The sequence below is a fragment of the Salvelinus alpinus genome, chromosome 9 (assembly GCF_045679555.1).
Source record: "Salvelinus alpinus chromosome 9, SLU_Salpinus.1, whole genome shotgun sequence".
Taxonomy (NCBI): domain Eukaryota; kingdom Metazoa; phylum Chordata; class Actinopteri; order Salmoniformes; family Salmonidae; genus Salvelinus; species Salvelinus alpinus.
In genome coordinates, this window is record NC_092094.1 from 78,116,456 (window position 1) to 78,577,971 (window position 461,516).

At 43.2% G+C, this 461,516-nt stretch overlaps 8 protein-coding genes and 1 long non-coding RNA gene across 21 annotated transcripts; 5 read left to right on the forward strand and 4 right to left on the reverse strand.

Annotated features, from left to right (window-relative positions):
• Nucleotides 1-52,326: 52,326 nt before the first annotated feature.
• Nucleotides 52,327-250,568, forward strand: LOC139530676 (disks large-associated protein 2-like). 3 transcript variants are annotated; one of them, XM_071327285.1, is made up of 14 exons: nucleotides 52,327-52,919; nucleotides 144,946-144,978; nucleotides 201,671-202,815; nucleotides 214,213-214,424; nucleotides 224,132-224,200; nucleotides 225,480-225,669; nucleotides 226,779-226,998; nucleotides 235,037-235,096; nucleotides 236,355-236,740; nucleotides 240,315-240,400; nucleotides 240,571-241,013; nucleotides 241,123-241,214; nucleotides 243,628-243,798; nucleotides 244,187-250,568. In XM_071327285.1, exons 3-14 carry the CDS (start codon nucleotides 201,742-201,744, stop codon nucleotides 244,391-244,393), a joined length of 3,210 nt encoding a protein of 1,069 aa, XP_071183386.1. In that variant the 5' UTR covers nucleotides 52,327-52,919; nucleotides 144,946-144,978; nucleotides 201,671-201,741; the 3' UTR covers nucleotides 244,394-250,568. The 3 variants fall into 3 exon arrangements, with proteins under 3 accessions (XP_071183386.1, XP_071183387.1, XP_071183388.1); XM_071327287.1 differs by having other exon boundaries at nucleotides 52,331-52,919; nucleotides 243,628-243,783; XM_071327286.1 differs by lacking the exon at nucleotides 144,946-144,978.
• Nucleotides 162,971-166,721, reverse strand: LOC139530674 (putative nuclease HARBI1). 4 transcript variants are annotated; one of them, XM_071327281.1, is made up of 11 exons: nucleotides 166,337-166,721; nucleotides 165,957-166,027; nucleotides 165,693-165,869; nucleotides 165,541-165,602; nucleotides 165,372-165,458; nucleotides 165,243-165,284; nucleotides 165,001-165,174; nucleotides 164,886-164,921; nucleotides 164,233-164,787; nucleotides 163,840-163,951; nucleotides 162,971-163,745 (listed from the first exon to the last, which is right to left on the reverse strand). In XM_071327281.1, the coding sequence occupies exons 1-8, from the start codon at nucleotides 166,492-166,494 to the stop codon at nucleotides 164,886-164,888; spliced, it is 807 nt and encodes a 268-aa protein (XP_071183382.1). In that variant the 5' UTR covers nucleotides 166,495-166,721; the 3' UTR covers nucleotides 162,971-163,745; nucleotides 163,840-163,951; nucleotides 164,233-164,787. The 4 variants fall into 4 exon arrangements, with proteins under 4 accessions (XP_071183382.1, XP_071183381.1, XP_071183380.1 ...); XM_071327280.1 differs by adding an exon at nucleotides 164,048-164,163 and having other exon boundaries at nucleotides 165,957-166,721; XM_071327279.1 differs by adding an exon at nucleotides 164,048-164,163 and having other exon boundaries at nucleotides 164,886-165,284; nucleotides 165,957-166,721.
• A 231-nt stretch (nucleotides 250,569-250,799) lies between the features above and the next one.
• Nucleotides 250,800-256,012, forward strand: LOC139530677 (protein CLN8-like). Of its 2 annotated transcripts, none has more exons than XM_071327288.1 (3): nucleotides 250,800-250,941; nucleotides 251,701-252,374; nucleotides 252,789-256,012. In XM_071327288.1, the coding sequence occupies exons 2-3, from the start codon at nucleotides 251,820-251,822 to the stop codon at nucleotides 253,101-253,103; spliced, it is 870 nt and encodes a 289-aa protein (XP_071183389.1). In that variant the 5' UTR covers nucleotides 250,800-250,941; nucleotides 251,701-251,819; the 3' UTR covers nucleotides 253,104-256,012. The 2 variants fall into 2 exon arrangements, with proteins under 2 accessions (XP_071183389.1, XP_071183390.1); XM_071327289.1 differs by lacking the exon at nucleotides 250,800-250,941 and adding an exon at nucleotides 251,160-251,257.
• A 799-nt stretch (nucleotides 256,013-256,811) lies between these two features.
• On the forward strand, nucleotides 256,812-342,888 carry LOC139530675 (rho guanine nucleotide exchange factor 10-like). 2 transcript variants are annotated; one of them, XM_071327282.1, is made up of 29 exons: nucleotides 256,812-256,955; nucleotides 275,503-275,615; nucleotides 282,310-282,729; nucleotides 284,197-284,529; nucleotides 285,384-285,420; nucleotides 285,556-285,644; nucleotides 286,071-286,127; nucleotides 286,501-286,682; nucleotides 287,448-287,564; nucleotides 288,340-288,451; nucleotides 288,652-288,842; nucleotides 288,951-289,130; nucleotides 289,600-289,716; nucleotides 289,925-290,017; nucleotides 290,372-290,542; nucleotides 292,563-292,708; nucleotides 293,171-293,355; nucleotides 301,549-301,664; nucleotides 302,214-302,341; nucleotides 308,030-308,130; nucleotides 308,602-308,723; nucleotides 308,907-308,993; nucleotides 311,868-312,097; nucleotides 312,243-312,400; nucleotides 325,033-325,175; nucleotides 327,432-327,606; nucleotides 338,016-338,138; nucleotides 338,564-339,118; nucleotides 339,253-342,888. In XM_071327282.1, the coding sequence occupies exons 2-28, from the start codon at nucleotides 275,576-275,578 to the stop codon at nucleotides 339,076-339,078; spliced, it is 4,368 nt and encodes a 1,455-aa protein (XP_071183383.1). In that variant the 5' UTR covers nucleotides 256,812-256,955; nucleotides 275,503-275,575; the 3' UTR covers nucleotides 339,079-339,118; nucleotides 339,253-342,888. The 2 variants fall into 2 exon arrangements, with proteins under 2 accessions (XP_071183383.1, XP_071183385.1); XM_071327284.1 differs by lacking the exon at nucleotides 287,448-287,564.
• LOC139584076 (uncharacterized) lies at nucleotides 265,259-268,207 on the reverse strand. Its single transcript, XR_011676691.1, has 5 exons — nucleotides 268,039-268,207; nucleotides 267,454-267,504; nucleotides 266,327-266,425; nucleotides 266,026-266,081; nucleotides 265,259-265,832 (listed from the first exon to the last, which is right to left on the reverse strand). It is a non-coding gene; the product is annotated as an uncharacterized lncRNA (long non-coding RNA).
• Nucleotides 342,889-344,834: 1,946 nt separating the features above from the next.
• On the forward strand, nucleotides 344,835-351,690 carry LOC139530678 (kelch repeat and BTB domain-containing protein 11-like). The gene is made up of 2 exons (XM_071327290.1): nucleotides 344,835-345,651; nucleotides 346,449-351,690. The coding sequence occupies exon 2, from the start codon at nucleotides 346,563-346,565 to the stop codon at nucleotides 348,720-348,722; it is 2,160 nt and encodes a 719-aa protein (XP_071183391.1). The 5' UTR covers nucleotides 344,835-345,651; nucleotides 346,449-346,562; the 3' UTR covers nucleotides 348,723-351,690.
• Nucleotides 351,691-351,768: 78 nt separating this feature from the next.
• On the reverse strand, nucleotides 351,769-356,992 carry LOC139530993 (monocarboxylate transporter 10-like). Its single transcript, XM_071327782.1, has 8 exons — nucleotides 356,755-356,992; nucleotides 356,154-356,369; nucleotides 355,311-355,523; nucleotides 354,949-355,100; nucleotides 353,188-353,350; nucleotides 352,803-353,006; nucleotides 352,365-352,570; nucleotides 351,769-352,134 (listed from the first exon to the last, which is right to left on the reverse strand). The coding sequence occupies exons 1-8, from the start codon at nucleotides 356,990-356,992 to the stop codon at nucleotides 351,994-351,996; spliced, it is 1,533 nt and encodes a 510-aa protein (XP_071183883.1). The 3' UTR covers nucleotides 351,769-351,993.
• Nucleotides 356,993-357,665: 673 nt separating this feature from the next.
• On the forward strand, nucleotides 357,666-361,876 carry LOC139530680 (galectin-8-like). Of its 2 annotated transcripts, none has more exons than XM_071327297.1 (8): nucleotides 357,666-357,919; nucleotides 358,296-358,384; nucleotides 359,037-359,247; nucleotides 359,507-359,626; nucleotides 359,725-359,760; nucleotides 359,880-359,968; nucleotides 360,133-360,298; nucleotides 360,461-361,876. In XM_071327297.1, exons 1-8 carry the CDS (start codon nucleotides 357,881-357,883, stop codon nucleotides 360,608-360,610), a joined length of 900 nt encoding a protein of 299 aa, XP_071183398.1. In that variant the 5' UTR covers nucleotides 357,666-357,880; the 3' UTR covers nucleotides 360,611-361,876. The 2 variants fall into 2 exon arrangements, with proteins under 2 accessions (XP_071183398.1, XP_071183399.1); XM_071327298.1 differs by lacking the exon at nucleotides 357,666-357,919 and adding an exon at nucleotides 357,931-358,041.
• A 555-nt stretch (nucleotides 361,877-362,431) lies between these two features.
• On the reverse strand, nucleotides 362,432-456,512 carry LOC139530679 (palmitoyltransferase ZDHHC14-like). Of its 5 annotated transcripts, none has more exons than XM_071327294.1 (10): nucleotides 456,043-456,511; nucleotides 451,917-452,226; nucleotides 412,613-412,773; nucleotides 389,948-390,103; nucleotides 382,427-382,564; nucleotides 381,206-381,254; nucleotides 379,724-379,826; nucleotides 377,431-377,540; nucleotides 373,171-373,273; nucleotides 362,432-363,733 (listed from the first exon to the last, which is right to left on the reverse strand). In XM_071327294.1, the coding sequence occupies exons 2-10, from the start codon at nucleotides 452,159-452,161 to the stop codon at nucleotides 363,344-363,346; spliced, it is 1,455 nt and encodes a 484-aa protein (XP_071183395.1). In that variant the 5' UTR covers nucleotides 452,162-452,226; nucleotides 456,043-456,511; the 3' UTR covers nucleotides 362,432-363,343. The 5 variants fall into 5 exon arrangements, with proteins under 5 accessions (XP_071183395.1, XP_071183392.1, XP_071183394.1 ...); XM_071327291.1 differs by having other exon boundaries at nucleotides 362,432-363,778; XM_071327293.1 differs by lacking the exon at nucleotides 456,043-456,511 and adding an exon at nucleotides 454,326-454,456 and having other exon boundaries at nucleotides 362,432-363,778.
• Nucleotides 456,513-461,516: the final 5,004 nt, after the last annotated feature.

Sequence of the window (461,516 nt, forward strand, 5' to 3'; positions counted from 1 at the left end):
TTGGGTATCTATACTTTACTATGTATATTTTTGACAACTTTTAATTTTACTCCACTACATTCCTAAAGACAATAATGTATTATAGTAGTTACATTTTGAATGCTTAGCAGGACAGGAACATTGTCTAATTCACACACTTATCAAAAGAACATCCCTGGTCATCCCTACTGCCTCTGATCTGGCACTCACTAAAAACAAATGCTTTGTTTGTAAATTATGTCTGAGTTGAAGTGTGCCCCTGGCTATGCATAAATTTAAAAAACAAGAAAATCGTGCTGTCTGGTTTGCTTAATATAAGGAATTTTAAATGATTTATACTTTTACTTTTGATACTTAAGTATATTTTAACAATTACATTTACTTGTAATACTTAAATACATTAAAAACCAAATACTTTTAGACTTTTACTCAAGTACTATTTTACTGGGTGACTTTCACTTTTACTTGAGTCGTTTTCTTTTAAGGTATCTTTACTTTTACTCAAGTATGACAATTGGGTACTTTTTCCACCACTGCTATTTATTAAATTGGTTTGCTAGCTCCAGGTAGGCTACCAGTACACAACTGGCACACATTGATTTGCAATGACTCCAGTGATATCGTCATTTCAACATATGTATTGTATCAAATGGTAGCCTACAATGGGATGAAAATTAATAGGCTAATCGATGGCCAAGAGAGGCAAATGTATCATTCTCCACATGTAATGTCAGTTTCATTGAGGACTTTTCCACATAAAAAGAAGCATGCGAGGGAGTTCCATAACTTCCATTTCAAATGTCCACTCGGCAGCCCCAGAGACACAGGAACTGAAAATGCATATAACACTTTGCTTAATACCATTTTCTTTAAGCAAAGTCAACATTAGAATGCAGTTTAAACCACCTCTGTGCGAATGTGCTCTAGTGCACGTTTTCCAGTCTTTGTCTCCGTTATTACTTAATGTGCATCAGTTCTAGCGTATTAATATGTTTTATGGAAAAAGTGTTGTAAATAGGGGTCTCCATAATGACAATCTAAATAGCCTACCTGCAACTAGTAAAAGTCGCCATGACGTGCGCGCTTGCTGCTCTCTCGCTCACGTGCCTCAACCAATAGCTGTTGTGCTCTCTCAACACACATCTCCTAGCCAAGTAATAAAATGCAATCATAATTGACTGTTGCCGCATATAAAGCACACACAACAGCTACCGGTGGTTCCATGATGACTGAAAACTCAACACAAGGATGGCTCATTTAAACTCATTCATTCCTCACACGCCCAGCAAGCTTCAACTCGTCATATGTCATGAAACATCATCAGAAGTGTCCTCTTAATTTGAGGGCTGAGGGGAGATGGTGTTTCTTTATGTGTTTGAAATGCAGCTAGTGAATTATATATATTTTTCAGAGAAATGCCATGGCGGCCGTAACTCGCGACCAATACATTTTCACCCGCCACATCGTTTTCAAAATAACCCAATTTGCGCGAAAACCGCGAACATGGCAACACTGGGTGGGGAGTCGAGTCCAAAATAATCGATTAATCGGCTCATTGTCTATCGATTCCTATGGTTAAGTATTTTTGCAACGGAGGATGCTATTTTCGCTAGCCTACAGTACTTCGAGAAAATCCTCGCATTTTTCACAGAAAAGAAAGAACGAGCTATCGAGGGAGATAGAGATGGGAAGGGCACAGCCAGGCATAGGTAGGCATGTCAGCCATCAGGCAGACAGTCGGAACTGTGCATCGGTAATCAGAAGATGTAGGCTATAGGCTGTCGCATTGTCTCACGCAACTTCACTAAAGTAGGGGCTGTCAATGAGAAGGCTGAGCTTTTCAACACGCAAAAGACCGAAGACCAAACACACACTAGCGTTTTTCATAGCAAAGAGAAAAATGAGCAAACGAGGGAGAGAGAGGATCCGGGCAGGCAGAGAGAGTCAAAACCGTGCTCATATGCTGTATCTTGGCCATCTGTATCTAGCAATGCCTCTTAAATTCACCAAAGGGATTGTAATGAAACAGCAGGGAGGAGGTCTCGAATCCTCGACCTTCTAGCCCGAGGTCCGGCGCGCTATCGACTGTGCAGCAAAAGCATGCTTGATCGGCAGAGGCGATATCCGCGCTTATAAACCCAGGGTCGTTACAGTATATTCAATAATATATTAGGCTATCAATGCGTATGGTTTAGCTATTATTCATAGTGCCAGTGAATTGAAGTTGAACATCGCGAAATGCATCAGTTTAATTAGGCCAAAATGTGCAATAAAAAGTATTGCCTATAGTTTATTTAACGAAACACTGGCTGGCTGTTGATGTCCTAGGTCACGGCTCTCCAACCCTGTTCATGGAGAGGTACCAACCTTCCTGTAGGTTTCTGCTCCAACCCTAGTTGTAACTAACCTGATTCAGATTATCAACCAGCTAATTATTGAATCAGATGCGCTAGATTAGGGTTGAAGTGAAAACCTACAGGATGGCTCACCACGAACAGGATTGGAGAGCCCTGTCCTAGGCAATAGATAGCAAAGCAGCATCCCCGCTAAGATTTTACGAAATGGCAAGTTCACTTTCTCATGCATGAACACAGTCAAGTGTAAAAAACGGTTCAGCTCAAATCAGCAGAATGTCTGGCATTTTTATTAGGAAGGATGTCTACCATGGATGGATCTAAAAAATAATGATTATGATCACACTTCATCAATTTAAACAGTATGGGGAGACCTATACATTTGGCGGCCAAGCACGAGTTATCAGTGTAGCCTAATATCGTCTAGATATAAGTTGAAATATCTTCAAGCCTTCAATAAAAACCTTCAGGTTTCCGTCATAAAATTACATTTAATAAAATTATTACAGGGGGCAGTTTGGAAAAACGAGTCATATGTGAGTTGAAATCTGGAATAACGCACATGCTTGGATAATAATTACAAAACCAACATCTCTAGTAAATCCCGTCTGAATAGGGCTATAACATGGTAAATAATAGGTTTATCAGTGTAGAGTGTGCCTCATCATCCAATGGGATCTGTCAAGGCTGCACACAGCAGAAATATCACAAAAATATTCTAGTTCCTACACAGCACCTTCTATATCCTAACAAAATAGGCATTTTATAGGCAAATGGCAGCATCATTCTCATGTCAGTCCTCTAGAACGCAAATGTAGTCTTTCTAGTAGGACTGCAATAATGGGATGGTGTGTATGTGTTTGCGCATCTGTTTCAGCGTGTTTTGGGAGTCGAGCAAGAGTCTACTCCTTTCAACACCAATCACAGGAGTCAGAGTCGACTCCAAAAACCTTGGAGTCGTGCACAAGAGTGAATTTACGAACGCACCCCGTGTATGGCTGTGGATTGACAGCATTGTTTGAATGGAATGTTGGCATATTGGCAGTTAATTTAAAAAAATTATGGAATCATCCCTGAAATACTGTCTGGCTAGCTACAGTACATTAGCACACATACAATGCAGATGCATTCTTCACATTCATTGTTTTACACAAGATCTTAACACAGCACTGTCAAACCATGGTTGACCAACTCACTGACCAACATGGCTGACCTTTGGACCATCATAAGAAGGTTCATGTCCATTCTAGTATTCTAATTCCCAATTCTATGCTCTCAAGGCTCTCTTTGAATAGGATAAACCTAATTAAATATAAGTTGAATGTAGTGTATTCACTCTCACTCTTACATTCACTCTCACTCACAGAGATAGGGGTTGTGATACCCACAGTACTGACCAAATAACTCATTCCTAACATCCACCATCAGACACTGGCGTACGTGAGCTGCCGCCAGAGCCAGAGATCAAGAGCTGTCTCTCTCTGGGTGCCAGTACCAGTCTTTATAGTGCACCAGACAGAGCTAGCATGGCAACATGTCTATTTGCTTGGCCAGTGTTATTGTAGAGGGAAGTGCTAATCAGAGTAGCTAAGACTACACTCTCACAAATCCTGGGCAAACATAACAGAAGGATATGCTACACAGTTTGTTGAATTTAATAGCTGCTGTTTGTGCTAGCACTGTAGTTAACTCGCCAAAAACAAGCTCTGTCCCAATTAGGTATTGTTATCCGCAACCTTGTCACTTGTGGGTGACAGAGGCTGTTGTTAACTCAGGGATTACTTACTGTGATGTCAAACTCATGTTATAATGACATGTCACACTCTCAAAAATGATTTGTATTCGAATGGCCTTGGAGAGAGAGATCTATACGTATGTGACTGTGTTCTGTCTCACTTGACTATTTAAAGAAGAGTTGAATGTCACCAACACCTCTTGTGAATATTCCATAGGTCATAGATCCCAACTCAACCATGTCGTTATTTCTCCAAATAAAATCTGTGACAGTCCTTTTGTTTCTTACTTCAGTGAAGTAGGTACTGGAGTTGTTATTTCAGCTGAACAAACTCGAATAACCTCAACAGTTTGAAAAGATAATGACTATGGTTGCATTCTGTTTCTATGGCGACAGAGCCATGGATGTCTTTGGAGGTTATAAAATATGGTATTGTGCGTGCTGTCAATTACATTCACTTGTCCACTGATTCAATGATATAACCATGGTGAATGGTTCTCCTAAGTTAACATATGCACATTTTGGAAAGGGACATACAGGGTTGGTGAGTAATTTATTACATCTAATCAGTTACATGTAATCTGATTAAAACAAAACTGTAACTGTAATCAGTAATGTTACCAGCAAAAATATTGTAATCAGAATACAGATACTTTTGAAAACTAGGTGATTACTTCAAGAATTACTTTTAAATTCAGAAAGGATGTTTTGTGGGAAAAAAAATACATTATGATATTGTTCTGTTTCCTCAATGACATTCATTTCAGCACTGCAAGTTTAAGACCACAAGTCAGAGACCATTATGATGACACTCTTCTAACGCCTCTTAAGGGGAAAGTAATCCGATTACGTTGGGTAATCCAAAAGTTAAGTTACTGATTACAGTTTTGTACAGGTAACTTGTAACTGTAACAGATTACATTCAGAAAGTAACCTACCCAACCCTGCCCCGGACATACAGTATATGGTAGCGTTTATAATGTTACCGCATCAGCATAGCAGTTATTTATAGGGTAGTGTCACAATGTTACCTCATCAGCTTAGTGTCATGTCTCTCCTCCTCCTTTACTATAAGCAAGCATGCGGAATGTCACTCACCTATTAACTTCAGCCAATGAGCATGGCACACTTCCACCACGGTTGCTGATTAACCTATGGGCTCACTGGTGCAACAATCACATTCCTTTCTTTCAACAAATGGGCATGAATCTAGGGGAGCATTTATATGTCAACTCAAACTTTGTTTCCCACTTGGTGTTTTGCACCATCAGCCCAGCATAGGGCAATCTGTCATCAGCATCTGACTCTGAGGAGCATTCCTTGGAGACGAGGCCTACCCCAAACTATTCAATACAATTTCATATTGTATTCTGTCTCTGTTGTCATTCAGTAGTAAATAAACCCATGGAAAACTGTGGTACCCTTCATACCGTGACAAACCATTTTTTTTTATCTCGCAAATCTCAGTTTTGGACCAGACTGACTTTATGACCAAAATTATATTTACACTTTGTAGTACATTTTGACAGTAGAATAAATGTTTCTGGCTCATATCGATGCCACATAGGCCGTTTTCAAGACAAGTAGTTGCTTTTTAGGGACATTCTTTAAGGAGGTCCACAGCTTGGGCGGCCTCCTGTCCTTTCATTGGGTTAGTGGTGCCCTCTGCTGGCACTATGCCCTAGGTGTGTAGGTCTCTGTACAATGCAATTACACACACATGAATTCTCTCTCCCTCTGCCTCACCCACTCTCTCACCCTCCCTCTTTCTTTCTCTTTCAACCTATCTCACACCCCTTTACTGCCAATGTACCCCCATCCCCCCACACTCGCACATTTCCCGTGGTACTGTATCTCAGAGATTATAGTAGTACTGTATATTCATGGGATCTAAACTCAGCAAAAAAATAAACGTCCCTTTTTCAGGACCATGTCTTTCAAAGATAATTCGTAAAAATCCTCAAAACTTCACAAATCTTCATTGTAAGTGGTTTATACACTATATATTTCCCATGCTTGTTCAATGAACCATAAACAATTAATGAACATGCACCTGTGGAACGGTCGTTAAGACACTAACAGTTTACAGACGGTAGACAATGAAGGTCACAGTTATGAAAACTTAGGACACTAAAGAGGCCTTTCTACTGACTCTGAAAAATACCAAAAGAAAGATGCCCAGGGTCCCTTAGGCATGCCGCAAGGAGGCATGAGGACTGCAGATGTGGCCAGGGCAATAAATTGCAATGTCCATACTGTGAGACGCCTAAGACAGGGAGACAGGACGGACAGCTTATCGTCCTCGCAGTGGCAGACCACGTGTAAAAACACCTGCACAGGATCGGTACATCCGAACATCAAACCTGCGGGACAGGTACAGGATAGCAACAACAACTGCCCGAGTTACACCAGGAACGCACAATCCCTGCATCAGTGTTCAGACTGTCCGCAATAGGCTGAGAGAGGCTGGACTGAGGCCTGTAGGCCTGTTGTAAGGCAGGTCTTCACCAGACATCACTGGCAACAACGTCGCCTATGGGCACAAACCCACCGTCGCTGGACCAGACAGGACTGGCAAAAAGTGCTCTTCATTGACGAGTCGTGGTTTTGTCTCACCAGGGGTGATGGTCGGATTTGCATTTATCGACGAAGGAAAGAACGTTACACCGAGGCCTGTACTCTGGAGCGGGATCGATTTGGAGGTGGAGGGTCCGTCATGGTCTGGGACGGTGTGTCACAGCATCATCGGACTGTGCTTGTTGTCATTGCAGGCAATCTCAACGCTATGCGTTACAGGGAAGACATCCTCCTCCCTCATGTGGTACCCTTCCTGCAGGCTCATCCTGACATGACAATGCCACCAGCCATACTGCTCGTTCTGTGCATGATTTCCTGCAAGACAGGAATGTCAGTGTTCTGCCATGGCCAGCGAAGAACCCGGATCTCAATCCCATTGAGCACGTCTGGGACCTGTTGGATTGGAGGGTGAGGGCTAGGGCCATTCCCCCCAGAAATGTCCGGGAATGTGCAGGTGCCTTGGTGGAAGAGTGGGGTAACATCTCACAGCAAGAACTGGAAAATCTGGTGCAGTCCATGAGGAGGAGATGCACTGCAGTACTTAATGCAGCTGGTGGCCACACCAGATACTGACTGTTACTTTGATTTTGATCCCCCCCTTTGTTCAGGGACACATTATTCCATTTCTGTTAGTCACATGTCTGTGGAACTTGTTCAGTTTATGTCTCAGTTGTTGAATCTTGTTATGTTCATACAAATATTTACACATATTTGTATGAAAATAAACGCAGTTAACAGAGGTGAGAGGACGTTTCTTTTTTTGCTGAGTATATATTAGCCAAGGAGATGAGTTTTCCTTTTCTTACTGTGTGACTGCTATGTGTTATCAGTGTGTCCCTCCTCTCCCTCCGTACTCAGAGAGAGACCTGGGGAACCAGCCGGTGTATGGCATGGACTCAAAGCTTCTGCTGCCTATTTTTAGCCATTAATTAGAGTGTTAATATTTCACCATTGTGTTGCCATTTTTCACTTCCATACCAAATTTATGGTGCCCCGTTATCACCTCCTATCCCAGCTCCTCTTCTGGTTTGGAATAAAAAGGAGGCCAGCATTCAGAAGTGCCTTATATAATGTACTGCAGACTGTGTTTGCTCTTTGTTAAGTCATGAAGATTTTGGTATCCTGAAACAACTCAGTAGCTTAGCTCTAGCTTTAGCCAACTCCTCTGGCATGACAGTGATTGTCAGGTGACTTGGCTATAGCAAATACAGATCCAGAGACCCCGGCTCACAACTCAGCATTGTAACGAGGGAATGAGCGAACACATGTCAGTGACACAGTTAATGTACACATTAGTTAATGGCAGAGTCTGCCTGTGTGTACTGTATGCCACTGTTTGCCACAGTTGCAGCAGTCACAAAGGCACCAGAAAGACACTGGCATTCTCATTCCAGTAAAGTTGCTGATCCCTCTTTGCTGTACTTGTTGGTTGCCTCTACTTTACATTCTGGGTCTGTGGTCCTTATTGATTTTGGTTCGCCCTCCCTGGTCTCCCCTGAGCCCTACCTGCCCCCCAATCTCCCTCTACACCTGTGTCCCATTTCTCTAGGCTTGTTACCTGGCTGTCAGCTCCACTTTCAGCCCCCTCACTACACCAGCCCCTCTGAATAGTAACAACAGCGGGAGGGAGGGAGGGAGGGAGGGAGGGAGGGAGGGAGGAAAAGGAGAGCGAGATGGGGAGATGGTGAAATGGGCTGGGAGCGAGAGAGAGCTTTTGGGAGAGGGAGTGGACGAGGGAAGAATAGATAGATTCTTTGCAGGGTAATGCTTAAATGCTCTGCAGCAGTATCTTTGCTAGGTGCATCTATGTCTACTGAAGCTTCAAAGTGCTTCTTCACAGTGAGTAGTTAGCTCTCTCTACTACACACAATGTTAAAATACCCGCAACGTTTTCTCATTACAAACTTCTGAGCCATAGACGAATGCTCGATTGTCCGGTGGAAAATGAAAATCTAGACACATCTGCTGTATGAAGCTGCAGATGTTTTGTGCTTAGAGCACTTCTAGTGCAATACTTTGACAGGAGTATCAAGTCTATGAAAGCAATAGGCTATTGAAAATTAAATATATAACTCCTCTCATCCTCTTGAATGTGGAGGTAAGCACTCTTGAAACCAACTTAAATTGGTGGTGATTTTCTTTTACAGGGAGTGGTTCCACTGACAGCGAGCTTTAAAGAGATAGAACCCTGTCTAGTCTCATGGTTCTGTCCTTACCTCACCTCATAATAACTGTATTCTGTATTGGAGCATGTGTGGGGGGAGTGTCTATACGTGTCCATGTGGGTCCATTCTTTGGAAGACCTCTCAGAGCTCTGAGGTCTCATTGTACTGCTACCTTGCTCCGTTATCCCCCATACCCCCCTCTCCCTCCTCGCACCCCCACCTCGTCCTCCTAGGCCCTCGATGGCAATCTGCAGCAAAGCGAGACTGCCTGAGTGTGCCTGTCTGCCGCTGATACCCTCTGAGGCCTGATGCCAACTCTGCATGCTCATCCTGCTGTTTCAGAGCGAAAGAGAAATAAAAAGTTAGACAGAGAGAGCACGAGAGAGAGAGAGAGAGACCACGAGAGAGAGGGGGAGGGCCGGGGGGTGAGACAGGGATGCAGCTTGAGCCCCACCCTCTTCAACATTTATATAAACGAATTGGCGAGGGCTCTCGAACAGTCTGAAGCACCCGGCCTCACCCTACTAGACTCTGAAGTCGAATGTTTACTGTTTGCAGATTACCTAGTGCTTCTGTCCCCAACCAAGGAGGGCCTACAAAAGCAGCTAGATTTTCTGCACGGATTCTATCAGACTTGGGCCCTGACAAAATAATGGTCTTCCAAAAAAGGTCCAGTTGCCAGGAGCACAAATACAAATTCCACCTAAACACTGTTGCCCTAGAGCAAAGCAAAAGCTATACCTACCTCGACCTAAACATCAGCACCACAGGGAACTTCCATAAAGCTGTGAACGATCTCTTTTGATGGCCTTCTACGCCATCAAAAGGAACATAACATTTGACATACCAATTAGGATCTAGCTAAAAATACTTCAATCGGTTATAGAAGCCATTGCCCACCAAATTGAGACTGCATACAGAATTCTGTAAAAACATCCTCTGTGTACATCGTAAAACACCTAATAATGCATGCAGAGCAGAATTAGGACGATTCCCACTAATGATAAAAATCCAGAAAATATCAATTGAATTCTACAACCACCTTAAAGAAAGCAATTCCCAAACCTTCCATAAAAAAAGCCCTCACCTACAGATGAACCTAGAGAATAGTCCCCTCAGCCAGCTGGTACTGGGACTGTTCACAAAATTCAAACAGACCCTACAGACCCCACATATATTTTAAGTGAAGTACCACAGTGTGCCACCACAGCAAGATTTGTGACCTGTTGCCACAAGGACAACCAGCGGAGCACAAACAAAATTGTACGTAAATACAACCTAGTTTTATCTATTTGCTTATTGTTACAACACTGTACATTGCCAATCATATAACATTTGATTTGTCTATATTCTTTAAAAACTTTTGTGAGTAATATTTACTGTTAATTTCTGATTGTTTATTTCCCTTGTTTGTTTCCTTTTTGTTTACTGTCTATTTCACTTGCTTTGGCAATGTAAACATACACCACATGACCAAAAGTATGTGGACACCTGCTTGTCGATCATCTTAATATGGAGTTGGTCCCCCCTTTGCTGCTATAACAGCCTCCACTCTTCTGGGAAGGCTTTCCACTAGATGTTGGAATATTGCTGCAGGGACTTGCATCCATTCACCCACAAGAGCATTAGTGAGGTCGGGCACTGATGTTGGGCGATTAGGCCTGGCTCACAGTCTGCATTCCAATTCATCCCAAAGGTGTTCAATGGGTTTGAGGTCAAGGCTCTGTGCAGGCCGGTCAAGATCTTCCACACCGACCTCGACAAACCATTTCTGTATGGACCTCGCTTTGTGCATGGGGGCATTGTCATGCTGAAACAGGAAAGGGCTTTCCCCAAACAGTTGCCACAAAGTTGGAAGCACAGAATCGCCTAGAATGCCGTTGTATGTTGTAGCGTTAAGATTTCCCTTCACTGGAACTAAGGGGCCTAACCCAAACCATGAAAAACAGACCCTAACCCTTATTCCTCCTCCACCAAACTTTACAGTTGGCACTATGCATTTGGGCAGGTAGCATTCTCCTGGCATCCGCCAAATTAATCCGTCTCTCAGATTCGTCTGTCAGACTGCCAGATGGTGAAGCGTGATTCATCACTTTAGAGAACACGTTTCCACTGCTCTAGAGTCCATTGTGCTTCAGTACTCGGCAGTCCTGTTCAGAGAGATTGTGTGGCCTACCACTTTGCGGCTGATCCGTTGTTGCTCCGAGACGTTTCCACTTCACAATAACAACACTTACAGTTGACCGGGGCAGCCCTAGCAGGGCAGAAATTTGACGAACTGACTTGTTGGAAAGGTGGCATCCTTTGAGGGTGCCACGTTGAAAGTCACTGAGCTCTTCAGTAAGGCCATTCTAATGCCAATGTGTATCTATGGAGATTGCATGGCTGTGTGCTCTATGTGTGCTCAATTTCATACACTTCTCAGCAACGGATTTGGCTGAAATTTGAAGGGGTGTCCACATACTTTTGATATATAGTTTATATTTCCCATGCCAATAAAGCCGAGAGAGAGAGAGAAAATAACAGGCGCCCTTTGCTCTCTCTCACTCTGCTAAACTTTGTCTACTGGTTCATAATGAGAGCTCCAGTATCTCTCTGCCTCAGCTTTTAGGTCTAGTTAGAATTCCACTGAGCATGTGTCTCGCTCCTTCCTCCCGCTCCGCCCGCTCAGGGGTGCAGCCGAGATGTGGCCACTGAACTGTACACCAGAAGTGAGTATTGAACACCCTCTATCTCTTTACGCCGTTGGGATGCTAAATTGATTGTAAACAAATAAGACGGACACACATTTAGGGAATACAGATATCCGCAGGACTTGGGATGGGGAGCAGCATGGGTTTAGGAAATCGATCCGTTTTTCCCCTTCTGCCGATTTACGCTCATTATTATGTGTATCATGATGACCATGGGCACCCAGAGATGCCCAAACAGCATCAGTGTTTGGCGGCTATGCTGATGCGTAGGGAAAGCTTCTCTGTTGGGATTTGATCACCTCATTGATCCACACTTGGGCTGGCCAGAGGGTGTTAAAAATCATACAATGATGGTTTGGGAACTCACAAACAGACATCGACAAAGACTGAAATAATCTTCCAGTCATAATTTTGTAGGACTGTAATCTTAATAGACTACAAGCTAATGATCTCTTTAATGTGACAGTCTTCACTGGGGTCCTCACTCCGCCACTGCTCTCAGGCTAAAGAGCTAAGGACTGCTCCGACCAGACCAGGGCTATCTGCAATCTCTCATTATAACACATCACTTAGGAGAGGAGGGAGGAGATGAAGTCCCTCAACACTTCTGAAATAAGGCAGAGTCCACTGTTTATCTAGAGAGAGAGAGGAGGATAGATAGAGGAGGAGGGAGGGAGGGAGAGAGAGAATAGCCTAGAAGACAGTGGGAAAGTGAGAGGATAGCCACAGCAGAAGTAGTGCCATATTAAAACTGTCAGGCTCAGTGTTATTGTCAGGCAAAATTGGGGTTAGAAGGTGAGAAAGGGGGTTTGCCTGAAGTCCATTGATAGGTATTCTGAGCTGGCCATACTTGCGTGTTTAGACAGTTTAACAGAGGCAAAGAAAGTGTGAGAGAGTGGTGTATGTAATCTCTCGTGGACTGAAAGTTATGGGCTAACTGAGATTAGGTGAATGTGTCCACTACACACAGTGGCGTTTTTATCATGTAAATCTTGGTGGGGAAAAAATACATGGTGGTATAATGCCAAGAGTGTGCAAAGCTGTCATCAAGGCAAAGGGTGGCTACTTTGAAGAATCTCAAATATAACAGATATTTGGATTTGTTTGACACTTCTTTGATTACTACATGATTCCATATGTGTTATTTCATAGTTTTGATGTCTTCAATATTATTTTACAATGTAGAAAATAGTAAAAATAAAAAAACAGAATGAGAATGAGCAGGTGTGTCCAAACATTTGACTGGTACTGTATTAACAGTAAAACACTGAAATATCACATTTACATAAGTATTCTGACCCTTTACTCAGTATTTTGTGGCAGCACCTTTGGCAGCGATTACAGCCTTGAGTCTTCTTGCGTGTGACGCTACAAGCTTGGCACACCTGTACTTGGGGAGTTTCTCCCATTCTTCTCTGCAGATCCTCTTAAGTTCTGTCAGGTTGGATGGGGATCATTGCTGCACAGCTATCTTCAGGTCTCTCCAGAGATGTTCGATCGGATTCAAGTCCGGGCTCTGGCTGGGCCACTCAAGGACATTCAGAGACTAGTCCCGAAGCCACTCCTGTGTTGCCTTGCCTGTGTGCTTAGGGTCGTTGTCCTGTTGGAAGGTGAACCTTCACCCCAGTCTAAGGTCCTGAGCATTCTGGAGCAGGTTTTCATCAAGCATCTTTCTGTACTTTACTCTGTTCATCTTTCCCTCGATCCTGACTTGTCTCCCAGGGTCTACCGCTAAAAACATCCCCACAGCATGATGCTTTCACCACAATGCTTCATCATAGGGATAGTGCCAGGTTTCCTCCAGACGTGATGCTTGGCATTCAGGCCAAAGAGTTCAATCTTGGTTTCATCAGACCAGAGAATCTTGTTTCTCATGGTATGAGAGTCTTTAGTTGCCTTTTGGGAAACTCCAAGTGGGCTGTCATGTGACTTTTACTAAGGAGTGGCTTCCGTCTGGCCACTCTACTGTAAAGGCCTCATTTGGTGGAGTGCCACAGAGATGGTTATCCTTCTGGAATGTTCTCCCATTTCCACAGAGGAATTCCAGAGCTCTGTCAGAGTGACCATCGGGTTCTTGGTCACCTCCCTGACCAAGGCCCTTTTCCCCCAATTGCTCAGTTTATCCGGGCGGCCAGCTCTAGGAAGAGTCTTGGTGGTTCTAAACTTTTTCCATTTAAGAATGATGGAGGCCACTGTGTTCTTGGGGACCTTCAATGCTGCAAAAAGGTTTTGGTACCCTTCCCCAGATCTGTGCCTCGACACAATCCTGTCTCGAAGCGCTACGGACAATTCCTTCGACCTCATGGCTTGGTTTTTGCTCATATATCCAATCAATTGATTTTACCACAAGTGGACTCAAATCAAGTTGTAGAAACATCTCAAGGATGATCAATGGAAACGAGATGCACCTGACCTCATTTTCGAGTCTCATAGCAAAGCAAAGGGTCTGAATACTTATGTAAATACGTTTTTTTTACATTTGCAAAAATGTTTAAAAAAAAACTGTTTTCACTTTGTCATTATGTGGTATTGTGTGTAATCCAGAAGGCTGTAACATAACACAATGTGTAATAAGTCAAGGGGTCTGAGTACTTTCTGAAGACACTGTAGGTATAGAATCATTCGTTTGACTCAACTGAGTCCGGCAGCAGAGTAGCTCTGTGTGGTGGCAGGCAGCCCAGCTCATTACTTCGACCTGGCTGTGCTGTGCCACAAGGCCTGGGGGCAGAATGGAGCCCTCTCCACCTGTCCATCTTTCCCTCCCTCAATCATTCCATACCTCCAGGTAATATCTGTGCCACTCAAACCACTCCATGGACTGCCACATCCAAAGATCTGTTAGTAGTCAAGTGTTTTCCATTGCTCTCTCCGTCACTCCATGCTATTTCAGCCTTTTCCATTTGAAATGTACTCTCTTGGGATTGTTTTTCCATTGCTATTGTGTTCTCCTTCTTTACTTGTTGTTGAACTCAGCCATGCATATTGATTTACCTGATGTGGGCATCTTTGCATAACCTGGAGTGGTACAGAGGTTCCTGCCAGCTCTGGGCACTCTGACTCTTTAATCACAGCTGTTTGAGAAGAAAAGGAATGACTGTACTTTGTTTTTCAAAGAGCACCACTTTCTTTTACTTTGAAATATCTCTGCGATTAGAGGAACATTAGATGTGCCCTCCACATCTCTTTTTATTTCCCCTCTCCAGTTCTCTCTCTCTCTTTCTTTCTGTTCCAGCTCCCCTATAGCCAGTCCATTTGTTTGTGTAAAGTGTGAGGAGTGTTGCGTACGCTTTCTGCCAACGCAGCAGTTATTGTAAAGTGGCATTATTAATTTTACCCCTCATTATCAGTATGGCTGCCATGTTGAATAGATGGCACTCATTTGGCAGCTTCTCTTCCTGCAGACACCCTGCCGTCTGCTCTAATTGATCTCCACCTTTCTAGCCAGCGGCCATGTCTCTCTCTACTCTCGCCGTCTGTCTTACTCCTTCTCTCTCGCGCTCTCTCCTCCCACTGTCCTCTCTCTCTCTTCTCATTCCTTCTCTCCCTCAATCTCTCTCTGTCACACACACACACAGCACATGTATTTCCATCTGAACACGTTCATGTTATCTACTGAATCTATCACTTTGATTGATCACATAGAGCATGTCTTGTAAGAAAATGCCATCTTTATTTTCCCCTTTGGGAAAGTGACATTATCACCGTGTGTAGATGGGCTGTAGCCTGAGGCTGGAGACTGTCTGGGGATGAAGCTCCACCAGATAAGATTAGAGGAGATCATAACCACAATAAAATAAAATACCATTACTGAACTGTTTCTGGTTCCTCATCAGTTGGAAAAACATTCAAGCTATTAGAGACGTTGAATGGTTAGGCTTTGATTGCTCAATACATTTCAGTCTCCTTTGAATGAGAAAACCCATTCTGCAGATGTCGTCTAACTTTGATTCCTTTCAATAAAACTACTCAAAGCAAATCACGAACTTGATGAATGTCATGTCACGGCCGTCGTCTAGGTGGAAATGACCAGACCAAGGTGCAGCGTCGTGAGCGTACATTTTATTTTATTTAGAATGCCGCCAACAAAACAAGAAACAAAGAAACGACCGTGAAGCTTACTAGGGCTATAGTGCCACTAACAAAGTCAACTACCCACAAACACCAAAGGAAAAAAGGCTGCCAAAGTATGATTCCAAATCAGAGACAACGATAGACAGCTGTCCCTGATTGAGCACCATACCCGGCCAAAACATAGAAATACAAAACTAGAATGCCCACCCTAGTCACACCCTGGCCTAACCCAAATAGAGAATGAAAGCCTCTCTATGGCCAGGGCGTGACATGTCAAACTTCAGACTAGGTGTGAATGTCGCAACAGAAAGGCAATCATCAAGATTATACGTTTTTAAAAAGACAGGACATTCGAATTCTCACCCCCCCTTTCAGAAAATCCATCACTCATCCTTGCTTCCCTTCTCATGCCTCCCCCTCTCTCCTCTCTTCCTTCTCTCCCATTTCTCCTCTCCCGTCCTCTCCCATGCCTTCGCCTGCCCTCAGTGAGTATCACTGTCAGATCAGAGGGATTAATTGCAGACTGTAGTGTAAATAAGACAGGGTTGTGTGACTCGCCAGTGTCACTTCACATGTTACAGTACCCCAGTGAGGTGCTTGACACAGACTAGAGAGGGCCACCATGTTCCTCACTCACTACCACAGCTCTACCACAGATAGAAACATGAGCCAGATGTTTCACCGGATGTTTAAATCTGAAGCATCCGGTTGTCATTTCCACTCACCACCAAATATGGTGATGAGAGGAAGCCCAGTGGCCGGCAGTGGGAGAAGATGGATTTTGGCCGGCATTCTGCACATTTTCTCATCGATACAACATTTGATGTCAATACACTTTTCTGTTCCCAAAACTATACTCTGTTTTGTAGATGTGACCCTTTGCCAACGTTTCAATTGTTTTGGTTGTTTAGAAGCAGTGCAATTGAGTTATTGCACACCCGCACTTCACAGAGTAGGTTTTTCTAATGGAAATATACAAATACATGCTAGAACACACCGATAGGATCTCGCTAGCGCGTGCTTGGCTCTGCCCGCTTCCTTGCTTCTTCTACACACTAGGATTAATTTGCTCCCATTGGAAACAACAGGCTGTGGTCTATCTTGGGTTAGTTCTAAAAGTCTTTGGCTTTACCGTTGCTTCTCCTCAGCTAGTCTGACTACAGGGTCTTACAGAGAGAAAGTGAGCACTACTGTCTTACTGCTATGTCAGTACCAACAAAAGTATGACTCAAATCCTGCTTTTGCAGCCCTGAAAACATTAGTTTGGCCATACAGAATGACAGAGAGGTGCTCCTTGTAGCTGTATGTATTGAATAGTCACAAGCACAGCTTAAAAGGCCAGCCTATGCCATTAAGTCAGAGTCAGAGTGCTCATTTCAGACATGCAGTATCTAAATCTACACAAACCGAACATGTCTCTTGCTGCTCAATTTTGAGGACATTCCTTTGCAGTGTGACAATGAGGTCATCCCATGCAGCTGTATAGGCAGGTGGAGTAGACTTACTGAGAGAGGCTGTTATTCAGCTGTTTGTCCTGCTACAGTACTAGTTGGCTTGGCCTGTATTTGATAGCTCCCTATCGCCTCCACAAATAATGCACTTAATTGTTTAGGGAAGCGTCAATTGTCCATGGGGATTTTGTAATTTGGTGACAATTAGGTATTGTTATCTGACTCCCTCTGCGAAAAAGAGAGTTATTTTGGGATGGAGAATAGATTGACTGCAGTGTAGTATTTATAGGCTGATTGCAAAGGGCTTCTGTGTGTTTGCAGATGCATCTTTCAGCAGGTAGCTTAATTGAAATAGAAATGTTGTTTTCTACATATCCAATAGCATCCCCAGGGGCTGTACTCCCTGGGACATTTCAGTCTGTAACAACTGTAGCTCACTAAAGTTGTAATCAGGTTGTAACAAACCCATTTAGTTTGATGTCTTAGTCCTATGGATAGGCCAATCCCAATGCAAAGACAACATACCGTGTCATGATTTACCGCCTATGTGCTATGCTTTATTCCCTATAGATGGTGCTCTCTGAGGACCAATTCTCTCTCTAAACTTTCTCTTTCTCTCTCTCTGGTTTCCCCCTGGTGTGAGTCAGTGCATGCATCCCAACGGGCTGCCAAATCTGCGGGTTATTATAAAGCTAACCGCCAGCGTTTGTTTAAGATAAAACGACCATCTCACAAACCACTTGGAAATCTTCCTTATTCTTTTTATTGAAATGCCCGTGGCTGATAGCAGGGTGATTTCAGCAACTGGGATGTAAGGAGAATGAATAAACAAACTCAATGCAGTTTTCTCCTCTCTCTTCTTTCTGTGTTGGGTAGGAGAGTGAGGTGGTTGGTTACTCTCGGTGCTGTGCCGGAGGTTAGCTGATTTATTACAGTGTCTGTGTTTTAGAGATATCTCTGGTTACCTCATCAGTTAGATCTCTTTGTCTGGGAGAATTACGATTCTTTCAGTGACCTCGCTTCCCGTTCACAAACATTTATGGAGCTACACTCGTCACATTTTCAGATCATTTTCTCCCTCAAATCCGCCTTAAATACGTTTATCAATGTCGCGGTTCAAGTTGCATGGCAATTATTCTGTGTTTATTTCCGGAGATGAGAAACAGATTGCTAGTCAGGAATCCTGAGGCATGCTGAGAACAGACTACCAATGACTCTAAGGAGGAGAGGAAGAGACGAGCATACAATATGGCGTGTGTGAGGAGAGATGATCTGACATTTATTGTACTTTATGTACTATACATTATTCAGACCTGAATGTACAATTATACCATTATCTAAGAATGTTGTATCCCAGCTCAAAACTGTGTGTGTGTGTTGCATTTTTGTTTTTGAAGAAGCTGATGAATAAATGATGTTTCATTGGCGAGAAGACGTTCACAGAGTGGAACACACACACACACACACACACACACAGAAAAACAGGAATGTTATCAGTGAGATTGCTAATAGCAGGGGAAATGTAGAGTGGCTGCTGGTGTTGGTGTCAGTGACCTGCTGAGTAATCTCCCTCACAAAGTCTGACCCCTGACCTCTGTCAGCAACGGCAGAGGATGAAATGACCTCATGAGAGGGGCAACATGACCTCATCTGAGAACTCATCAGCATGACTCTGTGTGTGGCGGGGTGTCCCGGGTAGACTGTGTGTGTGCGTGTGTGTGTGCGTGTGTGTGTGCGAGGCTGCATTTATTCCTAATTATAAAGACCAATAATATGTATTAACCCTAGATGACAGACAGGGGCTGCTGTTTTGAAGCCACCATGCAGCCATCTTGGTACTCCTATATTGTATTGTTTTCTGGAAGCAATAGAAATGCATGTATTAATGTCTACATTCACTGTTGGCAAGTATATTATATTAGACACCTTAATGCATACTTATATTTAGGGAACTGAACATGAAAATGTAAAATAAAAATATAGCGTATAGAGTACTAATGTTACTGTCCCCACTACAACAAAGAAATATTTCAAACGTCATTTTGTCCTTGAAACATTTTATTTAAATACTGTAGAATTCGATTAATTCCTATGGCGGACTGCTCCTTTTAGGGAGTGCCAAAATGGTGGGCGGTGGCTTCAAAGCCTCTTATTGGCCATTAAATAGCATCAGCAATCCAGGGTTCATACACATCATTGGTAAAGACGGGGTCAGATATTGTAGGACAAACTGGGACGGGGGCTCAGAGGGGTGAGTGTTAAGAGTTAATTCTGTGTCAAGACTGATGAGTCACAGCAACATCAAAATGCACAACCATGGTATGGGCTGTTTCAGAGTGATCCCCACACTGTGACCTGTAGGAACTCTCTTATTTGCTGTCTTTTCAAGCCTATAGTGAATAACGTATTCTATAGCATTCTGATGGACAGATTTGCTTATTTGTCTGTCAGGAGTTACAGTATAGATTTGGACATAAATTGATACTTGTTTGGCCATTTCATATGGAAATGTAGCGCTGTCTGAGAAAATCCTGAAGAGATTGTTTAGGTAAATATTATTATTGTTTTTCTGTGCAACTCCCATTTTTGAGAATCCTGTGTTTACCTACCTGTCCCAGGAAAAGCCACCTACAGCCACTGTGTAACAATCTATCAATCGCCCTTTGCAATGACTATAGCAAATATTGTCTTTCTCTGCTGAGGAGGGCTGTGGTCCTGCACTCTGCTAAGGCAATAAAGCAGACAGTCATGAAGATGGATGGAGGTTATCTCCCTGGTCTGTCCGATGCAGGGCCCGATAAGACTGGGGACACCAGGGGGATTCACTGGGCCTCTCATTAGGCGGTATAATGGTGTTTCTGAAAGTACACCTGCCTCAGCATGCTATTATCTCCACAAGGAAGGAAGGAAGGAAGGAAGGAAGGAAGGAAGGAAGGAAGGAAGGAAGGAAGGAAGGAAGGAAGGAAGGAAGGAAAGAAAGAAGAAAGGAAGGAGAATGAAAGACATACCACAGGATTCCATTGTGTTTGTTTACATCTACTGTCATGTATTGCTGAATTATTGAACATAACTTTGTTTTCTGTCTGTTGTTGTTACCCGTAACATGGACTATGTGCTAAAAGGTTTCAGTTCATGAATAGGGCAAGGAGTTTTCCCCGACCACATGCCCTGGTGGTCCAGATGAATTATTTTCTCATTCCTGACTGGAGTTGTGCATCTGTATTCAGTGTCGTGGTGGACTGACATTTTGAGAAACCTGCTGTTTAAAGGCTGGTAATAATCATGTCCTGTTAGCGGTGGCCGCTAAATGGCTCATGCATCACACAGTGTCCTGTGCTGGGATTCTGCAACTGGGATTGATATTAGCGCTCATCTCTGTTTGGGCCGTGGAGGCTGCAGTGCCTGACATATGGCCCTTATCACAATCAATGAATACTGCAGAGATGTTTCAACTTATGTGCATACAAATACACCCTCCACCACACAAATACACCAACATATAGGTATTCAGTAGCCAAAGATGTAGCCTACTTTGTGCCCAATCTATGGGTTCAGTTTTACTTTAAACCTAGACATTCTGTACATCAGATATATTTTCTGTATCCCATACGTCAGTCTGATGCTATCATCAAGGCAAAAGGTGGCCTATATATTCTTTCACTTTGCTACTCATGTATAATTCCAGTCGCTGCCATATTCTCATCTTTAAAAAGGTTTGAACTGGCAAGCGTGAATTCAGCTTTGCACGAGAGACAGGACATAGAATAATTCATGTTGTTTTACACTTTGTATATTTCTGGATCGGTAGCTGAGGAGCTGTGGCTCATGCAAATATGCATCAGGCCTGATGAGACTAGCTGGCACAGTGACTTATCAGGCTTTACCACTTTGTAGAGGGGGAACATTCAGATGTGATAGTCAAGTAGTTTCATCAGTTCTGCTCACTTGTGTTTGTATTCGATTGCCTATCATGTTACTGTAAACAGAATAGACTGAGTGGTTGTACTGGTATTCTAGCACTTGGTTACAAGCAAGCTCAGTACTCTAGAACCAAAGCCCAAGACCAATGGTCACTGTAACATGATGAGTATTGGCCCAATGCTTTTAACTGCTAGGCTACCATCAGTGGGATTTGTATAGGCGAGGTACAGTACCTGTTCGTATAGGTGAGGTCGTACAGTTGCAAATAGACAACATCTCATTCAATTTGGAATGCAGTATAAACGTCTTTCTGTCTGATTAGAAGTTGAATTTCAGAGTAAGACCATGAGATGGTGCTATGTGCCTAAATTAGGAGTAGTGGCATTAAAAGATAGGTAGGATTGCATCACAGCGTAGCACAGGAGTCAGGCCCCACTTTTGTCTTTGTAGATGTCATTGATCATGTTCAGGGATCGGGGACCTGTACATGCCAACCAGTGCACATGTTAACAGCAGTATTCACACTCCCAGCCTGCTATTTGGAGAGGTTAGTGTCCTGCCTGGAAACTAAAGGTCAATGAAGGACAGGGCTGTTGAGTTTGACCAGCCTGGTAGTCACTGTGATGTTTCTGAGGAATATGAGGCCCCCATGGGCCTGCAGAGATGCAAGATCGGCCCACGTCCTAAACATCTGTAGCTCACCTAGCCATGTTGTGGATGAGTTGATTGTGAAGTGTTGAATGAAGTATTCTAGTATTGGACTTCTTCATTACAAAATAACATGAGTTTTAGGGAAAGAAAGCAGACACGGATTTAAACATTAATTTGCATTGGAAAAATACATGCAGCTACATTGGACTTCTATATAAGGGTTCCACAGTCTTGTCCTCTTTAATATTCATAGTGTTGTGGACCATATTTACATTTTCAATACCTGGACGGCTCCGAAGATTGCAGCAATTCATCAAGTGAAGGACACCCTTTATTACTGTGTTGTGACGGTGGGGGTGACCTGAGTGAGTGTACCACTGAGAACTCACTTTGAATATCTGAATTATTAACAAGGGTTTTACCCATAGCCCCACAGGCCTGGGAAGTGCCTGGTTCCTCAAATAGAACAGACAACCTGTTATGATATCACAGGCTACCTGAGGTAACGTGAGAGATCTTGTATCCTTTTGCTTGGGTGACAGGGTTGTACCTGAGACAAAATGCCCCTTTGTTTCTTCTGTGTTAAAGCAAACGTTCAGACCGCAGGCTTATCTCAGTTCCAATCGCAGACTGAATTTGGCCAATGTTGCCTATGAGGGAAGCTGCTGAGGTAAAGAGGGAGTTGATTTTGGGGAAGCCGTTGCTCCTCTACACACAGGAGCGTACACACAGACACACACACAAACACACATATCACACACACACCCCGTCTCCCCCTGACAGTCTCTGTAATGGAACAATTCCCCTTACAGCAGAACATGAGGTTGTTAGTGTCTGCCTGCCACATGTCACTTATCCTTCCTACCCAGCGGCTGAGAGGAAGAGAGAAGACAGGGATGAAAAGCGCTGGCAGCGTGTGTTTTGGAGAAAAGTGGTCAGTTCCTGTACATCCTTTTCGATTGGAGCAATGACTAAAGAAACTCTGTTCTCCTTGTGATACACATCAGTAATGTGTTGAGAGGGAAAACCATGCATATGTTTTTGTACCGCTTCCACTCTACATCATGATGACCTATCCTTATTTTCACTCTACCCGTTCCTCTCTCCTCCTCTCCCGGGTTTTACACATTCACCTCGTACCCTGCTGCAATTTCTCTGTAGTTTGGAATACATCATAATAAAGTAATGTGGCCTGTTGTGTTTTGATATAGGGACAAACTCATTTGATATGAATCCAGGATTTCTTAAGTAGAGCTGAAAGTGGTGACAAAATGCATCTATATTTCATGCAGAATTTTACAACACAGTGCCAAATGCAGTGTCATTTGACTGAAAGTCAAATCATTGGAGAGGGATTTCGTGGTAATGTCAGGTTTCACCTCTAGGGAGAGCTGTGATGTACCACTAACTGAAGGCTCTGAGATGGTTGCTTACATTTCACATGGCTGTCATTTATCTTATACACTCCCATTAAATTTGACCTCAGAGGTAACACGCTTAATTGCAGGTGGACAATCTCTTGAATGGCTGTCTTTATTTGAATAATTATACTCTGATAGAGGCTGACAGATTGACTGCTGTTCCTAACAAACGGGGTTTAGAAATGAACTTACAATAAGTCTAGCAGAATGGAGGTCTTGACACCTGCTATTTTATGAATTTCACCTCACTAGAAACGTTTGATATAGTCATGGAATTCTTTCTCCTCCCAGGGAAGGAATTACTTTTAAGGCACCATTTGCCAGGAGGCAATTGGCTGCTGGGACTTCACCTGCCATCACAAGCTGGTCAAAGGAAGAGGCTGGTTAGACTGTCACATTATTGTTGACAGACTTGCTCATATGTATGACTGTTGAAACGAGCTAAGTAGAAGAGACGATTAAAGAGTAGTTGATGTTAATTTATGTGCCTAAGAGCAGTCGTGTGTGCATGTGAGTGTGTGTGTGCGTGTGCGTGTGCGTGTGTGTGCGAATGTACTGTGCATGTGCGAATGTACTGTGCATTCGGTAAGTATTCAGACCCTTTGACTTTTTCCACATTTCGTTACGTTACAGCCTTATTCTAAAATGGTTAAATGTTGTTGTTCTTTCTCATCAATCTACACACAATACCCCATAATGACGAAGCAAAAACAGGTTTTTAGAAATGTGTATATATATAAAAAAAAATGATATATCACATTTACATAAGTATTCAGACCCTTTACTCAGTACCTTGTGGCAGCACCTTTGGCAGAGATTACAAACTCAAGTATTCTTGGGTATGACGCTACAAGCTTGACACACCTGTATTTGGGGAGTTTTTCCCATTCTTCTCTGCAGATCCTTTCAACCTCTGTCAGGTTGGATGGGAAGCGTTGCTGCACAGCTATTTTCAGGTTTCTCCAGAGATGTTCGATGGGGTTCAAGTCCGGGCTCTGGCTGGGCCATTCAAGGACATTCAGAAACTTGTCCCGAAGCCACTCCTGCGTTGTCTTGGCTGTGTGCTTAGGGTCGTTGTCCTGAGCGCCCCAGTCTGAGGTCCTGAGCGCTCTGGAGCAGGTTTTCATCAAGGATCTTTCTGTACTTCGCTCCTTTCATTTTTCCCTCGATCCTGACTAGTCTCCCAGTCCCTGCCTCTGAAAAACATCCCCACAGCATGATGCTGCCACCACCATACTTCACCGTAGGGATGGTATTGGCCAGGTGATGAGTGGTGCCTGGTTGCCGGCAGACGTGACGCTTGGCATTGAGGCCAAAGAGTTCAATCTTGGTTTCATCAGACCAGAGAATCTTGTTTCTCATGGTCTGAGTGTCCTTTAGGTGCCTTTTGGGAAACTCCAAGTGGGCTGTCATGTGCCTTTTACTGAGGAGTGGCTTCCGTCTGGCCACCATAAAGGCCTGATTGGTGGAGTGCTGCAGAGATGGTTGTCCTTCTGGAAGGCTCTCCCATCTCCACTCAGGAACTTTGGAGCTCTGTCAGAGGGATTCTTGGTCACCTACCTGACCAAGGCCCTTCTCCCGATTGCTCAGTTTGGCCAGGCGGCCAGCTCTAGGAAGAGTCTTGTTGGTTCCAAACTTCTGCAATTTAAGAATGATGGAGGCCACTGTGTTCTTGGGGACCTTCAATGCTACATAATTTTTTGGTACTCTTCCCCAGATCTGAGCCTCGACACAATCCAGTCTCGGCTCTACAGGCTCTAAAGACAATTCCTTTGACCTCATGGCTTGGATTTTGCTCTGACATGCACTGTCAACTGTGGAACCTTATATAGACAGGTGTGTGCCTTTCCAAATCATGTCCAATCAATTGAATTTACCACCGGTGGACATCTCAAGGATGGTCAATGGAAACAGGATGCACCTGAGCTCAATTTTGAGTCTCATAGCAAAGTGTCTGAATACTTGCGTAAATATGGTATTGATATTTTTTTTATGCATTTGCAAAAATGTAAAAACTTTTTTTTTCGCTTTGTCATTATTGGGTATTGTGTGTAGATTGATGTGTGTAAAAAAAATATTGAATAGATTTTAGATTAAGGCTGTAACGTAACAAAATGTGAAAAAAGGAAGGGGTCTGAAGACTTTCCGAATGCACTGTGCGTGCTTGTGTGTCCCAAGTTCTCGGCAATACATACCTTAACTTTCTCCATTGTTGATGTAACCCTAAATAAAACCATCTGAGGCCAAACTCTATGCTTTGTGATTGTGTAATGTTGCTGCTGGCGTCCCGGGACGGATGGCTTGCGCACAGTGTTGCTGCGTTTAGGTGTGAGATGAGCAGTGGGCTCAGTGTGACAGCAGAGCCATCACAGAGAAGAGAGGAAGGAGACACTCAGAGGAACACAAACAGGATCATGTTGAAGGGTGTAAAACCCTCGGGCCTGTTCTTTCTCTGCATAATAATAACAGTTGAGGAATGATGCAATCATAGGCAGCTCAGGACCTGCGTGATGTTTTATGTGTATGATACTCTCTGGGCCCTAATTGGGATAGATACAAATAAAACGTTGACACGATGAGTCCACAACAGTCAGCAGTGGCAGTGCTGTATAAAAGTGATACAAGATTAAAAGATTCCACATCAAATTTCAAATGCTGGCCTCCCGAGTGGCGCAGTGGTCTAAGGCACTACATCGCAGTTCTAGAGGCATCACTACAGATCTGGGTTCGAGACCAGGCTGTGTCCCAGCGTCGTCCGGGTTAGGGGAGGGTTTGGCCGGCCGGAATTTCCTTGTCCCATCGTGCTCTAGCGACTCCTGTGGCGGGCCGGGCACATGCACGCTGACATGATCGGCAGTTGGACAGTGTTTCCACTGACACATTGGTGCTTCCGGGTTAAGCGAGCAGTGTGTCAAGAAGCAGCGGCTTGGCAGGGTCGTGTTTCAGAGGACGCATGGCGCTTGACCTTCAACTCTCCCGGGGCCGTACGGGAGTTGCAGCGATGGGAGAAGACTTTAACTACCAATTGGATATCACAAAAAAGGGGTAAAATTATAATAATTAAAACCAATATTTCAGATGTTGGCTGAGGAAGTTGCAACTAGTTACCAGTACACCAACTTTGAGTCCAGTCTCTTCCCTCCTCCTTCACTATGTGATGTGGGCCCTGTCTCTCTTGGTATCAGAGCTGTGTTAATCAGTTGGCTCGCTCAAAGCAGATGGATGACTTAGAAAATAAGAAAAAAATTGAAATTATTTATGTTTCCCAGCTGAGTATCTGGAGAGACTCGAGTCTAATTTTCCTTCTACCACTTTCGGTTACTTTCTCTCAATCTAAGTAGCTGCAGGACCTCAAATCTATATTTTTTTCTACCAATTCACCTATTTCTCTCTCTCACTCTCTCTCTCTCTCCTGACATAACGCCTCACTTTCTTTCAGCTTCTCTTTTCATTGATGAATCCACCATCCGCCCATAGTGTGGAGTGACAGTTAGATCGAATGAAGGAGCAGTCAAATCTGGGTCTATGAATATTTGATCAGCAGTGGAAGTGATATTGTTCATCCATTTTACCCGGAGCAGTTCTATAGAAAAGTTATTTAGGTTCTGCATTCGTATTCATAACCACACACAGTATCCTGCGAATATGATTACATACTTGAATGAGGAAAGTGTTCAGTCCTATACACCTAGCCCGCTGGGCACAAACTGGTTGAATCAACGTTGTTTCAACGTAATTGGTCAACGTATTGTGACGTGGACTCTACTGTATGTGGAAAACACATCGGATTTGTTAAAAGTCATCACTGTTGAGGGTGAAATTTCAACTATAGAATTATGTTATCGTGGTAACCAATTTTGTACCTATGAAACAACGTCAGATCTTCAACAGTATATCCACTTGGGGCGGCAGGTAGTCTAGTGGTTAGAGCGTTGGGCCGGTAACCGAAAGGTTGCTGGTTTGAATCCCGAGCTGACATGGTAAAAATATGTTGTTCTGCCCCTGAACTGTTCCTAGGCCGTCATTGTAAATAAGAATATATTTTTAACTTACTTGCCTCGTTAAATAAAATAACAATAAAAAGAAAAAAACCAGGCTGGGCAGCATCTCCTATTTGAGAGTTTATGCATCTACAGCTATCCATTTGCTCTCCCATCCAGGTTTTTGATATGTGTCACTGATTACTACAAATGTGGTATTGTGAGAATGATTATTGAGAGATCTCTTAATATCTAAAAACATTCACTGTTGCTATCGAAGTCATTTCAAAGTGTAGGTTTAACAGAGCAAATGAAATGTAACCATACTCTCTATAAGTCCAATATCGTCAACGGTACTATTTAGGCCTATATAGCATTTGCAAAGTCATCAACCGCTATTGTTTCAATTCAGCCTAGTGTTCTACAAGAAAATGGACAATACTAAAGGCCTAGGGTTGCAAGCTTTGTTTAATGTCAAATTTTATGTTCAAGTTATGTTGAACTTAGTCTGACTTTAATTCCAGTTTGTCTACAAATTAAGAATTGGAATATGTTGGATTCACGTCTCCATTTCAACCAAAAATCGAAGTTAAAGAATAGCACTAAATCAAATCAAACTTTAGTTGAAGTGCATTTAAAGTTTTATTTAATTTTGTCCTATTCTTTAACTTTGATTTTAGGTTGAAATGGAGAGTGGTTGTGGAGGCCATGTCATCTGATGCAGCACTCCATCAATCTCCTTCCTGGTCAAATAGCCCTTACACAGCCTGGAGGTGTGTTGGGTCATTGTCCATTTGAAAAACAAATGATAGTCCTGCGAAGCGCAAACCAGATGGGATGGCGTATCACTGCAGAATGCATTAGTAGCCATGCTGGTTGAGTGTGCCTTGAATTGTAAATAAATCACTGACAGTGTCACCAGCAAAGCACCCCCACACCATCACACCCCCTCCTGCATGCTTCACGGTGGAAACCACACATGCGGAGATCATCCGTTCACCTACTCTGCGTCTCACAAAGACACGGCGGTTGGAACCAAAAATCTCAAATTTGACTCATCAGACCAATGGACAGATTTCCACCGGTCCAATGTCCATTGCTCGTGTTTCTTGGCCCAAGCAAGTCTCTTCTTCTTATTGATGTCCTTTAGTAGTAGTTTCTTTGCAGCAACTTGACCATGAAGGCCTGATTCACACAGTCTCCTCTGAACAGTTGATTTTGAAATGTGTCTGTTACTTGCACTCTGTGAAGCATTTATTTGGGCTGCAATCGGAGGTGCAGTTAACTGTTCTTACCATAACATAACTTGGTTTTTTTTACCAAATAGGGCTATCTTCTGTATACCACCCCTACCTTTTCACAACACAACTGATGGGCTTAAACGCATTAATAAGTAAATCAATTCCACAAATTAACTTTTAACAAGGCACACCTGTTAATTGAAATGTATTCCAGGTGACTACTCCATGAAGCTGGTTGGGAGAATGCCAAGAGTGTGCAAAGCTGTCATCAAGGGAAAGGGTGGCTACTTTGAAGAATACAAAATATATTTAGATTTGTTTAACACTTTTTTGGTTACTACATGATTCCATATGTGTTATTTCATAGTTTTGATGTCTTCACTATTATTCTACATTGTATAAAATAGTAAAAATAAAGAAAATCCCTTGAATGAGTAGGTGTCCAAACTTTTGACTGGCACTGTACATCTCCTTCAAATGTTGATATTTGGTCCAATATCACTTTTGCAATACAGTCAATTTCCTATTAACTTGTCGACAAGTTAACAAATTATATGATTGATTCGCGTCTCCAACTAAACCAAAAATGTAAGTTATAAAAGTTATTAAGCCAGTGGCTCGGATGAAACTATCCAACCATTAGCTACATCTCCTTTAACTGTTGATATTTGGTTGCACTGTCAACATAACACAATTTGATATGACTTTTGCAATACACTAAATAGCCTAAAGTTATGGCTATCTTACAAACTAATGTATCAGTTTCTATTCAACCTTAAAATTAGTAACTCATCCATGGCCACATTTTGAGGTCACTGTAACTAGTAAAGTATTTTTATATAGTCATAGAAGGCGTGCATGTTCAAGATAGCATGCAGTTACAGTTACAGGTCTTTGGAAATCTTAACAATATAAATATCTGTGCAGAATCTCGAACAACATTGATCACTTGCTCTATGTACTTTTAATGTAATCTCAACTATACTGAACAAAAATATAAACGCAACAATTTAAAAGATTTTACAGAGTTATGGTTCATATAAGGAAATCAGTCAATTAAAATAAATTTGTTAGGCCCAAATCTATGGATTTCACATGACTGGGAATACAGATATGCATCTTGGTGACATATACCTTTAAAAAATACAGTGTGCGAAGTTTCTGGATATTGGCGGGAACTGGAACTCGCTGTCGTACTCGTCGATCCAGAGCATCCTCGATCCAGAGCATCCCAAACATGCTCAATGGGTGACATGTCTGGTGAGTATGCAGGCCATGGAAGAATTGGGACATTTTCAGCTTCCAGGAATTGTGTACAGATCCTCGCGACATTGGGCCGTGCATTATCATGCGGAAATATGAGGTGATGGCGGCGGATTAATTGCATGACAATGGGCCTGAGGATCTTGTCACGGTATCGCTGTGCATTCAAATTCAATAAAATGTAATTGTGTTTGTTGTCCGTAGCTTATGCTGGCCCATACCAAAACCCCACTGCCACCATGGGGCACAACGTTGACATCAGCAAACCACTCGCCCACACAACGCCATACATGCTGTCTGCCAACTGCCCGGTACAGTTGAAACCGGGATTTATTCATGAAGAGCACACTTCTCGAGCATGCCAGTGACCATCGAGGGTGAGAATTAGCCCACTGAAGTCGGTTACGACACCAAACTGCAGTCGGGTTAAGACCCTGGTGAGGATGACGAGCACGCAGAATAAACCATCTCAGGGAAGTTCAGACAGCTTGTGCAGAAATTCTTTGGTTGTGCAAACCCATAGTTTCATCAGCTGTCTGGGTGACTGGTCTCAGACGATACCACAGGGGAAGATGACGGATATGGAGGTCCTGCGCTGGCGTGGTTACACGTGGACTGCGGTTGTGAGGCCAGTTGGACGTACTGCCAAATTCTCCAAAACAACGTTGGAGGTGGCTTATGGTAGAGAAATGAACATTAAATTATCTTGCAACAGCAATGGTGGACATTCCTGAAGTCAGCATGCCAATGCCAAATTCTCTCAAACAACGTTGGAGGTGGCCTATGGTAGAGAAATTGACATTAAATTATCTTGCAACAGCAATGGTGGACATTCCTGTAGTTAGCATGCCAATTGCACGCTCCTGTGGCATTGTGTTGTGTTACAAAACTGCACATTTTAGAGTAGCCTTTTTTTGTCCCCAGCACAATGTGCACCTGTGTAATGATCAGGCTGTTTAATCAGCTTCTTGATATGCCACACCTGTCAGGTGGATGAATTATCTTGACAAAGAAGAAATGCTCACTAACAGGGATGTAATCAAATTTGTGCACTTTTTGTGCATATGGAACATTTCTGGGATATTTTATTTCAGCTCATGAAACATGGCACCAACATTTTACATGTTGCGTTTATACAGTGCATTCAGAAAGTATTCAGACCCCTTAACATTTTCCACATTTTGTTAAGTTACAGCCTTATTCTAAAATGGATTAAATAAAAAAATGTCCTCATCAATCTAAGCACAATATCCCATAATGACAACACAAAAACAGCTGTTTTTTTTATCTTTGGAAATGCATTAAAAATAAAAAACATAAACACCTTATTTACGTAAGTATTCAGGCCCTTTGCTATGAGACTTGAAATTGAGCTCAGGTGTATCCTGTTTCCAGTGATCATCCTTGAGATGTTTCTACAACTTGATTGGAGTCCACCTGTGGTAAATTCAATTCATTGGACATGATTTAGAAAGGCACACGCCTATCTATATAAGGTCCCACAGGTGACAGTGCATGTCAGAGCAAAATCCAAGTCATGAGGTCAAAGGAATTGTCAGTAGAGCTCTGAGACAGAATTGTGTTGAGGCACAGATCTGGGGAAGTGTACCAAAAAATGGTTGCAGCATTGAAGGTCCCCAAGTACACAGTGGCCCCCATCATTCTTAAATGGAAGAAGTTTGGAACCACCAAGACTCTTCCTAGAGCTGGCCACCCGGCCAAACTGAGCAATCGGGGGAGAAGGGCCTTGGTCAGGGAGGTGACAAAGAACCCGATGGTCACTCTGACAGAGCTCTATAGTTCCTCTGTGGAGATGGGAGAACCTCCAGAAGAACAACCATCTCTGCAGCATTCCACCAATCAGGCCTTTATGGCCAGATGGAAGCCACTCCTCAGTAAAAGGCACATGTCAGCCTGCTTGGATTTTTGCCAAAAGGCGCCTAAAGACTCTCAGACAGTGAGAAACAAGATTCTCTGGTCTGATAAAACCAAGATTGAACTCTTTGGCATGAATGCCAAGCGTCACATCTGGATGAAATCTGGCATCTTCCCTACGCTGAAGCATGGTGGTGGCAGCATCATGCTGTGGGGATGTTTTTCAGCAGCAGGGACTGGGAAACTAGTCAGGATTGAGGGAAAGATGAACGGAGCAAAGTACAGAGACATCCTTGATGAAAACATGCTCCAGAGTGCTCAGGACCTCAGACTGGGGCGAAGTTTCACCTTCCAACAGGACAAAGACCCTAAGCACACAGCCAAGACAATGCAGGAGTGGCTTTGGGACAAGTCTCTGAATGTTTTTGAGTGGCCCAACCAGAGCCCGGACTTGAACCCGATCTAACATCTCTGGAGAGACCTGAAAATAGCTGTGCAGCGACGCTCCCCATCCAACCTGACAGAGTTTGAGAGGATCTGCAGAGAAGAATGGGAGAAACTCCCCAAGTACAGGTGTTCCAAGCTTGTAGCATCATACAGAAGAAGTCTCAAGGCTGTAGTCGCTGCCAAGGTGCTTCAACAAAGTACTGAGTGAAGGGTTTGAATACTTATGTAAATCTGATAGGTCAGTTGTTGTTTTTTTACAAAGTTGCAAAAATTTCAAAATAAGTATTGTTCCTTTGTCATTATGGAGTAAGTGTGTAGATTGATGAAAAAAACAATTTAATCCATTTTAGAATACGGATGTAACGTAACAAAATGTGGAAAAAGTCACGGGGTCTGAATACTTTCCGAATGCACTGTATTTTTGTTCAGTATACAATCCAGGTAATTTAGTTGTGCTATTAGATAAAGTACAGTGATAACACATTAAGTTCTTGTATAAATCCTAAATATCTGACATTGTATTCCCATTTGAACTTTCTTTTCTTTTTAAATGGTTGAATGTGCAGTGATAACACGTTTCGATGACAACTAAACCAAACATCAGACAATGTTTGGTTGGTTGACATTTTGGTTGTGCTTTTAGATTGTTGAAAGCATAGTGAAAACACATTGGGAATTCAACAACCTTCTGGCTGTCTTTTTGAGTGGGTGATTAAATGTTGAAATCTCATTGATCAACTTCTCAACCACATTTCCACGCTGAAATGACGTGTTGTGCCCAGTGGGAGCTCTCTTCCAGACGAAAATCGATAACACTACCTTGAACCTTTAGTCAGTTAAGTGCCTTTCCCATTTCTGATTCATCACAAAAACACTATACACTTAGAAAAAAGTTAGGGGTCTTCAGATAGAGTCACAGAATGACCTTGAACCACTTGAGTCACTTCACAATTGAGATGGATCCCCTCACATACAGGGCTTTTTCTATATCCATTCTTCCTACTGTACATTGAAATGTCTGATTGTGGTTGTCAGGAGCATTGACTTGATACTTACTGTATGTTTATACAGAGTTTATTCATTCACTTATTCATGACTTCAGTTCAGTAATTCATGTCTTCATCCCTTCATTTGATCCTTCATTGTAAGATCACTCTGATATTTGCTCTTAACTTGTTATCATGTTTTTTTGCCGGTCTGATTACACACGACAGCAAACATGTTTGTTTGTGTGCTTATGTATTTCCTGATGCTGAAGGGAGGCGGTGAGTAAATGTTTGAAAGCCTTATCAACCTGTATTTGTACAGCCTTGGCTACAGACGTTTGAAATACAGTTATTTACTAGCCACTGATCTCTGTGTCAGTATGCGCCACACTCATGGTGCTATGAAATAAATAGTCTAATGTACACAAGGTTTAACGTTGGAGAGGGCAACCTCTGTGTTGTGAATCATCATTCCACATTGCTTCTTTATTGAGCCTTATGGAGCCTGGTGTAGTTTGCTGTCAGCACTATTTTTGATGTTAGGTTATGTATTAAATTGTTTTCCAGCATGGTAGATACGAGTAACCCCAGCTAACAACAAACAACAAATGTTCTCAAAGTATTAGCAAACAATCCCTTAAGAGTCTCATTACCTAACGTTTTCATTGGAATGTTCCAGTGACGTGCAAGGACTGTTTCCAAGAGACCATTCCCTTCATGTCAAACAGAATTTTTACCATGTTCTCTGAACATAAGATATTCATTTTCTAGACATGTTTCATGGGAATGTTGCAAGAACATTCATGTGTCCAGTTTTCTGAGGGTTAGGAGAATATTCCATCAATGTCCAACCAAACATACACAGAACATTGTTGCAATGTTCTCAGAATATAAGATATGGTCCCAGAAACGTTCTCCCCAAAAACATCTATTGTTTCATCATTACGCATCAGCCTTTGTTAGTGTGGCCGAGCCCATTAGGAGAGACAAAGCTAGAAGATTAAGGAAATGTTCTCCTAACTTTAACACCAAAACATGCTAAAAAGGTTCTCAGAAGGTTTTTGCTAACATGTATAAAATGTTCCGCTAACTGACGGAAAACTAAAACACCCAAACATTAGGTGAACATTACGGGTTACATTACAAAGATGTTCTCTCTCTCTAGAATTGTTAACTGGGACACCACATTATGTGGCAAGTGCTTCCTTGATATTGAGCCATTCATAAAATGGACACAGTAGAGAATGACAAAAACAGCACGTGGGAAAACACTTTTCTGTTGCCATAGAACCAGCTGGTGTTTTTTATCTTGTAATCTGCATACGAGAATCAGACCATGAACAATGCACATTTTAACACACAGCTTTATTTTTGACTTATGCTTGACCAAGCATCAACAGATGACCCTTAATCGATCTTGTTGTCATGGCGCCAGATGTTGGAACAGCACAGAGTAGTTTTTCTGCAAGAGAGCCCGTGAAATGGAACAAAGTTGTAGAAAGAGCTGAGCACAAGTTAATCACTACCATCTGCAGCGCTTGACTTGGGCAGGAGCTCACCGGAGCCGAGTACCGGCACCTCAAATGTTCTACTGCTTGAGCTCCTGTTCCTTTTATAGGATATTAGCTCAAAAGTATTGTGGAGCTCCTGCATCTAAATGTAAACAGTACCGGCACCTATTTCAGTCCAAGTCAAGCATTGACCATCTGTATAAATGAATATCTCAGATGCTTCATATCTCTTGGAGATTTACTTGAAGACTTAAACAAAAAAATATATACAGTATATATATATACAGTATGTATTCTTTTACTTTTACCCCTTTTTTCTCCCCAATTGGTAGTTAAAGTCTTGTTTCATCGCTGCAACTCCCCTACGGACTCAGGAGAGGCGAAGTTCGAGAGCCATGCTTCCTCTGAAACACAACAATGTCAAGCCGCACTGCTTCTTGACACACTGCTTGCTTAACCCGGAAGCCAGCCGCAACAATGTGTCAGAGGAAACACCGTCCAACTGACAACCATTTCAGCTTGCAGGCGCCCGGCCCGCCACAAGGAGTCACTAGAGCACAATGAGACAAGGAAATCCCGGCTGGCCAAACCCTCCCCTAACCCGGATGATGCTGGGCCAATATGACCGCTGCGCCACTCGGGAGGCCCTTACTTGAAGACTTGGATAGTTAATTCACTACTTTGATATATAATGTTCTGCCTTGAACAAATAAACCCTGTCCGAACCAGAAATGCCCATAAAGCTCTGGTGGACGGCTTTATTTTTTATTAATTTATTTAACCTTTATTTAACCAGGTAGGCCAGTTGAGAACAAGTTCTCATTTACAACTGCGACCTGGCCAAGATAAAGCATAGCAGTGCGACAAAAACAACAACACAGAGTTACACATAAACAAACGTACAGTCAATAACACAAAAGAAAAGAAAAATAGAAAGATCTATATACAGTGTGTGCAAATGTAGAAGAGTAGGGAGGTAGGCAATAAATAGGCATAGAGGTGAAAATAATTACAATTTAGCATTAATACTGGAGTGATATACAGTATGTGCAGATGATGATGTGCAAGTAGAGAAACTGGGGTGCAAAAGAGGGTAAGTAATAATATGTGGATGAGGTAGTCCGGTGTGCTGTTTACAGATTGGCTGTGTACAGGTACAGTGAACGGTAAGCTGCTCTGACAGCTGATACTTAAAGTTAGAGAGGGAGATATAAGACTCCAGCTTCAGAGATTTTTGCAATTCGTTCCAGTCATTGGCAGCAGAGAACTGGAAGGAAAGGCGGCCAAAGGAAGTGTTGGCTTTTGGGGATGACCAGTGCAATATACCTGCTGGAGCGCGTGCTACGGGTGGGTGTTGCTATGGTGACCAGTGAGCTGAGATAAGGAGGGGCTTTACTTAGCAAAGACTTATAGATGACCTGGAGCCAGTGGGTTTGGCGACAGATATGTAGTGAGGGCCAGCCAACGAGAGCATAGTGGTCGCAGTATATCTCTCTAAGAAGTATAACATTATTATGCATTTTTGTAATTCTCTGTCATCACTTTCCACTATGCAGTGCTATACAGAAGAACATCATATGAATGTGAAAATAGTGAATAGCTGAAGTGCAGTTTTAAAAATCTATCCCCTCAACAGCCACAAGCATTTATTCAAGAATGTTGTCCATTTTACAGACATTCCCAGCTAACAATAATTTTTGTAATGTTATCTGTAATGTTCCCCTGATGTTAGAGTATCCACTTTTCTGTTATTCCTGGGAATATTATATGTATGTTAGCAAAAACCTCCCATGTTTGGGTGTTAAAGTTAGGAGAACATTCCCTTCCCTGAATGTCAAACACAACTTACCCACATTGTTACCATGGTCTCAGAATATGCCATATTGGCATCCCGAGTGGCGCAGTGGTCTAAGGCACTGCATCACAGTGCTAGCTGTGCCACTAGAGATTCTGGGTTCAAGTCCAGGCGCAGCCGGCTGCGACCAGCTTGACTTTCGCCTCTCCCGAGTCCGTATGTGAGTTGCAGCGATGAGACAAGACTGTGGCTACCATGAAAAAGGGGTAAAAAAAAGGAATATTAAATGTTCTCGACAAGTTTTATTGAAACGTTGCAAGAATATTCCAGTGTCCAGTTTTCTGAGGTTTAGGAGAATTTTCAATCAACGTCAAAACATAAATAAAACACAATTTCTTCTCCATAACTCTAGTCTATATTAACATAGGCCACAGTATCTGTAGGCCAGCATGGTAGCACAAGGCCACATTGGTGGCTCTATGGCAAACATGTAATAGACATAACACTTCACCAATTGACATAGAATGATGTAACTTAGACCACTGCGCCACTCGGGAGGCCCTAAGGCACTACATCGCAGTTGCTAGCTGTGCCATTAGAGATCCTGGTTCGAGTCCAGGCTCTGTCGCAGCCGGCCGCGACTGGGTAAAAAAGTACAACAAATATTTTTTTTAAGAATGATGTAACTTAGATAGCATGCTCAAAGCTGTGGCTTTTGCTCTTTTCATTCCCACGGCTGTTTCTATTGCTACGACCCCGTATTGCTGCTTGCAGCTTTCCTATGTCAGTAAATTATTATCATTCATTTTGATATGGAGAAAGAAACACACATTAACAAAATTATATTGTTATTCCATTTCATAAATGCTTGATATATATAAATATCGCAGGAGGTTGGTGGCGCCTTAATTGCGGACGGGTTCATGGTAATGGCTGGTGCGGAATCGGTGGAATGGTATCAAATACGTCAATGACATGGTTTCTATATGTTTGATGCCATTCCCTTCACTCCGTTCCAGACATTATTATGAGCCGTCCTCCACTGATATACAGTACCAGTCAAAAGTTTGGACACACCTACTCATTCCATGGTTTTTCTTTATTTTTACATTGTAGAATAGTGAAGACATCAAAACGATGAAATTACATGAATCATGTAGTAACTAAAAAAGTGTTAAACAAATCAAAATATATTTTATATTTTGTATTCTTCAAAGTAGCCACCCTTTGCCTTGATGACAGCTTTACACACTCTTGGCATTCTCTCAACCAGCTTCATCTCAACATAGTATGAAATACACCTACAAACAATAGCTTAAATGTACCTGGGGGGCAATGAGAAGATTTTGATCTTTGCCCCACGGCCTTTTTCCCTAAGCGTTTCCATGGCAATCCATAGTTTTGGTCGAGGTCGATTGCCCTCTGTACCGCACCTATTGCAAACCACAGTGGTAGATTATGGTCCATGGTAACTATGACAACTGCCACTGTGATGCCATGGCCAAGTCAGGATCATAGATTAGAATCATTCTAATTCTATGGTCTGGACACACTGTGACCCTTGTTACCATGGCAACATTGTCAATAAAATGCATTACGTCTGTCAATGTGGAGGAACATAGTGGAGTGGGTAGCGTAGAGTTCCTATTAAATTACTAATTCTATGGTTGGTAGCCTCTAACCCACTTCACTATCAATTCATGATACAGTTCACAGAGTTAGTGACAAACATTTCAGATTTTCTAGTATTGCTTTCACTTCCAACTCAATTTGAGAGGATACCACTGCAGTGTTATTTTTTATACTTAAACTAAAGGCCCAGTGCAGTCAAAATTCTGTTTTTTTTCTGTGTTTTATATAATGTTGTACAACAGCTGATGAAACTAACAGTAAAAGTGTAAAAACATTTGATCAGTGTTATTTCCTGGTAGTTGCTGGTTGAAAATATAATCTACACAGGACCTTCTAATCAGCAGGTTTTCCTGGGAGGGAGTTTCATCTTTCCATGGTGATATCACCATGCGGTAAATTGCTTAATAGACCATAACAAAGAGAGTTCCAAACCTCTCTGCCAATAACAGCTAGTTTTTAGTTTCCCCCTCCCACTCAGACCACCCCAGACAGTCCTAGCAAAAGTCATGCTTGAGAAATAATTTTGATAAAAAGCTATTTTTAACCATTCTAATGGAAATATATTACAGCAAGGTACTTACTTGGTACCCAGAAATTATTTGATTTTGATATTAAAACGGCTGCTTTGGGCCTTTAACTTAATTCTTTCTTCTTCATACTAATTTCCTATCAGCCTGTGATAACTCTCTGAGTTAGGCTGGTCCATGGTCATTTCCCCACTCTAGAGTGTCTCTATCAGTGTAAAACCTCAAACCTCATCCCAGCCCAGATGATGAAATATTCTCCTTACCTTCATAAAACTGGACACAGTAATATTCTTGCAACGTTCCAATGAAACGTGTCAAGACTCTCTAGAACATGAATAGGTCTTTCTATAGTCTAGGGTACCAGTGAGGATTTCGTATGCTGGACAATGTGTTACAGCTCTTGATAAATCATTGATAATAATCTGCCAAATGTTTTCATGTCATTACATTAAGATATTAGAGGGGAGCAAAGCCCATATTCAATCAAATTCACGAGTTAACTATTTCTCATGGTTGGTGTCTTGACTGATTTGTCCAAAATCGTGTGACATAAAACATTACTTTTCTGTCCTTGCATTTAGTGGCGCAGCAGTCTAAGGCACTGCATCTCAGTGCAAGAGGCATCACTGCAGTCCCTGGTTCAAATCCAGGCTGCATCACATCCGGCCGTGATTAGGAGTCCCATACGGCGGCGCACAATTGGCTCAGCGTCGTCTGGGTTTGGCCGGGGTAGGCTGCCATTGTAAATAAGAATTTGTTCTTAACTGACTTGGCTAGTTAAATAAAGGTAAAAAAAAATAATAATAATGGCAGTGTAAATAGTCATTATATCATATCTTAGCTGTCAGATAGTTTTTTGTATAGAGATCTCAGAAATACAGTGTAACTATGTAAAATGTTGTTGGGCCAGTAACCGAAAGGTTGCTGGATCGAATCCCTGAGCTGACAAGGTAAAAAATCTGTTGTTCTGCCACTGAGCAAGGCAGTTAACCCACTGTTCCCTGGGCGCTAAAGATGTGGATGTCGATTATGGCAACCCCCGCACCTCTCTGATTCAGAAGGGTTGGGTTAAATGCGGAAGACACATTTCAGTTGAATGCTTTCAGTTGTACAACAGACTAGGTATTCCCTTTTCTCTTTATGTTACGGACTGAAAACAGTTTTGGGCGCACAAAAGTTATTGCAAAATTGAATGCTTTTAATTGAAAGAGTCAACCTTACCTTGATACTTAAAACCTAAATCAATAATGTCATTAACGTGGCTCTTCAATAATTATGCATAATTCTTGTTGGATGCACATTTGGTGTCAAGCTGTTTAATTACGCTGTGATATTTTCACACATCATCATCTGATCCAGGAAGGGATTTTATGAATGACAGTCAAGTGAAGAAGAGCTGTTGTGATACCGCATGTGATGCAACTACAGCCCAAGTGTTAAAAAAGGTGTTCGCGAGGAATATCCAGACTATTTTGGTGTCTCATTTGTTATGCCAGTGAAGACTGTTATGCCTGGATCCACATTGGATATAATATCCCTAGCGAATTAATGTTTTTATTTATTTATTTAACCCTTATTTTACCAGGTAAGTTGACTGAGAACACATTCTCATTTACAGCAACGACCTGGGGGAATAGTTACAGGGGAGAGGAGGGGGGATGAATGAGCCAATTTTAAGATGTTGATCATCTGTTGTTGTCTGCTTGATTTACTGTATGTCCTTGTTACATTTAACAGAGAGGTTTTTGTGCCTCGGATCGGACGCCGAGACTGAGCAATTGTGTAGGATAGACTTGATTGCGCAACACCAAACACTCTTCCTATACATTTTTCTGTATATAATGACAACAAATTACATAGCCTAGTGGGCTTCCACCCGGCCTGCCAGAATAACAACCTATCCCTCAACGTAACCAAGACTAAGGAGATGATTGTGGACTACAGGAAAAGGAGGACCGAGCACGCCCCATTCTCATCGACGGGGTTGTAGTGGAGCACGTTGAGAGCTTCAAGTTCCTTGGTGTCCACATCACCAACAAACTAGAATAGTCCAAACACACCAAGACAGCCGTGAAGAGGGCACGACAAAGCCTATTCCCCCTCAGGAAACTAAAAAGATTTGGCATTGGTCCTGAGATCCTCAAAAGGTTCTACTCTCTGTTTATCATATATGCATAGTCACTTTAACTATACATTCATGTACATACTACCTCAATTGGCCCGACCAACCAGTGCTCCCGCACATTGGCTAACCGGGCTATCTGCATTATGTCCCGCCACCCACCAACCCCTCTTTTACGCTGCTGCTACTCCCTGTTCATCATATATGCATAGTCATGTTAACCATATCTACATGTCCTTACTACCTCAATCAGCCCGACTAACTCACGTTACACCGCGTGAGTTTACAGTACACAAACAAGAGTTTGCAATATAGAAGGTTAGTCAGTGTACATTCTGCACCTTGTTTGAAGTCAGTAGGTTACATGACCAAGGAGCTATTGAAATGTTACATTTTGAAAAATGAATGTAAAATCTTGTGAGATGAACATGGACAAACTAAAGGGTGAGCACTGTGTAGCCCCACTGAGTGGACATTCTGAACCTTGTTTGAAGTCAGTAGGTCACATGACCAAGGAGCTATTGAAATTTTAAATTTGAAAAGAATTCATGTAAAATCATGTGAGATAAAAATGGACAAACTAAAGTGTGTGCAATATAGAAGGGTGTTCAGTGGACATTCTGAACCTTGTTTGAAGTCAGTAGGTCATGTGACCAATGAGCTATTGAAATTCAAATATTCAAATAAATAATTTCAAATAGTGTGAGAGGAGTAATGGTTAAAGAGCTATTGAAATTTGACTAATTTGATTTGCCACTATGTTGACGGTCCCTAACTGCTGTTGGTGGACATAAGAAAACTACAGGCGAATATCCGTGGAATATCCAACCTGAAACTGTCTTTACCTCGGTGTGTGGTTTTTATGAAGACAACATCTAATGCTGGCTTTAACTTGGTTTTCCATGCAAGTCCTTCCATTACAAAAGGAACAGCGATGGTGAGCTTCTAATGGTTAGATTAATATTACCGCTATTCATGACTTTATTATGTCGGCCATATATGCTACAGAAAAATCGGCATGCATGCATCCAATTTATTTAGTCAGGCATTTCCAACATTATTTTCACATATTTTAAAACAGGAATGGACAACTGGTGGCCAACGGGCCAAACGCCATCGGATACATTTCCACAAAAACATTTATAAAACATTTTGGGGGAAGGAAACTCAGTCTGGGTCTCAATTTACTGTTGCGAGGTAGAATAGTAGTTTGGTTGTGCATCAACAGTTTTCTTATGATGAGATCTTATGTTGCCCCCACCCCTATTAAAGTTGCCCATCCCTGTTTGGAATGTAATAATAATTTGAAAATCAATGCATTGGCAAGGCCCATTTTTTAAAATATATTCTTAAATTGGTAATGGCATATTTTTTTGTTTTATCTTTTTTGTACACTTTTTGGATGCTTGAGGTCAATTGAACCGTGTTTAAAGGATGTATAGTCCTAGACTTATGTTGTTGTATAGGTGGAGTTATGGGTAAATTTGCATCTATTCCTCTAAGTACACATGTGGACTGCATAAAAAAAGAAAGATTTTTGTTTCAAACCATTTAGAAATGTTGATCCCAAAGTCACACATTGACCACGTTATTTATGGAAAGACCCTAATATAGAATATTATGACGAACATGGTAACCACGTTCTGGGAAATTTCTATTTGACATCAAGGGAATGGTCTCTTGGAAACAGCCCTTGCACATCACTGGAACCTTCCTATGAAAATGTTAGGAAATGACTTAATGAGAAGCTTAACACTAGAAAACCTGGCCTAGATGGACCCCTTTGAGCCAATGAGCAGTCATTTTGCCTTAAACATTCTAACAGTCTAATAAATACATTTCACTTATGCTATTGGCAAAATAATCCTTTGATTGTGTTTAAAAAGGTCAGAATACGGAAAAAGTATTATTTCACAATAGTTCAATAATTGCCATTGAGTAAATATGTGCATGTGACCAATAACATTTTATTTAATTTTGATTTGATTGCTCACTATCTAATTTCTCTCATCCTCCTTCCACCCTCCACTTTGTATGCTCTGAAATGTGTCAAGTCGTTCATAAAAAGCCTTCTGGCTGAAACTTTTGTCTTTTCCCAAGGGTTGTATCTGAATACCAAGGAAGAGTTGGCTCTGTAAAATCTTTGAGAATGCAGCACGCTCTAGGTGTGGCTGATCTGCTGATGGCAAAGTGATCCCCGAACTTTGAAGGTGTGGTGAAGGTGGTTTTGGCAATGAGCATCAGTGGCTGAAAGGCTTGTCGTGTCACTCACTTGTAGAGGTGTGTATGCCAATAACAATCATCTCCACATACTGCAGCCGATGTTGAAATAGACTAGAGTTATCATGTCCTTTAGGCCTATTGTTTATACAAATCTCTGCCGTCAGTAAGTCAATGTTAGCTATCTCTCTGCAGACGGTTGACTGCTGAATGATGACTGTATTTCTGGAGATAAAACTGTGTTTTATTAATAGCAAAATATGCACCTTGTAGATAAGGTAGTATTTCAGGCAGGAATTGCACTGCCTCTTGGGTAATGGGATTGTGCAAGATATGCTGAACAATATATACAGTGCCTTCAAAAAGTATTCACACCCCTTGACTTTTACCACATTTTGTTGTATTACAAAGTATGATTAAAATGTATTTAATTGTAATTTCTTATCAACAATATACACAAAATAGCCTACTCTTATAATGAAAAGCTGAAATGTCTTGATTAGATAAGCATACAACCCCCTTAGTCAATAGATGTTAGAATCACCTTTGGCAGCGATTACAGCTATCTCTTTCTGGGTAAGTCTCTAAGAGCTTTCCACACCTGGATTATGCAACATTTGCCCATTATTCTTTTCAAAATTCTTCTAGCTCTGTCAAATTGGTTGTTGATAATTGCTAGACAACCATTTTCAGGTCTTGCCATATATTTCCAAGCAGATTTAAGTCAAAACTGTAACTCAGCCACTTAGGAACATTCAATGTCGCCTTGGTAAGTAACTCCAGTGTAGATTTTGCCTTGTGTTTTAGGTTATTGTCCTGCTGAAAGGTGAATTCATCTTCCAATATCTGGTAGAAAGCAGACTGAACCAGGTTTTTGTCTTTGATTTTGCCTGTGCTTAGCTCCATTCCGTTTATTTTCATCCTGAAAAACTCCCCAGTCCTTAATGAATACAAGCATACCCATAATATGATGCAGCCACCACTATGCTTGAAAATATGGAGAGGGGTACTCAGTAATGGGTTGTATTGGATTTGTATAACACTTTGTATTCAGGACAAAAAGGGAATGCTTTCCCACATTTTTTGCAATATTACTTAGTGCCTTGTTTTGGAATATTTTTTATTCTGTACAGGCTGTATTCTTTTCACTCTGTAAATTAGGTTAGTATTGTGGAGTAACTAGAATGTTGTTAAATCCACCCTCAATTTTCTCCTATCACAGCCATTAAACTCTGTAACTGTTTTAAAGTCAACATTGGCCTCATGGTGAAATCCCTGAGCAGTTTCCTTCCTTTCCGGCAACTGAGTTAGGAAGGACACCTTTATCTTCGTAGTGACTGGGTGTATTGATACACCATCCAAAGTGTAATTAATATATTCATGCTGAAAAAGATATTCAGTGTCTGTTTTTATTTTTACCCATCTACCAATAGGTGCCCTTCTTTGCGAGGCATTGGAAAACCTCCCCGGTCTTTGTGGTTGAATCTGTGGTTGAAATTCTCTGTTAAAGATGAGGTAGTCATTCAAAAATGTTAAATACTATTATTGCACACCAGTGGAGGCTGATGAGGGGAGGACGGCTTGTAATAATGGCTGGAATGGAGTCAATGGAATGGGATCAAACACATGGAAACACATTTGATACCATTCCACTATTCTGCTCCAGCCATTACCACAAGCCTGTTCTCCCCCATTAAGCTGCCACCGACCAGCCCATGCAACTTTTTATGTGACTTGTTAAGCAAATGTTTACTCCTGAACTTATTTAGACTTGCCATAACAAAGGGGTTGAATACTTATTGACATTTCAGCTTTCATTTTTAATTAATTTCTAAAACTTTCTAAAAACATAATTCCACTTTGACATTATGGGGTATTGTGTGTGTAGACCAGTTTTCAATTCAGGCTGTAACACAACAAAATGTGGAAGAAGTCAAGGGTGTGAATACTTTTTGAAGGCACTGTATGTATGCCTGACACAAGTCCGGCACTGTTTCACCAGCAATACGTAGGTCACCACGTCGCTGTGTGTCTGTAGTTCCAGCTAATTTTCTACTAAGAATAAAGCCATTTTTGCATCGTATAAACTTAAGCTAGGGGTTAAAGATAGTATGCATTTCAAATAAAGTGTATGTGAGGACAACCATCGGAACAACCCTTCGAAAATTATTCAGACCTCTTGGCTTTTTCCAACATTTTGTTACATTACAGCCTTGATTTTTTAAAGATTTAAAAAAAATCATCAATCTACACACAATACCCCATAATGACAAAGCAAAAACAGGTTTTCACAAATGTTTATTTATTTAAAAAATGTAAAACTGAAATATCACATTTACATAAGTATTCAGACCCTGTACTTGTTGAAGAACCTTTGGCAGTGATTACAGCCTCGAGTCTTCTTGGATATGACGCTACAAGCTTGACACACCTCTATTTGGGGAGTTTCTCCCATTCTTCTCTGCAGATCCTCTCAAGCTCTGTCAGGTTGGATGGGGAGCATTGCTGCACAGCTATTTTCATGTCTCTCCAGAGATGTTAGATCGGGTTCAAGTCCGGGCTCTAGCTGGGCCACTCAAGGACATTCAGTGACTTGTTCTGAAGCAACTCCTGCGTTGTCTTGGCTGTGTGCTTAGGGTCGTTGTCCTGTTGGAAGCTGAACCTTCGCCCCAGTCCGAGGTCCTGAGCAGGTTTTCATCAAGGATCTCTCAGTACTTTGCTCCATTCATCTTTCCCTCGAGCCAGACTAGTCTCCTAGTCCCTGCCTCTGAAAAACATCCCCACAGCATGATGCTGCCATCACCATGCTTCACCGTAAGGATGATGCCAGGTTTCCTCCAGAGAATCTTGTTTTTCATGGTCTGAGAGTCTTTAGGTGCCTTTTGGCAAACTCCAAGTGGACTGTCATGTGCCTTTTACTGAGGAGTGGCTTCCGTCTGGCCACTCTACCATAAAGGCCTGATTGGTGGAGTGCTGCAGAGATGGTTGTCCTTCTGGAAGGTTCTCCCATCTCCACAGAGGAACTCTAGAGCTCTGTGACATTCGGGTTCCTGGTCATCTCCCTGACTAAGGCCCTTCTCCCCCGATTACTCAGTTAGGCCGAGTGGCCAGCTCTAGGAAGAGTCTTGGTGGTTCCAAACTTATTCCATTTAAGAATGATGGAGACCAATGTGTTCTTGGGGACCTTCAATGCTGCAACCATTTTTTGGTACACCTCCCCAGATCTGTGCCTCAACACAATCCTGTCTCAAAGCTCTACGGACAATTCCTTTGATCTCATGACTTGGTTTTTGCTCTGACATGCACTGTCAACTGTGGGACCTTTTATATAGACAGGTGTGTGCCTTTCCAAAACATGTCCAATCAATTGAATGTACCACAGGTGGACTCCAGTCAAGTTGTAGAAACATCTCAAGGATGATCAATGGAAACAGGATGCACCTGAGCTCAATTTTCGAGTCTCATAGCAAAGGGTCTGAATACCTATGTAAATAAGGTATTTAAAATAAATAAAAATTATACATTTGCAAAAATGTCTACAAACCTGTTTTTGCTAAGGATAAAAAATCAAAAACATTTTAGAATAAGGCAACAAATTGTAACAAATTGTGGGAAAAAATCAAGGGGTCTGAATACTTTCTGAAGGCACTGTAATTGTTGATTATCACATAACCACACTAAGATGAATTGAGGGGCTATTCAAATGGCATTTTTGTTCTTTTGGAGAACACTGCCTAAATCTAGCTGAATATGCTATGATTTGTCAAATAAGTGCATTCAAAAATGAAGGGCGCTTGATCAATTGCATTTCAATTTATGTGTAATTAGGTGAGGAAAGTTGGAGGTTGGCCTATTTTTTACGTGTTTTAATGAAAATATTGAAATCTGTTTTTCTTTTTATTTAGAATTAACTTTCAATAACAAATCCATGCTGTATCAGACAATAGCAATTTCCTTTTGGGCAGTATGTTCTTTTCATGATAATTGCTCCCCATTCTCAATGGATGCCATTTGGCTAATGCAAATGCCATTGAGCAGAAGGGATGGCCTTCTGTTTTCAGCCCAGAAACTGAAACAGGGCCTACTACTGTTCTTCTATGTTCCTCCATATTTCCCCAGTAGTGACCCATAGGGCTGCAAGGTTTTCAAACATGCCCACTTCCATCTGTGGATCAGCAATGATAAGCGCTGAGCGTTTCCTGCTCAACCACAGAGTTGAAAGGAGGAGGATCAGATGGACAAAGCAGTGACCCTCTGTCTGTTCAGTGTCAGTTCCCTCAACAACACTGTTGAGTTTCCTGTGACAATTACAGTAATTCATTGAGGTGAACTTGGCCATACAAGTTTTGTTTGCCAGATCAGAACTTTTTTGGAGTGCGCTGACGTCATTTGTTTGATGACGCCACATCAAGGGATTGGCATATCCTCACATCCTCTCTTTTACACCTTTAATGTCACACATCCATAAAGGTTCACCTTCCACTGTTGTTTAGAGGCTGGGTAATGATTTAGGGAAATCAGAGGCAAACTGCTGAAGGTCTCTTTTATTTTGGGTGTGTGCCACTGCAGAGCATGCCGAGTCAGGCCTTTTCCTGTTCAAACACTCATTTAGGGCCTTCATCAAAACAGTTTCTGGGGATGCAGCTAGAGAGCTGGAGATGGACATTGAGCCTCTATCAAATGGTCAAGTATGCTGCTGGCCCTAATTGCTGTAGTCTCTCCCTCAGATGTACTCAGGTGGGAGACAGAGGGGCCCAAATCAAAATCAATGGCTGCATGTGCCAACACCAGCATTTTCTACACAACCTACAGAAGCTAATGAAACTGAGGCAGGGGACAACATGGCTTATCATTCAACATAGCTTATCATTCCCTTCCTATGTAATTGGCTTGGAGGAAAAGAAAGGGAGAGAGGAAGAAAGATGGAGAGTGTCAGGAGGGGTTAAATGTAATTGCAAATGTCTTTCAAGTACACTGTTCTCCACAGACACAGGAGCTAATACTACAATCACTGTCAACTGTCAGTTGTGAAAGGAGAGAGCGGCGTCAACAATTTTGCGACAAAAGAATCCAGACCTTACTGGTTGTAGCAATCAGATTCAGTAAGCCGCTGTGGAGGAGATGTCAGGTTGAAATGCAGCACTACAAATAAATATGAAACCGCTTCTATTGAATTGCTCAACCATTTAGGGCCCGCACTCTGATTTCCCCGGTATGGGTTGGGTATCATTACGCTGTAGCTGTTGAAGGCTTTTTACTTTCACGTCATAGGCAGATGCGTTATTACCTTAGGGAGAATCCATCATGGCGGTTAAATCGGTCGTGTAATCACCGGCTTTGACTCACTTCTTATGTTGTGAAACCCCAAACAGAATGGCTCAGCATATTCAGCACGCTGTTGCCTTCTGCTTGAAGCAAATCTGACTCCATCCATCTCCCCTGTGTTGATCCAGTCAGGAAGAAGGCTTGAGGGAACAGAGATGACAGGAGGAGAAATGGGAAATAACATAGAAACTTGATGTACAGGACAGGACAGTACCTGGCCCACAGTTTTCATAGCCTGAGGGTGTGTTGAATATGACACCACACAGCTACCCTCAACTCCAAGCAGCCCATGGCTCTTTGAAGCCGTCTGTAAATTATTCAAAACACAGCTCCCCACTCCTGGTGTTAGCTAGTGTGGAAAGGGAATGAGATTCTAGATTGATGCAGCAGCATACTGTAAACTACATACAGTAAACTCATACTTGGTAATGTGGTATATTTTCCTTGTAACTGCGGTATTTACCCTGTAACAACAACATGCTTTATCACTACAGTGGACCATAGCCCCTCTACCCCAAAACCAGGGCACTCCAGGCAACCAGAACACATGTGAGTCTCAGTCTGCGTCTCAGCAGTAAATAAGATAAGAGGGGGATGATAAACTCAGACAGCCATTAGCCCGGAAGGAAACAGATATCAAATGAGAGTCTGTGTTGTGTATTTGATGGACTCAGACATTGTCTCTCAGACTTCCTCTGCTATAGCAGCTTGCAGGACAGTGTGGATGGATTTAATGTAGAAGTGGGCTGAATCCTGCACATCCTTACTATCAGAGTTGGGGTCCTGCTTCCAATTCCTTTCAGTTGGATTGGACATGGATTTCCTCCCAAAGAGTTCGATGAAAATCACTTAATTGGCTGGAATTTAGCTTTACCATTCCGCTTTCAAGAAACTGCTGTGCCTGGCACACAACTTTGGTAGGCACAACAAACCACTAGTAGGCTTGAACAAACAAGACGAACTGGCACAAACAGACAGAAAACACAGGTATAAATACGCAGGGGGTAATGGGGAAGATGGGCAACACCTGGAGGGGGGTGGAGACAATCACAAAGACAGGTGAAACAGATTAGGGTATGACCATGTTGAATATATCAGCAACAACTCAATAGGACAGGTGAGTGTCTCTCCACAAGTTATTTAGTCAAAGTCATTTGACAGTCATGATAAGGAGGAAGGGAGATATAATTATAGCAATTAATAGTTACTGCTGCTGCAATCTCATTACAAGGACAAACTATACAGGAGCCTGATATCTCTGTTGGGTTCCTTTGCCTCTGTTTGCAATTTGAATAGAAGGGCGGTAATGTCTAATGACTTCGTCTCTTGGGACACAGATTGCCTCGCATTGGAGTGTGACCCATGAAATGAATATTTGTGCGAGACTAGATTTGTTATGTACAGGACTGGGGCCACCATTCTTCCTGACTTCGAGACATCCCAGCACAGCAACCAGCAGAGGAGCAATTGAACAGTGGGGTGCTGAATACTGAGGGGGAGGAGAGTTGGTTGAGAATAATATGGTGGTTGTTAAGGAGTAGGAGGAGTTGGGGAGAGAGAGGGTGGAGGAGGAGAACATGGTAAAGAAGGAGAGCGTGATTGTGGATGAGGAGGAGAGTAGAGGAGAGGAGGAGAGGGATACCCAGGATTACACAAGGTTTTTAACATTTTTAGCAAAGCCCATTTGTTCTGGGTGAATGAGCTTTCCCTGCTTGAGTAAAATAGCTACATGCGGCGAAAGGTTTCACTAGTTCCCTATTGACTTAGGCTATCCCTGTAGCAATGGGGAGCTACTGTGCATAGGAATGCCCTGCCTAAGACTTCATTGATACTGCTGTTTGCATTCCAAAATGAAGGAGCGAGTGTGTCTGATATTTTGCAGTATAACAGTATTGCTAAAGTGGTATCTTATTATATGCTCAATTAGTGGATCGTGTTAGTTGTATTTAAAGGGGCAGCGCAGTCAAATATATGATTTCCTGTTTAAAAAAAAAAGATATTTCCACAATATGAGGTTGAAATAACACTCTGAAACACTCACTTTTAGTGTAAGATCTTTTTGAAGAAGAAAAAACACCTGGAATTTCAGCCAGTTCAGGTGGGATGGAGGTTTTGGCAAACAGCATGACATTGGCATGACCAATGACCAGTCATCTTTTATTTACATATGTATCCTCCTACTATGAATGGGTAAGCAGGGTAGGCTCTAGAGTGTAGACGATCCTATCTGCCAATCAGGACTTTGTATGTAAATATATTTAAATTCGTATCAACACGTTCCGACTGAGCATTTCAATGGCAAAGGGAGGCTCATGGAAATTATGAACAATTTATTAGGAGTTCTTTTCATGAAATAAACATACACAGTGATTTATTAGACACACAGGGATGATTTAAAAATAAAAATGAAAAAGACTGCATGGGGGCTTTAAGCTGTCAGCTACATAAGGAATTCAAGTCATGACACCCATATAGCCAGACATCCCATCCTCATCCCTTTATCATTTATCTATACATGACAAGCTGATGGATATCAATATTCTCTGTGTTCCCACTGACCCACCCTGTGTATGAAAGCAGTATGAATATTTCCGATAGGGACATAAATCCTGTCTCAGCAGGTCATTAGAATGCACTGGGGCTGGCTGTCTCAGCAGGTCATTAGAATGCACTGGGGCTGGCTGTCTCAGCAGGTCATTAGAATGCACTGGGGCTGGCTGTCTCAGCAGGTCATTAGAATGCACTGGGGCTGGCTGTATCAGCAGGTCATTAGAATGCACTGGGGCTGGCTGTCTCAGCAGGTCATTAGAATGCACTGGGGCTGGCTGTCTCAGCAGGTCATTAGAATGCACTGGGGCTGGCTGTCTCAGCAGGTCATTAGAATGCACTGGGGCTGGCTGTCTCCTGGCCCGGCCATAGATCTGGATTGACATGTCGGCCGACCTTGAGTCACCATGGCAGGACACCCCTAAACCCTGGTCCGATAACAGCTAGTCCTCTGCTCCTGCTGCTCACTCCAGACACACACTACTCTAGAAGAGGAAAGTGCTAACTCTGATGAGCGGATGTGTTTCATCAATAAAGACAGCAACGACCACACAGCATCACCATCAGTGTGTACTAATCATTGAGTGAGGCCAATCTACATGTGCATTATACACGCATACTGTACACTAGCTGGGCTTGTTTTGTACACTGCTCAAAAAAATAAAGGGAACACTTAAACAACACAATGTAACTCCAAGTCAATCACACTTCTGTGAAATCAAACTGTCCACTTAGGAAGCAACACTGATTGACAATAAATTTCACACTCTGTTGTGCAAATGGAATAGACAAAAGGTGGAAATTATAGGCAATTAGTAAGACACCCCCAATAAAGGAGTGCCAATCTTGGTGTTCTCTGGCAAATGCCAAACGTCCTGCACGGTGTTGGGCTGTAAGCACAACCCCCACCTGTGGACGTCGGGCCCTCATACCACCCTCATGGAGTCTGTTTCTGACCATTTGAGCAGACACATGCACATTTGTGGCCTGCTGGAGGTCATTTTGCAGGGCTCTGGCAGTGCTCCTCCTGCTCCTCCTTGCACAAAGGCGGAGGTAGCGGTCCTGCTGCTGGGTTGTTGCCCTCCTACGGCCTCCTCCACGTCTCCTGATGTACTGGCCTGTCTCCTGGTAGCGCCTCCATGCTCTGGACACTACGCTGACAGACACAGCAAACCTTCTTGCCACAGCTCGCATTGATGTGCCATCCTGGATGAGCTGCACTACCTGAGCCACTTGTGTGGGTTGTAGACTCCGTCTCATGCTACCACTAGAGTGAAAGCATCGCCAGCATTCAAAAGTGACCAAAACATCAGCCAGGAAGCATAGGAACTGAGAAGTGGTCTGTGGTCACCACCTGCAGAACCACTCCTTTATTGGGGGTGTCTTGCTAATTGCCTATAATTTCCACCTTTTGTCTATTCCATTTGCACAACAGCATGTGAAATTTATTGTCAATCAGTGTTGCTTCCTAAGTGGACAGTTTGATTTCACAGAAGTGTGATTGACTTGGAGTTACATTGTGTTGTTTAAGTGTTCCCTTTATTTTTTTGAGCAGTGTATTTAGTAGTTAACCTATTTAGTTTGAGTGTGAGAGAGTGAATAACAGTGCTTGTTGCTATTTTTATGCTGCCGTCTGCCCAGCCCTTATGAGTAACTTGGATGTGTTAATAGTTCATGTTGATGCACAGAGGGAGCGAGAGTGGAGAGAGAGAGAAAGCAGCCAGTTTATCAGTCTCACTGCCCGCGTGGCACTCCGCACCAGAAAGACGTCTGTTGTCAATGGCGATGACGGTGATAACAGCAGTGAAGCGGTCCATGTTTGGACAAAGTGGATGATGCGATGTCATCCTAACAGTGTTTCAAGGAGGACCATTCTCCACTGTAGGTACACATTAAATGAGAGGATGAGAGAGAGAGACAGAAAGAGTGAGAGGGAGAGAAAGAGAAAGAGAGATTGAGATAAGGAGCCCTCTCAATGCTCTACCAGCCAATAGCACATCTCTCAGTGAGGTACTGTTGTTCACGTAGACTCCAGTCAAGTATCCATGTCGCATTCAGGCTCCAGTTCCGGGTTTTGTGCGTCACCGGGCTGTGTGAACAGGCAGTGAGAGTGCCTGCCGTGTTGTACTGTGCTGCAGTAGAGGATTGTGTCGAGATTAGAAGTAGTCTCACTGGAGAGCAGAGCATCTTGCTGTCCGTTTCCCCTTTTTTTGCCATCCTCTTCAGAGGGTTCGGATAAAAGAAAAAGAAAAGAAGAGAAAAAAGGAAGAGGAGGAAGGAAATAGAAAAGAGAGAGCTGACATCAGTGAGACTGGTTCAGAGTGAGAGTGAGGCATCTCTCACACACATGACTGTGTGATCCTCTGCTGTCATCGTGTGAAAGACAAGCCCATGCTCTCTGATGTCTCCTGCCTCTGGACACCTTGCCAGGTAAGTTCTCTCTCTTCTCTTCTCCTTTCTCCTCTGATAAAACGGATAGAAGAGTGGAGTTTAGGTCTTTTTCCTGATGAGGTCGAAAAATACATCTCGTCTGTGATGTTCTGGTGGTATTGTTGTGATGTTGGCGTTGTGTTAATGCAAAGGTGGCGTGATGATTAAACAGGTTCATGTTGGAAGTAGCAGCCGCTTGCTTCAGCTTTTGGCAGAAGACGAGGCAGGCGTGATCATTTCGAGAGATGGCTAAGCCATATGTAGCCTACAGTTCTATGTACAGTTAGCAATACAGTTAGCTTAACCACGGGGCTCCCTTCAACAGACCAGTAATCCTACCAAAGATCTCTGCAATATCTCATATCTGTGTGTAGCACATTTTAGTTGTTGTCCTTGAGCACACTCAGAATGAGTTGGATTGTATTTGCTTCCGTTTTTTTATCCTCATATCATACCCACCACATCCTCATGCAGTATTTTGGCAGTGGTTGAGACAGGAATGATAAAATGCAGTGACAAGAGAACAGGATTTGCCTGATAACGAACTGATTCTGGGGTGCAGTCAATTAAAATAGCTAAATAGTATTTTTCTGTGGGGGAAACCCAAGTATTCTCAGTAGACTAATGCTCAGACGCTGATGACGAAGAGACTCTGTGACAGTGCTGGTTAGGGGGCATTTTAATTCACAAAGTAGGCAATATCTCTCACTGATTTCTATGTGTGTGGGCGGATGTTGCCTGTGTGTGTTTCAGTAAAGTGCGGGTGGGTGGTTTGAGGTTGCGTAAGTGGATTTCTCTATGATTGTGTGTGTGCCTGCGTGTGTGTGTTAACAGTAACAGTATACTGCCACTCCATCATGTGTGGGGAGATGTGCTCTTTCTGGGTCCTGCTGGCATTCTGAGGATTTATAAGGTCCGGCTCACAGTAAATTACACCTCTCGAGCACTGAGCCATTGCAGCTGGGTACCATACAATTCATACAGTACATGGAGCCTACAGAACACTGCTGCAGTGCAGAGCCTCTCACCCTGGTCAGGGCTCCTGTGCACGTGCTTTTAAAACATCGGTATGCTTGGAGCTCTAAAGTCAAACGCATGAGAGTTTTCCCTTGAACACTGGCCTAAGGTCAGTGTCACATTTTTCCTACCTGATGGTTAAGGTTAAGATTTAGTGCAGTAGGGAGATCCTAGATCTGTGCCTGGACCAGTGGTCCTCTCCCTGGAGTAGAGTTGCGAAATTCCGGAAACTTTCAACGCAATTTACAGGTTTTCCAGAAAACCTGGATGGAGGATTACGGATTTCCTGTTTATTCCATGCTGATTCAGGTAATCCTCCAACTGGGATTTTCGGGAAAACGAAGGAATTTATTGAACATTTCCGGATGTTTTCAAACCCTACCCCAGGGAGAGGACCACCTCTCCAGGCACAGATCTAGGATCTCCCTACTGCACTAAATTCTACTGAATAGCTGCCACATTCCCTCGAGGCTAGGGGCCTCCACTTGTTGTGGGCTAAAGCTGTGTGTGCGTGTGTGTTTTACAAGGATAGTAAAACAACAACATTCGGAAAAGTGGGGACATTTAGCCGGTCCCCACATGGAAAAGGCTATTTTAGGCTTAGGGGTTAGGTCTCCTCCCTCCTTAATCCTCCACCCCCTTCCCCTCCCTCCTCCCTCTCTGCGGACAACTTTGTTAACCACTTTGAAAAGAAGGTTGACGACATCTGCTACTCATTCACTCAGCTTATTGAGACCACTGGTCTCACTCACACAAAACTACCCTACGCCTTGACCTCTTTCTCCCCTCTCTCTCCAGATGAAATCCTGTGACTGGCTGCCTGACAGGTCTGGCTGCCTGACAACCTGCCCGCTCGACCCCATCTCCTCCTCCCTTCTCCAGACCATCTCTGGAGACCTTTTCCCATTCCTCAGTTCCCTCCTCAATTCATCCCTGACCACTGGCTGCGTCCCCTCTGACTTCAAATTGGCCCGAGTCGCTTCTCTCCTGAAGAAACCAACACTCGACTAATCTGATGTCAAAAACTATAGACCTGTATCCCTTCTTTCTTTTCTTTCCAAAACACTTTGGAAAGATAAGATAACTCTCTCGTTATCTCTCTCAGAACAATCTTCTTGACCCTAACCAGTCAGGCTTCAAGACGGGTCAATCAACTGAGAATGCTCTTCTTTCTGTTACGGAGGCTCTTCGCACAGCCAAAGAAGAGAATGCTCTTCTTTCTGTTACGGAGGCTCTTCGCACGGCCAAAGCTGACTCTCTCTCCTCTGTTCTCCTAGATCTATCCGCTGCCTCTGACACGTGAACCATCAGATTCTCCTCTCCACCCTCTCAGGGCTGGACGTCTCAGGCTCTGCACACTCTTGGATTGCATCCTATCTGGCAGGCCACTCCTACCAGGTGACATGGGGAGGATCTGTGTCTGCACCACGTCCTCTCACTTCTGGTGTTCTTCAGAGCTCGGTTCTAGGCCCTCTCAATACATCAAGTCACTCGGCTCCATCCTATCCTCACATAGTCTCTCCTACCATTGCTATGGGGATGACACTCAACTACTTTTCTCCTCCCCCCCCTTCTGACAATCAGGTGGCGACACACACCTCTGGGTGTCTGGCAGATATCTCAACTTGGATGTCGGCCCACTACCTCAAGCTCAAGTTTGACAAAACAGAGCTGCTCTTCCTCCCGGGGAAGGCCTGTTCGCTCAAAGACCTCTCCATCACGGTTGACTCCTAAGTGTTTCCCTCCCAGAGTGCAAAGAACCTTGTCGTGACCCTGGACAAATCAAATCAAATGTTATTTGTCACATGCGCCGAATACAACAGGTTTAGACCTGACAGTAAAATGCTTACTTACAAGCCCTTCACCAACAATGCACATGTAAGAAAATACCTACAAAAAAACAGTATGAGATAAGAAAAATAGTCTGGGTAGCCATTTGATTAGCTGTTCAGGACAACACCCTGTCGTTCTCTGCAAACATCAGAGCAATAACCCCCCCCCCCCCCCCCCCGTCTAGCTCTGATTCTACTGACACCTACATTATTGAGGAAGAATGTACTTTCTATGCCTGTGATATGTAGTTGTCCCACTTAGCTATCTTAAGATAGGGGTTTGGGATTAGGGTTAGGTTTAAGGTTGGGTTAGGTTAAGGGTTAGGATTAGGTTTAGGGTTAGGGAAAATAGGATTTTGAATGGGAATCAATCGTGTGTGTGTGTGTGTGTTGTGCATGCCATGCGCATGACACTAGACTAGACTTTAGGTACTAGCTAACTCATAAACAAGTGACATATGGCCATCGTGCTGCATGCCAAGGCTGTTTCTCCGGTCTGAATTTCCATCCTTGTTAGTTTCCCTAATGCACTGCAGTCCCTGATGGATTTAGATGCAGGCAGTTGGCCGAGAGGATGGAGCTCAGTCAGTCCACAGGCGGATCAATCATTTTTAACCGGAATCTTGGGGGCTGTATGTGAGCGTGTGTGTGTGTGTGTGTGTGTGTGTGTGTGCGCTGTCACCTGGCTATTCGTCCTCTCTACCTGAGCTGGAGGCTGCACATATGAATATTAATCAGGTTCACTATATCACCTTATGGATTGTCTGTCAGAAAATCTCTATTGAAGTTGTCCCTTTCAATGGCCTGTCAGGATAAACCTGAGCATTTTAGGGTGACACATACGCCTGTTGAAATAGAAAATGATTCTGTCACTTTAATTTTTAGAGAAGACAGACGACTTGAGTGCCGTTTGTGGATTTGAATCTGTAAACAGCGTGTTTCCATATTGCGTTACTTGGAATTGATTGATGTGGTTGAGAGGGATCATTTATTTGAGCCCTCGGCTACGAGAAATGTGTGTGTTGAACCACACATGACCATGAACGTGTGTGCTGTTCCTTATTTCTCATGCGGCATCGTGAATGCCTTCCAGACATAAACTACTGTACTAGGCTATGGCACTGTGAACATTGAGAAATGCCCCCGTTCCCTTATATAGTACTCCCACTACATTACATGGACATGTACTGTACGCTTGTGCACACACACTTACACATCAATACGCACAAACAAATATACACTACCGTTCAAAAGTTTGGGGTCACTTAGAAATGTCCTTGTTTTTGAAAGAAAAACAGCGAGAAATTGCCAAGAAACTGAAGATCTCGTACAACGCTGTGTACTACTCCCTTCACAGAACAACGCAAACTGGCTCTAACCAATTTCTCGCATGGAATAGCCTTCATTTTTCAGAACAAGAATAGACTGACGAGTTTCAGGGCATTTTGAGCCTGTAATCAAACCCACAAAGGCTGATGCTCCAGATACTCAACTAGTCTAAAGAAGACCAGTTTTGTTGCTTCTTTAATCGGAACAACAGTTTTCAGCTGTGCTGACATAATTGCAAAAGGGTTTTCTAATGATCAATTAGCCTTTTAAAATGATGAACTTGGATTAGCTAACACAACGTGCCATTGGAACACAGGAGTGATGGCTGCTGATAATGTGCCTCTGTATGCCTATGTAGATATTCCATAAAAAAATTGGGCATTTACAGCTACAATAGTCAGTTACAACATTAACAATGTCTAGACTGTATTTCTGATCAATTTGGTGTTATTTTAATGGACAAAAAAATTGCTTTTCTTTCAAAAACAAGGGCATTTCTAAGTGACCCCAAACTTTTGAACTGTAGTGCATATTTTTAGTGTTTTGTTCACTGACTTCAGATATTATTGATGCTGAGCTACAATTGTGGTTGACAGTTCTGGGGAAGTAATGTAAGCAGCCGACTGAAAATAGTACATAAGCAAAGAAAATACCTAAAATAAAAATGCTGAGATCACACTGACAACAATTCATTGACTATATGTATATATTATCACCATTATTGACACTGTTTAGGGTAATTCATATGTATCCCATACCATAACATAATTGCTCATTGAATTGGTCCATTTCAGTGGAGGGGCCATTAGACATTTGATCATTGTTAGGATCAAAGAATGAAGCTTCATCGGTGACGTGACTAAAAAGTCCCCACTCGCATAATTTCACACTTGGTTTGGCAGGTGCCTGGATTACAGATGGTTCAGTAGTTATTAAATGTATTGAATTATCTCTGTTTGCATTGCTTCCCTCATTCAGTCATGCTGCTGTCTGTGCTGTGGGATGGGAGAGGAGAAGGATGACCGTGTTTGCTGAGTCGACCTGAAGGTTCTCGTGTTGATTTGCACAGTTTAATGAGCCAGATTGTCACAGTTCAACTGGCCTCATCCATTGGACTGATGAGACACACAAACACACGCATGCATGCGTGCACACACACACTGGACTCATCCAGTTGACTACTCAACAAGCTGCAAATACCCTAGGGGACGTAAAGTCATAATTTATGGACAATATGCCTGATTAGCATAAGCATTACTGTAAACTGTACTATTTATATGTACATACTGCACACCAACACTCAGGAAAACATGTTGGCCAAGGCTTTGAATAACATTACAATCAACGGGGCGTGTGAATGGTTAGATATGAATTACTAGCAATGTGAGCTGTTATTATTTGGATGCTGATGGCTGTCAGATTATGGGTAGTCTTCTGGGATAATGGTTTTGACTCCAATCAGTGTCCAGTTGACTCCATCTGTGACGAACACACAAAGGCACACATGCGCTGCCAGACAGCATCGATGAGGTTCTGAATACACTCCTTCTTTAGTGCAGCACTCGTTCCTGATGGGGATGGCAAACCTCAATTCAGCCCAAAAGGAAAAGAGGGAAAGAAAACCCTATCTTGTCTTGCCTTAACATCTCTGTACTGCAACCTGTGACCATGCCAGACCTCATCTCCATCCACAACAGTGGCGGTCAGTGCCGTTTAAGATGAGGGAGGACCATTTTATTTTAATGAGCATGGCCTTATTTCTATTACAGCATATTGGATGACTTTCATTCATATTCCATTCACCCAGTGAATTGAATATGCGATAGGTTCAGGCTACTACATGATACTCTAATTTTCCCTATACCCATCATGAGGTTGCTACAACCTTGGCTATGAATAAAAGTTTACAATGTAGGTGCACACAGGTCAAGAGACAAATTTGAGGTGACAGACAGTGACACATGGATAGACAGTGACATTCAATACCGCCTTGCACATTCTTGCCTGCATCTTGCTGATATAGGGTGTAATCATTAGTCCAACAGTTGCAAATTAGAGTTTCTATTGGCAAAAAATCAGGTATGTTTATCCTTGTTTTGTTCCGTTTGCTTCCATTTAAGAAACGTTTTTTAACAGAATCGGCGGAATGAATACATCCCTGATCGCGTAAATACAGTTCACTTTCATAGCAGCCACGTTGTATTCCTTCGATTGTGGACTTCAAGCACAACACATCAGCTGTATGTGACCAGGCAAAAAACCTTTCCATACCAAACCGCTACACACAGCCTACATCGTTGTCACCATATTAGCTCAAGTAACGTCATAGTCAACATAGCTAATAGAACTAGCGCGTTAGTAAACCCTCTACAATCATGCAGTAACATTACAGTGTACAGTCAGTAAGCAGGTACATCGGTGGCTCCGGGTGGCAAAAAAATTATAAAACCAAAAGCTTACCTTGACATGGAAGAATTCCAGTGTTGTGTTGGAAAGTCATAGCCAGCTAATTAACATATCATCCCTCTGTTTGAGCACGGTGTTTCAGTAGGGTAAACTAGCTAGCTGCATTTGCTAGCTAAGTAAATGAAAGGGAAAGTGACATTTTTTTTCAATCTCTCTATTTCTCTCTTGCTTCTCCTGAATTTTGGGAGAAAATTATTTCTTAAACTGTTCAACTTTTGTCTTTCTCTCTCTTTGAGTCAACTACTTACAACATTTTATACACTGCAGTGCTAGCTAGCTGTAGTTTATGCTTTCAGTACAAGATTAATTCTCTGATCCTTTGATTAGGTGGACAAAATGTCAGTTACTGCTGCAAGAGCTCTGATAGGTTGGAGGACGTCTTCCGGAAGTTGTCACAATTACTGTGTAAGTCTATAGAAGGGAGTGAAAACCATGAACCTCCTAGGTTTTGTTATTGAAGTCAATGTACCCAGAGAAGGACGGAAGCTAGCTGTCATCCGGCTACACCATGGTGCTACCCTACATAGTGCTGTTGAGGCTACTGTAGACCTTCTTTGCCAAATAGTGTTTTAGTCAAATATTTGGTGACGTGATTATATTTAGTATAATTTTATCTAAAAAGGATAACTTGTTAAATGTTTTAAACATTTTATTTTTATGAAATTAACTGAGGAGGATGGTCCTCCCCTTCCTCCTCTGATAAGCCTCCATTGATCCACAAGTAGCTTAGTACTCCAAGGGCCACCTACCAAAGTGACCCAAAAAACGGAACTACATTTCAGCAACACTATGTAGATGTTAAGAACATGAATAAGACATGTGACTTATGACACAATTCAGCTACATTGACCACTTTCCCAAGAAGTTACATAAAAACTTAGAGGGGATGAAATCTTAGTCTACTTCTCTGCTATGTAAATTTGAAATCAGAACATAAATAACTTCTACCAATCAAGAGGTACAGCTGTTTTCGTAACCGCATCAACTACACTTTCTGAGCATGTTGACTGACATGTTGACCACTTTCCCAACAGCTTGGACAAAAAAACGTACTGTTTGAAATCTTGGTCTACTTTTGTTTTTCAAATCTAAACTCAGAACATAAATATCTTCTACCAAAAAAATCTAGTACTCGAGAAGCACTTACGATTATGCCACACAGCTCACCCCAACCCACTAAACTAACCCACGCATTAACCCAACTACAATGGTGACCCCACTTACTATAGCTAACCCATGGCCTACCTATCTAAAACATTCACTATTACTACTACAATGTACTGCTACTAGAACTTCTGGTCTATCAACAATTGATAAAACATTCAATTCATTTACTACACAAGCCTCAATTTTTCAACAATAACACATTTCGAAACTTCCACTAGAGGCGCCATCATATTTCTCTCCCCAAATAATAGACTAAAATGCCTTCCACTAACATAAACATTAAGGATGTAACAATTCACTGATACACATGTGTCCTCTACTTCAGTGTCAAACTGCATGTAACTGTGTTGACCGTCATTAATCTACAAGTCATTTTGCATTCCATTGCCGAACAACCCCCAGGCAATATCAGTAGCATAGTCCACCCACCTGCGGCCTGTTCCTGATATGCACATCTGCGCAGCACCTTCAGCATTAAATGCTAAAATGACTTGAGTGATATTAGGCTTTATTGGTTGAGTGACAACCTAAGTAATTTGCTAGGTTTTTGTTATCTATGCGCTGTTGAAAATTGTTTTACCAGAATAAAAGTAAGCTACCGGAGACACACCGCTCATCTGGCTATACCCACGGAAGGGGGCTTACAATAGATGTGATTGAGTTCAGGATGACCGGCAGCAATAGTTTTGGTCGTTTTGCTTCAAACAATCAGTTTAAAGCAAAAGTGTACAACACTTTATGAACACCTGCTCTTTCCATGCCAGAGACCGACCAGGTGATTCCAGATGAACACTATGATCCCTTATTGATGTCACCTATTACATTCACTTAAATCCGTGTAGATGAAGGGGAGGAGACAGGTTAGAGAATGATTTTAAGCCTTGAGACACGGATTGTGTGTGTGTGCCATTCAGAGGGTGAATGGGCAAGACAAAATATTTAAGTGCCTTTGAACGGGGTATGGTAGTAGATGTCAGGCCACCGTTTTGAGTGTGTCAAGAATTGCTGTTGGGTTTTTCACTCTCAACAGTTTCCCGTGTGTATCAAGAATAGTGCACCACCCAAAGGACATCCAGCCAACCTGGCATAACTGTGGGAAGCATTGGAGTCAACATGGGCCAACATTCCTGTGGAACGTGTTGGTCAATTTCAGATGATCATTTCTATATAATTATCAAACTTATACATTGGTAGTAGAAGGGAAACACAAACTCTTTGTTTAAGTATTAAAATTCTCCTTTAGTAATGCAATTCTAGACAGAAGTTGGTACAGAGTACAGTATATGATAGCTCTCCCCAGGTTCTGCGAGGTGTCTAAGACATCCTGCAGCTTATATAGGTTCATAACATTTCACAATAGATAAGTCTAAGCATCTTCTGCCAGGTGGCGGTTTCCATCAGTCCTGCGGTGGCCTTGTGTTCTCATAAAACCAGTCATATTCTCAGAACCTCAGACAGTCACAGTGGGACCCAGACAGGAGGAATATGAGCGTAGGCGATTTCCACCTTCTGATAGTGTCTGCAGGGCATATCACTCAAAACAGATGTTAACACACACACAGATGTCTCCTGAGAGGAGACCTTACAGTTTATCATAACACAATTTATTAACCCTTTAAAATGGTATGAGGCCTTGGTTTAACCCCTTCATTCCCCCCTTTGAGGGTACAAGGGCCTCAACAAAAGCGACTCAAGCATAATGGTTATAAGAATTCATCCATAAAAGGTGCATTAGGCTGCAAGTAATCCTCAGGAGATTGAGGATAGATATAAGGGTCTGGGTGATGGTTGGGACGTCTTCTGGCAGTGTGATAGGTGGTGCCACCCCTGATGCTCCTGGACCTTCACCGCTGTAGGTGTTGCTGCGATGACCTGGTATGGGCCCATCCTTCTGGGGTGGTTCCATGTTCTCTTGTGGACCTTCAGCTTGATCCATTCTCCAACGTCAACAGGTAGGCTGTCTGGGACATCCTGCTCTGGAACTTCCTGGGCTTTCCTGTATTGGGAATACAAAGACATAACAGCATGGTTTAGTTCCTTCATATATTTGCTCAAATCATCATCCAGTGCAGTCAGGTCAGCCAGTTTTGGAGCCATTGGTCTGTGTAAAGGAACATTCATTGGACGGCCAGTTAAGAGCTCATGTGGGCTAAGCCCTGTTCCATGGTTTATACTATTGCACATTTTCATCAGGACTAAGGGAAGACACTCTACCCATGACTTCCCTGTGGAGTGGCATGCTTTTGCAAGCTCCACTTTTATGGTTTGATTAGCCCTCTCAGTAATCCCATTACTTTGTGGGTGGTAGATACAGACTTATGATCTATCCCCAATTCGGCAGCCACCTGTGCAACCACATCTCCTGTCAAATGGGTGCCATTGTCTGTGGAGAGAACTTCCAGTATACCAAATCTAGGGATGATTTTCCTTACTAGAAGTTTTGCTACCGTTTTGGCATCACAGTGCACGGTTGGAAATGCTTCGACCCACCTGGTAAAACGGTCAATTATTACCAGGCAGTACCTCTTTCTTTCCTTTCATTCAGCCATGTCTATGAAATCCATAGCTGAATGGGCCGGCCCATAGCTGAATGGGCCGGCCAGGTGGTACCCTTACCAATGTTGTATTGCATGCATGTAGTACATTTATACACATGTGTTTTGCAAATTTCAATCAGATTTGGACAAAACCTGGTGTCAGATATTAGTCTAACCATCTCCCCCCTTGGTGCTTTGCCCACTCTGTGGGCCAGGCGACACACAGAGGAGACGAGAGGTAAGGGCATAGCAGGTTTGCCAGAGAGGGACTGCCTCCACAGGCCATCAGGGACCCTAGAGCAACTTCTAGACTCCCACAAAGGGTGATTAAGTGCATCCGCAGCCTGGTGTTGGTCAAGATCAGTGATTTCAGACATACACAGGGTAGTAAGCATAACGGCATGAGTATGGCAGCGAGAAGCAGCATTCTTAGCAGCAGCATCAGCAGCAGCATTACCGAAACGAATGCTATCAGTGTTGCCTGTGTGGGCACGGACCTTGAGAATAGCCAACTCAGCCGGAAGCAACATGGCCTCCAGCAGGACTTCAATCTGTAAGAGGTTTTTAATTGGAGTACCGGATGCGTTAACAAAATCCCTGCCTTTCCAAACCCATACCCAAGATAGGCAAACACCATTGGCGTATGCAGAGTCAGAATAAATGTTAACCTTCAAACCTCTACCTAATATACAGTACATGCTTCAAGGGCCAGGAGCTCAGCTTGTTGTGCTGAGCAATGTTCAGGCAAGGGCTGTTCAATCAACAATGACCTATCCAGTGAGACTATACCAAACCCTGCATGTTTCCTACCAGTCTCCCTATCAATAAAAGCAGAGCCGTCAACAAGAGTGTAACATCAGGGAGTACGAGCGGTTCATCATAGAGGTCAGGCCTGGCTTTAGAATCACGTTGGACTTGATCAGAACAGTGGTGAGGTTCTCCATCTACCAGAGACACGTGCAGTTATGCTGGGTTAACAACACAGCATCGTTGAATCGTAAGGTGAGGCTGTGTCAGAAGGCATTCATACCCAGCAAGCCCTGCAGCCGTTGATGAGGGCATATGTTTCTCATATGGCCTGCCACACCGCAGTACCAGCACACCAGCGGTTGTCTCTGTATGGGTAGGTATGGTTGTGGGTTCCCATATGGTTGAGGAGGGAACTGAATAGCAGGTGCTTGGGTAAACTGTGGAGCAGGTGGTATAGGAGGCTGCTGCTGCAGGGCAGCTGGGGTTACAGCCACATTTAGATTGTTGGTTTTTCCTTTGTCCAGTTGGGCTAGTCGGGCTTTCTTGAGTTGTGTGTCAAGGCCAGTCTTCCTTGCTTTTTCTTCAGTCTTCATTTTTTTTCCAGGCTCTGCAGTAATGCGGGGCAATTGTTTCGCTGCTGTGTCCAAGACCCCAAAACTCCATGGTTTGTAATCATAGTACGGTTGTCCCATACCTGAGGTCTTTATCACCGGAGGGTAAGTTCCCACGGGACGGTCATCTTCACCTGGCTGTGTCTAAATCCATTCAGTCCGTTTCATCGCCAGTCTCTGTGATGTTGGGGGCTGTATGTTTTTAAATTCACCCTGTAATAGTGCTACCTCACTTTGCACCATGTTTGATAAGCGCCTTAGTTCTGCCCTCGAGCGATCCAGCTGTGGCTGCATAATCTGTGAACCGGCAGCACGTGCATGAGAGTCCTTCAGACTATCGGGAAACTCGCCTTCTTCTTCACTTTCAGCTCCACTTTCGTCTTATCTCCTCTTCTCTTCTCTTCCTTTGTTTCCACTTATCCTTTTGTCTCTGTCTTCATCATCGCAATGTCGTCTGATTTTGTCAACAGCTTCATCCATTTCTCTCTGCACCTTCTTTTCTTGAGCTGCCATGAGGTCCTTTGCCATGGTAACTCTAGGGTGGAGAGGTGTTGATTGTGTCCTGGCATCATTTCATATATATCCTAGTTCTTGATACATCTTACCCAGTGGTGGGGACGAGACCAAGCACCTGGAGCTACTAGTTTGTTTGGGAGTAGTGGATAAATTCCTTTAAACATATCTCCGCAGTAGGGAGGGGGTGGTGAAGCATATTGTGGAGCGCTGAATTCTAGAGGGAACTTCTCAGCCTTGAGAGAGCCAGGGTCTTTAATCTTTGTCAATTCCTTTTTCAAACAGGTAGCTTTCTGTTGAGTCCAGAACAGGTTACACTCAGTTTTTAACATCGACAAAGCAGTCACAGAAAACAGGGTGGATTTTTTATTTTCCTTGGTCTTATTTTCCTGTCTTCTTTTCACGATATTCTGTACATGTTGATACTTGGTTTTATTAAACGACCCGTACTTAGGTGTCCTTAGTCTAATCATGCATTTCTTGAAAACCCAGGTTAAGTATTTTCCCATAGTGGGGTATTTTCCTACGAAGAACTGTAGAGGGGTGGCGGGTTTCAAAGCGACTGGTCCCTCAGGTAACTCTGAGCTCCCGTCTGCCATATCTCAAAATGTTTTATTTTTAATTAGGCTCTGTGTAATGTGAATACAGATAAATGAATGCAGAATAACCCTATATGTGTATAGTCTATCCCTTAACTCACATATGTTTATTTAAAGCAGGGTGATAAGTAAATGATAACTGAATACCATGTAATGTATGGGTGGCGTAAAATAATTGTCCTCTATGGAGCAACCACGTAACAGTAAAGGACTCAAGATGATTTATAAATGGTAGAAACTTTGGTGTAACCTCCACAACAACCCTGGTATCTCTGTGATAATCTTCTCCTTCCAAGGGAGAAACTATTACTTTATTTTTAAAATGTCGTGGGTCAGTAACACACGGGGAGGTGTATTCCCTAATACAGCAATGGTGTATGCTTTAAGGTTTATCCCCCCACAGGCAAAACTTCGAACGTCTGATCCAAAAGTCCACTCCGCTAATTCAAATACACAGGCTTTATATTGTCCATAACTAACTCCTGATTTAACATCCCACCACCCAGTCATACCACACAGAAGACATGATACATAGAACAATTACAGAATAGCTTATCAGAAAAATATTCACAACAATCAGCGTTTTATACTTGGAATTAATACCTAAGTCCTATCACCAAGTCTCATCAAACACAAACAATTATCGTCAGTTTATACTTTGAATTTATGCCCTAAGTCCTATCACCAAGTCTGATCAAACACAAAAAAATGATCAGCAGTTTATACTTGGAATTTATGCCCTAAGTCCTATCACCAAGTCTCATAATCATAAACATTTAACCCAGGAATTTGTAACCTATTTCCACCTAGGTGGTCTGTGCTTCCACCCATGGTACCCACGGTAATTATTCCACAATTACAGAGAAATTTAGGTGTGTATAAATTTAACAGTGAGGCGCCACTTACTTGCCAGAATGAGTCATTAACCACAACGTGCTATAGCAAATTATAGCTATAGCGTCTGCTTACCTTATAATTTTGTAGCTCTTGCACGTGGATCAATGGTCAGTCCAGCGAAGTGGTCACTCGCTCCTGGCAAGCTCGCCAAAGTGTTGGTCAATTTCTTCAACAGATGATCAGTTCTATATAATTATCAAACGTATATATTGGTAGTACAAAGGAAACAGACTCTTTGTTTAAGTATTAAAATGATCATTTAGTAATACAATTGTAGGCAGAAGTTGGTACAGAGTATAGTATATGATAGCTCTCCCCAGGTTCTGCGAGGTGTCTAAGACATCCTGCAGCTTATATAGGTATTGTCACGATCTATCACAAGGATGACGCTGGAGAGACGAAGCAGGTACGGGGAGTAACATTTAATAAATAACGGACATGGAACGAGACATAAACAGCTTAGCAAACAGAAAAACAATCAATGCAGAAGCAGGGAACAGAGCTGGGGAACTGACACATATAGGGGAGGAAATGAACAGGTGATAAGAGAGTCCAGGTGAGTCCAATAACGCTGATGCGCGTGACAAGGAAAGGCAGGTGTACGTGATGGATGGCAGGAGTGAGTGATGCAAGGCATTCTGGCGCCCTCAAGCGCCAGGGGGAGGGGAAGAGCGGGAGCAGACGTGACAGTACCCCCCCACTAGGGGCGCCACCCGGCGTCCCACCTGGGCAAACCGGCCGAGACATGGGCGCTGGGCAAGCCGGTTGAGGCGTGGAAGCCCGACGAACCGGCTGGAGCGTGAGAGCCTGGCGAGCCGGCTGAGGCATGGGAGCCTGACGATCCGGCTGCGTCCAGACGCCTGTCGATCCCGCTAAGGAAACCCGATGATCCGGTGGATTGTGACGTGGGATGGGAAGCCACCGAGCCAACCGAGGCAATGAAACCTCTCAAGCCAGCCAGGGCATGAAAGCTCGACGTGCTGGCTTAGGCACCCCCGGTTCCATCGGCGGCAGAATCCACCCCCGACGTCACCGACAAAACAAACAACAAACAAACAAAAAACTCCTGGACAGGCTGGGCAGACAAGAACTGACGATCCAGCTGAGGCCCGACGTGGGATGGGCGCCATCCGAGCCAACCGGGGCAAGGAAACCTCTCGAGCCTGCTAGGGCGTGGAAGCCCGACGAGCAGGCTAGGCACCCCCGGTTCCATCGGTGGTGACCCAGAGCCGATGCCACTATACCAACCAGAACGCCAGTACTCCCCGATGCTTCGTGTGATGGCTTCTGCATTCTGTCACGATCTATCACAAGGATGACGCTGGAGAGACGAAGCAGGTACGGGGAGTAACATTTAATAAATAACGGACATGGAACGAGACATAAACAGCTTAGCAAACAGAAAAACAATCAATGCAGAAGCAGGGAACAGAGCTGGGGAACTGACACATATAGGGGAGGAAATGAACAGGTGATAAGAGAGTCCAGGTGAGTCCAATAACGCTGATGCGCGTGACAAGGAAAGGCAGGTGTACGTGATGGATGGCAGGAGTGAGTGATGCAAGGCATTCTGGCGCCCCCAAGCGCCAGGGGGAGGGGAAGAGCGGGAGCAGACGTGACAGGTATAGGTTCATAACAAGGTGACATTTCACAATAGATAAGTCTAACCATCTTCTGCCAGGTGGCGGTTTCCACCTGCGGTGGCCTTGTGTTCTCAGAAAACCAGTCATATTCTCAGAACCTCAGACAGTCACAGTGGGACCCAGACAGGAGGAATATGAGCTTAGGCGGTTTCCGCCTTCTGATAGTGTCTGCAGGGCATATCACTCAAAACAGGTGTTAAAACTTCTTATGGCTGCAAGCCCGGTGTCGGTACACATATGACAACAGCCAGTCCAAGTGCAGGGCGCCAAATTCAAAAGTGACCAAAACATCAGCCAGGAAGCATAGGAACTGAGAAGTTGTCTGTGGTCACCACCTGCAGAATCACTCCTTTTTTGGGGGTGTCTTGCTAATTGCCTATAATTTCCACCTTTTGTCTATTCCATTTGCACAACAGCTGGGTTGTTGCCCTCCTACGGCCTCCTCCACGTCTCCTGATGTACTGGCCTGTCTCCTGGTAGCGCCTCCATGCTCTGGACACTACGCTGACAGACACAGCAAACCTTCTTGCCACAGCTCGCATTGATGTGCCATCCTGGATGAGCTGCACTACCTGAGCCACTTGTGTGGGTTGTAGACTCCGTCTCATGCTACCACTAGAGTGAAAGCATCGCCAGCATTCAAAAGTGACCAAAACATCAGCCAGGAAGCATAGGAACTGAGAAGTGGTCTGTGGTCACCACCTGCAGAACCACTCCTTTATTGGGGGTGTCTTGCTAATTGCCTATAATTTCCACCTTTTGTCTATTCCATTTGCACAACAGCATGTGAAATTTATTGTCAATCAGTGTTGCTTCCTAAGTGGACAGTTTGATTTCACAGAAGTGTGATTGACTTGGAGTTACATTGTGTTGTTTAAGTGTTCCCTTTATTTTTTTGAGCAGTGTATATTTTTGAAATATTTAACTTTCACACATTAACAAGTCCAATACAGCAAATGAAAGATAAAGATCTTGTGAATCCAGCCAACATGTCCGATTTTTTAAATGTTTTACTGCGAAAACACCACGTATATTTATGTTAGCTCACCACCAAATACAAAAAAGCACAGACATTTCTTTCACAGCACAGGTAGCTTGCACAAAACCGACCAAATAGAGATAGAATTAGTCACTAACCAAGAAACAACTTAATCAGATGACAGTCTTATAACATGTTATACAATAAATCTATGTTTTGTTCGAAAAATGTGCATATTTCAGGTATAAATCATAGTTTTACATTGCAGCTGCAATCACAAATATCACCGAAGCAGCTAGAACAATTACAGAGACCAAATTTAAATACCTAAATACTCATCATAAAACATTTATGAAAAATACATGGTGTACAGCAAATGAAAGACAAACATCTTGTGAATCCAGCCAATATTTCCGATTCTTTAAGTGTTTTACAGCGAAAACACAATATAGCATTATATTAGCTTACTACAATAGCCAACCACACAACAGCATTGATTCAAGGCAACAGTAGCGATAGCGACAAAACCAGCAAAAGATATTAATTATTTCACTAACCTTCATAAACTTCATCAGATGACAGTCCTATAACATCATATTACACAATACATATATGGTTTGTTCGAAAATGTGCATATTTAGAGCTGAAATCCGTGGTTATACATTGTAAAAACGTAGCAAATATTTTCCAGAATCTCCGGATATATTTCTGACACTCACCTATTCTGACCAAATAACTAATCATAAACGTTACTAAAAAATACTTGTTGTACAGCAAATGATAGATACACTAGTTCTGCAATCGCCGTGTTAGAATTCTAAAAATAACTTTAGTATGACATGCAGCTTACGTTATAGGGAGAGAGCGCCCAAAATCTGGGCGGAAACTAATAGTAAACATTTTCGACAGAAATATGAAATAACATCATAAATGGGTCCTACTTTTGTTGAGCTTCCATCAGAATCTTGCACAAGGGGTCCTTTGTCCAGAACAATCGTTGTTTGGTTTTAGAATGTCCTTTTTCCCTCTCGAATTAGCAAGCAAAACTTGCCAAGTGGCGCGAAGCTGTCCATCGTGAACAAACGCAGAGAACGGAACACGCCAAAACTCCCCAAAAAATGTCAATAATCTGATTAAACTATATTGAAAAAACATACTTTACGATGATATTGTCACATTTATCAAATAAAATCAAAGCCGGAGATATTAGCCGTCTATAACAAAAGCTTTTCAGAAGCCAATGCTGATGTACTTCCTGAACAAAGGAAATTGGGGTCCTGTCATTCCAAGACCTCTCTTTTGACCATAGAAATAGCTATACACTCCATTTCACCTCTCACAGCCTATTGACAAGTGATTTTGCATAGCCACATCGTTTCAACAGAAATACTCATCATAAATGTAGATGATAATACAAGTTATACACATGGAATTATAGATATACCTCTCCTTAATACAACCGCTGTGTCAGATTTAAAAAAAACTTTACGGAAAAATAAACCATGCAATAATCTGAGACGGAGCTCAGAACAATAGCCAAATTAGCCGCCATGTTGGACTCCAGAAACCAGAAAATACATGATAAATGTTTCCTTACCTTTGATGAATTCATCAGAATGCAGTCCTAGGAATCCCAGGTCCACAATAAATGCTTGATTTGTTCAATAATGTCCGTTATTTATGTCAAATTAGCTACTTTGGACATGTTTACCAAACACCCCACCCAAAGCGCGTCCACTACCGTCCACTATAACTTGACGAAATGTCCAAAAGTTCCGTTACAGTCAGTAGAAACATGTCAAACGATGTACTGAATCAATCTTTAGAATGTTGTTAACATACATCTTGAATAACATTCCAACCAGAGAATTTCATCGACTTCAGTTGACCGAAGGAACGGAGCTGCCTATCACTTGAACGCGCGTGTTCAATGCGTGAACACCTCCTGCCAGTGGTCACTAATTCCTGTCTCCTTCGGCCCCCCTTCACATTAGAGTCATCAGACAAAGTTCCATTGATTGTTGACATCTAGTGGAAGCCGTAGGAGGTGAAAACTCATCAATGTCTCGCTGTGATTTCAATGGGACCTTGGTTGAAAATTTGGCACCCCCAGAAAAAATATAAACAGGAAGTGGAACTTCTCAAGTTTTTGCCTGCCATGTGAGTTCTGTTATACTCACAGACATAATTCAAACAGTTTTAGAAACTTCAGATTGTTTTCAATCCAATACTACTAATAATATGCATATATTAGCAACTGGGACTGAGGAGCAGGCCGTTTAAAATGGGCACCTCTGTGCACCTTTCATTCAAGCTTCTCAATACTGCCCCTTCAGCCATAAGAAGTTTTCACACACACACAGATGTCTCCTAAGAGGAGACCTTACAGTTTATCATAACACAATTTATTAACCCTTTAAAATGGTATGAGGCCTTGGTTTAACCCCTTCAAACGCTTTTCACGCCTTGTAGAGTCCATTACCCGACAAATTGAGGCTGTTCTGAGGGCAAAAGGGTTCTGAGGGCAAAAGGGGGTGCAACTCAATATTAGAAAGGTGTTCTCAGTGTATATGGTAATTTTCAGATATACAGTATAGGGTACAGTTGATCATTTCATAACGAGGACAGCAATCAATTTTTCGAGGCGCACTGCATGGCCAAAGCGAGCAGAGAAGAGAAGACCACTTCGTAAAAACTTCCAACCGGTCCAAAGCATTACATTTTGAGATGGGCTGAAATCCAAAGTTGTGCTACATATGTCATAGCTAATTTGTAAACAAACAAATATTGATACATTAATAGCTCAAACACTTAATCTACAAAAATTACAAGTTAATTAGTTGGTGATGGTAATTTTTTTACCAAAGTGGGTGGACAAAAAACTAATATTATCATGGTAATGGTAAATGCCTAGCCTCCCTTATGGCTCAGCTCAGGTGTAACCGAAAACTGAAACGAAAACGAAAATAAATAATGAAAAAAATATTTTGTAAACTGAAATGAAATAATTGACAAACCCGCCATTTGAAAAACTACAACTATGCTGAAACTATTATCTTTGACTCCAAAATAAAATAAAAACCATGTTCATTTATATGTATTTGTTTTTACTTCTGGCAAAAATCAAATGGGGTTTTTAATAGGGTTTTAAAGCCCTTGGTGTCACGCCCTGACCATAGATTGCTTTGTATGTTTCTATTTTTTGTTTGGTCAGGGTGTGATGGGGGTCGGCATTCTATGTTTGTATGTCTATGTTTTCTATTTCTATTGTGTTTGGCCTGGTATGGTTCCCAATCAGAGCCAGCTGTCAATCGTTGTCTCTGATTGAGAACCATACTTAGGTAGCCTGTTTTCCCACTTTGAGTTGTGGGTGATTATTTTCTGTTTAGTGGTTTAGTGGCTTTCAGAACTGTTCGTTGGTCATTTTGTTGTTTTTGTTCGCGTGTTCATTCTTTATTAAAAGTATTATGGATACGTACCATGCTGCACTTTGGTCCTCCTCTCCCTCTCCCGACGACATTCGTTACACTTGGGGGGGTTTCAAGCTATTGAATCTGCCGAGTAAATGCGGCCAGGAGATGGCAATGTTTCAAATTGGCCTAGCTTGTGCATCACTAACACCAGCTATCACTAGCTAACAGGGGAAAAATCAACTAGGTAGCTAACTTGATTCTTCTCACATGTACTACTAAAGTTAAAAAGCATTGGATTGATGTAAACATGGGTGAGAGAGAGTTTCCTTCCACCATATTTTTTTCACTAGTCTCTGCGCTATTCCTTTTAAATCCAAGTCACATTGAGATTAAACCTAACCTGAAGTATGACCTGACGCATCACCTTATGTATTACTGCCCCCAAGTTGAAAGAAGTGACATGCCAAAAAGCACACAAAAACTATACAACACAAATGGCTTCTAGCCTCCCACGCATGCTTTCTGTCCCTAACCAGACTTTCATCCTAACATTTCATGTGGATGAATTACCTGACGCATAAAAAAACAGGCCTGATGGAAACATTTGTCTGTAAAATGTCCCAATGTCGACAAAATACAATATGCTAGACAATGGTGCATCATTTCTTGGTCGGTGAAAAAGATTATGCAATAATTGCGGTGGAAACATATTTATGCGCAAATATTTATATAATAACCATCATGTCAAAGTAAACAGTATGATATAGTATGATACACTATGATATGTTATGTTGCACCACAAGGTCATGGAAAGGCATGAAGAGTTAATAGGCAGATTATATAAGTTATGATGAACTTCACAACGTATATGGGGGTTAAGTGCACGGTGATGAGCTGCATGCAAATGTACAATAAATATCGAGGGTATTATTTAAATGCTGGTGACATGATGATCGGTGCTTGGCTGCCAATTATCAAATAAAAAAGATCTCGCTCTTATCCATATCTCGTCATTTAACCTATCCTGTCCACTTCATCAGCGGACTGTTGTCTAGAGAGCATGCTCCAAAACCAGATTGGGCAAGTTTGTTATTTATCGCAGCAGTTTTTGTGACAAAACCATTGGTAGAGTTGAAAATGTGATGGAAACACATTTCATAAAATGTTTTATTTGGTATATGGAAACTAAAGTGCAAAAGTGATTTTTATGTGCACTACGTCATCACGCACAGCTTTTTATCCGCGACAAGTCTGTTTCATGGAAACACACCTCTGGTTGGAAAATACGATTTAAAAATATATATATACAGTGGACGAGAAAAAGTATTGGATACACTGCCGATTTTGCAGGTTTTCCTACTGACAAAGCATGTAGAGGTCTGTAATTTTTATCATAGGTACACTTCAACTGTGAGAGACGGAATCTCTCATTGTATGATTTTTAAGTAATTAATTTGCATTTCAGCAGAACAATAACCTAAAACACAATCCAAATATACACTGGAGTTACTTACCAAGACAACATTGAATGTTCCTGAGTGGCCTAGTTACACTTTTGACTTAAATCAGCTTGAAAATCTTGAAAATGGCTGTCTAGCAATGATCTACAACCAAATTGACAGAGCTTGAAGAATTTTACAAATAATAATGTTCAAATGTTGCACAATCTAGGTGTGCAACGCTCTTAGATACTCACCCAGAAAGATTCACAGCTGTAATCACTACCAAAGCTATTTAAAACATGTATTGATTCAGGGGTGTGAATAGTTTTGTAAATTAGATATTTCTGTATGAATGAATGAATGACATTTTATTTTCGTGTCAAATTGCCAGTTGGTAACCCATCCCTTATGGAATGAATTGACATATCAACAAACATTACAATAATTCACTGTGATAATTCAGTGATAATTCTTCTTCTTCCGGTGCATTTCATGAAGAGTGAAAAAATGTAAGATAAAAATCAATACATAATTGTAAGTTATCCAAACAATGATTATATCCCTCGAGCAGTAAAAAATATACATACATACATACATACATACATACATACATACATACATACATACATACATACATACATACAGTGGGGAGAACAAGTATTTGACACACTGCCGATTTTGCAGGTTTTCCTACTTACAAAGCATGTAGAGGTCTGCAATATTTATCATAGGTACACTTCAACTGTGAGAGACGGAATCTAAAACAAAAATCCAGAAAATCACATTGTATGATTTTTAAGTAATTAATTTGCATTTTATTGCATGACATAAGTATTTGATCACCTACCAACCAGTAAGAATTCCGGCTCTCACAGACCTGTTAGTTTTTCTTTAAGAAGCCCTCCTGTTCTCCACTCATTACCTGTATTAACTGCACCAATTTGAACTCGTTACCTGTAGAAAAGACACCTGTCCACACACTCAATCAAACAGACTCCAACCTCTCCACAATGGCCAAGACCAGAGAGCTGTGTAAGGACATCAGGGATAAAATTGTAGACCTGCACAAGGCTGGGATGGGCTACAGGACAATAGGCAAGCAGCTTGGTGAGAAGGCAACAACTGTTGGCGCAATTATTAGAAAATGGAAGAAGTTCAAGATGACGGTCAATCACCCTCGGTCTGGGGCTCCATGCAAGATCTCACCTCGTGGGGCATCAATGATCATGAGGAAGGTGAGGGATCAGCCCAGAACTACACGGCAGGACCTGGTCAATGACCTGAAGAGAGCTGGGACCACAGTCTCAAAGAAAACCATTAGTAACACACTACGCTGTCATGGATTAAAATCCTGCAGCGCACGCAATGTCCCCCTGCTCAAGCCAGCGCATGTCCAGGCCCGTCTGAAGTTTGCCAATGACCATCTGGATGATCCAGAGGAGGAATGGGAGAAGGTCATGTGGTCTGATGAGACAAAAATAGAGCTTTTTGGTCTAAACTCCACTCGCCGTGTTTGGAGGAAGAAGAAGGATGAGTACAACCCCAAGAACACCATCCCAACCGTGAAGCATGGAGGAGGAAACATCATTCTTTGGGGATGCTTTTCTGCAAAGGGGACAGGACGACTGCACCGTATTGAGGGGAGGATGGATGGGGCCATGTATCGCGAGATCTTGGCCAATTACCTCCTTCCCTCAGTAAGCGCATTGAAGATGGGTCGTGGCTGGGTCTTCCAGTATGACAACGACCCGAAACACACAGCCAGGGCAACTAAGGTGTTTCTCCGTAAGAAGCATCTCAAGGTCCTGGAGTGGCCTAGCCAGTCTCCAGACCTGAACCCAATAGAAAATCTTTGGAGGGAGCTGAAAGTCCGTATTGCCCAGCGACAGCCCCGAAACCTGAAGGATCTGGAGAAGGTCTGTATGGAGGAGTGGGCCAAAATCCCTGCTGCAGTGTGTGCAAACCTGGTCAAGAACTACAGGAAACGTATGATCTCTGTAATTGCAAACAAAGGTTTCTGTACCAAATATTAAGTTCTGCTTTTCTGATGTATCAAATACTTATGTCATGCAATAAAATGCAAAGGAATTGCTTAAAAATCATACAATGTGATTTTCTGGATTTTTGTTTTAGATTCCGTCTCTCACAGTTGAAGTGTACCAATGATAAAAATTACAGACCTCTACATGCTTTGTAAGTAGGAAAACCTGCAAAATCGTCAGTGTATCAAATACTTGTTCTCCCCACTGTACATACATACAAAGCGGGGAAGGTGTTTACAATAGCTTGTTTGGAAGCAAGACGTCGGTGGCTAGTTTTCCCTTTGTAATCCGTGATTGTGTGGCAAGGTCTAAAGACAGTTCTCAGACATACATTGGAATAGAAATGGTCAAGATGAGAGGAAACTTATTTAAAGGGAATCTTTCCGGATCCACAAGCTCAACACACTGTCTCCTCTTGGCCTTAACGAGGAGTTTGACTTGAAACCGTTTTCATCAGTTTCAATTTGTCCAAATTGTGTATTTTTAATCCTAATTGAATATTGTATGTATATTACTTTAAATATTGATCACATTCCTTGTGTATGATCATATATTTTGATACATTGAGTGTTAATATTGTGAAAATATGTTTTACATTTTTTACCTCCTGTTTCAGGAAGTGATGTCACTGAGTACCATCTGTAGGACTTTCCACCCCCACCTGGGATATGGATGCCTGATGAAGACCTAATGGTGGAAATAGTGTTATAAATAAATATCACCTGGGAGCATGAGAAGGAGTGTGTAGCATTTTCCATGAGTTTGCCTACAACTCCAGCACCTGTGGAAAGTTCTTCAGCTTTTGTACAGGGTCTACACACAATCACGGACTACAGAGGGAAAACCAGCCACGTCACAGACACCGACGTCTTCCTTCCGGACAAGCTAAACACCTTCTTCGCCTGCTTTGAGGATAACACAGTGCCACCGACACGGCCCCCTACCAAGGACTGTGGGCTCTCCTGAGTAAGACATTTAAGCGTGTTAACCCTCGCAAGGCTGCCCGCCCAGACGGCATCCCTAGCCGCGTCCCCAGAGCATGCGCAGACCAGCTGGCTGGAGTGTTTATGGACATATTCAATCTCTCCATATCCCAGTCTGCTGTCCCCACTTGCTTCAAGATGTCCACTATTGTTCCTGTACCCAGAAGGCAAAGGTAACTGAACTAAATGACTATCACCCTGTAGCACTCACTTCTGTCATCATGAAGTGCTTTGAAAGGCTAGTCAAGTATCATATCACCTCTCCCATCTCTACAGAGGAACTCTGGAGCTCTGTCAGAGTGACCATCGGGTTCTTGGTCACCTCCCTGACCAACACCCTTCTACCCCGATTCCTCAGTTTGGCCGGGCAGCCAGCTATACAGTAGGAAGAGTATTGGTGGTTCCAAACTTCTTACATTTAAGAATGATGGAGGCCACTGTGTTCAAGGGGAACGTCAATGCTGCAGAAATGTTTTGGTACCCTTCCCCAGATGTGCCTCAACACAATCCTGTATCAGAACTCGATGGACAATTCCTTCCACCTCATGGCTTGGTTTTTGCTCGATTACTTTCCAAATGCACTGTATATACACTGGCAGGTAAATGATTCAAGTAGGATATATGGAGACAAAGCCTCCTCGCTGCATTGATAATAAAATGTCTAATTTACGGCTTACTTAGTTGGGGCGGCAGGCTGGCCTGGTGGTTAGAGTGTTGGACTAGTAACTGAAAGTTTGCAAGATTGAATCCCTGAGCTGACAAGGTAAAAATCTGTCATTCTGCCCCTGAACAAGGCAGTTAACCCGCTGTTCCTAGGCCATCATTGTAAATAACAATTTGTTTTTAATTGACATGCCTAGTTAAATAAAGGTAAAATAAAATTTTAAAAACCTTGAGTGCCTTTGTTTTAGTGAATCATTCAATTGAGATCCCCCTCTCTGCATCTGAAGTGTAGAGCAGAAAAGCAGGTGTGTTTCAGAGAGATGTATGAATTAATAAGTAGAGAAGTAGAGAGCCTTTCCTTTAGTACCAACTTTGGGTGAAATTAACCAGTAATATATTACATTTTTCTTATACTGTATGTAAGACAAAAACCTCTGTCTCTGAAATTCCTCGGTCGTTTGACACTGCGTCCCGGGGTTTGCTCCCCCTGTTGCCATGGAGACGTCGTCAGGCAGTGTCAGCGATGGCGATTCTTGCATTTCTATGCAAACAGTACCACGTCAAGCCATGGCACTTCTTTGGACTCACCAGGTCCAACTGGCTGTGCCTGGGTGGTGGGCGGGTGCGTTTGTGTGTGTGTGTTAGTTTGTGTGTGTGAAAGAGAGAAGGAGAGGGAGAGAGATAGGAAAAAGAGAGAGAGCGTGTGCTAGAGAGAGAGAGTGTATGTTTGTGCGTGTATGTGTGTGTGTGAGAGGGAGAGAGAGAGATTCACACACACCTACCTACTAGGAGGAAGGTGTGTCAGGGGAGAGGTGTATGTGTGTCTGTCTGTGTGGGGGGAATCATACTGCAATGGTGCAGTTTATTTCCCTCAAGTTTGGTCTTTGCCCACCTCAAGGGCATTTCAATAAACCTATATTACCTCAAATGGAGCCCATTCATGTATTTTCCTTTCAAATCCAGATACACACATGACATCATGACATACCTTTGTATAGCTTATGGGTAATAGAGTAAAGTATTTTTATTGACTCACACATGACATGTAGGAAGGGAAATCCTTCCTAGCTTATTGAGTGCCTTGGGGCTATACTGTAAGGAGAATATACAGCACATGTACAGTACACGTTAGTGTGGACATAACCTGTAAATAATAAGCTCATGACTAATGCTGTGCTCAAGCTTAGTGAAAAGATGTTCTTGGTTTGCATAGCACTGCCACTACCATGTGTCAGTACTGTGGACTAGTCTTCACGGTTTCAACAGATCCCAAATGGGGTCCTAAATTCGGACTTTTCAATTTTGTGCTCCATATTTAGTTTATTAAGGTTAAAAGTAGGCCTGTTGTAAAAGATATAGCATTAGCCTATTGCTGTCATTTGTTGGGTAGGCCTACAGTATGCAATCACCTTTGTTGGTAATAGCTGCAATATAGGCGTAGTCTGAATTCTGTTGAGCCATTTTCATTGGCCAAATGAAGTTCCAGCTGTAATGTTGTGTTTGCGGCAATATAATACAATTACCGGTAGGCCTACTATGCTACTCGCACTCAAACCATGAAAAGGAAAAACCAAAGAAGGCAAGATGCAAAACTTTATTTAATGTTGCTATATAATAACCTGTTTATATTTTCCCTAAAAACAATGACTTGACTTAACTTCATTAGGGAAATATAAAAAGTAAGCAACTTTTTTGAGGGTCTGGTGTGTTATGGCTATTATTAGGCTTAGCTACTGCACACCTATGAAGGCTGTGCTCCCCGGCACTCCAACTGACTTCTTTCGGATGTGAACTGGTCTCTCGGATCCGAACCAGCACGGGTCTGTTTGGGTCTGTATTTCACGGTCCTTTTCGGAACAGGTCTGACTGTCCTCGGGTCCATTTGCAACGGGTCTCTGTTTTTGAAAATGTATTTATGCAATATCAGGTCGGGTGGGAAGTCACTTATCTATTTAGGAACGGGTCCAACATTTTGGGCTAGTGAAGACCTCCACTGTGCACTGCAGTATAATCCAGAGTGAAAACACAGTGTCCACAAACATCAGTTCCCCTTACCCTCGTCTTATGATTCAACTCAGTCTCCAACTGCGCTCACTTTCTTTCTCTAGTTTAGTGTTTAAGAGCTATGACATGATGCAGTGTTTTTTCCATCAGTGAGTCAATTTGTAATGCAGCAGTGCTAAGCGAGCATCTTCAGATGCCCCAGACTGCAGTTATTTTATCTGTTGGCTGTATCTACAGCACTGTCAGGCTGCAGGACTCGGTGCTTGCTCAACAACTCATGACGACGAGGTCACGAAGACCAATTTGAGCCGAACAGGGTGATAGAGATATACCTCTGTGTCTCAAATAGTAGTACCCTAAAGTAGTGCACTGTATAGGGAATAAGGTGTCATTTGACGTTCGCCCAAACACTTCAACCAGCTTTAAAACTAGTTTGGATAGAGAGGAGGTCTCTGGATATAACATCTGCCAAAGATCAGCTGTGTTTCACAGGGAATTCTCTCCATAAGATAGCACAGTACCCAATAAGAGTATCTGCCAGTGAGATGAGTGAAGGCAGGATTTCTGTTTTCCCATTATAGTCTAGCTAACCTTAGCAGCAACCATTCCCCTCACATGCCCTCTGCTCTGTACAGGAAGGAACCCTGACCCTGTTCTCCTCCATGCTCTGGTCGTTTCACTGTTTTCTTCAGAGACTGCTGTTCTGTTTGTGCTCTTTGGTGGCAGAGATAGATACAGTAGAGCGGGAGAGACAGAGAGGTGATTTTGTAGAGCACCTGTGACAGATGGCTCTGACCTCAGCTATATTCTACACAGCTCCCGTGTGGCTCAGTTGGTAGTGCATCGCACTTGAAATACCAGGGTTGAGGGTTTGAGTCCCACGAGGAACCAGTGCGAAAAGTAAAATATGAAAATGTATGCACTCACTACTGTACGTTGATCTGTATAAGAGTGTCTGCTAAAATGTTTTATACAAACACTCTGGGGTGGGCTGGAGAGGTCAGAGGGAAACCTACAGGCTTAGTGTGTAGATGTACTTATTAGCCCAGGTTGTAGGGTATGGTGTGTGTGTGGCTTCAGGACTGTGCTTATGTCATAGCCCAATGGGGAGGATGACATTGAGCTGAGAGCAGCAAGGGGTGGCTGGAGGTAGGAGACAAGAGGGAGGTGGTGACAGAGGAAGACAGGAGGTATATGGTTGGATGGGTGAGAAGCTGAGAGTTTAACAGGACCAGTGGGGTTTTACTGCAGAGATGTGCTCTGTGTGGAGATGACTGTTCTCTCTGTCTCATTGAGTTAATTTCTGTGTTGGGACTTGACTTGGTTGTTTACTGTAGCCTACAGTATGGCTCTCTCTGCTATATAAACATAGCTCAGTATTGTTGTGAACATTTTCAGGGAATTTACTGCAATTTGAATTTAGGCCAACTTCTATAAAGTGCTGTTCACAGAGATGACATCAGACAAACAGAATCACACAAACAACCGTCCAGATCCCTGCAATGTTTAATGTATTCTCTCTGATGTTTCTGCCTTGTGTTTCTCCCTTGCCCGCACAGCTCCACACTAAAAAATACATGCAGGATATATGAGGTAGCTAGTCTCATTCAGAAGGCCTTTATGCGAGACCATTTCAGACCAGTTCTCAGTAGTTAAATGAGGTAGCTAGTCTCATTCAGAAGGCCTTTATGCGAGACCATTTCAGACCAGTTCTCAGTAGTTAAATGAGGTAGCTAGTCTCATTCAGAAGGCCTTTATGCTAGACCAGTTCTCAGTAGTTAAATGAGGTAGCTAGTCTCATTCAGAAGGCCTTTATGCTAGACCATTTCAGACCAGTTCTCAGTAGTTAAATGAGGTAGCCAGTCTCATTCAGAAGGCCTTTATGCTAGACCATTTCAGACCAGCTCTCAGTAGTTAAATGAGGTAGCTAGTCTCATTCAGAAGGCCTTTATGCTAGACCAGTTCTCAGTAGTTAAATGAGGTAGCTAGTCTCATTCAGAAGGCCTTTATGCTAGACCATTTCAGACCAGTTCTCAGTAGTTAAATGAGGTAGCCAGTCTCATTCAGAAGGCCTTTATGCTAGACCATTTCAGACCAGTTCTCAGTAGTTAAATGAGGTAGCTAGTCTCATTCAGAAGGCCTTTATGCTAGACCATTTCAGACCAGCTCTCAGTAGTTAAATGAGGTAGCTAGTCTCATTCAGAAGGCCTTTATGCTAGACCATTTCAGACCAGTTCTCAGTAGTTAAATGAGGTAGCCAGTCTCATTCAGAAGGCCTTTATGCTAGACCATTTCAGACCAGTTCTCAGTAGTTAAATGAGGTAGCTAGTCTCATTCAGAAGGCCTTTATGCTAGACCATTTCAGACCAGCTCTCAGTAGTTAAATGAGGTAGCTAGTCTCATTCAGAAGGCCTTTATGCGAGACCATTTCAGACCAGTTCTCAGTAGTTAAATGAGGTAGCTAGTCTCATTCAGAAGGCCTTTATGCTAGACCATTTCAGACCAGTTCTCAGTAGTTAAATGAGGTAGCTAGTCTCATTCAGAAGGCCTTTATGCTAGACCATTTCAGACCAGTTCTCAGTAGTTAAATGAGGTAGCCAGTCTCATTCAGAAGGCCTTTATGCTAGACCATTTCAGACCAGTTCTCAGTAGTTAAATGAGGTAGCTAGTCTCATTCAGAAGGCCTTTATGCTAGACCATTTCAGACCAGCTCTCAGTAGTTAAATGAGGTAGCTAGTCTCATTCAGAATGCCTTTATGCTAGACCATTTCAGACCAGTTCTCAGTAGTTAAATGAGGTAGCCAGTCTCATTCAGAAGGCCTTTATGCTAGACCATTTCAGACCAGTTCTCAGTAGTTAAATGAGGTAGCTAGTCTCATTCAGAAGGCCTTTATGCTAGACCATTTCAGACCAGCTCTCAGTAGTTAAATGAGGTAGCTAGTCTCATTCAGAAGGCCTTTATGCGAGACCATTTCAGACCAGTTCTCAGTAGTTAAATGAGGTAGCTAGTCTCATTCAGAAGGCCTTTATGCTAGACCATTTCAGACCAGTTCTCAGTAGTTAAATGAGGTAGCTAGTCTCATTCAGAAGGCCTTTATGCTAGACCATTTCAGACCAGTTCTCAGTAGTTAAATGAGGTAGCCAGTCTCATTCAGAAGGCCTTTATGCTAGACCATTTCAGACCAGTTCTCAGTAGTTAAATGAGGTAGCTAGTCTCATTCAGAAGGCCTTTATGCTAGACCATTTCAGACCAGCTCTCAGTAGTTAAATGAGGTAGCTAGTCTCATTCAGAAGGCCTTTATGCTAGACCATTTCAGACCAGTTCTCAGTAGTTAAATGAGGTAGCTAGTCTCATTCAGAAGGCCTTTATGCTAGACCATTTCAGACCAGCTCTCAGTAGTTAAATGAGGTAGCTAGTCTCATTCAGAAGGCCTTTATGCTAGACCATTTCAGACCAGCTCTCAGTAGTTAAATGAGGTAGCTAGTCTCATTCAGAAGGCCTTTATGCTAGACCATTTCAGACCAGTTCTCAGTAGTTAAATGAGGTAGCTAGTCTCATTCAGAAGGCCTTTATGCTAGACCATTTCAGACCAGTTCTCAGTAGTTAAATGAGGTAGCTAGTCTCATTCAGAAGGCCTTTATGCTAGACCATTTCAGACCAGCTCTCAGTAGTTAAATGAGGTAGCTAGTCTCATTCAGAAGGCCTTTATGCTAGACCATTTCAGACCAGTTCTCAGTAGTTAAATGAGGTAGCTAGTCTCATTCAGAAGGCCTTTATGCTAGACCATTTGAGACCAGTTCTCAGTAGTTAAATGAGGTAGCCAGTCTCATTCAGAAGGCCTTTATGCTAGACCATTTCAGACCAGTTCTCAGTAGTTAAATGAGGTAGCTAGTCTCATTCAGAAGGCCTTTATGCTAGACCATTTCAGACCAGCTCTCAGTAGTTAAATGAGGTAGCTAGTCTCATTCAGAAGGCCTTTATGCGAGACCATTTCAGACCAGTTCTCAGTAGTTAAATGAGGTAGCTAGTCTCATTCAGAAGGCCTTTATGCTAGACCATTTCAGACCAGTTCTCAGTAGTTAAATGAGGTAGCTAGTCTCATTCAGAAGGCCTTTATGCTAGACCATTTCAGACCAGCTCTCAGTAGTTAAATGAGGTAGCTAGTCTCATTCAGAAGGCCTTCATGCTAGACCATTTCAGACCAGCTCTCAGTAGTTAAATGAGGTAGCTAGTCTCATTCAGAAGGCCTTTATGCTAGACCATTTCAGACCAGTTCTCAGTAGTTAAGGCTTTTAAATCTCCACCTGACCTGACTATACAACTAGGGCCCAGAGGTTTTCCTGTGGTCAGTTGACATGGTCAGGGAAAACTGTGGGTCCTATTAATGGTACATGACAAGAGCATCTTCAGAGGGCTGCAAATGGAGTTACCAAATGGAGGATTAGTTTACAGTAGATGGATCACTGTCCTCCTATCTATCTACATTTCTTACCACATTCTGTGGTAATGGAAACATTTAAAATCATTATATGGAATTGCAAACTTGTTAGAACACAAATGCCATTGTCTTATTGTAAGGGTTAGGATTGGTTAGGATCATTGCCTCTTCGCTGACCCAGTCAATCAGTAAACAGAACCAAGACATTCTAAGGAAGGTCCAATGAGCCTCAGTGTTATTCAGAAGAGGCGGGACTAACAATCACGTCAGGAGACATGAGAGTGAGACAGAGATGAGCAGATGAGTTCACGCATTGTTCAGCATGTTTTTACAAAAATATAGATTTAGAGTTAGATAAACTTGTATTTTTCGGCAAGGACATATACAGGATACTACCCTCCACAACACGCCCTTCACTCTAAATCAAAACTCCAAACCTACAACCTGATTTTGGACAAAATTACCTGGAAGGATTCCTACTACCGAAAATTCTTATTTCCAAGCTATACAGCAAATGCTCTGGCAAACAAACAACAGAAACCTGAAAACACCATCCAACCTGGAACTGAGTGAGTAATGTTTAGTCTAGAGCTACTTTTAAAGCCAATAATAGAAATACATTACAATGATATACTTTATTTTATAAGGTTTGAAGTTATGGCTACCAAGCTTGCTAGGACCGAACATATCTAACTGCAACTTCAATTAGCACTGAGGTGTGAAGTGAGAGGTGTCAAAGCCCTTGAGCCCAACAATGGCAGGAGAGTTTCGCACCCTATCCCACCCAAATGCAGAGGCCTCCCGCTGTTCAGAGGTCATTACAATACAGTAACCTCTGGATGCAAAAAAATGATAAGGCACGAAAAGAGTACAAAAATAAGCTGCTTATGGAAAATCAATAGACACTTTTTGCTGACTATTATAAAAATGGGAACATAAGCAACTTAATCTTCCACACAGACCATCCCCTGGCATGGCACAGTGCTATATTAACACACTACCCCTCTGGGGGAGGGTGTTAGATATGGGTGGAAACTCAGAATATTAGACAACGAGGACTCTGAGTTAGCCAATGTCAACCTGTACAAGTCTGAAACAGTAATGGTACAGGACAACCCCAAACAGTTTCAGCTGGACTTTCACATAATCAAAGAAATAGAGCTTATCCTGCTGAGCTCTCTTGAGAAAGATACCCCCACCCCGAGCGTGTCAGACCAGACCTCTTCATTATACAACCCTACAGACAAGCAACCCCAAGCGGAAAGTCAACCTCCCAGCACAGGGTACTACTCCCTCATTGAAATGAAGGTTCAATTCACCCAGCTGGAGGTAAGGCAGGTGGAGCTGGAACAGTAGGTGAACACACTCCAGTCAGCACAAAAAATTGTCCCGCTCAACAACACCCCCTCAACCAGACCCAGAGAGTTGGAGGTGAAGAGAGACATATCTGCACTCAGGAACGGGGTTGAGACAACATCAACAGGAGAAAGAGCAGGAGAAGAACAGAGCACTAGAGGAGAAGGTGAAAGTGCTTGAGGAGAAAGTGAGAACGATGACGTGTGACAGAGAACAACCCATTAGAGAGCTGGCCACCCCCATAGAGAAGCCAGCAGAACAGCCCACCTCAGACCCAGACCATAATCTCGACATCACAGCAGGATAGACAAATGAAGAACCCCAAGCCCAGGGGATCCCACCCCCTCTGAGCATCCCCCATGTTAGCCACCCTGATAGCCCTCCTGACAACCCCCGCACACCCACTGAGAACATACACAAGCCACAGATTGTACTCCTTATGGACTCAAATGGGATATATATTCAAGAAAATAAACTCTTTCCCAAACACACAGTGTCTGAACTCTGATTTCCAAACACCCAGCGCTCCAGGACCAACTAGGATCACCCAGCCACATAATAATACACACAGGCACAAACGACCTGAGAACACCGCAGGAAAGGGTGGCCACAGCACGTAAGGGAGGTATTGAAAAAGCTTATTCTACTTTCCCCAACGCACAAGTGGTTATCTCCACCCTGCTACCACAAAAAGACTTCCACCCTGCTACCATACAGAGGGTCAACGCAAGTATTTCCTGTGACTGTGTCTCAAAACCAAATGTCTATACCTGGCCCACCACTCCACCCTGGACTTGAACAGCCTTTACGACCAGGTCCACCTATACAAGTTATCAGTGCCCACCTTCGCCCGAACCCTAAAGGACATAGCCATCAACCACAGTCCCAAAACTTCACACAGGTGCATCAGATCAACAGACACCCCACCCAGACCAGCAAGAAACTCTCCCAGACACCCCCCCCCCCCCCCGGACCTACAGATAGAGGACCCACGCCGAGAGGACCTACATCCAGACAACAGCGCCACATCCAGACAAGAGCACCACCCCAACCAATCAACACCCCCCCAAGTCAACCATGCCAACACCCCATTTAGGCCCCCTCAGATCAGACTTATGCCCCTTCTGCCCACCCCATGCCCCCCACTCCAGCAAAGAGGGCCTCAACATGAAGGTCACACATACGCCCTGGGCCGGGGGCAAACAAACAGGCCCAACCCCCTCTCTTACACTAGCCCAAGCCAATGGCATGTACCAGATGCTCAGCAGGCTCTGCTCACCCTTACTGGTCTGAGGGCAAACCACACGACTAACAACATTGGACACTTTATGGAACACAAAGCCTTCACTATTTCATCCTTGAATATCCAAGGCCTGAGGTCATTTGCCTTTGGCCTAAAGAGCAGGAACCTGGACTTCAGTAAAGAAATCAGAAATACAGACATTGTCATCCTACAAGAAACATGGTATAGAGGAGATGGACCCACTGGTTGCCCTCTAGGTTACAGAGAGCTGGTAGTCCCGTCCACCAAACTACCAGGTGTGAAACAGGGAAGGGGCTCAGGGGGTATGCTAATTTGGTATAGAGCAGACCTAACTCACTCTATTAAATTAATCAAAACATGAACATTTTACATTTGGCTAGAAATTCAAAAGGAAATTATCTCGACAGAGACAAATGTCCTGCTGTGTGCTACCTATATCACCCCCACTAGAATCCCCATACTTTAATGAAGACAGCTTCTCCATCCTGGAGGGGGGAATCAATAATTTCATGTACTAGTCTGTGACAAGCTAAATGCCAGAACTGGACAAGAACCTGACACCCTCAGCACACAGGGGGACAAACACCTACCTGGAAGTGACAGCATTCCCTCCCCAATATGCCCCCCTAGGCACAACTATGATAACATAACCAACAAAAACGGGTCACAACTCCTGCAGCTCTGTCGCACGCTGGGTATGTACATAGTCAATGGTAGGCTTCGAGGGGACTCCTACGGTAGGTACACTTATAGCTCATCTCTTGGCAGTAGTACTGTAGACTACTTTATCACTGACCTCAACACAGAGTTCTCAGAGTGTTTACAGTCAGCCCACTGACACCCTTATCAGATCACAGCAAAATGACAGTCTACTTGAACAGAGCAATACTCAATCATGAGGCACCAAAGCCAAAGGAACTGAATAATATTAAGAAATGCTATAGACGGAAGGAAAGTAGTGTGGAAACCTAGCAAAAAACACCTAGGCAACAACAAATTCAATCCCTTTTAAACAACTTCCTGGGCAAAACGTTTCACTGTAATAATGAAGGTGTAAAGTTGGCAGTAGAAAACCTAAACATTTTATTTGACCTCTCAGCTTCCCTATCAAATCTAAAAATGTCAAACAGAAAACCGAGGAAAATTAACAACAATGACGGATGGTTTGATGAGGAATGCAAAAGCCCCAAAAATAATTTGTGAAACCTATCCAACCAAAAATATAGAGACCCAGAAAACCTGAGCCTACGCCTTCACTGTGGTGAATCACTAAAACAATACAGAAATACACTACGGAAAAAGAAGGAACAGCACATCAGAAATCAGCTCAATGTAATTGAAGAATCCATAGACTCTAATCACTTCTGGGAAAATTGAAAAACACTAAACAAACAACAACACGAAGAGTTATCTAGTGGGTAAACCACTTCTCCAATCTTTGGCACTATAACAAAGAACAAACAGCAAAAACATATATAGCTCTGGAAAAAATTGAGAGACCACTGCAAAATTATCAGTTCATCTGTTTTTACTGTTTATAGGTATGTGTTGGGGTAAAATTAACATTTTTGTATTTTATTCTATAAACTACTGACAACATTTCTCCCAAATTCCCCCCCAAATATTGTCATTTAGAGCATTTACAGTGGGGAGAACAAGTATTTGATACACTGCCGATTTTGCAGGTTTTCCTACTTACAAAGCATGTAGAGGTCTGTAATTTTTATCATAGGTACACTTCAACTGTGAGAGACGGAATCTCAAACAAAAATCCAGAAAATCACATTGTATGATTTTTAAGTAATTAATTTGCATTTTATTGCATGACATAAGTATTTGATCACCTACCAACCAGTAAGAATTCCGGCTCTCACAGACCTGTTAGTTTTTCTTTAAGAAGCCCTCCTGTTCTCCACTCATTACCTGTATTAACTGCACCTGTTTGAACTCGTTACCTGTATAAAAGACACCTGTCCACACACTCAATCAAACAGACTCCAACCTCTCCACAATGGCCAAGACCAGAGAGCTGTGTAAGGACATCAGGGATAAAATTGTAGACCTGCACAAGGCTGGGATGGGCTACAGGACAATAGGCAAGCAGCTTGTTGAGAAGGCAACAACTGTTGGCGCAATTATTAGAAAATGGAAGAAGTTCAAGATGACGGTCAATCACCCTCGGTCTGGGGCTCCATGCAAGATCTCACCTCGTGGGGCATCAATGATCATGAGGAAGGTGAGGGATTAGCCCAGAACTACACGGCAGGACCTGGTCAATGACCTGAAGAGAGCTGGGACCACAGTCTCAAAGTAAACCATTAGTAACACACTACGCCGTCATAGATTAAAATCCTGCAGTGCACGCAAGGTCCCCCTGCTCAAGCCAGCGCATGTCCTGGCCCGTCTGAAAATTGCCAATGACCATCTGGATGATCCAGAGGAGGAATGGGAGAAGGTCATGTGGTCTGATGAGACAAAAATAGAGCTTTTTGGTCTAAACTCCACTCGCTGTGTTTGGAGGAAGAAGAAGGATGAGTACAACCCCAAGAACACCATCCCAACCGTGAAGCCTGGACGTGGAAACATCATTCTTTGGGGATGCTTTTCTGCAAAGGGGACAGGACGACTGCACCGTATTGAGGGGAGGATGGATGGGGCCATGTATCGCGAGATCTTGGCCAACAACCTCCTTCCCTCAGTAAAAGCATTGAAGATGGGTCGTGGCTGGGTCTTCCAGCATGACAACAACCTGAAACACACAGCCAGGGCAACTAAGGAGTGGCTCCGTAAGAAGCATCTCAAGGTCCTGGAGTGGCCTAGCCAGTCTCCAGACCTGAACCCAATAGAAAATCTTTGGAGGGAGCTGAAAGTCCGTATTGCCCAGCGACAGCCCCGAAACCTGAAGGATCTGGAGAAGATCTGTATGGAGGAGTGGGCCAAAATCCCTGCTGCAGTGTGTGCAAACCTGGTCAAGAACTACAGGAAACGTATGATCTCTGTAATTGCAAACAAAGGCTTCTGTACCAAATATTAAGTTCTGCTTTTCGGATGTATCAAATACTTATGTCATGCAATAAAATGCAAATTAATTACTTAAAAATCATACAATGTGATTTTCTGGATTTTTGTTTAAGATTCCGCCTCTCACAGTTGAAGTGTACCTATGATAAAAAATTACAGACCTCTACATGCTTTGTAAGTAGGAAAACCTGCAAAATCGGCAGTGTATCAAATACTTATTCTCCCCACTGTATTTGCAGAAAATGACAACTGGTCAAAATAACAAAAAATATGTGGTGTTGTCAGACCTCGAATAATGCAATAACAAATTCCATCTAGACAGCGTTGCCCTAGAGCACATAAAAAACTATACATACCTCTGCCTAAACATCAGCACCACAGGTAACTTCCACAAAGCTGTGAATGATCTGAGAGACAAGGCAAGAAGGGCCTTTTATGCCATCAAAAGGAACATAAATTTGACATATCAATTAGGATCTGGCAAAACATACTTGAATCAGTTATAGAACCCATTGCCCTTTATGGTTGTGAGGTCTTGGGTCCGCTCACCACCCAAGAATTCTCAAAATGGGATAAACACCAAATTGAGAGACTGCATGCAGAATTCTGCAAAAATATATTTTATGTACAACGTAAAACACCAAATAATGCATGCAGAGCAGAATTAGGCTGATACCCGCTAATTATCAAAATCCAAAAAAGAGCCGTTAAATTCTAGGGGATTCCCAAACCTTCTATAACAAAGCCATCACCTACAGAGAGATGAACCTGGAGAAGAGTCCCCTAAGCAAGCTGGTCCTGGGCTCTGTTCACAAACCCAAACAGACCCCACAGAGCCCCAGGACAGCAACACAATTAGACCCAACCAAATCATGAGAAAACAAAAAGATAATTACTTCACACATTGGAAAGAATTAACAAAAAAACAGAGCACACTAGAATGCTATTTGGCCCTAAACAGAGAGTAAACAGTGGCAGAATACCTGACCACTGTGACTGACCCAAACTTAAGGAAAGCTTTGACTATGTACAGACTCATAGCCTTGCTATTGAGAAAGGCTGCCATAGGCAGATCTGGCTCTCAAGAGAAGACAGGCTATGTGCACACTGCCCACAAAATGAGGTGGAAACTGAGCTGCACTTCCTCACCTGCCAAATGTACGACCATATTAGAGACACATATTTCCCTCAGATTATACAGATCCACAAATAATTCAAAATGTTGATAAACTCCCATATCTACTGGGTGAAATACCACAGTGTGCCATCACAGCAGCAAGATTTGTGACCTGTTGCCACAAGAAAAGGGCAACCAGTGAAGAACAAACACCATTGTAAATACAACCCATATTTATGTCTATTTATTTTCCCTTTTGTACTTTAGCTATTTGCACATAATATGACATTTGAAATGTCTTTATTATTTTGGAACTTTTGTAAGTGTAATGTTTACTGTTTATTCTTGTTGTTCATTTCACTTTGTTTATTATCTACTTCACTTGCTTTGGCAATGTTAACACATGTTTCTCATGCCAATAAAGCCCTTACATTGAATTGAATTGAATTGATGCTGAATAGAGTAACACGATAAAAAGCCTACAGAACAAAGATACAGCAAACCTAACTTTAAATAAACAGTTTGAAATAATGTGACTCACCTGAAATCGGTGAAGTCTACTGGAGAACGGAACAGATACTTTATGTGTACTACAATTGACATTCTTCAGTGCTACAAGTAGAGCGAGAGAACGTTTTGCTGGGGCACAGAAGATTGGCTAGCTTGCTCTGCTCCTAGTGGATGAACATTGTTTATGTGAAACATTCTATAATTCTAAAGGAAGAATAGAAGAGACATACACTTCATGTGAATGGGTGGAATTAAACCAACAAATTTGAAACATTCATCTGGACTCACCGTGTGGATTGATTAACAGAGACCATACTATTTCACTCTTCCATTAGTCATGTGTCCTACAGCACCAAACTTTTGGTTTTAACAGCTGACTAACACCTCCAGGCCCAGGTCTCCTCAGCCTCTCCACGGGTCCCTCCTCTCAGAGCTCATCTGTGACGGCCGTGCCAAAGGCATGCTGGGAAATAAGAGGCAGAATCATTAAGGCTGTGTGGAGCAGCAGTAGCACACTGTGTAGCATATGTCTGCATTACTACCTACAGGTAGTACATTGCTGATAGACAGGTTGATACATGCTGATACCTATCAAACAAAAACATGCAGGCACATGTGGCGCTCACGCATCATTACTAGAACGGCAGCGTATTTAACATTCTCATAAACATTAAAGACCTTTTAAAGAGATCTCCCTGGACTTCTGGGCCTCCTATTCATAAGAGCAAGTTAGGCTGCAGTATGACACCAGCGGGCTGCAGTGTGGGTGAGGTCTCTCCAGAGAGCTGCTGTGGCTGTAGCTGGTACAGCAATGCTGGCTGACAATGATAGGACTGGACACTGAGGTAATGTGACGGCCGTGGTGCCTGTTTCCACTCCCATCAAGGACTTTGTTTTCATTGGACAGCTTTTTGGACTCAAGTCTGGGTATGCATCCAGTGTGTCTAGTAGGGCTTTTGAACTAGTTTAAAATAGCCTCTTAGGACACACGGAAACAGATGTGCCACAGTTCAGATAGACAGGTACTGTACCCGAGAGGCTCGACAACATGCCGTCAGCTAACATGGACACTACAGGCCCTATACAGGCAGTAGGCTACATGTACAGTACTTTACAGAAGAAGTACTTTACTAAGGTGCCTGCTTCTTATTGTAAGTTGTGCAGGGAAAGGTCATTTGATTTCATTGTGGTCCACCTGTTGGATGGATTCCTCTCTGTGCAGTCTATCGGTCTGTCTGTCTGGTCTGTCTGTCTGTCTGGTCTGTCTGGTCTATCGGTCTGTCTGTCTGTCTGGTCTGGTCTGGTCTGGTCTGGTCTGTGGAGATGTAACTTTATCATCAGGGTGTTGTGTCAGTCCTGTGCACGGTGATTGGTTCCCAGTCCCTAATGTAATACTAAGTGTTTGTTGGAACAAGCTGTTCTTAGTGCTCTAATTGTGGAGCACTCAAGCAGCTGGTAGGATACAGATGATGAATGGTATTTTATACACTAACTGGTACCTGTGGCTCACTAATGGACGCCTTTCTTCTCTTCAATGCTTTTCTACCTTGTGTTGTTGATCACATAACACGTGGTCCTGTACAAATTTGGTCCAATCAAGTTCTGCATTCCTAACAATCAGAAAGGTATTCGAACTGAAAGCGCTGCCAAATAATACATTTCATTATGTGAGTATTTAACTGGATGAGCCTGTATAAAATGTAATGACTATGTTAAGCTAATGGACACATATTGGATGGGTCTGACTAGACATATACAGATTATTCTCCTTACCACACACACACACACACACACACACACACACACACACACACACACACACACACACACACACACACACACACACACACACACACACACACACACACACACACACACACACACACACACACACACACACACACACACACACACACACACACACACACACACCTTCATCAATCACGCAGCTTCCCCTTCTCTGTGCCAAACAGAATGGGTTTCGTGCCTTCAATCCATTAAATCATTGATTGGTATGATATTAAGTAGCAGGGCGGCATGTTCCACGTATCGTAGTGGAGGGTAGTATGTGATAGTAGACTAGTGGCCTGAGGGAACACACTTAACGTGTTGTGAAAAGTGTTCTGAAATGTAATATTTAAAATTGTATAGAACTGCCTTAATGTTGCTGGTCCCCAGGAAGAGTAGTTGCTGCCTTGGCTGCCTTGGCAGCAGCTAATGGGGATCCTTAATATATACAAATCCTTAATATATACAAATACAAAACTACTTATGGGACTTGTTTTTATGAAATCACACCATGCCACAGAGCCAGAGGGTGAGACCTTTTATTTGGGGAATGTAAATCAGGCTGTGTGGGGAAATGCAGATGACTTATAGAGAGAGATGCTGGGCTGCTGTACGGCTCTTTTGACTACTGGGTGATTTTGATACATCTGTGTACTGCGGCGGAGTAATACTGTACCTCCTCTTTCTAGACGTAGTGACTTGAGTATCTTAGGTCTTCGGTCATTAAAAGTCAGCCTATTCTTTCAAGAGATTACTCACGCTCGTCTGGTTCCAGAAAGACTCTGGACCCTAGATCTAGGCTTTAGGCATCAGACACCAACATCTCCCTCACTGGCTACAGTAGTGTAGTGACTTATCTTTGTCCCAAAAGAAAACGCTTGGGATTCATTGTACCTTTTTGAGCTAACCACTTTTGCTTGTGGTAACGTATCAAGGTATGGTTGACACAGACAGATGGCTCCCATGAGTTCCAGCTGTTTATCCCAGCCAGCCCATCAGTCTCACCCTACAACTCTCCACCATCTCCCCTCTGTCTCCTCACAACGAATGGATGCGCTGTTCCGAATTTCTATCTTTTCACTGAGAAATGAATGTTAGAGCTACTAAACCTGAACCACACCAAACCATCTGTGAGACGCTGTCGCAAAGCCATTTCTTACTCCATTCACTTTCCTCTTAAGAGCTCCTAAATCAACTTATCATGAAGCTCCAAGAGTCTAAGTACACACAAGACACAACTGGCTAACTCTGGTCTGTATCCAGCTTACCAAATAATGGTTTGAAGAGGTCCTTGCATGCCAGTCTCTTCCACTCCCTCCTTACTCTTTTGCTCCTTGCTTTACTCTCTGCAGCACTCTTTCCTCCTGCACTGGAACACACACCCCCACCTCCAGCTGCAGTTGCAGCCGTGTGTACTGCACAGATGCCTCAGCCCTCTTATCTGGCACATGGCTTTGGTTAACTTTAATCATCAGAGACTGCACTAGTGGATCTCTCCAGGGGGGTTGTGGCGGGGTGAGGCAGGAACAGCTGCTAGCCCCTCCAGTCATTATTACTAACAATCAGACAAGGCTAATGTGGAGGGCAACTCTGAGGAGACTGAGGAGAATTCTGAGGAGAAATTCAGAAGAGGCCTAGAGGAATTCAGGTGCTGATGCAAGTGTTGGCAGTAGGAGACTTGTCCTGGTATGGGGGTTCTGTGCAAGTATAAGCACTTTAACTGTAATATCTGAAAAGTGCTTTAAAGCGTAAATAAAGTTGTTATTATTACAGTATCATTATTATTATGGCCTCTCGTAGGCTACAGTTTAGAAAGTAGAAGCCTAATGGATGCACATTTTCTAAATGTATTTACAGTAGTTACAGTGCCTTCAGAAAGAATTCATACTCGTTGACTTAATCCACATTTTGTTGTGGTACAGCCTGAATTCTTCCTCACCCATCTACACACAATGACCACATAATGACAACATGAAAACGTTTTTTTAGACATTTTTGCAAATTTTGTGAAAATGAAATACAGAAATATATATTTTACATAAGTATTCACACCCCTGAGTCAATACTTTGTAGAAGCACCTTTGGCAGCGATTACAGCTGTGAGTCTTTCTGGGTAAATCTGTAAGAGCTTTCCACACCTGGATTGTGCAACATTTGCCCATTATTCTTTTCAAAATTTTTCACGCTCCGTCAAGTTGGTTGTTGATCATTGCTAGACAACCATTTTAAGTCAAAACTGTAACTCGGCCACTCAGGAAAATTTACTGTCTTCTTGGTAATCAACCCCAGTGTAGATTTGGCCTTGTGTTTTAGGTTAATGTCCTGCTGAAAGGTGAATTAATCTCTCAGTGTCACGACTTCCACCGAAGTCGGCTCCTCTCCTTGTTCGGGCGGCGTTCGGCGATCGACGTCACCGGCTTTCTAGCCATCGCCGCTCCATTTCTCATTTATCCATTTGTTTTGTCTTGTTCCATTACACACCTAGTTTTCATTCCATAATTACAGCATGTATTTAGTCCTCTGTTCCCCTCCATGTCTTTGTGTGTAATGGTTTATTGTTATGTGGATTTTGTCAGGCGCAATACTTTTGGCATGTTACGTGTTTTTGGCACATTATTGTTCTTATGCGCTGTCATTTTTGGACCGGAATTAAAGTACACCTGTTTATTACACTCTGCTCTCCTGCACCTGACTTCGCCTCTCGTACACACCCCTAACGCCCAGTGTCTGGTGGAAAGCAGATTGAACCAGGGTTTCCTCTAGGATTTTGCCTGTGCTTAGCTCCATTCTGTTTATTTTGTATCCTAAAATCTCCCCAGTCCTTAATGATTACAAGCATACCCATAACATGATGCAGACCCCACTATGCTTGAAAATATGGAGAGGAGACTCAGTAATGTATTGGATTTGCCACAAAGATAACACTGTATTCAGGGCAAAAAGTGAATGGCTTTGCCAAATTTTTTGCACTATTACTTAAGTGCCTTGTAGAAAACAGGATGCATGTTTTGGAATATTTTTATTCTGTACAGCCTTCCTTCTTTTCACTCTCTGTCATTTAGGTTAGTATTGTGGAGTAACTATAATGTTGTTGATCCATCCTCAGTTTTCTCCTATCACAGCCATTAAACTCTGTAACTGCTTTAAAAGTCACCATCGGCCTCATGCTGAAATCCCTGAGCGGTTCCCTTCCTCACCAGCAACTGAGTTAGGAAGGACGCCTGTATTTTTGTAGTGACTGGGTGTATTGATACACCATCCAAAGTGTAATTAATAACTTCACCATGTTAAAAGGGATATATTTTATTTTTACCCATCTACCATTAGGTGCCCTTCTTTGCAAGGCATTCCTTCTCGTTGTGGTATAATCTGTACTTCAAATGCACTGCTTGTCACGATCGTTGGAATGAATGGACCAAGGTGCAGCGTGCGTAGAGTTCCACATTATATTTAATAGTGAAACTTACAACCAAAACAACAAAGAATATAACAAACGTGCAGTATTGCAGTGCTCAAGGCAACTATACAAAAACAAGTTCCCACAAACAACAGGTTGGCTGCCTAAATATGATCCCCAATCAGAGACAACGATAGACAGCTGCCTCTGCCTCTGAACCATACCAGGCCAACATAGAAATGCAAAAACTAGAGTACCCAACCTAGTCACACCCTGACCTAACCAAAATAGAGAATAAAAAGGATCTCTAAGGTCAGGGCGTGACACTGCTTGACTGTGGGAATTTACAGAAAATTGTATTTGTGGGGTACAGAGATGAGGTAGTCATTCAAAAATTTAATTGAGTGAGTCCATGCGACTTATTATGTGACTTGTTAAGCAAATATTTACTCCTAAAATGATTTAGGCTTGACAAAAAAAAGGTTGAATACTTATTGACCCAAGACACTTCAGCTTTTCATTTTTTATACATTTTAATATTTCAAAAAATATAATTCCACTTTGACATGATTGGGTATTGTGTGTAGGCCAGTGACCAAAACATCGGAATTTTATACATTTTCAATTCAGGCTGTAACACAACAAAATGTGGAAAAAGTAAAGGGGTCTGAATACTTTCTGAAGGCACTGTATGTTCATCATAGCACATTTCTGATGTAACACCATTACCACTTGTTCGCCATATTCAACTGCTTACCATGGGACTGCCTTTGTAAGGGTTGCTAGGTGTAGGTTATAACAAAGGCTCAGTAGAGAAACATGCATTCATTCATCTTGCCATGGAGACTTACCACTCAGCCATGTCTATTCAAGACCGTTTTGATTGAGTCTCACTGTTAATAAAAGCATGTTAGTGAAAGCGCTTTAAAATCAGCTCTACAGAACAGTCTTTAGCCATATTCCGTGGGGGATTTCTGTGCATCATGGAGTGGTTTAGAAATGTGTGTAGAACACTCAGTAACAGACCACCATACTAAATAGCCTTGGTTAGAAGAGAAAGGCGACATGCTCAATGTGACAGATATTACAGATTGTGTGTGTGAGAGAGAGCTTTTGTCTGTGCATGGTGTTGCATGTGTGGGTGGGTATGTAGGGGTCATCTGGGGAATCCATGGCTCATTGCACATGACTAGCTCTCTGTCCACGGGGCCTACTGATCTCAGCCTGTAGAACATCTATACAAGCAGTGGGACTTCAGACTACATGGGCTTGGGGACAACATGTTGGTGCAACACTTATCCAGCATTTGAAAATGTTGCCTTCCTGTGTAAATGTTGCTCTCAGTGCCATGAAATCATGCTGTGATTGAACCACACCACCACTATAGCATTCTATACCATATTGCATGACTGGTTCTGTTGTGATATTTTGTGTGTTAGAAGATACTTCCATATTGGAGCCTTTGTCTTTGGCTCTTTCATAGGTCCGTCCCCATACGCTAGCCTAAACCTTGGCTTAGGCAGCAGATCCTAGGCATGAGCAACAGAGCCTAGACAACACCTCAGGTCTATCATCTTCCCTCCGTTATGATGAGCCAATCTAGAATGGAACTGGGCCATATTAAATCAAGTGTGGAGGAAACTCGACTTGTGTTAGTGGATTACCATTATGCATATGCATACAGCACTCGCATAGGTAGCAGAGCACCGTGCTGAACTGAAACCAGACTACTGCTCAGAACGACTCTCTGGTCCCGCGGGTCGTCATGGCAACGGCATATCTTCAAACGAAGATGAGCTGTGTGTGAGTAATGTGTGAATGTGCAGATTCTGTTTGTGCCCATCTCGCTGTACATGAGTGATGAGTTTTGGGCATGTCGGCTGTTTTTATCAGCCATGTCCCCCATCTCTCTCTCTCTTTCTCTCTCTCTCTCTCCGTTAGTGAAGCTTTTTTCTCTTCACATCACAACTTGTGCTCACAAAGTGCTCCCGTAATCTGCACACAGCAGCGTAGAATGAGCTCTATATGAGCTGATGGTTGCTATGCTACCAGAGTACAGAGACAGTGTCTCTAAAGATTCCCTGGTCTGTGCTTAACGTAGTCTGTTATAAACTGTCAATCTACCGCAGAATTATTTTCTGTCACAACACCGCTAATAGAACTATAAACAAGGACTTTTTCCCACTTAGCCAACTGGGAAGCAGGCATTAAGTTGCAGTTGACGTATGCTAATATCGAGGTAACCTTGTTCACTGTAGAAGCAGTGTTTTTAGAGAAAATGGAGTAAAACCCTGTCAGCTTTCTCCAAGTATGGCTCCTGCCTGGTAAGCACATTATGAGAACTGTTTCTAACCCTGCGTCTCATGCAGAGAGTCTATGAAAACTAGTAGTGAGGTTTTATTATCAGCTAATGCCCTGCATGACATGGAGTTGGCTTCCATAGCAGAAACACAACAGTTATCAGCAGTATGTCTCTTCTGTTACAATCACACAGCAATTTGTTTTTGTATGGATAATAACAAAATCAATCCACAAACAAAACTATACCAATGTAGGAACATTGGCCTCCCCGATAGAGCAGAACAACGAACAAACAAACAAGCTGCCCAATTCAAAATGGACGCCAAGGGAAGTTGAGACCTGTTAGATGGGGGTGTACATCTCTCCTTCACACTGCTTGTCGGTTGGGCCATTATGGAACATTAACCACTTTCTAGGTAGTTGTGTTGATATGAAATAACGCAATATCGGTGGGCAACACTGACACTGCTACATCTGCTGCCTCCTCTCCCCACGGTCCTTTCCTCAGCCAAAAGCAGCAGGTGTGACTGTGGGATAGCCACCACCAATTATTCTTCAGACATGACTGATCACATGAAACAATGCTAAGCTAAATGCCAACGGGGAGGAAGATTGGGTTATCCACGCCAAAATGTGTTAGCTCACCCACAGTGTTAATACTGTGCTGCTGAAGCATGTTTTTCACTTGTTTGAACAGATGACTTTTGTTGAGGTTGGAGCAGCACGTTGTCTGTGGGCGTTGGTGGATTGTGTGTGTGATTTTGGTTTAGCACCAATTTTAGTGAGACTGCAATAGCGTATGGCATAAATGTCAGTGCGAATGATGAATATTCTCAGCAGCTATTTTTGCTAATGAACTGTGTGTCTGTGCATAATAACAGAATGTGTGGAGATGAGAGGTTGGTAGACGGCCACAAACTGGCACACACACACACACACACACACACACACACACACACACACACACACACACACACACACACACACACACACACACACACACACACACACACACACACACACACACACACACACACACACACACACACACACACACACACACACACACACTCCCGCCCACACACAAGCTCACACACACTCCTGTGAGTGTGCTGATTGCCAGAGGTGTTTTCTTTAAAAGTGCATAGTCAGGCCAGGTGATTTATGGGTAGGGGCTCTCTCTGCTGGTGTGAAATATGAGCGTTGAGCTTCTATAAATCTCTATGGGAGATAATGAGACCAGCGCCAGGGCCAGTGACATCATCAGCATTGGGAGGAAAGTGCTAGCTAGATAAGTGACCTGTGTGAAATGATGCTTCTGAATCAGATGTTCCTGCCCCTGTAGCCAGGTGGTGAGTTGGCTAAGAGCAGAAGGCTTATGTGGACTAATAAAGTCAGAAGTAGCCAAGAGATCCAGCCAGCTCATACCTGAGGGGGTGAGTGAGGTGTCTGTCAATCACACATACTGTCTTTTGGCTCCCACTCTTTCTCTATTTTGCCAGCTGTAATTGTTCGGAACTATTAGCACAGTACTGCATATCACGTTTTAAAATTGAGAAAGAGGGAGGCTTTCTAAGTGAACTTGTCTGTTTCTCTCAGTCCTAGAGGGATCTACTTTCTGTTTCTGTCACAAAGTAACGCGTTAAGAATACTCAGATTAAATGTTTGTGGTAACGAGTAACCTAACACGTTAGTTTTTGAATTTAAGTAATCAGTTACTTATTTAGATTTTCAAATAAGTATTACAATATTATTTCCCTTTTTCTTTGTTGGCGCAAATAAAAAATGAAAATCCCTCCCCCTAGGCTACATTCGTCACGCTCTTCCTCTTTCTGCACAAACGTTGTGCCGGGTATCTGGCATGGTAGCTAGATAGCTAGCGAGATGGCAGAGACAATAGCCTTTATCGTGGAAGTATAAACATTACTTTGAATTGGTAGAAAAAAAGGACATATATTACCCCTTGAATCTTGACTGACGCTACTTGCAGGATTCACACATAAACACAGGATCATTGAGTTCAGGCAAGTGCCCCATTTATTGTCTGGTGATAAAGTAAACATTGTACCTAGGTGATCAAGTTAGGCTCAGTTGATAAAATATATATTTCAGGGTTCTCCCCAGGATTTTTAACAAGGTGGGGCTTCTGTGTAGGGTGGGGGGGGGGGAGTCCCGGAGGGACCTGTAACTGCCATTTCATGCAGTAGAGCAAAACATTGCCTTATATGATAACAAATAAAGTGTATACCGTATACACTATAGCGCCTCTCATTCTTTGGGGAGAACCCTGCATTTCTCCAGCTCCGTCTTCACAATAAACATAAAGGAAATGGCACTACAATTACACAATATGATCATATAGTTTTAAATAGAATCTCTCTGCCAAGTTCATATCTGTGTGTAAAACAGATTGCTAACCAGTTGTCCTTATATTTGTGCTCTCCTTTTACTGTGCCCAGTTGGTTTTCTATATGTATTACTTATGTGTAAATAATTCAACAAAATCATTTATTTTAAGGCCAGACACCACGCCCTCATAAGTCCCCCCCTCCCCTTAATCATATCACAATCAACTGTTACCAGTTTAATGTGGACACACATATACAGTTGAAGTCAGAAGTTTACATACACTTTAGCCAAATACATTTAAACTCAGTTTTTCACAATTATTGACATTTAATCCCAGTAAAAATTCCCTGTTTTAGGTCAGTTAGGATCACCACTTTATTTTAAGAATGTGAAATGTCAGAATAATAGTAGAGAATGATTTATTTCAGCTTTTGTTTCTTTCATCACATTCCCAGTGGGTCAGAAGTTTACATACACTCAATTAGTATTTGGTAGCATTGCCTCTCAATGGTTTAACTTGGGTCAAACATTTTGCGTAGCCTTCCACAAGCTTCCCACAATAAGTTGAGTGAATTTTGTCCCATTCATCCTGACAGAGCTGGTGTAACTCAGTCAGGTTTGTAGGCCTCCTTGCTCGCACACGCTTTTTCAGTTCTGGCCACAAATTTTCTATAGGATTGAGGTCAGGACTTTGTGATGGCCACGCCAATACCATTACTTTGTTGTCCTTAGGCCATTTTGCCACAACTTTGGAAGTATGCTGGGGTCATTGTCCATTTGGAAGACCCATTTGCGACCAAGCTTTCACTTCCTGACTGATGTCTTGAGATGTTGCTTTTCCTCCCTCATGAAGCCATCTATTTTGTGAAGTGAACCAGTCCCTCCTGCAGCAAAGCACCTCCACAACATGATGCTGTCACCCCCATGCTTCACGGTTGGGATGGTGTTCTTCAGCTTGCAAGTCTCCCCCTTTTTCCTCCAAACATAACGATGGTCATTATGGCCAAACATTTCTATTTTTGTTTCATCAGACCAGAGGACATTTCTCCAAACAGTATGATCTTTGTCCCCATGTGCAGTTGCAAACCGTAGTCTGGCTTTAATATGGCGGTTTTGGAGCAGTGGCTTCTTCCTTGCTGAGCGGCCTTTCAGGTTGTGTTGATATAGGACTCGTTTTACTGAGGATATAGATACTTTCGTACCTGATTCCTCCAGCATCTTCACAAGGTCCTTTGCTGTTGTTCTGGGATTGATTTGCACTTGTCGCACCAAAGTACGTTAATCTCTAGGAGACAGAACGCATCTCCTTCCTGAGCGGTATGACGGCTGCGTGGTCCCATGGTGTTTATACTCGCATACTATTATTTGTACAGATGAACGTGAAAATTTCTCCCAAGGATGAACCAGACTTGTGGAAGTCTACCATTTTTTTTCTGAGGTCTTGGCTGATTTCTTTTGATTTTCCCATGATGTCAAGCAAAGAGGCACTGAGTTTGAAGGTAGGCCTTGAAATACTGTACATCCACAGGTACACCTCCAATTGACTCAAATGATGTCAATTAGCCTATCAGAAGCTTCTAAATCCATGACATCATTTTCTGTTTAAAGACATAGTCAACTTAGTGTATGTAAACTTCTGACCCACTGGAATTGTGATACAGTGAATTATAAGTGAAATAATCCGTCTGTAAACAATTGTTGGAAAAATGACTTGTGTCATGCACAATGTAGATGTCCTAACCAACTTGCCAAAACTATAGTTTGTTAACAAGACATTTGTGGAGTGGTTGAAAAACGAGTTTTAATGACTCCAACCTAAGTGTATATAAACTTCCGACTTCAGCTGTAATACTTTTTTATATATTATTTTGTTGTTGAAATATTGTATTACAATTAGGCGACCTCATTAAATATGCACATATTTGCATATCACACAAATCTTTTTTTTCTGGACACTGGATGAAGCCAGCGTAAATATTTTGTGTCGGCGTGTGAAAAGAGTCTGACTTTCGGGTAATGGCAGTTAAAGACAAGGACGCTGAATTTAGACTACCAAATGCCAAACCTCTATTTTGACCCAATCACCATCACTTCAAGTAAGTTACTACATATAGTCCACAGTTTGAGAAATTCTCTATGAAATGGGCTTTTAAATTGTGTGTTTCAGTGTAGTGAGCTTTGAAATGATGGACATCTGTCCAGTTATAAGTGGTTACAATGAATTACATTTTGATGACGGTAGTATGATTAATAACTAATGAAAATATACATTTTCATCAACTTTTTGACATTTTTGAAAATAATATTATTAATAGACCAAAATACCAAACAATCTCAGAATTAATAAGTACATGTAAAAATTAGATTTTAGACTGTGATGCCTGGCCTTAATAATTAAATTTATTGATTAATAATCATAACAGATATGAGTTATCAACCCTCTAATTTGACTGTCTTAAAGCATACATTACACATTGGCCTACATGGTACATCTCAACAATACAGCACACTGTTTGAGCTCCCATACATTACCTTTAACTGCAGTTTGACTTTGAACCAGCGACACCCCGACCAACATACCAAAATGTGGGATCTGCCCTACTTATAACTGGGTAGTCTTTGTGGAGGTATTACTAATGCCTGTTTTTCCTGGTCACGATGTTTGGCCAGGAACAACTCAATGGCCTAAATGATGCCTGCTAACCCGTGGCTTGTAGAGGCATCAGGAGTCTGGAGTCTAGCTCTCCTCTCAGTGAAGCTTTCACAGTCCCGCTGGCTCTCAGAACTCAGAGCCCATTGCCCAATCTTAGCTTACTGTTCCTCCAAGTCCATTCCTCATTTGTCCATGGTTTCCTTTAAGGCTGGAATTCAGGGGTCAACCTGCCGACAGCGCCGCAGGAGTCGCCGGTCTGATGGTGCTCCACGCCGTGCTAGCCATGCTCCAAACAACCTATTCGTTAGAAAGAGAGAGAGAGATAAGGAAGGAGGGAGGTAGAATCTGCTCAATCAGTCTGGAGAGAGAGAATGAGTAGGGGTGGGAGAGAAAAGGAGAGGGGGAGGGGTAGAGTGTCCTCAGTCAGAGGCGTCAGTGGCCGTCGATACGACCATCCACAGGGCAAACGCTCCTGACAGATGTTCCAATAACACATAACGGTGTTGGAGCATGAAGGAGGCCATCAATAACATAGCCCTGTCTCCCACTCCCACTCTCTCTCTTTCTCTCTCTCTCTCTCTCTCTCTCTCTCTCTCTCTCTCTCTCTCTCTCTCTCTCTCTCTCTCTCTCTCTGCAGTTTGCACCCTGCAGGACCAGCCAAAAGGGCAAATATCAAACCCCACCATCCCTCCTTCCTCCACTGTCCCCTCCCTGGCCTACTCTCCTCTGGCTCACTCTGCTACCCATGAGGGGATAGACGCCACACACAAATCTGTGCAGGGGCCCTGGAGGTTGATGGAAAAAATATGTGATATTTTATGAGTACCCACCCCATTCCTCTGCATAGTCCTCCTCCTCCTGTCCCCTCTCTCTCCACCCTCCTCTATCCAGTGGGACTAGTGTGCAGTAGGTGAGGCTCAGGGATGGATATGATGAACAAACAACTCACTGCAGGGGTGGGTGGAGAGGTGGAGATGGAAGCTGTTCTCTCACAGACACACTCTGTACAGACCGTCTGAGGTAGAGGACAGGGGATCCCTGGAGATGGCGCCGATAGAGATGGCAGGTTCACTTCATGTCCTTAGGAAACTGTGCAGTATTTTGTTTTTTTAATGTATTATTTCTTACATTTTTAGCCCAGAAAACCTTAAGTGTTATTACATACAGTCGGGAAGAACTATTGGATATCAGAGAGACGTCAACTTACCAGCACAACCAGCACTACAACCAGGAATACGACTTTCCCAAAGCAGTTCCTTTGTCTGCACCTCTCAGTATCCGGAATCAAGGTAAGACCCAGATGCAGACATGTCGAATTAACAATGGTTTAATATTCCAGGCAATAAACAGGTCAAGGCAGGCAGGGGTCAGTAAACCAGAGGTAGGGCAAAGATACCGGACGGCAGGCAGGCTCAGGGTCAGGGTAGGCAGAGGTCAACAATCCAGAGGTGGGGCAACAGTACAGGACGGCAGGCAGGCTAACGGTCTGGGGTAGGCAGAGTGGTCAGGCAGGCGGGCTCAGAGTCAGGACAGGCAAGGGTCAAACCAGGAGACAAAGGGCTGTGAGACATAGGTTTGACTCTGGACACATGAAAGGTGGTATATGAAGGGTACGGGGCAACAGAAGACGAACAGCAGAGGGGCTAATAATCTTGGAGATAGGAAATGGGCCGATAAACCGGGGGGAGAGTTTGCGGGATTCCACCCGGAGGGGCAGATCCCGGGTGGATAGCCATACCTTCTGCCCGAGACGATACCGGGGAGCCGGGGTCCGATGGCGATCTGCTTGTTGTCGATACTTGAAGGTGTTCTTGAGGAGGGCCGACCGGGCTCTCCTCCAGGTACGACGACAGCGGCAAACAAACATCTGGGCAGTAGCTATGCCGACCTCTTCCTCCTGCTCGGGGAAGAGCGGGGGCTGGTACCCCAGGGAACACTCAAACGGAGATAGGCCCCTGGCAGAGCAGGGAAGGGTGTTGCGAGCGTACTCGACCCACACCAGTTGCTGGCTCCAGGAGGTGGGGTTGGCGGCGACCAGGCTGCGCAGAGTAGTCTCAAGATCCTGATTGCCTCGCTCCAAATGGCCATTGGACTGGGGTTGGAACCCAGAGGACAGGCTGGCCGACAACCCAATGAGGGAGCAGAACGCCTTCCAGAACCGGGACGAGAACTGAGGCCCCCAGTCGGAGACCATGGGCCGTCTCCTTGGCCGAGGGTCGTTTGGGGAGAGGAATGAAGTGAGCAGTCTTGGAAAACCGGTCAACCACAGTCAGAATGGCAGTGTTGCCCTCAGACGAGGGAGACCCATGACAAAATCCAGGGATATGTGGGACCAGGGACGGTAAGGGACAGGCAGTGGTTGCAGAAGACCAGCCGGAGCTTGCCGAGGAGTCTTATTCTGAGCACAGACCGTGCAGGCGGAGACAAACGCGGCGACATCCGGAACCATCGTATGCCACCAAAAGCATTGTCGCACAAAGGCCAGGGTCCGACGGGAGCCCGGGTGGCAGGCAAGCCTGGAGGAATGGGCCCACTTTCGGACCGCAGAGCGGACAGCTTTAGGCACAAACAGCCGATTATCAGGGCCCCCACACAGGGTTCGGGCTGGGACCGCTGCACCTCCCGGACCTGTTTCCCTATACCCCAGTTGAGTGCCGTCACCAGTCACGAGGTGGGAAGGACGATCTCGGGCTCTGGGTCTCTGCTTTTACAAACAGCTGGTTCTCCAGGAGGCGTTGGAGAACCTGTCGGATGTGGAGCACATGTTATTGGGTGGAACGGGAGAAGATGAGGATGTCAGTCATACAAGCAACTCATTCACATACAAGCAATTCAATGGCTCAAACACGAGATGTATGTGGCAGGGTCTACAGACAATCACGGATTACAAAAAGAAAACCAGCCCCGTCGCGGACATCAACGTCTTGCTCCCAGACATATTAAAACAGCTTCTTTGCGCGCTTTGAGGACAATACAGTGCCCCTGACACGGCCCGCTACCAAAGACTGTGGGCTCTCCTTCTCCGTGGCCGACGTGAGAATAAACATTTAAACTTGTTAACCCTCGCAGGGCTGCCGGCCCTAGCCGCGTCCTCAGAGCAAGCGCAGACCAGCTGGCTGGTGTGTTTACGGACATATTCAATCAATCCCTATCTCAGTCTGCTGTCCCCACATGCTTCAAGATGGCCACCATTGTTCCTGTTCCCAAGAAAGCTAAGGTAACTGAACTAAATTAATATTGCCCCGTAGCACTCACTTCTGTCATCATGAAGTGCTTTGAGAGACTAGTCATATCACCTTCACCCTACCTGTCAACCTAGACCCACTTCAATTGCCCTCCTGCCCCAATAGGTACTCAGACGATGCAATCGCCATCGCACTGCACACTGCCCTATCCCATCTGGACAAGAGGAATACCTACAGTATGTAAGAATGCTGTTCATTGACTATAGCTCAGCATTCATAGTACCCTCCAAACTCATCATTAACTCATCATCATTAACTCATCATTAAGCTTGAGACCCATCCTGTGCAACTGGGTCCTGGACTTCCTGACGGGCCGACCCCCCACTCCGCTGATCCTTAACACTGGGGCCCCACAACGGTGTGTTCTCAGCCCTCTCCTGTACTCCCTGTTCACCCACGAATGCGTGGCCATGCATGCCTCCAACTCATCATCAAGTTTGTTGGTTATTACTGCATTGTCGGAACTAGAAGCACAAGCATTTCGCTACACTCGCATTAACATCTGCTAACCATGTGTATGTGACTAATAAAATTTGATTTGATTTGATTTGATTTGAAGTTTGCAGACGACACTACAGTGGTAGGCTTGATTACCAACAATGACGAGACAGCCTACAGAGAGGAGGTGAGGGCCCTTGGAGTTTGGTGTCAGGAAAATAACCTCTCACTCAATGTCAGCAAAACAAAAGAGATGATTGTGGACTTCAGGAAACAGCAAAGGGAGCACCCCCCTATCCACATCGACGGGACAGCAGTGGAGAAGGTGGAACGTTTTAAGTTCCTCTGTGTACATATCACCGTCAAACTGAAATGGTCCACTCACACAGGCAGTGTGGTGAAGAAGGCGCAACAGCGCCTCTTCTACCTCAGGAGGCTGAAAAATGTGTCTTGTCACCGAAAACCCTCATTAACTTTTACAGGTGCACAATTGAGAGCATCCTGTCAGGCTTTATCGCCGCCTGGTACGGCAACTGCACCGCCCACAACTGCATGGCTCTCCAGAGGGTGTTGCAGTCTGCACAACGCATCACCGGGGGCAAACTACCTGCCCTCCAGGACACCTACAGCACCCGATGTCACAGGAAGGAAAAAAAGATAATCAAGGTCAATAACCACCCGAGCCACTGCCTGTTCACAACACTTCCATCCAGAAGGCGTGGTCAGTACAGGTGCATCAATGCTCGGACAGAGAGATTCTATCTCAAGGCCATCAAATTGTTAAACAGCCACCACTAGCACAGAGAGGCGGCTGCCTACCTATGGACCTGATATCATTGGCAACTTTAATAAATGAAACACTAGTCCCTTTAATAATGCCACTTTAAGAATGTTTACATATCTCACATTACTCATCTCATAGGTATATACTGTATACTGTATCCTTCATTATCTATTCTTTACTATCTATTGCATCTTAGCCGTCTCTGTCACTGCTAATCCATATACAGTATTTAATACTTATATATTCTTATATATATATTCTTTACTAGATTGTGTGTATTAGGTTTTGTTGTGGAATTTGTTAGATATTACCTGTTAAATACTGCTGCTCTGTCGGATCTAGAAGCATAAACATTTTGCTACACTCGCAATGACATCTGCTAACCATGTGTATGTGACCAATAAAATTTTATTTGATGGATTTGATCCAGGTTTTAGAGTCCCCGTAGAGTTGTGGTTTAGTTCCTGATGTGGACTGAACCCCCAAAGCAATCTGGAGCCTGGGTGACTCATGTGTCTCATGTGTTTCACAGATCTAACACCATATAACACACACACACACATGCACAAATCCTTGCATTTTTGAGTATCTGTTAAGCTGATGAGTTCTGTACAGCTGTAGTGTGGAGTTCAAAAAGTTACTGAACGACTGATCTCTGTAATAGAAATTCAGAAAAAAAATAATAATCAGGACCCTGTCTTTCAAAGATAATTCGTAAAAATCCAAATAACTTCACAGATCTTCATTGTAGTGTCTGTACTGTGAGACGCCTACGACAGCACTACAGGGACACAGGACGGACAGCTGATCGTCCTCGCAGTGATGGACCACGTGTAACAACACCTGCACAGTATCGGTACATCTGAACATCACACCTGCGGGACAGGTACAGGATGGCAACAACAACGTCCCGAGTTACACCAGGAACGCACAATCCCTCCATCAGTGCTCAGACTGTCCGCAATAGGCTGAGAGAGGCTGGACTGAGGGCTTGTAGGCCTGTTGTAAGGCAGGTCCTCGCCAGACATCACTGGCAACAACGTCGCCTATGGGCACAAACCCACCGTCGCTGGACCAGACAGGACTGGCAAAAAGTGCTCTTCACTGACGAGTTGCGGTTTTGTCTCACCCTGGGTGATGGTCGGATTCATGTTTATCGTCGAAGGAATGAGCGTTACACTGAGGCCTGTACTCTGGAGCGGGATTGATTTGGAGATGGAGGGTCCGTCATGGTCTGGGGCGGTGTGTCACAGCATCATCGGACTGAGCTTGTTGTCATTGCAGGCAATCTGAACGCTGTGCGTTACAGGGAAGACATCCTCCTCCCTCATGTGGTGCCCTTCCTGCAGGCTCATCCTGACATGACCCTCCAGCATGACAATGCCACCAGCCATACTACCCGTTCTGTGTGTGATTTCCTGCAAGACAGGAATGTCAGTGTTCTGCCATGCCCAGAAATGTCCGGGAACCTGCAGGTGCCTTGGTGGAAGAGTGGGGTAACATCTCCCAGCAAGAACTGGCATATCTGGTGCAGTCCCTGAGGAGGAGATGCACTGCAGTACTTAATGCAGCTGGAGGCCACACCAGATACTGGCTGTTACTTTTGATTTTGACCCTCCCTTTGATCAGGGACACATTATTCAATTTCTGTTAGTCACATGTCTGTGGAACTTGTTCAGTTTACGTCTCAGTTGTTGAATCATGTTATGTTCATAAAAATATTTACACATATTAAGTTTGCTGAAAATAAACGCAGTTGACAATGAGAGGACGTTTGTTTTTTTGCTGAGTTTATAAACAACTTTTGTAAAGCTCATGTTCTGAGCTAGCCATTAAAAAGTATAGTCTACAGATCTAATTGAATCTGAACAACCTTTTAATTAGAACAGAATATATAAAAATATTACATTGGCATCCCATCATCTGAAACCATCAATTTATACATGTTAAGGTTGTTCACAGACTGCATTTAACACTAAGGAAACATTTTATGATGAAATTGTCCCCAACTCCCAACTGTTCACTGTGTCCCCTAAATCAGGTAGCCACATTCTTTCATATGATGTGGTAGTGCCATAAAGTTCAATGCTTCTGGAGCAAAGTTATACCGTTTATTTAGAAGTGCATGAATGTAAATATGCAATGCCTTGCATCTAATATGTTACTTAAAGATGATATCTCCTTGAATCTCTCAATCAATCAGAGAATATTAAAAATGATGTTGGCGCTTAGATGGCAATCACCTCGCTCTCTCCCAATTCACCAGTGGATACAGTTACTATAAGAAGTTATAACATTATAATTATCAACAGAGAGAATGAACGGTGCTATTCAAGGAACAATTACAGCCTGGACAAATATACGTGACTTTGTAAAGAATCATCTCAGCTAAAGCCCAACACATACAAATAAATATTCCATAAAGCCTAACACATACATTCATTAAGTATTCCATGCCCCTTGACTTTTTCCACATTTTGTTACATTACAGCCTTATTCTAAAATTGATTAAATAGTTTTTTTCCTTTCATCAATCTACACACAATACCCCATAATGACGAAGCAAAATAATATCACATTTACATAAGTATTCAGACCCTTTACTCAGTACTTTTTGAAGCACCTTTGGCAGCGATTACAGCCTTGAGTCTTCTTGGATATGATGATACAAGCTTGGCAGAACCGGTATTTTGGGAGTTTCCCCCATTCTTCTCTGCAGATCCTCTCAAGCTCTGTCAGGTTGGATGGGGAGCATCACTGCGCACCTTTTTTCAGGTCTCTCCAGAGATGTTCCATCAGGTTCAAGTCCGGGCTCTGGCTGGACCCCTCAAGGACATTCAGAGACTTGTCCTGAAGCCATACCTGTGTTGTCTTGGCTAAGGGTCGTTGCCCTGTTGTAAAGTGAACCTTCGCCCCAGTCTGAGGTCCAGAGCACTATGGAGCAGGTTTTCATCTCTCTGTAATTTGCTCCGTTCATCATTCCCTCAATCCTGACTAGTTGCCCAGTCCCTGCAGATGAAAAACATCCCCACAGCATGATGGTGCCACCAACATGCTTCACCGTAGGGATCGTGCCAGGTTTCCTCCAGATGGGACACTTGGCATTCATGCCAAAGAGTTCAATCTTGGTTTCATCAGACCAGAGAATCTTGTTTGTCACTGTCTGAGAGTCCTTTAGGTGTTTTTTTAGCAAACTCCAGGCGGGCTGTCATGTGCCTTTTACTGAGGAGTGGCTTCCATCTGGCTACTCTACCATAATGGACAGATTGTTTTAGATGGTTGTCCGTCTGGAAGATTCTCCCATCTCCACAGAGGAACTCTGGAGCTCTTTCAGAGTGACCATCGGGTTCTTGGTCACCACCCTGACCAAGGCCCTTCTTCCCCAATTGCTAAGATTTGCCGGGCGGCCAACTCTTGGAAGTGTCTTAGTGGTTCCAAACTTCTTCCATTTAAGAATGATGGAGGCCACTGTGTTCTTGGGGACCTTCAATGCTGCAGAAATGTTTTGGTACCCTTCCCAAGATCTGTGCCTCGACACAATACTGTCGAGTTCTACGGTCGATTCCTTCGACCTCATGGCTTGGTTTTTGCTCTGGCATGCACTGTCAACTGTGGGACCTTATTTTGAAAGGTGTGTGCCTTTCAAATCATGTCCAATCAATTAAATTTACCACAGGTGGACTCGAATCAAGTTGTAGTAACAGCTCAATGATGATCAATGGAAACAGGATGCACCTGAGCTCAAATCCGAGTCTCATAGCGAAGGGTCTGAATACTTATGTAAAGAATGTATTTCTGTTTTTAATTTTTTATCAATTGCTATGTAACTATGGGTTATTGTTTGTAGATTGATGAGAAAAAATGTTTTAATCAGTTTTAGAATAATGCTGTAAAGTAACAAAATGTAGAAAAAGCCTTAGGTGCCTTCAGAAAGTATTCACACCCCTTCACTTATTCCATAAAAAAATTGTGGCACAGTCTGAATTCAAAAATTGATCAAATATTTTTTTCTCACACCCATCTACACGCAATACCCAATAGTGACAAAGTGAAAACAAAAAAAACTAAAATATCGAACTTTGTAGAATCACATTTGGCTTTCTGTGTAAGTCTCTAAGAGCTTTGCACACCCGGATTGTGCAACATTTGCCCATTATTCTTAAAACATTTCTTAAATCTCTGTCAAATTGGTTGTTGATCATTGCTAGACAACCATCTTCAGGTCTTGCCATAGATTTTCAAGTAGATTAAGTCAAAACTGTAATTCTGCCAATCAGGAACATTCACTGTCTTCTTGGTAATCAACTCCAGTGTATATTTGGCCCTTGTGTTTTCGGTTATTGTTCTGCTGCAAGGTGAATTAATCTCCCAGTGTCCGGTGAAAAGAATAATAAACCAGGTTTTCCTCTAGGATTTTGCCTGTGCTTAGCTCTATTCCGTTTATTTTTTATACTGAAATACTCCCCAGTCTTTAATGATTACCAGCATACCCATAACATTGCTTTGCCACATGTTTGCAGTATTATTTTAGTGCCTTGTTGCAAACAGGATGCATGTTTTGGAATATTTTTTGTATATTCTGTACAATCCTCCTTCTTTTCACTCTTTCAGTTAGGTTAGCATTGTGGAGTAACTACAATGTTGTTGATCCATCCTCAGTTCTCCTATCACAGCCATTAAACCCTTCAACTGTTTTAAAATCACCATTGGCATCATGGTGAAATCCCTGAGCGGTTTCCTTTCTCTCCGGCTACTGAGTTACATGCTGACCACACCGCTCGCGTCGTGTGCTCGCGTCATGTTATTCAATTATTGAACCTACAATGCTTGCGTGCGCCAACGAGCGTCTGCGTTGCCTACCGCTAAAATAGAAGTCAGTTATATTTGTGATGCTGCCTCTCCCATATACTCTTTGGTTTAAAGAAGCAGATACCCACGTGCCATCTCCTCATTGGTTACACCCACGTGGGTGATTGAAAGATGAACTGAGTTTGGTCGGTCGTCATGTCAACTATGAAAGTTAGATGCCAATCGCCATATAAAGCCCAAAGAAGAAAAAGCCTGGATGGAGGAGAAATTATTATAAACGATTCGGTTGACCGTTTTATGTGTGGATTCATTATCAGAGTAGAGGACCTTGTGCATTTCAGGTAAAATAACAACTCAACGTTTATATCCCAGGACAAATTAGCTAGCAACAGCAAGCTAGCTAAATAGCACAAATTAGCTAGCAACCGCAAGATAGCTTGCTAAATTGCCTTAAATGTTTATTGCTTTTCGACCTGTCACCAAATTAATATACCGCAATTTCCGGACTATAAGCCGCTACTTTTTTCCCACGCTATGAACCTCGCGGTTTATACAATGACGCGGCTAATTTATGATTTTTTATTTTTTTTCCACAAGATTCACGCCGCCAAAAAACTGAGCACCTTTAAATCGAGCGCGCTCAAACTTCCCATCATTCTGATTACGGTAGTCATTTTGTCACCCTCATCATGGCAAAGACACGGAGAAATGCATATGATGCAGCTTCCAAGTTGAAGGCGATCGATCTGGCTGTTGGAAAAGGAAATAGAGCTGCTGCACGGGAGCTTGGCCTTAATGAGTCGATGATAAGACGTTGGAAACAGCAGCGTGAGGAACTGACTCAGTGCAAAAAGACAACAAAAGCTTTCAGAGAAGAAAAGCAGATGGCCCGAACTAGAAAATGAGCTTGAAGACTGGGTCAACACACAGAGAGCAGACGGCCGAGGTGTTTCAACTGTGCAGATCCGACTGAAAGCCAAAACAATCGCCACCGCAATGAAGTTTGACTTTCTTGGTAGGCTACTGTTTACTGCTATTTATTTTTTATTTTTGTTACAAGCCGTGTTTCGTTAAAGCCTATTTATTTTTGTTACAAGCCGTGTTTCGTTTAAAAGCCTATTTATTTTTGTTACAAGCCGTGTTTCGTTTAAAGGCTGTGTAAAGTTCATTTGTTTCAATGTACCGGTAGGCACTTGCGGCTTATAGACATGTGCGGTTTATTTATGTACAAAATACATATTTGTAAAAAATTCAGTGGGTACGGCTTATATTCAGGTGCGCTTAATAGTCCAGCAATTACGGTAATTGGTTTAGAGTTTGTTTTGATATTTCAACCTGCGTCTCGTGATCGTGTTTGGTGTGGGGGGACAAAATCAATTTGCGCACAATGACGCACGATGGTGCACGCGTGTGGCCTGTTTGGGTACGGTGTTAGGAAGGACGTGTGTATCTTTGTAGTGACTGGGTTTATTGATACACCATCCAAAGTGTAATTAATAACTTCATCATGTTCAAAGGGATATAAGATGGCGCCGACAGGCATGGCAGCTTTGCTTCTAGCTCCTAAGCAACTTTGCAGTATTTAGTTTTTTGTGTGTTATTTCTTACATTATTAGCCAATAATTTTTGGGGGTGTTATTACATACAGCCAGAAATAACTTTTGGATATCAGAGTGGCGATAACTCACCAGCATTAAGACTTGAAATACATCTTTCCCGAATTGGATCCTTTGTTCATACCCCCCCAGGGCAATTTAACTTATCACAGAGGCTGCTCCAAGACGCCACCGGTGGAGAAGAGGTATTCGGAGTGGACTTCTAGTCCCACTCAGGAGTCGTGCACACCATCCACCGCTTCCGAGTATATAACTCGCTAATATTCAGTCTCTGGACAATAAAGTAGACAAGCTCGGGGCGAGGATCTCCTTCCAGAGAGACATCAGGGACTGTAACATACTCTGTTTCACAGAATCATGGCTCTCTCCAGATATACTGTCCCCATCCATACATCCAGCTGGGTTCTCAGTACATCTTACAGACAGGAATAAAGAACTCTCTGGTAAGAAGAAAAGTGGTGGTGTACAGTACGTTACATGATTAACTGCTCATGGTGTGATTGTTATAACGTACAGGAACTCAAGTCCTTTTGTTCACACGACCTAGAATACCTCACAATCAAATGCAGACTGTATTACCTCCCAAGAGAATTCTCTTCGGTTATAGTCACAGTATATAGCCGTGTATATTCCCCCTCAACCCGATATCACGACGGCCCTCAATAAACTACACTTTACTTTTATTGTAGCTGGGGAGTTTAACAAAGCAAATTTTGGGAAAACGCTACCAAAGTTCTTTCAACAAATTGCCTGTAGTAACCGCCATCAAAAACTCTCAACCATTGTTACTCCCACTTCCGGGATGGCTACAAGGCCCTCCCCCGCCCTTCCTTCGGCAAATCAGATCATGACTCTATCCTGCTTCTCCCTTCCTATAGGCCGAAACTCAAACAGGAAGTACCCGTGCTAAGGTCTATTCAACGCTGGGCTGACCAATCGGAATCCATGCTTCAAAGTTGTTTTGATCACGCGGACTGGGATATGTTCCGGGTTGCCTCTGAGAATAACATTGACATATACATGGACACGGTGACAGAGTTCATCAGGAAGTTTATAAGGGATGTTGTTCCCACGGTGACTATTAAAACCTACTCAAACCAGAAACCCTGGATAGATGGCTACATTTGTGCAAAACTAAAAGCGCGAACCACCGCATTTAACCATGACAAGGTGACTGGGAATATGGTTGAATACAAACAGTGTAGTTATTCCCTCCGTAAGTCAATCAAACAGGCAAAATGTCAGTAGAGAGACAAAGTGGAGTCACAATTCAACGGCTCAGCATGAGATGTATGTGGCAGGGTCTACATATAATCACGGATTGCAAAGGGAAAACCAGCCACATCGCGGACACTGACGTCTTTCTCCCGGATAATCTTCTTCCGCTTTGAGGATAACACAGTGTCACCGACGCGGCCCGCTTCCAAGGACTGTGGGCTCTCCTTCTCCGTGGCCTACGTGAGTAAGACATTTAAGCGTGTTGTCCCATGCAAGGCTGCCGGCCCAGACGTAATCCCTAGCCGTGTCCTCAGAACATGTGCAGACCAGCTGGCTGGAGTGTTTACAGACGTATTCAATCTCTCCCTATCCCAGTCTGCTGTCCCCACTTGCTTCAAGATGTCCACCATTGTTCCTGAACCCTGCCCTGTGCAACTGGGTCCTAGACTTCTTGACGGGTCACCCCCAGGTGGTGAAGGTAAGAAACAACACCTCAACTACGCTAATCTTCAACACAGGGGCCCCACCTGTGTGCGTGCTCAGCCCCCTCCTGTACTCCCTGTTCACCCATGACTGCATGGCCACACACACCTCCAACTCAGTCATCAAGTTTGCAGACGACACAACAGTAGTAGGCCAATGACAAGACAGCCTACAGGGAGGAGGTGAGGGCAATGGCAGAGTGGTGCCAGGAAAATAACCTCTCCCTCAACGTCAAAAAAACAAAGGAGCTGATCGTGGACTTCAAGGGACAGCAGAGGGAGCACGCCCCTATCCACATCGACGGGACCGCAGTGGAGAAGGTGAAAAGCTTCAAGTTCCTCGGAGTACACATCACTGACAATCTGAAATCAAATCAAATTTCAAATCAAATGTATTTATATAGCCCTTCTTACATCAGCTGATATATCAAAGTGCTGTACAGAAACCCAGCCTAAAACCCCAAACAGCAAGCAGTGCAAGAGTAGAAGCACGGTGGCTAGGAAAAACTCCCTAGAAAGGCCAAAACCTAGGAAGAAACCTAGAGAGGAACCTGGCTATGGGGGGTGGCCAGTCCTCTTCTGGCTGTGCCGGGTGGAGATTATAACAGAACATGACCAAGATGTTCAAGTGTTCATAAATGACCAGCATGGTCAAATAATAGTAATCACAGTGAACAGGTCAGGGTTCCATAGCCGCAGGCAGAACAGTTGAAACTGGAGCAGCAGCACGGCCAGGTGGACTGGGGACAAGGAGTCATCATGCCAGGTAGTCCTGAGGCATGGTCCTAGGGCTCAGGTCCTCCGAGAGAGAGAGAAAGAAAGAAAGAAAGAAAGAAAGAAAGAAAGAAAGAAAGAAAGAAAGAAAGAAAGAAAGAAAGAAAGAAAGAAAGAAAGAGAGAATTAGAGAGAGCATACTTAAATTCACACAGAACACCGAATAAGACAGGAGAAATACTCCAGAAATAACAGACTGACCCTAGCCCCCCGACACATAAACGACTGCAGCATAAATACTGGAGGCTGAGACAGGAGGGGTCAGGAGACACTGTGGCAGGATATAACCCCACCCACTTTGCCAAAGCACAGCCCCCACACCACTAGAGGGATATATCTTCAACCACCAACTTACCATCCTGAGACAAGGCCGAGTATAGCCCACAAAGATCTCCGCCACGGGACAACCCAAGGGGGGCGCCCTCCCAGACAGGAAGACCACGTCAGTGACTCAACCTACTCAAGTGACGCACCCCTCCTAGGGACGGCATAGAAGAGCACCAGTAAGCCAGTGACTCAGCCCCTGTAATAGGGTTAGAGGCAGAGAATCCCAGTGGAGAGAGGGGAACCGGCCAGGGAGAGACAGTAAGGGTGGTTCGTTGCTCCAGTGCCTTTCCGTTCACCTTCACACTCTTGGGCCAGACTACACTCAATCATAGGACCTACTGAAGTCTTCAAAAAAGACTTAAAGGTTGAGACCGAGTCTGCGTCTCTCACATGGGTAGGCAGACCATTCCATAAAAATGGAGCTCTATGGGAGAAAGCCCTGCCTCCAGCTGTTTGCTTAGAAATTCTAGGGACAATTAGCAGGCCTGCGTATTGTGACCGTAGCATACGTGTAGGTATGTACGGCAGGACCAAATCGGAAAGATAGGTAGGAACAAGCCCATGTAATGCTTTGTAGGTTAGCAGTTAAACCTTGAAATCAGCCATTGCCTTAACAGGAAGCCAGTGTAGGGAGGCTAGCACTGGAGTAATATGATCAAATTTTGGGGTTCTAGTCAGGATTCTAGCAGCCGTATTTAGCACTATCTGAAGTTTATTTATTGCTTTATCCGGGTAGCCGGAAAGTAGAGCATTGCAGTAGTCTAACCTAGAAGTGACAAAAGCATGGATTCATTTTTCTGCATCATTTTTGGACAGAAAGTTTCAGATTTTTGCAATGTTACGTAGATGGAAAAAAGCTGTCCTTGAAACAGTCTTGATATATTCGTCAAAAGAGAGATCAGGGTCCAGAGTAAAGCCGAGGTCCTTCACAGTTTTATTTGAGACGACTGTACAACCATCAAGATTAATTGTCAGATTCAACAGAAGATCTCTTTGTTTCTTGGGACCTAGAATAAGCATCTCTGTTTTGTCCGAGTTTAAAAGTAGAAAGTTTGCAGCCATCCACTTCCTTATGTCTGAAACACAGGCTTCCAGCGAGGGCAATTTTGGGGCTTCACCATGTTTCATTGAAATGTACAGCTGTGTGTCATCCGCATAGCAGTGAAAGTTAACATTATATTTTCGAATGACATCCTCCAGAGGTAAAATATATAATGAAAACAATAGTGGTCCTAAAACAGAACCTTGATGAACACCGAAATTTACAGTTGATTTGTCAGAGGACAAACCATTCACAGAGACAAACTGATATCTTTCCGACAGATAAGATCTAAACCAGGCCAGAACTTGTCCTTGTAGACCAATTTGGGTTTCCAATCTCTCCAAAAGAATGTGGTGATCGATGGTATCAAAAGCAGCACTAAGGTCTAGGAGCACGAGGACAGGTGCAGAGCCTCGGTCTGACGCCATTAAGAGGTAATTTACCACCTTCACAAGTGCAGTCTCAGTGGTATGAAATGGTCCACCCACACAGACAGTGTGGTGAAGAAGGCCTCATCAACCTCAGGAGGCTGAAGAAATTTGGCTTGGCCCTTAAGACCCTCACTAACTTTTACAGATGCACAATTTAAAGCATCCTGTCGGCTGTATCGCCGCCTGGTACGGCAACTGCACCGCCAGCAATCACAGGGCTCTCAAGAGGATGCCCAAAGCATCACCGGGGGCACACTACCTGCCCTCTAGGACACCTGCAGCACCCGATGTCACAGGAAGGCCAAAAAGATCATCAAGGTCATCAACCACGCGAGCCACTGCCTGTTCACCACACTATCATCCAGAAGGCGAGGTCAGTACAGGTGCATCAAAGCTGGGACCAAGAGACTGAAAAACAGCTTCTATCTCAAGGCCATCAGACTGTTAAATAGCCATCACTACCCGGCTACCACCCGGTTACTCAACCCTGCATCATAGAGGCTGCTGCTCTATGTACATAGACATGGAATCACTGGTCACTTTAATAATGTAACACTAGTTTAATAATGTTTACATACTGTTTAACTCACTTCATAGATATATATTGTATTCTACTGTATTTAAGTCAATGCCATTATGACTTTGCTCATCCTAATATTCATATATTTCTTAATTCCATTATTTTACTCATAGATGTGTGTATTGTTGGGAATTGTTAGATACTACTGCACTGTTGGCGCTAAGAACACAAGCATTTCACTACACTCGTAATAACATCTGTTAAATATGTGTATGTGACCAATCAAATTAGATTTAATTTGATATTCAATATCTGCTTTTTTTAACAATAGGTGCCCTTCTCTGCGAGGAATTGGAACACCTCCCTGGTCTTTGTGGTAAATCTGTGTTTGAAATGCACTGCTCAACTGAAGGACCTTACAGATAATTGTATGTGTGGGGTACTGAGATGAGGTAGTTATTGAAAAACCATGTTAAACAGCTACATGTTTTAGAAACTTAAAAATGTGACTGGATAATGTACCTGTAACACCCCCCCCAAAAAAATAATTACAAAACAAAATAAGTGCTACTGGTTTGTGGCTAGCCCATTGATTTCTAGTGTTACCTTCACACTGACTACCATTCATCCTTGAAAGCCAACAGGCCTTGTTGACGCCATCCCTGCATCGGAGCTGACCGCTGGCGATGTCTTCTGAAGTAGCAGGGTGAGGAATCATCACCTTCAATAAGGCCTAGCTGTTCTTAGGCTAATTGCACTGCACTACAGAAACATCCCCCTGAACTGCTCGCCGACATGTGACGACTTGGATAACCCACACAGTGCTCAGGCACTCTGAATCAACAGGCAGTGATACTGAATACTAATACTGATGTCGAGCTCGGATTGATACAATCATATTAGACATGTTGAGGTACAGTACACCATCAGATTGGGTTGATGGCAGCTAAGACGGCTGTTAGTGACTAGATACTAGATCGTTAGCTTATTTGTTTAACAGCCTGTAATTGGCTCTATAGATATGTAATGGTGCATGTAGTTGTGTGTGTTTACACTCTGGGTGCTAAGTGTTAGGCCTACAGGTCAATTCAGCCAATTCAGTCTGCAGTCGATGAATTGTACTTTCACAGATGAAAGTCCTTCACCTCTACTGCATTTGTACTGGCTGAATTAACCTCTGGTCTAAGTTAGACGGAAAATTAAATACAAATAACTACATATATTTTTTTATATCTGTAGAGCCAAGTACAGGTGTTAAACAAATAACTAACGATTTGATTTGGTTGCACAGCTGTCTTTAGAGGACATCAGCCAGCCAATGGTTTTGTGTGACAGTCTGAGGTGTTGCTCAGTCCGAGCTCGACAAAGTATCCTATTCAGAATGAATGTCTGTTGTCATCTTGCTTTAGCCTTGTGGGTTATAAAAGCCGTCACACGTCAGCAAGCAATTCACAGCGTGTTGGCTCATTCACGCTACACACGAAAACACATTCCACAGGAATACAGTTGGCAGAACGCATCATCACACAAAGGTAGAGGACATCGAGGGTGGTAAGCCTGATGCAGAATGACATAACAACGCCTGTTGGCTTTCAATGAGAATGATGTCAGTGTGATCTGACACAAGGAGTGAGTGGGCTTTTAAACCAAGGAACACTGGCATTCCTCTAGCTGTCAGTGTGTGAAGTGTGAGGGTGTGTCAGTGATGTCTGTCTGTGTGGGTGGTTATGGGTTGTGTGTGTTTGTGTGTGTGTGTGTGTGTGTGTACTCTGCTTTGTTGACTGCCTACCATTTACACAATCCCAAACAGCCTAGATGTTTCAGGGCTCTACCTTTCAGCACTGTCCAAACAGAGCTCATAGAGCGTATCTGCGAAGTGGAGGAAAACAGTATCACTGACAGACTCTCAAAACACAGAGAAAAGTTTACATTCCCCAAACATCACTTCTGTCGTCACCCCATACACTTTCTTCATAAACTATCTAATTTCACTCACAGAGCTGTATGTTGTCACAGGTGCCGAAGATTCCCGTGAAAAGACAAGCGTAGAAAGCTAATTAGCACCTGAACCTCGACATCTCACTCCGTACATTTCTGGAGGTGGAGATTAGATGCCTCAGCTGACATGGGAGGTGTGAGCGGTGCTGCTGATATGCAAATGAGGCAGTTAATTACGGTGGAATAATATTATTAGATCTACCAGGACTGTTTGCTTCCTTGTATGGAGATGGATGGAAATGATGTATTATTAATAGGGATGTCAAAGGTCAGTCTTGTATTGTTTTTCTTTAGATATGCTCCAAGTCTTTTGATGTCGTTGAAGTGAGTGCACTCACTGCAGTGTGGCTGTTTGTGTTTTATGAGCAATAATGATGGCTGTATCCTGCCAATTTACATTGAATGACCACACATAGCGAGAGAGATTGTCTTATTGCAAATGGCAACAACTCTTGACTATAAAAGAGATTTCATACATAATAATGTGCTTTCTGTGTACCCATTACAGCATATTCCATAGCAGTGTTCTGTATCCATAAATGTAACTCTTGTAAATTATAGATTTGATTTGATTTTAATCCACATTTCACATAGCCTTGGGTGTTCCAGTACTGTGCATCCAGGAAAACATTCATGCTCAAAGCCCTGTAGCTAAATCTCAAATTACTGTCAACTTTATGGTGAATGCAGAGATACTCTGTGCTTTGTCCTCATCAGCACTCGTCTCTCTCTCTCTCTCTCTCTCTCTCTCTCTCATGCCCTCTCTGCCGATATGAGTTGATTGTGAATCCCATTGGTAGCTTAGCAACCGCTTGCAGCACCCTTGAAACTTCCATTTGGGCTCTGTGTTCTCATATCATAATGGAAATAAATCATAGCTTTTGTTTTCCTTACTTCTAAGTAGATCTGGATTATTACAGAATATTGATGCCTGTGTTATAACACTACCCGTAATCCCTATATGAATGTACAGCTAAAGGCCAAAATAAAGTAAACACCAACATAGTGTCTTAGTAGGGCGTTGGGGCCACCACGAGCCAGAACAACTTCAATGCACCTTGGCATAGATTCTACAAGTGTCTGGAACTCTATTGGAAGGATGTGACACCAATCTTCCATGGGAAATTCCGCAATTTGGTGGAAATCGCTGTCTCTGAAAACATTTCACTATCTCCAATAAGTGTGACATTAGGTTGAAATCTGGTGACTGAGATGGCCATGGCATATGGTTTACATTGTTTTCATGCTCATCAAAACATTCAGTGATCACTCTTGTCAGGTGGATGGTTACATTGTCATCCTATGGGGGAATAGCCATGGTATGTACTAGAGGTCGACCGATTAATCGGAATGGCCGATTAATTAGGGCCGATTTCAAGTTTTCATAACAATCAGAAATCGTTTTTTTGTGGGCGCCGTTAAAAAAAAAAAATTACACCTTTATTTAATCTTTATTTAACTAGGCAAGTCCGTTAAGAACACATTCTTATTTTCAATGATGGCCTAGGAACGTTCTGCCTCGTTCAGGGGCTGCACGACAGATTTTTAACCTTGTCAGCTCGGGGGATCCAATCTTGCAACCTTACAGTTAACTAGTCCAATGCTCTAACACCTGATTACATTGCACTCTACGAGTAGTCTGCCTGTTACGCGAATGCAGTAAGCTAAGGTAAGTTGCTAGCTAGCATTAAACTTATCTTATAAAAAACAATCAATCAATGACTGTCATTGCTCCAATGTGTACTTAACCATAAACATCAATGCCTTTCTTAAAATCAATACACAAGTATATATTTTTAAACCTGCATATTTAGCTAAAAGAAATCCAGGTTAGCAGGCAATATTAACCAGGTGAAATTGTGTCATTTCTCTTGCGTTCATTGCACGCAGAGTCAGGGTATATGCAACAGTTTGGGCCACCTGGCTCTTTTATGAACTAATTTGCCAGAATTTTACGTAATTATGACATAACATTGAAGGTTGTGCAATGTAACAGGAATATTTAGACTCATGGATGCCACCCGTTAAGATAAAATACAGAACGGAATAAACTTTTTGTTTTCGAGGTGATAGTTTCCGGATTAGTCAAAGGTATATGGTTTAGAGAGAAATAGTCGACGCGTTATAATTCCTGTAATACCTTGCGGCTGAACTTGAAAGGGGTTCCTTCGTTATTTTACCGTTCATGTCTTCCATAGAGAATGTCTTGATCTACTTCAAATAAGGTCTGTGTTTCGCGGAGGAGCAGACTGACAGGGGACCATGCAGACAAGCTCTGCTCTGCATTACAACCTAAAACTTCTTAACTGGGAATATTGAAGACTCATGAAAGCTGGTGGTTCGTTTTAACATATGTTCTCATGTTATTTGAGACTAAATTGATTTTATTTATGTATTATATTAAGTTAAAATAAAAGTGTTCATTGTTCATTCAGTATTGTTGAAATTGTCATTATTACAAAAATGTGTGTGTGTGTATGATATATATACACTGCTCAAAAAATAAAGGGAACACTAAAATAACACATCCTAGATCTGAATGAATTAACTATTCTTATTGAATACTTTTTTCTTTACATAGTTGAATGTGCTGACAACAAAATGACACAAAAATGATCAATGGAAATCAAATTTATCAACCCATGGAGGTCTGGATTTGGAGTCACACTCAAAATTAAAGTGGAAAACCACACTACAGGCTGATCCAACTTTGATGTAATGTCCTTAAAACAAGTCAAAATCAGGCACAGTAGTGTGTGTGGCCTCCACGTGCCTGTATGACCTCCCTACAACGCCTGGGCATGCTCCTGATGAGGTGGCGGATGGTCTCCTGAGGGATCTACTCCCAGACCTGGACTAAAGCATCCGCCAACTCCTGGACAGTCTGTGGTGCAACGTGGCGTTGGTGGATGGAGCGAGACATGATGTCCTAGATGTGCTCAATTGGATTCAGGTCTGGGGAACGGACGGGCCAGTCCATAGCATCAATGCCTTCCTCTTGCAGGAACTGCTGACACACTCCAGCCACATGAGGTCTAGCATTGTCTTGCATTAGGAGGAACCCAGGGCCAACCGCACCAGCATATGGTCTCACAAGGGGTCTGAGGATCTCATCTCGGTACCTAATGGCAGTCAGGCTACCTCTGGCGAGCCCATGGAGGGCTGTGCGGCCCCCCAAAGAAATGCCACCCCCCACCATGACTGACCCACCGCCAAACCGGTCATGCTGGAGGATGTTGCAGGCAGCAGAACGTTCTCCACGGCGTCTCCAGACTGTCACGTCTGTCACATGTGCTCAGTGTGAACCTGCTTTCATCTGTGAAGAGCACAGGGCGCCAGTGGCGAATTTGCCAATCTTGGTGTTCTCTGGCAAATGCCAAACGTCCTGCACGGTGTTGGGCTGTAAGCACAACCCCCACATGTGGACGTCGGGCCCTCATACCACCCTCATGGAGTCTGTTTCTGACCGTTTGAGCAGACACATGCACATTTGTGGCCTGCTGGAGGTCATTTTGCAGGGCTCTGGCAGTGCTCCTCCTGCTCCTCCTTGCACAAAGGCGGAGGTAGCGGTCCTGCTGCTGGGTTGTTGCCCTCCTACGGCCTCCTCCACGTCTCCTGATGTACTGGCCTGTCTCTCTGGACACTACGCTGACAGACACAGCAAACCTTCTTGCCACAGCTCGCATTGATGTGCCATCCTGGATGAGCTGCACTACCTGAGCCACTTGTGTGGGTTGTAGACTCCGTCTCATGCTACCACTAGAGTGAAAGCATCGCCAGCATTCAAAAGTGACCAAAACATCAGCCAGGAAGCATAGGAACTGAGAAGTGGTCTGTGGTCACCACCTGCAGAACCACTCCTTTATTGGGGGTGTCTTGCTAATTGCCTATAATTTCCACCTTTTGTCTATTCCATTTGCACAACAGCATGTGAAATTTATTGTCAATCAGTGTTGCTTCCTAAGTGGACAGTTTGATTTCACAGAAGTGTGATTGACTTGGAGTTACATTGTGTTGTTTAAGTGTTCCCTTTATTTTTTTGAGCAGTGTATATACTGTATACAGTAATCCCTCGTTTATCGCGGGGGTTACGTTCCGAAAATGACCCGCGATAAGTGAAATCCGCGAAATAGAAAACTTTTTTTTTTTTTACAATTAGCAACTATTACATGTATACAAATACAGTGACTCACGTGTAGGCCGTTTCGTCGACATTATGGGTTTAGGAGATGTTCGAAATTACAAGATAATTTGGCCAACTTAATGTAAATTTGCCAAGCTGTTTTATGTACGTACACATAACTGCACGAGACGACAAAATGATAGCACAATTCGTAGCATGTTTTGATACAAGAAGCGGGAGTGAGTTTTTAGCGAATCAGAATGCAGAGCACAATGCACCAAAAAAAAAAAAAAAATGCATTATGAAAATCCGCGAAATAGCGAATCCGCGATAAGTGAACCGCGAAGTGGCGAGGGATCACTGTATATATATATATATAAATACTTTTTTTTTTTTTTAATCGTCCGATTAATCGGTATCGGCTTTTTTTTGTCCTCCAATAATCGGTATCGGTGTTGAAAAATCATAATCGGTCGACCTCTAGTATGTACAGTACCAGTCAAAAGTTTGGACACACCTACTCATTCCAGGGTTTTTCTTTATTTTTACTATTTTCTACATTGTGGAATAATTATGTGCTTTCTGGTAATACATAACGATGAAACAACATTATTGAATCATGTAGTAACCAAAAAAGTGGTCAAAATATATTTTATACTTGAGATTCTTCAACGTTGCCACCCGTTGCCTTGATGACATCTTTGCACACGCTTGGCATTCTCTCAACCAGCTTCATGAGCTACTCACTTTCAATTAACAGGTGTGCCTTGTTAAAAGTTAATTTGTGGAACTTCTTCAAGTACAGTCGCAAAAACCATCAAGCGCTATGATGAAACTGTCTCTCATGAGGACCGCCACAGGAAAGGAAGACCCAGAATTACCTCTGCTGCAGAGGATAAGTTCATTAGAGTTACCAGCCTCAGAAATTGCAGCCCAAATAAATGCTTCACAGAGTTCAAGTAACAGACACATCTCATCATCAACTGTTCAGGGGGAGACTGTGTGAATCAGACCTTCATGGTCGAATTTCTGCAAAAAAAAACACTACTAAAGGACACCAATTGTGAGGACAGACGCTTGAGACGAGAAGCAGGTACAGGAAGGGAACATTTAATAACCAACGGACAGGAACAGAATACGGACAGCGTCTGGACAGGGGAAACGTAAACAACAATAATGATGACACGGGGAACCAATAGAGGAGCAGACAGATGTAGATGGGGCAATCAACAATGTGAAGGATTCCAATGAGCGCTGATGTGCGTAATAATGGTGACTGGTGTGTGTAATGAAGGGCAGCCTGGTGCACTCGAGTGTCAGAGAGGGAGAGCGGGAGCAGGCGTTATAGTACCCCCCCCCCCAGGGGCACCACCCGGCATCCCACCTGGGTGAGCCTAACGAGCCGGCCGAGGCATGGGCGCTGGACAAGCCGGCTGAGGCGTAGAAGCCAGCTGAGGTGTGGGAACCCAATGAGCCGGCTGAGGCATGACGTGGGATGGGCACCTGCCGAGCCAACCGAGGCAAGATACCCTCTCGAGCCAGCTAAGGCGTGGAAGCCCGACGAGCCAGCTGAGAAACCCCCAGTTCCATCGGCGTGGGAGAGCGGGAGCAGGCGTGACACCAATAAGAAGAGACTTGCTTGGGCAAAGAACCACGAGCAATGGACATTAGACCAGTGGAAATCTGTCCTTTGGTCTGATGACTCCAAAATTGAGATTTTTGGTTCCAACCTCCGTGTTTTTAGAGTAGGTGAACGGATGATCTCTGCATGTGTAGTTCCCACTGTGAAGCATGAAGGAGGAGGTGTGATGGTGTGGGGGGGCTTTGCTGGTGACACTGTCAGTGATTTATTTAGAATTCAAGGCATACTTAATCAACATGGCTAGCACAACATTTTGCAGCGATATGCCATCCCATCTGGTTTGCGCTTTATTGGGCTATCATTTGTTTTTCAATAGGACAATGACCCAACACACCTCCAGGCTGTGTAAGGGCTATTTGACCAAGAAGGCGAGTGATGGAGTGCTGCATCAGATGACCCGGCATCCACAATCACCCCACCTCAATCCAATTGAGATGGTTTGGGATGAGTTGGACCACAGAGTGAAGGAAAAGCAGCCAATAAGTGCTCAGCATATGTGCAAATTCCTTCAAAACTGTTGTAAAAGCATTCCAGGTGAAGCTGGTTGAGAGAATGCCAAGAGTATGCAAAGCTGTCATCAAGGCAAAGGGTGGCTACTTTGAAGAATCTCAAATATAAAATATATTTTGATTTGTTTGACACTTTTTTTTGTTACTACATGATTCCATATGTGTTATTTCATAGTTTTGATGTCTTCACTACTATTCTACAATGTAGAAAATAGAAAAAATAAAGAAAAACCCTTGAATGTTTAGATGTATAATACGCTATACATCAGGGATCATCAACTAGATTCAGCCGCAATCCATTTTTTTTCTTGAGCGGGTGGTCAGTGGGCCGGAACATATTTACAAATAATTTGTAGACTGCAAATTGACCATAAGAAGCCCAAACAGACATAATATTTGACTAAAGCATAATAATTTCAAACCTTGCTTACATTTGTATACGAGCACATTGTCGTGACGTTGTATTAGTTAATGTGACGACTGCTGCTCATCGAATGATTAACGGTTTATAATTGCGTGATTAAATTAATCAGGCAATTATTAACTCATTAACCTGGGGCACCATGGGAAAATTAGTTATATTGATTTTCCATTTCCCAAATTAACTCAAAGAATATCAGAATATCGATTTTACAACAGTCGCTAATTAATCAATTTCCTCTACAGTCTCATTCTGAACGTCGCATAATCCGTGAATCTGCACAAACCCGAGTCCCACCAATGAGTTCGTACCACACCAATTTTAGTTGATTATTTATTTACTAGAAAGCTAAAATGATAATAAAAGATACACATACACAAAAACACAGTCTAGGCTATTGATTAGAACTTAGTACAACGGGCCAACACAATTTGCAGTCTACAAATTATTTGTAAATATGTTCCGGCCCACTGACCACCCGCTCCCCAAAATGGGGATTTAAAAGAGAGAGAAAAAGAGAAAGTACACGAGAGAAATATACATTTGGGTGCATTTGTCAGCTATGCTTATTTTAACCCTAACCTTGCCCCGAACTGCCACTCTTATGGGTCAGAATATAATGATGTAATTACGTGTTGAAGGTCTCAGTGTAGTCTCCGCGTGGACCGTTTAGGCTTCTCAATGACGCACTTCTCTGGTGCAACTCTCTGGTTGTCCTCATGATGTCAGTGTCCTTTTTGGCTTAGTGGTCTGATTCCTCGCCCTTGTTCTGAAAGGGGTCTTCTGAAGACAGCCAGCTCTGTAGCTCAGAGCTCATAGCGTAGGAATGAAACAGTGTAGATATGATTCGATGGGGAGTGGAGGCCGGGTGGTCTGGCTTGAATTCACCCGCTTAGACGCAGCTACTCCTCCGTAGCATAGATAGAATAAGGTTCCTTTGTCTTCAATCTCATGTTGCGTTTTGGGTTCGTTGACTACTCAGACCTTGGCTACAGTTCGGGTCACTTAGTCTGATATGTTAATTCTTAACTGACATGTCTTATACCCTCGGGTCAGAAGTGGGCTAACCACGTTTAGGGCAATTCTCTGGACGTACCAAGTTATGAGGCAAGGTCTAGATTTTACTCAGATCCAATTTAGACAACTAACTTCACATTTCATCTTTACAAAAACATTCTCTTTGATTTGGACATTTTCCACCCAACGTACAATGTATAAACATCAAGCATATACTAGGAAAACTCTTAAAGTTACAATGTTTTACAAAATAAAAATGACATTAATTTTCATATTCCATCTATCGTCATTACCACCATTGTGGCTGACGGAAACCATTGTTCCAAAGTCCATTTGTTGCATGTTTAATGTTCTGAGGCCGGTTCTCCATAGTGAGAGGACAAAGGAATTGTGTCTGTTGCCTAAGATTTACAATGGACGTGAGGGGTCATAAAAACCCCACATCTTCATACCCCTAGATCTCTCCTCCTCTGTTGGGGGTGAGAGATAATCTGTAGGGTTGTGGTCTCCTGTAACCTGACCTGATCAGGACAGTCATGACAACATATATCTCTCTATAATGCCTGTGTAAGGACCGACGATGGAGATGAGAAGCAGGTACGGGGAGTCAACATTTATTCAGGACAGACAGGTAACAAAACAGAAACATCGTCAGCGCACGGGTAAACAATGACAAACGACAATTAATGCTGAAGCAGGGAACAGAGCGGGGAGCCAGACAGATATAGGTGAGGTAATGACAGAAGTGATTGAGTCCAGGTGAGTCCAATGATCGCTGATGTGCATGACGGGGGGAAGGCAGGTGTGCGTAATGTTGGTGGCAGGAGTGCGTAATGCTGGGGAGCCTGGCGCCTTCGTGCGCCAGGGAGGGGGAGCGGGAGCAAGCATTTACCTTTATTTAACTAAGACAGTTAAGAACAAATTCTTATTTTCAATGACGGCCTAGGAACAGTGGGTTAACTGCCTTGTTCAGGGGCAGAACAACAGATTTTTACCTTGTTGGCTCAGGGATTCAATATTGCAGCCTTTGCTCTAAACACTAGGCTACCTGCCGCCTCTAGGGGCGCTGCCCTTCGTCCCACCTGGGCGAGCCTGACGGGCCGGCCGAGGCATGGGAGCCTGGCGAGCTGGCTGAGGCATAGGAGCCCGACGATCCAGCTGGGGCGTGAAAGCCTGTTGATCCCGCTGAGGCGTGCGAGCCCGATGGTCCGGCGGACGCATAGCAGTAGCAGCCTTAAGAGCCAGCTGGGCGTAAAAACCTGACGATCCGGCTGAGGCCCAACGTGGGATGGGCGCCTTCCGAGCCACGCGGGGCAAGAACCTCACGAGCCAGCTAGGGCGTGACAGCCCGACGAGCTGGCTTAGGCACCCCCGGTTCCATTGGTGGCGGCCCCCAGACCCGACGTCACCACCAACCGGAACGCAGGCACTCCCTGATGCTTCGTATGATGGCTTCAGCATTCTGTAAGGACCGACGCTGGAGATAAGAAGCAGGTACAGGGAGTCAACATTTATTCAGGAACAGACTGGGAACAAAACAGGAACAGCGTCAGCACACGGGTAAACAACAACAAACAACAATTAATGCTGAAGCAGGAGAACCAGACAGATATAGGGGAGGGATTGACAGAGGTGATAGAGTCCAGGAGAGCCCAGTGATCGCTGATGCGCGTAACGGTGGAAGGCAGGTGTGCGTAATGATGTGGCAGGAGTACGTAATGTTGGGGAGTATGGAAGGCCAAGAGTTTCAAATCGTCTTACCCAGAACACTTAATTATAATTTTTCTCTCGCTTTTTTCAATTGTCAAATGTAATTTTTTGTACACGCGATTTGAACATTTATGGTCATATTTACAAGAGTATTTTGTATTTGGTGTTCATTGCACCTGTTCAGTGTGCATTTACAGGTCATGTGTGTTTACAGGTGATTAGAACGCTTGTTATGGTCATATTTACAAGCGTATTTTGTATTTGGTAGCTAACGTCACATTGTGATTTTTTAAAGTATTTATGTATTGAAAAAAAGCACATAAAGGCTTCATAATTCAGAAAGGTATTTTTTCATTTTAATTAGCAATCCATAATTTTTCCTTGTCTGAAGTATCAAGCTAAGTATCAAGTGATATATATATATATATATATATACAGTGGGGAGAACAAGTATTTGATACACTGCCGATTTTGCAGGTTTTCCTACTTACAAAGCATGTAGAGGTCTGTAATTTTTATCATAGGTACACTTCAACTATGAGAGAAGGAATCTAAAACAAAAATCCAGAAAATCACATTGTATGATTTTTAAGTAATTAATTTGCATTTTATTGCATGACATAAGTATTTGATACATCAGAAAAGCAGAACTTAATATTTGGTACAGAAACCTTTGTTTGCAATTACAGAGATCATACGTTTCCTGTAGTTCTTGACTAGGTTTGCACACACTGCAGCAGGGATTTTGGCCCACTCCTCCCTACAGATCTTCTCCAGATCCTTCAGGTTTCGGGGCTGTCGCTGGGCAATACGGACTTTCAGCTCCCTCCAAAGATTTTCTATTGGGTTCAGGTCTGGAGACTGGCTAGGCCACTCCAGGACCTTGAGATGCTTCTTACGGAGCCACTCCTTAGTTGCCATGGCTGTGTGCTTCGTGTCGTTGTCATGCTGGAAGACCCAGCCACGACCCATCTTCAATGCTCTTACTGAGGGAAGGAGGTTGTTGGCCAAGATCTCGCGATACATGGCCCCATCCATCCTCCCCTCAATACGGTGCAGTCGTCCTGTCCCCTTTGCAGAAAAGCATCCCCAAAGAATGATGTTTCCACCTCCATGCTTCACGGTTGGGATGGTATTCTTGGGGTTGTACTCATCCTTCTTCTTCCTCCAAACACGGCGAGTGGAGTTAGACCAAAAAGCTCTATTTTTGTCTCATCAGACCACATGACCTTCTCCCATTCCTCCTCTGGATCATCCAGATGGTCATTGGCAAACTTCAGACGGGCCTGGACATGCACTGGCTTAAGCAGGGGGACCTTGCGTGCGCTGCAGGATTTTAATCCATGACGGCGTAGTGTGTTACTAATGGTTTTCTTTGAGACTGTGGTCCCAGCTCTCTTCAGGTCATTGACCAGGTCCTGCCGTGTAGTTCTGGGCTGATCCCTCACCTTCCTCATGATCATTGATGCCCCACGAGGTGAAATCTTGCATGGAGCCCCAGACCGAGGGTGATTGACCGTCATCTTGAACTTCTTCCATTTTCTAATAATTGCGCCAACAGTTGTTTCCTTCTCACCAAGCTGCTTGCCTATTGTCCTGTAGCCCATCCCAGCCTTGTGCAGGTCTACAATTTTATCCCTGATGTCCTTACACAGCTCTCTGGTCTTGGCCATTGTGGAGAGGTTGGAATCTGTTTGATTGAGTGTGTGGACAGGTGTCTTTTATACAGGTAACGAGTTCAAACAGGTGCAGTTAATACAGGTAATGAGTGGAGAACAGGAGGGCTTCTTAAAGAAAAACTAACAGGTCTGTGAGAGCCGGAATTCTTACTGGTTGGTAGGTGATCAAATACTTATGTCATGCAATAAAATGCAAATTAATTATTTAAAAATCATACAATGTGATTTTCTGGATTTTTGTTTTAGATTCCGTCTCTCACAGTTGAAGTGTACCTATGATAAAAATGACAGACCTCTACATGCTTTGTAAGTAGGAAAACCTGCAAAATCGGCAGTGTATCAAATACTTGTTCTCCCCACTGTATATATATACAGTGGGGAGAACAAGTATTTGATACACTGCCGATTTTGCAGGTTTTCCTACTTACAAAGCATGTAGAGGTCTGTAATTTTTATCATAGGTACACTTCAACTATGAGAGACGGAATCTAAAAAAAAAAATCCAGAAAATCACATTGTATGATTTTTAAGTAATTAATTTGCATTTTATTGCATGACATAAGTATTTGATACATCAGAAAAGCAGAACTTAATATTTGGTACAGAAACCTTTGTTTGCAATTACAGAGATCATACGTTTCCTGTAGTTCTTGACTAGGTTTGCACACACTGCAGCAGGGATTTTGGCCCACTCCTCCCTACAGATCTTCTCCAGATCCTTCAGGTTTCGGGGCTGTCGCTGGGCAATACGGACGTTCAGCTCCCTCCAAAGATTTTCTATTGGGTTCAGGTCTGGAGACTGGCTAGGCCACTCCAGGACCTTGAGATGCTTCTTACGGAGCCACTCCTTGGTTGCCCTGGCTGTGTGTTTCGGGTCGTTGTCATGCTGGAAGACCCAGCCACGACCCATCTTCAATGCTCTTACTGAGGGAAGGAGGTTGTTGGCCAAGATCTCGCGATACATGGCCCCATCCATCCTCCCCTCAATACGGTGCAGTCGTCCTGTCCCCTTTGCAGAAAAGCATCCCCAAAGAATGATGTTTCCACCTCCATGCTTCACGGTTGGGATGGTGTTCTTGGGGTTGTACTCATACTTCTTCTTCCTCCAAACACGGTGAGTGGAGTTAGACCAAAAAGCTCTATTTTTGTCTCATCAGACCACATGATCTTCTCCCATTCCTCCTCTGGATCATCCAGATGGTCATTGGCAAACTTCAGACAGGCCTGGACATGCACTGGCTTAAGCAGGGGGACCTTGCGTGCGCTGCAGGATTTTAATCCATGACGGCGTAGTGTGTTACTAATGGTTTTCTTTGAGACTGTGGTCCCAGCTCTCTTCATGTCATTGACCAGGTCCTGCCGTGTAGTTCTGGGCTGATCCCTCACCTTCCTCATGATCATTGATGCCCCACGAGGTGAAATCTTGCATGGAGCCCCAGACCGAGGGTGATTGACCGTCATCTTGAACTTCTTCCATTTTCTAATAATTGTGCCAACAGTTGTTTCCTTCTCACCAAGCTGCTTGCCTATTGTCCTGTAGCCCATCCCAGCCTTGTGCAGGTCTACAATTTTATCCCTGATGTCCTTACACAGCTCTCTGGTCTTGGCCATTGTGGAGAGGTTGGAATCTGTTTGATTGAGTGTGTGGACAGGTGTCTTTTATACAGGTAACGAGTTCAAACAGGTGCAGTTAATACAGGTAATGAGTGGAGAACAGGAGGGCTTCTTAAAGAAAAACTAACAGGTCTGTGAGAGCCGGAATTCTTACTGGTTGGTAGGTGATCAAATACTTATGTCATGCAATAAAATGCAAATTAATTATTTAAAAATCATACAATGTGATTTTCTGGATTTTTGTTTTAGATTCCGTCTCTCACAGTTGAAGTGTACCTATGATAAAAATTACAGACCTCTACATGCTTTGTAAGTAGGAAAACCTGCAAAATCGGCAGTGTATCAAATACTTGTTCTCCCCACTGTATATAGATAAAACAATCCCACCAGATGGGATTGTTTTGTGAAAAGTACCTACTTTTCCAAAACCCCATTTGTTTGATGAATAAATTAAAGCAATAATAGTCACTATACTTTCCTAACCACAAAGACTGAATTCAAATGTTTTCTAAAAAGGAATTTAAAACTGTTACGGAGGCAGTGGAGGAAGGACCAGGGTGCACAACTAGATAAATAAGCTTCTTGTGCGTATGGAGAATGTCTGGGATCTTTTATTTCAGCTCATGAAACATGAGACCAACACTTTACATGTTGTGTTTATATTTTTGTTCAGTATATGTATATATGGATTCAAATAATAATGTTACTACTAGCTTGCTCTCTCCCTGCTTGTCATTGCTCATTGTTCTTCCTTGCTCATCTAAAGCAGGCTTTTCTCCTCCTCGCTAGTCTTCAGATGCTTGACTACATGGTCATCATGTTGTGGCTGTAACATGGACATTGCATTAGAACAACAACTAGATACACTCTTAGATAAAAGGGTTCCAAACGGGTTCTTCAGCTGTCCCCATAGTAGAACCCTTTTTGGTTCCAGGTAGAACCCTTTTGGGTTCCATGTAGAAACCTCTGTGGAAAGGGTTCTACATGGAACCCAAAATGGTTCTACTTGGAACCATTTTCTTCAAAATTCTTCAAAATGTTATCCTATGGGGACAGCTGAATAACTTTTTAAGTTCTAAGAGTGTAGCTCAGGAGTTCTTAAACGTTTTCAGAATGGGACCCAAATTAGAAATTCTGTGTTTCCTGGGACCAAAGCTTAGGAAAATATGCTATAACTATACATAAATATTGGTACATTTCATTGCCCTTATGCCTAAAACAAATGCAATATAGACAAAAACAAATAACAATGAAATATCCATATAAAAATATATTAATGTTTATTTTCCCACATTAAAAACACTTACAAATCTGTCTAGGTTGGAACTGTTGCTGTTAAAATACAATAATTCATTTTCATTCTGAACTGGAATAAACTGATTTATCACATCACACAGATGTATAACAGAACACACACAGGCTTTTTGATAGTGCAACCCTAAGTATCAGTACAGATGAAAAATGATCAGTCCTACTGTACATCTTACTGTAGAAATTATTGTTGAAAGAAAGTCGAGGTTGGAACTGTTGCTGTTTAAGTACAATACATATTTTTTATTCTGAACTGGAATAAACTGATTGATCACATCACACAGATGTAGACCAGAAAACCTACACACATACAAACAGTCCTAATGAGAGGTGTGTGGCTGGTTGAAGTTTTCAACATGTCTATTCTGGGATCAGTTTCTGACAGCGCAACACTGCGGTCATGCTCAGCATTCAGTCTGTTTCTGTACTTGTTTTTTAAGAATGTCAGTGTTGAGAACCCTGACTCGCATAGGTATGTGGTGCCAAACTGGACCAGAACATCTACTGCTATTGTCTAGATTCTGCAGGGAGCTAGCCTGTTCTCCTAAAACATTAGCTCAGTTAGCCAACATGAGCAAATAAATCTCAGCTTGCTAACTAGAAAAGCCAACCAATTACACAACAAATATACACAAAGTAAACAATTATTTTCTAAACTAATGTTAGTCTCAACCAAATGATACAAATAAAGTACAAATAACTACTGCTCTGTTCCACAATGTAACAACCATTAGTTACAGGCTAGACAGAAGACTATTGCTAGCCATGCTATTTCAATGAAAATAAGCTAGTTAGCCAACGTCAGCTTTGTAGTTGTAATACTATGTGGGAAAATTGTTTTAATTTCTTTCCCCATTTTTCTCACCAACGCCTTGCTGTAGCGTTTACATTCTGTAAATGTAATTGACTAATTGTAACAATTTGATCCATATTTAGAAATATCTCCCTCCCTCAGTAAGCGATTCCTAGTAACAGGCCAGAAGTCAGTCACGGAAATTAAGGTGGGAGGGGCTATAATGTGGTACTTTCAGACGCATGAAATGTACCCGTTGCTAGTGATGGGCATTCCGGCTCTTTTCAGTGAGCTGGCTTGTTCGGCTCAGCTCACCAAAAAGAGCCGGCTCTTTTGGCTCCCAAACGGCTCTTTAAAAAAAACATGTTTTGTATTTTTTCAAGTCAAACAGTTTACGATAGTTTGACTATGATTGGTGTTAAAACAATTCTAATTTAATTATTAAATGAAATCATACTTTACCTTAACAACAATGTATTTAAAAATGCATTGGTTTGTTATGAAAAAGAATGCTATTAAACAATTGCATTTAAAGTGTAATTTTTTAATGTATATAAAACAAAATGCATATACATCTAACCATTCAAAATGTCTGGAAATCTGTGGTAATCATTTTAGCCAATGCAATATCAATTTGGCCTTGTTTTGCTACAGACATAGATTTGGGCATAAACTGGTCCATAGAAGACTGCGTTGCTGTGAGTCGCGGAGTAGGCCTACTTGACTGAGTGGATACTGGCTCCACCACTATCACTAACAGGCCCGCTAGTTTCTCGAAGCTCCGCTACAGCTAGCTTCACAGTTGGGTGCACAGTTCGCATATGCCGGTTTAGGTTGTGCGTAGAACCGGCTTTATATGAGATTTTGTTTTGGCAAATTCTACACTGTGCTGTAACATTGTCTACATTATTAAAATGCATCCAAATGCTGCTGTGCTTCCAAGTCATTTTCCAGCTGTTGTTTTCACAGCTGTCCTTCCTCTCTCCTCGGCTGCTAAGTGTGTGACTGTGAGTGACTTGGCTCGGCCCTCCCTCACGCATCTTTGGTTCATTGGTTGACACTGCGTGTCTGATTGACAGGAACAACAGGTGAGGCTGTTAGTCTGAGCAGACAGTCAGAACGAATGTGTGTATGCTTGAGCATTTAGGCCTATATTATTTTATATATTTTTCGTTCTTTGAATTAGTTAATTCTATTAATTGAAATCTTTTGATTATTTATATCTTAATTTTAAAAAAAATTATAAATACATTCGGCTATTCTGATATGTGAGCCGGCTCCCAACGTTCACCTACAAGAGCCGGCTCTTAGAGCCGACTGGTTCGCGAACAACCCATCACTACCCATTACTACACAGGCGTTCAGAACGTGTGTAGTGGCACAATTTCATGCGTCTGAAAGTACAATATTCAAACGTTCTAATCACCTGTAAATGCACACTGAATAGGTGTAATGAATGCGTGTAAAAATGCCCATAACAAGCATTCAAATCAGGATGATTTGAAACTCTTGGCCTTCCATAGTGGAGCCTGGTGCCATCGAGTGCCAGGGAGGGGGAGCGGGGCAGGCGTGACAGCCTGGAAATACTTTGGAAGAGATTTCCAAAATTAAAATCACTTGGAACTGATTTGCTGGTGTTTTTATAGTATTTTATGTCCAACAATATATATATATATATATATATAATTTATATATACTTTTTTTTAAAGTCATATAATTGAGCACCTCACGCTAATTGCAAATGTTTTGTTGTCTGATTGAGGGAAATACTGTAAGATAAGAGGACTGTCACGTTCTGACCTTAGTTCCTTTGTTTTGTCTTTTGTTTTAGTGTGGTCAGGGCGTGAGTTGGGTGGGTAATCTATGTTTTCTATTTCTGTGTTGGTTTTCTGTGTTTGGCCTGATATGGTTCTCAATCAGAGGCAGCTGTCAATCGTTGTCCCTGATTGGGAACCATATTTAGGTAGCCTGTTTTCTGTTGGGTTTTGTGGGTGGTTGTCTTCAGTCTTTGTGTGTCTGCACCAGAACTGTTTCGGTTTTCACTTTGTTGTTTTTGTATTTTGAGTTGTTCACTTCATTAAATAAGATGAACAATTACCACGCTGCGCATTGGTCCTCTGATCCTTCAAACTTCTCCTCCTCAGACGAGGAGGAAGACGACAGCCTTTAACAAGGACTCTATGTATTTTGAAAAATGTGTCGTTGAGGATTATAATAAATACCACTTTGATGTCATACAAGCAAGCCAAACACCCGCGAGTCCAAATGTGCACTTCATATTTCCATAGCACAAAACTTGTGTCATATACAGTGTCAGCGTTTATGACCACCATGTTTGATGTACAGTTAGTAGATGACATGGCATCATACGCTGGGTTGTTTTGAACAGAATGAGCCTGTTTGTCTATTGTGAAGAAAGTTCACGGTGGCACACGCACCTGAATGCACTCATGACTCCTTTCTCTGCGCACCAAAATGATGGTCTGTTTCTCCGAATTGCCTTGTGAAAGCCTAAGACTGTAATTTCGTATTTTATAACTTAGCTAGTCATGTTGGCAATAGAACAGGCTTTCAAATGATGCCCACCTGACCCAGATTGCAGTTTATAATGGACCGTTTTGGATTGCGTAAACAACAACCGTAATTGTGTGATGACAGGGATGCAGGGTCGTGTTCCAAACAGAACAACTACAAGTGTACTTGCTCTAGTTCCTCAACCGCACAGCTAGGAGAGCTCAAAAAAGCACCTTATAGTTGAAGACTCTTCTTTGAGTCATAAAAGTGCACTGAAATGACTTAGGAACTGTGCACACTTTGGAGAGGTGTGTGGCCACTTGGAGACACCAGTTAGTCCTCTCACGCCAGCCCTTTTTGTCTTATGTTGCACCTACCCCACATTTTCCAGGAATATTCTCATCATGTTCCTGAATGTATCCAGAGTATTTTCAGATTTTGTTATCAACAAATGCGGCGAAAAGTACAGTAAATGTAAAATGCACATAACATCAACAGTGCAACGTTTGGATTCAGTATTGTGTCAGGTGAACTGTTGTGAACTCATCTTTGGTCTAATAATGTTCCCATGATCTCCAAACTGTTCCCTTTCAACTGCTACCATGGTTATGCATATGCATTTCATATGTGTTCTGCAAAAAACATTTCAATTTAGCCCCCAACCATATAACCCAATTCCCACGAGTGTAAAGGGTTCATTCCTTAATTAACTCAGGAACCACCCCTGTGTGGAAGCACCTGCTTTCAATATACTTTGTATCCCTCATTTACTTAAGTGTTTCCATTATTTTGGCAGTTGCTGTAAGTGCTGGCAGCGATTCAGAAATATGATCATGAGGTTGAGTATTCATTTGAATTTCAACTTTCTCAATGGAGGAATCACGTCGTTGTGTCACCACTGTATCAGCTGTGAAAAGCTTGAATTATAAGTCATGTAGAGAGGAAGCACACTGGGCGTGTCATGTTTTAAACAGGTCTTTCCGGTCAGGCAGTGACACGGAAAACAGTGCCACAGGGGATTGTCTACTCCCTAGAATGAGATAAAGATTATGGCAGTTTCTTCTTGTGAAGAGAGTGATTGGTGTACAGAAACATTGCTCCTGTCCTGAGACCGTGGGACTAGGGGGGTGACTCCAACATCCATATAGAGCTTAGTAAGGTCCACAAAAGGAAATGTAGGGGCTGCTGTCCTGCTTTAAATACAAGTAGACAGGAAGACCTAATGAAACCAATTTCCTTGAGTCTTTGCATAGGAAATGTCTATAGGGAATGAGTCAGTGCATACAGTATATAGGCATGACACTGAAGTCCTGCTATTGTTCAAGGAATTACCACTTAACCAGGGAGCAAAAGTCACAAATAACAGTACAGTGCAGTTCTCACATTGTCTATAGCGTTCCCACCTAATCAATAACAGCCATTACTCTGGTGCTGTGTCCAACTGGACAGCAGGCACTACATAGAAGAGGCTCTTGTCTGTGGGCCATGTGATGAGAGTATAGCAGAGCAGTGACACATTGCCTTGAACCTTAAAAAGTGCTCCTTCACTCCAGTGCTGTGCTCCTGCCAAACACTGTAAACTACCATTACCCCAGGCAGAGCAAGGTCAGCAGAGGATAGACGGAGAGTGGGAGGAGTGCAGTTCAGGTTGCTGGTGAAGTGTGTGTGTGTGCGTGCGTGTATACCTTCCCAGCTGTTGCAGGGACAAGCTGTAGTAATGCTGCTGGTTTGTAGCTACATCTCTCATGTTCAGCCTGGGGGGGACAAGGTTGTTGTTTATCTAATCTAGCAGCTAATTGATCCGATTAGAGGAAGGAGGCCCTTGGTGTAGCGACAGAGAGGCTCCTCTGGCCCCTTCAGTAAACTGGTGAAGGAGAGCCGCTTTAAGGGCACGACATGCACAGCTGGTGTATAGGCCTCAGAGAAAGCATGGAGTAGAACAAGTCTAGCAGACGTATTAGTCTGGGGGGAAATCATTCCCATCATCATCAATTCTGCCTGAGTTCATTATGGGAGTGTGTGTCTGACTCCAGGAACAAATATCTTGTTAATCTTGTTTTTGAAAGCATATTGGAAACGCGCAGACATACAGACAGACATAGAGTATATTGAACGCATACACATGCACACACATTTCCTTTCCTTCCCTGCCTAAGCAAGTTTTTGTCAGACTCTGGCATCATTACGGAGAAACATTTGAGAAGTGATGCTTTTAGTATTTTATCTCGGCAGGCTTTTTATTTCAAATAAATGGTGGTTTAATTGACCCTGGTCAGTCAGTCGACTGCTCCACCCTCCCCCAGCCTCCAGTTGGCTCGATGGAAGATCAGTCACCTTCTAGCGCATCTTGGTTTTCATTTCAACAACTCTCTGCTTGTGATGTGCTAGATGCCTCGCTTTTAAAAATCCACTGGGGCTGATTTCCTTGATCTTATCTTGCTGCTGCTTTCTGCTCCCCTGATTGTGGGGTCATTGACACATATTTTGAATCTGACTATTATCTTGGGTGCTATCCCCAGGGTTTGGAAGGCGGCCCGTGTGCTCTCTCTCCACAAAAGTGGGGACCCCTCTGACCGAAATAATTATCATCCCAATGTTGAAATTGTCTTGCCTAGCAATTAAAAAAAAAATCCTTAATCAACTGTCAGCTTAAATCCATCCTAGCTACGAGATATATTCGAAGTGTTCACAAGTCTGGTTTCTGGCCGAGTCATAGCACCACCTCTGCTGTAACCTTGGTTTTAAATTATGCGGTTAAGGGTCTGGACAGGAGGAAGCACTGTGCTGCCCTCTTTATTGACTTATCCAAGGCTTTCAATATTGTTGATCACTCTTTATTGATTAAAAGATTCTCTGCAATCGGTATCGAACAGGCGTCATGTAATTGGTTAGAAAATTACTCGACCGACAAGACCCAATGTGTTTTTTCTGATGGTGTTAAGTCAGGTTTCCTTAATATTACAAAAGCTGTCCCACAGGGATACGTTTTAGGTCCTGTACTTTTTACTGTCTATAAAAACAATGTTGGTTGCGTGCACCTGTATGCAGATGAGACTGTTGTGTATGCTATTGCCCCCAAGGTTGACCAGGCTCTTTCGGAGGTTCAATCTGCCTTCATTACTTTGCAGAAAGCCTTTATTGAATTGAAAATGGTACTTAATACAGGTCAAACCAAGTATATGTTATTCTCCAAATCACATACAAATGTATCTGATGATTTATGCATACAGTGCATTCGAAAGTATTCAGACCCCTTTTACTTGTTCCACATTTTGTTACATTACAGCCTTATTCTAAAATGGATTAAATAACTTGTTTCCCTCCTCAATCTACACACAATACCCCATAATGACAAAGCGAAACCAGGTTTTAAAATTATTGAAAAGAAATACAGAAGTATTCAGACCCTTTGATATTAGACTCTAAATTGAGCTCAGGTACATCCTGTTTCCATTGATCATTCTTGAGGTGTTTCTATAACTTGATTGGAGTCCACCTGTGGTAAATTCAATTGATTTGACATTATTTGGAAAGGCACACACCTGTCCATATAAGTTGACAGTGTATGTTGGAGAAAAAACCAAGCCATGAGGGCGAAGTAATTGTCCGTAGAACTCCAAGACAGGATTGTGTCGAGACACAGATCTGGGGAAGAACACCAAAACAAATTCTGTTGCATTGAAGGTCCCCAAAACACAGTGGCCTCCATCATTCTTCAATTGAAGAAGTTTGGAACCACCAAGACTCTTCCTAGAGCTGGCTGCCAGGCCAAACTGAGCAATCGGAGGGAAGGGCCTTGGTCAGGGAGGTGATCAAGAACCTGATGGTCACTCTGAAGGAGCTCCAGAGTTCCTCTGTGGAGATGGGAAAATCTTCCAGAAGGACAACCATCTCTGCAGCACTCCACCGATCAGTCTTTTCAGGAAGAGTGGCCAGACAGAAATCACTCCTCAGTAAAAGGCACATGACAGCCCGCTTGGAGTTTGCCAAATGCACCTAAATACTCTCAGACCATGAGAAACAATATTCTCTGGTCTGATGAAACCAAGATTTAACTCTTTGGCCTGAATGCCAAGCGTCCCGTCTGGGACGGCTGTAATGTAGCAAAATGTGGAAAAAGTCAAGGGGTCTGAATACTTTCTGAATGCACTGTATGCACATTGGTTGGTGCGCTCATCAATCGTGTCTCCACTTCTAAGAATCTGTATTGACAAAAAGCTATCTTTCAAAAAGCATGTTGATGAGTTAGGTAAGACATTTGAAATTAAAATGGCCTTCTTTTATAGGAGTAGTTCATGCCTTTCATTTAATAGCAGAAAACACATAATTCAGTCAACATTCATACCGGTTATAGACTATGGCGATATTGTCTATATGAAGGCAGCTGTCACTCTATTGAAGCCTTTGGACACAGTTTATCATAGCGAACTATGCTTTATTACGGGTGATAGGTTCAGTACACATCACTGCATTCTGTATCAGAAAGTAGCCCGGCCCTCTTTAAAGTCTGTAGATCAATGCATTACACTCTTTTTCTATATAAAGCCCACCTGCATAAACCTCCGCCGTACCTTACTTCTTTGTTAACTTACAGACGTACGAAATACACGACCCAGTCTCAGGGCTGACTAACTCTGGAGATCCCTTTGATCTCTACTAAGTTAGGTAAATTTGCTTTTAGTTTTTTTGCACCTTACTTGTAGAATAATCAGCAAAGCTCTCAAAAATGTTATGAATTGGTGCCTCTAGGGCAATTCAAAAGGCTGATTAAACTAAAGAATGTGTATTTTCTATGAATGTGTTTTGGTTTTCATTTTTTGTGTTATTTTTATTTAACTTTTATTAGGAAAGTCAGTTAAGAACAAATTCTTATTTTACAATGACGGCCCATCCCGGTCAAACCATCACCTGACCCGGACGACGCTGGGCCAATTGTGCGCCGCCCTATGGGACTCCTGATCACGGCCGGTTGTGATACAGCCCGGGATCAAACCAGGTTCTGTAGTGACGCCTCTAGCACTGAGATGCAGCGCCTTAGACCGCTGCGCCACTCAGGAGACCAAAACACACGTTCATGCATTGATGTGTGTAATGTACACAGTATTGATGTGTATTGATGTAAATACAGGGCTCATCTGTCAAAGACACCTTGGTCTTAGCATGACTCCCTGTCAAAATAAAACACACACACACACACACACACACACACACACACACACACACACACACACACACACACACACACACACACACACACACAGCCACCGTAGGGTACTTATCCACTGTATGCTTTAGGAGGAGAAAGATAAACAATTGTAATTACAAATACTGCCCTATCAAACTAATTTACATGCTTTTGTAAAGCTATAAACACACTAAAACTAATGCTTGTGTTTGCATGGTAATCATACTGTGGCATAATGGAAGGTGGCATTTTGACACTCCTCAAGAGGGGGCCTAATACAAAGGGTATAAATGATTGATAGCACGTGGATGTAAATCAATATTCATTATTATGTTTCTATTTTGAGATGAGCGTTGGGTTGCCTGTCTGTTGTTTTGCCATTGTATTCAATGGTAGTGGCAGTGATAAATCTATATTGTGCTTTTTACTTTGATTGCTGTCTCTACAATGCTACCATCATATCATCTATGTGGGTACTCACATCTCTCCTTATCTCTCTCCTTATATATTATGCATGGTTGCTGAGTTTCTATGGTAACAAAACTGGTTAAAAAAAAAACACTTGAAAATGCTGTCCTTGTATGTTGTGCTCTTGTTGTAACGCTGTTTGATCAATGAGTTATGAATTGACCAGCCACTCAAATCAATGCCATCGCACTGTTCTATCTCATCTTGACCACATGCACAGTATCTGATGGTAACAATGTGCTCTTGTCTCTCTTGGTTCTCTCTTGGTCTGTAGAATCACAGTGCACACTGTGTGGTGAGCCAGAAGGTGAGTGTGCCTCGCCGTTCAAAGCTTCTGTCATAATGCAGGTTTATGCAGTGTTAGAAGGGAGGGAACAGGGAATCATGGTCTGGAGCAGTTGTAGCCCAGCACTAATACACTTGATTCAGCTACAGGTTCAGACTAATAACTGTGATTAGTTGATTACAGTATTTGAAACAGATGTGTTAGTGCTGGGCTGGAACAAATGCCGCACACCCAGTAGGATAGATGAACCATTCTGTCAGAACTGCTTTTCATCACTAACTAATCATTGGGGAGATATGTGCTGGGGGGCTGATCTAATGTCTTGTTAACAGACATATTAGATGTTACTGGATGTTTAAAAGCTTCTCAGTCGTTGAGCCTCTTCTTCTTATATACCGGTACCCCTTTCATTGGCTGACATTTAGAAATCCTCATTCTTGAAGTGGAAGCCATCTTAAAGTAACTGCCCTGTGGAAATCTCACTTTAAAAGTTCATATTCTGTTAACTCATATTCAAATAATGCTGTTGACTCGTCCTATACTCGTATTTGTGGTCAAATCATAAATTGGAGAAAAAATACTTTAAAAAACAAACATTTCAAACAGGCCATTTCAAAAATGCTTACTATCTCCTCATAGAACATGATGTCACCTCCCTGAGCAGGATGAGCTGGTTAATAAGTGGTCTAGAGGAGGATGAGGTGGCCAATCAGCAATCTACTTGCGTTAATATTTTTAATTACCAGTATAAGGCCACACCATTTTGTTGTTGGGGTACACCCACACCATTCCAACACAGAAAAGCGGCCTTTTAACATACTTAATTTAGATATTTTGGAAGGAAAACTCTTTCACTCATATTGTAAGCAATTACAGGTCATTTTTCCTAGAAATCTGGAAACACTGGGCAGTTACTTTACCAAGGCACAGCTGATGTCATCCCTCATCTTAAAGGGGAAATCTGCGTCTGCTACGTCAATTTGTTTTTATTTAGAAATAGTGTTAATTAGTCTTTAATAATAAAATTACTTATAAATGCCTCATGATCTTAGTTCAACTGTCATATTCCATCACACTCCAAATGAGTTTGTAAACAATGTAATTGTTTTGCCTCAAAACATGGTTTAGGTTTAAACTTTAATTTTAATCTAATGGATGGTCAGTTCTTGCATCTATAGCTCTGTCTATGAGAGTGGTTACATTTCTCCAGCCCTATCCCTCAGCTGCTTACCAAATCAGTGGCGGGGTGTAGCTTTGTTGTTGTTTAAACTGCAGATTTCCCCTTTAATGGTCTTTATGAAAGGTCTGCATGCATTAGGCTTTGATTTTTGGAGTGCTTTTGTGTCATTATTCCCATCACTGTATGTGAAAGTTTGTGCTATTCATTATCCTGTCATTGCTTCATCCAACCAGCTCACTGAAAATGTATGTTGCTGTATCACATTTTGTCTACCTGTCTGTCTGTTTTCCTACTTGTACAACTGCACACCATGTAGGCATACAAAGATATGTCGAAAGCAAAAACATCCAAATAGTAGATCTGACAAGGCATAAGAGCTTTTACCTCTTTTGCTCCGGTGGAATTGAGAAGTATGAAATCAAGAAATGGCAGAAACATTTTAATGTGCAGTGCCTTCAGAAAGTATTCATACCCCTTGAATTTTTCCACAATTTGTTGTGTTACAGCCTGAATTTTAAATGGATTCAATTGAGATTTTGTGTCACTGGCCTACACCCATAATGTCAAAGTGGAATGATGTTTTAATTTTTTTTAGGAGTAAACATTTGCTTAACAAGTCACATAAGTTGCATGGACTCTGTCTGTGTGCAATAATAGTGTTTAACATCATTTTCTAATGACTACCTCATCTCTGTACCCCACCCATACAATTATCTGTAAGGTCCCTCAATCGAGCAGGGAATTTCAAACACAGATTTACCACAAAGACCAGGGAGGTGTTCCAAATCCTCGCAAAGAAGACCACCTAATGGTAGATGAGTAAAAAAAACAAAAAAGCAGACATTGAATTTCCCTTTTAGCATAGTGAAGTTATTAATTACACTTTGCATGGTGTATCAATACACCCAGTCACTACCAAAATACAGGCGTCCTTCCTAACTGCCGGAGAGGAAGGAAACCGCTCAGGGATTTCACCAAGAGGCCAACAGTTACAGAGTTTCATGGCTGTGATAGGAGAAAACTGAGGATGGATCAACAACATTGTAGTTACTACACAATACTAATCTAAATGACAGAAAAGAAATCCAAAACATGCATCCTGTTTGTAATAAGGAACTAAAGTAAAACTGCAAAAAATGGCAAAGAAATTAACTTTATGACCTGAATACAAAGAGGTATGTTTGGGGCAAATCCAACACAACACATCACTGAGTACCACTAACTGAGAATCATTCATATTTTCAAGCATAGTGGTGGCTGCATCATGTTATGGGTATGCTTGTCATCAGCAAGGACTAGGTCATTTTTGGGGGGGGATAAAAAGACACGGAATGGAGCTAAGCATAAGCAAAAACCTGCTTCAATCTGCTTTCCAACAGACACTGGGAGACAAATTCACTTTTCAGCAGTAACAAAAAACACAAGGCCAAAGATACACTGGAGTTGCTTACCAAGATGACATTGAATGTTCCTTAGTGGCCTAGTTACAGGCCTTTGTTGATTAATACAATCTCCACTGGGTATCCATCAATCAGAGTCTGTATTGGTGGCAGGGAGCTCATCCGGAAATCAATAGCCATATCCTTGGTTTTCTTGACATTAAGTAATACGTTCTAAATAGGAGTGGTCACACCATCCAACAAACTCCTCCACCACTGGGCCACCAGCCACCAAACTCCTCCACCACTGGGCCACCAGCCAACAAACTCCTCCACCACTGGGCCACCAGCCACCAAACTCCTCCACCACTGGGCCACCAGCCACCAAACTCCTCCACCACTGGGCCACCAGCCACCAAACTCCTCCACCACTGGGCCACCAGCCAACAAACTCCTCAACCTCTTCATCCTGTGATAGACTCACGATAACCGAGTTATCTGCAAACTAAATGATATGCCTAGAGTCGTGATTACTCTGACAACCATTGCTATACAGTACAAACAACAGAGGAGAAAGGACGCACCCTCGTGGTGAGCCAGTGGAGGAGGATAGTGTGACCTTCCTTCAGTGTCAGGGGAGAGAGCGTCCAGAAGGGACAGTTGGGGGCCGGACCGGGCAGAAGGGAACAGATCATCCGGGCCTTTATTTTGAGCTCCAAGCAGGCTTGATGCTCCAGAGTCAGGCTGCTCATGTCACTGCTCATTGCCTCTGAGGGCCACTGGGCCACAAGGCCACAAAGAGACGGATGTCCCCCTAGACCCCCACAGCCTGGAGGACGTGTTAGTCAGAGTGAGAGGGAGAGAGTAAGCGTGAGAGAGAAAGGGTGAGCGAGAAAGAGTGAGAGCGAGTGGAAGCGTTAGAGGATGTGCGAGGGAGCTTGATGCCCTCCAGGTAATCTGACAACATGCACATATTATCTCCATGCTTATGCACCGAGTGCTGAGCCATGAGCAACAGCCCTAACACACACACACAATAAACAGTGACATCATCCAAAAACGCCATCGGAGAAAGCCAAAGCCCCTGGACAGGAAGGGAATGCTGGCAGGCTTTATCTTGTTGAGATAAATCAACATGCTATAGTTCACACCATAGAGCAAGCAGAGAGGCGCCATATCTTCTGTCATGTGTCCCCTTGATCCAGAGGGATTGTGGGCTTTTCATCGTCCATCTCCTATCATACCCGGTGTTGATCAGATGGATTTACAGCTAAGATTGTGTCCCTCGGGAGCTCATCATCACTCTATGTTACTCTGTTACTCACAGGGTAATACCAGGGATTGACACAAGGGCCCCAGGTTGGGATCCAAAACTCTTTCAAGGTCCACAGGGAACTGTGCAGTTTAGAAGTGTTTATGCTTCAAAAAAAAGTGGCGATAAAGAGATGCAAATTTGAATAAAATGTTGTTGTTTTCATACTCAGCCGTTTCCGTTGGGGATATCTCAAGGTGCAGGAAAGCCACTGTTAACTAGGGTTTTCCATCCACAAAAACTCAAATGACATCTTCTGTGGGGTAGTTAGTCTGGTGAAATGTGCCGGGACCTGAATTTATATTCAAATAAGCTATGAGATGACCTAAACAAGATGGACCATTTCAATAATACTGCACACTCATGTAGGTCGATGAATAAATGGAAATACATTACTGGCCCAGCTGTCTGAAAATGATTTGTTTTGTGGAGGGGGAAAAAGAAAACATGAGCTTCAAATTGGTCTTTTTAAGACCTAGAGACCATAATGAGTTAGCAAACATGCTTTCATTCATACAAAGGAAAGGGTCATTTTCATTTCAGACCACATTGTTTTCCTGCTGTCAACAACAGGAATGTAGGGCAAGTGAGTAATTGAATTTGCTTTTAATCGGATACCTAGGAGTATTAAAAGAAAAGGCCTCCAGAACTAAGGGATAATATGAAATACTAGAGCACTATGGGTATAGGCTGTGTAGAGTGTAGCCTATGCTACAGCTCTGGAGGTGAGTCAGTATTCAACATGCTCTTTTTATAATAATAGGATAGTGCACTTAGAAATAAAATATGGCATTTACTTAGGACCTTCTGAGGCTATTGACTGACTGAGTGGAGGTGTGGGTGGGTACGTGGTTTGGTATGCTGTGGGCATCACAGGGAGGCAGGAAGACAACTGGGGTTGTTAAGGCAGGCAGGTCACTGATGAGAGAGAAGGGGGGTTAGACAGAGAGAAAACGAGGGATAGTGAGAAAGAGAGACAATGAGGAGAATAAAAGGGAGAGAGAAACAGAGAAACAAATAGAAACAGATAGAGAGAACCCCGAGAGAGAGAGACAGTGAGAGAGAGAGAGAAACAGAGAGAGAGAAACATAGAGAGAAACAGAGAGCGAGAGGGGGAGCCTCATGTCGAGACCCAAATGAGCATGTCACTGTGTGTAAATGGCAGGAGGGATAAGAGCAGAGTCTGGAGTCTTTGAAGCGTCATGACCTGGCCTCAGAGCAACACTCATCAGCCCACACAGTCAATGATGCACAAATCCCTCATATTGAAGAGATCATCGCTGTTAGTAGATCTCCACATATAGCATCATATTTACTATTTACATATTTACAATATTGGGTGAAACAACATCCACAGTAGGCTTGTGTGTACTTTAAAAAAACATGTATTAACCAATGAACCAAAGAAATTGGCATAAGGGGAGTACATTTTTTGGAAGCTGTTGTTCTTAGGGGCTTGAGTTGTGCATTACCTATAGGTGACTTCTCGAGGTCTCTGCTGGATTAATCATATGGTGCATATATTTTTTTATTGTTCCAAAAATCAATGTAAGGGTAATTGCAGCGGATGTGAAATATATGGTGTAATAATAAGGTAGCAGGATGTTCATAACGTCCATGCTCCCAAGGGGTGGGGGACTGTCACGCCCTGACCATAGAGAGCCTTTTTATTCTCTATTTTGGTTAGGTCGGGGTGTGACTAGGGTGGGTAATCTAGGTTGTTTTATTTCTATGTTGGCCTGGTATGGTTCCCAATCAGAGGAAGCTGTTTAGCGTTGTCTCTGATTGGGGATCATATTTAGGCAGCCATTTCCCCACAGTTTTTTTGTGGAATCTTGTTAATGTGTAGTTGCCTGTGAGCACTCCATAGCTTCACGTGTCGTTTGCTCTTTATTGTTTTTTTGTGCGGTTCACTTCTAATAAAATGTCGAACCGATTTCACGCTGCGCTTTGGTCTGAATGTTAATAAGACAATCGTGAAAAAAGATCCCACCACACCATGACCAAGCAGCGTGCCCAGGAGGAGAAGGTATCCTGGGGTTGGGAGGAGATCAAGGAGGAGAAGATATCCTGGACTTGGGAGGAAATAATGGGAGGACACGAAAGCCTTCCTTGGAAGCAGACGCAAGGAAAGAAGGGAAAACAGCGACGACGCCGGGTTCGCGGCCACAACGAAAGTCCAAAGAGCCGAGGAGTGAACCAGAGCCAATCTGGGAGAAGATGGAGAAATTGGAGGAGAGTGAACGGAGAGAGTCAGAGACCGTCAGTGAGTTGATGGAGAAATTGGAGGAGAGAGAAATGAGAGAGTAGTTATGTTGGTGTATGATGCACGACATTCGCCCTAAGGAGTGTGTTATTAGTTTGATGCCACCTGAGTCAGCTCTCCGTACTCGTCCTGAGGAGCGTGCTAGCAGTCTGGTAAAAACTGTGCCGGCTCCACGCACCAGGTCTCCAGTACGCCTCCACAGCCCAGTACGTCCTGCGCCAGCTCTCCGCACTCGCCTTGAGGAGCGTGTCATCTGTCCAGTACCATGTGTGCCGGCTCTACACCTTCACAGCCCAGTACGTCCTGTGTCTCCTCCTCGCACTTGCCCTGACGTGTGTGTCACCAGTCCGGTACCACCTGTGCCGGCTCCACGCACCAGGCCTCCAGTGCGCTTTCCCAGTCCGGTACGATCTGTGCCCGCTCCTCGCACTTGCCCTGAAGTGCGTGTCACCAGTCCGGTGCCACCTGTGCCTGCTCCACGCACTAGACCTCCAGTGCGTCTCCCCAAGCCGGTACGTCCGGTGCATGCTCCTCGCACTTGCCCTGAAGTGCGTGTCACCAGTCCGGTGCCACCTGTGCCGGCTCCATGCACCAGGCCTCCAGTGCGCCTCCCCAGTCCGGTGCGTCCTGTGCCTGCTCCTTGCACTCGCCCTGAAGTGCGTGTCACCAGTCAGGTGCCACCTGTGCCAGCTCCACGCACCAGGCTTCTGGCGACGGTCCCCAGTCCAGAGCTTCCGGCGACGGTCCAAAGTCCAGAGCTTCCGGCAACGGTTCCCAGTCCAGAGCTTCCGGCGATGGTTCACAGTCCAGAGCTTCCGGCGACGGTTCACAGTCCAGATCTTCCGGCGACGGTTCACAGTCCAGATCTTCCGGCGACGGTTCACAGTCCAGAGCTTCCGGCGACGGTTCACAGTCCGGAACCTCCTGCGACGGTCCACAATCCGGAACCTCCTACGACGGTCCACAGTCCGGAACCTCCTACGACGGTCCACAGTCCGGGACCTCCTACGACGGTCCACAGTCCGGGACCTCCTACGGCGGTCCACAGTCCGGGTCCTCCTACGACGGTCCACAGTCCGGGACCTCCTACGACGGTCCACAGTCCGGAACCTCCTGCGAAGGTCCACAGTCCGGAACCTCCTACGACGGTCCACGGTCCGGAACCTCCTGCGACGGTCCACGGTCCGGATCCACCAGCGACGGTCCACGGTCCGGAACCACCAGCGAGGGTCAACGGTCCGGAGCTTCCATGCAAGGCGTCCAGTCCAGCTCCAAGGCCGGAGCCTTTCTCTGCGTCGGGGCCAAGTTCGGGCATGGCGTCCAATCTAGCTCCGGGGCAGGAGCCTCCCTCTGTGCCGGTGCCCAGTCCAGGCACGGCGTCCAGTCCCACTCCATGGCAGGAGCCTTCCTCTGCGCCAGTGCCCAGTCCAGGCACGGCGTCCAGTCCCGCTCCAAGGCCGGAGCCTTCCTCTGCGCCAGTGCCAAGTCCAGGCACGGCGTCCAGTCCCGCTCCAAGGCCGGAGCCTACTTCGGCGCCGACGTCCAGTCCAGGTATTTCGTTCAGTCGCGCTCCAAGGCCGGAGCCTTCCTCTGCGCCGGTGCCCAGTCCAGGCACGGCGTCCAGTCCCGCTCCATGGCAGGAGCCTTCCTCTGCGCCGGTGCCCAGTCCAGGCACGGCGTCCAGTCCCGCTCCAAGGCCGGAGCCTTCCTCTGCGCCGATGTCCAGTCCAGGCAAGGCGTCCAGTCCCGCTCCAAGGCCGGAGCCTTCCTCTGCGCCGGTGCCCAGTCCAGGTATTTCGTTCAGTCCCGCTCCATGGCAGGAGCCTTCCTCTGCGCCGGTGCCCAGTCCAGGCACGGCGTCCAGTCCCGTTCCATGGCAGGAGCCTTCCTCTGCGCCGATGTCCAGTCCAGGCAAGGCGTCCAGTCCCGCTCCAAGGCCGGAGCCTTCCTCTGCGCCGGGGTGCCAAGTCCAGGCATGGCATCCAGTCCCGCTCCAAGGCCGGAGCCTTCTTCGGCGCTGACGTCCAGTCCAGGCACAGCGTCCAGTCCTGCTCCAAGGCCGGAGCCTTTCTCTGCGCCGGTGCCCAGTCCAGGCACGGCGTCCAGTACCGCTCCATGGCAGGAGCCTTCCTCTGCACAGATGTCCAGTCCAGGCACGGCGTCCAGTCCCGTCGAACCGATTTCACGCTGCGCTTTGGTCTGAATATTATTACGACGATCGTGACAGGGACATGATAGCCTGCTGTGGGCTCTTCAGTTTCTCATATGGCGATGCAATATACTGCAATTCAGTATCCCATATCAGAAAGTAAATTCATATTGTTGGAACATTTTCCATCCCAGAACAACAAAATATAACTCATATTTATATGCTCTATGGGTCTACCTACCAAATTAATTGGTATTCAAAGTCTGGTTTGCGAGGGAACTGTAGTGGGGTTGCGAAAATGATAGTTATAATGTATTTTTGGGGAACAAGAAATTAATAGTCCAGATTATTATATGGGACAATATTCAAACTTTTTTGAGAAAAAGAATTTGAAGAATTAATTTAATTGAGTAAATATATTTATTGGTTTCTTTTTATTTTGATAACAGATGAAAATGTAATGAAAGGTTATTTGTTGATGTAAAAATCAAAATTTAATGACTATGGTTGTGTCATTATATTTGGGTTGAGGTGGTGTCGCAAGAAATTATTGCTGAAAAAATGGGGTCCCCAGATATGATTGCGGAAAAAATTCGGACCCACCTGAAAAGCTTGAATACCACCAGTCTAATTTCATTCTGGGAGACCATTTTACTGTATGCTCTTGCCCCACGAGGCATTACGGGGGTGCTGGAGCTCCTGGTAATAGAATTAAGCCCTAATGCATGTTCCCCCTGAGCCCAGAAAACATTGTTCCATATTGAATTGGGCAGCATGGATTTTTTTTATCTCAAAAAAACATTTAAATTGTTTAGAGACTAGACGGGCATGACGTGTGCCAGGCTGCAGCCGAAGGTCAATGCCCATTATAGACCAGGATAAAATGGGATGGGACTGTAGATAGCAACAACAGCATAGCCAATACAACAATACTGTACACATGCCCTGTTTCAGTAGGCCCTGTGAAGGCTAGGTCTGAGCCGTAGTAATTAAACAGGTCCAGTGGATAGAGTACCAGTGGATTTCTGTGAATTTCACAGCTCTGAGCAGAACACAACATTGCCAGGGCTTAGCATCTCTGAGTATGGCAATGCAGGGGCTTTGTGTCACCAACAGCCATCTTAGAAAAAAAGTAACGTCTAAAGATTGCCTCCAGCAGCCCAGTGAAGTGGATTAAGCAAACATGCCATTAAAACTGCAAGCAGTTTTTACCAGGCGCAGGAAGGCAGACCCACTCTCCAGCCTTATCGTCAACTAAGCAACGTCTCTCTCTTTCTCTGCTCTCAGCCCAGTTTGCTCCCAACACAACAATTTCTGCAGCACTTTTCCCCTCATTTCTGAGTTATTTCTTGTACAATTTGTACTGAGGTCAGTTATGAAGCAAAATTGATGGTGTCTGAGCAAATACTTGTAAAACAAACCTCTAGACCACCCAGGGAAGACTAGCCACTTGCTACATATCATTCCTTCCCATTTCTGCTCCAAAGTAACCACGGTAAGAAGAGAGTTCACAGGCAGCAAGTCATTGCTGTGGCTCGATAGCCGACATTGCCTAAAATATCATGTCATGAAATCCAAGCTCAATGTGAGCGCAGCATGACGAATGTGTGAGGATAAATCCGTCTCATGGAAGAATTGCACGTTCAAATCAAATCAAATCAAATTGTATTTGTCACATACACATGGTTAGCAGATGTTAATGTGAGTGTAGCGAAATGCTTGTGCTTCTAGTTCCGACAATTCAGTAATAACCAACGAGTAATCTAACCTATCAATTTCACAACAACTACCTTATACACACAAGTGTAAAGGAATGAAGAATATGTACATAAACATATATGAATGAGTGATGGGAACGGCATAGGCAAGATGCAGTAGATGGTATTGAGTACAGTATATACATATGAGATGAGTAATGTAGGGTATGTAAACATATAAAAGTGCCATTGTTTAAAGTGACTAGTGATACATGTATTACCTCAAGATGGCAAGATGCAGTAGATGGTATAGAGTACAGTATATACATATGAGATGAGTAATGTAGGGTATGTAAACATATAAAAGTGGCATTGTTTAAAGTGGCTAGTGATACATTTTTCCATAAAATGTGACTTTGTTAAAGTGGCTGGAGTTGAGTCAGTATGTTGGCAGCAGCCACTCAATGTTAGTGGTGGCTGTTTAATAACAGTCTGATGGCCTTGAGATAGAAGCTGTTTTTCAGTCTCTCGGTCCCTGCTTTGATGCACCTGTACTGACCTCGCCTTCTGGATGATAGCGGGGTGAACAGGCAGTGGCTCGGGTGGTTGTTGTCCTTGATGATCTTTATGGCCTTCCTGTGACATCGGGTGGTGTAGGTGTCCTGGAGGGCAGGTAGTTTGCCCCCGGTGATGCGTATTGCAGACCTCACTACCCTCTGGAGAGCCTTACGGCTGTGGGCGGAGCAGTTGCCGTACCAGGCGGTGATACAGCCCGACAGGATGCTCTCGATTGTGCATCTGTAAAAGTTTGTGAGTGCTTTTGGTGACAAGCTGAATTTCTGCTGCGCCTTCTTCACCACGCTGTCTGTGTGGGTGGACCATTTCAGTTTGTCCGTGATGTGTACGCCGAGGAACTTAAAACTTACTACCCTCTCCACTACTGTCCCGTCGATGTGGATAGGGGGGTGCTCCCTCTGCTGTTTCCTGAAGTCCACGATCATCTCCTTTGTTTTGTTGACGTTGTGTGAGGTTATTTTCCTGACACCACACTCCGAGGGCCCTCACCTCCTCCCTGTAGGCCGTCTCGTCGTTGTTGGTAATCAAGCCTACCACTGTAGGGTCGTCTGCAAACTTGATGATTGAGTTGGAGGCGTGCATGGCCACGCAGTCGTGGGTGAACAGGGAGTACAGGAGAGGAATCAGAACGCACCCTTGTGGGGCCCCAGTGTTGAGGATCAGCGGAGTGGAGATGTTGTTACCTACCCTCACCACCTGGGGGCGGCCCATCAGGAAGTCCAGTACCCAGTTGCACAGGGGGGGTCGAGACCCAGGGCCTCGAGCTTGATGATGAGTTTGGAGGGTACTATGGTGTTAAATGCTGAGCTGTAGTCGATGAACAGCATTCTTACATAGGTATTCCTCTTGTCCAGATGGACGCACTGCAGTGTGCAGTGTGGTTGCGATTGCGTCGTCTGTGGACCTATTGGAGCGGTAAGCAAATTGGAGTGGGTCTAGGTTGTCAGGTAGGGTGGAGGTGATATGGTCCTTGACTAGTCTCTCAAAGCACTTCATGATGACGGAAGTGAGTGCTACGGGGCGGTAGTCGTTTAGCTCAGTTACCTTAGCTTTCTTGAGAACAGTAACAATGGTGGCCCTCTTGAAGCATGTGGGAACAGCAGACTGGGATAAGGATTGATTGAATATGTCCGTAAACACATCAGCCAGCTGGTCTGCGCATGCTCTGAGGACGCGGCTGGGATGCCGTCTGGGCCTGCAGCCTTGCGAGGGTTAACACGTTTAAATGTTTTACTCACGTTGGCTGCAGTGAAGGAGAGTCCGCAGGTTTTGTTAGCGGGCCGTGTCAGTGGCACTGTATTGTCCTCAAAGCGGGCAAAGAAGTTGTTTAGTCTGTCTGGGAGCAAGACATCCTGGTCCGTTACGGGGCTGGTTTTCTTTTTGTAATCCGTGATTGACTGTAGACCCTGCCACATACCTCTTGTGTCTGAGCCGTTGAATTGCGACTCTACTTTGTCTCTATACTGATGCTTAGCTTGTTTGATTGCCTTGCGGAGGGAATAGCTACACTGTTTGTATTCGGTCATGTTTCCGGTCACCTTGCCCTGATTAAAAGCAGTGGTTCGCGCTTTCAGGTTCGCGCGAATGCTGCCATCAAACCACGGTTTCTGGTTTGGGAATGTTTTAATAGTTGCTGTAGGTACGACATCGCCGATGCACTTGCTAATAAACTCGCTCACCGAATCAGCGTATTCGTCAATGTTATCCCAGTCCACGTGATCGAAGCAATCTTGAAGCGTGGAATCAGATTGGTCGGACCAGCGTTGAACAGACCTGAGCGCGGGAGCTTCCTGTTTTAGTTTCTGTCTATAGGCTGGAAGCAACAAAATGGAGTCGTGGTCAGCTTTTCTGAAGGGAGGGCGGGGGAGGGCCTTATATGCGTCGCGGAAGTTAGAATAACAATGATCCAGGGTTTTACCAACCCTGGTTGCACAATCGATATCCGGATAGAATTTAGGGAGTCTTGTTTTCAGATTGGCCTTGTTAAAATCCCCAGCTACAATGAATGCAGCCTCAGGATATGTGGTTTCCAGTTTACATAGAGTCAAATGAAGTTTGTTCAGGGCCATCGATGTGTCTGCTTGGGGGGGAATATATGCGGCTGTGATTATAATCGAAGAGAATTCTCTTGGATACACAGAGGATACACAGAGAATCCCTCCTCTCAGTTCAATTCAAAGGGATGTATTGACATGGGAAACATATGTTTACATTGCCAAAGTAAATGAAAGACAATCAACTTAAGTGAGAAAAAAAACTATCAAATATTAATAGTAAACGTGACAAGAGAAAATAAACAGATAAATATTGGTTGTATTTACAATGGTGTTTGTGCTCTGCTGGTTGCCCTTTTCTTATGGCAACAAGTCACAAATCTTGCTTCTGTGATCACACACTGTTGTATTTCTCCTAACAATTTTTTTTTTTCCAAATTCTTCATGGGTCTGTGTGATCTGTGGGAAGTACAGTATGTGTCTCAAAGATGGTGCAAATGACACGAGGTTAGGAAGTGCAGCTCAGTTTCCACCTCATTTTGTGAGAAGTGGGCACATAACCTGTCTTCTCTCGAGAGCCAGGTCTGCCTATGATGGCCACTCTCGATAGCAAGTCTGTACATAGTCAAAGCTTTTCTTAATTTTAGGTCAGTCAGGTTTAGAGCCAGATATCATTACAGTTTGCTCTGTTTTTTGGTTGATTCTATCGAATATGCCAAATAATTTTATTTTAGATTTATGTTGGGTCTAATAGTGTTGCTGTCCTGGGGCTCTGTGGGGTTTGTTTTTGTTTGTGAACAGAGCTCCAGAACCAACTGGCTGAGGGGCCTCTTCTCCAGGTTCATCTCTCTGTAGGTGAGGGCTTTGTAAGGGAACGTTTGAGAATTGCTTCCTTTAGGTGGTTGTAGAATTGAATTGCTCTTTTTTGGATTTGGATTTTTAGCGGGTATCGTCCTAATTCTGCTCTGCACGCATTATTTTGAGTTTTACGTTGTACACTGAGGGTGTTTTTGCAGAATTCTGCATGCAGAGTCTCAATCTGATGTTTCTCCCATTTTGTGAATTCTTGGTTGGCGAGTGGAGCACAGATCTCATAACCATCGGCAATGGGTTCTATTCAAGTGTTTTTTGCCAAATTCTAATTGGGATGTCGAACTTTATGTTCCTTTTGATGGCGTAGAAGGCCCTTCTTGCCTTGTCTCTCAGATTGTTCACAGCCTTGTGGAAGGTACCTGTGGTGCTGATATTAAGGCAAAGGTAGGAATAGTTCTTTGTGTGCTCTAAGGAAATGATGTGTAGATGGAATTTGTATTTGGCAACTAGACCTTTTTTGGGCCCAGGTCTGAAAGAATAAGTGCCCTCGCCAATTCATTGATATGCAGTGCCTTGGAAAAGTATTCAGACCAATAGGGTTTCTTAACATTTGATTGTGTTACTAAGTGGGATTAACATTTATTTAATTGTAATTTTTTGTCAACTATCTAAACAAAATACTCTAATGTCAAAGTGAAAGAATTAAGGGAAAAAAAGTATAGTCGTTGCATAAGTATTCAGTTCCCTGAGTCAATACATGTTAGAAACACATTTGCCATAGATTTTCAAGCAGATTTAAGTCGAAACTGTACCTTGGCCACTCAGATACATTCAGTGTCTTCTTGGTATGCAACTCCAGTGTAGATTTGGCCTTATGTTGTAGGTTATTTCCCTGCTGAAAGGTGAATTTCTCTCCCAGTCTCTGGTGTGAAGCACACTGAAGCAGGTTTTCCTCTAGGATTTTACCTTTGCTTAGCTCCATCCCATTCCTTTTTATCCTGAAAAACTCCCCAGTATTTTCCAATGTCAAGCATACCCATACCATGATGCAGCCACCTCCATGCCTTAATTTAAGGAGACAGTTATACTCAGTGATGTGTTGTGATGGATTTGCCCCAAACATACAGTGCATTCGGAAAGTTTTCAGACCCCTTGACTTTTTCCACATTTTGTTACGTTACAGCCTTACTCTAAAATGGATTTAAAAAATAATAATAATCCTCCTCAATCTGCATACAATACCCCATAATGGCAAAGTAAAAAGAGGTTTTTAGAAATGTTTGCAAATGTATATATATAAAAAAGGAAATATCACATTTACATAAGTATTCAGACCCTTTACTCAGTACTTTGTTGAAGCCCCTTTGGCAGCGATTACAGCCTCGAGTCTTCTTGTGTATGACGCTACAAGCTTGGCACACCTGTTTTTGGGCAGTTTCTCCCATTCTTCTCTGCAGATCCTCTCAAGCTCTGTCAGGTTGGATGGGGAGCGTCGCTGCACAGCTATTTTCAGGTCTCTCCAGAGATGTTAGATCGGTTTCATGCCCGGGCTCTGGCTGGGCCACTCAAGGACATTCAGAGACTTGTCCCGAAGCCACTCCTGCGTTTTCTTGGCTGTTTGCTTTGGGTCATTGTCCTGTTGGAAGGTGAACCTTCAGCCCAGTCTGAGGCCCTGAGCACTTTGGAGCAGGTTTTCATCAACGATCTCTATGTACTTTGCTCCATTCATTTTTCCCTCGATCCTGACTAGTCTCCCAGTCCCTGCCACATCCCCACAGCATGATTCTGCCACCTCCATGCTTCACTGTAGGGATGGTGCCACGTTTTCTCCAGACGTGACGCTTGGCATTCAGGCCAAGAGTTCCATCTTGGTTTTATCAGACCAGAGAATCTTGTTTCTCATGGTCTGGGTGTCCTTTAGCTGCCTTTTGGCAAACTCCAAGCGGGCTGCCATGTGCCTTTTACTGAGGAGTGGCTTCCGTCTGCCCACTCTTCCATAACGGCCTGATTGGTGGAGTGCTGCAGAGATGGTTGTCCTTCTGGAAGTTTCTCCCATCTCCACAGAGGAACTCTGGAGCTCTGTCAGAGTGACCATCGAGTTCTTGATCACCTCCATGACCAAGGTCCTTCTCTCCGATTGCTCAGTTTGGCCGGGCGACCAGCTCTAGCAAGAGTCTTGGTGGTTCCAAACTTCTTCCGTTTATGGATAATGGAGGCCACTGTGTCCTTGGTCCTCAAGGATCCTTCAATGCTGCAGACATTTTTTGGTACCCTTCCCCAGATCTGTGCCTCGACGCAATCCTGTCTTGGAGCTTTCCTTTGACCTCACAGCTTAGTTTTTGCTGTGACATGCACTGTCAACTGTGGGACCTTATATAGACAGGTGTGTGCCTTTCCAAATCATGTCCAATCAATTGAATTTACCACAGGTCGACTCCAATCAAGTTGTTGAAACATCTCAAGGATGGTCAATGGAAACAGGATGCACCTGAGCTCAATTTCGAGTGTCATAGCAAAGGGTCTGAATACCTATGTAATAATATATTTCTGTTTTTGCTTTGTCATTATGGGGTATTGTGTGTAGATTGATGAGGGACATTTTTTTTAAATACATTTTAGAATAAGGCTGTAATGTAACAAAATGTAGAAAAAGTCAAGGGGTCTGAATACTTTCCGAATGCACTGTAAGGCTTTGCGTTTAGGCCAAAAAGTGTATTCCTTTGCTGTTCGTTTTTTTGCACTATTACTTTTGTGTCTTTTGCATATAAGATGCATGTTTTGGAATATTTTTATTCTGTATATTTGTATTCCTTTTTTCACTTTGTCATTTAGGTCATTTTTGTGGAGTCACTATAATGTTGTTGATCCATCTTCTTTTTTCTACCATCACAGACATTGAACTCTGTAGCTGTTTTCAAATCACCGATGTCCTCATGATAACCTCCGTGAGAAGTTTAATTCCTGTCCTGCAGCTCCGTTTAGAAGGATGACTGTATCTTTGATGTGTCTGGATGGTTTAATATATAATCCACAGCATAATTATTAACTTTTCCATTCTTAAAGATATACTGTATTCAATGTCTGATTTATTGTTACCCATCTACCAATCACTGCCCTTCTTTATGAGGCTTTCGAAAAGCTCCATGGTCTTTGTAGTTGAATATGTGCAGGAATTTCAATACTTGACTGAGGGACCTTACACATGTTCTATGTATGGGGTACATAGGAAGGTTTAGTCGTTCAAAAATCATGTCAACCCCTATTATTCAAATTGGTTGGGTTAAATGGGGAAGTGAAACTGACTAGGTATCCCCCTTTCCCTATTATTTCACACAGAGTGAGTCCATGTAACTTATTATGTGATTTGTAAGCCAAATTTTACCCCAGAACTAATTTAGGCTTGCCTAAACAAAGGGCCTGACTATATGCAATGATCATATTTTAGTCATACATTTTTATTTATTCCCCAAAATTAAAAAAAAAAATTCTTCCACTTTTTTGTAGATTGTTGACAATCCATTTGAATCCCGCTTTGTAACACAATCAATTCTAGGTCCTGAATGTAACGGTCTTCTTCATCTTCCTCCTCCTCAGACGAGGAGGAGCATGGATTGAACCAAAATGCAGCGTTGTAGTTCGACATATTATTTATTTACAACAAACAGACGAAGACGAAAAACTCTTGAATAAAATACAAAACAACAAACGAAGTAGACAGACCTGGACTACGAACTTACATGTAACGAAGAACAAACGAACGAACAAGTACTGACTACAAACAAACGATACAGTCCCGTATGGTGCAACAAACACAGACACAGGAAACAACCACCCACGACAACCAATGTGAAACCACCTACCTTAATATGGTTCTCAATCAGAGGAGATGAAAACCACCTGCCTCTAATTGAGAACCATATCAGGGGCCTGTTGCACAAAACTAGGATAAGGGATTAAGCCAGGATATCTTGGTGATCCTGGCTCAATTGATCCGTAATCCGGTTGCACTAAAGATGGATAGGGGGCAGGAGGATATGTTATGGTATAAATTACCATGGAGATTTATTCTGTGGAGCTAGCCTGCTCCAGACCAGGCTAAATTCCAGGATCTATTTAATCTCATCCCTAATGTCAGTCAGCAGTCACCACAAATGGAAACCAATAGTTATTTCACTGCTCACTATACATTGTTATCACATATAACTAGACCCACTGTTATTATTTAAACGTTTGTGATCATTAATTTCAATGATTTTGGATAAAAAATGATTTTTAGATGATGTTGCTATCATTAGATAATTTACAGTTTCCCATAGACTATAAGGCTATATATAAAATGATAGAATATTAGGGCCACAGAGGGGAAAAAAACACAAGTCATAATATTGTAACCAGTTGTTTTAAAGGAGGACAGTTGTTAAAATGACAGATGTGGGGCATTTCGTGAAATTGTATTTCAGTATGGTTTCATAAACAAAGACATGCTGATGTGCCAGAATATTAAGTATCACATTGTCATAAGTATCAAAACTGTAAAAACAATATGTAGCTTTTCTGCAGAAAGAACCAGCCTCATAAATTTATGACTTTATCCTTTTTCTTCAGTGTGGCCCTAGTACTCTGTCATATAAACAAATACACATTCCATATGAATATAAAAACACAATGTGTAACATTATGTTCCTTTATTGAATAAGGACAAAACAAAGCAGGTAAACCATCAGCTCCTTTCGAAACTGAAGTCACAGTGACTCTACAAGATGGAAAGCACAGAATCCAAGCATATTATACAAAATGATACATACACATTCAAAGGTCTGTATATAACACACCCTGCATGTCTGCACACTAAAATAAATGCAGGACAAATCCATACACATCAACTGAACAGACAAATGAATGGATGCAGTAGCCTCCCTGCAGCCTTGTATTACACACAGTATACCGCACAAACATCATAAGAGGCCAAATTCGTCAAAAAACGAACCCAAAAAAACCCAAATTCCTCTGCCACCGCAGGACATATTTAACCAAAATTGAAAGCACACATACTAACTAAAATAATTCAACACATATTGGTCCCTCAGCAGCCGACCACTGTCGTCATCAGGGAAGATTGCCGGATTGTCCCAGTCCATGGCTGGTGGCACTCTGGGGGCCCTCTCCTTCCTCAGGCAGGCCACATTGTGGAGGACAGCACAAGCCACAGTAATATCACATGCCCTAACAGGGCTGACCCTTAATTTGTGAAGGCAGTGAAAGCGTGCCTTCAGGAGGCCAAAGGTCATTTCAACTCTGGCCCTGGTCCTGGCATGGGCATGGTTGTAGGCCTGCTGTGCTTCCTGGGGGTCTGTGAAAGGTGTCAGGAGAAAAGGCTGGCAGCCATACCCCCTGTCTCCCAGCAACACACCAGAGAATTCACCTGTCAACACAAAATCTCATCATTACTACCTCATAAACACAGTGATATTCTTGACACAGCCATGATGGTTATAAATAGGGGTTGTGTGGCTTACCTTGTGATAGGCACTGATAGATTTCAGAGGCCCGAAAGATTCTGGAGTCATGGACTGAGCCAGGCCATTTTGCCACAACATTGCTGATCACACAGTCAGCATTGCAGACCATCTGAAATCATAAGATGAGGAATATTACACCAATCAATGCACATCACTGGCAATGCAGAGTGTTCGTCAATGGACAATATCAAAAAGTTATGTTCACCTGAACATTAATGCTGTGAAAGGATTTCCTATTCACAAAATCGGCCTCATGGGCACCTGAGGGGGCTTTTATCCTTATGTGTGTGCAGTCCACTGCACCAATGACATTGGGGAAACCTGTCACACAAAGTAATGAGTATCCTACTATGTGTTAACAGTTGTCCTGTAATTTGTAGATCCTCTTACCTGCAATCCTATAGAACTCCTCTTTGATGTCACAGAGTCTTCTGTGGCCAGGGAAGGAGATGAAGACATCTGCTAATGCTTTGATAGCCAGACACACACTCCTTATTGTGCGGCAAATTGTGGCCTTGTTCAGCTGTTCTGCATCCCCCACTGAGTACAGGAAGGCTCCACTAGCAAAAAAGCGCAAGGCCACACAAACCATTTGCTCCACACTCAGTGCATGGCTCCGTGCAGTGCGGTGCTTAATCCTGGGACCCAGTAGTCTGCATAGATACCTGATGCCATCTGCAGAAAACCTGTATCTTTCATATAGATGGTCATCAGGGAAGGCCAGTGGGTCCAACCGGTCCCTGAAGACCCTTTCTCGCCTGAAGGCTCTCCTCAGCACAAGTGCTTCTTCATCCACCACATCTCGCACGAATGGGCATGCCATTGTCAGAGCAGAAAGGAACACACAATTTTGGGCCTTCATATAGGCTAGTGGCCACACCTGGTGCTGGGGGGGTGGGCAAAAGAGGGCGATGCCTTATAACGATGACTTGGTTGTACTGATTGCTGGGAAAATAAAAAAAAACTTAGAAAGATGCCACCGTCCTGTGTGCTCACAATAAGAGCTCATATGTCATGGCTCACTTGACTTTACGAGAATATACCTAATTTTTATTTTGAGCTGTGTCATCTTCTTGGAGCTGGGGGAGGAAAGAAAAATAATGATTAATACATTTGTGTTACAGTTAGCATACAGTGTACATTGAAGGCATATCTCACCTCCCTCTCAAGTTTTTTTATTTCAAGGTCCAGTTTCCTAATTGTCCTCTTTTTTATTTCGGACTCCAGTGCAAGATTTTCCATCTTTTTCTTCTTGTACTGAATGTCTATGTCTGCCAGTTCTATTTGGCGCCGGAGGTGGTTGCCATACAACTTTCTGATAGCTTGTGAGCTCTGTGAACACAATACAATTAGCGCAGCTGGAATTTGGCAGGATGTGGTGTCCTTTTATTAATACGCACTATGTTGCCAGGCTGGTTTTCCCACTGTATAGCATCTGGGTCCTGTAAAAGAAATTAGATTTTTTGATTTTGATGAGGACTCCTCACCATTGTAGAGTAAATAGTACTTTCACAGTCTTAACATGATACCTCATGCCTTCTGGAATCCAGAGAGATGGTCTCCTCCTCATCATCGTCTCCATCATGTGCTGTTGCTGCTGCACTGGGGCCTTCACCCTATCACATTTAATCGGATTCATATTGAAGCTAGTAGACAAGACATGCCAGGCCTACAGTATGCCTTTGATGGAGTACTCACTGGATCAGCATCGTCTGGTGCTTGTGCTGGTGGCTCTAACAGGAACACAGTGCTGCCAGACACTGCAAGGCAATAGGTAAACCAAAGTCAGACAGTCCAAATTGATTCAATATGAATGTGGTTGTATCCCATGTAGAGATGGAAGGACATACCTTGAATGAAGCGGGTGGCATCTTGGGAGGAGCCTATGCTCGTCTCTTTCCCCCCAGGGATCCCCTCTAAGACGGGCCTGCCTTTATTTAGCTCCAAGGCCATGTCCTCTGCTGGGGTAAGGTCAGCCTTTGGTGACCCACCACCCGTGCCTTGTCTGTGGGTATTCTTTTTCACTGCTAAAACAGTACAGACAATGTGTGAGCAGGCACCTTCTGGGTACAATATATGCTTGTGCTTTGTTAAATATTAGTCAGGGACCATACCATTCTGCAGAATGTTCTTGTATTTGATTTTGACCTGCTGCCATGTCCGTTTTGGCCCGTTCATGTTTAATCTACACACACACACACACACACACACACACACACACACACACACACATTTAATGGAGTCACACTGCAAAAAATTACTTGGTATTTTTGTCTTGTTTTCAGTAAAAATATCAAAAAATGTATCATAGCTTTATACAGTGTGATGGAGTTACTTTACACAATTTCACTCATATCTGCAGTGCATTTCAATTAAAAATTTAACCGTTTCATAATTACAGTACAACTGCATTTTTGGAGATGTGAATTAAATATTTGAATTGTAATTGTGATGTTTCAGCGGAGCGGTGAGTGTGTAATTGTGCACTACTTACGCATTCAGGCGGTCTGCAATACTTTGCCACGCTTTTTCTCTTTGCTTTATCACTGTGGCGGTGTTGCCTTTCTTCTTAATTATATCTTTTACCTCCTCGTATGCCTCCATGAGGATTTGTGCTTCCGACGGGGAAAAGTACGCGGCTCTAGTTGCCATGGTAAATCAGTTAATCTGTGATCAATGGCGGGGTCTATTTGAGTGAGCCGTGAGCGCGCACCTATCCAGGATTGGTTTCACCTGGCTTAATGAATCCGTGTCTGCTCATCCTGGCTTGGTCTTTGTGCAACCAATTAAGCCTGGACGCACATGTTTTGGCTTCATTGAGCTCAGCTGAGTCATTTATCCCGGATGTCTTAATTCTACTTTTGTGCAACAGGCCCCAGGTCACCCATTTACCAACATAGAAACACATAACATAGAAATGCCCACCCACACTCACGCCCTGACCGACTTAACACATACAAAAACAACAGAAAACAGGTCAGGAACGTGACACTGAATACTTTTGCAAGGCACTATGTTGAAGACGCAGGGGCTCAACCAGCATCCCTGTCTTAACTCACAACCCTGAGGAAAGAAATCTGTGTTTTTTGCCAATCTTAATCACACACTTGTTGTTTGGCCCTCATGCCAAATTGAGTCAAAAGCTTTTTTGGAAAGCAGCTAAGCATGAGAAGACTTTGCTTTTGTTTAGTTTGTTTGTCAATGAAGATCTAAAGGGTGCAGTGTTTGTTACTCAAAAAAAGTAATATATTACATATTACTTGTTACTTCTTTCAACAATAACGAATTACTTGCACTTATTACTCCATGGGAAAAGTAATTAGTTATACTACTCGTTATATATATTTGCCGTTATACCCCAAAATGCACTCAATGTAAACAATCTCAAAGTTACATTATATAGGCCTATATACCAACACAAGTAGCCTAATAATGACAGATTCTACTATGGATACATACCAGCACATACCCAGCTACAAGCTTGTTCAGATCTCCCTGGGTTACAGTCTGTCCTCCTGAACGATTAAAATCAAGCCTTCGTTGTTTGGATGAGGAAGGCCTAGAGTCATCTTCAGTAGCAATGGTCAGCTCTCATGGGTCTTTTGCTAAGAGTTTTGTGTTGGCCTGTTGCAGGTGCTTTAGGAGATTGGATATTGTGTTTCTAGCAGTGGAGGGATTTTTTTCACCTGGGCATAGTTTACATTTTACAGTTATACTCTTGTCATTTTGTGCTACCAAGTCAAAGTAATGGGAGTATTTAGACGGTGAGAAAGTCAATGTTTTAGACGCTTCTGTCATTTTTCCTCTCCCTCACTAAAGTAGGTTGTAGTAGTGTGTGTGTGTGCGTGAAAAGGAACTTGGTGAGAGGACAAAAACAATTAGAATCTTACTGCGCCAACAGATAGGAAATAATAATCACAAATATTTATTTAGATCAATAACTGTAATAGGAAGGGAATGATGACAAAAGTAACAACCTATTTCTTTGATCAGTAACTGTAATGTGATTACTCAAATTGGAACACAACTCTAATAAGTAATATTATTACTGTAACACATTCCTAACCCCAACACTGGCAGGATGTATACATGGTCTGTTGTACAGTAATTTGGTTTAAAGCCAATTTAACTTGACGCATTTCCCATGGTAGTTATTGGGGTCGAATTTGTCTCCACTTTTGTGGATTGAGGGATCAGGCCTTGGGTCCAAATATTGTGGAAGATGCCAGATCTGAGGATAATTTTAAAGAGTTTAAAGGGAAATCTCTACATTTTTCAACTTCATATTCATCATCTCCAGCACCACCCAAATACCAACATACACTACATGACCAAAAAATCATGGCCAGTAATATGGAGTTGGTCCCCCCTTTGCTGCTACAACAGTGCCACTCTTCTGGGATGACTTTCCACTAGATGTTGGAACATTGCTGTGGGGACTTGCTTCCATTCAGCCACAAGAGCATTAGTGAGGTCGGGCACTGATGTTGGGTGATTTAGCCTGGCTCGCAGTCGCCGTTCCAATTCATCCCAAAGGTGTTCGATGGGGTTGAGGTCAGGGCTCTGTGCAGGCCAGCCAAGTTCCTTCACACCAATCTCGACAAACCATTTCTGTATGGACCTCTCTTTGTGCACGGGGGCATTGTCATGCTGAAACAGGAAAGGGCCTTCCCTAAACTTGCCACAAAGTTGGAAGCACAGAATTGTCTAGAATGTCATTGTATGCTGTAGTGTTAAGATTTCCCTTCACTGTAACTAAAGTGCCTGGCTCGAACCATGAAAAACAGCCCCAGACCATTATTCCTCATCCACCAAACTTTACAGTTGGCACTAGAATTGTCTAGAATGTCATTGTATGCTGTAGTGTTAAGATTTCCCTTCACTGTAACTAAAGTGCCTGGCTCGAACCATGAAAAACAGCCCCAGACCATTATTCCTCATCCACCAAACTTTACAGTTGGCACTACGCATGGGGGCACTTATCATTCTCCTGGCATCCGCCAAACCCAGATTCGTCTGTCGGGCAGTTTGAAACTCGGTAGTGAGTGTTGCATTTTCACATGCTACGCTCTTCAGAACTTGGCGGTCCCATTCTGTGAGCTTGTGTGGCCTTCCATCCTATGGCGGTGCCACATTGAAAGTCATGGAGCTCTTCTGTAGGGCCATTCTACTGCCATTGTTTGTCTTTGGAGATTGCATGGCTGTGTGCTCGACTTTATACACTTGTCAGCAATGAGTGTGGCTGAAATAGCCAAATCCACTAATTTGAAGTGTTGTCCACATACTTTTGTAAATATTGGCATGTTTCTATCTTTTTTACTACAAAACATAGAAACGCACCATGATGTTGGGGTGGTGCTGGAGATGATGAATATGAAGTAGAAGTTTCCCTTTAAGTATAGCCAGTTTGAATTTGTGGTATGTACAGTACATATTATAATTTTGTTTAGGATACCATCAGCATCACAGGCCTTTCATTCATTATAAATGGAGAATCCAATGAGTTGTGATAGTCTATAATAGCTTATTCTAAGATTGGTAATTGATCATCTACAGTATATGTTTTTGCTGGTTGTTCTTTGTTATAGGGCCAAAAAGATTGGAGAAGTGGTTTACCCATAGGTCTCCATTTTGGATAGGTAGCTCTTCATGTTGTTGTTTGTTTAGTGTGTTCCAATTTCCCCAGAAGTGGTTCGATTCTATGGATTCTTCAATAACCTTGAACTGATTTCTGAAATGCTGTTCCTTTTTTCTCTCTCTCTCTCTCTCTTTCTCTCTTTCTTTTCTCTCTCTCCCTCTGTCCCTCTCTCTCTCTCTAACTCCCTCTGCTGTGATCGATCAGTCTTACTCTAACATGAAAGGTTCACATTGTAAAAAAGCCAACTTAACCAATTGCTTAATCACCTTTATTCTAAGTTAAGTGGACTTCAAAAAGACAAGAATTGTATCTAATGTGTTACCGTTTGTTTACTCAACAGTAAACTTACTGAGCTGTTTACTTACTGAACTGAATTTGAACAAGCTTGTTGAGTAAAATCACAAATTAATATTTGCTCAAAATCACACCCATAATTTGTACATTTTAGCAGATGCTCTTATCCAGAGCGACTTACAGGACCAATTAGGGTTTTGTTTCTTGCTCAAGGGCAGATCGGCAGATTTTTCACGTAGTCGCATCAGGGATTTGAATCGGCGACCTTTCGATTACTGGTCCAACACACATAACCGCTAGGCTACCTGCAACCCTATAATTATCATATTTCCCAGAATGCTCTATTGCAGGTTGATTTTAGTAATTGTTTGTTTCAATACCTGTGTTTTTGCATGTGCATTAATTGGTTGAATAATCTTATGCTACACAAACATAAATAACATAATTGTTCTAAACTAATTCAATCTGTTAGTAGTTGACTTATTGCACCCGTTACTGAGATGGCTATTCCAGTTGATATGATTTAGGTAGTGTCAATAATCAATCTTCCCTACTCCATCAGTCATTCTCAATTCAGGTTGTGGGTGATTAAAAGTTCCTATTGACCCTTTGCTAAGCCCCTTGGTTACTGTGGCAATGTCGGACAACATTTTCCCGAGAAGCCCAATTCTCCATTCTAACCACTGGAAAAATCCCCTCACAATGATCTCAAACTTTTTAATGCACAATGAAATGTAACACATACTCCTCCTTGCTAATCAGGAAACTCTTGGGTATGTTGTGGTGGACTGTCATTACAATTACTTAATGGGAACCTGGTAAAATGATGTTTGTAGTGTGGCAAGGCTCTGAATTCACTGCCAGCATGCAGTCAATGCTACGAACCACTTTTGGAGTTAACTAGTGCTCTCAAATCATATCCTGATGTCGACAGAAGATGGGAGTTGTTTTAATTACATGGCTAACTTAGCTAGCTAACATACATTTCAAGAAAACAAGTTATATTAAGTGACTAGCTAGCTAGCATTAGCAACGTTTCGTGCCCAATGAAACTGAGAGCTAGCTAACCAGCTGAGCTAGAAAACAGTGTCACAAAAAGCATAATTTTGGATTCTAAACATACTCCATCAATAGGCTCTGCATTTCAGGAATCACAGTAGCAAGTATCCCTGGTGCAAAGTTAAATTATTTCGCAATTTAAGCAATACATTTTTTGAAGACATTTTCTTGTTTTATTCCCACTGCCCTCACTGGCTTTCATGTGAGCTTGTCCGAAGTGTCGGACTCATTAGAGCACTACGATTGGTTGCCCAAAATTCTGGGGTGGGGCTTAGCGAAGGGTCAATTGTTGGATATCCTCACTCTGACTAGATTTCAATAAGAAATTCAGATCACTTTGCAAGCCAGCATAATGTCACTTGCAGGCTTGATGTGGCCTGTAAAACAGGAGTTTCAGATCACTGTGTTAGGCTCTCATAGAAAGGCCTTATGATATATGTAATGTATTGTCATAAAAAGTTTAATTTGATAGATAAACACTGGAAAATATGCAAATAAGGAAGAATACATTTTCACACACACACACACACACACACACACACACACACACACACACACACACACACACACACACACACACACACACACACACACACACACACACACACACACACACACACACACACACACACACACACACACACACACACACACACACACACAGATTCCCTTCCCAATCATGATGCAGGTAGAGCAGAGGAGATTAGCCTGTGTGTGTGTGTGTGTGTGTGTGTGTGTGTGTGTGTGTGTGTGTGTGTGTGTGTGTGTGTGTGTGTGCGTGCGTGCGTGCGTGCGTGCGTGCGTGCGTGCATGCGTGCGTGCGTGCGTGCGTGCGTTCTTGTGTGTGTGTGTCTGTCTGTCTGTGTGGACTTGCTCACGTGTGTGTCCCATATGAGCAGCTGTCTAGGCTCGTGCTCTACTGGGTAATCGCTGTAGGGACTGTTGCACATGCTGCTCTGCCCACACACATTAAAGAGGAAAGCCCAGCAGGGCTGTGTAGACAGAAATGGGTAAGAATACCAAGTGAATAAAGTAGGAGTGCACATGGGATTTGACTTGAATGTTCTTAACTTTGCTTATCTGACTCTTGATACCAAGCTGGTCAAGGTCTTAAAGCACAAATACCAACAAGTGTTTTGGGATGACCTGATTCACTGATGAAAAAGTTAGAGACTACAGTATTAGCATCATTTGTTTATTTTACACATTTGGAACCAAAATGAAATGTTAACCTGTAAAGGAATGAGATTGAACTCTGATTGTGCCACTGGCTGTCAGAGCTCTGGAGGCCATGCATTTGTATGGCCACCTAAAGGGGCTTTAAACATGAGCAAATAGTACCATTACAATGACTGGAAGACTCCTGTCCCAGTCCTTAGGGACAATGCAGTGTAAATAGGCCCAGGGACGTGTCATGGTAAGCCATGGCATCACTCACCTGTCTACTGCCACAGGCTGAGAGGGGTTAAACGATGCCATTCCGCCTGCCATTGTCATTTACATTCTAAACCACGGCTGGATAGATAGACGACTGAGAAAAATGGACTACAAATGGCAAAATGCACTTGTGCTGATTTGTAAGCCAGGTACATTAATGTGTAATTTTTCCATGTTGAATAAAACATTTTCTCACAGTGGTCTGGTTGATCCTGAAGCATGAAGTGGCCTCACTAATTGGTAATTAAAATGTAGTTATAGGTAAAAAGACTATCACTAATGACTAGTCATTAATCCACTCTATCCAGTCCTCCCTCCCTCACTCTCGCTCACTCTCCCTCTCTCTCTCTCCGCTTGCTTTCTGCTTTGTTTCATCACCAGGCGTGAACTCTTTAGATATTCAGATTGAGGCTTCTCTCCACTGGACCCACAGTGCTATCATCTCTAGTCATTCCTGCCCTACCATCCTATACTGAGCCACTTTATGATCAATGACTCACGTGTGCCGAGTCTCCACACATACATTAATCACAGCGGTCTGTAGGAATACACCCTTAGATCATGGTGAGCACACCGTTCTGCAGACCTCTCATCATCTGTGTGCTGTGCATGGGGAACATTTTTGACAATACATTTTTGACAATAACCACAGTTTATGTATGCAGTTTTATTCATGAGCGCTCTATATGTTTGAACTACTTGGCTGGCCAAGCATCAGACAGGTCTGACTAGGAGATATGGGATGAGTTCACTTCCTATGCATCATGCCCTGTTGTGCTGCTAGACCCTCATTGGAAACTGTGTGATAGCGATTACAGCCTTGAGTCTTCTTGGGTATGACGCTACAAGTTTGGCACACCTGTATTTGGGAAGTTTCCCCCGTTCTTCTCTGCAGATCCTCTAAAGCTCTGTCAGGTTGGATGGGGAGTATCGCTGCACGGCTATTTTCAGGTCTTTCCAGAGATGTTGGATCGGGTTCAAGTCTGGGCTCTGCCTGGGCCACTCAAGTACATTCAGAGACTTGTCTCGAAGCCGTTCCTGTGTTGTCTTGGCTGTGTGCTTAGGGTCGTTGTCCTGTTGGCAGATGAACCTTCGCCCCAGTCTGAGGTTCTGAGCGCTCTGGAGCAGATTTTCATCAAGGATCTCTCTGTACTTTGCGCCATTCAACTTTCCCGCTGAAAAACATCAACAAAGCACGATGCTGCCACCACCATGCTTCACCGTAGCCATAAAGGCCTCCATAAAGGCCTGATTGGTGGAGTGCTGCAGAGATGGTTGTCCTTCTGGAATGTTCTCCCATTTCCACAGTGGAACTCTGGAGCCCTGTCAGTGACCCTCGGGTTCTTGGTCACCTCCCTGGCCAAGGCCCTTCTCCACCGATTACTCAGTTTGGCCGGGCGACCAGCTCTAGGAAGAGTCTTGGTGGTTTCAAACTTCTTCCATTTAAGAATGATGGAGGCCACTGTGTTCCTAGGGACCTTCAATGCTGCAGACATGTTTTGGTACACTTCCCCAAATCTGTGCCTTGACACAATCCTGTCTCGGAGCGCTACAGACAATTCCTTCGACCTCATGGCTTGGTTTTTTCTCTGACATGCACTGTCAACTGTAACCTTATATAGACAAGTGTGTTCCTTTCCAAATCATGTCCAATCAATTGAATTTACCACAGGTGGACTCCAATCAAATTGTAGAAGGATGATCAATGGAAACAGGATGCACCTGAGCTCAATTCCGAGTCTCATATCAAAGGGTCTGAATACTTATGTAAGTAAGGTATTTCATTTGTTTTATTTTTTTATACATTTGCAAACATTTCTTAAAACCTGTTTTCCCTTTGCTATTATGAGGTAATGTATTTAGACGAATGATAATGTTTTATTTTTAATCATTTTTAGAATAAGGCTGTAACGTAACAACATGTAGAAAAGGTCAAGGTGTTTGAATACTTTCTGAATGCATTGTAAGTACACAAGTATGTAGACACCCCTTCAAATAAGTGGATTCGTCTATTTCAGACACACCCGTAGCTGACAGGTGTATAAAATCGAGCAGACAGCCATACAATCTCCATAGACAAACATTGGCAGTAGAATGGCTTTAGTGACTTTCAAAGGGCTCAGTGACTTTCAATGTGGCACCGTCATAGGATGCCACTTTTCCAACAAGTTAGTTTATCAAATGTATGCCCTGCTAGAGCTGTCAACTGTAAGTGCTGTTATTCTCTGCAGTGATGAATCACGTTTCCTGATCTGGCAGCCCGACAGAGGAATCTGGGTTTGGCGGATGCCAGGAGTACGCTAACTGCCCCAATGAATAGTGCCAACTGTAAAGTTTGGTGGAGGAGGAATAATGGTCTGTGGCTGTTTTTCATAGTTCGGGCCAGGCCCCTTAGTTCCATTGAAGGAACATCTTAACTCTACAGCATACAATGACATTCTAGACTGTTCTGTGCTTCCATCTTTGTGGCAACAGTTTGGGGAAGGCCCTTTCCTGTTTCAGCATGACAATGCCCCTGTGCACAAAGCAAGGTCTATACAGAAATGGTTTGTCAAAATCAGTGTGGAATACCTTGACTGGCCTGCACAGAGCCCTGACCTCAACCCCATTGGGAGGAATTGGAACACTGACTGCAAGCCAGGCCTAATCATCCAACATCACTAATGCTCTTGTGGCTGAATGGAAGAACATTTAGAGAATGTGGAACAGTATTTAATCATACAAACACAACAATTTTTTTACACTTTATATGTCAACAATCTGCATGTTCGGCGATATCATTTACAAAATAGCCTCCAACACCCTACTCAATAAATTGGATGCAGTCTATCACAGTGCCATCTGTTTTGTCACCAAAGCCCCATATACTACCCACCACTGCGACCTGTACGCTCTCGTTGGCTGGCCCTCGCATCATACTCGTCGCCAAACCCACTGGCTCCAGGTCATCTACAAGCCTCTGCTAGGTAAAGTCCCCCCTTATCTCAGCTCGCTGGTCACCATAGCAGCACCCACCTGTAGCACGCGCTCCAGCAGGAATATCTCTCTGGTCACCCCCAAAACCAATTCTTCCATTGGCTGCCTCTCCTTCCAGTTCTCTGCTGCCAATGACTGGAATGAACTACAAAAATCTCTGAAACTGGAAACACTTATCTCCCTCACCAGCTTTAAGCACCAGCTGTCAGAGCAGGTCACAGATTACTGCACCTGTACATAGCCCATCTATAATTTAGCCCAAACAACTACCTCTCCCCCTACTGTATTTATTTATTTATTTATTTTGCTCCTTTGCACCCCATTATTTCTATCTCTACTTTGCACATTCTTCCACTGCAAATCTACAATTCCAGTGTTTTACTTGCTGTATTGTATTTACTACATGGCCTTTTTTTTGCCTTTACCTCCCTTATCTCACCTCATTTGCTCACATTGTATATACTTATTTTTCTACTGTATTATTGACTGTATGTTTGTTTTACTCCATGTGTAACTCTGTGTTGTTGTATGTGTCGAACTGCTTTGCTTTATCTTGGCCAGGTCGCAATTGTAAATGAGAACTTGTTCTCAACTTGCCTACCTGGTTAAATAAAGGTGAAATAAAATTAAAATAAATAAAAAATGTAGTGTTTGAACTGGCGGTATTTGGCTCTCAAGCCAAGTCTTTTAGCCTCTTCACCACCAGGGAAGCTCTCTTACATATTTTTACAGTATATAGCCGTGGCAGTATGGTCAATTAGGAATTCCATACTTCCTTTTTTCTTTTAGGCATAACAAAGCCAGGGATATACTAGTAACTAGGTTATTCACCATAACTTCACCCATCCTCTTTATATGCTGCGGACTTCTGGGCCCATATTTACAAGCTACCCAAGGTTATGAGTGCTGATCTAGGATTATTTTTGCTTTTCAGATCATGAAAAATAAAACATTTGGGACCATATCAAGTGTCTCAAAGTAGGAATTACATCGGTTGCGTTTTTAAAGAGTTGAACAGTCAATTTCTTTAGTTAGTTGACTGGATTTATACATCTGGATGAAGTAAAGACACCCTCTCTTTTAGTAGAGTATATCTGAGCTTCAGCTTCAGTTTTTTTCCTCAAAAGAAACATGGTTAGAGAGTATGTGTCACGGTCGTCTTGAGGTGAATGAATGGACCAAGGCGCAGCGTGATATGAATACATCTTCTTTTATTTTACGACGAAGATGAACACGAAACGAAACACTTATACAAACTATACAAAACAACAAACAACCGTGAAGCTACAAACGAAAGTGCACACACAAGCTACTTACGTTCAACATAGACAATCTCCCACAATCACCTAAAGCCTATGGCTGCCTTAAATATGGCTCCCAATCAGAGACAATTAATGACATCTGTCTCTGATTGAGAACCAAACCAGGCAACCATAGACTTTCCTAGAACTCTCTCCTGAACACAACCCCATACACTATACAACACCCCCTAAACAATACACACACCCTAAACTAGACAAAACACACAAACTTCCCATGTCACACCCTGACCTAACTAAAATAATAAAGAAAACAAAGAATACTAAGGCCAGGGCGTGACAGTATGTGGGATTGAACTTGCAACCTTCAGCCAGATCATTAATCCTCTGCACCACCAGGGGATATCTGTGGCTTTGTGGGGGTTTTTCAGTCTAATATGGCCAATCAGAACACAGAACAAAATCTCAGTTATTCAAATGTTCCCATCCTTTTCATACGCTGTGTACTTGTAACACTGTATTTTATGATTTTTCTCTTTGCTATTGCACTTTTTCTGTTGACCATTTTACTTAATTGTTGTCCAGAAATTATTTGATATTGAGATAAAAACAGCTGCATTGGACCTTTAATTAAAGATTATTGCATTGAACCAGATTTTTTTTATGTATATTTATTATGTATCATCATTTTTCAGAATGGGTATTGCATACATTTGTACATTGAGTATATAAAGCATTAAAAACACTTTCTCTTTCCATGACATAGACTGAAGAGGTGAAAGCTATGATCCCTTGTTGATCACTTGTCACTTGTTAAATCCACTTCAATCAGTGTAGATGAAGGGGAGGAGACAGGTTAAATACGTTTTTTAAGCCTTGAGACAATTAAGACATGGATTGTATTTGTGTGCAATTCAGAGGGTGAACGGGCAAGACAAAATATTGAAGTGCCTTTAAACGGGGTCTGGTAGTACTGTAGTACTGCCGGCGCACCGGTTTGTGCCAAGAACTGCACCGCTGCTGGGTTTTTCATGGTCAACAGTTTCCCGTGTGAATCAAGAATGGTCCACCACCTAAAGGACACCCAGTCAACTTGACACAACTGTGGAAATGATTGGAGTCAACATGGGCCAGCATCCCTGTAGAATGCTTCCGACACCTTGTAGAGGTTTGTATTTAAGAAGCATATGAATAGACAAGAATACAAGTTATTTAAAGGAAGCTCTAACCAACTAAAATCTAATTTCATAAGACTTTCAACACGTGATGAAGAAACAGAATCATAATAGTGCACAGCATATGAAGAGGATGGGAACATTTGAATGTATTCTGTGTCCTGATTGACCTTATTAGACTGAAAAAAGCATTACCACAGCTACTGTATCCACTGGTGGCACAGCGGGTTCAGTATCTGATTGCAGAGCTGAAGATTGCAGGTTCAATCCAACATAGTCTTTAAAAAACAGTGAAATTAAGGTTCAGATATAATCTACTAAAAGAGGGCATGTTTTTATTTCGTCCTGATGTATAAATCCAGTCAGAGATTCAGAATTTAGACTAACTGTAAAAAATTTAACATTGTGTAAAAACTGACTGTTCAACTTTTAAAAACGCACACCAAATTGAATTCCTACTTTGAGACGTTTGATATGGTCCCCCCCTGTCTTATTTTTCATGCTCTGAAAAACGCACAACTGTTTTTGGGAATGTATCTTTTGTGATGTCACCCAATGTATCTTTTGTGATGTTCTCAACAGACTGTTCCCACAACCTAATGAAACATTCTGGGAACCTTTAAAAGAACAGATTTAATGTGTTCTAGGAGCGTTCTTGCAACATCAGGCGTATGTTTTATACAAACATTCTATGATCATCAGCCGTGGACCGTTTTTGTGTTATGAGAACATTTGCTGTGACCTAACGAATGTTCTGGGAACTTTCACAGAACCAGTTTTGATTTGTTGGGTTTACTCTGGCACCAGAAGGCAATTAATATGCACTGCAAACCCATCATTTAGCCAGAGCCTCAACTCAATAGCAGGAGGAAAAATAGTAGGCCGTCATTGTAAATAACAATTTCTTCTTTAACTGACTTGCCTAGTTAAATAAAGGTTAAATAAATAAAAAGGAGAAAGTCTTTGGATTGAAATAATGCAGAGTTCCTGGAAGCACGTCAGTCCATAAAAAAGAAGGGTCTTTTTCTCATCTGTTTTCTTTCCCTTTTTTCTGCCACCCCTACCAACTGTGAGCAGTCCTCCCCGCTGATTTGAAAACCCATTAAAACTTAAATATTGGTTTTCATTTTAGGCAATGGGCTATGTCACACATGGTTAATGCTGAACTGTGTCAGTTTGCACGTGTGTGTTACGTGTGTGTTACGTGTGTGTGCGTATACCTGCAGCTTCACTGACTATTAACCCAGGTCTAACTCAGGTAAATATACATTTAGTTGAGTGAGACAGAGATTTCCCATAGGCTTCTGATTCTTTGCCTCTGGTCCGTAAAAGAGTTGACATAAACGTAATATATTACAAAGACCAAATATTTAACATGGAAAATATAGCCTACTGATAAGAAAAACATTGCGCTATCGCTTTGGGCAAGTTGAAACCAGCTGCATATTACCTTGAATGACCTTACATAACATTATATGTTTCATACATCACTTTTTTTAATCTGGTATTCTATGAATTATTCCCACGTATCCACCCATGCAGTGGGTTATGTGCTATGTTATGCTAGTTACTACGCAACAATGCTGCGTTAATTCACTTTCCATTCCCATTGTTAAATATTAGATGTTATAAATTCCACATTGTACTCCAAACCAAAGCCTTTAATGTTCCAACTCATTCTTATTCATGAGGACAGGCTGGGAAGTGAGTATGCCTCTAAGGTAAAGACCAAAGAACCGGAGACAGGGTTCTCATAGCTAAAAATAGTATCCAACTCACACACAGCCATACAACATTTTCAGGAGGGAGACACTGGCTTGCTTCTGATGTAAAATGCATACATTTAACAAGGAAGGGATGAGGTTGCTCACAGGAAGCCCTTCGGGGTATCCCCGTTATCCGGAATATGCACAATTACTTGTTTGAGTCACCCAGTCACTCCTGAATCATGGGTGAAGTGGCTTCCAATTGTATGTGTGCAGAATGTGATAATTTCCTCACCCACACAAGCTATGGCAGAAGTATACCTGCCCACACATTGCACTTTCCTACTCTAGGTCTTTTCTACGTGTTTTATGTAAAGAATGATCTCCTCTCCCTACTGTTTGTATTACCATCTTAGTCCCTCCAAACACATTGTTATTTTCTCAGCACAGAGAGAGTGTGTGACTGTGTAGGCCTACTTATTTTTTCTGTAAGTGTGTTTTTGCCCACAAACTACTTTATGTCCTTTGGCATTGACCTTTAGATATGACAGCCATCACATTGTAACCAGACAGGTATAACCAGGATAAGCAAAGCTCCCAGCAGTGTAGACATGGCAGTAATCCCATCCTAGACCTGAGGGGTTAATAGCATGCATTCGGCCTCGGTCTGAGGGCCACACTCCCCACAGGGGCCTCATCACCCACTGACCCCCAGGTTCCTCCACCTTCCTCCACAGTCCTCCTTGGGGCCCCAGACATGCTGATTCCAGGTCTGCTCACGGTGGAGGTCACGCTGGGTTCAGTGGTGTGCCAGTAGACTGGGGCACCAGGGCTCTCTGTATGATGGATGTATGGTTCCTTCCCCCCGCCTGGCCTGTTCTAATGTAATATGCACATTACCTGTGAATAGAGATCTTATTTATGGCTGTACAGTCACAATAAACCAAAAGCCTGGGGTATAGCAGCTCCATGTGGGTTAACAGAGTGGTTTGTTTTTCCAACAGGGATAATTTCAGTGTAGTGTTTTGTTATGGGTAATGCAATGCCACTTATAATCTAGAGGTATTGTTAGAATACAGTCCCACGTGTCGTGCTGGAGACAGTAGGTTTGCTATGGTTCTCCGTAAGAGAGGTAGTCTTAAATTGGTTTCATTGAATGCATAAAATGTTGAGGATCAACCTCATTTAGTTCTACTCTACAGCACCCACTCACTCAATTTACAGTTGATTCACGGAAACAAACAATCCATCACTGTCTTTTGAAATGGCACTTTCACACAGGTAATTCCACCTATTTCCCAAGATAGTTGGCCCACCTGCACTGCTAAAAATACCCCAGGTTGAAACTTAGCTGCCATTCGTTTTGACAGGTTTCAAAACCCCTTTCTGCTGAACTGAACTCGAGGCACACGTGCAAATGAATGAGCCTGTGGGTGCACTTTGTTTCTGTTTCTGAGAGAGGGTTGTAGTTATCCAAAAAAGACAACGGCTGTATGTCAATTTACTACATACAGGTACTTTCACATTTCCAAATAGAAACGCAGATCAATGAATGGCTGCAGTTAAACAGTGAATGCAGGGCGGAACATATTTCTACCAAACCTGCTCTTACTCAGACAGTGTGTTTGCGTTGAGACTCCTGCCTCTGTCTAGCCCAGCAAGCGCAGCCGTGGGAAGGAGTGGGAGGGCGAATCAAAAGGCAGCTCAGACCGAGTCTCTGCTGCTCTGCTAGAAAAGTTAGCTTGTATTTTGATCAATGCACCACAGGAATTAATAAAGGAAGGAAAATGTACCTCCTACACCCTATGTTTCTGTCTCATATTGTGGGATTGCGTTTTCGTCATTCAGTTCCTTCATTGGTTTTAACAATGCCTTGTATGAATTCACTAGGGATTCCACCTCCATATTGCTATGGCACTGCACTCTATGAGGAACACTGGGGGACTGGATGTTTCCCATATCAGTGTTGCAGTGCTCAGATCGACTAACAATAGAGGCGGTAGGAGTTGTCCCTCCCTTTCGCTCTCCCTCTTCTCCTCCCCTCCCCTCAGACACAGCACTGCGATCGATTCGAGCGTTCTCTCTATTTCTCCCGAGGACTGGGGAGGTAAGGTTCGAGCTGCTGCTCCTACAGAGTGTGTATGCACTGTACAGTGTTAAATGGCCCCCTGTGGAATGGGGATAGGTTTAGGTCGGGTTATGTAACTTATGTGAATTGGGGAGTCAGGAGAATAAATGAGTGAAGTGCTGGAGGAGGTCAAGTCCTTTATGACCTTTGGGATTGACCTTAGCTCCGAGGGCCACTAGTCAGGTGACTTCAGATAACATGTCATCAATATCAGGGGATTGAGAGGCAATAAATACTTTAATTTATGTGTTTTATATTCTCACATATCCTCAGGTCTGTTCAACACCTGTAAATGTAATCGAGGTATAGTCAATGAGTGATCAATGAGTGGTTTGCCGTTAAGCTGCTGATGTTATTCTGTGACACTACTGTTGGTGGGTGGAAGAGGGGAACGTTAATGAGTTATTATCTAGCAGCTATCTAATACATCAAACACAGGCATTAACATTCTAAGCACTAAGCAAGAGGCCAGAATCAATTAAATCCCCACCTCACATTGTTCAAATCTAAGCAGCATAAACTATGACAAGTGAAACATAATTAGGTATTCAATTGTATTAAATTGACCAGCGAGTTAAACAGATTCTCAGCGTGTTTCATATATTCCCTGTTAATTCAAGCAAAATAACATTTAATCCATCATAATCATGCCTCGCCTCGCTTCTCATCCTGAGCTAATTCTGCTGCGCTAATTCATCTACCTCTCCTCTGAAATGATGATGATGACGATATGTGATGGTGTACCCGTGGGTTTTCAATCAGAACACACGCACACACCAACACACACACTTCACAACGACTTTCTGCATACTCATGCAGATTTAAATTGAGATTTTTTCGATACACACATTCTGAATTCTCTATGGGATTTACAGATGCACACCTGCAAATTATGAATACTATATTTTCTTGTGTTTTCGTATTATGTAATCTTCATAAGGAATATGGGGAATACATGAATAAGCTCCACTCTGCATTATATAAACAGTTGTGTTTTTAATGAGGATGTGGTGAATTAAGGAATAAAGTTGGAAGCCTAATTTATTTGCAGTGTGTACACATGAAAGTGGCGTTTCAAAGGTTTCGTCTGAAGGACGCCCATTAGAAAGCAATAACAAGGCTGTGTGATTCAGTGTGATGTGACGAGGCAGCTGCTACCCTGGGGACCTATACTGGTGGATATGCTAATTATGCTGCCAGTGATATCACAAAGACTTTAATTGACTCCAATAGAAGACCAGCAGATGTCACACTATTAGAACCATGAACTCTAATGCTGATGCTGCTCCCATATAGACAACAGAAGCATGATAGTGCACCGTCACTGTCAGTACAGACGAGTAGCGTGTCAGTTTGAGGCAGTGTTATCCACAGCGGCGGATCATGGCTCTGTGACTGTGTGGGCCTTGGACAGATACATTATGTGGTAATGTCTGGGACGTCGTCAAAGTGTTGTTGGGCGAGTGAGATGACACGATGCTATGCTATCCTTTGAAGCCAAATTAGGATGACTGTGTATTTAAAAAGGGGCCACTGCTTTTGTATGAGTCCTTGAGTGTTGTTGTAACTCTTTGACTTTGTTGATATGAGGTTGTTAGACAGTTTGTTTCTCTCGTAATATACGAGAATATCTAATACCCACCGCCCAATTTACGATGAAAGGTTTTCTCGGAACATTGTAAAAGTCCTAATGCAGATGAGTAGTTTATCGGTAGGCTGAGTCAGTCCTAGTAAATTATCATGATACTCTGAGAGATGCAAAATGTTGTTGGCAGGTATCTTTGCAGAATACAGTCTGCTGCCTTATGGTTGATATAGCTTGTTCATTCAGATTATTATGGCAAGCTTGCAATAAACACAATACTCAAAACCCTACCCAGAAAGTGGTCCGTTGTTATGTAGCCAACTCCATTGCAGAGCCATAATGTGAAGGCAACACCAACATTGACAAATGCAATTGAGACACCTCACACTCAGTCCTTATGTCTCACCTCACCTGGCCACACTGGGATTGTGACATTTCCCTACGCTGTGGCCTCAGACACTGACTAACACTGAGATCTATGTTGTGCTTAACCTTATGTTCCTAAGAAACCCCTAACTCAGGGCTGTGAGGAGTGACATGACAGTGTGTGTGTGAGTCATGGCTGATGGGCGGCCTCGGTGGGACGGATGACGGCTGGATGATGGCAGCTCCTCCATTAGGTGTTATGGCAGCACAATCACTTTCTCTGAGGGGCTCAGTTAGTGTTGTGGATGTAGTTAGCTGTTGTGGCAGGGGCTCAGACTGTCTTTATTGCTTTCCTCATGTCTCTCCCTCTCATTCACTATCCCTCTCTCGTTAGTCTCACTCTCACCCACCTACGCTCTCTCTGTCAATCGCTTTCTCTCTCTCCTCTCACAAACATACACACACACACACACACACACATACACACACACAAAGTGGTCTAACATGGAGTAGTATTTGTGTTCGCCTCACCAGGGTTCAAGCTGAGCCTGTTGAGACTACCCCTGTAAAACGCTTCCTGCGGAGAGAGTGAGTAGAGGGGAGTGGATATGGACAGAAGATAAATCAATGATAGATCTGGGGAGAGAGGAAGGACAGTAAAAATGATAAAGGCTGAAGAGTTTTTTCCCATAGTGTTGCTGATAACAGTAGTAGAAATGCAGCACCAGACTCGGGTTGAATAGCGGGAACCAGGTTACCGAGATTTAATGAGATTTCCCACCCAAACCCACTCCCTTTTCCCAGGATAAATAACTGTGAGAAACCGGTAAATTATAATAAATTATTTATATGAACAGCATGACGTTAAATGAAATGTTACACTATATGCAATGTCTAAATCTGGCTTCTCTACTGGCTACAGCATAGTCTGCTATCTGCATGATCAATCATCAATACTCAGGGCGCATCTCAGTACGGAGCACAGTTCATAATGCATGCATCATCTCATCATGGTCACTTTTTTTCTTGTGAAAGGTAGGACTACATTTGCTGCAGCATAGCGCATTAATGTAAGGACTGGATCCACGTCTAATTTACACATCTCCATCTGGCTTTCGGGGGTCACCATATTTTTTCATTGTAAAATTAATTATCGCACCTGCAACGTTTTAAAACAGCCTATCACTGGAAAATGGTTGCTTTAAATCAGTGCTCACGCGAGCACTCTCTCATTGTTTTTCTCTCCCTCAGTCAATTCCATTCAAATTGCCTTCAAAATAGATCCTGTTCAAGATTGATATACACTGAGTATACCAAACATTAGGAACACCTTAACATTGAGATTTTTTGGGCCCCCTGAACAGCCTCATTTTGTCGGGGCATGGACTCTAAATCAAATACATTTTATTTGCCACATACACATGGTTAGCAGATGTTAATGCGAGTGTAGCGAAATGCTTGTGCTTCTAGTTCCGACAATGCAGTAATAACCAACGAGTAATCTAACCTAACAATTTCACAACAGCTACCTTATACACACAAGTGTAACGGGATGAAGAATATGTACATAAAGATATATGAATGAGTGATGGTACAGAACGGCATGGCAAGATGCAGTAGATGGTATCGAGTACAGTATATACATATGAGATGAGTAATGTAGGGTATGTAAACATTATATTAAGTGGCATTGTTTAAAGTGGCTAGTGATACATGTATTACATAAAGATGGCAAGATGCAGTAGATGGTATAGAGTACAGTATATACATATGAGATGAGTAATGTTGTAAGGGCTGTCTCTCTCCTCATCCTCGGACGAGGAGAGGAGAGAAGGATCATCAGACCAAAATGCAGCATTCGGGAAGTAAGCCATCTTTTTATTATTAACGACGATGGCAACACGAAACAAAACACTTTCAAATATACAAAACAAGAAAACGACGTTGACGAAACCTGAACATAAACTTACATAACTAAACGTAAACTCACGGACAGGAAACAGACGACATCAAAATAAACGAACAGCCAAACAGTCCCGTATGGTACATACATTCAACGACACAGGAGACAATCACCCACAAACAAACAGTGAGAACACCCTACCTAAATATGACTCTTAATTAGAGGAAAACGCAAAACACCTGCCTCTAATTAAGAGCCATACCAGGCAACCAAAACCAACATAGAAACAGAAAACATAGACTGCCCACCCAAAACTCACGCCCTGACCATATACACATACAAAAACAACATAAAACAGGTCAGGAACGTTACAAATGTAGGGTATGTAAACATTATATTAAGTGGCATTTTTTAAAGTGGCTAGTGATACATGTATTACATAAAGATGGCAAGATGCAGTAGATGGTATAGAGTACAGTATATACATATGAGATGAGTAATGTAGGGTATGTAAACATTATATTAAGTGGCATTTTTTAAAGTGGCTAGTGATACATGTATTACATAAAGATGGCAAGATGCAGTAGGTGGTATAGAGTACAGTATATACATATGAGATGCGTAATGTAGGGTATGTAAACATTATATTAAGTGTCATTGTTTAAAGTGGCTAGTGATACATTTTTTACATGTATGGCAGCAGCCACTCAATGTTAGTGGTGGCTGTTTAACAGTCTGATGGCCTTGAGATAGAAGCTGTTTTTCAGTCTCTCGGCCCCTGCTTTGATGCACCTGTACTGACCTCGCCTTCTGGATGATAGAGGGGTGAACAGGCAGTGGCTCGGGTGGTTGTTGTCCTTGATGATCTTTATGGCCTTCCTGTGACATCGGGCGGTGTAGGTGTCCTGGAGGGCAGGTAGTTTGCCCCCGGTGATGCGTTGTGCAGACCTCACTACCCTCTGGAGAGCCTTACGGTTGTGGGCGGAGCAGTTGTCGTACCAGGCGGTGATACAGCCCGACAGGATGCTCTCGATTGTGCATCTGTAAAGTTTGTGAGTGCTTTTGGTGACAAGCCGAATTTCTTCAGCCTCCTGAGGTTGAAGAGGCGCTGCTGCGCCTTCTTCACCACGCTGTCTGTGTGGGTGGACCATTTCAGTTTGTCCGTGATGTGTACGCCGAGGAACTTAAAAGTTTCTACCCTCTCCACTACTATCCCGTCTATGTGGATAGGGGTGTGCTCCCTCTGCTGTTTCCTGAAGTCCAAGATCATCTCCTTTGTTTTGTTGACGTTGAGTGTGAGGTTATTTTCCTGACACCACACTCCGAGGGCCCTCACCTCCTCCCTGTAGGCCGTCTCGTCGTTGTTGGTAATCAAGCCAACCACTGTAGTCTCGTCTGCAAACTTGATGATTGAGTTGGAGGCGTGCATGGCCACGCAGTCGTGGGTGAACAGGGAGTACAGGAGAGGGCTCAGAACGCACCCTTGTGGGGCCCCAGTGTTGAGGATCAGCGGGGTGGAGATGTTGTTACCTACCCTCACCACCTGGGGGCAGGTCAGGAAGTCCAGTACCCAGTTGCACAGGGCGGGGTCGAGACCCAGGGTCCCATTCCTCTTGTCCAGATGGGTTAGGGCAGTGTGCAGTGTGGTTGCGATTGCGTCGTCTGTGGACCTATTGGAGCGGTAAGCAAATTGGAGTGGGTCTAGGATGTCAGGTAGGGTGGAGGTGATATGGTCCTTGACTAGTCTCTCAAAGCACTTCATGATGACGGAAGTGAGTGCTACATGGCGGTAGTCGTTTAGCTCAGTTGACTTAGCTTTCTTGGGAACAGGAACAATGGTGGCCCTCTTGAAGCATGTGGGAACAGCAGACTGGGATAAGGATTGATTGAATTTGTCTGTAAACACACCAGCCAGCTGGTCTGCGCATGCTCTGAGGACGCGGCTGGAGATGCCGTCTGGGCCTGCAGCCTTGCGAGGGTTAACACGTTTAAATGTTTTACTCACGTCGGCTGCAGTGAAGGAGAGTCCGCAGGTTTTGGTAGCGGGGCGTGTCAGTGGCACTGTATTGTCTTCAAAGCGAGCAAAGAAGTTGTTTAGTCTGTCTGGGAGCAAGACAGCCTGGTCTGTGACGGGGCTGGTTTTCTTTTTGTAATCCGTGATTGACTGTAGACCCTGTCACATACCTCTTGTGTCTGAGCTGTTGAATTGCGACAACTAAACGTGCACGGGGGGCAGGACCGACTTTGCACATTTTTACCTTGGGGATTCGATCCAGAAACCTTTCGGTTACTGGCCCATTGCTCTAACCACTAGGCTACCTGCCGCCCCGTCAAAGATACCTTAAAAAAGTAGGGCCGTGGATCAGAAAAGCACCTACAAGGTGTCGAAAGCGCTCCACATGGATGCTGGCCCATGTTGACAACCAATGCTTCACACAGTTGTGTCAAGTTGGCTGGATGTCCTTTGGGTGGTGGACCATTCTTGATACACACAGGAAACTGTTGAGCATGGAAAAACCCAGCAGCGTTGCAGTTCTTGACACAAACCCTAATACCGCAGGGCTCCCCAAAGTCGGTCCTGCCCCCCGTGTACGTTTAGTTTTTTTGCGCTAGCATTACACAGCTGATTCAAATAATGAAAGATTGATGATGAGTTGGTTATTTGAATCAAAGGCACGCCAATCTTTTGTCTTGCCCATTCACCCCCTGAATATCCAATATCAATGTCTCAATTGTCTCAAGGTTTAAAAATCCTTCTTTAACCGGTCTCCTCTCTTTCATCTAGACTGCTTGAAGTGGATTTAACAATTGACATCAATAATGGTTCATAGCTTCCACCTGGATTCACCTGGCCAGTCTATGTCATGGAAAGGTGTCCTTAATGTTTTTGTATACTCAGTGTATATATACACTGAACAAAAATATAAACGCAACATGCAACAATTTAAAAGATTTTACTGAGTTAGAGTTCATTTAAGAAAATCAGTTCATTGAAATAAATCCATTAGGCCCTAATGGGAATACAGATATGCATCTGTTGGTCTTTTTTTATTTTATTAACTAGGCAAGTCAGTTAAGAACAAATTCTTATTTACAATGACAGCCTACCGGGGAACAGTGGGTTAACTGCCTTGTTCAGGGGCAGAGCGACAGATTTTTACCTTGGGGATTTGATCCAGAAACCTTTCGGTTACTGGCCCAACGCTCTAACCACTAGGCTACCTGCCGCCACGTCAAAGATACCTTAAAAAAAGTAGGGCCGTGGATCAGAAAAGCAGTCAGTAGCTAGTGTGACCACCATTTGCCTCATGGAGCGCAAACATATCTCCTTCGCATATAGTTGATCAGGCTGTTGATTGTGGCTTGTGGAATATTGTCCCACTCTTGTGTTAAGTTGCTGGATATTAGCGAGAACTGGAACACGCTGTCGTATACGTCGATCCATAACATACCAAACATGCTCAATGGGTGACATGTCTGGTGCACATGTCTGAGTATGCAGGCCATGGAACAGGGACATTTTCAACTTCCAGGAATTGTGTACAGATCCTTGTGACATGGGGCCGTGCATTATCATGCTGAACCATGAGGTGATGGTGGCGGATGAAAAACACAACAATGGGCCTCTGGATCTCATTGCGGTATCTCTGTGCATTCAAATTGCCATCGATAAAATGCAATTGTGTTCATTGTCTGTAGCTTATGCCTGCCCATACCGTAACCCTACCGCCACCATGGGGCACTCTGTGCACGACGTTGACACCAGCAAACCGCTCACCATTTTAGTGTCCCCAGCACAAGGTGCACCTGTGTAATGATCATGCTGTTTAATCAGCTTGTTGATATGCCACACCTGTCAGGTGGATGGATTATCTTGGCAAAGAAATGCTCACTGACAGGGATGTAAACAAATGTTCACAAAAGTTGTGAGAAAAGCTTAATGTGCATATGGAACATTTATTCAGTGTAAATGTCCTACCCTACCTCTTTCAGGTAATAAATGCAATGCGGTATTAGCCTTATATTTAGCTAATGAAAGATGGGTTATGAATAAGAATCTAAGTTATAGCCTCTCTCTTGCACAATATGCACCTGCGCTCCGCTGGCCTCTCCTTAAAAAAAAAGGTTTCATAGCTGTTGCTGTCCCAGGAAAAGCTAGACTAGAATAGCTTGCTGGACAATTTTTTTAATTAGCATTTATTTTACTAATAGACTATTCAAAGAGGAATGCAAGCTTTTGTTTGCTGAATGTTAAACACAGCAGCCAATAGAACTCCCAGGGAGATTGAAAGAAGAGAGAATGCATGATGTCGGTTGGCTATAGCAGTTCATTATTCAGTCACTGTGAAGTGATAGCCATCTGCATCTCATCTAGTCCTATATTATTCAAGCATGTCATTACAATTATGAAAATGAGGACAAGGGAACTTCATTTAACTGTTGAAAGCGAGATAAGGAATAAAGCAACTATCATGACACAAGGCAAGACCCAGATGCAGACACAGGGGGAAGATGGTTGGAGTCTTACAGTATTTATTAATCCAATAGGGTAAGGCAAAAGAATGGTCGTGGACAGGCAAAAAGTGTCAAAACCAGTTCAGAGTCCAAAAGGTACCGAAGTGCAGGCAGAATCAAGGTCAGGGCAGGCAGGATGATCAGGCAGGTGGGAAAGCAGTCCAGAGTCAGGCTGGGAAGACTGGCAAAAGAGAATAGAAAAGGAGTTTGGGGAAAAACACACTGGTTGACTTGACTAACATACAAGACAAACTGGCACAGAGAGACAGGAAACACAGGGATAAATACACTGGGGAAAATAAGCGAATAAGGCTAATACGGTGTGCTAAGATGCACGTCGTACAACATTAGTGGAAATATTTCAAAAGGTAGTCTATATAGTCTATATGTATATGTATCATCCTACTAATTATAAAATGCTAAATAGAAATCAAATTAAAATCAAATACGCTATAATTGTAGGCCGCATGTTCTGCACCAGCATTACATGTTCTCTCCCAGCTTCATGGTTTTGAACGAGGTCCGTAATTCCAGTCCATATAATACAGCAGAATACAATGCAGTACAGTAATACAGTCCACACTCAAAAAGATTAGGCTACTGGAGCTAGTTTAATTTATTTACTCAAGAGAGCATAGCTACATCTATGGGCTTTTATGTTTTTCTGTTGTGCGTAATGTGCGGTAGCTTATATATATATCATAGGCTATGTAATGGATAATGGTACAATCATTTGGGATTTTTTGGGCTTGTGACCATAAAATATCTTTAACGTAGGTCTTTAATGTATGTCTCATCCGGATCAGGTAGCATAAGGCTTGAATCTTCTTGCCGATCAAAGCTCTAATCCAGACATGTACTTTAAATGCTTTAGAATGACACTTCCGGTTTTGGCGGGAAATACCGGGTTACCTGGGAGAAAAATGACTTATTCTCGTGATGAAACGTGTTGCTTTCACCTCTGCCTATGTGACAGGAACATTGCAGCTGGCCGTCTGTGTTCATTTTAATGGTCTCTTGTGGGAAAGGACAGAATTCTGACTCAACTGACCCGTCTTATACTGATTTACTCCATGAAGAACATAGATCAAACACAAATGAAAAACCTGTCAGGAAAACCTCCTGGCACCAAAGCAGACTTTTGTCAGATCCAGTCCGGTCCTCCAGGCGACAGAGTGATGCCAGGTTTCCCAGCTCTCCTCTCATCCTATTACCACTGCATGTCCTGGGGAGGGAAACTAAATCAGCTGAATGATTAGTTGAATCATGTGGCTTGAGTGAGTGACTAGAGATGGAGCCTAGAGGCCTACAGGCTGTGTGTGTGGTTCTATTGAAAGGGCCCTAATCAGATGCTGACTGCCTGAGTACCTATCTGATACACTACCTCTAGAAGCGCCCAACAAACAACTATTTTTCTCAGTAATATACGATATTTCAGGTGTTATTGAACATTGATAAATATGTTTTGTACGTGATAAAGACATGTAACATCCTTGTAGTCAGTAGATCCTTGTAACTCCATAAAGCTTATTAAAGTTACCAATACACTCTCATCAAGTCCCATTTTTGGTTCTGAGAGTTTTGGTCGTCCAGTGATGGTGAATAGTCCCTTGTGTGCTGCGTTGTGAGTTTTCCTAGGGCCAGGGTCAATAGCAGTCCTTTCATTTCACTGCCTCTAAAACAGCCAGTAAAACACTGGGCCACCCACTTAAACTAATTACATTTTACTGTCAGATGTGCTTGTGTCCATCTCCCCCTGGAGCCAACAGCAACCTTTTCAATCTGTATGTGTGCGTGCCTGTAGGGTTGGGAGTAACTGATTACATGTAATAAGTTACATGTAATCTGCTAAACAAATAACTGTAACCAATTACGTTACTAGCAAACATATTGTAATCGAGATTACAGATACTTTTGAAAAACTTGATTACTTCTTGTAATGTATGTGAAGAAATACATTGTAGCACCTTTTTGTTTTCTCTATGACATTCAATTCAGCGTTGATAAAAGGTGCAACACGGGGGCCCCTCAAGTGTACGTGCTTAGTCCCCTCCTGTACTCCCTGTTCACTCACCACTGCGTGGCCGTGCACAACTCCAACACCATCATTAAGTTTGCTGACGACACAACGGTGGTAGGCCTGATCACAGACGACGATGAGACAGCCTATAAGGAGGAGGTCAAAGACCTGGCAGTGTGGTGCCAGGACAACAACCGCTCCCTCGACGTCAGCAAGACAAAGGAGCTGATTGTGGACTACAGGAAATGAAAAGCCGAGCACACCCCCATTAACATCGACGGGGCTGTTGTGGAGCGGGTCGAGAGCTTCAAGTTCCTCGGTGTCCACATCACTAAGGATCTATCATGGTTCAAAAACACCAACACAGTCATGAAGAAGTCACGACTACGCCTCTTCCACCTCAGGAGGCTAAAAAGATTTGGGCCTTCAGATCCTCAAAAAGATATACAGCTGCAACATTGAAAGCATCTTGACTGGCTGCGTCACCACTTGGTATGGCAACTGCTTGGCATCTGACCGCAAGGCGCTACAGAGGGTAGTGCGTAGGGCCCAGTACATCATTGGGGTCGAGTTCCCTGCCATCCAGGTCCACTATACCAGGCGGTATCACAGCAAGGCCCTAAAAATTGTCAAAGACTCCAGCCACCCAAGTCATAGACTGTTTTCTCTGCTACCGCACGGAAAGCGATACCGATCCAGCAAGTCTGGAACCAACAGGACCCTGAACAGCTTCAACCTCCAATCCATAAAACTGCTAAATAGTTATCTAAATACTCTTTGCATGGACCCTTTTTGTGCTAACTTTTTTTGACTCATCACATACGCTGCTACTACTATTTACTATCTGTCACTTTATTCCTAGTTATATGTAAGGGAAAGGGGATACTTAGCCAGTGGCACAACTGAATTCATTCAACATTTAACTCAACCCCTCTGAATCAGAGAGCTGCAGGGGGATGCCGGATGCCTTAATCGACGTCCACTCCGATTAAGAGGAGGTTAACTGCCTTGCTCATGGGCAGAACGGCAAATTTTGGGGGGATTCGAACCAGCGATCTTTCGGTTACTGGCCCAACGCTCTTAACCGCTAGTACATATCTACCTATCTATCTATGTACATATATATCTATGTGCATATCTACCTCAATGACCTTGTACTCCTGCACATGGACTTGGTACTGGTACCTAATGTACTCATTGTGTATCTATTACTACAACTATTATTACGTGTTTTACTTTTCTATTATTTCTCTATTTTCTTTCTCTCTGCATAGTTTGGAAGGGCCCGTAAGTAAGCATTTCACTGTTAGTCTACATCTGTTTGGTTACGAAGCATGTGATGAATAAAATGTGATTAAGGGGAAAGTAATCCAGTAACTGAAAGTAATCAGATTACGTTACTGAGTTTGGGTAATCCAAAAGTTATGAACCTGATAACATTTTAGACAGGTAACTAGTAACTGTAACATATTGCATTTAGAAAGTAACCTACCCAACCCTGTGTGTGTGTGCGCAAACATGAATTCAATTGAATTTCAAAGGGAGAAAAGAGCTTTCTTTATCATCTTATGCCTTAGATACAGAACATAATTGTATGAGATATCTGGCAATTGCCTCTATTCTACCAGCTTTAATAAGCACAAGAGCTGATGCAGCTCAGATTAACATCACAACAAATAATTTAACACACTGATTGACTTTGTGCCTCTAATGTTTTGGTTCACATTGAAAAGGAGACAAGGATCTGAACCTGACTGCCTGTATCACCTCAGTCTTTCACGTCAATACCGTTACACCCACCCCCTCTGTGTTCTGGGCTGGAGCCCAGAGAGAGAGACAGAAAGCGAGAGAGAAAGAGAAAGAGAAAGAGAGAGAGAGAGAGAGAGAGAGAGAGAGAGAGAGAGAGAGAGAGAGAGAGAGAGAGAGAGAGAATCACAGAGCTGGATTTTCAATTTGGTGTGTGTGAGAGGTGTGGAGGATCAGGTGAACAGGGGTGTTGCTGTGATGGAATTGTCTGTCACATCTTGGAGTGTTCAGTTGGACCTCCTGATCCTGAAGTGGGTTCTCAGAGACAGAAACTTGCCTCATGTTATCCTATGTTTTGCTACATTAAAATATACCAGTTTCTATGGCGTTAGTCATAATATCAAAATGGAGACACTATTCTCTATTCTGTACCAGGAGCAGTTGAAGAGGACGCTGATTCTGTCACTTCAGAGGTTTTGTTCCCCTCCATTCTGTTCCCAGGTTTGACTGACAGACAGAGGGACAGTTCCATACCGCAGAGCGCTGAGCACAGCACAGATAAGACACTGTCTCCAATCATTACGCTGCTAATTCACTGAGCCACCGATAAGTATTAAAGCATTGTGCTGCCCTGCTTATCTGGCTAACTTAATCTTATAGGAAAGTAAGGTAAGAGTGCCCTTGGCTCCTGACTGTGGAGTTCTACTGGATTATGGGCCACATTGGCTATACAAAGGTTATCTTCTTTTGTCTTTGGTTACAGTTGGGTTCTATAATCATTGCTCTTGCCTCTCAGTCTCTCATTCATTTTGATCTTCTCCTTCTCCCTCCTCTCTCTCTCCGCCGCTCTCTCTCCCTACCTCTCTCTGTCACTCTCTTTCTCTCATAAACCCTCTCTCTCTCTCTCTGTCACTCTCTTTCTCTCATAAACCCTCTCTCTCTCTCTCTGTCACTCTCTTTCTCTCATAAACCCTCTCTCTCTCTCTGTCACTCTCTTTCTCTCATAAACCCTCTCTCTCTCTCTCTCTGTCACTCTCTTTCTCTCATAAACCCTCTCTCTCTCTCTCTCTGTCACTCTCTTTCTCTCATAAACCCTCTCTCTCTCTCTCTCTCTCTCTCTCTCTCTCTTTCTCTCATAAACCCTCTCTCTCTCTCTCTCTCTCTCATAAACCCTCTCTCTCTCTCTCTCTCTCTCTCTCTCTCTCTCTTTCTCTCATAAACCCTCTCTCTCTCTCTCTCTCTCTCTCTCTCTCTCTCTCTTTCTCTCATAAACCCTCTCTCTCTCTCTCTCTCTCTCTCTCTCTTCTCTCATAAACCCTCTCTCTCTCTCTTTCTCTTTCTCTCATAAACCCTCTCTCTTTCTCTCATAAACCCTCTCTCTCTCTCTCATAAACCCTCTCTCTCTCTCTCATAAACCCTCTCTCTCTCTCTCTCTACTCATTGATGTTCTGTTATGCAGCTCCTCTCTTCCCACTAGACAAACCCACTGCAGCTGTGTACATCTGGTCTAAACTAGATCGAGCCCCAGTGCTGCTAACCCTCATGCAGAGCAAGAGATGGTGGGGTGCTGCTCTGATTGCTCCATCTCACACTGTTCAGGCCCAGCAGGCAGGTGGTTGGCTATCTGTCTTCACTCACATCCTCACGGAGTTGCCAGCTCTGTGGCCAACACACCACAATGAGACAAGCAACAGGATGCGCCTCAGGCTCCGTCACATCCAGCCAACACAATGCAACACCCACCCAGCAAAGCTATAGTCTCTCTCTCTCTCCTCTCCCCATGACTCAGCACCACCGACACTCTTGCACAATGCAGGAGGGGAGAGCTGTCTGAATTTGGAACACTTGACTTGTAGGACCTCTTTGGATTCCTCAATGAGCATTGACTCAGTGTGCAGAAATAGCCTGACTAAAGTATGAATCACGGCATGACGTGGAAACAACGTTGATTCAACCAGTGTGTGCCGGTGGGAAATGACTGAATTTGTCATGCATAGTTGCTATGTTTTAATATTCAGCACTCTATTGGGTTATCTTAAATCAGAGCAGTAAATGATAACTTAATTAAATAGCAGAACCTCAGTAAGGGTTTCTTTTTGAAAAGCACAGTTATGTCTGCAGCAGTGGTCCATGTGACAGTGGCCCTATATTATCCCAGTGATCAGCGTGAGAACCATTTTGATATATACCCCCTGGCTTTACTGCATTCAGAGAGTAGACATAGTGTCCGTATGATCTGTGACGCGCTGACTCAGCACGTTAAGTGAAACCCCCACATATTCTCCCAAAGCCTTTAGCTCTCTCCTCTCTCTCCTCTTGATACTTTCCAGACCTCTCTCTCTTTGCGCCTGTGAAAATTCCCATAATGTTTGCTGATATGGGGCGTTGGGATGGGCTGGAGAGGGTAGTCGAGCCGTGTCAGTGACAGAGATGGTCTGTCGGATCCTGGCTGTCTGAGAGAGTGGGACCTGAGCATCTGAGAGGGGAGGGGAGAGTGTAGAGAATCAGGCTCTGGCCACCACTGCTCTTCTGCCCTGGCCCGGCAGCTTTCCATTGGTTCACACTACAATCTAATAGCCTGGACCATCGCTTACCCCCTGGGGGTTAAGGACACAATTTCCCGCCTTTGATTTTGTGAGGAAAGGCCAGCATTCTGGGGAGAGGGCGTTTAACCTTTGGGAGATGGATAATCAAGCTGCTCTATCGATTTGCTTTGCTTAGAAATGGTGCTTCTTTTCTTCGATTAGATGGGAGAGCACGGAGGATTCTCTTTTCTCAGCTAGCGGTTGCTCCTGTTATTGTCAATTGCTCTCAACCTGAAACCTCTTTTGTAAGCCAATGTTTATTGTATTTATTGGTGATGATATACTACTCTGATGCTTAGCTCCCCCTGTATGGCCTTATTTGCTCCATTCTTACGTAACATTGAGGTAAATTGATACTGCCAATTCTGAAGGTCGTGGGCCTTTTGCTCTGTAGTCTTCTCCTTGCTTTATTATTCTCTTTTTAACTTCAAGTCCTGCTCCAGGCTAAACGAGCGGAGGTGTGTGCCTGTCAGAGTTACTCTGAGCAGATATAATGCTATTTAAATGCTAATGTGATAAGAGGAGCAAAACTGCCTTTATTCATACTCTCTGCGCAGCGCCGGCTACGTACTGGGCAGGAGCCCTTAATATATGACTGACACACTCTCTCTCTAGCCTCCTGCATGTCAGAGTTCCAGCACTTGGGGGGTGGGGGTTCTTGGAGTGTTGAAAATATTGGACTGATGGCTCTGTGCCAAGTGTTGAGCTAGACATGATCAGTAGATTTTTTTCAGTTTTATTTATATTTTATTTAACCAGGTGAGTTGACTGAGAATACATTCTCATTTACAGCAACGACCTGGGGAGGTTACAAAACATAGGCCTAGTTACCTTAAAATAAAAAGTAGGGGCGTGGATCAGAAAACCAGTCAGTATCTAGTGTGACCACCATTTGCCTCATGCAGCGCGACAGATCTTATTCGCATAGAGTTGATCAGGATGTTGATTGTGGTCTGTGGAATGTTGTCCCACTCCTCTTCATTGGCTGTGCGAAGTTGCTGGATGTTGGCAGGAACTGTGGCATGCTGTCGTACTCGTCAATCCAGAGCATCCCAAACATGCTCAATGGGTGACATGTCTGGTGAGTATGCAAGCCATGGAAGAACAGGGACATTTTCAGCTTCCAGGAATTGTGTACAGATCCTTGTGACATGGGACAGTGCATTATCATGCTGAACCATGAGGCGATGGTGGCGGATGAATGGCACGACAATGGGCCTCAGGATCTCGTAATGGTACGTCTTTGCATTCAATTTGCCATTGATAAAATGCAATTGTGTTCGTTGTCCGTAGCTTATGCCTGCCCGTACCATAACCCCACCATCACCATGGGGCACTCTGTTCACAACGTTGACATCAGCAAACTACTCGCCCACACGATGCCATACACGTGGTCTGCGGTTGTGAGATGTAAAATGACGTTGGAGGCAGCTTATGGTAGTGAAATTAACATTAAATTATCTGGCAACAGCTCTGGTGGACATTCCTGCAGTCAGCATGCCAAATACACGCTCTCTCAAAACTTGAGAGATCTGTGGCATTATGTTGTGTGACAAAAATGCACATTTTAGAGTGCCTTTTATTGTCCCCAGCACAAGGTGCACCTGTGTAATGATCATGCTGTTTAATCAGCTTCTTGATATGCCATACCTGTCAGGTGGATGGATTATCTTGGCAAAGGAGAAATCCCAATAACAGGGATGTAAACTAGTTTGTGCACAGCAATTGCATATGAACAATTTCTGAGATATTTTATTTCAGCTCATGAAACATGGGACCAACACTTGCATGTTGCAATTCATATTTTTTGTTCATTTTCGACCAAGTTCAATACATTTAGTAGAAAATCAACTAAATGTATTGAACTTGGTCGAAAATGCATTCATTTGCCCAATACTATCATAAGACATTAACAAAATGCATCAGTGATTCGTATTTTCCATCAACTTTCTGAAGAGGCAATGGAACAGGAATGACCTATGTCTGTGTGCGCGTTTGGCTACCACTTTGTGTAGCCATTAGCGATGATGCTAATGTAATGACAACTGTCTTCTGGTAGATGGAAAAGTTCCCAAAAACCTTCTCAATGAAATGTTAACTACAAAGTAGCCTATGTCTACCTGACATAATGATATCATGATTATTTGCATCAATCTAGTGGCCATTTGTTTTGCAAAGTCTGCAATCACATAAGCGCTACAGAAACATTGCTAACCGAACAACAGTCTATGGCTGGTGGCAGTTGAGTTAAAGGGTAACTACACCCAAAAATCTGAGCATCATTTTTCCCATACCTCAAAAGTGGTCTCCTGATGTAGTTTAAGCTTATTGTGGACTTAGCACACCCAATTTAGTTGTTAAAACCGTTAAGATTCTATAGGCCATTTTAATGCATACCATTCTAGCTTCTCTAAATCATCAATCTTTGCTGCAGTATTCATCATTCAGCCTCTGAGACCGAGGCAGAAGCAGATGTCATAGATACTCGCCTATTTGGAGAGCACTTGCTGGAAGGATGCTTGCTCATAGAGAGATGTCGTAGGAGTTGCTTTCAAAATCCTCTTCCTTTTCTTTCCCATTATGTGAAACAGGAAATATCTATACAGAGAGAGAGAGAGAGAGAGAGAGAGAGAGAGAGAGAGAGAGAGAGAGAGAGAGAGAGAGAGAGAGAGAGAGAGAGAGAGAGAGAGAGAGAGAGAGAGAGAGAGAGAGAGAGAGAGAGAGAGAGAGAGAGAGAGAGAGAGAGAGAGAGAGAGAGAGAGAGAGAGAGAGAGAGAGAGTGTCACAGTATGGAGTATTATCCTGGGGAATGCCAAAACTCTGCCGGCGGATCATTTATTCAACTCGTCTCTCAGAGATTCTTTGTGGAAGAGTCAACTTCAGACATCACTGCATCATTTCACACAGCAGTAGCCGTGTTGTCATCCTCTGGATGGCAGGTAGCCTAGCGGTTAAGAACACTGAGCCAGTAAACACAAGTTTGCTAGTTTGAATCCCTGGGCTGGCAAGGAGGATTCTTCTTTATTCTGCTCTTGAGCAAGGCAGCACCAACAACTGCTCTCTCTGATTCAGAGGCGTTGGGTTAAATGCTGCGGAAGACACATTTCGGTTGAATGCATTCAGTTCTGCAACTGACTAGGTATACCCTTTCCCTTCTGTCTGTAGAAGGAAACACACAGTTGAACCAAACTGCCATAACCCAGAGAGAAGGTTAGACCTGAGTTGAACCAAACTGCCATAACCCAGAGAGAAGGTTAGACCTGAGTTGAACCAAACTGCCATAACCCAGAGAGAAGGTTAGACCTGAGTTGAACCAAACTGCCATAACCCAGAGAGAAGGTTAGACCTGAGTTGAACCAAACTGCCATAACCCAGAGAGAAGGTTAGACCTGAGTTGAACCAAACTGCCATAACCCAGAGAGAAGGTTAGACCTGAGTTGAACCAAACTGCCATAACCCAGAGAGAAGGTTAGACCTGAGTTGAACCAAACTGCCATAACCCAGAGAGAAGGTTAGACCTGAGTTGCCATTGCTGTAGCAGTACGTTGTTTTTCTTTTTGACGGCATTCAACATTTTCCTCTCAGTTTTGTTTGGCGGCGTGATTCTGAAATACACAACTACGGAGTTTCACTTATCCACTTTCTGTTTCCCTTTAGCGCTCCTTATACTAGATAGATTTAGCATGGTTCTGTTAAGTAGTCAAGGCTCACCTAGTGGAACATGTCCCACATAAGGAATGCATTACATTCATACTGATGGATATTTACAGCAGCACGGCTGCTGGTCTCACAGCTCCTTGTCTTGCTCCAGGCGCCAATAGCAGAGACTAAGAATAAAGACCGTAAATTCCTGTTAAAGTATGATAGAATGATATAATAGAAATGACAGAGTATGGACTACACTCTTAGGAAAAAAAGGTTCCATCTAGAACCTAAAACGGTTATTCGGCTTTCCCCATAGGGAACCCTTTACCTTTAAAGAACCCTTTTTGGTTCCAGGTAGAACCTTTTTTGGTTCCATGTAGTACCCTTTCCACAGAGGGTTCTACATGGAACCCAAAAGGGATCTACTTGGAACCAAAAAGGGTTCTACCTGGAACCAAAAAGGGTTCTCCTATGGGGACAGCCAAAGAACCCTTTTTGAACCCTTTTTTCTAAGAGTGTACTGTATTGGTTAACTCTGGCCCTTGTTGGCCATAGATCACCCTATGCTTTCCGCTTGGTCCCTTCTCTCATATAATCTTCCATACGTGTCCCTTCCAATACAAAAATCAGCATCCAGCATCCGCCTCTGATTTTTGTTTGTTTGACTTTCAATTTCTATGGTTTCTCGTGAAATATAGTCTCTCCTTTACTTTATGGGGTTACAGTTTGAGTGGAAGTGCAGGAGTTTATGGGCTGTGTAGTTGACTGGAGGATTGCTGTCTGGAAGAGGCTTACTTTTGTTCTTAATATATTTACAGGTGTTTACTGTCAAATAAATTAAATATGGCCGGTCTAACTCTTTATGACCAAACACACAATACTTTATGGCTAGGAACCCTTTGTTCCATTGTTATATTTGGCCTGATTGTCATTTCTGTGTGTGATGAGTTTAGGAAAGTATTGTTAATTTCTAATAACACTCAGTCAGGGTTTGTAACATTTCATTGTTGTTGATTCAATGCACTGAACTTGCGTTCTTGGACAGAAATTCAATAAACAGTTCATCTGAAGAGTCCTTTTTACAGAAAGATGAAAATAAGACTTTGTGTCAATCTGCGTCAGCTGATGCTATTCCATTAGTATTCTACGGTCTTTGTCTTGTGACCCTTTTGTCTGTTTTATTCAAGTGGAGGGCATGTGCAATTAGAGTGAAATAATGGTGGTGGGTTGTCTAAATAGAGAAAAGCTTTCCTCTGATTAAGTTAAATGCGGTAGCGAGGTGGGCTGGGATGTCCGCCTTTGGTGACAGATCAAAGAGAATGTGGTTTTAATCTAGTGATGCGGCCGCGGTAGGGGCCAAACACTGCCCGTCCACTGATGCACCTCAAAGCGCTCTCATCAGGGCTTTGACGGATGACATCGCCGCTTCAGAATGATAGGCTATTATTTCACTTTGCATTGGATAAATGGCAATGCTAGCTGCTACCTGTCCCCCTCACCTTCCCTCGCCTCGCAGCCTGGTACCAACAGACAGACAGGGGAGGGAGGGAGTTGGGAATAAGAGGCCTGAGCTCTGTGGGACTGTGCCATTTTGTGATCATACTTTCTCTTTTTCCACCTTGTTGTTCTGGGTGACTGAGGACAATGTGCTGCTGTAGTGACAATGACATTTGATAAGCGGCTTATTTGATAATGTGTCTTTCTCTCTCTCTCTCTCGCTCTCTCTCTCTCTCTCTCTCTCACACAAACACACACACACACACAAACACACACACACACACACAAACACAGACCAGCAATATTCATGGTCTCCCTCTCAGCACTTCGATGAAGAAAGCAACTCCCCTCCTCCACCCAGGAACATGAAGGCTCTATCGGGCGGGCGGCCCAGCCAGCTCCAGATCACCTCGGCTCACACCTGCGGCCTGGCCGACTGCGAACACTCCCTGGACCACCATGACTCCCGCACCCCCTCTTACCTCCTCAGCCCCACAGAGAGCTGTCCCATGGAGCACCGCCGCTGCTCCCCCCATAGCTCCATCCACTCTGAGTGCATGGCGATGCCCGTCTCCGTCTCCATGGCCAACACAGACCACTCCATCTCCAGCAGCACCTTTCCCAGGATGCATTACAGTTCCCACCACGACGGTAGCGGGTCACGGGACAGTGGTGGTGGTGGTGGTGGTGGATCACGGGATCGAGACGAGTGTGGCTCGTCGCACGGCGGCAGCGGTAAAATGAACAGAATCCCGGCCAACCTGCTGGACCAGTTTGAGAAGCAACTTCCGTTACATCGCGACGGCTTCCACACACTGCAGTACCAAAAGACACACACCACCACCACGGAGCAGCGCAACGAGAGCCCTGGGAGGATCCGACACCTGGTCCACTCTGTCCAGAAGCTCTTCACCAAGTCCCACTCCCTGGAGGGCTCGTCCAAGATGAACGGCACCAAGGGGGACTCGCACCGGGAAGGCTCCCACCACCACCATCCCAACCACCATGGGCACCACAAACACAGCAAGCGCAGTAAGAGCAAAGAGCGTAAGTCATCAGACAGCAGCGGGAAGCAGCGCTCCGGGGTGGCGGGCTGGTGGAGCTCGGACGATAACCTGGACAGTGACAGTACGTACCGGACGCCCAGCGTTATGTCCCGCCAACAGGTGGACCACATCAGCCACTGCTACCCCGACTCTGTCCACAGCCACTACGGGAACCTGTCGCTCAAGACCTCCAAGAGCAACAACGATGTGAAGTGTTCCGCGTGTGAGAGCGTGGCCATGGCTCCTGAAGGGAAGTTCATGAAGAGGAGCTCCTGGTCAACGCTGACTGTCAGCCAGGCCAAGGAGGCCTACAGGAAGTCGTCCCTCAACCTGGAGAAACCCATGACGCCCACAGACCTCAAGCCCAACCTCAGGCCCTGCCACTATCTACAGGTGAGTCACTCGTATAATCCTAATATGTCCGTTACTGGAGCCATGTTGCTGGAACCACAGTAATGTTATAGATAGGCCGAGAGATGGATGGGATTGGCAGAGAAGCAGACAGATATGTACAGTACGGATAGACATAGGTCCGCTGGTAGGCTGATTTAGTGAAGCTATTGAAGAGAGGATTTATTGTCATTAGCAGTCAGTGTAGAACCAAAGACCAACTAGGCTACATGCTAACACTCAGAAACACTGCAAATAATGAGGCTCGTTGATTAGCACTCATCTCAGTAAGCCTGCCGTTAACATGGCATTCCATTCTATCAGAGGCTTATATTCAAAAGACAGTGAGTCCAGAGAGTTACTATGATGTTGTTTGTCTCAGCTGGACTTCTGATAGTTCTGAGATATAATCACTTGTATTTCCCTGTCCAGGATATGAATCACCTGTCAGGGGATCAGCAGGGTAGTAGCAGTGAAAGGGACGGCACAGTGGGAGCAAATCAATTACTGTATCAATGAATGACACCAGTGACAAGTCGGGAGTGCAAAGAAAAGACTCAGGATCAATGCCGATTTGAGCTTGTTGTCGTGCTGTTTCTCCAAGCTATCAGTTGGTCTGTATCGGTGTGTGAGAGCACTTAGTTCATGACCTGGATCCGCTTTGTGGGAAATCCCGGTGGATTGTGGGGAACGGCATTAAGATCAATTCAAAGGGAATCAGCATGTTTGTAGTTGATGGTCCAGAGGTTTTATGTTGGGGTTGTTATAGTAAAGCGTAGGCCATTTGCTTGGGAATGGCAAGTCCCTTACCAACTGCACTCTGAAATAACTATGTATATCAAACAATGGTATTTGTGTATGATGAATCAATATCAAAGCTCTTAAGACAATGAAAGGTACATGTTTTACAGTAAACATGCAACCCATGAGGTATGATCTGCTGACAATCTCAGGGAACATTGAGTGGGCTACTGCCTGGAGCTAAAACCATGTGAACTCCTCAACACTCAGAGAAACACTCCTCTGGGACTCTCCATGAAGTGGAATGTGGTGTAACTGTGAGATGCTGTCTTAATAAATGGACAAGAGGTACATTACTCAACCCACCCACCATTCTAATGAGGAGTCCGGCATTGTATCTGACTATTAGCTGACGTAAACAAGGAAAACAGCAGCATGAGGTCTGTGACTAATTCCAAGCAACTGTATATAAAGCACTTTTAAAGGTGATGAACTCCAAACAACGTTGGGGCTTTAGAACCTCTACTCTCTTATCTCTCTAAGTGTACTAAGCTCTCTCTGAGACAATGATGATAGGAGACGGTAATGTATTCTTCATCTGTTCATTAAATGGGGTGTCTGAACGTCCATAAACACGTTGGTTGTTCTATAAATAGCCCGGCCCATTCTATTGGTTCTCTGCCGCAGGGCTATTTTGAGTCTCGGTTGTCAATCGGCCACGGGTGACGCATTTCCCTTGGGGGATTGGTGCCCTCTCTCAGAGGTGAGCTAGCTACCAGGGAGACAGGGGGAAATTAACAAACTATGCTGGTCTCTGGCTGGCTGACTGGCTGTCTGACTGTCTGTCTGTCTCACTGTCTGTCTCTATCTCTCTTCCTTTCCTTATCAACAGGAGCAGTGAGTCAGGCAGATTGAGTTGTTAGACAAGAACATTACTCTAACTTTAGGCAACATCCTGTTGCTAAGATAGTTGTTGTTGTTTGCTGTTGTGGGAGGCGGGGTGTTTGTGGCACTCCTTATGGTTTGATGTGCCAGCAAGGGTATTATAGTTTTGTGTTTTTCAATATTTTTATTTTATTTTTTATTTTTTTAAACTTTTGTTAAAAATTCGGTTTAGTTTCAGGTAGTTTGCAGACTTGATTTACTAGTTTTTATTCCGTTTTAGTTTGATAATAACATTTATATTTTGTTTTTATTTAATTTAATTTCAGTGTTAGGAACAGAATGTGGCCTATGCGTGGGAGGCTAGTCTTGCGGACTTGCCAGACTCAATGAATAACTGAACCAAAGCTTTGTCTCTTCTTTAATACTCATTGGAATGAGGCAGGCTTCTGCTCATTTAAAGCCAGGGGGGAAGTAAGCCGGTCCGGTACGGTGTAGGCCTACTGGCAAAAGTACGTTGTACCGGTAAAACATGAGCCTATCTCTATAATTAAAACAAATATGGAAAGAAAACTGCTATTATACCGCCTGGCAGCCACTTGAGAAATGAGCGAATGGACTTTATGCGGTGTATACCAAAATGCGGTGTGGTTCGAGGGGAACACAAACATTTTGAGAAAGTAGAGATCACTAGTCGGGACCGAGACATGCGCGGACACCAGTGGATACAACAATCAATTCAGGCTACAAGTTTGCCTAATGACAATCAACGAATGTCATTACACTTTTTGGTGTTTTAATAGATGCCCCTTTTCATTCATCAAATGACCAGTGCAAAGTGCACTGTTTTAGATGCTGGAATTATTTTAGAGTGGATGAACGTGCGCAGGTAGCCTGCTTTTTGATCAACGAATGATGATCAATGAAAACATCATGCCTGGTTGTGTTCATGCCACATTAAAAAGTAATACATTTTTACAGTTAAATGACATGGCTTTACTATTAGGCCCATACATTTTTACAGTTAAATGACATGGCTTTACTATTAGGCCCATACATTTTTACAGTTAAATAACATGGCTTTACTGTTAGGCCCATACATTTTTTTCACACATTTTCACATATCGGAATATCAGCTCAACTGTTATTTGTCACATGCAGCGAATACAACAGGTGTAGACTTTACTGTGAAATGCTTACTTACGAACCATTTCCCAACAATGCAGAGTTATAAAGTAAGAAAGGAAATTTAAAAAAGGAAATATTAACACACTAAAATACCATACCGGGGGGAAAAAATGGTATCTACTTTCACCCAGGTCTAAAGCACACTGCTAAAGTCTGTTGTCCTCGGGAAGAGGATGCCGTTTGCATTGTCGACGTGCAGTCTCACTTTGTCTTTTTCCTTTAATTGTTTGAATGCTTCTTTGTGGTGTTCAGGTGAACTTTCAAGTTGGTAGGGGTTTTCCCTTTGATCTCCATACCACACCTGTATCATCTTCTAACACAACAATACATTTACTTTTGTCTGTCACAGCAATGTCATCAAAATAATAATAAGGCGGCCAAAGGAAGTGTTGGCTTTGGGGATGACCAGTGAAATATACCTGCTGGAGCGCGTGCTACGGGTGGGTGTTGCTATGGTGACCCGTGAGCTGAGATAAGGCGGGGCTTTACCTAGCAAAGACTTATAGATGACCTGGAGCCAGTGGGTTTGGCGACGAATATGTAGTGAAGGCCAGCCAACAACAGGTCGCAGTGGTGGGTAGTACAGTATATGGACAAAACGATGGCACTGTGATAGACTACATCCAGTTTGCTGAGTAGAGTGTTGGAGGCTATTTTGTAAATGACATCGCCGAAGTCAAGGATCGGTAGGATAGTCAGTTTTACGAGGATATGTTTGGCAGCATGAGTGAAGGAGGCTTTGTTGCCAAATAGGAAGCCAATTCTAGATTTAATTTTTGATTGGAGATGCTTAATGTGAGTCTGGAAGGAGAGTTTACAGTCTAACCAGACACCTAGGTATTTGTAGTTGTCCACATATTCTAAGTCAGAACCGTCCAGAGTAGTGATGCTGGACGGGCGGACAGGTGCAGGCAGCAATCGGTTGAAGAGCATGCATTTAGTTTTACTAGCATTTAAAAGCAGTTGGAGGCTACAGAAGGAGAGTTGTATGGCATTGATGCTCATTTGGAGGTTTGTTAACACAGTGTCCAAAGAAGGGCCAGATGTATGCAGAATGGTGTCGTCTGTGTAGAGGTGGATCAAAGAATCACCAACAGCAAAAGCGACATCATTGACATACACAGAGAAAAGAGTCGGCCTGAGAATTGAACTCTGTGGCACACCCATAGAGACTGCCAGAGGTCCGGACAACAGGCCCTCCGATTTGACACACTGAACTCTATCTGAGAAGTAGCTGGTGAACCAGGCGAGGCAGTCATTAGAGAAACCAAGGCTATTGAGTCTGCCGATAAGAATGCGGTGATTGACAGAGTCTAAAGCCTTGGCCAGGTCGATGAAGACAGCTGCACAGTACTGTCTTTAACCGATGGCGGTTATGATATCATTTAGGACCTTGAGCGTGGCCAAGGTGCACCCATGACCAGCTCGGAAACCAGATTGCATAGTGGAGAAGGTACGGTGGGATTAGAAATGGTCGATGATCTGTTTATTAACTTGGCTTTCGAAGATTTTAGAAAGGTAGGGTAGGATGGATATACGTTTATAACAGTTTGGGTCTAGAGTGTCTCCCCCTTTGAAGAGGGGGATGACCGCGGCAGCTTTCCAATCTTTGCAGATTTCAGACGATACGAAAGAGAGGTTGAACAGGCTAGTAATAGGGGTTGCAACAATTTCGGCAGATCATTTTAGAAAGAGAGGGTCCAGATTGTCTAGCCCAGCTGATTTGTAGGGATCCAGATTTTGCAGCTCGTTGGTGAGCATAGGACAGGACAGAGATAGAGTACAGTTGTCTTCTTCCTGAAATTACAAATGTTGGGAATCATATGTGGCATCAACCATCGCTCTCTCTCTGGCAGACTGATAACACAAATTAGTCCCAATTACCCTGCCATGAAAACACACACACACACACACACACACACACACACACACACACACACACACACACACACACACACACACACACACACACACACACACACACACACACACACACACACACACACACACACACACACAGGCCCTCGTTAGTACCTGTTGGGGAGGAACAGCAGGTTTGATTTAGATGCAGTGAGGTGACAGTGACAATGCAATTAAGCCCTGGACGTGACCAGCTCACCTGACCAAGATACAGATTCACTACCGACTGCTGCTCTTGGCACACTGCTCGGCCAAAATGCCACAACACAATATCTTTGTTTACGGTTTGTCTTAGCCTTGATTAATTCACTTTCAACATTTAACACAACTCTCTTTTCCTTCCAGAAGAGTACAAAGCAAGGATTAGGCTTTGATAGTTTTGCTGATAAGGCAATGCGGCAGGATTTAATAAACCAATGAACTGCCATGTTGACTTGCCAAAGGTGGATGGTTCAGAGTGAGAAAGCCTGTGATTAAAGGCAGAGTGAAGTTGCAGCGCTGCAGAAACCACAGAGTCTCTCTCTGTGAGGGTGAACCAGACAGACACAATAAACCCACATCATCAGAGATGGGCTATAGCCTCGCTCAAAAGCCTTACTCTCAAAGGAGGGCATAGGTAAAAAAAAACGAAATTAAATAAAAACATTTATAGCTAAAGTGCATTCAGAAAGTATTCAGACCCCTTCCCCTTTTCCACATTTTGTTATGTTACAATCTTGTTCTAAAATTGATAAAATAAAATAAATTCTCATCAATCTACACACATTAATGACAAAGCGAAAACAGTTTTTTAGAATTTTTTGCAAAATTATTAAAAATACAAAATCTGAAATACCTTATTTACATAAGTATTCAGACCCTTTGCTATGAGATTCTAAATTGAGCTCAGGTGCATCCTGTTTCTATTTCTATAGTTCATCCTTGTGATGCTTCTACAACTTGATGGTTTGGAAAGGCACACACCTGTCTATATAAAGTCCCACAGTTCACAGTGCATCTCAGAGCAAAAACCAAGACAGGTCGAAGGAATTGTTGGTAGAGCTCCGAGACAGGATTGTGTCGAGGCACAGATCTCAGGAAGGGTACCAAAAATATTCGGCAGCATTGAAGGTCCCCAAGAGCACAATGGCCTCTATCATTCTTAAATGGAAGAAGTTTGGAACCACCCAGACTCTTCTTAGAGCTGGCCACCCAGCCAAACTGAGCAATCGGTGGAGAAGGGCCTTGGTCAGGGAGGTGACCAAGAACCTGATGGTCACTCTGACAGAGAACCAGAGTCCCTCTGTGGAGATGAGAGAACCTTCCATAAGGACAACCATCTCTGCAGCACTCTACCAATCAGGCCAATATGGTATAGTTGCCAGATGGCCACTCCTCAGTAAAAGGAACATGACAGCCCACTTGGAGTTTGCCAAAAGGCACGTAAAGGACTCTCAGACCATGAGGAACAAGATTCTCTGGTCTGATGAAAATAATGCCAAGCGTTACATCTGGAGGAAACCTGGCACCATCCCTACAGTGACGCATGTTGGTGGCAGCATCATTCTGTGGGGATGTTTTTCAGCGACAGGGACTGGGAGACTAGTCAGGATCAAGGGAAAGATGAACGGATTAAAGTACAGAGAGATCCTTAATGAAAACCTGCTCCAGAGCGCTCAGGACCTCAGACTGGGGCGAAGGTTCACCTTCCAACGGGACAACGACCCTAAGCACACAGCCAAGACAGTGGCTTTGGGTGGCCCAGCCAGAGCCTAGACTATAACCCGACAGAAATCTCTGGAGAGACCTGAAAATAGCTGTGCAGCGACACTCCCCATCCAACCTGACAGAGCTTGAGAGGATCTGCAGAGAAGAATGGGAGAAACTCCCCAAATACAGGTGTGCCAAGCTTGTAGCGTCATACCCAAGAAGACTCAAGGCTGTAATCGCTGCCAAAGTTGCTTCAACAAAGTACTGAGTGAAGGGTCTGAATACTTGTGTAAATGTGATATTTACGTTTTTTCTGAGGTAGTGAGGTATAGAAAGTCCCCAGCCTTCATTGCCCTGACAACGGAGTCCAACAACCTTATGATGGGAGAGAAGACCAGTAGCTGCTGCCTACCAGGTCTAGGCAGTGAGACCTAGACCCAGGACCATCCAATACATAACCCAGACCAAGAAACACAGAAAGAGAGAGGTAGAGTGAGGTAGTCTGAGAGAGAGAGCCAGAACGGGGGGGCGGAGATAAAGAAAAAACAGCCCTCGCTAAAACACACTGAATCATTCTCTTCCCACAGTCCTCTCTGAAGAAATGATGGAGTGGGGAGGGATTATCACTGATTGAGTTGTTTAGCGACGTCGTGCCAGGGAAGCCAGGTCTATCCCCCTTTCTACTCTGGCTGGGTCCTGTGTTTTAATGGCGCTGACTTATGTTCCTCGCGGGAGATGACCTGAGTGGAACGGAGCTGCAGAGTTAATCAATGAAATGCACTGCAGGAGCAGCAGCAGGGCCTACAGCCTACAGCCCATCCCCCTGGGGAGGCCTATGGGGCAGGAGCAAGGCTGAGAGCGCAGGGCTGGAAATGCACATACAGTACAGGTCATTCACACATTATCTGGAGAACTGGACTAGAATCTAGAATGTATAGTCTATCCTATTAGGATAGGATCAGGGCTGAGGCCTGAGGCCATATACAGGTGAACACCCAAACATAGTCTGGGAGAGGAGATGGACTGTAGCTACTGTATATCTCAGAATTTGTCCTTTTTCTGCCTCTCGTGTTTTGCCGTCATGTATAGTTTGTAGTGGCTCTCCTCACTTGAGTAAATTCATTACATTCTGCCCATAGATAACTAAGTACACGTTCTAGTATATTCTACCATGTTGCAAGCAGCATGAACCATTTGGACCATGACTGTGTAGATTTGCATGTTCTCTTCCTCCATGCAAACAGCCCTGTGCTGTGTGTGTATTCATTAGGATGGGAGACACAGAGATGTCTGGTTCGTTGTCTCTACACAGGGGGGATCCACCCGTCTATCTAGTTTATTAGCAAATCCCAAATTAAACAAATCTCACCACAGTGTGTGGCTGTCCTCTGGCGCTCCTTCCTTAATTAGACGTCTAAAAATATCAAACTCCTTGAAGACTTAATTAACCCATCGACTCTGGTGAGCGTGCAATGTTTGTATGTGTGTGTGAGTGTGTGTGTGTTTTGGACCAGACGTCCTCACAAGCGTAGTAAAACAAGAACAATTTAGACAAGTGGGGACATTTTGCCGGTTCCCACAAGGAAAAAGGCTATTTTAGGTTTAGGGTTAGAATTAGGGATAGGAGTTAGGGTTAGGGGTTAAGGTTAGAGTTAGGTTAAGGGGAATAAATTGTTGGACCACACAAGGATAGTACAACAAACGTGTGTGTGTGTGTGTGTGTGTGTGTGTGTGTGTGTGTGTGTGTGTGTGTGTGTGTGTGTGTGTGTGTGTGTGTGTGTGTGTGTGTGTGTGTGTGTGTGTGTGTGTGTGTGTGTGTGTGTGTGTGTGTGTGTGTGTGTGTGTGTGTGTGTGCAAGCGTGCGTGTCGTTTGAAGGGTATAAAGTGATAGCTCCCTTGGTATGTGTGTGTGGCCCAGTTTTGCTTATTTGTGTGGCATCATCATGGCACATTTTGCAAGCCCCTTACTCTGGAATCATAATATTATGAATTTCTGCCATACAGCGCTGTGGACCCACGGGCCTTATGACTTTCAACACACAAGCCCTATTGACTACAGCCAGCTCTCTACTGTCAGATCTTTGGTAAGCCAAGCTCATCACCAAGCTAGGGACCCTGGGACTGAACCCCTCCCTCTGCAACTGAATCATGGACTTCGTGAGCCGGCCCCGGGTGGTGAGGGTAGGCAACAACACCTCCGTCACGCTGACCTTCAACATTGGAACTCCTCAGGGGTGTGTGCTTAGTCCCGTCCTGTACTCCCTGTTCACCCACGACTGCGTGACCACGCATGACTCCAACACCATCATCAAGTTTGCTGATGACACAACGGTGGTAGGCCTGATCACAGACAACAATGAGTCAGTCTAGAGGGCTCCCGAGTGACGCAGCGGTCTAAGGCACTGCATCTCAGTACTAGAGGTGTCACTACAGATCCTGGTTCGATTACAAGCTGTATCACAACCGGCCATGATTGGGAGTCCCATAGGGCGGCGCACAATTGGCCCAGCGTCATCCGGGTTAGGGTTTGGCCGGGGTAGGCCGTCATTGTAAAATAAGAATTTGTTCTGAACCTACTTTCCAAGTTAAATAAAGGTTAATTTTGAGACTTAGCAGTGTGGTGTCAGGACTACAGCCTCTCCATCAACATCAGTAAGACCAAAGAGCTGCTCGTGGACTGTAGGAGAAAGAGGGAAGAGCACACCCCCATCCACATCGACGGGACTGTTGTGGAGTCGTTCGAGAGCTTCAAGTAACTTGGCGTCCACATCGCTAAGAACTTAACATGGTCCACACACAGTCGTGAAGAGGGCACGGCAGTGCCTCTTCCCCCTGAGGAGGCTGAAAAGATTTGGTATGGGCCCTCGGATCCTCAAAAAGTTCTACAGCTGCACCATCGAGAGCATCTTGACTGGCTGCATCAATGCTTGGTATGGCAAATACATCGCAAAGCCTTACAGAGGGTTGTTCGGACAGCCCAGTACATCACTGTGGCCAAGCTCCCTGCCATCCAGGACCTCTACATCAGGCCGTGTCAGAGGAAGGCCCGAAAAATTGCCAAACACTCCAGCCACCCAGGCCTTAGACTGTTCACTCTGCTACCGTCCGGCAAATGGTACTGGAGCATCGGCTGTTGTAGTTGCGGTAATTGAACTCTGCTGTACTTTTGAAGTAAAGCAAAACTGTGACAGAGAGGGTTGTATTGTAACAAACCTAACGCAATACCAAAAATATAAAGAGAAAGAGGGAATGTCCACTCACCGTTACACTGCTCACAAATGTAATGTTTTATAAACATCATGGAACCATCTTACAGATCATATTTGCACTTCTCCAGAAATAGCAGACGAATTTACCAATGGACGGTGTATCTTTCTAATAAGTTAAATGAAATGGGGGAAACCAATCATATATTTTTTTCTAAATACGAGATTCACCGGCACAAAAGGAATATCTCTCCTTCCATGGGCACTGTGCTTCATGGCTGGATAGGCTGCACTTCCGCTCTCTAAATCCATGCCTTTATCAACTGCATTACCGTTAAGACCTGCTTTTTGTGGGTCTTAAAATGGCCCATTAGTGCTGTAAAATGGCCCATTAGCGCTGTAAAATGGCCCATTAGCGCTGCATGAAATAGTCACTTTTGCACTTGTTTTTAAGGACAAACCTCAAATATTGCCACCCCTCCCCCTCAGTGCAAGCGAGCTGATGTTAGACAGGTAAATTACCGAACCTGGTGTTAGGGCTGGAAAATGTCAGTGCCAGACGAAATTGCTAACTAACGTGCGTATGACACTTGCACCTCCTTTGTGCCAGACGAAAATAGAGCCCAGAGAGAGGAAGAGAGAGAGACTTTAGTGGTAACTTCTTTATTTAACGCGCCTGTGATATTTAAATGAGTTTGTAAACAGCATGATGTCATCAGTTCGATTAAATTAACCCCTAGCCGTTTGTCCAGCAGCTTCAAATGGTTTCCACAACCTTTCAACAAATGCCATTATACAAACAGAAGACCAGAATATGGTACTTTTGTGTTAGGCTCAGGATTTTAGTTTGATCTTTTGAATTTCAGAAAGGATTTTCGTAACAAATAGACCCTCAATTACTCTGTATATTTTTTAAGTAATTATATTGAATTAAACTGAACTAGAACAGTTCTCTTGCATGGTTTATTTACTGCTCATAGGCGTCAGTAAGTAAACCATCCGACAGGAATGTCAAACAGTGTTACCGCTGCTCTGCTGTGGTTTATCATGCAACATGTAACACATCTCTGATGCTGGTCTCACATTCAATATTGAAGAGCCTTATGATGTGTAATGCAATCTTGGGTAAACACAGCACGATCACACTGCACGTACCTCGCTTTGAGTCTCAATCTGGGAACAGATTGCAGTCAAGGGAACAAGTCTGAGTCAGAAAACATCTTGCCAATGGGGATGATGCCATGCAAGCGCCTTGTCTCAGTTGCAAATGTCTTACTAGCTATAGAGAGAGAATGATAACAGAATATTACAAGTGATGTACTGTACCTATCTTTGCCTGAGCTGTGGTTAAATGTGACTGTGGATGAATCTCCTATTCAGTTTGATCCTCTATGATCCCACTCTCACTACCTTCATTTTACCAATAAACATGATCGAGGACAGTCTGCTTTACACTACGGCTGAGCCAATAGCCACATTGAGAAAACAACAACTCTCCTGACATACCAAAACCAAACAGCTAATGGCTACCTGTTTTCAGGTCTATGTAACAATATCCACAGTTTAAAGATAAACTGTACCTACCTACAGTAATTACTGTACCATGTAGGTAAGTACATGTTACGGCAAGTGGGAGCGAAGAAACTTTGAGGTAAACCTGTGTATCTGTAGTACTCATACTATAATTACATTACAGTATCTTCTACAATTTTACTACTTCTGTTACAGGGTACCCAACCCTTCTCTCTAACCCTCTCTCTACCCCCTCCCCCAGGTACCTCAGGATGAGTGGAGTGGTTACCCAGGGGGAGGTAAGGACGATGAGATCCCCTGCCGGAGGATGAGGAGCAGCAGTTACGTCAAAGCCATGGGTGATGAGGAGAGTGGAGAGTCTGACTCCAGCCCCAAGACGTCCCCCGTGAAGGCGGTCCGGCCAGACGCCCTGGTCAAGTCTGTCATGCAGAGACCACTCCTAGACTCCCAGAGGTAGGCCATGTAAAGTATCCTAGCATGTGTAACTGAGTTAAGAACGTGCCGTAAGCTCACTCCACAGCTAGCTTGAAATGTCACGGATGGAGCCATCCAAATCGGTACCTTTTGGGTGCCTCAACCTGTTGGAACGTTGTCAAGGAGGGCGGTCACATATGTTGCGAAGCAGAAGATCACTGGTTTGAGCCCAGTATGGGGCAGTCAGACATTGGAGGAAGCTAAGCTGTTAGCAGCACACTGACCCCCATTACACAGGTAATGCCAAATATTTGATCCTAGATCTGTGGTTAATAAGGGCATGTTCTAGAACTTGTAGAAATACCAAATGAATTCATAAATGAATCAGATTTGATTTCTATAGCAAAAAGTTTTTAGTGTCATTGTTTGTAAAGCTTTGTTAAGTGTGTGCCCTGGGGGTATAAAATGAATGAGTGCTGGAGAGGATTAGATAGGCCATGATGCAGACACAATTACAGAAACGAGGTTAGGATGGTAATGGAATGACGTTAGAACAAATGCAGCAGATTAACATGAAATTAGATTGCAATACTTGTCGATTGGATGAGACGAGCAAAATTCTAACACACTAACAATGGCACAAGCAAAAACATATCCAAGATAGATGATTCAATAAGAGGGCCAGGAATGCTGTTGTTTGCCTTTTTACATACTCTGTTGGAAGGCAATGTTGTTATTGGATTAGAAAACTGCCTCTTCTAGTTCTCTTTTTCTTTACATTAAAATCAGTGAGGAAAAGTAAAACCAAAATGATCCAATGTTGTTATTTCCATAGAAATGTCTCCCCATTACAAATCTGGTTTCAGAATACAGGTTATTTCCTCTGTGTCTACTTCTACATGAAAAAAATACTATAGTATACTATGGTATAATACTATAGTATTCACTGAAATGTTTTTGCGGACTTTACAGTACTCTTTACTGTAGTATTTACTGTTAACTATAGTATAAATACTGTAGTAAAATAAAACTATAGTATTTTCTATGGTAATTAATATAGTGCAGAATGTATACTGTAGTATTTACTGTAGTGTTTTTGCAGACTGTACTATACTGTCGTATTTATTGCAGTGTTTTTTCAGATTGTAGTATACTGTAGTGTTTATTATAGTGTTTTTGCAGACATTACTGTAGTATTTACTATAGTGTTTATGTTTTATTATCTTTGACATAGAAGTGGTGGCTTTCTCCTTCAGGAAACCTACTGGAGAAATACTAAACGAGCACATTTTCCATAACCTGTTGGTAGGACTGGGGTCTGAACCGGTAATAATATATTCTACAACCTGCATAGAACACAATATGGTATATACTTGGCATGTAGGTTTCTCACGTATGGGTGGCACAAATTGGTATATGGGGGAGGGGAATGGACAGGGTATATGGAAATAAAATACTGTATAATTTACTATAGTTAAAAATGTAGTGTTTTCGCAGACTGTAGTGTGACATTTGATTTTAGCCCCCCTTTTCGTGAGATCCAATTACAATCTTGTCTCATCGTTGCAACTCCCCAACGGGCTTGGGAGAGGCGAAGGTCGCGCTGCTTCTTAACACCTGCTCGCTTAACCCCGGAAGCCAGCTGCACCAATGTGTCGGATGAAACACCGCTCAACTGACGACTGAAGTCAGCTTGCAGGCATACGGCCCGCCACAAGGAGTCGCTAGAGTGCGATGAGCCAATTAAAGCCCACCCGGCCACACCCTCCCCTAACCCGGACAACGCTGCGCCAATTGTGCGCCGCCCTATAGGATTCCCAGGCACGGCCAGTTGTGACACAGCCTGGGATCAAACCCAAGGCTGTAGTGATGCTGCAACACTGTGATGCAGTGCCTTAGACAGCTGCACCACTTGGGAGGCCCCGGACTGTAGTGTTTTAGCGGACATTACTGTAATATTTTTTTGTAGATAATACTTCAGTATTTACTTTAATATTCTACAGTATACTACAAAATTCTATAGTAAGTACTACAGTATGTAGTAGAATAATCTACAGTATACTACAATTTACTATCGAATTCTATAGTAAGTACTGTAGTGTTCCTATTGTAAACTGTAATATTTGTTCATATGGGCTGTTTCTTGTCCGTTGTATGGTTTGTTAATTGTCCTTGTCAATGGCTGCTGTGTTTGCCCAGTGTTTCTCCCATTTCCTTGTTACCGCACTTCCTCACCTTCACCCCTGGGGCACTCTCATATATCATTCATATCCTTGTCAATTTAGGTCGCAGAGCAGTGGCAGAGTTATATTGCAATAAAAACGTAGTCATTTTGAGATCCTGTGGTAGTTCAAAGGTGGATCTCAGTGTAAAATCCATCTCCCATAGACTTTCAGTCTAAATGGTTTTAGAGTTTTGTCTTGAATAAAAGGTGTTCTTCATTGTGTCAGTGCAGGTATGAGAAAGTCACTATTCTCTGAGCCACAGCTATAGTTTATTCTTTATTGCGTTTTTAATTTTAGCATTATATCAGACATAAATACATGAAATTGTACTTGGCGGTCCATCTTTCCCTGATGTAATTGTTAATGTAGCGCCACTGTCTGCCAGTGCAAGCACACTTTCATTCTTCCTCAAAGGCCACTCTTCTCTCTTTGTTCATGGTTGAATATGGAAACAGTAATAACAGGAGAGTTCAGGAGTCCATTTTATTAATGTTCCATTGTAAAACCCTCCTCCCAGACCAGCACTTTCAGAACCTCATATTTCTGTCTGCCTATTCTATTCTGCTGTGTCAGTCAGTACAACACCGTGACTGACATGTGCTGGACTATCAATGTACAGGTCTCTATTAGATGAATTATTTTCTTGGCACTCGCATAACAGGCTGCTTTGTGCTAGCACAGTCTTCATTTTGGAAAGGGGGAATGTTTTGTCGGTAATATTTTGGCATACCAAAAATTCTATATTTCTTCTTGGTCATTTGATTGACACCCTTAAATTTAACAGCAAAAGTGCCAGTATAGAGATTGATGTAACATGTCAAAGTTGTGTTGTTAACACAGTGTGAAACCTATTGCCATAGGTAAATGCAAACGTGCCTGTTGAAATTCTTGTCATGGAGATTTTATGTATCTCTATCCATTTCTATGGTGCTCGTGGTATCCCTGCTGCACTGTCGCATCAGCGCTATGTTGGTCTTGATCCAGTTATGAGTCATGATAGTAGCCTACCTCGCTCTGTATGACTGTGGTGTGTTTCTCTCCTCCCCAACCCCTGCATGCTGCAGCAGCTCTACTCATTACCATTCAACACAGGTTGCTAAATTACCATTAGGGTACAGCAAGGCTTTTTCCTGGAAAATACTGACATCACAGCAAAGTGGAGCGAACACTATCCCTTAATACTCTCACCACTGTCCGCTTGACACAATTAAAATGAGTTACCCAAGATTCTGGGGTGTTAATTACATTTCATTTCCACTGCTTTTCCCCCCTTTTTTTTTGTTGCAAAGGATTATTATTATTTTGTCTGATAAGTTTAAATTAATTTTGAACGGTTTAAAAGTCCTCTGCGGGTGTATATGTCTTTGACGTGTGAAAGCACGTCAGTGCGATTGGACACGCACTCACGCAGTACTACACAATGCAGCAGTTTATTATATTATGTGATGATAGTGGCTTTGCTAATACCCTTCATCAGCCTATGATCCAAAACCAGTAGCTATGAAAACAACACGGTTTTGGGATTTGGGTACTAACAATTAAACTCCATTAAGAATGCCACTAAAAAGGGAGTGATTTGGAGGATGGAGCAGCAGATATCCATTACACGTATTATGCTTGGAAGGTCTCTAGATAATGCCTCTCTCAGCAGTTAGTCCAGGAGCCTGCTGCTCTTAGTGAAAGAGGAATATATATATATGGATAATTTTATGTTGGCCTGCCTCAGAGTCCATTGACAACACAAGTATGGAGACAGTTGATGAAGTTCCTCCTGTATTCACTGTAGACAGTGTTGGGCTACCTCAGCATGTTAGTGTTGCAGTGTTGGGCTACCTGGTTCAGGCCAGGCTGAAGAATGCCTGCTGGGGAGGCCTTTCATTCATGACTGTATAGTATTCTCTTTGTCTTACCATTTGTCTTCCTGTGACACGTCAGGACTGCCCCGGTATTGCCTGTCTGTGGCTCCTATTGCAGCTATTGAAGTTTGAGCCTCACCTCTAGGCCCAGTAGTTTTGGCTGTAAAAGGGCACAAGGAGAGACCCAGATGCAGACACAGGAAGCAGATGGTTAGAGTCCAAGATGTTTATTAACAATCCAAAATTGTTAGGCAAGAGAATAGTCGTGGACAGGCGAAAGGTCAAAACCAGTTCAGCGATCCAGAGGTACAGAATGGCAGGCAAGCTCGAGGTCAGGGCAGGCAGAATGGTCAGGCAGGCGGGAATGGAGTCCAGAAAACGGCAAAGGTCAAAACTGGGAGGACTAGTAGAAGCGCATAGACAAGCAGGCGCACGGGAAAACCACACTGGTTGACTTGAACATACAAGACAAACTGGCACAGAGAGACAGGAAACACAGGGATAAATACACCAGAGAAAATAAGCAACACCTGGAGGGGGTGGAGGTAATCACAAGGACAGGTGAAACAGATCAGGGTGGGTGTGACAGGCTGACCCTGAGGCCCAGAGTTTTGCCTGGTAAGGTCACATGGTCAGGCAAACTCCTGGCCCTACTAATTTCCCTTTGAATTGTACATGTTAATTTTGACTAATGAGGAACTCAAAAGAGACTTTATATCTTAGTTGTTTTAGACCCTGGCTTGTGCCATACTTTTGCTCTCTGCCATTGCTCAAAAAATGGTCCAGATTTGGCTGTAGTATGGGGCTCCATGCTTGAGTGGTACTGCTGATCTGAGTGGTACTGCTGATCTGAGTGGTAATGCTGATCTGAGTGGTACTGCTGATCTGAGTGGTAATGCTGATCTGAGTGGTACTGCTGATCTGAGTGGTACTGCTGATCTGAGTAGTAATGCTGATCTGAGTGGTACTGCTGATCTGAGTGGTAATGCTGATCTGAGTAGTAATGCTGATCTGAGTGGTAATGCTGATCTGAGTGGTAATGCTGATCTGAGTAGTAATGCTGATCTGAGTGGTAATGCTGATCTGAGTGGTAATGCTGATCTGAGTGGTACTGCTGATCTGAGTGGTAATGCTGATCTGAGTGGTACTGCTGATATGAGTGGTACTGCTGATCTGAGTGGTACTGCTGATCTGAGTGGTAATGCTGATCTGAGTGGTACTGCTGATCTGAGTGGTACTGCTGATCTGAGTGGTACTGCTGATCTGAGTGGTACTGCTGATCTGAATGGCACTGCTGATCTGAGTGGCACTGCTTACCTGAGTGGCACTGCTGTTCTGAGTGGTAATGCTGTTCTGAGTGGTAATGCTGTTCTGAATGGCAATGCTGATCTGAGTGGCACTGCTTACCTGAGTGGCACTGCTGTTCTGAGTGGTAATGCTGTTCTGAGTGGTAATGCTGTTCTGAATGGTACTGCTGATCTGAGTGGCACTGCTGATCTGAGTGGTAATGCTGATCTGAGTGGTAATGCTGATCTGAGTGGTAATGCTGATCTGAGTGGTACTGCTGATCTGAGTAGTAATGCTGATCTGAGTGGTACTGCTGATCTGAGTAGTAATGCTGATCTGAGTGGCACTGCTGATCTGAGTGGCACTGCTGATCTGAGTGGTACTGCTGATCTGAGTGGCACTGCTGATCTGAGTGGTAATGCTGATCTGAGTGGTACTGCTGATCTGAGTAGTAATGCTGATCTGAGAAGTACTGCTTATCTGTAAGGTACTGCTGATCTGATTGGTAATGCTGATCTGAGTGGTAACGCTGATCTGAATGGCAATGCTGATCTGAGTGGTACTGCTGATCTGAGTAGTAATGCTGATCTGAGAAGTACTGCTTATCTGAGAGGTACTGCTGATCTGATTGGTAATGCTGATCTGAGTGGTAACGCTGATCTGAGTGGTAATGCTGATCTGAGTGGTAATGCTGTTCTGAATGGTACTGCTGATCTGAGTGGTATTGCTTTTCTGAGTGGCACTGCTGATCTGAGTGGCACCTGACATGAAAGCTCTCATAATATCATGGCTCACTGCTTGTTTGGACTGAATTGGATTGGATTTGAAGCACGTGTGTGAGCAAGGTTTTATTTCTGTTCCCACTTGAAGCAATTTCCTCTCCCTCGGGGTCACGGTGGGTGTAAATTTGACGGCAGAGGTTCCTGTAGCTAATTGAGTTAAAGTGAGAACAGCCTTTGGTTTGTGTCACGTCCCTCTCATAGCTGACAGGGTGTCTCTTTATCCACTTTCTCACCAATAAAGAATCCATCACCATCAACAAGCCTGTCTCTAGGCCATTCAGCTGAAACGCCCCACCACAAGAGGGGACTGAAGTTGATGGTCATTTTAATTAATAATAATCCCCCACAAAGGTGCCTTGGGGTCCCAAGCTGTAGGTTGTAGACTAAGATAAATGTATGTAATTTGTATCGGATTTCACGAGAAACAAGGGACTAGCCAAACTCATTTAAGGGATGTATTATTGGTGATGATATAGGACTGGAAAGGCATTAACATAAAGCATCACTGCATAGCAGGATAAGTTAATGAGTCAATCAGGCATGGTACACATAGCGTTTGATAGAGGAGCAGAGAAGCACTCCCCACTCATTGGAGAGAGGCACACATTCTCTAATGGCTGCCTTCTCATTGGGAATGGGGGGGGGGGGACAAGATCTACGCCAAGCGAAATCAATCCCAGCTATTTGAGGCAGGTTTTAAAATAACTCTCTCTTTTTGTTCTCCAAATTATGATTAGCCTGTTGAGTAGCATTCGTAATGAATTAAAATGAACATGCGTGAAGCATTCGTTAGTTACTGATGTGACATAAGGCAAATAGTAATTCGGATTGTGTATCATATGAACGCTTGTTTCTCACATCTCATTGTCGGAGAGAAATCCCATTCCATTGATTAGTTGCTGTTTGAGACACTGATTCGTTGTTTGTTGAGCTGTTCCAATAAGACTTCTACTATATACAGTAGATATGTGTGGTACTTTCCCTCATAGTTAAAGTAATTGTTGCCTTTAAGGGCACAGTCATTATGGACTATAATATCCCTTTCATACATTTTAGTCACTTACAGGAGAAATTAGGGTTAACTGCCTTGCTCAAAGGCACATTAACACATTTTTCACCTAGTCTGGTCAGGGATTCGAACCAGCGACCTTTCGGTTACTGGCCCAACGCTTTTTTACCAAGCTACGGCCTCTACAGGCAGAATTATTCAGCCTGGCTTGAACCAGGTAGCCCAACACTAACATACGGGTAGTCTACAGTGAATACACAGACCAAAATCCCACTATTTAACCATGGCTGCTTTTTTATACCAGCTTTCTGGAATATCTGAAAGGGATAGGGGTAAAATAAACATAGTCAATTAAAACCCACCTAAAGACCTAGTCATGATTCCTGCATTTTCCCAGACCCTGTAACCAAAATACAGGTTTCCTGTCACGATCGTCGTAATGAGCAGACCAAGGCGCAGCGTGATTGATGTTCCACATCTTTATTACAGTGAAACTTTAAACAATAAACCAGTAACGAAACATGAAAGTAGTGGTGCACAAACACAAAACAATATCCCACAAACACAGGTGGGAAAAATGGCTACCTAAATATGATCCCCAATTAGAGGCAACGATTACCAGCTGCCTCTAATTGGGAACCATACAAAACACCAACATAGAAATATTGAGCTAGAACACCCCCTAGTCACGCCCTGACCTACTACACCATAGAGAACCAAGGGCTCTCTATGGTCAGGGCGTGACATTTCCGGTCTGTGTGAATGGTTCTTAAAAACAGTGGTAAATAAGGGGCTGTTTGAAAAGGGGTCATGTAAACATTGCCTTATAGTTTTTTGCCATGCACCTGCTATTTATTTCTATCTCCTACTGTATGTTCATGATGGGGATGATGATGATAATGGCTTATCATAATTAGACGCTGATGATTATAATGGATTTATAATGTGGCTTAAACCCATTTGTAAGTCCCTCTGACTTCCTTACTGTCTCCTGACCCCTTGTCTTCCGGGATGAGGCTAAACTTCACTACTCATTATCTTCAGTCCCACTAACAGTAAACAGTCAGACAATGGTTATTTTCTATTGGGCTTTGCTGTTAGTTCTGGTTGTCTGGGATGCTGTCCTTCCTGTTATAGAGCAGACACATTTCCCAGAAGTTATAATGCCTAGTGTGTGCCTATTGCCCTCATCTGTTCACCCTCAAGGTTTAATGCACTCTCTTTCTCTCCCCCCTCTCTCCCTTTTACTCTCTCTCCCTCTCTCTCTGGAGTTCATTCTCCAGCTTTATAACACACTATCTTTCTCCTAGCTGCAGTATTCCCCCTCTCCTTTGCACTCTTACATATGACTTTTCCCTCTCTCTCGCTCTCTCCGCTTTGGTAGAACTCAGCACAATGACTTTGTCTCGGCAAAGCGTCTTTGTTTAACCACTGAAAGAATACATAAGGTCCCAGTCACAGCCAGCATGAAAGGCAGGCAGAGAAAGTGAGAAGGGAGGTAGAGATTCACATCGTATCGTAGTTTCATAGTTGCCACCAATGGGAAGTGCATTAGCAACAGTTAGAGACATTAAAGGCAAATGTGCAGGGGTAAAAAAATGATAAAGGGTCGCCTTTTTGTGAAGCAGATTGTCTAAGCTCTGTCGACTATACTAGTCATTTTTACGCCGTAGCTGTGGGGATGGGTGAAGTAATGCACATGATCTCCGTCAGTCAATGTGCTGCGCTTTCATCTGATGTTGTCAGCCAAAAGCTGGAGCTGCTTTCATTGTTCATGGATGGAACTTTAAGTTGTATTTTACTCCTCAGTTACGCCCAATTAATCTGCCGTAGGAAAATTACTTTTTTATTCAAGACGGGATCCTCTGTATTTTAATTGAGTGCGTTTTACACTTCATGGGTAAATGAGCCATGGCCTACTTATCATTGCTGATGATCTTCTTAAGACAAATTTTGTTTTTGAATTGTACAACTGTGTGCGTGCACCTTACGTTCAAGCTAAAAGTCATCATAATTGGATAATACCCCCATGATGTCCAGTGTGTCTGTCTGTGTGTTATACAGACAGACACCGGGCAATAGTTCGGCCCCTGAGCAAGGCAGTTAACCCACTGTTCCCCGGACGCCAAAGACGTGGATGTCGATTAAGGCAGCCCCCCCCCTCCCGCACCTCTCTGATTCAGAGGGGTTGGGTTAAATGCGGAAGACAAATTTCAGTTGAATGCATTCAGTTTGTGCAACTGACTAGGTATCCCCCTTTCACTTTCCCAATAACATGAGATACTGTCTGCCATGAAGCACCATTTACTGACACCACTCTGTCAGTCTACACCTTTTACCATCTTCCACATGACCATTAATACCATTAGTTGCAGTTACGGTGGTCAGTTTGTCCATTAACATGTTTTTGTATCATCCTAATGTTTGCTGTACTTTGGTGAACATCACAGGGAAACATTTGATGTCTCCACAAACATACAAATTCAATCAGAATTCATTGACGTTGCACCGTGATCTCAGTCCCACCCGCATCCATTGACTCCCCCCAGCAGTGGACTTGGTAACATTGCTTCTTCTCTGCCCACAGCTCTTACCGGGTGGATAAAATGAACAGTGACGTGCGGAACTACATCACCAATTTTGCTGCAGACTTAAGGTGAGTACAAGCACAGTGTTCTCCCTCTCTTTCTCCTACCCCCCCTCGCTCTCACTCTCTGGTGCTGCCATGTTGCGGTGGTCAGGCTGAAAAGCCAGCTGGCACTGAGCCCCGCTGACAAACTCAATACGGACACCTAGTACAGCAAACACTCACTCCTAGTCAATGGCAAGTCAGCCAGGCCAATCTCCTATTTCTCTTGCCATGCCGCCAAGCCATACAGCATCGTAGAACACAACAAAGTCTCTGTCTAACCTACATGGGCTCTTAGCTATATTGACAGCACGGATTTGGTTCTGTCTTTAACTGCCATTGAATGTATCAATGGTAGCTGGTCTTGACCGGTGACTAATCTCTGTTTTTAATAGTATTTTAGTTAGTTTAACTGAGCCTCTGCACCTGAATCCGCTTGTTTCCTAGGCTCATCTCTGGATGTCGTCTCACTCAGGGATAACCTGCCATACAGTGTGTGAATAATTGATATAGTCTATGAACGCTGTATACATGTAAAAGGTCCATCTCTGACAGTTCTTGAGGGAGTGGCAGGATTTTGATCACACTGGCATTAGTCACACTAAAAAATACACCTTTTTGTTCCTACACAAAGTCTAGAAAACTGCTTACTCGTCCCTATCTGACATTAGGAGTACTTATTTTGTATTCCTATGCTTTCTCCACCTACCTGCTCTCTTTCCATCTCTTCCTCCATCTGTCTCTTTGCACTTGACATGTCATTTCTGGTTGAAAATTCTAGCAGTTCTAGTCCAACTTCTCTGTGACTCCGTGAGTAAAGGCTATGTTGCCCTTCTGGGGAAGCACATTTAATTGACCTGGCTGACTCTCCTGCTCTCTCAGAAATTCTTGCTCTGCTTGCTAACTAGCTCCTAATTAGCATTTACCTAATCTTCAAGCATTGATTGAATGTTTCAGCACAATAGCAAATCGAATTACCATTTCGAGGACACTGTTGAGCACAGCAATGGTTTAGTGGGGTGAGGAAGATCCACCTCTCCTGTGGAATGCAATGTCATAATCAGTCTCAGTCTGAAGTTCAGTTCGCCCAGAGGATGTCTGCCATGAAGTTAATAACACTTCACAGTTTTTTCCTCCTTTGTAACAACTGTGTCAAATTACTTGTTTATTAGTCAAACTATTAAGCTCATTTCTACGGCACCTTGATGACAATTGTCTTTATTTCTCTCTGTGTGTGTCTCTGTCGCTCTCTCTCTGTTGTTTCTCTCTCTCTGTCGTATCTCTCTCGCTCTCTCTCTCCATTCAGTCATAACTACCACTTGCAGGCCTCAAGAGACATGCACCCCCACCACCCCAGCATGGCCCTGGAGCCCTCCACCAACTACAACTCCCAGCAGCCACCTCTCCCAGCAGCCCAGTTCCGCTCCAGGAACCAGAGCTACATGCGGGCGGTCAGCACTCTCAGCCAGGCCAGCTGTGTTAGCCAGGTCAGCCAGGTGAGTCTCTGGCCTATAACAATGATATGTCCAGGATATTGTCATTGTCTTATGTCAGATATCGCGGCGGCCGTCTGCCCTGACTCTGGCTCCTGTCAATGGATTTTGCCTTCTTTCTCTCTTCCTTTATTCAATGCGGTCTTTAACCTCCCTTAGATTCAGGTACTTTGATCTTATACCATGGCATTGTTGAATACTCGTTTCTGATTGGCTAGAAGGGCATTTTAGAATGGACATTAAATCCATTTTAAAGTGTACAAGCCAAATGGAGTATGTTATGTCTCTGGTTTATATTCATTTAAGATCTAAATCTCTCTCTTAATGTCGGGGTGTATTGATTTGTCCCAAGTCTTAAAAGCTCAACCTCTCTCCCCCTAATTCCCTGGGTCTATCTCTGCCTCCACGGCACCTTGCTGAGGTTATTACAAGATAATACATCTTTCAATAGAACAGGATCCTTATCTCTGATTTCAAAGATTGCCAAATAGCAATGGCGAGATAGAATCGGACCATTTCATTTTCCCTAAATTGATATCTTTAAATCGCAAGATGCATATCTGTCTGAGTATAATAAGATTGCCAAATAATGGTTCTGTTGAGGTCAGGACTCACATTCTCTCAGGGGATCCAGAGGGAACTAACACTCATACAGTATGCTATGCCACTACAGAATATGACCTTGAATTCCTCCAATCCTTTAAAAATGTCATCATAGATCTAGCTTACAGAATGCATAATGTGAGCTACTGCGGCAAACTGAAGAAACTGAGAAAAACAACAACAAGCAAGGAACATTGTCCTGCTGAGCAACTCATAGGCTTGACATTTCACAAAGTAATTACGTATCAAGAAAATGCTCAAATTAAACCCGAATTTGAACAATACAATTTTGTTTACCTCTCTGCAGACGCTATCCTTTTCAAACATTTGCTCTCCTGGCAATTAGCTGGCACCCATTTCAAGCAAACACTTTTCTATTAAGTGGAAGAAAAGAGCATAACTCCAAACTTTGTAAACAACCAATTCAGTTTTTCCCACGATGGCAAAAACTTAAAGAAAAGTGAAAAATGTGAATTGAACCTTTCTCTCCCTGTTGTTCTCTCCTGCAGGTGAGCGAGACAGATATAAACGGTCAGTTTGAGTCAGTATGTGAGTCGGTGTTCAGTGAGGTGGAATCCCAGGCTGTGGAGGCTCTGGACCTGCCCGGCTGTTTCCGGACAAGGAGCCATAGCTACCTGAGGGCCATCCAGGCTGGCTACTCCCAGGATGATGACTGCATCCCCACCATGACCTCCTCCACTGTCACCTCCTCCATCAGGTCCACCACAGGTAAGAGCAACAGGGAAGGAGGGGACTGCAGCACATAGACAGACACCACACATAAAGTATACAGTAGTGTATGTACAATTGATTAAGATGGCAGATCGTATCCAAAGTGGATGATATGTTTAAATAGCCATGCAAAGTAATCCTTATACATACATTTAGACAGTTACCATTTGTAAATATCAAAATGTTGTATCAAGTGAGATTGATGAAGTTAAGAGCATGCACATGAGGTTTCTTGTGATGCTCTGCCCTTGAAATGCTTTATGAAATGGCTTCATACGTTTGCATGAATCACTTTTACATATTTCCTGATTGTTGATATAAAAATTGTATTCAAGTACAGTTTATGAGTTGCTTTGAGCCAATCCATCATATTGCTTTTTCAATACAGTAATTCATATCTTCATTCATCATTCATATCAGAGAGTAAAGTTATGAACCCTATTGAAATCATTCTGCAGTTACATGAAGTGAACGTTATATCATGAGACCTTTTCAGATTAAGGCAATTATGGATTTTATTCTCCCTTAGGTTTTTCTTTTACTAGATGGATTTGTTCGCCTTGAGCACAATCTGACTCTAAACCTCATTTCATGATAAGCCACAGGTGCTTTGGGTGTGTCCTCAGCTTGACTGACACTCTGGGCAGGGGAAAAAGGGCTGAGATGAACAGTCCTTCAACTCCACAGTCTTCATGACTGAATGGGTTTACCACAGCTTTATCTACCTGTACTTACAAACCACAAAGTGATGGACACACCTTGTGCTTTGAGTTTTCTCTCCCACAGATTCTACAGTTCAGTTCCTACAGATGTGGTGGGTAATAACTGCGCTGGTCAACAAAATTGAGGTCACAAATTATTATTATTTTTTTAGTGTGAAATAAAATATACTGTGAGTGTGACACTGAGTGACTAAAAAGCACTTCAGCAAACGGTTCCCTAAGGTCACCTGCTTCGCCAGAGGAGGAATAGTAGGCATGCTGTTGTTTTCCATTCCTGGATCTGCACAAACACAACAAGAAGATCAACGGTTTTTCAGTTGTACCCATTCTTTCTGCTGTGTAGTTCTACCAATGAAATATGGGAAGGGTCAGAGAAGGTGTGGCCATCTGGAGAATTGTGCTTTTGATAGACTTTTTCCAGGTTATTTACACTGCTTTCTCAACAAACTAAAACAGCATCTTAAAATGTGTAATTGCAATTTCATGTAATCTATGGTGTGGGGTGTGTCTGATGTCAGGAGTCTTTGGGCGATTGGTTCTCCCATCTGACTTCAAGTAGATAGGTTATACTGGACGTCATGAAATTCAATAGGGTTCATACTATACTTCCTGATAGAGGCGGGGATGTTCATCTTTGCTTCTTTCCAGTGCACAAAGTTACACCTGTGTCATATGTGGTCAATCTTCCAGAGGTTTTGAATACCATGCATACAGTAGGTTTTAACAGTGTCTTATTCTTTGTCATGTGTTTTTGGGGCTGTCTCTGTGCAGTGAAAAGATGAGAAGCATGCATGATACAGGTTCATTTCAGATTGGGAAGGCAGTGTAAACCATAATCAGAAATATGAGTCAAAATGGGACTATGAACATTTAGTTCATGTTCCTGAAGGTTTCCTTCTGTAGCATTGTAGATTCAAGCACATACTGTAATAATGATTTTTAGACACTAAAGATATAGGCCAATTTCAAGTCTTATTTTGACTCATACATTTCTTAACCTAAAAACTGCATGACTTGATTTCTGTGCTTTGTGGCTCTGATAGCACATTTTCTCCAGCTGCTCACACCTGTGGCCTGATGACATACTACACATATTTACGTTTGTCTTCCAGAGGGAAAATATACACAGGAAGCCACTAGCTTACCTGAGTACCAGGCCAGTGTACATCAAGACGTGGCAGGCACAGGCCCATTGGCCCATGACGATCTAGGCTGCCCTATCAGAAGAGACAGACTGTACCGCCAAGAGAGTATCGGTGCTACAGCCAAACCCCAGTCTGGGCCCCCTGTTTCACCCAGACTGTTCAGGCCCCCTAAAGCTAGCGTTCAGGCCCCAGAGAGGCCCTCACCCAAAGCAATCCAGGCCAGTATCAAGGAGTCGGCCCAATTGGCTGCAACCATCAGCATGCAGTGGAAGGAGGAAGTGTCGGCCATGCGTCGTGAGCTGTCTGATCTCAGGAGGGACCTGTGCACTGAGCTCAGGGCCTTCAATAGTAACTTCAACAGCTTCACGCAGCACTACAACACGTGGTCTCCACAGCCGGGGGCGTCTGGGGGAACAGGGGCGGCTGGGAAACAGACTAAAGTGGCTCAATTGTCAGTAGGGACGCAGGCCAGGAGCAAGGTGCTGGTGAGACAGAGCACGGCGGACGCAGCCGTCAACTGTCCTGAGGAGGGAGAGATGCAGGAGAAGCAGGCCATCGTGAGGCGCCGTCTTCCTAAACAGATCTCAATGGACCCAGCCATTCTAAGGCGTCCGGCATCGCTGTTTGTGGAGGGTTCTATCCCGATCACTCTAGATCCATTACTTGTGGATCCAGTCACCATGATCCAACCAGAATCAGTGCCAGTAAACTCATCAAACACTGTGGTTTGCCCAGAACCCCTAGACCAGAACCCGAAGAGGCTATCAAAACTGATATCTCCTGACGGAGTCAGCATGAGCTCCTCAGAAGCACAGTCAGTGGATCCAGCCATTGAGGACCCCCTAGATTCAGAGCAGCTGTACCCAAAGGCATTGTGCTCTCCAGATCCAGTGCCCACAGACGTAGCTAATGTGTACCTTGAAGAAACAGACAAGCTGGACCCAGTTAATCTGAACCCCTCAGATACAGAATCAATTGACTCAGTTAATGTGAAACCCCTAGTCCCAGAACCAAGAATTATGCACCTACCATATCCAGTACCTGTGGTTACTGTGTCCCCACCACAAGAGTCAGACTCTGATTCAGAATCTGTAGAAGACGATACTGTGCGCAAGCAAGACCCAGTTCCTGTGTATCTGCCAGACCCTAAACCATTAGGCCCAGGCCCTATAGTCTCAACAGAGCCAGAGATAAAACCACTGTCCCCTACTAATGTGTACTCATCAGAGAAACTTGATCAATACTCAGTTACCATTTGCCCAACTGTCATAGTTACTCCAGAGAGCCCATCTGATTTAGAACCCCTGGATGTGTGTCTGATCCCACCTGATTCAGAATCACAAGACCTAGCCACTGTCTGCTTTCCAGACCTCCCAGATCCAATCCCCTTAGATTTAGACATATTCTCATCGGAAATAGTAGTGCATGCATATCCAGTCACCATCGACTCGTTTGATGAGTTTGATGACTCTCTGGAGCCAGAATGGCCACCTTGTCCAGAATCAGAGGACCAGGCCACTGATTGCCCATCTGGTCCATTTATGGTCCATTTGGACTTAACCACCTTCAATTCCTCAGATGAATCTGATCTGGACTCAGTCTTCTTGGATCCGCCAGAACCTCTGGAGACCGTTAGTGTGAGTTCATCAGATCTCAGCCCAATCGCCATGTACACACCACCAGACCCAGTTTCTCTGAGCCCCCCCAGTCTGGACCAAACCTCTATATACCAATTGGAATCAGTGTCTGTGGACCCAGCTATGGAGTACCGATTAGATCAAATGCATGAATACCTACCTACTGAGTTCCCTGAAGATCCAGAACCACAGGACCAAGTTACAGTACATTCACCTGGTCTGGTCTCCTTCGGACTGGACAGTCCATTCACCCCAGACTCAGTAGACCTGTACTCAGCCACTATGTGCCACCCAGAGCCAGTCATCCTAGGCCTAGATCCACTACTATTATCACAAGACCCAGCTAGCATTAGCTTGTCCCCATTTGAGATGGCACCCATGGAGCCAGAGGATGCCACAGGGGAAGCCACAGATACCTCTGGCATGGATGTCTTTGAGGACCCTGGAGATCCAGAGGGGGAGACAGCTCCTGACAACCCAGGGAAGTCTCACTGTGACCAGGCCTTTCTGTGGGACAGGTGGCAGCAGAAGGCTCCCCAGTGGGAACCACGGTCCATGAAGAGGAGTTCTAGTGTAGAGCTATGGAGTGGGAGATATGAGTACAACAGTGCGGAGATAACATACATGTCTCTGACACTCTGAACAGTAAGAAGAATGTAGCGATGAATGTATCGGTAGCAGATTACAGCATGGGAACATTTCGTATTGATGTCCAAAGGCGGTGTATTTTCTGGGTATCGTGGCCACGTAAAGCTCTGTATGAATGTTTCCTATTGCATAGGATAACCCCCTGCCCATTAACGTGGTTTGACATTAAATGACTACATTAGTGGCAGCAACCACATAGTTGAATGGAATGTACCATAAGAATGTGATGAACAATCAAAGAAGTTGAATGTACATCAGACTTCGATTGCACTTGGCTTGAACTGATGGACCTAAGGATTAGTGAACATTGACATGAACTGTTCTTACGGTTCTTTAAGAGGACTAGTAATGAATGTATACTTCTTAATCGATGAGTCTGTCGTCTCTCACAAATGGCATTTACCACATGTTTTACCAAAGACTCTGTGAAGCTCTGTGGTAGACTAAATAGACTGCCCTTTGCTTATGGTTCTTGACAATCTTTGCTCTGACTGTGGATACATTGTTTTTCTGTGGATATATTGTTTTTCTGTGGATATATTGTTTTCCATGACATATCTTGAGTGTTCTGTTCAATGTCACTCCGGAATGGAGCAAAGTAAATCTAGGCAGTTATCATATAACCATAAATCCCAAAGACTGGCTGTTGAATCATATGAGCGATTGGATTTACTCTATAGGAACAAACGGGAACCTCGGGAATTGACATTGTTCGTAAAATCTGATTATGGAAGAGAAGTACTCAGTAGCTGTTTGGACTGTTGGGAATACTTTCACTATATGTTTTGTACACATGCAGAAACACACCACAAATACATATGCACACACACTTTAAAGACAATTTGAATCCACAAATCACATTACATTCAAGAAGGATTCAAACATTTCAACGTTTTTTTGTATGCATGGACACTTAAAGATACAGAAAGCACCTTGTTCTCCAACAGCTGAAACAGAGCAGTACCAAGCCAATTGCTTTTCTTTAGTCTTTGGCAGGCCTGCAATCTGGAGGCCACAAACTGTAAGCCTATGTACATGGCCAAGACGGCCAACTATCAGTGCTACTAGCTTGCACCTATATCTAAGGCTGTCCAAGCTTGATACGAGGGGCTGGTATTTAAGAAGCGTGTCACCAAAGGCCTGCTCCATGTGAGCACCTCCATCTGGCCTCCCGTACAACAACAATATCTGTGGTATTTGGTACACAGGAAAATGCATTATCATCAACATCAAACTAACTTACACAATAATGTTTAAGGATGTGTGCCGTTGGGGAGACTACCGGTCTCACCTCACTGGCTGTCAGGTCGACAAGTCGGTCATGTCTAGCAATGTACATGTCCTTGTATGAACAGCAACTATTCACAACATGGGTAACAGACTCCCTTACATTTGACTAGAATACAAAAAAGAGGTCATGGTTTACAGGGTACCAGAGTGCTAGCACACACACACCGTTACTATGCCTATCCCTTGCTTTTGTCAGTCTTGTCCAACACCTAAACTGTATACATCAACAGATACTTGACAGAAGCTTCAAAGACATATGTTGGGATGTTTCCCTTTCAATGTCAACTCCATCCATCCCCAGGTAGCAAATGGCATGGAGGTCCTGTCTGTCTGCCACAGGGGAGTGATGTTGCTGTGTCTCTACTGTCACTGATCATCCTCATGCTCAGGAACCAAAGACTGAGAATGTCATTCTAACAGCTGCTACTCAAGTGTATGCAAATGTTAATGTTCATCCTTTTGTATACAACAAAATATGTAAATCACCAGATTATTTCTAAGAATTACTGGTGACATTATTGACCCGGAGACCCGAGATAGTGATGATGTTAAACTGCATGGTTATGATTCTGAAGACGTATTATTTGGACACCTACTGTACTGCGTTTGGTGCTGGGTCGTATATTTTTGTGCCCAGTGTTGGGAACAGATCCCAGAGACTATTGAAAACACAGAATGACAGCTCTGCTACCAGCAAGGCACCAGCCAGATGAAACACGAGACTTCTGTGCTATCCTTATTAAGGAGCTGTGTATGAAATAGCCCATTAAATCATGGGCCCTAATAAAGTACACTGGGAGAAAAAGAGATTAGATTAGAAATGTATTTTATTAGAAATGTATTTGATTAGAAATGTATTTGAGTCTAAGAAGTGATACTCTGTCCTATTGTTTTGAGCAGAAACTGTGCTTAATTCCTTATTTTCATGTGCTGCCGTTTAGAAAAGTTAGATCAATTGGCTGAATCTGACAAGGTTTTCACAGGAGAGAAGTTAATTAGGTTGTATTGTCACATTCATTTACTTCCTTTCCACTGCATAATACACCAGACTTCCTCTCGCTGTTGCTGCGTTGTTGGATGTTTCATTAGATACAGTGTCATCTAGAAGCAGGCCAAGATGTTATGACATCATATTGTTCATATTAGGACAGCAACATTTGATGCAACATGAACACACCTCTGACGCATATGATTTAATGAGAGTGTCGGTGTAGAGAACTTCACCTCACAGCGAGTTACCAGCCTAGAATGTTCTTAGTTGTTTTGGATGGGCTATTTTACCCAACATTGATAACTGGGAGTTAGAATGCTCTCCTTTAGTAGTTATTTTTATTACTATCACCTACTGCTTACTGTCAAGTTAGGAACGTGGAGAGATTCTTCTTCTTCCTCCCTCATTGCCTACTATGGCGTTCCATTCGTTGCTTAGCAATCCCCAAAGTGCTCATCAACATGGCAGTGCATGAAGTTATTTTTCTCAGCCCACCCAGGAAGGTGAGCCATGCTTGCCAATGCCCATACCTTTAACTGCCCATCCATCATTCATTCTTTTCTGTTTAGCCATGCTAAACGCACAGTTTTCTTACAAGGATGCTAATGCCGTCTACCAGCCGGCCAATGATCTCAGCTGCTTTAGCTTGAGAGTGATGCGTAAATGTCTCACCGTGATTGCCGGGATTTGCTTCCTCTTTGTACGTCTTCTCATAGCCTCTTACTGATCCTATTACAGTTTCCAGGGTCAACTAGGGTCATATCTTGTATAAGAACATATCTTTCATTTCACATTTAAATCATTTGAAATGTAGCAGTGTACTGTACATCTGATTGCTAGTTAAAAACTAAATTAATCTATGTCATCATCAAGGAACCAAAACTTTAAATCAGCTAATTATTAGCCAAAAGCCTTATATTCTGAGTGCATATTTCTATGGATAGATGGCCACAAATGTCACCATTCTTTTTACTGTGTGAATATACAGTTAACTGCCAAAATAATGGAAACACTTGAGTAAATGAGGGATACAAAGGGGTATTGAAAGCAGGTGCTTCCACACAGGTGTGGTTCCTAAATGAATTAAGCAATTAACATCCCATCATGCTTATGGCGTGTGTGTCTCAGATCTCAACCCAATTGAACACTTATGAGAGATTCTGGAACGGCACCTGAGACAGCGTTTTCCACCACCATCAACAAAACACCAAATGATGTAATTTCTGTGGAAGAATGGTGTTGCATCCCTCCAATAGAGTTCCAGACACTTGTAGAATCTATGCCAAGGTGCATTGAAGCTGTTCTGGCAGCTTGTGGTGGCCCAACACCCTATTAAGACACTTTGTGTTGGTGTTTCCTTTATTTTGTCAGTTACCTGTATTTTACTGTTGAAGGAACAAGTATTCTGCTGCTTCCTCACAATCCAAGCATGGTGTTTGAATTGATACATTATCCTTGATTTATCTGCCATTGTCATCCTGTCTCTGTGGACACTTACAGTATATAGCTGTTTTTCTGTATAGTGTACTGTGATTGGTGGATGTTCTGGGCACTAGGCAGATGTGACCAGGATGTTGAATGTGATTGGCTGGCTTGTTTCAGGGATCCAGTTCCGCCTTCCTTCTACCTGCACCATTGACCGGACGACCCACGAAACCCCAGGTAAACCTCCTGTCCGAGCCAATAGGTGGTGATGAATAATATGTTTTGAACCAGCGTCATTATCATTTATTGATGAAATACAGTTCAAATGCTGTGAAAGAGCAGTCCCACCCTCACACAGGCTTATCAATTTCATCAAGACAAAACACAGCAACACCACCACATTGTTTTACTGCTAAGACCCAGCGACTATCTCTATCTCTGTGTTCCTGTTCGGTCACTCCTGGCTGTTTTCTCCTTGAGCATCTCTCTACCTTATTGATTCATCAGGCACAAGCCTTTATCTCAAAGGTAGATTGAAAAACGACAGTGGAATGTAAAATGGTCCCGCACCCACTCCTCTTCTACGCCGTTATCCTCTCCCCCTCCTGAAATGGGCTGAGGGAGTGAGAGAAGTCGTGAGTGCTCTATCGATGACGCTATCGATGACGCTATCGATGACGAACGCTTTCCGGACATTGGCCCACATAACTGATGGTCTGTCAGTTATGTCAGCCTTTCAGGTTATGTTGATATAGGACTCGTTTGACTGTGGATGTAGATACTTTTGTACCTGTTTCCTCCAGCATCTTCACAAGGTCTTTTGCTGTTGTTCTGGGGTTGACTTGCACTTTTCACACCAAAGTACGTCAACCTCTAGGAGACAGAACACGTCTCCTTCCTGAGCGGTATGACGGCTGCGTGGTCCCATGGTGTTTATACTTGCGTACTATTGTTTGTACAGATGAACGTGGTACCTTCAGGCATTTGGAAATTGCTCCTAAGGATGAACCAGACTTGTGGAGGTCTACGTTTTTTTTCTGAGGTCTTGGCTGATTTCTTTTGATTTTCCCATGATTTCAAGCAAAGAGGCACTGAGTTTGAAGGTTGGCCTTGAAATACATCCACAGGTACACCTCCAATTGACTCAAATTATGTCAATTAGCCTATCAGAAGCCGCTAAAGCCATGACATTATTTTCTGGAATTGTCCAAGCTGTTTAAAGGCACAGTCAACTTAGTGTATGTAAACTTCTGACCCACTGGTATTGTGATACAGTGAATTATAAGAGAAATAATCTGTCTGTGAACAATTGTTGGAAAAGTGACTTGTGTCATGCACAAAGTAGATGTCCTAACCGACTTGCCAAACCTATAGTTTGTTAACAAGAAATTTGTGGAGTGGTTGAAAAACAAGTTTTAATGACTCCAACCTAAGTGTATGTAAACTTCTGACTTCAACTGTGCATTCCTTTTAACTTTGACCTCTTATCTTTCAGCGGTCACGTACACGAACAACTACAAGAAGACGACCCCGCCGCCGGTCCCACCCCGCTCCACCTCAGGCTCCAAGCCCCTCATCTCCGTCACTGCCCAGAGCAGTACAGAGTCCACCCAGGACACGTACCATGAGGGCAGGCACCCTCGAGGGTGGGGCGACGGGCTGGGCCTGAGCCTGGGCAGGGCCCTGTATAACTCCACAGACAGCCTGGACAGTGCCAAGGCCGTGACTATAGCCATGGAGGCAGCTGGGCTGAGGTCTGGGAAGAGGCACCCGTCCACAGACCGTCACAGTCACAGCTCAGTGGTGACCTGTGATAAAGCCATCCTGGTGTCCAAGGCTGAGGAGTACCTCAAAACACCACGCTCCTCCATAGGGATACAGGTGAGCGGCACACACACACACACACACACACACACACACACACACACACACACACACACACACACACACACACACACACACACACACACACACACACACACACACACACACACACACACACACACACACACACACACACACACACACACAGGTCTACACATTGTGCAAACACACACCCACACATTCATAAAGTCACACACTCACGCATCCCATTCTCCTCTAGGTCTAAAAATGGCACCAATGAGTCATCTTACTGCAATCCATTCATTTGTTTTCAACTCATGAATGAGGCTTTACTGAATGAGTCTCTCTTGCACTCTCTCACTCTATTTTCGCTCTCTCTTCTCACGCTCTCTCTTGCCTCTGTGACCCTGAGAATAATGGGCTTGATCACACACGCAGTCTGCAGACGTCAGATGTGTCCATGCCCCTGAATAAAACAGACAGACCGGTAGACAGACATCCCTTCAGACTGCATACAGCCTTTCATCAATAGAGAATATTAGAGTTGTTCTGCTTGTTTGTGGAGACAGGTGAGTCTCAGTCACCCAGAGATGATCAGGCAGCCTATCCTAGGGGATGAATGATGATGATTTTAAGTGGCTGAGCTGAACGTCGTTACGCTTATCGTGGTGGGCCTGAATTATATTGGTTTTCAAATTGGCTCCAGTGATGTTTGTAAAATACAGAAGCATTTTGATTAGAGATGGCCGGCAGTGTGAAGGTCCACGGTTATTGAAACAACCAGAAGGGCTGCATGCAACGCAAAAAATGCATCAAAACCTCCTACAAAGTTTATCTTTAAACTGTGCCACTAGTATTTGGCCAGTGTAGTAAGATCAATCTAAATTCAACTGCATCATATCAGACCTCCTGGGGATATACAGCACAGTATAATTAACCTCTGGAAGTGTAGCCTATAGCCTATAATTTGACCTTTCACCCCTTACTTCCGGCAGGACCCCAATCTTAATCCTTAGCCTTTGACCCTTTCTGCACTTTGAGTTTTGACCCCGCTGTGTTTGAGTTTTGACCCCTCATCTTCTGGGGGCCATTAAAGTGTACGGTGTCCGTATTAGGACAGTGTAAGAATGGATCCTGTAGCAGGACCTTACTCTCACTACCAACCTACCTTCATCTCAGGGAGACTAAGCCATGTCTGAGTAAAATGCTGATGCCTACAGTTTCCAAAGTTTTCACACCTGTGCTGTGTGTGTAGTATATGTGTGTGTAGCGTAGTGTGTGTGTATGCAGCATGGTGTGTGTGTGTTCGCCAAACCAGTTTTTTTTCTTCTGTCTCTGCCAGCACACTTTGAACATTGCCCAGGCTCTCCAAAATATCTCCTCTCCTCATCCATCATAGAGCAGCAGTCTCTCTGAAATGGACTTTGCTTTGTGCCAGAAAGTAACGGAGGTCACCTCAACCAGCAGCAACTCACCGCTGACTGTCACCTGTTGTGCTGTTTGTACCAGGCTACTCTGCAGTGTAACATACTTTAAATTTTACCTCAGATGAAAGGGAGCTAGAAGAATAACTACTTCTTTGCTCAAACCACTAGAGGGTGGGCTGTATCAGCTGATCATCGCTAGTGTAGGCTAGATGAATGAGCTCGTTAAAGAGGCTATGCTGTCACAACAAACTAACCAGTATTTACTTGATTTGAATTTGTTCTGCTATTGACAGATGCAAACTGCTGTTGCTTTCTTCCCTGTCCCTGTCCGTGAGACGACACATGATAGCAATTGCAAAGCACACCTTCTCGCAGTATTCATTTCAAACTCACTGCCCGGCGGATGTGCATGTGACGAGGAAGAGTGAAGCAATGCACTGCCACGCTCGTGGTGGCAGAAGGGCGGTGGAGGGGACATTTTGTCAAGATAAATGACTTCATGAGAAATGATGTAGTTTGATAGGCAATTTGTTGCATTTATAGTTGCAAGAAAGAAAATAGACCAAACATTTAATAAAAAGTTTTTAGTAAAAGAAAACTTTTTTCATATGGGGGGCAAAAGGGCTCTATCTATGCACGTGGCTGCTAGACATGAACACACACTCCTCCATTCGTTTCAAACCACTTAAAGCTAAAGAGTTATTAATGTGAGTTTGAAGCTTTTAAGGCTTAAGGCTCTCAGACAGACAGCCGTTCCAAGCTGGCCCTAGTCAGGATTCTGCCTGCGTCGGCTGGAACACTCTGTCAGGGTCAGGCCATTAACTCAGAACTGGGGGAAGGTGTGATCTCTCAGAGGGAAGGAGGATTAAAATGTGGACGAATTGATTTTCAAATTACCCTGCTAATCATATAGTAAATTGTAAAATTAGAAGTCTGCTGTTCTCACACTTGTGTTACTCATCAGAGAGACAGCCTGGGAGTGGGCTTCTCAAGGACTAATTCTAGCTACCACACACACCTGCCTCCCAAATATTACTTGTCCATGCAGACTGTAGGTTATATGTAACTTCAGGATAAAACCTTTATTGACAATACTTCTAATAAAGGGCCAGCCATACAGGATGCATGGTTTTTGTTTGAAATACAGTCAGGTCCATAATTATTGGCAGCTTTGATCAAATTATTTTAAAAAGACTATAAAATGAATAATACAAACACTGAGCTATATTTCATGCTCCAAAAAATTGGGAAATTATATTATTTTATACTAATGCAATTGCTCAATTGGGGTTATTGTCTTGCTGGAAGATCCACTTGCGGCCAAGTGCCAGCCTCCTGGCTAGGGCAACCAGGTTTTTGGCTAAAATGTCACGGTACTTGGTAAAGTTCATGATGCCGTTGACCTTAACAAGGGCCCCAGGACCAGTGGAAGCAAAATAGTCCCATACAGTGGGGAGAAGAAGTATTTGATACACTGCCGATTTTGCAGGTTTTCCTACTTACAAAGCATGTAGAGGTCTGTAATTTTTATCATAGGTACACTTCAACTGTGAGAGACGGAATCTAAAACAAAAATCCAGAAAATCACATTGTATGATTTTTAAGTAATGAATTTTCATTTTATTGCATGTATCATCAGTGTATCACTGTATCATCAGAGATGCCCCACCATATTTTTGTAATGCAGTTTTTTTTTTTTGCTCATCTTTATTAAGGGTGCCAATCATATGGAGAGAGTCAGTCCAGTGAGGGTGGGGCTCAGTAATAGGATCCGTGCACCCTCAGGACAAACAGGGATCAGTCTCTATCATCCCTGGCCAGCACCATGCACCATGCACCATTGAACACTAACCAAAATCTGTGTGTCTGTGTCACACACCAAACCCCTGGTGATCACAACTCGCAAACTCCCTAATCAGGTTTTGTAATAGGTTTCTTTTTTTTTTAAACTACCACCACTGTATCTCCACCACGGCAGCTTGTTGTTGGTATAAATCACTGTGCTGAGGGTGTAGACAAACTGGTTGTGTTCGGTTGGGCCTCCATAAATCACACTGCAGTTATGTTCTGACAGGCCGCTTAGAGTTGAGGAGGTGCAGCACCGGCCCCAAACCAATAACCCCACGGACATCTGGGAGCGGTAATAATGAGAATACTGTTGCTATGTTATTATGCTGCATTAGGTGGAAGCAGCCACCGACTCGGAGTCAGAAAGTAAAGGGTCGAAGGAATACCATTCTGTGGGGATCCAGGTGGAAGCTGACAGACGGTAAAATTACTTTTTTAATAGGTTCCTTTTCCCATTTCTGGATTTGTGCTAATCTTTAACAATGTGTTGTTATTAAAGTCACCAGCCTGTCCTCTTTCTCTACCTGGGTGTGTTTGTTTACAATATCCCTTGATGGCCTAAAAATTTGCTTCCCCTAATCTGTGTCTCAGAGTGCAGGGCAGGTTGAAGCGCTCCAATAGTGTAACAGCCTCTGTGCAGGCTGACATGGAGATGGAGGGGTTTCCCACCATGGAGGACAAGGGCCTACAATTTGGAGGGGGCTTCCTAGGGGGGCACTCTGAGCCCAGCACGCCCACCCAGTATGGGGTGCGCACCGTCCGCACCCAGGGCCTCTTCAGCTACCGGGAGGACTACCGGACCCCTACGGAGCCCCCTTGCCCCCAGCAGACCTCCAACGAGACCACCTGGCAGCTAGAGCCCCCCTCCCCCAGGGAGCCAGCAGAGTTGTCGGGCGAGTCGTGCCGGACGTCCCCCGCCTTGCGGAGGGATGGAAGCTGGTTCATGCAGCTGCTCCACGCAGAGACCAAGAGGATGGAGGGATGCTGTAAAGAAATGGAGGCAGAGGCGGAGGAGAACGACCTCTCTGAGGACAGTGAGTGGGATAGGAGTCATAATGTACAGTCAATTAGCAGACATTTTCTCTCATAGAGACTCGCAAGACTTTCATATAACAGATTATCAGTTGAGTGTCTGTCTTTCAGTCCTAGGTAAAATCAGGAGTGCGGTGGGCAGTGCTCAGCTCCTCATGTCTCAGAAATTCCAGCAGTTTTACTGGTTGTGTCAGCAGAACCTGGTGAGTAACAAGTCACTGAAACAATGACCCTGTGTGTGTCTGTGTACATACGGTATGTGAGCGTGTTTGTGAGTGTGTGTTTTTTTTTAAACGATTGCGCTACTCTGTGAAAGGAAAGGACACAGTTATATCGGCTGCATTCCTGTATCCACCGGCACTGTTCTCCTGTCTCTTACATAGAATGGCTTAGGCCAACAGGTCAGAAGCTTTTAAATGCACCATTGAGTGTGAAAAAAAATAATTATTGAGTGTTTCTATCTGAGATGAGAACGTCTTGAGGAGAACAATGAGATACTGTGAATGTCCGCGTTCCCAATGATGCACTCACAGCTCTGACTAGCATACTGAGACGCCTGCCTTTTACATTAAGAACTATTGCCGCAGTCCACTCTCTTCATCCTATCAAAAAACACTCGGAAGGGCTGGAATATCTGGCTGATACTTTCCTTGCCTCTAATCTTACCCCTCTTTATTGATATCAGCCAAATATCCAATATTTGAGATTAAGCCTGTCTTTGCTTATGAAAAAATGTGTTGCTATTTTTTGCCATATACAGCAGAAATTGCTGCATTCAGGAAAGGCTGAAAAGTGCACAGAGATTATTTAGTTTGAACTAGTCTTTTATATAGAGTTTCCTGCTTCTATTTCCCTCACTGTAGGGGAGAGGAGAGCAGTTATTAAAGCTTACCCAAGCTGCTGCATCTCTCCATATGACAAAGACAGTTTACAAATAATACTGCATACACTTTCAGAACATGGATTTGAGTCCGTTTGAAGAAGTGGCGTCCGCAAATAAGAAGCTTAAGGAGATGTCTAATTGCGCTTTATCGAGCCGTCTTCCCCCCCTTTTTTTTCTCCTGGATAACATAAGCTGGAGTTGAACAAGCTTTCAAAGACAGACGCAGAGCATAGCAGCAAGTTTTATTGTGGGAGGAGCTACAGGATTAAGTCATACTGACACAGGCAAGGCTTATATTTCCCAGAATCCTTTAATGTGTCAGCCTCATTCACTCCCCCAGTATAAGTTTATGCTTTTGTATTTGTTTGCTTATGCTGGATTGTGTGCAGCCTTCTTTTTGAACCCCCAGCAATATTGATGAGATGAGCCCAGCGCTGTCTTCCGCTACTTCTCCTTTGGGTCTCTGTGTAGCTCCCCTGTGAAGTTTCAGACCGAGACGATGAATGAGGTAGATCAGTGATGGGGTGAGATCTCAGCCTGTCACAGCCTCTCCACACTGCTATGAGTCACCCATCAGGACTGATCTGGTGCTGTGCATTCAGAATAGTGCCTCAGTGCCTCTACACCCCCCCCCCCCCCCCCCACACCTAGTCTACCTCTACTCCCAGGCCCCACCACGCCCCACCACTATACTATATTGTGGAAAACTGGCTAAACTTACCCCGGGCTAACTGTAGTCTAATTATAGTCTCACAACTTATTGAATTACCCTTTAGCAGGTACTTACCGTATGTACTGTAGTATAGGGTATACTATATAATAATTACCAAAGATATAACTGGTATGTATGTACTTATACTGTAGGTCTTAGCATCACTTTCTAGTGGCAGTGACCTAAACTATTGCGTTTATAACTTGTGCAATTACCTTTTACCAATGTACAGCAACTGTATTTCTTAACACTGAGTAAGTACTGCTTACCATTTTTCCTTTCTGAGACCTTCCACTATTCATTGTAATTCAGAGTGAACCTGGCCTTTACTTCAGAGCCTATATATTCAGATCTACATCCAGAATGCAGCAGTCTGAAATGCCACCAGACAGTCGGCTGGGATATTGTTGTGCCCTCCAGCTATCCAATATATGAAGCACATAAAGTCACTGAATTAATGGGGGGAGATGGTGACCCGCGACCAATGGGATGCTATGGATCTTATTTCTCAACTCTTAACTTCATAACAGAGTTGGAGGTATTGGTTTAGGCTATAGTCTCGCTAGTATTGTCTGTGGGGTCAATAGTGTGACTGATTGTGACTCTAGCCGATGTGATGTGATGAATAAGACTTACTGGCAGTGAATGAAATGTGAGCCCTCTTCATTTTTTCCCATCCTCAGGGGGATTAGGAGGGATTGCTACTTACTGATCACATTTTGTTATGGCTCATTTCAATGGATTGTCCTCCAAGTCCTATAGTCTAACCATGAGATGACGATGGGAATAAGATGCTTGTCTTTTCTGAACTTTGACCTTCTTGCTCCCATGACTTTGCTGGAAACATTTGTTTTATTATTAGAAAAATATACCATAAATAATTGAGGTTTTCCTCTGTTTGAGGTCTGATAAGGACATCTAGTGGGCTTTAGTAGAAGTGCAACAAATAACTCCTGACGCACACTGGGATTTGAGTATCTGTAATTCAGGCACTGATGTGGTCCTTTATAACCCCTTGCAGGACCCCAGTGCCATGCCCCGCCCCACCTCTCAGGACCTGGCTGGATTCTGGGACCTCCTGCAGCTGTCCATTGATGACGTCACCACCAAGTTTGACGAGCTGCAGCAGATAAAGAACAACGACTGGAGGCCCGTGGAGAAGAGCCCAGAGAAAAGGGTGGGTAGCGCTCAGGTATACAGAATACAATGTATTATTTTTCTGTTGTCTATGGTGGGTAGTCTCAGTCACAGGTGAGACAGGCATAGAAATAGGACCCTTATATTTCTATGGTCACAGATTCAGCTACATAGAGCACAGTCAGAGCCTTATTAAACAGAGATGTGAGATTACTCAGAGCCACGTAGTAGTGGTGTAGAGTGGAGCTGTTCTGTACGCGAGGTCAAATGCTTAGTGAAGCATCACTGGATGTCATTGACATTGTGTTTAACTATGCCGATGTATTTCCAACCACTCAAATAGATGATATGTCAACTACTGCCTATACAAGTTGAATTCTAGAATAGATTTCGATACGGACAGGATTTTGGTCGAGTTCGTCTCTCTTTCTTCCTGTGTCCAGTTACCACCTGTCGCACCAAAGAAGTCCATGATCGGGAAGAGAGGCGTGACACGGGAGAAGTCTCTTGACCTTCCAGACCGCCACCGCCTGGAAGCACGCAGGAGGCTGATGCAGGCCAAGCGGGCGGCTTCCTTCCGTCAGAACTCGGTGTCAGAGAGAGCAGACAGCATCGAGATCTACATCCCTGAGGCCCAGACTCGCCTTTGAGAGGACTGGGACAGGGGTCAGGGGTGAGGGGCGTCTCCCCCCTCAGACTACCCCTCAACTAGACTCTCCTTTAACTAGCCTTTTTCTAGACTATCTACTGTACACTTCCCTCCTTTATCTGTCTCCTCATGACTTCACTATCATCATCTTCTGAGTTCATCTCCACTCCAGCCCTTATTGAGTAGGATATCACAAAACTACAGATATGTATTAGTGGATATACACTGAGTATATCAAACATCAGGAACACCCCCCCCCCGCTTTTGCCCTCAGAACAGTCTCAATTCGTTGGGGCATGGACTCTACAAGGTGTCGAAGTGTTCCACAGGGATGCTGGCCCATGTTGACTCCAATGCTTCTCACAGTTGGCTGGATGCCCTTTGGGTGGTGGATCATTCTTGATACACACAGGAAGCTGTTGAGCGTGAAAAACCCAGCAGCGTTGCAGTTGTTGACATAAACCGGTGTGCCTGGCACTTACTACCATACTCCGTAAGGCACTCAAAGGCACTTAAATGTTTTGTCTTGCCCACTCACCCTCTGAATGGCACACATACACAATCATCTCTCAAAAGCTTAAAAATCCTTCTTTAACCTGTCTCCTCCCCTTCATCTAAATTGATTTGAAGTAGATTTAACAAGTGACATCAAGTAGGGCTCATCGCTTTCACCTGGACTCACCTGGTCAGTCTATGTCATGGAAAGGGCATGTTTTGTATACTCAGTGTATATCTAAGAATTGGTTCATCATTGGTTCATCTTCTCCTTGGTTTTCCCATGAAAAAGGTTTTTGTTAGTGGAATAGTGTTACATGATAGAATAGCCAACCCCCAAAACGCTCATAAAATTATTCTGGAAGGATGTGTATGTCTTTTTCAACATTTGCAAAGTGCAATTAAAAAGTGTAGCTTTGAAACCTACCAGCAACCAGAGAGAATACAAACCCAGTGACGAATTGACCCCATGATGAGTCCAACTGGAAACCCCTACAATTATCCTACTGTTGTTTCCAATTGTGTTCACAAGATAACAATCACAAAATGATTAAAGTGAACCTATTTGAAAGTGCCAATGCTTGAAATACCTCAACTGTACATGCCGCACTGTAGCTTCTGACCAAGAGGCAGGTGGGTCATCCCTTCTGAAATTTATGTTTTATGCACTCACAGTAAGCTCTGGTTATGTTAAAGTTGTCAGAGTTGGAAAATTCAGCTTTCTACACAGTCAGGTAAAGGTCAAGGGTCATGGTAAAAAATGTGATTTAAAAATGTTAAAATCATTCTCATTAGCTTTCTCCATTCCACACTATACTCTACATTTTCCTATACTATTGACATTTCACATGACATTTACTTAAAGCAGACAAGTAATACTTTTTTTCCAGAAAAATATTTTACGTCATTTCATTGCAGTGGAAAAAATGCTATGGAAGGTTTGCGTAGCTCTTTAAATCAAATACGGAAAATAACGCACTTTTGCACTTATCATTCTCTGTATTTCCAAGGGAAATAAACAAACAAAGTTCACAACAGTATTGTTGTATTTGAATTGTAAGAGAGGAAATTAATATTCTTAATCACATGGTTGATTTTTCACCTCATCTCTCCATGCCTTCCTACATATCGTGTTGCATCAAAGTAGTGCTGTCATTTCTTCAAACATCTAGCCCTTCTCCTACCCTTGCTGCCAACCCAGGAATAACAGTGTCTGTTCAAACAACACATAAGTTACATTGTTTCATTGATTAGAACACAGCTTGCACAATCTTGGAGAATGTTTCTATTGTTGATTACCTACCAGACAAGTGCAGTGTGTGAAAAGTATTTTTACCTTTTCTAGGAACTGCTACAAGGTAATAATGTGAAACAGTCCCAGAGGTAAGAGATATGAAGGAAGAAACCTCTCCAGAATTTGATTTAGTGACTAATGCTTTTTGATACCGGCTGATAACAAAGACATGAAAAATGTGACGTTGTAGAGATTGACTTGTTCTCTTGTGTGTGGATGGTATTGCAGGGAATATGAGTCATTGGAACACTGGGGTTATTTTCCCCTCACACAGCTCAGACATGCACTCCAGAGGCCTACTGTGATGTAGAAGTGGAGGGGACTGTATAGTGCCTGGGTCACAGTAACACAGTGAATGGTAGTGACCAGGGTTTGGATCAGTTCCCGTAAGAGGCTAGAGGAGGCCTGTAAAGGCCTGGGACTAGAGTTGTCGGGGTGAGGGATGAGGTGTGTTGATTTGAGGGGCACTTCTCTTCTCGGCTGAATCGGACTAATACTGTGCACTGTAGTGGAGTATAAACTCCATTACTCCTCGTGATGACAGGCTATCACATACTTGACAAACCTTGAAAATCCCTCTGCTGCTGTAGGATATGTTAAAAGGTCATATTACACTGATAGCCACGAGGCTAGTCGGCGTCAGCATTGCCAATCCTATTGTCGCTGAGTTATCTAATGTTATCTAAGACTGCAGACATCAGGACAGGCTGATTCTGCTGCAGACTGGTGTCTATTTTTACTAATAGACTGGAATGGATTTTATAGGTTATATTTTGGGGCAATGAGCCAAGTCACTGGTGCTACTTTTTGCTCAATCGATCCAGTACTGGGTAAACAATCAATGCAACACTTACAGTAGCACTCTCATCTAATTGATACTGCTCTAAACAATCTATTTTTGGGACTGAGAAAATGATGATTGTTTATTTTTGCTAGTAGGCTGCTTACGCCTGGCTTCTATTGTAACTGGTGCAGAGAGAAAGAGACTTGTCTTGCTGCAGTCAGAGCACTGTACCTTTCAGCGGTCTGGAGTCACTTTGTGTCCTGTTTGTGTTGGAGGAACAGTCTTGTTGTGGCACTTTGTTGACAGCTTCAGGAACAGGGTGACTGGAAGGTCACCGTGCCTCCGAGTCCACTCGCCTATTGCGCCGCAGAGACATGACCCCACCGTCACCTTCTCAGTGGCCCAACAGTCACTATGTGTCATCTGTATGTCATCCTTACATTGCTAGAAGATACTGTTTTGATAGCCTTGTCCTGGGGGTCAGTTCAATTATAGATGTTTGGAAACGACATAAACAAGGCACATTTTAGAGGACATTTTGAAATGTTTTGCAGCATATTACAGTTGCTTGCAGGATACAGAAAATAGTTGCATTTTCTTTTGATCATTTTATCTTTACCTCATATTTTATTAAATGATTTATGTCTTCCATGGCTTCATTTTGTATCATGACTAGTTAGTGTGGATGAAACGAGTGTGAGTGTAGAAACATTCCCTTCCCCGGGGAGTGAAGCTCTGGCTGCTGTCTGCATACATCTATCTCAGTGATGTCATTTCGTTGGAGGGAAGGAACCAACCTAGCCAAAAGGACAGGGTATAGTAGCTGTAGTGCACCGTTATCTGTCGTGCAGGAAGCCAGGATCTGTGTTGGCAGGTTCCCCTGCTGTTCCTACTTCCTACAGTTTTACACAGACAGACGTGCAGCAGTGGCAGAGAAAGACTCACACTGACACATGCTGACTTAGGGGAGGCTGGGATCTCTGCTTTGAGGTGTAGCTGGTGTTGTTCGATGCTGCGGTAGTTCTGTAGGTGGATGGAGATGGTAGTTGTGATGGAGGTTGTGATGGGGTTTTCTCATATACCCCAGTGTGCTGGTTACAGATAGGGGGCTTACTTAAGTGTCATCCCTTTAAGGTCCTTGGAAAGATCTACCAGACTGCCTCAAAGGCCCTTGAAAGCAGAAGTTCTAGTGGTTGTACTGTACTGCCTCCACTGTTGAGGATAACATGGTAAAGTACATGGTGATCACAGCAGTATGTGGGTTACATAGATCTGGTTTGTCTCTATCAGCCCGGGCATCCCTGGAGGATACACTCTGACATCCTCGTTGCTTCTTTTACTGTGTGTCATTGAAATGACAGAGGTGTGTGTGTGTGTGTGTGTGTGTGTGTGTGTGTGTGTGTGTGTGTGTGTGTGTGTGTGTGTGTGTGTGTGTGTGTGTGTGTGTGTGTGTGTGTGTGTGTGTGTGTGTGTGTGTGTGTGTGTGTGTATATTTATATGCAAATTTGTCGTGGTTGGTGTGCTTGCGTGTGTGCAAGCAAGCAAGCATGTGAGTTTGCTTCTATGAGTGTGTGCCAAATATTTTAAATTCCCTTCTCTTCCTCTCTTGTTTGCCTTAGTGAGACAGCTGTCCACTACTTTGGCTCATCTTTCAGACGTATTTTCTCCTCTACAGTACCATTTCCAATTGGATTCCATCCAGATAACCCTCAATGCTCATAGCAGCATTATGAATGGTGACATGATGGCCTAAGGAATGGCAAGTAGCCCAGGTAGAGAGCCAGCAACTCTGATTGAAAGCTCAGATTCAATCTATACACCATGGCTTTAGCAGCATATTCATGCATAGCTTAGCTTCTTTTTTTCAATGCTTTTATGTCTGTGTGATGAATATTTGAAAGGTCGAGGGGAAATTAAAAAGTGTAATACACCATTTTACATGGAGGATCAGAGGAGTTTATATTGATGGATGTTCAGTATTGAAAAGCAGGCTGCTTTTTTTTACTACCCTTCCATTTATGAGAGTAATTCTGTACTCTGCATTTGAATTGCTAACTATAATGTTCCATTTTATACATACCAGTGCCATTTATAGAATAACAAATTGTGCCATAAAAAAGTATCTATCCTGCCACAGACAACCATCAGTTCTCCACTGTTGGTAAAACGAGTTACTTTCAGGATACTCTGCCCTTTCTGAGCCCACCATTACATAACTGTCATCGAAGGGTTGTATTGCTGTTTATCTGCCTGCTTTTGCTGTTCTTCGCTTGTAAGTACAACTCACAGTGCCATTTGAGTCCTTTAGATGGCGCTCAACTTATTTTTTATGTGTAAAGAAATGATGACATGGCGATTTCTAATATTGTTTCCACTTGATTTGTTACCCATGGTCTTTTCCATGCCCACATATTGTTTCTGTATGTCCTAATGTGTCATGACAGTAACTCTTGCAGAATACACACGGACACCAGAGGGTGTTTGTGTGTCATTTAAAACCAGGCAGTTAAAACCAGGCTATAATGTCTATGGGATATTGTGTCAGCTTTTGTGGTTATAGTGGTTTTGTGCTGGGTGTAAAAGGCCAACTAATTGGGCATGAATTGTCTGGAAAACAAAGTCACTGGTAGATGTAGTTTGTTTTACTTTTTATTTTGTTTTATCGTCTTCACATAAAGCCGACTGAAACTGGTACCACAGATAAACATAGTATTTAGCAGAAAAAGATTGCCATATTCTTTGATTAGGCAAATGTAGAACTCCCAACTTCTGTAGTTCACCACTCTTCTATCACACGCTGTGATGTTTATTGTTCATTCGCAACAATCACATGTCGCTGTTTCTCCCAAAAATGATGGATTGGGGTCTAGGACAGTTCCTCTTCATCGATGGCCACACTACATGTTTGTTTGTCTATCTGCTTTTAGTATTTATGAAATCTTTTGATGGGACTTTTTCTTGAATATATTGACATTGTAGAGAACCATCAAGATAGACTTTTACACCACTTCCTTGGTCTCGGAATGTGAAATGACTCAAATTACTCGACAAATTAAAAAGGTAGTTGTTTAGCTAAAACTATTTTCATCTCTTGTATATCATATCTATAGTGAGGATGAATATAATGCCAAATATTCATTATTTGTAAATAAATATATATAAATATATTAATATATAATATATGCCTCATTGAAACTGCTTTTATTAATTTTCTGCTTTTATTAATGTTTTGTTATCAATTTGTTCCTTTGTTCTGGTTATTTTTGATAAGCTGGTATGATGGCATGCAAAATACTGATACGGAATGTATAATTTGTTTATTCATTGTCTTTTAGTTAACATTTACATTTATAAATTAATTATTCACCTGTTTATCAAAGATGCATTTATATATGTTTTATATATTATAGTGTTTACTGATTTTCTCACTGTATTTTTTCCTGTTATTTTAAACACATCACCACTGTATTTCTCTATTTTACACATTTTTCAGAATTAACTCTTTGAAGATTTTGCCTCTTAAAAGTAGTTTAATCATTGCTGATATCATCTGATGTAAATACTTCTGCAATTAAATTTTTTGATGAAAAACATTTAAAAGTTTGAGGGACTGGGTAGTGTCTCGTTATTTTCTTTTCCTCCCTCCATTTAAACAAGTTGGTACTGCATGCAATGTAATGAACTAATTACTGAACTATATGAAATGATCCTGCCGCCTATCATACTGCATATAGAGAGGGCAATACCTAATTAATCATTAAAAAGAGCCTCAAGAAATACAGATGAGATGCCGCCATGTACATTTGGGCCAATAGAAACACGGTAAAATGCTTGCCTGGGTAGGATTGGCCAATAGGAGAGCAGGGAAAATATCACAGGGCGGGATTTCCTCTTCCTTGTCAAATTAAATTCATATGGTAACTAACCCGCTGCTAAATTCACAGACAGCTCTGTTTGCCAATAATGGAAGAATAAGGTAAGTTATTTTTAAGATTTTTAAGCCCAAAAAATACGTTTTGCTACAATGGCAATGACTCGGCATATACTGTTGGCTTGTTAGCCAAAGCATTTAGTTTTAGTAACGTTACATTATGTTCGGTTACATTTGAGAATATAACATGCAACAATGTTGCAACAGAGGTATTGTAAAAACGTGGTCTCAGAGTATTTCGTATGATTCTGTACGTAAATGCGAGAGATATTTAGTATGATATGTTACAGATTCCAATTTGTTTGTGGCTAACTTTAGCTAACTCTAGGGGTTTCCTACAGCTGAAGGACAAACCGCTTGAGTAAGTTTAAATGTAATTTTATTAAACATTCTGGCTTGTAAGGAACATTTACACAATTTTGCAGGCATTAGTTTCAGGCTGTATATACCAATTAATTGTGTATTACAGGCTGATTAATCAGACTACGTTGTTGGAAATTCAATTGACACATGGGCAGACGAATTGCCTCAGATAAACAGGCGCCTGATATCTTATGTTATCGTCCGTCAAACGAAAGATGTGAAATCACTCACTTCTCCATGCGTGTGCCTCTGTGTCATTTCAAGCATAGCCAGAAGTTAACATACCAAAATCACCTTATCTTGGGTCAATAACTGATCATGTTTTTGGTTAGGTATAGAAAGTACTGTTCAACGGTCTATGGGTCATCTAGCACATTTTGACATATCATAACTATTTTATGAACATTGACCATTGTGTGTTGGCTTTAATTTATTTTGCAGGGTGGTTTATAACTAACCCATGGGACACTTCAGTGATGACTGGTTACTCAACTCTGTGAGAATTCCGGCGGATGTAAGAGCAACAGACATCATCCATCATCCCACCCACACAAATCAACATGACCTCCCAGCAGGCCAACCCTTTGACGACATTCAAGAGCCCCGCTGACCTCAGTCTGGACTACTTCTCCTGGGTCCTTCGCCTCCAGATCATCAGCCTGGGCTTTGCCTTCTACACTGCCATTTTCCTCCTCTCCCACCTGGTGTCCACAGCCCTCTCCCAGACCTACCACTCTCTGCTGGCCAAGGAGAAGGTGTTCTGGAACCTGGCGGTCACACGGGCTGTATTCGGCCTCCAGAGCACGGTGGCAGGCTTACGAGCGCTAACCGAAGACTCGGCCTTGTCAAGGGACAGGATAAGAGGTCAGGAGGACTGGTCGTGGTTCACCGTGCTCACCGCCACGGGCTTCTTCCTGTTTGAGAATGTGGCGCTGCATCTCTCCAGTGTGGTGTTCAGGTCCTTCGACCTCGCTCTGGCTACCCACCATTTCTTTGCCCTGTCGGGGTTCACTGGGGCCGTGGTCTGGGACTCACAAGGGCATTACCTGCCCATGGTCACCCTGCTGCTGGAGATGAGCACGCCTTTCACCTGCATCTCTTGGATGTTACTAAAGGTAGTGTTTGTCTGTCTGGTGCCTTTCATCATATACAGCAGAATGTTGTTGTTTGACTCCATTTGTGAAGCTGTACTGTAAGCTTATTTTTTTATAGTTCAGTTGTTTTGCTGGTGGGCTAGACATAGAACGCACAGAGATTTCAATTCCCCTTTTCTGTTTACGTACTCAACACTGAGACCTTGTCATGATATGCAGCAGTGATAAATGAAGGTGACCATTCTGAGAAAGGGGAACTTCTAGGCAGAAATGGACCCAAATCACATGAGAATTCACATGCCACTTTTGTTTTATTGTCCAAGATGTTATATGCAATCCATACATTGTTATATATATCCCCAAACACTGTGGCAGTCTATCCCCTACCCAATCAGTAAATTTCCTTCTCTAAGTATCCATCTTTTCTCTCCCTAGGCGGGCTGGGCGAGGACCCTCTTCTGGAAGGCCAACCAATGGGTGATGGTCCACATGTTCCACTGCCGTATGGTGCTTACCTACTACATGTGGTGGGTGAGCTGTAGCCACTGGGGGGAGATGAACATGTACGTGGCTCTGCCCCAGCGAGTCCTCTTCTACACTGGCCTGGCCCTGCTCACAGTGCTCATCAACCCCATCTGGACACACAAGAAGACCATGCAGCTCCTCAACCCTGTCGACTGGAACTTCAGCAACAAGCCATTGCCCAACGGCCCCAGTGGGGAACGGGAAGAGAAACCTCATGAGAGCTAAACGGAACCAAGCACTGTGAACCTGTTTTGTACAGTTATGTTTCTTTTACTATGTTTGTAAAGGAGAGGAAGTGTGATTCAAAGTGAAAAATAGTCTAACTCTGGCTTTTAAGTTTGTAACGGAAAGGAAAGGCCATTTTAAATACTATTTTCTTACTGACTCAGGCTTTTAGTGTTTGAAGTATTTTGAGGATTTCAAGTTTATCTGAACTACTGTGTTTTTAAGGTTCTCAGTATAGGTCTGTTGTCTCTACAAGACGTGGGTGAAAGGGCCTTTGACGACAAGAAATGTCATAGGGGAACTTAATTTTATAGTAGAAAAGTGTTGGCCTGACCCGTATGCCGTTGGTTATTCGCAGTTTTTGATAGTGTTGCTTTATTGAGTGGGAGTGCAGATGAACAGAGAGAAAGGCATATTATTGTTCTGTCTACTCAGTTCAGCTTCCAGCAGAAAGCTGTGAATGTGCTAGTTAACCTCTCTGGAATGGGGTGTTGGCTTGTTTGAAGTGCACTTACGGGTAAAGTGTGTGGTCACTCAAACACTATGTGCTGAGCACAGACCAGTCCATGAGGCAGCAGATTTACTCGCTGAGAACAAACTCAGTGACAGACTGAGATTGGAGACGGTCACGATTTGGCAGATGAGGAAAGTCTTACAGCTTTCGAACGTCATTGGAAGGCAAGCAACTTCTTTCTGTATCGTAAAAAAGTATTTCTGATTTGCTTCAGAGTAGACTGTAATGTGTGCTGGTAGTGTTGTGTGCTCTAGTTTAATCTTTATCAATTAATTTAATCTTGAGAAAATGGTTCCTGTATTCTGTGGATGTCTGAGTCGTATCTTTGATAGTGGGGTTGACTTAATAGTATAGACTCCGTGTAGACTCTCTAAACGTGTGACAGTGGATGCTAAGAGAGCTGTGAGAAGCAGTGCTGTTTTCAGGGGGGGTCACCAAAGGGAGTGGATAGACTAATAACAAGCACCACGGTGCAGGCCAAATGGATGGTGATGTCTTCCTTTTGTTACTTATCAACTCTCTCTACCGCTGATCTGTGGGAAAATTAAGTTGGGGGTTAATTATTTGAGTAATCTCTCCTTTGTTTGCTATCTCCTAGACCTTCTATAAACCTGCAAATTAGTCTTAAGTTGACAATTTAAATCCAGTTCATTCAAGATTCACGTGAGATGGAGTGTGTGAGTTTGAACCCTTAACTTGGTTGTTTGTGGACAGATGCATTTCAGTCCTGTAGTCTAGCATGGAGCTTTTGGAAACTACTCACCCACATTGAACTACATCCAGACTGCCATACTGTACTTCATAAATCCTCTCTTGACTTGAGAGGTGTGGAAAATAGAATAAGAATATATCAACGGTACAAACAACTTATGACACCAAGGCATTACACCGGTGCGCATCACGGTGATGTCATTATAAATATCGAATAGCTCCCCATGTGTTTATGCTAGACTTACCATTTCTTGTAGTGGCTGCAGCTCAATCCCCTCTTTCTTCCTATTTATAAAGCTTGCACCTATTCCATAATATGGGGTTTGTGAAAGTGCTATATTTCTACACAGGATCCAGACAAGAAAATAATCACGAAATCATCTGTTAAAAACCAAACTGTTTGAGCTACAAACTAAATGGAAAGATGAGACTTTCATGAACACGACGGTGTCCAATGTTTTGCTCTTTGACACACACGCTTCAGGAGAGTCGTCTGAAGGTAACCCTGGACCGGCCTGTAAAAATGGCCCAACGTGCTTTGGGTTCAAATTTTCACTAATAAAGTGAACAAACATGGGTCAAATTTATGTCTCTCAGATATAGGAAAAATACCTAAAAACCTTAGTCCTTTTGACTGTGTTTTGCAATGTACAAATCTGTTATTCAATGTGTTTTTTATGGGCTATAGCAGTGAAGGCCAAATTCAATGTTTTAATTAAATAATTTATATATACAGTGTTTATACCTACAGGGTCCTAAAATTCAAAATCAAATGGTTAAATTATACATTTTATGGTCATCTTTTAAAACAATTTCATATGTTAGCTTAGTAGATATTGCGATCTAAGGGCTCAGACCCACACTGGTTAAACACGCATTCATTCTCATCTAGATGCTCTTCAGGAAATGGTTAGGTTCAATCTGCTTTGCATCATAGTTTCATGTTATGTCTAATTCTGTTCAAATGGATTTCATTAGACATATATCCTAGAACTCTGCTGGTGTTGGTTAGAAAGGATAGGGTATTACAAGTAATTCACATGGGAAAACCTCAACATTCATTACAGTATTTTCATAGTCTTAGGTAATGAGTTTGTAGTTGATTTTTTGGGGTTAAGAGTGGTTAGAGATGAAAAGGGGGAACAGGCATCATCTCTTGTTTAGCTTGCTTTTATTTTTTTATTACAATAGATTATTGAATTCAAATAGATGCACGACTGAAGGCCTTCATAGCCATAATTAACCTAAACTTTACTATATTTTTTAAATATTTTTTTTAATTCAGGTTTTATTATTAAGCTTATGAAGTAAGTCTTGTTGTTTGGTCGACATGTTTGCCTGGCATTCAGAATATAGCAATACAACAAAGAAAATGTACACAGTAGCTTTATGTTAATTGGTTGATGCCAGCTTTAACCAAATACAATGGAGTTATTTCTGGGTTCTCTACTTGATTATTTGTATTTCCAGTGGGATTTTTGTCATTCTTTAAGCGTTTTCTACTACGATACAGTCTAATTAGTTCTGAGCTTGTATATTAACAGTGTTTGATTTGCCATTAATTTCTACTATTGTCTGTCAGTATGAAGTTGTGTGATGGATGCTCACACATTGACAGTCATTTTCTGACTACCACTCAAATCTGTTCACTTTAACATGAGCTGTCAATAAAACCTTCAACATATTCTTTGTATTGTCTAGTCTATATTTTGGGGGAAATGCATGTTTGTTCTTTATTAGAAACATTTTTATGAGGAAGGAGTTACTGCTGTGTGCTCAATAAATTCAAAGCAATATATTATTTATCCACTAGATGGCATGATAGGATTGGATGAAATACCTGTCTGGACGCACAATTATCTCAATGCTGGATGGACAATGGAAACTGCCGCACTTACTGTCTGGTGCTTTTCAGATGTGTGGGGAAACTTTGAGTCTATGAACTTATATATTACAGATTTGGAAAGATACTGTGGGACATCACATTTTTGTCTAGAATAGATGGACATCTGCCTGGAGTTAGTAACGTTTTGGGAATTGTTTACTGTTGATTTATTTACAGCCAGAATAAATGCTTTTCACTTCAACGCAATATTGACCCAACTCACCACAGACCTATGGAACTCACTCATATGTGCCGAAATTAACAAACGAGTGTGTAGTAGGCTAGTTACTTCAACTTCAAATTTGACGTGGCAAAGTCAGATTATGATGAGTTTATAAAGTGGGAACATAGAGCAATTATATAGAAACATCAAATAGCTCACATATGGTAATGCGTTCACTGTTGACTGACTAATGCAAGCACAGCTGTTCCAAGGGAGCCACCTCACTGATCACGTGGTACACATTGTCACACACGTACTTCATCCTAGGCGGGACCTCAGGAATGTGATTGAGTGCCCCTTCGGCCAATTAAGGCTTCTTCCCTCGAAGTCTCCACCAATGACTGAGGAGGAGGCAGTCTCTTGGATTGAGTCTAATTGCATTTGCAAAAGCTTAGGAAAATGGAAAAACAGAAAATTCACTTGGTCGAGCAGAAGTTTATACTCAGTGTTTTGACAGAGATTGTTTACACATCTCTACTGTGGATCTAGAAGGACGTTATTCATCAGGAGTTTAATATGGTGAGTTTTATGTTATGGGACTTCAAGAGTGTTTGAAAGTAGTTTATATGTAATTTTGAGACTTTTCAATACAGTAGTAACCACATGTTTAGCTGTATTTGGACGTGGAAGGTATCAGCGAATAGACCAGATCCTACTTTCATTATCCAATTAGTTTTTTCTCTGCAAACAAAAGTGAGCGGTCGATCCCTGCTGCGCTGTTATAACGTGGCGAGTTGTCTTGGCTAACATGTGAGGTATTGTCAGACGAGATGCAGTGTATTGACTTACAATATATCGTCCTGGTTGGTTCTTTTTAGTTCGGCTGCTGTAAACTGTTTGTAAACCTCTGTACCTTCATCTTTCCAAGCAAGGCAAAGAGTACATTTCCTAATATGTATTATGCACAGCCTTTCATCACTGATTTTTAGTGTCAGAAGTTGGCAGGGCCAGGGAGGGGACATGGCTGTCATGCAAATGACAATCTTGTGATGAATTGCTACATGTTCTCTACAAACTCAACGGCTGAAATTTGTGGTGCCCATGTTCTTTTTCAAGGGTGCAGGTGCATGATATCAAGATGTCCTTAAAGTCATAACATGGATTGCATACCAACAAGTGCAACCTGAATTGTATTATTTTTGTCCACTCCAGACCAAGACATGTACATATATCTCTCTCTCCAAACTTTGTACAGTGTATCAGCGTTTGATTCAAACAGTGAGTCCTTAGAAAGTGTTCCAGAGCACTCATCCCTAACTCCACTCTAACAAATTAACTTAGTCATGCCATGCATAGCATTCCTCAATAAAGCAAGTGCATGACTCTAATGATCTGAAACTTTCTTTGGTAACACTTGTATTAATCAGAAAAGTCCAATTTAATCAAACTGTTGGTCCAAGTTGTTAGAGTAGCCTGCAACCCCATCCGATCAAAAAGTATTTCAGGAATCTTATGTGCTTCGGGCCAGGCTGCTAAAAGAAGCTTTTGATACGGTGAGCGCTTTGATCTTCTCTTGTATTGTCTGGCTCCATGCTTGTCCAGTTCAATTTTCATCAGAGAGTTGGGAGCCTGTGAGATTTGCACACACTACATGGTCGTTTTCTTAGCAAATAGCCACATCACTTGGCTGCTGTGAGTACAGATGCCTCCACCCCCGATAATGACTCCTAAAAAAAGAGTCTCTGGTATTTAGGACCAAATCCAGGTGATGGGTCACATGAAGCAAAATTGTGTTTTTACATTGGCTAAAAGTAGAGACTCCGAGCTAGAAAATGTTATATTATACAATGCAGTTGAATAACAATGAAAGTAATTCTGCTTTGAAAGTTGATAAACTTGTAACCCCACTTTTGAGAGAATGGCCGTGAAAGTTTTGGTATTCCTACTGGAGAGCTCTGTCTACCCCCATTCAGCATCGTTCACACCCTTTTAAGCCTTGGCCCCATCCATCTCTTTAAAGATTCACAGTGTAGTAAACAACCTAAGATTTCAAGACTAAAAGTGGTGTAAGTAAAAGCAAAACGTAGTAGTATAGATTTACTTTATCTAGTCCTTGGCCCATATCCTAATCTGACTTTGGTGCAGGCCAAGTTGTTCTTCACCTTAACGTCTCTGGTAAACACGCACTTTATAAAATAAAGTCGAAGTTTATCACATGCACAGGATACAGAAGGTGTAAACGGGTCAGTGAAAGGGTAACTTGCATAGTGGAGTCTTGTTTAGACATGTAGCTAGCTAGTTAAACAATTAACCATAATTCCAACTCTAATGCTGCGTTCAAAACAACTGGGAACACTGGTGAAAGATATAAACTCAGACTGGGAAAAATTGATTTGAACGGTCATCCAACTCGGAATTCCAACTCGGGCCTCTTTCTAGAGCGTCTACGCAGATCATACACGTAACGTTAGCTAGCGAGCCAGCCAGCAAATGTTAGCTAGCTAGCTAACAGTACGCTTTAACTTGCAATGAAAATTACTTAATGACAAAATTAGAAACGGATAATATCTGAAATTGTCGCTAGACTCTTACCCGTATACATGGATGAACGCTTCTCCCTCTGTCATGGTTGCACTAAGTTTGAAGATGTAATCAGTAGACCGGTGTTTTATACAACAGCCCTCTTTTTGGACTCTCTGCATCTGGCAATCATCTCTCTGCTTCCACTGGGCATTCCACTGATTTCAAAACTCAGTCAACTTCTTCCGTGACAAGGACACCGTTTCTTCCCCACCACCTCCAGAAAGTAGTCCATCACAACGTTTTCCCACTGAGCTTTGTCGATTAGTGCTATTAACTTCAAGGCAACAATGTTGAGAGCAGTAGCAAAACTTTTTCAGTTATTCTTGATATCTGATATCTTGTCTACCGTGATATCTTTGATATCTTGTCTACCATGATACCACGGTAGACAGGATTAGCCACACATACTTAGCAGCTTATGTTATAGACAGAAGCAGGCTACATGGCAGACCAATCTGAATTCATCTCTCGGCATGTCCAGCCCGTCCATTATCTCAGCCAATCATGGCTAGTGGGAAGGTTCCTGTATTTTCCGTGGCTAAACCAACTAGGCTCGTTATTTAACAATTGTATTCATATTTACAGATGGCAAACAAGTTTGTTATTAAGGCACATGAAAGTTCACATTCCAGAAGGTATTTCTGTCAAAAAACGTATTTTGAAAAAAAAAAGACTCTCCTGGAAGTAGTGACGTGCGTCATACGCCTAGTTTCTTGAAACGGGTAACATTTAGGGACTGTGGAGGACTCTTGGCTGTGACCCGGTCTACTGCAGACAGAGGTTCTATTGCTGAGCAGTCAGGTAAGCCCTGGGCCTGTAGATGGCATGCTCCGCCATGCGTGACACGTCCTCCTGCAGAGCAAACATCACACGTACATCTCCATCTCACCATGACATAATCTTTGACTTGGCTCATGAAGCTCTGGCTCCTGGTTTAGGCTTACATGCTGAGGATAATGCTATTACTTTCCTTCAGCATTCTGCCTAGTTTTTTCGTCGGCTTCATAACAGAGGGTTACTTTCAGATTGGAGGGTCTGTTGCTGTTTTTTTTTTCTTGGTTGTTATTGTCTCTCTCAGATGCAGCTGGATAGAATCGCTAATTTCCCAAAGTGTGTGTGTCGGCTCTGTAAGTCCATCCAGTGGGTAGAGGCTTATGGGAAAGTTTCCGAGTGTCTGGCAGAGGGTGAGAGCCAGGCCAGAGTACATAGCAGTCCGCAGAGAGGAGCATACTTCCCATTTTTCAGAGGACTGATCGATCATGCACTTTAAATCCTCCCGTCCACCACTGAGGAGTCACTGATATGTAATGTGGAACGGATCAGCATATAGCACAGCTGTGAAACTGACTGACTGGGCCGTCCTTCCTTCTGCAGGTGGACATGGAAAATTTGGCATGTACCAAAGTAAGTGTTTACCAGCTGTGAACATCTATGTTCAGAATTGGATATGACTCGAGCTGTATAGCTTCTAGTTCTGCTGTTTTCAATATTTTTGGACACTTTTCCCTTTTCCATATGAAGGCTCTGTGACCTCCTATGTCTTTTTTAATTACACTATTTGGGTGACCTAACAAAAGTCCTAAACACATTATCTCCAGTACCCACTTTGAAGTCTGCATAATGCATATTATTGTAACAATTGGAAGCGTTTAACTGGCCTATTGTCATTTGTCGTAGTCTGAGGTTGTGAGGCAATTTTGTGCTGTTCTATTGATATTGAAATGCCTCCAGAGCTATAAGTTGGGCAACTAACAAAGAAAGACCTATTTGTGCTCTCTCTCCCATTGCCTCACACACTGACATAGTGTTCTGTTTTTCTGACGACGTGCTGGACTCTCAAGGCCCCAGTCTGCACTGGATGGGTGTGGACCCTCTTTCGGAGTGACTGTGACTATGGTGGTGGCCTCCATCTTTGATGGGACGTTACATAGCAACTCAAGTGCTACACCAAAGATAGACCACAGCCTGTCGTTTCCAATGGGAACAAATGAGTCATAGTGGGCAGAACAAGCAAGGAGTGGGGCAGAGCCAAGCACAAGTTAGTAACATCCTATTGGTGCGTTCTTGCATGTATTTGCATATTTCTGCTAGGGAACGCCTACTCTGAAGTGCGCGTGTGCATTAACTCAATTTTCCCTTGCATTCCTTTTAAACAATGCAATTTGTAAAAACTTTGACGAAGGCTAACTTAGTCCACTCTGTTCATAACAGATTTTAGTTTTGGGAACAGAACTGTATTGCTCAAATGTTAGCATAATGTCGTCCAAAATCCAATTGGCTCCATCTTCTCGGCTCCATCTTCTCCCACTGCCGGCCACTGGACTTCCTCTCATCACCATATTTGGTAGTCAGTGGAAACGCCAACGGATGCTTCACACTTATACATCCTGTGAAATATCTGTGGCTACACTCTCATTTTTCCCAGCAACTTCTGTGTTCAAAGGCCTGGACTGAGATGGTTAGAAGGGAAGTTAAGCTAGTTAAAAGGGAATTATTTCATTCACCCCTTCTGTGACAATTGGTCAAATTTACTCGATTCAAACCAGGGACTGTAGTGATGCCTCTTGCACTGAGATGCAGTGCCTTAGACCGCTGCGCCACCCGGCAGCCCATATACACTACCGGTCAAAGGTTTCAGAACACCTACTCATTCAAGGGATTTTCTTTATTTTTAGTATTTTCTACATTGTAGAGTAATAGTGATGACATCAACTATGAAATAACACATGGAATCATGTAGTAACCAAAACAGTGTTAAACAAATCAAAATATATTAGAGATACTTCAAATTGCCTTGATGACAGCTTTGCACACTCTTGGCATTCTCTCAACCAGCTTCACCTGGAATGGTTTTCCAACAGTTTGAAGGAGTTCCCACACATGCTGAGTACTTGTTGGCTGCTTTTCCTTCACTCTGTGGTCCGACTCATCCCAAACTATCTCAATTTAGTTGAAGTCGGGGGATGGAGGCCAGGTCATCTGATGCAGCACTCTCCTTCTTGGTAAAATAGCTCTTACACAGCCTGGATGTGTGTTGTCATTGTCCTGTTGAAAAACATGACAGTCCCACTAAGCCCAAACCAGATGGGATGGCATATCGCTGCAGAATGCTGTGGTAGCCATGCTGGTTAAGTGTGCCTTGAATTCTAAATAAATCACGGACAGTGTCACAAGCAAAGCACACCATAACACCTCCTCCTCCATGCTTTACAGTGGGAAATATACATGACATGCAGAGATCATCTGTTCACCCACACCGTGTCTCACAAAGACACTGCTGTTGGAACCAAAAATCTCAAATTTGGACAAATTTCCACCGGTCTAATGTCCATTGCTCGTGTTTCTTGGCCCAAGCAAATCTCTTCTTCTTATTGGTGTCCTTAGTAATGGTTTCTTTGCAGAAATTCGACCATGAAGGCCTGATTCACGCAGTCTCCTCTGAACAGTTGATGTTGAGATGTCTGTTACTTGAACTCTGTAAAGCTTTTATTTGAGCTGCAATTTCTGAGGCTAGTAACTCTAATGAAATTATCCTCTGCTGCAGAGGTAACTCTGGGTCTTCCTTTTAGGGCTGGGCGGTATACCGTATTTTAATATATATCGGTATTTATGCATGGACGGTTTGGGTTTTTACTTTACCTTCTATAATGATATTGAATGTTTGGTTTGTTAAATGTGATATGCTGTGTGTAATGTCCATTTTTATAGTTCACTCCGCTACTTGAGTCATCCCTTTCTGCTCTCTCTATGCCGCTTTCCACACAGACCTAGTCCCACCTCCTGTCACTCAAGGAGCGCTCCTTGTTGTTGCTTGACCACGAGACATTTTCGTTCAGTCTGCATGGTCAATGTTGACGACAACGATGTCGTTTCCACTTTGATCTTAATATAAATCCACGAGCGTTCTATAATTACAATATTAGTTTGTGTTTCTTACATCTGCAAATAGCTAGTTTGTATTTTCTTAAGTTAAGCTAAATCGTGTTCACCACTAATGCTAATAAAAGTACTGAGTCAGAGCAAACATAGCTAGTTAATACAGCCTGATACCAGTACTGGTGGAAGCTTAAATCAGCATGTTTGTGCAACAGTATCTTCTAAATCAAAGAGGAATAGGTGAAGCATGAATATGTTGGCTATATGAATAAAGATTTAATGTAGCCAAAGATTATAGGGTCCCCTAGGAAACACTGAACATCACTTTGGTTCCTACCCTGTCACAATAACTCGTCCATGGCATTTTCATTCGTTGTCATGTCAAACACTGTATTCAAAGTGCCCACTATTATTTATGTTCTAAACTATAGAATGTTTATTATAATTCTATTCCCATGATTCCAAAAGTTCATCCAAGTGTTTTGATCTAAATCGCAATTGCAACATTTGGTTAAAAATAAGGTGTAGTATTTTTGCCCATATAGTGGCAGTGTGGAAATTATCTAATTTGAGTGCAGGAAATGCAGAAATTTATGAAAATGCTGGAAATTATTTTAGGTTGAATTGAACGGTATAAACCAATCAGAATGGAGATAGACCCATTGAAATAATTTAGAGTGTGTGTTGCCACCCTAGGGTCTTGCACTACTGAAAGCAAATTTTGAACTTTTATTAATCATAAACATAAAATACCGTCAAATTTTTAAAATACCATGATATTATATTTTGGCCATATCGCCCAGCCCTACTTCCTTTGGCGATTCTCATGAGAGCCAGTTTCATCATAGCACTTGATGATTTTTGCGACTGCACATGAAGAAATGTTCAAAGTTCTTAAAATGTTTCGTATTGACTGACCTTCATGTCTTAAAGTAATGATGGACTGTCGTTTCTCTTTGCTTATTTGAGCTCTTTTTGCCATAATATGGACTTGGTCTTTTACCAAATAGGAATATCTTCTGTATACCCCACTGACCTTGTGACAACACAACTGATTGGCTCAAACGCATTAAGAAGGAAATAAATTGCACAAATTAACTTTTAACAAGGCACACCTGTTTAATTAGGGATGCACCGATATTACATTTTTCGCCGACACCGATATCCAATATTTTCCTTGCCCCCAAAAAACCTGATACTGATATAAAAAACTTTCAAGTTTTAACCCCACGGTCTGTCGGCAGTTTTTTTGAGCAGGCGTTTCAATGCCATGACAGAGGGTATCACGTATGCTGCAAACGCAGTTGATGAGCTTATTTCTCGAGTCAGTTGTTCGAATGGCGCTAGGAGTGTGTTCATGTTTCAAACATGTTCTCAAATAGCAGCAGAGGTATGAGAACCAGCCCCTTGAGCATGCAATACGGCTTTCCTCAGTATGAAATCCTTGTCGACCCACTATGCTGTCAGACTCAGCATGCTCATGGGGCTGACATCGCTGGTCCAAATGTCAGTTGTGACGCTAATAGCAGTGACGCAAGTAGCTCATAGATGTGCGTTTCAGCAATACTGTATAACTCCGGTAGTGCAACATCTGAAACATAGTGCCTACTTGGTAATGTGTGCTGGGGCTCGAGGTGTCGGCGAAAGCCAACATCATCCACAACAGAGAACGGTTGATTGTTAAGGGAAATGAATTCCTTTATCTTGGTGTTAATGGATTTTGCCTTTCAGTTGTCTCGCTGAAATGTTCTTACTCTTTCAAAGGACTGCTCGACTTGAACTTGTTTAGTTGTTGGAAGTGTGAGCTTAGTATTTTTCTGCTTTGTTCTGTGTAGCGCTGTATTTTTTTGTGGCATCATTACGTTAGATAGGTATGCACATCAGCGTTAAACTAGACATTGGGCCGATGTTGGCATTTTTAGGTAATATCGTCCGATTCCGACATGCTTACCGATTTTTATTTTTTTTAAATTTAATATTATTTTTTTTATATAGTGCATCCATACTGTTAATTGAAATGCATTCCAGGTGACTACCTCATGAAGCTGGTTGAGAGAATGCCAAAAGTGTGCAAAGCTGTCAAAGGCAAAGGGTGGCTATTTGAAGAATCTCAAATAAAATATATTTTGATTTGTTTAACCCTTTTTTTTTTCTTTTTCTTTTTTCTGACTACATTATTCCATATATGTTATTTCAGAGTTTTGATGTCTTCACTATTATTCTACAATGTAGACAATAGTAAAAAATTAAAGGAAAACCCTTGAATGAGTAGGTGTTGTAAAACTTTTGACTGGTAGTGTGTATATATGGACATATTATAAAATTGTCTGTATTCATATATGTCTACATATATATTTAAATATGTGGTGTGGAAAAACATTTTGACAGCATGCTATGGTAGCTAGTAAAATATATTTCATAAAGATGTTGCCATGTATTTTAATGAATTTGGCTTTTTACCTTATATGTATAAAACTACAAAGTTCAGCACTAAATCACAGTAGCATGCATGCTGTGGTATACTTTTGAAAAGTTTGAATGACTCATGACTGACAACTCAGTGCTTTCAATAATCTTAATTTTTTTTGCTCAAATAACTCATTGAATTGTAGCATGGGAGTCACTTGAAGGTCGCATCTGAAACATGTTGAATGTGGCGTGGGAGTCACTTGAAGGTCGCATCTGAAACATGTTGAATGTGGCATGGGAGTCACTTGAAGGTCGCGTCTGAAACATGTTGATTGTGGCATGGGAGTCACTTGAAGGTCGCGTCTGAAACATGTTGAATGTGGCATGGGAGTCACTTGAAGGTCGCATCTGAAACATGTTGAATGTGGCATGGGAGTCACTTGAAGGTCGCATCTGAAACATGTTGAATGTGGCATGGGAGTCACTTGAAGGTCGCGTCTGAAACATGTTGATTGTGGCATGGGAGTCACTTGAAGGTCGCATCTGAAACATGTTGATTGTGGCATGGGAGTCACTTGAAGGTCGCATCTGAAACATGTTGATTGTGGCATGGGAGTCACTTAGATAAAATTGTGTTTGTCACATGCTTTGTAAACAGTGTAGACTAACAGTGAAATACTTACTAGAAGGTAGCATCTGAAACACAAAATGTACAAATTACCTCTGTGCACTTAACATGTCTTTTTTAAATAATGTTTTTGAATATGAAATTGATACTTACAATGCAAATTCCTTCACCTCCAGTGTCTATTGCAGACTCACAAGTTGCCAGTTACCCTGTGGATAATGCAGTGACGGAGAGTCAGTGAAATAATTCCACTCAAGAATAAATAAGGGGCTAGCCAGTTCTATCAAAGACAGGCAACCGTCACTAAATCTAGCTAAGGTAGCTAGCTAGCAAGCAACACATTGGTTGGTTAGCCAAGAGCATTTAACAATGGCTTTGGTAATTACATTATATCTAATACATACATGACATTAACTCTACTGGACTCAACTTTAATTTTCAAAATAATTCTTACCATGGTCAGTCGTTGCACGTTGGTGTCAAGCTAGGTAGCTAGCTGTGTTAGCAAGCTCGATGAAAAATGTATTGAACTGCAAGCAAGATTTTTCTTCCTCTGTCACCCACCAGGTAAAAAAAAAAAAAATTATGTTATGAATGTAAAATAAAATGCCATTATCCACAAGAGCTTTTTTTTAGTGGTGCTCTTCACCTTCTGAAGAAGAATTGTCAGTTGCAAGCGGGGCTTGGGGCAGGCATTTCAAATTGTGATTGACAGCTCAGGAAAAATATATTTACAGATATCTTTTAAAAATAAACACTTCATGTATTTTTTTATGTATCATACTAAGTGGTACCTCCAATAGCTGCAGAATTTGTTTTCAACTACAACTCAATGATCCAACTTTTGCATGCAAAATGCCACTCTGGGAACCTAATGCTAACGTACCAGAAGCCAATAGAGACTCAACATTATCATTAGGGTAGAGAAGGTTGTGAGGTGTGTTTGTGTTTTTAAACATATTTGAGAAATACATTTTCCCCAATATATTTTATTGAAATATATTCTAATCTATAATTTCTGTATGGGTGACCTACCCTAGGCCATGCTATTGAAGTGTATTTCCCACACCCGACACCTGTGTAATTACAGCTGCTGATGTGAAATGCCATGCTGCTCCTCTGGCTATATTGATCCCTGTGTCTAGGTCAGATAACATTTCAGGTCTGTCGGAGGCTTTAGAAAGCAGCTATGAACATAATACTCAGCTATGCAATGGTATACATTGAGTTACTGCATGTTAACACGCTCTGTAGATCTGTTTGTTCTCTTCATGGGCTCTTATAGCCGAGCAGTTTGCATACACAAGGATATATCATTAGTTATTGCTGACATGAACATTCCGAAAGTGTGTTAGATTTCTAATGAGAGAAATATCCAATATACTTTTAAGCTCCACTCCTTGGAGGCTGACTGACTACATTCTTCTCTCTCACTGTGGTTTTCAGGGATCCTCCTCTACATGTCATAAAACTGGTTCTGCCTGGCCCCCTGTCAACACACACACACACACACACACACACACAGAGAAATAATTCCTTGTAGACACCGTTGCCCTAGAGCAATCAAAAAAAGATGCATACCTTGGAATAAACATCAGCGCCACAGGTAACTTCCACAAAGCTGTGAACGATCTGAGAGAAGGCAGAAGGAACATAATATTTGACATGCCAATTAAGCTCTGGCAAAAAATACTTGAATCAGTTATAGAACCCATTGCCCTTTATGGTTGTGCGGTCTGGGGTCTGCTCACCAACCAAGAATTCACAAAATGGGACAAACACCAAATTGAGACCTGCATGCAAAAATATCCTCTGTGTACAAGATAAAACACCAAAATAATGCATGCAGAGCAGAATTAGGACGATACCCGCTAATTATCAAAATCCAGAAAATATTTGTTAAATTCTACAACCACCTAAAATGAAGCAATTCCCAAACCTTCCATAATAAAGCCATCAAATACAGGAGATGAACCTGGAGAAGAGTCCCCTAAGCAAGCTGGTCCTGGGGCTCTGTTCACAAACGGAGCCCCAGGACAGCAACACAATTATATCCAACCAAATACAGAGAAAACAAAAAGATAATTACTTGACACATTGGAAAGAATTAACAAAAAAAACAGAGCAAACTAGAATGCTATTTGGCCCAAAACAGAGAGTACCGACCCAAACTTAAGGAAAGCTTTGACTATGTACAGACTCCGTGAGCATAGCCTTGCTATTGAGAGAGGCCGCCGTAGGCAACCCTGGCTCTAGAGAAGACCGGCTATGTGCACACTGCCCACAAAAGGAGGTGGAAACTGAGCTGCACTTCCTAACCTCCTGCCAAATGTATGACCATATTAGAGACACACATTTCCCTTAGATTACACAGACCCACAAAGAATTTGAAAACAAATCCAATTTTGATAAACTCCCATATCTATTGGGTTAGCAATCACAGCAGCAAGATATGTGACCTGTTGCCACAAGAAAAGGGCAACCAGTGAAGAACAAACACCATTGCAAATACAATCTATATGTATGTTTATATATTTTCCCCTTTTGTACTTTAACTATTTGCACATCATTACAACACATAATATGACATTTGAAATGTCTTTATTCTTTTGGATCTTTTGTGAGTGTAATGTTTACTGTTTCATTTTGTATTGTTATCTATTTCACTTGCTTTGGCAATGTAAACATATGTTTCCCATGCCAATAAAGCCCCTTCAATTGAAATTGAATTGAAATACAGAGAGGGGAGAGGGACAGAGAGTGCCTGGCCATTTTAGTAGGCTACAGGACACTGTCCTCCCCAGCGCAAGTATCTTTGTCATCCCTGTCCATCTATTCACAGAGAGGACTGTTTGTGTGTGTGTATAATGGACCACTGATTACAGTAATGCTGGTGATGGGAGACAATGACACACTGCCAATAACACAGCCATGCAGAGAGACACAGCTCCAGCCCGAGAAGCAGAAGGAGTGTGTGTGCATGTATGTAGAGAGAGGATTCTCTGCTCTCTACTGATGCGGCTGTGAGTTCCATGGCTGGCTCTGGGTTTTGTTTGTGACTCTGTCAAACCATTTGTGGAATGCCACTTGTCATTAAAAATGCTTGAGCTGTTTTTGGCTTCATAGAGGCGTCAAACTCTTCAAACAGCAAGAAGCTGTTAGTGACACGCACACAATTTGGTCGCCTGGCTGCAGTCTTGGTTTGAAGTAATTACTGAGTAGATTGTGATTTTCATTATGCAGCAGTCAATGTATGTGATAACTCCTCACCCTTTGTGAACATGTTTATTATTACTGTTGTGACTAGGGCTGTGGCGGTTTCGTCAGCCGGTGATTGTCAACCAAATAACTGTCGGTCTCACAGTGATTGACCGTTAATTAACATAAACACATTTAGCATCTCCTGGCTTCCACACATGGCCTACAAGACATTTTAAAAAGTCTAATAAATCCATGTAATGTAATATAGCCTACACCTTCACAATAAATCCATAATTTTATTTTAGACAGATCTAAAGAAGCATGATATGAAGAAAATATAGTCTTTCAGAAAAGAATAGCATACTCTGAGTTGTCCTGATGTGGCTATGGCTGTGGGCTACACTAGTTTATTTAGCAGACGAGATTTGCTTATAATTCCACGGCATTATTTTATAGTATGAGAACCCAATTGAACAAAGCTGAATAAAATATAAATATTTTATCCAAATGATTTGAGGGAGTGCGCACATGCGGCTATTCTGTGTTGAGCGGTTAACAAAGAAACAGCTACTCCTATATGCTTAATTTAGAGTTATTAATGTAACTTCAGTTGTTCTACAAACGTTGGGCTACATGTTTAGATTTTTTTATACATTTTAAGGCTGCATGATGAGACTAATGATTTAGAAAAAAGGCACTTGAAAGGCATGAGCTCTGCTTTGGTTTTTTTGCGCAGGCTGTACACACTACATCAGTCTCTCATTCACAATTTGACAAGCACTTGATAATGCCTCGAATTTCACGCATCCCCTTTGTGTCCGTAATGCACCCTAAAAAAATCCATGCCTTTTGTGGCCCGGAGTACTGCGTGGCGCTCTGTCACGTGATCTGGTCTTTCTCACAGGTTACAAGTTAAGACGGACACATCGGGAACGCACGCAACTGTGCGCGTCCTTATCCAATGCCGAGGTGCATATAAAAGATATTGGACGACCTGTCCACATTTACTTTGTCAGCCTACAAGATGAGTAGGCCTAACGAACAGCAAAAGCACTAGCCTATGTCAATCTACTATCCCCCATAGTACAAAAGTCGACCTATTCTGTGTGAGAAATAAATATTCCTAACAGTCTGGGACAGTTGTGTGATTTGATGGATCCCAAATTAATACAACCAGCATGCATTTCTTTTTAATGCTATGTGGCTGACGCAACATATCAGAACTTTTAGCTTAAAAGTTTGATAAACTATTAGGCTATTTCTTCACATAATAAGCGCAGCAATGAGCACATGGTAGTAGGCTATAAGCGTGAATGTTCCATTTGCTGAAAACACCATTATCAGAAGTGACCGCAAATGCAATTATGCATGTAATGCTTTTATTATAAATGTGCATTTTTATGGTGAATATGATCTTCCCCACAAACTGTCGCGCTCCTTATGTATGGCAGTTAGGCTCTACACCCCTTGTAAAGCAGATTAATGTACTTCATTTTAAGAAGTAATTTGGCCACTTTTAGTTGTGATAACAAAACTTATGTAGCCTAGCCCATAGGGCTATATGTTTTGATGAGGTGTGCGGCTATGATTCGAACAAGTAGCCAAAAAAAGGCATCGTTTCTTATGATGGGCATCCATTCACAAGTGATAATATATAATTTACAAGTGATAGGCTAATATTGTCACCCATCAGAATAAATTATATATGTGATTTGTTATGAATTAAAATGGACCATTATCATGCACCTGTATCGGGACAGGGGACAAATACATGTCATCTATGCACTTAAATAGCGAATGGAGGACGCTTTTCCCCGTGGTTTATTTTCATGCCTGCCAGGTAGGCTATACTCCTGTTGTAAATCTAAGGAATGTGCTTAATATTAGGCAAGTTGATCAATAAATATAGGAGGCCTAGCCTATAGAAAGCTGATGGAATCCTCTTTTTATTAGAGGCCATCACTCTGTTTTCTCACAATTGCATAGCCTATAGAAATGTTGCACAACATGAGGTCATGGGCTCTCATGAAGTGTTTGTTTACAATATTTGTTTGTTTACGAATACTTGCATTGATGTCAGAGTGATTAGAGGGACAATAGAGTGCTGAGTACCAGGGAGTTAGCAAGTTTGGTAATGACCAGCAGCAGCATCAGAGCTTGCAGAAGCCTAATTACCGTGACTAAACGGTCATGTGGAATTTGACTGCCTTCATGACTCGTGAGCGCCGGTGTGGCGGTAATACGGTCACCGCAACAGCCCTAGTTGTGACTCGTTTTAGTGACGTTTGTTGTGAACAAACTGGAAACAAATCAGCAGCATTAACTACAGGCCCTAGATTACTATTTTCCTGTCTGTGCATGGCTAACCACAGAGGTTTACTTGTGTGTTGTTGACTTGTAATGATATGCTTGGTCAAGTCTGTCATCAGACTGTTCTCCCCCCCCCCCCCCACTGTTGGCTCAGCTGCCTGCCCACCACCCTGCACGCCACCCTGCCTGCCACCTAGACCTACTTTAAAGGAATGTTTGGAAGCCTCCAATAGGCATGGTGTAGTAAGTATAGGGTGCTGACATGAAAGTCACTGTTGGTCTATGTACAGTACCAGTCAAAAGTTTGGACACCTACTCATTCAAGTATCAACTATATATATATAGTGAAGACATCAACTATGAAATAACACATATGTAATAACCCCCAAAAATGTTAAACTAATCAAAATATATTTGAGCCACCCTTTGCCTTGATGATAGCTTTGCACACTCTTGGCATTCTCTCAACCAGCTTAATGAGGAATGCTTTTTCAACGGTCTTGAAGGAGTTCCCACATATGTTGGCTGCTTTTCCTTCACTATGCTGTCCGACCCATCTCAATTGGGTTGAGGTCGGGTGATTGTGGAGGCCAGGTCATCTGATATAGCACTCATCACTCTCCTTCTTGGTCAAATAGCCCTTACACTGCCTGGAGGTGTGTTTTGGGTCATTGTCCTGTTGAAAAACAAATGATAGTCCCACTAAGTGCAACCAGATTGGATGGCGTATGGCTGCAGAATGCTGCGGTAGCCAAGCTGGTTAAGTGTGCCTTTAATTCTAAATAAATCACAGACATTATCACCAGCAAAGCACCCCCGCACCATCACACCACCTCCTCCATGCTTCACAGTGGGAACCACACATGCGGAGATCATCCGTTCACCTACTCAGCATCTCACTCTGCATCTCAAGACACGGCGGTTGGAACCAAAAATCTCCAATTTGGACAGACCAAAGAACAGATTTCCACCAGTCTAATGTCCATTGCGCATGTTTCTTGGCCCAAGCAAGTCTCTTTTTTTTTATTGGTGTCCTTTTGTAGTGGCTTCATTGCCGCAACCATGAAGGCCTGATTTTGCGCAGTCTCCTCTGAACTGTTGATGTGTCTGTTACTTGAACTCTGAAGCATTTATTTGGGCTGCAATTTCTGAGGCTGGTAACTCTAATGAATGTATCTTCTGCAGCAGAGGTAACTCTGGGTCTTCCTTTCCTGTGGCGGACCTCATGAGAGCCAGTTTCATCGTAGCGCTTGATGGTTTTTGTGACTGCACTTGAAGAAACGTTCAAAGTTCTTGACATTTTCCGGATTGACTGACCTTCATGTCTTAAAGTAATGACAGATTGTTGTTTCTCTTTGCTTATTTGAGCTGTTCTTGCCATTGGCTTAAACGAAGGAAATAAATTACACAAATTAACTTTTAACAAGGCACACCTTTTAATTGAAATGCATTCCAGGTGACTACCTCATGCAACTGGTTGAGAGAATGCCAAGAAAGCTGTCATCAAGGCAAATGGTGGCTACTTTAAAGAATCTAAAATATATATTTTTAAAATAGATTTTAACACTTTCTTTTTTGGTTACTACATGATTACATATGTGTTTTTTCATAGTTTGAGGTCTTCACTATTATTCTACAATGTAGAAAATAGTAAAAATAAAGACCCTCGAATGAGTAGGTGTGTCAACTTTTGACTGGTACTGTATGTGAGAGGACCCCCCCCCCCCAATCTATGGTGGGCCAAGTGGTCCCAGGGATTACGGCCTAGATGCCACAGGCCACACAGGATGTAATTTAGCCGAGGTGCGTCTTGTTTCCCCACCGAGCAAGTAAAAGTGCTGGTTAGGAAATGTAGGAGTCAACAGAAGGTAAATGGAGGAATCTCCGGAAAGGTCGTCTGTCTGGACTCAAGACTGTTGTTTACAGTAACCTGAGTTTAAGGTCTTCTGTAAAAGTGAGACAATAGGTTACATTTAAATGTCACATTTATCAAATATAAGACATGGCCCATGATAATAACCATATTAAAGGTATTTAATTGAGGAAATATCTGTCAGAAAGGGATGTGTCTCTTTCCTCTTTAGGAAGCCCAGAGGATGAACACACCTGTTTGCTGTATTTCCTCTTCACCCCCTCTAGCTCTCCCTCCCTCCTTCCAACTCCCTCCCTTCCCTTGTCACAATCCCAACTCATACAGTAGTCCTGAGGATAGCGATGATGAATCATTTTATCAGTCATGTTAAGGGTGTATCCCATCCTTTTAGGACTTTTTATCCTTGTCTAAATCTGTCCGGTTAGTCACATGTCTAGCTATAACTTTGAGCAGTTATAAAGTATTTTGTTTCCAGGACAAACATTTTCTACCCAACTGTCTCTTAGACATACAATACAGAAGAAAACACTGGTCCTGTGTGCTTTGTTCACACCCTCTGCTGTCTGGGTGGGGACAAAGACGCAGGGGAGCTAGACAAAACAAGCTTTGAGTCTCTAAGTGGTATATATTTTGGCTCTTGTTGGCAGCATTGGAATAGAGCAGTCTTATTCACAGATGCTTGTACTGTATTGTAAGCTTGTCGTATTATGGTGTGAATTTAATTAGAGAGCAGAATCTCTGAATAGTATGGAACACACTAGAACTCTGCAAGGGTCCTCTTATTCTATGGAATGACATCATTGCTATATCATCCACCCTTGAGGATAGTTTGACATTTTAGTCTCTTTTGAAGGAAGTAGGCAATTACAGAAAGACGTGACCTACTTTCCAACCTAAACTTGAAGCTTATTTTGTTGGAGTCATCCATGTGTCCAATCATCTATTTAACAAAATGTTAGGCAGTGGAAGAATGCGCTCTCTCTCTCTCTGGTCTCATGTCTGTGCAGGTCTGTGTGTTTCCTGTTTTAGCATGCATTGTCATCCACCCCCCCCCCACCCCCCCCAACGAAAAGTGAGCCCTCGGTTAACCCCACCCTCACCTTGACCTCTGACTTGCATACCTGTCACTACCCTGTGCCCCTCCGTGTTAGACCTTTTACAGGTTATAAGGTATTGAGATAAGAAATGCTGTAATGTGTAAAAGTGATAGGCTTATAGTACTGTACATGCAAAAGTTTATTAGGAAATCATTTTGAGCTAGAATTAGTGAACTATATTGAATTAAATTCTACTGAACGTCTTGATTTGATAACATAACTTATTTTTAGACTAAATTAGCCTAGTTTTTCTTGGTGAAATCTGGCTTTCAAACAATGAAAACAACTGCTAAATTTAGACATCCCAATTTGGACAGCTGTTATCAGATGTTCAGTAGAGTTGAACCTCGTAGCTGTTAACCTCTTCTTCCTGGTTATTTGGAAAATAAGGACATGCGTGATCAGAGGGAGGTAAAGCTACAGTAGGAGATTACTGACTCACTCTAAATCAATCAACAGGTTACAAAGTGCTTGAGCAGCGTTGACGCCTGACTGACGCGATATTGAACACACACATGCGCGCACACTGGTAATGATTAACTCCCAGGGTTTTCCTTCTCCATTCCCATGGTGTGAAGCTTCCAGCTCCACCATGTTTACTTACACAGTCACTGACCGTAATGGTGTCAGCGGATACAATAACCCTGCTCTGACACACACACACACACATCATATTAACTGTTTGTTTACACATTAACACGTGGGGCGAGAGGACGTTTTGTATCTTGATGTTGTTTTTAATTTTGTCTGCATTAGATGCTCAGACAAAAGAGCCAAGACCACAATGCTCCCCTACCCTTGGTGTGACTAACATGGAATTAACAGAGTGTGGTTGGTTGGTTTACCATCGGCTGTGGGTAATGCAGTGCCAAATGCCACAGTAATGATGTATCAGTGCTAAGCTACTTTCATAAGTGTATATCATATTACATGCCATCTTTTGACTTTTTTCCATGTATTAATACTCATGTTCATGTATACCATGTGACCTTACCAGGCAAAAGTCTAGTTAGGCTGTAACTTGGCCATATAGCTCGGGGAAACTGCTGCAGATGATGCATGGGAACAGTCGTCTATGCTTAGCTAATTGAATAAGTGGACAGTATCATAGCACGCTATTTTAACATTCCATATGTCTGTTTCCTCCAGGGGAATGTGTGGGTGTAGAGGACTACCACCAGGCTGCTGAGTGAACCTGTATGCCCAGAAAACAGCACCCAGTATGGACATTGTGGAAGACTTCCCTCCCCCACCTCCTGAAAGTAAGTAATGCCAACATCCTCCTCCTCTCTTCCCCTCTCTCTCTGACTCAATCTCTCCCAGCACATCTAAGAACACATGCTGCTACCCAGACCTGTCGACAGCTACTATATATATATATATATATATATATATATAATATATATATATATACACTTTTGTGTGTGGACACTCCTTCAAATTAGTGGATTCAGCTATTTCAGCAACACCCATTGCTGACAGGTGTATAAAATCTTGCACACAGCCATGCAATCTCCATAAACAAACATTGGCAGTAGAATGGCCTTACTGATGAGCTCTGACTTCATGGGATGCCACCTTTCCAACTAGTCAGTTCGTCAAATGTCGGCCCTGCTACAGCTGCCCTGATCAACTGTAAGTGCTGTTATTGTGAAGTGGAAACACCTAGGAGCAACAAAGGCTCAGCTGTGAAGTGGTAGGCCACACAAGCTCACAGAATGGGACTGCCGATTGCCGAAAAATCGCCTGTCCTCGGTTGCAACACTCACTGCCCCTGGAAGCAACTTCAGCACAATAACTGTTCGTTGGGAGCTTCAGGAAATGGGTTTCCATGGCCGAGTAGCTGCACACTAGTCTAAGATCACCATGCGCAATACCAAGCGCAGGTAGGAGTGGTGTAAAGCTTGCCGCCGTTGGACTCTGGAGCAGTGGAAACGCTTTCTCTGGAGTGATGATTCACGCTTCACCATCATGCACCATCTGGCAGTCCGATAGACGAATCTGGGTTTGGTAGTGCCCCAATGCGTAGTGCCAACTGTATATTTTGGTGGAGGAGGAATAATGGTCTTGAGCTGTTTTTCACGTTCTGCATGGGCCCCTGAGTTCCAGTGAAGGGAAATCTTAACACTACTGCAGACAATGACATTCCAAATGATTCTGTACATCCAACTTTGTGGCAACAGTTTGGGGAAGGCCCTTTCCTGTTTCAGCATGACAATGCCCCCTTGCACAAAGCGAGATTCATACAGAAATGGTTTGTCGAGATTGGTATGGAAGAACTTGACTGGCCTGCACAGCCCTGACCTCAACCACGTCGAACACCTTCCGATGAATATTGAACGCCGACTGCGAGCCAGGCCTAATCACCCAACATCAGTGCCCAACACCTGAATGCTCTTGTGGCTGTATGCTGCGGGGACTTGCTTCCAATGTCCCAACATCTAGTGGAAAGCCTATAGCAGCAAAGGGGGACCAACTCCATATTCATTTTGGGGTGAGATGTTCGACGAGCAGGTGTCCACACAGATTTTCTTTTTGTAACAGCAAGTGCAGTCTGTATTGTAATGTTTTAGCAACATTAACTAACAGGTCTCCAAAGGGCTCATGGTGTCGGCCATCTAGGTATTCTATGGATTTATTCTGGTCGTGTTGATGAAGTAATAGGTTTGAAACGTCTGTTTTGGTGGACACACTGATGGTCAGCTCAGCTCCCAGAGGGCCTTTCAGGATGGACAGAGTGTGAGCAGAGTGTGCAAACAACACATTCCTCTCCTCCTCCGCTGCTCTGTTGCTCGTGGGCCACGGAACGAAGGAGTGAGGAGGAGGAGAAATGTGCCACGACTGCGAAGAGCAGACAATGTGCGTCAGTATCCGAGCTCGGGCTGAATACTGCAGCATCAGACACACACACACACACACACACACACACACACACACACACACACACACACACACACACACACACACACACAGACACACACACCCCTCGGAAAGGAACAGGCCAGATAAATCCCTCTGGGCAGCCAGTTGCATTGTTGCCGTGGCGATGCTGGAGCACATCGTAAGCCAATGACTCATTGAGCAGAGCATTGTGGCAGACGGGAGAGGAGGGGAGGCACAGGAACAGAATCCATATTGTGGTTATGAATTAACAATGGGTGCTGGGGACAGGCCTAGTGTGTGTGCTGACTAGAGCCCATTGAGAAGACTGAAGGCACGCACATTCTCACAGAGCCAACTATCTATAGCTTCATCATCCACACTCGATTGCGACCAAATTATTGAATGGGCAATTGATGTGAATCATCTGTTCAAGTTTTAATACAATCCCTCTTACATCACATCCAGCTCTGCTTTACTTGGCCCTGCCTATGCTTCAGAGAGTAGACATGAAGAATGTTAGAATGAATATTCATCCCATGGCTCAGCAGTGATACAGACCTCTTAAGCAGCGGCTAGCTTTTCCTTATCTGTCTAACTGGTCCAACACAGCTGTTCATTACCACGGATGGAAACGGCTGATTTACTTCTCTTTCCAGCTTTTCTCTCCTAATGTTCTGCTCTAACGCTTTCACTGAAGTTTAGTTTCGGGGTGTGCATAAAGGTCAGGGGTCACAGAGCCCATAGTGTTAGTCATGGGCCATTGTCATAACACCAAACTGAGGTCTTTGACACTATCTGTCAATCATAATGGTGATTTAGACTAGAGTGGTCATCGTGCTGTGGAACTTCAAAGCTTTTGTGTCTCTGAGACATTGGTCTGTGTAGTATGTATCAGAACCACTTTGGGGAAGGACTTATTAAACAGGTAGTTTAGTCCTGCGGGGTTAGTAACTAACCTTTTTGGCGCAGGCGTGCCGCTAGCGACCCACCTCAAGAACATCCGGTGAAATTGCAGAGCGGCAAATTCAAAATACAGATATAATCATATTAAACATTCATAAAAATACAAGTGTTATACATCGGCTTAAAGATTAACTTCTTGTTAATCCAGCCGCTTTGTCAGATTTCAAAAAGGCTTTACGACAAAAGCATACCATGCAATTATCTGAGGACAGCGCCCCGCTTACAAAAGCATACAAACATTTTCCAACCAAGTAGAGGAGTCATGAAAGTCAGAAATGGCAATAAAATTAATGACTTACCTTTAAAGATCTTCATCTGGTTTTCAGTCACAAGAGTCCCAGCTACACAATAAATGTTTGTTTTGTTCGATAAAGTCCCTCTTTATATCCCAAGATCTCCATTTGTTCAGTAATCCACTGGCTCAAAGGTGGTCAAAACATGCAGACGAATACATCCTAATAGTACCGGTAATGTTCGTTGAAACATGTCAAACGATGTTTATAATTAATCCTCAGGTTGTCAATTGTCTAAATAATCGATATTTCAACCGGACAATAGCGTATTCAATAGAAAGGAAAAACAACGAAGGGCGCGCACATGGTCATGCACGCAAACCAGTACTGCATGCTTACTCAGTCCACTGACAGAAAGGTCTCATTCTTCTTCATTTTTCAGAAAACAAGCCTGAAACAATGTCTAAAGACTGACATCTTGTGGAAGCCATAGGAACTGCAATCTGGGTCCTAACACATTAGATACTCAATAGGCATTCAATTGAAAACCACCCACATCAAAAAAAATCCCGCTTCCTGGATGGATTTTCCCCAGGTTTTCGCCTGCCATATCAGTTCTGTTATACACAGACATTATTTTAACAGTTTTGGAAACTTTTGTGTTTTCTATCCAAATCTACCAATTATATGCATATCCTAGCTTCTGGGCCTGAGTAACAGGCAGTTTACTTTGGGCACGCTTGTCATCCAGATGTTAAAATACTGCCCCCAAGCCCAAAGAAGCTAACGAGTTGTGTAAGTGATGCGGTTGATGGTTAGTGGGCCTAACCTCAAACCTTACTTACTCCGCCTCAGGCTAAGTTTATGTTAACCAGTGTTTGTTGTAACGGCTGTATAAACGTCAGCTCAGAGTCAGACAGGAAGTACTTAGCCAGGACAGGAAACATAACTGATATAAATGAGGGTCAAGAAGAAAAGGTTATAGGCCTATACTGAGAAAGCTGAGTAGAAAATCTTCTCATATAAAAAATGCAAAGCGGGAAATTAAGAGTTGTAACCGCTGATTTGGTCATTCAGGAAATTGGGCCAGACATTTTTCACACTTTAAGTAGGAACAGTCAGGATATGAGAGTTCACCTTGTAGGTTAACCTAGTCATGGGGAAGCCTGAATCCTGATAGGACAGTAGTGTTTGTACTGGGACTGAGTCACATGAGGAATCTGTGGTATGTTTAAGAGCAGAGGCGTGACAGTTTCTGTTAGAAACTCAGCCCGGACCAGGGAGGTGAAGTAGCAGTTTCAGATGGGGTTGTGACCTCCTAAACTGGAGCTACCGCCTCCCATAGCGGAACTGTGGTATAGGACTCTGGATCCAATAGGAAGTCCATGGACTTAGAGGGAAAGGGAAGTTTGAATGGGCTGAATACAGAGCATTCCTTTCCTCTATTCCACCAGATGAGTTATGTCACCTTCTGTGAATCCGTTGCCAGCATTCCGGGCAGGCATTTTGATGTTATGTCTTTTTCTCGTCACACCTTACCACCTTTTCATCAACCCTTTACACCCCTTCCTTACACCCCTTCCTCTTTATCTGTCCTACTTCACCTCCTTTGTTCAGTATGGCAGGTCCTCTCCTGTCCGCTGTCAGAAAGTACCAGAGATGTGCTCTCAATGCCTGTCGAGATTTCATTTGAGCATTTTCTTTCTTTCTTCTTCTACGCCTTACAATGGTGTCAGTCAGTGTCCTCAATCTGTCACATGTTCAGTTGAACAAACCTCCTGTGACTAACCCAACACACAACCCTCCCAATGGAACCTCCTATACCTTAGCAGTGAAAAGAACAATAAACTGTATAGAGAGAGCAGGTTGCCCCTAACCCGAAACACCATGTCACTTTAAGAGTAGTCCTCTGAATGAGGTCTACAATGACATTAACATTCCATATAGTTTAGGTTAGAGAGAGAAATCCACCTCTCCATAGTGTTTTTTAGACTGCATTCCTTTAGTTTTATTTAACTGGGCAAGTCGGTTAAGAACACATTTTTATTTACAATGACGGCCTACAGTACACCCTCATACTATTGTAGCTGAGTCAGGCCCTATTCATACAGGGATGCCTAGGCCTGTTCTGGAACACAAGTGCTACATCTCAATAGTATAAAGTGACTTCCGTTCCTCATTTCCATTTCTTCATCCACACTGATCTGAAAGGAGAGGAAGCCATTTTGGACTGTTGAGATGGGAAAGACGGTGGTTTTCCTGGTCACTGGGGGTGTGACAACTCTGTTTCCTGTTTGCCTAATTGCATTGTGGGAAGACAATTTGACTCCTGTGTGTCAGTTAGTCATTGGTTTCTTTGAACAGAAAGTAGCAGGTACATTTTTTTACTCTGTCATTAGTTTGTTTTAGCAAGACCTTTTTAAATATTGTGCACAACCTCTAATGTTCCCATAACATCCCCATAACGTTCCCATAATGTTCCATGTTCAACTTTAACTTGCAGGGCTTGTTTTAGGCTGATATCTGATGTTCTCTTGGATCAATACCCAAACGTTAGTTCATTAAATAAATTAATAATTTGCTGTCAACATTGTAATGCAAGTACTAGTAGTTGTCTTACATTACATTTTGATTGAATTGGAGCGATTTATATTAAACTTCCTGTTTTTTTTTTTTTTTATTGAATGAGTTTGATTTTTTTTTTGTATATAATTTAGCCAGAGTTATATTGAAAACATAGACCCACCCTTTTGCTAATTACAAACCTGCATTTGGTGGAGTGATTTATATTTAACTTGGTACTTTGTTTTGAGCTTGTGATGCTCTTTGAGCGTAATTATTAAACTTAAATTGTTCTACTTCCATGTGTCTCATGTTCTCTCACTCTTTTTCCACATTTTGTTGTTATAGCCTGAAATTTTCAAAATGCTTTCAAATTAATTAAAAATAAATCTAAAATGTCTTCAGTCATTAAGCACTAAACCCCTCTTTAATGGCAAGCCTTAACAAGTCAAGGAGTAAAGATGTGCTTAACAGGTCACCATAAAAATTGCGTATACTCACTCTGTGAAATAATCATTTTAACATGACTTTTGAATGACTACCTCGTCTCTGTACCCCACACACACAAAAATTCCAAAACATGCATTCTGTTTTCAACAAGGTGCTAAAGTAATACCCCAAAATATGTTTTGCTAAAGTAACTCTCCAAATTTTCAAGCGAAGTGGTGGCTGCATCATGTTATGGGTATGCTTGTAATCGGACTGGACAGTTTTTCAGGATACAAAAGAAACGGAATGGAACCAACCACAGGCAAAATCCTAGAGGAAAACCTGGGAGATTTTAATTCACCTTTCACCAGGACAATAACATAAAACACAAGGCTAAATCTAAATAGGAGTTGCTTACCAAGAAGACAGTGAATGCTCTTGAGTGGGCGAGTTAGATTTTCAAGCAGATTTAAGTAAAAACTATGGCAAGGCCTGAAAAATGGTTGTCTAGCAATGATCAACAGCCAATTTGACAGAGCGTGAAAAATGTTTAAAATAATAAATGAGCAAATGTTGCACAATCCTGGTGTGCAAAGCTCTTAGACTTACGCAGAAAGACTCACAGCTGTAATTGCTGCCGAAGGTGATTCTAACATGTATTGACTCAAGGGGTTGAAAATGTATCTAATCAAGATTCTATTAGTGTTTTAATTTTGTATTAATAGTACAGAGTATTTTGTGGAGATCGTAAATGTTTATTTTGTCCATTTTAATCCCACTTTAACAACAAAATGTGGAAAAAGTCCAGGGGTATCAATACTTTCTGAAGGCACTGTATACGTTAGCTGTGTTAATCTGACTCTCCCTCTCTCCTCTCTGTGCTTAGTGTTGGCGGACGATGTGCCTTATGCGGATGAAGAAGAGGGGGAGCAGTTTGAATTTGACGACAGTGGGGATGAGGTCCCTGAGGCAGACCGGCCGCCCCCTGCCCCTCTGGCCCCTGACTACGGGGCCCAGGCCAATGGTGTGGCCCCCCACCCAGAGCCAGAAGGAGCAGACTCCGAAACCCACCTAGAGGGGCAGCCCTCAAACCCAGACCCCCCAGCAGCGACAGCGACTGTGGACACAACTACTGCTACAGTTGCCGCATCACTTCCAGCTACCATGGCCACAACAGACACAGCAGTTGTGGCTGCAGCAGAAGGGGAAGAGGCTTCAGCAGTCCTAGTCCCAGCTGACACAGACAGTGACCTACCCCCTCCTCCACCTTCAGAGGACTCCTCTCCTGTAGGAACAGACTCTGTTGGTCAGTGGAAACAACCGTTCAGTGTTTCTCTTTAGCACCTGGAGATCTGAAGATGGGCTCTCTTTTTTTTGTCTCACCGTAGTCCAAATATACACAAATAATGTACCTCCAGAAGCATATCATCGCTCCACACTCAGTGGGTGCTGTACAGTAGAGCGTGTCATGCAATCCATCAGCGCATGTTGTGACTATTGCCTCCACATGTTATATAACCTCATTCTGGCACATGCTCCATGTCAGGCAGGGATAGACAATAGCACCGCCCGTCTCTCCTGACGCCTGGTGTCGCTGGCTGCATGGTGCAGGGTGACTCCTGGAATTCATTAAAAGAATATATGCCATTTAGAAGACTCTTTATCTAAAGCGACTTAGTCATGCGCGGATTCATTTTTACGTATGGGTGGTCCCGGGAATCGAACACACTACGCTGGCGTTACAAGCACTATGCTCTCTCTACCAACTGAGTTACAAAGGACCCACACACAGTTTGACACCAGCGGGATACTACTGCTCTCTAGCTCATCCTCTTGCTAACACATACATTCCATGCTCTTGTCCCTCTCTAGCAGTCATAGCCCAAGTTCCTATGTCTCTCCCCCTCTGACACTTACAGCCCAGTCCAATTGATAGTCCAGGCCCCTCTCCATTGGCTGTTCAGTAGTGTTTGCCCTTCAGCATATCTATATGTACACTCTTAGGACAAAAGGGTTCCAAAAAGGTTTTTCGGCTGTCCCGATTGGTCAACCTGTTTGGGTTCCAGGTAGAACCCGTTTGGGTTCCATGTAGAAGCTTCTGGGGAAAAAGTTCTACATGTAACCCAATAGGGTTATGCCTGGAATCAAAGAGGGGAAACCTAGTCAGTTGCACAACTGAAATGTGTCTTCTGCATTTAAGTTAACCCCTCTGAATCAGAGAGGCGCGGGGGGATGCCTTAATCAACATCATCGGCACCCAGGGAGCAGTTGTTGGGGGTTAACTACCTTGCTCAAGGGCAGAGCAGCATATTTCGCCACCTTGCCGGCTCGGGGATTCAAACCAGTAACATCTTGGTTACTGGCCCAACACTCTTAACCACTAGACTATCTACCTGTAGTGTGTTCTAGTGGGTTATTTATCTCTTCTGACTCCAGGGCCTGAGATGAGGCCTCTCTCTCTCGGCTGTGGGACCGTAAACAGACAGCTGTCTCTCTGTCTGAGCCAAGCAGATTGGAGTATTAAGAAAATTTGCTGTAAATCAGTCAGTATTCTTCTTCAGTATTGTTCTTCAGTGTTCTCCAATGATCTTATTCACTTAACCAAATTGCTCTTATGAAATGTTATGGCACTACCTTTTTAAGTATTTCGGCACTGCAAAGTAATCCAGTACCAAACTAGTTCCAGCACATTCAGAGCATCCTGCAACTGTAGCTGTGTTGTATTGATGGGGCTCATTTGGGGCTAACAGACTGTATTACATTTCCATTGTAGATAAGGAAGTGTCCAGCGACGACCCTCCCCCAGCCAACCCCAGGACCACCTCCCAGAAGAAAGTCAACCCCTACTCTGTGATTGACATCACCCCCGTCCAACTACAGCAGCTGGAGCAGCAGCATGGGCTTGCCCCTTCCTCACCGGTTGAGAGGGTGGGAGGAGAGGAGGAGGCGGAGGGACAGGATGTTTCCCCCACCAGTCCCCCCTGTGTCCCCCCGGGTTACTCTGTGCCTGTGCCCTGTGGATACGCCACCCCCTCTGGCGTGCCCCTCATCACGCCAGCCTACACCACGCCCATCATCATCCGACACTTCTCTGTGGACGAGGACGGTAAAGGAAGAACCCACCCAGAGTGGAAACCTGTAGAAGGATTTGAACAGACGTTCCTCTTCTATTCTTTCTACTCTGTTCTGCATTCATGCCGCGAACCTCAGAATATCATGATGTAATGTATTTTATACTGTAGATTGTTTCTACAATGAACCGAGCACTGAATAATGTGGTGGGCATGACTGTTCAAACTTTGACTTCCTTTTCCTATGGAGGAATTCCCTCGTCCTCTCCCCTACTGACTTTGAGATGAGAGTCTATGGCACCTGCATGCTCTGTACTCCCAACTCATTTTTCCGCTGCTTTCTCCGTCACATTCCTTTTTTTCTAAAGCCTTGCCACAAGGAAGTGGGGGCTAAATTTAGCCGGCCACTTGAGGATTTTCCTGTTTTCTCTCAATGTCACAGTAGCACTTTTCAAATTCGTGGCTTGGCCAGTCTGGGGGCAAATTGCAGTGTAATTTAAGCTAGCCGACATATCACAGTCACTCCTGTGAAAAATGCGAAGACATTTGGAGTGTTTTATAAAAGTATTTTAAAGAAAATATTCTGGAGTTAAAATGCCAATACATTGATTGATTGTTCCAATATAATGTAAGGTTGTTCTGTAGGAAATATTCTGAAACGTAGGCCTATCGTTAATATAATATAGCAGTTCATCATTGCAGTTTTTAGAATGAGCAATGCATTCTGAAGTATCTGTATAGCTCTTTAATACAAGTTTAGTTTCAGTGGTGGCTGCCCCCTGGTGGTACATAAGGTTTATTGCAAACTGCACATTTTAGGTCATGTTTTTATTTATTGAAGGAGTAGTCCAAGTTCATTACTGTTGTCTCTCTCGCTCTCTCCCTTCAGTTACTGTGGTGGGGACATGCAACACTTCTGTAGACAGGTGAGTGACTCTCCTGTCAGGCTCTTCACTGATCTGCTTCATGTCATCTAGTTGATCTGCTAGAATTTGTGATTGTGGCATCTTGGTTATTTGCATTGGAATAGCAGATGGTTATAATTTCTCTTTTCATTCAAGTATCTTCAGTGAAGAGTATCCTGCCATCAGGGAGGAGGATGCTTTGTCCAAATGGGTGTCGGACCCTGCAAACACAGCCTGGATGGATAGTGAGCACTCATTCTCTTCTCATTTAGCTACCAATGAGAAATATGTCATTTCCTGCCATTTTCTGTCCTGTTTGTGTTTACCTAGTATTTACTACAGAATTGTGGTAACAATGATGCATACTTTTTGGCCTGCTTAGAACACCACAGGACGGGCATTAAGGTTTTCAGAGCATTCTGTGAGGATGTGAGTCCACCACAAAGTCCCATGCACAATGCATGATTATGCAGTTTTCAGGATTCTGTCTTTTTTCTTCTCCTCAAATGAAACGCCAGACACTTCCTTCCTCTAGCTCCTTTTGAGGAACCCGGCCCTTGTGTGGTCTTGCCTCTCCTCAGTTCCCTGAAACTGTATTTTGTTCATTGTGGGAAGATTTGTTGCACGTTGAGACCTTTAATTCATTCGAACATGGTTGCTTTGTCATTTAGATCCAGATGAAGTAATTTATGATGACGTGCCCAGAGAGAACTCTGATTCAACTACAGGTTAGAGCAGCATTCTTTGTGCTCCTTTTATCCTTCTTTCATTGTACTGTCATTGCCCTTTTGCCACAGTGTCTGAGTACCTCTGCATAGTCTTTAACTCTTTTGCATTTCTAAAACATAATGTGCTGGAATTATTCATCAGATTAATGTCATGTGCCCCTAATCAAACTGTGTTAGGCTATGTTCAGTTGATGCCCTAGAACTGCCATATAGAATTTGTTATTCGTGCCAAGGACTCTTGATCTGATTTATGATCATGCTAACTTACTGTACAGGAACACAAAGTGAAACATGGCAGTTTAATATATTTCACCCTGATTTTTATGCTATTCCCCTTGGTTTTAACCCCTTGCGCCCCCCCCCCCCCCCCCAGATGAGATGACCTATGACGATGTGGAGTTTGGGGAGGAGGGCTGTGGCAGCTCCCTAGACAACGGTTGGAGCTCCAGCGAGTTTGAGAGCTACGACGAGCAGAGTGACGGAGAGGGCCACGGGGAGAACGGCCTGCCTGATGCCTTCATGAGAGGGAAGCCACCGCAGAGCAAGACCACCCATGTATGTAAACTAAGCACCTTACCCTCCCGCTGTCTGCAGACCTGTCTGTCTGTGGAGGGAGAAGGGTGGAGAGGGGGGGAGAAGAGTTGGAATTTGGGTACAAGAAATTGAGGACAGTAGGGGGAATATACAGTAATATACTAAAGAAAGGGCCATATTCTATAGGGAGTAGAAGATTGAGAGAGAATAGGAAGGTTCTGTGTATTATCTTCATTCACCAGGAGATGTACAAGGTGCAGATGGACACCACAAAGAGAGAAGCTAAAGAAGGGTCGTTTTATATCTGCATCTTGAACAGATGAGGAAGTAGAATCAGTGGGACACAATGAATATCTAAAAGATCATATCCAGTTAAACAGGAGAGTCAAGCATATTTCAAATGATTACTACTTGAGCTAATGTAAATACACCATAGGCTTATTCTTGCCTTCTGGCTGCACATGTTATTGTTCCTGATAATATACAGTTCATTTGTGTATTTGGTTTGAAGGGAATGGCCCGCTTGTTTTTTCAGCCCAGAGGTCTTGCCAGGGAAACCCCACGGTTATTACTCAGCTGGCTGCACAAAGTGACTGCTTGGCTTCTTTAGGAGAAATAGGCCCTGTTAAGATGAGTATCCGGGATGGTAGACAAAATAGGAGTAAGGAGGCAAGGCCTTAGTTGAGGTGAGAGTGGGTGGGTTGGTGTGAGGGCATGATCTGCTCTGGCTGAGCACCTTCAAAGGAATGGTCTGGTAACGCTTCAAATTGCTCTGCTTTCGTTTAGCTTTCTCAAGATCTGACACGCTTGAAAGAACACTATGAGAAAAAGATGAAAGATCTCATGGCAAATACAGTGGGAACGGTAGAGCTGCAGCAGATTAAACAGAAACACGAGCAGAAGGTAAATGCCATCGTACTGGTCGGTGTGTGTCGTCACCCTGCGCTCCGCTAGACAAGGGTTAGGGTTCAAGCCTCCTCGGCATCCTTAACCCCCGACCTCCCTCACTGTGTCTCTCACTGACTGACTCCGAACTGGTTTCTCTTCATCCTGCTCTTATGTCTGGTGGTGGGTTTGTCTACATCACCCTGTGCATCTGCATGGGTTTGTCTGCATCGCCCTGTGCCACCAACTGTGTGGATGTTGTGGCAACTATCCATCCCCTTTAGTGACATGCCTTAAGTTCTACAGCAGACTGAGACACCAGTGCAGCTGAGTTGTGTGTAGGCCTAGACAGGAGGTGCGTACTTGGTCATCTCTGTCCACTCATTGGATAATGATAATACCGAACACTTTCAAACAAATCTATGAAAAAAGATGGTTCTACTCCAAATGTATACTTTTCAGCAGACAGTAGCAGTCCAGGTAGATCTTCTTTGACCCTACCCTAGCTAATCAAAGTGCCTCTAAACTACTCACATTCCCTATTTGGAGTCAAGTACTTGTCTCTTCATGCCCTTATGCATTTGTGAGAATCCTTTAGTTCAGATTGACTCAGTTCAGCTGTTGTCACAGTTGCTGTCTTGCTCTGGTCCACCCAGTTACCCAAAATATCCTGTTCCTGTATTTACATGATCTGCCATCTTCCCTTTTTCTCCTAACACGGCTCCTCCCTTAAAGCTTCAGTATCATGTTGACTGTGATGGTGGGCTATTTACTGTTGTTGATGTACCTGAAGATGCAAAAGCTGGTGAAGGCAGCGAAAGACGGGACCAAAGACGGCCTGGAGAAGACCAAAGCAGCGGTAAAAAGGGGACGGTCGTTCATCAAGACCAAAACCCACTGTCATGGTAAGAGTAAGAGCAGAACATGGACTTCGGTCCTTTTTGTGCACATTAGTCAGTTAATTACACTAGTGTATCTGGGATCTGTGATGAATTGCAAGCACTTAACATTGTAAAGGGGAATTCATCCACTAACAATGTGTAGTAACCTCCTGGGTGACGCTGATCTGATTTTGAGTTGACCACGTCTCTCCTGTGTGTCTCAGAGAGGAAGTCGACCTGTTTTGAGGATGAGGAGTCAGAGCTCTTCATCGAGGTGGAATGCTTCAACATGGAGCCAGTGCTCAGTCCCGTCCCTGAGGGGCTCTCACAACAACAGGTGGTGAGGAGGTGTATACTGGGCTCCATATTAGAGAGTGAGAAGACCTATCTGGATGCACTGAAGCGGATTTTAGAGGCAAGTTAATTTCACTTGATACATTTCATATAACTTTATAGTGATTTCTTCAAGGAAAAGAGTTCCCACCATCCACATCCTCATCGTCCTTATTCTCTCTCTTATTAGCAATATGAAAAGCCACTTTCAGAGATTGAGCCCAGGTTGCTAAGCGACAGGAAGCTCAAGATGACGTTCTATCGTATTCGGGAGATTCTCCAGTGCCACGCCCTGTTCCAGATCGCCCTGGCATGCCGCGTGGCCGAGTGGGACAGTCTGGAAATGATTGGGGACGTCTTTGTTGCCTCGGTGGGTTGGTGGGCAAGTGAATCCTGTGCTGCGGGACATAGGAAGGATTCCATTCCTAATATTCTACTTTTAAGATTAAAGGCTGGAAGAGTATTTAACAGTGGTCAATTGGTCAAAACTAGCGGGACTGAAAATATTGTATGTCCTGCACTGGGCTTCACCATTTAGCATAACACTGACTGAAGCTATAATGCAAGTTTCCCATGACTCAGTGTTTTTACAAATTGCCTCATTGTAAAGGAATTAGTCCCATGCCTACACACACAGACACACACAGACGCTGCACATACACACAGCTGCGCTGGGTTCTTGGAGGAAGTGCTCCACCCTGATGTTTCTAGCTAACAGTTTATTTTGAGCCCAGGATCCAGGATGATTCCATTCCTGACTATGATTATGTTGGACTATGAGGTGTTGATGGCTTGCTCTCTCTCCCCCCTCTGTCTCTCTTTACATATCTGGTTCCCAGTTCTCCAAGTCCATGGTGCTGGACGCCTACTGTGAGTTTGTGAACAACTTCAGCACGGCCATGGCGGTGGTCAGGAAGACGTGTGCCTCCAAACCCAGCTTCCTGGACTTCCTCAAGGTCAGTCAGAGAGCACTGTTGTTCAAATAAATAAAAAGTATGCTCCTGTGAAAATACAGCTGTGCAGAATATGCATCTCTGGCTCTACCCTTAACATAGGACCGGGGGTCGATTTCAGACTGAACTAAAATAGTTTGTGGTTGTGTATTGGATTGTCCTGCAGTGCATCAATCAGTAATCATTGATTGTCCTACTTTTGTCTCCACAGCATCGTCAGGATACCAGCAGTGACCGGGTCACTCTCTACGGACTCATGATGAAGCCCATCCAGAGATTCCCTCAGTTCATTCTGCTGCTGCAGGTATCGATTTCATTCTAGGGTCCACACTGCCCTCAGAAAAAAATATTGCATAGATTCACCAGCAGAGGGAGCCACATACTCACTAAACAAAGAGCTGTGTTAAAAATGCACTACACTGTGTGGTGTGCGTACTCTTGGGAAAGTATTTCTGCTTCTGGTCTCCGGGCACTTCACATTTTTATCCTCACTTATAATTGTTATGACTGAGGATAACCTTTTTTTAAGACAGCCCAATGGTTGTCTGAAGGAATCTGAATAGTTTTCAACCGATGCTATGCCACTGTAGAGAAGCTCTGGGTGTGATCTGTGCTATGTAATGCTCTGAATGTGTCATCTCTCCACGCTTTATGGCAGGACATGTTGAAAAACACCCCAGTAGGCCACAGTGACAGGCTACACCTACAGATGGCCCTGACAGAGCTGGAAACCCTGGCTGAGAAGCTCAACGAGAAGAAGCGGGACGCTGACCAGCGCTGCGAGATCAGACACATAGCCAAGGCCATGAACGAACGCTACCTCAACAAGGTAAACACACACACCATTGATCTTGTTCAGACCATAGAGTCTCAGTGTATGTCCTCGATAGCTTGATGATTTGTGTTTTAAACAGATTTTGTTTATTACAATGTGTGGGGTGTTCGTAAAGTCAAGGCCTCGATCCAAGAATCCATCTATCCACAAATCTGATATACAGTTGAAGTCGGAAGTTTACATACACGTCAAAAGTTTACATACACTCAACTTGTATTTTGTAGCATTGCCTTTAAATTGTTTAACAAACGTTTCAGGTAGCCTTCCACAAGCTTCCCACAATAAGTTGGGTGAATTTCGGCCCATTCCTTCTGACAGGGCTGATGTAACTGAGTCAGGTTTGTAGGCCTCCTTGCTCGCGCACACTTTTTCAGTTCTGCCACACATTTTCTATAGGATTGAGGTCAGGGCCACTCCAATACCTTGACTTTGTTGTCCTTAAGCCATTTTACCACAACTTTGAAAGTATGCTTGGGGTCATTGTCCATTTGGAAGACCCATTTGCGACCAAGCTTTAACTTCCTGACTGATGTCTTTATGTTGCTTCAATATATCCACATATTTTTCCTGCCTCATGATGCCATCTATTTTGTGAAGTGCACCAGTCCCTCCTGCAGCAAAGCAACCCCACAACATGATGCTGCCACCCCCATGCTATACGGTTGGGATGGTGTTCTTCGGCTCCCCGTTTTCTTCCAAACACAACGGCGGTCATTACGGCCAAACAGTTCTATTTTTGTTTCGTCAGACCAGAGGACATTTCTCCAAAAAGTATGATCTTTGTCCCTGTGTGCAGTTGCAAACCGTAGTCTGGCTTTTTTATGGCGGTTTTGGAGCAGTGGCTTCTTCCTTGCTGAGCGGCCTTTCAGGTTATTTCGATATAGGACTCATTTTACTGTGGATATAAATACTTTTGTACCTGTTTCCTCCAGCATCTTCACAAGGTCCTTTGCTGTTGTTCTGGGATGGATTTGTACTTTTCGCACCACAGTACATTCATCTCTAGGAGACAGAACGTGTCTCCTTCCTGAGCGGTATGACGGATGCGTGGTCCCATGGTGTTTATACTTGCGTACTATTGTTTGTAGAGATGAAGGTGGTACCTTCAGGTGTTTGGAAATTGCTCCCAAGGATGAACCAGACTCGTGGAGGTCTACATTTGTTTTTTCTGAGCTCTTGGCTGATTTCTTTAGATTTTCCAATGATAGGCACTGAGTTTGAAGCTAGGCCTTCAAATACATCCACAGATACACCTCCAATTGTCTCAAATTATGTCAATTAGTCTATCAGAAGCTTCTAAAGCCATGACATCATTTTCTGGAATTTTCCAAGCTGTTTAAGGCACGGTCAATTTAGTGTATGCAAACTTCTGAACCACTGGAATTGTGATACAGTGAATTATAAGTGAAATAATCTCTCTGTAAACAATTGTTGGAAAAATTACTTGTGTCATGCACAAAGTAGATGTCCTAACCGACTTGCCAAAACTATAGTTTGTTAACAATACATTTGTGGAGTGGTTGAAAAACGAGTTTTAAAGACTCCAACCTAAGTATGTAAACTTCCGACTTCAACTGGATATATATATATATAATGAGATAGCTCAGTGCCTGAAACAGAGGAAGGTATAAAATCAGTATTCCCTACTGTCTAATTATTTGTCTGCCCACAAGAGCTAACAGCCACCGCATGGCATCTATATTTATGGAGCTGTGTATGCTGCAAAGTGCATTTACTATGTCTAAATGCACACTTGTCTATAAACTGGATGTGCTTAAAATAGTATGTGTATATTCTACTTTAACTAAATATACATGTCACCCTTGACAAGGACCACACTTAAAAGTTCTACTGAGATCTAAAAAATATCTTCCCTGCAATATCTAGAGAATGTATTTATAAATCATGGGGATTACCATGCATTTACAATAAATCCTAAATTCACCTTGGGGAATATTGTCAAATCAATTGTAGCTGACCTCTGACCGCTGCGTCTCCCTTCGTTACCCACCAGCTCCTGAACAACGACAGCCGTTACCTGATTCGCTCAGACGACATGGTGGAGACAGTCTACAACGACCGCGGTGAGGTCATCAAGACCAAGGAGCGACGCCTTTTTCTTCTCAACGACGTGCTCATGTGTGCCACGCCCAACGTCCGGTAAGACCCAACGCACCACCTTGGCCAGGATTTATATCCACAGACAGAGCACCCTTTCTGGGTATGATTCTGATCAGCTCCCTATGTTTGAGTGAGTGCCCTGTAATTACACTAGTGACTACTGTATGTCAATAGAACACTTCACCACACTGGCCACTGGCTCTGGCAGGAAGATATTTGAGCTATAAGAAATACAGTCATAGCTTTAATACAGCATACCATATGCCTGGCAATGTTAAATAATTTAGCCTACCTTTTGATTGAATTGTCTCTTATTTATTTATTCTAAACTTTAGTTTACCCTGATTGTGTTTACACCAACTCATACAGGAGTGATGAAGACACTCTTGATCAAGTTGAATCTTGATTGAGGAAAATTGTATTGATCACTGTGAAGAAAAGCAGTAATCCTCAGCCTATTGAATGTCAGCCTACTTCACCGTTTCCTCTTCCTCTATCCAGGTGCAGTGTGGATGGCAGTGGTAGTGGCAACGTCCCCCCGGGCCAGAAGTTCCTGCTGAAGTGGAGTGTCCCGGTGAGCTTTGTGGACGTGGTAGAGTTTGGTTCCAGTGAGGACCTGGGCGACAACAGCCGCTTCACCCCCCAACCCCACTCTGGAGAGAAGGTGGTCGTCAACGCCAAGCCAAGTACGTCCCACTCAGTCACAGGGGTCTTTCTGGGTCCTGATTTCTATCGTAACGGGTGAAATTAAATGAGATCTGATGTGTGGTTTGGGGGTGTACAGAGTGGCCCAAAGGCCCGGAACCCTGATATTTGATTAGATATTAACTTGGCGGTCTGGACTGGAGGTCTGAAACTCTGGCTTTTCCATTCCATGATGCAATCATTCCTTTTTGACCCCATAACTAATCATAAAGAGGGGAATATGAGGTCTTGTATTGAAATACCATGCCATTACTGTGCACAGTTGGCTGTACATTGCATATACAGTACAGGGAGCAATAACTTGTTTTCTGTTGTGTGTAAAATCAATACCATTTCCTCTAGAGGTCGACCGATTTATGATTTTTCAACGGCGATACCGATTATTGGAGGACCCAAAAAAGCCGATACCGATTAATCGGACAATTTTGTAGAAACTTTTTTTTTATCTTTTTATTTTTTATAATGACAATTACAACAATACTGAATGAACACTTATTTTAACTTAATATAATACATCAATAAAATCAATTTAGCCTCAAATAAATAATGAAACATGTTCAATTTGGTTTAAATAATGCAAAAACAAAGTGTTGGAGAAGAAAGTAAAAGTGCAATATGTGCCATGCAAAAAAGCTAACGTTTAAGTTCCTTGCTCAGAACATATGAAAGCTGGTGGTTCCTTTTAACATGAGTCTTCAATATTCCCAGGTAAGAAGTTTTAGGTTGTGGCCTCCCGGGTGGCGCAGTGGTCTAGAGCACTGCATCGCAGTGCTATGCTGCGCCACCAGAGTCTGGGTTCGCGCCCAGGCTCTGTCGCAGCCGGCCGCGACCGGGAGGTCCGTGGGGCGACGCACAATTGGCTTAGCGTCGTCCGGGTTAGGGAGGGTTTGGCCGGTAGGGATATCCTTGTCTCATCGCGCTCCAGCGACTCCTGTGGCGGGCCGGGCGCAGTGCGCGCTAACCGAGGGGGCGGGTGCACGGTGTTTCCTCCGACACATTGGTGCGGCTGGCTTCCGGGTTGGAGGCGCGCTGTGTTAAGAAGCAGTGCGGCTAGGTTGGGTTGTGCTTCGGAGGACGCATGACTTTCGACCTTCGTCTCTCCCGAGCCCGTACGGGAGTTGTAGCGATGAGACAAGATAGTAATTACTAGCGATTGGATACCACGAAAAATTGGGGAGAAAAGGGGATAAAATTAAAAAAAAAAAAAAAAAAAGAAGTTTTAGGTTGTAGTTATTATAGGACTATTTCTCTCTATACCATTTTGTATTTGATATACCTTTGACTATTGGATGTTCTTATAGGCACTTTAGTATTGCCAGTGTAACAGTATAGCTTCCGTCCCTCTCCTCGCCCCTACCTGGGCTCGAACCAGGAACACATCGACAACAGCCACCCTCGAAGCATCGTTACATTTGAAACGCTATTAGCGCGCACCCCGCTAACTAGCTAGCCATTTCACATCGGTTACACCAGCCTAATCTCGGGATTTGATGGGCTTGAAGTCATAAACAGCTCAATTCTTGAAGCATTGCGAAGAGCAAAACGCAGGAAAGTGCTGTTTGAATGAATGCGTACGAGCCTGCTGCTGCCTACCATCGCCCAGTCAGACTGTTCTATCAAATCATAGACTTAGTTATAACATAATAACACACAGAAATACTAGCCTTTGGTCATTAATATGGTCGAATCCGGAAACTATCATTTCGAAAACAAAACGTTTATTCTTTCAGTGAAATACGGAACAGTTCCGTATTTTATCTAACGGGTGGCATCCATAAGTCTCAATATTCCTGTTACATTGCACAACCTTCAATGTTATGTCATAATTACGTAAAATTCTGGCAAATTAGTTCTCAACGACCGAGGCGGCCCAAACTGTTGCATATACCCTGACTCTGCGTGCAATGAACGCAAGAGAAGTGACACAATTTCACCTGGTTAATATTGCCTGCTAACCTGGATTTCTTTTAGCTAAATATGCAGGTTTAAAAATATATACTTCTGTGTATTGATTTTAAGAAAGGCATTGATGTTTATGGTTAGGTACAGTCGTGCAACGATTGTGCTTTTTTCGCAAATGCGCTTTTGTTAAATCATCCCCCGTTTGGCAAAGTTGGCTGTCTTTGTTAGGAAGAAATAGTCTTCACACAGTTCGCAACGAGCCAGGCGGCCCAAACTGCTGCACATACCCTGACTCTGTTGCAAGAGAAGTGACACAATTTCCCTAGTTAAAAGAAATTCATGTTAGCAGGCAATATTAACTAAATATGCAGGTTTAAAAATATATACTTGTGTATTGATTTTAAGAAAGGCATTGATGTTTATGGTTAAGTACATGTTGGAGCAACGACAGTCCTTTTTCGCGAATGCGCACCGCATTGATTATATGCAACGCAGGACACGCTAGATAAACTAGTAATATCATCAACCATGTGTAGTTAACTAGTGATTATGATTGATTGTTTTTTATAAGATAAGTTTAATGCTAGCTTGCAACTTACCTTGGCCTCTTACTGCATTCGCGTAACAGGCAGGCTCCTCGTGGAGTGCAATGTAAGGCAGGTGGTTAGTGTTGGACTAGTTAACCGTAAGGTTGCAAGATTGAATCCCTGAGCTGACAAGGTAAAAACCTGTCGTTCTGCCCCTGAACAAGGCAGTTAACCCACCGTTCGTTCCTAGGCCGTCATTGAAAATAAGAATGTGTTCTTAACTGACTTGCCTAGTTAAATAAAGGTGTAAATATATATATATATTTTTTTTATCGGCCAAATCGGTGTCCAAAAATACCGATTTCCGATTGTTATGAAAACTTGAAATCGGCCATAATTAATCGGCCATTCCGATTAATCGATCAACCTCTAATTTCCTCTTACTGCTAATGATACTTCAACACCCCCTTTGAAATATTGATGCGTTCTAGATGATTACTGTAATTATCTAGCAGCCTGCTTGGCCAGCTCTCAGTGGGCTCAGATCAACACTACAGGCACTACATGACCCACTTATGTTACTAACCAATCATGGGGGGGGCTTTCTATCTCGGATTACAGCGTTGCAGCAACCTACTCAATAACACAGAGCCAAGTTGCTTATAATAATAGATTCAGTTCAGACATCATCGACAAAGCCATCTTCTGTGTGCCAGGCTTTCCCTCTGGAACCAATGAGCAACGTTTTAAAATGGCGCGCGTCCTTTGAGAGACTGCATGGAGGCTATAAGAAGCCAACTCCACTCTGCAGGGTCAGTGACTTCACTCTTTCCACTGGGTTTCCCCCTGGTCTGCTCTGGCAGCTGCCCGGCCGTTTCTTTAAACTCCTTATTGGAAACCATGCAACCATCATCACCAGACTGTATGATTTGTGGTCATAGCCATGCTGTTGCTGTTTTTAGTCCAGAACATTCACCCTGACTCCTGACTACCAACCAGGTATGGCTAATGTGCAATGTAATGGTACGTTGGTGTGCTTTTCATTTAGCTAGTGTTGTGTTCAGGTGGTGACAGCCGTTACACCCACTGGGGAAGGCAGGGAGGATGTTATGTAGAGGAGGTTGGTTGCACCTTAATTGGGGAGGACGAGCTTGTGGTAATGGTTGTACCGGAATAGGTGGCATGGTATCAAATATATCAAAACCAAGGTTTCCATTCCATATACGCCGTTCCAGCCATTATGATGAGCCGTCCTCCCCTCATTAGCCTCCACTGATGCTGTGGAGTAACTGCTTTATCGTATGCTAGTCATAGGTGTGGTTTTCTGTGCATGGCAGGATGTGGCTGAGCAGACATTACCGCGGTCTTATTCCACCTAGCTCTCCGATGCCTGCTGCTCTCTGTCCGTCCCATCTGGTGCTAGTATGATCTACTCCACTACATGTGTATAAAGCCGTTGAAACTCATTCGCATCCCCTGCCACATCCCTTTGATATATTGACTCTTAGTTGTATTACCAGGGGTATGTTCTACTGTACAATGACGTTTAGCCACTGTGATGTTAGATGACTCTATAGTTAGTTAGTAGCCATGCACTTTTGAATCGCATGCCTGGAGGAGGATGACCGTCTACATCAAATCACATTCTATTGGTCACATACCCATGGTTAGCAGATGTTAATGCGAGTGTAGCGAAATGCTTGTGCTTCTAGTTCTGACAGTGCAGGAATATCTAACAAGTAATACACACATCTAAAGGGATGGAATAAGAATATGTACATATTAATATATGGTTGTGCGATGGCCGAGCGGCATAGGCAAGATGCAATAGATGGTACAAGGTGCAGTATATACATATGAGATGAGTAATGTAAGATATGTTAACATTAGTAAAGTGGCATTATTTAGAGTGCATTGATAAAGTGACGAGTGATCCATTTATTAAAGTGGCTAGTGATATGAGTCTATGTAGGCAGCAGCCTCTCTGAGTTAGTGATTGCTGTTTAGCAGTCTGATGACCTTGAGATAGAAGCTGTTTCTCTGTCCCAGCTTTGATGCACCTGTACTGACCTCGCCTTCTGGATGATAGCGGGGTGAACAGGCAGTGGCTCTGGTGGTTGTTGTCCTTGATGATCTTTTTGGCCTTGCTGTGACATCGGGGGCTGTAGGTGTCTTGGAGGGCAGGTAATTTGCCCACGATGATACGTTGTGCAGACCACACCACCATCTAGAGAGCCTTGCGGTTGAGGACGGTGCAGTTCCCGTACCAGGCGGTGATACAGCCCGAAAGGATGCTCTCGATTGTGTATCTATAAAAGTTTGTCAGGGTTTTAGGTGATAAGACAAATTTCTTCAGCCTCCTGAGGTTGAAGAGGCGTTGTTGTGCCTTTACCACACTGTCTGTGTGGGTGGACCATTTCCGTTTGTCTGTGATGTGTATGCCGAGGAACTTAAAACGTTCCACCTTCTCCACTACTGTCCCTTCAATGTGGATAGGGGGGTGCTCCATCTGCTCTTTCCTGAAGTCCACGATCATCTCCTTTTGTTTTGTTGACTTTGAGTGAGAGGTTGTAAATGGATGTAATTGTGCATAAGCGTGTGTTATTTAAGAGTCCATTAGTTATCTACTGTTCTGCTCTCCATCAATTTTCTTAAAGCACAGGACCCCAGGTGAAGTTGACCATATGGGCCATTCCTTTTTTTCACTCATCCTCCTACTCACTGAAATGCCAGGGGAGCAAGCTTTCCTCTCGTTGACTGCCCAACTGCCACCCCGTCTCCCCTCTCGCAAGCCTCTTAAGGCGTGGGCATATTTCCTATCCAAAATAGTTTGGAACAGTTTGTGCATATATAATGATGTAATTTTGTGTTTTTTTTTTGTTTGTTGTTCGTATTAGTCTTTGGCAAGGTTTTTTTGGGGCTGTTCATCCACACATTTTTTTCTCTAAGCGCAAGTCGGTAGCCGAAGTCTACACCCCTTTGTTGATGATTGGTCAACAGTAGGGATTCTTCAATTTAGTTTGTCATTCAACCAAACATCTTAGTTAGACTGCGTGACTAAGATGTCACTATTAATGACAACTCAAAAATCGATCTTAGATTATGGTTGACTATTTTGAAAAAGGTGTATACTGGCTACGGCATCTCAAGATGGACAAACAATACTATTGCTGCTTTTTCTCAGTTTTCAAGCGAAGGTCTTTTTAAGGCAGTACGCGAGCACTGCCAGCTGAACCGAAGCAAGCGGAAGGCTTTACCCACTCACCCACCCGTTATCCCTCCATCTGCCCTCTAGTCTGCCACAGACGGCCTGACGGGGGCTGAAAACTGCACGGTCAACAGCAGCATCTGGACCGACAGACCGACAGGCAGGCATGTTCCTAGCCAGCTGTCTAGTCCTGACCTAGGTTAGACCCCCAGTAACCAATTGCCCTGAGATGATCCATATGTACTGAATAGCAGTCTGGTTCACCTCAGTAATGTTAGCTAATTGAATTTAACATGGAACTAGAATTGAAGAGTATGAGTAATGTTAAGTATAATTATTATGTTAGTATGTTAATTTTCACCTGACAGAAATGGATCAGACCATGTCACCCCCCCCCCCCTGATTTCTTCAATACTGATTAGATTTTCCCTAATCAGTCCTCTGTCTCTCTGAACTGGCTAAGTGGAAAAACCTTTACTCAGCCTCTTTCTCTCTGTCTCTCTCTCTCTCCCTCTGTCTCTCCCCATATTCCAATATGTTCTGCCAAAGCCACTGGTGACCTGCCTACTAAAGAGGCAATGAAAACACTGTCCAGTATATGATGTCACAGTTCCCTGTGCTCTGGATGTCTGTGTGCCTACCTCACGTCTGTTGTGCTCCACGTAGCTAATTGGGACCACCAAAAGAGATGGGTCAGTTAAATTGACAAAGACTTTCAAACAATAAACCATGGCCCTTTGTTCCTCTGGCTGAGCCTGTCATAGTTCCACATTGTAAGATGCTGAGAGTCTTGAGGAATATGCGAAATAGCAGGTCGAGGGATCATCCTAAGACCCCGGTTACTTGAAGATGTCACAGGCTCTTCCAAGCTTTGTGAGTGTGCCAGGACCTTCACACAAAGGCCTAATTGGGGAGTTTGGGCCCTCGCTGTAATCGCTTAGCCAGTCTCTTCTGCATTTCACTCCTAGCATAATCCATTACTTTATGACCAGCCATGATGCTGTGTAGGTCCATGTACCTAGCACAGTAATGGTTGAGGTGGGTGGGCTGCACCAGTTCAGGGTACTTGTCCATTGCACTCACTCTCATTAGAGTGAGAGAGCAGAAATGCCATCACATTTTTACATGCTTCAGAATCGACGATTTAAAAAAATTATAATAATCATATACTTGTCTATGCTTTCAACCAAACAAAATATTGTCAGAAAAATTGACATATTGTATCAGTAAAACATTTAAGTGATAGTCACCTGAATATATTCATATGTGGAATGATGTTTTGGTACATGATGAAGAGCGAGTCCCTGAATTAGCTTCCTGTATGTACATTTTAGCGAAGTGCAAATATGGTGGAAGTTTCTCTGAGGGTCCTCTCTGGGCCAGCCCTGGGGAAGACTGGAGCAGTTACCATGGAGCTGGAACACTAGGGCAGTGTGAAGGGCCATATAGAGCCCACAGAAAGTAGACTGTCAAAACCAGAGGGAACTCCAGGAATCCTGGCGCCAGAGATTCCCATTCACATGAACACTTCCCCTCCAAGTTCCAATCTGCTGCCTTATGAGAGTGACAAAATAGAAGTTGAAAAGTCATATGGTGAAATTGTCTTTAAGAGCTTCCCTGCTTACTTGTTAGCTCATAGTCCCATATGCTGCAGTGTAAATTGTATCGTATGATGACTTGGTGGCAGGCTTGTCTGAAAGACGAGGAGGGTCATCCTCTCTATGCTGGAGGTTTTAATGTGAGCTACAGCCTAGAGAGAAGGCTATGTGCTGGCAGAGCCTACAAGAGGCCCCTCGCTCTCTTTCTCTCTCTGATGAGTCAGACTCTCTGTCTGTGTCTCTGTCATTTACAGGCTGAGCGCTGACAAACAAAGCAGTCCGTTGTCCTGAGCTGGACCCACAGAAACACAGTAATCACTCACTTCACTTCACTGGCTTGTTGGTTAGGCAAGGCACATCTACAAAGACATGCACACACACACACACGTTTATATACACATACATACATACACACACACACACACACACACACACACACACACACACACACACACACACACACACACACACACACACACACACACACGTGCGCGGAACAGCAGTGAATAGCTTGGCCCCAGGAAACTGCTGTTAGGTAACGGTACTCAAGTGAAAACATTCACACACACACTCCGTCACTGTGGTTCTGTGGTTCAGCGCCATTCCAAGTGAGTTTGCTCACATGTCGCAGATCTCTGTGGGAAACCGATCTGACTGTTATTGATCTTTGTCTGGCAGTAGGTCTTATTTGACCTCCTGCTTTCAATGCCCAGGAAATTCTTTTGAGATATTTATGGCTCATATTCTTGGGTAAATGGTTGCAGATGGGCTATGGGCTATGGGTTCAGATTTGTGAATCACAACTTACTTCAATTACCAACTTCACTTGGTAATAACATTTTGTTCTGTTGACAGGGATAGTCCTAGTCTAGATAAGGCGTACATGGGCCCAGGGCAGCTGATAGTTTTTATTCAACGTCTCATTGTCTCTTTTTCCAGATAAGCTGTACATGGGTCCTGGCCAGCTGTACCAGGACCTGCAGAACCTCATCCACGACCTCAGCCTGGTCAACCAGATCTCCAGCATGATCGGTAGCCTCAAGGGAAACTACCAGGTGAGCAGCATTTATCGCTGCATTCATTTTAAGGCTTGTTTTCTGTGAGTGAAAATACAAGTATATTATTTGCCTGTGAGTAAATATGTCCCTGAGGTTTTGATGTGTCATGTCGAACTGTGGCCCCAGGAGAGAGAGAGAGAGAGAGAGAGGGCCCTGACAAACACTGTAGTCTGGTGTACAGTAATTTGCCCAGACAGCGCTGTGTGGTGCTGGACTGTGAGACTCAACTAGCCAGTGTTTGTCTATGTGTGAGTCCTGTCAGAGACAGAGGGCATAGTGGTGGGGGAGCAGAGAACAGGCCAGAGGCACACAGAGAGACATGTGTTTCACACACACAACACAGGGGGGGGGGGGGGGGGGGCTTTGTGGTCAATTTGTAAGAGCTGGTGTGTGGAGTCAATCTCTGCTTGCCCAATGGCATGATTTGAAAACTAGATCTATTACGGTTTTCATCCGACATTATGGACGACGTTATAAGCAGTGTCTTGTGTTAATACTTTGACACTCTCTCTCTCTTTTCTCTCCCTCCATCCCTCTCTCTTGTAGAACGTTAACCCTACGGTGGCCCATGACTGGGTGTCGGGTCTGCAGCGTCTCATTCTGAAGAAGGAGGACGAGATCCGGGCTGCAGATCGCTGTAGGATCCAGCTGCAGCTGCCTGGCAAACAGGACAAGTCAGTGTCTCACCCACATCACTGTCTCTCTTATAGACCTCTCACCCACATCACTGTCTCTCTCTCTTATAGACCTCTCACCCACATCACTGTCTCTCTCTCTTATAGACCTCTCACCCACATCACTGTCTCTCTTATAGACCTCTCACCCACATCACTGTCTCTCTCTTATAGACCTCTCACCCACATCACTGTCTCTCTCTTATAGACCTCTCACCCACATCACTGTCTCTCTCTTATAGACCTCTCACCCACATCACTGTCTCTCTCTTATAGACCTCTCACCCACATCACTGTCTCTCTCTTATAGACCTCTCACCCACATCACTGTCTCTCTCTTATAGACCTCTCACCCACATCACTGTCTCTCTCTCTTATAGACCTCTCACCCACATCACTGTCTCTCTCTCTTATAGACCTCTCACCCACATCACTGTCTCTCTCTCTTATAGACCTCTCACCCACATCACTGTCTCTCTCTCTTATAGACCTCTCACCCACATCACTGTCTCTCTCTCTTATAGACCTCTCACCCACATCACTGTCTCTCACACTCTCTCTCACACACTAGGTCAGGCCCCTATGTCCTCACTCCCTCACTGTCCTCTCTAACCATCCAGGAATGGGCACAGACTTACTGTCACGGTGGATAAACAACTTGAGCTTTGTTCTAATCTGATCTCAGGGGTATGATTTGAGTCTGTTAGAGCTCTATGCTCTCTGCTGTGGATCAGTGTGTCTCTCACCTCAGAGAAGACAGTGCAGCTGTTTCATCCACTCATTACTATAGGAGAGTACTCCCTCGACATGGTCCTTCCATGGCCCACTGGCACCTTGAACTTGTTGACTCTCACTCTGCCTGCTGTTTTTAACTGGTCAAATTACCTCTTACTCCTGGGCATCGCGTTTTGAGACGCAGCTGTGCTGCTGTCATTCCTCTCTGATCCCTCCATCTAAAAACACCACATTCCAGAGAGAGAGAGAGATGGAGTGAGAGAGTGTAAGGCAAGATGCATGCCAGAGATCCTCCCCGGTGATTTGTTATTTACGTTAGCTGTTATAAACACCGTTGGCTTCCATTACCTTCACAGCCCTGTCTGTCTGCTGTCTCTAAGACCCTTTTCACACTACGACAGACTCTCTAGAGGTTTTGAGAGAATACCCTCTCGACTATACCTTTTTTAATAATGTGGACTTGCGAACTTGCTATGTCTCTAGCGCTGTCTCCGGAGGTAGCGCACGACGCTCACCCGACAATTGCCCCCCTCCGAGCAGGGCAGTGTGAACAGAATTGTCTCATCCAGGCCAACACTCCTGCAATATATAAATTGTAATGGCGGAGTAATGATTTTGAAACAACTGAAATGTAGATATTTTCCTAATATATATAACAGAACTGTTATTTTAACCGCTTAAAAATGTTCTTTTACATTCTGGGCATTTATTTTTTCCAGTCCCACAATAAATGCAACAAAGTGCTTATGCAAAACTTTCACAAACTTATTCGTGTCAGCCTGCCAGCTGAAAATCTTTGTGTGTGTGTAGAAATACCTGCCCCTCTCTCCGAAGCATGCATAGTCTACTGTAGCTACTGACGTTTCAGGCGTGATTCAGAAATTAGGGAAAGAAATGTTTAATTAGAGAACAATGTATTAACTTTTTCAACTATAGTGTCCTTAACTAGCCTTATCGGGTTTCACATTGGATTTATTAACTACGAAAAGTAAGACTTGTTTTTATTTTAATTCTGGTGCCGCTCTGCACACACAATCTTGTTAGCAAGCTCGCTAGCTCTGGTCTGGCTCTCAAACTGAAATGGACCTGAGAGTCATGATCAAGGGCTAGCTCTGGTCCAACGTTAGTCAAGCCAACTCTTTGAAGTACAAAAACATTCAAAGTTCCTTCATAGAAGCAGCTCCTCTGTAGGTATAATTCTGTGGGCCTAATTCAGATAATGTATGTCATAACAACAAGATGCCCAGTGCTTCATGCCCAGCTCTTTCCTCACCCGCAATATTTCAGTCGCACCCAACACTGCACTATAGGGGCGGCAGGTAGCCTAGCGGTTAGGAGCGTTGGGCCAGTAGCCGGTTGAATGGGTTCAGTTGTGCAGCTGACTAGGTATCCCCTTAGCCTTGTCTGTCCAATGCATGTACATAGCTTGCCCATTCCGTAGCATGCTGCTCTATCCATTGGTCAAGTAATTTAATGTCAAGCTAAATGTACCAAAAAATGTATTTCAGAAGTTTAAAAAGGAACGATCTAAACCGTTACTTTTTTGGGGTTCGAACCGGCTCAGAATTTTTGTTTGCTGGTCAGAACAGTGGAACAGGGGGAGGGTCCTTTACACAGAAAAAGAGACAGCAACTACGATTGGACAATATAACTAATAACAGGGCTGAGCTTGCTTTATGCAGAGTTGTATCATGTTGGCCTTTGCATTTGTAATTAAAAAGTTATTCACACAGTATGTCATCACTTGTGTTGATTGATTAATTCCAGTCAATAATTTTGGATTAAATAGGCCTAGGTAGCAACCCCCAAAATTGAATATAAACCAAATTTGATCACATTCATATTTTCTCAGAACACCAATAAAGGGGCCTATATTAGGCTATAAATACATATCTTAGGCTATAAATACATGACGTTACCGCTTCATTTCCCCTGACCAGGCCCAGATGGGGTCAGAAAGGATCTAAGCTACCTGCAGCTGTGGTTGCTAATGCCTGCAGTTAATCAGACTGAAGCACAAATTCATTGTGCACGAGTTGACAAATCACGAGGCAATTCAATGTATACATTTTTTGGGGTGGCGTGTATGGGCTTCCATATAAAACAGCTCGTCGCTTGTCGCAACTCCCCATACAGTTGAAGTCGGAAGTTTACTTAGGTTGGAGTCATTAATACTTGTTTTTCAACCACTCCACAGATTTCTTGTTAACAAACTATAGTTTTGGCAAGTCGGTTAGGACATCTACTTTGTGCATGACATGAGTAATTTTTCCAACAATTGTTTACAGACAGATTATTTCACTTATTCACTTTATCATAATTCCAGTGGGTCAGACGTTTACATACACTAAGTTGACTGTGCCTTTAAACAGCTTGGAAAATTCCAGAAAATTATGTCATGGCTTTAGAAGCTTCTGATAGGCTAATTGACATAATTTGAGTCAATTGAAGGTGTATCTGTGGGTGTATTTCAAGGTCTACCTTCAAACTCAGTGCCTCTTTGCTTGACATCATGGGAAAATCTAAAGAAATCAGCCAAGACCTCAGGAAAAAGAATTGTAAACCTCCACAAGTCTGGTTCATCCTTGGGAGCAATTTCCAAATGCCTGAAGGTACCACGTTCATCTGTACAAACAATAGTACGCAAGTATAAACCCCATGGGACCACGCAGCCGTCATACCGCTCAGGAAGGTGACGCGTTCTGTCTCCTAGAGATGAATGTGCGAAAAGTGCAAATCAATCCCAGAACAACAGCAAAGGACCGTGTGAAGATTCTGGAGGAAACCGGTACAAAAGTATCTATATCCACAGTAAAACGAGTCCTATATCGACATAACCTGAAATGCCAAAACTGCCATTTAAAAAAAAGCCAGACTACGATTTGCAACTGCACATTGGGACAAAGATCATACTTTTTGGAGAAATGTCCTCTGGTCTGATGAAACAAAAATAGAACTGTTTGGCCATAATGACCATCGTTATGTTTGGAGGAAAAAGGGGGAAGCTTGCAAGCTGAAGAACACCATCCCAACCGTGAAGCACGGGGGTGGCAGCATCATGTTGTGGGAGGTGCTTTGCTGCAGGAGGGACAGATGCACTTCACAAAATAGATGGCATCATGAGGATGGAAAATTATGTGGATATATTGAAGCAACATCAAGACATCAGTCAGGAAGGGTAAAGCTTGGTCGCAAATGGGTCTTCCAAATGGACAATTACCCCAAGCATACTTCCAAAGTTGTGGCAAAAATGGCTTAAGGACCTCAGTCAAGGTATTGGAGTGGCCATCACAAAGCCCTGACCTCAATCCTATAGAAAATTTGTGGGCAGATCTGCAAAAGCGTGTGTGAGCAAGGAGGCCTGTAAACCTGACTCTGTTATTACACCAGCTCTGTCAGGAGGAATCGGCCAAAATTCACCCAACTTATTGTGGGAAGGCTACCCAAAACGTTTGACCCAAGTTAAACAATTTAAAGGCAATGCTTCCAAATACTCATTGAGTATATGTAGACTTCTGACCCACTGGGAATGTGATGAAAGTAATAAAAGCTTAAATAAATCATTCTCTCTCCTATTATTCTGACATTTCACATTCTTAAAATAAAGTGGTGATCCTAAGACAGGGAATTTTTACTAGGAGTAAATGTCAGGAATTGTGAAACTGAGTTTAAATGTATTTGGGTAAGGTGTATGTAAACTTCCGACTTCAACTGTATATTATACCCACATTTTCAGACGCAATTAGCTTTGACCACATGTAGGACAAATTATTTGATATTTATATATAAAAATGAAGCCTGATGAAGTAATGTTTTAAGTCAGCTAGCCCTACTGTACTTTTATATTTGTATGAGAGGGCTAGTAGGCCTAATTTATCATTTTTATAGGCTAACGTTACTTGATGAAGACAGGCTGTTAGCAACTCTGCTTTTGTCTTGAATCTAAAATGTAATGAGTATAGCCTTCAGACGAGAAAATAAACCCTTTATTTTCTGCACGTCCTTGTGTATTGTTGTGATGTGTGATGTGGTTTGGTTCCATTTTTCAATCGTGCAATATGGTTAAGATGAAAAGTCGCGTGCATAGTTGAGGCATGCTGGCTAGTGCCTTAATGGCATATTTTATAGGGATAGTTAAGGTAAATGTCCGTTGCCTAGCGCCAAACCCACATGACGTTTCTTTGTGGATGTGAATTGAAAAGTTAATGTACATATTATGTCAATTGAAATGTCAGTGCGCTGCCTCTCCAACTTTTGTCAATGAGAAAAGCCCCGAATGAGAGCAGGATCACATGTCCTTTCAGCTGTTAGGGTCACACAGATTCCCCTCCCCTGACAGCAAGCCATGACACCCACCAGCTCTGATTTTGTTCTGTAGTTAGAAACGGATAAGATAAGCATTCTGGGAAAATTATTTTGTTGAAATATATAATTTGATCTCTGAGAAATTAAGCAAATTGATTGCGCCCTGATAGGACATTTTAATTTATATAATATTCTATAATTATAGTACCTAAAATCCGATTTGGACCAAACTTTTTTCTAACAATAAGTAAGACATGAGGAATCCAAAGAAGTGCTCAAAAGCGATCCACGGACACCCCACGCCAGCCCCCCCCCCAACAACGAGTATATAGTAACAGTTCTCTATATTTGTCAAGTAATATGGCGCTGCGGCTTAGTGTATTGTATCTTCATCCTATGTAATGTATTAGTCATTAAAGTCATTCAAGTTATGTCCCATCTTACATCCTGATATTACGAGGTTCTGACCACTAGATTGTGCTCTTCCTGCTATTAGGTGATTCTTTTAAAAAAATGAAGTGAATGTCGTGATGCAGAACCGTTAATACACTCCAGGATTCATTCTCTATGCAACAGACTCTATGTAGTGGATACTGTCACTGTCTCAACACTGCTGTCTGTCATTTATCTCCCCCTCCCTCTTGGCAGGTCTGGCAGGCCCACATACTTTTCTGCTGTGTTCAATACCTTCTCTCCAGCCATCAAACAGTCCTGGATCTGTAACCTGCAGATGGCCAAGCTGGCTCTGGGTATGTCTTAGTCTGGCCTCAGTCACAATCACAGACCCAATGCTCTGTCTGTTTGTGTTGGATATTTTGTGTTCCCTATTGCTTCTCCCCACTGCCTCTTGTCACTTTGTAGTTACATAGAGGACTGTAGTGAGTGTATGCAGCGGGACAGCCTCTTTCTGCCTCACTGCCCTTTTCCACTTGTGATTATTTCCAAACCCAAGGTTTAGTTGCATAGCAATGGGTATTTAAAAATCTGTGTTTACCAAGCAAATATCATAAGTTGAAATTCACCTTTATCCAGCCCTGGCTCATTGGACTGTAAAATGGATTGTAAAGTTATAACGTCTGAATCTGGTGTTCAGATTATGGAATTAGGTGTTGTGTAACATATTTGGAAATGTAATATTTCACGGTTTGAATTTAGGATCACTGCTCGACACTGGAGATAGTGTTCCTCTTAGAAATGAAATGACGTGTGTGTGTTAACAGAGGAGGACAATCTGCAGGGCTGGTTCTTTGCGGAGGATGATGGTAACCAAATCAAGAAGCAGAAACATCCTCTCCTGCTCAGGCAGATGCCTGTGGTCATGTCCAAACTACAGGAGTTCAAGGTGGGCATCACCTCCCCCATACCACCACCTCTGTCAGCCATGGGCAGGGTCAATGGCTCCATCTAAAGACGACCTATCCCTTGACCGCGTCAATCATTTGTTACAATGCCATGTAGGAAACTAGTACAATCTACATAGACATGTGAAGAGTGGTGTAAGTCTGTTTCTCTTTATGTCTGTCAGGTGGAGTGTGCGGTCCATAACCCCGAGCCCCACATCAACATAGGGAGCACAGCAGACACACCTGCACTCGGACACGGCTGTGTGTGGGTGAGTAGGACACCTGGCTTTTTATCATTTGATGGCACTTTACTTGAACCCAATAAGGTCTAAACAACAATTGAAGTCATAGATGTTATAAAAGAGATTGTCAATGGACAGCATGGACATCCATGTATGTACATCATTGCATTACAAATGATGACAACTTGGGTCTGTTGTGCTTTTTTGACTAAAATGGCGCAGGAAGAAATGGCAGCAGTTTTACGGGTGCCCAACCAATTGTGCTATTATGTGGGGGTTTTTCGCGTTATTTGTAACTTATTTTGTACATGTTTCTGCAACCGTAAACTATTCGACTACAAAGGGAAGCACAGCCAGCCGTGAGCTTCCCAGTGACACAAGTCTACCAGACGAGCTAAATCACTTCTATGTTCGCTTCGAGGCAAGCAACACTGAGGCATGCATGAGAGCATTAGCTCTCCATAGCCAACGTGAGTAAGACCTTTAAACAGGTCAACATTCACAAGCCTGCGGGGCCAGACGGATTACCAGGACGTGTGCTCCGGACATGTGCTGACCAACTGGCAGGAGTCTTCACTGACATTTTCAACATGTCCCTGATTGGGTATTACAGACTAACATGTTTCAAGCAGACCACCATAGTCCCTGTGCCCAAGAACACGAAGGCAACCTGCCTAAATGACTACAGACCCGTAGTACTCACGTCCGTAGCCATGAAGTGCTTTGAAAGGCTAGTAATGGCTCACATCATTATCCCAGAAACCCTAGACCCACTCCAATTTGCATACCACCCAAACAGATCCACAGATGATGCAATCTCTATTGCACTCCACACTGCCCTTTCCCACCTGGACAAAAGGAACACCTATGTGAGAATGCTATTCATTGACTACAGCTCAGTGTTCAACACCATAGTGCCCTCAAAGCTTATCACTAAGCTAAGGACCGTGGGAATAAACACCTCCCTCAGCAACTGGATCCTGGACGTCCTGATGGGCCGCCCCCAGGTGGTGAGGGTAGGTAGCAACACATCTGCCATTCTGATCCTCAACACTGGAGCCCCCCAGGGGTGCGTGCTCAGTCCACTCCTGTACTCCCTGTTCACCCACGACTGCATGGCCAGGCATGAATCCAACACCATCATTAAGTTTGCTGACGACACAACAGTGGTAGGTCTGATCACCGACATCGACGAGACCGCCTATAGGGAGGAGGTCAGAGACTTGGCCGGGTGGTGCCAGAATAACAACTGCTCCCTCACCGTACCCAAAACCAAGGAGATAATTGTGGACTACAGGAAAAGGAGGACAAAGCTCGCCCCATTCTCATCGACGGGGCTGTAGTGGAGCAGGTTGAGAGCTTCAAGTTCCTTGGTGTCCACATCAAACTAGAATGGTCCAAACACACCAAGACAGTCGTGAAGAGGGCATGACAAAGCCTATTCCCCCTCAGGAAACTAAAAAGATTTGGCATGGGTCTTCAGATCCTCAAAAGGTTCTACAGCTGCAACATCGAGAGCATCCTGACTGGTTGCATCACTGCCTTTTACGGCAATTGCTCGGCCTCTGACCGCAAGGCACTACAGAGGGTAGTGCGTACGGCCCAGTACATCACTGGGGCAAAGCTGCCTGCCATCCAGGACCTCTACACCAGGCAGTGTAGGAGGAAGGCCCTGAAAATTGTCAAAGACCCCAGCCACCCCAGTCATAGACTGTTCTCTCTACTACCGCATGGCAAGCGGTACCGGAGTGCCAAGTCTATGACAAAAAGGCTTCTCAACAGTTTTTACCCCCAAGCGATAAGACTCCTGAACAAGTAATCAAATGGCTACCTGGACTATTTGCTTTGTGTGCCCCCCCCCAACCCCTCTTTTATGCTGCTGCTACTCTCTGTTCATCATATATGCATATTCACTTTATCTGTACATTCATGTACATACTACCTCAATTGGCCCGACCAACCATTGCCCCCGCACATTGGCTAACCAGGCCATCTGCATTGTGTCCCGCCACCCACCACCCCCCAACCCCTCTTTTACGCTACTGCTACTCTCTGTTCATCATATATGCATAGTCACTTGAACCATATCTACATGTACATACTACTTCAATCAGCCCAACTAACCGGTGTCTGTATGTAGCCTCACTACTTTTATAGCCTCGCTACTGTTTTTCACTGTCTTTTTACTGTTTTTATTTCTTTACTTACCTATTGTTCACCTAATACCTTTTTTGCACTGTAAGTAAGCATTTCACTGTACCTGTTGTATTCGGCGCACGTGACAAACTTTGATTTGATTTGTAACCAGTGGCAATTATTGCGAGTAGCCATTTTACTCATCAGCTTTTAATCCCTATAAAAAATAAGCTTTCTTCCACTCCCAGTGAGATCGGAATTAAATATTGAACAGAGGCCCTTTCATTCATGAGCTATAACTCTGAACCAGTGGCATATTTAATGTATGTATCAGTTTGAGAGCCTCTTAGCTGTGTGTATTTACTTCAGCGGCAGGGATAACACATCCACAGTTCTGTGACTCCAAATGTACTCCAGTGATGGACTGTTCTCATTACAATGACGGCTCCCACTTTTCCATTGTAAATGACTCACTGTTGGCCTGGATTTGAGAGGGCTGTTCTCTCCCACTCTACGCTCCTATTGGTCAGTCTGCTGTACAGCTTTCTGCTGGAGTGGTTTAAAGCATTGTCAATGTTTGTTGTCGTGGTTGTTGTTTTCCCACTATCTATTTTATCACAACACCTGATGAGGTCAGAATTAGAAAGCTCTATAGAAAGGATTGTGTTTTCTAGCTGGGGCATGGAGTCTTTCCTGGTCAGGTCATGTGGTCATGAAAAACTTGTTTTCCTACTCCTAACTGTTACTACTCCTACCCCTGTTCAGGTGGCGAGCTGCACCAACCAGATGGGTCAGATAGCCATCGTGGCCATGCAGAACTCCAGCCCCAAGGTGACCGAGTGTTTCAATGTGGAGTCTCGGATCCTGTGCATGGCCTATGTACCCATGGAGCAGAGTACCCAGGAGAATAGGATGGGGAACCCCGAAAATAACCTCTCCTTAGTGGGGAAGGCCAGTGACAACCCTACTGTCTGCCTGGGCATGGAGGAGGGCAGGTATGTGATGTCAACAGATTATGTAGTCATAGCCTACTCTGGGTTCTGCTGTCAGCTAGATACATCTACTCATTGAATTGATTGTATTTGATTTAGAAACACAGCTCATGACATCACTTCACAACCTTTCTCTGCCTCTCTGCAGTATCATAGTCTATAAGAGCAGCCAGCAGTCCAAGAAGGTGCGTCTCCAACACTTCTTCATCCTAGACAAGTCCACCGTGACCAGCCTGGTGCACAAGAAGCAGTGTTTATACGCTGGCCTAGTGAGTGGCTCAGTTGCCATCTACTCCAGAGCACAAGGTGAGGCTTGTTCTGAAGGCTGTCTGTCTCTTAACACTAGAACTGCCTTTCAGCCTATAAACACCCGCTAGAGAACGTTGCTGGGTTGCTACCTTTAGCATATGCATCAGATGCATATCAACCCGCAAGGTGCAGCAAACATGAGCACCGATGCTTGATAAATAGTGCATAAACTACACTATACAGTGCCTTTGGAAAGTATTCAGACCCCTTGACGTTTTTCACATTGTATTGTTACGCTACAGCCTTATTCTAAAATGGATTACATTTACATAAAAATCCTCAGCAGTTTACACACAATACCCCATAATGGCAAAGCGAAAACAGGTATTTAGATATATATATCAGAATGGCCTTGCTCAGGGAGGTGACCAAGAACCCAATGGTCACTCTGACAGAGCTCTGGAGTTCCTCTGTGGAGATGGGAGAATCTTCCAGAAGGACAACCATCTCTGCAGCACTCCACTAATCAGGCCTTTTATGGTAGTGTCCAGACAGAAGTCAGTAAAAGGCACATGACAGCACGCTTGGAGTTTGGAAAAAGGCACCTAAAGACACTCAGACCATGAGAAACAAGATTCTCTGGTCTGATGAAACCAAGATTGAACTCTTGGTGGTGGTGGCAGCATCATGTTGTGGGGATGTTTTTCAGAGGCAGGGACTGGGAGACTAGTCAGGATCGAGGGAAAGATGAACGGAGCACAATACAAAGAGACCCTTGATGAAAACCTGCTCCAGAGTGCTCAGGACCTCAGACTGGGGCAAAGGTTCACTTTCCAACAGGACAATGACCCATACAGCCAAGACAACGCAGGAGTGGCTTTGGGACAAGTCTCTGAATGTACTTTAGTGGCCCAGCCAGAGCCCGGACTTGAACCTGATCGAACATCTCTGGAGAGACCTGAAAATAGCTGTGCCGCAACGCTCCCCATCCAACCTGATGGAGCTTGAGAGGATCTGCAGAGAAGAATAGGAGAAACTCCCCAAATACAGGTGTGCCAAGTTTGCAGCGTCATACCCAAGAAGGCTTGATGCTGTAATCACTGCCAAAGGTGCTTCAACAAAGTACTGAGTAAAGGGTCTGAATACTTATGTAAATGTGATATAAAATTTGTTTAAAAATTCAGGCAATACACAAACCCGTTGCTGACAGGTGTATACAAATGTGCACACAGCCATACAATCTCCATACACAAACATTGGGAGTAGAATGGCCTTACTGAAGAGCTCAGTGACTTTCAACGTGGCACTGTCATAGGACGCCACCTTTACAAGTCAGTTCCATCAAATTTCTGCCCTGCTAGACCTGCCCTGGTCAACTGTAAGTGCTGTTATTGTGAAGTGGAAACATCTAGGAGGAACAACAGCTCAGCCACAAAGTGGTAAGCCACACAAGCTCACTGAACGGGACAGCCAAGTGCTGAAGCGCGTAGCGCATACAAAATTGTCTGTCCTCGGTTGGAACACTCACTACCGAGTTGCAAACTGCCTCTAGAAGCAACGTCAGCATTGTTCGTCGGGAGCTTCATGAAATGGGTTTCCATGACCGAGCAGTCGCACACAAGCCTAAGATCACCATGCCCAATGCCAAGCGTCGGCTGAAGTGGTGTAAAGCTCACTGCCATTGGACTCTGGAGCAGTGAAAACACGTTCTCTGGAGTGATGAATCACACTTCACTATCTGGTAGTCCGACGGACAAATCTGGGTTGGCGGATGCCAGGAGAACGCTAACTGCCCCAATGCATAGGGGCCAACTGTGAAGTTTGGTGGAGGAGGAATAATGATCTGGGGCTGTTTTTCATGGTTCGGGCTAGGCCACTTAGTTCCAGTGAAGGGAAATCTTAACCCTACAGCATACGTTGATGTTCTAGACTATTCTGTGCTTCCAACTTTGTGGCAACAGTTTGGGGAAGGCCCTTTCCTGTTAGTTTCCCTTACAATAAATTGGATTAGTAATAGTTATAATAAGCAGTCCTGTAACAGCTTATTTTTATAAAGTAAAATGTAAAAGAGAAATGCTATCAACACCCAAGGCACATGGTCAAATTATTTGCTGCTGATAAATAGGCAATACACAAACTCCTTACACTATTGTCTTTATAAATTAAATCAACCTCTTTACCCTCTATCATTCAGTTCAGCCTAATTGAAATTCAATTGTTAAGTAAGGTGCACAAATATCACCCATTCATCCATTTGTCATTCATTCAGTGAGGAGAGACAGACTCATTAGCACCTGGCTGGGTACCAACATCCTACAGCACATTTGACTTGGTGGGTTAAGTTGGGACTAGGTGTGAAAGAAACTGGTAAAAAGGCTTTAAATACTTTTCTCTTTGTGATAATTTTACAAATTTGACACATGAGCAGTGTAAAATACAAACAATTAGGAGAAGTCAGGGAAGGAGCAGGACATATCTTTTTTTGGATGCTGCTTTTATTTATTTATTTACAAAATCAAACGTCAGTGGCCGTTGGTGTATGCTGTTTTTTTTATTTAACCTCTATTTAACTAGGCAAGTCAGTTAAGAACAAATTCTTATTTACAATGACGGCCTACCACAAGGCCTCTTGCGGGGACGGGGGCCTGGGATTAAAATCAATAAATATAATACAATATAAATATAGGACAAAACACACATCACAACGAGAGAGACAACACAACAGTACATAAAGAGAGACCTAAGACAACAACATAGCATGGTAGCAACACAACATAACAATAACATGGTAGCAACACAACATGGTAGCAGCACAAAACATGGTACAAACATTATTGGGCACAGACAACAGCACAAAGGGCAAGAAGGTAGAGACAACAATACATCACACAAAGCAGCCACAACTGTCAGTAAGATTGCCCATGATTGAGTCTTTGAATGAAGTTTGGCCTAATTTGAAGTAACTTGCACAATTCTATCCATTTGTCATTCATTCAGTGGGTTGGCATCGTTTGCTTGGCTTGATAGAGTCAAGGATATGTGTTGCATTATTCTTAATACCTACTACCACATGTAACATCTTTTAGTTTCCCTTTACATTCGGTTAGTAATGCAGTAGATGGGGATGGGCGGTCATGACATTTTGCCAGCCGGTGATTGTAAAGCAAATAACTGCCGGTTTCACGGTAATTGACCGTTAATTAACATAAATACATTTAGCATCTCCTGGCTTCCACGCATAGCCTACAAGCCACTGATGCAGACCTTTGGAACATCTACATTTTAAAGTCTAAATCCATGTAATATAGCCAACACCAGGTATTCCCTAAAAAGTCCAATGGGGCTATACATTTGGGTGAGTTTTTTTCTCTCGTCTGAGTAGCCTCATTTCACTGCCAAAAATAAAATTCAACCATCTAGTGTTCAGCGAAATATGTCGAATACAGGTAGCCTAGTCAAATAGTTAACATCCAATCACATTAACCGTTACTCTCTTGCGGGAATTCCACTATGTGTAGCCAAACGTATGTAGCCAAACGTAGCTGCTGCTCATTCCGTTTGCTGGGAAATTGTTGAATGTTTTTAAAAAAGGCCCGCATCCATAGAGACACATACCAGCTCTACTGGTAGTACTGCTACTACCAGCAGTACTGCACCTGTTGACAAAACAAGTTCTGCTTCCACGAGCACATCCAATGCTAGCATCAGTAATTCTACATTTGTTGTTAGCCCAGCTAGCATGGACACTGACAGTTGTGAATCTGACAGTTGTGAATCTGCCCCCTTACCTGGGAAAGCACCGAACAACAGACAGGGACGTTGGACCATCGAAGGCGCAAATATGATGATAACTACATTGAGTTGGGGTTCACTTATATTGGGACTAGTGCCTTTCATCAGCCAGTGTGTTATATGTGCAAAAGTACTATCTCACAACTCGATGAAACCTTCACTTTTGCGCAGACATTTAGAAACAAAACATGCCAATTTGAAAAATAAGCCACAGGAGTTTGAGTGAGAATTAAGGCGACTTTCGAGTAGTAAGACATGTAAAAAAGCAACAGATACCATTAATAACAAGGGGCTAGAAGTGTCTTATATAGTGAGCTACCGAGTGGCTAGAACAGGGAAGCCCCATACTATTGTGGAGGACTTCATTCTTCCTTCTGCAGCGGATATGGCTGGGACAATGCTGGGGGAAAAGGCCCCAAAAAACTATACAGACAATGCATTCATCAAACAACACTGTTTCACAACGCATCAGTGACATGGCAGGAGGTGTTTTGAAACAATTACTGCTTCGCTGACAAGCCAGTGAATTATATGCGTTACAGCTGGATGAGTCAACAGACGTGGTGGGCCTGGCACAGCTCCTGGTATATGTCCGTTATGTTTATGGGGGGTCAATTAAGGGAGGCATACTCTTCTGCAAAACAGGACAACAGGAGAGAATATTTGTTAAGTACTGGACAGCTTTGTGACATCAAATGGACTTTGGTCAAGATGTGTTGGTATCTGTACAGATGGCGCAAAAGCCATGACAGGGAGACATAGTGGAGTGGTAATGCGCGTGCAAGCAGTTGCTCCCGATGCCACTTGGGGACACTGCAGCATCCACCGAGAGGCTCTTGCTGCCAAGGGAGTGCCTGACAGCTTGAAAGATGTTTTGGACACTACAATGAAAATGGTATTAATGTTAACTTCTTATGGCTGCAATCCCGTTAACAGGATCGATATGACAACAGCCAGTGAAAGTACAGGGCGCCAAATTCAAACAGCAATCTCATAATTAAAATTCCTCAAACATACATGTATCTTATACCATTTTAAAGGTAATCTTGTTATTAATCCCACAAGTGTCTGATTTTAAATAGGCTTTACAGCGAAAGCACCACAAACAATTGTTAGGTCACCGCAAAATCACAGAAAAACACAGCCAATTTTCCAGCCAAAGACAGTAGTCACAAAATGCAGAAATGGAGATAAAATTAATCACTAACCTTTGATGATCTTCATCAGATGACACTCATAAGACTTCATGTTACACAATAAATATATGTTTTGTTCGATAAAGTTCATATTTCTATCCAAAAACCTCAGTTTACATTGGCGCCATGTTCAGAAATGCCTCCAAAATATCCGGAGAGAGAGCCACGTCAAATAACATAAATACTCATCATAAACTTTGATGAAAGATACATGTTTTACATAGAATTATAGATACACTTGTTCTTAATGCAACCACTGTCAGATTTCAAAAGCTTTACGGCAAAAGCACAATATTCAATAATCTGAGAACAGCGTTCAGCCACAAAAGGAAGCCATACAGTTACCCGCCAAATTGTGCAGTCAACAAAACTCATAAAAAGCATTATAAATCTTCACTTACCTTTGCTGATCTTCGTCGGAATGCACTCCCAGGACTCCCACTTCCACAAGAAATGTTTGTTTTGTTCGGTAATGTCCATAATTTATGTCCAAATAGCTATTTTTGTTAGCGTGTTTGGTAAACAAATCCAAAGTCAGGAAGCGCGTTCACTAAAAGCTGACGAAATGTCAAAAAGTTCCGTCACAGTCAGTAGAAACATGTCAAACGATGTATTGAATCAATCTTTAGAATGTTTTTAACAAATCTTCAGTAACGTTCCAACCGGAGAATTACATTGACTTCAGATGTGCGATGGAACAGAGCTCCCTCTCTCATGTGAACTCTCATGTGAACGCGCATGCTCAGAGCATGGTCCGGTCATGATAGACCTGACTAATTCCTGTCTCCTTCGGCCCCACTTCACAGTAGAGGCATCAGACAAGGTTCTACAGACTGTTGACATCTAGTGGAAGCCGTAGGAAGTGCAAACTCATCCATATCCCACTGTGTATTCAATAGGGGCTGTGTTGAAAATCTACCAACCTCAGAATTCCCACTTCCTGTTTGGATTTTTTTCTCAGGTTTTTGCCTGCCATATGAGTTCTGTTATACTCAGACATCATTCAAACAGTTTTAGAAACTTCAGAGTTCTATCCAATACTACTAATAATATGCATATATTAGCAACTGGGACTGAGGAGCAGGCAGTTTATTATGGGCACCTCTGGGCACCTTTCATCCAAGCTACTCAATACTGCCCCTGCAGTCATAAGAAGTTAAAGCAAGGCCCCTGAACTCTAGTGTATTTTCTGCACTTTGCAATGATATGGGCAGTGACCATGTAACGCTTTTACAACTTCAAAGGGCAAAGTATTGACACATTTGTAAAAAAAAAATTTAAACAATTAATTGAGAGACGAGCTTAAAGTTTTCTTTACTGACCATAATTTTCACTTGTCTGACCGCTTGCATGATGACGAGTTTCTCACACGACTGGTCTGAGTGATGTTTTTTCTCGCCTGAATGATCTGAATCGAGGATTACAGGGACTCCGCAACTATATTCAATGTGCGGGACAAAATTGAGGCTGTGATTTAAGAAGTTGGAGCTCTTCTGTCTGCATTAACAAGGACAACACGCAGGTCTTCCCATCATTGTATGATTTTTTTTGAGTGCAAATGAACTCAACTTACAAACAATGTAAAATGTGATATAGTGAAGCACCTGAGTGAGTTGGGTGTGCAATTATGCAGGTACTTTCCCGAAACGGATGACACAAACAACTTGATTCGTTATCCCTTTTTTCAATGTGCGGGACAAAATTGAGGCTATGATTTAAGAAGTTGGCGCTCTTCTGTCTGCATTAACAAGGACAACACGCACCCAATACAACCCAACATTGCAGAGTTATGTGCATTCTTTCAAGCAGACCCTTCTCATTAACCTGTGGTGAGTTATTCACAATGTTTGATGAACAAATAAAGTTTTATATGTAAGATGAGCAAAATAAAGTGCTAAATTATTGAGTATTATTTGTGCCCTGCTCCTGTGAGAGCTATTTGTCACAACCCGTCAAGTGGGAAGTGACAAACTCACACTCTTATGTTTAAGAAATGTATGTGTGTGTGTGGCAGGCATAGGCATAACACAAACTCATCATTACACTTGTCTTTCTAAATAAAATCAACCTCTTCACCCTTCTTATCATTCAGTTAGGCCTAATTCAATTGTGAAGTAAGGTGCAAATTATCCATTTGTCATTCAGTGAGGAGAGAGAGATGCATTAGCAGCTGGCTGGGTACCAACGTCCTACAAGTAAAAAGGCTAATCACTTTTAATCATTTCTGTTTGTAATTTCAAAATTCAGAAAAATTAGCAGTGTAAAATACAAACATTTAGGTAAAGTCTTTGAAGGAGCAGAACAGCTTATCTTTTGGGCAGATTTTTTTTATTTACAAAATCAAACGTCAGTGGCCGTTGGCCTATGGCGGTTCTAGTGGTAACGGTTTGTTTTTAAGTTTAATTGAAATAGGTATACTTACAGCCATGGTACTAGCTACATTTAGCTTAACCAAACCTAAAATACAAATTTATTTAAATGAAAAAGTTTTTGTTTTGTTTTAAATCCAGGTAGGTGTTCTGTGTTTATGTAGCTCTGTTGGTAGAGCATGGTGCTGCGCCAGAATAGTGGCTTTGACTCCTTGGACCACCCATACTTAATGTATTTACGCATGACTGCATATTTATATTTCAAATTATGTGCTAGGTCAGATCTGGCCAAGGAGAAAGGTAAGCTGTTGTTGCTACTGTGCATTCAGTCCAACCAAGAAACATGAATAGAGGAACAGATTCAGCCTCTCTTGGAGGAAGACCTGACCTTTTCCCAACTAGACAGTTGAGAGGAAATTGGGTGATGCTGGGTTGCAGACTCATAGAGAAGTTGTTAGGTGTGTGTGTTGACCCAGTCCCTGTGGCATACAGGGTGAATCACCAGTATGAATTAACTCTGCTCCAGGGACCAAGACCTCCCTCTCTCTCTGTGGCTGGCTGGCTGTACTAGGTCTCACAGCGTTCTGTCTCCATGGAGCCTGGCCTGGTTGCCTGGGAGAAGTCGCTAATCTGCTAGCTAGCGCTGACCCCTTTAATATCCTGCAGCGCTAGCACACTGTCAGAGACAAAGTGCTCGCTCTCTCCTCTGCGCTGTCTGTCTCTCTATCTCCCTGTACTTGTGTCTTTGTCTGAATGTATTTTTCTCTCTCATAGTATGAAAACACTTTGCTTGTTGTTGTTGAATGAGTTTAGTGACAGCAACATGAGCACATTAAGACAGGGTGGTGAGACACTACCATTGTCAAGGGCTTGCTATGTTGTTTATCTCAGCCAGACATTAATTACACCATCTGCATCGGCATGACATGCAGCTCGCTGAGTCTTATGACTCAGAACTGTAGTTTAGGGTCTTTTTCCATGACTGAAATGTCTATGTGCCTTGCAGATCTGTCTGTTGGTGTTGGTGCCCACTCTGCATGACACTCGTTCTCTGTGGCCCTGGTTGGCCCCTGACTAGCTGACTAAACTAAAATCCGCTGTATATACACTACTGTTCAAAAGTTTGGGCTCACTTAGAAATGTCCTTGTTTTTGAAAGAAAAGCTCTTTATTTATTTTTTTTCATTTTTAAAATAACATCAAATTGATCAGAAATACAATGTAGACCTTGTTAATGTTGTAAATGACTATTGTAGTTGGAAACTGTATTTTAATTTTTTTTAAATGTAATATCTACATAGGCATACAGAGATCCATTATCAGCAACCGTCAGTCCTGTGTTCCAATGGCACGTTCTATTAGCTAATCCAAGTTTATTGATCATTAGAAAACCCTTTTGCAATTATGTTAGCACAGCTGAAAACTGTTGTTCTGATTAAAGAAGCAACAAAACTGCTCTTTAGACTAGTTGAGTATCTGGAGCATCAGCATTTGTGGGTTCGATTACAGGCTCAAAAAGACTTTCTGAAACTCGTCAGTCTATTCTTGTTCTGAGAAATTAAGGCTATTCCATGCGAGAAATTGCCAAGAAACTGAAGTTCTCGTACAATACTGTGTACTACTCCCTTCACAGAACAGAGCAAACTGTCTCTAACCAGAATAGAAAGAGTGGGAGGCCCCAGTGCACAACTGAGCAAGAGGACAAGTACATTAGTGTCTAGTTTGAGAAACAGACGCCTCACAAGTCCTCAACTGGCAGCTTCATTAAATAGTACCCGCAGAACACCAGTCTCAACGGTGAAGAGGCGACCTCGGGAGGCTGTCCTTCTAGGCAGAGTTCCTCTGTCAAGTGTCTGTGTTTTGCCCATCTTAATCTTTTATTTTTATTGGCCAGTCTGAGATATGGCTTTCTCTTTGCAACTCTGCACAGATCTGGGGAAGGGTACCAAAACCAAAAGTTTAGTCCACTAGCCTCTGACTTAACCTTTATCTAATTTCCAGCTTTGAGGTTCAGGGATGCTTCAGTCAGCTACTTATTTTGCTCGGTGAACCAAGGTGAAAAGACTACCCTGCCAATCAATAGAAACACTAAATCCAGTCAGCAACTGGGGTTCAGTTGTTCCAGCTGCATTCCCAGATAATATTGTGTTACATATCCAGAGATGGTGAGAAGGAAATGTGGTCAATCCCTGATTCCTATCCAGGTTGAGTAAAGCTGCCTTCCCTCCAACAGGGCACTTTGTGTTGTGTGAGAGGGGGATAGAGGATATACTGGTATCTGCTGGAGTGAAAGTAAGAAGCGAAAGTATTCTCTTGAGCCTCAACCAGCTCAGTAAAGCCTGGAAGGGAATGTTGCAACGCTGAAAGAATGCCCACTTTTGTTCCATCTCTGTTGAACAGAATGTCACTGTTTCCATTTATATTTCTTTCCTATAAACATCAGATGATGGTTCCTTTGTTCTCCATGCAGCAGATGATTGTTCAATTCAATGGACTTGTCAGGGTACTTCGTGAATGTTCCCTTTGCTTTGACTGAATGGAAAAGCTGAGTTGTTGACAGCCCTGTCAAATGTCAGGTGTTCTCCACTGTCCTTTGGCTCCCTCAATGTTTTCACTGAGAGAAGAGATGGAGATACACGGTAGTTATGAATGACAATTTAAAGTGGTTTCCTTTAATTTGCGTACTTGTTTTTCTACATGAGTGACAGTGTCAGCTCAAGCTTGAACTTCAAATGATGAGTCATCCTAGCTTCAGTGGTGAAACTTGTGCATCCGCGTCCTAGCTAAAGCTCTTCCAGTGCTTTGTCACATTGCGTGGGCTCAGACGCTATTAGCATTTATATTAGAGTTCCATTTACATTTTAAAAGGAACTATGGTAGAGAAGGAACCATAAGAAATAAACGCCACCATATAAGTCTAAATATAAAACTCATTTCAGTTATGAAACGAAATCCATTCACACGCATTAAATAACGCTATATGATTAGGTAACAAATACTAATACAGCATATGGCACTGCATTCTAGAGTTGCAATGCTGCAGACTTTTATATATACACTACTGTTCAAAAGTTTGCTGTCACTTACAAATGCCCTTGTTTTTGGCCTTCTAGGCAGAGTTCCTCTGTCCAGTGTCTGTGTTCTTTTGGCCATCTTAATCTTTTATTTTTATTGGAAAGTTTGCAACTCTGTCTAGAAGGCCAGCATCCCGGAGTCGCCTCTTCACTGTTGACGTTGAGACTGGAGTTTTGCGGGTACTATTTAATGAAGCTGCCAGTTGAGGACTTGTGAGGCGTCTGTTTCTCAAACTAGACACTAATGTACTTGTCCTCTTGCTCAGTTGTGCACCAGGGCCTCCCACTTCTCTTTCTATTCTGGTCTAACTGGTTATTCCAGTTTGCGTTGTTCTGTGAAGGGAGTAGTACGTAACGTTGCACGAGATCTTCAGTTTCTTGGCAATTTCTCGCATGGAATAGCCTTCATTTCTCAGAACAATAGACTGACGAGTTTCAGAAGAAAGGTCTTTGTTTCTGGCCATTTTGAGCCTGTAATCGAACCCACAAATGCTGATGCTCCAGATACTCAACTAGTCTAAAGGGCAGTTTTATTGCTTCTTTAATCAGGACAACAGTTTTAAGCTGTGGTAACACAATTGCAGAAGGGTTTTCTAATGATCAATTAGCCTTTTAAAATTATAAACTTGGATTAGCTAACACAACGTGCCATTGGAACACAGGAGTGATGGTTGCTGATAATGGGCCTCTGTATGCCTATGTAGATCTTCCCTAAAATCTTCCGTTTCCAGCTACAATAGTCATTTACAACATTAACAATGTCTACGCTGTATTTCTGATCAATTTGATGTTATTTTAATGGACAAAAAAAATATCTTTCAAAAACAAGGACATTTCTAAGTGACCCCAAACTTGTGTGTGTCACTATCTGTATCGCCAGAGCACCACAGTTTGAATTCCATGTGTTTAGCTGTGCTGTGGCTATGCCCTGCCTGCCTGTGGCTGAGTGATTGTGCGTGATCATGTCACAATGCCGTAGGCACGGCCCTGTCTGAACCCCCAGCCAGCCCCATTCTGCCACTCTAGTTCTTCTTTGGTTATGTGTGTGTGAATGGCTCAGCAGAGACCGCATGCCATTGCCAGCCAGTCAGGGAATAAGGACATGGAATGAAACATCTCAAGCTATATTATGTAATGTGTTGAAGTAGCCTGATATTTCCTTGTACAATTCCTGAATGGGAGTGTCCTCATCAGTGCCAGGTTTTATGTCTTGATCTCTTTGTCCTTTTTATCTTTCAGTATGAGATTTATATCTACTATTGTAACATCACACTCTCTGCGGTCTGATTGGCTGTTCCTAAGAAGGAACATTGACATGATCGAATGTTAGTGTGTAGAAGGGAAAGAACTGGGTCTGTAGACACGCTGTAACAGAGAGGCAGGTTACATAAGACTGGCTGGGATGGAGAATGATGTTTAAACACATGCACAGTTTTAGTCCTGCACACTTCAGCTTGTTGAAATTTCACTCTCAATCCCTCTGTCCTTTATCACACACACACACACACACACACACACACACACACACACACACACACACCCTGTGGTTATTATAACAATAAACACAAAGCAGTGTTTTTAATCCACCCGAGCCCCTTACTTCCTTAGTAATTACTATACCTCAGTCCCCCCATTCCTCCCTGTATGGCACCTTTCAATAGCTGACTGTGAGTTCCCTTTAAACAAACACAATTGGTAAGGCCTCTGATATTTCCTTTAGTTAGGTGTCTGGAGGAATTTAACTTCTTATTTTACACTACTTTGAAGCTTCTTGAATTTTCTTAAGGATGTAATCCTACAACTCCTGCCTACACTATGTGTTCTCGAGCCGTTGCAGTTGGGTTATAAACTGAGGGAGAAAGATGAATCCTGCAGAGAAATGTTAGCTATATTTGTAATGTAACCAGTGTTGGGTGTTCACAGTGGAGTCCTTGGCTCTGTATAGCAGTAGGCAGACAGCAGTATGTAGGAAGTGTGTGGGTTGGCTCTACAAATGACTAATGCCTCTCGGTACATCTATATTCATTGTGAATCCTGTGAAACCATCAATGGCCTCTCCAGTGTTATTATGCAGATCATAAATGCAGATGACATTAAGTGGGGTTCTCTGTCACTAATGTATGCATAATCTGATTAACCATATCTAACAAATTCATTAATATTCTTGCTTAGTGATATTTGCTCCACTAGTTGTTGGTTCTTCCAGATTTGTAGTGATTTGCCACTGTATTGTAAGTGATGTGTATGCTTGTGTTTCAGATGGCTTGTGGAATCCAGACTCTCCTAAGGTGCTGAAGCTTGGGGTTCTGCCAGTGAAGGCCATGCTAGCTGTGGAGGGCCACGTATGGGCTTCCTCTGGAGGACAAGTCTTCATCATTAGCACTACCACGCACACTGTGGAGGTAACTACACCATCTCTATCTCACTTCCTGTCCCTGCCTCTCTCTCTGTCTCATAACCTTATGTCAGGTACTTGTCTTTCCTATCTCGAATATCTCCTAATCTCACCCTTTCCTTTCTCATAACTCTCATCTGTACCTGACCAAGTCTCCCGTGTCTCTGTGTAGTTCAGGATACTGAGGCTCATGTGTGAGAGAGAGAGAGAGCACAAATTCAATATCCTAGCTGCTTCCCAGGTTAATGAAAAAGGAATGTAGGACACGCTCGTGGTGGTGTAGAGGACACCTTTTATTACAGTTCAACTGCTACAAAGTGGGGTGGTCCAACTTGCAGCTCCAATCTACTATTCAAATATTATATTCCAGGGCCTCAATAAAAAATATATTAAGAGGTCTAATGGCGTTGTACAAATATGAAGGATTTGAAGATGAAAATTGTGATAAACTCTGATTGACCTCTTGATCAGTTCGTTTAACTGAAATGGAAATTATTTTGTCCACAGCTCATTGGAGTTTCCTGCTGCGGTTGCATAGATGTGGGTGTTGGTGCATTCATCACATTTTCTGGGCATGCTTCACATTTCTGTTCTGATATTCTACCATCCCACACCATGCATCTGCTCTGCTCGGTCTCTCTAGGGCATCGCTGGTTCTGGTAGCTTTACTCTTAAAGATACAGTGCTATCTACTGTTGATGTGGATATGTTGCTCTCTGCTATTAACTGTGAAACCACCAAATGAGGTGTGGTTGGATTAGAGCCTTAGACATTAGAATATAGAACGTGGCCGGAGGGCATGTCACGTCTAGTTATGTATTTCTAGGTTACTAATTCTGTCCCAATCTCTGTCATATCACCTGCGCTTGGCTCTGGCTTAATTGCGTTAGAGAGGTATAGAGGAACCTGGGAGGGGTCTCTCGCTCCCTCTCTCCAGGCCCGGAGCGTTTGTTGTTCTCTGTCCGTCCTGGAGTCGCAGTCCGGGTCACAAGCACCTGCTGTCCGTCCTGGAATAACATCCCTCCTCCCCTCTGATACACAGTGACTCATAATCCAGTTAGTGTAATTCGGTTCATTACAGGACCACCTGCCTTTCTCCCCGAAGGCTTACACCCTGGCACCTACATGGGGAGAAATGGAGAGAAATGGGGAGAAAGAGCGGCAGGCAAAAAGGAACGAGTGGGAGAGACTGAGGTGAAGAGGAAGGAGAGAGACTGGTAGAGAAATGTGGACGGAGAGACAAAAGGAGGGGGAAAGGGAGAGGAGGATAGAGGGGTCATCTGGGAGGTTCAAATGTATGTAGGTTCAGTGACACAATACCTGATCTCGTTGTTAATACTGGAACCCTGCTGTGAGGCCTGTGAGACTGTCCTTGGCCAAGTAGAGTTTCCCTTCGTTAACAGGGATGAGGGAGATTCCATGCCACTCAGCTGATGGCTGTACAGTAGTTCCTCCCAGGTACTAGGCTGAGAAAATTGCAGGGAAATTACTTAAAAACAACTAAATCCACAATTGATATTCTTTCTGACTGATAGCAGTAGAACTGAGGCACAGAGTAGTCCATATTGGGTAAGCTGAAATGCCCTCAGTCATATTTGGCTTTGTAATTAGAGAAATAAAATCAAGGCAAGTTTATATCAAATTGTGGATCTATGAGAAGCAGACAGGACTTTCCTCATAGCTCATATTTTGAGTAAAGCTGATGTTGCTATTGTGCTCAGCACTACCTACAACAGTCGTGCAAGTCAAAACACAACTACCACCTCTCTAATGTTTACTATTATGTCAGCTGGAGTAACGTAGTCCATCTTGTTTGGTTTCTCAAAATAATCCCTAGCCGTAACAGTAATATTATCTCCACTGTGTAAACTCTACCATTACTAGGATGTGGACAAGGCTCAGCCTCTTAGCAGGCTTACTGTCAGTGTGTCGGTGTGTTGTCACAGCTTAGACAGTACAGTGCAGATGATCTGTCTGTCTCCACCCTCTGAAATCACTTGGACAGCTGTATTGTACCATAAGACTACTCCTCAGTGACTCAGTGATGTGTAAATATACTGGCATGCTAAATACAACCATGTAAAAGGCATTTCCTGTGTGAGATTGTTGAAGAGACATGATTCTTCCTGATTGGTGGCTAAGTTAGTAGGGTTTTCTCCCACTACTCTGAAAACAGACAACGTAATTGAAGAACTGAGCAATGAGTCATTGGGCTGTGCAGTATAACATCCTTTCTTCCCGTCTTCCTCTCTCCCCCTGTCAGAGGCAGTTGGAGGCCCACCAGGAGGAAGGCATGGTTGTATCCCACATGGTGGTGGCTGGAGTGGGTATCTGGTTAGCCTTCAGCTCTGGGTCCACCCTCAGACTGTTCCACACGGAGACCCTGGAGCCTCTACAGGACATCAACGTCGCTACGCCTGTACACAACATACTGGCTGGTAACGATATCGTTGTCACAATTGTCACTTGTATGCAACAACAGCACTTTCTGGCATGGTATTCAACACATGGTATGAACATCTTTGCTGCTGATACAAGACACTCTAGTATAGTATAGGTCCTGCAAACTCATTTTTCTCTAATACAGTAGAACACAGGAGGCTGCTGAGTGGAGGACGGCTTATAATAATCGCTGGAATGGAGTGAATGGAATGGTATCAAACACATAGAAACCATGTGTTTGAGTTAAATTCCATTGCGTTCCAGCCATTACCATGAGCCTGTCCTCCCCAATTTAAGGTGCCACCAACCTCCTGTGCAATAGAACACAATTTCCACATAGCAAAGCCACTCTCCACAGCTTAACCACACACTCAAAGGTGAACCTTACCTTTAGGATGTCAGTATACAGTTACATTGCTGTGCCAACCCTCAGCCTGCAGTACTGTGATTTATGGGTAATGTTGTGGTCTTATCAACTATGATTGCACAAACCACCAACACCCATGTCTTTGTTCTCTCTGTGTGTCCTGTAAGCCAAGTCACTCAATGACTGGATCCTGGGAATTAACCGTTTATTTCTCAGCGAGAGCAGAGTAGTCGTCTCAAAGTAGAAGTGGATCGCTTTTGACAGTCAGTCGTCAGGTAGTCGTGTACTTGGTGGGTTTTCCCCCAAATATACCCTCCGCTTTTATCCGATGGTGCGGGTCTTTGTCATGATAAACGCAGTTTCAAAGGGCTGCCTCACACAGTGCCTGTCTGTAATTAGATGACATCACAGTCAGGTGTGTCCTCTGTGGTTGTGTTGTGACAGGTTGGTTGTTTCGGTCCTCTTCAAAGAGTCCCGGGGTAGAGAGAAACCTGAGAACCTCTCATTCTGGTCCTTTATTGAACCACCAAACATTTACCATTCATCCTTAACCCAACATCATCCCATTCTCTACTAGGTTTTGTTTGGGGTGTGGGTGAGGGTAGCATACAAGTTTCAAGCCCCAATCTTGCAAAAATCTTGCTTGAGAAGAGGACTGTCTGGGAGTGGGTGGGGAGGGGAAAATTGAAAAATAGCTGTTATTGGCAGAGTGTTTTGGAACTCTCTTAGTTATTGGTCTATTAACCAATTTACTGCATGGTGATGTCACCATGGAAAGCCAAAACTCCAAACCTGCTCATTAGAAGGGTCCTGTGTAGATTGTATTTTCAACCAGCAACTACCAGGAAATAACACTTTTACAATGTTAGTTTCATCAACTGTTGTACAATATGATATAAAACACTGGAAAACATAATTTTGACTGCAGTGGGCCTTTAAACTTTGAAGTTTACAACTAATTTAAAGCTGTTACAGATGTAGGCCAGACTATATGCTTATCAGTAGGTAGAGATGTCTTCGTATCCGGTCACACAGAGAGGAGTAGGATAGTCATAGATCAAGTTAGCTCAGTTCGTGGAACATTTTGCAAGACTGTTTAGTCATGAATGGCGAGTACAGATCAGTCAGACTGTGTAAAGCTCCTTTGGGTTGTATAAAGGTTCCCAGTACACAGTAATCTGTGTTATTTCCCCAGCGCTGGGTCTGAGTTTGGTTAATACCCTTTGGATCCAGAATCGGATTTAGCTCAAGCTTCCTCGATTTGCACCTCGATTTACATTGGTTCCGCACCCTCTTCTTTCAATAATAACTGTAGAAAATAAGACATTTCAAATACAAGCTAGATTTTATGCTAGATTCTGGGGTGTAAATTGTATGTTTTATACTAATACAATATTGCTCAGAGAAAGAGGTTTTGTTTAACAAGTAATAGTCTTTTTCTCAAAGGTCAGGGTCAAATGATATGATCTTTGTTTGACCCTCTGCGACTTTTCTCACTCATCATTATTCATGATTTATTCAGGATTATCCTTAATCATGGTAGCATCCACATGCATGTAGATGTGTTTAGGAACATATTATATTCTTATTTACAATAAAAGTGACTCCAAAATGACACAATACATTATTTACCATTTATTTCTTTAGGGCACAAAATAATCTGAAACGCAACCAAAATTAATTGCAAATGCATCCAACAAGTTTGTACAGTCATAAGCTTGATGTAGTCCTTGTGTGCTAGGAATATGGGAACAAATACTAAACTTTTTACTATTTTATTAGAATCTTTAGGGGTGTCAATCATTTTGACCCCTACCTTTGACCCCAAAAAATAGTATTACTTTTAAACAAAATCTCTCTCTCTCTCCTGATCAATTGTATTATTATAAAATAATATAATTTACAATTTTTTGGGAGCATTAATATAGCTCAGTATTTTAATTATTTATTTTATACAGTCATTATTGCTCATGTTTATCAGGGGTGTCAATAATTTCAACCTCCACTGAATATATAGTGTATTTAGTTACCTTCTCTGTTGCTACATCAATTGCTGTTACCATAGTAACAAACTGATTGCTACAGAGTCCTGTAACTTGGCGAAATCATACGTTGTTTGTTGTTTCAGTATGACAAGTTTGATTTGTCCTTTTATAGTAGTGAAGCTCGCCTCAAACAGCTTAGCGACGGCCAGATGGCAGTCAGAAAGACGAGCAGCAGACCAGAGAGGATCTCCATCAAAGCCAGCTGTGTTGTGAATAGTAATCTGTTGTCAGAGCTCTGTGTCCTACATCAGTCTAGAGGACTAGTCATAATCTTTCTCTCCTATATGTGGCTGCTCTTTAATATTGCTACAACAGCTCGGCTGGTTTGATCTGAGTTTTTGGGGCTTGATCCTGTATATTGTCAGTTTCAGCTGCTAGTCCTCTGTCATCAGCTGTACTGTAGGAACGTCAGCCGTACTATAAGGGTTGCTCTGCGTTTTGAGAGGTTCCTTTTGTGATGTTGTCATGAAGTGTTTATTGTCCACAGTTCCTCACCTCTGAAGTTGTAAAGTATTTTGAAGATGCCGTCCAGTCGACTGTTTTTGAGCTCAAGTTTGAATTCATTATTTTAAACTTGACACTGCTGTGGAGTGTTTTATATAGTGACAGCTGCTGTGGCTCTGGATCAGTCGGTTTGTGTGTGTGTGTGTGTGTCACCAGTAATGACTAACCTAGAGTAACATATTGGTCTTCTTTTAAAAGCATAATAAACTGAGTTCTGCCCATTGTTTATAAGCCCTAGACTGTGTGTACATAGTTGAGTATTTTACTGGCCTCATCCATTATTACCATAAGGTTTTGTGTACCCTATAAAATATTTACTTTCAAAGAGAGATTAGACACAAAGAAGTACACCATATGGGAGTTAGATAATATTTGATAACCAATTCAAGCAGTTTCATGTAATATATTGCATTAGAGTAAGGGACAATATCATGGCTTCAAGTTGCACAGCAAACCTTGTGTTAAATCTTGGCATATGTCCCATCGTGCATGGTTTACTTGCATATAGTGCTCCAGTATTTGATTATGCAATCGAATCAAGGCTTGCATAAACCTAAGGGTCTCTTAGGGATCACTTTGTGGTGGTTTGTGGGAAAGCAAGAGAACACTTTCATTCAGTACAGCATGCTTTCAATATCCAGTCAGTAACTAACCCTACCCTACACCTACCCTTCTGGGAAACTCAGCCCAACACCAATCTTGAGGTTGAGCAAGGGTTTTCAACACAGATGTGAATGATAAAGCCAGTCTGGAATAATTTAAGACTCCTTGGTACCATTAACTAATAAGAGACATCAACCACAGAGTCTCTCCGAAGGACCTCAGACCTCAGACCAGCGACTTGAAAGACTTCTTCCTCTAGGCCAAGCAGGGTCTCTTACGGTCTGTGTGTATCACCAAAGAGCTGACTTCCTCCGATAACAGCACTGTGTTAATGCCCTATCTACAGTATCTCTCTGTCATGGGACTCTGTTTTCCACCCTTAAAGTGGAACAGCCAACTGAACCAACCCCCACTGTACCGCTTTGCCAGTTCTCTTCAACCATGGTTTGAACTGGTGGCCTGCACTGGCTAAACATCTGAATGTGATTTGTCAGGGCAAGTTCAGATTTCTCTCCGTGGAGGGAGTTGTATTGTATGCCCCTACAAGCCTGGATTTGGCTCCTGGTCCGGGCTTTTCCACAATCTTCCACCCAGGTACTTATTCTTCAGTTGTTGGCAGCTGCTCCTAGATTGATTGACTAGGCTTGAGAACGTATTGGATCTGCAGAGCCTGCTAACTCGAACCGTAGTGTCATTCAAGCCTTTTGGAACTTCACTGGGCCATGGTGGGCGTGGTAGGGGCCCGAACGATCAATACCTGTTGAGAGTGAAGGGTGATGGATGCTTGTTGATGTAGAACTGGAGGGTTTTATTTCAGACTAAAGATGGAACTCCGGATGCACCCGTACACACTGTGTGAACAAACAACAGGAACCAAGACAGACTAACTACACACTATTTGTGTATTTACAGGGTTTCAGAAGTCTAGCAGAGAGCGGTAAGACGATGTGTGTTATGTGAACTAGTTTCCTCAGCAGTTTAGAGAAGTTGCAGACCTCCTTTAGTTTGGCTTGTTTTAGGAAACACAGGTTCAGACAGGGGTTTTTAGTTGGGAGGGTGACGTCACCAAATATCTGGAGGGATTTCACGGTTGCTGGCATAGAATGGAGTGTTAAATGTCCTCCGTGCTCCAGGTGAGGTTGTCCTTCTCATGCTCGTTCATGTTGGAACGATCCCTCGTAAATCCTTTGATTGCACTGAGGAATTCCACAGAACCGGTATTTCAGAGAACTGTGGTCTCTGAGTGTAATTAGGTTATAGCTGTTTTCATTTGAATTTCACAATGATTGCTCAAATGCCCATGCTTTGGTGATTCTTTTACAATACCTCCTCTGCCCTTCCTTAACCCTTTACAGTGTTTGGTTTGGTCAATTTCGATTTGGGAAAATCTCCCAGAAACCACGCTCGATATATGGTTTGTTTCTTCATTGTGTATTTGTTACCCTAGAAGACAAGTCTGTCGTGAGTGCAGGAGAGGAGGTTCTGTATCACTGGCTTTGTTCGGCCTGACCTAAATACACAGCCATGCGGACACTAATGGGGACAAACATGTGGAGGACAGGAAACAACACCTCCAGACCCTTCATTACCGCACTAGCTCTGGGACGGTCTTTCACCTCTCAGCATGGTCACCCAGCGGCCTGGACACAGGAAGAGATTGTAGGGTTGTAGCCTCTGTCTCTGGTCCCAGATTTTGGCCTGATATGAACCATCTCTCTAATGAGATGGGATCAGTGTTTAAAATCTAACCCACCCCCTACTAGGGCTGTTATGGTGACCATATTACGCCACACCGGAAGTCACAAGTAATTAGGCTTTTCCAAGCTCTGATGCTGATGGTCATCAGTAGCCTACCGAACTTGCTAACTGCCTCAGCACTCTTGTTGTCTCTCTAATCACTTTGCCATCAATGCAAATGTACTCCAATCAAATCCAACACGTCATGAGAGCCCATGAGCTCATGTTGCTCAACATTTCTACTGGCTATGTAATTGCGTGAGAAACTAGAGTTTTGATTGCCTTTTAAAAATAGGAGGATCCCGTCAGCTTTCTATAGACTAGGTCTACTATATTTATTCATCAACTTTCTTAATATTATGCACATTGCTTTGCTTTACAACAGCCTACCTGGCTGGCATGAAAATAAACCACGGGGAAAAGTGTCCTCCACTCGCTATTTAAGTGCATTAAATGACATGTATTTTTCCCCTGCCCCTGTTCCGAGATAACGGTAAATTCTAAATCAAAACTAATTTCCCACATATTATTTAGTATATGTAAAGACAATATTAGTTGCGTTCCCCATAGGCCTATATGTTTTGATGAGGTTTGTATCACAACTAAAGTGGCCAAATAACCTCTCAAAATTAAGCACATTAATACGCTTTACAACTAATGTAGAGCCTAACTGGCATACAAGGCGGCGCATGAGTTTCAAGTTTGGGGAAGATAATTTTCACCATTTAAAAAATGCACCTTTTATAATAAAGCATTAAATGCATAATAGCATTTGTGGTAACTTTTGAGGTGTTTTCCCGCTAATTGATTGTATTTTGGAACTTACTGCCATGTGCGCATTACTGTGTTTATAATGTGAAGAAATAGCCTATTCATTTATCAACGTTTTAAGCTAAAAGTTCTGATCTGCTGCATCAGCCTCATTACTTTTAAATGGTTCTTTGATGCGAGTGGTCCAGTTCATTTGAGATCTATCGCATCCCACAATTGTCCCAGACTATGTTTGGAATAATTATTTATCGCACAGGACAAGTTAACCAATAGAATAGGTCAACTTATGTACTATGGGGTATAGTAGATTGACATAATTATAAAGCTAGTGCTTTTACTGTTCGTTAGGCCTACTCATCTTGTTGGCTGACGAAAAGTAAATGTGGACAGTTATAATATGAAGGATGCGCACAGTTGCGTCCCTGATGTCTGTCTTCATTTGTAGCCTACTTCTTAGCTGAGATGGATGCCTGTGAGAAGAACCCGATCACATGACGGGCATTGGCTAATAAGAATTGAGATATCTTGAGAGAGCCATGTGAGTTAGAGGCGCTTCGGAACACGCAGCGGGGAGAAGGGAATTATAACGAATATACTCAGCCCAGGTACACAATGGCCACTGGCCGCCAAAGGCATGGATGTTTTTATGGGGCATTACAGCCACACTAGGGGGATGCTGCCGGGAAATTCAAGGCATTATCAAGTGCTTGTCCAATTCTGAATGAGAGACTGATGAAGTGTGTACAGCCTGCGCAAGGAACAAAGCAGAGCTCATGCCTTTCATGCAACTTTTTTCAAATCATCATTAGTTGCATCATTTAGCCTCAGTGTGTATTAAAACTCAAACATATAGCCCAGCGTTTTGTAGAACAACTAAAGTTGTATAAATAACTCTAAATGAAGCATATAGGAGTGCCTGTTTCCTGGTTAACCGCTCAACACAGAAAAGCTGCATGTGCTCACTCCCTCCAGAAATCGTTTGTAGAAAACATCCTTTCTATTTTATTCAGCTATGTTCAATTGTATTCTTCATACTATAAAATAATATACAATAATGCAAATCTTGTCTGCTAAATGAACTAGTGTAGCCCACATGGCATTGCCAGATCAAGGCCTAACATAAGGACAACTCAGAGTATGCTATTCTGTTCTTCTGAAATAGACAACATTTTCTTCATATCATGTTTCTTTAGACCGGTCTAAAATATATAATGGATTTATTGTGATGGTGTAGGCCACAGGTGTCAAACTCATTCCACGGGGGGCCGAGTGTCTGCGGGTTTTCGCTCCTCCCTTGTACTTGATTGATGAATTAACATCACTAATTAGTTAGGAACTCCCCACACCTGGTTGTCTAGGGCTTTATTGAAAGGAAAAACCAAAAACCTGCAGACACTAGGCCCTCCGTGGAATGAGTTTGACACCCCTGGTGTAGGCTATATTACATGGATTTATTTGACTTTTTAAAAGATGTTCCAAAGGTCAACATCAGTGGCTTGGGGGCTATGTGTGGAAGCCAGGAGATGCAAATGTGTTTATGTAAAATAACGGTCAATTACCAGGAGGCTGACAGTTATTTGCTTGACAATCACCGGCTGACAAAATGTCATGACCGCCACAGCCTTACCCCCTATCCCCCTGCTAGTATAGTGTACCGTCGTGGCCAAAAGTTTTGAGAATGACACAAATATACATTTTCTCAGTCTGCTGCCTCAGTTTGTATGATGGCAATTTGCATATACTCCAGAATGTTATGAAGAGTGATCAGATGAATTGCAATTAATTGCAAAGTCCCTCTTTGCCATGCAAATGAACTGAATCCCCCAAAAACATTTCCACTGCATTTCAGCCCTGCCACAAAAGGACCAGCTGACATCGTGTCAGTGATTCTCTCGTTAACCTCTCTAGGGTACGTGAGACAGTAGCGTCCCACCTCTTCAACAGCCAGTGGAACTGCAGGGCGCCAAATTCAAAACAACAGAAATCCCATAATTAAAATTCCTCAAACATACATGTATTTTACACCATTTTAAAGATACACTTGTTGTAAATCCAGCCAGTGTCCGATTTCAAAAAAAAAAAAAATTAATCACTAACCTTTGATGATCTTCATCAGATGACACTCATAGGACTTCATGTTACACAATACATGTATGTTTTGTTTGGTAAAGTTCATATTTATATCCAAAAATCTGAGTTTACATTGGCGCCTTACGTTCAGAAGTTCCAAAACATCCTTTGATTTTGCAGAGAGCCACATCAATTTACAGGAATACTCATAATAAACATTGCTAAAAGATACAACTGTTATGCATTTGCCTTCAGAAGTGCGATGGAACAGACCTCGCTCTCACGTGAACACGCATGGTCAGGGCATGTTCAGGTCATGATAGACCTTACTCATTCCTCTCTCCTTCGGCCCCACATCACAGTAGAGGCATCAGACAAGGTTCTAACGGCTGTTGACATCTAGTGGAAGCCTTAGGAAGTGCAACATTACCAATATCCCACTGTATCTTCAATTGGAGCTGAGTTGAAAATCGACCAACCTCAGATTTCCCACTTCCTGGTTGGACATTTTTCTCCCCAGACCTTAATCCCATTGAGAACTTGTGGTCAATCCTCAAGAGGCGGGTGGACAAACAAATTCTGACAAACTCCAAGCATTGATTATGCAAGAATGTGCTGCCATCAGTCAGGATGTGGCCCAGAAGTTAATTGACAGCATGCCAGGGCGGATTGCAGAGGTCTTGAAAAAGAAGGGTCAACACTGCAAATATTGACTCTTTGCATCAACTTAATGTCAATAAAATGTCAATAAAAGCCTTTGACACTTATGAAATGCTTGTAATTATACTTCAGTATTCCATAGTAACTTCTGACCAAAATATCTGAAGACACTGAAGCAGCAAACTTTGTGGAAATTAATATTTGTGTCATTCTCAAAACTTTTGGCCACGACTGTACTATAGGCCTAATGTTTTCTATCTGCACCCCCTGCCTTGCTAGTGGAATATCAGGGTGGACTGTAGGCCTAATGTTTTCTATCTGCACCCCCTACTGTAATCCAGCGTGCTAGTTGTGGGGGATAAGTGCAGATCAAAGTAGACGTCTGGTGTGGGATCAGGAACAGGCCTGGGCTGTGTTGATGCTGGTCCCGGTTTATTTTGGTTTGGGCTATGGGTGGGGAACTTCAAATATTATGAAAGGAGGAAGTCAAGAAATGCACCCCTGTGTGTGTGTGTGTGTTTCTGGTAACCGTGGACCCTCATTGTAAGCACATGTGCAGCGATGGGTTTTGCTGCTCTGTTCTGCGCTGGGTGGGTAGTTTAGTGACTGACAGGCTGGTACTGTAGACTCAGGACTGATGTTCTTCAGAGGGGTGAACTCTGGGGGTCGGGCAGATGGATCAGCGGATGATTTGGCCAAGTCCCTGGGGGGGGTTGTTATGGGAGGGAGGTGACTCGAGCTGCAATGTATAATGGGTAGTGCCACTCACAACTGGAGCCTTAACAGGCTCTCTCAGAGTCATACCTGTCTGTATTGATTGTTTTGTCGAAATGCATTTGCACATTTGTCTGTTCACTCTTTGTATTGCTGCTTGTTCCCATGGTAAAGTTAATATGTAAATGAGTGCCAAGTTCCACATAATAAGTCACTAAACATTGTTCGTCAGAAGACACAATTTATCACCGTCCTCTGAAAGGTGCATTTAGCTTAACAATTACTGTGTTTACAGTACAAAGTGACATTTCATACTGAATTGATTTGTGACTGAGGGGGGAGGACAGGACACACGTAGTCCTTTCTGTCCCAGCATGCTCTAGGCTTTCTGAATAGAACCACAGTTGCTTGTTTAATTACCACATTACGGTTCACTCATTCTCTTATACTTTTTTGTTTTGTTTGTGTGACTCAAAGCGGACTATAATCGAATAGTGAAAAGTTTTTCATTTTTTATTCCTGCTTCTCTTTCGGTTGCCCGGGAGACCATTGGCTGTTAAGCGTTATTGCCCTAGTAACCTCCCCACACACTAAGCAGAAATACCTCCCTCCTTTCAACTGTACTCTACCTCAGCTCACTGGAAGTGGCCAATAGAGTTCTTTTTCATTTCTATGAGACATGATTCTACTTCTGAATCTCCTACTGTGTTATGGTGTGAGGTCAAACTGCTTGACTCCAGAAATCGTTCTTGAAGGTCAACTATTACCTATTTAAATATCAACTTTTTTTTCTCATAATTTGACAAAACAATATGGTCAGAACATGTTGTGCAATACTACAGCCCACTGGATTACTGCTTTCTACAACTTCTTCCAGAATGTAATTAATATTCTGCAGATTCAGGTTATGAAGATGTGTATTTTCTGGCCATAGGAAACCAGAGGGTCTCTGTGAGCAGTCTGCTGGTATGTCATGGTCTGCTGCTGGTGGGGACCAACCTGGGGGTGACAGTGGCCCTCTCTGTCCCTAGACTACAGGGCATCCCCAAGGTCACAGGTGGGTGCATCTTCATCTGAAGATTATTCCAGATGATCAAAACATCCCAATGAGGATTTCTATGGCAATCCATCCATTTGGTGTCATAGTTTCGGGGTTAAAGAGGGGATTTGGGAAGGGGTGCTTTAAGGTCTTTGATAGCCAGTAGTATGTCATTGTAAATGGAGCAAAACATGGGTTAATGGGCCTTAGTCATTATCCTTCAGGACCCAGCCCTGCCTGGTTAGTTTAGTGTAGCCTTTCTCACAATGATACTGTCTCTTAATTGATATAATGACTCAAAGCCAATTTCCGTGTGCCTCCGGTCTACAGAATTCTTAATCTCTGGAGGCTTCTGCCAAAAGCAGGCAATTTCAAACATATGTAGTTATTACTATTAGTGATTAGTGCATTTGTATGTGTGTCTGGATATTTGGATGTTGTAGGACGGGGCATGGTATCTTTCCATGCCCACCACGGCCCAGTGAAGTTCCTCACCATGGCAGCCGCCGTGTGCAACCGAACCTCAGGCAACTCAGACAGCCCAGGCAGCAGCCCACCCAGCCAGCCAGGGGACACCCAGGACGGGGAGGCTTCCCCACCTCCACCCCCAGGCTCCACACCCAGTCCTGCTGCTACTCAGGGCCGGGGAGTGTGGCTGGGGGAGGCAGGCTGCACCTCCATGGCCCTCCAGGACTCCCTGTCGTCCTCCTGTGGCTCCCTGGCTCTGTCCCAGGGCTCTCTGGAGCATGGGCCTGAGGACGGGGCCATCTATGACCTGGTCAATGACCCAGCCAATCACCAGAGGGGCAGGAGGGTCAAGAAGGTGGACGTCGGCTCTCTGCTTGTGGTGTCGGGGGGGCTGGGTCACCGCAGGGTCAACAGGAAGAGCAAACAGTCCCGCCAGGAGGAGACGGTGTCCACCATTATGGTGTGGCAGATCCCTCTTCTCAACATGTAAGAGACCAGAGACTAAAGACTAACTACCACAGTGCAGCAAGGTGAGTGGGACCATAGTCACTGCAGTAGTCACTAGTGTTAATGGTTTAATAATCACTCATAAGACAATAGTAATAATCCTTTCAAGTCTCCCCATACTCCTCCTCATGCTCTTATTGTCTCTCTTTCTCGTCAGGGTGAAGACTGAGGGTGCTGCAGTTCCTATTGGAAGTCAGTGACACAACTCCAAAGGATGTCCATTGCCATAGTTGTCTGGACTTTGGACTCAGTCAACTCAACCATGTGTCTTAGAATGAAAAATACTTCAGAGGGCATTCCATAAACAGTTTGAAGAGTTTCTTATGGTATCTCCCACCCAAAAACCTATAGCCTTATGTACATGTGAGGCATTCCCATTGGGTCAATGCCAAGGGATCAATACACTATAACCACTTTTTCATGGCACCTGACTTTGCTTACAGCATTCAATACCTGAACCGTTAACACCACGGTGGAAGATGAATCCAGGGAAGAGAACATGAATATGTAGAAAAACCACTGAAATGGCCTTAATGTCATTTTCATAGAGGACCGATGAAATGTTACTTGTCTCAGTTGTTATAACATGGCTAATATATTCTGTTACTTAGACGTTGGGCCAGATCATCAGTGTCGATGGCACAATAATTATATCGGGGCAGATGCAGGTGCAGTATGAAGATGGACACGTCAGAAATTCCCATTTTCCTATGTGGACTGGAAGTTGAGAGAGAAGTTGACTTCATCTCTGTGGCTTTGAACAATGTCTAGTCTGACACTTCCACTGTTAGGTAAAGGCATATTCTTTGGGGCCAAGGCCCTGATATCATGATCATCTCATTGCGCCAGTCTATGTTCTATGAATTGGGTCTGTTTCTAGATATGCTTGTTTGTTATTGGGTCAGGGAGAGGTCCTTTGCAATGGTGTCCTTATTTCACTGGAACACTAAAGCTGAAAGTTTCCTTATAGTTGCCATCAGGGGGCTATGGAGGGTGAGTGTTTCTGAAAGGTATGATGGGACTTCCTGGCTGGCCAGGTTTCCTGTAGATCCTAAATGGAGGGAGAGTCGCTAACTGTTACCAGATGAAAAGAAGTAGGGGTTGTTACTTGCCCAAATAAACGTTGTCACTAAAGGGTATTTCAAAAAGAAAAAAATTATAAAAAGCTTTATACTTTTGTCACATTTTGTATGTACTTCTGTTGCGTATATTAACAAATCTATAAACAATGTTTTATTCAACAGTTTTATGGATCTTTTCTTTACATACTGTGTCTAGGTTTGTTTTAATCTAGTTTTAATGTATGCACGCTCAGTTTGCTCACCTTATATCAACAGAAAGGAAATACTGGAGGTGCACTAGTTCACATATGCTGCCAGTATGTATAGCCTTGGGTGTTTGGTTCAATGCCAATCTCTAAATTCACCTCTCCACACTGAACATCAAGGGTCTTTCTGTATTGTTTGCATAACTACATGTTGCGAATGCACTAGTTTAGACCTTCAGATGAACACAGGTACTAACTATACCATACAATCAAAGCAACACCAAACAAAAAAAACTGTATGGTTTGTATTTTGAGAAATGACGGAGAAAGACTGCAAGGAAATGGTATACAAGGTTGGGGAGTAACTGATAACTTGTAATCAGTTACATGTAATCTGATGACAAAAAAAAACCCTCATCAGATTACATCTTCTTTTGAAAAAGTAGATTACTTCTTGATTACTTTTAAATTAAAAAAGGACATTTGTGGAAAAACACATTGACACCTTTCTGTTTTCTCAATGACATGCAATTCGGCATTGAAAAAAGGCGCATGTTTTAAGTTTGTTCCACCTGAGCGAGTCTGACAACTATGATGACACACCAAATGTGTTTGATGAATCTTTTTGTCTTCTTATAATGCCTCTTAAAGGAAAATTCCACCCAAAAGCAATCTATTATTTGTTTCATAATTCCATTGTTGACATAATCCCAAAATGTTTTGCTTGTCAGCAATCAAGTTTTCAAAATGTGTAACTTTCAAAATACAGAAATCATCCCCATATGATGCAGTTTTTGGGTGGCGTTTTCCCGTAAGGGGAAAGTAATCTAAAAGCAACAAAGTAATCAGGGTATGTTACTGAGTTTGGCTAATCCTAATGTTACAGATTGCAGTTTTGAACAGGTAACTAGGAACTGTAATGGATTACATTTAGAAATTAACCTATCCAACCCTGAAATATGTGCCTCAGCAAAAGCTTTGTTAACCTAATCTTCTGGATAATGTGATGCTATCAATTCATGTAAGGACAATCTTTTGCCCGGAGGGTAGTAAGAACTGAGGGTGACGCATTTCCTGAAGATTTCAACATGTACTCTTTCTCTCAGCTGGTCAGGCTCTAATTTGTTTCATGCCGCCCACATAGTGTTACACAATCATGTTGAAATGTATTACTGTATTATCTGTGTTAACGCAAATATATTCTAGAACTTGAAGTTTAGTGTCCCTGCCTTTATCCAAATGATTACCCTTATGCCATATTATTCCAGTAATAGCTTGCTGTAATCTAATGTGCTGTATCATGAACCCAAACATTTCCCACAGGATGTCTCATTTAGCTAATGTGCTGATGACTATTCTGTCTTGAGGGTAAAGACAGTATTTATTAACCAGTGAAGGTATACAGACCAGCAGCACCTCAATAACAAATACTGTATCTAGAGCCCTGCTTTTGGACAATTGTGGCGTGCCTGGATTTGAACCTTTTATTTGAAGTCTTTTCATCAAACTGTCCCCTTTTTTCTTTTTATGTCAGATGGTCCAGGACCATCCTCAGAGCATTGCTTTAATTTTTGGTGGAATTCTCATTTCTTGATATAATACAGGATAAAACCTTGCTATGTCACGTAATTGCGCAAAAAACAGGGCCCCATCACCACAGAGCAATCCCAGGCTCGTGCCCTGTATGACTGTTGTCATTCATCACACTGGGAGATGGCCTTGACTCACAAACACACTGTTTGTTTTCTCGGATTCTGCATGGTTTCCATGGAGAACTGTCAATGGTCTGTGACAGCATGGCTGTGTGTGTGTGTGATTTCTCTCTTCACAGCGTGTGGATGTGTTGTGTGTGGCATGTCTGCTCCTCAAGATAATACTGCGGGACAATCATGCATTATATTTTGAACGTGGAAGATTTGTTGTGGCTATGGCTTGCTTTTTCTCTGTGTTCATCTGTCCCAGGCAGGAATGCTGCAGTGTAATCCATGGTGCTGATTGTACTCTGGTGCCCTTGTGTTGGCCCAGAGTGGCTCAGCTATTTTTATATCTAAAAGGCCAGTGGTTACGCCATGCAACCTCCAGAGAATGGGAAGATAAGGGTGCTGGATAAAACTGTCTCCGTCTATAACTGGGATACTGATATGAGACACACTGACATGTTATGCTATTTTAACTCCGTGAAGGTAGTGGTTGTTTTGCTGGTTCTTAACTTTTTTTAAAAATTCTCACAAATGTAAGGGAAGCACTCGTTTGCGAGTATTTTTTTTGCTTTTCCATTTGGGTTGTATTTAGTATGTATGTTTTTTTTTTTTTTGTAATCATTTGAGAGACTGGACTGAAGGAGAGGGCGGCTTATTTACAGTGCCATCAAAGTATTCACACCCCTTTTTCCACATTTCGTTGTGTTACAGCCTGAATTTCTAGGTTAAATTGAGATGTGTCACTGGCCCACACACAATACCCCACAATGTCAAAGAGGAATTATGTTTTTAGAAATCTTTACAACTTAATAAAAAATTTAAAGTGGCAATGTCTTGAGTCAATAAGTATTCAACCCCTGTTCTGGCAAGCCTAAATACAGTTGAAGTTTACTTACACTTAGGTTGGAGTCATTAAAACTCGTTTTTCAACCAGTCCACAAATTTCTTGTTAACAAACTATAGTTTTGGCAAGTCGGTTAGGACATCTACTTTGTGCATGACACAAGTAATTTTTCCAACAATTGTTTACAGAGAGATTATTAAACTTATAATTCACTGTATCACAATTCCAGTGGGTCAGAAGTTTACATACACTATGTTGACTGTGCCTTTTAAACAGCTTGGGAAATTCCAGAAAATGATGTCATGGCTTTATAATCTTCTGATAGGCTAATTGACATAATTTGAGTCCATTGGAGGTGTACATGTGGATGTATTTCAAGGCCTACCTTCAAACTCAGTGCCTCTTTGCTTGACATCATGGGAGAATCAAAAGAAATCAGCCAAGACCTCAGAAAAAAAATTGTTGACCTCCACAAGTCTGGTTCATCCTTGGGAGCAATTTCCAAACGCCTGAAGGTACCACGTTCATCTGTACAAACAATAGTATGCAAGTGTAAACACCATGGGACCACACAGCCATCATACCGTTTCTCCCATTATTCTCTGCAGATCCTCTCAAGCTTTGTCAGGTTGGATGGGGAGCATTGCTGCACAGCTATTTTCAGGTCTCTCTGAGATGTTCGATCGGGTTCAAGTCCGGTCTCTGGCTGGGCCACTCAAGATCATTCAGAGACTTGTCCCGAAGCCACTCCTGCGTTGTCTTGGCTGTGTGCTTAGGGTCATTGTCTTGTTGGAAAGTGAACCTTCGCCCCAGTCTGAGGTCCTGAGTGCTCTGGAGCAGGTTTTCATGAAGGATCTCTCTGTACTTTTCTCCATTCATCTTTGCCTCAATCCTGACTAGTCTCCCAGTCCCTGCCGCTGAAAAACATCCCCACAGCATGATGCTGCCACCACCATGCTTCACAGTAGGGATGGTGCCAGGTTTCCTCCAGATGTGACACTTGGCATTCAGGCCAAATAGTTCAATCTTGGTTTCATCAGACCAGAGAATCTTGTTTCTCATGGTGTGAGAGTCTTTAGGTGCCTTTTGGCAAACTCCAAGCGGGCTGTCATGCCTTTTACGGAGTGGCTTCTGTCTGGCCACTCTACCATAAAGGCCTGATTTTAGTGGAGTGCTGCAGAGATAGTTGTCCTTCTGGCACTTTCTCCCATCTCCACAGATGGAGCTCTGTCAGAGTTATCATCGGGTTCTTGGTTACGAACTTCTTCCATTTAAGAATGATGGAGGCCACTGTGTTCTTGGGGACCTTCAGTGCTGCAGAAATGTTTTGGTGCCCTTCCCCAGATCTATGCCTGACACAATCCTGTCTCGGAGCTCGATGGACAATTCCACCGACCTCACGACTTGGTTTTTGCTCTGACATGCACTGTCAATTGTGGGACCTTATATAGATGTGTGTGTGTACGTGTGTACCTTTCCAAATAATTTCCAATAAATATAATTTACCTCAGGTGGACTCCAAGTTGTACAGACATCTCAAGGATGATCAACGGAAACAGGATGCACACGAGCTCAATTTTGAGTTTCATAGCAAAGGTTCTGAATACTTATGTAAATAAGGTCTTTTTTTATCTTTTTTTATGCATTTGCAAATATTTCTAAAAACCTGTTTTCGCTTTGTCATGAGGTAGTGTGTGTAGATTGATGAAAAACAAAGATGTAATCAATTTTAGAATAAGTCTAACGTAACAAAATGGGGGGGAAGTCAATGTGTCTGAATACTTTCCAAATGCACTGTAACCCATGGTTTAAAGGGTAGGTTGAAGCAATGTTCTTCCTGTCAAAATATGATCGGATGAAGCGTACCAAGCAGAAGGCGGTAGACGTAGTACATTTTAATGTGGAGACAAGTCTTTATAATTACAATATCCCAATAGGGAAACACAAATGTGTATGTTGTCTAGTGAACAACATATTTGTTATTTGGCTTTGCTTTTGAAGTAGGGCCTTTCCTATAAGAGGCTGTAGTAGGGTCTTACAATGACAGGGTCTTATAATGCACGCAAGGGCGCAGATCGCTGAGCTTCCCCCATGACATCTCGGACACAAAAGCGTGTGAAGGAATGTCGCATTTTCCCGGTGGTTTGCCTCCAGCGCGTGGGTGGTGCATGCGCTGAGGGAATATCCGTGTAGAGGGTGTGTGGTCTAGATCAATAACTGTCGGACTGTAGCCAACTGTAAAAAATCTAAACACATTCGGGGCAGCGGAGGGAGAACACTGATCTATGCTGGACTGATTTTAAACTGTGGAGGTGAAATACGACATTTGATGCTCACCGCTCAGCTCGGACGCACTGGAGAGCTGCAGGAGGAATTTACTTGGCAACATATTGGTCGTGGATAGATCATCTGAAAGACTGAGTCCTGGAATGACTGTCTGTATTTTGTTTTAGCCAAGACATCGATGTAGTTACAGTGGACTTTCTCTTATGATTTTTTAAGGAATAACAAAGATCCATTTACTCGGAGATTATTTGTCCAAGTGATAGCCTATATAGCTAAAGGACGTGTAATGAAGGACTTCTTCACATTTACGAAATTATCTCTATGAGGGAAAAGAGGTGTCTTGCATTTTTGAGGTTCTCCAATTTTCAGTATTGGGGCTACCTTACATAACTGGGCTTTGTGTGTGTGTGAGACTGATGAAAACGGTCTATTGAACTGCGCTGCTACTTCACCAAATACGTAAGTAGTAGGCTATACTATAATAAATCATCATCATGCTATTTAGGATAAAAGTTTGTATGAGTCGAGATGCATTTCCATCTTTGATGATACCTTAATAGTAAATTTAGCCTTGAATAATTGCTTGCCTTAATTATATTGCGCGCAAATGTGCCAATTTATATTTCTTCACGTTATGATGAATGAATATATATGAATCAATTTCTATAAATTATTGTACTAGTATTTGGTTTCTATTACACAATTTGACAGCGAAATGTGCGCGTGAACGGCTTCCTCTCCTATCATATTCAGGATTTAGCAGTCAACAGTGGCCACTGAGCATGCGCCCTATGTGTCCGTCTCCCACGGGGGCGCGATTAACACAGATTAGAATGATCATCCAATAGGTAGGTCATGTGTGTTAGCAGCGTATAGCAACAATAATTTACTTGTTATTCCATTCACTATGTCTAATATCTTAATAATAGCACTTGAATTCATCTTTTTCTGCACACGTGCCAAATGTGCAATTAGACCCGTATAATAATATCTGTAGAATTTAATAATGTTATGTTTTTCAATAGGGTTTAGTCAATTTTGAGAAAACATCAAAGGTACTCTATAAAGCTCTGATGATATGCCGAAGATATGCCAAAATTGGCTCCATGTGTTGCTTGTGGAGTAAGGGCGCCCCTCAGAGTTTAAGTAGCACTGGCAACAATTTAGGTTTTAGTTATTTGAAACATGCCATAGAAGCAGGATGGATTTTCAATGATTTTTGATATATTTCTCTTCTCCCCTAACGTGTCAAAAAGGTTCAAGGGACGAGACCAGCCCAGATCTGGAGGAGTGATTCTAGAAGATTCTGTTGGATTCTCCTCGCTATGATCACTGAGGATCTGGACTACCACTAGCTCTGATCAGACAGGATGAATGACAGACGGAGACCGGGAGGAGGAGTGCACACAGTGGAGGCAGACGTAATCTTCCACCATGCCGTCTGCTCGGACCTCCTCTCCTCCCCCTCGGATGAGGATGGGGGTGTCTGTCCCCTCCCACGGAAGCAGGAGGGGAACACCAATGCTCCAGACCTGGGATTCATACTGGACGACCAGGGATTCTGTCGACAGAGCACACCAGTTACAAAGGAGTACTTGTTGGATGGTGGTACGGTGATTGGGCATCATCACTTTGACCGTCCACAGGGTGATGGATCACACATCTCAAAAACAGATCAGCTTCACATTACTGATCCTTCTCATCAAGCACATACATCTCACATACCCAAGCTTGATGCTGGTAGAGACCAGAACTGTACTCATGGCAGAAACGGTATCAGTGAGGATATGAATGGGGCGAGGGCCAAAGTGCCCTGCAGTGTGGGTCCCTCTCTGTACTTCAAGGGAGAGGCCAGAGAGGAAGCGGAAGGGTCTCTGTTCCTCTACAGAGAGAGCATAGTGGGGAGTCAGTGTCACATCACAAACGTCACCGCCTCCCCGGAGCAGGGGACCTCCGCGCCTGACACTCATTGTATCACCGCGGACAACCAGCCAACCATACAAGAGCTGGAGCGCTTGTTTAGCCACAGCTCTGGCACAGAATATGACACATTGTATGGACAGTCAGGGCTTGAGTCGAACCAAGGACACAGGGGCAGTAGTGGCCATGGTGGCGTCAGTAACACAACGCCTAAAGAGGAGCCGGATTTAGTGATTGAAGTCGGTGGCCAGAAAATCAGTGTTCACAAGTCTGTTCTGGCAGAGAAGAGTGACTATTTCAAGGCTCGTCAGTCGAGAGACATCCTGAAAGTGAAAGGGCTGAAGTACAAGACCCTGACCATCCTGATAGACTATATCTACACCTCTCAGATGAATGTGCACAAGGACAATGTGGTAGAGGTGATCACAGGAGCTAAGATCTTACAGATCCCATGTGCCCTCCAGGCTGCTATGGATACCATCTCAGAGCAGGTCACAGCAGAGAACTGCTACGAGATTCTAACTATCGCCAAGAAGCAACGACTCAACGAACTGAAGGAGACGGCCTATCGCTTCATGAGTGACAATTTCCTCCAGATCCTGCGGGACCAAACGGTGTATGGACATCTGACTGGGTCGGAGAGGGATCTGGTCCTGAAGAAGAGAATGGAGGGAAAGAGGTCCCTGATGGTCGCTGAGATCAACGATGTGTTCGACCGCGTCGGGAGCCGACCTCAGAGTCGGTGTAACAGTCGACCGCAGAGCCCTCTGTCCGTGGCATCCTTCGAGGAGAACCACATGATTTACTACTTCAACGAGGCAGCCAATGACTGGAGACCTCTGACTCTGATGCCGGAGGACATTAACACTAAGGGCTGTGGGATCTGCACCTTGTACAACTACCTGTTTGTGGCCGGTGGGATAAAGGGATATGGGGATAAGGGCAAGGTCTCAGACAAGGTGTTCTGTTACAACCCCATCACTAACCGCTGGAGCGAGGTTCGGCCGCTCAACCAGGCTCGGTCGCAGCTCAAGCTAGTGTCTATGGAGGGTAACTTGTACGCCATAGGAGGGGAGTGTTTGTTCACAGTGGAAAAGTATGATCCTCGGACTGACAGATGGACCACAGTGGCTCCCTTACCCAAAGGGGCGTTTGCAGTGGCCCATGAAGCTACCACATGTAACGGAGAGCTCTATGTTTCTGGAGGGTCTCTGTTCTACCGTCTCCTAAAATACGACCCCAAGAGGGATGAGTGGCAGGAGTGCCCCTACAACAACAGCAGGAAGAAGTCAACCGACATGGTGGCTCTGAAAAGCTTCATCTACAGGTTTGACGTGAACCGCGACCAGGGGGTCAATGTGTTCAGGTATAACACTATAGTGAAAATGTGGCACGACTGTGTGTCACAGCGACAGGGCAGCCCTTTGCCGTTCCGGTGTGCCGTCATCGGAAATTGCATCTATTGTGTGAACAAGACTCAGATTCTGCAGTTTGTAGTGGAGGAGGACGGCTCTTACTTTGTAGAGGAACCTCTGAGGCCACCACTGGAAGCTAAGGGCATACTGTTCCCTTTCATCCTCAGTCTGCCTGACAAGACTCATGTGATATGACCGTGTACCAATGACGCTACATTACAGAAGCCCGTCAATAGAATATAGTGGACCTTTAAAATATAGTGAAAATGTTTCAATGTCAGCTTTACTTCCCCCCCCTGTCCACCCTGTCCAGTTTACCTGCTCGTAATGGAATGTGTTGTCTTTGCATGGTCAGTGACAGTATCTACAGGACAAGCCTTAACAAGGATGACTTTAACGTGGTGAATGAGTGCAACCAGAAATGCATCTGACTGTAAATAATGAGATAATGACAGGTGCAGCTGTTTTTTTGTGTATTCTCCTGTGTTCAGTTTGTGTTGTGCATTTTTGTTTTAGCAGATAGTTAGAATAGATATTGTTTTTAATTCTGTTGGCTGGCTGGTCGCTTTTAGACAAAAATCTCACATCAGAGGTGGAATTGTCTGAGTGCAGGGGCAGTTAAAGTATGTTCTGACAGAACTTGCCAGCTATGTCAATCTAAATGAAACAAGCAAACACATAAGCAGCTTCATCTGGTACAGTACAAGGCCTGCTACTGTGGTGATGTATGCTCTGTAACATGGCTCTATGAAGAAACGGCGGGGAGGGGAAATAACATTCACACAGCACCAAGGCCCGATATCAGAACTGCCTTTAACATTACTTCACAAGGCCATTGAACAGAAGGAGGAAATTAGCCACATACTGTATATATTCTACAATAATGCTATTCTACCATTATAGATTATCAAGGGATAATGTTGAAGAGCACAATGCACTTATTAGTGAATTAGGTTCAAAACCAGTACCCACCTGTTCATTCAGAACCAGTACCCACCTATTCATTCAGAACCAGTACCCACCTATTCATTCAGAACCAGTACCCACCTGTTCATTCAGAACCAGTACCCACCTGTTCATTCAGAACCAGTACCCACCTGTTCATTCAGAACCAGTACCCACCTATTCATTCAGAACCAGTACCCACCTATTCATTCAGAACCAGTACCCACCTGTTCATTCAGAACCAGTACCCACCTGTTCATTCAGAACCAGTACCCACCTGTTCATTCAGAACCAGTACCCACCTGTTCATTCAGAACCAGTACCCACCTGTTCATTCAGAACCAATACCCACCTGTTCATTCAGAACCAGTACCCACCTGTTCATTCAGAACCAGTACCCACCTGTTCATTCAGAACCAATACCCACCTGTTCATTCAGAACCAGTACCCACCTGTTCATTCAGAACCAGTACCCACTTGTTCATTCAGAACCAGTACCCACCTGTTCATTCAGAACCAGTACCCACCTGTTCATTCAGAACCAATACCCACCTATTCATTCAGAACCAGTACCCACCTATTCATTCAGAACCAGTACCCACCTGTTCATTCAGAACCAGTACCCACCTGTTCATTCAGAACCAGTACCCACCTGTTCATTCAGAACCAGTACCCACCTGTTCATTCAGAACCAGTACCCACCTGTTCATTCAGAACCAGTACCCACCTGTTCATTCAGAACCAGTACCCACCTGTTCATTCAGAACCAGTACCCACCTGTTCATTCAGAACCAATACCCACCTATTCATTCAGAACCAGTACCCACCTGTTCATTCAGAACCAGTACCCACCTGTTCATTCAGAACCAGTACCCACCTATTCATTCAGAACCAATAACCAGCCTTGCAAGTTTCGTCAAAGACAACACTCTACATACAGTTGAGTTTCAATACACTACAAACATTGTTTTGTGGTGGACATGAATCCGAAGGTGAATTCTTGCAGCACAAGAAGAGGTGTTTTTGACCGATCTTTGGGATCGTGTTAGGTTACTAGGTTTGTTTGAAATGGGTCTTAGGTGTGCAAAGATGTTTACAGAATACAGGATTGAGTCCATATAGATATGAGGGACAATTCTTACTGCACACTGTTCACTCTTAGGGGCCTGGTCCTTGACTATCACATTTGCCAAAGACAAAATAGTCTGGTATTGTCTCATATAGTCTGATAATAACACAGCAAACCCTTTCAGACGTTTCAGTAAATAAATCTATAGTAAATATATTTGGGTGATTAATATCCTAAATCCCCAAAATGTATGTGACCTCTACAACACTAAGCAATAGTATTAACAGCAATGTATCAATGTTGCCGTGATACAAGGGCACCACACTTGCTGCTAAAATATTCTTTAACGTTCTTCAGAGAAGTGAGGAGTCATTTCTCCTATGCAGGACAGGAGAATTTGTCCTTGTCCTACCGATAATGAAAACGCTATTATGTTGTCATCTCCCACAAGTATTTGATGAGCCAGCCAGAAAGACTGTGACTAGCATACATAGTATGCATTTTCAGATACTGTTGAACTGCCTCACAAGTACTTGACTATTTCAGTATAATTTATGCTAGCCATGGCCTGTCAGTTTTATTCCATCCATTTATAATGCATAATCATCTCACCCACACAGTGTTTAGTAGGAAGCACACTTTTCATCAACTTTAGCTCAATGTTCATCTGTTCTGCTAAGGTATGCCAAATCCTTATTGCACTTTAATACAATATTGGAGCTGGTCAAATAGCACTCCATCTCATTACTCTTTCTTAGAAATTAGACCTATTTGTTTAGTTTTTGCAATAATACATCAATGGGAGTTTTATTAATCTGTGGGATTTTATTCAGTGAGCAAAATGCAACTATCACATTTTAACAGTATCTCCGAGAGGCAGTTGTAACTGTTGTGACAGAGTGGATGTGGTTGGATTTATTAGTTTGGTATTTTACTGGCTGGTGTCAGTGTGTAGTGAAGCTCTTATGGCCTGTTGGCTTTGGACATAATATTGCAATGATGAATGGCTTAAAGTACAGTGTTGGTTGAAGGCTTTCTTGCTGTTAATGGCATATAATAAGTAACAGCTAAAAAACTAACTGTTTTAATGATGTATTTCAGTCGAAACTAAGTGCTGCAAATAAAATAAAAATTGTCTGAGAAAAGTGACACTGTCATTTTCTATAGAATGTGTCTTGCAGTATGGAGGGAGAGGTCCTTAATTATCATTGCTGACGAGCAGTGCTCTGACAGACTTTTATTTTCACTTGGTACAGAAGCGCCACCTACTGGACAATGACTAACAAGTCATGCGCTTGTCATTTCTCTCTTAAATGAAAACAGATTAATTCACTATAAGAATACCAGCCAACACTGTATTGATACATTATTGTATTTGCTCCCCTAAGTGAAAAGATACAACATTTATCTCTCCTGATGAGGCAGAAGGGGTGGTGATGCTTGGTGTTGTTGCTATAGCCGGGTGACTTCAGCAGGTCCTGCGGTTTCGGCATCATCTCCTCTGTACACCTCAGGTCTACTCTCGGTAATCTCTGGACTACGGAACGTAGTTGTAGAGAAGTAGTTCACATATTTGGACACTGGTGGCTCCTCCTATTCGACAATTGAAATGTAAGTATTTTGAGTAAACATACATTATATAATTAGGGCTAGTAGTTTTTCCTGACCATAACTTTTTTCCTGGTCAAGCCACGTGGTCAGGAAAAACTTGCACCATCAATTATAATTGACAATGAAACAAAATATTTTGTTAGAGTGACACCCCTTATAGAAAAGAAGAACAGTGTCATCTTCTGGTGAGTAGAGAGGTACCGGTGTATTACCTCAGCGATAGGAGGCAGGTTGTCGGCCCACTGCGTGATTTCCTGTGTGGAGCGGTCGATGGTGACGTTCATGATGCTCTTGCATGTCTGTCTGGTTGACCTCTTGGCCAGGGGGATCAAGGCCAAGACAAAACAGGCTGTCACGTTCAACGCCCCGGCAACCACAAAGCCCAGGTTGTAGCTTCCTGTCATGTCATTCACCCAACCTGACCGGGACAACAACTCATGTATGACTGAGACAACAAAGTTATGATGACTATGCCTTTTATCATCATACTACTTGTATGATGTTCCTTCATGCAAAGACAGTGATGCAACCTCTGCACCCCAAAAAATTTGAGCCGATTGTCATTGTTTGGCTGTACTGACATGGCTTACACTCCTCCAACTTAAGAATAAGTACTGTTACAACAATAACGTCAGCTGCGGTGAACCCACCAGCAAAGGGCGGCCCCAAGCAGCTGACCGCGTTGACCGTGAGCATGAACCCCCAGGCCACGGGCATCTTCTCGGCCCCCATCAGGTCAAAGGTCAGGACAGGGAGCAGGATGTAGTTGCCAGCATCAGCGATCCCCAGGAAAAGGCCGAAGGCCACCAGAGAGCCGTAGGAATGGAGCAGTGGGATCAACATGTACAGCAGACCTGGCAACACGGGAGGAAAGACAGTAGGGGACAGGTGTTAGGTTGTGTACGGTCTTCAGAATTCACCTTGACTGCAGAACAGCCGTGATAATAATCGCCATAACATACCCTCTCTCGTGTTGTATTGCTTTACTAACGGTCACAATGACCGTGAGGAAGTATAGGCATAAGGCCAACCCACCCACACCGAAGACAGAGGCCTGGTTGATGTAGAGCCTGTTGATTCTCTCTGAATCACAGATCCTGCCGAAGATGATCCGGCTGACCATGCTAGTCAAGCCTAGGAACAGCATGATGTTAGTGGCACTGTGGACGGGGATGCCCAGCTGAACCGCATGCTTCACCTAGAGCAGGACACACACACACACACATTTTGTACCTGAACTACATTCACTCATCTTTGAGATACAGTGCATTCGGGAAGTATTCAGACCCCTTGACTTTTTTCACATTTTGTAATGTTACAGCCTTATTCTTAAATTGATGAAATAGTTCCCCCCCCTAATCAATCTGCACACAATACCCCATAATGACAGCAAAAACTGGTTTTTAGAAATATTAGTAAATGTATATTAAAATAAAACGGAAGTATCACATTTACCTAAGTATTTAGACCCTTTACTCAGTACTATGTTGACGCATGGAAGCGTTGCTGCAAAGCTATTTTCAGGTCTCTCCAGAGATGTTCGATTGGGTTCAAGTCCGGGCTCTGCCTGGGCCACTCAATGACATTCAGAGACTTGTCCCGATGCCACTACTGCATTGTCTTGGCTGTGTGCTTAGGGTCGTTGTCCTGTTGGAAGGTGAACCTTCACCCCAGTCTGAGTTCCTGAGCAGGTTTCATCAAGGGTCTCTGTACTTTTCTCCGTTCATCTGTGCCTCGATCCTGACTAGTCTCCCAGTCCCTGCCATTGAAAAACATGCCCACAGCATGATTCTGCAACCCCCATGCTTCACCGTAGGGATGTTGCCCTGGTTTCCTCCAGACGTGACGCTTGGCATTCAGTCCAAAGAGTTCAATCTTGGTTTCATCAGACCAGAGAATCTTGTTTCTCATGGTTTGAGAGTATTTAGGTGCCTTTTGGCAATCTCCAAGCAGGCGGTCATGTGCCTTTTACTGAGGAGTGCTTCTGTCTGGCCACTCTACCATAAAGGCCTGATTGGTGGAGTGCTGCAGAGATGGTTGTCCCATCTCTACAGAGGAATTCTGGAGCTCTGTCAGAGTGACCATTGGGTTCTTGGTCACCTCCCTGACCAAGCCCCTTCTCCCTGATTGCTCAGTTTGGCCGGGAAGCCAGCTCTAGAAAGATTCTTGGTGGTTACAAACTTTTTCCATTTAAGAATGATGGGGGCCACTGTGTTCTTGGGGACCTTCAATGCTACAGACATGTTTTGGTTCACTTCCCCAGATCTGTGTCTCGACACATTCCTGTCTTGGAGCTCTACGGATAATTCCTTCAACCTCATTGCTTGGTTTTTGCTCTGACATCCACTGTCAACTGTGGGACCTTATATAGACAGGTGTGCCTTTCCAAATCATGTCCAATCAATTGAATTTACCACAGGTGGACTCCAATCAAGTTGTAGAAACATCTCAAGGATGATCAATGGAAACAGGATGCACAAGAGCTCAATTTCGAGTCTCATAGCAAAGGGTCTGAATAGTTATGTAAATAAGGTATTTCTGTTTGTTTTTTTATAAATTAGCAAAATTTCTAAAAACCAGTTTTTCCATTTTTTTTAAAAACTTTTCAGCCTTATTCTAAAATTGCTGAATTTATTTAATTTAATCAATCTACACACAATGACCAAGCGAATAGTCAAGGGGTCTGAGTACTTTCCGAATGTACTGTATATGAGTAAAATTACAGAATGGTTCCAAACTATAATGTCGTACCATTTCAACTGAGCCTTCAGTTGTTTACACCAAAATGTAACTTACCAAGTGGACATATGGAATGAAGAATCCAAATTTACACAGTCCATTGGCTGCAACCCATATGAGAAATATTTTGTCTTTCCACAGGCCAAGGTCCACAACAAACTTCTTCAAGGGAGAGTTCTTCAAATTATCCACCACACTTCTGTTGTAACCTTTCAAATACATATAAATCACTCAAACCTCATCAGTAACACATCGTTTTGGATTAATATTACATTTCCGTTTGATAGTGTAATAAATTGTGCACTCAGTCATGATGATGTGATAGAAGGTCCCATCTCTGTATGTTCATCATTTAACATGGTAACCTGCAATGTACTAAAGAAATAAAAACCATTGTGGGTCTGAACGTTCTGCAGTACCTTTGGGGTTGAGTGGCAGGTAGGTGAAGCCGGTGATGACACAAATAATCATGAGACCTGAGAACACTCGGAGACTCTGCCTCCAACCCAGGACGTCTATGAGGAACAGATGGAGCCGAGTCTGGACCAGGGCCCCTGCTGCTCCCCCTGACATCACTATCCCCGTGGCCAGGGAACGCTTGGTGGTGAAGTACTGGCTAACCATGATCATACCTGCCCCACGGGAGGAAGAGGAGGGAGATTGGAGATGGAGGTGAGATAATGTGTTAGCTGTGCTGGTCTTGATAACACAATATGAACTAGAAAAGCTGTGGATGGATTGGTAGTTTTAGTGAATTCATAGTGCAGGGGTAGGCAACTAGATTCAGCTGTGGAACGATTTTGGTCACCGCAAATTGACCACAACTAAGCCCAAAAAGAGACTGTATTTTATTTTTTATTTTTATTTTTTATAATTTCATACATTGAGACATGATCACATCTATCTTTTTTTGTTTGTGGGAATACTTGGGAACAGATTTCCTAAATTATACTCATGTTTTGCTGAATTCCTGAGAGGTTTTACTTAAATAAAAATGTAGAACTTGCAGGTCGCCTGTTGCCGACCCCTGCAGTAGTGTAGCTAACCATTAGCTAATTCCATCCCTCCCTTTTTATTTAACCTTTTTTTTAACTAGGCAGGTCAGTTAAGAACAAATTCTTACTTACAACGACGGCCTAGGAACTGTGGGTTGTTCAGGGGCAGAACATATTTTTACCTTGACAGCTCAGGGATTCAAACTAGCAACCATTCGGTTACTGGCCCAACGCTCTAACCACTAGGCTACCTGGCCTTGTACCAACCTGGGGTGAAGGCAAAGCTGGAGCCCACTCCAGTGAGGAAGCCGTGTGTGAAGAACAGTGTTCCTAGATTGGGTGCGTAGGACGAGCACACTGTGGAGATCATGATGATGAGGGATCCTAGGATGGATATCTCTCTGGCTCCGTACCTGACTGTCAGCTTCCCAGACAGGGGCCCACAGACCATGATGAAGCCATAGCTGATGGAGCCAACCCATGCTATAGGACAGCAGAAAGTAGGTCATAGGTTAGGTAGCTAGCAGATTTCAGTGTATCTATTCTATAGCATCTGTAAGCAATCTTCTGATTGGTGTGATACAGTAGGTACAACAGCAGGTCATTCATGCAGTTGAAGGTAACTACTTGTTTAACATGTTTATTACAGGTTTATTAACGTTTAGACATCTCATTTCATGATCACAAAATCACTTTGCAGCTAATACAAAATAGTTGTTGAAATGTCTAGTTACAACAGTAGAGTTTACAGTGTGTAGCCTAATACTACATTTCACTATGATGTTGGGTTGAATACGAAATGCTCTGAGACCAGGTTGGATAAACGGGCCTAACGCTATGTGATTATGTGAAGTTTAGGGTAACTTGCCTGTTTTAGAACTTGTCTCCCCAAACTCTTTGAGGAGACTGATGAGGTACACTCCGAAGGAGTTGTGGTATCCCAGTACCAGGACATTATAGAGGAACGATGAAAAGACAATCACCCATCCCCATCCTCCGTCCGGGGGAGGCTTGATAGGTGGGGGTCTGCGAAGCTCCCGAGGAATAAGCTCGGGTTCCTCGGAGTAAAACCTCCTGAAGGGAATGGCAGTCCAGAAGATGTGCATCTTGTTGCACAAAAACACGAACCTTGGGTGCTATCCACCTAGACCGGTTAGAGACTTCTGGTGCGCAAAATAAAGGTGGATAGAATCAAAGAGGAATGTTGCCATAGCGCCGACCATGATTAACCCAGATCTGTCTGACATCATAATTGCCATAAAGCTATCTCCCACGAAACTGGCGAGCTTTGGCCACCTTCAGTAGGCCTATTCTAGACTGGGTACCAGTCTATTAACATTCACTTCTTTTAGGCTACTTCGCGTCATATGCCCAAGGTTTAGCATGACAGGATAGGCAAGTAGTGGAATGATAGCTACATAACCTACATTTTGATCGTAATACAAATTAATTATTTAATAATTTGTCAATATTTGCAACGAAATTGAGCCAACTCAAATGTGTGTGTGCGCGCGCAACGTTACGCGCTTTGGAATTATTCCAAAGATTTTGAGCTATTTTTCGAGCTATTCTTTAGGCATTAGGGGCCCATTTGCTTTATTGGTTTACTAGCCTATACTTTAGAGAAAGCTTTTAAGATTGTATTTTATTCTATGGCCTTATTTTTGAGAACTGTATTTTATTGTAGGCTACCTTTCTATACGTCTATTGCTATATATGCTACAGATGTGTGTTTTTCAATTTATTTGGTCTCCAGTCTCCAGCTTTTTTGGATACAGTGGCAGCAGCCTGTCACAGCACATAGCCTGGATCACATGGTTGCGCATAGTGCGTGTGTGACGTAGTAGGACATTGAATAGAAGATGGAGAGAAAATGCCTACTGCCTTCTGAATATAGCAGAAAATAAAAACATCGACCCAATTCGTTCTACATTCTTTGCAATCATTTAGCGGTATAGGTAACTGCTGTATGGTAGTGTTGCATAACGGGCCCAATGGCTGTGGCAAACGCGAAACAAACTGTCCTGAATCCGGTAAGAGGCTTGTTCACTAGCCTACCTCTACTACTCATAGCGAGACTCTCCCTTTCTCAACAATGAGAATAAAATAATTCTGACACATTGAATAGCCTACCCTGGATATTAGGCTACCGCAGGTATTTTTCTGTTATCAATAGGTAGCTTATATGTGCAGCTATATCGTCCATCGTTTTGCAGTCATTTCATTGTAGCTTATTATTGTCGGGCCGAAATCCTGTTATGTTTAACGATTTTATACGATATTGTGTATCAGCAATGGGATAGAGGTTATTGAATGTATTGCTACATTAATGCCGTAGGACACACACACACACTAAATATGATTTGATGATGTTTGCCTTTATTAAGCCTCTCTTACCTCTCCATTCAGGTGATTCCGTTCACTGGGGCCATACCTGGGGGCCTACACCCTGGCGAGATAGTCATTATCCAGGGCACTGTTCACAATGATGCTGACAGGTATGTGATGTTGTTTTCCCTAGCCCTAATTTCATGTTCACATCCCGGTTCAACCTAACACAAATTTTGGTTACCCAGAAGTAAAATTCCAGCCACCCAAATCAGACTGTTCTCTCTGCTACTGCATGGCAAGTGGTACCAATGCACCAAGTCTGGAACCAGCAGGACTCTGAACATCTTGGGGGTCCTTTGTCATAAGACTACTAAATACTTAAGTAAATAGCTACCCGATCTAACTGCAAAAAGTTGTAATGCAATCTTTTGACTCATCACATATGCTGCTGCTGTTTATTATCTATCCTTTTCTCTAAACATACATATGTACATACTGTATATACTTACCTCGTAAACCTGCACAGACTCGGTATTGGTACCCCGTGTATATAGCCAAATTATCGTTACTCATTGTGTATTTATTCCTTGTGCTATTCTTCTCTCTGCATTGTTGGGAAGGGCCGTCAGTAAGCATTTTTTCAGGCTCAACTGAAAAATAATATGCTTACCCAACTCTAAAAAATGTTAAGCTTGCAAAGAAATATGTTTACCCAACTCCGTTCACCCAAAATAATGATACATTTAGTGTGACTCGAGTCCCCACCTTTGCTTTTAGAAATGTTGAAACTCTTAATACACACCAATGTGATAACTGCAGGTTCCAGATGGACCTGTCCTGTGGCAGCAGTACTAAACCTCGTGCGGACATCGCCTTCCACTTCAACCCCCGTTTTAAGGGTTCCCCGTGCGTGGTGTGTAACTCCCTGGTGCAGGAGAGTTGGGGCAGGGAGGAGACCCTTCAGCAGCTGCCCTACAGACAGGGAGCAGCCTTCGAGACGATCATCCTGGTCCATGATGACGTCTTTAAGGCAAGTGGACCAATGTCTGAGAGTTAACTGATTTACCATACATAGACAGTTTTTGCAGCTTAAGTCACCTTAAACATGAGAGCAAAGTCTTCTTCAATTAGGCCACGTATAAGAAAAACTCCCTATCCTATATTTGCTTGCACATTCACTTCTGTTGAGTCACAAGAAGCTAGTAGTATCATGCAAAAGTCAAGCAAATACAGTATAATGGATTTAGTATATGATGTCGTGTGAATGCTGTTTTCCTTTGTACCTGCAGGTGGCAGTAAATGGTTCTCATTTGTTAGAATACAAGCACAGAATCCCACTGGACAGGATTGACACACTTTCTATATGTGGGAAAGTTAAGGTGCACGCCCTTGGCTTTATACCAAACTCAGTAAGTACCCCTCCCCATTACTATATGTCCATACTAGAATAATAAAACATTTTCCAGCTCACTCTAATGACTGTCTTTATTATTATTTTCTCCTATAGGCAATATATTCAATATCAGGCGAATCAGGTGACCTGGTGAGTTATATTATTTATAGTTTATGGAAAATATAAAACATCTATGTAAGGCAACATGACCAATTGCATCAATATGTTGCACAGTTTACAGACATGGCCTAAATCTTATGTATTTCCAGAGTCTCCCTTACAAAGGCAGTCTACTGAAAGGGGTGAGTCCAGGACAGCACATCACAATCAAGGGACAGGTCAGCATGTACCCACACAGGTAAGCAATGGGACACAACTCAGTATTTAAACCATGTTTCAAGAAAATGGACCGTGTACCTTTTGAGGTGGTGTGTAAGGTCAGGACTGCCCAGTGCCCACTATCCGTAACACACTGTAGAATAACCTGCATCGTTGTTGTCTGATGAACCTCCTGTCTGGCAGCTTCACTGTGAACCTCCGCAACAGCAGCAGTGAGAACATCGCTCTGCACCTGAACCCCCGGATGAAGTCGGCCATGGTCATCAGGAACTCCTACCTGAGTGAGTCCTGGGGACCAGAGGAGAGGGAGCTTCCCCTCTTCCCATTCTCACCTGGGGAGTACTTTGAGGTATGCTGCCTCTTAATATTACAGTAGAATATTTTTTGTATTCATTTTTCTTACTTAAAAAAAAAATAAGCCCAGTCATCAGTTCTCACATCACCTGCACGTTACTTGTATTATTGGAACTCTCGCTTGTCTTTTTCACTACAAGTACTCTCTCTGCCCCAGATGCTTATCCTCTGCCAGCCCCACCAGTTCAAGCTGGCGGTGAACGGCTCTCACCTGCTGGACTACAGGCATCGGGTGCAGGACCTGAGCACCATCAACCAGCTGGAGATCATGGGAGACCTGGAGCTGATGGATGTCAAGCTGTGGTGACCGAGGACATAGACGCTAAGCCCCATTCAGGCCAGGTTACATCCCCCACCACCAATGAATATTAATGTATTTATTTTAGACACATTGATGCCGTAAATCAATGATGCTACCTATCAATGATTTAGAGGCTGGTATAATGATTTAAAATTGTTTGACCATCCAGATCTGTTTACACTTGATTGATTTTCCAGATACAAAGGGTGTCTGACTACCTCCGGAGGTGGTCAGGAAGATCGGATCACAATGCGTCTTTTAATTGGCTACACCTGTCAAAAAATGTGGACAAAGTACACGTTAGCACTAGGTATTAAGAGGGCTATAAATTAACTTATTGGTGGAAGGCCTCTAAATATCAATTTACATCTACAGGGACCGTGATTCTTGGAGCTGAAATACTAAAATATTCCATAAACATTCCCAGTCATCCATCTCAGGTGTTGAAACAAATTATAGGATGGTTGCAGGTGATGCTTAGCAAGCCTCAGAATATATTTATCAGGAATATGAAAACCCTGACCATATTTAACGTTCCTGCACCTGAGGGAACATGTGTGGCTATTTATGACCCATAGGCTTCGTTTAGAAAGGCAGCCCAATTCTGACCTTTTTCCATGAATTGGTCTTTTGAACAATCACATCAGATTGGTCAAAAGACCAATTAGTGAAACAAAGATCACAAATTGGGCTGCCTGTCAAAACATAGCCTCGAGTAATGTGCTTCAATATTCATCCAATAGATACCTTAGAAAGGCAATGTGGCCTAAAAGGCTGCATTACAAGGTCAAATACTCTATCTGTATGTGCAATCACAGAAATGCCAAATCTGTCTAGCTCACCCACCATATGATCTAGTCTAGTGTACTTCAGTCAAAGCACACTACAGGGTCAAACCAAATACACTGGTTGATGATTCCAATGAAAATAATGTGTGTTAATCAATTCGTGTTATGGCCATTTCCTTTCTTGCTTGTCCAGTCACTCAACTAACCATTTGAGCTGGCCACCTCGATGTAAATTATTTTTCAGTCATGCATTTCACCCATTTTGTTTTTAACAGTAATTTCTTACTGTTACACTGCTGAGATGTCATCTTCCAGCAGTGGTCCTTACTCCAGTGGTGGACCAAGTGTGACTGGGTATATTTGCAATGCAAGAGACCGCGCCTGCTGTCTGTTTCCTCCTGATGTACATAATATAAAGAATCTACTGTATGTAATGTATTATAAATAGTTCAAGTGCTTTTAAATAAATGTATGATGATTGGAATATTCCTCTGGGGTCTTTTGTCCACCAGATCCTCAATCACCTGTGATATCTACATGCACATTTATCACCGCTCCAACATAGGTACATTTATCCTCTTCAACCACCAGATGTCGCTACAAGTTAAAAGGTGCAGTCGACTGGCCAATTTTTCACACTCAAACCATGCAGAGGCAAAGGCTCTTCTATAAGGTGATGTTTGCTTCGTCACATTAAAAATAGCAAATCCACGTGGTTTAGGGAAATGCAGTTCCTTCTGAAGTAAAGCCTATAGTCACTTTCGTTTGACTTTGGTGAGTATGTCTGGTGACAGAGAGCCCTTGTTTTCCCCGGTCTCTATGATCCAGAGGCATCCGACCACAGATTAATGGACCATTACATGAGACCAGCCTACAGCAGGACTCGCCCTCAACACAGCATGTACAATGATTTTATACTGTTGAATCGTCACAAGACTACCTTTTTTAAGACCTACCAAAGGATGTGTGACGTCAGAGATGATAACACATGACTTTCAACTGGTCACCTTGGGGCTTGGCTTCAACAGAGAGAATCTAGTACCTTAAAAATGTGATTTTATTAATATATCCACAGGAAGTATAATGTGAGAAAAAGAATAACCTTAGTATGGCACAACACAATACCAAATCTTTTTAACATGTCATTTAAAAATAAGAAATGAATTGCATGATATGCAACATGATAACCTAACGCAGCAGGCATAAAAGAAAATGCCTGAGTGGAGTTTCCACATCCGGTTTTCAGCGGAACAGGAAGCTAGGGTGAATTAGCTGTATCCCTGAAAACCGGATACATCCGGTCGTTGGCAACTTCACTAAGGCTAGCAACATGATGACACTAATTCTTGTTTACTGATTGCACTGTCGACTATCAACCGGAATCTCCTCAGAAAGGCTGACACTGTCCATTAGTGATCAAGTAGGCCACAGTCCGTTGTACAAAAAAAGAAAAATGCCAGAATCGTGATTCATGACAGAAATAAAGCAGCTTTTCTTTAACATATTTAGGAACAGCTGTCACAACACTTTTTTAAACTTTAAAATAGCTGACAGACAGCCATACACCTACCACTTCTGTTTTTCCTCCTCAAATCCTGTCCTTTGTCTGTCCCCCTCCCAGGAGAGTGGACTATGCTTCAGTAGAAAACAGTACGTTTGTGACTGTTTATAATATGGCAAAGTCCCCTGGGCCCTTCACCAGCAACAACCCCCCATTATGATGCAGAGGTTTGGCAAGTTGTTGGCTTGAGGAGCGAAGGTCCCAGTTCAGGTCAGTTCTGCTCCCAAATAGTACCACAGTCTTTAAGAGGCTCAAGTCCTGTGATTTTAGTGGACGGAGAGGATATTGGTTACAGGCATTCAGGATTGGGGCGACCCACTGTTTGGCACGGGTGTGGATGGAAGGGAGGAGCGTTTTAGGGGACGGAGGGATGTTTGAGTGAACCCCCTGTCAGACAGAGCTGAGTTTGACCAGGCCTCTGACAGAGTCCTCGTGTAGAGAGTCCTGGCTGGCTGGATTGTAGAAGCCCTGTATGGTGTGGCTGTGTCCCAGGGGACTGACGCAGGGGAGCATGCCCGGTGGCGAGGGAGCTTCCTCGGGCGTGAGGAAGTGGTGGTGGCACCCGTCCGTGTGGTGGTGTCGTAGCCCGTCGCTTTGCTCGTTCCGTAGAGGCAGCATGTCGTTGTCACAGCTGAGGTTGGGGGTGGAGGTAGGGGGTGTCGGATGACCCCCCAGCGGCAGGGCTCCAGAGCAGGAACCCCCTAATGATGTTCTGCCCGGTAGAAACGCCTCGTCTGTGAGGATGACTGGCTCACTCTGCAGCAGGGGTGTGGCAGCAGCCTGCAAAACGAATTTGGTGCTCTGAATGCACTGGGCTTGATCACACTGAGATGGAGAGTGGGAGTAAAGGAATGAGTGTAGGGAGAGTAATGAGACATGTTTTGGGGGAGGGATTGGAGGGGAATGTGAGGGTGACAGAAGAGGAAGGTAAACGGATGACAGAGAAAGGAGGAGCAAGAGGTTAACATGACGAGTGTAGTGAATGAATTAAGAGAAAATGTGGTGTTAGTAACTTTGTTAGAGTAAACCAACACCAGAGAGAAAAAAACAGTATTCAAAGTGACCCAAATGCATAGTGAATTCAATACATGAAGTTGAGACAGCGGGCCATTAAGTCAGCTATTGATTTATCTCTGTGTCTCTGGAACCTAAATAGTTGAAATGTAAATCAAACATCTACATGGAATGAGCCATCAGTGCACTGTTTGAGCCATTGAACTAGATGAGCACTTCTATAGCCTATCTAATAATTATCAGATGTAGTGGCAAAGTGCAAAACTGAAGGCAGGCAGAGTGCACTTTCTCTCACACACACACACACAGAGAGAGAGAGAGAGAGCACATGAATCAATGGGAAACCTTTTGATGATCCACTATGACAAAACTGGCATTAGTGCTTTGAAAGGTCTTCTTAGATTTCACGTTCACAGGAGACTAAAATAATAGAAGATAATCTGGTCCTCACATCTCAAATCACCTGTCTGGCCAAGCATAACCACACCAGGTTCAGAGTGTTAGTTTATAGGACTACTTAAGTTTCTCTTATCAGTTGATGTCCTTTTATGAGCTTGGCTTATTTTATAGTCACTCAGAGACAAACTCAACCCCTGGACTCAAACTTAGCTGCTAGTTGTCTGACATTAGTCTCAAATTGTATTGTCCAGTGCGTTCATCACCTAGATGCCTGACATGAGAGGCTATTCTCACATCGCAGGCTCCTAGTCTCTCCTTTGAGACACCGCTACTGAAGGAGCCTGCTCCAGCCAGTAGGCGTCATCTCTACAGGAAGCAGAGATCTGAGAGCTCACTGACAGAGAACCCCGGGCTACTGTCTCCAATACAGTCTGTCTGCTGGCACCAGCCAGGCCTGGAGACAAATACGCTTTTCAGAGAGCGTTATACACAGGGATCAGAACAGTCACAGTACAGGGCGCCGGCCAGAAATACACTCCAGCCTGAGAGGGTTGGTTCATCAGAGTCAGACCTAGGGTTGCAATGGGTCGGAAACTTTTCGGTACATTTCCGGAATATTTCTGGAAATTTTCCATGGGATGTTAAGCCCGGGAATTTTGCTTAAATTCATCAAAAAAGTAAACTTATAACAGTGAACCTTTTTTGTGGGATACACAAGGCAATTCTAGGTCTTGTGGCATATTTTGGTTAAACTATCCCCAATTCAATGGAATTGCAACCCTCTGCATGCACAGTGCATTCTTCCATCACATGTGCAGTGCACTCTTCCATCACATGTACAGCTGATTCTCAAGATTTTGCACACTAATGAGATGCTATTGAGCCCGCACTACTACACTGTCTGAGCCAAGGACTACATGCTATCTGGTTTTGATTACAATACTGGGTGGGGTGAATATATTTTATATGACATACATGATTTTTTGTTAACTAGTAAATAGTAGCCTACAGCAAAGTGTGTTTAAATAATTTATAACTTGTTAACAATTTCTGCTAATGCATTTTTTGCTGCCATGTGGGTTTTAGCATGCTTGAGCCTACTAACTGAGACATGTTAATATATTCCATATATGTTTCATTTAAAAACATTTATCTTACAAAATGAGTTGTTTAATCTAACTGTTTAACTATTTATCTGTAGATGGAATTGTATTTTTATTTTATTTTTAACAATTTTTTTCCCTAATCTTTACAGGAAAATGCCACGGACACTATCTGATGTGTGGAGACATTTCACTGCAGCTAATGTAGAAGAAAAAGCTGTGTACATTTGCAAATACTGTGCCAAATCATATGTGAAGAATGCAACAAAGATGCAGAAACATCTGGCCAAGTGCATAAAGTTCCCTCAGCGCTCACAACAAGCAACCTCTGATAAAAGTCCCTCTACTTATAGAAAATGATGAACCAGACACCTTATCGATAGCAACAGCTCATGGTCCTCCTGGAATCAGAAGTTTTTTTTGACTCAATGGAGGAACGTAGCCAGAGAAATGCTGATGAATGTCTTACTCGAGCTGTGTATGCAACTGGTTCACCTCTGATGCTCACAGGCAATATGTATTGGAAGAGATTTCTGAATGTTCTTTGCCCAGCATACACCCCTCCAACCAGACATGCTGTATCTACTCATTTGCTGGATGCAGAGTTCAACAGAGTTCAAGTGAAGGTCAAGCAAATCATAGAGAAAGCAGACTGTATTGCAATCATCTCTGATGGGTGGTCGAATGTTGTGGGCAAGGAATAATTAACTACATCCTCTCCACCCCTCAACCAGTATTCTACAAGAGCACAGACAAGGGACAACAGACACACCGGTCTCTACATTGCAGATGAGCTGAAGGCAGTCGTCAATGATCTTGGACCACAGAAGGTATTTGCACTGGTGACAGACAATGCTGCGAACATGAAGGCTGCTTGGTCTAAAGTGGAGGAGTCCTACCCTCACATCACACCCATTGGCTATGCTGCTCATGCATTGAATCTGCTCCTCAAGGACATCATGGCACTGAAACCAATGGATACACTCTAAAAACGAACCAAGGAAATGGTTAGGTATGTGAATGATCATCAAGTTATAGCAGCATATCTACCTCACCAAGCAAAGTGAGAAGAATAAGAGCACCACATTGAAGCTGCCCAGCAACACCTGTTGGGGTGGTGTTGTCATCCTGTTTGACAGTCTCCTGGCGGGGAAGGAGTCTCTCCAAGAAATGGCCATATCACAGTCTGCCGATATGGACAGCCCCATCAAGAGGATCCTCCTGGATGATGTATTTTGGGAGAGAGTGGTAAGCAGCCTGAAACCTATAGCAGTAGCCATTGTACAGATTGAGGGAGACAATGCCATCCTGTCTGATGTTCAGACTCTGCTTGCAGATGTAAGAGAAGAAATCCGTACTGCCCTGCCCACTTCACTGTTGCTCCAAGCAGAGGAAACTGCAGTTCTGAAACGCATCAAAAAGCGTGAAGACTTCTGCCTGAAGCCCATACACGCCGCAGCGTACATGTTGGACCCCAAGTATGCATCCTGTCTGGTGCAGAGCTCAACAAGGCCTATGGTGTCATCACTACCGTGTCTCGCCACCTTGGCCTGGATGAGGGCAAGGTTCTTGGCAGTCTGGCGAAGTACACTTCCAAGCAAGGGCTTTGGGATGGAGATGCAATATGGCAGTTGTGCCAACATATCTGATCAGCCACCTGGTGGAAGGGACTTTGTGGATCTGAGGCTCTTTCCCCTGTTGCCTCCATCATCCTCCAAATCCCACCAACATCAGCCGCCTCAAAATGCAACTGGTCCTTGTTTGGGAACACACACACACCAAAGCACACAACAGGCTGACCAATACAAGGGTTGAAAAATTGGTGGCCACCCGGGCAAATTTTAGTCTTTTTGAGACTGACAACGAGCCATCCTCAACAAGGTTGGAAAGTGACAGTGAAGATGAGGCCTCAGAATCTGATGTTCAAGAGGTGGACATTGAGGAGGTCCAGGGAGAAGACATGGAAGGCTGAGAGGAAGACAACCAAAGCTTTAGTTTCAAGACTATCATTTTACAGATGTATTTTGAAAACGTTTTTAGGAGATGCGATGGATCATTGGGGATCATTCAATATTCCCTTTTTGTTGTTCAGTGAAATCATCCCATGTGAAGAGTCAACTCATTTAATTAAAGTTCAATTCGTAACTAAATAGCTTTTGTTTTTTTCTATTGGAAGGATTTAATCATTTGCAATTATGTCTACTTATGATAAGGTAAATGTCCATATGATATGGTAAATATATCCAATGCAAAAAACATCTATGGTATTAATATTAATTTGCATATATTCCCATTAATTCCCACGTTAAGTTTCCACCTCTGAATATTCTCCAAAATGTGCAACCCTAGTCAGACCCTACCAGAACATACAGAAAGACATTGGGAGAGAAATGCTGGTATCTACAGAACATGGACCTATTAAGAAAGCAACACACTGTATTTACATCAACCTATAGTAATGAAACAACTGGAGCAAAGTCAATCTGGAGAGATCCTCTAACACGGGCAAACCTGCATCGTGGTTAGTTTAGCTTTAGCCTGATCCCAGTGTCAGTGAGTTGAAAGCTTCTCTTTGACAAATGCACATTCAAAAGCCCCACAATCCGATCACCGCTCCTAATCTAATCATTTTTACATTTACATTTTAGTCATTTAGCAGACGCAAGGGCACAGACATATTTTTCACCTAGTCAGCTCGGGGATTCAAACTAGCAACCTTTCGGTTTGTGGCCCAACACTCCTCCCCGCTAGGCTTCCTGCCGCCCCGGGGCCTGCTTTGGCAAAGCTGCACTCCAAAAGTGACTTTCTAAAAGCATTTCATGTGTCAGCTCCATACTGCCCTTTGGAAGAAAAAGCATGGTATTATTTACTAATGAGCTTGGACTATCTCCTTGGCTGAAATTACTTTAGAGGTTGAGTTGCTGGACAAGGTTGGGTCTGGGACTGCTGCCCACTGTTCTGCCCAGGCGTGGGTGAAGGAACAGGGGGCAGATGAGCCGGCTGTCATTACCCATATTGGCATGCTTCACTGTGCTATCAGCCTGTGAGGTAGTGAAGTTCAGCTCTGATAAGTTTAGCCCTGGTCGTAAACCTTTCATCAGCTCAGCAGGCTACAGGAAGAGCAGCTCTCACCTTGCCAGGGAGAGAGGAAACCAACCAACCCTGACCTAGCCTGAACGAAACCCTGCACGTCTAATCTGTATCTTCATCACGGCTGAGTTAGGCACGTGCTGATTGAATTTTCAGCGTTTATCTGAAGTGATTCAGGCAATAAAATGATAACGGCTGTGTAAACATTGATTCATTTTAGGGCTGTTCAAGCTAGATGAGATTGACACATAGGTGAGCAGTATTGGCCATCCGTCTAATGAATTAGCAATCACCCGTCAAGTAGACACCGCTGAGATACTCAAGAGAAAGGGAGAGTCTAAAATGAGTCCTGTGTGTCGTCATCCATTACTCAAGAAGAAGCTAGCAAGTTGAAACAGTCCAAAGTCAGAATCTATATCTGTAAACCCTCTGCTGTGTAAAAATAGCTGCCAGCTACCACAGAAAAGGCGGGGGAAAAATGAGATAAAGATGTGCTGGTAATTATTACGGAGAACATGGACAGAGCCAGAGGAAGAACAAAGCGGATGGTATTTTAACTAGAGGTCATGGCCACTTCTAGATGTCACCTCGCTCGCACATACTGTTCTCTCTGTCACTTCCTGACTGGGGCCTGTGACGGATGGTGTGATATGGCATGATGTCACCGTTGCCATGGTGTCGAGGCTTCTGTTGTTCAGCCGACCATGTCTTTAGAGAATATACATACAAATGTACGTAAATGGACTGGATTCTCTGCACTTGAATATTATTCCCCAATTTGCCTACATATATTGACGGACTGCCTTTCACTATTTACATGGCGACCAGGTATGAGTCAACGGCGCTATTAGCAATGTCAATTCTCTCTCTTGTCTTGTCAAATGCACACACCGCATTCTCTAAGTTGGTGACTAAAAATAGATGATGTTAGTGGCGACACATCAATGGTTCCCCCGTGGGAAGTCATTACTGCAGTATATTACAAATAATAACTGTTTAACAGATGGGCTCTATTTCTACACGTGATAAAGTTATGGAATGTCAAACCCAGCCAGAACAACCAGCTCAAGCATTCCAGATGGCCATGACACATCTTTAGAACAATTCAATAAGACCAGAGTTAGCGGGACAGGAACACAGCTAACAAGGACTTATTTTAAGTGGTCTGTATTATTCTAAGAGCCCATTGGATTCAAGTTCAGAGGACTGTAGCGAGTAGTGACTGTTCATTAGAATATATGAGGAAGGAAACGATGGCTTGTTCACTAAGGGGCCACCAGACTCCCAGACAGACTCTTTCTTCCATTCTCTGCCAGATTATGGAATGCGGTCAATAATGTATATAAAACCCTGGATTGCTGTTGCTATGTATTGGCCAATGAGAGGCTTTGAAGCCACTGGTCGGCCATATTGGCACTCCCCAAAAGAAGCAGTCTTCTATAGGAATGAATGGAATTCTACAAGTATTCCAATTCAAATGTTTCAAGAACAAAATAACATGTGTTGTAGTGTGGACAGAACGTTCAAAAAATTATACTTTAAGGATTTTTAAACATGTTTAAATAACTGCATGCATTAAGGTGTCTGTAATAGAATAAATGTAGCAAAAACAAATGCCGACATTAATAAATGCATATCTATAGTTTCCAGAACATTTCTTACATTAGTGGGGGACTGCCAAGATGGAGGCGCGGTGGCTTCAAAACAGTGCTCCCTGTCAGTCATCTAGTGACATTTGTAGATTCACTCCCTTTGATCTGATACTCCGACACCAATTACACTGTCAGCTGACAGGGCCTTGTTTAAGTCAGACTCTCTCCATGATTTTACTGTGGGAGCCTTCTCTCTAAAAGAGCATGTATTCTCCTTCCCTCTCCCTATCTCTGTCTCTCTCCCCTATCATCCATTTCTTGCTTTCTATCCATCAGTCTCTTTCTGCCATGCCAAAGCCTCCGAGAACATGAGTTAGATTGTCCAGTCAGTCTGACTGATAGCCTGTAGGAATCAGAGGGGGAAAGAGAGTGCACTACACACAAGCACAACATGCACACACACAGAAATCGCTCCCTGGGGTTCCCAAATCGCCGACATGTCGTTTTATTTGCGAGAGGGGGACAGGGACTGGGACAGTGGGGAAAGCCAAGGAGTCAAACACACCACAGTCCACAATGACATTGCTTGTCACAGTGCACACACAATCCCCTCCTCCCCCTGCTGACCTATTTCCCAGCCATAATGCTAGATCACAGAGCATCATGGGTAAAAGCTGTGAGTATAATAACATAAACAACCCCCTACTTGGAATCCCAACAGTTGATTTGCTCCAATCTGTGGACCAGAGACGGAAATGAGATTGGCTAAATAGATTTGGATTGAGCGGGATAAAGATGAGAGATAAACAGCCTTGTTTGTGGGCTTTCTAGCGTGGGATGATGAGGGGAGGAACAATGTTTCCTAACTGAGATCTTGCACAGCTTCTTCTCCGGAACACCTCTGGAGAGAGAAAGAGAGAATTGGTATACTGAGGGAGGGAGAAAGAGAAAAGAGAGAGACGCTCTGACCCTACCCTGCCCTTGCCTAAACCAAGTACCAATGTTGATGATTGCAAAAAAAAACCATGATGCCGCTGGTCATCATAATTCCCCAGAGATTGATTGGGATAGGCTGACAGTTGAGCCGTTGTTTACAGATGAAATAAGTTGCAGGATATAAGACAACAGCTGAAACACCAGGCTACTATGAGTGGAGAGCTGGAGAGGCTGGCACTGCCACGCACAGCAGCAGCTGCAATACCGTGTCCTGGGTTTCCCAGGGTGAGTCAGCCAAAGATGGGTCACTGTTCGGCCATCCTCTGCGGGGATGGGAGAACCTTCAAGAAGGACAACCATCTCTGCAGTACTTCACCAATCAGGCCTTTATGGTAGAGTGGCCAGACGGAAGCCACTCCTCAGTAAAAGGCACATGACAGCCCGCCTGGAGTTTGCCAAAAGACAACTAAAGGACTCTCAGACCATGAGAAACAAGATTCTCTGATCTGATGAAAAGATTTAACTCTTTGGCCCGAATGCCAAGCGTTACATCTGGAGGAAACCTGGCACCATCCCTACGGTGAAGTATGGTGGTGGCAGCATCATTCTGTGGGGATGTTATTCAGCGGCAGGGACTGGGAGACTAGTCAGGATCGAGAGAAAGATGAACGGAGCAAAGTACAAAGAGATCCTTGATGAAAACCTGCTCCAGAGCACTAAGGACCTCAGACTGAACTGGAAGGTTCACCTTCCAACAGGACAATGACCCTAAGCACACAGCCAAGACAACGCAGGAGTGGCTTCGGGACAAGTCTCTCTGAATGTCCTTGAGTGGCCCAGTCAGAGGGCCACTCCAACCTGACAGAGCTTGAGAGGATCTGCAGAGAAGATTGGGAGAAACTCCCCAAATACAGGTGTGCCAAGCTTGTAGCGTCACACCCAAGAAGACTCGAGGCTGTAATCGCTGCCAAAGGTGCTTCAACAAAGTACTGAGTAAAGAGTCTGAATACTTATGTAAATGTGATATTTCTAAAAAACTGTTTTTGCTTAGTCATCATGATGTATTGTGTGTAGGTTGAATGAGGAAAAAAACAATTTAATACATTTTAGAATAACGCTGTAACGTAACAAAATGTGGAACAAGTCAAGTGTCTGAATACTTTCCGAATGCACTATATACTCAGAACAAAAATATAAATGCAACAATTTCAATGATTTTACTGAGTTACAGTTCATGTAAGGAAATCAGACAACTGAAATAAATGAATTAGGCCCTGATCTATGGATTTCACATGACTGGGAAGGGGCGCAGCCATTGGTGGGTCTGGGAGGGCATTGGCCCACCCACTTGGGAGCCAAGCTCAGCCAATCAGAATGGGTTTTCCCCACAAAAGGGCTTTATTACAGACAGAAACACTGCTCAGTTTCATCAGCTGTCTGGGTGGCTGGTCTCAGACAATCCCCGCAGGTGAAGAAGCCGGATGTGGAGGTCCTGGGCTGGCATGGTTACACGTGGTCTGCGGTTGTGAGGCCGGTTGGACGTACTGCCAAATTCTCCAAAAATACATTGGAGGTGGCTTATGGTAGAGAAATTAACATTCAGTTCTCTGGCAACAGCTCTGGTGGACATTCTTGCATTCAGCATGCCAATTGCACGCTCCCTCAAAACTTGAGACATCTGTGGCATTGTGTTGTGGGACAAAACTGCACATTTTAGAGTGGCCTTTTATTGTCCCCAGCACAAGGTGCACCTGTGTAATGATCATCCTGTTTAATCAGCTTCTGTCAGGCGGATGGATTATCTTGGCAAAGGAGAAATGCTCACTAAAGGGATGTACACAAATTTGTACACAAACTTTGAGAGAAATAATATTTTCTTGCATCTGGAAAATGTCTGGGATCTTTTATTTCAGCTCATGAAACCAACATTTTACATGTTGCATTTTATATTTCTGTTCAGTATATGTGGTAATGAAGGCAATACATAAGCCATATTAAGATGACCAGGGTCTGAGTTTGAGGGTTTGCAATGACATGATGGCCATGAGTAAGTTTGGAAATGATTGAGTGGAGAATGGCTTACCATGTGGCTCTGTGATTGGGTGGATCCGTACATGGTGGTGCCATTGGTTGGCGGGATGGGGTGTGGCGTGTCTGATTGGACAAAGCCTCTTCTGTCGATGAGACTGAAAAGAGAGAGAAATATCTGAGGAAACCATTCAATGATATTAATAATATTGTAGATCCCTTCCTTAACGCCTTATATAATATCGCTGTTTCGGGGAACGCGGATGCAATCAAGGAATCCAGACATTAAAACAGGATATTAAAATGTTTTATTGAACTTAGTAGGATATCAACTAAATGTATTGAACTTATTAGAAAATGTATTCATTTGCCGAAGTTAAAATCAGAAGACATGAACAAAATGCATCAGTGAATTGTATTTTCCTGCAACTATTTTGGAAACGGCACAGGAATGCCTGTCTTATCTCTGTGTGTGGTGTGTGTGTGTGTGCGTGCGCAGTGCGTGCATATGTCTACACTTTGTGTAGCCGTTAGCGATGACGCTAATACCTTCTTCTGGTAGAGATGGAAAGGTTTTCCCAAAAACCTTCTCAATGAAATGTTAACTACAAAGTAGCCTATGCCTACCTGGCAGAATGATTTCATGATTATTTGCATCAATCCAGTGGCCATTTGTTTTAAAAGGGTAACTACACGCAAAAATCTAAATTTCTTCAATTTTTCCCAGACCTCAAAGTGGTATCGTGATTTGGTTTAAGCATTGTTGTGGACTTAGAATTTAGATGTTTTCCTATTTAAAAAGTGTGATTTTGAGAGTGAAAACGTGAAAAGGCTAGGGTAAACAGGAACCTGGATCAACTGAACGGAGAAACCAGAATTTGGGAAAAAACTAAACGGAATCAGGCAAAAACATTCTAACTGATTTTACAGGGTCCTACCTCCTCGACAAATGAATCAGGCTTAGGTCCAAGTGTATTTCAATACTGTACTTTGAAGCCAGGCTGAAACTGTATATTTATTTTGCAGTGATCCTGCCGAAACTACATTTATTTGTATTTTATTTAACTAGGCAAGTCAGTTAAGAACAGATTCTTATTTACAATGACGGCCTACCAAAAGGCAAAAAGCCTCCTGCGGGGATGGGGGCTGGGATTAAAAATATAAAGGAATTAAATAAAAATATAGGACAAAACAACACAAAGAGAGACCTAAGATAACAACATAGCATGGCAGCAACACATGACAACACTGCATGGTAGCAACACAACATGACAACAACATGGTAGCAACACGGCAGCAGAACAAAACAGGGTAAAAACATTATTGGGCACAGACAACAGCACAAAGGGCAAGAAGGTAGAAACAACAGTACATCACGCAAAGCAGCCACAACTGTCAGTAAGAGTGTCCATGATTCTTATACACACAGATTTTGTGAATGAAATGCTTTGATTTCTTTGAATAGTCTCATTTCAAATCCTTGGCAGATATCCTTACACAATGTAACTTGACGTTAAGAGGATGCAGAATACACATGAAATACTTTCGGAGAGTCAAATATTGTGAAAGAATAGGAGGGCCTAATCTACACAGCTGCCACAGACAGACACCAGAGAACCCCAGAAGGGGAGAGTTGTCCTCTGCCTAATGTTTCACTCTGTATGCAGGCGCTCCTCTTGGTAGTCAATCATTGAGGTCATGCAAAGATCAGTGGAGTGAATCATTATTTCTGTTCGATCACTACCGTTGCTGGGCTGAGACATGGCTGGTTAGGCAGGAACCTGCTGAGGTTAAGCAACAGGATTGTCTTGTAGTGTGTGTGTGCCTGAGCGCGTGTGTGTGTTTATGTGTAAGCACATAGAGAGAGAAGTCGTGAGCTAACCGTGTGTGATGACATCCATTCATCACCATGGAGGGGCCGTGTGATGATATGAAACAGTGACACAGATCAGCTCTAACGGAATACAAACAACTCTTCCAGTGGAAACACAGCTCTGAGGGAGGCCTGTGTGTGTGTGTGTGTGTGTGTGTGTGTGTGTGTGTGTGTGTGTGTGTGTGTAGGGTAAATCAGTAACAGAGAGCCTGTTGACTCTGAGAAATCCAGTCTCTTACAGGAATTCAATGGTGGTGAACTGAAGAAGAGAAACAGACACACACACACTCCACCCCCCTTGCCCACCACCTGCCCATAGAGGATCTCCCCCTGCCAACCAGTAGAGTCATTACCAGCGAGTAATGCTGTGGGCAGTGGAGGCTGGGTTGGGACTCTCACACAGAGTGCAGTAAAACACACCGACAACCCCTGGGCTAAAAGCCTCCTTAACCACTCTGGCCTGTTAATTCCGTTTCTCCCTTGTCTGTACATGTGTTTTACCAAGGAGAGACTTTCTCGTCTCACTGTTAATGACCTGCTACTGACGCACTGTACCATGCCTTTATGCGTGTCCAAAATGGCACCCTAATTCCCTATATAGGGCCATACGTTTGACCGGAACCCTATGCCTAAGCCCTGGTCAAAGTAGCGCACTACATAGGAAATAGGGTGCCTTTTGAAATGGAGCCTTAGAGTTAACCACACAGTCAAGCCACAGAGGAGCTGCTGCGTGTTGTGTTGTCTCATCAGAGAGGGGAAAACTGGACTGTAGAGAGTGTAGAACCAGAGCCTCCACCACAGAGAGAGTGTGTAGAACCAAAGCCTTCACCACAGAGAGAGTGTGTAGAACCAGAGCCTCCACCACAGAGAGAGTGTGTAGAACCAGAGCCTTCACCACAGAGAGAGTGTGTAGAACCAGAGCCTCCACCACAGAGAGAGTGTGTAGAACCAGAGCCTTCACCACAGAGAGAGAGTGTAGAACCAGAGCCTTCACCACAGAGAGAGAGTGTAGAACCAGAGCCTCCACCACAGAGAGAGAGAGTGTAGAACCAGAGCCTCCACCACAGAGAGAGAGAGTGTAGAACCAGAGCCTCCACCACAGAGAGAGTGTAGAACCAGAGCCTCCACCACAGAGAGAGTGTAGAACCAGAGCCTCCACCACAGAGAGAGTGTAGAACCAGAGCCTCCACCACAGAGAGAGAGTGTAGAACCAGAGCCTTCACCACAGAGAGAGAGTGTAGAACCAGAGACTCCACCACAGAGAGAGAGAGTGTAGAACCAGAGCCTCCACCACAGAGAGAGTGTAGAACCAGAGCCTCCACCAGAGAGAGTGTGTAGAACCATAGCCTCCACTACAGAGAGAGTGTGTAGAACGTGAGGGGAGGCACGTAGGGTGTTGGGAGTGGGAAGCAGACCACAGGTCTGAACAGTCATGGAATGGGGTTCCAGCTATGAAGTGTTGCATGAGGCCAGTTAATAAGCAATCAATCCATGATTGGCAAAGATTCTATAGATACAATGATTACTACATCTGTTATCCATCTGCATAGTTTGATGTCACTGGGAGGTGCTGAAATCCTCGGTACTGTCAGAGGTCTGAATGAGAGACGCTGGAGGCTAGATGATTTCACAGCAGGCTCTCTAGTCCTGCGTGACGGGCCTATTTTAGCTTTCTGACAATGCAGGAAATTACTTTCTTTTTTTTCTCCACCTGAGTGAGTCTGACCACAAGACAGAGACCACTATGACACACCACATGAGTTTGATGGATCCTTTTCTTCTAATGCCTCTTCAAGGGGCGGTGCAGTTAAAAACATTACATTTCAACACCATGAGGTTCAAATAACACTCAAATTGTGAAAATTATGACAGTGCCTTTTGTGTAAGAGCTGTTTGGAAAACAAAATGCCTGGAATCTCAGCCTGCCCAGGATGGAACTTTTGGCCCCCATCATGACATCACAATGATCCGAGCATAATAGACCATTGACTGTTCATCTGGGTAAGGGGGTGGGCTCTAGACCATCCTACAAGCCAATCAGGGCTGTGAATGTAAACATCTTCAGATTTGTTTCCTAACGCCCACACGATCAGACAGGTTAAAGGCTCAGGGAAATAAATTATAAAAAAATATATATTTAAGCTATTTTCATAAAATAAACACAGTGATTTATTAGACATACAGTGATGTAAAAATACAATTAAAAAGACTGCATAGGGGCTTTAATAGGAAAGTAATCAAAAGTAATCAGATTACATTACCAAGTTTGTGAAATCCAAAAGGTTACATTACTGATTACAATTTTGGACCTGTACATAGTAACTAACTGATTACATTTTGAAAGTAACCTACCAAACCCTGGCCATATGTTACATTTTTAGTAAGTAAAAAAAGAATGCCAGAGTACCATAGGCAAGCACACACACACAGACCCGTCCTTACCTGGGTGGTAGGGGTCCACACAGCGCTGCACAGCAGTTGGTGAATATGTTTCCGTAGCTGTAAGGGTTATAATTGCCTTTCCCTCTTTTAGATGACCACGACCCTTTGATCTGAAACAGAAACACAACTGTCACAGAGAGCAGTGACAGAGCGCTTAAAACTTTAAAAAAGGGGTGAGTGATGAGGCAAACGGCTTTGAAATAAATGAAGTCAAAGCTAAGAGATCTGTCTGTCTTCCCCGCAACCATCTATCCTCTAGAGAAAAACTCAACTTGCTGCCTGAGTCTAGTAGTGTCTATGTGTAATCTGGTAGCAGAAGGCTGGGGTCTAGTAGTGTCTATGTGTAATCTGGTAGCAGAAGGCTGGGGGTCTAGTAGTGTCTATGTGTAATCTGGTAGCAGACAGGAGACGGATGGGGGTCTAGTAGTGTCTATGTGTAATCTGGTAGCAGACAGGAGAAGGCTGGGGGTCTAGTAGTGTCTATGTGTAATCTGGTAGCAGACAGGAGACGGATGGGGGTCTAGTAGTGTCTATGTGTAATCTGGTAGCAGAAGGCTGGGGGTCTAGTAGTGTCTATGTGTAATCTGGTAGCAGACAGGAGACGGATGGGGGTCTAGTAGTGTCTGTGTAATCTGGTAGGAGACAGGAGAAGGCTGGGGGTCTAGTAGTGTCTATGTGTAATCTGGTAGGAGACAGGAGACGGATGGGGGTCTAGTAGTGTCTATGTGTAATCTGGTAGGAGACAGGAGAAGGATGGGGGTCTAGTAGTGTCTATGTGTAATCTGGTAGGAGACAGGAGAAGGATGGGGGTATTTGTGTAATCTGGTAGGAGACAGGAGAAGGATGGGGGTATTTGTGTAATCTGGTAGGAGACAAGAGAAGGATGGGGGTATTTGTGTAATCTGGTAGGAGACAGGAGAAGGATGAGGGTATATGTGTAATCTGGTAGGAGACAGGAGAAGGATGGGGGTATTTGTGTAATCTGGTAGGAGACAGGAGAAGGATGGGGGTATATGTGTAATCTGGTAGGAGACAGGAGAAGGATGGGGGTCTAGTAGTGTCTATGTGTAATCTGGTAGGAGACAGGAGAAGGCTGGGGGTCTAGTAGTGTCTATGTGTAATCTGGTAGGAGACAGGAGAAGGATGGGGGTATTTGTGTAATCTGGTAGGAGACAGGAGAAGGATGGGGGTATTTGTGTAATCTGGTAGGAGACAGGAGAAGGATGGGGGTATTTGTGTAATCTGGTAGGAGACAGGAGAAGGATGGGGGTATATGTGTAATCTGGTAGGAGACAGGAGAAGGATGGGGGTATTTGTGTAATCTGGTAGGAGACAGGAGAAGGATGGGGGTATTTGTGTCATCTGGTAGGAGACAGGAGAAGGATGGGGGTATTTGTGTCATCTGGTAGGAGACAGGAGAAGGATGGGGGTATATGTGTAATCTGGTAGGAGACAGGAGAAGGATGGGGGTATTTGTGTAATCTGGTAGGAGACAGGAGAAGGATGGGGGTATATGTGTAATCTGGTAGGAGACAGGAGAAGGATGGGGGTATATGTGTAATCTGGTAGGAGACAGGAGAAGGATGGGGGTATATGTGTAATCTGGTAGGAGACAGGAGAAGGATGGGGGTATATGTGTAATCTGGTAGGAGACAGGAGAAGGATGGGGGTATATGTGTAATCTGGTAGGAGACAGGAGAAGGATGGGGGTATATGTGTAATCTGGTAGGAGACAGGAGAAGGATGGGGGTCTAGTAGTGTCTATGTGTAATCTGGTAGGAGACAGGAGAAGGATGGGGGTATATGTGTAATCTGGTAGGAGACAGGAGAAGGATGGGGGTATATGTGTAATCTGGTAGGAGACAGGAGAAGGATGGGGGTATATGTGTAATCTGGTAGGAGACAGGAGAAGGATGGGGGTATATGTGTAATCTGGTAGGAGACAGGAGAAGGATGGGGGTATATGTGTAATCTGGTAGGAGACAGGAGAAGGATGGGGGTATATGTGTAATCTGGTAGGAGACAGGAGAAGGATGGGGGTATATGTGTAATCTGGTAGGAGACAGGAGAAGGATGGGGGTATATGTGTAATCTGGTAGGAGACAGGAGAAGGATGGGGGTATATGTGTAATCTGGTAGGAGACAGGAGAAGGATGGGGGAATGGAGGAACCTTGTAGGTACTGGATGTTTTACAGAAAAGAACTTCAGCAAATCTAAGAGAAATCCACTTAAACACCTGCTTAATGTGTGGCGTAGCCCGATGTGTGTGTGTGTGTGTGTACATGTACTCACATCTTCGTTTGTGGTCTGGTTGGAACTGATCAGGTACGTGTGGAATCCAGAGAGGCCCACTATGGACCAGACAGAGAAGAAACACACCACCACCTCCAGCACAGTGACCAAAGGGTTAAGGAACGAACACACACACACACTCAGTCAATATGCTACAGCTGAGAGTCAAAAACACATCCGCTCTCTCTCCCTCACAGACATACGTCAAATAAACGCAGAGTAGAAGGACACAAGCCTACACATAGTACCAACAGCTATGGATAGACCTGCTGCCAACGCCTGTCCTGGCCCTATGTCCATTTGACTGGAAACAGCAGTGGTAGCATAGCGAAACAGTAGCATCAAATAGCATGATCAGAATAAGGAGCGGTGGTAGATCAGGACGAGAGGAGTTATGTAACGATGCTTCCCCTGGGCTGCCGATGTCATTCTGCATGCACATACAGCCAAGCCAGAGGCTTACTGACATCGGGCAAGACAGAGTTAATCAAATGACTGTCTACTCCAGGATTACTTTCTCATGCCACCTCCTCTCTCTCTCTGTCTCTCTCTCAAGGACAAGCAGAGAGGTCACCATTCACATACGGGAGATTGGTGAGATGTTATCAGGCCTCATCTTGAAAGCTCTGTGCTGCCGTAGGAGACGAGGCTGCCGTGTTATCAGCTGAGCCCGCCACGCGGTTCCTCTCCAGCAGGCACGGCGTGCTCCGTATCTCGCTGAGAGAGAGTAGCAGCACGCCCGCACAGACAAATGACGCCCTGCAGACAGAGGGACAGACACTCGCAAATCAAGCAGCCTGGTCGGCAGCTTATTGGCGACACTGGAATGGAGAATACAGTCTACAAGCGTCTGATAGATAAGCGGCATGGAGGGGTGACTATGACCTTGCGTTAATAGCGGTTACAGAAGAGTCGTAAGAACAGCTCAATAGCGAGGCTTTCCATAAGACGATTTGTAACTAAAAAACATTCTAAAAATACATCTATGTGACGTGACCAAATTGGTCCCAGTACTGTTGTGCAGAGACTACGGGTTAGTTAGCTTCTGCAGCCTTTCGGACAGTAATGACAACAGGGTCAACCACAGGGTCAGCTAGAGTCACCCTCCTCGTCCTCTCCACCCTAGGCAGCTGTCAACCTCTGGGGAGGACACGACAAATCTGGCTGTTTGGAACGCTGAGGGAGGATGGAGGGAGACAAATACTGTACAGAGAGATATACTGTAGATGAAGAGGGAGGGAGGGAGAGAGAGAGAAAGCGGCTATGTAAGCCTATCAGAGTAGGAGTCATCGGGGACAACTGTCATGCACAGCAGAGCTGAGGAACAGAACAGGTCACAGCATGGCAGAGACTGGGAGTGGAAGTTGGCACTTAGCAACTGTAAAACGCAATTGCCAGGGAATGGCACAGGCCTGAGATCAAGGGTAACATGATACACACACACACAATTTGCATATAGATCACTATTGCAAGAAAGGATATCTGGCAGGACTGTCTTTGAGTGTGTTGAGGAACCCATATCGATGGGATCCTGCAGAGAGAGACAAGAGGAGACAGTTTAATGACAGTTTATCTTTCTTAAAAATAAAAAAAAAACTCAAAGAAACTTTAAAATCGTCTTTAATCCGATTCCTCGCATTCAAATCACTGGCAAATTAGCTGGTGAATCATGGCTGGCAATTAGGTCACCCACAGAGCTCGGCTTTGAACGGAGCGAATCAGATGTAGGGGATAGAGCCTAATACCCTCAAAGCTGACTACATACAACATACCAGTATGAAGGTCAAACCACTAAACACCTACACTATCTGAATCTCGCACAATGCTAGGGACGACACCGTTAGTCTACAGTGAAACGCTTTGACAGATAGGGTAGGTCTATGAATGTGCGGAGAGGAGGGCACCTGCCTGTATTGGCACCTAACAGAGTGATAAACTTTCAGTGTGTGCTGTGTCTAGGTTTCCGTCGAATAGTGCAGGGTGGATTGGATATTATACGCCCTAAACACTCTGTAGCTTTTCTCTTCAAACCAAATGGGCGACGTCAGCAAGTATGACGAGGCTGAGCAAGACAGATCACACCCACTTTAATTGCCATTACATTTTAACTGCCATCTGGGGAAAGGGAGGCTAGAGAGGGGAGGAGAGGGAGCACAATCCAATATGGCCGTCTAGCCCAATTCAGTCACCAGAGACATATTGATCCCCGTGTTTCTCATCTCATCCATAACAGTGACAGGTGTTTCTAGCTAGGTACCCTCCACAGTTCCTCTGAGAAGACGACGGTAAGTATTTGGGCTGTACAGGAGAGAGGCTTGTTAACCTGGTTGTCGAGATGAGGGCTGACAATCTAACAGAGCAGACGTCTCTGAAAGAAGGAGTCTTATTTCTATTTCACCCATGCCCACAAAGTCAATATTTCACAATCTGGAGAAGGATACAAAAGAGACATGAAGTGCAGAGAATATTCTCTGTTGATTAACGGTGTCTGTCTTTTCTTCTGTTCGTTTTCACCAGCCCAGCACACATCCACTCTCCCACTCTCCCACCCACACATCATCTCACACTTGGGGGAGATGGTAAGGAGCCAGAATACTGCTGGGCTTCACAACGCCCACTTACAGCCTGCTGGTTGGCTGCTCCAACACAACCAGGACCGGATGAAGAGGAAGAGGTGTGTGCTCTTCATTGGTCACTACTTACGCAGGATGACGTGTGTGATGACAAAGGCGAAGATAAAGATTGTGAGGCAGGAGAGGGAGAGGATGAACATGTAGAAGAAGCGGTAGTTCCTCTTCCCAACACAGTTCCCCACCCAGGGACAGTGGTGGTCGAAACGCTCTGCGGGGAGAGAAAGAAAGACTTTTTTTAAAGACGCATTAAGCAAGTGCAACAACAATTGGGAAAGAAACACACAGTGGGGAAAGTGCACACACACACACAGAGTTTACTAGAGCTTTGAGTCACTGCCAACCTGCCATTGAGAAGAAGCTGGCTGCAGGTACAAAGGCAGGTAAAGGCATGCCTCTGAAAACAGCAGTCCATTTCAAAGCACCACAGGCACACAGTATGTCAAGTTTAAACCATGCCCACACACAGTTTACTGTTGCCACCTTGATACCAAATTAAAAGGTTGTTATTTTGAGTTACAAGTGCCTGTCACACACAGACAGCACCGTGCCTTCCTGACTCAACCAAACTCCTACCTAAACCTCCCAGGCAGAATGTGAACTGTGATTATAATGGAAGTGATCCACATTACATGTACATTTCAGGAAGTAAGCATTCCCTTTGAGCCCTGGCATGATTAGCTACTCTTTCAGACTGCTCCTGCTGCCTATTCAAACACGACCTATTACACAGAGGAGAGGGAGGGAGGCTGCTCATATCCAAACTCTGCTGCTGAGTTGAGTTGGTCTGTGAATGAGTGATTCTGTGGGCACATGGATAATAGCATCCTATGAGACCTCCATTAGGGACTTGGAGCTGACAAGATGGAGAGGACCATTATAATGGAGTCCAATGTGTCAGAGCTGTTACCAGGCTGACTGCTTCAGACACCACACTTCACTGTTACCAGGCTGACTGCTTCAGACACCACTCTTCACTGTTACCAGGCTGACTGCTTCAGACACCACTCTTCACTGTTACCAGGCTGACTGCTTCAGACACCACTCTTCACTGTTACCAGGCTGACTGCTTCAGACACCACTCTTCACTGTTACCAGGCTGACTGCTTCAGACACCACTCTTCACTGTTACCAGGCTGACTGCTTCAGACACCACTCTTCACTGTTACTAGGCTGACTGCTTCAGACACCACTCTTCACTGTTACCAGGCTGACTGCTTCAGACACCACTCTTCACTGTTACCAGGCTGACTGCTTCAGACACCACCCTTCACTGTTACCAGGCTGACTGCTTCAGACACCACTCTTCACTGTTACCAGGCTGACTGCTTCATACACCACTCTTCACTGTTACCAGGCTGACTGCTTCAGACACCACTCTTCACTGTTACCAGGCTGACTGCTTCAGACACCACTCTTCACTGTTACCAGGCTGACTGCTTCAGACACCACTCTTCACTGTTACCAGGCTGACTGCTTCAGACACCACACTTCACTGTTACCAGGCTGACTGCTTCAGACACCACTCTTCACTGTTACCAGGCTGACTGCTTCATACACCACTCTTCACTGTTACCAGGCTGACTGCTTCAGACACCACTCTTCACTGTTACCAGGCTGACTGCTTCAGACACCACTCTTCACTGTTACCAGGCTGACTGCTTCAGACACCACTCTTCACTGTTACCAGGCTGACTGCTTCAGACACCACTCTTCACTGTTACCAGGCTGACTGCTTCAGACACCACTCTTCACTGTTACCAGGCTGACTGCTTCAGACACCACTCTTCACTGTTACCAGGCTGACTGCTTCATACACCACTCTTCACTGTTACCAGGCTGACTGCTTCAGACACCACTCTTCACTGTTACCAGGCTGACTGCTTCAGACACCACTCTTCACTGTTACCAGGCTGACTGCTTCATACACCACTCTTCACTGTTACCAGGCTGACTGCTTCATACACCACTCTTCACTGTTACCAGGCTGACTGCTTCAGACACCACTCTTCACTGTTACCAGGCTGACTGCTTCAGACACCACTCTTCACTGTTACCAGGCTGACTGCTTCAGACACCACTCAGTACTGTTACCAGGCTGACTGCTTCAGACACCACTCAGTACTGTTACCAGGCTGACTGCTTCAGACACCACTCAGTACTGTTACCAGGCTGACTGCTTCAGACACCACTCAGTACTGTTACCAGGCTGACTGCTTCAGACACCAGGCTGACTGCTTCAGAGCTTTAAACTGTTGTGTAAATACTCTATATTTGGAACTCGAATCAAATACACATCTCTGCGATACCTGCCGTTTAAATCTCCATGCTTCAAGCTATGTCAAGATGATCAAGAATTTGCATGCTGTATCAAGGAACTGGGAGAGAAACTTATGGAAGAGAGAAAAACAGAGAATGTTATGAGGAGGTATTAGTGGAGGAAGGGAGCTGGGTAGAGTAGGAGAGGGAGACAGGAGTTGGCAGGGCCTCTCCTCACAGCCATGTGTTCTGTGTCGAGGAGGTTGAGAAGACCCCTAGGCAAGTCACGGAATCTCAGGCAGGCCAGACAGAAAGAGAAGAAGCCTAGAGAGCAGGCTCACTGCTCGCGTGGAAGAGAGACGCAAATCCTCCTGCTTCTTCCTCCACTGCCTCGGAGAGTGGCCTGTTTTTTCTGCCACAGTCAGAATGACAGACAGAGGGGACAGGAGAGACAGACTGCACTGCAGGTGGGTGGAGAAGGATAGATAGAGGGAGCTAGAGAAGGAAGCCGAGAAAGTTGTTGTTCAGTGGGTACATGCAGCTCCAACCTCCCCACAACAGAACACACCACGCTGGGTGATTCATGTGGGGGGGGGGGGGGGTCATTCTGATCTCATGTTCTATCATCCATCTTCCTCGGCTCTGCTAGGTGTTAATGAGCCCATAAATCCCTGGCCATATGGGAACCGTCTCTGGGTGCAGGACAGGAGAACACAACAGGAGGGAGGCATTGGCTCTGTGGAGGCTGAGCAGTGATTACGGAGTCTCAGGCGGGCCTGGAGGGGAGGCCCATGGTTGATCGGTGGAACACCCTAGCAGTAGATAGCTCTATTAAACATTCCTATGGAGGGATGTCCCTGTGACATGACACAGCTTTTAGCTATGTGTATATGCAGAGCACACAAACACAAAGGGGCATAGAAATATATGTCCAATATGTATCCAAGATGGCATAGCAGTGGGATGTCTGTTTTGATTGTCTTGTCCCGTCCCATGTATATACAGTATATCATTTTTCTTCGTATATATTTCGTATATTTTTTTTATCTCAATTTCCATCTACGGACTGAACATACTCTCCTGTAACCCGCCACAACCAATGTGGTATGGATCTGCTATTTTTATATTTTAAAACCGGAACCCCCTTCAGAAGCTAGCCAGCTAACTTGCTAGTAGTCAGTTAGCCACTGCTAGCGGTCATTACCATTAACTCGGACATCTGCCAGCCTCAGCCCGGTCAATTCCTGCCAGTCTGCACAGCGCGATATCAACACAGAGCATATCGGACTGCTTTTTCCATACCACATGGATTTCTACCGCAAGCTCTATACCTTTACACCGGATCATAGCAGCTAGCTAGCTGCTATCCGAGTGGCTACTCCTGGCTAACGTCTCTGTCACGAAGCATGCACCAGTTAGCCTGGAGCTAGCCTCGAGCTAGGCCCATCTCCCTGCTAGCCGAAGAGATCCATCAGAAAATTCCTGGACTTCAATTACCTCTTTTGCCAATTGGCCTGGACCCTTTGTTGCCGACACAGAGCCGTCTGCTAGCAGTCTGAATCGCCGTGCCTCCAGCTCGCCTAGCTACTCACTGGACCCTATGATCACTCGGCTACACATGCCTCTCCCTAATGTCAATATGCCTTGTCTATCGCTGTTTTGGTTTGTGATTTTTGTCTTATTTCACTGTAGAGCCTCCAGCCCTGCTCAATATGCCTTAGCTAGCCCTTTTGTTCCACTCCCCACACATGCGGTGACCTCACCTGGCTTAAATGGTGCCTCCAGAGACAAAACCTCTCATCGTCACTCAATGCCTAGGCTTACCTCCACTGTACTCAGATCCTACCATACCCTTGTCTGTACATTATGCCTTGAACCTGTTCTTTCGCGCCCAGAAATCTGCTCCTTTTACCAGTTCTTTTAGCCTTTAGCTATACTCTTATCAAATCAAATTTATTTATATAGCCCTTCGTACATCAGCTGATATCTCAAAGTGCTGTACAGAAACACAGCCTAAAACCCCAAACAGCAAGCAATGCAGGTGTAGAAGCACGGTTGCTAGGAAAAACTCCCTAGAAAGGCCGAAACCTAGGAAGAAACCTAGAGAGGAACCAGGCTATGAGGGGTGGCCAGTCCTCTTCTGGCTGTGCCGGGTGGAGATTATAACAGAACATGGCCAAGATGTTCAAATGTTCATAAATGACCAGCATGGTCAAATAATAATAATCACAGTAGTTGTCAAGGGTGCAGCAAGTCAGCACCTCAGTAGTAAATGTCAGTTGGCTTTTCATAGCCGATCATTAAGAGTATCTCTACCGCTCCTGCGGTCTCTAGAGAGTTGAAAACAGCAGGTCTGGGACAGGTAGCACGTCCGGTGAACAGGTCAGGGTTCCATAGCCGCAGGCAGAACAGTTGAAACTGGAGCAGCAACACGGCCAGGTGGACTGGGGACAGCACTCCTCCTCCTCCGTTCCTCTGGTGATGTAGAGGTTAACCCAGGCCCTGCAGCCCCAAGCATCACTCCTATTCCCCAGGCGCTCTCATTTATTCTGTAACCGTAAAAGCATTGGTTTCATGCATGTTAACATTAGAAGCCTCCTCCCTAAGTTTGTTTTATTCACACTCCGCCAACCCTGATGTCCTAGCCGTGTCTGAATCCTGGCTAAGGCCACCAAAAATCCAGAAATTTCCACCCCTAACTATAACATTTTCCGACAAGATAGAACTGCCAAAGGGGGCGGAGTTGCAATCTACTGCAGAGATAGCCTGTAGAGTTCTGTCATACTATCCAGGTCTGTGCCCAAACTCGAGATTCTACTTTTAAAAATCCACCTTTCCAGAAACAAGTCTTTCACCATTGCTGCTTGTTATATACCGCCTTCAACACCCAGCTGTGCCCTAGACACCTTATGTGAATTGATCGCCCCCCATCTATCTTCAGAGTTCGTACTGTTAGGTGACCTAAATTGGGACATGCTTAACACCCCGTCCGTCCTACAATCTAAGCTAGATGCCCTCAATCTCCCCAAAATTATCAAGGAACCTACCAGGTACAACCCTAAATCCGTAACCATGGGCAACCTCTAAGATATCATCCTGACAAACTTGCCCTCTAAATACACCTCTGCTGTCTTCAACCAGGATCTCAGCGATCACTGCCTGCATACGCTATGGGTCCGCGGTCAAACGACCACCCCTCATCACTGTCAAATGCTCCCTAAAACACTTCAGCGAGCAGGCCTTTCTAATCGACCTGGCCCGGGAATCCTGGAAGGATATTGACCTCATCCCGTCAGTAGAGGATGCCTGGTTGCTCTTAAACAGTGCTTTCCTCTCCATCTTAAATAAGCATGCACCATTCATAAAATGTAGAACTAAGAACAGATATAGCTAAGTAGAACTAAGAACAGATATAGCTAAGCTAAGGCTAGCTTTTTCAAACAGAAATTTGGTTCCTGTAGCACAAATTCCAAAAAGTTTTGGGACACTGTAAAGTCCATGGAGAATAAAAGCACCTCCTCCCAGCTGCCCACTGCACTGAGGATAGGAAACACTGTCACCACCGATAAATCTACGATAATCAATCATTTCAATAAGACTTTTTCTACGGCTGGCCACGCTTTCCACCTGGCTACCCCTACCCCGGCCAACATCTGTTATAGACCTATATCCATCCTGCCATGCCTTTCTAAAATCTTTGAAAGCCAAGTTAATAAATAGATCACCGACCATTTTGAAACCCACTGTACCTTCTCCACTATGCAATCTGGTTTCCAAGCTGGTCATGGGTGCACTAAACGATATCATAACCATCAATGATAAGACAGTACTGTGCAGCCGTCTTCATCGACCTGGCCAAGGATTTCGACTGTCAATCACCGCATTCTTAAAATCGGAAAACTAAATAGCCTTGGCTTCTCAAATGACTGCATCGCCTGGTTCACCTACTTCTCAGATATAGTTCAGTGTGTCAAATCGGAGGGCCTGTTGTCCGGACCTCTGGCAGTCTCTATGGGGGTGCCACAGGGTTCAATTCTCGGGCCGACTTCTTTTCTCTGTATATATCAATGATGTCGCTCTTGCTCCTGGTGATTCTCTGATCCACCTCTACGCAGACGACACCATTCTGCATACATCTGGCCCTTCTTCAAGTGCTAGTTTTACTAGGTGCATGCTCTTCAACCGATTGCTGCCCGCACCCTCCCACCGGACCAGCATCACATCTCTGGACGGTTCTGACTTAGAATATGTGGACAACTACAAATACCTAGGTGTCTGGCTAGACTGTAAACTCTCCTTCCAGACTCACATTAAGCATCTCCAATCCAAAATTATATCTAGAACCGGCTTCCTATTTCGCAAAACAAAGCCTCCTTCACTCATGCTGCCAAACATACCCTCGTAAAACTGACTATTCTACCGATCATTGACTTCGGCGATGTCATTTACAAAATAGCCTCCAACACTCTACTCAGCAAATTGGATGTAGTCTATCACAGTGCCATCCGTTTTGTCACCAAAGCCCCATATACTACCCACCACTGCGACCTGTATGCTCTCGTTGGCTGGCCCTCACTACATATCAGTCGCCAAACCCCCTGGCTCCAGGTCCGCTGTAAAGCCCCGCCTTATCTCAGCTCACTGGTCACCATAGCAACACCCACCCATAGCACGCGCTCCAGCAGGTATATTGCACTGGTCATCCCTAAAACCAACACCTCCTTTGACCGCCTTTCCTTCCAGTTCTCTGCTGCCAATGACTGGAACGAACTGCAAAAATCACTGAAGCTGGAGTCTTATATCTCCCTCTCTAACTTTAAGCATCAGCTGTCAGAGCAGCTTACCGATCACTGTACACGTACACAGCCAATCTGTAAATAGCACACCCAACTACCTCATCCCCATATTATTACTTACCCTCATGCTCTTTTGCACCCCAGTATCTCTGCTTGCACATCATCATCTGCACATCTATCACTCCAGTATTAATGCTAAATTGTAATTATTTCGCCTCTATGACCCATTTATTGCCTACCTCCCTCTACTCTTTTACATTTGCACACACTGTACATTGATTTTTCAATTTTTATTTTCTATTGTGTTATTGACTGTACGTTTGTTTATGTGTAACTCTGTGTTGTTGTTGTTTTGTCGTTGCTTTATCTTGGCCAGGTCGCAGTTGTAAATGAGAACTTGATCTCAACTGGCCTACCTGGTTAAATAAAAGGTGAAATAAAAAATAAATATATGCACACATAAGCAAACACACACACCCACTTCTCCTTCATTCCGCACACCGTCCCAGCATGTGTGCGGTCCTAACAAGATGACTTACCGACACAGTTGTCACAAAGGCTGCAGTGAGAGGCACGCGGTGGTCTGAAGATCTTACAGGTGAAGCAGTACTTGAGCTTGACCGTCTGCCCATTGATGACCACCTCTCTCGTCCTGGGGGGCGGCCGGTAACCCGAACTTGAACCGTTGGCTACGTCTGTCAGGGAGAAGAAGTGGGTATCATTAGCCTCAAATCGCATGGATATTAAATTTGGCAAACAATACGCTGCAATCCTAGCCTCATTCATTGTCATGCCAAATGATGCTATTGAAGAGTTGGCTAGTTACACAGTATGGGAGGAGGGCAGTACTATCCAGCACAGAGCTGGCACTGTAGAGCGGTACAGGAAGTTAAGTCAAAATGGAACTGTGACTGTCAAGTAGACCTATTGGTTCGTATAGTACTGGTCATGATAAAAGCAGAAGTGAAAAGCCTTTTAAAATATGTTGGTTCATTCATGCTTGGCTCTGAAAGCAGAAAGAGCCAGAGAAGTCTCACTGCTTAGCACCTTCTCTCATGACGTCACACTGTGACTGTCCTAACCTGCTCAGAGCAACATGCCCTTCTCTCTGGTCGCAATGAATGTCTCAGCTGGAGAAAACCCAATTTGGCAAGCAAACTGGTTGTTTTCGCCACAGAGATGCATGCTTTTCTCCTCAGAGTGGTGTCAAACAGCTTTCTAACAGAGAGGATGATTGACATGAGCGGAGATGTTGTTGGGCGGATGATTATGGTAATTTGAAAAGCACAAAAGGTATAACCATTACTGCCATGCTCGTTTCTGTAGCTCTCTTTTGTGTGTGTGTGTGTGTGTGTGCAGATCATGGTGTGCCTCTGAGCCCAGTGGCAGAGCTGGAGTGGTGTGTATGTGTGTGTGTACGCAACTCAAAAGCACATGGGTCTCTTTTCAGCCCATGTTCAGTGCGATCAACGCAGCCTCATCATCCTCTCCTCCTCTGTACAGAAGAGGGATAGAGTCAAACACAGAGAGAGTGAATGAGCAGGAGGAGAATTAGTATCTCAACATCCATCAAAGAACGCTTCCAACAGCGAGAGTAGAAAGCCCAGAAGAAGTTGCTGAGCTGAACTGCATACCATTCATACTCCGTGTGGTACAATCACACACGCTGTAATGTATTGAGCTCAATAAAGAGAGCCCGCTCATCATTATTCTATTGATACACGGGTTGATAATATTCTAAAGAACTCCTGTCATTCTTCACTAGGGTTATTGTGTTGACGTCTATAGATGGGATGGCTGACAACGTCACGAATATTTTAAATGATGCGCACGCATCGGTGGCCAGAAGGCGTGCTTTATTAGGATTCTGAACGGTCAGATAGCTAGCAACAATGACAAGCTGCCATGTGGGGAATCATAGGTGGCTCGTTTCAGTTTGTATTTTATTATTGATACCATGTCTTTGTGTCATGTCTATGCTAATATGGCAAAAAATAACTAGCTAGCTAACCAAATCAAATGTTATTTGTCACATGCCAGGTTTATACAACCTTGCAGTGAAATGCTTACTTACAAGCCCTTAACCAACAATGCAGTTAAGAAAAAATACTGTAAAAAAAATAATAATAACAATAGCGAGGCTATATACAGGGGGTACCGGTACAGAGTCAATGTGCGGGGTACCGGTTAGTCGAGGTAATTGAGGTAATATGTACATGTAGGTAGAGTTATTAAAGTGACTATGCATAGATAATAAATGGAGAGTAGCAGTGGAGTAAAAGAGGGGGCGATGCGTTGAGAGGGAGGTTGTTGTCCTGGCACCAAACGGCCAGGTCTCTGACCTTCCTATAGGCTAGGCTGTCTTGTCGTTGTCAGTGATCAGGCCACTGTTGTGTCATTGGCAAACTTAATGATGGTCTTGGGAGTCGTGCCTGGCTGTGCAGTCATAAGTGAACCGGGAGTACAGGAAGGGACTGAGCACGCACCCCTGAGTGCCCCCCGTGTTGAGGATCAACGTGGTGTATGTGTTGTTACCTCCCCTTACCACCTGGGGGCAGCCCATCAGGAAGTCCAGGATCCAGTTGCTGAGGGAGGTGTTTAGTCCCAGGGTCCTTAGCTTAGTGATGAGCTTTGAGGGCACTATGGTGTTGAACGCTGAGCTGTAGTCAATGAATAGCATTCTCACATAGGTGTTCCTTTTGTCCAGGTGTGAAAGGGCAGTGTGGAGTGCAATAGAGACTGCATCATCTATGGATCTGTTGGGGTGGTATGCAAATTGGAGTGGGTCTAGGGTTTCTGAGATAATGGTGTTGATGTGAGCCATGACCAGCCTTTCAAAGCACTTCATGGCTACAGACGTGAGTGCTTTGGGTCGGTAGTCATTTAGGCAGGTTACCTTAGTAACTATGGTGGTCTGCTTGAAACATGTTGGTATTACACTCAGACAGGGAGAGGTTGAAAATGTCAGTGACGACACTTGCCAGTTGGTCACAGCAATCTCGGAGTACACGTCCTGGTAATCTGTCTGGCCCTGCGGCCTTGTGAATATTGACCTGTTTAAAGATACATCGGCTACGGAGAGCGTGATCGCAGTCGTCCGGAACAGCCGAAGCCCTCATGCATGTTTCAGCGTTACTTGCCTCAAAGCGAGCATAGAAGTAATTTAGCTCGTCTGGTAGGCTTGTATCACTGGGCAGCTCGCAACTGTGCTTCCCTTTGTAGTCTGTAATAATTTGCAAGCCCTGCCTCATCCGACGAGCGTTGGAGCCGGTGTTGTACGATTCAATCTTAGTCCTGTATTGACACTTTTCCTGTGTGATGGTTCGTCGGACGGCATAGCGGGATTTCTTTTAAGCTTCCGGGTTAGAGTCCCGCTCCTTGAAAGTGGCAGATCTACCCTTTAGCTCAGTGCGGATGTTTCCTGTAATTCATGGCTTCTGGTATGTACGTACGGTCACTGTGGGGACAACGTCATCGATGCCCTTATTGATGAAGCCAGTGACTGATGTGGTGTACTCCTCAATGCCATGGGAAGAATCACGGAACATATTCCAGTATGTGCTAGCTAAACAGTCCTGTAGCTTAGCATCTGCTTCATCTGACCGAGTCACTGGTGCTTCCTCTAGTTTTTGCTTGTAAGCAGGAATCACAACGATAGAATTATGATCAGATTTGCCAAATGGAGGGCGAGCTTTGTACGCGTCTCTGTGTGTGGAGTAAAGGTGGTCTAGAGTTTTTTCCACTCTGTTTGAACATTGAACATGCTGATAGAAATTAGGTAAAACGGATGAGTTTTCCTGCATTAAAATCCCCGGCCACTAGGAGCACCGCCTCTGGGTGAGAGTTTTCCTGTTTACTTATGGCCGTATACAGCTCATTGAGTGTGGTCTTTGTGCCAGCATCGGTTTGTAGTGGTATGTAGACAGCTATGAAAAATACAGATAAAAACTCTTAGTAAATAGTGTGGTCTACAGCTTAACATGAGATACTCTACCTCAGGCGAGCAAAACCGCGAGACTTCCTTAGATTTCGTGCACCAGTTGTTTACAAATATACATAGACCGACACCCCTTCTCTTACCAGAGGCCGCTATTCTATCCTGCCGAAAAAGCTTAAAACCCATCAGCTGTATGTTATTCATGTCGTCGTTCAGCCACGACTCGGTGAAGCATAAGATATTACAGTTTTTAATGTCCCGTCGGTAGGATATACGTGATCGTATAACCAACAACTGTAATGATGTATTTGAGAGACAAGTGCTTACTGTGCAAATGTATTTATGTTTTAAATAAAGATTGAGACAAAAATATACACGGAGTGTACAACACATTAAGAACACCTGCTCTTTCCATGACAGACTGCCCATGTCGATCCAGGTGAAAGATATGATCACTTATTGATCCACTTCAATCAATGTAAATAAAGGGGAGGAGACAGGTTCAAAAATGATTTTTAAGCCTTGAGACATGGATAGTGTGTGTGCCATTCAGAGGATGAATGGGCAAGACAAAATATTTAAGTGCCTTTGAACGGGGTATGGTAGTAGGTGCCAGGCGCAACGATTTGTGTCAAGAACTGCAACGCTGCTGGGTTTTTCATTATCAACAGTTTCCTGTGTGTATCAAGAACAATCCACCACCCAAAGAACATCTAGCCAACTTGACACAACTGTGGGAAGAATGCTGGAATGCTTTTGACACCTTGTAGAGGCCATGTCCCGAGGAATTGAAGCTGATCTGAGGGCAAAAGATGGGGGGGTGCAACTCAATATTAGGAAAGTGTTCTTAATATTTGGTGTACTCAGTGTAGTTTACATGTTTTCAACATTCTAAGCCAACTGCGTCCGTTTGAGGCAATCAAGTCGCCACTAAAATGAGAAAAGCATTGCAGCATAATGATTATGAAAATCACATCTAGCCTTACAAACATTAAAATCTCCCTAGTTCTCTGTGAGCACAACACCATCGTCTGTGAAGAACAACTAATGAAATGTTAATGGAAAGACTGGGCATGGAGCCCAGACTACTGCTACCGCTTCTCACATTCATTACGCTTTCCTTTCAGTCACCTAGACCACCAGCATCAACTGGAAAACCACTGGCCAGCTACCACTGTATCAACATGTAGTGTAAGATGAAAGATTAACCTACAAACAAGGACAGCTAACAGTAAGTATAGCTGTGAGGTTGACCATGCGGTAGGATTTTAACAGTGAGGAGGCATACAAGGAAGATGTGATTTATCTTGCCCATAGTGAGGCTTTTATTAACAAACATGAAGATACTAAGCCGGCGACTGTACAAGTATTTACAAAAACAAATAAAACAGGACGATGAACAAAAAGTAGGTCTAATCAACTCATAAGAACCCAGGCTAAATAATTGCCTGTTAACCCGTTACCCGTCTGAGGTGCTCACTTCCGCTCCGCTCTGACACAACTTCTAGTTAACTGTATGTTCACACTTCAAACTAGAGGTCGACCGATTATGATTTTTCAACGCCGATACCGATTAATGGAGGATCAAAAAAAATCAGATACCGATTAAAATCGGCCTATATATATATATATATATATATATATATATATATATATATATATATATTTTTTTTTATACAGTGGGGAGAACAAGTATTTGATAACCTGCAAAATCGGCAGTGTTTCCTACTTACAAAGCATGTAGAGGTCTGTAATTTTTATCATAGGTACACTTCAACTGTGAGAGACGGAATCTAAAACAAAAATCCAGAAAATCACATTGTATAATTTTTAAGTAATTAATTTGCATTTTATTGCATGACATAAGTATTTGATCACCTACCAACCAGTAAGAATTCCGGCTCTCACAGACCTGTTCGTTTTTTTTTAAGAAGCCCTCCTGTTCTCCACTCATTACCTGTATTAACTGTACCTGTTTGAACTCGTTACCTGTATAAAAGATACCTGTCCACACACTCAATCAAACAGACTCCAACCTTTCCACAATGGCCAAGACCAGAGAGCTGTGTAAGGACATCAGGGATAAATTGTAGACCTGCACAAGACTGGGATGGGCTACAGGACAATAGGCAAGCAGCTTGGTGAAAAGGCAACAACTGTTGGCGCAATTATTAGAAAATGGAAGAAGTTCAAGATGACGGTCAATCACCCTCGGTCTGGGGCTCCATGCAAGATCTCACCTCGTGTGGCATCAATGATCATGAGGAAGGTGAGGGATCAGACCAGAACTACACGGCAGGACCTGGTCAATGACCTGACCTGAGAGCTGGGACCACAGTCTCAAAGAAAACCATTAGTAACACACTACGCCGTCATGGATTAAAATCCTGCAGCGCACGCAAGGTACCCATGCTCAAGCCAGCGCATGTCCAGGCCCGTCTGAAGTTTGCCAATGACCATCTGGATGATCCAGAGGAGGAATTGGAGAATGTCATGTGGTCTGATGAGACAAAAATAGAGCTTTTTGGTCTGAACTCCACTCGCCGTGTTTGGAGGAAGAAGAAGGATGAGTACAACCCCAAGAACACCATCCCAACCGTGAAGCATGGAGGTGGAAACATCATTCTTTGGGGATGCTTTTCTGCAAAGGGGACAGGACGATTGCATCGTATTGAGGGGAGGATGGATGGGGCCATGTATCGCGAGATCTTGGCCAACAACCTCCTTCCCTCAGTAAGAGCATTGAAGATGGGTCGTGGCTGGGTCTTCCAGCATGACAACGACCCGAAACACACAGCCAGGGCAACTAAGGAGTGGCTCCGTAAGAAGCATCTCAAGGTCCTGGAGTGGCCTAGCCAGTCTACAGACCTGAACCCAATAGAAACTCTTTGGAGGTAGCTGAAAGTCCGTATTGCCCAGCGACAGCCCCGAAACCTGAAGGATCTGGAGAAGGTCTGTATGGAGGAGTGGGCCAAAATCCCTGCTGCAGTGTGTGCAAACCTGGTCAAGAACTACAGGAAACGTATGATCTCTGTAATTGCAAACAAAGGTTTCTGTACCAAATATTAACTTCTGCTTTTCTGATGTATCAAATACTTATGTCATGCAATAAAATGCAAATGAATTACTTAAAAATCATACAATGTGATTTTCTGGATTTTTGTTTTAGATTCCGTCTCTCACAGTTGAAGTGTACCTATGATAAAAATTACAGACCTCTACATGCTTTGTAAGTAGGGAAAAAAATGCAAAATCGGTAGTGTATCCAATACTTATTCCCCCCACTGTATATATAAATAATATATATATAAATAATATATATATATAAATAGGCTTTTTTATCTGCTTATATATATATATATATATATTTGTAACAATGACAATTACAACAATACTGAATGAACAATGAACACTTTTATTTTAACTTAATATAATACATAAAATCTATTTAGTCTCAAATAAATAATGAAACATGTTCAATTTGGTTTAAATAATGCAAAAACACAGTGTTGGAGAAGAAAGTAAAAGTGCAATATGTGCCATGTAAAAAATAAGTTTAAAGTTGTAGTTATTATAGGAATGATGACGCGTTGACTATTTCTCTCTATACCATTTGTATTTCATATACCTTTGACTATTGGATGTTCTTATAGGCACTTTAGTATTGCCAGCCTAATCTCGGGAGTTGATAGGCTTTAAGTCATAAACTGAGCTGTGCTTCAAGCATTGCTAAGAGCTGCTGGCAAAACACAGTAAAGTGCTGTTTGAATGAATGCTTATGAACCTGCTGCTGCCTACCACCGCTCAGTCAGACTGCTCTATCAAATATCAAATCATGGACTTAATTCTAATAAAATAAACACAGAAATACGAGCCTTTGGTCATTAATATAGTCAAATTCGGAAACTATCATTTCGAAAACAAAAGTTATTATTTCAGTGAAATACGGAACTGTTCCGTATTTTATCGAACGGGTGGCAACCCTAAGTCTAAATATTGCTGTTACATTGCACAACCTTCAATGTTACGTCCTAATTATGTAAAATTCTGGCAGTTCGCACCGAGCCAGGTGGCCCAAACTGCTGCATATACCCTGACTCTGCTTGCACTGAATGCAAGAGAAGTGACACAATTTCCCTTGTTAATATTGCCTGCTAACATTAATTTCTTTTAACTAAATATGCAGATTTAAAAAATATATACTTCTGTGTATTGATTTTAAGAAAGGCATTGATGTTTAAGTTAGGTACATTTTTCGAGAATGCGCTTTTGTTAAATCATCACCCGTTCGGCAAAGTTGAAGTAGGCTGTGATTCGATGATAAATTATCAGGCAACGCATTGATTATATGCAACGCAGGATTATATGCAACCTCCCCCAGAAAACTAGCAGAAAATACCAGATTTCACAGTTTTGATCTAGGCCAGTTTGGATCTAGGATGGAGCTGGAAGGAGGACGGTAGTGATAAGAGGGGTTGATGAGGGCAGTGGTACAGCTAACCAGCACACAGAGAGGCATACAGTAGGAGAGACTAAAGGAGGATTCAATGTCGGCCAAAGCGTCTGCCCGGCACAGGCCCATCTCGACGGGGTATAAAGAGAACGTAATTGCTATCCTGCAGGGATAGGGAGGTGATAGGTAGAGGATGAGAACAGGGCATGAGCAGACGGACCTTCACTCACTAACAACACAACAGAACACGTACCTCCGGCTTAATAAGACCATGACCTGAGACACCGGACTTAAGATTCTGGACTTTAAACGACACAAAGAGAAGGGTAGCCTTCATACAAGTGCTTACTTCTGTACGTCAAGTCAACATAACAATAGGCTATTATTAGGTCCATTATTTTCACACCCCTGGGGAGCAAGCCAAACACTCCAGACCCCATCTCATCTTGACAGGCCATCCCTCCATATTTCAGACTGTGTGTGTGTGTCGGCCACACTCAGGTCAGACTGTTCTCTCTTCAGGGGACTCCAGGGCTTGGCACCACTCAGGCAAGGGTCCCAACGAGCCCCCGTAAGACTGTCAATCTGGATAAGTTTGTCAGTCTGTGTGCCCTAGGCAGTTGGTGTCAACTTAAATCCTCAGGAAGACTGCTTTAAAAAGCAGACTATCTATATGGTGGATGCCTTCTGTGACTGTGCCTTTCACATCAGTGCAGATGAGGGACAAGGAGAAGACACCCTGCTATTTGTGACTATGTATGAGCATTCTCTGTACAGGACAGGATGTCCCAGCAGCTGCTGTTGGTTCCTGTACGTCTGTCTGCATGATGAGAGGTAATGAGGCCGATGGGCCCCACAGGGAGACCAGGACAACACAGACAGACACTTTCCCTGAGTTAGCACAAGCTCTGCCTCTCAGACACATGCAGAGGCGTACTGTACAGTGATCCGTGTGTGTGTGTGCCCAGTATGCAGAGGCATACAGAAGGCAGGTGGCCATCAGTAACAGCAGAGGCCAACCCAGCCCACTAATTGCTCGACAAGTTATGCTTTTCTTTCTCTCTTTGTCTGGACCCATTTGGTAAATTCAACTGGCTGCAATTACTGTCCCAGCAGCAGCAGCTCTATTCATGTGCCATGCGGCTCCATCTACAAGTCCTCATCACACAGCCTTTTATCTCCCCGTCAGGGGGACCAGTCATAATCCTCAAGACAAGCCAACAAAAGACCTGAGAGACCGGAAACCATCTCCCAGAGGAAACCAACGCTGGCTGGACAAAAAGGGATTGAAATTCATGGAGAAACATCAGGTAGGGTAGGTTTTAATAAAATGTTGTTTGAGTGTGTGTGTGTGTGTGTGTGTGTGTGTTGGGGGGGTACTGTCTGAGTATGGGTGTGCGTGCGTGCGTGAATGCTGATTACATAACTCCTGTCCTGGATGTCGAGTCTTCCGCAGACAGATAAACTGTTAGTTGTGGGGCACTTTCTCTTCAGTGGGTAACAAAAGTGGGTTTCCAAATGGTGATAACACTGAGCATCTACTATGACACACACATATACTTCCTATTGCCCCAGGCTGCAGGCACCAAATGTTGCAATTGCGATTAGACTTGCGATTTAGAGCAACACCTGAGTGAGCTGTTGGAATCATGGAAATATAATTATTATTCTAATTCTATAGTTAGAATATAGTTATTGTGACAGGGTAGGTACCAAAGTGTTGATAAGTGTTTCCTAGGGGACCCTATAATGTTCTCTTAGCTACTTCATGCAGGTAAAATATTCTTGCTTTGCATATTCCTCTTTGATATAGAAGATACTGTTGCACAAACATACCATCACTTGTATTATCAGGATGCATAGCTAGTTACGTTTGTTCTGACTCAGTACATTTATTTGCTAGCTAACTAGCGAGTAGTATTAGCGGCTAACACAATTTCGGCCCAACTTGCTAACAAAAAGACAAACTAGCCATTTGCAGATGTGAAACACAAACTAATATTGTAATTATAGAACGCTAGTGGAAGCAAAGTGAAAACTCCCCGAGTACGCATCTCTCTCTCCCTCTCTCTTCCTCAGAGTGCCGTAGAGGGAGGGAGAGAGGAGCTACAATGGATTGATCGAGCGCGGGTGTAAAGAGCTCCACAAACTCACTTGCACTAACAGATCAGGGCCCGATTTCACGAAAGCATCTTAAGACTAATTTCATCATTAGAACCTTCGTAGGAGCATAGTTTAATTCTCTGAACCGTTTCCCAAAACCATCTAAAGTTGCACTTGAAAATGCTCGTTATTTACCAACTGCCTCAGACCACTCGTAGAACAGCTAAGTTCGTCGTTAGATGCTTTCCCCCCCCCCTTCAATGTCACTTAACACACAGAAGATCTCAGCTAAACATTGAATCAATATGTTTATCTGTCTCTCTGTGACAGCCGATATCTTTAGAAAGAAATTCACTAAATACAATTTTTCAATGTCTTTGCAACTGTAATAAACAAGCAAAGTTTTTTAAAAAGTATTCAAATGAGAACCGAGTTAAATACAGTATAGGCTACATTTAAGAAATAAGGCATGAGGAGGTGTGGTATATGGCCAATATAATGCCTGGATACAGCCCGTAGCCGTGGTATATTTGCCATATACCACAAACCCCAGAGGTGCTGTATTGCTATTATAAACTGGCTACCAATGTAATTAGAGCAGTAAAAATAAATATTTTGTCATACCCGCGGTATACGGTCTGATATACCACGGCTGTCAGCCAATCAGCATTAGAAAGGTGTTCCTAATGTTTCGTATACTCAGTGTACAGGTAACTGCCAAAATAAAGGAAACGCCAACACAAAGTGTCTTAAACCTTTTCTCAATAGGGGGGCGCTATTTTCACTTTGTAAAAAATCGTTCCCAAATTAAACTGCCTCGTACTCAATTCTTGCTCGTACAATATGCATATTATTATTACTATTGGATAGAAAACACTCTCTAGTTTCTAAAACCGTTTGAATTATATCTGTGAGTAAAACAGAACTCATTTTGCAGCAAACTTCCGGTCAGGAAGTGAAAAATCTGAAATCGAGGCTCTGTTCCAGGGCCATCCTATTAATTTGCCTGAAATCTATGGATCTACATGCACTGCATACGCCTTCCACTAGATGTCACGAGGCAGTGAGAGGTGGAATGGGGTGTCTAGCTTGATCTGAGGCCGAACAAGAGCTTTTGGAATGACGTGACCAGATTTTTCATTGTCTTGGAAGGCGCGAGAAGGGACCCCCAGATTGCGTTCTGAAAAGCTTTCGGTATAGACGATAGATATCTCCGGCTCGGATTTTATTTGATATATGTGTTAAAAACATCATAAAGTAGTTATTTTAAACCGAGTTATATCAGTTTATTGCGATTTTCGGCATTTTCTTTTCTTTGCGTTATGTGGTGTTGGGCACATTTGCGCCACATGGCTAGCTTTGGTTGCTAATTCGACAGGCGAAGAGGACATTCTACAACCAAACAACGATTATTCTGGACAAAGGACAACATTCTGATGGAAGCTCATCAAAAGTAGGAACCATTTATGATGTTATTTCGTATTTCTGTCGAAAATGTGTAGTCATATTTTCCGCCCTGATTTTGGGCGCTGTCTCGCTATAACGTAAGCTGTATGTCGTACTAAAGTTATTTAAAAAAATCTAACACAGCGGTTGCATTAAGAACTAGTGTATCTTTCATTTGCTGTCCAACATGTATTTTTTAGTAAAGTTTATGATGAGGTATTTGATTAGATTAGGTGACTCTCCAAGATTTCTCCTGACATTTTTTGTCCATTTTGACTACGTATTCACATTGTAAAACCACGAATTGTACCGCTAAATATGCACATTTTCGAACAAACCATATATGTATTGTGTAATATGATGTTATAGGACTGTCATCTGAAAAAGTTTGTGAAGGTTAGTGAATAAATGTATATCTTTTGCTGGTTTTTTCGCTATCGCTACCTTTGCGGTGAATGAATGCGGTTGTGTGGTTGGCTATTGTAGTAAGCTAATATAATGCTATATTGTGTTTTCGCTGTAAAACACTTAAAAAATCTGAAATATTGTCTGGATTCACAAGATGTTTGTCTTTCATTTGCTGTACACCATGTATTTTTCATAAATGTTTTATGATGAGTATTTAGGTAATTCACGTTTCTCTCTGTAGTTATTCTAGCTGCTTTGGTGATATTTGTGATGGTGGCTGCAATGTAAAACTATGATTTATACCTGAAATATGCAAATTTTTCGAACAAAACATATGCTATACAATAAATCTGTTATAAGACTGTCATCTGATGAAGTTGTTTCTTGGTTAGTGACTAATTATATCTTTATTTGGTCGAATTTGTGATAGCTACCTATGCGGTAAAAAAAATTGTTAAAATATGCGGTTGAGTCTTTTGCTATCGTGGTTAGCTAATAGAAATAGATAGTGTTTTCGCTGTAAAACATTTTAAAAATCGGAAATGATGGCTGGATTCACAAGATGTGTATCTTTCATTTGGTGTCTTGGACTTGTGATTTCATGATATTTATATGCTAGTATTTACTTGTGGCGCTATGCTAGGCTATGCTAGTCAGCTTTTTTACTGATGAGGATGCTCCCGGATCCGGGATTGTGACCAAGCAGAAGTTAATAGGGCGTTGGGCCACCACAAGCTGCCAGAACAGCTTCAATGCACCTTGGCATAGATTCTACAAGTGTCTGGAACTCTATTGGAGAGATGCAACACCATTTTCCCACAGAAATTACATCATTTTGGGTTTTGTTGATGGTGGTGGAAAATGCCATCTCAGGCCCCACTCAGATAATAATGGAACGTTTTTGGATTGTGTAAACAACCGTAATTGGGTCATTTTTCACAATTTCCTCTTGGATCACTGAGATTAGGATCTGTACTCATCGATTTCATAATTATTATTATGATTTTTATCAGATATTATGCATTTGACCACAATTTCCACCAAATTCTCATTAATGCAACACTTTTCAAAGTAAGAAAATGTAATAAACAAATCAATTTCAATTCATTTAAAAAAAAAATACTTGGCTCCCCTAACGAAAACAAACATAACACTGAAAATAAAACTTTCAAATTGAATTATAACGGCAGAAGCTTCTGAAGATACAGTTTACCGTTTGAGCGTGGTCACCGAACCACCTGTTACACTTCACCCCCCTTTGAAGAGACCCATTCAAGTCACCGGACCAATGCCTAGGCTTTACAGGCTAACAGTCTTAACTCAGTCAGTCACGTTACCCTTATGACGACTTGAAACTACCACAAACATGTCAAACTAACACATCTTCAGGTTGCTCATCACATAAGCATGGATCACTAAACCACGCACCAATTGGTAGTTACAGTCTTGTCTTATCGCTGCAACTCCCGTACGGACTCGGGAGAGGCGAAGGTCGAGAGCCGTGCGTCCTCCCAAACACAACCCAACCAAGCCACACTGCTTCTTGACACAATGCCCGCTTAACCCGGAAGGCAGCCGCACCAGTGTGTCGGAGGAAACACCGTACACCAGGTGACCCGGCCCACCACAGATGTCGCTAGTGCGCGATGGGACAAGGACATCCCTGCCGGCCAAACCCTCCCCTAACCCAAACAGCGCTGGGCCAATTGTGCGCCGCCCCATGGGTCTTCCGGTTGCGGCCGGTTGCAACAGAGCCTAGAATCGAACCCAGAATTTCTAGTGGCACAGCTAGCACTGTGATGCAGTGCCTTAGACCCCTGCACCACTCGGGAGGCCTCAAACCACACTCTTTTAATGAGTAACCTTGCTGGATCTTGAAGACTTTTATTTGTGTAGCAGATAGGGATCTGTGAAACTCGATCCTCAGCCTGAAGTGGCGCTCCTTGCGTATTTGAAGGCAGCCTTTTTTTAATAGCACGATGGGCTGGAATGCCTCAGGAGGGAGGTCACGTGTGTTTGAGGCAGAAGTCTTGAGTCGAGTCTCCGTATGAGCTGAATCAGGGGGGAGTGGTACTCGCTAAGCAGGCAACATGAAGTCATTTACAATAGTGCCACTGGTACTTTTGTGCCAGATTTACAGTTGCGCTCAGCTTAACCACTGGGGTCGCTGTGGAGTGAGATTGTGGGGTGAATGTAGCAGATGGGGATCTGTGACACTCACTCATTAGCCTGAAGGGTCGCCTCTTGCGCAGTTGAAGGCCTTTTTTTACAGCGCGTTGGGTTGGAACGCTTCAGGAGGGCAGTCACATGTGACGGCAAGGAAGAGGTCCTGAGTTGAGTCTCGTATGAGCCGAATCAGAGCGAAGCGGTACTCATTAAGCAAGCAGTGCGTCATCCTTTACATGAATTTCCTAAACTCATCCCTATAGGCTTCAGCTATAGGCTTCAGGTTGTGTTTGGGAGGACGCACAGCTTTCAACCTTCGCCTCTCCCGAGTCCGTACGGGAGTTGCAGCGATGAGACAAGACTGCAATTAGGGCCGATTTCAAGTTTTCATAACAATCGGTAATCTGCCTTTTTGGACGCCGATTATGGACGATTACATTGCAATCCACGAGGAGACTGCGTGGCATGCTGACCACCAGTTACACAAGTGCAGCATCAAAAGGACCATGTGGCTGCAAGGAAATAAGGTAAGGTGCTAGCTAGCATTAAACTTATCTTATAAAAAAACAAATCAACATTCACATAATCACTAGTTAACTACACATGGTTGATGATATTACTAGGTCAACTAGCTTGTTTCGCGTTGCATATAATCAATGCGGTGCCTGTTAATATCATCAAATCACAGCTTACTTCAACAAAAGAGCATTCGCGAAAAAAGCACAATCGTTGCAATAATGTACCTAACCATAAACATCAATGCCTTTCTTAAAATCAATACACAAGTATATTTTTTTAAACCTGCATATGTAGTTAAAAGAAGGATTCATGTTAGCAGGCAATATTAACTAGGGAAATTGTGTCACTTCTCTTGCTTTCAGTGTCAGCTGAGTCAGGGTATATGCAGCAGTTTAGGCCGCCTGGCTCGTTGCGAACTGTTGACAGGCCATTTATTCCTAACAAAGAACGTAATTAATTTGCCAGAATTTTACATAATTATGACATAACATTGAAGGTTGGTACAATGTAACAGTAATATTTAGACTTAGGGTTGCCACCCGTTCGATAAAATACGGAACTGTTCCGTATTTCACTGAAAGAATATATTTTTTGTTTTCGATATGATAGTTTCCGGGTTTGACCATATTAATGAGGTTGTACTTATTATAGGACTATTTCTCTCTATACCATTTGTATTTCATATACCTTTGACTATTGGATGTTCTAATAGGTACTTTAGTATTGCCAGCCTAATCTCGGGAGTTGATAGTCTTGAAGTCATAAACAGCGCAATGATTGAAGCATTGTGAAGAGCTGCTGGCAAACGCAGCAAAGTGCTGTTTGAATGAATGCTTACGAGCCTGCTGCTGCCTACCACTGCTCAGTCAGACTGCTCTATCAAATCGTAGACTTAATTATAATATAATAACACACAGAAATACGAGACTTAGGTCATTAATATGGTCAAATCCGGAAACTATCATTTCGAAAACAAAACAATTATTCTTTCAGTGAAATACGGAACCGTTCCGTATTTTTCTAACGGGTGGCATCCATAAGTCTAAATATTGCTGTTACATTGCACAACCTTCAATGTCATAATTATGTAAAATTCTGGCAAATTAGTTTGCAACGAGCCAGGCGGCCCAAACTGTTGCATATACCCTGACTCTGCGTGCACTCATTGCGCACTAGCGACTTCTGTGTCGGGCCAGGTGCACGCTGACCAGGTCGCCAGGTGTACGTACGGTGTTTCCTCCGACACATTGGTGCGGCTGGCTTCCGGGTTGGATGTGCGTTGTGTCAAGAAGCAGTGCGGCTAGGTTGTGTTGTGTTTCGGAGGACGAATGGCTCTCGACCTTTGCCTCTCCCGAGTCCGTACGGGAGTTGCAGGGATGAGACAAGACTGTAACTACTACCAATTGGATACCACGAAATTGTGGAGAATTATTTTTAAAAACATGAATTTAAACTAACATGAATCGGCCATTCCGATTAATCGGTCGAACTCCAGTTCAAAGGCACTTAAACCTTCTGTCTTGCCAATTCACCCTCTAAACGGCACACACGTAATCCATTTCACAATTGTCTCAAGGCTTAAAAATCATTATTTAACCTGTCATCTCCCCTTTATCTACACTCATTTAACAAGTGACATCAATAAGGGATCAAAGCTTTCAACTGGATTCATGTTTTGTACACTCAGTGTACATTCTCACTCTGTTACTGAGGCAGTGTTGGCATTTTCTAAACTCCCTCTCTGTGGTACTACTACCAGAGCAGCCATCAGTCAGTCAGGCCCAGGTCTGATGTTGGGTGGCACGCTGCTCAGACTCATCAGTGCTTGATGTATTCTCTCCCTGTCCTGGCATCTCGGGGGAATAACATTTCATACTTCTTACAGTGAGTGGGCAGATAATATGTATGCCAGGGTACTGGCTCTTCCATGGCTTGTTCTATAAACCCAGAGAAGACATCAAACACAGAAATACTCAACTCAAAATGTTGCCAATAATATGCAGGAGTAAGAGGTTCATCATCCAGGGTGTTCTATTGGGTTGCCGCCACCTTCTCTATTCCATATTCTAGTAGATTGGGTATCTTGATAGAGACTGGGTGGCGGTCAAACACAAAGAGCACTGTAGAAATCAATCTATTTTGGGATGTTCTTTAAGACAGTCATGCATACCCAGCCAGTCACACTGTGTGACTCTGAGGAAAGGAAACTGTTTGGAGCACATCCTCTGAGGGTTAAAGACATGCATGACAGGGAGACAGAGCTATAACCCTGGTTCCACTGCTCTGCCTCTCTTCTCCTCTCCCTGTAACAAGACTGTCTGTCTGGCAGCATGGGCAGCGGGAGAAGAGGGATAGAGGAAGGAGAAGAAAGGGAGGATAGAAGGGTGGGAGGATAGAAGATGGATGAAAGAGCTGTGAAATATAAGGAGGGCCCTGCTGCTGATGCATTTCTCGACCACACACAGTATGCACTCACACAAACACTTGAATTGTTCAAAACTTCTCAGGAGCCTTGTGGGAAACCTTAATAATCATATAGGGCCTGGCTGCGACCAACAAACCCTAAATGTCAGTGCATCCTCCTCAGCCGATCACCATCACACACACCACCTATTTCCTCTGCAGGGAGAGGAGCAGGAGTTTAGCATGGCCACAGGCTTTAGAAACATCCCCTGACATTTACTGGCTCGTCTACACTCGGTCTCTGGCACGCACAGCAGAAGAGACCAGAAGGGAAGAGAGATCTCCACCGTCGTTCTGGTAATGTCTTTCTGAGAGCTTTTGGAGTTGGCATGCACCCACCTGAAGGATGCCAGATTCTCAGTCTCTGCAGTGATGCCACTTCTGCCCAGGGCCTGTATTGTTAAACATGGCAGACAGGCAGACAGGCAGACAAACAGGTTGCCTGGAAAGAGGAGCTGCACTAACAACAGTGGAGATTGATCTACTAGGCTGACTGTGCTGGAGAGTTCCCCTACTATCATATCCAGTACACACATACACTATATATGCAAAAGTATATGGACACCCATTCAAATTAGTGGATTCGGCTATTTCAGCCACAACCGTAGCTGACAGGAGTATAAAAATCGAGCACACAGCCATGCAATCTCCATAGACAAACATTGTCAGTAGAATGGCCTTACTGAAGAGCTCAGTGACTTTCAACGTGGCACTATCATAGGATGCAAGTAATTTGGTTAAATGTCTGCCCTGCTAGAGCTGCCCCGTTCAACTGTAAGTGCTGTTATTGTGAAGTGGAAACGTCTAGGAGCAACAAGGGCTCAGCCGCGAAGTGGTAGGCCACACAAGCTCACAGAACGGGACTGCTGAGTGCTGAAGCGCGTAAAAAATAATAAAATAAAAAAACGCCAGCCCTCAGTTGTAACACTCACTACCGAGTTCCAAACTGCCTCTGGAAGCAACGTCAGCACAAGAACTGTTCGTCGGGAGCTTCATGAAATGGGTTTTCATAGCCGAGTAGCTACACACAAGCCTAAGATCAACATGCGCAATGCTAAGCATCGGCTGGAGTGGTGCAAAGCTCGCTGCCATTGAACTCTGGAGCAGTGGAAACGCGTTCTCTGGAGTGATGAATCACACTTCACCATCTGGCAGTCTGATGGACACATCTGTGTTTAGCGGTTGCCAGGGGAATGCTACCTTCCCGAATGCATAGTGCCAACTGTAAAGTTTGGTGGAGGAGGAATAATGGTCTGAGGCTATTTTTCATGGTTACGGTTAGAACCCTTAGTTCCAGTGAAGGGAAATCTTAACGCTACAGCATACGATGACATTCTAGACGATTCTGTGCTTCCAACTTTGTGGCAACAGTTTGGGGAAGGCCCTTTCCTGTTTCAGCATGACAATGCCCAAGTTCACAAAGCGAGGTCCATACAGAAATGGTTTGTCGAGATCGATGTGGAAGAACATGACTGGCCTGCACAGAGCCCTGACCTCAACCCCATCGAACACCTTTGGGATGAATTGTAACACCGACAGCGAGCCAGGCCTAATCGCCCAACATCAGTGCCCGACCTCATTAATGCTCTCGTGGCTGAATGGAAGCAAGTCCCAGCAGCAATGTTCCAACATCTAGTGGAAAGCCTTCCCAGAAGAGTGGAGGCTGTTATAGCAGCAAAGGGGGGACCAACTCCATATTAATGCCCATGATTTTGGAATGAGATGTTCGACTAGCAGGTGTTTACATAGCTTTGGTATTGTAGTGTAGCAGGGACAGGACAGGAGTCAGGACAGGGGCCCATTGATTTACACAGCAGGCTTTAGCCACTGAGCCCAGCGGAGATGGGAGTGAGATGGAGAGTGGGTGAGGTGGAGAGTTATTGAGGGAGAGAAAGAGTGAGTGAAAGTGGGAGTGAGAAAGTTGCTGCTCTCAGCAAACCACAGTTCCCCTCTGTGGTTCCCCTAACGATAGACAGATGTGTCCATCCAGCAAACATCTACAACAACACAGGACACAACACTGCACTTCCTGTTATAGGACACACATTGCATCCCAGACATAGGGCACCGATGAATAGGCACCGTGTTCCGTCTCATTCCGTCTATAGTTTCACAACAGATCAATACCAGAGGTGAACTGAGGCCCTTTACCACTTTGAATGGAAGACAAGAGCATGAATTATTCAGAAGGCTGCTGGGAATTAAGGAAGAACCAGTTCAACATTACTTCACTATGTGATCTATTCTAATTTAGCCTGACTGACTGACTGTCATCTTTCCAAGGAGTCAGGGAGAGCTTACACCACGCTGTCATAACACTATAAGCTAGGCAACGTAACAAGCACTTAGGCCATAGACAAATTGGACAGTGTGCACGTCATGTCACGCCAAGCATCAGTAGGTATCATTTTAAGGACCACTAATACACTCGGACAGTGTTTCTTTCTGCAAAATGCGACTGACCACAGCAGGCAGAAACTATCTCATTTCCTTCCCTCACACTGTGGAGGCCGCTGAAGCAGGGAGATTCTCTCTCTGCCTCGTTCTCTCTCTGCCTCGCTCTCTCTCTCCAGGAACCAGTCCCATGAGTTAATATGCCTATATTTAGTCATTCTCTCACAGCAACACCAGCTCTGGTCCTTGGAACCCACTGCTCGTTACCTTCAACAACACTACCAGGAACATGGATTCAAACTGACAAATAAACAATGACTTTTATTGTATTTTATTGTCACATACACCAGATAGGTGAGATACTGTGTTTTATCGTTGTCCATCATAGGCCAGGTAGTATATTTCAAAAATCAACACTGCTAGGCTGGTAAAAATAAAAACACACATAAATCTGAGTTGTCTGTATCAGCCTTTTTACAGACTGACTGCCAGACTTTGGTATTTTCCCACAATATCAACCCAGGCAGGGAGGGAGTTGATGACATGAGCCGAGTTGCCAGAGAGTCTCTAGTCTGTCTGCACAGTTACAACCCTGTAAACACTGACAGTAAAAAAGGCTTTGTAATAACAGCATGCGTCGTAAAGGAAGCACCTCTAACACCAGTAGCAGAGCGGGCTGTAGAATGCTCATTCATCCAGTGAAACAGAGAATACATAACATACCATGCTATGACAACACCGCACACTCACGTCTCGCTGTGAAGCACAGCGAGAGGGAGAGCTTCAGCTCCACTAATGAGAGCCCCCTCTGAAGACGAGGCTCGTCTTCTCAGAGACGTGCAGTCAGTGTGTGTGCGTGTGTGTGTGTTCGTGCGCTTGGGTGTGTCAAGTCATATAAGGTTGCGCTGCTGGAAAAGAGCATGGCTGTCTAGGCTGAGGACGGATGGGAGCAGCCAGCCACTTACACACAAAGCCTAAGAAATACAGCCTGTAAACGTGAGGAATGAGCCCTGACGTGGGTGTGCGAGTGTGTGTGTGTGCGTGTGACAGAGAAAGATGGAAAGGGAGATGGTAGAGATGGTGAAAGAGGCCAGAAAGATTCATGTGAGATAGGCCAAGTCACAGAGAGAAAGATGGGGGGGGGGGGGGGGGGTCAAGGAATATAAAGGTGAAGACAGAGATAAAACACAAAGAGTGAGAGTCTGAAGCAGAGTAAGATGTCTACTCATTGTGAGAGCTGGATCAGGATAAGAGCTATCAGATGTGCTTTAATGTGTCTGCATGTCATCCAGCCAGGGCATGACTGGAGTATTGGGCAACAGTGGGAACCAGAGAGAGAGCGAGAATGAGGGAGAGGTGGAAGGAGTGGAGGGAATAAGGGAGTGAGAGAGAGAAAGAACCTGACAGTCAGAGTATGTAATCCACATTACATTTAAGGGCTTTTTCCTCTCTCTCCTCACTATGGGAAAAGCCAGTGACCTTTCTCTCAGTGGGTTAAATCTGGCATTTCTGACAAAGGACCTCTAGCCAGTATTCTAGCCAGGTTAATGTATGGGCAGCATTAATCCGGACTGGAGATTTCATAAACTGGAGGGGTGCTCAGTCTGTGCTTGGGGGTGGATGGGTAGTGAGCCCTAACATGGTCCTAAAATCACCATTGTGGGATAGATAGCTGGATTCAGAGGTTTATATTAAGAACAGATAAATAGAAAGATCTGTCCATGTAGACAGCAGCTAGTCACTGCTTGGCACACCACTACAGATACACCCTTGGATCTGGGCAAGAGGCAGTTTGTTTGGATGCTGCCAATGACAGACATGGGCATGGTAGGTGATCCTGGGATGAACTACAGAGCTGATAGAGGGACTGTGATGTGGGATCATGGGAGATGTAGTTTTGAAGACGTGATGGGCACACAAGTTCCCACAGCCTTCAGTGCTCCAGTACAGTACAGTGCCACCCCTGTGTACTTAGGGTCGTTGTCCTGTTGGAAGGTGAACCTTCGCCCCGTCTGAGGTCCTGAGCGCTCTGGAGCAGGTTTTCATCAAGGATCTCGCTGTACTTTGCTCCGTTAATCTTTCCCTCGATCCTGAATAGTCTCCCAGTCCCTGCCGCTGAAAAACATCCCCACAGTACGATGCTGCCACCACCATGCTTCACCGTAGGGATGGTGCAAGGTTGCTATCAGACGTGACGCTTGGCATTCAGGCCAAAGCGTTCAATCTTGGTTTCAGACCAGAGAATCTAGTTTTTCATGGTCAGAGTTTCTAGGTGCCTTTTGGCAAACTCCAAGCGGGTTATCATGTGCCTTTTACTGAGGAGTGGCTTCTGGCCTGCACAGAGCCCTAACCTCAACCCTCTACCATAAAGGCCTGATTGGAGGAGTGCTGCAGAGATGGTTGTCCTTCTGGAAGGTTCTCCCAACTCCAGAGGAAACGCTGGAGCTCTGTCAGAGTGACCTTCAGGTTCTTGGTCACCTCCCTGACCAAGGACCTTCTCCCCCGATTGCTCAGTTTGGCCGTCTTGGTGGTTCCAAACTTCTTCCATTTAAGAATGATGGAGGCCACTGTGTTCTTGGGGACCTTCAATGCTGCAGACATTTTTTGGTACATTTCCCCAGACCTGTGCCTCGACACAATCCTGTCTCGGAGCTCTACGGATAATTCCTTCAACCTCATGGCTGGGTTGTTGCTCTGACATGCACTGTCAACTGTGGGACCTTATAGACAGGTGTGTGCCTTTCCAAATCATGTCCAATCAATTGAATTTGACAGCTAATCAAGCTGTAAAAACATCAAGGGTGATCAATGGAAACAGGATGCACCTGAGCTCAATTTCAAGTCTCACAGCAAAGAGTCTGAACATTATGTAAATAAGGTATTAGTTTTTTTATTTGTAATACATTTGCAAAAAAAAAAATGTAAACCTGTTTTCGCATTTTCATTATGGGGTACTGTTTGTAGATTGATGAGGAAAAACATGTATTTAATCGATTTTAGAATAAGGCTGTAACGTAACAAAATGTGGAAAAAGTCAAAGGGTCTAAATAGTTTCCAAATGCACTGTATGTGACCTGCCAGGGGCTAAATGGAACACAGCCGCCCCTGAGGGAGAGGCATCAGTCAGACAACAAGACCACTGGCCTTGGCCTAGCAGGTGGAGGTCAAGGTGAGAGGGAGCGGTGGCTGTACAGAGGAGGGAACATGAAAGAAGGAGGGAGGGAGGAAAAGGAGGAGGGCGTGTGAGAGGGAGGATTAAGAAGAAGGGAGAAAGAGGAAATGTGACAAAGAGCGAATAGAGAGAGGTCTTCTTACCGATCTGTCTCTCCAGGTCAGCAGCTTCATCGGGCGTTGCTCGGGGCAGGACCCCTGGGTCACTGAAGCTGGTCCTGAAGAGAGTCCCCAGCACAAAGACAAACAGCACCCCCCCAATCACTGGGATGGCTGGGGTGAGCTGCAGCGACAGGAACGGACAGCTAGGGTAGAACACGAGAGAGAAAGGGCCAGAGTCAGACTCATACAGATCTTCATGAAACTGTAGTATTCAGAGCAGGCTGCACCAAGCCAAACACATGACCATCACTAGAAACAGCGGCGTATGTTGGCAGGACAGGAAAAAGTGTTGGGTCGGAAGTGGGTAGAATTATCCTCCACACCAAGCTCAATTTCAAAGCAGAGCGTAGATATTAGATACGGAGACTCATCACCTCTTATCTAAAAACGTTATTTTTAATCTTATAGCCTAACTAGACGATTGGCTATAAAAGGCCTGGGGAAAGTTGTGTAATTTAAATAAAATCAGAGAGGAAGAGGTAAACTTTAGGCTACTCTGGAGAATTTGCATGCAAGACAGCATAACAAGACATATGCGCACCACAGTTTTTTTTTAAGCCTGACACCTCTCTCCCCCTAGTGCTGGCTCGCCTCAGGCGTATTCATTACTCCGATTACGTTGCAAAACATTTCTTAAAAACGGAAGCAAACGGAACGAAGCATCTGAATTTGTCCAATAGCTTTACTTGACTCATCGCGCTCTAGCCAGTCCTTGAGCGGGCCAGTCACCAGTTGAACGTGTTTCCTCCTACAACATTGGTGCGGCTTGCTTCTGGGTTAAGCTGGCTGGTGTTAAGGAGCGTGGTTAGGCGTGTCATGTTTCGGAGAACGCATGACTCCACCTTCGCTTCGCCCGAGCCCGTTGGGGAGGTGCAGCAATGAGACAAGATCGAAATTGGGGAGACAAATGGGGGTAAAATACAAAAAGAAAATAATGAAAGGCAAAGGAGAGCAAGTCTTATATGACAATACTTTGAGAAGTACATTTTTTGTATTATTTTGAATCAGGGAGTCCTACTGAGACCAAGGTCTCTTTTACAGATGAGCCCTGAATTACAGAAATCACAGACATCAAAATATAAATACAAAATGCAACCAGAAAGGAAAACACTGTCATAAAAAACAAAGACATTCATCAGTAATAAGGTCCGCAATCAGTTTTCTGAATTGCCATAGAGGCAATGTTTGGGATGAGTTGGACCGTAGAGTGAAGGACAAACAAGCTAACAAGTGCTCAGTATATGTGGGATCTCCTTCAAGACTGTTGGAAAAGTATTCCAGGTGAAACTTGAGAGAAATGCCAAGAGTGTGCAAAGCTGTCAAAGGCAAAGTGTGGCTACTTTGAAGAATCTCAAATATAAAAATATTTTGATTTGTTTAACACTTTTTTGGTTACTACATGTTTCCATACGTGTTATTTCATGGTGTGGATGTCTGCACTATTATTCTACAATGTAGAAAATAGTTTTAAAAAATAAAGAAAAACCCTTGAATGAGTAGGTGTCCAAACTTTTGACTGGTACTGTATATACAGTGCATTCAGAAAGTATTCAGACCCCTTGACTTTTTCCACATTTTGTTACGTTACAGCCTTAGTCTAAAATTGATTAAATAATTTTTTCCCCCTTATAAATCTCCATACAATACCCCATAATGACAAGGCAAAACAGGTTTTTACAAATGTTTACAACAAAAAAAAAGCTGAAATAATCACTATTACATAAGTACTCAGTACTTTGTTGAAGGACCTTTGGCAGCGATTACAGCCTCAAGTCTTCTTTAGGTATGACGCTCCAAAAACTTGGCACAGCTTTTTTGGGGAGTGTCTCCCATTCTTCTCTGCAGAAACTATCAAGCTCTGTCAGGTTGAATGGGGAGCATCGCTGCACAGCTATTTTGAAGTCTCTCCAGAGATGTTCGATCGGGTTCAAGTCCGGGCTCTGGCTGGGCCACTCAAGGACATTCAGAGACTTGTCCCGAAGCCACTGCGTTGTCTTGGCTGTGTGCTTAGGGTCACTGTCCTTTTGGAAGGTGAACCTTCGCCCCAGTCTGAGGTCCTGAGTGCTCTGGAGCAGGTTTTCATCAAGGATCCTGCTGTACTTTGATCCATTCAGCTTTGCATCGATCCTGACTAGTCTCTCCCAGTCTCTGCCACTGACAAACATCCCCACAGCGTGATGCTGCCACCACCATGCCTCACCGTAGGGATGGTGCCAGGTTTCCTCCAGACATGACGCTTGGCATTCAGGCCAAAAAGTAAAATCTTGGTTTCATCAGACCAGAGAATCTTGTTTCTCATGTTCTGAGTTCTTTAGGTGCCTTTTGGCAAACTCCAAGCTGTCTGTCATGTGCCTTTTACTGGGGAGTGGTTTCCATAAAAGCCTGATTGGTGGAGTGCTGCAGAGAATGTTGTCCTTCTGGAAGGTTCTTCCATCTCCACAGCGGAACTCTGGAGCTCTGTCAGAGTGACCATCGGGTTCTTGGTCACCTCCCTGACCAAGGCCCATCTCCTGATTGCTCAGTTTGGCTAGGCGGCCAGCTCTAGGAAGATTCTTGGTGGTTACAAACTAACAAATTAACAAATTAATGCTGCAGAAATTGTTTGGTACCATTCCACAGATCTGTGCCTTGACACAATCCTGTCTCGGAGCACTACAAACAATTCCTTCAACCTCATTGTGTGTCAGAGCAAAAACCAAGCCATGTCAACTGTTGGACCTTATATAGACAGGTATTTGCCTTTCCAAGTCATGTCCAATCAATTTAATTTACCACAGGTCGACTCCAATCAAGTTGTAGAAACATCTTAAGTATGATCAATGGAAACAGGATGCAGCTGAGCTCAATTTGGAGGCTCAGAGCAAAGGGTCTGAATACTTACGTAAATTCGGTTTATTAGGTTTTATTTTTATATATTTGCAAAATAAAAAAATTAAAACTGTTTTTGCTTTGTCATTATGAGGTAGTGTGTGTAGACTGATGAAGAAAAACTGTAACGTAACAAAATGTGGAAAAGTCAAGTGGTCTGAGTACTTCCCGAATGCACTGTATATACAGTATCAAACACGAGGTGAGCCATTCTTACTAATCTGCTAGAGAATCAGTTCGGATTTAAGTCTAGTTTTTGTATGAATAAAGCCTTTAGTGAGAGGTCCAATGCTTTAATATTTAATCATTTCTGCCCTCAGAATTCATATTGATTATATAAATAGGCCCATTTCATTTTGTCTGGCTTGCCGTTCCAAATAAATAATATTTGCTCATAATAATTTTAAAAAGTCATTTTTTTAAAAGTCATAAGTGAATAGGGATGAGACAATAATTAAATCAGGGGGATTTTTCCACAAATAGACAATTGCAGGACACTTTTTATTATGTCCAGAAACCCTGATTTAACACCATCAATATAAAAAACATCTGAATTAGCAGTGAGTGATCAACAGTATTGAAGGCCTTTGACAGATCAATGAAGCGGGCAGCACAATGTTACCTTTAATCCATAAAGTTAACCACATCATTTATAACCAGGGATGTAGCAGAGATATTGCTATGATCACTGAAGGATATAAGGAGGTCGGACTTCACCTGATCAGACTTTAACGGTTAATAAGTCAAACACACACACGTCAACAAATGTCATTCACAAATAACAAATCACTTAACATTGAACTGTGCCCAAATTGTTCCATTCACAACACAGAAGGAGAAGTGATCCTAAACATGCATTACTGTCTCTCAGGAGGAATTGTTGTGAGGAGGCTAGATGACATGCGATAGGGTCCAGCGAGGCGAGAGGGCTCGATTATTCCATTAGTATGATATTCAACAGCAGGAGGGGAAAATGCCTGCGACAAGAGGACAAGCATTACTGCCATTCAGAGCACTTAAGCTACTCTCATTCATTGATTGTTGTGTGAAAATCAATTCCAAGCAAAAACACACTTGATCATAAAGACCTGGCTGGGGCCTCGAAAAGGCAGTGATAGGTTGATGAGAGTGACATACATCCTTTCGCGTATGTGGATTAAGAGATGTGATAAGAGAGGTGAGAGCAGGCTATCTTTAGTCATGTTTGCCATCTGTTAGTTACGGCACTATGTGAGAACCAGGAAACATAGCATACTAGGCAAAGATACTGTGAAGCAGGGAGCTGTGGTGGTTGACTATCCAGCAGAGTTATGGCAGAGGACTGTTACTTCCAAGCGGATATAAGTCATCCTGAATGTATCACCATCACCTCCCTCCAGATGGCAACACCTTGGAAGCCTGGCCATACCCGCTGTGCAGAGCCAGAGCTGGAGCTGGAGCCAGCACTCCCACCAACCTGGCCACACTATTAATAAGTATGTCATTCTGGGCTTTGGTGCTTAAGTGGAGGATGGGAGTCCAAAGCTGAAGCTCAGTTGAGCTAAGGATCCATCACTGTTCTAAAGCTGGCTGGTAAAAATGTAACCATCTCAGGTTTGAGATTATGTTTCGTCGACTAGCCAAAATGAATGCAGCCAAAACTAAAGGAACCTTGGCCAGGAGGTGAGAGGAGTGTGTTGATGGCCAGATTGCGGGTGTGACAGTCTTCCGATCCACTGTTTTTTCCGGTTCTGTGTATCAGGTGTCTGGGTGCCTGGACTGCTGGTCTGTCCCTAGGGTACACCCTGGTCCTTGCCAATCCCATTCCAACGCTCCCATCCCTCAGTGGGGCTGCTACCAGGGTCCAGGGGACACTACATCATGAAGGCTGTACTACTACCACAACTGGGCAGCAGTTGCTGCCTGCAGCTGGCTAACATGCCAAACCTGTACCTACTATAGAAAGTGAGAATAGAGACAAGGTGAGAGTAGCTCCCGTTTCACTAAGTTCCCAGAGCTGTAGAGAAAAATGAGCTCCCACAGAAAGTGAAGGTAAAAGTAGAGGTGTGTGGATGAAACAGTTGATGACTTGAAACTCAACTGATAGAAAATAAAATAACTAAGACTTGACTGATGACTTGAAATGATCTGACCAGGTTTTGTAATGTTTTGTCACTCATGTTGTGGCACAGAGTCTCTGTGGACTACTCTCCACGCAGCCAGAGACAGTATCGCACTTGCAAAAATAAAACAGATTGGCTAGTGAAATGCACACTCAACCCTCTGACTGGACTAGCAAACTATCAATCAACACAGGTCGGGTAAGCTAGAGCAGTAAGATGGTTCTGGGAGGTTGCAAGTGTGAAACTGAAATCAAGAAAATATATTATTTGCATACATATTTACAACCATTTGTATTTTATATTTCTACCTGTGTTCTTCGATCTGGTCACTAACATAGGCCTAGGCATAGCACCAAATTCTTGTTTAAAAAACATCTAATCTGTGCTTCAGAAGCAAAAAGTTGCTCGTCTTGACTGTTGATCATCAGCATTGGTGCGCAAAGGAAACGAACACTCAGATTAGGGACCAGAAAGCGCTTGTTAAAAAAAACAACTAATTAAAACAGAATAGCCTTTACCTACCTACTGTAAATTAACATTATCCATATAAAGTACCATTTAGCTACAGACGCATCTTTGCAACAACAATAGTCTGGCTACCTGATGACTTCATTGATCATTTTCCATATTTCCGATAGGCCTTGTTTGGCTGGGTTATAATTATATTCCTCAGTGGTGGTATTGGCTATATGTCTAAAGATAGCTGTATCATCGCACTACCTTCAATACTTATGGGATGAAGATGTAATTTATTTGCCAGAATATGTTACAATATTTCTGAGGAAAAAGTCCACAGACAGATCATGCTTTCCATCCGATCCTGCAGCCACCGCTGCATACAGGATAGCCGTTTGATCCTGCTTGGTCTGGACTCCAGAGAAGTGACAATGTGACATGATATCCCTAGTTTATATTAACTACTAACATGAACGACTTTCAGCTCAAAATGCACGTTTATTTCTGGATCTTGCATCTTGTGCACGTGAGTTCATCCTGTACGCGTGTGCATGTGCCGGGGTCGCATGCTTTGAACCACTCCTTTTTGGGGGTCACAGGTCAAAAAGTTTGAAAACCACCGAGCTAGCGAACAGATTGGTGATTTGTTGCACAGCTATAGGATCGGGTGCAGGTCAATCGTCAAATTGTAAGGAGAGAGGATTGCCATAAATGAACATGCACCAAAAATAATTTGTGATCAAGAATATGAACAGTTTACCTTGCAAGCTCACCAGAGAAGCATCAAGCAACAATTACTAGCATAGGCCTACTGGTCTTTTGGTATGTCAACATTGCTTGAAATCTATAATTGACTTATGAAGCTTGCATTTGGAATTTGTTGTAGACAAAATAATGAAAAGAGCTGTCTGGTAGCCTCAATAAATATACAAAATGTGTAGCTGAACAAGTCATTGCCTGTATAGATTTTTATTTTCCTTTACTTCAGACTTAACTTGAATTTTTTGGGACTTTCTCTTAGACTTTGACTTTGGACTTGACTCGAGTCTCGACCCATTCTACTGGGGACTTGACTTGAGACCTGGACCTTGTGAGTTGAGACTAAGGCTGTTAGTGACCGTATTACTGCCATGCTGGCGGTCACGAGTCATGACGGCAGTCAAATTCCACGTGACCGTTTAGTAACGGTAACTAGGCTTCTCCAAGCTCTGATGCTGCTGATGGTAATTAGTAGCCTACCACACTTGCTAACTGCCTGGTACTCAGTACTCAATTGTCCCTCTAAATCACTGACAACGCAAATGTAATCAAAAATCTAATCAAACACTTAATGAGTGCCCATGAGTTGCGCAACATTTCTATAGGCTATGCAATTGCGTGAGAAATCACAGTTTTGATGGCTATATTAAAAATAGGAAGATCCCATCAGCTTTCTGAAGGATAGGCCTACTATATTTATCTATCAACTTTCCTAATATTAAGCACATTCCTTAGATTTACAACAGGAGTATAGCCTACCTGGCTTGCATGAAAATAAACCACGGGGAAAAGAGTCATCCATTTGCTATTTAAGTGCATAGATTACATGTATTTTCCCTCTGCCCCTGTTCCGAGATAACGGTCAATTCTAAATCAAAACTAATTTCACACGTATTATTTAGTATATCTAAAGACAACATTAAATTAAGAATAGTCTGATGGGTGACAATATTAGCCTATCACTTGTGAATGATGTATTATCACTTGTGAATGATGCCCAGCTTGTGCATTAAGGCAAGAAACAGCACTTTTTCAAAGTCACACACCTCATGAATCCTAGCCCATAGGCCTATATGTTATGATAAGGTTTGTATCACAACTAAAGTGGCCAAATAACTTCTTAAAATTAAGCAAATTAATCTGCTTTATAACCGCTGTAGAGCCTAACTGGCATACATAGGCTGCGCTTATAATGTGAAAAAAAAAAGACCCAAATAGTTTATCAACATTTTAAGCTAAACGATCAGCCTCATTGTTTCAATTTTTTTTGTTAATGCAAGTGGTTGTATTAATTTGGGATCTATCACATCCCACAACTTTCCCAGAGTATTTTTGGAATATTTATTTCTCGAATAGGTCAACTTTTGTACTATGGGGGACAGTATATTGACATAGGCCTACTCATCTTATTGGCTGAAGAAAAGTAAATGAGGACAGTTCTAACTAGAGGTCGACCGATTAATCGGAATGGCCGATTAATTAGGGCCGATTAAAAAAAATATAAAATGTTGCACCTTTATTTAACTAGGCAAGTCAGTAAAGAACACATTCTTATTTTCAATGACGGCCTAGGAACGAACGGTGGGTTAACTGCCTTGTTCAGGGGCAGAACAACAGATTTTTTACCATGTCAGCTCGGGGATTCAATCTTGCAACCTTACGGTTAATTAGTCCAACGCTCTAACCACCTGCCTCTGCTGTTGAAGACTTCAAGCCTATCAACTCCCGAGATTAGGCTGGTGTAACCGATGTGAAATGGCTAGCTAGTTAGCTTGGTGCGCGCTAATAGCGTTTCAAACGTCACTCGCTCTGAGACTTGGAGTAGTTGTTCCCCTTGCTCTGCATGGGTAACGCTGATTCGAGGGTGGCTGTTGTCGATGTGTTCCTGGTTTGAGCCCAGGTAGGAGCGAGGAGAGTGACGGAAGCTATACTGTTACACTGGCAATACTAAAGTGCCTATTAGAACATCCAATAGTTAAAGGTATATGAAATACAAATCGTATAGAGAGAAATAGTCCTATAATTCCTATAATAACTACATCCTAAAACTTCTTACCTGGGAATATTGAAGACTAATGTTAAAAGGAACCACCAGCTTTCATATGTTCTCATGTTCTGAGCAAGGAACTTAAACGTTAGCTTTCTTACATGGCACGTTTACTTTCTTCTCCAACACTTTGTTTTTGCATTATTTAAACCAAATTAAACATGTTTCATTATTTATTTGAGGCTAAATTGATTTTATTGATGTATTATATTAAGTTAAAATAAGTGTTCATTCAGTATTGTTGTAATTGTCATTATTACAAATAAAAGAAAATCATTTTTTAAATATATTTATTTAAAATCGTCATCGGCTTTTTTTGGTCCTCCAATAAATCGGTATCGGCGTTGAAAAATCATAATCGGTCGACCTCTAGTTCTAACGTCTTCAATATGCACCTCGGAATTTGATAAGAGGAATGCGCGTCCCCGATGTGTCTGTCTTCATTCACTTGTAGCCTACTTCTTAGCGTAAATGCATGGGAGAAGGACCCGATCACGTGACGGGCATATCCGAGAGAGCCATGTGAATGTGAAGTGCTTTGGAGCACAGCAGCCGGGAGAAAGGAATTATAATTAGCATATTATATTCAGCCCAAGGGCACAATGGCAACTTTGGCCGCAAAAGGCATGGATTCTTTAGGGGGCATTACGGCCACACAAGGGGGAAGCCGCCGGGAAATTCGAGGCCTGATGAGAATATTATCAAGTGCTTGTCAAATTGTGAATGATGAAGTGTGTGCAGCTTGCAACTTTTTTCAGATCATCATTAGTCCCATCATGCAGCCTTAGAATGTATTAAAAATCTAAACATATGGCCCAACGTTTGTATCACAACTCAAGTTGCATAAGTAACTCTAAATGAAGCATAGAGGATCAGTTACTTTGTTAACCGCTCAACACAGAATAGCCGCATGTGAGCACTTCCTTTGAAATCTTTGAGAAAATATCCTTTCTATTTTATTAAGCTATGTTCAATTGTATTCTTTATACTATATCATAATAAAAAATAATGCCACAGAATTCTAAGCAAATCTTGTCTGCTAAATAAACTAGTGTAGCCCACAGCCATATGGCATAGCACAGGGCCTAACATAAGGAAAACGCAGAGTATGCTATTCTGTTCTTCTGAAATAGAGATTTTCTTTATATCATGTTTCTTTAGACCTGTCTAAAATAAATAATGGATTTCTTTTTTAAATGTAGATGTTCCAAAGGTCAGCATCAGTAGCTTGTAGGCCATGTGTGGAAGCCAGGAGATGCTAAACATGTTTATGCTAATTGCCGGCAGTAATTTGGTTGACAATCACCGGCTAACAAAATTTCATGACCGCCACAGCCCTACTTGAGACTTGCTTCTGACTCAAATAATAGTGACTTGGTCCGACCTCTGTCAGCAGGGGTCTACTCTAGACACATACTGATGGGATAATAGCAGGGCTGGCTGGTCTAATATCCTGCAGTTCATGGTCTACCAGAGATGGACTAAATTGAACGTGCTCTGTGTGCCTGGAAAACCTCTGTGTGTCTGAGCACTCTCTCTTCCTCAGCCATGTGTTGGAAGAGCAGGGTAGATCAGAAGGTAGAGCAGGGTAGATCAGAAGGTAGAGCAGGGTAGATCAGAAGGAAGAGCAAGGTTACAGACCAGTATCAGGTCATAGTCTGACCCTTCCAACCAAGGGTGAGCATACCAACTCACTCACATCACTATCTCTGACACAACCAGGGTCTCTCTCTCACACACACGATTAAGTGCACTAGAGACGGCGCAGCAATGGAGTAAGAGAGACAATGGGAGAATCTCAATTGCATACACCTCGCGACCTCTCTCTTCGCGTCCTTCTCAAAACCCTCCCCTCTGACCTTCTCCTCTAATGGGTTTTGAGGAGGCGAGGAGAGAGGGCTTGAGGAGTATGCAATTGAGATTCTCCCACTGACTATGAATGCCACCCTCAGCGGTTCGGCATCAACCAGATGCATCTGGTTTTCAGGGGAAATGGACAGAGCCTGTGATGAGACTTCCGCTTTTGGACGTTAACAAGGAGACACTCCATCTTAACTCCTCCTCCACATTTACAGGATTGGTTGAAGAGTGCAGAAGAGATCCTCCACCGACAGTAGTTTGTTTCTCGACATGACCAGAAGAAACGCCACTAAAGGTGTTTATTTTACGCCTGCTACGTTAGGTTAACGAACGCAGACAAACCCATTACATAATGAATCTCTCGTCCCAATGAATGAATACAGACCCAGTGGATCCCGCTCCGCCACGGTGTGTCTGAAGAGAGATCATGTCGTTTTGAACACGGCTGTCCCTGTGGGGAGAGATTACAGGAAAGGAGATGTATTCCAGAGGCTTTCTCCTGACTGACGGTCTCATCCATTACCAGGCCAAATCCCCCCCGAGTCATGCTGGGACTTTACATCTATAGCCCATCACCACCATGATCCTGACCCTGCAGAATAGCAGGCCAGAGTGGAACTAAGGGTCATTCACTCTGACCATAGTAGTCCATCAATATTGTTTCCATCAATCCAGTGTCGCCTGCTTTTAATGATGCAAACCACTAAGCAAGTTGGAATGAAAGTACAGTTTGAATGTCTCTCTGCTGTTATCATATGGACGGTACAGTACCTGTGCTCCCTCTGTGGGAGGGTTAACCCAGGCTAGGATGAGCAGAGTGATTGTTCCTTTCTGCTCTGGATGCATCCAGGGCTTGTTAAACAGTATAGATCTCTGCACTATCAGAGAGCTAAGGTCCACAGCCCAAATTATCCACCCTGCGAGGCTCTGGGAGAGAAACACAAAGGGCAAGTTGCTGTTGTTTTGTCATGGTGGGGCTCCAAAAAAGAAAAATAATGTATTGTTTATAAGGGGCTTGTTTGGCTTTATTGCCAGAGGGCAAGCAACAAGAGACCAAACAGATTCAGTGGCAAACAGACAGCCCATACAAAACACTGAAAGACTCCAATCATTTCGACAACTATCGCAAGGCACTCCGCTTTTCACATAGCTGAACAGATAAGTGCATCAAACAAACTAAGTCGATAAAAACTAACTCAGAGCATAAAGACAAAAACTGAACAGAAAACCAGAGGCTGCTAAGCTTATGGTGTTATTGTTTGGGATAGGCTACCATCACCAGTAGTAAGTACACCAGTAAGTAAGAAGAGGTGGGGCAATTAATACAGCTCACAGATGACCTGAATCTCTGGTTCCTACCGCTCCTATTTCACGTTGCTCTGGAGAGCTCACACACTAATGGAGAGTAATTAAGCATTCTGAGCCTTAAGCACCTGTGTGTTTAGCCCTGTCAATGCAGGCCAAGTGCAAGGCTTGGTTGCTTCAACTTACACACACACACACCTTGGTAGTTTGAGCAGCAAGCTGGACAAGACTAATCCCTGCCTGTTTCGCTCCAGCTAATGTGAAGGGAACCCCACAGGAGCTGCTGTGACATCTCCCTGACATGAAATCCATTCAAGGTGAGCTGGTCTCATCTGTAGGGAATGGACAAGGTTTAACGGTTCAACGCCTTAGAAAGAGACAGGTGCCTGAAAATGTAAGACATGAGTTAAGGGAATCACGGCGAAGAGTAAAACCAGGTAGGCCTAATTTATTTAAAAGCTCTACATAGACCAAAGTGTTTTGACACAGAACCCCCCCCCCCCCCATCCAAATGTGGGAAGGATTTAAGGCCAGTCACTCAAGCTGTGCTCTGCGAGTCCATTTAACCAGAATAACAAATCTCTAGGAAAACAAAAATCAATGTCCAATGTTATTACTGGAGCTCTTTTTATCTACCCATTCAATCTGACTTCCATTCAGTCTGATTGGTCAAACATACCACATTGATGAATCCAGCAATTACCAGAGCTAATGAGAAATCGCTAGAGATGTGAAGCGCTTTACAAGGCTCATGTGAGGAAATATCTCCCACGGCCCATTGCTGCAAGCAAGGTGGGCGTAGCTTTCAAGTAGACCATGTCTCATCCTAAGACTTTCATGGGAATTTGAAAGCATTTCTACTCTGCTTTTCATGTCAAAAGTGTTCATAGTTTTCTGACCAAAAGGACAGCCAGAGGGTGAGTCAAGCTTTTACAGACTGTAGGCTATGTTGGCCAAACTACCACAAACAACCAACCTTGGACAGTTTGTTCTTTCTTTGACTTGTATTGAATTCCAACCACTTAAGGCCAAGTATCGCAAAATATAATTAATATGAAAGCATGGTTAAGGGAGGAAGGCAAACCTGCCTCGGCTCGAGTGCTTAGATTGTCGAGGTAAGAATTGATCCAAAATGCTTGACGAGAAATGGCTCTTCTTTAGCCTAGTCTATACGCTGGTTAGGTGTTTTAATCATTTGTGGGTAGATTGATCCAACATTGACTTTTATGAAAGTAATTTCAGGATCCACTTAGGCCTAGATACGATAAAAATATCGACTTTTCCTAATCTAGGAGGCTGCGTAATGCAATTTGTGTGAAAGATTAGTTGCAGCAACAAAAAACACACCATCTCAAACCATGAACTCTCTCCTGACTGCTTAGACTAACGGCATGGACACACCGGTAGTTTGCTGGCCGAGAGTACTTAGCCGCCAGTCATTTGCAAACCGATTCTAGTCCTTTAAAGGGGCAGTGCAGTTTAAAATGTGAGTCTCCTGCTTTAAAAAAAAAGTATATTTCCACAATGAGTTCCAAATAATACTAACATTTAGAAAATTGTGATAATGCCCTTTTTGTGTAAGAGTGGTTTGAAAAAGAAATCCTGCTATTTCAGTCCGTTCAGGTGGGATGGAACTTTTTGCCTACATCACATCTGATTATAATAGACCAATGACTGTTCATCTGGGTAAGGGGTTTGGCTCTAGAACATCCTATCAGCCAATCAAGTCTGTGTATGTAAATATCTTTAAATTTGCTTTCAATAAGCCAATTTATGCTTTCTCCGGATTGGGATCTGGAGACTCTGTACGGAGTGTGTGATGCAATTTGCAGCGCCTCCGGAGGCCAAATCGAGCTCTGTACCGCATCACTGAGCGCCTCCAAAATGTTGTAACAATGCGGAGGGCTCCGTATAGCTCCACATTGACATGGTTGGTTAACGGTAGATGGGGGTGGGAGGTCCCTTCCTTGGGGGTCAAGCTCACTTCCTTGACAACTTCCTTCACAACAGCTCTGCTCCGCGAAGCGCAAGTGGTATGAATGCCCTGATATTCTACAGAGGCCGTAGCACAGTAAATGCTGTACGGCCACTGCAGATGACAGCTTGACCATGCAGAACCTTTAAATGCCCAAAAGGAGGCATTCTTTTCACACAGTGATTTACACAGTGATTTATTAGACATACAGTGATGCTTTCAAAATACAATTACAAAGACAGCATGGGGGCTTTAAACACACTGCGCAGTCAGCAAGCGAATGAACTGCGAACGAACGGCAGAGCGTTATTCAGTGCAATGTGTTTTCTCCTTAAATGCAGAGTTTACTGACAGCCAGTGAAGCAATGTGCATCCCTAACGCATCGAATACACTCTGGCACAAGCCAAATATAATGGAGAAACAGTCAGGTGTGTTAAGAGGTGACGAGGTCATGGAGACAGACAGAGGTTCCAAACTGTGGCCATTAAGGAGGGCAGAACATTCTACATCAGGCCTTCACTTTCCCCACAGACATGGATCGATGGCGCTATGTCTAGGCTACTGCGGGTCTGTTAACACCCTAAATTGGTGTTTTCACGTATAGTCCTCTTTAAAGTGAACTCTGGGGTAAAAAAAAAATGAAAATAAAAGTTGTCTTTGTATTCACATTGCCCTTGCCTTTACATTAGGACTCAACCCTTTAGCCAGTTCACCTATTTTGTGGACCGAGTCCTCTTTGCTTTCACATTGCTAGGTTTAGAAAGAAACCAAGATCATTTTCCAACATGCACACTTTTTACAAAGTGCAGGACAAGCCATTTAATCAGAATGTGTTATCAGACAGCTAGATATACCTACTTACATTTTGGAAGTTAATTGATTACAATTTTTCTCATATTTTAACTAAATGCAATCAGAACACTATATGACCAAAGGTATGTGAACACCTGCATGACAAACATCTCATTCCAAAATCATGAGCATTAATATAGAGTAGGCCCCCCCTTTTATGCTATAACAGCCTCCATTGCTGCAGGGATTTGCTTCCATTCAGCCACAAGAGCATTAGTGAGGTCGGGCACTGATGTTAGGTGTTTAGGCCTGGCTCGCAATCGGTGTTCCAATTCATCCCAAAGGTGTTTGATGGGGTTGAGCGAACCGCACGGAGTTCACAAAAAGTGGCTTAAAAGGGACCAAGTGTGAAATCACCCTTAAAAATAGTCATAAGACATAAATGTTTAATTTTAGCCTGCGTCAGCCTTGGACATATTGAGGGGGTCATCTTCTCCGTGAGGTCACCTAGGCAAAGAGATCTGTAAATATTGCAGGGGGGGGGCTGTTATTTTTGTTGTATTTTCATACAAATGTGGGGTTTGACTGCTGTGGGGGTTGATCACTTACAGTACCAGTCAGAAATTTGGACACATTCCAGGTTTTTTCTTTATTTTAACCATTTTCTACATTGTAGAATAATAGTGAAGACATCAAAACGATGAAATAACACACATATGGAATTATCTAGTAACCAAAAAGTGTTAAATCAAAATATATTTTATATTTGAGATTCTTTGCCTTGATGACAGCTTTGCACTCTTGGCATTCTCTCAACCAGCTTCATGAGGATAGTCACCTGGAATGCATTTCAATTAACACGTGTGCCTTGTTAAGTTAATTTGTGGAATTTCTTTCCTTCTTAATGCATATGAGCCAATCAGTTGTGTTGTGACAAGGTAGGGGTGGTATACAGAAGATAGCACTATTTGGTAAAAGACCAAGTCCATATCATGGCAAGAACAGCTCAAATAAGCAGAGATACGACAGTCCATCATTACTTTAAGACATGAAGGTCAGTCAATGCGGAAAATGTCAAGAACTTTTAAAGTTTCTTAAAGTGCAGTCGCAAAAACCATCAAGCGCAATGATGAAACTGGCTCATGAGAACCACCACAGGAAAGGAAGACCGAGTTACCTCTGCTGCAGAGGATAAGTGCATTAGAGTTACCAGCCTCAGAAATTGCAGCCCAAATTAATGCTTCAGAGTTCAAGTAACAGACATCCCAACATCAACTGTTCAGAGGAGACCGCGTGAATCAGGCCTTCATGATCGAATTGCTGCAAAGAAACCACTACTGAAAGGACACCAATAAGAAGAAGAGACTTGCTTGGGCCAAGAAACACAAGCAATGGACATTAGACGGGTGGAAATCTGTCCTTTTTTCCCCCAACCGCCATGTCTTTGTGAGACGCAGAGTAGGTGAACAGATGATATCCGCATGTGTGGTTCATATGTTTTTCAATGACCCAACACACCTCCAAGCTGTCTAAGGACTATTTGACCAAGAAGGAGAGTGATGGATTGCTGCATCAGATGACCTGGCCTCCACAATCACCCTACATCAACCCGATTGAGATGGTTTGGGATGAGCAACCAACAAGTGCTCAGTATATGTGGAAACTCCTTCAAAAGCATTCCAGGTGAAGCTGGTTGAGAGAATGCCAAGAGTGTGCAAAGCGGTCATCAAGGCAAAAGGTGGCTACTTTGAAGAATCTCAAACTTTTTGTTTACTACATGATTCCATATGTACCATTTCATTGTTTTGATGCCTTCACTATTATTATACAATGTAGAAAGAATAAATACAGAAAAACCCTTGAATGAGTGGTCTTGACTCAGAGTTGCAGAATTGGGATGAAAAGGCATGTCTTTGGCAAGTAATGCATCCCCGGCTTTATTGTTTAATCTGTTGGTAAGAATTACAAGAAGCACTGCATGCTGTGTCTAGAGATGGCATTAGAGGCTCAGGGACTGTTTTTAACCACTGCCAAGATGTGGTGAATTTTGTGTGCTTTTCAGCAGCCATGTCATCCCCCAGGTGGGTGCTACATGTTGGGCAATGGAGGACCAGTACCTACGGAGGAATGGGTCCTATGGAGGAACTGACCACCGGAGAAGCAGATGTGGTGCACTGATGAAGCACTCCGTGCCTGTTTGGCAGACAGTCTTTGTTTCTCTGGCTGTACCATCGAAGCCCCCTCTGCTAAAGCTACCTTTCCAATCTAAAATGCGTCATCTACCAGCCTTTCAAATAGTGACATTCAATCTCCAATTTAAATGTATTCTTTGTTTGTGTTGCTTTTTATGTGCTTTGAGCTCATTTCTTTGTAATGAAAAGTGCTATACAACTAAAATGATCTTTCTGGAGAATTGGCTAATCTAAATGATACAGGGGTGACTGATGACGCTCATTACCTTTATAAATGGGCTATTTTTTGTAATGGGACATTTCTGCACCATTCCTCACCTATCAGTTCAGTGCCAAACTCTGAATAGAGCTTGTAGTACTAAAGCCCGGAAATGAGTTACCTCTGGTTCGTTCAGCCACCCTATGGGGAAATAATAGGGTTTTGGAATAAGGTTTGAGGTTAAAATAGGCTTAGGAGATTTTATACTTTTTTCCCCTATGAGAATACTGTATCAGTAAGTTAACATTACCTTTATGAATTAAGAAGCCTTTGTGCTTTTTGATTACAAAAATACTTATCACAAAAAGTGAAGTTAGCCGATGAAGATTATCCCATAGAGCAAAACGTATAAGATCTCCTAAGCCTGTGTTTACCAGACCTTATTATCTGCATATATACAAAACCCCCACAAAAACACCATTCATTTCCCCATAGGCTATGTCCAAAGAACCATGGCGGAGTTAGTGCCTACAAAAAGACGCCATTACTGTTTCTCTCTATTAAACCAGAACTTAGGTTTAGCATATTGTTGCCATGGAGACTGGCAATATCCAGTGGGAAAGTGGTTACCGTGGAAACAACCACCCGATTGAAGTGAACTGACAACGTCAAAGAAGAAAAGGATGGGTGAAAAGCCGTCCGATGGAGATCGTACGATGAAATTCATTAAAATCCTTTTCATTCCAACAAACCATCCTGTTGAAGGGGCAGAGTCCTTGAATTCAGGTTTAGCTTTTATATTGAAATTGTGGCAGCTAACAATATGGAAGTCATTACAGCGTAGGGAGAGAATTTGGCTTGCGGTTTGAGTGGGGGATGTCTTTTTATTAATTCTATTATATCTTGGCATATATCTTTACCCTTTTCAGTTAAAAAATATCCAAGACATGCTTTTTTATGTGGGTTAACACAAAGGGAATTGAGTTACTGTTCCCCTGTCACGTCATTACACAATACACAGAAATCTGGTAAACATAACTGCAGTCTGACGACCGACAGTTGTTTTGTGCTTTACTTAAGGGTGATATGTTCCTTACAGTGATGGGGGCGGCAGGTAGCCTAGTGGTGAGAGCGAAGTAACCGAAAGGTTGCTGGATCGAATCCCCGAGCTGACAAGGTAAAAATCTGTCGTTCTGCCCGTGAGCAAGGCAGTTAAAACCCACTGTTCCCCAGGCACCGAAGACATGCATGTCGATTTAAGGCAGCCCCCCCCCCTGCACCTCTCTGATTCAGAGGGGTTGGGTTAAATGCTGCGGAAGACACATTTCAGTTGAATGCATTCAGTTGTACAATTTCCCTTCTAAACATGCCTCTATAACTCTTATTGAGTTGCTTCTAATATTGGTTCTAGGTCTGCAGTGGTCTAGGATATTTCAAACCCAAGAACAACAATGCTCACCATAAAGGTCCACTGTCTCATGCAGACTAGGCCTACTGAATTTGGTTTCCCATACCAAGAAACCAGAAAAGAATGTCCAATTAGCCCAAAGTTCCTGTATTCCTTTACATGAGCGCTCTGGGAACAGAAATAAAACATTTCCAACCATGGGACAATGTTCTGCCCTGCATGAAGTTGACAAATCGAAACAGAATACAAAAATAAACTGGGTCACGTATAACATTCTGTGCAGGAAAGGGTTAACCTGTTTCTTGGCCTACGTGATCAGTGTGTGCAGAAGTCAGTGATAGCAAAGACTTACTGAAGCAGTTTGGTCCATTTTGACCAGAGCAACAAAACTCTTTCCTCTTGCAGGGCTCGGGTGTTCACACCACATCCAGCAGTGTGAAATCTTCAATAGGAGCCTACACAATAGCTGTCCAACTGGGATGAAAGATGGCAGGGTAGACATTGGCAGGGCAAGAACAGACCATGTTTCCTAGGGACAAGCGCTCATTCCAGCTGAGAGACTGGGTCCAGAAGGACACTCGTGTACAGTATGTAGTAGCCTACATGCAATTGTGCATGTGTGATAACAGTCCCCTTTGACATGTTTGTGTAAGCACTTCTGTCATATTATTCAAACTTTAATGACTGTTTTACAGCACGATTATTGATGAATTGACAGTTATGACAGGACACAATATCACTGAATGAATGGAGCATTATGGAGTATGGAACTTTAGTCAATTGGAGAATGGCACCGTTGTTGAGGTAACAGCCCCTTATTACAGAAAGTAGTGATCAGCACGGGGGTGGGGGGGGTCAGACAAATAAGCTGGTCATAAACATGCTGAGGTCATAAAGAGACGATGGCCAACTGGCATTTGCAGACACAATGACTGTCTTGACATTTCAGTCTCAGTCTTGTTACTGCATTGTGTAGTGCTGTCCACCCCCTCACCAGCATGTCTCCAATTAGAACACATCTATGGTACAATAGCATTGCGTCTGCAACTATGGTGACTCAGAAGATCAGTCCATCTTCGCATTTTCTACCAACATGCCGAGGACACAATCCAGCACTGCAGTTGTAAAAACCAGATTCAAGGAATTGCCACATACTGTAGCTAGGCCACCCCATCACCCAAAATAACACAAAAGAGTCCAGTTCAAACCAGAAATCACATTGCCCAGAGTAGCTCAAGGCAGTGTCACTGAATCCTTTGCCAACCCTTTCAAGTGCTGAAGTGAGACCTCACAAAAGCGAATAAAACAATGATTTCAGGCATCATTAAATCTGGTGTCATGAGATCTGATGGCAAACTGTGTCAGGGTCAGACATGGTGCTTCCTGACAGTCTTTGAACGAGTTATTAACTGGACTACAGTTCCGGGGTATGATATTCCACATCTCCCGCCAAGCATGAGGCACCAAGCCTCAACTATGTATCGGAAATTTCCCCTGGCCATGCCATGGTAGCTCTTTTTTCATTGTTTTATTACTGGCTTCCAAGGCTCTTGGCTTTAGGGTCAAGCTGCTTTCACACACACACACACACACACACACACACACACACACACACACACACACAGACCTACTTTATAGGGAGGGAAATATTCCATCCGTAAAAATGGTTTTTGTTGGTCTCAAATGAACAGCGTACTAGAAGAAAAGGGACACCCACAGAGCCCTCTCAGCTTGCACATTCTCCAGCTCTTTCTCAGAGCCCACTGAAAGGGCTGGTAATTGGTGAGGCGAACCAATACTCAATCTGGAGGTTTAGCCAAATTGTTATGGGAGGTTTTTCCTTTCTCTTTTAAATGCCGGAAAGCCCACTACCATGGGGTTAATCCACATAATTCTGAGACAGACAACCAAAGAACCTAACCAGAATAAACTAGTTAGTGCAGAGGATTTTGGCTTCAAGTTCTCTGAGACTGTGGCTTGACTAATAGCTGTAGGCTGTCAAATTAGTAAAAAGCAGTAGAAGGTTTTAACAGGCTAAGATTAGTGTGCTAATACTAGCTTTTGAGGAATTTGTAATCCATGACAAAGAATAACATTTAAATCTGTATATGCATCAAAGCAACTGAGGGGTCCCAAAAAAAATCACAATTTTGCCTTACCTTTGTACAGAGGAAATTGGCCAGTTCATAGTCCCTGGTTATGAATAGCAAAGAGAGAATAGAAAATAAATCATGAAGTAGAAGATTTGAAGTTCATGAACCTGCCTGACTATTGAATATTAACCACTACACAGAATCTCTTTATTTCAGAAGATTCAGTCCCATAAGGATGAAGAACTAAGAAATAATATTTCAGGGCATAGCCTAGCTTCTGACTCTGGGTCACCTTACCATTTGTTCAGGGGAAGCGAAGGCAGAAAGTGGTGAGAAGTAGCTGTCAGTACATTTCTACTGGCGTAGTTGTCAACAAGTGGAACCAACCAATCAGAGAGTGACCTAAGGAATTCCAAGTCTGACAGTTCTGCTTCTTCTTCACTGTAGGAATACAGGAAGGGACCACATCTTTTTCACGTGTTCAAAGGCTTGACATGTGACTGTCTTACATGATAGATGACAAATTACAACAACAAAAAAAGTCTATGCAACTACATTATCTGACCATAAAAGATTGATTCAATCTTTTTCTTATCGTCCCCAAAAAATGTTAGTCCTAATTAAAGATAATTGAACTTCAGGGTAATCAATTTCTGCCAAACTAATGAGCTGAAACTCAAAATACTGTATATTAATTAGACACCTCTGCCCATAAGGATGGCAATTAGCCTAAGAATATTACACTGATGCATTAGTGAGAAAGATAAATATGCGCAGTCTTAAAGTAAACTGTACAAAACCATATGTTACACTATAGCCTAATTAATGCAAGTTAGCCCACTGCTCATTAAATCTTACAGCTCCACAGTTGAGCAGAGCTCACAGGCTTGAACAGGATGGAGGATTGTCCACTGCTGCGTACCATATGGGGAGAGAGTTTATTTGAGTTTCGGAGCTTGAATTGCTTCTCCCAGACGTAAACAGTTCCATGTTTGACATCTTGGCTCCATCGTATGTTTACCGCGAGCAGACTGGTGAAAGGTGGGAAACAGAGAAACCTCCATGTCTGGTGCCATCAACATCATCATGTTGAAGCTCTTCATCAGCACTGACATCAGCCCATCAGTCAAAACCCCGACACCGCATTAGACCAGTATATGCCCTAGAAGACAGTTCAACACTCCTTGTCTAGGCTAATGGTAGTCTCAACTCAATCTTCCAGTTTTAAACTGACTGTCAACATAACACAGATTAGACTATAGGGACCATAGACATTAAAACCAGTAGATACCGATGTCGCTGACGTCATTCATGTATTTTTATGGAAAACTCCATATTATTATTTTTATTTAACTATTCAAATCCTAACCCAGACGACGCTGGGCCAATTGTGCGCCACCCGATGGGACTCCCAATCATGGCCGGTTGTGATACAGCCTGGAATCGAACCAGGGGCTGTAGTTACGCCTCTAGCACTGAGATGCAGTGTCTTAGACCGCTGCGCAACTCGGGAGCCCCCTAAAATTTGCTAAGGATCATGATGAAAGTGGCCGAAACTAGCAAAGGATCATGGTTGATGTACTCATTTTCATCCTGCCTGAAAGAGCCTCCTCGTAGCATGCCGGCCCGTGATTCGTCTGTGTCGGCACGTGGTCCTGTGTGACGACAAATGTAGTAGTCAGAATGGATCACTACTTAATATCTCGATTTGTAGCAAACTTTTTTTTTAAAGAATTCACTGTGGGGATTGAACTTGGTCATAATAAAGGAATTAATTTTGTTCTCATTACTAAAACAGCCAAATTGAACACAGTGCTTGAGCTTGGCTGTTTAAGCCAAGAGGTCTAAGGCCAACAAAACACCAAAGATGCTTAAATCTGAGCCAGGTCCACTTCTCTTCCTCCAACCTGCACTACAGTCTACGGACATTAAACATTCATCTATGCGGTTTTCAGTAGGAAGCAATACTGTACTGAAACAGGAAGAGGAGGAAGCAAATTACCAGTTTATCAGGGTTCTGTTACAGCACCGTCTCTTGGAAATACTCTGAACTTGAGTCAGGAGTGTCAGATCAACTATGGACAAAATGTCCTGTGGATCCAGGTTCAACAGCAACAGAGCCGGGAGAGTAAGTTCATTATCACTGCAGGCCAGGGCATATCACGTAATATACTCTACCTCAATAGATCTTACCCCTCATTTCAGCTCCCACAGAGAGCTTCTTTTTTTTTTTTTTTTTTTTAAGGTGCACTAAAAATAACACAACCCAGGTTACGGTCATCAGGTCCTTCCTACACACCCCCTTCCCAATATCTACCACTTTCTCACCACTCAAAATGGAAGGCTCCCATTTTACCTGTGTACCTTCATTGTCCAGCAGAATAATGACAATTATAGTCTATGCTCACAGGACTGCATCTCTGTGACGGTGCCTAAGGCCCATACAGAGCAAGGTAAAAAGAAAGCGTTGCAGTACTCTGCCCCCTCTACATGGAACAAGCTACAAAAGGACTTGAAACTACAGGATGAGTCACAAATTATTTTAAAGCTAGGGTAAAATCTATGGTGGAAAACTATTTTAGAGACCTGTCAATCTTTTGAGCCCTAGTCAGGCACATGCACAGACTGGGCTCCAAGTTGCCCTTTCAGACTATTACATACTTTAACTTTTTGAATCTTGTTATTTCAATAGTAAAGAATTCCAATGAAACTGGCTAATTTCTTATTTTTGAATCTTGGAATAATACCCCTCCCCCGCTCCTTTGCCCCCACTGCACAAGCAGACGCTACCGGTGTCGAGTGGTAGTATGATTAGTGGCACTGTCTACTTTGAGTTGTACAGTGCATTTGGGAAAGTATTCAGACCCCTTACCTTTTTCCACTTTGTTACATTAAACAATCTATTTTAGAATAAGGCTATTTTTCCCCCTCATCCATCTACACACAATAACCCATAATGACAAAACAAAAAATTGTTTTTAGAAATGTTTACTAATTTATAAAAAATAAACAGAAAATACATATTTACATAAGTATTTTGACCCTTAGCTATGAGACTCGATATTAAGCTCAGGTGCATCATGTTTGCATTGATCATCCTTGAGATGTTTCTACAACTTAATTGGAGTCCACCTGCGGTAAATTCAATTGATTGGAAGGGTACCAAAAACATTCTGCAGCATTGAAGGTCCCCAAGAACACAATGGCCTCCATCATTCTTAAATGGAAGAAGTTTGGAACCACCAAGACTCTTCCTAGAGCTGGCTGCCAGGCCAAACTGAGCAACCGGGGGAGAAGGGCCTTGGTCAGGAGGTGACCAAGAACCCGATGGTTACTCTGACAGAGCTCTAGAGTTCCTCTGGTGAGACGGGATAACCTTCCAGAAGGACAACCATCTCTGCAGCAATCCAGAAAATCAGGCCTTTACGGTAGTGTGGCCAGATGGAAGCCACTCAGTAAAAAAGGCACATGACAGCCCGATTGGAGATTGCCAAAAGGCACCAAGAGACTCTCAGACCATGAGAAACAAGATTCTCTGGTCTGATGAAACCAAGATTGAACTCTTTGGACTGAATGCCAAGCGTCACGTCTGGAGGAAATCTAGCAACATCAAGAACTTCTTGGGCGCCCTGAAAGCCTTCCTCACAACAATTGAACCGTTCTCCTTGAAGTTATTGATGATCCGATAAATGGTTGATTTCTATGCAAACTTACTGGCAGCAATATCCTTGCCTGTGAATCCCTTTTTGTGCAAAGCAATGATGACGGCACTTGTTTCCTTTAAGGTAACCATGGTTGACAGAGGAAGAACAATGATTCCAAGCACCACCCACCTTTTGAAGCTTCCAGTCTGTTATTCGAACTCAATAAGCATGACAGAGTGATCTCCAGCCTTGTCCTCGTCAACACTCACACCTGTGTTAACGAGAGAATCACTGACATGATGTCAGCTGGTCCTTTTGTGGCAGGGCTGAAATGCACTGGAAATGTTTTTGGGGGGATTCAGTTGATTTGCATGGCAAAGAGGGACTTTGCAATTAATTGCAATTCATCAAATCACTCTTCATAATAATGTGGAGTATATGCAAATTGCTACCATACAAACTGAGGCAGCAGACTTTGTGAAAATTAATTATATTTGTGTCATTCTCAAACATTTGGCCACGACTGTACATCACTTTAAACAAAAATTAGGAATAAGCAAATGCTTTGATTTCTGTTCAAACAGAAAAGCGTTCTTAGAAAACATCCATCAGGAAAAAAAAGTCTGAAGGTATTAGAAATACATCGAAGTCGAAGACCCCTGCCAACTAATACCACATATTTACAGTAGCTTTCTTATACATTTCCGCCTTCTGTCCGTTTATGAAACATGCCTTGTGCCTTGACATTACGTTACCAAAAACCAAAATATCTTTAAGGAGGGAGAGTAATGAAAGTTCTTAGAAGTAACAAGTAAAAGGTAGACCTATCAGTCTAGTTTGTGTTTAAGTGATTAAAACTCAAATTTCCGTTACCAAATCTGTAACGCAATATCTGCAATTAAATTGACTACAATGGGAAATCATAGTAGTCACAAACCGCAGTTGGGTTCACAAGTTTGGACAGCACAGTACAGCATAGTAGGGTACAGTAAGGAAAAGTAGAGTATAGTTCAGTACAACACAGTAAAGAAAAGTAGAGTATAGTTAATCACAGTACAGTAGAGTTCAGTACAATACAGAGTTGAGTAATCTACTGCTTCGGGCTGTACAAACTTGTTAAACACAGACGTCTTTGATTCTTTCAGATTTAGTCCAGTTCAAACAAATTTAGTCTTGTTTGGAGGCAGAGCTCATTAAAATAATAGCCAGTGTGTAGAATTATACCCAACTATGCAAAGGAGGATATTGCATATTTATACCTTTGTTTACCTATTCAGGATACATCCCCATGAAGAGAATGACATTCATATACATAATTATGCAGTTACAGATCAGGGACCCATGATAAAATTCCGTTACCGGGTGTAAATCCACTTCACTTACTGTAGTTCAATAACCAAAATAGATTTTACAAAGTAAACATGACATGTCATAGCTGACACACCATTCTTTCTGCAGACATCGTTGAATCTTAATTTGGAGCAGATATTTACGAGTTTTTGGGGAAAAAGTGGACAAATAAACAGAGGGAAATTTTACTGAAATTCTGTTACCAAACTTGCATCTGCATAGTTCATCCAGTAAATGTGTTTATGTAAATTGTTAGTGTAAATTGTTAAAAAGTAGTCCTTGTGCAGAGAGTTGAATGGTTTGTTAAACTTTGAAATCATGGTTTTTGTTTGGCAGACATTTTAGTGAAAAGTCTTAAGTCTCAGAGCAATTCCGTTACCATGGAATTGCCCAGCTGATATGTAAAAGAAAACACTGAACGCTGCATTTGCAGAACAGAATGAAAATGATTAAACAGGCTAGTTAGCCAATAAGCAAGTTACTATCAAACATTACTGAAAGGTCCATTAATTACTCTGCGCTTAGCCCATTAAAGCAGCAGCCTTAGTGACCGTAAGCAGAAGATATTAATTACTTTTTAATCTATAGCCTATGGATTCAGAGCTTTGTCAACCTCATGTTTGATCGCATTCTCATTGCACTTAATTGCATAGCACAAAAGGCAAGGCTTGAACTTACCCTGACTGATATAATTTGTCTGTTAAACACAGTAAAAGCTGTTATGTATTTGTTGTCATGTTCTCAAGTTGTTTCTCACATTATTTGGGCAAGATGTGCTCCCAGTGTAACAAAATCAAAGTCTTGCAGAGCATTTGTGCATGTGGGCGTGAAATCCTTCAAAATGTGTTAGTAGTAATAATCTGCCGAGACATGCAATACACTCAATTACCCCCATCCAAGTGAATAGACACGGGTAGCATGAGAAGGTCAGCGACCGACTGGGGGTTTTGGGGATGAGAGGGGAGAACAGACAGAGTGAGAGTGAACACAACTTGATTCCTGCCTGGTTGGACTGAGCCTGGCTGACAGATTTTTTATTTAATCTTTATTTAACTAGGCAAGTCAGTTAAGAACAACATTCTTATTTACAATGACAGCCTACTAAAAGGCCTCCTCCAGGGACAGGGCCTGGGATAAAAAAAATTAAATATAGAATATATATAGGACAAAAACACACATCACAACAAGAGAGACAACACAACATAAGAGAGCTAAAACAACAGCATAGCAAGGCAGCAACACAAAATGGTACAAACATTATTGGGGACAGACAACAGCACAAAGGGCAAGAAGGTAGAGACAACAATACATCGACAAGCAGCCACAACTGTTAGTAAGAGTGTCCATGATTGAGTCTTTGAACGAAGAGATTGAGCTAAAACTGTCCAGTTTGAGTTTGTTGCAGCTCGTTCCAGTCGCTAGCTGCAGCGAACTGAAAAGACGAGCGACCCAGGGATGTGTGCGCTTTGGGGACCTTTACCAGAATGTGACTGGCAGAACGGGTGTTGTATGTGGAGGATGCGGGCTGCAGTAGATCTCTCTGATAGGGGGAGTGAGGCCTAAGAGGGTTTAATAAATAAGCATCAACCAGTGAGTATTGCGACGGGTATACAGAGATGGCCAGTTTACAGAGGAGTATAGAGTGCAGTGACGTGTCCTATAAGGAGCATTGGTGGCCGAATGGTAAAAAAAGCATCTAGCCACTCGAGAGTACCCTTACCTGCCGATCTATAATGGTCATCTGAATCAGGGTTAGTTTGGCAGCTGGGGTGAAAGAGGAGCGATTAGGATAGAGGAAACAAAGTCTAGATTTAACTTCAGCCTGCAGCTTTGATATGTGCTGAGAGAAGGACAGTGCAGCGTCTAGCCATACTCCCAAGTACTTGTATGAGGTGACTACCTCAAGCTCTAAACCCTCAGAGGTAGTAATAACACCTGTGGGAAGAGGGGCATTCTTCTTACCAAACCACACGATCTTTGTTTTGGAGGTGATCAGAACAAGGTTAAGGGTAGAAAAAAGCTTGTTGTAGAGCATTTAACACAAAATCTGAGGGGCCAGCTGAGTATGACTGTATAATCTGCATATAAAATGGATGAGAGAGCTTCCTACTGCCTGAGCTACAGTTGAAGTTAGAAGTCTACATACACTTAGGTTGGAGTCATTAAAACTCGTTTTTCAACCACTCCACAAATTTCTTGTTAACGAACTATAGTTTTGGCAAGTCGGTTAGGACATCTACTTTGTGCATGACACAAGTAATTTTTCCAACAATTGTTCACAGACAGAATATTTCGCTTAAAATTCAATGTATCACAATTCCGGTGGGTCAGAAATTTACATACACTAAATTGACTGTGCCTTTAAACAGCTTGGAAAATTCCAGAAAACAATGTCATGGCTTTACAAGCTTCTGATAGGCTAATTGACATCATGAGTCAATTGGAGGTGTACGTGTGGATGTATTTCAAGGCCTACCTTCAAACTCAGGGCCTCTTTGCTTGACATCATGGGAAAATCAAAAGAAATCAGCCAACCCCTCTTTGAAAAAATTGTAGACCTCCACAAGTCTGGTTCATCCTTGGGAGCAATTTCCAAAACCCTGAAGGTACCATGTTCATCTGTACAAACAATAGTACGCAAGTATAAACACAATAGAACCACGTAGCCGTCATACCGCTCAGGAAGGAGACGCGTTGTCTCCTAGAGATGAACGTACTTTGGTACGAAAAGTGCAAATCAATCCCAGAACAGCAAAGGACCGTGTGAAGAAGCTGGAGGAAACAGGTACAAAAGTATCTATATCCACAGTAAAACGAGTCCTATATCAATATAACCTGAAAGGCCGCTCAGCAAGGAAGAAGCCACTGCTCCAAAACCGCCATAAAAAAGCCAGACTACGATTTGCAACTGCACATGGGGACAAAGATCATACTTTTTGGAGAATGTCCCCTGGTCTGACGAAACAAAAATAGAACCGTTTGGCCATAATGACCATCGTTATGTTTGGAGGAAAAAGGGGGAGGCTTGCAAGCCAAAGAACACCATCCCAACCGTGAAGCACGGGGGTGGCAGCATCATGTTGTGGGGGTGCTTTGCTGCAGGAGGGACTGGTGCACTTAGCAAAATAGATGCCATCATGAGGTAGGAAAATTATGTGGATATATTGAAACAACATCAAGACATCAGTCAGGAAGTTAAAGCTTGGTCGCAAATGGGTCTTCCAAATTGACAATGACCCCAAGCATACTTCCAAAGTTGTGGCAAAATGGCCTAAGGACAACAAACCTGACTCAGTTACACCAGCTCTGTCAGGAGGAATGGGCCAAAATTCACCCAACTTATTGTGAGAAGCTTGTGGAAGGCTACCCAAATCGTTTGACCCAAGGTAAACAATTTAAAGGAAATGCTACCAAATACACTCAATTAGTATGTAAACTTCTGACCCACTGGGAATGTGATGAAATAAATAAAAGCTGAAATAAATCACTCTAATATTATTCTGACATTTCACATTCTTAAAATAAAAGTGGTGATCCTAACTGACCCAAGACAGACAATATTTACTAGGATTAAATGTCAGGAATTGTGAAAAACTGAGTTGAAATGTATTTGGCTAAGGTGTATGTAAACTTCTGACTTCAACTGTATGTTCTTGATGTAAATTGAGAAGAGCGTGGGGCCTAGGATCGCGCCTTGGGGTACTCCCTTGGTGACAGGCAGTGGCTGAGACAGCAGATTTTCTGACTTTATACACTGCACTCTGAGTTTGTTAGCAAACCAGGCCAAAGACCCCTCAGAGACACCAATACTCCTTAGTCGACCAACAAGAATGGAATGGTCTACCGGTAACAAAAGTTTTGGCCAAGTCAATACAAATAGCAGCACAATATTGTTCAAAATCAAGGGCAATGGTGACATCATTGAGGACCTTTAAGGTTGCAGTGACACATCCATAACCTGAGCGGAAACCAGATTGCATACCAGAGAGAATACTACAGACATCAAGAAAGCCAGTCAGTTGATAATTTTTTCCAACACTTTTGATAAACAGGGCAAAATAGAAATAGGCCTATAACAGTTTAAATAAAGGACGAATCGTGGCTGCCTTCCAAGCAATGGGAACCTCCTCAGAAAGGAAACACAGGTTAAAAAGGTTGGAGATAGGCTTGGCGATGATCGGGGCAGCAGCCTTAATCTGACCCAGATGATTAGCCCCTCTCGGCTTCGCAGGAAAGAGACAGAAACAGGAAAGTACATGACAAGGAGTGACCTGTTAGGAACGACTTGTCCAAACAGGGAAATGTTTGCTAAACACACAGATGAGGCTGGATGACCTTTAGCATAGTTTAGTATTCTACCTCACTTAGTCATTGTTCACTGACCAGTTAGGCAACGCAAGTGGCAAGTGTGTCAATTAAATCCAGCTCATGAAATGTAGAGTATTGAAAATCAGTTTGAACTCTTCTATGGTTGGGGATGCAGTGAAAGGCAGGTTATTGTGTAAGTTCCATCAGGATGTTTTTCAAAAGGGCAGGTGACACTTGTAAGTGGTTTCTTGCTGACTCATTGAGAGACTTTATGTAGGCATAGAACAAACTCCCCCTCTCAGGAAAGCGTGTGCTTTATTCTCAGGAAACTGTGTGTGTTGCGGGTGTGGCTGTGCCAAAAAGTTGCCTTCAGAAGCATACTGAACTCTTTCACAATAGCCTGCATTTGGCTGCCCCTGGAGGGATTGACTTACCAGTTACAGGAGTTCTGCCTTTGCATAGTCCTCCAAAACATATGACCTTAGTTCTGCCCAGTGTTCAGAGAGAAGCTACATAAAGAGGCTGCACCTTTGTAATAACTAAAATAATAAACTATTCCCAACATACAGCAGGGAATTTTTACCTGCTGTATTCTCTGATGGACGCAGTTACAATAACTTGCTATTAATGCTTTGCCTGGGGTGTTCAACAAGGAATAGGCCTAGCTGTATTTCAGTCTCTAGTCTCATCTTGGGAACATACATCCTGAGACTATAGTGTCTGTAACCAAAAAGCATCCTGACATTATTCTACAAACAGTCTCTGAAAAGGAGATGGACAAAGAGATGTTACAGAAATGCAGCAAACGTTGTCAAGCTCAATAATTTTTAGGCTATAACAAATGAAAGTCGAGTTTAATCCTATTCCATACCCCACTGAGTAACCAAGCCATCCTGTCAGAGCTACCTGGCTGCTGCCTGCTCAGTCACAGGCATGCCCTGAAAATGAGAGGGTATGATTCACCACTGGGTTGGATAGCTGCAGCCGATGCTCTACGGGATCATTTGCATAACGACAGAGCACGACGAGCAAACAGAACGTAAATAGCATACACTGGCATTAATCCTGATGTGGGGATGGAGAGTAGCGTTATGATTAGCAGCTCCACTGGTATTGTGATCATATAGACATTCTTTGTGCTAGTTTCTAATGCCCTGCTTTGATGGGGACTAGGCCCACCTGTTTTGTACAGCTCTGAGCTCAGACTGTTATGGTTAGTTGTAGATGTGGTACAAGAAGATAAAGCTCACTCAATAGTTGATGGCAACTTAAACCACACTCCTAGTGGCACTGCCTGCCATTGAAATAGATTCCTCTTGACAAGCCTATGATGAACAGGGAATGACATTATTAAGGGACAATTCACTCAAATTACAAAAAAATACAATTCTTTACCCTGTAATTAGTCTATGGACATGTTAAGACAGCAAATCAATGCTTTGGTTTAGTTTCACTTGCACTGTTTCCACAAATCCCAATCAAGGATTTGATATTAGCAATTTCCTTGTATGACGTTGTTAAAATATTCTATCAAGGTTTAAGATAAATGATTAAATAATTCTACCCAGAAACTTAACCATTAGGATTAGAGGTTATGTAGCATGGACAAGGAGTAATTAAAGATGATAACCATTGGGGAAGAAAGGAATGTATGTGTGTGCCGAAAGGAAGCAAAGAGACTCCTTAACCTATGTTTGAACCGACCCGGCTATAACTCTGGGGATATAGGACAGGGAGAGCCCCTCCAGGTTTCCTATATCTGGGGGGGACTGGAACTGTCAGCTGAGTGGTAATAAACTGTGGTGAGACTTCAGGAGAAAATCCAAATATTAGTGTGTATGTATGTGCGTAGGTTAAGAGAATAGTTTAAAAGGAACGTTTTTGTATATGCACAGGAGAGCTCTCACAAATAAAATTGGATCGGACTAATTGTGAGATGGGAATTCTGTCTGTTTCATTTAAACCAGAACTTTACAACCTCTGGGTTTCAGACCTAAAAAGATAATTGCAATTTATGAACATTAATTTCTAAATTACATAACAGATGTTTAAATCATCTATAAGAAACTTTGTTGAGCTTCACAATACATTTGAGATACTTTTGGACGATTTGGACAAGGTGTGAAAAATGGTAATTAAAATTAAATTTAAAAAAAATAATAATAATAATCGGTCCCATGACTTGAATAGGATTTGTGTCACAAATGCTTAAAACGTTCTTTGGAAACAGTGCCAAGGAAATAAAACCAACACATGGATTGCTGTCATACCTTGTCCATAGACTGCTTACAGGGTAAGAAAACCAATATGTCACTTTATAAATTTGGGTGAAATATCCCTTCAAAATTTTTGAAAGGCACTTGCAGATCAGGCAAGTCAGGGCAGTTTCAGGAGTACTTTTTGGTTGCCCGAAGATTATGATCACTTGCCCAAAAAGGTAAATTTGCTATTTACACAGAGTAGAGCCTGCCTTTCACCTATGGGAGGGGTCAGGAAGGTCAGTACCTGAATTCTTTGTATTTTAGTTATCAGTAAATACAGTTCTCAGAGCAGGCACAACTTGTCCAACTGCCATAAATGACAAGTTGAGCCTGCGCTGAGAACTGTTTTTACTGATAACTAAAATATAAAGAAAATAGTTTGCATATTATCACAAACAAAGTACCAGGGATGTGAATTGATGTTAGCTTCAGCTGTAAGCTAGCAAGGAAATTAGCCTACAAAGCTGGATGCTACCGGTATCTTCTTGCATTGTAAAGTGTTCTAGCCTCTATGGACATTGTTTTGTGAACTGTAATTAACACTACAGTTTCAACATGCCGTGTTGAATTATTCAAGTGTGTTAACTTCTGTGCAGCAAGAGTGGGAAGCGAACATGATGCAGACCAGATTCCCAGTGCAGTGGTAGCTCTAGCAACAAGTACGTTGAGCAGGCAAGAGGCATGCACAGTGCGCTCGTGTGGGGACATCGGCTGATCTCGTGTGGGGACATCGGCTGATCTCGTGTGGGGACATCGGCTGATCTCGTGTGGGGACATCGGCTGATCTCGTGTGGGGACATCGGCTGATCTCGTGTGGGGACATCGGCTGATCTCGTGTGGGGACATCGGCTGATCTCGTGTGGGGACATCGGCTGATCTCGTGTGGGGACATCGGCTGATCTCGTGTGGGGACATCGGCTGCGCTGAGACAGACATGATCCTCTCAGTTGACGACGGAAGACACATTTGACAAAAATACCGAAAGTGTCAAATTCTAGTACCAAACAGTTTATGTTCTACAGAAGTAAAATATGTTCGCTATACCGTGCACCAGTCAGTCAATTTCATAGTTTTCCACAAATAAATGTAATATTTTCAGTTATAAAACAGACTATTTTTTATTTTTTATTAAAAGTACTGATGGGTGTACTGTTGTTTGTATGCATGTGCTTACTGTGACTGTCACCCTGATATTGGCCATTAGGTAACCACTATCAGTGTGACAGTAGGGCTTGGCAAGCAGGAACAAAGGGCACTGTGTCTCGATGTTATTGCCATTCATACCCTCCCCATTGCGTAGTAGACTGTACATGTATCAAGGTGACGTCTAGACGGTTATCAATATTAGTTATTTCTTGCATAGGCTGCTATCCTACTTCAAATCAACCCATGGGAGGGAAATAAAGTGCCATGTTAGGTAACGCCGGCGGCGACACCGTGATACAGTTTCCCAGTAGGAAGCACCTCAGTTCGGCAGGCATGTCGATACAACACCGGCGCCCTAGTCATTCGCACCGGCTTATCGACTCGTCGTGCAACCAGCCACGGTCGAGTGGCAATAAATCTGCCCAATTAGCTGATTCGCTTTCCATACATCCACTCCTTTTGAAACACTACTTTGCCCATACTCCCCGGTTGCCATATAGAGCTGGGACGACACCAGTACCGCGATACTCGTTAGTATTGTGACAAGGAAACAAAACACAAATCGGATTTAACTTCTTTAGGGAAACAGCCCTAATGTTGGAAACAAACATTATGTTGTCATCCAGAGGCACATTTATTTAATTTCTAAACTATAGCACAAAAGATTTTACATACAGCAGAATTTTTTTTTAAAGGGCCAAAGAGCTATCTGCTTCGTGTTTTCATTTTTGCCATGGAAGAAATATTGCGTGTGCATATGTGTGTCCGTCGGCCCAAGTGCTCGTGTTTCATAGTGAGTGAGTCACGCACAAGACAGGTCGTGAGTGAACAATGCTTGTGAATGATTCAGAATGTTGGGATATTGATAAGTGGCAGTTGGGACATCGAGTGTGCATCGTCTCAATGCTCATTTTGGCCAAAACACTTGCAGACTCGAGTGATCACTACCGAACACAAAAGCGAGTGGCCAAGTTGATATAAAAGGGCTTAGGGCCAAGTTCTGAGTTTGATATTCAGCCTGACTTAGCGGTCATGTAATAGGAACACCATACACAATAGGACCATATTCTCCATTGTTCACATAATTCACACAGAATTATGACTTTTTAAAATGTATTTTATTTTTATGGATTTTTTTAAGGTCAGTTTAAATGTTAAGAACATTTCTCCATTTGTCACATCCCTTGTGTGTGTGTGTGTGTGTGAGAAACAAGATCCTGCTTGCCAACACCCACTCAAAAACCACACTAAACATACTCACCATAACACAACTGGTTAAACATTTCCATTACCTTTAAATTTTGCCAAGCCATCATGTGTTAGTTGAAATTAGCGTTAGGTCACTACATCATCATGCGATCCCTGGCAGTAGCCTAACTGTTGCGTTGCGTGTTTTTGCTGCTATGTGGCAGGAAGGAACTGGCCTTCCTTATTATTGAAGTAAAACATTCAGAATGTCACACAGAGAGATGACATTCAGAATGAGGTCACACACAGTGGGCAACCATAACACACATACCCACGCAACCACACATCAGGATCACGCGAATGTACACTCACCTACCCACCCGATTATACAAGTCAGAGGGTGCAGAAATGCTCCTTAAATTCAATAAACAATTCCATCCCTGCAAACACAGAGACTTGCACGCCACATGTGGTAGATGAGATTAAAATATAGAGGCAACGTGGCAAACAAACAAAGGGGGATCTGCATCTCTCGGTCTTGCACAAATTTCAGAGAGCGAGACAAAGCAGCGGGTCTAATAGCAACCATACTTGTCTGAGCTAAGCATCATCAACAGAGAGCGAGGAGAGAGGGCACGAGTGAGAGAGGGCGAGAGCGGGCGTGCGAGCGAGGGCAAGAGCAAGCTTGCGAGAGAGAGTGAGAGCGAGAGAGGGTCACTGGATCTTGCGTGCCATCTATTATGATTTGCTGCATGTCACACACACACACACCTCATTTGTGCAGTGTCACAAGCTAGCTGCTTTCAAAAACTAAGCCTGTGTTCAGTCCAGAATAGTTTTTCCATAGACAAACACATAAGACTTCAGACCATCTCCTTGGACAACAAGAAGTACTGTGGAACAAGGCCTACAGTACTTTCTAAAGGACATGAACTACAGTGCCTCAAAATAACTACTTCAAACATTTGTATGGGTAAAACTTTTACAGGACAAGGGGAAAGGGGGAACATGTGCAAGTTGCAACAGCGCACATGGGCGTCTGGGCGGGAGCAGCAGAACAGAATAATAAACAGACCAGAGTCTGGCTTTCACTAAGAGGGCTTACCATACATTAATAGCCGAGTATCTCTTTCTGAGATGGGGGACAATAAGAGGGATGAAGACAATATCTGCTTTTCCTGCTGCCTCCCAAGCTTCACTGCTTCATATCTGGAGTCTGGAAGTCTGGAGAGCGCAGAGGAACAATGGATGACCTGACCAGACTGGACCTCTGATGTGAGTTTAAGGCTAGTGACAGGCAGACAACCAAGCCTCTGCCATTTGGTTACAACACACCTTCAACCTTGTCATGATATGCATCTGAAGGAGAAAGAGGAATGAGGGTTTAGCGTTATGGCAGCCAGGCAGGCACCAAAAGGGATTAGGCTAGACGTTCACGACAATGCCCTGGGCTGGACTAGCACCGGCGTGTGAAAGGTAGGAAATACACAGCAAATCTAGACACATTAAAGTTGAGGACAGCAAACCACAGTGAGCAGGTTCACTGTCCTGACTAGCACCCTGTCCGATAGATATCTGGCTCCTCTCAGCTGAACGGCGGGGAACAGAGAGGATAGTCAGGAGGACTCGGATGGCCTGCAGGTCTGGAGAGAGGAGACGCGACATTACTGAGCCTACGGTACGGAGCTCTCCGTTGTCCTCTGCTGTTCCTGTGAACAGAACACTGTAGTGATAACAAACAGAGGCAGCAGGCGACACCGAGAGAGAGTGGTGGATCAACTGGGCAGGGCAGGCAGGCAGGATATTAAGCCCTAAGGGGTGTTTCACTAGGAAGCAGCTGGTATTCTCCGGGTGTGTGGATGGAGGTCCCTGTGTGAGGATTGGATGGTTACCAGGCTCTGCCACTTTCATCTATATACAGACAGCTCTCCACTGGCCAAAATATAACTTGTAGCCTATTTTTTACAGTGATGAATGCTCACAACCAGAATTGTTCTTGGCAACTGGGGTTATGACAGTGACGGCACTGAGGTGAGTTTACACAAGTCTAGCTGATAAAGTTGGTGGAAATCAGGAGGTCAATATCTCTCACATCATGCAGAGCACTACTAATGAAATGGAACTGGCAGCAGGTCAGGATTAGCATAAATGACAACATGGAAAAGGTTTTTACATTGATATGACATAAAGAATATACCCAGGTCTTGATCATGCATACGGAACCCCTAGTGAGAAAAGCTGCCGGTCCTGAATCAGCAACAACATCCAAGCCAAGGTAGGAAAAGAAGCAGATTGTCACAAGGAATGATTCGTCAGGAGGACTAGCAGGGAGAGAGTGGCTGACTAGTCCAGCATAGAGATGCTGAGACATCCCTGTACTCCATGGGACGTAGGAGTCAATTTACAAACTGATGAAAATAGGGGAGTCGGTTCCCCCACCCCCCCAGGTGACAGGTTGTCCTGCTGCTGAGATGCAGCAGGCACTGTTATAAAGCCAGGCACAGTGTGAGAGAGGAGAAGTGGGGACTCAGCTCTCTGGCTTTACAGGCTCCACACTTCACCACGAAACAAACAATGTGTCACAACAAATCAAATCAAAGTTTATTGGTCGCGTACACAGCTTTGCAGATGTTATGGCAGGTGCAGTGAAATGCTTGTAAAACAAGCAAGTCTGACAGATCTGTAGAAGTTTCATTAAAACAGGGTAAACCAGTCCGGGTTGGGGAAATCTGGTACTTCAGAGAGGTCATATACAGTGAGGGAAAAAAGTATTTGATCCCCTGCTGATTTTGTACGTTTGCCCACTGACAAAGAAATGATCAGTCTATAATTTTAATGGTAGGTTTATTTGAACAGTGAGAGACAGAATATCAACAAAAAAATCCAGAAAAACGCATGTCAAAAATGTTATGAATTGATTTGCATTTTAATGAGGGAAATAAGTATTTGACCCCTCTGCAAAACATGACTTAGTACTTGGTGGCAAAACCCTTGTTGGCAATCACAGAGGTCAGACGTTTCTTGTAGTTGGCCACCAGGTTTGCACACATCTCAGGAGGGATTTTGTCCCACTCCTCTTTGCAGATCTTCTTCAAGTCATTAAGGTTTCGAGGCTGACGTTTGGCAACTCGAACCTTCAGCTCCCTCCACAGATTTTCTATGGGATTAAGGTCTGGAGACTGGCTAGGCCACTCCAGGACCTTAATGTGCTTCTTCTTGAGCCACTCCTTTGTTGCCTTGGCCGTGTGTTTTGGGTCATTGTCATGCTGGAATACCCATCCACGACCCATTTTCAATACCCTGGCTGAGGGAAGGAGGTTTTCACCCAAGATTTGACGGTACATGGCCCCGTCCATCGTCCCTTTGATGCGGTGAAGTTGTCCTGTCCCTTTAGCAGGAAAACACCCCCAAAGCATAATGTTTCCACCTCCATGTTTGACGGTGGGGATGGTTTCTTGGGGTCATAGGCAGCATTCCTCCTCCTCCAAACACGGCAAGTTGGGTTGATGCCAAAGAACTCCATTTTGGTCTCATCTGACCACAACACGTTCACCCAGTTGTCCTCTGAATCATTCAGATGTTCATTGGCAAACTTCAGACGGGCATGTATATGTGCTTTCTTGAGCAGGGGGACCTTGCGGGCGCTGCAGGATTTCAGTCCTTCACGGCATAGTGTGTTACCAATTGTTTTCTTGATGACTATGGTCCCAGCTGCCTTGAGATCATTGACAAGATCCTCCTGTGTAGTTCTGGGCTGATTCCTCACCGTTCTCATGATCATTGCAACTCCACGAGGTGAGATCTTGCATGGAGCCCCAGGCTGAGGGAGATTGACAGTTCTTTTGTGTTTCTTCCATTTGCGAATAATCACAGAAACTGTTGTCACCTTCTCACCAAGCTGCTTGGCGATGGTCTTGTAGCCCATTCCAGCCTTGTGTAGGTCTACAATCTTGTCCCTGACATCCTTGGAGAGCTCTTTGGTCTTGGCCATGGTGGAGAGTTTGGAATCTGATTGATTGATTGCTTCTGTGGACAGGTATCTTTTATACAGGTAAGAAACTGAGATTAGGAGCACTCCCTTTAAGAGTGTGCTCCTAATCTCCGTTCCTTACCTGTATGAAAGACACCTGAGAGCCAGAAATCTTTTTGATTGAGAAGGGGTCAAATACTTATTTCCCTCATTAAAATGCAAATCAATTTATAACATTTTTGACATGAATTTTTCTGGATATTTTTGTTGTTATTCTGTCTCTCACTGTTCAAATAAACCTACCATTAAAATTATAGACTGATAATTTCTTTGTCAGTGGGCAAACGTACAAAATCAGCAGGGGATCAAATACTTTTTTCCCTCACTGTACTTGTTTTTTCTTACTGCTGTGTTTAGAATGGATGGGGTTTGGATTACTTGTGTGTTGCTGTGTGTGTACACAAGAGAAAGAATGAGAGAGGAGGAGTTGTCTAGAAGAAAAATGTTAATGAAACTGAAATTAATTTATTTGGAAAGGACTGACCATTTAAGGCTTATGCAGTCTAGGGAAAGTGGGATACCTAGTCAGTTGTACAACTGAAATGTGTCTTGACCACCCCTCGGGTGGCTGCCTTAAATCAACATCTACTTCATCAGTGCCCGGGGAACAGTGGGGTAACTTGGTCAGGGGCAGAATGACACATTTTTCCTTGTTAGCTCAGGGATTCGATCCAGCAACCTTTCGGTTACTGGCCCAACGCTCTAACCACTAGGCTACCTGCCGCCCCAATCTACATGCATGGACAAGTATCGTATAGTGCAGTCACTCAACCAAAGAGGCGGTGACTATGACAGAGAAACAAGAGCAGCCACACCTTTTCTAAAGAAACTAGACAACTAGTGTTACCATGATTACTAACCAGAGAGGCAAATGGACATCAAGTAGGCTGTCCTGGCTGTCAGTAAGAGTGATGAATGAGAGTTAAGACAAGTAGCCTACCTACGCTACCCTCTAATTAATTGCTATGACACTTCCAGAAAAATGTCTAAGATTAAACATTAGAGCTGCGCTAACGGAATGAAAAGGCTTTAAACCCTCTGCTAAGTTCAAGACGCTGCTCAGTACGACAGCTCAAGGTGAAAGATCACCTTGAGGAACAGTGAGTGAGAGAGCCACAGTCTCATCCACATACAGGCCACCCCTGGCTAATACACAGTGACAGGTTGGGCCATAAACCCTGGCTCTTTGTTAGCTACAGCACACCAAAACTCCAGACAGCCCCAATGCCCAGTGCATAGGCAAAGTGGGCATGGCCAAAGAAACGACGGCAAAATCAAAGGGCAAAACCTTTAGCTACTTACTCAAAAGCGAAGAAGAGTCCGCTTGTGACGAGAATTAGGACAAGGGTAAGGTAGAAGACCCCTGTCTGCCTGGCCATCATGATCCTCCCATTGCAGTAAAATTTATTCCGCCCTGGGAAAGCTTGCCACTTCCTCCTCTTTGGGGTCCTTTTCTTGTATGGAGTCTCCATCGGTGTCGAGCTGCGAGTGCTGATCTGGCTGTACTCGCACTCTCGCATAGGCTCCGCAACCCTGAGATGCAGCATCAATGGTCACTCAGTGAGATCCCCCAACAGTTGAAGCAGTCCAGGGCCAGGGGGTACAAGCACCGCTGTAATGAAAGCAACTATTATGTTACTGGAAAGAAAGTGGTCTGATTATAGCCTTGTCCCAGATCTGTGGGTGGTGTATACAGCCGAGCCAACTCCTATGGTTGCTGTCATGCCAAAAAGACAATGAACAACAGTTGGCAAAACAACAAACAGATCTGGGACCAGTCTGACTTTAAGATCACTTTTAATTTTTGTTTTATTATTGCTGATGAGGTTGTATGGATTTATAAGATTAGCTAGCTACCATTTAAATCAGACAGCTAATGTTTTATGAGTTCATGTAGCTAAATCTCAGCACACACATTTCTCTAGCATGACAGCCAGACCTACTTGGCTACCCATTTTACCACTAAGATAACTAGCTAGCTACAAGTGACAGCTTCTCATATGCTTGAAACTTTTCACTAGCAACTAGCAAGGAATTGTTTAATGTTCCTTGGCCCTAGCCACACATTGTTATGGCGGTGAAAGTTGAATGCTTCCATACCCTAGCTGCTTTTAGCAACGCTAGTATTTACAAACCAGCGCGGTGCGGACAGCCTAGTGGGTCGGACAGCTCCCTGCCATCCAGGATCGCTATATCAGGCGGTGTGTGAAAGGAAGGCCTGGAAAATCGTTAAAAGATTCCAACAACCAAAGCCATAGACCGTTGTCTCTGCTTCCGCACGGCAGGCGGTACCGGTGCATCAAGTCTGACACCAACAGGCTCACGAACAGCTTCTATCCTTTTGCCATAATACTGCTAAATAGCTAACAAAATGGCTGCACAGACTATTTTATTTTTGCACTTTCTCTATGCATACTCAGAGCCCTACACTACGCACACTGATACTCCAACACACATACAAACACTCACTCCATCATTTGCTCACACACACATAACATGCACATACATTTATACTGACTACACACACCCACTCACATTCAATCATATATGCTGCTGCTACTCTGTTTATCATATATCCTGAGGCCTATTCACCTTACCCCTATACAGATCTACCTCTATTGATCCAATATCACTGCACATTGTAAATATAGTATTGGAACTGACCCTGTATATAGTATGCTTACTTTATTGTGTTCTTAGATCTTGTGTGTTTTTGTTATACCTTATTATTTGTAGTATTACATTGTTATTGATTAGTGCATTGTTGGGGTTAGAGCTTGCAAGAAAGGCATTTCACTGTACTTAAGCATGTGCCATTAACTTGAAACTGGCGTTGCTCAGGAATTATCTTACAAAAAAAAACAGAATAGTCCACAGGAAGCCAAAAGTTAAATAAAAGACAATTTCAGCTTACTCTGCTGATTGTCCATAGGGTTGGTCCTTATTGCAGGGGGGGGGGGGATGGAGAAAAACATCTAATAGAACATAAATTAAAAAGGCTTTCCCAACGTGGGTCTTTTATAGACCCACTTCTTGTCCACTTACCTCACATCAAAATAAAAGTCCTGCACATGCACCACACTTGCACATAAAGCAAGAACTTGTGGGGGGACTTTTATTTTTAACATGATGTAAGTAAGCAGAGGAACTGACCTTACTGAGGAACCGCATGGGTCTACAACAGACCCACCTGTGGAAATTCTGTTTAATTATATGTCCCATCATGTTTTTGTTTTTTATAAAATTCCTCCCTGCATAAGGACCAAGGCTACAGACAATCGACACAGTAAGTTGAAATGTAATTTTAGTTAACTTCTGGTTTTCGGCGGACTATTCCTTTTTATTGCAAGCTAATTCCCAGCAACCCTAGTGTAAATACTAGAGTTGCTAAAAGCAGCTAACAATCCACCCAAAACCACCTATTCCTTTAATTTACAGTGTTAAATTAGCACAATATTTTTTGTGAACAAATGATACATTTTTGTGTTATATGCCGTCATAATAAGGTTGGTAGCACCATTGAAAATCTTGTTTCCATGTGGAAATCTGTTGCAGCTCAAGTCGACTCCAAATTCCGCAATGGGCTGGCTGGCTAGCAAACGTAGCTAAACACAACAATACCAAAGACAATATCAGCATGTAACGTAGCTAGTTAACTGTAAAAATCGCCTAAACAAACTGCACTATCAATGTTGGAGTCTACAATCTCACCATGTTCAACCTGCTGATCGATGTCCCTCACAGAGTGGAGTCTAACATTTGCAACGGCGGATATACTTTTAAGAAGATGGGAAAAGTTGCCCATGCAACGTAAATGGTCCGCACGGTGCATTCTGGGCGATTCTGGGACAAGGACTGAATGGGAGTCTATTGGGCAATCGCTCAAAAACCTAACATTAGCACCAAATTCATAAACCAGAAGTTGAACATTACAAATCTTTTCCGAAATGGGATCTGTAGTATCGTATAGCTTTGGAATCATGACATACTTAATAGGCACATTTCTTGACATATACACTACATTTGAAAAGGATTAGCTTAGCAAACGCGTGATGCAGCATGACAACGTGAACACGATTGGTCCGCGGTCTTGCTGGGTGGGGCGTTTATACGCTCCTTCATTCATTGGATTCTTATCTCCTTTCTAATATCTCTGGCAACAGCACCATGCAATACACCCTAGGCCCTCCGTTAAATTACACATTTCTCGAGGTAGGAATATCGCAAAAATATTATCAATGGCTCATTTGAGAGAATACATTCTCCCGAGGTATGACATCGGACAGTATTGAAGATTGACATGTATGATAGACGTTTTTGCGATCTAAAAGTCGTATTCATATTAACTTCCAGTGCAGTGAGAGCGGGTTTATCACGGTACTACGTCATACCTGCCGGATTTATGCCTGCTTGAACGCCAATAACTCAGAAACACATGAAAACATTAAATGATCCAGGGAATCGATAGAACATCACTCAGAGATGCACAAAAACAATATAACATTCAAAATGGGTGAACCTTTCCTTTAGACATTAGCTAGTGTAAAGCATAGCAGGCACATTTAACTAAACTCTTCTTGGCGATACTTTAATTCTCTCGATTCGGGCAAAAAGTGTATCTTATACATGTCGTGCCCAGTTGCAGGTGGTTCTCCAAAAAACAGAGAATATTCAGAAATATATTAAATCCACGTTTGGCACCGAGTGAGTTCCCATGCCATTTTAGTTGCCAGAGATCTTGCATTTCCCAACATCTTTGCAGGAACTAGTCGCGGCCACGTGCAGAACTAAATGACAGCGCTTCACAGTGCGACCAAAACAACGATCTACACACATGCAAGAGGCATTTCTAACTCTACAAAACGTGGATTTGATACTTTTCTGAATATTATCTGGTTTTTGGAGAACCACCTGCAACTGGACACGGATATGTATAAGATATACCTTTCTCCTGAATTGAGAACGTATCGCCTGAATTGAGAACGTATCGCCAAGAACAGGTTATTTGAAAGTTTGCCTGCTATGTTTTACACTAGTTAGTTAATGTAACGGGATGTGCGGAAGCGTTTATATCACCGCTGTAACAATGTGTAGTTAGCTAACGGAACTAACATTACCAAATAATCAAACGTTAACTAATATTACGTGAAAATCATCCGGCAAATGTACTTTACGGCTAGGTATAGACAGCTAACGTTAGCTAGTAGCAAACTACCAACAAAAAATAAAATGCAGCTAGCTAAGCTAACGACATTGTAACATACTTGTATTGAAACTCGGGGGGGGGGGGCTTCTGAGTGTTCTGTCGTTTCCTGTAAACCAAAACCCGTTTTCATTCAGCAAACATTACGGTCACATCACCGGCGGCATACCATCACAGAAACCGAATCATTCTAACGTTAGTGTTTCTACCCCTCTGACAGCTCACCAAAGTAAGTCGACACTGCTTGTGGTACGGCACCTTTTTCCGCTTTTGTATCCGGGTTTGTTGCGAACTGCAGTCGAAACCAATATCATCCTTTCTCTCTGAATTACAAAACGTTTATGCCTGGTCTGAAAACACCAAACGCTTCATTCATAGAAAGTCAGCGTATAGACACGGTCATCGGTCCCACACCACTTCAACCGCAGCAGATAGCGCGAGGGATGTTTAGAAAAGATGCTCCATCCTGGCTCTCTGGCTAGTCGTCGCGCGCAGTATGAAAGATCGCCTCTTCCAGCTAGCTACAGACATCCCAAATCTGAAGATATTCCGATTATTCTGCCACGTACTCCTTCGTTTGCGCGATACACTATTCCCAGACAGGCTGCTGAAACATCGATATCACACACTGTGTTTGCTATTGTTGGGAAAGTATTCCCACTGCTGCCACCCTCACGTTGCGCTGCTCATTGCAACAAGAAAACGTTACCACATACGTAGCACACAGCTCCTCCTCTTTTTTTTTGGTTAGTGGATAGCTGTGCAACAGGAATTATGGGGAATGTACCTAGTGAACCATTATATAATTGATTGCACATCTGGATAGAAAATGAAAACAAATATCCAATGCTTGAATAATACAAAACAAATAGCATTATTGTCTTCAATAATAGAACAATATGATCAATAGATTATGAAAATTAGGCCCTGTTAGATCCTGGTAAGCAACACCAGTGTATATTTGGCCTTGTGTTTTAGGCTATTGATGAAGCCACCACCAACCATGCTTGAAAATATGGAGAGTGGTACTCAGTGATATGTTGTGTTGGATTTGCCCCAAACATAACACTTTGTATTCAGGACATAAACTTCATTTATTTTTACTCCAGTGCATTATTGCAAACAGGATGCATGTTTTGTAATATTTGTATTCTGTACAGGCTTCCTTATTTCACTTTCTCATTTAGGTTAGTGTTGTGGAGTAACTACCATGTTGTTGATTCATCCTGACTTTTCATCCTGACTTTTCTACTATCACAGCCATTAAACTCTCTGTTGGCCTCATGGTGAAATCCCTGAGCGGTTTCCTTCCTCTCCGACAACTGAGTTAGGAAGGATGCCTGTATCTTTGTAGTGACTGGGTGTATTGATACCATCAAAAGTGTAATAACTTCACCATGCTCAAAGGGATATTCAATGTCTGTTTTTTTACCTATCTACAAATAGTTACACTTCTTTGCAAAGCATTGAAAAACATCCCTGGTCTTTGTGGTTGAATCTGTGTTTGAAATTCACTGCTCAACTAAGGAACCTTACAGATAATTGTGTGTGTGGGGCACAGAGATGAGGTAATCATTCAAAAATCATGTTAAAGACTTACTGCACACAGAGTCCATGCAACTTATTATGTGACTTGTTCAGCAAATTTTTACTCCTGAAGTTATTTAGGCTTGCCATAACAAAGGGGTTGAATACTTATTGACTCAAGACATTTCAGCTTTTCATTTTTTATTAATTTGTAAACATTTCCAAAAACATAATTCCACTTTCACATTATGGGGTGTTGTGTGTGGGCCAGTGACACAACATCTCAATTTAACCTAGAAATTCAGGTTGTAACACAACAAAAGGCTACCAACTGCCTAGCCAGTTGTAGCTCAATCTTGGGTGCAATGATCACATTCCCGCACTGACTGACTGTGTTGAGGCTCATTGATTTAACGTTATGTTAGCCTACATGATACACCAGTAAAGTAATAAAATATATAGCTGTCGGCTATATTAGCCATGACTTACCGTTCTTTGTGCAGCTTCAAATGTCGAACAAAGTTGGAAATTGATTGGCTGCTGTCTGATTCAAACTGTAATCCATTAAATGAAGAATTGATGCGCTGCACACTTTTTTTAATAGCATCATTTGTAATATTTGGGCTTGGGGAGGGTATCAAGTCAGGTCAAGTCACGAGTCATTGGTGTTAAAGTCAAAGTCGAGTTGCAAGTCATCATATTTGTGACTCGAGTCTGACTTGAGTCCAAGTCATGTGACTCGAACCACCTACAAACCACGGCCTTCCTACACATCTCCTAGTCTATATAAGGTCCCACAATTGACGGTGCAGGTCAGAGCAGAAACCAAGACATGAGGTTGATGGAATTGTCCGTCAACCTCTGAGACAGGATTGTGTCAAGACACAGATCTGGAGAAGGGTACCAAAAAATGTATTCAGCATTGAAAGGTCCCCAAGAACACAGTGGCCTCCGTTATTCCTAAATGGAAGAAGTTTGGAACCACCAAGACTCTTCCTAGTGCTGGCCGCCCAGCCAAACAGAGCAATCGGGGGAGAAGGGCCTTGGTCACGGGGGTGACCAAGAACCCGATGGTTACTCTGACAGAGCTCCAGAGTTCCTCTGTGGAGATGGGAGAACCTTCCAGAAGGACAACCATCTCTGCAGCACTCCACCAATCAGGCCTTTATGATAGAGTGGCCAGATGGAAGCCACTCCTCAGTAAAAGGCACATGACAGCCCTCTTGGAGTTTGCCAAAAAAGCACCTAAAGGAGTCTCAGACCATGAGAAACAAGATTCTCTGATGAAACCAAGATTGAACTCATTGGCCTAAATGCCAAGCGTCACGTCTGGAGGAAACCTGGCACCATCACTACGGTGAAGTATGGTGGTGGCAGCGTCATGCTATGGGGATGTTTTTCAATGGAAAAGATGAATGGAGCAAAGTACAGAGAGATCCTTGATGAAAACCTGCTCCAGAGAGCTCAGGACCTTAGACTGGGGGCGACCGGACCACGACCCTGAGCACACAGTCAAGACAATGCAGGAGTGGCTTCGGGACAAGTCTCTGAATGTCCTTGAGTGGCCCAGCCAGAATCCGGATTTGAACCTCATCGAACATCTCTTGCGAGACCTGAAAATAGCTGTGCAGCGACGCTTCCCATCCAACCTGACAGAGCTTGAGAGGATCTGCAGAGAGGAATGTGAGACACTCCCCAAATACAGGTGTGCCAAGCTTGTAGCGTCATACCCAAGAAGACTCGAGGCTGTGATCGCTGCCAAAGGTGCTTCAACAAAGTACTGTGTAAAGGGTCTGAATACCTGTAAAGGTGATATTTCAGTTTATATTTTTATCTAAATTTGCAGACATTTACAGTACCTTGCAAAACTATTCACCCCCTTGGCATTTTTGTCTATTTTGTTGCATGTAATTTATATGGATTTTTATTTGGATTTCATGTAATGGACATACACAAAATAGTCCAAATCGATGAAGTGAAATTTAAAAATATTACTTGTTTCAAAACATTCTAAAAAATCAAAAACGGAAAAGTAGTGTGTGCATATGTATTCACCCCCTTTGCTATGAAGCCCCTAAATAAGATCTGGTGCAACCAATTACCTTCAGAAGTCACATAATTAGTTAAATAAAGTCCACCTGTGTGCAATCTAAGTGTCACATGATCTCAGTATATATACACCTGTTCTGAAAGGCCCCAGAGTCTGCAACACCACAAAGCAAGGGGCACCACCAAGCAAGCGACACTATGAAGACCAAGGAGCTCTCCAAACAGGTCAGGGACAAAGTTGTGGAGAAGTACAGATCAGGGTTGGGTTAAAAAAATATATCCAAAACTTTGAACATCCCACGTAGCACCATTAAATCCATTATTAAAAAATGGAAAGAATATGGCACCACAACAAACCTGCCAAGAGAGGGCCGCCCACCAACACTCACAGACCAGGCAAGGAGGGCATTAATCAGAGAGGCAACAAAGAGACCAAAGATAACCCTGAAGGAGCTGCAAAGCTCCACAGCGGAGATTGGAGTATCTGTCCATAGGACCACTTTAAGCCATACACTCCACAGAGCTGGGCTTTACGGAAGTGGCCAGAAAAAAGTAAGCAAACACGTTTGGTGTTCGCCAAAGGCATGTGGGAGACTCCCCAAACATATGGAAGAAGGTACTCTGATCAGATGAGACTAAAATGTAGCTTTTTGGCCATCAAGGAAAACGCTATGTCTGGCGCAAACCCAACACCTCTCATCACCCCGAGAACACCATCCCCACAGTGAAGCATGGTGATGGCAGCATCATGCTGTGGGGATGTTTTTCATCGGCAGGGACTGGGAAACTGGTCAGAATTGAAGGAATGCTGGATGGCGCTAAATACAGGGAAATTCTTGAGGGAAACCTGTTTCAGTCTTCCAGAGATTTGAGACTGGGATGGAGGTTCACCTTCCAGCAGGACAATGACCCTAAGCATACCGCTCAAAGAACACTCGAGTGGTTTAAGTGGAAACATTTAAATTGTTTGGAATGGCCTAGTCAAAGCCCAGACCTCAATCCAATTGAGAATCTGTGGTATGGCTTAAAGATTGCTGTACACAAGCAGAGCCCATCCAACTTGAAGGAGCTGGAGCAGTTTTGCCTTGAAGAATGGGCAAAAATCGCAGTGGCTAGATGTGCCAAGTTTATAGAAACATACCCCAGGAGACTTGCAGCTGTAACTGCTGCAAAAGGTGCCTCTACAAAGTATTGACTTTGGGATGGTGAATAATTATGCACGCTCAAGTTTTCTGTTCTTTTGTCTTATTTCCTGATTGTTTCACAAGAAAAAATATTTTGCATCTTCAAAGTGGTAGGCATGTTGTGTCAATCAAATGATACAAACCCCCCAAAAATCCATTTTAATTCCAGGTTGTAAGGCAACAAGATAGGAAAAATGCCTTGGGGGTGAATACTTTCGCAAGCCACTGTATAAAAATCTTTTTGTGCTTTTTTCATTATGGGGTATTGTGTGTAGATGGATGAGGGAAAAAATACAATTATTATTATTTTTTTTTAATAAGGCTGTAAGGTAACAAAATGTAAAATACTTTCAAATGCACTGTATATTATCACCAGGGCTATCATTGGTGAGGACTTTTTTATTTTGCCTTTGTTTGATCAGGCAAGTCAGTTAAGAACAAATTCTCTTTACAATGACAGCCTAGAAAAAGTGGGTTAACTGCCTTGTTCAGGGGCAGAATGACAGATTTATACCGTGTCAGCTCGGGGAGTCGATTTTGCAACTTTTCAGTTACTGGGCCAACTCTCTAACCACTAGGCTACTGCCTCTGAAGTGTATTTCAATGAGAAATAGACTCAGAGAGAGCACAGGAACCAGTTTCTCAGGAACCTGCTTTTCATGACAATCTTTGTGTGTAAAAGAGTGACTTTTAAAATCATTTTAAAGGGGTTCTGAGAATAGAAAAGTTCAATCGACTCTCAGTGTTACACATAGCCGATGCATCATTCTGTATCCCTCAGATCCTCAAAAAGTTCTACAGCTGCACCATTGACAGGCTGCATTACAGCTTGGTATGGCAACTGCTCGGCATCCAACCGCAAGGCGCAACAGAGGGTAGTGCGTACAGCCCCGTACATTACTGGGGCCGAACTCCCTGCCATCCAGGACCTCTATACCT

Coding starts and splice junctions, on each gene's coding strand:
- LOC139530674 (XM_071327280.1), bottom strand. CDS start 164,704: ATGAAGGCCCAAAATTGTGTGTTCCTTTCTGCTCTGACAATGGCATGC. Junction 164,164..164,232: donor GGAGTTCTATAGGATTGCAG/GTAAGAGGATCT, acceptor TTTGTGTGACAG/GTTTCCCCAATGTCATTGGT. Junction 163,952..164,047: donor TTCACAGCATTAATGTTCAG/GTGAACATAACT, acceptor TTATGATTTCAG/ATGGTCTGCAATGCTGACTG.
- LOC139530676 (XM_071327285.1), top strand. CDS start 201,742: ATGAAGGCTCTATCGGGCGGGCGGCCCAGCCAGCTCCAGATCACCTCG. Junction 236,741..240,314: donor GCTCCTCCATAGGGATACAG/GTGAGCGGCACA, acceptor ATGCTGCATTAG/GTGGAAGCAGCCACCGACTC. Junction 240,401..240,570: donor CAGGTGGAAGCTGACAGACG/GTAAAATTACTT, acceptor TCTGTGTCTCAG/AGTGCAGGGCAGGTTGAAGC.
- LOC139530677 (XM_071327288.1), top strand. CDS start 251,820: ATGACCTCCCAGCAGGCCAACCCTTTGACGACATTCAAGAGCCCCGCT. Junction 252,375..252,788: donor TCTCTTGGATGTTACTAAAG/GTAGTGTTTGTC, acceptor TTCTCTCCCTAG/GCGGGCTGGGCGAGGACCCT.
- LOC139530675 (XM_071327282.1), top strand. CDS start 275,576: ATGGACATTGTGGAAGACTTCCCTCCCCCACCTCCTGAAA. Junction 285,645..286,070: donor AAACACAGCCTGGATGGATA/GTGAGCACTCAT, acceptor TTTGTCATTTAG/ATCCAGATGAAGTAATTTAT. Junction 308,131..308,601: donor GATGGCCAAGCTGGCTCTGG/GTATGTCTTAGT, acceptor GTGTGTTAACAG/AGGAGGACAATCTGCAGGGC.
- LOC139530678 (XM_071327290.1), top strand. CDS start 346,563: ATGAATGACAGACGGAGACCGGGAGGAGGAGTGCACACAGTGGAGGCA.
- LOC139530993 (XM_071327782.1), bottom strand. CDS start 356,992: ATGCACATCTTCTGGACTGCCATTCCCTTCAGGAGGTTTTACTCCGAG. Junction 355,524..356,153: donor CAGCTTTGCCTTCACCCCAG/GTTGGTACAAGG, acceptor CCCGTGGGGCAG/GTATGATCATGGTTAGCCAG. Junction 352,571..352,802: donor CTTGGGGCCGCCCTTTGCTG/GTGGGTTCACCG, acceptor TGTCCCGGTCAG/GTTGGGTGAATGACATGACA.
- LOC139530680 (XM_071327297.1), top strand. CDS start 357,881: ATGGCTGTGGCAAACGCGAAACAAACTGTCCTGAATCCG. Junction 358,385..359,036: donor GTTCACAATGATGCTGACAG/GTATGTGATGTT, acceptor TGATAACTGCAG/GTTCCAGATGGACCTGTCCT. Junction 359,248..359,506: donor TCCATGATGACGTCTTTAAG/GCAAGTGGACCA, acceptor TTGTACCTGCAG/GTGGCAGTAAATGGTTCTCA.
- LOC139530679 (XM_071327291.1), bottom strand. CDS start 452,161: ATGCTGCATCTCAGGGTTGCGGAGCCTATGCGAGAGTGCGAGTACAGC. Junction 390,104..412,612: donor TGACCTGGAGAGACAGATCG/GTAAGAAGACCT, acceptor TCTCCCTGACAG/ACGTAGCCAACGGTTCAAGT. Junction 377,541..379,723: donor ACCAGACCACAAACGAAGAT/GTGAGTACATGT, acceptor TTTCTGTTTCAG/ATCAAAGGGTCGTGGTCATC.